At 38.3% G+C, this 576,716-nt stretch overlaps 18 protein-coding genes across 39 annotated transcripts; 11 read left to right on the forward strand and 7 right to left on the reverse strand.

Moving 5' to 3' along the window:
• Positions 1 to 6,346: 6,346 nt before the first annotated feature.
• On the reverse strand, positions 6,347 to 181,248 carry LOC131692908 (heme transporter FLVCR2). Its single transcript, XM_058980295.1, has 10 exons — positions 180,217 to 181,248; positions 120,548 to 121,538; positions 119,927 to 120,041; positions 103,296 to 103,398; positions 77,725 to 77,949; positions 33,931 to 34,072; positions 33,635 to 33,825; positions 22,066 to 22,190; positions 21,699 to 21,809; positions 6,347 to 21,567 (listed from the first exon to the last, which is right to left on the reverse strand). The coding sequence occupies exons 2-10, from the start codon at positions 120,684 to 120,686 to the stop codon at positions 21,297 to 21,299; spliced, it is 1,422 nt and encodes a 473-aa protein (XP_058836278.1). The 5' UTR covers positions 120,687 to 121,538; positions 180,217 to 181,248; the 3' UTR covers positions 6,347 to 21,296.
• Positions 181,249 to 198,194: 16,946 nt separating this feature from the next.
• On the forward strand, positions 198,195 to 327,944 carry LOC131691876 (uncharacterized). Of its 10 annotated transcripts, XM_058978554.1 has the most exons (19): positions 198,195 to 198,307; positions 199,888 to 200,138; positions 241,744 to 241,836; positions 242,042 to 242,268; positions 242,327 to 242,473; positions 242,608 to 242,691; positions 285,235 to 285,446; positions 286,605 to 286,788; positions 298,597 to 298,643; positions 299,443 to 300,233; positions 300,392 to 300,456; positions 300,722 to 311,716; positions 311,776 to 312,025; positions 312,087 to 312,189; positions 325,339 to 326,052; positions 326,115 to 326,294; positions 326,802 to 326,816; positions 327,130 to 327,380; positions 327,446 to 327,944. In XM_058978554.1, the coding sequence occupies exons 2-19, from the start codon at positions 200,029 to 200,031 to the stop codon at positions 327,573 to 327,575; spliced, it is 14,598 nt and encodes a 4,865-aa protein (XP_058834537.1). In that variant the 5' UTR covers positions 198,195 to 198,307; positions 199,888 to 200,028; the 3' UTR covers positions 327,576 to 327,944. The 10 variants fall into 10 exon arrangements, with proteins under 10 accessions (XP_058834537.1, XP_058834540.1, XP_058834541.1 ...); XM_058978558.1 differs by lacking the exon at positions 198,195 to 198,307 and having other exon boundaries at positions 199,032 to 200,138; positions 325,363 to 326,052; XM_058978553.1 differs by lacking the exon at positions 198,195 to 198,307 and having other exon boundaries at positions 199,036 to 200,138.
• A 13-nt stretch (positions 327,945 to 327,957) lies between these two features.
• Positions 327,958 to 328,586, reverse strand: LOC131691877 (uncharacterized). Its single transcript, XM_058978564.1, has 3 exons — positions 328,361 to 328,586; positions 328,153 to 328,290; positions 327,958 to 328,093 (listed from the first exon to the last, which is right to left on the reverse strand). Exons 1-3 carry the CDS (start codon positions 328,487 to 328,489, stop codon positions 328,013 to 328,015), a joined length of 348 nt encoding a protein of 115 aa, XP_058834547.1. The 5' UTR covers positions 328,490 to 328,586; the 3' UTR covers positions 327,958 to 328,012.
• A 13,805-nt stretch (positions 328,587 to 342,391) lies between these two features.
• Positions 342,392 to 343,726, forward strand: LOC131688496 (queuosine 5'-phosphate N-glycosylase/hydrolase). Its single transcript, XM_058972788.1, has 2 exons — positions 342,392 to 342,717; positions 342,772 to 343,726. Exons 1-2 carry the CDS (start codon positions 342,511 to 342,513, stop codon positions 343,684 to 343,686), a joined length of 1,122 nt encoding a protein of 373 aa, XP_058828771.1. The 5' UTR covers positions 342,392 to 342,510; the 3' UTR covers positions 343,687 to 343,726.
• Positions 343,727 to 343,910: 184 nt separating this feature from the next.
• LOC131688495 (V-type proton ATPase subunit C) lies at positions 343,911 to 361,060 on the reverse strand. Of its 3 annotated transcripts, XM_058972787.1 has the most exons (11): positions 360,865 to 361,060; positions 359,712 to 359,911; positions 359,392 to 359,545; positions 358,343 to 358,823; positions 346,362 to 346,594; positions 345,671 to 345,857; positions 345,507 to 345,605; positions 345,189 to 345,444; positions 345,028 to 345,125; positions 344,830 to 344,965; positions 343,911 to 344,722 (listed from the first exon to the last, which is right to left on the reverse strand). In XM_058972787.1, the coding sequence occupies exons 2-11, from the start codon at positions 359,841 to 359,843 to the stop codon at positions 344,627 to 344,629; spliced, it is 1,872 nt and encodes a 623-aa protein (XP_058828770.1). In that variant the 5' UTR covers positions 359,844 to 359,911; positions 360,865 to 361,060; the 3' UTR covers positions 343,911 to 344,626. The 3 variants fall into 3 exon arrangements, with proteins under 3 accessions (XP_058828770.1, XP_058828769.1, XP_058828768.1); XM_058972786.1 differs by lacking the exons at positions 346,362 to 346,594; positions 358,343 to 358,823 and having other exon boundaries at positions 359,712 to 359,907; positions 360,865 to 361,058; XM_058972785.1 differs by lacking the exons at positions 346,362 to 346,594; positions 358,343 to 358,823 and having other exon boundaries at positions 360,865 to 361,057.
• A 6,669-nt stretch (positions 361,061 to 367,729) lies between these two features.
• Positions 367,730 to 373,209, forward strand: LOC131693253 (alpha-N-acetylgalactosaminidase). Its single transcript, XM_058980932.1, has 7 exons — positions 367,730 to 368,068; positions 368,126 to 368,300; positions 368,369 to 368,463; positions 368,524 to 368,685; positions 368,750 to 368,962; positions 372,769 to 372,930; positions 373,040 to 373,209. Exons 1-7 carry the CDS (start codon positions 367,730 to 367,732, stop codon positions 373,184 to 373,186), a joined length of 1,293 nt encoding a protein of 430 aa, XP_058836915.1. The 3' UTR covers positions 373,187 to 373,209.
• Positions 373,210 to 387,345: 14,136 nt separating this feature from the next.
• Positions 387,346 to 391,827, reverse strand: LOC131693232 (uncharacterized). 4 transcript variants are annotated; one of them, XR_009306187.1, is made up of 2 exons: positions 387,920 to 391,650; positions 387,346 to 387,860 (listed from the first exon to the last, which is right to left on the reverse strand). XR_009306187.1 is itself a non-coding variant. In XM_058980891.1 (2 exons), exon 2 carries the CDS (start codon positions 390,821 to 390,823, stop codon positions 387,986 to 387,988), a length of 2,838 nt encoding a protein of 945 aa, XP_058836874.1. In that variant the 5' UTR covers positions 390,824 to 391,137; positions 391,658 to 391,827; the 3' UTR covers positions 387,346 to 387,985. The 4 variants fall into 4 exon arrangements, 3 of the variants coding, with proteins under 3 accessions (XP_058836874.1, XP_058836872.1, XP_058836875.1); XM_058980891.1 differs by adding an exon at positions 391,658 to 391,827 and having other exon boundaries at positions 387,346 to 391,137; XM_058980889.1 differs by adding an exon at positions 391,658 to 391,827 and having other exon boundaries at positions 387,346 to 391,493.
• Positions 391,828 to 404,374: 12,547 nt separating this feature from the next.
• LOC131693231 (uncharacterized) lies at positions 404,375 to 498,171 on the forward strand. Of its 3 annotated transcripts, none has more exons than XM_058980886.1 (18): positions 404,375 to 405,020; positions 407,909 to 407,957; positions 443,985 to 444,598; positions 452,183 to 452,313; positions 452,430 to 452,572; positions 453,136 to 453,475; positions 453,692 to 453,745; positions 454,356 to 454,637; positions 454,846 to 454,974; positions 469,396 to 469,469; positions 469,924 to 470,024; positions 482,147 to 482,398; positions 483,349 to 483,458; positions 488,307 to 488,527; positions 488,646 to 488,742; positions 492,503 to 492,648; positions 493,093 to 493,329; positions 497,766 to 498,171. In XM_058980886.1, the coding sequence occupies exons 3-18, from the start codon at positions 444,093 to 444,095 to the stop codon at positions 497,934 to 497,936; spliced, it is 2,994 nt and encodes a 997-aa protein (XP_058836869.1). In that variant the 5' UTR covers positions 404,375 to 405,020; positions 407,909 to 407,957; positions 443,985 to 444,092; the 3' UTR covers positions 497,937 to 498,171. The 3 variants fall into 3 exon arrangements, with proteins under 3 accessions (XP_058836869.1, XP_058836870.1, XP_058836871.1); XM_058980887.1 differs by lacking the exon at positions 407,909 to 407,957 and having other exon boundaries at positions 404,383 to 404,488; positions 404,650 to 405,020; XM_058980888.1 differs by lacking the exon at positions 407,909 to 407,957 and having other exon boundaries at positions 404,385 to 404,488; positions 404,712 to 405,020.
• LOC131693266 (uncharacterized) lies at positions 417,157 to 420,021 on the forward strand. The gene has a single exon (XM_058980966.1). The coding sequence runs from the start codon at positions 417,157 to 417,159 to the stop codon at positions 420,019 to 420,021; it is 2,865 nt and encodes a 954-aa protein (XP_058836949.1).
• LOC131693270 (uncharacterized) lies at positions 420,061 to 421,893 on the forward strand. The gene has a single exon (XM_058980980.1). The coding sequence runs from the start codon at positions 420,061 to 420,063 to the stop codon at positions 421,891 to 421,893; it is 1,833 nt and encodes a 610-aa protein (XP_058836963.1).
• LOC131693277 (uncharacterized) lies at positions 421,999 to 422,755 on the forward strand. Its single transcript, XM_058980986.1, has 2 exons — positions 421,999 to 422,497; positions 422,610 to 422,755. Exons 1-2 carry the CDS (start codon positions 421,999 to 422,001, stop codon positions 422,753 to 422,755), a joined length of 645 nt encoding a protein of 214 aa, XP_058836969.1.
• Positions 427,868 to 429,667, forward strand: LOC131693286 (uncharacterized). Its single transcript, XM_058980995.1, has one exon. The coding sequence runs from the start codon at positions 427,868 to 427,870 to the stop codon at positions 429,665 to 429,667; it is 1,800 nt and encodes a 599-aa protein (XP_058836978.1).
• An 18,709-nt stretch (positions 498,172 to 516,880) lies between the features above and the next one.
• LOC131693293 (uncharacterized) lies at positions 516,881 to 517,315 on the forward strand. The gene has a single exon (XM_058981001.1). It carries the CDS (start codon positions 516,881 to 516,883, stop codon positions 517,313 to 517,315), a length of 435 nt encoding a protein of 144 aa, XP_058836984.1.
• Positions 517,316 to 518,692: 1,377 nt separating this feature from the next.
• On the reverse strand, positions 518,693 to 520,817 carry LOC131690056 (uncharacterized). Its single transcript, XM_058975523.1, has 4 exons — positions 520,024 to 520,817; positions 519,336 to 519,966; positions 518,938 to 519,279; positions 518,693 to 518,844 (listed from the first exon to the last, which is right to left on the reverse strand). Exons 1-4 carry the CDS (start codon positions 520,153 to 520,155, stop codon positions 518,771 to 518,773), a joined length of 1,179 nt encoding a protein of 392 aa, XP_058831506.1. The 5' UTR covers positions 520,156 to 520,817; the 3' UTR covers positions 518,693 to 518,770.
• A 2,762-nt stretch (positions 520,818 to 523,579) lies between these two features.
• LOC131690859 (conserved oligomeric Golgi complex subunit 5) lies at positions 523,580 to 526,385 on the reverse strand. The gene is made up of 4 exons (XM_058976929.1): positions 526,146 to 526,385; positions 525,436 to 526,089; positions 524,684 to 525,373; positions 523,580 to 524,613 (listed from the first exon to the last, which is right to left on the reverse strand). Exons 1-4 carry the CDS (start codon positions 526,171 to 526,173, stop codon positions 523,718 to 523,720), a joined length of 2,268 nt encoding a protein of 755 aa, XP_058832912.1. The 5' UTR covers positions 526,174 to 526,385; the 3' UTR covers positions 523,580 to 523,717.
• Positions 526,386 to 528,538: 2,153 nt separating this feature from the next.
• On the forward strand, positions 528,539 to 530,467 carry LOC131691308 (cyclin-dependent kinase 10). Of its 2 annotated transcripts, none has more exons than XM_058977599.1 (4): positions 528,539 to 528,678; positions 528,718 to 528,881; positions 528,945 to 529,017; positions 529,430 to 530,467. In XM_058977599.1, exons 1-4 carry the CDS (start codon positions 528,669 to 528,671, stop codon positions 530,425 to 530,427), a joined length of 1,245 nt encoding a protein of 414 aa, XP_058833582.1. In that variant the 5' UTR covers positions 528,539 to 528,668; the 3' UTR covers positions 530,428 to 530,467. The 2 variants fall into 2 exon arrangements, with proteins under 2 accessions (XP_058833582.1, XP_058833583.1); XM_058977600.1 differs by having other exon boundaries at positions 528,733 to 528,881.
• Positions 530,468 to 532,200: 1,733 nt separating this feature from the next.
• On the forward strand, positions 532,201 to 553,993 carry LOC131688125 (unconventional prefoldin RPB5 interactor-like protein). 3 transcript variants are annotated; one of them, XM_058972277.1, is made up of 4 exons: positions 532,201 to 532,399; positions 532,461 to 533,831; positions 533,886 to 533,991; positions 553,347 to 553,993. In XM_058972277.1, exons 1-3 carry the CDS (start codon positions 532,370 to 532,372, stop codon positions 533,982 to 533,984), a joined length of 1,500 nt encoding a protein of 499 aa, XP_058828260.1. In that variant the 5' UTR covers positions 532,201 to 532,369; the 3' UTR covers positions 533,985 to 533,991; positions 553,347 to 553,993. The 3 variants fall into 3 exon arrangements, with proteins under 3 accessions (XP_058828260.1, XP_058828261.1, XP_058828259.1); XM_058972278.1 differs by lacking the exon at positions 553,347 to 553,993 and adding an exon at positions 534,063 to 534,085; XM_058972276.1 differs by lacking the exon at positions 553,347 to 553,993 and having other exon boundaries at positions 533,886 to 534,388.
• Positions 535,073 to 560,729, reverse strand: LOC131688124 (phosphatidate phosphatase LPIN3). Of its 3 annotated transcripts, none has more exons than XR_009305224.1 (7): positions 560,575 to 560,729; positions 537,763 to 540,221; positions 537,564 to 537,702; positions 537,285 to 537,497; positions 537,118 to 537,221; positions 536,285 to 536,785; positions 535,885 to 536,024 (listed from the first exon to the last, which is right to left on the reverse strand). XR_009305224.1 is itself a non-coding variant. In XM_058972275.1 (6 exons), the coding sequence occupies exons 2-6, from the start codon at positions 540,135 to 540,137 to the stop codon at positions 535,766 to 535,768; spliced, it is 3,090 nt and encodes a 1,029-aa protein (XP_058828258.1). In that variant the 5' UTR covers positions 540,138 to 540,221; positions 560,575 to 560,729; the 3' UTR covers positions 535,073 to 535,765. The 3 variants fall into 3 exon arrangements, 1 of the variants encoding a protein (XP_058828258.1); XR_009305225.1 differs by lacking the exon at positions 560,575 to 560,729 and adding an exon at positions 545,757 to 546,083; XM_058972275.1 differs by lacking the exon at positions 536,285 to 536,785 and having other exon boundaries at positions 535,073 to 536,024.
• Positions 560,730 to 576,716: the final 15,987 nt, after the last annotated feature.

The raw sequence follows: 576,716 nt of genomic DNA on the forward strand, positions 1-576,716 counted from the left end.
TTCGACTCGCCTTTATTTTTAACTTTGCGAATGCCTAACCATAATTTATGTATTCTAGAAAGTGGGTTACTGCACAAGAAGCTCAAAACAGTAGACTTTCCAAATTTGAGAACCGTCGATTTGTTTTTGGTCGAAGCTTAAAAACTCGTGTCGCAAAAAACAACGCGGTACTAGATTCATCGCAACGGCATGTTCTCAACTAGCCCTGACACTGAGTGCCGTAACTCTCCAGTAGTGGTGTGCAAAGTCGCACACAGAGCATTTTAAATTCCTTTTGGAAATGGACCTATGTGCAAAAGAGAACCTCTCTTTACATTCGTTTACGAGCGGTCTATTGAGAAGAAAGTGTTTTTTTTCCAGTCCGTCAGTGTGAGAGAAAGAATCGTATAATCCCCGTTCAAGGTTATCTTGCACATTCCGTACCTCTCGAAGTTTTGGACTTTCATCTTCTTTTGTGCGTGTGTTAACCGTTAGGCCGCATTCCTCAGCCTTTTGTTCGCGTAGTGAGGATTGAACAATAGCCAGCTATAAGCTGGACTGGTTCGTCGCGGGAAACAAATTTACAGATAAGTAAAATCTACCTCTTTTGACACATTTACGGCTTATTCCCGTCTGCGCGGGTGCTAACCCCGTGCGTCGACGGTGTCGATGGCTCCCTCCCCGGACGGCCAAATGGAGGTCCCAAGGCTCTCCCCCGACCCAAACAATATCCAGAGCTCTCGACCGGTCCCTTTGTGGTCTTCTTTCGGCCCAAAACAAAATCGCTGAATCTATAACAGATTTCGAAAGACCTGAATGAACGATTCTCGGCTGTGACTGAAATAAAAAAGGTCCGCTCAGACAGGCTCTGGGTCGTGGTGACTAACTCAAAGCAGGCAAACGATATTGCTTGCTGCGAGCACTTTACGAAGGACTATCACGTGTATATTCCAGCTGTAAAAGTACAGTCTGAAGGCGTTGTCACCGATGATAGTTTAACATGCGAGGATCTGCTGCAGTACGGGGTAGGCCGTTTTAGAGACCGCTTACTCCACCCAGTGAAAATACTTGTTTGCACTCAGTAGTATTTGCGGGGGATGGTTCAAAAACGTACCCTCAATCAAACTCTTATCGGGTGACATTCGCTGGTACCGCTTTGCCAAATTACGTCCTCTTGCACAAGGTTCGTCTGCCTGTGCGTCTGTTTGTGCCTCCTAACGAGGGCGAGGCTGATGACCCACAAGAGGGAACATCTACTAGGGCGCCTAGAAGTTATAGGAAGAGAAGTAACATTTCCTCTCCTAAACTTCCTTGTAAAGGCCAGACGGGGCTCCGAAAGGCACATCTATTGGAAGTGTTGCAACCAAACCGAAGCAATGAGCTCCTTGTCTCGGAGGATTAAGCTCAGAGAAGGAGTTCCCAGCACTCCCAGGAACATCCAAAATCCCAAGTGTTCCTTTGTTTCAGCTCGAGAATAATCACAGCACTGGAATTATAAAACTCTCGGACATAGTGGACTGGATAATAAAAACTTTCAATATTACTGATCCTGTTAAAAGTCTTATGTTAGCTTTTCTCCCTACAGTAAGAACATTTTTGAAGCACTTGACTGCTAAATGGCCCCTCCTTTCAGCGATTGTATCCTTCGATGGCTAACTCATCGAACGAGGTCACCGATTTGATCACTGTTTTACAGTGGAATTGCAGAAGTATCATCCCGAAAATCGATTCCTTCAAAATATTAATAAATAGTTTGAGTTGCGATGCATTTGCATTATGTGAAACTTGGTTAACTTCAGATATAGATCTCAACTTCCACGATTTTAATATTATTCGCCTGGATCGAGACACTTCCTATGGACGAGTGCTTTTGGGGATCAAAAAGCGCTATTCCTTCTACAGAATTAACCTTCCCTCGATAATAGGTATTGAAGCTGTCGCTTGTCAAGTGACAACCAAAGGCAAAGATCTTTGCATAGTTTTCATATATATTCCCCCTAACACCGCGATTAGGCACCGCCGGCTACATGATATCATGGAATCCCTGCCTGCAGCGCGACTTGTTTTAGGAGACTTTAACTCTTGCGGTACGGAATGGGGTTGCCTTTATGATGATAACCGTTCCTCTTTAATTCATAATATTTGCGACAACTTCAATATGACAATTGTAAACACGGGTGAAATGACACAGATCCCTCCCCCGCCAGTGCGCCCAAGTGCATTAGATTTATCCCTTTGCTCGACCTCGCTACAGTTGGATTGCGCGTGGAAGGTAATCCCTGATCCCCACGGTAGCGACCATCTGCCGATCGTAGTCTCGATCACCAACAGCTCAAGACCATTGGAATCAATCAATATTTCGTAGGACCTCACACGAAATATCGATTGGAAGAGCTATGCGGCCGCGATATCCGACAACATCGAATCTACCCAAGAACTTCCTCCGGAGGAAGAGTACAGCTTTTTGGCTGGCTTGATTCTCGACAGTGCGAATCAAGCTCAGACTAAGCCAGTACCCGGCGCGAGCATACAAAAACGTTCTCCCAATCCCTGGTGGGATAAAGAGTGCTCAAACGTGTACGCGGAGAAGGCCGCCGCGTTTAAGACCTTCCGGAACGACGGGTTACCCGCTAGTTTTCGACAGTACGCGACGTTAGACAGTCCCCTCACGATAACGCGAGCGAAACACCTTTTTCGATGGTGGAGTTCTCACTTGCTCTCTTGTCGTGTAACAATAAAGTCCCACACGATTGGAGGCAAGTGAAGGTCATCGCCATCCAAAAACCAGGAAAACCAGCCTCCGACCACAATTCGTATCGACCGATCGCAATGCTATGCTGTATCCAGAAGTTGTTCGAGAAAACAATCCTATCCCGCCTCGACAATTGGGTCGAAGCAAATGGCTTACTGTCAGATACACAGTTTGGCTTTCGCAAAGACAAAGGGACGAACGATTGTCTTGCGTTGCTCTCAACCGAAATTCAAATGGCCTATGCTAGCAAAGAGCAGATGGCATCAGTGTTCCTAGATATTAAGGGGGCTTTTGATTCAGTTTCGATCAACATTCTTTCAGAGAAGCTGCACCAGCATGATCTTTCAGCGACTTTAAACAACTTTTTACTAAACTTGTTGTCGGAAAAGCATATGCATTTTCGCATGGTGACTTATCGACATCACGATTTAACTACATGGGCCTTTCCCAGGGATCATGTCTAAGCCCTCTGTTATACTATTTCTACGTCAACAACATTGATGAATGTCTTGACAATTCCTGCACGTTAAGGCAACTTGCAGCCGATGGCGTGGTATCTGTAACGGGACCCAAAGCTGTCGACCTACAAGGACCATTACAAAATATCTTGAACAATTTGTCTGCTTGGGCTATTAAGCTGGGTATCGAATTCTCCACGGAGAAAACTGAGCTAGTTGTATTTTCTAGGAAGCGTGAACCAGCACAACTACAGCTTCTATTAATGGGTCAAACTATCGCTCAGGTCTTCATAGTAAAATATCTAGGGGTCTGGTTCGACTCGAAAGGTACTTGGGGAGGCCATATTCGGTATCTGAAACAGAAATGCCAGCAAAGGATCAACTTTCTTCGTACAATAACCGGAACATGGTCGGGTGCCCACCCAGGAGACCTAATTAGGTTGTATCAAACAACGATACTGTCGGTAATGGAATACGGATGCTTCTGCTTTCGCTCCGCCGCGAACATACATTTCATCAAACTCGAAAGAATTCAGTATCCTTGTTTGCGTATCGCCTTAGGATGCATGCAGTCGACCCATACGATGAGTCTCGAAGTGCTGTCGGGCGTTCTCCCGTTGAAAAATCGAATTTTGGGAACTCTCATATCGATTGCTCATTCGATGCGATATCTTGAACCTGGTGGTGATTGAAAATTTCGAAAGGCTTGTTGAGCTCAATTCTCAGACCCGTTTCATGTCCCTGTACTTTGACTACATGGCGCATAATATTAACCCTTCTTCTTACCATCCCAACCGTGTACATACTTCTGAATCTACTGTTTTCTTCGACACATCCATGAAAGACGAGATCTGTGGAATTCCGAACCACATACGCCCTCAAGTGGTTCCAAACATTTTTTATAATAAATTCCGAGAAGTCGACTGTTCTAAGATGTTTCATACTGACGGATCAAACCTCTAAGGGTCCACTGGCTTCGGTATTTTTAATCAAAAGTTCACCGCCTCCTACAAACTCAGTGACCCCGCTTCAGTTTACGCCGCAGAACTAGCTGCCATTCAGTATACCCTTGGAGTCATTGAAACATTACCCGTAGGCCATTACTTCATCGTTTCGGATAGCCTCAGTTCCATTAACGCTATTCGCTCGATGAAACATGGAAAGCACTCCTCGCATTTTTTGGGGAAAATACGGGAGCTACTGAGTGCTTTATCTGATAACTCTTTCCAGATTACCTAGGTGTGGGTCCCTTCTCATTGCTCCATTCCAGCCAATGAGAAGGCGGACTCCTTAGCTAAGGATGGTGCCCTAGAATGTGACGTTTATGAAAGACCAATTTGCTTCAGCGAACTTTTCAGTATTACTCATCAGAGAACCCTCCAGAGTTGACAAAACTCGTGTAGCAATGGGGAGCTAGGAACGTGGCTACATTCGATAGTCCCTAAGGTATCGACGAAACCTTGGTTCAAGGGGATGGATGTGGGTTGTGACTTTATTCGTGTGATGTCCCGACTCATGGCAAACCATTACACGCTGGATGCACATCTCCGGCATATTGTGGATCATGCATAGTGGTATCTGCGCTTGTGGCGACGGCTATCACGATATCGAGCACATTGTCTGGGCGTGCACCGAGTACAGTTCCGCCAGGTCTCGGCTTATGGACACCCTCCGGGCCCGAGGAAGACCACCCAACGTCCCGGTTTGAGATGTGCGGGCAAGCCGCGATGTCCTCTATATGTCCCTTATATACACCTTCGTAAAAACAATCAATATAAAAATTTATCTGCCACTTCTTATTTTCCTTATCATTCTCAGAAGCGCTCTCTTCCAGCTGTACCGTACACCCACGATGGTTTTATGCGACTCCAAGGCGACACAAAACATCTCTGTCGAATGAGCCAACAAACACGGGACCAATACGGGACCTGACCTCCCGATGCCTGAAACTGAAATCATTTTCTCCCCCTGTCGTCTTTGTTTACCCTCCCTCCCCTGACTCTTATACACAGAAGTAACACCTCTACCCCCTCCCCAAATATCTTCCCGAAGCATTTAGCTCTTCCTGTCTATTCTAGTTTTAACTATTATATTATATAATCTCGTTGAAAATGCCCAACTCTATTACCCACAAAAAATAACTCTAATTACGAATCTTTACAAAATTCAATCACGCCCTCTAGTTATTTCTACTCTTAAGATAATCGTAGTTATTTCCCCCTTGTTAAACATTATTTGCTCCAATAATCTCACTGGTAAAAATGTCAAACCATATTGCCATAAAAACTAAATGACCCTCTTAATCTTACGAAAATCATATTACACCCTTGTGTAGATATATAAGGTAGCTATAAAAACTCATTAGTTTCATTTAAAAAAATCAATATGTAATCCCCTAGTTTTAAGTAATTTAAAATGTAAAACGAAACAAAATTGGCACCTTTAAGCTAACGTAAACGTGCCTTATCAAATAAACGAATTAAAAAAAACTATATCAGACTAGGCTAGAACAGCTTGGACACAAAATTGAAGATTGAATTATTGAATCCTTGAGGATAACTGATTTTTACGTGGAATGTGAGAGTGAATAAGATATTTTTCGTCCTACCTTGCCAGCAGGTTGCAGCTGCCAATGAACTTCACCTACCTACCTTTTCAACGTTTAAACCAAAAAATTAAATACAAATGATCAACTTCCACTACTCTATTCATTCATGTTACGATTGCTGAAGAAAATGAATTAACCCATCACTTGCGTAATAGCCTCACACAACTGTAGAACTATTAAAAATGCATCGAAAGAAGCTTGAATAAGCTAAAATCATATCCAAGTTTAGACAATTTTGAATTTTGAGATTTAAGCTCACTTTTATTCATTTTATTTAAATGGAAAGAAACATCAGCCGATATCTCTTGGAAACAAAAAATAATCCATTCCTAAATATCGTAACCGGGTACTTCAGTATATTAACCATGACGATAAAACAGAACAGACCAGATGATGGATTTCCTACCGGAGTAAACTACTGATAGCAAAAAATCTCATTCCAATTAATATCACAAAATCAAAGAACCAATCATCACCCACCAGACGTTGAACGGAAAAGACAAACCGCGTGACTGAAAAATTCTTTTCGGATAATAAAAACAGCTTAAGTTAATTGAGTTTGTTTTGCAATATATTTCCGATAAAATATGTTTTCTTCATACATACTCATGAATCATTCGATTTTCTGCGTTCAGTTTTAGATGAAGAAATTGAGTTACTTGTTAGAATAGACGTTACCAATAATCTGACACATAGCACTAAGCTAATATAGGTACTATAGATTAACTGTACGAGTTTTCGTTATCTCGCTTTCATTGGCTAGAGGAGTGAGCAATTGACATGCTGTGGAAATTGGTATATGGTTTTAGATTTCTGATAGTGATGTTGATTGAGAACATTTAATGATCTGTTCACCGTTCTTTGGCTTGGTATAGATAAATTTAATATTTATAGGATAGATTACGATATAAATAGCTCTTTCAGTTTATTGTCATTCAATTTCAACACTTTTTATATTATAATAAGCATCTCTTGTTGTTCTGGTTCACACAATCTAAAATATCATCTACCCCTTTTATATGGAATCAAATCTTACCGCGAGATTTGAGTTGTTACTCAGTGTTTAACTTCCTAAAATATGCAATTTCTAAAATATGCTACTGATAACGAGTGCGATCTGGGTTCCCAATAAATAACTCGGTATATTTGTCAACTGTGTACATCTAAGGACTTGTTTAGTACATATATCTATACTCTCTAAAGGTATTTTGTGTATTGTCATTGGGTTAAGTTTGTTCGTGTGGATTCGTTTATTCTTTTATTATTTTTGGATCATTTTCCTACCAAAGCCACACCGTGCGATGCTTGTGTAACAGCTTGTGTTTAATTTGCATACATGTAGGGGTTTTACATCGTTACCTATCTTTTCGCGGGTTGGCACGCTATCTACGTAGGAGTTCCTCACTCTACTGAAAATGAGTTTTTATGATCGGATTTTTACAGTGATGTGTCATTTATACCTCCGGCATTCGGCTTACAATTTTCATTTAGGCGCCCTGATGCCCTAATACGATTTCGCCTGAAATTCAGGACGTTGCGACTTCCGAAGGTTTAATTTAATAAAGTGGAAACTGTTGCTGTTCGAAATTAAAACTAAATCAATTTCAGGTTAAAATTACAAATTGTGTAGTATAAAATTTGCCCCATTGGAAGAAATACCAACTGTAACGACTAATCTGAACATTTTAATTGTCAATAAATACATTATAAAATGTTCGATTTCGTGCTCTCTCTATTTTATTACCATTTCATTCTCATACTGTTTTCTTTATAATTTTAGCGAAATGGGTGGGTAGGTATTTGCATCATTTTGAAACATTCACATATTTTCGATTGGTGTATCATTGTTTTATTGTCTGATTTACTACTGCTCAAAAAGGGGACACTCGATGCTTGATCCAAGGGCAATGGCTGAAAGCCATTATTTGATTGCCAAAATCATCCTTGAAAACCTTGCGATATTGTTTTTATCGTGTTTCCTTATCTTTTACAGATTACAAATCTATTACATTGACTTGCTATTTGGTGAATTTGTGATTTGGTTTTTAATGCAAGCTTTGTGTATTATGCTCTATTCTAAGGTAACAATTTATCACAGCTAATACTAACTACTAACTATTTAGTACTATGTCGGTTGAATCGGATGATTCCTTTATAATATAATTATGTTATTGCCTTATTTTTTGGTAACACTTATTTTGTCTTAAAATTGTTGTATTGAAAAACAAGTATCACATTGTCAATACTGCGACTATCTGTTTGATAGTCGACAACAGAAGGTTCTGTTTTTGTTCACGGCTTGCTGAGTAGCTGTTGACTTGAGCGCATCGAGAATGCAATGCAAAATAATGGTTGAACTGAACTTAGTTGTTATAGGAGAAGTAGTTTTAAATGTTTTTTTTTAAATTTATCAAATATATAGATATAATGAGAGATAACATCAAGTGAGACTAAAAACGTTGTTTTAAAATGAGATGAGCTTCTAACAAAATTACGAAACTAAACAAGTCAATTTCATAGTTGTATGTTAACGAGCTGCTCATAAAGCCAACATAAAATTAAAACTGGACGTCCCTCGCACGCCACCAGATGCGCGGTGGAAAATGCTAAAAATTATAACAACAAATTATTTATTCTACTAGGGGGTTGTACACTAATTACGTAAGGATTTTTTTTAACTTTTCAACCCTTCTTCCCGCAGATAAGAGTTCTTATGATTTTAGTGTTAGTTGTTTCGATCCTTCCTCATTGATCGAGAGATAGAGATTTCCAGGTACCCACACTTACTCCAAAGTGAACAAATACCCCAAGGATGATACCTGGTACCGTTGATGTTTTTGCTGTACTTTAATGATGTACATGTAGTGCTAAAGACTTCACGAATGTTTTTCGCGAATGATCTCATGATATTTCGTCTGATTCGCTCAATTGAAGATTGAAGGCTCCTCCAACATTAACACCAACTTTTTTGTTGACTGGCATAGAATGAACCATATGTGTGTAAATCTCAAGAAGTGTTCAGTGATCTCATTCTAACGCAAGAATGACCCGATTTGTTAACTATCTGCACAAATTGAACGAGATATTTTTTACTAACGAAAACCTGGGAGAAGTCTGACAGGCACGATTGAACAGGAATTACCGTTAACCTTCGAAAAGCCAAGGTGTTTCAGAAGCCCGGCTAGTTACAGTTCTCTAGTTTCAATGGACTTGTAATTTGAAATACAGATAATCGAACGTTTTTGTTTTCGATTCTCTCACTGATAAATCGACAAAAAAGAGGCTTTCGATTTAATTGGGTCTTATGAGCGATTCTTCTTGAAGTCACAATTTTAGCTTGCCATCTTGAGGGTTAAATTGACTTTACATCAGCGGAAATACGGAATTCTCTTACTACTGTGCTGGGTTTTTACTCGACTGATATGGTTATCCTATGCAATACTAGGTTACGGGTCAGTTCGAAACCTGGAGCTATAAAAAATCGAAGCTTCTTTTGACTGGTGAGAATGAATCTGAGAGTTGAATAAATATGCTTTAAGTAGTCTGTGTGACTCATTCATTCGATTATACTCATTTAACTCCATATCTCGTCGCTGTTTAGCTATCTTACGACAAACACCATTCTGAGTTAGAAGCATATCTAACGTCTACAAAACGGCGCTTTCAGAATTTTGAAATTCTGCTTGGTTTGACCCGGAGACTCCGGCTTTTGGAGGCAATCTCCGGGCCTCCGGGTTACACGTCGATGCTCCGGGCCTGGTGAGACGACACATTTTTAAACTTTTACAGTGCTGAATTTATTTGTTTCAAACGAATCCTTCTGGTGTTATGCTGCCTGCTCCTGCAACGGTCCTTAACTGTTGATCAGTGAGGAAAGATTTACTAAGAAGGAACATCCTTGCGGCGAATAACACGCAAACAATTTCGGAAGACCTTTCGCCCTTCTCTTCCGCTGTGGTAAATAGCAATGCTCGTTCGGCTTATCCACTACAGCGAGAATGGCTGGTGCTCTTGGGTTCTTTGCGGTTAGCCGGGGAAGAGGAATTCTACTCCCATCTAAACCAACAGAACTGTTAAATATCGCGAAAAATGTGTGTACATAATGATTAATGTAAACGCAACAGAACATTGTTACGCATTATGCTTTGCCAATACAAAACACTCAGTGAGTCAATTTGATAGCTTTCCTACCAGCGTAAATTGATACCCTGACGAGTTACTGATTAAATGAAAAAGTTCTTACTTGTTTCGTTTCATCTCAGTGGGTAATAATAAACGATTATAGTTCTCTAAAATGTCAAAAAAAATCGTTTCGATTCATATTTTTGTCTGATTTAAGCCTATACTCATGTTTTTCGCAGCCTAACCTAGGCCTAGACCAGTAAAAATCTCTGGGTGAAAGCATCACTAGAGGTGGCAAACCTATTACTGAAGTATAGTGAGAAAAGTCATGAGAAATTTTGAGCTTTTCCAAATCACTTTATGTGGGGATTGGCTCAAGTTATATTGAAGTTTTACATATTTTGATCTTTAAAAGAAAAATACATGTATTGCGAGTAAAATGCCGTTTTTAAACTGGGAAAATTGCATGTTTGGCAATACTGTAAACAATGATTACTATTTTTCTTGGGTTCTTTGACTTATTTCCTCTAAAATGCATCTCACCGATTGTTTCAAGACTAAATTAGGCCGAAAATAGGAATAAAAATTAAAAAATATTGCTTTATTTGTATAGGAAATTTCCTATGCACGATTATGACACGTCATACAAATTTTGACACGTGTGAGTGCGACCTTTGTTTTCATTTTTATTGAAAACTCTCACTATAGTCAACAGATCTGCGTAATATTCGATAAATTAATACCTAATAGAAAGAAGGATCGATTGTATTCTTTGAATTGTTTCAACCAGTTATAAGTTATAAGATATTTAATCTCAAACTTTAAAAATCGTTTATCTCGAAATGTTCTAAATGGCGCTTATCATAAGATAGCACATCAACGACGATCTAATATCGGACGTTGCAGATACATCCAAAATAATAAATCTGGAGAAAATTTAGATTAGGTCGTAAGTAACAATGGAAGATTCTTTTTGTTTATTTTCTCTTCTGTTGGTCTGAAACACATTCACTACTAAAATCTTTGCAAAAAAAAATATTAAAAACCGTCGGCTTAGTGAAAAGTGTTATAGTGACGGTTATAATCGAAAGAAAAAGTAAACAAAGAGCTCTCAATGTTACTTAGGTCGCGTTGAAAACTTTCTCTAAAATATTTTATCACACGCATTGTCCCATGGCCTACCTTGATTTGTTGTTACACGCTCGTTTCATGCAATACAGTATAACAACGATTGCTGCGTTTGACATTTTCGGTATCTTCATTAGAAATCGAAGATCAATTGCCTTTGAAAATTTATAATTTTGATGTGGATAGATAGCACGATAGTTGATGGCACTCATGAGATTGGAGAGTGTTGAGTCGTATGTATTTGAAGAATGATGTTTGCAAAGCGTGTAAATGATATATATTAGCCCGGAAAACACAGAAAAATATGGGACAAATTTCGCGCCACCGCGAACAAATGTTGGCAGCACCCTCTCAGATTTTAACGAAACTTTCTGTACATGAGAACTTTGTCACAAAAAACCACTTTGCATACTTTGTTTTTCCAAAAATGATCTAGACTGTCTTTTGAAAAGGGTCAAGCTTTTTTGCCAATATTTTTCAAATGGCTATAGTCTAAAAATGACAAATCCTGCAAAAAATGTTGTAGGAGTGATTTTCACAAAATTAGTCAAATTTTTGAATAAAAACAATGAAAAAATTCTTCATCGACTTCTACACTGAAAAAATCGATTTTAAAAATTTAAAGTCCATTTACAAAAAAAACCATTTTTGATTTGGATGAAATTTTGTCCAAAGATAGGTAATTATGTTCCCTACCTACCGTTACAATTTCAAGTTGGGCACTTTTAAGGAAAAAAAGTTATTTGAAAAAAACTTTTCCTTGTCTAAACTGATTTTCAGTGTATTTTCATCGAAAAATAAACCAATGAAAATCATAATCATCTCAGAATCCAATTTCACAGCTGCTAGTTGCCTGATACATGCAAAAAGTATCAGTAACGAATTTGGTATTGCATCTCGGACTGGATTGGAACGAGGCCGAAGGGATTCGTTTAATGGAGATCTGGTACTAGAACACTTAGTGCACGACCAGACAACATGTTTAATATCGCTATAACCGCCACCACAATTGCAGAGACCGCTCTCCACGACCCCAATACGCCGGAGATGGGCATTCTACGTATAATCATTGTACCCGAGATATCACCCGAATGAAGTCATAACCCTCATCCATTCTCTTGGACTAGTGTTTGTTGATACTTTTGAGATTCCTGAACTTCTATCGTCCCACGAAATTTGCCAATTCTCGAGCGTCCTCTGAGAAGAAATATTTAAAAACTCGTTCAAGCTACACGATTTTTCATAAATATCTCCTTCTAATGCCTAAATGTCCTTTTCATTATCATTCTAATCCAAGTGTCCGCCTTCTCATTACCCGGAATGAAGCACTGCGAAATAATTCAAACTAAGGTAATCTGCTATAATTTTTCAGATGAAGTACTCAAAAACTCCCAAGTTTTTCCCAGGAAATACAAAGAGTGCTTTCCATTCTCCATCAAACGGAGAGACTTCTGTAACTGTAACGATGTAGGCACGGTTTTTGATAGGTAAATATAAAACCATCAATTTTGTGAGGAAAATGTAGGCAGCACAGCCTCTTTGATGATTGCACTTACCACTACTGTAATAATAATTAACATAAAAGCGTGTATTCCAATCACAGGATGAATCGAATACACCACGTAGGCCCTAGCCACCAGACATTGTTTCTGTGATGATCTGTCCGTTAATCCATTGACGGACCGGTGCCAATAATCGCGTTTTTCAGCTTTCATCATGTTTTTCATTTGCATTTTTAGCGTCGCGCATATTGAAAAAAAAATCGGGCGATCCGACGTTCAAAAGTTTCGCTTTCCCTTTCGCGTATAATTCTAAGCCATCTCTGCCCACCACGAAGTAGGAGACTGTTCCCGGTTCCAGAGACTGAAGTATAGGGACACTTGGGGTTGTTGATGACCTATGTGGAAATTCCTGCTAGTTTCTAAGATTACCGAGACCAAAAACCACTTCCTTTGGTTTTGTAACAGCACCCTTCAAGGGACACTCTCAGGCCTTTACGAGGAAGCTTAGGAGAGAAAACTGATTTTCCTCTTTCGGAAATTTATAGGCACATTAGAAGATGTTCCCACAATGGAACGCTCGCGCTTTAGTGTACAAGGAAACGTAGAAATTAGTCGTTGTCGGTGGCGTAGCGCTCTTTTGCATTATCGGATTAGTTTAATTAGTTAGATTAGTCGCTGTAGGCTCAATTGTTTGCAACAATGGCGGTTAATGCCTCGCAGCACTAAAAGGCGAACAGGTAAACTAGCCCCGTCCAAAAGATCGAAATTTGGAAGAGCAGATTCGGCGAAAGGTTCGAAATGAGGCTGATGGAAAATAAGTTGTTTTCTTAAACTCCTTGATTTTTCCTGAACGCAAGTGCTTGCGAACCAGAATTTTCAATGGCCGAAGCAAGGATTCTCTAAGGAGCAAACACCATACTTCGCAATTAAGGCTCCTGTTGGAGACTACACCATCAGTTAAATTTCGCATATGTCGATGAAATTAAATGGCTTATGTCTTTGCTCTCATTCAAGTTTGTTATGAATATATACCAAATTCGTTACTGATACTTTTGCCTGAATAAGGCAACTAGCAGCTGGAAAATTGGATTCTGAGACGATTATAGCTTTCATTGGTTTAATTTTCGATGAAAATGCACAGAAAAAATAATTCAGTTTGAACAAGGAAATTTTTTTTTCAAATAACTTTTTTCCTTAAAACTTAAATTTTTGACGGTAGGTAGGGAACATAACTACCTATATTGGAACAAAATTTCATCCAAATCAAAGATGGAATTTTTTTGTGAATCAACTTTGAATTTTTAACTTCGATTTTTTTTTCAGTGTAGAAGTCGATGAAGATTTTTTAAATATTTCTGTTCAAAATTTTTTACTAATTTTGTGAAAGTCACTCCTACAACATTTTTTGTAGGATTTATCATTTTCAGACTATAGCCATTTGAAAAAAATAGTAAAAAAAAGTTTGACCCTTTTCAAAAGACAGTATAGATCATTATTGGAAAAACAGAGTATGGCTTTTTGTGACAAAGTTCTCGTGTACAGAAAGTTTCATTAAAATCTGAGAGGATGCTGATAACTCTGAATACGATTTAGCGCGAAATTCGTATGGTTTAAATTTCGAGAAGCGACAGTGCAATCCAATTTTTTTGTACTAATGATATCTGGCTAACATATGGGTGGTACAAAAGAATCTGCCACATTCTTAGAAAGGTGCTGGTCAGTTTCAATCATTCAAATTGTTCAATTCTTCTGTCTGTTTTTGATAACATTGAAGCATAAACGTTATATTACTTTGAGGCAGGGCCGTCGAGAGCCGCGCCGGGCCCCGGGGTTCGAAGTACTGACGGGCCGTACCATATATGACTTCTTATTTCAACATCGATTAGAGGAACTATACAAATGCAACCGTTTCAATTAAATTATTTTTTATGAAAATTGTTTATTTGATACGATTCAATGCGTTAGCTTACCAGAGTCGTCAGTATTTTAAATAAGTAATAGATGAAAAAATAAAAATAATAAAGGAATATTTGTTTGTGGCTGGCCATTAGAATGACATGCGTCCGATTTGCCATTGCAATTGCAAACCTTTTTTGCGACATTGCCATACAGTCCATATCGCCATCGTTCATGCTCCCTTGACGCACGTTAATGCTACCATCGTTAATGCTGCTCAGAATCCGAGCTTAGAAAAATTGACATCCCTTCGTGAGCTTGAAAGAGAAATAAAATTCTATTTATGCCCGCCGCGATGAATCGAAGTTTTGTTTGTTTTCCTCGTCCGTCCGCTCTGAGATCATCAAGCAAAAGTGCACCAGATATAGATTATGCAGTTCAGTTATGCTCGAAAATGTAAAAGAACTTCTGCCTTCAAACTGTCCACATAATAACAAATGAATGCTTTGGTTTGTGAATGAATTTATATTTCCTCTGCACTCAACCATTCGATTCTGCATAAAATTTCAGTCAGTTTGGAAGTGAATGAATGAGGGAAGCATTGAAACTGAATATTGAATTCAGCAAATTCATCAGAAATAGGCAACTGAATGTAAAATTTCGCACCACCGATGCTGCCTTGTTTCTTATTGTTGGTACATGTTGATGATTTTGAGGCACTGGATGCAGCTATTGCAGTTGTCACTATGACCTGAACGAATTTTCTTTATTGGTTTCTGAACATGGTAAAATCGGTTTTGGAATCAGTTGTTACATTTGCGCCAACATTCAGAGAGAAAACATTCCGAATGCGATGAATGGGATCCAACAGCGAAGTCTGCTGTTAGAAAGACTGAGACAGAGAGTTGTGAGAGAAAGAGTTTCAACTTTTGGTGAATACTAATAGGTAGAATAAGTATCTAGTTCAATTCCCACATTTTTCTGCATCAAATGTGTACACTGGAACCTCTATTTACGGACCAAGCCAAGGGTTTGTAAATTGAATTAGTTCGTTTTTTGGGATTTAGATCGTAAAAAATTCGCTTCACATTCTTATCAAAATTCGTTGGTTGAGCAACATTATCGATAACCCTAACAATATGGGTATTTCCGGAACGGGCTTAACAAGTACATGATGAAAATGGATATTTGGCACCTTTTTGAAATCCAGAATGGAGACTTCAGATTGAACAATAATCTCGATAACCCTAACAATTTGGGAATTTTTGAAACGGGCTTAATGAGTAGATGATAGAAATGGTACCTTGGAGCTATTTCAAACAATATCTGTATAAACTATGAGGGTATTTTTAAGCGGGTTTGCCGAGTAGATGAGCGATGCCCTTTTGAAGGCCAATATAGCGTCTTCTGGTTCAGAGAAGGTTTCTATAATCATATCATCCGCATCACAAATCAATATACCTATATCTATTCTATGATTATCTTTTTTCGAAAATGTCAATATTTTAGGTTATAGAGATGTCTTAACTGGAATTCGCCATCTTGGTTTTCAAAGTGGCTTCATTCATTGATTTTCGTCATCTACTCGTCAACCCCATTCCGAAAATATCCAACTTTTATTAGTAACATTAGCTAAGTATATGATAAATTGTAAACAACTTCATACTGTACACTTTGACAAACACTTGCGATAAATGAAACCAGAATGGTTCTATTGCACTGTTGAATGAATCTAATTGGGTTAGGTTCACGTACTTCAGAAAACCGGAACGATTGGAACGTAGTTATTATTATTGAGAGGGAAAAACCCGCGGGAGTGGATTTTCAAAAGCTCCTTCTCCCGTAGGCACAAAACCTCTATCTTTTAGGTATAAACATTTAACAAACAAACCAAATGATACAATGACTAACACTAAACACTGCTTAAAATAAACACTTCTTAAACTCTATCTTACATAGGTAAAGTATTAACATTAACATAAATAATTGGCTAACACTATCAGGTTTGGGAAAGGGTGCGCGAAAACAATTTTTTTAAAGAAGTGCGAGACAAATTGAAGTCAAAGACATTGTAACATTGATTGAACACTCTACACATGCTACTGACGGGTTCATTTTTGCCATAATTAGTACGAGACACTGGAAGACGGACAAAAGAGTAGGAACGAAGGTTTCGGAGGCGAATATCAATGTTGAGAAGACGGAGTAAATCAGGGCAGTCAATGCGAGACAATAACAGATCAGAGACAAAAGACGCTTTGGTCACATTGCGGCGCAAAGACAGTGTTTCAAGACCAATGAGGTTGCAACGATCTTCGTATCTGGGCAGATTGTAGGGATCGCTCCAAGGCAGGTGGCGCAGCGCAAAACGTACAAATTTACGCTCAATACTCTCGATGCGTTGAATGCTGTTCTTCTAGAAAGGAGCCCAAACAACGGCGGCGTATTCCAGTGTGGAACGAACGTGCGAGCAGTACAACGTTTTCAAGCACTGTACGTTAGTGAAATGCTTAGTAACCCTAAAAATAACTTCTAGATTACGCGAAGCCTTAGACGAGATAAAAGCAATGTGATCCTTAAATGTAAGCTTTGAATCCACAAGAACCACTAAATCTTTCACTGTAGTTTCTCTTTTTAATTTGTTTTGCAAGATAGTGTAGTCGAATGTTACGATGGAGCGTTTTCGTGCAAACGTAATCACAGAACACTTCGAGGCATTCAAAACCATCCTGTTAGTCATGCACCAATTAGCGAAAATGTCTAACTGAGATTGCAAAAACAAAGCATCAGAGTAACTTTTAACTATATGGAATAACTTATAATCATCGGCATAAGACACCTTGAAGCACTTAATCAATGAATCCAGATCGTTTATGTATAGAAGGAAAATATAAGGACCGATATGGCTGCCTTGAGGTACGCCGGACGTTACGTCGAAGGATGAGGATAAATGATTCCCGATTTTAACAGACATTTTACGGCCTGACAAGTAAGATCGAAGCCATTGGTTGATTTTATTGAAGGCGGCCGACAGATCGGTGTATATTGCATCAGCCTGCAATCGATCCTGTAGCGAGCGAGCGATAAATGAGGTGTAGGCTACTAAATTAGTGCAAGTAGATCGCCTGGGAATGAAACCGTGTTGAGTTTCTGATATGTATCTAGAACAACAATGTGTCAAAAACTCGAGAACGATAAGCTCCAATAATTTCGATAGTGCACATAAAGATGCGATTCCTCGGTGATTGGTAACTTCGCTTTTGGATCCTTTTTTATAAACCGGAAAAACGTAAGATGATTTCCAGATGGTAGGAAACACTCCGGAACTTAACGATATATTGAAAACGACGGACAGAGGTAGGCAAAGCGACGACGAGCATTTTTTAATGATAGATGATGGGATTCCGTCAGGTCCAGGAGTGTTAGAACACTTGAGTTTTATGCAAGCTTTTTGTACAATATCGGAAGATATCGTGAAATTAGGTCCAATACTAGTCCTACGGGGAATGTTGTCGGCTGCTGCGGAGACTTGTTGATTATTAAGAGTATCATTGGTAAAAACACAGCTGAATTGTTGGCGAAATAACTCACAGATGTCCGGCAATGAAGTCGCTTCTAAATCACCCAGCGACATAGAAGTGGGTAAACCTGACTCACGCCTCTGTTCATTAACGTAATTCCAAAACTTTTTTGGATTGTTACGAAGGTGGCTCTGAATACGATGAAGGTAGGAATTGAAGAGAGACTTATTAAGTCTCTTGTAACAATGATTTAAGAAGATTCTGGCTCTTTAGCATATCGGTATTTCGAAAACTTTTTTAGAGCTGACCTTTTGGCCAATTTAAACTTTTTTAGTGTACGATTCGACCATGGAGGATATTCACAGCCATGATTGAGTTTTTTAGGAGTAAACTGGTCGATAGCATAAATCAGTACGTTCGAAACAATTTTAGCCGCTGCGTTTGAATCAGATTGTGGCAAGATTTCATTCCAATTGATACGAGACAAGAAAAGGTGCATTCCTCGAAAATCTGTCTTGCGATAGGCATATGTCAGCTTCTCAGTGGTATCTTCGAATGTACAAGGTACACATTTTCGGAGAAAACAATGAAGAGCAGGGTGGTGTTGGCATAGTTTAACGAGAGGAGCTGGAGCACGACAAACGGCAAAGTGATCGGAGAGCTCCTGGCTTCCAAAGCAAAGATCCAAAATACAGTTGTTGTCATTAGTGACGTCACATAGTTGAACTAGCCCCGCGGTGCTGTAACCGTCGAGTAGCTGAGTGATACACGTGTTAGTTGATGAGTGTGATGAGTCTGGGTACATAAATGATGTATTATTGCGAACCCAATTAATGCCGCTAAAGTTGAAGTAGTTGATTGTAATATATTTGCACTGTCGACAGAAACAATAAACTTCATCAATTAAATTAAAATAAATTTAATTCAGTTAAAAATGCGGGCCCCCAAAATAGACCCGGGCCCCAGGGTAGTTGCCCCCCCTGACCCCCCCTCTCGTCGGGCCTGCTTTGAGGTGGATAATAAAGGCGAATAAATCCGCTGATACTCACTGATGAGTTCAACATCTAGGTGATCATTTTCCCTAGTTGAACGTTCAGTTTACCTTTAAAAAATATTTTCCTGTTCTGAATTTTGATATTTTTCATAAAAATATCTACTTCAATTGAATGTTTGGATATCAAACGAAAAAATGAGTTTTTTTTTCTTATTATCTGTATACGAAGTACAAATAAGCTTACTTTAAAATAAATTTAACAAAATGCAAGAACAATTTGACAAGGACACTTAAAGTGCAATCTAAATTTTATGAGTAGTTATAAAACTTCAATTATTACTGGGGCAATAACGAAGCCAAGTTGGCAAGTGGACCGAACTAAGCTTTACGTTTAAATGCAATTTTGAGTAGACCGAATTTTGGTATTTGTGGACACCATAGCCCTTACTTTCTCGTAGATATAACCAGACTTTTTCCAACCACCATCCACCTCACAATAACCTAACATAAATTTTCCGATTTTGTTTTGTTTACGGAAAATGTCGTGATAAGTTTGAGAAGGGAAGGGACTTCAGAAAATACTTTTATTCGCCATTTTTGGGTTTAATACCACCCGAATAGATTTTTATTTTTAAAATATTTGTGGAAACTTGATCAACCATGCCTCTATTGTAGGTAGGTTGAAGAAATAAATGTTTTGTTTCTTAAACCAAAAGTTTTAAGTGGATTTTTTGTTCAATGACTTTTAATCCCCCCCCCCCCACGGTTCAGCATTTGTATTAGACTAAATCTGCGAGACGTGGGAAATCGACTAAAGGTGAAAATTAGGCTTTGGTTTACGGAAGTCGTCATCATCCAGTTCCATCACATCAACAAGACAGTACTGATAAGTATATCGATTTTGTTAAATATTTTCGGCAAATTCTGGCCGGCGTTGGTGGTAAAACATGATGATGAGTTATGCTCTATCACCGACCATGCAGTAGACAATGGTGCATCGCCCAACTCCTACCAGCAGAAGGCAAAAGATTCTTCACATTTCCTTTCGCACGCGTTCATATGAGCCTGACTAGTCTTAGTTTTCCGTTCTAAGTTTATAACGGAGTTGCTCTGGAATACCTATCCGTCTTTCAATTACATAGTTTCCGTTTCTCTTAGTCTTCAATGTTGCCGAAAATAGTCAACAAAATTGATACAGAAGAACTTTGCGGCAATTAAAACATAATGACATAGTACTGATAAGTTTCAACGAATTGGCCCAGATAAAGGGATCCATTCTGCAAAACAACCTGAAAGGCGTGATTGAGTGTTTTACGTTTGAATGAAGATCTCCGTGTATAAGGACGTTGATAAAATCAGGGAACGGGTAATTAAATAATAAAAATACATAGAGCGATACAGAGAAATGAAATTCGTCACAGAAATTATTTCCAGGCATTTCCAGAGGTGTTGTTTTCGGTGAAAATGCGATTAGACCGACTCTTTTCTTTCTATTGACCCTACAATACAAAGCAAAAAGAGCTATACCCACCTAAATTAACAATTTGTCATTGTTATAAATCGGAAACATGCCTTCCTACTGGTACTTGAGAGAACTTCGTTTTTCGTTGGTCCTTTCGATTCGATAAACAACTGGGAGAAATAAGCTTTACTGAATTTATTTCCTCAACCCTTCAGTCTTGTGTGATGGTCTATTTCCCGCTTTCCGGTATTTTTCTTTAGAGGCATGTCATGAATTGAGCCGGCGGGAATCGATATTTTTGACGTTGTTGTTGTGAAATCAATAGAGACGACGGTGCTTAATGAACGAAATCGTGGTCAAAAAAATGTTTTTAAACAATAGTTATTATCGTTAGTTTTCTTGCAAAAATCCAAAACAAACGATACCTCGCATTGAATGACGTTTTAGTTAGTCTGATAGAATACCCAATACATGGACAGTTAAATTTGGTTAAATACAGCATTGGATGTGAACATTTATAGCCCTGTTCCTTCAATCCTTTTGTGAAGAATAGGTCGTAAAAGTTTATCACCTCGTGATAGACGAACAGTCGTGAACTCCAACCGATGCTAGCATAAAAATTGATCCACTAAAACATTTCCACTCGATGACACTCAAGTTAACAGCCCAAAATTACCATAACATCTTCCTCTCTGTTTTATGTCTTTTCTAAACTATAAATTAATTTAATTTTTTTCTTCTAAATGATTAACAACATTTACAGTGAGCATAGATAGCACAACAATCGACTTATTATCACTCGTTAAAACGTTTCATTTTAAAAATAACAGCATGGCACTGTTAGCCGCGCACAGCGCTATTACTATTGCTCGCTTTAAGCGTTCGGATTGTGTGCCGCTTGCCGGCGAAGATCCGACCGGATGATGGCCGTTACCGCCGAACCAATGAACAACATTACCGCCATCGTAACGTTGGCCACAATGTCCCCACTGCTGTTCAGGATCTCCGAGTAGATCATGGTGAATGCAATGCCAAATACCTGAGCCGCTGCATTCAACAATCCTGTTGAAGTGCCCTCCGGTTCCGGGTAGGTCAGCTCGGCAGCAAATTCGAAACCGACCGGTAAGTAGCCCGTCATGAAAAAGCTGTGTTTATTTAATTGGGTTAATAACGATAATTACGTCATTGTACAGAATTAACTATTTAAAACATTTCGTTTTATTGTTTGAAAACACAATGACCAAAAATATTCCATTCGACCAGTTCCAATACTTACCCCAGCAAGGATGAAGTTATATAAACAACGGCAATGTGCCCAGTGGATAGGGTAAACGTGTATATCCACATCCCAATCATAGTAAATATGTAAACGGCCAGCGTTGTTTCCCTGAGGATAAGAAAATATTTTTTAATATAATCCTGGTAGGTACATAGCACCAGAGAAAAACAGATAAATAGGTTTCACACTTAAAACATAAGCACAAACGAGATCAAGAGCAAAAATCACAACGATAAACGCAATAACGACGTACAACTTGACCCGAGTTGAATTTCGTGAATATAAACCTAATCTTCACACGGTGCACCAAGAAGTGCGAGAGAGAGGAAGCAAGACGTACATGGTGATAGTCATCGATACTCACTTAAATCGATGGGTCTTATCGAGAACCACACCGCATGCAACAGAGCCCAGCATTCCGGCAAAAACGATACAGACGCCAATACGACCGGCGTCCACTTCATGGCCCGGATAGTGGGTCAGGACGATCTGTGAAAGTGGAAAAGAAAAGAGTCAGATATATACAAGTACATAGTAGCCCCTCGGGTCGGCCCTTCGTAGTAGGCGTCGACGGGAAGCTTCTTTCTGGATGATTATATTTTCAATTTCCGTGAATTACATAGCAGTGCTTTCTTATCATTCCATCTAATTATAAAAGAATAATTTTCCCCAGTTTTACGATTTGCTCGTTTCTAGCGGAACCTGTTACGCCACCCAGCTTTAGATGTTGATAAAGGTCGAAGTTACTCGATCAGAAAATCATAACATAACGCTATTAAAATTATATACCCGTTTTTACTGTTTATTTTATCAGTTAGCTTGGTTTCCATTACACCGACTTGCTTAACATGAAAAATGATGTACTTTACGGTTGAATGTCAAACTTTGTTCCATATGAACGATGCAAGTGTGTTTCGTTGGTAGTAGGCGTCGACGGGAAGCTTCTGGACGAAAATATTTTATTTTTCCGTAGATTACATAGCAGTGTTCGTTCTTATCATTCCATCTAATCATAAATTAATCATTTTTTCCAGTTTCACGATGTACCCATTCCTGCTGGAATCTCGCTTAAGATTTTGATGAAGGCTGAAGCTATTAGTATTCAGTAGAAAAATCGGTTTTTTCTCCGTCGTAAATTTTCTCAGCTCTATTATACACACTTTACTAAATTTGCTTCAATTTAGTTATAGTTCATACTTCAATAAACATGATAAATTTACTAAAAGTCAAGCGAATTGAAAGTTGAAAGGTAGAGTCCACTTTGCTTTGAAATGTAAATTGAGGAACCGAGGGAGAGGAAAAAACGAAAGTCAATGTCATCGTGAAATCGAAACATCTTCAGCTAGACAGGAAATTTTAATATCAAAGGGAACAGAAGTAAACTGTGTTTAACTAAAATCGATGCAATTGCCCTTGATTGTGAGCATCGTGTTGTACATAACGTATAATTTAGTTGGCGCAAAGTTCTACTTCATCGATTTTGTTGGTTATTTTCGACAAATTGATGACTAAGAGAAATGATATGAAAACTGACAGACGGATAGGTATTCTAGTGTAAATCAGTTATAAACTTAGAATGGTAATTTGGAACTAAAATGCGTTATATGATCATAATCGAATGGACATATAACAATATTTTGCCTTCTGCTAACTAGCAATCGGGTGTGCCACCCGAGTCTAACAGCATAGTTGATAAGCAAACATAATTAGCCGTCATGCGCTGCCACTGACGCCAATTAATGTCATTTTCTTTAAAATATTTGTTGAATGTGTAACTTTTCAGAAAAAGATTAATTTTTTCGATTCATTGTATTAAAAATTAGCGCAATCTTTCAAAGTTGTGGTAGTAAGTTTGAAGATTACATGCTGATAAATTTTTACTCCGCCACCAAAAATAACTTTCTACTTACCTCATATAACAACATTTTCTTTTGGATGATTTTTCTAAGTTGTGGTAAGTAAATTACGATTGAACCGATAGATTGCACGTTTGCGTTATTGTATTAAATTTTGATTTGTGACAAAACATTTTTGTTTTTTTTTTTATCAATTAAATGCAATGCGCCTAATTGTTACTACCCCAGTATAGTATTGTGTGTGAACTGATAGAAAATAACTAACGATTGATATATAATGTCAAGTTAGTCGGCTTCTCTGGATCAGTTCACGACAAGTTTCGATATTGGCAACAGTAGTGGGTAGACCAGTTACACAGCAAAGGTCAGTCAGAGGCCAAGCAACAAAAGCTAAGGAGGAAAAACACAAAGTAGGAGAAAAACGTAATATATTTGTTTGGAAAAATTACACCGCCGATTATCTCTCCGTCGGCGTGGCTCGCGAAAACTGGGCATGGGTATCGGGAGAAATAGCACCGTCGAGGAACTCTCAGTGCTAGCTAGCAGATAAATATGAACGAGTTGCACTAAATTTGATAAGAACTCGATCAGAAACACATAACAAAAATATTTCAGAACTATATCTCGCATTGTTACTTGTTATAAATTTCTGTAACTAACGAGACCTAATTTATTACACAATATGTTACAAGAATTGTGTTCTGTTATAATCTTGTTATTTCATTCTGATCGGGACACCCTGCGAAGAATTTTGTAATGAGTGTAAATCATTCTAGCAGGCCCCTCCGGATCAGTTCGTGTTCCAACAGGCATAATGGACGTTAGGCATAATATACGTTAGGCATATTGGTCGTTTGGCATAATGGACGATTGGCATAATGGATGTTAGGCATAAATTATCATGTTGAAGTATCATTTACCTATAATAACTTTTTGGTGGTGACAGCATCGGGTGGTAAGAGCGAAAATGTTTGAAATGTTTTGTGATGTTGTAGAATTACTCTGGAAGCTGATAGAACTCGATCAACATTTTATTCTATTGTAAAAACCTCAAAAAAGCTTAACTCAAATAAAAGATGCAGAACGAATGCACATCGAATGAACTAATAAACAAATTGCACATCTTTAAAATAGACTAATACTCTTGTTTAAAATCGGCCTATTTTGTACTAAGGTATGAATAACGCACATCAGCCCCTTCATGCCCATGATTTTTGTAAACAACAGTTTGAAACTGCTAAAACTTTTGATTTAGGCAAAATTTTCTCAAAAAAACAAGTAAGACCAGTAACTGGTACTATTAGAACTTAGAACTGAAGCTATTTCTATTAGTCTGATATAACTGTGCTGGAGCAGTACTACCAGAGATATTTACAGTTAGCGTTGATAAATAAAATTTTGATATATCTTCATTATTTTCCATTATTGTTGAAAACTAATAAAATGCATCAATTTGGACCCTCTTCGACTATGTTTTCCTAGCATATAGAATATTGAAAATTTTCTAGAAGAATTGTGTTGAGAAGCGGAAGGTAAATATTAAGCAGCTTCCAGCACTGCGAAAGAAGCATCTTTCAAAGCGGGTTTTTCGTGTCAACTATATGAACACTACAAAAAGTTGGGCATGTAAGGGTTAACTTAGATTAATTTTTCATGCATGCACAATGAAATTGTCCAAGAAGAAAATATATAACCTTGACGAACAGCTCATGAAAGAAAGAATGATGCATTTTATTATTCATTCAACAAATATACGAATATTGCTGGTTCTATATTGATTGTCTCCCATATTGTTAAGCATAATGATTATATTCTTGAGGCCATCACGAATAGAACTGCGGAATCTCTTTGATATGAGAGAAAGTTTAATCCTGCACTGTGACGAGTTACCGAAACGAAAAAGGTATCATCGCAAACGTAGAATCCGTTGCCTAATGTTGATCCTGTACTTGACACTGCTTTTTTTAATATTTGGATGCAACTGTATTAGTAATAAATCTAAGAGGCTTGAAATGTGCTTATACCAAACTGTTCACTTAAATGAAGGGATATTTTCTTCATCTCGTCTACAGAAAAAATAGAAAAAAAACTACACATACAAGAGTTAAATATCTCGCATGGTATTTTTCATTTTGGAGTCTCACGCTAAAGTTATGCGAAGATATGGTATAGCAAAGCACTGAGAACTGACATACAAGTAAAGTTTTCAACTTGTGTAAGAAATAAAACTGTCGCTTTGAAATGACATCAGCGAGTAGCAACTTGCCACTGGTCGGCGCTTCGATCGGCCAACAATCGCTATACGGGACTTGTGTGCAAACTTGAATACAATGGTGACTCACGCATGCGAACCTGTATGCGATGGTGTTTTTCAACGTATTTTCATTTAAATGTTTACACAGGTTTTTCGGGAAAGTTTGTTCTAACTTATATGTCTGTTCTCTGTGTAGCAAAGCGTCCTTTTTTAATCTGAAAAAATAACCGAAATCTCTATAAAAACGAAAGCTTTATATTTTTGTGAATTATGCATATCGCCCATGATGCCTAACGTACATTATGCCTAACGTACTTATGCCTAACGTATTTATGCCAAACATCGCACCCGTTATTTCACAACAGCTTACATAAAATGCAACATGCAATTGATAATATAATATAATAATTAATTCGAGCACTTCATTGATTAAAGCATCCTGTTTTTGATAAGTAATAGTTCTGAGAAAAGTTTTGAAATCCTCGTAACAAAAATTTAATTGGATAGATAAAATAAATTATTGCTAATAGCATAAGCCATCCGCAAGAGAACGATATGAATATTCTTTCCCGAACTTTTGCAAGTTTGTATGAATTGAATAAAAGTAATTTCATTCGTCCTAAGCTCCATTCGAGCGACTGAAAATAATCGTCCGAAGTGTCGACTGTGTCGGCCAATCGACCACGCTTCGTTAAACCCCTTTAATTCTAATAGAAGGTAAATGGGAGAGAAATAGTAGGCCTTGGCTGGAAAAGTCGCTGATAGTTCACTCCATTTTCGCCGCAAGAATATTCATTAGGTGTAATTACTTTTTTAATTGAGTGGTTAATAGAATTGTGACGGAAGAAGGAGCATAGGAAGCAGTTGCAATAATCTGCAGTTATTTGATTGCACCGCGTCTTGTGCTTGGCAATCTCGGTCGTCTGTAGCAATCGTGAGAACGCAAATGATCGATTCAAGATTACTGGAGATATGTGTTTTTGTTTTTCATTTGTCAAATTTTATTGAAAATTCGGTCCTATGATTTTTGTTGGAATTCGGAGCAAGTTTTTTTAAATTGAGAATTCACAGTTTTTTGATCGGTTCGCGAGTGGTGATTAAATTATCGATATGGGGGTGCGGTATTGGAAGCCCTGTGAACGGTGGTAACATACCAAGCCATTTTTGCTACTGTGCCTCATGTGACTCATTAAAGAACGCAAAATTACCTAAAAAGGTAAGTGCATTTGTTTTATTTATTCGCCAATTGCATATATTTTAAACGATTTCCTAACTATTCAGTTTCGGAACTCATATTTGTCATCCTCGATCAGCTGTTTCCCCATACGCGAAAACGAAACTGCTAGTTTTTCGATCCCAAATTTCAACACACAGTAGGCGAGCTCTCGTCTGTGACAGGCCACTTTTTTTTCGCTCTCGGTTTTCCCCGTACGTTTTACTAACAGAAAAAAAGTATTTTCACATGCGGTAATATTGTTTTGTCAGCTAATCGTGGGCTGATCGTCGGTGATCCACTATACCTGGACAGTTTCGTTGTGTACCCCAGGGAATTACCGGAACAGTTCTTATAATTACTCACGGAAGAGGAAAGACCTGTAGGCAAGAAGTTTTGTAACGAAAAGCTGGGTTGCTTCGATTGACATTTTTGTGGCTTTGGTGTTTCCGTATCTGCTGCTGCTACACGCAGAAGAATCAGGCCTTTTTGAATCAACAAAACGTTTTGTTGAATCTAAAACGTGGCGAATGACTGTTTCAAACTGAAATGGGCGTTTTTCAAAAGCATGTATTTGGTTTAGTTCAACAAATACTTCTGTTTACATTTTAAATAGAAACATTGTTGAATTAAAATAAAATTTGTTAGATCTAACTGATCCCTTTGTTAAAAACCAACAGAATCTTTGTTTAATTTCAACTAAATTTGAGTTGTTGTCTCCTTTGGTTGATACAAAAGATTTGTTTTTGTTCCTTCAAACTTGTTTGTTCGGTTAAACTTAACATGATTTTGTTGTTTCAAACGAAATATTTGTTGAAACTACTGAAAATGAATTAATGAATTAGTTGGTAATTTCAACCAACATAGTCAGTTAAATACCCCTATTATTTCCATTTCCATTCTTGTCTTTACACTTATCCTTCACTGGCCCCTAGGCCCAAGAAAAATGCCTTCCACTGACAATGATTCATCTCAAGGTGAGATGGAAGTTGAAATAAAATCGACTCCTCGGCTCAAGATATATCCAGGATCCTCGATCGGGCCTTAAGTGATTGTCTTCTGGACCAAAAACAAAAAGTTTTTAAATCTATTGTAGATTTCTCGAGCACTGGCAGCGATATTCGGCCGTGAAGGAAATATCGAAAATTCGCTCTGATAAGCTTCCAATGGTGGTTAACAGTTTGAAACACGCAAATGATATTACTGGTTACGAGCTCTTTACAATGGAGTAGACAGTACAGGGTGCTGGATGTATCCTTTTTCAACATTGAACAACTCCCTCATTTTCAGCCGATTTTCACTAGTAAACAAGTTTTTTAGGATATTTTATGCCATTTATTATAAACCAGGTTTAGAATACAACGTCGATTGAATGACCACCCCCAATTGATACACAAAAAGCAGCTCTTTTGCGGGCATTTTGCATGACATTGGATAGCATTTCAGGCAGAATCGCTGCAATTTCAACTCGTATGTTAGCTTTGAGTTCATCAAGGTTTGCTAGAATAAATTTTACTTTTCAAGTAACCCCGCAGAAAAAAAAAGACTGGTACCGTTAAATCCGGAGAACGAGGAGGCCATTTCAAGTCACCCTTTTTTGAGACCACGGGTCCTGGGAATTCGCTCTAGATTGTAGCGGCTGCGGTGTGGTAAGGTGCCCTGTCCTGTTGAAAATAGAAGTTTTTAAGAGTTGCTGCAGACCCGTACTCCAAGAAATTCTTCACCAAATTACGGATTGTCTTGTTTGCAGGCGCCGAATGCCTGCCATGTTTTTTTACGATAAGCACGCGCAGTTTTCCCTTTTGAACGATCGTTTTTAATGTAAAGCGCTACGATTTCAGCGCGGTCGGTGTAAATCGACTCATAGCTAAAATGACACTAAACGGCTGGAAAATGGCAGATTTGTTCAGTGTTCAAATAGGATACATCCAGATGGCGTACTTTGTATATGTACCAGTAAATCGGGTGGAAATCTGCGGAGTAGTTTCCGATTCGAGTTTGAATTGCGCGGATCTGCTGACACATGGGGTCGGTTGTTTTAATATTCCCATGCTTCAGCCAGTGAAGATACTGGAGTGCAAACGTTTGCATTCAGCATCAGTCGCAGCAGATGCCAACTCAGACTCCTATCGAGTGACCTTTGCAGGGTGTGCTCTACTCAACTACTTCCTCTTTGGCAAGGTTCGTTTACTTGTACGCCTTTTTGTGCCGCGGTCATGAACTGTACTAATTGCAAAAAACTGGGAAACCGCCTCCAATTGTAGTAATAAGGTTCGTTGTGGGAAATGCGGTGGGAATCATATGGATGATTCCTTTGGAAGGGATGTTGTAAAGTGTCCACACGATCTCCTGACATGTCTGCGTACAAACAGCGCGAGGAGAAACTGAAGTGTTCCCTTCGGGGAAGCTCTAAGCGATCTTTTGCAGAAATGCTAAAGATAGCTGCGCCACTGGCTTCTACGAACATACTAAATTGTCTAGTGACGAATGCGGCTCTGATGACCCCAACATCTTTTTCTGTATTTAGAAGCAATAGAAAAAGGAGGAACATTTTTCTCCTAAGCTTCGTTTTACAGGCTAGAAGATGTCTCTTCAAGATCCTCCACAAATAACTGCTCGAGGAAGTCTGGTGCAAAACCAAAGCAAGTAGCTTCTGGTCTCAGAAACCTAAGCTCAGAAAATGAGTTCCCAGCACTTCCTGGGACATCAAAAACCCCAAATGTTCCCATATTTCAGCTGGAGAAATAAACCAGCGCTGGTCTAATAAAATTATCTGACATTTTGGGCCGTATTTTTGCAGCTTTCAATGTTTCTGACCCTCTCAAAAGCATCCTAATAAGCTTTCTCCCGCAGTAAAAATCTAGAGCAAAATTTAGAATAGGACGTAAGTAACAATCAGAGATTCTTTTTAGGGTCTTTCTCTTCTGTTCATTACTCGTCCATTTCAACATTTATTACTCTACTTTTAATAATATTCTAGTAAAAACCGTCGGCTTTCGATATGTACTGGAAAATTAGTGCAAAGTGTTGTAATGACGTCGTAATAAACGAAAGAGAAAGTAAACAAAGAGAGGCTCTCAATGTTACTTACGTTCTATTGAAAATTTTCTCTAGAAAGCCACGAATTTGATCACTGTACTACAATGGAATTGCAGAAGCATTATCCCGAAAATCAATTCTTTTAAAATATTACTAAATAACTTCAGGAATCAGTAGCGACTGACTCAAATGGCACGTTTGACCAGAATACTCACATCCGGAAAAAACGTCTTTGTTTGAACGCAAGTTGGCAAGCTACTGGTTGGCATGTTCGGATGCAGCTCAAGAGTGAATTTTGTGATTTTTCCAACTTATCGGCAGTGGTAAAACTGGTTCTGGACCAACGAAGTCAGTCGCAGGGCTCGCTCTAACCAATTCGTCTGCCCATTCTTTTCTAGTAATACCTGAATGTCCGGCTACCCAGTGAAGATAGATAGCATTTGAAATGCGAAGTTCTTCTAAGTGCTTTAAAGGCAACCTAACTGTCAGAGCAAAAATAGATTCTTTCACCACTAATTCCCACCTTAAGTACCGATTGTACGCCACACAGAGTCGTGAAAATTTCTACTTGAAATACGGTACAGTATCTGCCAAGAGAATGAGACTGGTTTAATCTCATTTCACGACACTAGACACCAGCACTGGCTCGGCCCTCCAATAAAGAACGTAAAGGCTTGTTGCATCATATCAAAAAGTGTGCTAATCCAAATACCGGTTATCAGTATATGATAATCATCGGCGAAAGTATATGTCGATAAGCCATGCTTATTAGGTTTCCTTAAAAAGCCATTGGCAACAAGGTTCCATAGAAGTGATGACAGCACATCACCTTGAGAGCATCCGCAAACACTCAGTTTCCTTATCTCTACTTGTCTTAACGGTGAGCACAGATGTCGGTTGCTAAGCATTGCGTGAATGCAGTTCGTGATATATGAGGGTACACCATGACCTCGTGCTGCTTCCAAAATGGGTTCGAAAGACACGTTTTCAATAGTACCTTCAATATGAAGAAAAACTCCTAAATTTGATTGCTTATGTGAAAAAAATTTGTTGTTGTAGACAACTTTGTGTAACAAGGTGGTAGTAGACTTCTCTTGCTGATATGCATGTTGCATTGCATGCAGCAGGTGCTTGCCAAAGCCAACATCCAGAGTGTAGCAGCCATCTTTGCGAATGAATTTTACAGTTATTTCCCGCCATGCTAATGGAATGTATCCTGTTGCAAGATTACAAGTAAGAATCTTTTTCAAAATATGCTTGAAGTGTTCATGTCCTCTTTGTAGTAGAACTGGAATGATTCCATAATATCCCGGAGATTTATACGGAGCAAAACTTTTAATCGCCCATTTGGTCGATTCGGTCGTGCTACGAGCAAATTCCCAAGGATTAGAACTACCTGAAACGAACTCAGGGGCAGTTATCAGTGATGGCTTCGTACAGCCTGGGAAGTGTGTGCCAAAAAGACAGTTGAGTTCTATATCTTCGCCAGACGAGTAGTCACCATTAGTAGTTCTAATCGAACTGACTAACTTTTTTAATCTGCTAGTCTCATTGAGACTTGAGACATTTGTGCAGAGGCTTTTCCAACCACTTTACTCAGAGGATCGAAGAGAATTTCTGTATGCTTTGCGAGCCAACTTAAAGGCCTCCGACCCGTCCCTGCGTCTGCGATTCCAAGCTCTTCTACATAAATTTTTGAGTCGAACAACTTCGGTATTGCTCCAAGAAGATCCTCTAGAAGCACGCATAACTTGAAACGTACAAGCCTCTTGGTATGCTGCTACTATGAGTGAGTTAAAGGCCTCCGACCCGTCCCTGCGTCTGCGATTCCAAGCTCTTCTACATAAATTTTTGAGTCGAACAACTTCGGTATTGCTCCAAGAAGATCCTCTAGAAGCACGCATTACTTGAAACGTACAAGCCTCTTGGTATGCTGCTACTATGAGTGAGTTTCCACGACACCATCCAAGTCACGCGGAGATTCAATCGTCGGAAGATACCCCTGAAACCTAATCGTCAAACCCTCATCGTAGAGGTCCCAGTTAGATATTGAATTACGATATGTGACGATATCTAGCGAGACGTTTAAATGATTAAAAACGATGTACTTATGATCAGATGACGACGGCTCGAGCTCGTTTGGTCCTAGCCAGTTTGCCAACTCATGCGTAATACTGTCAGAGAAGAGAGTTACATCTAACACCTCTTCTCTGCCAGCTCGTGCAAATGTTAGGCGATTTCCTACATTAAGTATGTGCAGATTTGTACTGCTTAAGGCTACCATCATTTCAATGCCTTTGAAATCGATATCTGGCGCTGCCCCAAATTATGTGGTGGGTATTTGCATCACGGCCGATTATGAGGGTCATTTCTGCAACAGTATGACACAACCCTTTTGAAATCATCCGAAGGTGATGGTTCATTATTCGGCAAATATGCCGCACAATAGACGTATTTCTTGATTATGTTATCAAGTCAATTCAAGTATGCCTGTGACGATAGGTAATAGGTAATGTTTGATAAAAAAATCTTTTGCTTATATTTTTAGTAATGGCTACGTGAAGAACCCCTGCAAGGGTGGCTGGGAAGGACTGTGAGTTAAGTTAGTCGGAATATACGAACCAGTTAACGAGTCGGCAAGTCAGTTATACCGCGAAGGTTGGAGAACGATTAAGAAACAGTAACTATTGAGAAAAGTTCAAACGATTGAACAAAAAGAAGAAGTGCATTCACTGGAATATGAGGATATAGAGAAACAATAGGCTTACTACAAAGTACTGCAGAATCCGGCACTACCACACGCCATTAGACAATGGTGTCTTGAAGATTACCTCCCGGTAAAAATATATACACTGCCCTAATTTGTCGGTTTGTATGGAGAAATCGACCTCATGGTCTCGAAAGAATTATTCAATACTTGAGCGACGTCTACACCTTTCTTTTATAAGAAACGTTAAGTACATATCTGAAATTAAAGCTTTTTTCCGAAAATCTTGTGTCGGGCATATTTCAATTGGTTCATCTGAGTTAATTATAATATAAGATTTAAGTCTCCGTACGTAGAGAAAGCTCTCAAAAGTTGATGTTCTTTCAACATCTTTTTAAGAAGCCTTCAAAAGATTTATAAAAATTTCGCCTTTTGTGAACTTAATTCTTAATTAAAAGACTCCTCAATCTCAAAACAGTTTCAAAATAGTATCCTTAGCTATTCTCTTTACATTCATGTTAATACAGAATATTTCACAGATCTGAAACAACTGAAAACAACTCTCTAATCATAATAGTTACCTGTAACTAGTAGAAAGTTAAATTCGATTCCCTACTTTCCGAAACAATATATGTAATGCTATAGAGTTCCATTCGTTGAGTTTGAAGTCCTATATCCCTTCGAACTGGCTGTGCTCTTTTCGCAACCACATGTCGGATTCGAGCTGCCTTCTATTTATTCGGTCTTCTAATGAGAGCAAAACCTTTTCCATCAAACCAATTTATAAAGCATGAAATTAGGAACGATGGAAATTCTCTGAAATCCTGACTCGATGATGCGTTTATAATTTATTGAGTTACTCACCTGGTTGAGAAGGGTTGAGATGGCATAGAACACACCCACGTTCATCCCGTACGATATGAGCAGGAGCACGTAATTTCGGTTCAGTATCAACCGCTTGATGGAGTGCAAAAACGGTGACGATTCCAGTGGATTGGTTGTTTTGGTTGCTTCCTGAGCCGCTGACGGGGGTGTCGGTGGAGCCGCTTTGAAAACTGTGTCAGAAGAAAAATTGAATTTAAAATCGATAAGTTACTCTAAGCTGTTGATCATATAGCCTTGCGATAAGCTACTTAGTGCAGATTGGAAAATATACTTACACACTAGTACTAGGATAACGAGAAGACTGGTGAATCCAGCCACCAGATAGAACATCAGCTTTAAGTCGTCACCTACCAGATTTAGGTCATCGTGGTTCTCGACTAGTATCGGAGGCAGCAGAAAACCGGCAGCAATACCAAGCTGTGAAGTGAAATGAAAATATTATTTAAACTTGCACATAATTTAAATACCGTATAAAGAATCATTGAAAAGTTTTACGTAATTAATCTGAAATTCAAGCTATTATGTAGAAACCTTTTTGAAGTCGATTATATGGATAGCCCACAGTATGTATGTCAGAGAAACCAAATTTTCATTTGAGTAAAAGTCAATAAATTATGCACCAATTGCCGTTCACATGATACGCGCTATTAAATAGCTATCTTTGAATACGCTGGCGGCGAGGATCGTTGTTTAAATAACCAGAACCAGCCGGTGGAATGAAAAGTTACAGAAAATACCATGCCATGTGTGAAGTGCCACTAAAACGAGCCTTTTTTTCAATTAAAATTTTCTACGTACTCCCTCTGCATATGTAGTTGACATCATCCACTGGCAAAGGGATCTGTCGGACATTAATTATTCCAGGGTCACATTTTTTCTGCAGTCTACTCCCATTCAGCTTTTTGAGTGAAACTAAATTTATGGGATAATACAGTAGGCGAAGGCTTACACAGCGGGAAATAGCAGCTGACACATCGCATGCTTTCAGTCAGTGGTTGCAATTAAGTTCTACAATATATTTTCCATGGCCATCCGAGACCGCACAGTATAAATTGTTTCGAAGAAGGGAATTGTTGGCAGTCAAAATGGTGGACTGTATGAACAGATCACAGACTGTGGTTGGTCGAGACTGCGAGTTGGAAGAGTGTCAAATATTTGCCAAAATATTTAAATTGATTAGTTGGACAATCATTCTATAAACGTATAGTAATAAATCGATTCAAGTGACTCATACTATTTAAGTAGGATTGTACTTGAATAAATGCAACCTCATTACTGTCCATATTGAAATCAGTGAAAAGGAGCTTCAGTTTTATTTATTTGTGACTGCGTTTCCAAACAAATCACTGAACGAGTAGTCAAGTATTTTCATAATCAATCTGCTTGCAAACAATCTTTATCGTTATCAATACCTACTTTGTCCAATTATTTTTTTTTTTAATTTTAGGGTAATGGGGCCATTTTCATCCTATTTTGCAACTGTCCCCACTATTTTTCGAACAATTTCTAATTGAAGCGATATTCTCAATATTCTTTCACACAATAAAGGATCAATGTACTATTTCATACGCCTCTATAAAACACATAATTAAAACATCACGCAACATTCAGCAAAAATGAAAAAATCTATTCCGTTCACATGAATTCAATTCAATCATTTTTTCACCCTATCGAGTAAATATAATGAATTATGCCAAATGCTGCAACTTTACCAAAACTACATGATAATTATGGCAGAATCAATTAAGTACATTAACTGTTACTCTAGTCCTTGGCTAACTTTTCAAGTTACAACAATGTTAATCGCTGCAATTTGTTTGACTGCGCTTGGTTCAATCCTACTCTTGACCGCTGCAATGGTAGCAAAAAATCGCTCCAGAACTTACTGATCCGCTTATAAAAGTCACGCTTAGTTCCTGCTAGATTTTTTTTCCAAACCATATCATCACCATTTTCACATGGACCTTTTACTTCTATTCGGACAGCGATTACAGTTTGAATTATAATTGTGGTTGTGGGAAAGGGAGGATTAACATGGGTTGGATTTGGGAATTCAGTATGAGAAATATTTGAAGATATTTTATTTTTTTCTTTAAATTCAAATTTTTAATAAACATTTAGATTCTTGCATTTGTCAATGTGAACCCATGGAAAGAGAAATTTTAATTTTGACCGCCTCGTTTTCCACCGTATACATACGTGGAAGTACAATGATATCAATGTAGATCAGTGAGATCAGTAGACTTGGTAAGAATGTACAAACTATCATGCGTTCACACTGTTGTACAATAACAAGGGAACGCACAACTGATTGTCTATTATCCTGTTTCGACAGAGCCCACAACAGATTCTTCTTTCAAGTGCAAGACTAGTACAAAGATACTATTGACTCAATAAATCTTTCCTGTTCGAAACTCTTATATAAAACGACTAGCTTGAAACACCAACCCTTTCCTCTTTCTACCAGTGCTGTAGTTGCGGTTAGTCACGGTTAGTCGGCGACTAACCAGCTCCTGGAACCGAAAAAAATATTTTTTGAGCCAAAAAAAAAAATTCCGTTGGCCTTATCATTCTGGAAGGCAAATTTAATGATCCCAGCTAATTGGAATTTTGTGAATCTATGCAAACTCGTAGGGTATTGTCAAACTCCCTGCCGCGCTAGTATGATATTTTCATAACTCACATGGCGATCCCAGACTGTATGGGGCACTGGTATGATATGCTCATAGGATACTCTCAGATACTTGAAAGCACTAGTATGATATTCCCACACCGCGCAGAGCGTTTCAACATTAGTTTGATACTTACAAATCACGCAAGGCGCTCTCAGATTCTCTCGGACGATAGTCTGATGTTCCCATCGCTTGCAGGGCGCTTCCACACTCTCTGGGGCGCCAATATGATATTTGCAAAACTCATAGGACGCTAGTATGATATTCCGATAGCTCGCAGGGTGCTCTCAGACTCGCAGGGGCACTAGTTTGTCATTTTCAAAGCTCTCAGGGCGCTCTCAAGCTCTTCAGGGTGCTAGTATGATATTCACAAAACTCTCTAATATGTTATCTTAATTTGCCGGACGCTTACAAATTCTCTGGGGCGCTAGTCTAATATTCTCATAGATTGCAGGGCGCTCTTAGATTCTCTCGAGCGCTTTTACGATATTCACATAATTCGCAGGGCGCTCTCAAACTTGCTAGGGCGCTAGTCTAATATTCTCATAGTTCGTAGGGCGCTCTAAGATTCTCTGGAGCGCTAGTATAATATTACCATAGCTCGGAGAGCGCTTCCGCACTCGCTGGGGTGCTTTTCACAGCTCACAGGGCGTTAATATGACTCTATGATATTCGCAGGGTGCTCTCAGACTCGCAAGGGCACTAGTTTGTCATTTTCAAAGCTCGCAGGGCGCTCCGAGACCCTATGGGGTGCTATTGTGATAACCACATAGCTCGGAGAGCGCTTCCACACTCGCTGGGGTGCTATTACGATATTCTCATAGCTCGCTGGACACTCTCAGTCTCTCCAGGGCGCTAGTATGACTCTATGGGGCGCAAGTATGGTATTCACATAGCTCGCAGGTTCTCTAGAGCGCCAGCATAACATTCCCATAGCACGCTGGGCGCTCTCAAACTCTCTAGGATATTATGAAACTCTCATCGTCCGCAGGGCGCTCTCAGATTCTTATTTTTCGGACTCTCTGGGGCGCTACATGATACTCGGAGAGCGCATCCTTGGTCGCTGGGGCGCTAGTATAATATTCTCATAGCTCGCAGATCGATTTCAAGCTTTCTAGGGCGCTAATATGATTATAGGGCGCTAATAAAATATTAACATAGCTCGCGAGGCGCTCTCAGATTCACTCGAGCGCCAACATGATATTCCCATAGCTTGCAGGACGCTCTCGAGCTCTCTTGGGCGCTAGTTCGATGTTCTCTTAGTTTGCAGGGCGCTCACGAATTTTCTGGAGCGCTAGCATAAACACTCTCAAACTCACTAGGGTGCTAGTTCGATATTCTCATAGCTCTCTAGGGCGCTAGTATAACTGTATGGGGAGCTAGTATGGTATTCCCATAGCTCGCAGGGCGCTCTCAGATTCTCTCGAGCGTCAGTATGATATTCCAATAGCTCGCAGGGCGCGCCCAAACTCTTCAGGCGGTAGTTCGATATTTTCATAGTTCGCAGGGCGCTCACAGCGTCTTTGGGGCGTTAGTCTAATATTCCTATAGTTCGCAGTGCGCTCTCGGATTCTCTGGGGCGCCAGTACGATATTCCCATAGCTCGCATGGCACTCCAAAACTTACTAGGGCGCTAGTTTAATATTCTCATAGCTCCAGGCCGATTTCAAACTCTCTAGGGCGTTAGTATGGCTCTATTGGGCGCTAGTATGATATTCCCATTGCTCGCAGGGCGCTCTCAGATTCTCTCTGGCGCAAACATTTTGTTCCCATAGCTCGTAGGGTAATCTCAAACTCTTGAGAGCGCTAGTCTGATATTATCATTGTTCGCTGGGCGCTTTCGGACTCTCTAAAATGCCAGTATGATATTCCCATAGCTCGGAGAGCGCTTTGACACTCGCTGACGCGCTAGTATTCTTATAGCTCGCAGGGCGCTAGTATGGCTATATGGGGTGCTAGAATGATATTCACATATCTCGCAGCCAGCATATCATGGCGCTCTCAGATTCTCTCGAGCGCCAGCATGATATTCCCATAGCTCGTAGGGCACTCTCGAACTCACTAAGGGCTAGTTTGATATTTTCGTTGTTCGTAGGGTGCTTTTCAGACTCTCTGGGCTGCTCGTATGATATTCCCATAGCTCGGAGAGCGCTTCCATGCTCGTAAGGGCGCTAGTATACTATTCTCATAGCTCGCAAATCGATTTTAAGCTCTCTAGGACGCTAGTATGACTATGGGGCGCTAGTATGATATTCGCATAGCGCGCGAGGCGCTCTCAGATTCTCTCGAGCGCCAGCATGATATTCCAATAGCTCGCAGGGTGCTCTCAAACTCTGTAGGGTAGTCTGATATTCTCATAGTTTGCAGGGCGCTCTCAGATTCTCTGGGGCGCCAGTGTGATATTCCCATAGCTCGCCGGGTACTTTAAAACTCACATTGGCGCTAGTCTGATATTTTCATTGCCCGCAGTACGCTCCGAGACCCTATGGGGTGCTATTGTGATATCCACATAGCTTGGAGAGCGCTTCCACGCTGAGGTGTTATAATGATATTCTCATAGCTCGCTGGACGCTATCAGGCTATCTAGGGCGCTAGTATGACTCTATAGGGCGCAAGTATGATATTCACATAGCTCGTAGGGCGCTCTTTGATTCTCTCGAGCGCCAGCATAACATTCGCATAGCACGCTGGGCGCTCTCGAACTCTCTAGATTAGCTTTATATTCTCAGCGCTCGCATGGCGCTCTCAGATTCTCTCTGGCGCCAGTATAATATTTCCATAGCTCGCAGGGCGCTCCCAAACTCGCTAGGACGCTAATCTGACATTCCCATAGTTCGTAGGGTGCTCTCAGATTCTCTGGGGTACCAGTATCATATTCCCATAGTTCGAAGAGTGGTTCCATGCTCGCTAGGGCCTCAGTGTGATACGTAGTATCATAGCTCACAGGGCGCTCTCAAGCTCTTCAGGGTGCTAGGATGATATTCACAAAACTCTCTATGTTACTAGTCTGATGTTATCTTAATTTGCCGGGCGCTTACAAATTCTCTGGGGCGCTAGTCTAATATTCTCATAGATTGCAGGGCGCTCTTAGATTCTCTCGAGCGCTTTTACGATATTCACATAATTCGCAGGACGCTCTCAAACTCGCTATTCTAATATTCTCATAGTTCGTAGGGCGCTCTAAGATTCTCTGGAGCGCTAGTATAATATTACCATAGCTCGGAGAGCGCTTCCGCACTCGATGGGGTGCTTTTCATAGCTCACAGGGCGCTAATATGACTCTATGGGGCGCCAGTATGATATTCACATTGCTCGCAGGGCGCTCTCAGAGTATCTCGGGCATCGCATAGGTTGCAGGGCTGTCTTAAACGCCCTAGGGCGCAAGTCCGATATTCTCATAGTTCGCACGGCGCTCCGAGACTCTAAGATTTTCTAGAGTGCTAGTATGATATTCCCATAGCTCGGAGAGCGCTTCCGCACTCGCTGTGGTGCTTCTCATAGCTCACAGGGTGCTCAAAGCTCCCTATGGTGCTAATATGACCCTATGAGGCGCCAGCATGATATTCACATTGCTCGCAGGGCGCTCTCAGTCTCTCGGGCACCAGTTTAATATTCGCATAGGTCGCAGGGCTCTCTTTAACTGCCTAGAGCGCAAGTCCGATATTCTCATAGTTCGCACGGCGCTCCGAGACTCTATGGGGCGCTAGTATGATATTCACATATCTCGCTGGGCGCTCTTCGATTCTCTGGGACACTAGTATGATATTCCCATAGCTCGCAGGGCGCATTCAAACTCTCTAGGTTACTAGTCTGATGTTCTCTTAGTTTACTGGGCACTTACAAATTCTCTGGGGCGCTAGTTTAATATTCTCATGGATTGCAGGGTGGTCTTAGATTCTCTCGAGTGCTTTTACCATTTTCACATAGTTCGCAGGGCGCTCTTAAACTCGCTAGGGCGCTAGTCTAATATTCTCATAGTTCGTAGGGCGCTGTAAGATTCTCTGGAGTACTAGTCTGATATTCCCATAGCTCGGAGAGCGCTTCCGCACTCGCTGGGGTGCTTCTCATAGCTCACAGCGACTATATGGGACGCCAGCATGATATTCATATTGCTCGCAGGGCGCTCTCAGAGCCTCTCGGGCACTAGTTTGATATTCGCATAGGTCGCAGGGCTCTCTTAAACTACCTAGGGCGCAAGTCCGATATTCTCATAGTTCGCACGGCACTCCGAGACTGTATTGGGCGCTAGTATGAATTTCCCATATATTGCAGAGCACTTCCACACTTGCTGGAGAGGTAGTATGATATTCCCATGGCTCGTCTGGCAATTAGATAGGTGGGCAATAAACTTTCCAAAATTACAAGGCGCTTTCAACCGGTTTCAGTATCGTTGGGGCGCATATAAATGAGTATTTAAGCTTATGAGGCGGTAATAATCTATCCTAAGTTGCAGGGCGTTTTCAGGCTCTATGGGTCAGTAGTATGAGTATGTTGAGCTAACGGGTAGGTAGTATGCTCATGGGGCGTTATGCGAATAGTCTATCCTAACTTGCCGGGCGCTTTCAGATTTTCTGGGGCGCATATACTGTATCTCTTTGGGGCGTTGGTATGAGTATTTGAGCTCATGAGATGGTAGTGGATAGTCTATCCTAACTCGTAGGGCGCTTCTAAGCTCTCTGAGGTGCATATGGCGTATTTCTGTGGTATATTTTCTAGCTCAGGAGCAATAAAAAATCAAACTGATTAAAAAGAATTCTTTTTAGGTGCTTTTATGGTGTTCATAGTGAATAGTTTGAATGTTTGTGGGGGCAGTAGATGATACGCCAGCCAAACACGCAGGGTACAAATAAACTGATTCGACCATCATGTAGGTTTGTCGTGCACTTTTATAAACATACTATAAATGCTTTTAAAATTTAATCATTGGCTTGCGTGTAACACCCGTTTTTTGTGCGAATTTTAATACTGTACTGACGAATGAAGCCATCATATTGATAACAATTTTAATGCAATCCATTTTTTGCATGCCGAGGTATTAATAAAATTTACTTGAACCTTTATTATGTGATTAATAAAGACCATGTCTTAGCCCCTCCACTAAATCGCTCAAAAAGCTTTGATTTTTTTTGTTAATTGTAGAAGATCATGTCTCTTAAGGCACGCATCTGCTCTCATTGCATAATCACTGATACACTGATTTCAAAATATCCCTTTTTCAAAACAACTTTAATGATGAATACAATAATTACTCATCTGTCAAACGTTCTATCATATCATTTATGTGTTGTATACCATGTTTAAAATATATGTATTAATAATATTCTTTAACCCTCAGAAAGGCAAGTGGTCTCAGAGGCACGGCTGGTTACAATAATTATCCTCTAATTTGAATAAACTTGTAATTATGAACAGAAATGATGGAGCTTTTTCGGGCTTTCAATTCTCTCACTGATAGAAAGCCAAAAAAGACTTAATATCAGCGGGTCTTAGGAGCAATGCTTGTTGAAGCCACGATTTTAGCTTGCCTTTTTGAGGATTAAGACTGTCCAAAGAAAAAATAGACTGCACAATGATGCGTGGGCGGCACTTGAAAACTTAATTTGCTGTAATGAACACATAAAAAAGGAGAGATGCACAGTAAACTGGCTTGAGCTATTTTAGCTTTAAAAAAAATCGCGATATGAAAAAACGAGAGAAAACATAGATTTGAACTCACGTCCTTTAAGTTGATTTGCTATAACGTTACTAAATAAACTATATATACATTTCGAAATCGACACAATATAGCCCATCAAGTAAGGTATGAAAGTATTTTATCATTCATTCATTTCAGGTGTTCGGCAAGGGAGAGCTGAATAGTAACAGCAACTAAATAATACGAAAGTTTAGCAACTTTGATAACCATTGAAGTATCTAGTTATTCAAACGCGAAGACGCGACAATTGCCGATGATCAGCAGTTCTATCAACTTCAAGTTCTTCCTGTGATGATGTAATATTGTAACTTACAACTTGTAAGGCAATGCAGCAATGTTGTTCTTACAGAATAGTTTTGTCTCTTACTGGCTCGATCGACAGTCACTCGGTTTTCATGTTTTCTCGAGCATCTGATGCTTAGAGCACTTGTCAATTTTTCCCATTGTTACAACGTCTTTCGTTGCGATTTTAAGTTCCAATTCTGGGTGTTCAACATATTGAATGTAAAATGAATTCTAGGAAAAATATATCCAGTATATCCATCTACAAGAAGGCCCACTACCATTACTTTTACAAACGGTAAATTGCCTATTTTCACCCTATTAAGGAAGGTACCTCACTAATTCATTAATTACTCGGCCTACAATCGATGGAATGCGTATGAATTGGCATCAAGAGCTTTGCTTCGTTGATTAGAATCAATCTAATAACACAAATGCCCTGAAAACAATGAAATGCTCGTGTTTGAGCGCAACGAAAATTCGGATTTAGTGCCTCAATTGTCGCCCAATGCGTTGAACAAAGATGGCAAATAGAAACATGGTGAAAATAAGCTCATTACCCTATAAGTTAATGGTATGGTAACGGGGCGTTGGAGCGGGACAGAACGGTTCGAACGGTACATATTAGAGACAGCAACGCTATGTTCGCGCTAAAATTATAAAGGTGAGGGCGATTGAATCCCAATAACGACCAACAAAAAAAAATTAATTTAATTTTTTTTCAGGGTGAATAGGCAATTTTGTTACCCTAAAGGGTGAATTTTTAGTCGGTTTGATCGTATCTCAAACCGTTTCTGCAGAATTCCACAAATGGCGCGCAGTATCTCAAAAGGTAGACAATCAGTGTTTGCCTCTAGTAACGTTAGGAGAAAGGTGACTTTTTTAGCCTCACAAAATCATGTTTCCATAAAATCATTTTTACTGACTGATTCTATTTAATAAACCAATTGTTATTTGGAATATTAAATACGACCTAGGCCTACTATTTCGATACTGTAGACTAATTATTGTGATATGACAATCTGATAAAATTAGAAGTTAACAAAAAGAATACTGGGCAAATTCGAAAAATTTGATTCCTCAAAGTACAATGTCAGTCAATTAGATCAGTTTGAAGGTATTTGTAATTAATAAACAATTTCGCAAATGCAAAAATATATTACATAACATCACATTAATATATTGACTTGCGGTTTGAATATTGAAAAAATCATAATTTTGTCATAAAGCCCTAAAGCTTTGGCGGTCTGAGGGAGTGGGAGCTAGAAAACTGGAACTTGTGCTTCTAATCAAACAAAACATTACGCTGCTCACTACACTACAGTGATTAAATCATGACAATATTTTAACCGATTTGGTTAACCCAACATTTATTCATACATAGAATCTCGACATCAACATACCACGATCAGCCTCTTCATGACTTTACAAGTGTTCTCAACAAATTCCTTTGTTGGTATTAGAATTAGCTACAACTTTACTGAATAGAGTAAGTCTCTATTTGAATTTGTTTGGAATCGAAAAAACGTGTTTGGAAATAACGAAAATTTTCCGAACTAACCGCAAAACCAATGGTTTAGTCGCTATTAATACAGAGCACAAAAATAACATTTTAAAACTCAACACTGTTTATGTTCACTAACCAACCAAAAGTTTACAATTTCGTTTACCATAAGCAATTTCGAAAAAATATTATTCTGCTTAAAATTTCAGATATAGTAAGTATCTCAGAGCTAATGAGTATTCAATAGAAAATTCAGCCAAACTGCAGCAAGTTCTACTGCCCATGATCACAAATCATTTAGATAAAAATTAATAATCCCAAATATATGACAAATATGTGATCATGAGCAGTATATTGCAGGTGAGTAAGTTTGGCGATATCTGTCATTAAACACCAGAAAGACAGAGTCTGCGAACCTGGAGCGCATTTTGATTGAACCCAAAAATGTTTGAACGGAGCATCCAGCGATAATGATAGTAATACCAAATACAAATTCACAAAACATATTTGTATTTGGTAATACCATCATAAACCTAAAAGCTTAGAATATAACTTTGTCAAAAATGCAATAAAGCGTGCAACACACCAGAAATAACAGATAGGGTGCTGAGCCCATTTTCGCCATGTTTCTATTATCACCTTATCCATTTGAAGCCGTTGGTTAGAGCGGCGTCTGCCATCTTTGTTCAACGCATTGAGCTAAATGGTAGCGCAACAATAGGGGCTCTCGATTCGAGTTTTCATTGCGCTCAAACACGAGAATTTCACTGTTTTCATTGCATTTGTTTTATTATCTTGGTTCTTAACAACGAAGCAAAGCTGTTGATGCCAATTTGTACGCATTTCAATGATTGTAGGCCAAGCAATTAATGAATTAGTGAGGTACCCTGCTTAGTATGGTTAAAATAGGCTCATCACCCTATACCATAACCGGGAACTTTCCCTTATTAATTAATACTATCGATTCCGCTTACAGGCAGCAAAAAAATCAAGAGCCAAAACTAATACCCTTCAAATCTGGCTGTTTATGACGATAACATCTGAACATTAAGGCCACTTATGTTGCTATGCTAGTTGCATCAGTCATTTTACATCAATTTGAAAGAAACCTGTAAATTTTCATTGAATCTGATGTAGTAAAACGTGTCGTTCAAATATATCTAACAAAAAGCATCTTTCAAATATAACATCGCGATATGAACATCATATCGTAATTAGAAAAAAAAAAAAAAGAACCAGAAAAAAACATTGAGGTAGTGGAATGGGCTTGAACCGGCCAATTACCACCAACCATTTGTTTACTCCGTAGCGCGTTTTCGAACCATACCGTACCAACAGACAGTCACTTGGTTGAAATATAACATACATGAACTTCTTCTGAGTGCCATAAGTTCACCGAGTTACGACTAGTAATTTTAGGGGAATTACGAATAAAACCGATCCCCTGCGACTTTTTCCATAAATACATTTTTTCTTCACTTTATTATGACAGGTTATTATTTGTACGATTATGTACAGCATTTGAAGACAAATTAAACTTTCATTAGTACGTCAAATGTCACAAAAAAACAAAACAAACGACAGCAATGTTAATCGTCCGGATGTTAGATTTTACTGGTGGATGTTATGGTTTTAATCAAATTAACCCTCTAGTTCCTAACACCGCCTCTAGGCTGTCTCTTTAAAAATCTAAATAAAACTACCAAAACATGATTGTCTGTTGTCATCCGCACTAGTATTTCTTCCCAACGCTCACACCTTTCATACACATACATTGTTTGAATAATCGTAGCTTTCTGTTAAAGAAAATTGAAGCTGAAAGTGTTTGTGTTTAGTGGTAATCTTCATTAAACAAATTTTAACTATTTTTGGAAATTTTAACAACAAATTTTTTTTTTGGGTAGCCTGTAGCATTTTACTTTTTTTTTGTTTTGCTGAGCTGTAACAAAAACATGCCATCGTCGAAAGCAATCATCCCTGCAAAGTTCCATCTGGTGATTAGGAACCATTCATAAATTACGTAACGCGTTTAGGGGGGTACGAAAAGTTGTGACATATGGGGGAGAGGGAGTAAGCCAGATCGTTACGAAACAATTTTTTTTCGAGGAATTTGTTTCGTAATAGGGGAGGGGGGATAGAGAAATTTATGACAACTTGTTACATGGGGGGAGGAAGGAGACAATTTTGGGCAATTTTTGCGTTACGTAATTTATGAATGGTCCCTTACCTATCATTGAGAATGGCATTGGCTTTAAATTTCCAAGCACAAACGTGATTGGAACACTTCAGTGAACCACCTGTTTCTTCTCTTTTTTCTTTTAGACAATACGGTGCACATGCGCCGGGCATGTCATGCTTGTGGATAATAAATAAATAATACGTAATACGTAATAAATTACGTAACGTAAAAATTGCCCAAAATTGACTCCCCCCATGTAACAAATTGTCACAAATGTCTCCATCCCCCCCTCTTCTATTATGTTGTTCATTGAAATTTTTTTTCTTCGGTGAAAACATATTACGTAACTATCTAGCTTACTCCCCCTCCCCCTATGTCACAACATGTCACAACTTGTCGTACCCCCTCCCTCCTAAAAGCGTTATGTAATTTATGAATCGTCCCTAAACAACTGTTTTCTTCGTTCCTTAGAGCGTTGCAGTAGTTCTGTGTAAGGGTTGGGGTTTAGAAATAAAAAGAGGCATGAGTTCTCGCTCCTCCGAGTTTTGTTAATATTTTTTTCATCAGCTTATATGTCAAACATAAAATTTCAGAAACAAATAATATAGGAGAGCCCGGGGCTAGTTGGCGGTTGGGGTATGTTGGCGGAACTCCTTTTTCTCCGTTTCTATTAGACATAAAGCGTTGTCTCTCGTTGTGTACCTTAAGTAATGTGAAACGCATTATCCAATGTGTTTTTGTTGCGAAACATTATGTTTTGTAGAAGCTGTGGACGAAATTGTGTTTTTGAGCATAATTTGTAAATTTTCTTAATTTTAAACATTTTGTGTAATTTAAGGTCCCGAACGATTATATTTTTCGGTAGTGCGTGAAAAGAGGCTTCAGCATCCGTATAGATATTATGCCTATTCATACCCAAAAGTAATTTTTTAAATCCTTTTTTATAAAATATACGGTTGGGGTAAGTTGGCGGTAACGCACACGGGGTAAGTAGGCGGTACTATTAATAGTGCAAAAATAGTCATAATATATTTTTATTTCTGGAATTCACTCCAAAGTAAGAGAAACTTTTTCTTATGTCTCTCGTCAATGAAATGGACAATTATTTCAGCCAAACGCCTGAAGAATTTCGTAAATTTACTTTTGAATATGGAGTACGCGTCGAAGTCAAAATGACAGGGTATTGAAACTGAAATATAATGAGATATGTCGAATACTATACAGTTTTATTGAAAAGACAATCGGCACATTCCATATGGACCACTTATGTGATTGTATTCCTAATGAATTGCTTATTTTCTGGCAGTCCGCCAACTTACCCCATGCATACCGCCAACTTACCCCGAGGCTAGGGTAAGTTGGCGGCTTTTCCGCGTTACTTTTTTGTCTCTAGAAATGAAGACAACGTATCAAACATTTTAATAAAATTCAGAGATGTTGCCAACAGTCTACTATTTCATGCAACGTGTTCTATTTTGCAAGATCTACCAAAGTCAAAGCAGTAAAAAATGAAAACTGAAAACACCGCCAACTAGCCCCGGTCTCCCCTACCGTTAGTAGCACAGCTGGCTGGTTGGCTGGCTTGATTGCAGAGGGGAAAGGAGCTCTCTGGCCCGGAACTTCATTCTCAATCAAAAGTTCGGTATGGCTTCACGTCGCAGGTAAATAGCTCTTACGTATGCGTTGGTGAGCAACTGACATAAAAATAAATTCGCGTTAAACAATTACCAAGACTTGAACCGACAATCAATATCTCACCAAAGAAACCCCTTTACTAACTGTGCTATAGCGATACATGACAGTGTCTTCGCAAAGTGACATACATAAGTTTCGCTTGAGCGTGAACGATTCAAGCGTATTGAGCTGCGGCCCGTGCATGGCATGGGTATGGGACATTGCAAGTTGACGTCATATGAGTAAAAATGCTCGAAGATATGACACGCTCACTTGCACTGAATCGGAATAAAAAAAATTTCGAAGTCCATGTAAACAAGCTCGCTGAGCTGTCATTTTTTCGAGCATTTTTACTCATACGACGTCATCTTGCAATGTCCCATACCCATGCATGCACGAGCAGAAGCTCTGCGCTTAGATCGTTCACGCTCAAGCGAAACTTATGTATGCCACTTTGCCATCACGCTGTTATGTATCGCGTTAGCTCAGTTAGTAAAGGGGTGTCTTCGGTGAGACAATGATTGTCGGTTCAAGTCTCTTGGGTAAATTATTTTAACGCGAATTTCTTTTTATGTCAGTATGGTCACCAACACATACGTAGGAGTAATTTGCCTGCGGCTTTAAGCCATATCGAACTGTTATGAGAAATAAGTTCTTGGTCAGATAGCTCCTTCCCCTCTGCAATCAAGCCAGCCAGCCAGCCGGTGCTGGTGCTGCTACTACGCGGTATGTTAGTTGTTTCTGAAATTTCATGTTTGACTATACTTATACAGCTCATGAAAAAAAACAAAACTCGGAAGCCCGAAACTCATGCCTCTTTGCATCTCTAAGCTCAAACTTTTACACAGAACTACTGCAACGCTCTTTGGAGCGAAGAAAAAAGTCGTTTAAGAACAAACATGACATGCCCTTACCCCCCCCCCCCCCCCCCATTGGAAAAAAGAAAATAACAGGTGGTTCGCTGAAGTGTTCCAATCACGTTTTTGCTTTGAAATTTAAAACCAATACCATTTATAGTCTAGAGAATTCGTTGTGGTGGTTCTGACATTGTGCCCACCAAGTCCGCTCCCGTCTTTTTCGCGTTTGCACGCACGATTAAATTAACTACGTTTGATATTTGGTATACTCCAATAATTATTAACAAGTTCGTCCTATACGTTGGAATTTTTATTGAGAGATTCACTGAAACGTTTACGCCGCACCAACTGTTTCTTAAATGCCGCTGTAAGGTTGCCAGTAAGCTTTTGGTGTAACTAGCAATTGTATTTGCTATTTGCGCTTGAAATTTAGTATGTAGCGGTAATAATAAGCCTCCCATTTTGTTTTTAACGCAAGCACAATTTTTAAAACAGAATTTGATTGATTTGTTTATCTCATTTAACCAATTCTCGACAAACATATGATTACGGCCTAAAAGCCAACTGTCAAAATCCACTTTGAATGGAAATTCCGGACAAACCGTTACACGCCAATCACAGATGTTGATAATAAACGAAAGAGAAAAGTTTTCTCTTTCATAAACTGTTGTGAACTGTGTTCGACTAGTAACGGTTTGTCTGGAATTTCTATTCAAAGTGGATTTTGACAGTTGGCTTTTAGGCCGTAATCATATGTTTGTCGAGAATTTTATCAATTCTGTAATCTAAAAGGACTTTTCAATTCAGAATGAACGTTGTGAATTTGGCACCACTTGCACCTGGTATAATCAACCTGCACAAAACGTTGCATAACGCAGTGCTGTTTTCTGGAACAATATGTGTTATCCTTTAGCCCTTCTCCTTTTGTGGCACAGACCTGTTGGTTCATATTTATTTAGCCCTTCGTTATGCAAAATCGCGATATTATGACAGATGGGCTAAGCGCGGCGTATCATGGAGCGCGGCCGTTCCTTTCAATCGGGAAAGGCCGCGTGGAATTTTGGGGAAATTCGCTAATAATTAGGATGAAAATAATGTTTTATGCTTATAAAAGTTATTCATCTTTGTATGCAAAACCCTTCGTTCATAATTTAGGAAATATTTCTAAACAAATCAATCGTGCGAATGCTCTGTGCACGATTACATTTTCACTGGATACATTTCAAGATAAATGCCGCAGCTTCGTCAGTTTTAACTATTTTCACATACATGTTTAACAAACATATGACTACTAGGGTGGCACAAATTTTCATATTTAAATTTGTGTAGACAGTTTCCTATGTGTTCTAAAAAATGTACAATGCTAACTCCGGCAGAAACTAGTACAGTGTACAACTTTTCCAAGAAAAGTAATAGGCTACGACTTCTGGTTCAAAAGTTATTCTGTATACCCACCGTGCCTATATCGTTCAAGAAAATTGAATTTATCTGAATACCCTGGTTGATATTGCAAACAAGTTAACCAACCTCTCATTATAAAATTATTATTATGACAGAGGAACAACATCTCATAGTAATTTTCTGGCTAATAAAATTTTAAATGGTTTAACCTGTAGGAGAAGTATGATTAAAACCGATACCAAAAGCTTTAGATACCTTTTCTGAGTTGTCACTAAACCAATTAAATTTTATTATTTTTTTTAGAATACTTGTTTGGAAGGTTCTTGGCAAGACCTATTTTTGTGAGGTCCTCAAAAAAAATTTAATAAAAAATAATTTTCGCTGCACTTTATCATTGAAAATGTAATATGTACGTGTGTTCAAAGTGAAAGTAAGTGTGATGTATAGATACGTATATGTGATACAAATATGTGCATATTGTAGCTTCATCACGTAGTAAAAGGAAGAGAGTGCAAAAGTTTAGTGTTATAAGCAAGAGTATTTCATCCTATATGATTTTTTCATGGTATGGATGTTTTCAAATAATCCTTCCGAACATCATTGCAACCTTCATAAGATATTTTGGCTGAAAGTTGAATGAATATCGCGCAAGTCTCGGGCAGAATGACAGATAATATTTCGTGCCGTGTCGTTGGACCTTTGTCCAACTGAAAAACATCTGAACGCCAAAATCTCATGTCAAATTTGCTTTGACAATCTATTTATTAATCTTTTACACTACTAACGTCTTCTTTGGAGAGTTTTTGACATTTGTCAGTTGGTCCAACTAGCGAATCAAATTCGTTAGTTGGACATAGGCTGTGGGCCAACCAGTGAATCACGACTGTATATTCCTCATTCATGACTATAATACAACCCGTGCAAAAACGGCTTTCGTTGATAATGGTTTGCCTCAAGGCGAGATGGATGTCGCAATAAAATCACCTCCCCGACTAAAAACGAACCCACCCTCCACAACCGGGCCATTTGTAAACTTTTCCGGACCGAAGACAAGAAATGTTTGGATCTATTGCAGATTTTTCGAGTTCTGATGAAGCAATATTCGGCGGTGACAGAAACATCAATAATTAGCCCTGATAAGCTTCGGGTGGAGGAAAATAATTTGAAGCACGCAAATTATATTGCTGGCTACGGGCCTTTTGCAAAGGAGTATAGTGTATATGTACCATCTAATCGGGTTGAATGTGACGCGGTCGTCCTCATGTTAGCTGTTTTACCCCTTTATAAGACAGTGGCAACTATATTGTCACCTTTTCTTTTCCTGCATGGACAATACAATTAACTCGATTTTGAATAAAATACTCTACACCCTATAAGTTGGTGATCAAAATTTGTAAAAACAAGTACATATTTTTTATCCGAAAACGCGGTTCTTGAGTTGCAAAAAATACAAAGATCAAAATAAAATGAATCTAAATAGGTGGCAATATAGTTGTCTCAAACCCATTCCAATGAAGGCTTTGAATTACTTTTGAAATGTTTCCCTTCTTTCTGAGCTTGCAACATCAGCTATGGATGAAAAACAACAAACAAACAACACGAAGTCAGAGAAATCGGGATAAGATCATCCAAAAAAATACCACCGCCTGTGGTCTGTCCTAGTGCCTGAGAGCTAAATGGTTTACGAAAACGGGAATCGGTAAGCAAAAATTCCTATTCCTGTGAGAGTACCCCGCTCAGCAACAGCTAAATAGGATAATTCGAAACGACTAGCGCCAAGAAAGGTAGTTGTAAAGACATGTCGGTCATTAAGGTCAGCACCTCTGGATCGTTTCGCGTCTCGGCAGGTGACGATATTTACAGTAGACATCAGCAAGTTAGATATAGCGCGAAAGTTGGACAGCAAGCAAACAACAACAGCAATGGGAAATCTACGAACAATTAACACAATATAAAAAGAGTAAACACACAATCCCTACTGAGGTAATACCTAACGGTGACTGCGTAAGTTGAAGGCTGGAAGGAACAAGAGGTTTAGGTTTAGTCGGTAAGCTTACTATAAATCACTGCAGTAATCCGCACTGCCACGAGCCACAGGCAGCACTGTCTGTTCAAGATTCCTTCTCGATAACAGACATTGTCCCAATTTGTTGAGCTGAGTCGATTGATACAAAAGAATAGGGCATCCAGACCTGAGAAAAGATCTTCAAAGTTTGAGGGTTGCTATACCCTTCTTTTGTAAGAAACGAATAAAACCAACCCCCTTAAAAATGTCCTGAGCACTGGCCTGAACAGAGATGGAGGTAAAAACAGTGAATCTAGCAATAACAAAAATGGTTACATAAAAACGGGCATAACGGTAGCTAGCTTAAGCTTTCGTTTGGATTTCTTCCTATACTATCCTTAAGAAATAGAGTTTCATAAAATGTGTTTACCGGGCGGTGGCAACTATATCGCCACCTTTTTCAAAACAGTTTTTATTACGAAATAAATGTAGATTCTAAACTAAGTGAAAGAACCGTGTTTCCATTAATATAACATTCATTATTAGCCCCAAACTCTCGGCCCTATCAAGGGTTAAAGACCCCATGCTTCAGTCAGGGAAGATACAGGATGTTTGCATTCAACATCAGTGGCAGCTGACAGGAATACGTCATACGTCAACTTAGACTCTTATCGGGTGACCTTCGTCGGGTTTGCTCTACCTACCTCCTCTTTGACAATGATCGTCTACCTGTTCGCCTTTTTGTGCCACGGGTAATGAAATGCAAAAATTGTAAACAATCAGGACACACAGCCTCCCATTGTAGCAATAAGGTTCGTTGTGGGAAATGCGATGAGAATCATGTGGATGACTCCTGGGGGAGGGGTGTCGAAAAGTATCTTTACAGTGGGGGAAATCAACATAATCTCCCGACATGATGATACAGTGCGGAGAGAAACTGAAGAGTTCCCTTCAGGGACCCTCTAAGGGATCTTTCGCAGAAATGCTGCTTTAAATAGCTAAGCCACAAGTCTCTACAAAAATCTATACTGGCTTGTCTACTGACGATGGTGACTCTGATGAACACCAGGAGGGAACATCTTCTGCTGCGCCTAGAAGCAATAGAAAAAGGAGGAACTTTTCCTCTCCTAAGATTCGTTGTAATGTTCAGAAGGTGTCTCTTCAATGTCCTCCAAAATAACAGTACTTACTGGTGCAAAACCGAAGCAAACAGCTCCTGGTCTCCGAAACCTGAGCTCAGAAAAGAAGTTCCCAGCACTGTGGACCGTATTGTTACAGAACACCCTCTTAAAAGCATCCTGGTAAGCTTTCTCACTGCAATAAAAACATTCTTAATGCAGTTGACTGCAAAATAGCCCCTCCTTTCAGCGATTGTATCCTTCGATAGCTAATTCGAACGAGGTCACGGATTTGATCACTGTTTAACAGTAGCATTAAAAAACATTATCCCGAAACTCGATCCTTTTAAAAATTATTATGCGAAACATGACGTACTTCAGAAATAGATTTTAATTTTATTTGCTTGGATCGAGAACACTCTTACGGAAGAGTACTTTTGGGGATCAAAACGTGCTATTTTTTCAATAGAATTAACCTTCCCTCGACACCAGGCATTGAAGATCTTGCGACAATGCAGAACTCTTTCCCGCACTGAACTTAGTTTTAGTTGATTTTAACTCCCACGGCATAGCATGGAATTGCTTTCATGATAATGATAATCGAAATCTACCTCACTCCAAAAACTTTGTGATAACTCCATTGACAATTTTGAACACCGGTGAAATGACACGGATCCCTGCTCCCCCAGCACGCCCAAGCTCCTTAGACTTGTCCCTCTGCTCGACTCGGTTAGATTGCATGTGGAAGCTAATTCCTGATCGACACGGCAGCGATCCTGTGTCAATTTTAATCACTATTGCTAACGGCTTAAGACCAACGAGTACAATCAATATTTCGTCTGACCTCAAACGAAATAGTGATTGGAAGAGCTAAGCATCCTGCATCCGGTAAACTCGAGTCCATGCAAGACCTTCCTCCAGAGGAAGAGTACGGCTTCTTAGGTGGCTTTATTCTCGACACCGCTATTCAAGCTCAGAAAACGTGTACCAAACGCGAACTCTCGTGGAAGGTCTCCCAACCCGTGGTGGGACAAAAAGTGTTGAAACGTGTAGGGGAATTGTGGGTAAAACCGACACCCCACAACATTTCCTAGAAATCAAATTTTTATTCATTTCATATTGATACATTATTATTAGTACGTTTGTTTAGAGCATTTGAAGAAAAATTGGATTTACGTTAGTACGCCGAATGTCATAAAAATAAACAAAACATACAACAGTAGCGTTCATACTCGTCTGGATGTTAAATTTCGTTGGTAGATTTTAAGGTTTTAATCGAACAAAAGCTTTTCAAATCACCACATTTTTCAGTACCTATTATTATCGGTCTGTCCTATGATCAACTAGGTGTATTGAAGACGAGTTTGAGAAATTCAATATTTTTAATTGCATTTATAAAAAAATGTGCGCTTTTGGGGTAAAACCGACACCCTGTGGTTAGGGTAAAACCGACACGCTGTTAAGATGGTTGTGTATACTTGCGATTCATTTAAAAATACTGGTGATCTTTGTGACACTTCAATTAGCCTATTAGAACACTATAGTATTAGCAGAAATACACAGAAATACTTTTATTGTGTTTATTTCTTGTAAGTCCCTTTAAAAATCAAAAATTGGAATTTTTGCTTATCTGATTCTATCGAAGCTTTTGCTATTTCTGCAAAAAGCTCATCAAATCGAATTTCTAGTGTTCTCTTGGTTTGTCATAGACGAACTTTATCACAATGAGACAATGATCTTATGTATACCCCAATAGACCGTTGATGATCAAAGTCCGAAAAATCAAATCTAAAAAAGATAGTTTTACTAAGAAGTGTGTGTGTCACTTATAAGTGAATGAATCCAATTAGCAGAACGTAGAACGCTTGCAAATCTTCTCTTATGAAATAAAATGACACTGGAGGTTGCAATGACGTGCGCAGGGATTATTTGGAAATACACATATCAATAAATAACCCTATAGCATAAAATACTCTTATTTATAGTACTACGCTTTCGAACTTTCTTCCCCTCACTACACGATGAAGCAATAAAAAGCACATATTTGCATCATACATACTCACACTTTATTAATCACGAATATATCTCATTTTTAATAAAGATAAAGATTTTAATAAAGTGGAGAGAAAATAAATTAAAGGGGGTGTCGATCTTACCTCTACGGGGTGTCGGTTTTACCCGCAGTGCCTACAAAAAGTCACTTTGTTTTCCAAGTTTTACAACCAATAATTTTTAATGAAATTAATTTTTTGAAGCGCTGAAAAAATTAAGTCTTGTTAAGAATTTTCTGAAGAAGAATTCTGCATAAAAACTATAATTTTATTGGTTTTGTGGCAACTTAGAAAAATTGTTAAGCTTAAGGTGTCGGTTTTAACCATAATTCCCCTACGCGAAAAAGGCCACCGGCGTACAAGATCAACCGGAATGGCGGGTTACCTGAGCCAATGAAAATTTTTATGAAAGCCAACAAACCCTTACTGTCGCTGGTTCGTTGACGGATTAATGAGAGAAACCGAACCTGAAACAGTACTAACGAGAGAGTTGGACATTCGATTTCGCCAAGAAGGTTTGTACGGATTCCACCCCGGCACAGAAGATCTACCGCGCCGCTTCCCCCCGCGGACGATAATGTAACAATAAAGCCCCAGGACCAGACATAATGAAATTTTACTTGTTAAAGAATCTGCCAAGAGACGTTTGTTGAATTAATTTAGTATGTTTCTTAAGAGTAACCTTGTCCCTCATGGCTGGAGGCAAGTGAAGGTCCACGCCATCAAAAAAAAAACAAGAAGAACAGCCTCCGATCACAACTTGTATGGACGGATTGAAATGCTCTCTTCTATTCGGAAGTTAATCGAGAAAATGGTCCTGTTCTGTCTCGACAATTGGGCCGAAGCAAATAACTTACTGTCAGATACACAATTTGGCTTTCGTAAAGGCAAAGAGACGAACGATTGCCTTGCGTTGCTCTTAACAGGAATTCAAATGGCATATGCTAGCAAAAAGCAGATGGCATCAGTTTTCTTACTGACTCAGGGGACTTGTTGTCTGAAAAACATATGTATTTTTCGCAAAGTTATTTGTCGACATCACGAATTAGCTACGTGGACCTTCCCCAGGGCTCATGTCTAAGCGCCCTTCTCTACAATTTTTAAGTGAATGACATTGACAAATGTCTTGTCAATTCCATTACGCTAGGGCAGCTTGCAGATGCCGTTGTGGTATCTATCTAGGATAGGATCCGCCAGCTGGCTTCTTCTTATATTTTACTAATCCCTGTTGAAAACGACATACCCCCACTCGACCAATGTTTCCAAAATATTGGTTTTGTTTCGGTCGTATATTTGTTCTGATTAAAATATTCTATATTATGTACCAATTTCATGCTCCTGGAAAAATCAAAGATTTAGTCTTTATATCCGCATTTAAACGATCATAACGTTTTTTCCATCGGAATACAGCAAAACAAAATAATATATATTCGTTGTTGGACATTACGAAAAATATCTTCATGCCTCTTCATTTTTGTAAGTTGCTTTCTGAGTCAAGCAACCTCTGTCACAAGAATAATCTTCTCTGTTCGGATTTATTTTAAATATTCTAAAACTACTTTTCTGCAAGGTTTAATTTTTGTTTTGGAGCAATGTATAGGTTTGTTCCAGTACTACATGTGATCGTTTCGGAGAAAACAGCAGTAGAAAATACACGCTCCTATTTACACCGATGATCGATTCAGTTGAAAACTGTAAAATTCAACTGTATCGATAGTACCAAAGGAAGAACAAGAAGCGACTTCCGGGATAACTTTCTCCCTGTTTGCTCAGTACTTCCAATTGACTCGGTACTGGAACAAAGACAATTTTTACATGAAGTTCCAAATATTTTCATACTTTCGCTACACAGCCTGTTGATTTCGAAAGGAGGTATTTCCGCATTATTCTGCACAAAGAACAGAATGCACGTTAACCGCGCTACCGGATCTCTTGGGAACTTTGATTTTTTTAAAGTGCTTAATTTGCATTAAGCACTTTAAAAAAATCACGAACTTAGCTCACTTTTTCGCCACAACTTTGTATATAACCACTTCATAGAGGTATATTTCAGTCCCTAGGGTGGCTCAGCTTGTTGAACAAAGCCTATGATAAGAGTTAGCATATTATGTACTAGACTACCGCACCAATACCTCAACAGTAACAGTTCCAGGGGGTTCGTTTAGGGCGTATGTTTAAAAACAGGGCATTGCCATCACCAAACAAAATTCACATCAGATTTACAAACCATTTTGTAAGTTTCTATCACAGGGTGTCTACTATAAAGTAGCCTTGCTTTATGGGTATTATTGAAATATCTCATGAAGTATTCAGACTCCCATATGAATCTTTTACACCATCTTTCCAACATGATTCTAAATATTTAGAAAGTAAAAAATGGATCGAGATATAAAAATATTCAATTTGTTTATACTAATTTCCGAACTCTTCAATAAAAAATCCAACTTTAATTTTTATTTCTTTCCATATATTGTAAAGTTTACAAGTTATCATTATGGTTATTATGGTATATGTACAATTTATTGAATAATAAGCTTAACAAATAACAATTGACACACTTTTTTGTTAAAGGGTGTGAGAAATTTTTTTCGAAGAAATCGGATATTTATTTTTATGTGGAATGCACCCTTCATAGCAAAAAGCACCAATTTAGTACTTTTCGTTATGTTTGCATTCACGCCGCTCATTTTCCGGTCCAATTTACGTATAGTGGCGTTATAGTTTTCGTACCCCATCAATGTCGTTGCGCCCCATCCAGGTTGTTGCACCCTATCCAAGTCGTTGCGCCCCAGCTTTAAATTGGCGACTAACCAGCAAATATTCTACAACAACAGCGCTGCTTTCTACCTCATGTACCAAATCAAACCATGTCTCTGATTGCGACCCTTACTGTTGCTAATACACCAGGGAAGGGGATTTTTTTTTTGTTCGTAACAATATCGCAGACGGGAAAGTTTTCCGTTTTCCTTTAGCTAATTATGATGAGGCTTCATTTTGCAGTTTTTCATTTTATGCTTCCGAGAATTCATGTTTGCTCTCTGTTAGAAAATAGAGGGAAAAAAACCCTACTGAACTGATGAGCTTTAATCTTCAGCAAGAATGTATGCGGAATTAATATTCGGAAATTGTCTGTTGAATGGAGATTGCGGGCAGATTTTTTTGGCTCAATCTCAATCGTTTTCGTAGCAACAAGTGTCGTGTTGGAGCATTCAACTTGAATAGTTGCTTCAAATCTTAAAGAAAGTTTAAAACCGAAATCCAGCAATTAACTCTTAAGTTAATTTTGACATTGAAAATGTATTACTGCACTCTCTGGGGACGGGTCTCTATTTTAAATGCTATTAGCTATAGATAAAATATGTAATAATATCTCTGTTATTTACGGATAAATTGCGTCTTTTGATTATCAAACAGTTCAGAATTAACTGGAATTATTTTCTATTGCTATATACTTTATGTATTTTAATTTTGAAAACCCGCAAAAATAAATGGATGTCGGATATTGTGAAAACTCCCATACATGAGTTAGTCTATTCCGAGCAGAGCCGTCAATAGGGAGCACCTAGTGACTCAATCAAATATCACGAGATTATAAAGAGAGGCGCCGTGTCGTGTCAGTGTTTGAGTCAGTCGATGCTTGCATTCCAAAAGAGCAACATTATGACTATTTCGTCCAGACAGTACAAGAAGCTGTAGAAGCAATGACATTTCAGCAATCCACACACAGTTAAACTGTGTAGAACTTGCACACGTTTCCTTGCTATGTATAAAGTTTATCGTGCGCTGCGTGAGTTGAAACTTTGCATGCACGAAAATGGAAATGCGATAGGTTCGAGTCGTGTACACACAATAATTAGCAATGTGGATGGGAAGAGAAGGTTAGTAGGGTGGGTTTAGATTGAGTTCAGCACGGCAGAATGCGACGTGTGTGTAGTGCTTGTGAGTTTTTCAATTAGGATAAATTAATTTTTAAGCTTGTGTGTGCATTGGGTTGACGGTGTGCTTTCGGTGATTTGTAGGTACATATGGCAGTGAGCCTATCGACACACAGGTTTCATATTTCGAATATACGGGAAGCAGACTCCCTAGTTCTCGCGTACAGAGAAGCATGGGTTTTTTGGTGACTTAGGTGAGCGAAGAGATGTTATGCTAGAGCAGGAGAATTTGTTCTCAAAATGTTGCGAAGCAAATTTATGACGATTCTTTGTAGTTAACTAAAAAATAATGCCATCTGACTAAAAAAAGCAGTAATTAATTTTCATTTTTATCACAGGTTTTCAAGGATTAGTATATCGGTTCGGTTTCTCATCTTGCTCAGTTCAGAAGCTAGAAATTCATACTCAGTTGCGTTTCGGCTTCGCCTCATCAGAAACCGACACTAACTTATTGTCGGATAGATTAGCGCCGGCTTGACGCAAATCCATTAAAACTAAAACGAAGCGAGGCGAAGCCGAAACGCAATTGAGTATGAAATAAGGATTTGTGCCCTCAAGTGCAAAGACTGGTTTTACCAACAAATTTTCACCCTAGTAAGAAATTTTGATTTTTACCAAATTTTCCTCCTTAGGGTGAAATATAGCATAGTGCTTTCGCATAGGCCTGCTAAGCCAAGACAAGTTTCGGCTTCACTGTGTCTCATCGGCATAAACAGAACTTCTGCTCGAACGGGACATCACGTTTGATCAGTCGTTCGATTGAAACACAAAGTGTGTTTTAGTTTTAAGGGATTTGCGACAATAAGCCGGCGCTAATCTATCCGACAATAAGTTAGTGTCGGTTTCTGATGAGGCGAAGCCGAAACGCAACTGAGTATGAAATAAGGATTTGTGCCCTCAAGTGCAAAGACTGGTTTTACCAAAAAATTTCACCCTAGTGAGAAATTTTGGTTTTTACCAAATTTTCCTCCTTAGGGTGAAATATAGCATAGAGCTAGAAATTGCTCCGCTGCTATACTTGAACTACTACGTCGTCGAATGTAGTGACATTTTATAAGGCATCCTAACATATATAGACAGTTTTGAAATAAAGCTAAATGACCTAGTACCACGTTCTGTCGATATCAAACAACTCATTTCAAAATAGGGAGAGGTGGATAGTGTCAGGAAAGATACTTGGAGGATCTTCTTCCCAGGATTTCGCAATGGTGTTCGTGTGAGAGTGTGTCCGTCAAAACCCAATCCCTCCTACTTGACCGTCTCATGCAGATTGGCTCAAGGTGTTGCATATTCTCAACGAACACTGGTCACGTATCCAGGGCAGATTCCTTCGTACCAATAGTGTGATCAGACGCTACACCACGGAAAACCTTGCGCAGAGACTGCTAAGGAAATTCCACCTGTTACAACCAAAGCCGGCGTACACTACCCATGATCGCATAGTTGTCCCATAGTTGGAATTTCCTATCTTTATGGGACTGATATTTGTGTAAACCATGTCAACTAAAAGAGCCCATATCTAAACGAAGTTCATGATGTCAGGAGCTTTGTCGTGATTTTCGTAATTTCTCATCATATTTCCGTGATATTTTATTAATGAGTTTACAATCGGATTTTTTTTGCCAGATTATCGAGAGTTATGTCCATGATTTCAGAAATTTAGTCATGAATTTAGTAATTTATATTCATCTTATCGTGATATTTTATTCCCGAGCTTCATATTTGATTTTTCTGGTAGAGTAGTGTGATTTATGCTCATGATTTCAGGATCTTAGTCACGATTTCCGTAATTTTTATTCGCGATATCGTGAAATTTTAGTTACAGGTAGAGCGACTTGTATTCATGATTTCAGGACGGTTTTTTGATGTTTTAGTTACGAGTAGTGTGATTTATGTTCATAATTTAAGGATCTTCGTCTTATCGTGATATGTTATTTTCTAATTACCATACGTGGCAATAGGAACTGCATCATAAAGGTGTGGCTGATCCGCAATATTTTTTTGTGAACTATATCACGAATACGTTTTGTGGCTCTACAATGTATATTGGTGGCATGGTCACGCGTGACCATGAATAAGGCTTCATGATTTTGTGAACTATTTCACGAGCGCGAATGGTGAGTTGTGACAATAAGTAATGAATCATGAACCAGCTTACGAATACATGACTAATATTTTATAGTTTTGCGAACTTTTTCATGACCACGACCATTCGTGATTAATTCACTGGGTACACGTATACAAGAATACAATTTTTCCGATTTTGTGAACTATTTCACGAGCACGAATGGGTCAGTCATGACTATTAAATCACTGGAAATCATGAACTAGTTCACGAATGCATGAGATTTATTGACTCTTGAACGGTCAGTGGTGACTAGTATATGATGAACCAGTTCACGAAAACATAAATAATATTTTTTTGCTTTTGTGAACTATTTAACGAGCACGGATCGTGGATCGTGACAAACATATTAGCAATAACGAACTAGTTCACGATAAGTGCAAGTGTTCATGAATAATATTCCATGTTTCGTAAAATGTTTCACGTGAAAATATTGTTTGGTTTTGTGAACTATTTCACAACCACATAATCCAGATCACGGGAAAAATGTTCTTTAAATCGTCAATAAAGGGCCATGAATTCTGAAACTATTATGCAGCACGTTACGAAAACAAGACCAAGAATTTCTCTTCAACAACGCTTACATAACGCTTTTATTGGTGGAGATATTTGTTTTTTTTGTATACTTCAGTCATGGTTTCCGCCATGTCTTTGTCAAACCGATTTTCTGTACATGAACTAGTTTACAACTTTATGGACATTATTCATAGACCAAAGGTTAACTTATTATTCATTATTCAGAGTCGGACTATGCAACGGGAACTGATATGATTTATTGCATTTTGATCATGATCAAATTTTCGTGGTTGTGAATTAGTTCACAAAATTCAAACAGTCTGAATAATTTCTCGTAAACTTTCACGGAACTCTCCATAATATTCATGATTCCTTACAATCCTCGTGTCAATTCGTCAAAATTCAATATCCGTGAAATAGTTCACAAAATCATAAAATGTTATTCATGGATTAGTGAACTAGTTCATGATTCATAGCCTTGACTGACCAATCGTGCTCGTGAAATAGTTCAGTAAATTATAAAATATTCTTAAAGCTTTTTCCTGGATGAGTCCTAGATTTTCAACGTGAGTGACACGATTGATTTCTTTGGACGTTAAAACTTATCAAGCTGCAACTATGATCTATCGCTCCAATAAAATTGAGTAATTCACTGTTAATAGTCGGCAGCTGATCATTTGACAATCACGTCAGTATCGCACCCATGGACAACAGTTCAATCCGGAAATAGAGAGCAGAAGTCAGCATCCAACGAGAATCTAATCCAGCGTATCATTCGCCAAAGCGAACATAAACGGCCCTTTTCAGGACCACCATTATTTTAATGAAGAACTCTATCACTTTTCCGAAAAATCCCGTTGATAACCTACATATTCATATAAATAATCCTAAGTGCATTCTACTTCACTCCGGTTATGTGTCTGACATTACCCACCCATCTTTTTTTTCGTGTACACAACCCAGATGGATGAGTAAATATCTGCTTCAATAACTAAGTAATCGCCGCGGATCAAGCCACGGTAATCTACGCAAAGCAAATTGAATAAACCGCTGTTGAATAGATCGGATTTTTTTCCGCACCTTTTAAGCAAATAGGGCTCCACCCGACAGAGCTGAACTCAATAGTTGAGCGCACCACACGGAAAAAAAATGTTCTTTAAATCGCCAATAAAGTGCCATGAATTCTGAGACTATAATGTAGCACGTTACGAAAACAAGACCAAGAATTTCTCTTCAGCAACGCTTGCATAACGATTTTATTGTTGGAGATATTTTCTTTTGTCTTGTGTACTTCAGTCATGGTTTCCGCCATGTCATTGCCAAACCGATTTTCCGTACATGAACTAGTTCACAACTTTATGGACATTATAGACTATAGAATTCATAGACCAAAGATTCACTCATCATTCATTAGAGTCTGACTGTATGATGGGAACTGATATGATTTAGTACATCTTGATCATGAACTAGTTTTCGTGGTTGTGAGTTAATTCACACAATTAAAACAGTCTGAATAATTCCTCGTAACCTATTTCACGGAACTCATAATATTATTCGTATCCTTACAATACTCGTGAATTAATTCAGTAATTCTAACATATTAGTCAAGATTCAATATCCGTAAAATAGTTCACGAAATCATAGAATACTATTTATGGGTTCGTGAACTGGTGTCAACAGTTTTTTCGGCATTTTTTACATTTACGGAACTGGTTCATGATTTCTAGTATAATAACTACGACTGACAATTCGTGCTCGTGAAATAGTTCACGAAATCATAAAATATTATTAATCCTATTTCCAGGATTACTCTTAGATTTTCAACGCGGGTGAGACGATTGATTTCAACTTCCCTTAAAGTGTATTGGAATGAAATCGGTTGTTTTTCCTTGTGAAAGAAATCACTAAGTTTTTAACGACATTCAATTAGCAAAGGGCTGAAAAGTAAAGCTAAGCTTGCTCACACTTTTCTAAACTTTCTTCCGTCAACTCCTTGCTCTCCCTTCAGTAGTATAGCTGTTAATATTGAAAAAATATTCTTCACTTTCCTGTCCCTTGCTGATTGAATGTCATTAAAAACATAAAAAAGGCAAATTGACTCACTATTAGTAGTTAATAATAAAAATGGAAAAATAAATCACTGAGCATTTACTGGGGTTGAAGATAATTCGATTAAATCGCACGAAGCTGCGAAAGTATTTAGTTGACTTTAGAGGAAATGAGCATCTGTGATCTGCAAATATATTTTCAAATCATCCGCGAATGACAGGTGAGGTCCTTTCGAAATGTGATTCACATCATTGAAATACAATAAAAACATTCCTAGACCGAGGTGACTTCCCTGTGGAATACCAGAAGTAGCATTCAATGTATTTGAATGGAGATCACCTATAGCGACACACATCCACACCAGTCTGTAAGATAGCAGTAGAACTACTTAATGAGAGTACCATGTAGTCCTAGTCTCTGCAACTTTGCAAGTATTGTAGCATGGTTAATATTGTCGAATACTGCCATTAGATTAGTGTATATAATATTCGTTTGATTCCGTTCCGCTATACTCGCCGTGATGTATTACCTAAAACATAGTCAATGTGTACTGATCGAGCACCAGGGCCAAAAATTGTGTTGGTTTTCGTTCAGGTTTATCTGTATGGTCATAAAATCAGTTGATGTTAAGTGTTTGATGGCAACGATGGGAGCATCTATTTAGGAGACTGTATATTAGGATGCCAATGGCATGTATGAGAACAAAGTAGCCATCGAATTTGTTAGTCGGACATATCTCAAAAGCATAACTCTCTATGCGAAAATTTAGTTCATTCAGACATGATTGGTCTAAACTAAAGTCTGAAAGGTCGCGTAAAACGGTTAAAGTGCAAAAATAGTTCATTCGTGAAAAACATCAAAGGATCCTTTGAATATTCAAAATTCGAAGTGCTAAATGTCTTAGAATACTATGGGTCGTCAAAATCTATAGCCTTTATAGGACTTGGAAAACTTTTGGGTTTGAGTTGAGACTTAGGTTTGGAAAGGCTGTTTTTAATTTCTTTTTGGTGCAAAATATCTTATGTCGTTTTTCATTGAAAAACACCGAGGCGGTGGATTGCACTGGTTTTGCACTTTCTAGCAGAAGTGGGAATGAAACACATCTAGTTGCCTGCTCTTCTGCTAGAAAGTGCAACACCAGTGCAATCCACCGCCCCAGGGTTTTTCAATGAAAAACCCCATTAGAAATGCTCGTTTGATCTTGCACCCTGTTTTATGATTTATGTTTTCAAAAATCGTGCCTCTCCGGTATTTTTAATTTTGAAACATTTGATGTGTGTCCGGTTTGAAAATTTAGGATGACCAAAAGCTGGAAATCTGCTGTTTATCAAGACTAGTAAACCAGGGAGACAATTTGTAGGAGTTGTGATCTGGTTGGGGGATTGTAGATTACAGTGCATATCATTAGATTTGAATCATCAATACAAGTTGCATTCATGATCTATTGCTGATAAAGGTTTTTAAGTATACTTCGAGGAAAACCCGATTAAAATCACATATATTGAACTCAGTAGGTCGCTAAGTAATGTATTGATTTCGAAAGTACTGACGCTGAATTGCTCAGCCGTGAACGGAGGATGATGATATCTCAAAAGTTCACCCAGATAGGCTCAGACTGATGATATTCTGTCAAAATCAAGCAAATTACGTTACTGGCGGTAAGCAATTTATGGAGGACTACCACATTACATGCCCGCTCACAAAGTTGAGATCGACGGTGTAGTCACCCATTCAAGTTTGCCAAGCGTGGATCTACCGAAGCACGGGGTTGGTTATTTCAAGGACCCCTTGTTCCAGTGAGCGAAGATTTTTAATGGCAATCGCACTGGACGGGACAAAATGGTGTATCGTTTCAAAGTCGTGTTGAGTAACCTTTGGCGGGATTATGTTGCGTTTAATTATGTTCTCTTTGACAATGATCGTCTGCCTGTTCGACTGTTTCTAACGCGCAAATGGCCCATTGTATCGGTAAAGCTTGGAGTGACCATTGTGCAGAGTGTCATGAGGATGACTCTTGCATTGGGAATGCTGAAAGGAGTGTCTATTGTGGGGAGAATCCACATTTTCATACCCTGCATGCGACAGCTTTTACACAAAACCGAAACAAACATTTCCTGGTCGAAAGTTCGAAAATTTGAGATCAAATGAGGCGTTTTCAGTGATCCCAGGAACATCAAAAATCTTATGTGACATTTCAACTAGAGATTCAACTTAGTGCAGGACTTGTTATGCACCAGCAACTTTGTGATATTGCTGAACTCCTCCCGCTATCGAGAAAACTTTAATTCTGATGGTATGGCACAAGATTGCCTTTTCGATTATAATCGATGCAGCTCCACGATCTTTGCTACAACTTTGAGGAGGAGGACTACTTTACTATTCTTGTCTACATATCTATCTCACTTATTTTTTTATGGAACTTGGCAAACAAGCGATAAAATTTGTAAAATTTTTAGCAATTTTTCGTTTGAAGTCTTTTATGTTGAAATTTCCATGTCATATACCTCAAACATTTTTAGTTGTTTATTACTTTGTCCACTTTACATTTGCGAATAACACAATTTATTGTGAATACATCTGAGTGGGACTGACAGAACCATAGTGTAGTCTTTAGGCGTTTTGATGGAGTTTCAGTTGTGTACTTCTTTGGTGCTTGGCTTTCTTTTTCATGTCGAATTTTTGCTAGTAAATTAGTGTGCACCTGAAAACGGATCCCCTATCATGATATATTTTATGATTTATACTCACTTATTTAATAAAGCAGATCAATATCTCAACGCCCGCCCTAAAGTTGACGACCATAACAAAATTGAAAGTAATAGCTTGGTCAATCAACATTAATACCAGAAGAACATATTTGGACCTAATACCAAAGAAGTGTCTTCAAATATCAGGCTTATCCGATTCCACATTTCCGTATTGAATTTTACAAATTACCTGCGAGAAGTACGCGGTAGCAGACCGGGTTGTTGTACCACTCTTTTGTCATTATCCTTATCTTTCCAAGTACGCGGGAATCTATATTCCAATGTTGTCATACTCAACAACGTATTTTAGGATACTCGGTTAAATTAATCTGTCCGTTGAACGTTATTACTACTCTGAAATTTGAAGTATACCAATTTTACGTCAATATGACTGGTTACAGCAAGTGTAAAAGCATTGGTCCTTCAGACAATGCCTACTAGATCGAGCTAATATTAGTAGTCAATCACTGTGTTCGTTTGTACTTCTAATTCAGGCAAAAACAGAAAGTGTGTAGTTTGAATTGGTTGAAATTTGTCAAATTTTTATATTCCTTCCAACTATGTAGGGTGATGAGCCCATTATCGCTATGTTTCTATTATTACGCTACCCATTTGAAGCCGTTGGTTAGAGCAGTATCTGCCATCTTTGTTTAACGCATTGAGTCAAATGGTAGCGCAACAATGGGGGCACTCGATTCGTGTTTTCGTTGCGCTCAAACGCGAGAATTTCACTGTTTTCAGCGCATGTATGTTATTATATTGGTACTTAACAACGAAGCAAAGCTGTTGATGCCAATATGTACGCATTCCATTGTTTGTAGGCCGAGTAATTAATGAATCAGTGAGGCGCCCTCCTTAGTATGGTGAAAATAGGCACTTCACCCTACCTATACTACCCATGATCGCATATTTGTCGCGTTTTCTATGGGATTTCCTATCTTTATGGGACTGATTTGCGATCATGGGTAGTATAGTCGCTGGAAATATAAAATTAGAACCAACGGTTTTCAATTTTGAATGTTGAATCTTTCAATATTTCGGTTCTATTCAATCATGGTGGTTAAAAAATTTCAAAATTTTAAGAAGAAGCTTACACTGTAGAGTTAATTCAAATTATTGGAATGATATCTAGACTTCACCTTAGTTAAAAAACTATGCGAGGCAAACACGAAGAATAATATCGTTCATAAACAAAACTCCATTGCACTGGTATGTCCTGCTATCTGCTAGTAAAATCCCAGGAAATAGTATTAGCACGGCAAAACAAGAAAAGATAGTCCCGTCTCTCATCCACTTACCCAAAGAGTGCGGTGATAGGCGAGTGTTCTTGTAGGAAAATGGATTCAGCAGATATATATGCAAATTTATGCAACCGAACACCACCACAGATCTAGGAGCCACTATGTGCTGGTAACGTTTTCTATATCTATGTACAGCGAGTACTGAAGAACCGTTATCTACGTTTTAAATTGAATTTTCTCATCTGCCCTCTTCATGATATCCTTAAAGAGTCAACTGAAACTAGAGCAACACGGATGAAGTTGCAGAATACACCTGAGGTTAAGCAGCGCATACGTTAAAAGGGGAAAAATCTCTTTTCATTGATTTATTCGTCATCCCTTCTGATGCCTCAACGAAAGCGTACTGCCTTCAAATCCAACCTAATCCAGTTTCACCGATGCTATAACTGATAACAAATCATATCAAGGAACGAACTGAATCAAAATGTTTCCATTTGTGATCAATCATCATGGAGTTAATCGAAGCAATAAAATGATAACGGTGATAGCAGCTTGTTTCGAAACAAAAGTGTGTAGGTCATCATAATAAGTACATGCAATCAAGATCTAAGCAGTTTGTGGCTGAGCCCATGTTGAGAGACGAAGTTCGGTGGAGGATTATTCTCGATGGTAAAAGTTTTTTCACGCTTAGCTTATTTTTTCTTCATCCCATCACGCTTCGATGGTTTATTTTCGCTTGTTACAGAAAGAAACAAGCTTCAATCTTATTTTCCTTGTGACTTGCTAATCGTACCGAATGTTTTCTTGTGCGGCGTTTTCGGGTTTTCTCATCACACTCCGCCGGTTTAACACCCACCGACCGCACTAACACAAACTTGGGAGGTTGCAGGTTTATATACCAGTCAGTCGTAAACGAAAACAACATTGGATACTATGCCAGCATCATATTATGGATGAAGTAACGAGGGAGAACTTTTTGTACTATCGACTGTAGTGTATAAACAACACGAAGAAAGGAAAGACGAATTTCGCGCCAACCGGACTAGCGGTTGGCAGCACTACTTCCGAATCCAATAATTCTTTGTGGGTATAAAGATGCTGTCTATACTGATAAAAATCGCACTTTTTATTCAAGTATTTTACGCATGATAAAGCAGCAATTCTGCTTCTTCCGTTTTGCACCATAGTGGACAGAAATAGACCTCCAGAAGCACTTAATTACGCGGCTACTATTTCATACATAATTTATGTCTCAAAAGAGGTAGGAGTTTACGCGGATACCGCATTACATAACGAAGGAACAGCATAGAAACATTGGACTTGGAACACGCAACTTGGCTGTGAAGGGAATATGATAACATGGAAGATTTTCGGAAACTTCATTATAATGCATACAAAAATAGGAATATATTGTAATTGTTTGGAAAATTATCGAAAAAATATAATTTTGTATATTTTCAAAACTAAGAGCAGACATACTAAAAAAATCATTGGAAGCAAGACTAATGCGCTTCTTTTAGCGAGAAAGTTTACATTCTCGTTTCCCCGAATTGAAGAATGATCAAGTCAAGTGATATGCTTTCATTACCAAAGCACCATGAAATGCCCGCATTTTCCCCACGAAATACGAGGATATCCCGAAAGCCATTGGGCAGAATACTATTTGGTCGACTGCTGCTTAACCGAAACGGTCAATTGGCCGAATGCCATTTGCGCGAATGCCGTTTGACTCAAAGTCGTTTGGCGGAAGGCCATTTTACCGAATGTCATCGGGCTAACTGGTTTTAGTCCAATAGTTATATACAATCACTTACAATACTTACAACAATGCCCATTCTATTTAACTGAATAACCGTAACAGAAAACTACATAGATACGACTTTTTTAGCAATGAATGTGATTTGTTTGTCTTAAATTGAATACTGTTAATTTATTTTTGTATTTACAATATTAGTTGTAATTGGTCTAAACCTTCTGTAGATATTTTCCTTCTTGTTAACATGAGCTGTTATTTTTATGCACTTCTTTTCTACCCATCTACAGGAAAATCGAGCAATATTTTCCATATCCTGCATGGAACTCGATAAGGTCTTCAGTACTCAGAAAGCGAAAGAAAAGTATTGATAGACATGTAGTCATTTCGGGATTAACAACATAATGTTCTAAAGAAATATTTATCCATTTTACTAAATTTATTAAGATATTCTTCATCTATCATCGGAAAACATTTATTTTTTGCTAACGAAATGGGGGCTTCCATTCTATCTTTTTAGACACGGAAGTTCGCAAAGATTTAAAATTTATTTGGCTTTTGTTGAATGTCTCTACTCAGAACAAGGAATCCGAATAAGTTTAAAGATGCTTGAAATATTCCATATTTTGTTTGATGCCACAACGTTACCCTAAGCTATTCATTTTTAATTTTGACGTACCTAATTGTCTGTGCCTTTATTTGAAATAATTTTTGGTAATATTCAACGGAATAACAGGTTTAAATCATTCATATTTCGATCTGTTATTCCATCGAACCTTTCCAAAAAATCTTAGTATTTGTATGTCGCAAATAACCCTTTATAGATCTGGTTAGGCTGAAGAATGATGTAGCTCTCATAAGCCTAAGACGAACTCTTATCTCAGATGAATCGACTTCAATAAAATCTACGTAAAATCTTGGGAACGATTTGAACAAACCACGCTAATGTCAAATGAAATTAGATTTGTTGTGCATATTGAAATCAAAATATTCCTGGATTTTGATAGATTTCTTGTTTTTTTTGTAACGCAGCCACGGTAGTGCTTTCTTCTTAACACATCGAATAGAGATCACGAACAACCTTTGGTTGGTCAATCTGCTAACAATCTATAACATCGCATATATAGAATTCATTCGCTTTTCATTAGCTAGTCATAATAGCACGCTGAAGCTCGCCTAAGAAGCATCAGAAGAATCATTGTATTGCCAATGCATTTCTCACGTATGCTAAAATTGGATGTGAAACTTATTTGATAGAAGATCAAGTTTAAAACCCAAATGTGGTACAGCCACCTTAATACAGGTATACCTCGATTTAACATACATTTTCGGATTCAATCATGTACGTTAAATCGAATTTTATGTAAAATCGAAACACAAAAGAAAAAATTGTTTTCGAATAGAATTATTTTTTTTATTCATCACACGAAATATTTACGAGGATATTACTGATTGTATCCACCTAACAGTGACATAGAAACCACATATTCGCAATTAAACAATTAGATTGCTCTTCTGAACATAAACAACAACATATTCATCTCAACCTTGCCAAGTATTCGCCAATTCTAACAGATATTCATTTCATAAAGTTCGTCGCAAAATTTTCTCAGAATTCAGGATAACTTATAAGAATAGTCAGCAAAGTTGTATTAACCATTGTGTACATGAAGAGCACAATGCCTAATTTTAGTAAGTAAGAAAATTTATGTTTCTATTTTGTCTCATCTTTATCATGGTAGACCAACCTGTCCGTCAGAAAATTGCAGAATTCAAAAAGAGAACACTACTTGAGTTCACGAGCAAACGACTAGTCACGAAGTTTTGTAAGCACAGGGGTTCTACTTGCAAATCGAGCCATTGTAGCGCTATAGTTCTCCTTAAGGAAAACGTTGGATTAAATCATTTTGTACACGACAGATACAATGTACCTCAGTTTAAAAGTCGAACTCATCAGAATGAATAAGACATTTTAATTACAATACAAAAATATTTAAAAAAAAAATTGTTTAATCCTTATGTACGACGAGGAGGTGGAATTCACTGGAATGTTGATGTCACTATTATCGATCTCCAAAATAGCCGCGTAGCATGTGATGTCTAAAGCCAAGAATTGATCCGCTGGTTTCCTGCTCCCACGTTGTAACAGGCGACAAAGAAATCTTCTTTTCATTTTTTTGGATCTATCTCCTTTTTTACACATTTTATTAGCTTATTATTTATTGGATCTATCTCCTAGATTTCTATTTAAACGTGAACATTTATTATGGTAATCCTGGCGGCCAAGTATCCAGAGTCTTCGATCATCTTAAATCGTACGCAAATGCCAGTACAATTTATTCGAATCCCAATCTCTGCTAACGACCATTCTCTACCCGTTGCAGTTGTTGAGAGTAATATATACAGATATATAGAATACGCTGTAATATATGAAGAATTTAATCACAATCAGTGTCGGACTAACATTGCTTTTGTGTGCTTCCTCTGTTTAGATTAAGTAATGACTGGCACCGGTATTGATAAATAAACACCGTGAGCTTATCAGGAGTCGTACATTGAAGAAAGACTTGTATCTTCCATCATTATCGTCAATTGCATTTTTTTGCAAGAAGAATCGAACCATAATGAAGTTTTTTTTTTGAAAAATGTCCACATGCACTGAGAAATTCACCTGTTCAATACAGCCTGAGAGAAGATATTATCTTTAGCAGGAATCGAGCTTACGTTCTTTCAAGCTCTAGTTGGGTGCGTTAGCATCGAGGAACTGTCATGACTGCATTACAAATTTCCAACAGTTTCGTAATAACTGCCCCAATACTTATTAGTGGGACTCACCGTCCGCTAATATCTCGTCACCGCCCTATACCTTCCATCAACCATATCTTTCCAGTTATCTATTTTTAGCTTACACATAAAAACCCATAAAACTATTATCAGGAAATAACTTGAACCACAAATTCGTGTATTCATTTTACTGTGCGGTATCAAAATAAGAATGTTTTTGTATCTCAGAATCTTAAACATAATCTAGCGAAAAAACGAAAATAAATTATGTTTCTTTAAGCATTGGAAGTGGATCATAGAATAAAATTGATATTGATTCTTAACATTTCGTTAAACATTAGTAACATTGACATTAAATTTTTTTTTGCATGTATGTTAAATCGAGGTAAAAATTACGTTAAATCGAAATATGTTAAATCGAGGGTATGTTAAATCATGAGTATGTTAAATCGAGGTATACCTGTACTGCTCCGATGAACATCACTATACACAGACCGACAATCATTATACTACCATTCGAATAACTGGTATTCGGGCAAATAGCATTCAACCAAATGACCCTTTCGATCAAATGACTTTCGATCAAATGACATTCATTCAAATGACATTCGACCAAACAGCTTTAAGGTCACCAAAAACACATTTGACCAAACATCGCTTTCGGTCAAACGGCATTCAACGGCATCTCCGCCAAAATAACATTCGTGTAACTGACATTCAGCCAAACGATAATTTCGGCCAAATGATCATTTCGGCCAAATGACCATTTTGGCCAAATGACCATTTCAGTCAAATGACCATTTCGGCCAAATTTCCATTTCGGCCAAATGACCTTTTCGGCCGAATGAGCTTTTCGGCCGAATGCGCTTTTCGGCCGAATGAGCTTTTCCGCCGAATGAGTTTTTGGGCTGAATGAGCTTTTGACTGAATGAGCTTTTCGGCCAAATAACCATTTCGGCCAAATGACCTTTTCGGCAAAATGACCCTTTCGGCAAAATGACCCTTTCGGCCAAATGACCCTTTCGGCCAAATGATCCTTTCGGCCAAATTACCCTTTCGGCCAAATGACCCTTTCGGCCAAATGACCCTTTCGGCCAAATGACCCTTTCGGCCGAATGACCCTTTCGGCCAAATGACCCTTTCGGCCAAATGACCCTTTCGGCCAAATGACCTTTTCGGTCAAGTGACCTATTCGGCCAAATGACAATTTCGGCCAAATGACCATTTCGGCCAAATGACTATTTCGACCAACTGACCTTTTCGGCCAAATGATCATTTCGGCCAAATGACCATTTTGGCCAAATGACCATTTCAGTCAAATGACCATTTCGGCCAAATTTCCATTTCGGCCAAATGACCTTTTCGGCCAAATGACCTTTTCGGCAAAATGACCCTTTCGGCAAAATGACCCTTTCGGCCAAATGACCCTTTCGGCCAAATGATCCTTTCGGCCAAATGACCCTTTCGGCCAAATGACCCTTTCGGCCAAATGACCCTTTCGGCCAAATGACCCTTTCGGCCAAATGACCCTTTCGGCCGAATGACCCTTTCGGCCAAATGACCCTTTCGGCCAAATGACCCTTTCGGCCAAATGACCTTTTCGGTCAAGTGACCTATTCGGCCAAATGACAATTTCGGCCAAATGACCATTTCGGCCAAATGACTATTTCGACCAACTGACCTTTTCGGCCAAATGACCATTTCGGCTAAATGATCATTTCGGCTAAATGGTCATTTCGGCTAAATGGCATTTCGGCTAAATGGCCATTTCGGCCAAATGACCCTTTAGGCCAAATGACCCTTTCGGCCAAATGACCCTTTCGGCCAAATGACCCTTTCGGCCAAATTACCTTTTCGGCCCAATGATATTGAAATTTGTGATGAGAATTGGTGAGAACATAAGTAAATAACTTTTTGCAATACCAAAATAGGAGTTTTAAATTTTAGTATTTGAGCCAAAACGCGGGCCAAAAGGCTTTTGGCTCAAATACTCTCCTGTGCATCGCAAACAAGTCATTCTTTGGATCGACAGGATGATCCAATATATCAAGAAACGGAAATACCTGAGGACCTATAAAAAGCAAAAAATCGACAAACAAATTACAAAACAAAAGAAACGTGGTGCAACAGGTTCTGGTAATTGCATTGGCGTGCTTTGAACCAAATGGATTCATGCATTTTTTATGGACGATGAAACCTACGTGAAAGAGGACTCAAACATTTTTCCACGTCCACAATATTATACTAAGAATGTAAGTAATGCGGAAAGGTTGATTCAATTAATCAAATTGGATCTTGCAAGCAATTTTTTCCTTCGGTTTGATGTCTACCATTTCCTTCACTACTGGAACTATACACGTGAAAATAAATCAATCTGAGTGTCTGCAGAAGGGGTTGCTGCTTTCATATGACAAGTATAGTATCCTTTCATAGTTTTGGCCGAATTTAGTGTCGGCATACTACGCAAAAACAACTCTAAATTAGCTTATGGAAAAGAGTATGGATTTCTTGGAGATATACTGCACGTTACTGGTGATTTTGAAGATCTTCAGAAAATCTGGTAAAGCAGCTGATTTTATGCAGGACATCAAAAAATATAAGCTAAAGCGTCCGCAAAATGTGATGAAACACTTGCCCGGAAGTTTATGAAAAGTGTTCAACCGAAAATTTAAAAAAAATCGTGTAGCAATAATATTAATTTCATCTGGTCATCGCACTGTTCAAGTTCAATTTCGTTCAATAAAGGATCAAACGTTTGTTTAAATAAATTTTTTTATTAATATGATTTTAAAGAAAAATATATGATCAGCTTCCTATGTCCTACACACCTAGAAAAAATCGTATAAATTTACGTCTCCTGACTATGACATATACGAGCATCAAAAATGACATACTATTGCGTTTGATTTTAATTTTACATGTCGTTGAATTTTGTGAGTCATGTAATTTCACTCCACACGTGGCGTTTGTTTACAATGTTGAAGGATGTAATTTTATGGCGCTGCGCGTGGAAAGTACATCTTTCATGTAAAATTAAACAAAACATGACTATATTTCGTCGTTTCTTCAATTACGGTATGTTAGATTGTGACATGTTTGGAATCACGTCAACCAAACAATTCAGATTTTTTTGGTGTGTAAGTTCTTGGTTCTGTAACAGAAACCACAAGTTATCTTAGGGTGCATGAGTGGGCACGACATTGTTCAATGTGAATCACATAGAAATTGTACGGTCTTGTAGTCATCTCGCTTATTCGAAAAGCTGTCGAATCACCATCAGAATAGTTCATTTGTATTCCTGACGACAATTTTTACAAATAGTTGTTTAGAAATGGTGAACGTTGATTGAGTTTATCCGAGAGGCCTGATAACAAGTCATTCGTCTCAACCCAATTATCGAGGCGTCGTATGATTGTTTTCTCCATTAGTTTCCATACACTGGACAGTGTTTCAATCGGCCAATACGAATTATGGTCGGAGGCTGTTTTTTTTCGGTTTATGAATAGCAATCACTTTCACTTCTCTTCCATTACTCGAGAAACTCATTAAACAGATTCCACAATCAGAATGCAGGATCAGGTAGATTATTCAATAAGCTGAATTTTTTCTGTCTGGCCCAGGAGCATCCTTGTGCTAATTGTCATCCTGCGGCGTGTGGAACAATTTTCTGCATAGGAACAGAGTCCGGGCATAAGTTTCTTGTAAAAACAAAAACGCATCGAGTTGAATATTCATTACTTTCGTTCGCTATATTTCGATTGGGCATTTTTCAGCATTGTTCCGTAGAGAGCTCATCGATATATGATAAACCACGGACAAGTTGGCATCAATAACCGCATTTTTTCGCGCGAGGTGAGCATTAAAACTGGCTTCCTAAAACCAAAAGTTTTTGGTCTTGCATTTTGCAGTATCAGAAAATACTTCATCTCACCAAGCCATCGAACTAGACATCACCGTAACAAATAAACGTCTGTGTCCAACGACCCAATTCCACGAGATATAACCACATTACAGACCCTCTAATTAATAGGTCTTATCAGTAACGTCGCCTTGACCGCGATTTGCTCCGATAAATTCGGCACGATTGCACGACGTGTCGGCGAAGTCTGTGAGCTTATCGGAAGAACGCATGATTTTCTTTTAATCACACCACAGGCGCCGCACCACCCAACACATTCAGGTTGTTTTCAATACCGGCTCTAGCATCTGATAAATTATTTTAATAACGTCGGACAACATGGTACACCGACATATTGGAGACGGTTCCGATTTATGTTCCTTGGCCAAATAAGTAAAAGTGACAGAAAACAAATATTCGTTAAATTCCAATTGCACAGATTTTTTTTTCTTCGTGCGAAGCTACACGTATGTGAAATTTATATAAAACCATGAAGGATAATTTTAAAAATTGTCCAAGTAACCAAAAACGGTTACGATCCGCTTATCTATGCCTAAGCTGCATGCTATAATGCTGCCTGTCTTACCGTAAAGAAAACTATTCCCGCAAATATAATCTACCGGCTTTGAATAATGCTTCCTAAGAAAATGCTGTCTTTATTATAATTTATCACTTCAAACCGTTACTTCCTGGGTGAAGTTTGGAATACACACACCATACAGCACAAGTACAAGCTCAAGGGTAGAAAACTACACCACATACATCAGTACGCGGTGTATAAAATATAACCGCAAAATTGCTATGGAAAGCAAAATTATAATCCACTTTAGACATGCTCGAATGAAAGCTTTCCCAAGACTTTGCAAAGGCCAGAGTTTTACGCTATGCTTCCGAGTGGTTCTAAATTCAACCATCATTTCTTCCATTACACGAGCAGCGTAGAGATTTTAAAGCCTCTACGAGCTTCACTGCCTTTTCCCAATTTGAAAGGACACACCGGCAAAAATAGTCATAAGAACACCATAAATCTCAGTGTCGAATTCATCTAATGCGTTGCACTTAGCGTGCAAGCAGCTCTCAGCGGAGTTAGGTATCGCAAAGAATCACTTCGGAAGCCGCTTACTGTTTACTGAGAAACGGAAATAAATCATTCCAGCATTGCTTGTCACTTGTGCTATACGGCGATTAAAATCCGTTTCTTTTCTCAATGGAACACTTTACGTTCAACCTTTACCCAAAGTGCTTGGAACGCTGAAAGAGACAACCCGTTCAGAAGGGCCATCAAAATATGCGAAAGGCTGATATTTATAACAACGTGTGTTACATTTGGGTATCGGAATAGAAAGTTTGTAAAATTACAGTGTATCATTTATTACAATGAAATGTATTTTCAGGAACGAATGAGCAGAATCATTTAAACGACAGTTGAAACTTATTTGCCACCACCAGATATTCCTCTTTCGATTTTTGTTATTCAAACAACTAACAACAAGATTGATAACAGAATCTGGTGAAAAAATTGTTGGGAATTTTGTCAAGCCCCTCCGATCGGAAACTGGAAAGTGTTCAACAGAATAACTTACCTGATTACCAAACACACCGATACTGCATGCCGATGAGACCTGGTCGGGACCGAACCACACGGCGGCCACCTTAGCTGGTAGCGAGAGGATAAACACTTGCGAGGCGGCCACAACCGATTGGCCAATGAAACCGACCCAGAACAGGTCGGGCTGCACGGAGAAGCATTTTATCCATGCACCCAGACAGGTGCCGAACACTCCGCTGATGGCTGCGATTCGTAGGCCCTGCGAACAATAAGGGAAGAAACATTAAATGACGTTACGCCCGGATATGCAATCCGCTTTGCTATAGTTGTTGTAATGAAATTGATCGATAAATCCCGTAGACTGCAAACGTATGCAGTGCATATAATACTTGAAGATTGTGCTCAGTACAAATTAGTTTCATGCAATAGTATGTGATTTAACAATAAATCTAATAAAAATGTCCTAAACACAATACGTCATAATGGCAAACGTTACGGTGGATTTTTACAGTTTTCCAAAATTCCCAAACCTAGAAAAAATCGTGTAATGTTACGTCTTACGATATGTACATTAGACTGGTTCAATTTTTGACTATTAGCTCCACCAGGTTCTATTGATTCCTTTTATGGTCCTTAGTAATTGTGCAAATTTTGGTATCGATCGGTTATGTCTACGGACCCTCCAAAAATTTCAAAGTTTATATGGAAGTTTGTATGGAAAATCGGTTAACATTGAAAATAAATTCCTAAAAAATCACCTCATCAATCAATTAATCAGAACACTATAAATTTCTAAAGGTAATCTTCTACTGAACACATTCGTGGAACATTGTAAGTTCATGAAAATTCGCTGAGAAAAGTTATTAATTAAAGAAGCATCATGACTTCAAAACAAGTGGATTTTATTATTAATCATAGCAACCCTATTTGAATAGCTGTATCTGCCATATACGCGAGCGGTGGGTGGCAAGTCTAGTTTACACTTGTATATAGCTATTCAAACAGGGTTGCTATGGTTAATAATAAAATCCACTTGTTTTGAAGTCATGCTGCTTCTTTAATGAATAACTTTTCCCAACGAATTTTCATAAACTTCCAATGTTCCCCGAATGTGTTCAGTAGAAGAATATCTTTAGAAAAAAATAGTGTTCTGATTAATTGATTGATGAGGTGATTTTTTAAGAATTTATTTTCAATGTTAACCGATTTTCCATACAAACTTCCATATACACTTTGAAATTCTTGGAGGGTCCATAGACACAACCGATCGGTACCAAAATTTGCAGAATTACTAGGAATCAGTAGAGCCTGGTGGAGCTTAAAGTCAAAAATTGAACCAGTCTTTTGTACAAGCATCAAAAATGACTTAGTTTTACGTTTGATTTTATTTTTACATGACATTGAATTTCGCAAATCATATTATTTTACTCCGCCTATGGCGTTTGTTCTGAATGGCAGTAAATTAATTTTATGTCATTGCGTATGTAATGTATATGTTTCATATAAAATTAAACGGAACACGGTAATGTTTCGACATTTCGTGAATTACAGTTTGTTAAATTGTGTCCTGTTTGCAATTTCGTCAATAAAATTCATATGTGATATAATATTTATGATATATGTCAAAAAATTCCCCCAGAGGACGTCATCATACCCCGGGGTAGCATAAGGGTTAGTGCATCGGGCCGGAGTCTCGAAGGTTGCGGGTTTGAAACTCGCCTTTGGGGAAATTTTTTTTCACATAATTGCTTTCGCTTCACTCAGTCCGCTCCAGTTTTCCCCTTTAGATACTACCAACAATACCTTAGATAGGGTATTGGCATCTACGTTAATAGACCAAATAAATCAATTATTAGTTTAATCGATTTGTCACAAAATTGGACCAGACACTCCCGGTGAGAATAGGAATCAATTCAGAGGAGGAACAGTGAAGATCATTTGTACTGGTCACTCTATTACATACTGAACAATAATCAACAATTCTTTTCTAAATAACGTTTTCTACAGATCCAATCTAAAACTATATGGGTTATTCCAGGTCAGATACTTTAATTTAATTTTATCCAAATTTGTTTCTTGTTTGGCGAAAAATAATTGACACGTGTTTTTTATTCTGTCTGAATATTATATTTTATCATATTATGAATTTTTGAACATATGAATTTCAGCACATTATTCAATTACTGATAACTCGGAAATTATTGATGTAATGAAAAAATAATAAATAATAAAGGTTGCGTTTTCGCATGAACTCACTGGAATGTCGTGATTTTTTATTGTTTTTTCTCTCGCGTACTCTGTAATTGTTAGAAGCAAATTGAATTCACATCGAGAAGATTAATTTTGAAAACCTTTATATTATTATATTGAGAAGATTTAAAAATTCCGGAATGGTTCTCGGAGTACTCGATGAGTGTATTCAGTGTAAAATTACTTTTTTTTATTCATTTCGTTTATTTGATAGGCACAAATGGCTTGGCGGTGTCAAATTCTTTTGTTTTTACATTTTGGATATCTTAAAACTAGGAGGTTACAATGCACAGTAGTCCGAATCCAGAATTTAGGATGACAAAAACATTTGTGACTAAACTACTGGTTCTAGAGATTTCATGTCTTCGGAACAAATAATCTATGTCAATTGAGGCATCTTTTAAGATGGATGCTAATAGGGTGGTCCTTATTATTTGTACGATCTGAAAATTATTTTCGAAATAAGAAGAGATAGGACAATGAAGTGTTCCGCAAAATTGTAGTACAACCTTTTTCAAGCAACTTTGCTGAGGACGTCATATTTGTAACTTTAATGGTTTTAATTTACAGCTATTAAAATGTTGTGTGATAGGCTATCCCTAACAAAATCAGTTTTTTCATTATAACTTTTTAAATAATTTTTTTCCGTCAATAGCGTCTTCACAAAACTTTTAGAGCTCATTAAGACGAATATTATTTATATAGACATATTTGAGATAGCTCATTCAGTTCAAAAGTTATGAGCATTTTTAGCAAAAAAAACACAACCTTTTCAAATGTTGATATCTTAAAATGGAGCAAGTGAAATTGATTTCTTCTTTTTGCATTCGAAAGATCACAATTGATAGTACATTTTATGAAAAAATCTCAGAGGTCATTTTTGTTTGACTCATTTTATTTTAGTTTGAATATTGAGAATATTACTACTATTTGTAGCATTAAAAGTGAAACAGTCAGTGTAACCTAGCAACTATTTTTAAAATAAGATCAGATAGATAAACAACATCTCAAATAAAACCTCTCGAGTATGGCGAAGGGCCCGCTGAGTTGTTTCCGATGTATATCGTTCCGCCTGAGCCGCGGAAAATCTTTCCAGCACTACGTCATAATGTGGCGAAGAGTCCGCTGAATTATTATTTTAGTCACAGCCTTGGTAAAATCCATTTGGGAATCGGAAAACCTTCCCAGCACCCTGCTTAAGTGCGGCGAAAGGCCCATGAATGCTGTTAATTTGTCACGAGTAATCAAGATCCGGGTAGCATCCGGAAGATCTAGAAATCTGGAACATTATTTGACCTATTTTTCAACAAGATCATAGGGTCCGAAGTAAGCAGCAATTATTTTAATACATCTTTAATATTGGCAACGCTGCTAAATTTTCTTGAATGTTTTTCTCGAAACTTACCGATAGACTTATTCCTCGTTTCTAATGCCTCAGTGAAAAGGCTTTCGAAACGAGGAATAAGTCTATCCGCAAGTTTCGAGAAAACCATAGAAATACATAGAGTAGAATGGGGTCAAACAGGTACGGGTGTACAATAAGTATAGGGCAGTATCTTTGCAATGTTATTGCAGAAGTAGCTCGTGTTGCGTGAATTAGATACACGGTAGAGAGCATCGTTGACGACTATCATTTCGGCTGTTGCCGTGAAGCAGCTGTATTAGTTACGACGTCGTTTATGTTTTCGCGTGTTGTTCTGCGGAAACGAATTGTCTTTCGTCCTCAGTACATTACATTTAATCAACGTAAAAAACATCAAGTGAGTTGTTTCTTACGTAAAAATTAATCTTGAACAAGAGTATTGTGTTGGTTTTTTGATATTTTCATTTTTGAAAAAGATTCGGACATCAACATGGAACATATTTACGCTACCAACAGGAAGAAAAGCTTGCTTGACGATAGACGAACCAAGTACCAAAAGTTTATGAGGGGTTGGAGATAGAGGAACCAAGCGTACTCGTGATCGTAAATCATTCTCGTTGCTTCCAAATAGCCTGCAAAAACTTGGGAGTTTATATTTGCTTTGCTATTGATAACGGCGAGAATGATACCTAATCGTTCCAATAAATCTGCATTCAAACCCGTAATCTCACAAACTCCATTCATTGAAAACTTTTCTTCTCGCGTTGCCATCATTGGAATTGCCTCCACTGGGTAATGGCTCATTAATTCGAAGGCTCGATCTTTTCTTTAACGATTTGTCGTCTTTCCAACACGTCACTTTGGTGTTTCCTTCTCAAAACGTCGTCATCGACCACCGATTCTTAATATTTCCTTTCGATCATGCCCATATGATCCTGCCTAGCTCTAGCTTTCCGTTCTAAGTTTACGAATGATTAACTTTAGAACACCTATCTGTTTTTCGATTTTAACATCTTTCGTTGCTCTTATTCATAAATTTTCCGAAAATAGCTAACAAAGTTGATACCGTAAATTAAAATATGTGTGACTAGGATGGCTAGCCAAACATCACACTACGTTCTCCGCTGTTCACATGGATTGATACACGACTACATTAGAAATAACAACTCAGTGGGCCCTTTGCCACACTTGGGCAGTTTTATTTGAGATTTTGTTTATCTATCTGACCTTATTTTCAAAATAGTTGCTAGATTACACTGACCGTTTCACTTTTAATGCTACAAATAGTAGTAATATTCTCAATATTCAAACTAAAATAAAATGAGTTAAACAAAAATGACCTCTGAGATTTTTTCATAAAACATACTATCAATTGTGATCTTTCGAATGCAAAAAGAAGAAATCAATTTCACTTGCTCTATTTTAAGATATCAACATTTGAAAAGGTTGTGTTTTTTTGCTAAAAATGCTCATAACTTTTGAACTAAATGAGCTATCTCAAATATGTCTATATAAATAATATTCGTCTCAATAAGCTCTAAAAGTTTTGTGAAGACGCTATTGACGGAAAAAATTATTTAAAAAGTTATAATGAAAAAACTGATTTTGTTAGGGATACCCTATCACACACCATTTTAATAGCTGTAAAATTAAAACCATTAAAGTTACAAATATGACGTCCTCAGCAAAGTTACCTGAAAAAGGTTGTACTACAATTTTGCGGAACACTTCATTGTTCTATCTCTTCTTATTTCGAAAATAATTTTAAGATCATACAAACAATAAGCACCACCCTAATGTCACCCACCTCAAAAGATACCTCAATTGACATAGATTATTTGTTCCGAAGACATGAAATCTCTAGAGCCGGTAGTTTAGTCACAAATGTTTTTGTCATCCTAAATTCTGGATTCGGAACACTGTGCAATGTTGAAATATTTTTTTATAAAAGAGATTAATTTTACAGCTATTTTAAGACTAGAAGTAAGATTCTATATACAAGAGAGGGGTCAAAAGATTTTTTTATGAAAAATTTAAAAACAAGGAATTCAGTTTGATATGCAAGAGGGGGAGTAGTTTTTTTACGAAATATTTTACAGTTAGGGTAAGGTGGGGCAAATCCGACCGTTGGGTAAACCCGACCCCCCTCTGTTACCGAAAATCAGAAGCACTACGCGAACTAATATCAATGTTGTCGTGTAGAGCATCGAAAATAATCATAATGGTGATATGACAGCATTTTATTAGTCTACATTGAGATGCTCATACGACAAAAAGTGTGTTTTTACAACTTTTGATTTGTCTTTTGTGCATTATTGACTACAGAATATTTCTGATTGTTAAAGTGATTGCATAATAAATGTAAGTGGATTTAAATTCATTGATTTAAGTCCTACAAAGTGCATAGATGAATTCAGTTCAACCTTTTTCCTATATTTTTTAATTGCATCGTAATGAAAAATGACGCGGTGGGGCAAATCCGACCTCTAAATAGTGGGGAAAATCCGACCGCTTTTCTGCTAGGAAAATGTTTATTTATCAAATTGAAATATATTTTTATTGTTATTTTATATTATTTTTATGAAAAATGGTTCATAATTACAAACGAAAGACAAAAAAACGTGATGATTATAGTATTCGTCGAGCAATTGCTCCGATGCAAATGGGAATATCATTACGTGCTACTGCTCGTGATTTTAGCATTCCAAGATTGATATTGAACTCCATTTTCTTCATGTTACAAGTCAATAACACAACATTCATTGATTTATCATTGAAAAACCATAAAATTCGAGTAATATCTGCACTAAATCAACCAAAAACAAAGGGGGTCGGGTTTACCCCACCATTTTTGAAAACAGCAAAAATGAACATTTTTGTAAAACGCTTGTATCTCAAGATATTCCGGAGATCCAAATAAAATGCTATATACAGAAAGTTACCCAGGAGTGTAACCTTTAATTTGGTATACAAAACGACTTGATCCGTTGTAAACTGGGCATTTTACAGCCAAAACCATTTACTAGGTCGGATTTGCCCCACCTTACCCTATCTTAAAACTAACAATATAGTTTGGTACAAAAAAGAGGGAACAAATATTTATGATAAATTTCACAGATGTCTTAAAACTAGGGATACAATTCTATTTACAAGATGGAGGACAATAGTTTTAACAAAGAGTAAAAATTACAGCTATCTTGAAACTAGGAATACAGGATACAAATTTGATTTTTTTAACGAAGACTTATGCTTGATCAAGATGTTCAGAGGGTGTAAAATTACTTTGTTTTAATGTTATAAGTGAAATATCTGGCAAAGTTTTTTTTGAGATCCACTCTCAAATTTTTACATGATCTTTTTAACACGATTCTTTGCATTAAAAAAGTGAACAGCTTTAAAAAATCTTTTAGTTCAAAATAATTGCAGAATGCATTAGTTAACAACAAAAAAAATACAAAAATATGTTCAGGATTTAATTTAGTTTCACTATCGACAACTTATGACCAGAGCCGTAGCGTGCGGTTGGCCAGGTTGGCCTTCGCCACGGACGCCAACCTTAGGGGGCGCTAAAATCTTGGTCTGCTTTAAAAATTAAGTAAGGTAAAGTCATAAAATAAGTCAGGATAGAAGTATCATTCACAGGGCCACACAAAATTTGTTTTCGAAAGTCGAACTGAAAAAGAAAGCCAAAGCAGACAGCAAAAAGGCGCATAACTGAGACTCTAGTAAAGGCGCGAGAAGACTACGCTACGGTCCTGTTAATCCAGAATAAATAACGAACAAGACAAAGACTTCAAATTGCAAAACTGAATGAAATTCATTAGCAGTCAATGGGAGTATTATATCTTTCATTTGAAATAAAGTTTTGTAAAATTCGGGTATGAGTTAGCTGGGAAATAGGTGTGACGTTAACTCAGGAACTCCAGAAGCATCAAGAACCATCATAGGTGGCCACTGTGGTCAAAGCTACTTCGATTGGTCATTAGTGACCTAGACCCGCAAATCCAAGTAATGTTGAACTCATTTGAATATGCATTACATCATTCGGACATCATTTGGTGTGCGGCCACTCTTTTCAACCCGTGACTTCGGAACCGCAAGACAGATCAACTAAAAATTCAACAGCGTCTTTTGGAAACATTATACCATTCATTTGAAACTAAGTTTGTGCAAATCGCCATCTCTGAGAAAATTGAGTAACATTATTTGATATACACACACATAGACACATACAAATATACACACACAGAGCAGATGCAGCACTGAACTGTATATCATACCTTCCATTTGAGACTTGATTTGAGAAAATCGGTTCAGTCATTACCGAACAACCGATCTGACTTTAATTGTGGAATATGCCCGGTATCCGGAACATCCGCATTTGTCGATAGTGGACAAAATATTTAAAAAATGTTTGATTGGCAATCAGTGATCTAGACCTGCGAATCGAAGTAATTTGGTGACCATTTCAATAGGTTTTTAGTCTATGAAGAATTACGATTGTAACGGTTTATATGAGAAATTCCAATGTGACTTTACTAACAACCCTGTAACTCCGGAACAAAAAATCAGAACCGCATGAATTTCAATAGCAGTCATTAGGATTACTGTTTCTTTCATTTGAAATCAAGTTTGTAAAAATCGGTAAAAAATTCGCTGGGGAATAGTTGTGATATTAGTTTAGGAGCTTGGCGAGTTCCCCGGGGCATCATGATCCGTCATAGGTGGCCAATGTGGTCAAAGCTACTTCGATTGATCATTAGTGATCTAGACCCGAAAATCCATGTAATGTTGCACCCATTTTAATACGTATTACATAATTTGGACATTACGGTTGAACCAGTATGCGAATTTACTGTGTGACCGCATTCTTCAACCCGTAACTCCGGAACAGGAAGTCGGATCAACTAAAAACTCAATAGCAGCTTATGAGACCGTTATACCTTTCATATGAAACTAACTTTCTGAAAATTGGTTCAGCCATCTCTAAACCATGCGCTGCTAGGCCCCATGAAAAACTGACTCAGGCATCACTTCGTTAAAAGTTAAAAAACTTCTTTTAACAAAGCCGGATTGACTAGCAGTCTACGACAAAGTTATAAACAATTAAATTATCTTTCTTATTTTCACTTACAGTGATAATACGATGCATACAGTGTCACCCAACGGTGAAATTGCGAGCTAGTGGGTTTTCTCCATGTAAATTGTCGAAAAATCCCATACAAACTTTAGGTGCGTTGGTCCGGTAGCTAGACTTGTCCGATTTGCTTCAAATTTGGAGCAAGTACTCCTGGTTGGAACTAGAAATCGACTCAGGGGTGGGCTGATTGAGTTTTCCAAAAATTATTATTTTTTTGGGCAGTATAACCTACACGCACCACCCAACTTTTTCTTTCTTCGTGATTCGTAGATATGTCACTTCTTATACTTAGACTATAAATACTGTGTAACTACGAAGATTAACCCACATCCACACCAAAAAAGCAAAACCTTGATCTCCAAGACACCAGTAGAGATGGTTGTATGAATGAATACAACAATCAAGTAAGATGATTGGACATTCTTAACCTGGTATCACTTTCAAAAAAATTTCAAAACACAGTAAAAAAGAATCCCAAAAGGTACTGTTGATTGATTCGATGTCCATTTGAGGTCACAAACAACTGTGCAAAGTTTGGGATCGATTATTTATACCCGGCGTAGCGCATCGCTTTTCAAATTTGTATGGGAAATCGTTCGGGAAAACTTACTTTTTGACGTAGAATTTCGTCTTAGTTTTCGATATAGGGGTGCACTTTGCAAATTCAACAAAAAATATTTGCATTGAAAAAAGTTTTAGGTTTTGAACACTTATAAGTCAATCATTTTATGATAAATTTTCGAACTTTTCCCCTTATGATTACTAATACTAATACTAATACAAAATTCCCAAATGGGAACAATTGTGGACAGGACCAAATTTTTGTACATAAAGTCACAAGACCAAACATAAAAAATGATTTTTTAGTGTTTTGGATTGTCCTCGTCTGTAACTAACTGCAACTTAATGCTAGTTCGATAAGTTCAAACCAGCTCTAAATTGTAGCGTCAAAAAGTCACACGTCTTGCGTAAACTCACTGGCTTATACTGAGTGACTAGCGCCAATTAGGTGCTGGTGTGGACTTATCTAACTAGCATTAAGTTAGTGTTAGTTACTGACGAGGAGAATCCGAAACACTAAAAACCATACTTTATAAATCTATAGATTTTTGAATGACGACATAAAAAATGTGAATAACGTATAACATATTTAAATTACCATGCATTTCCATACAGAAGCTCATGCTTCCCACGTCTGTGATGACATATTTGGGCACCCATCACACTCTGTGCTGCCGACGTTCTAGATTTATCTGGAATCATCCAGATTTTTCTCAATGAACACACATCCTGTCATTTGTCAGGTTTTGTCAGATTTTTTAGTTTTTCCAGATTTTCGCAGATATTCTGAATTCTACGATTCACTCCACAGCAACGAAATGGAATATTTCAATTCAACGCATTGAGAATCTTTTTTCGAATTTTCAAAGCTCGTCGATATGGTATTTGAAACGAGACTTTCATGGGAACATATATCTTGTAGATTTTTTTTCAGCCTCAGATTTTTACCAATATCTAATATTGTTTGATTTTTGCTCGACTCATCAGATTCCAACTCTTTTCTGTTTACAGTGAATGAATGAATGAAAGTTAAGTAAAAGCTGTTATATTGTAGGAAGACTTTCAGCAAGAGAACTGCGGACACTGAAAAACCTAAATTCGGCAACATGTTTCCTGGTTTAGTATGACTACACGTATTATATTTTCAGAATAGGTTATGCAGTTGTTCGATTAGTTTTTCGAATCAAAACAATTCAAATTTGAGTAACTACTCTGAGTTTTTTCAGCTTGTTCGATTTTGTGTATGCTACGTTATAAGAGCACGTTCAAATTTCATTTCTCTGAGATGAAGCAATTTCGGCATCGCTCAATCACGCCGCTTTCTTTAATATATATATGGCATTCGTCTATGCTTTTATCGCTGCTGTTGCCTTGTTTGTTTTAGTTGTTGTATTTAGATTTTTGGTATTAGAAGAGCAACGATTGTGTTTGTCTTCCTTGTTGTACGCATCTTCGTTGGTATGTGCAAATGGATCTTACCAAAATTTTCGTCATCCAATTCCATCATATCAGGAACGTTGTATCAATGTCATTTAAAAGTAAGGCCGATAGAGAAGGCTAGTTTTGGGTAATAGGACACACTCCGCCGAAATCGATAGCGTTAGGATTGGAATCTCTGTGTACGTGGACGATTAGAAAATCAATCGATCACTTATATAATTTGACGCCAGGTACTCTAAGTAACGAAATCAACTTTAGGGTACCAATGAAGAAATCTTCAAACCCGAATATAAAAATTAAACTTAATTCAATAGTAAATAGGCACTGAAAAACTAAAAAATATCTCTCGTTTTCCGACAACCTTAATGAGTGCCAGTGAATTGAAATACTCGAAACTTCTTCAATTTAAGGTAAATGAACCTTATTTGGGTTGTTTCATTTTTCTGTATAATTTCAGTGTCATATAAACAAATCGTAGGTTTTTCCGTAAATAGAATAAAGGGATTTAAACATTTGTAAGTGATAACTATTATAATGTTAGAGACGAGATTACCGTCTCTCGACCACCTCGATAAACTAATGAACTCACCAACAATAAAATGAAAATTGTAAGCATGGGATTGCAAGCCATCGCATCTCAGATTTCTCCAGAGTTATTTTCGAAAGTGCCAGATGTTTCAGGTTTTTTTCTTAGAAAGGGACAGATTTAGGCTCAAAATACTACTATGAATGACGTCATCATCGACTATTTAAGGAATAGCATTACTCGGGCAAGCTCATTCGCCTGTTGAACGACGGAACGGAAGCGATAGCAAAAGCAGCCAGGCTTGTGCAAAAACAGCACTGCAGTGCATGCTGCTTTTGTACAATAATGCAACCAAGAGCAGCGAAAACGCTTCTGCCATGTCAGATCTTGCTGAGAAGCACGCAGTACTACACTTGTACCTATCACCGATGTCTGCACGTTATATTCGACACCAGTGCAAGCAGCGAAACCAGGTGATTCTCTTCCCAACAGAACATCGAATGCCATGCATGCGCTCCCTTGTTCTGTATTCCGTTTCAAATGCACATTTTCTGTACAAACTTAACATATTAATACGTACAAAAACACGTGAACATGTTCGCTTGCACAGTCGAACTTCATGTGCGTACAAGGTACTTACACAGGTTGTGGCACTCAGGCATTGTAATTCTCACCCGCTCACGCAAAAAGGATTTTTCCTGGATAAGCTGAGTCGCAAAATTCTCCGTCTCTCCAGAATGGGTGAGAATCCCAGAAAAGAGGATAATAATAATAATTTTTTTTTAAATTTTTTAAAAAAATTTGCATTCGATCGATGTATAAATATGTGTATGTCGTCGCTTTTATTTCGAAGTTATAGGCTGACTAAATGTTTACCACGCTTGCTTGCCATACTTCCATTCATTGTCATTTGGTAATACGACAAAAGCTGTAAGAGCCATGTTGGTCCATGCGGAGTCGCGGCAACGCAAGTTGTTTTCGACTTCGATCCGTTGTTCGTTATCCGTGTTTCGCCAAAGAATAACTCAGTTACAAATGGCAGGCCATTTTTTATCGGCGGCATGTTGTTAACTAGTAAAAGTAGTATATACGTTTTTTTCGACTAGAAAAGAGACTCAGAATACTTTTTGCCTTTCTCATGTAAAAAGGTTATGAAATCGCTCTAAAAATCGTGAACCTAATCCCAGCTCTGAGGGTCGAATGTCATATGCCATTCGACTCAGTTCGTCGAGATCGGAAAATGTCTGTGTGAGTGTGTGTATGTATGTGTGTATGTGGAAAAAATGTCACCTCTGTTTCTCTGAGATGGCAGGACCGATTTGCATAAACTTAGTCTCAAATGAACCATTCCATCGGCTGCTATTGATTTTTTTTTGTTGATTGGACCTCTGGTTCCGGAATTACGGGTTGAATAGTGTGACCACACAGCAAACTCCCATATAAACTGACATGAAAAACTCTCAAAAGGGGGAGTAAGGGAAAATTTCAAAATCAAACTTTTTTTGGCTTGTATAGGCTTAGGTAGGAGTATGCAGTAAGGGGTTGCTACTTTAAAATTATAACTAGTTTAAAATTTTTTAACAGATCTTCCTCCTTGATCCGCCGCTGGTTTCAAGCGATGTTTCAGTGTCGACACATAGTATCTCAAAATCGTGGCAATCGATCCATTGTATGTACTATGTGCACATCGTACTGGATATGTAATATGCCTTTCCACCATTGTACTGAACATAACCAGCTATGGAAACGTAGTTTGGACAAATGAGAAAGGCACAATGGCACCACTAGGTGGATTAAAGCAGCGTTTTGCCTTTCTCAATAGAAAGGTATTGCAATTGCTCTGAAAACCGACTTTTTAACGGAGGCCCGGAGGGCCGAGTGACATATACCATTCGATTCGATTCGTCGAGTTCGGCAAATGTCTGTGTGTGTATGTGCGTCTGTGTGTGTATGTGACCAAAAATGTCACTCATTTTCCTCAGAGATGGCTGAACCGATTTTGACAAACTTAGTCTTAAATGAAAGGTGCAACGTTCCTATAGGCTGCTATTGAATTTCTAATGGATCCGACTTCCGGTTCCGGAATTACAGGGTGATGAGTACGAACACGTACGAAAGTTATTGCGTCCCCGTAAATGGTTATTTAATTTCATCCCGATTCGACTTCCGGTTCCGGAGTTACAGGTTGTGGCGTGCGATCACATAGCAAATTGTGATTCAAACCGATACTCCGATGAAAGCAAAAAAGGTAAAAAATTTGCTAAAATGTCTCTCAAACAACTTAAATTTGCTGTTCTAGGTCACCGACGGCCAACCAAACTTTCGTTGACTACATTGACCACCATAGACGGTTGCGGAAGTGCCCGGGAAAAGCGGCCATCTTTCAAAATTTTCGAACTCACATCAGTTTCCCGGAAATGGTTGGGCCGATTTTCACAAACGTAGTCCCAAATGATAGCTATAATATCCCCACAGATGTCTATAAAATTTCGTACGGATATATGGGTCCGGAAATATAGACTAAATCGTCCGGTCACATATGAAATTCCCATATAAGCCGGAACTCAAAAATTTTTTTTCAAAGGGGGGACCCCATGAAATTTCAGAAATCGAATCCGTATTTTTGATGCCAAACATCTTTTAAATGCATGAAACGTCGAGATTTTATGTCATCTCGAAATTTTTTTTTTATAAAAATCGACTTTTTGGGACTTAACCGATTTCGCTCCTTTTTTCAATTCAATATTACCGTGGCTGATTTTTCTTTTGCAAAATTTTAGAACTCAAATAATGATTTCTTTTCTTGTATGTAGTTGTCAAGTCATGTATAATAAAATTGTAATGTATACATTTGAAAGCTTTTAATAAATATAAGCAAGTAAAAAATTCTCGTGTTCATGATTGAGAAAGGCACAATTGCACCGCTAGGTGGATTAAAACAGGTTTTTTATTTCATTTCATTATAAAGATTTTTTTTAAAAATATTCAAAATAGTAACTTTTTGGATCGAAAAAAAAAAACATTAACAATCTGTGTCTTACGAAAATTGGTCGGTGTTAAATCAGACCGGACTAAGTCGCAAAACAGCAAAAAATGAGATAATGATATCAGGATAAAGAATATCGTCAGCTACATTCGATTTTTGCCAGATTTGAAATATGTAACAATAAACAAGAATTATGGTAAAAATTATTTTCCAATTATAATGTAAAGGATGCTGCGATTCAAACTTTAAACGCGTTTTTCTCGAAATCAATACACTGTCACTTAGTTCGGTCTGACCTAACACCGACCATATGTACCAGAAAAAGTATTGCTCACGAACTTATTAGGAAGGGTCTATCATTCCCTTGAAACCTTCAAGTACTAACTTTGTATGTATATTGACTAAGCTAGATATGTACAAAGTGTTATAATTTAGTCGAACTGCCCAAGGCTCGAAAGATTATTACGAATCAGCGTTTTCGAAACAACCATTCCCTCAACGCTGAATACCCAATCAGTAGACATACTTAAACGAAGTTACACCGGCGGCTGGGAATAGAGCACATCTGCCAGCAAATCATCGTCAGAGGAAATATGTTACCTCGTTTATTTTAACGAGATAAAGAGGCCGGTAGCGAACGTGACGGCCGAATAGATCCACTATCAGGCCAAAGTTGGCTCAATGCAATGATGGTCTCCTTCATATCTCCGCTGGGAGCAGTTTACCTCTTACTCAACCTGCTATATACCTACATTCATCCTATAGGATATGATGCTACCACTATTTGGGGCTGACAGACTGTGCTGGTAATAGAGCAAAATCTCATTTTCAGGAAATGCTTCTCGATAACGAACCACGCAGAATTCTCACCCATTCACCAATAGCGCGGCCTTGGTACAGATTTCGGTTGAAGTGAGCCGCTGATTTAAATTTATTTCCACATGTCCAAATTTGAATAGATTTTTTTTGCCTTTTTCTATTTCGAATGGCTTTGATGTAGGAATTTCGCTGGACGAAGTTTGCACGCAGAAAAAAATCGCTCTCCATCGAAAATGAATTCCGAGTGGCACTTTCAATTTGATTACTGGATCGTAAATCTCTCGAAGCATGGATTCCTGAAATTGCGGATAAGCTTCTACCATTCGGCGAATAAATTCAATAGTTGTTGGAGTGCATCAATACGACGGAAAGCGCGAGTTAATACTATTTACTCTGTCAATGCTGATGCACTAGCCATCACGTTCGGCGGAAGTCGTTTGTGCGAACAAAGCACGTCAATTAAAATAGATTGCGATCAAATATGACACGTTGATATCTCCGCGCGTTTCCTGAATATATTAGAGAAATTGTGCTCACGACAATGGATTGACGCACGATTTAGAATTCTAGTTTTAATATAATTTAAAAAAAGCAGTATATTATTCAATGAAATCAATTTCATTTCGAGAAACTTTCACATATAAGCAAGCAATATATTTATAGCTCAGCTGCAATATGAATAAAGGTGTTTGGGACTTCCAATCTATTTTCTTGACATCCCAGCTCCTTTGTGTTCCATAATTGATTTTGCGGATTTCCCGATTCGAGTTCTGCAAAATAAATCGTCTGTCGGTCTAAGGGAAACGGAAAGTCCGAACGCACCGTACCGAGGTCCGGATTAATTGAAAATTGACCATGCGTTTTGGCCACCCAGTGAGCTGTGGCGGTGTCGGCCATGCCTGTTGTGTTCGGTGCAGACATCGTGGTTCAAGTGATAGCGTGCTACAGCTAAATCCTTTGCCTATCGGTTCACTACACATCAGCATCGAATTAAAATGAATTAAATAAACCTTGGGCCAGGGCAGTATGCCACCGGCCAAAGTACTTAGCTCTTATCGGAATGGAAATCGAATATACCAAGTGATTTTGGTAGTGTGTACGGTCGAACTATTGAATCTATTGAATACCTGTCATCATCTTGTAGAGTGTAAGTGGCGCCATCTGTTACTGAGCATTTCAACTAGTAACCCTTACACTACCGCATATCGTAAAATGCCTGGATTTTGTGAAAGTTGTACTGATAAATTTTCCGATGGTCGTAATGCTGTAAAATGTGGCGGTTTTTGCTCTTCGTCATTTTGCGCAAAATGTTGCGGACTAAACGACGAATTATTTGCCGCTGTTATTAACAAGTCTAACTTATTTTGGATGTATAACACCTGCAAAAATATCATGGACAAAACACGTTTTCGTAACGCATTAGTGTCCGTTGAGTCCGCAAACCAAATGGTGATCGAGGAGCTTAAAAATTCCATTCGCAACGACATACTGGAGGAATTAAAGGTAGAAATTCGGACCAACTTCAAAACGTTGATAGACGCTGTACCAAAAACGCCGATTCCTGGACCGCGACAATTTTCCTTTAATTCTGCTAAAAGAAAGAGAGACAACGATGATACAGGCTCCAATCCTTCTAAGCTGCTACGTGGTACTGATGCCGCCGACTCATTGACACCATCTATCGCTGTGAATCGTGAAGATAAAAAGATTTGGTTGTACCTGACAGGAATTTCGCCCGATGTCCCTGATGAAAGCGTCACCAAGCTAGCTGCGGATAAACTCGGAAATTCGAACATCACTGTCGTCAAGTTGGTCCCTCGTGGCAGAGATCCTAGAACGCTGAATTTTGTCTCCTACAAAGTTGGCATGCCCACGGATCTCAAAGAAAAGGCTATGACGGCATCTACATGGCCAGTTGGCATTGCTTATCGTGAGTTTGAAGAGAAGTCGGATTCCAGAAAGGTTTTTTGGAAACCGAATGCGCCCGACTCAGCAACAATGACTACTTCCACTGCTCTTCGCCCTCCTCCCAACTAGTTACATCGCCTGTTTCACATCCTGTATTGCCTGTTCCCGCACATTCCGAACAGTTTATTTCCGTTTACTACCAGAACGTGCGAGGAATGAGAACGAAAACACAAGAATTCCATCTAGCGCTCTCTTCTAGTGACTACGACGTCATTGTCCTTACGGAAACCTGGCTGCGCGAAGACATATTAAACGCTGAGCTCTCGTCAAACTACGTAATATATCGCTGCGACCGCAACTCAACAACCAGTCATCTGCGTCGAGGCGGTGGCGTCCTAATAGCGGTAAAGAACAACCTCGTAGGCTCGCAGCTAAGCTTATCTGGAATTGAACGCCTTGAGCAAATCGCCGTGCGTATCGCGCTCCCGAATCCATCTGTATATATTAGCTGTGTTTATCTCAGGCCAAATAGTGATCCGGATTTGTATCACGCGCACGCTAATGCCGTTCAAACAATTCTTGACAATGCTATGGTTGCAGGCGGTCTGTACCAGATCTGCTCATTGACGAATGTGAACGGGAGGATCCTCGATCTTGCATTCGTAAACAACACGGATATCGTAGAGCTGCTTGAACCTCCGACTGCTATTCTCAAAGTCGATCCTCACCACAAACCGTTTGTCCTGTGGCTAGATGTACGTACCAACACTGGAGATGATTCATTTCATTCGATTGACGAGCTTGATTTTGACTTTAACCGTTGCAACTTTGACGAAATTTCCGCACTGATTGCCACTGTCGACTGGACCGACTTAATGTGTTGTAATGAGCTTGACGAAGCAGTCGCGCTGTTTTATGTTAAAGTATATGACATACTCCGCCTAAAGGTTCCACTGAAACGAGTCAACTGGAGGGTGGATTTCAAATTTCCATGGTGGAACGCTGAGATTCGCCGTTTGCGTAATGCACTGCGAAAACAACGCAAGCGGTATTTCCGCCATAAGTCAGACGAAAACAAAGTTACTCTTCGACGGATAGAGCTGCAATACGAAACGGCCCGGAATTCCGCTTTTCGTGAGTATTTGAATCATGTGCAAAATAGCCTTCGCGATAACCCCGCAACATTTTGGAAATTCGTTAGCAGCAGAAAACGATCTGGTAGTACTCCCACTGACGTTTTCCTTGGAAACGCAAGCGCGCAATCTCCAGCTGATACCGTAAATTTGTTTGCTGATTTCTTTCGCGGAGTGTTTAGAAGCGACTATACCGTCCCTTCGGAAGAGTATTTGGAAACATTACCATCGTACAACATAAATCTCCCCCATCCCACTGTAAGCCGAGCTGACGTCTTGAAGGCTCTGATTGCTGTTGATTGGTCGAAAGGGCCTGGCCCCGATCATCTCTCGCCCCAATTTATAAAAAGCTGCGCCCACGTGCTGTCTCTTCCGTTGTGTATCATTTTCAATCGCTCTCTTGCTGAAGGCATTTTTCCTATCGCCTGGAAAGAAGCTGCTATCGTTCCCATTCACAAGGCTGGAAATAATCACAACGTCGAAAATTACAGAGGTATCTCATTATTAAACTGTCTCTCCAAAGTTCTCGAAAAGCTGGTCTACAACGTCACGTATGCAGCTGCATCCTACATTATCTCGGAGTATCAACACGGGTTTGTCACAAAACGATCAACAACTTCTAACCTGATAGCCTACACTTCTAAGTCGTTTCCCGCCGTCGAGAAGCGTCATCAGGTGGACGCAATTTACGTCGATTTCTCAAAAGCTTTCGACAAAGTACCGCACAACATCGCAATCTTGAAATTAAAGCGTTTGGGATTTCCCACCTGGTTGACTAACTGGTTGCAGTCGTATCTTTCCGATCGCTCGGCATTCGTGAGTATAAAAAACACGCGTTCAAGCACATTCAGAACACCCACAGGTGTCCCGCAAGGCAGTCATCTGGGCCCGCTTATTTTTGTCCTGTTTATTAACGATATCTGTAGTCGGATCAAGTCTGGGAAATTGCTGTACGCGGACGATCTCAAAATCTTCCGAACTATCGCTTCTGCACTTGACGCCGTAGTGCTTCAAGAAGATATCTGTACTATTCAAGAATGGTGCACGCTTAACGGAATGGAAGTCAACGTTAATAAATGCAAAGTAATCAGTTTCGGACGCTTGCTTACTCCAGGACGTTATGAATACAGCCTAAAAGGTAGAACAATTGAAAGCGTCGACTCGATCCGTGACTTGGGAGTGCTCTTCGATAGGAAGTTGAGCTTTTCCGACCATATCACCGCGACAACTGCTAAGGCTTTCGGAATGCTGGGCTTCTTAAAGCGGAATACGGCGGACTTCGATGATTTCTACGCACTAAAAGCACTCTACTGTGCCCTGATCAGAAGTGTTCTGGAGTATGTATCAAATTGACCGACTAGAGTGTATACAAAGATGTTTTGTGCGATTCGCCCTAAGGAAACTTCCACGGAATGATCCAGTTGTGTTGCCTCCTTATGCCGATAGATGTATGCTACTCGGTCTGCAGACTCTGGCGACTCGCCGTATCTTCCTGCAAAGAGTTTTTGTTTTCGACTTGCTGTCAGGTAATATCGACAGTCCCGATCTTCTCTCGGGCGTTAATTTGTATGCGCCTCCTCGTGTTCTCCGTAACCCCACTCTGTTGTGGATCCCTAGACACCGTACTTCATATGGACAAAATAATCCACTGGAAAGATGTTGCCGCAGATTTAACGAAGCTTCTTCAGTGTATGATTTTAACATCTCCAAGCATAGATATAAGATATTAATAAGAAATATATAGTTTTAAAATGCGTCTGTACGGTGTATACCGAAAATAAGGAAATAAATAAAATTTTGACAAGCTCCGGTTCAGGATGCTAACTAAATATTACACAGGAGACTTCTAAGGACTTTAAAGGAATGCTGGGAATAATTAAACCCTGATACCTTGCTCAGGATTCCGATGAAATCCAACAAAGAATTAAAATTGAATGTAGCAAAGGAATTTGATGGAATCCGGTAATGCATTGTGATGAAATTCTACTTAGGACTCTGACGGAGTGTTACTCTTTACTTTAAGATCCTTTCCAGAATTCAAACGAAATTTTGCTCGAAATTCTGCTGGAATCCTTCTCATGAGTTTGAGATTAACCTGATTAGGGTTCCTGTAGGATTCTGTACAGGGTTCTAATGAAGTCTGATAATATCAGGATTCCTACGAAGTTATCCTCAGTACTCGGATGTTGTCATTTTTTGATGTGATCTTGTTTTGGGTTTTGACTGAAAACTGCTCAGAATTCTGATGAAATCCTTTGAACAATTATGAAATGATTTTGATGGATTCTTCAGGCGTTTGAAGGAGTAATTACGAGATAATCCTTTGTACAGAATTTAATATAATCCAGCAAAAGATTCTGACGACACACTGCTAAAGTATGATGATATGTTGCAAAATTCAGACGGAATATTGCTCAGGATTCTGATGAAATCCTCCCTAAAATATCCATCGTCATTCTGATCGGGATTTTGACTGAATTCTATCCACGATATTCCGATGAAATCCATATCAGGGTTCCGACAAACCCATTATTAGGACTGACGGTATTCATACAGTATTCAGATGTTAGCATACTGAGGATACTGATGAAATCTTTCTCAGCTTTTAGCACATTATACTGATCTTGAATCGTTCAGATAGAATCTTTTTCAATTTTTGACATTATCCATATTCAGACGGAACCTTTTCAAAAGTTTGCCGAAATCCTTTTCAGGATTCTGCTATAATCCCTCTAAGAATTCTGAGGTCACAGGTCAAAATCCAGAGGAAAATTTTCAGCTGATTCCTCAGTGTAGTCGCCCAGTTCACGGAGTTCGACGAACGTCCAAGTTATTGTTCGCCTAGGTATAATCTGACATTACCGTTGAAAAATTCCATATAATTATAAAATCTAAATAAGGAATTCAAATTCAACGATTAAGCAATTAATCACATTTGACCTCTAAATATTTCCTGTCCGTCTACTACCAGAACGTCCGTTGAATGAGAACAAAAACTCAGACCTTCCATTGGTGTATTGTAAATTGGTGTGATATGCTGGATGGAAACGTTTTGGATCAAGCAGTTTCGGCGTTCTACGATGCCATATATGGAATTCTTCACTGCAATGTTCCAAAAAAACATACCACTAAAAAGCAGATTTTAAGAATCCTTGGTGGAACGCTGAGCTTGGCAGGCTGCGCAACGCACTCCGGAAGCAACGTAAGCGATTCTTTCGTCACACGACTGACGACAACAAAGCTATTCTTCGACAAATTGAGCTGCAATATGAAACAGTGCATTCGGTGAGTATCTCAACCAAGTCCAATGCAACCTGCGGAATAATCTCTCGACATTTTGGAAGCTTATAAATAGTAGAAGACGCTCCGGGGGTATTCCAGAAAATGTTTATCTTCGAGACAAATCTACACAGTCCGCAGCCAAGTCGGTGGATCTTTTTGCAGATCACTTCCGAGATGTATTTACCAGCTGTCCTGTCTACCCATCGCAAGACTACCTTGAAACATTGCCAACCTATAATATCAGCTTCCCCCGCTCCAATGTAAACGATACCGACGTTTTGAGAGTTTTGTCCAGCGTTGACCCGGCGAAAGGGCCAAGTCTGGATTACTTGCCCCCTTTGTTCATAATTCATAGAACATTGTGCTCGGGCGCTTTCTGTACCAGTAAGCATTATTTGCAAGCGCTCGATCACGGAAAATGTTTTTCCATATGTGGAAAGAAGCTGCTATAGTTCCTATTCATAAGGCAGGAAATACTCATAATATTGAAAACTATAGAGGGATCAGGCTTCTGAATTGTTTGGCCAAAGTTCTAGAAATGATTGTTTACAATGCGATGTACGCTGCATCTTCGCACAAAATTGATGAACGTCAGCACGGCTTTGTAAAGAAACGTTCGACCACTTTGAACTTGATGAAGTACATAAGTTTTTGAGTTCCATCCGTCGAGAAGCGCCAGCAAGTTGATGCAATATATTTTGATTTCGCTAAAGCATTCGACAAGGTGCCGCACAACATTGCGGTTATGAAATTGCAGCGACTAGGATTTCCTCCGTGGGTAACCAGTTGGCTACAATCATAGCCTTCTGAACAATCCGCTTTTGTTAGAATTGGCACCACATGCTCAAGTGTATTTGAAACGCCAACCGGTGTTCCTCAAGGAAGTCACCTAGAGCCACTTATTTTTATATTATTCATCAACGATTTGTGCACCAACATCAAGTCTGGAAAACTGCTCTACGCTGATGATCTGAAAATTTTTCGCTCAATTGCTTCGGGACTCTACTCAGCTGTGCTCCAAGCGGATATAGTCAATATTGAAGAATGGTGCTTGCTGAATGGAATGCAGATCAACATCGATAAATGTACGGTGAGGTAAGTTTTGGGCGCTCGACAACTCTAAGGTGCTGCGAATATACCCTTCAAGCGTGTGTGATCGAAAGCGTGGAATCTATCCGTGACCTGGAAGTGTTATTTGACAGAAAACTTCACTTTGCCGACCACATCACAGCGACAACTTTTGCAATATTGAGGTTTTTTGAAACGATACACTGCTAATTTCGAGGATTTCTACGCTCTAAAATCCATATAGTGCGTACTGGTCCAGAGCATTTTGGAGTACGCTGTACAAGTATGGGCGCCGTGCAAGGCAATCGATTGGAGCGTGTTCCAAGAAGCTTTGTACGGTTTGGTTTAAGAAAACTGCCATGGAACGACCCTATCCGCCTGCCACCGTATAAAAATAGATGTATAGTTATTCTGCCAAATTTACCAACGCTTGAGTCACATCATACCTTCTTGCAAAGAATGTTCATTTTTGATATGTTGTCGTGCAATATCGACTGTCCCGATATACTTTCAAGGATTAATTTGTTTGTTCATTCAGATGTCATTCAAATATCGCTTTCTCCAGACGTTTTCCCGATTGAAAATCATACTCGAATATGATGGTTCGTGATGTATATGACAACGCGAAGCAGTATTCGTCCGTTGTAAAGTTCAAGAGAGCAATCAAATCATTCTAAAACAAGCTTAGAGCACGAAATATAGAAAATAGTAATGATTAAATGCCGAAGCGAATGAAACTTGTACTCAAAAATGATAGGAGTTCGATTGACTAATAAGTGTCGTGTTGATCATTACCGGTTATTTACTTTAATAATGCATTTTTTGAGAAAAACTGTATTATTTCTTAGTGAACTTATAAATACAGGAACAATATTTTTCATTTAAACTGCCATAACAAACGAACAAAACAAACCTGGACTTCTAAATTTCGAGAAACATCGTTGATTAAGTTTTAAAACAAACGCTGAAAATTTGGGCCAGTTGGCTCGAACGAAAAAAAGTTATACTCAAAAAAACAGGGCGACCGTATTAATGTGGGACACACCATGTTATTTGCTCATTTGCTATATGCTATTTTGAAATAAATCACTTTCTTTTACATATATTTTGAACAGTATTAGTTTAAGTACAACCTACTTAAGGAGGTCAGAAATAACCTCAAGAAAAAATCGAGTGAAATTTGAGTTGGTCTCCTCCTACCAGGCGCAATCTTCAAATGTGCCTAAAAGCACTATATTTTCGTAAGGTCAAATGTAAGGTCCGAATCATTGCAGACAGTTGTTCGCGGAATCCAGGATAGCAATTAGGACGCATCATAGTTTCCGTTTTCACCAAAGTATGTAGTAGCATGTTGGGTTCAATAACGACATGGTGGTAAATTTTGCGAATCACGCCAAGGCAAGTTCCTAAGAGCCAACCATGTGAACTTTTTCTGTACTTTTTTCGATTTTAAACACCAAGTTAGATGATGCGGAATCTAAACCGGCAAGACGAGATCGAGGATTGGTCTGACCAATACGAGGTATAGAGATTTTAAACAGCACGGATCCATAAAACCCCGTGATATCATTTAAATGAATCCCAGCTGCCGATTTGCCTCCGCAATTATCACAAACTGCCCTTCAATTCACATGTAACCAATCATATGAGAATTAAAAGACAGTTTGTAGTCAAGAGTTACACCCAGATTACTGATTTCTCATTGACACTCTGTAGCGCAACCCCAACGATACTGTAATTGAAGTTGAACGCATCGTTCTTCTTATGGAAGTTCATAGCGGAGCAATTGACAATGTTTACAGTAAGCTGATTCTTTCGACACCACTTCACAAAGCGACCCAATGGTGCTTGACTGCCTGGATGACTAAGAACAGCTGGACCCAGATTGCTGCCCTGCGGTACACCTGATCTATTGGTAAAGGAATTCAGTTTCGCCCAAAGCGTTCAGTGTGTAAGATAAGAGCGTAGCTACGACGTAAGCTTATCTGACGCTCCGAACTTGGAAAACCTCTTGCGAAGAACCTCATGGCCGATTCGGTCCAAAGCTACTTTCAAATTCGTGTATATATCGTACACTTGTGGTTTCTTACTCATACAACTGATGCAAGTTGACGTAAATTCAAGCAAGTTCGGTAAAACGGATCGGATCGGCATATAGCCATGTTGGTCTGGTGAGATATAACTTGCTGTGTGGCTGAGAAGTTATTGATTAACACCAATTTCAAACAACAAAGCTCCAACAGTAAGATTAAATACCGGGAATAAGTAGTATTACTTCTAAACATCGGGAAACTTAGCCTGGCCAAACGATTGGTTGAAGATACAAAACAAAAGTTCAGCCAAAGCGATGGCATAGCGACAGTAAACAGTAGCTGTAATCCCATACTGTCCAGGGAAGAAGGAGGTTTTTAACTTTCTTGCTGATGCAATAACCATTAAGTATGTACAGTTATTTACTCTATGTTATGGACTGTTATTTGTGAATGATATAGATGATTTGAAAAAACTATTGTTTTTAAAAAAAAAGTCCAATATCTTCGGAAGTACTCGAGATAGAAACAATTATGCGTGATTGAAAATTGTGTGTTTTGACGATTGAAAGAACTCCATATAATATATAAAAGTCGTTGGAATTATAATTGAATAGTGTTCAGTAAAGATAAACGCGAAAACAATCTCTACTTTTCCAAAGACGTTAGATCATTTCTACGACCATGAAAACACAAGCTTTTTCATTGAGTTATTAGGCGCCGTAGCATCGAATTTCTATATTTCAAATGTGGAACACAAGCTATTTTATTTATTTTATGTTCAAAGTGCACTTTTTCGTAATTTTAAATCTTTTGGAACCATTTCTTCTAAATATAATTCAGTGCCCCAAAATCCCCAAGCAGTTTCAACAACTTTCGAAGTTTTGCCCAACTTTTATATGTATTGGATCCACTGTGCATTGCGGTAATTGAAAATCACTTATGTTTCCCCCTTTACTGGAAATGGAAATCGCGTTGAAAGTGGCTTTCAATTATTCCCATATAAACAATCACAACAAAACTCAAACTAAATTAATTCAATGATTTTATAGCTAATACTCGGATTAAATACCATATCACCGCGTCAATAACAGCTTACCATTTTATCCAGTATCCAGCTGGCCGGAAAGATGAGTGGAATGTAGAGGATCATGAAAATCATCGACGTCCAGTCGACCCATGTGCTGGTAATGTCGTAGTATCTGTATTTTTATGTTCAACCAGGGCGCAGTTGGAAAGCGAGATGCAGCGAGCGGTGTGTCCCAGCGATGTTTGAAGTATGCGTGTTGGCGGTAAAAACAATTGCACCATTTTATTGCCGCCGCAATGTCCAGTGGTTGGAGAGTGGGTGCGATGAAGTATGCAGGGACCAGAGAAAGCAATAAATGAACGAGATTGCATTAGGTAAAACTGACAAGATTATATTTATTGAATAAAGAATCTTCTGGAAAAAGAGCTAAATGTTTGCTGTTATTTTTTCAATTGAATTCGATTGATTAGAGGTTATCTGATAACATATTGGCAGTTGAGATTTGATTGACGACATTGAAAACAAATATTCTTAAACTCATTTTGAGTCCCTAAGAACTATGCAAAATTCGGAATCAATTCATTATGATTCGTCTCAGTTTTCTTCTTGGTTGGTTATGGTTGTATGCCATAACAGAATCCGCACCATCGCTTTCGAGAATTGTCAAGACTTTCATCAATGTCATTGACATAAAAATTGTATAAAATGAGGCTTACTGTGTCTCAATGTGATTCGAAAGACTTGGGACGACCGCGTACAGATTATCCGCAGCCTCACATAACTTTTTAGTGTCCCCGGTGGAAGTGGTGAAATAGGATTGGTGCACCCAATATTGAAACAGTAACCACAATCGTCGCATAGCCAGTTAGAATTGGGCAACGGGTCTAGTGCGGATCGCTGCAATACCAGCAATGCAAGTGCGGTGAAAACACATCTGCAATTGTTACAACCTGTAAGCACTCCGCCGTTCGCCTGTGGATAGCAAACTGCGAACAATGTGCATAAAATTTTACGGGGAATTACACAAGGTTTGCAATGATGTAAACAATATCACAAATTGGAAACAAAAATCACTACAGAATATCATTGATTTCTCGCGACAATTTAACGAATTAACACATCACTATGCGAAAGACTATACCGGTGAACAATTATATTCAACTTCAACGAGAATCGGATGAGTGAATCACACAAATAAAACATTATAAAAACGAAAATGCAGTACTACCGTGGTGACTCATAATCGAACCGATCTCGATATTTGACTACCCATACAACATTTAATATGAATATCAATTGAAATTTAATATCGGGGTGGGGTGCTCATTAGACTGGTTCAATTTTTGACTTTTAGCTCCACCAAGCTCTACTGATTCCTTATATGGTCCTTAGCAATTGTGCAAATTTTGGTACCGATCGGTTGTGTCTTCGGACCCTCCAAAAATATCAAAGTTTATATGGAAGTTTGTATGGAAAATCGGTTAACATTGAAAATAAATTTTTAAAAAATCACCGCATCAATCAATAAATCAGAACACTATATATTTCTAAAGGTATTCTTCCACTGAACACATTCGTGGAACATTGTAAGTTTATGAAAATACTTGTATAAGGATGGAGCTATTCAAACAGGGTTGCAATGATTAATAATAAAATTTACTTGTTTTAAAGTCATGCTGCTTCTTTAGTTAATAACTTTTCTCAGCGAATTTTCAAAAATTTACAATGTTCCACGTATGTGTTCAGTAGCAGAATACTTTTAAAAATATATAGTGTTCTGATTAATTGATTGATGATGTGATTTTTTAAGAATTTATTTTCAATGTTAAACAAACTTCCATATAAACTTTGAAATTTTTGGAGGGTCCGTAGACACAACCGATCGGTACCAAAATTTGCACAGTAACTAAGGACCATAAAAGGAATCAGTAGAGCCTGGTGGAGCTAAAAGTCAAAAATTGAACCAGCCTAGTGCCCATGCTAATTTTTGAACAAAATCGTAGTGTGCCATGCCAAAACAATTGATCAAAAGCAAAACATACCATTGCATCGCGCATACGGTTACCTTCGTGTTTTCCAAGTAAATTTTAAATCGGCGAATCAATGAACCTTATAATTTCAGTTAATAGGTAAATTTCGTTCCAAGGAGTACGCTAGGAGGTAATTTAAACAATCGCTATTAAAATTATTATTAGTCGTTTTAAAGTAATTTGTGGGCAAAGGAGTTTTTGAAAATGGCGTTCCAAATGGAGAGTGGGTATTATCCACTGGATAGCCAAATTTTGAAAGCGATAGCTGTAATGTTACGTGTGTATGCAGTCAGTTTATCAAAAAGGGCGTGCCGTTACCGAAAAAAATGTCTTCAATTAAGCTTTGATTTTTTAATTAGACATTACATGATCCTTCCAAGGTCTTTGACTTTTCAACCTCGAGTAGAAGGAGTAATGTTTCTCAAGGTCCTAGATCAAAAATACACAATTTTCACATTTTCGAGACAAACTGTACAGGAACGGTATTGCACTTTAAGTCCCAGTGGGTAATAAGTTAAGCATAGAGTGGGGGTATATTACTAGAGATTTGTCGCCTTTTTATATGGTTAAAAACACTCACTTAAAATCACTGCGTTTGCGCAAATGAAGTCCTCGTACATAGAGTATTTCAAGCGTGCGCTTTAAAGGGCATACGGAATCAAATGGCATCAGATGAAAAAGCTCGTCAAAACTCACAATCGCTTTCAGACTTTCAGGGAATAAAATAAAGCATATAATTGAATTTTTCCTCTTAACACTGCTCATGAGGTCGTTTGGGTCAACCTGTTTTTGCATGGACAACTATTTTTTTCCTTTTTTAGATGGCATATCCCTAGGATGCATCCGTAGGGGGGCTGCTTTATGATGGCCCAGAGAATATTTTTCAATTGGCATCAATTCCGGTGTGTTCGAGAGATTAAGATCCTTTGGCAAGAAATTGACTTCCTGAGCCTTGAAACACTCCAAAACATCTTTGGAGTAATGGCACGAAGTTAAATTTGGCCAGAAAAGCGTTGAACCATCGTGAGATCTCAGAAGTGGAAGTAGACGCATTTTAGGACATTTTTCCGAGAACGAGCCCATTGACCGTGTCGGTTATCACGAACAGGGCGCTCCGCTTTCCACACGAACAAATCGCCTGCCGAATCATGATTTTTTTTAACTAACTTTGACCTTTTCTGCGTTTCACCTTCCTTAGCAATGTCGAACTTATGACGAACTGTAAAGAAAAGGAAACTGCTCGAAATCTGCTTTTACATAAGTCTCGTTATCCATGACAAGATGATACTGTTACATTAACAGTTGAGTGTGGAGCTTTCGCGCTCGTTTTTTACCTACAGTATTCTGTCGTTTATCGCGATTTGACGACTTTTGAACATTGTACGTAGCCCTACACGTTTTTCTGCATCTTGCACAAAAGATTTGGATAAATGCAGTTTTTGCACCACCTTGTTGCGGAACTTAACCTTCTTCTTCAATTGACATCTCAGCCGATTCTTAGTGTACTGGGTTAGGTGCTGGGATACCTCCGACCACTGAAAATCTTTCCGTATGAGTTACTTATGAGACCAGCACACCTGATCCTCTGATCCATCAAACCAAACGATAATTCACGTAAAATAAAATTAAACACAAGAGCATTGAAGTGGGACATTTCAAACAAAACTCATTATTCTTCTGAAGCCACATGAAACAGTGGAACGTCTAATCGGCATTTCATCCAATCCAGCTCTATCGCTTTGAACGCCGCTTTCGATATTCGACTGTTCCCAAAATATGAAAGATTCGCCCTCATTATACCTTCTTGGTAATCAGTCTAAAACGAACATTACTAGCGCCAACCCTTTCTCGAAGACGCACCGCGTATAAGTACCTACAAAAGAAGTTGTGATTCACGGTGTGGTCACCGATACGAGATTGATTTGCTCGAATCTGCTAAAGCAAGGGGTTGGCTTTTGTAAGGAGTTCAGCCAGTGAAAACTGTAAACGACACAGCTAACGAAATAAAGACCTATGTCAGTTCAAACTCACATCGGTCGACCTTCCCTGGGTTTACCTTACCTATCACCAACCTACTAAGATAGGCATGACTATCTATCTGCAATCACAGTTACACTGACTGTCGGTAACATAGACAAAATGTACCGCATAATGAGTCATCTCTTTCTGATGATTTTAAAAGCGTTGTATCATATTGTAGCAGAAATGGGTTTCTGCTCATTACGGCCAGTGATGCAAATGCCCATCACATCATTTGGGACAGCGCAGACATCAATCTGAGAGGCTCTGAACTGATGGAGTACATAAGTAGTAAAAATCTGTAAAAGTAGTAATAGTAAAATATTCTGAATGAGGGAAACCGACCAACTTTTGCGAGATCTGGGAGAGAGAAGGTGTTAGACATAACGCTATACTCTGAAAGACTTTCGCATGAGCTGTGAAATTGGCGGGTTACAAATGAAACTAAAATGTCTCTAACCGATCATAAATATAAATATTTTTCTATCATCTTGATGTCATCCTTGATGTAGAGCGAGTAAAGGCGCTTTAACCTGGACTTAATGAGTCAGGGCAAGGTGTAAATACCTTTATCCCATCGCAAAGGACCAAAGGAGTGACATTAACCTTCTTAGCAAAGTCACTCTTAACGTTTTATTCTAACCCCCTATAAACTGAAATGGTCGGTACGGTTGTCCTCGTTTCTTCCTCATTCAAGTTTCAAAACGATTCGTTGGTTGAATTGTTCATTAAATGAATAATTCAATTGCCGTATAATATTGAAACATCTTCAAACCCAACTCTGCACAGGCCTGGCCGTTTTAATATTTGCGATATATTATAATATACTTCAAACTTCAAGACACAACAGAATAACTGAAGTGTTTTCAAGGATGCTTTTCAATACTGGCTGTGTAAGGGATAGAATAGAATAGAATAGAATCATCTTGATGTTATATTTGATGTTGTAACATATCGTAATCCTAAATCTACAAACTCCTAAATCTACGACCTCTTTTTGGAAAACTTGGCGACTAAATTTAATGGACATTATCCAACAATTAGTCAACTAGACAACTTGGATGACATCGTGGATACGACAAACTCATTCATAGTAGCATCCTACGAAGAAGCTTGTCCACTTCGTACCATGGATTCTGAGGATAAGTTGAAAAATGAGACCACAGATTACAGACGTTCATTTATACATTTTATTTTTTTCTTTGCAATTTTTACAACTCATAAACCAAATCTTCGGATTAAAAATAGTTGTTTTTACAAATTTGCATCACCAACTTATAGGGTCTAGATTTTTTTTCAATATCGAGCTAATTTTAATGTCCAACAGGCGATCGCTGTATTTTTTTCAACAAAAAAAAATTCACGCAACGAAATGGTGGCAATATAGTTGCCACTGCCTTATATGCGGTTCAGGAACCTGATTTCTAGCGGCTTGTCGAAGAAACTCAATGAGCTAGGATTTTCAACCTACGGATTTGCTGACGATTACCAAATACTAATTACTGGACTTTGCATCAGAACAATCTTTGACTTAATGCAACAAGCATTAAGAGCGGTCAAACGGTGGTGTCGACAAGTTAAATTATCAGTTAACCCAAACAAAACTTCAATGGTTCTTTTCACGAAGAAGCGAACAACAACCGGGGTTCGTTCCTTGCAGTTCTTTGATTCTGAGCTACTGTGTGCAGATCAAGTCAAATAGGTTGGTGTTGTATTGGATTGCAAACTAAATTGGTCTGCTCTGCCTTCGGGCAGTGGAAAGACCAGGGGTCTTAAACCCAAATACATGTATTGGATTTCCACGACGATTGTGCGTCCAATGCTTTCATAGACATGCTTTGTAGGGTAGCAGAGGGAAGAGATGATGAAGATCCAGTCAAAGCTCTGCAAAGAATGATGTTCATGGCGTTGACCATTACAAATACACCTCAAACAAGAAGCACTATCATGTGTGTACAGGTTACTGGGATTTAGAACAGTAACCATGTTGATCTTGATACCAGTCATACACGACTATTGTCACAAATGGTTACATGAGGTGAAGATATTATTGCTCCCAGCGATATTACACTTACATGTAGTTTTCCTTAAAGGGCATTCCATGGGAAGAAGGGAGTGGCAGTCTTGCTATATGAAGAGACAGCAACAAACACAAATGGTTTGTTACACTGATGGTTATTTGATGAAGGGACGTACTGGTGCTGGCATCTACTGTCGTGAAATGAGATTGGAACAATCTCATTCGCTAGCTAGATACTGTACTGTATTCCAAGCAGAAGTCTTTGCAGTTGTGTGCGGGGTACAATCGGACCTTCAACAGAGCTTGTCCGGCCAAGTTATAAACATCTGGTCCGATAGTCAGGCTGCAATCAAGGTTCTTAGCTCAGACAAATCATGGTCTAAGTTAGTGATCGCGAACCCAAATCGAAGAACTAAGCATTGTCAACACTATCTACCTTGTCTGGGTGCCCGAACATTCCGGTATTACTGGAAATGAATGGGCTGACGAATTGGCCAGAGCATGTACAGTGACTGACTTTATTGGTCCTGAGCCCGCCTTGCCAATTTCGACAAGTTGCATAAAAGAAAAAATACCGTCTTCAGCTTCGCCTAAGCACTGCAATTGTTGGAGAAATGTGCAAATGTGTAGCCAAAGAGAAGCTTTTCTAGAATAACCGCGACCAGTGATTTTGAAAAATCTCCTACATTTTTCGAAACTCTACTGCGGCATGCTGACCAGGGCTTTAATCGGCCACTGCAAACTCAATTATCATATGGCAACTAATCAGCGCGCTGAGTCATTTACATGTGATCTTTGTGATCTTTGTGAATTTCGACAGTCCTTACATATACGACACCGCGTTTGGACGACTGAAACTTAAAGACTAAAGACATACTAAAGTTTCTTATCCAATGTGGTATAAAGGAAAAACCAGGATAAACCAAGAATTTTCCTCGAAGTCCTAGGACACCAGGACAATCAGTTTAAAACCAGGAGATATCCTGGGAAACCAGGACGTCCGGTCACCCTAACGATACATAACACAAGCACTATATCCAAACATGAATGAAAATAATGAGCTACGATGGTAAAATCAAACGTTATTTTTTTCAACAGAGAAACTGCGTTAGTGTTCGTGAAGCCGGAGAACAATAGTACACTTCTGCTACTCGTTTTCGTACAATCATACGAAGAACGGGCTTTGTCTATAATATTTTGTTTTGTATGTATTTGGTAATGGAGGAGAGAGTAAAAAATGCTAAAGGGGCATAGGAGTTTAATTTTACAAAAAAAAATCAATTTCTTTCATTTTACATATATCGAAATATTAACGTTTTAGGAATTCACTTTGAAAACCGCCTTAACTAGTTCTCGGTCCTGAAGTTAGAAAAATAAGTAAATTTTGGTTTTCCAAATGACGCTAATCATGAATTTCCGATGTCTACTGACCACCTGCTTTAAAATAACACTCGTATTGATGACGGTATTCACTGTTTCGTGGTTACCACATCTTGAATTACAAATTGGCGTTCATTGTCAATCACTGATGTCTACTGACCAACTAACCTTTCAAATGACACCCATATTGATAATGGTTCTCTATATTTCCCGGTACTTGGATGTCGCCACCTTGGATTTCCAAACGGCGTAAACCATTAATTTCCGATGTCTACTGACCACCCTACAGTGCACAGTGGCACGACGAGTGACAAAACCCCAAAAATCAATGTCTTGTAATTCTTTTGTAAGTATTTATTTTATTTTTCTTTCAGTTTGATTAAAATTATCTCAAAATTTTAAATTTTTCAGGATTGAGAAATTCAGTGTCAATTATCTTTATACGTCTTCCAATTTTTGAGATGGTCTTCCATGGGTCACTGATATGATGATAATTATCATTAATCTGACTCAAAATTTAGTGTAGTTTCAAGATATACAGGCCTCATCTTGTTCATTTTTGCGCCGAAGTTATTATATCTATTTTTTTGAAAATACCCATAAGGAGACGACCTATAGCTTATAAATCTACTTACAAATTGTTTGCTAAACAACATCATATTATTGAAAAATTAGTGATTTTTACTAGTTTTGTCAACCATTTCTGCTGTCCGATGTTATTGGCAACGATGATTAACGTGTATTTTAATCCTTTAACGACCAACGCCTTTAAATAGGTTTACATAAAAGTAGTCGAAATTTAATTTGTTTTGAAGGTGATAGCAGAAATGGATTCAGCGACCCAAAATTAGCTAAAACCCCAACGGCCAATTTTTAGCCATATAGACCAATTTTCATAATATTATCACAACTTTGTATGAACAGGTGCCACTGTGCAGTACCACGACGAATGACAAAACCCCAAAAATCAACGTCGTGCAATTCTTTTGTAAATATTTATTTTATTTTTCTCTTGGTTCGAAAAAAATTATTTACGATCATCGGTCGAAAAATGACTTTTTAACATGCCGCTGAAACAAGTGATGTCGAGGATATCTGTTCAATTCAATTTATTAGAATTGTTCGTATCTTCGAAATTCAAATGGCGATATCACAAGAACTACACGGCCGATTGGAATAACTTTAATTTTTTTTTGGAAAAATGAACAATAGATGTGAGCTTTTTGTGCAGAAATCATTTACGTTTGTTCTGAATCAAGAAAAAGCAATTAAGAAATTGAATTTCATATCAGTTCATCATATTATCGATGGATATTAGACCGGATATTAGATTTTGGCTTTTTTTCGGATATTAGATTTTGGCTTTTTTTTCGGAACACTGCTAATTTTCCAATAGCTCTAGTTTACCCACAAGAGGCTGCAAGTTTCTATAGTAATGTATATGGAAACTCGAAAATCCAATAAAAAAATTCCACAATAACTCTGCATACCTCAAAACTTATGGTCGCGTAGCTTATTTCATAACGAACAGATTTGTTGAAGACTGCATATTGATTGGAGGTTCCCCGATAAAGTTATTTAACCTTGAAGACCAACCGATTTTTTTGAAAATTCCTATTCTAAGCATGTGCGAGAAAGAGAGGCAACACATAACTTAATATGACAATATCTTTTTACTGCAAAATCTCATCAATTTGCAGTCTTCGGCAATGTTGATCCTTATAGCTTAAGCTATATATCTGTAGATTTTGGGATGCACAAGATGATACTGGCATTTTGTACTGAATTTATTGTTTCTATTGCCTATTTTTCATAAATTTTCACATACAAACTTTAAAACTCTTGTGAGTGAACTTGAGTTTTCGAAAAAAAAGCTCATATTTGATATATGCTCTGTGAAGTCAATAACCGTTTGATTTAGCAATGTTCCGACAAAAAAGTCAAAATTGTTGCCAGTCTAATGAATATGCTATATGCAATTTACCATGAAAAGATGAAGCTGCTTATCGCAGTGCTCTCGAATATTACATTTTATACCACTGCGATGGCATATTGTTTTGAACATAACACTCGAGGAGAATAGCTAGTACTTTCAGTATATTATGATGTTGTTTGCTCCATTTTGCTCCTTAACGAGTTATTTAAGGTGGAAGTTACCCCAAAAATAACGCAAAATTAAGAATATCTTTTAAAATTCAACAGATAGGAAGTAACTATTCTGCGAAAATATGTGTTTCAATACCGCATACAACTTTGTGGAAAATTCCAAGAAGGTAGGAGAATGTCTAAAAAAGTCATCACAAAAAACGAACTTTAATGGGTCTTCCATATAATATGTTTCACAACTTGCAAACTGTTAAAACTAGATATATGGTGTCTTCGGCAATTTCTTTTGTAGTAAAATTTGCTACAGCTTCGCCGAAGACACAAAGGCTCTATTTTAATTAGTTCAGAAAATAAGTTTCGTATACCACTTGCAGGAGAATTAATCACTGAACGATGTACTCCTGTGGATGTGCAATCATAAGGGCAACAACTTCTCCGAACAAACTATACTTCTAAAGTTAACAGCTTAGACGCTATTTAAAACACTGTGAATACGGTGGGATTTGCTACTACAGTCGGGTCTCCTACTACGCGATGAAAAAGGAATCCGCGTTGTAGGATACCCGTAGCTTATGGGATTTCGACTAATTGGGGCTGTGGCCGATTATTTCCTCCGTGTCAACATGTAGCGCCATACTTTCTTTGACAAAGTGGTTGTACTTACTTGGGCCTACAACTTAGAGTAATTGGCTATCCAATTAGTTGAGAACTATGCCACCAGGAGTGCTATGAAGAAAGAGTAAATAAATCGAAATTGTCGTAAATTCGACTATCATCAAATGGATTCAATGTTAAATATATCAAGACTCTGAATTTTTTGAAAGGTCGTGTCTTCGAGGAATTTATAAAAGAAGTCCAGAGCTTCTGGATGGTAGAAAGTACAACTCGTAATTGCCCCACCAGGCGGCGCTAGTGCTAATGCAAATATTCAACACATGTTAAAATTATTCTATATCTCAACATCGTGATTAGATAGAGTAGTACTGTCTTCCGCAAAGTTGCTAGAGAGGTCGAATACGGTAACGGTAACAGATTAGTTTGGAATACTCTCACTATGCGGCGCTAGTGAGCGTAGAAGCTTCCAACATATGGTAGATTATGATATATGTCGAAAGTCTAATAACTTGGAAAAATGGTGTTTTCGGCAAAGTTCTCGGGGAGGTCAAAGGCTACTAGATTACGTATAGATTAAATTGGAATGGACCCGCCAGGCGGCGCTAGTGAGCATTTTCTTTCAAAGCATGTATCTCGAGATCATGATGATTTGGAAGGTTGTTGTCTTTGGCAATATTCATAGGCAGGTCGAGCTCTGTCCTACGGCGAACAAATTCGTTCAGAACTTGCCCACTGGATGGCGCTTATAAGAATGAAACTTTCTTAACATTATAGATATATTTCTAAAGTCTGATAATTTAGGAAAACGCTGTTTTTGATAAAGTTCTCCAGGGGGACAAGTGCTGTTTGACAATGTATAGGAAAATTTCGATTTTACCCGCTAGGTGGCACTAGTGAGTACGCATTTTTCCTTTCAATTTCTGCATCTCAACATAAAGACAGTTTAGAATGGTGGTATCTTCAACAAAGTTGCTCGAGTGGTCGAGGATTACCCAACGGTAACAGATTAGTTTAGAATACTATCACTATGCGGCGCTAGTGAGCGTTCATGCTTTCAGCATGTGGTAGATTGTGATATATCTCAAATGTCTAATGATTGCGCTTTCGGCAAAGTTCTTGAAGAGCTCAAGGACTACTCGATCTTGGATAGATTAAATTGGAATGGACCCGTAAGATTACGATAGTGAACAAGTATATGCTATATATTGTGTATCTCGAGATCATGATAATTTGCAACGGTGATGTCTTTGGTAATATTCATCGGCAGCTCGAATTCTGCCTTACGGTGAATAGATTAGTTCTGAACTCACCCATTAGGCGGCGCTAAGGAAGATAAAACTATCAGAATATTGTAGATCTTTTTTTTAAAGCCTGGTAATTACTAGGTTACGCGAGTAAGCACGTGTTCTGGGTGACGATAGTAAGCACGCCTTTTTTCAATTTCATCATTTCAATATTAAGGCAGTTTAGAAAGGTGGTGTCTTCAACAAAATTGTTTGATAGGTCAAGGACTACCCAATGGTGACCGATTGGTTTGGAATACTCTCGCTATGCGGTGTTAGTGGGTGTGGAAGCTTTCAGCATATGGTAGATTATGAATTATCTCAGAAGTCTAATAAATTAGAAAGATGGTGTTTTCGGAAAAGTTTTTGAGGAAGAATAAGGGCTACTCGATTATGAATAAATTATGTACTGCTCTGAGTCTTGTTAATTTTATTTAAATTTCTGAAGTAGCCTCAAAACGGATAAGAGGATAAATTCATCAAGCCAATCTCTGGCGCATTATCGGAGTATTCAAAACCAATCTACCATCATCAGACAGCTCTAGAACTACCGATGAATTTCACTGAAGAGGGCCTTCTTTTAAACTGTCATGATTTTGAGGTGCTAAAATTCGTAAACAATTTTTTTTCTCTCTAATGCCACCTAGTAACTGAAATCCACGTTAATCTGATAACACCATTTTCATGAATTATCCATCTTTTGACTTGAGCTGCTACGTAGTAGAAGTTGTATTCCCCCTTAGCAATGAGTGAGTTCTGAACTAATCTAATCACAGTAAGATAAAACTCAACCTGTCGATGAATTTTGCCAAAGATACCACTCATCCAAATTATCCTGATCCCGACAAAATAAAATTTGAAAAAAAGCTTGCTCACTAGCACTGACTTGCGGGTCCATTCCAATTCAGTCGGTCTGTAATCGAGCAGCCCTTGATTTCCTCAAGTCCTTTGCCGAAAACACCATCTTTCTAAGTTACACTCTTGAGATTTAACAGATTCTAAAAGTTTCTACGCTCACTAGCGCCGCGTAGTGAGAGTATTCTAAACTAATCGTTGGGTAGTTCTCGACCTCTCAAGCAACTTTGTTGAAGATACCACCCTTCTAAACTGGCTTTATGTTGAGATGCAGAAATTGAAAGAAAATACGTGCTCACTGGTGTCACCTAGCGGGTTAATCCAAAATATTGTTTACATTGTCAAACAACACTTGTCCCCCTGGAGAACTTTATCAAAAACAGCGTTTTCCTAAATTATCGAACTTTAGAAATATATCTATAATGTTGAGAAAGTTGCATTCTCATTAACGACGCCTAGTGGGCAAGTATTCCTACGCTTACAATTAACCCGAAATTATAAGTTTGTATATTGTAGTATTTCATGGGTAGTTCGAGGCACTGTACAGTCGAGGAGCGAAACCTCATCAAACGGTTGAATGCTAGTGGCAAAACATACCGTGAAGCTCAGGAACTTTTACAGTGTTCTGCCACAAAGATGCACAATGCATTGCACTGGACAAACAAATCTGAAACCAGCTTTAGATAGCGAACAACATCCCCTCAAACTTAACCCTAGAACGTTGCACTGGGGTAATAATATACCCCACGCGTTTAATCGCAATTTTTGCAGGCAAAATTGCAATTAAAGGAAATATATAATACATCATTTTGTTCGTTTTTTAATTGCGAAAACATCAGTGTAAGTGAAAATACGGAATTTATTGAATCAATGATACATAAATTGGTTTGAACAAAATAAGAGCTGAACAAATCGCGGTTTTCACTTTTTTCATAAACATTACTACAACTTTGCGAATTTTCAACCGATTTGAAAAAAATCAAATGAATCCAAAAGTTAAAGGAATGGTCTAGAAACGTAATAAAACAGAATTTCGATATTTTTGTAAAAGTGCAATTATTTGGAAGAGTGAAAGTTAAAAAATCGGGTTTTGGAAAATACCACGAAATGGGGTGAAATTGAAATGAAAAAAATATTTCTGGCCAGTAATACATTGGTAATATGCAACGTTACTGTTACAGCAGTAATTTGTGCAAATTATACTTGCGAGCCATTGCTTGGAAAAACAATAAAAAATAAACAATACAATAATAAAAATCAGCAAAAATGAGAACAATTTTTTGTTCCGCTTCAAAATTAAATTAAAATAATTGAATAAATGATTAAAAACAAGTATATAATGCTAATTGTCACTTACGTAGTAAAGCAACCAGTATTTAAACTGGTATTGTCACGAATCACATTTCCACTGACAGCACGAAACCTGACGAAACACTAACGGCAACTATTCACTGGGGTACAAATATATCCCACACCAACTGGCTATACCACCTTTTCCTACTCTTACTGGGAACTCTAAATTGAATTTTGGTTAGGGCCCAGGTCGGAAAATGCCGAATTCTCGTCTTTACATGGCTCCAAAGAAGGCGTGGGGTACATTTGTACCCCAGTGCAACATTCTAGGGTTAACAAACTGATGGGTCGGATGGCAAAATAATATTGGTTTATGTCTTCGAGAGAATTCTAGAAAGACCTGAAACATTCTATTGCAACGTCAACGAGTAGAAAACGATTGATTGAAACAAATTTGCACGCAGGAAGTCCGAGAAAAGTACCACTACTCACAATACGGCACCTTCACAATCGTCTGAACTTTGTCACGCCAAGTGGACCGTCGAAAAGTGGCGTACCATTTAGTGAGCTGATGATAGTAAAGTGGTATTATAAAAATCGAAAGGTAGGCGTCAGTAAGTTAGACGACCACCAGGAACTGAATTTTATCACATGATGCGAACATGAAAAACATATTCAAAGCCAAATCACCATACTCGAAAAAAACGCTTGCGCTACTATTATTTCGAACAGCACTGTATCATTATCTACCACATGCTGAAAGCATCTACGCTCACTAGCGCCGCATAGTGATAGTATTCTAAACTGATCTGTTACCGTTGGGTAGTCCTCGACTACTCGAGAAACTTTGTTGAAGACACCACCCTTCTAAACTGCCTTTATATTGAGATGCAGGAATTGAAAGAAAAAATTCGTACTCACTAGCGTCACCTAGTGGGTAAAATCGAAATTTTTCTACACATTGTCCACTTGTCCCCCTGGAGAACTTTACCAAAAACAGCGTTTTCCTAAATTATTAGACTTTAGAAATATATCTATAATGTTAAGAAAGTTTCATTCTTATTAGCGCCATCCAGTGGGCGACTTCTGAACTAGTTTGTTCGCCGTAGGACAGAGCTCGACCTGCCTATGAATATTGCCAAAGACACCAACCTTCCAAATCATCATGATCTCGAGATACATGCTTTGAAAGAAAATGCTCACTAGCGCCGCCTGGCGGGTCCATTCCAATTAAATCCATACATAATCTAGTAGCCTTTGACCTCCCCGAGAACTTTGCCGAAAACACCATTTTTCCAAGTTATTAGACTTTCGACATATATCATAATCTACCATATGTTGGAAGCTTCTACGCTCACTAGCGCCGCATAGTGAGACTATTCCAAACTAATCTGTTACAGTTGGGTAGTCCTCAACCTCTCGAGCAACTTTGCGGAAGACAGTACTACTCTATCTAATAGATATAGAATTATTTTAACATGTGTTGAATATTTGCATTAGCACTAGCGCCGCCTGGTGGGGCAATTACGAGTTATACTTTCTACCATACAGAAGCTCTGGACTTCTTTTATAAATTCCCCGAAGATACCACCTTTCAAAAAATTCAGGGTCTTGATATATTTGACATTGAATCCATTTGATGATAGTCGAATTTACGACGAGAATTTCGATTTATTTACTCTTTCTTCATAGCACCCCTGGCGTCATAGTTCTCAACCAATTGGATACCCAATTACTCTAAGTTGTAGGCTCAAGTAAGTACAACAACTTTGCCAAAGAAAGTATGACGCTACATGTTGACACGGACGAAATAATCGGCCACAGCCCCAATTAGTCGAAATTCCATAAGCTATGGGTATCCTACAACGCGGGTACCGGGTACCGCGCAGTAGGAATCCGCGCAGTAGGAAGCCGCGTTGTAGGAATCCGCGTAGTAGGAGACCCGACTGTATTATTATTAACGTGTATATTAACCGTTTAACGACCAACGCCTTCAAATGGGTGTACATAAAAATTGTCAATAAAAAAGAATTATGGAATTTAAAAACTGAGAGCAAAAATTGATTCAGCGACCCAAAATTAGTTTGAAACCCAATTATTAGCTACATGAACCAATTTTTATAATTTTGCCGCAACTTTGTATGGTGCCGTAATGATGATGGCGTCAGTCATCGATTTCTGATGTCTACTGACCACTCCCTTTCAAATTACCCAAATTCATTATTGTTTTCACCTTTTTGCGGTAACCGGAAGTCCCAATCCTGGACCAAATGGCACCCGTATTGATTATTGTTTTCACTGTTTTGTTCTAATCGGAAATCACCATCTTTGCTTTCACTGTGGCGTCAATAAACAATTTCCGTTAGCTGGTGTAAACTTCATCGCCCACTTATCCGAATAAATGATATTTCTAACGCCTGTTATGAACCTATGTATTATTTTCTTGGCGCAAAATTGGATTAATAATTTATACATGTCAAATTTCGTCGAGCCATTTTTGCACTAATTAATATTTGACCCACTTGTGACTGTGGTTGTATTGTGGCCCCACGCCACCGCCGAATTTTACGAACTGCATTACGCTGATACGCTGCCGTCGCCGGTCGTTATCCCTCCAACGCCGCCGATAACAATACATCTAGATCCCAATTCGTCTTTCTTAATTCAAAAGCTCGATTGCTTTGCGCTGCTTTCAACAGAAACTCAAATGTTCTATGCTAGCAAAGTGCAAAAGGTTTCATACGTCTTAGACTTCAAATAGGCTTTCAATTCAGCTTCTATTATTATTTTTACAGAAAAGCATGGCCTTATTGATTTATTAAAAAAGCGGGAAAGATTTTTCCACCCACAAACCCCAGCATAATAAGAAACAATTTGTTCCAATTCCCAACATCATTTCGTAGCCAATTTCCCGTCACAACTTAAAATCAATAGCAAACAGCTAATTCTAATATTAGTATACATGTCTCTCCGAACCATGAAAATATGGCGACCGTTCATACCCGCTCCTACCCATAACCTATAAACGGCACTTTCATTTAAATAAACATCATTCATATGTCTACCGATGCAATGCAACAGTACCTATGTACAACTCACCTTTGAACTATGTTCGCAATAATACTGTACTGAATCCACTGGAGTGCATTGGAGGCAGAATACATCACAAAGATAGCCAGCACTAGCCATCGCCGTTTGTATACCTTGAATTCACCTGGATTCACAGGATGAAGAGGACGAGCACCAGCAGCGTTGTCGGCGTTGTTGTTGGCAATTGCATTTCGTTATTTCGAAACGTAATTGTTTGTATGTGCACATACATCGAAGGCAGGCCGGAAAAGTCGGAAATGAAACGAATGAAAATAAGGGTCAGCACTTAACTTTTTAATGAACTGGGTTGGCTTCATGAATTTGACAAAACTACTACAGTTCGCATATGTTCCTCAAAGGATTATTTAATGTCAGGGTAAATATTGGCCAAATCGATAGGTTTTCAGCTACTGCATAACATAAACTCTCTCACAAAAAATCTAGCGCGAACCGCCGTGTCAAAAACATATATTGAAAAAAAAAGAACGCACATGCCATTCCATATCTCACACTCTTCATAAAGGTACATACACTTTACATTTTTTAATTGAACTTCATGCATTGTGCGGACTTCTGGTCTACTTTCAGGAACAAAACAAAAAAAGCGAACAAATCTAGCTCAAAGCTCACCTGGTGCAAGGGTGGGTTTGTCTAGCGTTGCACTGGAACCGTTGGTGGAAGGCTTTATCAGATCGGAGGATTTGCTGCCGGGCATGTACGCGTCTGCTACCACCGTCACTTCCGGTACGTTCGAGTGTTTTAGGTCCATGCTGAATAGGTGTCGTGAAAGATGAGTGAGTTTTTATTTTTCCTACCCGAGAGCTGCTAGAAAGCTATTGTATGGCTTTGCTCTTTATCCTAGCGTATTTGAACGCTCTTTGTTTCACTGTTTTCAGCAAAACTTTTCCTCGCTTCAGCTGGTTTGGAAAGGCTTTTCCCGGGAATTCCGCTTTCAGTCGAAATTTATTAGATTATCGGGACTCTAAGGTAAATTCTATTCACTATAAGGTACTATCATTATTGTCATTTTACTCTACTTCCTCGGAAAGCGGAATGCAACTTTTGCAAAATAGTTTCCTCGCTGATTATTTTCCCTTCTGTACAGACAAATATTGAATTATTTCCACACTTTGAGTGCTTTCATTTTCCGGTCTCGATTATTGCTCTTAAAATAGACCAACAATCGATTGCCGCTGCATCATCATCATGATGATCTTCGTGCCGTGTCTCATTTGCTGATTTTCGTTCTTCCAATTTGGGGTTCGTTAAATATCAATAAACTGCTATAAAATATTGAATTATCTTCGTTTGGTTTCGAACTCCGGGATACTGTTTATTTGGCCGTTCCTATTTGACTGGTAGATGGTGATGATGGTGTCGGGATGTATCCGTTTGCTGGGAAATGTAACCGTAGCAGAGTGGTGTTTCTTTCCTGTTCCCGTTCGAACGGAAGAACAAAGATCTATTTACAGCTGGCCGGCGGTGGGTGATGGTGATAGGTACTACCGACAATCCGGAGGCTGTGTGGCATTCCTGGTATGATTGTACTCGATGTGTTGATTTTCTTTGGTATGGCTTCGTTGTACTTGTGGGTGAAATTTTAATGAGTTGCACTGCTGCGCTGGAAGAGTATGGAAAAGAGAGGATAAAATTTATTACCAGTTTCCGTGTAAGTAGAGAAAGCTGTATTAGGTTTATGACTCTGAAAGGGAGAGAACTATCACTGCAAGAAGATAGGATTACTCATCTTCCGAAGTTTGACGTATATAAGCTAATAAATTATTCCCAAACTTATCTTACCCTTTTGTCGCCAATAATGTTCAATTATTCGAAGAGTTTGCTGAAGAATCGGCTTTCCATAATAACTAATAACTACTTCTACTTCCAAAACATTCAGACACTAGACATCAAAAGCATGTGCCAAATACTCAATCACAGAAAAAAATCAAAGATACGCTGATCCCTAAAGAACCACAAATTTAAGATCATATTTCATCTTAATAAATTTCAGAGCACCTAGATGATTAATTATTTCTCGGTTGCGTTGCGAAAATCACTTTTTCTGCATTCTGATGTGTTTCGTTTTTCTTCTACTGAAAGGAAACATGAAAAAATGTTGTTCATTGTTATTCATATTAATCAAGCCAGCTGGCGGGACGATAAGAGACCAGCGCTAATGAGATCAGCATTGCAAACGCAATGAGTAGTACATCAGGCCCGTTAGTTCGCGAGTTTGCTCAAATAGCATGCCATGCGTTCCCAGTTAAATAAAGGAGTGCTCGTGAACAGCCTATATATCCATCTAGTACGCCACAATTACTTGAAGCTGGTTTACTCAAGCAAGTAATAAATAGAATACAAGAATTGACGTGTGCGAATGCATGAAGTGCATGGCTTGCTATGAGTTTTTCCACTATTAGTCACAAATCGGAAAGACTTTTGCACGTGAACGTAAAATATTACAAATTCACTAAAATATGTTTGTACTATGATTTTTGTTTCGATTTTTTGTTAATTCAGGCTCTGAAGTTTAATATTCGTACAGCTCCTGATTTGAATTCCACAGTCATCCATTCCTGGAACTTCTGAAGGACTCTTGGGATGGCACTGAAAGCTTGAACTACTTTATAAAATAAGCGAAATAAGTTAACCATTTTCATTAAATTATTGTTCGAAAGTCGTACTGAACAAGAATGCAAACAGTAAAAGGGCGTGCATGGCCGAATGAATTTATAGATTAAAGCCAAATGAATAACAACAACAAACATCAGACGCTTTAGATTCAGATTTCTCCACATTAAATAGTGTTCTCAAACGGAAACAGATTAATGAGTAAATAACAAACGTGTTTCAGTTGCACGACGGGAAAATTTCAACTGCAAAGACTTCAAATAAAAAAATGGCGAGAATTATTGCAAACCGTGTCGCTCGTTTTCTCTTCTTAATAGAAACATAAATTAGACAGATGAGATCTTCTCGTTGCCGGTAGGAGTTACGCAACAGTACAAAGATGCCGATTTCAGGACAAACCAGTCTTGTACTAAGATGCAAAAAATGCTGAGATTCGGCAGAGAAACATTCAGTGTGTTGCTTTGCTATGAACAAAAAATTTCAACATCTTAATGAATTTTCAATTCACTTTTACTGATTGCACAAATAGATTTTTTAATTTAAAAATTCAAAGCGACCAAAACGATTACACCTGCGTAATCATTATCTGTAACGTCACAACCTCAAGTGAAGGAGAGTTTTAAAATCCGTATGATTCAGTAATCGTATTATGATAGTGGCAGATGTCTTCCAGGCAGATACAATGAACAACGTGGTATATATTCTGATTATTAGCACAAACTACTTTGCGTCCGACACCACATATAAATTCGGTATCCTTGAAGAAGAGCATGTACAGAAATGTATCCATACTGCTTCCTTGTGAGACTTCTGATTTGTTAGTACACTACGGCCTGGTTACCATTTTGCGTGACAAATAAATTACCAGCCAGTTAGTAGTCTTTTCATATAAATTTTTTGATGGTCTATTCGCTTGAAGTCCACCTTAAAATTAGCATCGTTTACATTTCACTGAGTTGGGCAATTCGAGAAGCATATTCCCACAAAATTAAGGCTATTTGAGTTCATGCCTCTAGGTAAATAAGAGAGCAAATATCACAAGTCCAAGTACAAACGTTGATTCAATCACATTTGTGCTGTCACCGAAAATATTACTGTTGACAACATGAATAAGAAATAAAGGCTTGTATCATACTGTGGCAGAAATAGATTTCCCCTCATAATCGGCAGTGATGCAAATGCCCATCACATAATTTGGGGCAGCTCACATATCTATTTGAGAGGCACCGAATTAGTGGAATACTTAAATAGTACAAATCTGCACATTCTTAATGCTGAAAACCGCCCAACATTTGCACGAGCTGGCAGAGAAGAGGTATTAGATGTAACTCTCTGCTCTGACAGTATTCCACAATGAGTTGGCAAACTGGATCGTGCCAAACGAGCTCGAAACGTCGTTATCTGATCATAAGACTGTGATCATTTAAATGTCTCGTTGGATATCGTCACCTATCGTAATCCCAAATCTACGAACTGGGACCTCTACGAAGAGGGCTTGGCGACTAGGTTTCAAGTGTATCTTCTGACATTTGAATCTCCTAGCGACTTGGATGAGGTCGTCGATAAAACAAATTCACTTGTCCACTTCGAGATTGACCCTCCGGAAGTCGCGCAAATGGCCCACCGAACGAGCAGCCGCTGGTGCGCTAAGACGATTTCGCTAGATTTTCAAAGCAGCGTGCACACAGACTTTCATGTCAGTTCAATTAGAACTGCTACTGGTGGATACGCGTCTGACGAAGATGTAATACTCAATTGTCTTTTTAATACATGTAATCATTTCAGTTCTACTTCAAAGAGGATATGAACACTTCCAGCATATTTTGAAAAATGTTCTAACCTGTAATCTTGCAACAAGATACATTCTATTATCGTGGCGAAAAATAAGCATTGTCAACACTATCTACCTTGTCTGGGTGCCCGGACATTCTGGTATTACTGGAAATGAATGGGCTGACGAATTGGCCAGGGCAGGTTCAGCGATTGACTTCGTTGGTCCTGAGCCCGGGCTGCCAATTTAGATAAGTTGGATAAGGGAAAAAATACGGTTCTGCGCTTTTTCCGAGCACCGCAATTATTCACGAAATCTACAAACGTGTCGCCAAACAAAGGCGTTTCTAGAACAACCATGCCCAGTGATTTCGAAAAATCTCTTACATTTTTCGAAGCTCCACTGCGGCATGCTGACCAGGGCTTTAACCGGCCACTGCAAACTCAATTATCACATGGCAACTATTCAGCGCGCTGAGTCTTTTTCATGTGATCTTTGTGAATCCGACTACGGAACCTCATATCATCTGATATGCAACTGTCCAGCGGTAGGGCAATTGCGATTTCGAGTCTTCGGCCGTCCTTATATAGACGAAACCATGTTTGGACGACTGAAACTCAGGGACATACTAAAGTTTCTTATCCAATGTGGTAAAGAGCTTTAGGCTTGTTCGCAGGTAAGTTGAACTACTTGTGAGTTTAACTTACCTGTTGTTTATTTTTGTTTTTGTGCTATTATTTTTCCCACCCTTCCAATTCTACTTTCCCACATCTCCTTATCCTTTCCTTCCGCCCAGGAAATGATGAAAACACACGGCAAGGCACAAACCCCCGATACATACGGGGAACGTGCCATTTAAGCCAATATATTCTGATTCCTGATTCGAGATTAACCCTCCGGAAGTCGCGCAAATGGGCCACCGAACGAGCAGCCGCTGGTGCGCTAAGACGATTTCGCTAGATTTTCACAGCAGCGTGCACACAGTGCACTAACGCGACTTCCAGAAGGTTAAATAAGTTACTTTCGAAATTGATAGACTTTCATGTCAGTTCAATTAGAACTGCTACTGGTGGATACGCGTCTGATGAAGATGTAATACTCAACTGTCTTTTTAACACATGGAATCATTCCAGTTCTACTTCAAAGAGGATATGAACACTTCCAGCATATTTTGAAAAATGTTCTAACCTGTAATCTTGCAACAAGATACACTCCATTATCGTGGCGGGAAATAACTTTAAAGAGCTTTAGACCGATCAGTCTGACCTCCTTCCATCTCAAATCAGCGGAACGTTTAATCAACCACTACATTCGGGATGTTAGCTTGGGCGAGCACCCGCTGCATGTAATACAACATGCATTTCAGCGAGGGAAGTCTGCTACCACCCTGTTACACAATGTTGTTTACAACATTGAAAAAAACTTTTACACAATAGCAATCAAGTTTAGGAGTTTTTCTAGCTGTTGAAGGGGCAGCACGAGGTCATGGAGTATCTTCATATATCACGAACTGGATACACGCAATGCTTAGCAACCGACATCCGTGTAAAACCATATTTAGTCCTATCGATAGATTTAAAAAAATCAGTATCTGAGGGTAAAGTCTACCATAGTGATTGGAAACTTCTAAAACTAAAGCTAAGAGGGAAAATGCTTCATATATACTAAAAGTTTAGTCCTGTAAATTTCTCAGTTGTTTTTTTTATTTCGAATAGCTCAGGATCTTTATCGAACAAACCAACTCTCTATATGGTCGGAGGAATAAGTTATTTTTTAATCATAGTAAGCCATGCCAAATTTCAATGTTCGTCATATTGGGGTACATATTCATGTTTTGACGTTTCCGAACACTGTTTCAAGATCTACCCTGGAGGGGAGGGGGGGGGGGGGTGCTGTTTTTGATTCTTTCAATCATCTATATCAGTGTTTATCAACCCGGACCCCTAAGGGGCCTGAAAAGGTTTATGGGGGTCTGTGAAGATGGATATCTTTTCCGGTTGGATTTTTAAGCTTTTCGCAACAAACAGAAATTCATATGTTGACATCAAACAAAATCGATCTTCAAATTTGAAACTATTATTATAGGGGGACCCGGGGCTATTAAGACAGTGGGGGTAATTCGGACCCCCTATATTTCTCAGAAAGTCGTACTTTCGACTTTCTGACTATCGTACATATTCGTGGAACCGCTATTCTAAAACATCAATTTTGAAAAGTTTTGCCATCCTCCAAACAAAAAATCACAATAATAATAAAACCGTGATTAAAACAATAAATAAAAGTGGAACATATAACAGGTAAGTATTTTGGAAAGCTTGAGGCTCCTATTCTATGGAATAATTTTTGTTTTGGGTGAAAAGACAGATATTTTCAATAAGCTCACCATTTATGTGCGAAATGAGCAATCGGGGCTATTCGGACACCCATTAAAATTAAAACTTTAAAATTTTAAAACTTCATTTTTTTGCTTCTTAAGGAGTTTCTCAAATAAATATTTCGTAGGTTAACATAATTCCATTGCAAAAAAAAAAACCAAAAAAAGGTCGAACCCCGTAGGGAGGTCCGAATTACCCTTACATAATAAAAGGATGGAAAAACGTAGATTTGCAATTCGTCACCTAGCGCTGCCTTGGAATGCACAGCGGTTTTTTTTCGCCAAAAACGAGCGAAAAATTATTCATGCGGAAATGGTAAAGCGTACAGCAATGATGTCTTCTTGGATGTTTTATGAAGATCCAAGACCTTCATTTTGATGATATAGTTGTAGTGATTAATTTCATGGTATGAAAAATAGGATGAAGAAATGTCCAAAAACTTGTTTTTGTGAACATCTTTACTGAAGACCAAAAATCTCCATTTGGGCACTCAAATCTATTGATCGTTGTTTGTGAATGACCCCTTAAAAACTTTTTTTCAGCATAACTTCTTAAATAACGTAGATGTAGCTTCAGCATCTTCCAGAAAGTTGTTCGTCTAGTCGAGATACATATCTTTCTAGAAGAGATCATCGGCCTATCTCTCGCGACTTAGAAATTATTGGGTAATTTTTGGTAAAATATACAGAAGTTTTAAAAACAAAAACTTTTAAACGGGAAAAAAACGGTCAGTCAACTCTAGTTGAAATTAGAAATGTTGCATCAACATTATAAAACTCAAAAGAGTTCACTTGTCTTTCGTTGTCTCCAGTAGAGTTATAATTGATTTGAAACTATTGTTTTTTAAAAAATATCCAATATTTTCGAAAATACTCAAGATATGAAAAACAAATTGTGTATTTTCACGATTGAAATAACTTCGTGGAATATATGAAAACCGTAGCAATGATAATTGAAAAGATATCTAAAAAAATATTTTTTGAGGTCGTTAGTTCATTTTTTTTACCAAAAAAATGAGATGAAAAATCTCAATTATAGGAGAATTAATTACGAAAATTATAGCAGAAAATGGTAGACCTAGCAGTTTTTGATAAGTAGACCGAAAACAATATTGACGTAATTTCAGTCGTTTCCACGCTAGCAACCAATCACCATTTGAAACACCATATCAAATCAATGAAAACATTACAAAATATTTAGAAAATAGATGAGATTAGCCGTTGTTGTAATACAGAAAGTTGTCCATTTTGAAAATTCAAACAGAACATACCGAACTTGTCAGAATGATATTTAAAAGTTATTGGAATGAAATTGCTTTGAAGGGTTCATTCACAAACAACCAGCAATAGTGTTGAAGATATTAAAGATGAAGACCGTGTGTCTTCAGCAAAGTTGTTGACAAAAGCGCAGAGCTTTTCCAATGACATAATTTTAATATATGCAAGTAAGTTGGGAGATTAATCATCAAAATAACAACACTATATGAAAGGGCTTGTTATGATCACAAATTCCTCCGAAGAAACCCTTGACCCATATCAAACGATTTAGGCGTAATTAATAGATCGCACGATTTTGGCGAAAGAAAAACCACTGTAGAGTGGTGCAAATGGACTTTTATGGCACTAAAATGTAGCTGAGGTTACAAGCTAACAATTAGGACCTTTAATTGATATTTTTTTTACATCTATCTACCTAAATAGCCCCAGATACTCCTATTATATCGTATAAATGAACCAGTCTCAAAAAAGTTCATGTGAAGCGGGAAAATATAATTTCAGTTGACTTAAAAAAATATCTTTGACCTACAGTCATGTACTGTTGAATTGTTACTAAAGGTGAAAATGAATCAAAATCTCAAGAAAGCCACATGTATACAGTTACACCACGTGAGAAACGTGTATAGATATCTGAACTGACGTCGTCTCTGACTTTCAATAGGAACACAGCTTCCACATCACGAGATATATGTGCACTTTTTTCGGAAAAAAATGCGAATGGCATTAACTATTGAGCAAATCAAACTCGCTGCTAGCAGAGCTTCACTTGCGGGTCAAACTCTGGGTGCTATCGATGTCAATGCAACGATGATTACCAGAGCTTCCTCTCGACTTAAGACATCTTTCAATCCGGGACCCGACGGGTTCCCCTCCGCTTTCCTGAAAAGGCACATCGAAGGATTGGTTAATCCGCTTCTTCACATCTTTCGAACATCGATTGATAGAGGAATTTTTCCATCTTACTGGAAATCAGCGAACGTGTTCCCAGTCCACAAAAACGGCAATAAGCGAGACGTCAATAACTACCGTGGAATAACTTCATTGAGTGCTGTCTCGAAGTTGTTCGAGCTTGTAATTATGAAACCTCTTCAGGCTAACTGTAAGCAGTATCCTAAGTGACGATCAACACGGCTTCACGTCTGGACGGTCAACTGCATCTAACCTATTATATTTAACATCCTACATAACAGAGAGTATGGAGCATCGCGCTCAAACCGACGTTGTTTACAATGACTTATCTGCCGCTTTTGGCAAGCTAAACCACGATATCGCAATAGCAAAAATGGTCAGTTTGTCTTCACATCTCGCCCTGGGCATAAGCTAAAAATAGTCCCGCACAAATGAAACAGTCAATTCTACCTAAAAGCCGATCGGTGCCTATTGCACAAGCAGTCCATATCATATCAGTGCACAAACAATATTGTATTGTTGCCCTCGGCTTCGGAGTGAAATGAGTTTGCCAAATGAAACAAAAGTGCCCGTGCTACGGGATAACACGATTTCGATCAACTTTAATAAAACTCGTGTTAGACCTACAGTTCAGGAAGTGGAGCAATTAGTTAAAGTTAAAATGAAGTTTAATCTCGTTGAAGTTACGTACATTCAGCTACATCACGTTAAAAACTGTGTTTTGATCACGTTTAGAAGTTTAGCACAGGCAGAAAACTTCATTGAAAAGAACAACATGCAACACGAGGTCGAGCTTAATAACACCAGAATCAAGATCTCGGTGCATCTGAAAACCGACATGGTGGACGTGCGTATCCATGATTTGGCCCCGCGCACTAAGAAAGATTACATCAAACAAAGTAGAATCTATTACGAATGACACTTGGAGAAATTTTTTCACCGGCATTCCCAACGGCGCGCCGTTCGTATTGTGAAGATGCGAGTGACTAAACCAATACCTTCTTACATGACTATCGAATGCATACCCCGGGCAGACCCCAACATGCCAATTCTGTAATCATACAGCCCACAACGAAAAAAAAATGCGCTGAAGCAACTAGTCAAACTCAACAGGAATTTATCGGAAAATATCGGTTCAACTTTCTATAATGGAATATAAATTTCGACAGGTACTTTAAAACCGATACTTAGGCCGCGGCGACTTTTTCTCTACGTAAACGGTTTTGTGGGGTACATTCGTACCCCAGAACTAAAATCGCTCTAATATGTCTAATTTTTAAATTGGACAGTTTTATTCTAAAATCATTCGTAAAGTAACCTGTTTAAAAATATTCGTGTTTTGACTATTTAATTATGTAATATTTCATTTTGTATTGAACAAGTCTTTAAAATACGTCCAAATTCCCTTTTTTCTTCATATTGCTATAACTCAGGAAGTTTCAAATCGATTTTGACCATTTATACGACGTTGTAAAGATTATTAAATTTCCTTTTGAACATTTTTTTTTTCAAAAACCGGTCAAAAAGTGTATATATTCCAACGCTTTTTTGAAAACCAAACGCCAATACAAACGTTAAAAATATAGCAATATGCAGTAACAGAGATGAAACAGTGCATTGTACGTGTATATAAAGTAAGTACGTACCAGAGCCTGGGCTCCAGAAGATAACGAATCGAATGATGCGTCTTGTATGCTATATACAAATCATATTCACGAATGTCATCCGCAAAATCAAAAATTACGATACCGATCCAAACGCATTTTCTAGTTACTTTTCTATAGTGATTGGTTATATAAAAAACCTTCTTTAATCCACCTAGCGGTGCAATTGTGCCTTTCTCAATCATGAACACGAGAGTTTTTAGTTGCTTATATTTATTAAAAGCTTTCAAATGTATACATTACAATTTTATTATACATGATTTGACAACTATATACATGAAAAGAAATCATTATTCGAGTTCTAAAATTTTGCAAAAGAGAAAACAGCCACGGTAATATTGAATTGAAAAAAGTAGCAAAGTCCCAAAAAGTCGATTTTTATAAAAAAAAATTTTTCAAGATGTTTGGCATCAAAAATACGAATTCGATTTCTGAAATTTCATGGGGTCCCCCCTTTGAAAAAAAAAATTGAGTTCCGGCTTATATGGGAATTTCATATGTGACCGGACGATTTAGTCTATATTTCAGGCCCCATATAAGCGATCCGTACGAAATTTTATAAACATCTGTGGGGATATTATAGCTATCATTTGGGACTAAGTTTGTGAAAATCGGCCCAACCATTTCGGGAAACTGATGTGAGTTCGTAAATTTTGAAAGATGGCCGCTTTTCCCGGGCACTTCCGGAACCTTCTATGGTGGTCAATGTAGTCAACAAAGTTTGTTTTGCCGTCGGTGACCTAGAACTGCAAAGTTAAGTTATTTGAGAGACATTTTAGCGAAATTTTTACCTTTTTTGCTTCCATCGGAGTATCGGTTTGAATCACAATTTGCTATGTGATCGCACGCCACAACCCGTAACTCCTGAACCGGAAGTCGGTTGGGGATAAAATTTAATAGCCATTTACGGGGACGCAACATCTTTCATTTGAGACTAAGTTTGGTTGATTCGGTCTAGCCATCTCCGAGAAACCGATGTGACTGTTAGTCTGAATTTGGATACTTCCGCCGGGGCTTCCGGAACCGATGATGGTGGCCAATGTGACCAAAGAGACTTTGAATGGCTGTTAATGACCTAGTACTACAAATCGAAGCAGTTGTGGTCACATTTTGGAAAAATTTTCACCATTATACATTCATTGCAGAATTTCTTAAAATCGACATTTTCTGCGTGATCGTACTCATCACCCTGTAATTCCGGAACCGGAAGTCGGATCCATTAGAAATTCAATAGCAGCCTATGGGAACGTTGCACCTTTCATTTGGGACTAAGTTTGTAAAAATCGGTTCATCCATCTCTGAGAAAAGTGAGTGAGATTGTGTTCGCGTACACACACACAGACGCACATACACACACACATACATACACACACATACATACACACACAGACATTTGCCGAACTCGACGAACTGAATCGAAGGGTATATGTCACTCGGCCCTCCGGGCCTCCGTTAAAAAGTCGGTTTTCAGAGCAATTGCAATACCTTTCTATTGAGAAAGGCAAAAAGGTGCAAAATCGGCAGTCCCAAAAAGTCGATTTCTAAAAAAAAAAAATTTCGTGATAACATAAAATCTCGACGTTTCATGCATTTTAAAGATGTTTGGCATCAAAAATACGAATTCGATTTCTGAAATTTCATGGGGTCCCCCCTTTGAAAAAAATTTTGAGTTCCGGCTTATATGGGAATTTCATGTGTGACCGGACCGTTCAGTCTATATTTCCGGAACCATACAAGCGGTCCGTGCGAAATTTTACAGACATCTGTGGGGATAATATAGCTATCATTTGGGACTAAGTTTGTGAAAATCGGCCCAACCATTTCCGAGAAACTGATATGAGTTTGCTAGTTATGAAAGATGGCCGCTTTTCCCGGGCACTTCCGGAACCGTCTATGGTGGTCAATGTAGTCAACGAAAGTTTGTTTGGCCGTCGGTGACCTAGAACTGCAAAGTTAAGTTATTTGAGAGACATTTTAGCGAAATTTTTACCTTTTTTGCTTCCATCGGGGTATCGGTTTGAATCACAATTTGCTATGTGATCGCACGCCACAACCCGTAACTCCGGAACCGGAAGTCGGTTTGGGGATAAAATTTTATAGCCATTTACGGGGACGCAACATCTTTCATTTGAGACTAAGTTTGGTTGACTCGGTCTAGCCACCTCCGAGAAACCGATGTGACTGTTAGTCTGAATTTGGATACTTCCGCCGGGGCTTCCGGAACCGATGATGGTGGCCAATGTGACCAAAGAGACTTTGAATGGCTGTTAATGACCTAGTACTACAAATCGAAGCAGTTGTGGTCACATTTTGGAAAAATTTTCACCATTATACATTCATTGCAGAATTTCTTAAAATCGACATTTTCTGCGTGATCGTACTCATCACCCTGTAATTCCGGAACCGGAAGTCGGATCCATTAGAAATTCAATAGCAGCCTATGGGAACGTTGCACCTTTCATTTGGGACTAAGTTTGTAAAAATCGGTTCATCCATCTCTGAGAAAAGTGAGTGAGATTGTGTTCGCGTACACACACACAGACGCACATACACACACACATACATACACACACACATACATACACACACACAGACATTTGCCGAACTCAACGAACTGAATCGAATGGTATATGTCACTCGGCCCTCCGGGCCTCCGTTAAAAAGTTGGTTTTCAGAGCAATTGCAATACCTTTCTATTGAGAAAGGCAAAAACAGATACTATTATTCGGCTGAGTTGGAACTTACACAATTTTACACAAGTTTTTCGCTTACTATGTATCGATATTTTGCTTTTAAAACTAGTTATAATAAATTATGTAAACATGACAAAACACTAACGCAAACGGTTTTGTGGGGTACATTTGTACCCCTAACAAACTTTAAGCGAGCACTGTTAAGTTGGTCAAATGAAACAAATAGGTTGTACCTGCTTTGACGGAAGTTTAATAATCAAATTGTTTTATGATAAAGATTGCTTGCAATTAAAATAAACTATATTATTTTTTTAAAAGCAGATAGTTTAGGCCAAATTTATTTTCTAGAGACTGTCTTTATTCCATCAGACCTAAAGCTAGCTTCACTTCCGCCAGGTTTCGTTGTTCATGACACTCATATGGTGATGGTATAATAGCACCACTATCAAATCAGTGGTACATTTATGAAACAAGCACTTTCTGTCAGACTGTTCCCGGGATGAGCTGTTGCATGATCCGGATTTCTTCATGAAAATACATGAATTTCCACGAACTTAAGGAATTGCTCGCAAAAAATTTTTGTGTTCTGTTGAATCCATTAACGGATTTTTAAAAGTTTGGAGTCGTTCCGAGAGCTCCATTAGAGATGTCGAATTATCTCTACTGGCGCGCTTACCGTATAATCTGAAGCTTAAAATAGCTTGGATACCTCATCATAGATCGTCCTAACGCTAATTATGGGGCATCAAGAACAAGTCAGATTAATCTTGATTGATAGCCTTCGATACAGGTTTGACCGTACCAACTAGTAACGTGGGTGACGTCATGTAAACTGTCGAATACGAATTGTCAATTGCCATAGCTTAATTTAATACATGTAATAAATTACACGAAACTGCCTTGCAGGAATGGTTTCCGATAAAAAATTAGAAATTTTGGTTAAGTACGACGGGCAAGGTTGTTGAAAACTGTGACCATTAAACTTTCTGTTTCCCCAATTAGTTAGCCACCGATTTAAATTAATTTTCGGTTAAGATATCAACGATTTATAAGTTTCTCAGAACATTACAAATTCGACGTTCAATAATAGTAAATATAAATACGGATTTTACTCGGCAGTGATTTGTTTTGCCATATGCAGATATAACTCAATGCGTATGGTGCTACTTCAGATTCGAGTGATTCTACTATTCTTAGATGAGCCTAGGGTCCGGCTCGGGTGCCTAGAATTACAAATCTTCGAGTGCTTTGGTTGATTCTCCGTATTAGCAAGATGAATTCGGATCGGGCTTCTCAAATTTTAAATTTTCGGGTTCGGGTTTTCAAATTTTAAAATTCTCGGGTCGGGTCGGGTTCGGGTTTTTAAGTTTTAAAAGGTTCGGGCTCGGGTCGGGTTCGGGTTTTTCAAATTTTATAATTTCGGGCTTGGGTCGGGTTCGGGTTTTTAAATTTTCATGCTATCGGGTTCGGGTCGGGTTCGGGTTTTTCAAATTTTATAATTTCGGGCTTGGGTCGGGTTCGGGTTTTTAAATTTTCATGTTATCGGATTCGGGTCGGGTTCGGGTTCGAAAAAAATGAAACCCGACCATCTCTAATGTAAACCCGTAGAAGTGCTCTGTAATATCATTTTCGCGGAAGAAGGACTCGACGGCGAATGCGAGCAGTTAGTCGAAGAGAAGAATGCAGCATGGGCGAGAATGCTGCAACACCGCACGAGGGCGAACGAGGCGCGATATAAACAGGCACGGAACAGGCAGAACTCGGTTTTCCGGACCAAAAAGCGCCAGCAGGAAGACCGAGATCGCGAAGCGATGGAGAAGCTGTACCGCGCTAAAGACACACGGAAATTCTACGAGAAGTTGAACCGCTCGCGCAGGGGCCACGTACCACAGGCCGACAAGTGCAGAGATACAAACGGGAATCTTCTCACGGACCAGTGTGAGGTTATCCAGAGGTGGCGGCAGCACTACGAAGAACACCTGAACGGCGATGCAGCAGATGACGAGGATGGCACGGTAACGCACCTAGGAGCACGCGCGGAAGACATTACACTACCGGCTCCGGATCTCCAAGAAATCCAGGAGGAGATTAGCTGGCTCAAAAATAATAAAGCCGCTGGGGTTGACCAAATACCAAGCGAGCTACTAAAACACGGTGGCGAGGCACTGGCTAAAGCGCTGCACTGGGTGATTACCAAGATTTGGGAGGAGGAGATTTTACCGGAGGAGTGGATGGAAGGTGTCGTGTGTCCTATCTACAAAAAGGGCGACAAGCTGGATTGCTGTAATTACCGAGCAATCACCCTGCTGAACGCCGCCTAAAAGGTACTCTCCCAAATACTATGCCGTCGACTATCACCAATTGCAAGAGAGTTCGTGGGGCAGTACCAGGCGGGTTTCATGAGCGAACGATCTACCACGGACCAGGTGTTCGCCCTTCGTCAAGTACTGCAGAAATGCCGCGAGTACAATGTGCCCACACATCATTTGTTCATCGACTTCAAAGCCGCATACGACACTATCGATCGAGATCAGCTATGGCAGATTATGCACGAGTACGGATTCCCGGACAAACTGACGCGATTAGTGAAGGCGACGATGAATCGGGTGATGTGAGTAGTACGTGTCTCAGGGACGCTCTCGAGTCCCTTCGAATCACGCAGAGGGTTATGGCAAGGTGATGGTCTCTCGTGTCTGTTATTCAACATCGCGCTGGAAGATGTAATAAGAAGAGCAGGGATCGACACGAGTGGTATGATTTTCACAAAGTCCGTTCAGCTACTTGGCTTCGCCGATGACGTTGATATTATTGCACGAAACTTTGAGAAGATGGAGGAAGCCTACATCAGACTGAAAAGAGAAGCCAAGCGCGTCGGACTTGCCATCAACACGTCGAAGACAAAGTACATGATAGGAAGAGGTTCACGAGAAGAAAATGAGAACCGCCCGCTTCGAGTTTGCATCGGTGGCGACGAAATTGAGGTGGTTGAAGAGTTCGTGTACTTGGGCTCACTGGTGACCGCCGACAATGATACCAGCAGAGAGATTCGTAGACGCATCGTGGCAGGAAATCGTGCTTACTTTGGCCTCCGCAAGACACTTCGGTCGAACAGAGTTCGCCGTCGTACGAAGTTGACCATCTACAAGACGCTGATTAGACCGGTAGTTCTCTACGGGCACGAGACCTGGACCATGCTTGTGGAGGACCAACGCGCACTTGGTGTCTTCGAACGGAAAGTGCTGCGTACCATCTACGGTGGGGTGCAGATGGAAGACGGCACATGGAGACGGCGGATGAACCATGAGTTGCATCAGCTGTTGGGGGAGCCGCCCATCTGTCATACCGCTAAAATCGGACGACTACGGTGGGCCGGCCTCGTAGCCAGAATGTCGGACAATAGCCCGGTGAAAACGGTTCTCAATTGCAATCCGACCGGTACAAGAAGACGTGGCGCACAGCGAGCACGATGGATCGACCAGGTGGAAGACGATTTGCGGACCCTTCGCAGACTGCGTGGCTGGCGACGCGCGGCCATGGACCGAGTGGAATGGAGGAATCTTTTGTATACGGCACAGGCCACTTCGGCCTTAATCTGTTAATAAATAAATAAAAGGAAGAAGGATTCGATTTATTTTAACTACCGTCTACTAGAAACAGAAATCGAATGTGTCAGTCACGTGTAGGATCTGGGAGTGATTCTGGATTTTCAACTTGCGTTTAAACAACACGTCTTCTAGGCAGTTGGTACAGCGATAGATTCAACGTTATCGTTTCAACGCAATATCGTTGAATCGATAATTTTTCCGTTGAATTCAACGGCGTTGATTTTGGCGTTAATTTCATCGTTCATCGTCAACGCACTTCGATGAATGTAACGTTAACGTTAACGAAAATTTTGCGTTGATTTCTGTTTTGAGCACGTATAGAATGGTGCTTATGCTATCTAGTAGATGTATTTTTTATATATTTATAATACATATTGTCTTTGAATACATAATGTTTCGTACTGACTAAAATGCTACACCAACTTAAACCTAGTTTAGTTTGAACATTTCTCTACTTATATTAAAGTCGAAAAGGTTAACCGGGCCACACTTATGTTAGCTATAAAATAATTTATATTTGATTTTCATTGGACTACCAGACTACCAAAAGGATCCAAACATTGGTACAACTAAAATATTTCTAAAGAAATCTAATTAACGACGCCATATCAGTAACGAAATGAATATGGGTGAGGCTTGCACGACGAAATAATTTTATCAAGTAGACATAAACTCCTCTATGAAATAAAGAATTTCATTTTCAATTTTTATTAATGACTAAGAGTGAGTCAATTTTCTTTTTTTATGTTTTTTACGACATTCAATTAGCAAGGGACTGGAAGTTGGAGTATATTTTTCAAAATTAAGAGCCATAGTACTCAAGGGAGAGCAAGGACGCTTTTCTAAACTTTCTTCCTTCACCTCCTTGCTCTCTCTTTAGTACTATGGCTCTTAATATTGAAAAATATACTTCACTTTCCAGTCCCTTGATAATTGAATGTCGTTAAAAGAATTAAACATAGTATTCAATTAACCCATATTCAATTCATAACCTAAATTTACAGATACTCGACAATCGCTAAGGAAAATTATGGGCCACAGAATTTTATATTCGATTATCTTTCATACACGACTGGTCTTGAAATAAGCTGTGCCGTTTATATTTATAGAAATGTTCATGTTTCACTTTGAAAGAAATTTCTTGACAAACTTTTAAAAGCAAAAATATTGAAATTTCTTTTTGCGATTTATGAAAATGTAGAATAGTTATGCATGGATTATTATTTTTTAAGTGTGCATAGCTAAGTTTGTACATCTTGCTTGACTACATTGAAAGTAATTCGAAATATGTAACAATCACAATTCGTACAATGCTTGAGGAAATTACCAGGTGTGCAATGAACAAAAAAATCATTGTTTCAGCCACCCATGATTAGTTCGGTCGTTTTTGCTATGCTATCACAATTCGTACAAAAGGATACAATACAGCAAAGAATCATTATTTGTATCCTGCACAAGAAATGCGAAGATTGGAAAAAATCTCTTAACCTTCCGGAAGTCGCGCTTATGGCCCACTGAACGAGCAGGAATGTAATGTAGGTGCCCTAAGACGATTTCGCTAGATTTTCAGAGCAGCGTGCACTCAGTGCACTAGCGCGACTGCCGGCAGGTTAAAAAAATAGAGGCGAATTATATTATGCGGATGCAGCTAACAGAAATTCGCTCCGATATTTCAAACCTTCAAATGTTTTGTTACCATCTCAATTGACATTAAAATAAGTTTCATTTTAAAAACATTTGGTTAACCCTCAAAAAGGCAAGCGGTCTCAGAGGCCCGGCTAGTTACAGTTCTCTTCTTTCAATGAAATTGTAATTTGAAATACAAGTGATCGAGCGTTTTCGGGCTTTGGATTCTCTCACTGATAACGCGACAAAAAAGAAGCTTTCGATTTCATTGGGTCTTAGGAGCGATGCTTCTTGAAGTCACTATTTTAGCTTGCCTTTTTGAGGGTTGAAAATGGTTTGCTGAAATTAATCGTTTCCGCGAAATGATACGTAATCATTTTCATTGAATGTATTGAGCAGTTTCTCACCTGTTCAGTTTTGGGGGCCCCTCAGTTTGATAGTGCCCAGGGGCGCTGAGTAGTTTTAGCATGGCTCTGGCCGATGTATATTCTCAATAGTATGACGCCACCTGCTATTCAGCTAATGATACATGGGACATGAAGGTTCCATGATCGATTGCCATTGCATGTGGACTTGCACAAAGGAGACGTCTACTGGCCACCAAGACCGTGCGATTTCGATTTGTTTCATTGGGTCTATGCCTACGTTAAGGATGCTCCTACAACTAACCTCAGAATCTGTACTTTAAATAAAATTAAAAATATACCTTCTTACAGAAATATTTTAAATATAAATTTAAACATCATGTGAATAAATTATAAAATTTCTCCGACAAAAAATACTTTCAACAGAATTCAACGCAAAAATTTCCGATAACGCTAATGTTGAATTCAACGAAGTGCGTTGACGATGACGATGAAATTAACGAAAAAATCATCGCCGATAATGGCCCTAAATTCATCGTTAACGGCGGTAAAGTTGAATTCAACGTTAACAACCCTGGTCTCGAGCACTGGGATGCATCTTCAGGATAGCCAAAAACTTTTCGGATGTTTATTGTCTCAAATTGCTGTACTGCTCTTTATCCCGATCAATTCTAGAATATTGTCCTGAAGTGTGGAGTCTAAACTATAATAATGGCGTTAAGAGAATTGAAAGTGTGCAGCGTCGCTTGTTACGTTACGCGCTCCGTAGATTGCCGTGCAGAGATCCTGTCCGACTACCTAGCTATGTAAACCGATGTTAGCTGATTCAACTAGAGCCTCTACATGTTCAAAGGAAGGTCGTGTAGATGCCCCAGCTGTTTTGGAAAAAATCAACATAAACGTCGCACCTCGAGCACTACGCAACAACATTATGCTCCGATTACCATTCCGACGCACAAATTATAGTATGTATGGAGCCATCACTTGTCTGCAACGAATTTTTAACCAGCTTCAGCATTCGATTTCAACGTTTCTTGACCATTTTATTCTTTGTTTGTAATTATTGCATGATTATTGTTTTTATGTGCGACTTGATTATTAGAAATAAGAAGAAATAAGATAAGTATTTAGGTCAACATCATTGAGGCTTTGATAAGCATGTTGATGTATTAAACAAATAAACAAAGAAGGAGTGTAGATGACGTTTAAAAGTTTAGCTCAGGCAGAAAATTTCATTACGATGAACAACGTGTAACACGGCATCGAATATGACAACGTTGAAACCAATATCCTGAATATATGGATGACGTCAAAATTGAGGTGCGTCTTCACGACCTAGCGCTGCGCATTAGACCAGAACACATTAAAAGATTTATATCAGAATACGGAGATCTGAAATTGACGGTGCCGGCGGTTGAGTGGTAAGTTGGCGGTCAAACTCAACCCAGTTGGTTCAATCCCAGCAGAGGTCGTTGAGATTTTTCTGAAGTGACAAAAATCTGGGGTCAGGCCTTCCTCCGGAAGGGAAGTAAAGTTGATGTTGATAAAACACAATCATTTGGTCAATAAATAACTGGTGTACTTGGTGCATTAAAACTAGCTTCTTGTACTAATAACGGTTGGTCTAGTTCTTCCAAACCAAAAACCAGCACAATAAATTGATAAACACGGATTTACGACAGCGATAGAAGGCAAATTGATTGATTTCCAAATTGTGGACAACACAGCTAATGCATTGCGAAGAAAAAGATTCTCAACACGCAGTAGCAAGCTTGATCCACAAGACCCTGCTGTCTGCAGTGGGGGCCCACAACAACCCAGTGTGATTATGAAGGGGTCCGTGATACGAAAAATGTTGAGAACCGCTGTTCTATGTGCTTTAATATGGTTTTTATGAGGGTATAAATAATTCTGAACATTCAAATTATGTGAACAGCAAAACACAGCTTCATAAATAGAGAAATTTCAAAAAATGCATATTTCGAAAATTTTTCAAAAGTAAATCCTTTCAACAAACAAAAAAAATTGAGCTGCGCCAAACACTAATGTATGGAGCCAACTCACATGTCCAATACAAAAACATGAATAAACCCGATTTTTTTAACGGCGGAAGCCGGAAATATCGGACAATAAAGGACATCATAAACGGAAGCAAATTAATTCGTTTCCTTCGTTTTTTATACGATGGTGGAAAGGCGGAAAGAAGTAATTAGCGTAGATCATATTGTTACAATGTCGTTGACAGCGAGGGCATTTTAATGTATGTTATTTTTATACAATTTAAATGCCTTGACTAAATTAAAGTGTCATAAATTATTCAAGGCGTATAAACTAATCTCAGCTTACAACTGAAAATTTATTAAAGTTCATTTGTAAGACTATTAAAAGTTGACCCCATTCTAAGGATATGAATAGGATAGAAAACCATTCCCACTTGGCAACGACTGAAAAAACATCGTTTCTAGTTCTGGGCTACTAAGATAGTACTTGATGAAAAATGACTGCGACTCGCGCGTGCAAGGCGGGAAAGCATGGAAAATAACAAACCATCGCAAAGCCGATTTGGTTTCCTTATCACTGTATTACAATCATGGGAAGCAATTTAGTTATAATGTACTTTTCTGCCATTTGTTGGTTCACGTTCATGACCGGGGCTGGGTTTTACGAGTTTAATTTTGCGGAAAAGTGATTTATGACCTAGCACTTTGTAACTTCAATAACGTTGAACTTTAGCAAATTAGCAAGTGCTCAGTTTATTCTGTGAGCATTTTTTATTGAACGTTTTTATCGTCTTCTGGCACACATTTCGGAATAAGTGATATGGTTTGATTCACAGGTGTCATGAAAATTTAGATTTCAATTAAAGTAATTGAACACTAAAAAAACTACCCGATCTACTTACTATGGGTTCTCGAACGAGCTTATTATTTTAAACCATAAAAATTGAATGTTTTTCAGTGGCAGCCAGTGCGCTAACGCACCACACAATTCTATTGACAATTGTGGTTTCATATTAATTACCTGACGACCACTGCAATCAATTTATTCAATTCTATTACATAACTCAGTATTACATCTGGTTTCACATTATTTCGCTTGTAGTGTTTATATGAATTATTGGCGGAGATTCTGGATCATTGATTCAATAATCTGTAACGAGCTGCAATTTAATGTTTCCAATAAAGTTTAATGTTGACCAATCGAAAACAAACGGTAAACATTGCGTGCCAAACAAGTTTCGCAAAGACATTCAATCAAGCTAACAATCTACAATCTTGCAATCGGCGTAGATTAGACGTTTCCATTCCGATCATAAATGACAAAACGGTTCCCATTTATTATCACGAGACAACAATTTTCCTTCCCATCTACGCCAGCAGAGCCGGGTCTGGCTGGGCAAAACGCATACGTTATACGACAATAAAGGCGTTTCCACCATATCGCAACGGAGTAACTATTAGCATACCGCAGTGACATACGAGCCGCAACGCCTTTGCATGCATCGATAATTCCAGAAAATTGTAATAATTTTCATCCACGTGGGAACGATTATTACCGTTTGAGCAGATTTTCCGCCCGGATTAAACGGCACGGCCGACTGACAAAACTAAGAAGCGAACGTAATTGTACCGGCATGAAAAAAATGCGACTATAAAACACATTTTATTTATTCTGTCACTATCATAACATATGTTAAACTGATGGCCGTGATGTTTATTTTTTTCAAGATGAATGTATAGGTGATTATGATATAAAACGAGCTTTTCACTTCAGCTAGCGAGGGTGGAAATTCCCACGCAGCGTGGCTTCGCATCTGTTGATCAGCCCTCATAAATAACGACCAGGCGTGTCGTTTCTATTAATCACGAATAATACATTATTTTTCGCCACTCGTGTGGAAAATCGTGGATATTTGGAGCTTTAAGTTTGGGTTTGGGATTTTCCTTTTAAGTTGTACACCATGACAGGCGAAATTGGGAGGATAGATCGGTTCCGATTTGCTGATTTGAATTTATGCACAACGTGGCAACTTTTTATCTTAATAATCTTAGCTATCGGTGGCATGTATATTTATGAGCATTAAAGTGACAAGAAAAAATGAGCCAATCGGCGCACCCCTCAGTCGATTCCTGGTCCTAGTCTATAATCCTCACAAAATTGGCATCAATATACGTAGCAGCCACGTTTTTCAAACTTCAACATAGATTTCTACATTTTATTTGGTTTATAGAGGTTCTAACCGTAAATATATTCGCCTCTTTTATTCTGGTTAAAAAAAATCTCTTTTGGAAAAATCTCTTACCAGATATTTGGGAATCGGATCTAGGTCAGCTGCGTACAAGGCAATCGATTTACCAACTACGCTATGCCCGCCCTCTGATTATTTCAAGTGTAATAACAAGGTAACAACTATTTCGAAGCAGTACTGTCTTTTCGCATGGGCACACTGGGCTTGGGCTAGAGGCCACGAGAATTCGGGGACCCCACACCGAGGATGGTAAAAATGGCAGAAATTTAAATTGAAGGTCGTGTATAAGTCAAAGTTAATATTGGCATTTCTTTATCAATATCCCAACAAGTCTCATCAACGAATCGGCACGCACTGTCACGCAGAAAAAAGATTTGTAGGATCAATAAAAATATAAATTAAATTCAAAAACCAAAATTATTGGTCGGGAGACAATTTTATTTATTGAATTCAATAAAATTTCGTTATTGTTGCAATAAAAAAATATTGTTCCCTTTTCCAATAAATATTTAATTGAAAATAAAACAAAATTATTAAAATTGAAACTGTTTTATTAAAAGTAAAATTTTTCTGTGTGTGGACCCTTTTAGACTGGTACGGAATCAATATTGTTGTTCTAAAAGGAGTCAACCGTTAAACATTCCACAAAATGAAGTTGAATACCATAAAACTCCAATGACTTCTGGCATTAAACTTAGGCACGCTGGGGTAAACGGCAGTCATGCCTATTAGTTAACCACCGCTGCTGTCCAGAAAATTTGATTAGATAAATAGTTATTATTTTTTGGAATCTATAATATCGTTCATTTTCTGCCTCTTCTAAAGCCGGTTATAATAAACGAGTGTACAAAACGACTGCTTTAACAAAATAACCTATTTTTTCGAGAGTTGTCCTACTGAAGCTATAGAGCAAAGTTCTCGGAAGGGCTCCCCATCAGAATCACACACTACAATTGCAGACGAGACAGGCAATGTTAGTCACTAAAACACTGCTTTAAGCCAATTGCAGCAGGCCGTGATTCGCGATCATCGCGAAGTGCTCGAGCATTTGTACGCTAACGTATTTGATCGCGTGTGTGTTTGTTATGTCGCGTGTGCTAATGGGTATGTAACTTCGCATGTATAAATTCGATTTTATAACCGTGAGCCTTTCGCGTGTTTTTGGACCGTGAATCTGATACTTAATTTTCGGTGCACGGTACAGGTGCTAGAAGAAAGTGAGTTCTTGCATATCACTAGAGTTCCCGGTCATGTCGCCATGCAACGTGTTGCCTAGTGGATATTAACGTTATTTTTAATTTATCCAACTAAATGCATGGACCTAAGTGTGCTAGGACGGAGGGTAAAAATTTCCGAACGTGACCGATGCATGATCGCGTGAACATGGTTTAAGACAGCTTTCAACTTCGTAAGTACTAAAACGTTTACCTTATTACCGGGGTGTTATCAAGTTTACGCGATCGCGACCGTAGGTGTACGTGTATTATCGCGAATGGCTTAAGCGTTCGTACGTTAACGTGTTTGTCGCGTATATGTAAATTCGCGTGTATAAATTAGATTTTGTAACCGTGTGGCTATTCACATATTCGCAGACCGTCATTCTAATATTTAGTTTTCGGTGTACGGATCACATTCTGACAGTGAGTGAGTCACCCCTTATCGTGTTGTCCAGTGGATATGAGAGCTTCCTTTTTAATGGTCCAATTGAAGGCATGGGCCTAGACTACCGAGGATAAACTTCCGAAAGTGACCGATTCATAATCGTTCGAGCGTGTGAGTTTGTAGGTTCACGCTTGAAACCGCGTTTGAAAAGGAAAAGTGCTGCGACGTCTACCTTAACACCGGGATGTTATCATGTTTGGCGAGATCGTGGGTGTAGGTTGCGTGGATGATCGCGAAGGGCTGAAACATTTGTATGTTAATGTTTTTATCGCATGTATGTGATTTCGCGTGTGGAAATTCGATTCTATAACCGTGTGTCCATTCACATATCCGCGTGTGTTGTTGATTGGTCGCCCGCGGACCTCGAATCTTATACTTAATTTTCAGTGTACGGTTCAGTTGGTAGAAGAGAGTGAGTTATCCCATATTACCAGAGTACCAAGTCATGACGCCATGGACCCTGTTATCTAATGTATGAGCGTCCTTTTTTATTGGCCAAACTGAAGGCATGGGGCGGATGGGACCGATTCATAATCGTGTGAACGTTGGGTTAGTGCTTGAGACAGCGTTTGTAATTTTTAAAGATTCCTTTAATTACCGAGTTGGCAAGATCGCGAGTTTAAGTATGTGTGGATGATTGCAATTGCATGTTAGTATTTGTGACCAGGTTTGTATTATCACAAGTGCTACTTTGGACCTCGACAATAAGGTGGGTTTCATCCTTAAGTATATCAATCCACCCGCAATTTCTCTCAATTGAAAGGAATTGGGCAATCATCAAGTGAAAGTTGAAGAAAACTAACAAGTCATCTCAGAACACTGTACCAATGGTTTGATGTTGTACAAAATTACCGCTAAGGTTGATGAGTCCAGTGTTGGATTTTTAACGTTGGTGTTTTTTTTATGCAAAATGCTGCAGATTTGGTAAAATCCAACCACTAGATGAGCTACTACAATACAAATAATGTTTACGGATTGTAATCTTTTTGAGCATATTTTTCTATTAAAATTGAAAAATTGGCAAAAATTTAGAAAATCGTTCTTTTTTTAATCCGGAAAAATTGATCCTTTGTTGGCATTTCTGTTTCAGATATCTTATGTGACATCCCCAGGTACCTTTAGAGTCGAACCAGACGCCGAGATATTTAAATGTGAAAACCTGATTGATCGTTACAGCCATTAATAGAAGCTGGAGTTGCGCCGGCTCACGCTTCCTAGAAAAGACAACCAATTCAGTTTTCTCTGTGGAGAACTCAATACCAGCTGGAAAGCCCAAGCAGACAAATTGTCCAAAGTATCTTGCAATGGTCCTTGCAAATCGGCAGCTTTGGGCCATGTAACAGAGACCACTCCGTCGTCTGCAAGTTGACTTAGAGTGCATTAATTGACAAGACAATCATCAATGTCATTCGCGTAAAGGTTTGTAGAGTAGGGGATTTAGACATGAGCCCTGCGGAAGACCCACGTTTTTTTAAAATCGGTGAAAGACCATGCTGATGCAGCTTTTCTGACAAAATATTGATAAAAACTGAATCAAAAGCCCCCTTCATATCCAAGAAGACTGATCCCATCTGCTCTTTGTTAGCCTAGGCCATTTGGATTTCTGTAGAAACCAACACAAGGCAATCGTTCATCACTTTGCCTTTGCGGAAGCCAAATTATGTATCTGACAGTAAGCCATTTGCTTCAACTCAATTGTCGAGGCGAGACAAGATCATTTTCTCGAACAAATTCCGAATACAGGACAGCATTGCAATCGGTCTATACGAGTTGTGGTCGGAGGCTGGTATTCCTGGTTTTTGGATGGCTATGGCCTTCACTTTCCTCCAGTCATGAGGGATAATGTTACCTTCAAGAAACTTGTTAAATAAGTTCAACTAGCGGCTTTTTGCAGTGTCAGGCAGATTCTTCAGAAAGTTGAATTTGATTCTGATACCCCAAAGAGTGCTCATCGCTGTTTCTCTCGTTAACCCATCGACGAACCGGCGCCAATAACTGCGTTTCTTGGCTTTCATCAAACACTTCATTCGCTTTTCTAGCGACGCGTACTGTCGATAGCTATCGGGTAACCCGTCGTTCCAGAAGGCTTTATACGCAGTGGACTTTTCCGCGTACAGTTCTGAGCACTCTTTGTCCCACCAAGGGGTGGGAGATCGTCCGTGGTAGATTGAAACGGGTTTTTCGTGTTTCTTAACTCTAACACTTTTAAGGAAAAACATGCGCTAAAAAAGTTGGACTTAAAAGAGGTAATTTCATCCATATTATTCTTTTTGTTTGTTTTATTCATTTTATGCTTTGAATTTATTTCATTGTTTTTTCGTATTATTAATTTTATTAATTTTATTCATTAATTTATTCTATTCATTTTACTATTTTAATATTTTTCCCAGTACTTATATTCAGTTATTTCCTTCTATTAATTTTATCAATTTTATGAATTCTCTTCAATCATTCTTTTTATTTGATTTCAGCTAATTTGTTAGTTTGAAACATGTTCATTTATTCAATTAATTTTATTAATAATGAACTAATCTGATTTGTATCAGTAATACCCATTTCATGAGTAATGATAACTTTCTTCATATTTTTACTTTATAATTTTATTTGTTTTATTGATTTTCTATCATTTGTTCAATTTATTCGAAGATTCATTCGTGCATGACTCAAAGCTGTGTTCATATCGCCTCTAACTGGGTGCTAACTTCACGTGAGTGATATGTGTAAGAAATGTCTCATCTCAATATTAGGTGGATTAAGTCGGTTGCTAATTACTGGTTTCGCCTATAACTTCCGAAAGCATCATCAAAAATATTACATTTGGCTGGACCGGTTAGAAACAAAACGATTCTGCTCTACGTTAGAAATGAGTTTGCAAATTTGAAATTCAATTTCCTATATCATGAATAAGATATATTTTGAAAGAGAAGGGTTGGTTTCCGTTTACCAACAGCCTACCGAAGACCACGACAATATAAATCAAAATTGTTATAAGGGGCTGTTCATATATCACGTGGACGGAAATAATTTAGTTTTTGACGCCCTCCTCCCCCTCCGTGGACAAGCCACGAAATCCACGTGAACTTTTTCCTTTTTTGTCCGCTAATTCCATAAAAGAGTTCTAAATTTCAAGAAATTGTCGAATTGGCTTTTTTAAAATATTTCATTTTTGAACAAAATCAGTTAAAAAAAGTTTTAAATTTTTTTTAACATTATTCATTATTTTTATTCATCAATATAATGCAAAATAGAAGTAATATATGAATTCTTGAATAGGGTCGTGTAACAAATTATGAAATCCAAAAAAATAAAGGAAATTGATGAAATTACAGAAGATTAGATCAAATAAGCAAAATTGTGTGAGGTTAGTTACAGAACTGTATGTGCGATTTATGTGTTTCTTACTATTTGGAAAAAAAATTGGAAGATAAAAAGCAAGCGCTTATGTCAATAATGGTTCAAATTTGCTCTACATTCTAAACAAGGAATAAATTAACCAGAGTCCACGTGGACAATTATCATAACCCCCATCGTCATGGACAAGCGTGGACTTTTACGTACCCCCTATCCACCCGTATACTGTCCACGTGGTATGTGGACAGCCCTATACAGGAATTGCAACCTCATGTTGCAATCGAAACAATATTTTGTTACTCCATTCAGGGCAGTAAATAGTCGATTTTGTATGTACAATAACTCGTTTGGGTGCAAAAGTTTTGACAACGGAAATGAAATAAAGACAAACGTTTCATATGGAAAAATGTGTTTGTCATACTGTATATTAGACCACCATAGATGTTTGGAAATTGTCGGAATTTCACCTTTAATAAATAAGTTTTTGTGATTCAATTTCAGTTTTTAAACAGTATACGTCTCACTTACTATTTTCCTAATTGTCTAATGTACTTTTACGCTTTCTAGTGCCAAACGCCGGCCACTCTCTGTCGGAAGGTATTTCAGTGAAATTGAAAAACTTTTTCCTTCTCATAGTAGCAAGATATTGCGAACGGACTTGTGTGTTTTCTTATGCACGGCTCAATGTTAACGTTACGTGCGAAACTCTTCAGATGCTGTTTTCTTTAAATTCCCGTGTTGCACCCAAGAATGCAGCTTCCGAAGGGAAAATCTGCCAATCTCTCCATTTTGTGACCTTGTACCAACAGCGGTATTTCAAGTAAGGAACAAGACGTGCTCAGCCTTAAATAGAGGAGCGAGCGTTGTGTAGATTGTGCGGAGAAAAAAAAGCATAATTTTGCATGTGAAAATGACAGCGTGTGAATGCAACGAAGTAGCCATAAATTTCAACTACAATAATTGCTGTTAGTTCGTGATATCTTATGATGTCTGTTGGTGAACTAGACGAAATATATGAGAAAAGTTGAGTTGCGATCCGGTTCGTGGTTGGTGAAGTGAATTGTCACGTATAGCAAATAAATTGATTTAAAATTCTAATGTTTCGCGATATAAAACTCGCAGGCAAGCATACTTTGGCCATTGAGCAATTTTCGCGCCATTTCGATGTGACGCTATACGATTACTCCTGACGCGAATATCCTGCCAATGTGTCGTATAAACTAAAGTTAACCGTTTGGTCCTGAAAAAAATTAACAACGATAAGGGAACTTCGCTTTTGTTCTGTTTTACAATTTTTTGGACTCGGTTGCTCGCATATGCTATAGGAGAGACTGTTGTATTCAGACGAGATTTTCAATACTTTGTTTGAACAGGAACGACCACTTGATTGTACCTTTGCTTTATGTCTTATGTTTCTTGTGTTCTTAGCTACAACAATCTCCCCTATCCAACGATATTTTAGTTTGCGGGTGTTGCTGGCGTTTGCGAAAGCAGCAGCCGTTAGTATAAGCATCAGGTGGGACAAATGATAGTGCAAATGATGCTATAACTCAAGTGCTTCCAAACAGCTTCCGATAGTTGTACAGATTTATTATGTGAGATGCCATGAAAGAGGAATCCACCATAACAGGTTAATTTTTTACTCTTGCAATAAAAGTATATAGGTAATAAAGTTGCAATGTTAAGAAGTTAACATTGTAGAAGCATTTATAAAGAGGAGGAAGTGGGTGTTAAAAAACATTTTAGTATTTTATCGAACGAGGGATAAACATTTGCATTTCTAATAGAACTACCATGAGGTTACTTGACTTCGAAAGTAACTACACACCTAGAAAAAATCATGTTAATTTTCGTCTCCTGACCCTGACATATACGAGCGTCAAAAATGACTTAGTTTTACGTTTGATTCCAATTTCACATGACGTTGAATTTCGTAAAGCACGTAATTTTACTTCACATATGGTGTTTGTTTAGAATGGTTGTAAGTGTAATTTTATGTCATTGAGCATGTAAAGTGCAATTAAACGGAACACGGTTATTTTTCGTCATTTAGTGAATTACGGCTTGTCAAATTGTGTCATGTTTGCAATTACGTCAACGATAAAATTCAGATTTTTTTGGCGTGTAATTTAATGTAAGTGTTGATTTTTTGTGTTTAGAATTCATCTCGTCAGTAACTAGCACCATCCAGTTTGACGATGTATCTAAACTAGTACCCAAATTAGCACCAGTTAGACACAAAAAATTTTCTTCGTAGCTTTCAACAAAAAATTACACGACAAATCCACGTGAAATGCCTCGTGCATGTATACTTTCGAATAGTGCTATTGATGCATGTCTTATATCCGACCTCACAACTCGCAATATTTGTACTGTCACAGTCAATATGACTATTGATAACATAAACAAGAAATACGTCTATTGTTCGACATATTTACCGCACAATGAACCATCACCTTCTGATGATTTCAAAAGTGTTGTATTATACTGTGGCAGAAAATGGTTTCCCCTCATAATTGGCAGTGATGCAAATGCCCACCCCATTATTTGGGGCAGCTCAGATATCAATTTGAAAGGCACCGATTTGATGCAATACTTAAGCAGCACAAATCTGCACATACCTAATGCAGAAAATCGCCCAACATTTGCACGAGCTGGCAGAGACTCTGCTAACTCTTACTCTCTGCTCTGACAGTATTACGCATAAGTTGGCAAACTGGCTCGTACCGAACGAGCTCGAACCGTCGTTATCTATCATAAGTACATTGTCTTTGATCATTTAAACGTGTTGCTAGATATCGTCACATATCGTAATCCCATATCTACGAACTTGGACCTCTACGATGATGGCTTGGCGATTAGGTTTCACGGGTATCTTCCAACGATTGAGTTTCTACGTGTCTTGGATGAGGTCGTTGATAAAACAAACTCACTCATAGTAGCAGCATATCAAGAAGCTTGGTCGCTTCAAGTTAGGCGTGCTTCTAGAGGAATACCTTGACGGAATACCGAATTTCTCAGACTAAAAAAATTATGTAGAATGGCTTGGAAGCGCAGACGCAGGGACGGGTCGGAGACCTTTAAGTTAGCTCGCAAAGCATACAGAAATGCCCTTCGATCCTCTAAGCGAAGTGGTTGGGAATGTCTCAAGTCTCAACGAGACTAGTAGATTAAGTAAGTTACTTTCGAAATCGAAAGACTCTCATGTCTGACTGACGGAGATGTTGTACTCAACTGTCTTTTTGACACAAACTTTCCAGGCTGTACGGAACCATCACTGACGACGGCCCCTGAGTCCTTTTCAGGTAGTTCTGTATCTTGGGCATTTGCTTGTACAATTGTGGCAGCCGAATCGATCAAATGGATACACGCAATGCTTAGCAACCGACATCTGTGCTCATCGTTAAGACAAGTAGAGATAAGAAAACTGAGTGTCTGCGGATATCCTCCAGGTTGTGTGCTGTCACCACCTTTATGGAACCTTGTCGTCGATGGCTTGTTGAGGGAACTTATTGAGCTTAGGTTTTCCACATATGGTTCGCTGATGATTGTCATATAATGATCACCGATATTTGCATTAACAAACTTTTCGATTTGATGCAGATACGCTCTTGTGTTAATTTAATTTCAAAGTAGTTTAAATTGCGAAAAATTTAATATTTTCAAAGTTGTTTAAAATGCGAAATCTGCGACAGTCAGTAAGTTTGTTTTCACTTAATTATAACAAGGAACAGCTGGTCTTCCATATGGCCTATTTCATTCAACCGGAAGCTACCAGGAAATTACCTTTTTCAATTTCAAGTGAACTTGAAAATTTTCATTCTCACTTAATACGTTTGTTCCTATGATGCTCGGTAAATATTAACCCTTTCATGTCCAACTTTTTTCTAGTGTATGTACGGTTTCAAACCTATTTTTTCCTTAGAAACAGCGGGCTCGAGGAACACGAAAAGCCTTTTTTCATAAAGATAGGCGATTCTCTCGCAGTGTGAGAGGCTGCTCAATTTTTTCTTTCCAATGCTCAATACAATTCCGTTAGAATCCAATTGCGTGCAAAACGTAGCCAAAGACAGTCCAAATTGATAAGTTTTATCAATTTTCAAAATTATTGCAACATAATGATGATACATGAGAATATTTTCCGTCGTCAACATAAACTGTCCGTGGCAGCACTGCTCCACCGGAATCCAATCAGACTAATTGCAATAACTTCAGTTCTGGAGCTGATCCTTTATTATATATTATTTTCTATTTCATTATATTGTTTTGTTTGCATTACATTTCTAATTTAGTATATTGGGTGTTCAGCCACAAGTGGTGACTTTTCATCCCTATTGTTTACATGATTCAGTTAATTATTATTAAGTTATAATATGCTTTCGCAGTTACGTATTTATTTTTTTTCAGTAGGATGTTTTAAACCTACTTGTCTTCTGAATAAGGAGTTAAACAAATCTTATAAACTAACTTATAAACTATAAAGAGAGCTAATCGTTGCAATTGAAGATTGCAACGATTTTTGTCGGAAGTTGCTTATAATACTGTTCGTCATAATTTCTAATGTTTGCGAGTCTGTGCAGCTCATTTGTGCTAAACCAGGGAGGACGCTTCAAAATCATTTTCAGAATTTTATTCTGAATCCTTTGAAGCGTTTTCTTCCTAGTAGCACAACAACTTGCCCACATTGGAACTGCATATAGCATTGCCGGTCTAAATATTTGTTTATAAATTAATAGTTTGTTCTTTAGGCAGAGTCTAGAAATCCTATTTATAAGAGGGTATAAACATTTTATATATTCGTTGCATTTTATTTGGATTCCTTCAATGTGATCCTTAAAAGTGAGTTTTTTATCGTAAATCAAACCCAAGTATTTAATTTGATCTGTCCACGTTAAATTCAAACCATTAAATTTAATAATATGGTTATTATTTGGTTTAAGAGAAGAAGCTCTTGGCTTATGCGGAAATCAATCAATTGTGCCTGTAGGTAGATTTGGAAGATCAGAGGTAAAAATATTGTATAGGATTGGTGCGACGCTTGATCCTTGAGGGACGCCTGCTTTAACAGGTAGCTTATTAGATTTACAATTCTGATAAGAAACCTGTAGGGTACGGTTAGTAAGATAATTTTTAATTATCTTTATTATGTAAATTGGAAAATTGAAATCCCATATTTTGGCAATTAATCCTTTGTGCCAAACACTGTCGAAAGTTTTTTCGATGTCTAGAAGAGCAACTCCAGTGGAATAGCCCTCTGAGATATTTTCCTTTATCATGTTAGTTACTCTCACAAGTTGATGAGTAGTTGAATGTCCAATACGAAATCCAAACTGCTCAGGAAGAAAAATAGAATTCTCATTGATATGTGACATCATTCTAGTTAGGATGATTTTTTCAAATAATTTACTAGTAAGCTAATTGGTCGATAGCTAGATGCTTCTGCTGGGTTTTTATATGGCTTCAAAATAGGAATAATCTTGGCATTTTTTTATGTTTCAGGGAAGTATGCTAATAGGGATCTTTAGGGGTGTGCGGGTTAAGGCATATTCTGATGCACATTAGTACCGTGAGTTAATATCTCAGTCCTTTTTCAATTTTTTGGCCCGAAACTATTGAAAAAAACATTTTTTAGTTTGTTTCCTTTTAGGACAATAACACATCCAAACCCATGAGACTTGCACGACTCTATAGGTTGCCTTATCAGATCTACCATAGTTTGCAGATTAAACTTGGGATGGCAGGCTGCTAGCGGATTGACAAAGTACCAGATCATGCTGTGTGGGGTGCTGTCCCCTGTTAACTATGAGGCGAACGAGATATTAGCAGATACGTCATTTAGTATGACAACTGTCAGTTTGCTGGTTGAATTTAATTTGGTTTTTTTAAATTTAAAAATCATAAAATAATAATTAAGGCTTAAGAATGATATGAGTGTACTCGTAAGGACACCCGCTACCAATACATATGAAAAACTGGCACAATTTTTCCAAATTAAAGATCCCTATTCAAAACATTTGTGGAATATTTTGACCAAGTATTTCGTGGTGATTTCGGGAAGGTTTTTAAAAAGAATGTTGAAAATTTCATCATAACCTGGAGCTTTCATATTTTTTAACTTTTTCATGATGGATTTGATCTCGTCATAGTTTGTTTCAACAATATCGTCTAGAGACAATACTTGATTTGAAACGTTTTCATATTCTTGTAAGACTTCGGTTTCAATAGGACTCACAACGTTGAGATTAAAATTATGGACGCTTTCAAACTGCTGAGCAAGTTTTTGAGCTTTTTCTTCGTTTGTAAGAAGCATATGGTCACCTTCCTTCAAGGCTGGAATTGGTTTCTAAGGTTTCTTAAGAACCTTAGAATGTTTCCAGAAAGGTTTAGAATTTGGCTTGATTTGTTCAACCTTTTTCGCGAAATTTTCATTTCTTAAGAGTGTGAATCTATGCTTAATTTCTTTTTGTAGATCCTGCTAATTTCATAGCAGGATCACGAGAACATTGATATTGACGTCTTCGAGCATTCTTCAAGCAAATCAGAAGTTGAAGATCATCGTCAATAATAGGAGTATTAAATTTTTTCTGTGTTGTTGGTACTGATAAATTTCTAGCATCAACTATAGATATACTTAAATTTTGTAATGCCGTATCAATGTCAGTTTTATTTTGTAAATCAAGTTCATGATTAAAATTATTCTCAATATAAGTTTTGTACCTTTCCCAATTCGCTTTGTGATAATTGAACAGTGAGCTAATGGGATTGGAAACAGCTTCTTGAGAAAGTGAAAAAGTTACTGGAAGATGATCAGAATCAAAGTCAGCATGTGTAATCAATTCGCTACAAAGGTGATTTTGATCTATCAAAACCAAATCAATTGTTGATGGATTACTTACAGACGAATAGTACGTAGGACCATTCGGGAACAAAATTGAATAATAACCAGCAGAGCAATCATTAAAAAGTAGTTTACCGTTGGAATTGCTTTGAGCATTATTCCAGGCTCGGTGTTTGGCGTTAAAATTACCGATTATAAAGAATTTCGACCGATTTCTTGTAAGTTTTTGTAAGTCTCCTTTCAAGAAATTAATTTGCGCGCCAGTGCACTGAAAAGGCAAATAGGCTGCAGCAATAAAAATGATACCAAGATCAGTTTCAACTTCGATACCCAAACTCTCGATCACCTTGGTGTCAAGAGACGGCGTAACGGAATGTTTGATCCTGCCATTAACAGCTATCGCGATTCCTCCTCCGAATCCAACAATTCGATCAAATCGATGAATAACAAAATTAGAGTTACTCTTCAATTTAATATTTGGTTTTTAAAAAAGTTTCGGTCACAACGGCTATATGCACATTATGTATCCTTAAGAAGTTGAAAAATTCGTCTTCGCACGTTTTTAATTCCAATTTAATAAATTTAAATGATTATTTAAAGTCATTTGTTAGCAAATTTCCACCCCGCTTGAAAAGCTTCAAACATGGAGGTAGAATTTAACATAGCGATCATCATAGGTAACATAGAGTCCTGCGAGTATTTTAATTTTTCTTCCGTTACAGATTTTGAATTCTGCCCCCATGTCGTCTATAATGTTCCCACTTTACTCGCACGTGGAACATAAAACGTGCTTTTTCAAATACTTTCAAATTTTTAACTTCATTACGGTTAAAATGAATTAAATAAAGCTTCTGGATAATTCCAGAGCGAACTGGCGTGTATCGCCGCTAGTCTTTCTCTTCATAAGAATACCTTGTGAAGGAGAAAAGCCAAGTAAATTTTTCAATTCGTTGGATATTTCATCCAAACTTTGACATTGTGGTAACCCTTTCAAGACAGCCTTGAATGGTCTATCTGTCTTGAAATCATATGAATAAAATTTATATAACTTCTCCGTAAGATACTGGAGTAGTCGTTTGTGGCCAATCAATTCCTCCGCTGTACCTCGACATTCTCCTCTTCGGCGTCGGCGGTAAAACATGATGATGAGTTATGTTCTACCATAGACCATGCGGTAGACTTGGGTGGAACGCCCAACTCCTACTATGCAGAAGGCAAAAAATTCTTCACATTTCCTTTCGATCATGCCCATATGAGCCTGCCTAGTTCTAGTTTTCCGTTCTAAGTTTATAACTGATTCGCTCTAGAATACCTATCCGTCTTTCAATTTCATTGCTTTCGTTTCTCTTAGTCTCAAATTTGCCGAAAATAGCCAACAAAATCGATACAGTAGAACCTTGCGGCAATTAAAACATAGTAACATTTTTGTAACTGTGCAATTGAAGATTTCGTGATGATGGCGGGCGGTGGTCAGCTATTTTCGTCCGCGTCCCTTATCACCTATTTTGTAAGGTGATTCATCAACAGTGCTATCTTTGAAAATGAACTAACTTGGTTATTCAACTAATTTTTCCGATGTTATTTTATTGCAAATAATTATATTATTATTATTCATTATATTCAGAATTGCACATAGTGTGTCGTATGTAATTTTAAATGTTCTTTGATTTGATGGCATTGCAAGGGAATACGTATCCGCCGATTGATGCCAATCTAGCTGACATCTCTTTGAACAAAGCAAACTAATTTATTTGACCAAATAGGGAACTAATCCACTGGGAATTTAATGTGCGTGAGTAATACGCATGGTATTGTCTGAGTGAAAAAATGGGAATTGATAGTTTCTCGATAAGAATCAGAAGCCAGCTACCAATTCGCCGCAGTCATACCAGCACGAAGAACATCCGTTTTATTGTCATATTCATTGGCTCACTTTTAGGCCAATAAATCAATTAAATTAAATCAATAATTTATGGTCCATTTTATATTGTCGAAAACACTCCCAACAGCCGGCTGCCCGGAGTTCAAGTTATTTTCGATGAAACAAACTCTCGATAAACGGTTATCCAGAGGTTAAACACCTTCGCATCGCGAACATTTACGTATCCTAGTCAATAAACTATTCAAACTTCTTATGCACGAAAATAAATTCTCAGTCGCATCGCTTGCTTGAGGCGAATCCTGACTAACAACCCACCCACTACCCAATCCGTGGTACTTATGGGAGCGTCACTGAGTCGGGGCCTTCCGTTAAGTAAGTACCACATCAACACTTCCTTTCTCATATCCCAAGCTACGGTAAAGATGGTCGTGGCCAGCAATGGTGGTTCTCAGGCGAAATTCTCACTTGGGCTGGATGAATTGTTATTCCCAAACAATGCTCCTCAAGTAGTCTGGCTGGAAATGAGAGTCATCAGTCTGCAATCTACGAAGTATACCGTGCTTACGCAACGCAATTGAAGATTTCGTGATGATGGCGGGTCTACTGCAACATTTGTCGGTGCGCGTTCTCGAAATCTCCTGTATAGCATCTAACGTGTGGATATAAATTGTATACGATGCGAATACCTTTTAGCGCATTATAAACAAAGATTTACGTGATCTGATACAAAAGTCACCTTCGAGCATTTTTATCGTGCTATTAAAATGGCCATTAGCAGATTTAACCCTCAACTAAGCTACACTAATATATTCACAAAACCACAGTCGAATGTGAGTCCCAATTATGTGCAAAAAACAGAAGAAAGCACAAGTAGCATTTTCGTTTTCACAAAAAAAAGAGATAAACTCATTACACCCAAGTTTGAATGAATGTAGCGCCCATTACACCGGAGTAAATGCCATAAGAGTGAAACCTAGGAGTCAAAACTTGCTGCGATGGAGTGACTCAATCACGTAGTATCCAAAGTAGATTTTTTGACAATTGGTTTTCACCAGGGTTCCACCACTCTTTGAAAAGCAGGCTCCTATGACTAAATTGTGCAGTTTATGTGGAACAGTGCCGACAGTCTATCAAAAAGTTTTGCAACGGAAAATAAAACCAATACGTGGTAGCTGTTCGCTTCATACGAAATTCTATTTGTTCTTAAATTAGATATAGGAAATTTACAAGACTTTATAAAAGTGAGCATGAGATACTTATAAAATATTAGCATACACCCTTCAAACTGAATAGTATGGAAATCATGAAAACACTTCCACTAAAGCACCTTCAAACTGAATGAGAGGAAAGTACCCACGTGCCCACCACACTATGCATAATTTCATTCACTCGACTATATTCTTGTATCAGGGTCAATCCAGGTCGGCTAGCTTCATCGGTTGGAACTTTTTCACACATAAATTGATTTCGAGCTTTTCGGTGTCGGGTTTAGTGAGGGAACTGTCGTCAACCGTTCTAAATGGGTATTAAAACCGTTTCCACCCTGCATCGAAAAAAGCGGCAATTTTTTCACGAGGTTGCAGTTTCCGCTATCTAGCATTACCAGGCAAGAAAATAGCGAAATGCCTACAAGGTAAAACTGGAGTTGGAAAGATTTACTGCTTTTATCTGTCAGGCACTGTTCTCTGCAACGTTTTCTTTTCAGGAGAGCTTTTTCTGTGGCGTATATGTAGATATTATACGCAGGAAATTCGTAGCTGAATTCCTGACTCATAGAGACTCACATTGTGGCATGAAAAAGTAACAGTGGAATTCGTTGAGATTCAAATAGCGGACATTTTTTTACATTACACAAATACAAAAATTATTATCAAATCTTTACCACGCCATTTAATGGATTATAAACTACAAACATGAACACCATATCTCATAACACGCGATCTTAAAATTCTTCGCATGTCACGACCGAAGCACGCTCGTAAAACACTACCCGCCAATTTGTTTGACGGTCCGCTTATTGCTGTAATAGATAGATGAATTCCTGGATTTACCAGTTGTCAGTGGGGTTCACCGTGATCCATGAAGGTGTCGTTAAAACTGGTAGTGGTCGTTAGTACAAGTGCTACAAAGCATGTACACGATGATACTGAATTATCTCGTTTATAACAATCAATTGTTTCGCATTGCTAGGGGAAAGCTAATGGCAAAAATGAGCATTGATAATTTGTTTCAAACCTACATTAGATATACGAGTTAGAAATCATGCAACTCACCCTAGCTTCAATTTACGCCACTATATCAACACCTGCTACCGCACTACTAGTATTTGGACTAGCTCTGTTGTGACGATTTTGTCCACGACTTTGACTTGCGGCTTAGTTTTGCACCATTGATTGCATCAAATATATGTTGCTGTCTCCCGTGGTATCCGAAATAGAACAGTGGTAGCCGCCACTTAAAATAACCTCACTTCGATTTTGTGATGATTCACCAGACAAAACATTATAGCGTTGTGAGAGTTGCGACCTAAAGAGTTTCAAGCAGCTCGCGTGATTATTGCAAAAGCCGTTTAGGTTGACTAACCTGAAACACGTTTCTGCTTCTATAGCGGAGAAATCCCCGTCACATTCTTCGCATGACTATCAGCCGGTAGTATAGAACCTGACGCCCGTTTGTTTATGGGGTGAGTAGCAGGTACAGACAAATTCAAGGAAAACACCTAGTAGGTATCATCTACGCAACTTGTCGCGTATAGCTTCTGCTGAAACACCGGTTCATTAAGTGCGAAATGCTTATGGAAGCTAAGGCACATAGCCGTTTTGTTGGAATAAAAATATTCAACCAACGAACAACAACAGACCCTGAGCCGCGTAGGCGGATGATAACTGTTGTGTTGATTCATTGACGAAGCGCAAAGTTACCTGATCGAAGTATTAGTTGTATCTGTAATATACATTGTTGATATACATACTAGACTAAAAACCACATCAAGTAATAATTTAGGAAGTGCTGTAACAGTAGAAATATAGTGGAATTATTATTCAGAATAATAACATCTATGAGTCGATGTTAGTTGAAATGAAAAATAAAATTCAAGCTAGGAATATGATTAACGAGCAACCGCTGATGCTCAACGCCGATATCGCCAGAGTTTCTGAACGTGGTGCAGTCAGTGCACTAGCAGCGAGTGCCGGAAGGTTAACTTTAAAGATAATTCAAAGTCACTGCTCATTTGAACGTTGACACCTGGAAAATTTATGAAAGAAGTGTTGACATTATGACAATTTATGAGCCTTTATCAAGCCCACTAATCATCTTCAAGGATTGAATAAAAAAAACTTTCCACGCTCTTGAAAAAACTTGGTGCAAATAATTTGGGATCTGGTGGAATCATTTAAAAGTAACATAAGCAGGGCTGTTGAGAGAAATTACTGGCCCAGGGGGTCACTTCCACTAATGCGGCAAAAACACAATTGATTGTGTTTCCGCATAAGCCAAGAGCTTCATCTCTTAAACCAAATAATAACCATATTATTAAATTTAATGGTTTGAATTTAACGTGGACAGATCAAGTTAAATACTTGGGTTTGATTTACGATAAAAAACTCACTTTTAAGGATCACATTGAAGGAATCCAAACAAAATGCAACAAATATATAAAATGTTTATACCCTCTTATAAATAGGAATTCTAGGCTCTGCCTAAAGAACAAACTATTAATTTATAAACAAATATTTAGACCGGCAATGCTATATGCAGTGCCAATTTGGGCAAGTTGTTGTGCTACTAGGAAGAAAACGCTTCAAAGGATTCAGAATAAAATTCTGAAAATGATTTTGAAGCGTCCTCCTGGTTTAGCACAAATGAGTTGCACAGACTCGCAAACATAGAAACATTAGAAATTATGACGAACAATATTATAAGCAACTTCCGACAAAAATCGTTGCAATCTTCAATTGCAACGATTAGCTCTCTTTATAGTTTATAAGTTAGTTTATAAGATAATGAATAGATAAAATTACACAAAACGAGAAAGCTGAAAAATGACATTTAAAGTAATGGAAAAGATTAATAATATGCAAATAGTCGAAAATCTGCAGAAAATGGACAAAATTAGGACAATTAAAATTTGAAGGAATGTAAAAAATTTGAATAAATAGCAATATGAAACAGATTGAATAATTAATACAATCAAATTAAATAAAGAAAAAATAGGAAAATAGACAACAATTGAAGAATAATAATGAAAAATGTTTAAAACAGATAAACGGCAAGATGAAAAATAAAATATCACAAACATGGCAACAGGAGAAATGGTAAAAGGAAGAAAAATGAATGCAATAAAAAATATAAAAACAAGGCTGCAAAAAAGTTGACAATATAGAAATAAACAAGATAGATCCACTGAGGTAGACTACAAAAATGATAAAAATACACAATGTTTTTCATATCGATATTAGTAAAAAACAAAAATTGAAAGAATGAAAACTGAAAAATGAGAAGAATGAATCAAAATGGAAGAAATGATAAGGAACAATAATGGAATAAATAGATATAAATCAAATAACTATGAAAAATACTGAAGATATTTTTTAAAAATAAACACATTTAGAATTGAATAATTGTAATGGTATAATAGAAGTAAATGAAAACAATTGGACGGAATACATTAAAGAAATAAGAATTATCTTTACTGACACTGTATGAGCTCCAGAACTGAAGTTATTACAATTAGTCTGATTGCATTCCGATAGAGCAGTGCTGCCAGGGACAATTTACGTTGATGACGAAAAATGGAATTTTGATATATTTTCGATATTTTTCAATATTATTGAAAACTGATAAAACCTAATAATTTACACTGCCTTCGAATAGATTTTCCACGTAACTGGACTATTGTATAAATTCTAAGAAAAGTTTTATTCAGCATTAGAAGGTAAAACTTGAGCAGCTTCTAACACTGCGACGCACAGTGGGACCAAGCCAAAAAAGGTGGGACAAAACCTATTTGAGGCCTTAGATGTCATTTTAGAGCCAGCATTTCTTTGTAGGATATGTTCACAGTATTATCCTGCAACTTTGTAAATAGAATATTTTTTGGTTGGACTAAAGTAGAGTACCCGAGCAAAAAAAAATCAAAATTTTTTTTAGAGGGTCGATGTCTTCGACAAAGTTGTAGAATATTATGTTTTGAATAACTTCTTCTAAGATACCACAGACATCAGACCTCATTTTTGAGGCAAAATTGTTGTTTTTTGTAAATATGACCAAAAAATCAATTTTTCGCTTTTTTCATGCTACCAGCAAGTTTGCAGAACATATTAAATCAATCGATTTAATATGTTCTGCAAACTTGCTGGTATCACTAAAATACAACTTTTTGTTGAAGAAACTAATAATGTAAAATCAATATTTTGGCTTCTAAAAGTAATTTTCATATAAATTTGCACTATTTTCATTAAAGATTTCTGTTTTTTGTGCACTTTTGTGCAGCGAAACTTTGACTATTCCGATACTCTATCATTCCTGGAATAGATTTAATATTACATAGAAACAGGATATAGTTGGACGCATTGCTTGGGTGACCATTCATGAACGACGGTTTATAATATAAAATGTGTTTATATTATTTTTAATTTATATACATTATTAGCTATTCCCAAAATCATATATTTTTCACGCACCTACAAGCATGTAGAAAATATTGAGTTGATCAATTACGGTTACAACATGGATTAGTTAAGAGAAATACAAATTTTGTAATTAAATTTCCAAAGAACAACGATTGCGGGCTTAAAAAATAAATCTACAGTATGTGTAAGGTATTTTCAACAAAAATGTTCGAAATTTAATATTATACAACTTTGCTCAAGTCCTCAACCATCTAAAAAAAATAGAAATGATTGAATTGTATTGTGAATGTTTTTCCGAAGACGCCTAGGTTCTATAATATCTAAGGCCTCAAATAGGTATTGTTCAACTTTTATGAATTTGTAGAACTAACCTTATTGGTAAAACTAAAGTACAAATCCCGGACTAAAAAAAATCAAATTTTGTTTAAATGGTTCAGATTTTCAGCAAAGTTGTCAAATATTGTGTTTGGAACAATTTCATTGAAAATACCATATACATACTGTAGATTTATTTTTTGAGACGAAATCGTTGTTCTTTGGCAGTTTAACTTCAAAATTTATATTTTTTCACTTTTCCATATTGTAATCGTAATTGATTAACTCAATATGTTCTACATGCTGGTAGGTGCGTGTGAAATAAAAGAATTTTTTATAGCTAATAATGTATATAAATTAAAAATAATATAAACACATTTTATGTTATAAACCATCGTACATGAATGGTCACCCAAACAATGCGTCCAACTATATCCTGTTTTTATAAAATATTAAATCTATTCTAGGAATAATAGAGTATCGGATTAGCCAAAGTTTGGCTGCACAAAAGTGCACAAAAAACAGACATTTTTGATGAAAATAGAGCAAATTTATATAAAAAATACATTTAGAAGCCAAAATATTGATTTTTCGTTATTAGTTTTTTCAATAAAAAGTTGTATTTTAGTAATACCAGTAAGTTTGTAGAACATATTAAATCAATCAATTGAGTTTTTTAGCATGAAAAAGTCGAAAAACTGATTTTTTGGTCATATTTACAAAAAACAACAATTTTGCCTCAAAAATGAGGTCTGATGTCTGTGGTATCTTAGAAGAAGTTATTCAAAATAAAATATTGTGCAACTTTGTCGAAGACATCGACCCTTTAAAAAAAAATTTTTTTTTGCCCGGGTACTCTACTTTAGTCCAACCAAAAAATATTCTATATACAAAGTTGCAGGATAATACTGTGAACATATCCTACAAAGAAATGCTGGCTTTAAAATGACATCTAAGGCCTCAAATAGGTTTTGTCGCACCTTTTTTGGATTGGTCCCACTGTGCGATGGTAGCACCTATCTTTATGAAAAAAGGTATTTCATGTTTCTTGACCCCATCAAGTAAAAATTGTTTTGGACCCCTACATGCCCAGAAAAAAGTTGGGCATGAAAGGGTAAAATGGGTAAAAATGAGAATGCTTGAAGAAATGGTGGAAATACTAATATAATAATAAAGAAAATAGGAGAAATTAAAAAAAAACATTAATGAGAGACATATTTAAATACAGAAAAAGTGGAAAAAAATTAATTTTTTTGAAAAGGAAAACAGAAAACATGCACAAAACGCGAAAAGATCAAATTAAAATTATGGGAAATTTTTTAAACAAAAAAAAAGAATTTTAGAAAACATGAAACTGCAAATTATTTAAAATGGTGAAAAAAATAAAATGCTAAAGGTAGTGAAACATGATAATAAAGAAAAGTGTATTAAAGTATTGTAAAAAAATCATACAAAAGAACAGCATTAATTTCAAAACTGAAATAGAGAACATAAAAAGTTACAACACGAAAAAATTTTAAAAGGGAAAAATAGAAGAAATTGTTTAAAAAAGGTGGGATAATTAATATTGAAAAACAAGAAAATAGAGCGGATAGAGAAAATACTACTGTAAGTTTATTTTAAAATATGAAAAAAAAATATATATTAACAGAATAAAAAATAAAGTTTAGTTCAATAAATTAAACAAATTTAACGAAACAAATTGAGCAAACGGGTGAAAAAAAAACAAATACAACGGTAGATAAAATGAAAAAAAGAAAAGATGAAACGAATGGAAAAAACAGTGAAACCATAAAAAAGGAAGAATTAAGAAAAGCAAAAGGTGATAAAATAGGAAAAAAGAAAATATGGAGCAAAATGAATAAAAAACTGTAAATGTAAAACAAAAGGAGAAAATAGGGAGAATAAAACACCAGAATGAAATGAAAAAAAAAGAAACATCATATATGAAGCAACACAAAATGAGAAAAAAAATTTTAAAAATAAATTTAAATTGAGCAATTTAGTTATCGTGTTTAACTACTTCTTTGTGGATTTTCATGCTCTTTCTTTATTTGTGAAGTTATTCAGAATTCGTTTCTCGAATCCTATTTGACCAATTGAGTACTCAAAAAGAAGGTTGCTGAGCTTCCTTCTTTGTTCTGATAGATACTTTTGCGTTTCATTTACTGCCCATGATCGCATATCAGTCCCATAAAAGATAGAAAATCCCGTAGAAAACGGGACAACTATGCGATCATGGGTAGTTTAGCAATTACGAGCGGTTTAAAATAAAGGGTCACCCATATACCTCGTGGACAATTTGGGGTGGGTATACGGGTCACGAGAAAGTCCACGCTTGTCCGTGGGGAGGGGTGGGGATATGGGAAATGTCCACGTGGATTTTTCGTTATACAGTGAAGCCCCGTTTTTATCAACCCATTGATGAATTTTAGGCTAATAAAACGGGGCCATTAACAAAATCGGGACAAATATTTTTCTTTCTTTTTAAGAAACCGAAGCTCTTCAAATATTTTTCTTTGTGCCCTAGATATAGCATCATAACCTTTCTTAATTATTTAGCTTAAATTTCCCTTAAGGGGGTCTGACAGCGCAAAAAATTTTTTTTTGAATATTTCGGATCTCGAAGATATTTAAAATATGCTCAAGAAAGTATTTACTCGAATTCTACTTGGTTCGTCTGCTAGAGCCCATCAAATTACCAACTACCAATTTGCATATGAGGCTGATAAAATCGGGCCAAAAAGCTGATAAAATCGGATTTATGTCATTTACAAGATATTGAAACAAATTTGTATCGTTATTGGTGTGAGTACTTATCTTCAAATTTTCTCAAGATTTTGAAATAGTCTAAGTATTTTAACAGCATAATGTATAAGTGTGTCTGCATGCGTTAAAATTGAAAACATCGATGGCAACTAAATATAAACTCGTGCAGAAATGAGATATTTCCCTATAAATTTCACAAAAGTCTAAAAAAGGGTGCATCATAGTAGTCTAACACATTGGAAAATTGTCGGAAAACCCTTTTTATGAAATGACCCGAAAAATAATTTGGAAAATCCACGTGGACTTCGTATAGAGGGGATAGGGGTACAGGAATTGTCCACGCTTGTCCACGGAAGGGGAGGGGGAGCAAAATGAAGGTTTTTTTTGTCTACGTGGTATATGAACTGCCCCTAAGTAGAAATAGAAGTCACATAGAGCACACATTTCGAATTAATTAGGACAATACGAATCAAAATCAATTTTTCGAGAGCGCGGTTCTTTAAAACACTTAATAATTTTTCAATCAGTCGGTCAAAACCCATAAGACAATTACAGTAAAGTATGAAATTGAAAATCAATTTCAGGCTACACAAATTTTCAAAAAAATTATCTTTTGTATTCTTACCCACTGCATGTTAGAATCGTCCTTGATTTCTAGGTTGCAAAGTTTTCTTTTAACTAGTCTTTCATGAATTATAAACTTTACGATATAATTTACGATTAACTTAATGATAGAAATTTGGTAATTTCTGTTTTTGCCAGGACGAGTCTTTGATCACAGTTCAACCATTTATTGTGTCGTCAAAATTGATACAATCGAAAAGACGTGCTTTTTGAGAAAAATATTTTTATTCCATTGACAAAATTCTTACGAAATCAAAACAAAAATCTCATGATATTTTACCAAATCATCAACGCGTTTAACCATGAAATGTTTGGTCTAATTCTAATTGCCATAATTCCTCTTTATTGTTACACATACCAAATCTGGAAAAAGTCGAATGTAGCTGAAGAAATTCTTTATCCAGTGCTATCATTATCTCATTTTTTTATGTTTTGCGACTTAGTCCGGTCTGAGTTAACACTGACCATTTCGTTATTGCATTCTGATCGGGATAAGAGCTGTCGGAAATGATGTTGAAACAAATTGCGGACATCATAATTGCTCAAATTTATTAAATACAGCCTGAGCCCGTGATTGATTTGGCAAAATTGCATCAAATAAATTGATAGTACGCAAATGCATTTTGAACGAACGGCATCAATAGCCAACGCCAGCGGCAGACCTATAAAAATCCATCAGATTCGCCTACACTTGTCTTCGCTATTCAGTGAGGCTCCCGAAATCGTCAAACGAAGCATTTCTTTCAATGCAAGATTTAATTCGTTTCCGATTAAGTAGACCCTGACACAATGTAAGTGATACATTTTGTGATATGAATATAATTGTATAATCTTCAATTGAATGAATCACACGGATTTTTGAATGAATATTTATTCCATTCAGCTAGACTCGCAATAGATTTAAACCCCGCTGCCAAAACAGAACTTTGATTTTTTGCAACTCTGTTTGGCGGTAAGCCAAAAAGTTAAAACTGCCGTAAAGTACCGTGCTTAGTGTTTGCCAATCGTTTGACCAGAGTCTAACGGTAGACTGGAAGGTTAGAAGAGGAACAAATTAAAAAGTACACTCTCGACAAATTGACCAGAAGGTGGTAGCCATAATTGAGAATCTTATCCTTCCGTTCTATATGTATAGCTCGCTAGGTTGGATCATCAAAATCGTACTTACAAAAAGTGCAGCGGAGGCATGGACCAAACGTGTACAAAGTGAAAAATGTGGCCGATCGTGATGAAAAACAAAATGCCAACGCAAATATCTGCACTTAAGGGACCACTTCAATGGAAAAAAATATGTTGACAGCGAAAATATTCTAGGAACACTGTTGGTTACTATGATTATTTTGACAAAACATGCTAGGCAAAAATCTAGCGTTTCATTTGAAAAAGTCGTTTTTGACAAATATTTATACAATGTTCAGCAACAAACACGCACGAAAAATAATTTGAGTACTGCGTAGCTGACACCGACCGAAGCATCGTGTGGCTCATACTTTGTTACTTATTTTGTTGGATTTATACAAGGCAAAGTAATAGATAACGGTATACTGAAGAGAGACAGAGAGTTCCATCAGTACACGCAAAGAGACAGTAGAACTTTTCCTAGAAGGGCAAAGTAATACTAAATACCAAAAATACAACCTTTATTTTATTACTATACGAAATCTGTAGTAAGTTTGTATTTTTCTACGTAGATGAATTTAAAAATCAATCACTCAAAAGTGACTAATCTATTAAATTCATTTCATCCATTCAATTCATTTGATCCTGGTGGCCTTTTCATGTTTTCTGCTGTCAATTGATTCCATTTGCGGCATTCATCTACCATATTCTACTATTCTCGCAAAGTCATCGTATTTTCACATTTGTCTGTAGTGGATGAATAAGACCTTGCTTGTACAAAACTATTCGTTTTGTATTTTACAAGAAAAGGAAGTGAAAATTGTAACTCGTTTACCTATGACACGGTGAATTGCTGAAGAAGTTTTTTTATATTCAAGGCTCGAGAAATTCAATAAACACCTGAACAATAAAAGATTCGCGATTCGAAAGCATATTTTTGTAACTGTTTTGCCACAAGTTTCAAAGAATTCATTTTACAAACCCTAAAAAATTTGAAAGTCAAAAGTGGCTGATCAAATAATGTTGTTTTGTTTTGATTCGATTGCTGCCACAGCGTTTTCAGTGCTAGTGCCTGTTCTAGTTATATCGCTATAGAACTGAGCACCGGGCGAGGCTCTAGTATATTATCACTACCACCCTTTTTGTAAGGACCTAATTTTGTTTCATGGAACACTTATTTTAAGAAACTGTCATGGTTTTGTTTGGCGTTTTTGCTTGACCCCGAAACTGAGTCAGGTTCTAACCCCAACTGTTGTCAGTGCATACATTTTGTCAGCAGTTGTGTTTAGACACTGACTCAGTTTGGTGGAAAATTTTGACAAATTTTACGTTTACCACCCGTTAGTTAAAAAACTCAACTCGTTCAAATAAGTATAACATACATGTAGTTTATCAAAGATATCGTAATAATAATCAAAGATATGATAAAATCAGTAATATACTTGGAATACATAGAATCACAAACATGACAGAGAAGAAGTGTAAAGAACGTAAACGTAATTCATGAATCCTAATATGTTAGGCACGATTCAATATCAGTGCTAGTTCACAAAATCAACAAATATTATTCATGTATTCATGAACTGGTTCATGATTCCTAGTATAATATATCGTGAACATAAATCACGCTACTCTGCCAGAAAAATCCGATAGTGAACTCATGAGTAAAATATCTCGGCAATGTCATGAGAAATTGCGAAAATTGCGACTAAGCTCCTAAAATCATGAACATTGTTCACGTGTCGGCTCTTTTAGTTGATGTAGTTTATCTCCAAATTTTGAAGAAGAATCATCACAAAAACTAAACATGCCCAGGAAACAACCATAGTTACCCAACTAAACGTTCGAATGTAACGTCGTTTATATATTCGGAGCGAACTAGTTTTTTGGACAGACAACTAGTTTCATGAGTATGAGGTTTATTACTCATAATTTAATCAACTTGGTCACAGTATTCGTAGTTGTTCGGTTCTGCACAAATCCTTGCCTAGGAACGATCGTAAGATCATAATCCTTGTTCGTCGTTTCCAACCAGTTATTAGATTCGGTGTAGACACCCTCTATTTATTTATTATTGGATAATAACAATTTTGAGCAGACTGAATAGTCAACTATTTTCATTGAAGTAGTACCTTTAGGACCAATTTATTGTCGTTACAGATGGAAACTAGAAAATCCAATTAGCGCCGATCCATTTTTCTTTTGTGCAGGTGCGTAGTAGTGATTTGATTGCATAGAGTATAAAAAATACGTTTGTCACTAGTTGGATTTCACAGTTTTCAACAGCAACTTATAGCTGAATGAAATATGTTGATTATTTGCCCCCATTAGATACGGGCGCTACTAAAATCTGAAATATCGTCTAATGCATTTCTTCATTTATATTTGTATCGGTTCCCTGAAATTGAAATTGCCCTTTTTCAATTAGCTAGCTAGATAAAATGCATGACAGCAATGCAAGTGATGCTATTAGTGCCAACAAATACGAGAAAAACTAGCTAGATGGCCATGGAATAAAATTTTAGGCAAAACGTTTTCACAATGTAATAAATGAGCTACTATAAATGGCCAGAAACGCAAGTATGTTTCACTCAATTATTGAGCGATAATTAAAATGAATGTGTGTCAAAAGCAGTTTTGTTCAATATAAAGCATGCTGTCTACGTTGTAGTATACAAAAAATACCTAATTATGCTCTAATAATCATGTCTTGACGTATTCAATATGGAGTTCTGACCAAATTACTACAAAATGCACACAGTGCATGCACATTTCATGGTGTTGCCGATATAAAGGTAAACATTGAAATATTTTCATAATTTTCTCGGATAGGAAAAGTCGACTCTAATGCCGTTTTTGCAGTTTCTATAAATTTAGAAAGCTTTCTTCGGTTATCACGAAGGGATCAAGGTGAGTTGAGTGCTTTCTCTAGGGTACTAGTGAAGATAATCTGTCCAGAAAATAGCAGCGCACGATAACGTCATACTATATGAACCTGTCATAGGTCTCCAATTTTCTCGACAGGATATCTTCCGTACGAATGAATATACCTATTTTATATTCATTCTAAAATATTTGTTATGCTTTGCTTTAGGGTATGAAGCGAATTGAAGGTTGCATCTATCATATGCACGGTGAAAAAAATCGTTCTCTACACTAAGGTAATATCCACAGTTGACTCTGAAGTGGTCCGTTAAGAGCTTTTCGCTCGGGTTAAGCAAAAAACATCTGTATATACCATTAATGGACAACAAAATCCGCGTATGGATTTATATACTGCCATGCTGTGGCTGAGTATGACCGAATAAAAAAGTTGGCTAAATTCCCCCAAAAGTACTTGGTTTTGCAGGTCATCTGCAATTGTAGCTGCAAATCGAAAAGTTTCGTCTCTGCCGGCACTATTAAGGGGGCGTCTGGTGCAGCGTGCAAAAAATCGACTTCTTTTTTATTCGCTTAATTGTTAGTATTGAAGCTGTAGAATAGTCTCCCGCGATTTCAGTGGCCAAACTGAACTTCTTTTGTTTTAAACAGCCATGTATTCCTCGCGCGTATGTGCTATAACACACGCAGATTTCAATCTATCAGCAACAATTTTCGAAAAACTGATAGCGATAAAAAATACAATATAAGCTTTACATTCTAAGCTATTTCTACCCAAATTTTTAAGAGAAACGACCCAATGGGTCATTTTCTACAGCGTTTTTTCCGTGATGAAATTTGATGTGGGACACCCTTTAATAGCATTTTACTCAAAACTGCGTTTTTCAAATTGGCGAACACGATAATTCAAAAATTAATCAACGAATTGACTTTAATTTCACAGAAAACTGAATAAAAAATTTTCTCCCTATTATTTTGAAGAAAAAAGAGCGAATTATACAGTAAAATATGAGATTTTTCGGTTTTCATGATGCCATTTTCCGAAACTCGAACTTTTTTCCATTTTTTTTGTTCATCGAGTATCTACAAGTCTAAGCTTTACAAATCGTATTGAATTTCCCATGTCAGACAATTTTATCGAGAGTTATCGTGTTCGCCGCGGCGCTTCTCGACGTGGAAATGGTTGGACGTCTGCTCTTGGAACGCTCGTATGTGTGGCTCCGCTTGACTGAAAATATTTTTTTTCGTGCATAATGAATGTATAAATAAATCTTAACATTACAAAAAAGATCCATTGTTACTTTGCCTTCAAAATCGTAAACCAAAATAATCTTCGATTTGAGCACTTTGCACTAGACGCTCCCCTTAAGGTACCGCTGAAGATACTAAGCACGAAAACGTCATCTAAATCCAAGAAACGTTTTGTTGCGTTTCTCATATAGAAAGATTATGCCGAGTTTCATGTACCATTCGACTCAGTTCATCGAGATCGGAAAATGTCTGTATGTGTATGTGTGTATGTGGAAAGAATGTCACCTCTGTTGCTCAGAAAAGGCTGGACCGATTTGCACAACATTAGTCTCAAATGAAAGGTACAACCTTCTCATCGGATATTGAACTTTTTATTAATTAGACTTCCGGCTTCGGAGTTACGGGTTGAAGATTGCGGCCACACAGCAAATTTCCATATAAACTGGTACCACCATGATATCAAAATGATCCAAAAATGGGTGCAAAATTACTTGGATTTGCAGTCTAGATCAATTTTGACTAACCAAAGTCACTTTGACCACATTGGCCGCTATTGATTCCATATAAGCAGGAATTACAATTTTTTGTATTTTTGAGGTTAAATGTCTTTAAAATGTATGAAACGTCGAGATTTGATGCAATCTCGAAAAAAACCTAATTTTGACTAAGATGCAGGTTTACTGTATTTAACTGAGGCGTTCCTAGGGGTATGCGGTGAGAGGTTGCCCCACTCCCCTCACCCCACGTTACATGTCACCCTTCCTGAACCCCCTTCGCCGTCACGTCCGCCCACATCCAGCCCCCTCCCCCTCACCACGCAGCCCCCTAACAGATTCTCCTCAAACGACCACCTCATTTACCCTCTTCAGACCCACTCCTCTCAACCCAATCACCTTTACCTAGTTGGCATACCAAGGGCATCTGGGGGGGGGGGGTTGTTTCGGTTGTAGGTTATTCATCCCATTTCATCCCACACACCCGCATAATAAAATAAGTTAACCGAGGGATAACATTGAGTTAATGCTGATCAAGCTAATTGAATATTTTATATTTTTGTTTCAAGCTGGGGCGAATCCAGAATAAAATTGCCTAGTGGATCTGAAATTTTGACTTTGAAATGAAAATATTTCTTAACACGCAATAGCCACATTTAACCTTAGAACGTTGCGCTTGCCGTTTCCACCCTAAAACGTTGCACTGGGGTACAAATGTACCCCACGCGTTTGATCGCAATTTTCGCAGGTAAAAATGTAAACAAAAGAAATGTATAATACATCATTTTAATTGTTTTTTTAATTGCAAACACAGCTGTGTAGGTGAAAGTACGGAATTAATTGAATCAATGATGCAAAAATTGGTTTGAACAAAAAAAGTGAAAAAATCGCCATTTTGAATTTTTCGCAAAAATTACTATAACTTTGCGAATGTACAACCGATTTGAAAAAAATCAAATGATTCTAAAAGAATGGTCTAGAAACAGTGCAAAATGGAATTTCGATATTTTTGAAAAATTGCAATTATTTGGAAGAGTGAAAGTTTAAAAATTGAGTTTTGGAAAATACCATGAAATGGGGTGGAAATTGAAGTGAAAAAATTTTTTCTGACCAGTAATACTTTGGTAACACGCAACGTTACTGTTACAGCAGTTATTGTGTCTTCAAATTATACTTGCGAGTCATTATTTTGAAAAACTATAAAAAATAAACAATAAAACAATAAAAATCAGCAAAAATGAGAACGACTTTTATTCTGCTTCAAAATTAAATTAATTTAATTGAATAAATGATTAAAAACGATTATATAATACTAATTGTTACTTACGTAGTAAAACAACCAGTATTTAAACCGGTATTGTCACGAGTCACATTTCCACCGACAGCACGAAACCTGACGAAACGCTAACGGCAACCGTACACTGGGGTACAAATGTACCCCACGCCAACTTTAACACCTGCTTCCAAGAAGGCTATAAGCATACTGGCTATACCACTTTTTCCTACTTTTGCTAAGAACTCTAAATAGAATTATGGTTAGGGTTCCAGGTCGATAAATGCCGAATACTCGTACTCACACAGCTCCAAAGAAAGCGTGGGGTATATTTGTACCCCAGAGCAACGTTCTAGGGTTAATAAAAGTCAGTGAAAAATTTAGTTTGAAACGATTTTGAGTTTGAAGCTACTTTAAAATTGAAACTAGTTGAAAATTTCTTAACAAGTTGAAAATTTTCGGTGAGGTCCAGACCCTCATCCTGGATCCGCCGCTGGTTTCAAGTGTTTAAGCATCGACACATAGTATCTCAAGTTCGTGGCAGTCGATCCATTGTATGTATGTGCAAATCGTACTGAATATGTAATAGACATTTTAACTATTATATTGAACAAAACCAGCCTTTGAATCGTAGTTTAAGAAAGGAACAATTGCACCACTAGGTGGATTAAAACAGGTTTTTTTAGTTTGGGACCACTGCACAATGTTTCCAAATAGGTAAAAACGTGATCGAAATTGTTTTGAGCTCAAAATGTCGATTTTTGAGCAATAGTGTCTTCTGAAAAGTTTGCATATAAAATATTTCCAATTTTACGGAGGTACTAGTTTAGTGATTAATCCACCTTAACCCTCCGGAAGTCGCGTTAATGGCCCAATTTGCTAAAGTCGATGTTCCCATACTAAATTCTATGTAAACTTCAAACCTTGGGTGCAATAATGCTAATCATTATACTGATTTTTTTTATTGTATTCATTCTATTCATTTTAAAAATTCGGCATTTAAGTTTTTACATTTTCACAGTCACAGAAGATTTAATTTTCAAATGATTTAGACAAAAAAAAAATTCGGATTTCTTTTCGCGAGATTTCTTCTGATTTTTTTTTGATGATAGTTGCCGTCACACACTATGCTGTTATAGGCACTTTGACTATTTCAACATCTTGAAAAAAATTGAAATAAACTATGCAAATTAATTTTATTTTCTTATAAAAGACAAAAATTTTAATGAAAAGTCCACGTAGACGTTTCCATCACCGCCCCCCCCCTTTCCCAATAGACAAACGTGGACTTTCTCGTGACTCCTACCCTCCCCTAAATTGTCCACGTGGTATATCAGGAATCAGGAATCAGAATATATTGGCTCAAATGGCACGTTCCCCGTACATAGTCGGGGATTTGTGCCTTGCCGTGTGTTTTCATCTAGAATTATAGACAAACGTGGACTTTCTCGTGACTCCTACCCTCCCCTAAATTGTCCACGTGGTATATGGATGGCCTCGAAAGAGAAACATTGTGTTTCATTTTTCGCCATCTTCAAAAAAAAATCATAATCATAATGAAACGTGAAAAAAAAATTTTGTTTGGGTGAAAACATAGATATTTTCAAGACTCGCACCACTTTTGTGTGGCTATTCGGACCCCCTATTCCATCAACCACCGTCCATCGGCTTGCAGTTTGGGGCTACGCACACGATTGCACACGCCACAGCAAAGAAAATACATGATGCGCCAAGCGACAGCTACGATTAAGTTTTTGTAACGCAATTTATTTATTTTTTTTGCTTCTTAAAGACTTTCTCTAAAAATTTCTTAGGGAGGTCCGAATTACCCCTACATTGTAAAAGGATGGAAAAACGTAGATCTTTGCAAATCGTCGCCTAGCGCTACCATGGAGTGGTGCAAATGAACTTTTATGACACCAAAATGTAACTGAACCTCAAATTAACAATTGAGAAATATTTAATAAACAAACTTTGCTGAAGGCACTATAGCGCAAAAATCGACTTTTCGAGGTCAAAACAACTTTGATCAGTTTTTACCTATTTGAAAACACTGCCTTGTGCGACGGCAGTATAATAATGTCGCAGTGGCGTAGCCAGAAATTTGGCTTGGGGGGGGGGGGGTTGCTTGATAAAAATCGTTGATTTTTTTCAAAATGCTTCAATTTCGTGTAAGTTTGATAAATTATTGAAAGTTCAGGAAACAAAATTAGTCTAAAAGATGCCTTTTATAATATGTCAATTAAGTCAAAGTATGAGAACACAAAGTGCACTTTTAAAATGGAATAAATGTTCGAAAACTTCTCTAACAGTCAAGATCACATAATATCGAAAGCATCAACTTTGGAGTTTTAACAACCTCGAGGAAGCATTCTAACATAAAAAAGCGCATCTTTCGATGTAATAATTTTGACGATTACCTAGAAGTAATTATTGGAATTTAACTGTACAAAAATTGTAAGAGACTTGGTATCTTCAGCAATGTTGTTATGTCATTTTTAACAATTTGTTGAAAATTGGAAGGCTACAGGAATGCACTGTATAGAGATACAAAATGACATTTAAACTTGAAAAGAACTGTTTAAAGCCAGTTCTTTTCAATATTTTTTATTGTAAGATTCAGAGACTACCTTGAATAGCATGTGAATTATATTTTTTTATTTATTTATTAATTTATTCAATTATTTATTTATTTATTTTTTATTTATTAATTAATTAATTAATTAATTAATTTATTTATTTATTTATTTATTTATCTATTTATTTATTTATTTAATTAATTTTCATCTGACCTGCATGGTCTACTTGAAATATAAAATGAGGAAAAGCCCATTTGGAGTAAGTCCATCGAACACCCTCCAAATGCGCGTAAAAACCTTATTATCTTTTCACATATACATATTAAACAATATTGTACATTACATTACATTATACTACACTGTGTTGAATTTAATAACACACCTAAAAATCAAAACTAAGTTAGCCGTTTGAGCCTATTTTTAAAAACATCACCTGATGCAGAGGAGTCAAAACATTCCTACACATTATGAAAGACACTACACATCGCCCTTATGGGTTCGTTCTGTCCATAATCAGTACCTAGATAGTCAAGTCTTAAAAAATCCCACGATCTTAAAATTCTAGGGGGCTCATTTACGTTAATCTGTGAAAGTATATTTAGGGCATCTATTTCACCAGTTATCTGGTGATCCTATAAACACGGCTCTGGATATATTTCGCCTTTTTGAAAAGAGGGTCCATGTCAAGCAGACGACAGCGTTCAGTTTATTGACACGACGAATTATAGAAGACAACTAAACATACAAGATTATTGTATATTGTTTTTTTCATAACAGATGAGATTTATCAGTTACAGTAAGGTTTATTTAAATTTATTTTAAAGGTTTTCGTTCACATATGAGCGACCGAACATAAAAAGTCTCAAGGAAGGAATATGCTTCGTAAAACACGTTTCAAATATATTAGAATATAGAAAACCGGAAATAAACTTCAAGCGTAAAATTCGGACGGAGATTCTTCATCATAAGAATCGCTTAAAAATGTTCACCCACAAAACCTCCAGTATGAAAACCGGTTAAAAATAAATAAATCGTTCGCAGGAGCATTCGTATATCGTGATGTTCAAGATTAAAAGTCGGCTAACAAAAACTACTTTGTAAGAATCGGACATATTTTCTTCCGGTTTTTACACTGAAGAATTTTATATCCAACTCTTGCAGAGGAAAGTCCCAGTCCGATTTGTATGCTTGAAGTTTATATCCGGTTTTTATATTCCAATATATTTGAAGCGGGTTTTACGAAGCATGTTTTGTTCTTGCGACTTTTATTTTCGGTTGCTCATATGGTCTAATATATTTCGATATTCTGAATACATAAAGTATTCATGTCTTCGACAAAATTATTCATGGAATGTCTTCAACAAAGTTTTTTTTTCATTTTGATTGTAGACCTTAAGGTCTTTCGGCTCTTTGTTCAGGTTAGAAAAAATTTTAACCTGACGTACGGGGGTTGGGAATCGAACGCAGGGGAGATCCGTACAAGTCAGTCGACTGACAAATTACGTTATGCCCGCTTCATTCAATAAAGCTGTTTGAAATATCATTTTTGAAAACTTTGCTGAAGACATTTAATCTCGAGATAAATTTGTTTGAAGAGTATTTTTTATAACTACTTCTTGGAGGATTGGCCGCCAAAATTATTTTATTAGATGAGATGCTGCTTTACGTTGTAATATTCTTTAAAGATTCGAAACATCCATAGTTGACAGTTTCGAAATAATGTGATCATGACCGTAAAAAATGCTTTCGAGCATTAATTTTACTTTTCTTTACGACTAAAGCTCGCAACTCCAGAACGAGTTCTCGTATATAAAAAATTATTATACCATCCAATTCAACACTCAAATATACACTATTAATAGACACCAACTAGAAATATTTTGTGGTTTAAATTTTATACAATCCTGCTTATAGGAAAACGTCACTTTTCATTATTTTCCTTCTGCTTTCCAAAATATTATTGTTGTTTGTTAATCGCACTTTGAGTTTCTGACTCAGCCCTACGCATTCTCAAAAAAAAAATGCTTTTTTAGCAAATATTGAATTGTATGCGATTTTTCGGTGAGCAAATTTATGTTTATAAACATGAAACTGCGCTTCCCATTAAAAACATTGACCCTAATCCACATTTCGGAACATCTCTTCAAAAAAGAGCTTATGATAACTTCACAACTATAGAACCTCGGCTAATAGATAAGGTACAAGATCCAATGCCCATAATTTGCCAAAAGTCCCCATGATGCTAAAAACTATAAGTTCTCAATGTAGTGATCAGATACTATACTTCCAAAATATTATTGTGCAATATGTATTTAAATTATTCAACATCAATTAATTTGTTTTTCAATCCAACTAATTTTGGCTTGGGGGGTTAACCCCTACCCCCCCCCCCTCCTCCCTGGCTACGCCACAGTGCTGTGGACCTGGATGTGTTTTTGATTCATTCTTCCTATAAACAGGTATCGTCGTTCATAAAAATGCATATATCCGGTTGTTGCAAAGCTCGCGAATACAGTTTACGAGTTCTTATTGTAGCATAAGTTGTTTTTATGCTGCACTTTATTTGGCGATTTTTACTTTTTATAGATTTTCAGGTTGTTCCATTGATTGATACGCTGGAACATTGCGACTTTCGTTCCCACTGTATTGACGAAAACGCGTATCGACATTGATTTATACTTTCTAATTAGAGATACCATTTTTCGGTCTAGTTTTAAATTTGAAGATCCCAGTTTTTTGTTTCTTTATGGTAGTTCATCCAAATTGTAGTGTTTCCTAAACATGTTCATGATAGATTTTATATTCGCATTATGAATTCCAAAGCGCTTCGTCAATTCTGGCATAGTTACATCTTTTTCACTTAGCCATCTGTCCAAAACATTATTTTCAATGCATCAATTCAAGCCGCATAAAAAGTAATCCAACAAAAGATGACAATGAAACGCACGGCATGCTGCGATGAGCATATAAAAACCAACGTTCTAAAAACCATTGCAGATACGTGCGTACAACGCAAATATTTTAGAAGCATATATCACAAAATGTCGCTTGGTATTCTCCTTAGAGCCGATTTCTTCACCCTCGCTTAGCGCTTAAGCCAGGTTCAAACGTACTGGTGAACCTGGTTTAAAAGTTAAGCGAGGGTGAAGAAATCGGCCCTTAGATTTCTCGCTAGGGTAGGCTAGCGTAGTGTTAGGCATTGGCTTACTAGTCGAAACTACGATCGATCGCTATGTTTCTCATCAATAAACAGAACTTTCAGATCATAGAATTTTACATGTTTTAACCCGCACATATTGGAAAACGGCATAGAGGGCATTTCTAGTGTAATATGGCAAATAAATAAAAACGTAGCTCAGTTCCAACGTTCTTGCAGTTAATATTTGATTTCCTGCAGTGAGCGGAATCGAATCATTGTTTCTTCACGCCTATTCTGGAGATTGATTAGTTTTGCTCCTACTATGAATGGTTGAATTGGGTCTTAACCATAGTTTGAATACCACGATTTGCGGAGGAAAAATGTTTACTATGCCTGAGATTCACTTGACACACTATTAAGAGATAACCACGATGCTCTGTTCGCAGCTGATATCTTTCATTCCCTCAGGCCATTCAATCATGCACTTTGGCATTTGAATTCCTATTTCAGTTGTCTTGTACAACATCGGAGCAAGAACTCATCGGATCAAATTCTTGATTAAGATATATAATCAGTCGGATGCCAGTTGACCGATTTTTTCAGAAGGAAGTAAATAGATTGTTATCGAATTTCTTGGTAGTCACAGTAAATATTTTCTTGATATCACCAGGTTTCAGAACTCGTGTTTAAAACTATTTCACTAAAGTAAAGACAACACTTTACCGACCGTTCCCTGATTCAACTAATGCAAAGTGAAACAATTTTTTTTAGGATTGTTAATGTTCTTCTACTTATTTATGAAACTCCTACAGTTCCATTTCTTAATTATTTAATAAATAGACTGAAATAAAAATAAAGCTAGCATATCAAAATACCGTAGTGACTTGCTTGTATCAGCTCCATTGTGATTTTTAGGCTTATGGGTTGTAAAATATTTTTCCTTTTATTTACAATTTATTTTTTATCAATTTTGTCCTGGAGGATGTGGTTAGCATAATTGTTTTGGTAGGAATTCACAAGGTTGCAGGCATGAGTCAAATTTTGTAGTGACCTTTGATTGATACCAAATTGTGTAGAAATTCAGCCCTTCGTGAGATAGAAGAAAAAGATAAATGTTCGAAATACATTGTGCACTTTCTATGCATTATGAAAACATCACTTTCGCTGATTAAATCGACATATACATATTGATAAACAATCACAGCAATTTGATCAACGTAGAAATCTACTATTTCGATTAGCAAATCGAACGATTAGATACGCTGACTTACTTTGACCTTGCGACATAACTAAAAAAGCTAATCTTTTAAAATAGTTGTACCAACCTTTATTTCGGCGGTTCCAAGCCGTCGGGCACTCGAGATTCGTATGCAGTTATTCTGTAATCGAAATGATCACTCAATCAAATCACTCCCTTCACCATTATTGGTACAGAAATTATCACACGGTTTCAACACTTTTCGCTTATCAAAAGACTACGCTGTTCTCTGTAGGCAATCAAACATCTGCCGATAATCCCGCACCATTCATACCAGCTTCAATAAATAGACACTTGCAAATACTTCAAGCGAACAATACAAAGTAACAACACAAGTAAACCTTTCACTTAGAACCGACATACAACCATGCTTGACAGGCTTATCAGCGAAAATAATTTAATGACCCCTATTTGGAATCACTCCGCCAATCAACGACTTTAGAAACGTACCTCTCGTAGGAGGTAATTGCACACTTTGGTCACGTTAGTGAACATCAAACCAATTGCACACACATAACCCTTCCTGGTCATCAACAAGCCCCGTTTGACACAATATTTTATTGTTTTACTGAAAGTTTATCAAACTCCACAAAACGGCAAAACAGCGACAGCGAGTGATGTACGATGGCAGGGAAAAACACGTGCACCTTGAACGACGATTGAAGCGCGAGTGCCGATTCGGAGCCGCCGCAAAGAACTCGAAGCCTTCGTTCTAGTCGAATAGATATCCCTGTCGGTGTCGGATGCTGCCAAACAGAACCAACCGCGAATTACTATGTATTGCACGTGCAGTGAGCACGTCCAAACTCCAACAAGGTACACGAGCGAATGTTTTGATCGGCCTTATCACAGCAGAGTTGCCATCAGTCACCACCAGTCTTACGCTCAGAAGTCACCACTGCTTCCGTGGAATGATTGTTTACTCTCCTTGCTGAGAAAAACATTTGGTTGTTTTATTCTCACAGGCCTCCTACGTTCATCGTGGAAAACACGTGCTTTTCCGTTTACATGTGATTTCCATCAAATCAGAACCATCGGCAGAAACTGTAAACCTCCTAGATGATGCAAAACGCAATGCAGCACTAAAGCTTCAAAAGCATGACTTCTCACTACGACGTGGGTAAACCGAATGACGCTGCTCTTACTGTAACCGAAGCAACCCGCTTCGAGACAAAGCTTTGAACCCTTAATTGCCCAAATGATCAAAATAATTGCTTTTTGTTTGTACTGATTTGTTTTTTTGCCTCTACTATTTCAAATGAATCTCATTTCCAAACCAATAAATATGCGTTACATTAGAAGTAATGAATTTTCCCGGGGTAAATGTGATCACATGGGCCTAATAATCTCAAAACAGGAAATAATCATGCGCACTGCCTGCTTCTCTCATCCATTCGTGCCGTAGAGCCATTGGACCCAATTCGTTTCTCAGCATCCTGATGGAGACACTCAGTGCGTCAGGACGCAACCATGACCCGTTCAAGTTGGGTTATCCTTTCCACTCTCAACATTGTTTATGTTTGTCCTGGCTCTTTGTTGTATACCAACCCTGCGTTGTGTTGGTGCCCTAACTAGCATCTTACTGTGTATCACTATGTTTGCTAAAAATAGATTCGATATCCACCCACCAAGCTGCCTCCCGGAGGGGATGTCAAGATCCTTACATTCGTCGCCGAAAGGTCTATCAGTGGAGGAGAGACAGAGAGAACGGGCAAAAAAATCTCATAGATTTGAATTGCCTTCTTCTGAATGTAGTCATCGGGGGGATTTTGTAGCTATTTTTACGCATTGCATATTTCTGTGCTTTTTATGACTCGAACAGAAAAGGGGAGAACATCAAACGGGGATTATGCTTCTCGGTGAGGACGTCACTTATGTGGTTAGTTTTCTGATAAATGAGTGACATTAAAGGTTACCTTAAGTAGTTGAGTTTGCTATCAAACTTGGTTGAATAGCTCTAACCGTATTGCTTCGTCGAGTGTTGAAAATAAAACATATGGTAGATTAAATTACATGCTTTCGTCTTCTTTTCATTCAAATATACTACGGATACGGAAAAAGTGTCTTTCAAGTTCATTTTTAAGTTCTCATAAGTAATGTGTGCGAATTTGTAGCAGCTTCAAAGCCGATAAAATCTGTGTGTGAGACGTTTTGCAACTTCACATTCAGAAAAAGATAACCATAAAGAACCAGTAGTCTATTGTTTATTATTTTTGAAGGATAAATAATACTTTACGTTTTCCAGAATAAATGAAAATCTGAAAAAATCAATTCCTCACACAACAAGTCATATAAAATATAGTACCTCGTATAACATGACGTTCCAACCATTTCGGAAGCAGAAAAAAGAACTGTGTTTCGTAGTTCGCATGTGATCATCTAAGTTCGTTTACCTAGTTGAAATTGGAATTACTTAGAATTTCTTAACTTTATTGAAGAAAACCAAGCAAAAATTATTTGTAAACCTTTAGGATATGCAGTTGGCTAGGAACCGATTGCTTTCAGCGGCTACACGTCAGAATAGAAAGCGGTGCAGAGAGTAGCCAGGGGCTGACGAAATACTTCACCGGAATATAAAGTGTGGAGTTTATATAATTCACTTACGAAGATAGAGAGACAGACAACGCGCAGAAATGGATTATCATACACACAGAAAAAAATGTTGGTAAAATAAGAGTCTTTCGCTATCAGCAAAAAACAACAAACACACACTATGAAGCTTTTATTTTGATTATTAATCTTCAATAGCTTAAAAGAAAAACTTTTATTTTGGTTATTATTCTTGATTAGTTTAAAAGCTCATCTGCGAGTAACTGTCAAGTCGACGGGATACTTTGAGCTAGGATTTAGGATGATGGGCCTTGGCTAAATGAAGAGGAATCGAATGTTCGAGTTTTGAAATACATTGTGGTCGCGGTGAGAGGCGGTATTCTGGTCAAACTTCCTTAAATCGGGAGTGAGGACTCTATATGGGTCCTATGACTAGGTTTACTAGTTAGCAACATTGGCTAACCAATGTAGCAAGCATACAAAATCTTTTCGTTTTTTGCGAGCTTGTAATTCAGCGAATCACCAAATTTACCACTTGAAAAACTGCATGAAAAGTGTAAATTTAAATTTATTTCTCTTGGGAATGGAGAAACATTAAATTTTTTCTCTAATCGATGGGATTTGACGCCCGTCAAAAAAGTTTGAACTTAATGCTACGTCGCACAGCTTTTGACCCTACCCTTCCCCTCGTCACATTTCGTCACAAATTTGGTATACCCCCTACCCCCAAAATGCTACGTCATTTATGTATTGCCCCTATGCTGGGCTACGCGGTTACAGCTTCAAACCTTATACTATAATCTGAACGCCGTTCTCATTCGTTCGGGAACTGGAAAGTATCCAATTTGAAGTAATCCACTTTCGGCTATCACCACTAGGCCCCTTTGGTGTTTACTTTGGCTTTCTTTTTCAGTTCGATCTTCAAATAATAATTTGTGTACATGGAAATGGCTCACCTACTTCCTACTTAATTCATGTTCATGTCATGTAAATTTCTGCCACAAATCTTTTACTGTATAGTTAGTAAATCAGTTGACGCTTGGTGTTTGAAGGCGACGGAGGGAGCATCTATTCAGACGACTGCATATTAGAGTGCCAATGGCACGTATGGAAAATAGCTGATCATCGACTTTATTAACTCAAGTCCCATCTCAATTCAAAAATATTCCTTGTACCACAAAGACAACTTTTCACCAGATGTCGATACTTCTGAGGTATGTCCGATTTGAAATTTCAGGAAGACTATAACTATTGGAACTTTACCGTATATTAAGTGTACTCCTCAATTGACCCAAATGACCCTAAAATGGTTGTCGAACAAGATTCGTCGCCAAAGATCCGAGCTTCCATTTAAAATCAAATATATTGAACTGGGTTCGATCGTATCCGATCTTCTTTCCAATCAAAGATAGTCCACGAAGTATTCTAATATTCTGCAAGATGCAGAAATATTCAGCTGTGCTAGATATCTCGAAAGTTCGCCTACATAAGCTCAGGATTGTGATATTTTGTCTAAAGCAAACAAATGACGTTACTGGTGACAAAACTTTCATAAAGAACTAACGCGTTTACATACCCGCTCACACAGTTGAGATCGATGGTGTAGTTATCGATTCGAACTTTGCATTGGTGGATCTACTGAAGGACGGGATTGTCTGTTTCCATGACCGCTTGCTCCTGTGAGCGAACACAATCGACAATCGCACCGGATTTTCAAACTAGTGTCCGGTGACCTTTTGGCGAGGCTGCTTTGCATGATCGGTTGTTTGTACCGCGCGTCATGCATGCAGTATTGCACTAGCTACAAGCAAATGAGTCTTCGTAACAATATTTTTTTCGCTTTTGAAAGGCAGCTAAATATACCAGCAAGACAAAGCTCTACCACAAATTTGAAGCAAACAGAACCTGGTCAATTCAGAAAAAAAAAACAAAGAGATTCGAACGCTTCCAGGAACGCCAAAAACCAAGTGACATTTCAACCAGAGATTCAACTTAGTGCAGGATTACTTGAACCTAGGTTGGGAACCGGCAACTTTGTGATATAACGGAACTCCTCCCGGCACCGAGAAGACTTCAATGTTCATGGTACGGTATGGGGTTATCTTCTTGATAATAATTGATCTAGCTTACTCTACGATCCTTGCTAAACTTTTAAAAAGGCCTGCTTTACTGATCATGACCACATTTCCGTTCCCATTGTTCCTGTGAAACTGAGAAAACGAACGAAAAAAGTTTGCAATATTTTTCGCTTTTTTTGTTGAAATTTGAAGTATCTGTCTTGTTTGTTATTTATTCTGGACTAACAGGACCGTAACGTAGTCTTCTGACGCTTTTGGTAGAGTCTCAGTTATGTGCCTTTTTGCCGTCTGCTTTGGCTTGCTTTTTCAGTTCGACTTTAAAACAATAATTTTGTGTGTTCCTGGGAATGATGCTCCTAATTTGACTGTTGTCGTTGGTTGAAGTTAGCCCAAAATCCGACAGTACTGACGGCTCTAGTACTACAATCCGTCAATATTTGAATATCATAACGTAGGTTAAATAGTAGTTAGTATATGAATAAAAATTCTCTTTACTGATCGAACCGTCGATCGCGAATGAAATGTTTTTACTTGAATAAAGTTTAGAGTAGTGTGTAATTTTCCGATTGTTCAATCCGTTTCCTCGCTGATATTTAGCGTTTCCGTTCGGTGGTACTTCCGTCCGTTGTCGGTGTGTGAATCCGAAGTTCCAAGTTCGTCGGAAACCCCGATCCTGCTTCAACATAATTTCATGACTTAACCTCACTTATTTTAAAAAGCAGATCCAGAGTTTAGCGCCCGCTAAAGTTGGCGCCCTTGGCGGGGAGCAACCTGGCCAACCGCACGCTACGGCTCTGAGTGTAGGTTTAGGAATTTTAGTTAGATTCGTCTCTCTCACTGTTTTCCGATGTGGGGAGGCACAAAAAAGTGGTTATTCAGTTGACTCTTTATACGAAATTGTGCATCTTTTGGATCACGGATCCTTCACTTTCTCGTTTTCAAGTTTCTCTTTGTGCGGGTGATCTGCATATCGCAGTTTTTTTTGTACAACTTTTTTTTCATCGGTGTATTTCGCTCTTTGTGCGCATTGTGTGGGCAAATAACAAGCCTGTTACGGTATCGTTTGAAAGACTATAACCTGTCGTTATGAAAATCTTAAATTAGTTGTCAAACAATATTACGAGTTAAATCGCCATTTTGGAATTTACGACAAGCTCATAAAACTTTATAATCACTGGAACTCGTTTTTAGTACAACGTCTAAATTTTCAATTCGAATGGAAAACTGCTAAACAGAATATGGGAGAGTATCTTTAAGACGGTATGGCGGAGTATCTTGAAGACGGTATTGCCTGGATAGTTATTGCACTCGAGTTTATGAAGGTAGAGCATATGAGGTTATCCAATCAGTTCAACGATATTTTTCTTTATACCCAGTGCATCCCGACTGCGTAAGTGAATTAGTTTGAGTAGTCGATTACACCTGACTTTCAACAGATTCCATTTCGAATAGTCTCATTTTATGTAGTGAATGTGCAGGGAACCAAAGCCTAATTATCATCCCCCATCATCTTGTATTACCTTGTTTAATCGTTAATCCATTCAGAGTCAGCTCACAGTGCTTCTTTCACTTAGCAACGACTCCTGCACGAGCTGTCCTGATCGTTGAAGAAGACCGATGCTGAGAAACTATCCTCAGCATGTTACTGATCGATTTGTAAAACTTTCTCCCATGGCTAAGCTTCCGTCTGACACTCAATGTCGAATTATGCATTCCGCTGATTTTCACGTGTAATGTCAAGCATTTAAGTGGTTTACCTACCAAATGCTTTATGGAGCTGCTACCATGCTGAGTTCAGGTCAGAGTTAAAAATATTCAAATTCATTGAATGAAAATTGATCATATTCAGCCGCATTCATTTTCAATATTCAGTGACGCAGCTGAAAATGTCAAACGAACAATCCGCCTATTCATCCATGCAGATTTTCATTCGGCTCCGATTATTACACGAAGCGACCGTGCAGCAACGAATCAAACGCATCAAAGTAGGCCCTAGCACAATGTAAGCGATGATGATTGTTGTTTCATATGCTTTATCGACATTTGAAAACATTTTCCTAGATAATTAGTGTAATGAATATATTGTACGATATTCAACTGAATGAATAAGATGGACAGTTGAATGAATATTTTTTCTATTCACCGCGAGTCGCAACAGGTTCATTTTCAGCAGTCAACAAAGAGCTTCGATTATTTTTAACTCTGGTTCAGGTTATCTCTAATTGGTAATTCTTTGATTCGTTCGCCGAATTTCTGGCAACATTCTCAATCAACAGTTGCTATATAATCACTGTTCAGTTGGCCTCAAACCGGCTCTTTTTCGAAACAATGTAATTTGCATTATCAATTACAGGGAAATCAAACAGGAGTCAGATTCTATCGATCCACATTAGTTTGAAAAATAAATCCATCGCAATGCAGAATAAATCTGATATTTCGTTCATTTGACACGTCTCAGAGCAGTAGCTTAACTGATGGGTCTTTTATATATTTACAGTATGTATGTAAAGATGAAAATAGACAAAAAAAATATCATTGAGAGTCCCTAGATCTCGTTCGAATCTTTTTCCATTGCGTGTGCAGACTTTCTTTCGCGGCTCGCCTACTGCGTCTTGAGAGTCAGTTACTTCTCTCTTGTCATTCACGTCAATGTCATCATTGTTGAACCAGTTTTGGTGCGATCAGAATGTTTTTCTTCGTTTCTTGCACGTACGGGTTTCCAGCAAAATCTTGCCGTCGTTGGTATTAACTTTCTCGTCGACGGTGCTGGCACCTGATCTTGAGGTACTGTGTGCTGCTTTTGCAGCTGGTATTGTGGCTTGGAAAGTTGCCACAAATTTGGCAACCGTCTGTGGTTTAGGTGATATTAAAAACTGTGCTTTGAATTGGTTTATCGCAGATGAGTGGGCAAATGGTTGTGATCAGGCATGGTAATTCTCTCTCACTCACGCGAGAAGAAGCTTAACCGATGTCCAACTTTTCCGAGGTAAGATGAGTCGCAAAATTCTCCGTCTCCACAAATAGCGTGAGAATAATTTTCCGGATAAAATTGATTTGACTTTTTCCTTCTCACCGAAGAAAGGTGATAAAATTTTAATTTCCTGGAAATCAATAAAAAAACTTCAAAAAAATACACTTAATTACAAAGAAAATCGGCAAAGAAATATGATAGTCTTGTTTTTCGTGTTTTGGAATAACGACAGGAAAGCAGCAATCGAAAAAAGGATACCGTGATAAACTCATTCACTCATTCTCCAGCTGTTTTATTTATCCGGAGAATTAACACATTGTAATTATCCGGAGGAGTTGGGTGAGTGCCAATAACTTTTCGTGTGAAAATGTGATTTTTTATTGTCGCAGTAGCAAACTATCCGGGCGCATTTACTCATATGAGCGATAAATGCAATGCCTGATTGTGAAACATTCTCTTCAGCATCTTCCTCGCAAGATTTTCCATGGTTTGATTACAGTACAGTAAGATTCCGTTTTTGGCATGCTCCATTTTTGGCAACAAAAAAGTTCCGTTTATGGCAACATTATTTTTGTTCATAGTAAATCTTTTCAAAAATGCTCAATAATCATTTTGTTGTGATAATGGATATCGCTTTTGACTTTATTTCCAAACATAGGAGTCATATTTACTATATTTTATGGGGGCGGGCATGGCGAATAAAGTTAAATTTGTTGATTTTTTTCTATTATTTCATTCCATTTCACATATTCTTATATAATTAATGTTCTTGTAACATTTATGATGTCACAAATTGAAAAAAAGCTTTTAAGGTAAGGTTCCATTTTTGGCACGGTTCCAGTCTTGGCAACGGAAAAAAAATATTGTTGCCAAAAACGGAATCCTACTGTACTTGCACGTATTATCTTTCGTGGATACAATCCACGTTTAGTTTATTTTTAGTTCCCCGAGTTTTTAATTACATAGTCAAGTAGGAGAAAAAGTTCTTTCGACCCGTATATTTACTACAAGAGCACCATAAGAAATTCTGGAAAGACGTTTAAAGACTATCAGGCGTAACGTTTTGTACTCCTCTGTATTACAACATTTGTCCTGCAATTTGTTCAGCGTGGTGGTACACGGTGATAGGTCATGCAGTCTAACCTCGATAATGTCAATTTTTTATTTACACGGGAATCTTAATTTCAACGCTGTCACTTTCAACCACGTATTTTAAATTGTTCTGGTTAATAAAAATTTCTGCTTGACCTAACTTGTTGAATGGAGATTGCATTGAACTACACAGGGGATGATACTGAAAACTGGCGTTCCGGCCAAGGACGTAGCCAGCCAGACTCCCCGTTTCGACATCAATTTTTTTTGGAGCCTGAATGTAAACGGAAGTTTGTAACGGGCATGTTTCTTTACAACGTAGTAGCTCTAAACTCCTCGTAATGTTTGGGTTTGTTCTGTTTCACCTTTGTTCGTTTGAAAAAAATGTTTTAAGGTCGAAGGGGCATTTTTTCAAAACTTGTTCGCATTAAAATTTTATTTTTCAATATGCTTATTTATTATGGTTACCCCCTTTTGGACGCCAGCCATTCATATCATCACTTCCCAACAGTATCGTGATCACCGGCACATCCCCAATACCTACTAAAGGACCCATCCAACTATATTAACACAATCGATGTCCGCATCGTAAAAAAGTATTGGAAAATTCAGCCCGGCTGAAAGAACCTTGACATGAATCATGCTGAGAAAAAACAATCTTACGCACAGAAAAAATATTGGTAAGAGTAAGAGTGTTCCACTCTTAGCAAAAAACAACCGCCAACTATTAGGTTGAAAATAAAACTTTTAAATTAATCAAGAATAATAATCTAAGTAAAAGTTTTCCTTTTAAGCAAATGAAGAATAGTACTCAAAACAAGTTTTATTTTTAAACTATGCGTATGTGTTGATTGTTTTTTGCTGAGAGTAAAAAACTCTTATTTTCACCAACATTTTTTTTCTGTGTGTATTTGTGGTTTTACGCTTGCCGCTAGATACATGACCAATTGATTTTCGTTCACTCTGCATATCAACAGGGAAACCATAAGCCAATTCGCTAGCATGTGCATGTATAACATTAGTCAAGTAATCAATTAATGACGGTAAGCTGCAGTACAATGAAACGCAAAAGGGAGTCATTTCATTATTCAACAAATGAGAACAAATATTTAAAATAATAGTGATAAAGTTAGCGAAGTTATCATTCAGCTACTGAATACCATGATAAAACAAAGCATGCGACAACTATTCAAAATCTTTCATGTATTTCCATGCCCTACAATCATCGCCTGCTTAATGTGGGGGGCACTCGGTCAACCTTCAAAGGCCGTCTAGCTTCAAAAGCACGTGACTGAGCGTGGGAAATTTGGTCGCTATCGCTTTCCATTGACGGTTGCAAGAAAATGTATGTTGTTTACCTGCATACCTACTACAAACCACATGACTAAGCACCGAAACTAAACTCTCGCGAGCATATGATGCAAAGTGGCTCCTCTCGCTTGCTGTGTGCAGCCCAAGTAGGTATGAAACACTCGTCGTCAGAGCGATCTCCCATTCTCAAACGTTTTCCTCGGTCGTATAATGTCTCATGTTACCGAATTTGTTTTCGTTTGTAGTTTTGGTTTTTTTTCGGTAACTAGGTAGTAGCTTTCGTTGGATACGAAACTGTAAAGATGGAAGAGTGAGGCAATTCTGTTCTTTTTATGTGCAAACATTTTCACAACTGCAGAGGTTTTTGCCTTGTTGAAAATTCTCACAAAAGCAAATTTTATTAATATGGAACCATAACTCTGGTAGTAAGATGCACGCCGGATATATGTTCAATTTCAGCTATATAATTTAAACGATTGCTCAATAAAAATCGTGAGATATAATATTGCAAGAATAGCATGGTTTATTACTTTAAAAAGAAAGTCATAGCTGGATAAATTTGTAAGTGGAATATTATAAAAGCCCTGGTGTGGTGTTACAGCGATAAAGTCTCATAAGTTAACTGTCGTATGATACAGCCTCTTGCAGGAAGGATTTTCAATGTTAGTATAATCATAGTACTAACCCTGCTCTTATGTGCTGAGAATCGGTTGTGAAATCTCTTGAAACAAAATGCGAAAATTTCGCAACGTGATTGTAGACCCAAGGCGTTGCTTAGACAATAAAAACGCATTCAAAAATTTATACTACTTTTGGTGTCTACCGCTGATAATAATGGAACCTCGGTGAATTTTTCCATTTTGAAGTAGCACGCGGTAAATTAAAATTCATACCAATTTTTGAAAAGAAAATAACCTTAGTATTTGAATGAAGATATCTTTGTTTATCGAAAAATGTGGGAAAATGAGGTGCTGAGTGAAGATGCTGTCCCCAAAAGCTCATATTTTTAATATTTTTTCTGCTCTGTGCTGCAAATCATACATATTTTCCAGTTTTTCTAATGTAAAAAAATCTCAGGAATCGAATGGAACCTTTGCGACCTTTGTCCGAATACGAGAAGTTGGGTTTCTAGAGCCGTTGGACATTCTTGTCAAATTTTGCCTCTCCGTTCGATTCCTGAAATCTTTTTCACATTAGAAAATCCGCAAAATATGTAGGACCTGCAGCACAGATCAATTAAGGTGTTGAACGTTGGGGTTCTGGGAACAAAATGCCTCAAAACCCCCATATTCCGTATTTTTCTAGAAACTGAAATATCTGCATTCAAATATTAAAAATGTTTCCTTTAAAATAAAGCACAAACTATAATTTTTCGAATGCTACTTCAAAAGTTATGACATTTTGATATTTTTCCATTGTGTCAATGTCAAAACTTTAAGCAAAGCGGGCGGGGGTCTAAAATAGTCCAAATCATGTGAAATTTGGCATCTGTGCTTACTTTGACATTTGTCACAATATAAAAGGGGACTTTGGGAATTCCAATTTTTTTTGTTATGCTCTAATGAGTACACAGTTTTGGATGTTTCGTTCGTGACGGCACCTTGTTTGTTTTGGCAACTCGCAGTTCATGAAAAAATCTTTCTCCCGCATCAGATAGTTTGCGTAGTTTTTCCTTTGACGGTAAACAGAATATAATCATTAGACTAAATAATATGAGAAGAAATCATTTTAAATGCGTATTCGAGGAATAAATATCATTCTTCATTTCATGAGCTGTTCTTCAAATAAAATATTTTCCTTTTGGACAATTGCAACATACCTGTATGTAATTAATAATAAAAGTATATGTGTATATTTTACAACTAAATATAACTGAGTTTCTTCACGCTTATTTCACAAAATTGTATAGTTTGTGGGAATCGAGTACTGATACACAACCATGCGCTGATAGGCCCCATGCAAAACTAACTCATACACCATTTCGTTAAAAATTTAATAACTTCTTTTAATAAAGCCGGATTGACTATCAGTCTTCAACAAAGTTGTATACAATTAAATTATCTATCTTATTTTCATTTACAGTGATGAGACGATGCATACAGTGCCACCTAGCGGTGAAAAAGCAGGCTAGTGGGTTTTCTCCATGTAAATTGCCGAAAAATCTCATACAAACTTCAGACACGTTGGCCCACTAACTAGACTTGTCCGATTTGCTTCAAACTCGGAACCAGTACTCCTGGTGGGACTAGCAATCGACTCAAGGGTTTTCAAAAGTTCATTATTTTTTTTGGGCGGTGTAGTCACACCCATATTGTCAAGTTCTACAATTCTTTTGACACTGAAAATGTCTTACTGCACTGTCTGGGGCTACGTGTCAATCTAAAAACTTAAATCTATCGGTGTCACGTTTTTGCGCCACTATTTTGAACACTATGGATGGATTACTGATTTATTCATTTCATTTTTATTTGTGTATTGTTTATGTATTTCAATGGTACTCTATTGAAAAAAGCAAAAATGAATAGATCTCGGAGGGGTCGAGCTAAGAGTAGTTGGTAAATCAATTGTACGCACCTGGGTTCGATTCCCAACCCCTCATATAGTATTATAGATTTTTCAAAGAGATTTTTCTAACCCGAAAAAAAGGCCCCAAGGTTGAAACCTCTCTAAACAAAATTAAAAAATGGATCTCGTGAAACGTGAAAAATATTGCACACAGCAAGAAAACGGGTGCAAGTTGTACTACAAGCATCCAGAAATTTTCACTCGACTCAACAGTGCGAGTGGGTTTGGATTGAGTTCAATACTGCATGGTGCGACGTCTGTGTGCTGCTTGTGAGTTTGCATTGGGCTGAGACAAATTAATTTATGTTTATGCTTGTGTGCACGTTGGGTTAACGTGTACGTAGGGTATGTACGTAGGGTATCGGGCACACACGTTTATATACTTACTTTGGATACACGTAATGAATTTTCTATAACTAAGGCTTCTTATATGTTTCTGTAGATATGTCTACAGCATTGGCAGATTTAATTGGGTTTGCGTCTACTGAAATGCGGCAGTGAGTGTGGTGGGTGAGTGGTTGTTTAAGTTATGTTAGAGCAGTTTCAGTATAGATTTTTGTTTTAAAAAGGTTAATCTAAAATGACATAAAAGTAATGGCATCAGCGGTGCAAATTTTCATTTTCAAATGCCAACTTTCAGCTCAATCAAACCCAATCATAATTCAAATTCAAAGCTTCCCTTAATCATTCACTTTCAAGTTGGCGGTATTTTCATAACGTCTTCATTTCAAATTGATGCTTTTTCATTCACCAACCAAAGTTGTCAACTGCTCTGTAGAGGCCAGTTTAGGTTAAATGTTGACATATTTTACGTTTTCAAGCTTACACGAACAGTAAGAAGTATGATCAGATTAGTTTTGCTTGTACAACCTAGTCAATATCCCAGTACAGAGGGTCAATGAAATAGAAAGTAAATGGAAAATGATTGAGCAGCTCGGCTGTTTGAATGAATGATACAATCGAAAAACTGCAGATTGAACATAGTAGCATATGATTTGAGATTTGTTCTTCCTTCAAGTTCAAAACAAAGACAAAGAGAAAACTAAAAAAAAATTTTTTTGCTGATTTTTGTATGGAAAAGGTCAAAAAACAAGATAAAGTAAACTTACTCTATTCATAGGGTTCTAGAGTGCCACGCACCAAACCTTCTTACCATTATTGGGCATAGTTTAGACAGTGAAAAAAGTGCCTGTTCGTGCATTTTGGTTTGCACCTTTCTTTCTTATACATGGTTGAGGTTGGCGTAAAAAAATGTAAAAATCTTCAATAACTTTTAAACGAATGAGTATTTTTACATGCAGTCTTCGGCAATATTATGTAGTTTTGATACTTACACATTTGTCTAGAACATAGTTTGCACGAAAAGTCACAATGAAAAAAGTTATGTTAAAAAAAACTAGATTGAAGGGGGTTGCCATAGAAAACGCCTTATAAATCGATAACCTTTAGTCCCACAAGCTCAAGTTTTTCTAAAAAATTTTTCACTATGAGCATTTCTAAAACTTTGTCGAAGACACCAACTTTCTACCTCGTCAGGATAAAAAGTTATTTTTTTTAGTTCGATCATAGTAAGCCATGCCTAATTTCAATTGTTATCAGATTGTGGGGAATATTCATACGAACAATTCCTCCAAAGACACCCTGTGAATATATTCGATGGTTTGGCCTCTAGTGAATTAAGTTCACGTTTTGCCTTTCTCATATAAAGAAAGGCTATGCAATCACTGTAAAAATCGACTTATTAACCGAGGCCCGGAGGGCCGAGTGTCATACACCATTCGATTCAGTTCGTCGAGATCGGCAAATATCTGTGTGTGTATGTGTGTGTGTATGTGTGTGTCATTTAAACTCACACAATTTTCTCAGAGATGACTGAACCGATTTTCTCAAACCAAGTCTGGATGGAAGGCAAAATATGCAGTTGAGTATTGCGTCGTCGCCCCTCCCCCCTCGCCTTGCCCTTACACCTCCCTCCTTCATCACTACCCTCCCCTTGGACCACCCTCACGCCCGCATTTCCTTCATCCACCCCGTATACCGAAATAAGATGAAGGATTTCTGACGCATCCCCCACTCCCACTCTACTAACCCCCCCCCTTCCCTCCACTTTCAAACCCATTCCACCAACATTTCAAAATATAATCACATGAAGATAACATTGAGCTCATGCTGATTAAGCTAATTAAATATTATTCTTTTGCCTTTCTCATATAGAAAGGTTATGCAATTGCTCTACAAACCGACTTTCTAACCGAGGCCCGGAGGGCCGAGTCTCATATAACATTCAACTCAGTTCGCCGAGATCGCAAAATATTTGTGTGTATGTATGTGTGTATGTATGTATGTATGTATGTATGTATATATGTATGTATGTATGTATGTATGTATGTGTGTATGTATGTATGTATGTATGTATGTATGTATGTATGTATGTATGTATGTATGTATGTATGTATGTATGTATGTATGTATGTATGTATGTATGTATGTATGTGTGTGTATGTGCGGATTTGTTAACAAAATGTACACATCGGTTTCTCGGAGATGGCTGAACCGATTTTTACAAACTAAGATTCAAATGAAAGGTATAATATTCCCATAGGTTGCTATTGAATTTCATTTTCAACCGACATCTTGTTCCGGATTACGAGTTGAAGAGTATGGTTACAAAACAAAATTTGTTGATTTGTTGACATCGGTTTCTCGGAATTTTCTGAACCGATTTTGACAAACTTGATTTTAAATGAAAGGTCCATCAGCTGCTGTTGAATTTTGTGTGGATCCGAGCTCTGGTTCCTGAATTACAGGGTGATACGTACGATCACGCAGCAAATCCCGATTCAAACGAATTCTGCGATGAATTTAAAAAAGTGATTTTTTTTCCAAAATGTAAACACAACTGTTGAAATTGTAGATCTAGGTCACCAACAGTCATTCAAAGTCTCTTTGGCCACACTGGCCACCATCGACGGATCCGGAAGCATCCAAATTCAGAATAACGGTTATATTGGTTTCTCGGAAATGGCTAGATCGATTTGATCAACTTAGTAGTAGCACTTAGAAGAATCTGATATCAGAATTTTTTTTACTAGAAGTTGCAGGTCATGAGCTATTTATAGCAGCGAAGAAAAGAATGAAACAAAACAAAATGCAATACAGCAGCAATAATGATGAGATTGCTTTTTGGTGGTTGGGTTTCAATCCAAGATTTAAAAAAAGCCAATTATTCTAATTTGAAGGGTAAAAAGGGTAGCATTTTCATAATACAGATTTTACATGTGGTAATTTGATCTTCATAGTTGCATGAAGCTATTTGAGCATGAAGAGTGCCTCGACCAAGATGGAACGATGCAGTAGATTTACCGTCCCCCATTCAAATTTTGTCTAAACTAGAATGAAATTCTTTGTATCAGTTCCAGTTCAACGTTCAACAAGGTACTTTTAATAAAAAATGATTGAAGAATAATAGAGATATATGCACGAGAAAATGATTAAATTTGATATGAATGACAAAAGGCTCTAGAACCCCACCTTCTCATATTCTAACAAAGATCGATTTCTGATTAGAAAAAGTGCACAAAATGCAAGATTTGAAACATAGAGTAGAATGGTTAAGAATAAGGATTTTTTTGGTCAAAATGCCCCAAAACTTCAGCTTCCTCTATTTTTTGGGAAACGCTGGCACTTTTAATACAATGCTAAGACTTTTTCTTTAAAAGAGGTATAAATTATAATTTTCCGAGTGCTACTTCAAAAGTTAAAGCTTTTAATATATTGGTTCCTCATATTTTCCCATAGCACCAATGACAAAAATTCAAGCAGTGGGTGGGGATCTAAAATTATCCAAATGGTGTTAAATTTGGCAGCTGAGTTTACTTTGACATTTGTTACAATTTGAAAAGGGGGGCCTTCGAGATTTTAAAAATGAGTGCTTTTTTGCAGTGCAATTTGTAAAAGATAGGCAATAAATTAGCACAAAAATCGACTTTTGTTGTAGGGGAGACCGGGGCTAGTTGACGGTGTTTTCAGTTTTCATTTTTTGCCGCTTTGATTTTGGTAGATCTTGCAAAATTGAACACGTTGTATGAAAGGGTAGACTGTTGGCAACATCTCTGAATTTGACGCGGAAAAGCCGCCAACTTACCCCAGCCTCGGGGTAAGTTGGCGGTATATTTAGGGTAAGTTGGCGGACTGCCAGAAAATAAGCAATCCAATGGAGATACAATTACATAAGTGGTCCATATAAAATGTGCCGATTGGCTTTTCAATAAAACTGTATAGTATTCGAAACTTTTCATTATATTTCAGTCTAAATATCCCGTCATTTTGACTTCGACGCGTACTCCATATTCAAAAGCAAATTTTCAAAATTCTTCAGGCGATTGGCTGAAATAATTGACCCCTGCATTGACGAGAGATACAAGAAAAAGTTTCTCTTACTTTGGAGTGAATCCCAGAAATAAAAATATATGATGACTATTTTGCATTATAAACAGTATCGCCAACTTGCCCCGTGTGCGTTACCGCCAACTTACCCCAACCACATATTTTATAAAAAAGAATTTAAAAAATTACTTTTGAGTATGAATAGGTATAATATCTATACGGATGCTGAAAGCTCTTTTCACGCACTATCGAAAAATATAATCGTTCGGGGAATAGATTGAAAACCACCTTAATTAACACAAAATTTTTAAAGTTAAGAAAATTTACAAAGTATGCTCAAAAACACAATATCGCCCACAGCTTCTACAAAACATAATGTTTCGCAACTAAAACGCATTGGATAATGCGTTTCACATTACTTGAGGTACACAATGAGAGACATCGCTTTATTTCTAATAGAAACGGAGAAAATGGGGTTCCGCCAACTTACCCCAACCGCCAACTAGCCCCGGGCTCCCCTAATCATAGTTTGAAATGTACCCTTAGACGAATATAACATTTTCATTGTTCAATTCGTGTGTGTGATGCGGCTCCACAAAGAGCTTCTACTTCCAAGGCATTTTTATACAACACAATCTGACTAACACTAAACAAATAATAAAACTTAACCCCTTAGTATCTGGCAAGTGAAATTCAAAGAAGTGCAAAAGTGAATTGAGTCTAATGAGCAGTAATTAGCCGTTAAAAAGGTCGCATGAAGGCCGTATCGGACACTATTTATCAATTGTTTTGTTTCTCTGATAGATGTTATTGTTTCTGTGCATATAGAATTGAAATTCTCTCACGCTGTTTGTGTTCCACATATATCCCGAGCAAACGGGTGTACTGATGGACACTTATATGTACTCATTATATATAATCTGTGGCACTTTTTGTTCACAATTTGATTCTAAGTACAACTCGGACATCTACATCATTGCCGAGATGAGAAAATGTGAGCCTACAGATGCTATGAGCAGCGAGTGTTTAGTCTTTTCCTCGGCCACCTTCTTAATTACACGTTCAGCCAGTGTAAGAAAAGAAAATTGTTCTGTGTACCTCATTCGCTCGCTTCATTGCGATGGGAGGCGGCTATTCCGATCAGCCAGTACAGGAAAATTCATTTTACTGCCAAAACTTCGTGAAGTTAGACCTCCGGTCGGTCGGTCAGTACTCTAAAGATCCCGATCAATAAGTTAATATATATAAAGTGTAAAAGTGATTCAGTGAATACTAATTTACAACATTCTATGGTTGTAGCTACCGAAATTTAGCACAGTGTTAATTGGTCAAATTTCACGGCGACAATAGCTTCGTGTGACACTTATAACAACCGGTGGCAGTTCCACAGACTGGTCGAAGTAGGCCGAGCGTCAGGAGGAGGTGTATTTCTCTTCTATTTGTCTTATGATTTCGCCGTCGTTTTTCGTGTGTATACAATTATACATTTACTGATGGCGCACTTGTTTGCAGACGCATAAGTTGTTATTCAGTTGTTGTGCTGATACCCAAACGGTCGTGACAACTTTTAAGATAGTGGATGGCCAGCAGAAGAGTTATTGTTGCGGGTTATTAATTGTTCACCAGCGGCAGTGTGTGGTGTAGTAGTAGATAACAAAAAGATATTTTAGTGTGGAGAGTGTGATATATTAATTAAAATTCCATAGAAGCTGTGTACATATGACTACGTAAACAGATAAGATCATGAACTTGAATTTAATGTCATTTTCATTTTCAAAACGGTACTGCTAGTACAAGGAATGAAAATGAAATTAAATGTAAAGGACATCAGTGAGAAGTGTAATAATTTGTGAATTATATTGGCGAAATACCCATTATAAAAATTAGTAACAAAGCCATGCGACAACTAAATTAGCCAACATCATGCCGATCCGTTTGGAAAAATAGGGGATCGACTGTCCTTCTCAGTGTTTAATCCAATCGGTCAACAAATCTACTGTTATGTTTAAAAAAAAGTTTTCATTCAATTAACTGCAACTCATTGTGGCGATTATCTAACTAACACAACAACAGAAGGCTACCAGCTTCGAAACGAAGATGAATAATTGCAAAATCATTGCCAATCAACATCATGCAAAACAGAAGAACAGAAAACAAACGAAAAAGGTTTAAATTAAAACTGAAAGATGTGAAAAATAGGCAACAAATAGTTCGTTGGCCGTTTGGATGATCGGAATCGGCCAGTGGTAACAGGTAACAGACCAGACCACCAGCAATGTTATGATGGAAGCAAAAGAAACATGACAAATGACAACACATTAAACTATTACAAAGTGAAATTGCTACAATTAACCCCGATTTTCGGATCGTCTGCCGGTTTGGACGAAGTTCTCGGTGTCTGCGAATTTAACTAGCTTAGTGAATGTTACCTGTACCCGTCAACTATTAAGCGCAAGCAGCTCAGCGAAACAATACAATGTCATAAGTGTTTTACAAATCAGCAGCGAGTGTCGTTGCTTAGTAAATGCCTACAACCAATTCCAATAGTGAATAGCGACGACAGTCATAAATCAGTCGAAGTATGTTGGTCAGGCGGAATTGTTTGGGTCAGATCGCGGCTTGCTGGAATGTTAAAAGCTTGTAGCTGGAAACGTTTGCCGGGTTTCAATTAATTAGAAACGCATTTGCTGAACCACATTAGACAGAAATATCGACAGGTTTCTTTTAAACCTTTTGCTAAACAAGTAAAGCTTCTAAATATTTTACCTGTTTACAATTCAATTAGCAAATCTGATGACAGGACAATAAATTCTTTGAAACAGGTGCTTAAAGTATAAACTGTGATAATAAAGCAAACGCATCCACATGCTCTGAATACAACGGAAAAGTGCTTTATACGGTGGTAAAGTTTTTATCCGCTAACGAAATGATAATAGAGTTATGTGAATTTAGCCAGAGGCTTCAGGAGTACCGGAAACTTCTGAAACGTTTGCAAGATGAGCAAGCATCATACCAAACAAAACGAGAGCGACTGAGGTGAGTAGTGTTTATTTTCATTTAATTTTTAACAATATCCATGTATATGTACAATCATAGGTAAGAGTTTATCTGATTCCTGGAAATCCGAATTGCCATGTTGCTGTACCACCTTACCAACATGCTCTATTATCCATTACCTATGTAGGAGCAGAGGTATCGTCGGTGCCTTCAGATAGCAATCCTAATTGTTGCACGCGAATTGCATTTTTCTCAGCGCATAATAAATTCCAATAGCGTTATGGTTTGAATAGAGGTGTGCGCCGATGCATTTTTAATCGGCGGCGGCGTAAGCGACATATTTGGCCGGCGGCGGCAGCGTTGGCGGCGTCACGCCGTTGGACCCTATCGGCGGCGGCGCGCCGGCGTGTGTCGGCGTAACAAATATTGACACCTTTGTAACTAAAAAAAATCTTGGCAGTACAATTCCTTTCCCAAATTTTCGGGTTCTATTGTATGAGGCACATACAAACAGACGTTACAGTTTGAAGAAAATTCTAAAAAAATCATCGCCCACAATGTACTAGCGACATCTGTTGAAAACATTGCACAAAATGTAATTCTCGCAACCACATCAAACTTTTTTAACTGATGCTCTAATAGTGCCCACCCTGCTTGCGAAATGCAAGATAATAAATGAAAGGTGGAACAATTTTTACAGTAGTAAAATTTGAAGAACGAAATAGAAAAATTGTCGATGTCGCATACTACGACTTCGCCTGAAATAATGATTGCAATTGACAAATTTGAAGAATGCAGAGTAACGACTGTATTTCAATGACCCATAATAATTATTTATTGTTCTATATTTGGGAAATTAAGCAACGGTAAAGCAGTTTTTGTTTTGTTTGAGGAAATTAATTCTTGTTGTCGTTTCATTGTTTTTTGTTTCAATTTAGTCTTCTTTACCGTCGCTCCCGCAGATACCAGGTACCCTAACAGGAGGCGTTATTAATGGCATTACTGCGCAGAAATATCGCTTTAAATTATCGTGTAAGGACACCTTTCAAGGTAGACACATCCCAGTTAAGCTCAGCCGGAAATGAACCGGAATCCTGGCTGGTTCCAGTTCGTATTCCTGCTACAGTGACACATCCGATTCTAATTAGAATCGGTTGTGCCACTGGATCCCGTGTACGAACTGGAACAAGCCAGATTTCCAGTTCAATTTCGGCTGAACTTTGCTGGGATTACTTCATTTTACAGGCTGGCGTTTACTTTTACTTCTTGTAAGTACCAAATGTCCGCGATGATAAGGCATATTCGATTCCATCGCACTACATTTTCTTTCAACGTAAGATTTGCTTATATCATGAATGCAAAGTATGCTCGATGTGCTGGAATCATACAGATCTGCACCCTGACGAAACCTAAATATACAGTTATTATCATTCATAATAATTCCACGACTTGATGTTTTAGCTCCTGTTGGGTTGAAGCTGATCATTAAACAAGTCTGATTGAAAATGGTCTGAGCGTATCTCTAGTTTTCGTTGCACCTGCACACCGCCAATTTCTCCAGCAGTTCCGGGGATCTTCAAATTCTAATCCATTGCATACATCTATTCAGATTCGATACACCGAATCAATTAATTTACTAACATCCTATTATGTGCTTACTCAGAGATCGGCATCGTGTTGTAACTTAAGAAATGGTTGTGAACCACTCCCGCCTTGCTCACTTCGACAAGAATGAGTTTCACATTTTCAGCCCATTTTTTTTCTTTGCATGAGATTAAAAAGACGGTAACGTTTTCGGATGGGTGCAGAAACTAAGTAACCAGGCATTGCATTTATCGCTCATATGAGTAAATGCGCCCGGATAGTTTGCTACTGCGACAATAAAAACTCACATTTTCACACGAAAAGTTATTGGCACTCACACAACTTCTCCGGATAAATACAACGTGTTATTTCTCCGGATAAATAAAACAGCCGGAGAATGAGTGAATGAGTTTATCACGGTATCCTTTTGGCGTTCCCTGCTTTGCTGTCGTTATTCCAAAACACGATAAAACAAGTCCATCATACTTCTTTGCCGCTTTTCTTTGTAATTAAGTGTATTTTTTGAAGTTTTTATTGATTTCCACGAAATTAAAATTTTATCACCTTCTCCGGTGAGAAGGAAAAAGTCAAATAAATTTTATCCGGAAAATCATTCTCACGCTATTTGTGGAGACGGAGAATTTTGCGACTCATCTTATCTCGGAAAAGTTGGACATCGGATAAGCTACTTCTCGCGTGAGTGAGAGAGAATTACAACCCCTGTAAGTAACGCATTTAGCTCTGTGTCAAAATCTTTTCACTAACGCCACGCTCGCTGATATTGCGCATTTTTGTAATTTAAATCGACCGTTTTACCTACGAGTGATGAAAATTAATCTCGTGTTACGTCCTCTTTGTCTGTGATACCGGGCTGATGCAACTGCCACTGAAAATCTTTCTTGAGTGGGGCTAGATGACACGATTAATAATTTATGCGACCAGAAATCTTACCCTCTGCATCGCCACATCAGTGCACCAACGTCGCTAAAAGTCAAGATCACTCTGCCCAACTATTCTTCAAGAAAAAAATTTCAAAATAGGTCACGATTCAATCAATGATAAATAAACCTGGTATTGAAAATAATTTTTGTGTTTTTACAAAACTAGTTCACGCAAAAAAAAGATTCCATTATACTCAAATGTTTAGTAGGTGGTTGTACCTGAATATGTTTAATATTTTTATGATTCTAGTTCATAACTTGATGATACATTGATTTATATTAGCTTTATTGACTGAAAAAGTAAAGAATTGTGCAACGATTTTCGTAAATTCTCGTCGTGTTATCGTGATATTTTAGTCTTGAGCTTACCGTCGGATTTTTTACACACAGTCACGTGTCTTATAGTTTTCTTAATTATTTCACGGACATGAATTGTGGCTAGGTAATGTATTTTTGGTGCTTAGCGCAGTTTCATTTAATTTCGAAAATTACACTGAATCTTAACAAAAGAATAACAGGGTTACAGGCAGGGATGCCATTATGCCAGATTTATCTGGCACAGCCAGAGGTTTTGGCAGCTTCCAGACAAAAAGACAAATCTCTCATTCTGTCAGATTTTTAAGTTTTGGAAGCGGATACATACACATTTTGGAAATTTGGGTAAACATGTCCCAAATTTTACAAAAATCGATTGATGCACATTCTACGAAAACTAAAATATATGCCAAATTTCGATGACTATGAGGTCGCTGTCAAGTGCCAGATTTTGCCAGACATTTTTAATTGAACTGCCAGATTTTCTTTGAAAAATAGTGGCAACCCTGGTTACAGGTGCTAGTAGTTTCCTTGTAATACTCGCGCCTATGAGACTGGTTGCTAGCAGTTGTACACAATAGCTCACATAGAAATTTCAAAACCAAAGAGTAGAGCGTATAATCCATGAATAATAGTCTGAATTCTTTGTAATTGTTTACGTAAGTATATTAAGATTATGTGAAAGATTTATTACTTTATGAACTATGTCATGAACAGTTTCACGAGCTCGACTGGTGAATCGTGTCTAACATATAAGGAATCAACTATATCTTTAAAGTGGATTTTTTTTTAATTTGTGGACCATTTCACGAATGGTGAATTGTAACTTATATGCTCGCAATCATAACCAGTTGACAAAGCAAGAATGGATCCATGAATTATATTCCGAGTGTCATGTAATGATTTTCGAGAAAATATCAAGACTTTGTTAACTTAGTGATCTAATTCACAACCACATATACCAAATAAAGATAAATATGTGATAAATCATGAATCAGTTAACGTCGTATATTCGGACCATAGACAATGTTCATAGATTTGTGGATAAAATTATGAGCTAATGATTTTCGAGTTCGCGAATTGTCGGCGTGAGAAAAAAGCATCGGCGGCGCGCCGCCGGTCTACCTTTCGGCGTCGGCGTTTGTTGAAATTTACCGGCGGCGGCGGCGTGGCGCGGCGGCGCACAGGTCTAGGTTTGAAATGATATTGTTTACTGTTTGTGGTCTGCTGTGATGATGAATCCGTCTTTTATGGAATTTTTAACGCCACAGTTGCTATATTAGCCTTGGATTTCCTGAAATGACAAGTAATAGTTTTTTTTGTTAGCAAGATCGTCTCATTATGATATCATTTACAAGTGATCGTATGATTTCTCTTTTGTTTTGTTTTTATTATTGTACTGTTTTTGAATACATAATTGCCATACGATGTAAGATCAGTGGCGGATCCAAGGGGAGGGTCCTGGGGGTTCGGATCGCCTCCGAAATATTTTTACTTCTTGAAATTTTTTAAATTAGTTTTCAAGTTTCAAACTCAAATTCATTCCAAACCAAATTTGACCAACGATACTTATTTAAAATAAAAATTTCCGACCCCTCCCGAATTTTTTTTCTGAATCCGCCTCTGCGTAAGCTACACGGTTTCGTTGATTAGAATTATCATCCCACAGATAAACTAAGCCCAGAATCTCTAATTTCTCGAATAATTTTTAGTTCTAAAGATCCCTTCATCGCAAGTCATCAGAGAAAAATACACCTAACTTGGAAATGGTTAATTTTCCAACTAGTCGATCCAATCACAATTAAATGTTTTTAGGATTCTGACCAATTCGATGTTACTGGCAACGCTGCATATACTATAGTGAAAATCACAAGCAAATCAAACTCAATTTTTCCACGGCATTGATGTGACATTATTTTAATCCATCCATTCTCTCCTACCCATATTTACCATTATATTCAAAGTAAGAAATAACTGTTCCATACATCGTATGTGACAATTCGTTTCGATTCAATGAAATTGAAACAACGTCCACTGATTTGCCACGATGAGAGCTGAAATTGCCTCGATGAATGGCCTATAAAACCTAATGAACATGAATATATTTGTAATCACCGCCGATAATAATTATTTAAGGTCTTGAACAATGATCGTTCTCAGTTAGATCAAACCAAAGCGTTGGTACTACATTCCGTTGCGGAACTTAACTCTCTCTATCGGAAAACTTCGCAGCCGATACTTAGTGTACGATCCTACTGATCACGAAAACTCTCGAAGAGATCACCAAATGATATAAAAGTTGCAATATACAATCGTTCGGATATTACATTAGCAACGCAATAAGTCGTTTGTGTAAACACATTTCCGGTGATTTAGAAACAATATTTCGTGTTTTCTATGTACCAAAGCGTAGATCATAAAATCTTAGTAAATAGTAGCGAAAACTGTTGTACTTTAGCCGTACAAAAAGTACAGTTCCAGCGGTCATTGAATGGTGCGTTGCGTTGTAACGATGATTTTGGCGGATTGCTCGCTAACTTTGTCATGTTTGATTGGTGATTACCTAATAAGAGTTGCTTGGGAAATGGTAAGTAGGAATTCACACCAATCCGACCCATATTAAAATCTCAAGAGCATGATAGCCATCCTTGCCGATCGCCCCCATCTCAATCGTTCACGAGGGAGGATAAACGATAAGGTAGACGGGAAGTGTTGATGCCCTAATTAACGGAAGGACGATGATTCATCAGACTCTTCCATAGGTGTCGCAAAGTCGGTGGTTTGGAAGGGTATAAGGTATAGGATTCGCTCTACGCAAGCGATGCGGCCCGTACAGCATAATTTATTATGTAGTTGTGCAGTTTTTGAGTTTTTAAAACTCTGGGTAGCCGACTACCGAGAGTATCTCTAAACAAAGGCAATTTGAGCTCCAAACAGCCGTCCCTAGGAGTATTACCTAGATAAGCTAATCTGCATAATTGACAGATTTCATTTCTTCTCTACGATTCATTGGGTTGAAAATCATCATGATATATAGACAAATAGCTATGATAGTTCGAAATGTTATAAATCAAGGAACACCTTTTTATATTTTTCATATCGGATTGTTTGTAACATCTTACCATCGATAATAACGCACATTTGAAGGGAACTACAAGCTGTTGATAATCTGATGCAGGGGCTTGATAGCAATAACGGAGCTTGAAATTAGATTCATGCCAGGTGAATTTTCAGATCTCAGATCAACTATTCATTTTTACGGTAGTGTTTTCACACTCATAGTAGTACTCAGTCTAAGAACCAATTGCCATCAGTGGACTTAGACTCATGTGGAGGCATGAGATAGGAAACTTGTGAGAATTATGTTATTGCACCGTTCGACGACCAAATCCAGCGATAATTGAATGATATCCCATAAACTCAAATATGTTTCATTTCCTGTGAATCTGTATATCGTGAAACGAGAATTATATGGGATTGTGCATCCGGCACGTTTACTATATACGATATATCTAACTGACTGACTTCTCAGTTTTAGCAATTAATTTTCTAGTAATCCCACAAAAAAGCAACATGAGACTGTTACTAATTACGGTAATCGAGGGATGTTACATTGCTGCGTGGTACATACAGTGAAGACCCGATTTTATCAGCCCCCGATTTTGCCTACCCCCGAATTTATCAGCATTTTGACCCAATTTTGCCAGCCTCATATGCAAAGTGATAGTTGGTAGTTTTATAGGATCTAGCAGACGAACCAAGTTGATTTCGAGTAATTTCTCAATTCGCAACATATAAGCCCTTAAGTATACCAATTAATTTAGGAAGCCCTTTTAACATAAACTATCGCACGAATAGGAATGGGTTCATCAAAATGTTGGAAGAAGTCGATAAAATAACCCCTTAAAAACTACCAAAAAATTGGTGTGGTTCGATGCAATTGAAAGAAAATATCCTCAGATAATGGGATGGACCTATTAATGTAAGACACAGTGAATAATAAATACAGTAAAGAGTTTTTACTACACACAGTTTTTATCAGCCTCATGGTGTGTTTTAAGCTGACATTGACTAAACAGGACATATTTCTTTCCTTCTTTATAATAAACTGAAGTTGTTAAAATATTCTTCCCTTTCCTTGATCTAGTCTGATAGCTATTTCTGATTACATAATATAAATTTCTCTTAAAAGGGCCTTCTAGAGCAAATTTAAAAAAATGAATTTCTTTTTGCCATATTTGCACCTTGGAGGTAAGAAAAATATGCTCAAGAAAGGGTTTACTCAAAATCAGCCTTGTTCGTCTGCTAGAGACCATCAAACATTATTTCACATGAGACTGACAAAATCGGGAGCTAATCAGCTGGGATCTTCACTGTATTGTAATAAATAGCCAGTATTCGAAGAAGTTTCTTGTGGACGAGTGTAGAACGATTTTGTTTCTACTTACTTAGGGTCAGCGGAGTAGCTAGAAATTCGATTGGGTGGTATAATCTTCAAATGACATATTTCCGAATTAATTTAATATTTGAAGTTTTAAAATTATGGAGAATTAATTTTTCAAAAAATAGTAACATGGTTCGTTTCTTTAGCGAATTTGTTGAGACTATCATTTAAAACAACTTTATTTGTAGGAATGAATTCTACATGTAGGGAGTATATCGAGTTTTAAAATGATATTTACGAAATGTTCCTTAATCTATTTTTTAACTTAAACAACTTTTTATTGCGAGCTTCACAAACTCAAGCTTTGGATAAAATGTAAAATTTATTGTTTATAAATAGTAGAAGATCATACACAGTACAATCATAATAATTTATTTTAAAGGTACAAATAGACTAAAATATGTTGATACCCCTGAACACACGGAGCCTTCATGTCTTCAACAAAGTGGTTTGTAATAGCAATCCCCAAAATTTGCTCAAGACATTAAGTCTCGAACTAGATTTGTTTGAAGAGTAAATTCTCCATAAATACTTCTTAGATGATATAATGCCAAATTTATTTTATCAGATGACGTTTAACGTTTGTAAAATTCATCAAAGATACGAAACCTCCGGAATTGGCGGTTGTAAAATGATGTAATCTTGACCTTAACCCATTCACGCCCATGTTGTTTGTGGACAACAACGTTTTTAAACAGCTATAACTATAAGATTTGCTCACAAAAACAAGTAAGGCTAATAAATGTGACTATTGTCTTTCATTTGAGTACTACCAGTTACAAGGATCAGCTCTAGAACTGAAGTTATTACAGTTAGTCTGATTGCATTCCATAGGAGCAGTGCTGCCAGGGACAGTTTACGTTGACGACGAAAAATGATCTTCGTTATGTTGCAATATTATTGAAAACTGACAAAACTTATCAATTTAGAGTGCCTTTGGCTACGTTTTCCACACAAGTGGACTATTGTAAATATTCTAGGAGAATTGTATTGAGCATTGGAAGGTAAAAATTGAGCAGCTTCTAGCACTGCGAGGGAAGCACCTATCTTTATGAAAAATGGCTTTTCGTGTTTCTTGACCCCACCGTTTCCAAGTAAAAATAGTTTTAAAATCCTACATGCACTAGAAAAAAGTTAGGTATGAAAGGGTTAAATTACTGTTTGCGAACATTTATTTTACCTATTCATATAATTGGTAACACATCAAAAATTAAAAGCTCATCAAAATTGAGAGTCTGCGAGAGTCGAACGGAAAACGCCATTTTTTATAAGTTTTACTCTACTTTCGGAAAGTGTTATTCTCGTTGTTAATCATATTACGTTTTCGTCTCAACTCTACAACTGTACTCTACTCTTTCGAAAATAAAGACATGTTCAGCAAATGTTGAATGCTGTGTTTCCAACTTCGCTTCCTATTAAAACGACCCTAATCCATAATACAGTACATCCATTCAAAAGTGAGCTCACTATGATAGGAAATCTTAGGATTATGATTGATTTCAGAACTCTGGAATGAGTGTCTATTGGAATGTTTTCAGGCAGGTATTTGAGATTATAATATTGAATGAAGTCAGTCAGCATCAATGAATTATTCTTATCAATTCAATTATTTTTTTGGGTGGGTGGCAAGGGGTGGGGTTGAATCCTGAAGCCTTCTCTTGGCTACGCCGTTGCTTGGAGTTATTTATATAGCTTTTCATTTTCTAAGATGTGTTTCAGATCGATCCGATGTTTGTATCTTAGCCATCAGATTCGCACAAATGAAAATTTTTGCATCGATAAGTGATCAAGTTCCATGTAGACAACTTGGAATTGTTCGGCGGTTATTTCTAGCGATTGTAGATAGAAAAAGGAAATTCGTTTTAGCGAAATAAAATTTGGCTAATTTAAATGGATTATTACTATATTGAACAATAAATACGCGACAAAGGGTAATCCACAAACAACAAGCTATAACTTTTAAAGTATTCAAAATAGATATTTGATGTCTTCAGTAAAGTTATTCGCAAAAGTAAGAGCTACAAATTTGCTGAAGACATCGTTTCAATATAAGAAAAATTATGAAAATATCTCACTCGTAGGTGGATTAATCAGCATAAAGATAATACCAAAGGAAAGGCCATATTACATCCATTAAATTCTCCGAAGATACTATTGACCTAAAATTAGCCGTTTTGGCGTTAAAAATACATTGCCTGCTTTTGGTCTTATTTGTGGCTATGGGACATGATAAAAATCTTTCGTCCATTTCGTTCGAAAGGTATTCGTATAAGCTGTACAATCAGGAATCAGAATATATTGGCTTAAATGGCACAAATTAATAGCGTTCTGTTTGGGTGATAGGCCTTTCATTTAAAATTGGTTTGGATAAGATCGGTTCAGCCATTGCTGAGAAACACGAATGAGAGCCTGTCCGTTACATACACACACAGATATTGTCCCAAATCGTCGAGCTGAGTCGATTGGTATATAAGACTCGGCTTCGGAAAAAATCTTGAAAGTTTGAGCGAATTCTATATATTTCTTTTATAAGAAATGTAAAAAAGGTTTTTTCTATTCTAGTATGGATATTCAAAAGTAATTATAAAAAATTCCAATGAAAAATTTCCACAATCATTTTCAAATGATTTCGTGGTTTTTTTTGCAAAAACACGCGATTAATTATTTACACAAAATCGGTCAAGTTTAGATCAATAATGTCTCCTGAAGATTTTATCAGTATTTCAAGACCTTTCCTCTGGTTTAGTACATTCAGTGAATAATCTCCCTAAAGTGAGTTATTTTTCTTATTTTTTTTAAATGTATAGATAATGAAATCATATGTACTGCAATGTTGTAGAGCTACTTTTTGCGAATAATTTTGCTTAAGAGTTCAAATCTGCATCTTCAATACTTGTGATGTTATAGTGCCTTGTTTGTGGATGACCCCTTAAAATCATTTTTTTTTAAATATAACTTTTTTGGTATCGTACCTATGAATTTAGAATGTTCTACAAAGTTATTTCTGTTAATGCTACCCGCAGCTCTTTAGTTGCGCAACGTTTTGTTCTAACTCTTCTATTTTAAAAGTTATTGAGCAATTTTTGGAAAAGATAGTGCTATTTTCAATAGCAATAACTTTTATACGGACAAAAACGGGCAACCAGCTATAGTTATAAACATTAGTACGATAAATAAACTACAAAATCCAATTTATTGCATTTGTCTACTGTTGTCTTCGGTGCTGTTATGGACGGTTTAGGAAGTGCTTTCCGCTGCCTAGTATGCATTTTCATTAAGTGGAATTGTTCATCTGTTCCTCGCTGGCCTAGATCACTTATGGCGAATCATAAATTATTGAAATGTATTGTCCACTATCGATAATTCCGGAAGTCCCAGGGTTCCGGACAAATTCCAGATCTTAGTCTCAAATGGAAGGTATAATATGAAGTTCGGCGTTGAAACCTCCATCTGCCCCTCCACCTCCTACCTCTCAACCCCCCCCCCCCTCTCAGACCAACCTCCCACATGCATGCCCTTCATCCACCCCGTGTACTAAAATAAATTATATGATTGCCGGCGCATCCTCCCCCTTCCACTAATTATATCCCTTCCCTTGTCCACCATGAAGTTAAAATAAAGACAACATTGAACTCACGCTGATTAAGCTATATAAATATTATATTTTTGTTTGTTTCAAGTGTGTCCGTATCTACATGTTGCTTATCAGGTTCGTGACAGTCGTGCACTTATATATGCTTATCAAGTGTAATAAGAATGTAATAGACATTTCTACAATGTTATATTGTCATTAAATCATAGCTTGGATAAATGAGAAAGGCACAATTGCACCACTAGGTGGATTAAAACAGATTTTTTCCAGAGAAAAAGCTTTGTCACCGAGTCGTTTGTCGATATATTCCATAGAAAAATTACAAATGTTATTGAAATGATAAATTCTAATGTACGAAAGTTTTGATAAATTCGCTTCACGCATAGTCTTAAAAAAATAATCCAAAAATTTTTTTTTTTTTTACATAAACCGTTACCCCATCAACCCTTCCCCCCCCCTTAAGTCCGACATAGCGGCAGCGCTGTCGGACGCCACATAACTTGGAGCGATATGACGTAGGCACATTTCGAGACAACTTTATTTATTTATTTCATATATACTCCAGTAACACCAATTTGAAGAATAATAAACTGATTAGTTTTGGTTTTCTTGCCGCCTAAATATAAATATAGGTAATTAGTAGTGAACAGACTTTTTGCTTTATTTAAATATGCAGCGAAAAAGATAACGCAAAAATCACCCTTCATTGAAAACTGATCATTGTTTCAAATCTTGTGTTCAGCTTCAACTACTCTATTTGATTTTTTCTGTAATTTATTGTCCTTCGGCCTAATGTCCATTCTGCCTAATGTTGACACCTGCAAATAACACAAAAACGACAAAATCAATTTTTTATTCCCCAAAAATGATAACCTACCCTTAACATTCACTGACAACATGTAACATGCACATTAACTACTTTTACTTTTACTCTGTCGCCGGCAATGTTCAACCTGTAGGCCGCAAACTTTTCAGTTGAATTGGTATCGTGAATCTTGGAATTGGAAAGCCTCATAAACGCATGCGATTCGTTTACCGGCAGGTACCGGTCCCGAATTGGGAAACCCTCTAGATGAGTTTTATCCATGGATACATTCACTAACCCACTATCTGCTATAGTGCTCATTTGGAGAGGTTTGCAAAATCTGACAGACCTGACCGAAATTTTGCAGTTATGCTACTCTCTCTCTAACCCTCTTAAAATTAAAAGTGTTAAGTTAATAGCAAAACTTGCATAATCGCTCTCAAGTCTATACCTAACTGAAACCGCAAGATTCAAATCAATATAATTCGATTGTGTAATGGACAAGGTGGCACACACCGGTTTCCTTAATCATTTGGCGTGACCTCCCTACGGGTCCCATATAACTGGTTACAGCCACCAATAGTCGTCACCAGAGAGGGAAAAGGCGCTGTGCGAAATGAGATAGGCCATTGCCGTGCCGCATCTGTTGCGTGTCGGAAATTATGCTGTTTTAATACGTTTTATTCGAAGCTATTGGCGGACATGCAAAATTGGTTGTCGCAGCCATAGTTTCAGTCGTACCTTGGTGGCGGCAGTGGCTTTGGCGGTGAATTTCTTCGATTAAAGTACAAAATGTTTACATTTTAGTGAGGTCCAAAAAGTTTAGAAATATCAGAGCAATTTATATTTTTGTGATTGGAAGGTGGTACTTTAAACACATTTCATTGAATGACAACCGGCGTCATAATCGTGCTGGTGTCCTCCAGCTTGAAGCGCTCGTAAACTTTATCACGCCTAACGTATATTGCTCAAATTTTTTTGTATTTATCTGCGGGAGTGTGTTGGTCAGTGTAAACATTCTACTATGAGTTAATTAGCTGGTACGTGAGAATCACAGGACTGAACACATCCGTTTCGCGAAGTAGAGCGGTCTGAGTTCAAACTAGATGGCTACGAGTACATTATACGAGAAAACCAAGTTCTACTCTGAAATATCTGTAAAAGTAACTGAACGAGAGCAAGTAAAGTGTTTGTGTAGCTGCACATGTGACAAATGCCGATGGAAGCGCAAAGTGGTGAATTCCAGTCAGATAGATAAGAGCCAACAATTCGTACGGCATTCCATATCTCTTAACGATTTTTGAACGAAAACCTGCAAAATTGGTGTACTTATCAAACCGATCAGTTGCAGTTCGGGTGGATTTGATTTCGGGACGATACTATTCCGTTTGTGTCGATTGTCTATTATGGGAAAAAATCGCCCTAGCAGGATATGCCAATTAGTAGCTTCATTGACAACCTCAGACGGTGAAAATTATTGGTGTAGTGATTAGTAACTGCTGTGAGTGTCAAATCTGGGAGTGAAGACCAGTGTTCTTGTGAATTTTAAATAATAGTACGAGGAATAATTTTCATTTTTTTGTAGTTACATCGTAATTCAATTTAATGAATTAGTATGAAGTATAAAGATACAGACATTGATCGTTCCAGTTCAAACCCTATTTCAAAGCTGTTGAAATTAATCACGAAAAATTTAGCTACCTCTGGGCCCGTGTGAATCGTTATATTGTATATTTTTAAATTCTAAATTCTAAAAACAAAATTTTAACATCTATGAATGAAAATCGGCCTACACTACCAATCGAGGATTAAAAATACGGTGGATATCATCGCAATTGATTCTTATCAAAATCGAACTAGTCTTATCACTAAATTTACCAAAACAATTAGACTCTGATTCGTGTTTCCGTCGATAAAAATATCCAAATAACATTCAATTTAATTTCTGACCTGCTAAGCTAATCTGATCAACCGGTAACATCATACTTATTTCAATTCAAATTCCATGGAATGTGCGTATCCACGGAATAATGAATACAGTGGAAGAGATACCAATGCAAACAACGCTAATCAATTGTCACGTCCCCATCCAACACATATTTTGTTTATCAACCTTTCTGCACAAGTGAAAGTTATTGGTTGACAAAAACAATATTTGAGTTCCCCTCAACCAAAGAATAACATATCCTTTAATTACTTAGTGATTGGTAGAACTCTGAAATTGTGTTTGAGCTGCGAAACAGTCAATCCAATATAGTGAAAGTTCTTCATCTGACATCCACGTCCTCCAGTAAGCCAACGTCATGTTCAACGAATTCAAGTTCACTCCGGGAGTCGGCCTCTCAATATTGATCGGAGCGGTTGGCAGTATATATTTACTCGTACAAAGTCATCGGTACATCAGGTAACTCTAAATAAGCGGATTTTGATATTAAATAATGCCATCACAGAGATGGGAAAATCATATCACCTGTTGTCTTACTAGTGTAAATAGTCGTATTGTAAATTATGCTAATCACTGGCTCATGTGACCCAGATAAGCCAACTCGAGGCCAGAAATGAGCGACACGGTGGGCATCGTATATAAGGGTTGAAAAATAATAACTGCAATGGGATTACAGATATGATCGCACATGTTGAAAAATGTATTGATTTTATTTTTGAATTTAGTGCTTTGTTGGTCTAAAAGAGAATGGTTCTAATAAATCTTTTAATTGTCTTTTTTAAGGACCACCAACTTGACATTGCAAGTGACCATCTATTAGTATATAGTTATATACACGGAAAATGTTCCCAAAATCGTGAATAAAGTGCCATGAATCATGGCTTTTATAATTATGTTATTTCCCTTCAGTAACGCATAACGCTTTCATTAGTGGAAATATTTTCTTTTGTTTTGTGAACTTCAGTCACGGTTTCCGCCAAGAACTAGTTCACAACTTTATGAACATTAAATGAATTAAACCAAAGGTTGACTCATGAATTTTTCATAGTTATAGGAACAGTAGTCCACAAAATCAAAACATTCTGACTTTTTTCATGAACTATTTCACGAAATTTTATTCATGTATCCATTCAATCCTCGTGAACTAATTCATGAATCACGAAATCATAAAATAATATGTTTTCGAGAACTGGTTCATGATTCCTAGTACATGATTTACGATCTATCTATTATCTATTTGCGTGCTTGTGATATTTAGACGATATCCCAAATCATTTACAATTTCATGCAACATGGTAATGAAATTTTTACGTGAACTCTTTCACAAAATTTGGAGTATTATTCATGGAATCATTTTTTTTCTATGCACTTTTTCATGAAATACCCAGCTGCTAGCGATCGGTAAGAGGTACGAGTAGTAGATATAAAAAAAAACTATTAGAACCTCGAATATCGTTATTCATTTGATAAGGTTCATTGTGATATCCAAACAGAAAACGAAAACTGCACTGAGAACCCCAAATAGTGTGCGTGATATAGTTCACAGAACCAGTTATCGCAAACGAGTCTTATTTTAATGATCCAGTTCATATTGTCACTTTATTCCGAGTAAAAAAACCGTTAGTAACGAAAAAATAATAGATCACGATAGTACGAAGAGAGTTTACAAATACCATGATAAAATACTGATATCGTGAACATTAGTTACATTGCTCTTCGAATGTAAGCTCTAAAATAGAATATAAAAACAGAACAGAATAAACAGAAATTACAAAAATCGTGACTAAGATTCTGAAATCACGAACACAAATCACACAACTAGTGACAAAAATATTTAAAATCGTGACGAAGATCCTGAAATCATGAACATGAATTGCTCTATTCATGACTAAAATATCACGATAACATGAACAGAAGTTACAAAAATCGCGATTAAGACCCTGAAATCATGAACACAAATCACACAACTCGTGACAAAAATCATGAACATGAATTGCTCTATTCATGACTAAAATATCACGATAACATGAACAGAAGTTACAAAAATCGCGATTAAGACCCTGAAATCATGAACACAAATCACACAACTGGTGATAAACATATTTAAAATCTTGACAAAGATCCTGATATCACGAACATGAATCACTCTACTCAAGGCCAAAATATCACGATAACCTGAATGGAAATTACGAACATCGCGACTAAGATCTGGAAATCAAAAACTTTAATTCCGCTAACGTCATGGGAATTCATAAGAATCGCGAATAAGCTCTTGAAATCATGAACAACGATTGACTGTCGACTGTGTATTCCCAAATCATGAACAACAAAAACTAAGCATATTCAAGGAACAACAACAGTAACCCAACCAAACATTCTAATGTAACGCATTGTATATATTCGAGGCGAACTGGTTATTAGAACACACAAATAGTTTCATAAATATGAGGTTTATTATTCACAATTTCAGGAACTTGGTCACAATTTTCGTAAATCGTTCAGTTCACGAAATCGTGACCTTTTGTTCATGAATTTATGAACGGATTTTTTTCCGTGTACCAGTTCAACTGATGTTATACTTTTCGAGCACATTGTCCGATGTTTATTGCGTTGCAAAGCACGGTAGATTGCATTCTAACGATTATAATTTTGGCTATTGATAATCTAACTCATCTTGTTTGTTGTGTTTGTCAATGTTCGGAAAAAAGCATTGGATCTTTCGAGTCCAATAAACCAATGCGAAACGTCATTGCCGGCCGCGAACAACGAACAACCGGAACTTGGGATAGGATAGGAAATGTTGATGTAATACTTACTTAAAGGAATGCCACCGACTCAGCGACGTTTCCATAAGCATCACGGTATTGAAATTGGTCTAGGATTCGTTACATGTATGCAAATAGCCGGCCAAGGAAGGCCTACAAACATTTTAATCGAATTCAAACAGCAAATTCATGAATTTTAAAGCAAATAAGAATGATACTTTGCGGCGATTTGGAAAACGTAAAATGTCTAGTAGATGCAGAAACCGAAAAAAGTCAAAGAGATTCAGGCAGTACGAGTAAATTTATCGGCATTGCATGGGATATGATGATCCGGTAAACATTCGAATGACTTCGAATCAAAAAGCACAGAATCTGGCCTATCAGATTATGCAAATGAAAATTCATTCGAACAGGATTTAAAAAATTGGCCGGAAATTGGATACTGCCTGGATGATGGGGGAGAGGTATTGGGGTTCAGTAGTAGAGGAAACTACTATTCCATTGAAATATTGGCTTGATCATTTAGTGCCCCAGTTTTACCTAAGCGTAGATTCTGAAAAAATTTTGTTGAGTATCGTTCTACTTTATTGAAATCTACAAAAGATGAACTTTTCCCGACAAAAATTGCTGTCCATTCTTAACGCCCATACATAATTCAACAGTCGTCATTCTACTCAGACAAGACCATGCGCATTCCACACGCATATTGATGCCCTGTGGATTAGTTCCCTAGATGGTCAAATAAACATCACACAATCAAAAAAAAATAGTTTGCTCAGTCCAAAAAAAAGTCAACTTGCTTGGCATCACCCGGCGGATACTTGTTCTCTTACAATGCCATCAAATCAACGAACATTCAAAATTAAATATGCAAAAATATGCGCAATTTTAAATATAGTAAAATGAAAACTATTACTATTAAACTACTATTTTCACTTTCGATGAACCACCTTTTAAAAATAGCTAATAAAAGACGCGGACGAGAATAACTGACCACCGCCTTTGAGAATATTGTGCGACTTTGGTTTACGAACACTATAAAAAGTTTACTTAACCTTGCTATTCTAAAGGTTCCTAAAGTGTCTGTATTCAAAAAACAAATCTTAGATTTTAGTAAAAATATTAAATTCCAAGCAAGATGTACCAAATTTAGTTTAAAAAGTCTTATTTTCACCCTCGAAGGCGCAACCTTGTGAAAATTGATTCTAAGCTTTAATGCGTTTCTACAATAATTTTGGGATATGTTTCACAATGTTTTTTTAAAAACAACATTGTGGATTTAAGGTTTAAAAACAGTTTTTGTGCTGTTAGTTTGCAATTATTTCAAACGATTTCACGATTAAATTGGCAATTTCTTTTATATTCAATACTCCAAAGTATTAAAATAGACGAAACTCCCTTTTGCCTTTCTCCTATAGAATGGTTATGCAATCACTCTGAACATCGTCAACCTAATCCCTAATCCTATTTTTTTGACTAATATAGGTTTTCTGTATTTTGACAGGAGCGTAGTTAGGGGTATGCGGTGCGGGTTAGCACCCCCCCCCCCCCACCCCACGCACACATCACACACCACCCTTCCCTAAACCCATCAAGCCCTCTCCCGAATAAAATTTCCTAGTGTCTTTAAAATAAATTTTCCTCCGGAATCGCCGAAGCCTCCTCCTGGATCCGTCACCGGTTTCAAGTGTTTCAGCGTCGATACATAGCATCTCAAGTTCGTTGCTGTCGATCCATTATATGTATGTGCAAGTCGTACTGAATATGTAATAGACATTTTCTCCATTATATAACCAGCCATGGAATCGTAGTTTGGACAAATGAGAAAGGCACAATTGCACCACTAGTTGGATTAAAACAGGTTTTTCTATGTAGTTTAATTATGGTTGAATCATATTTTGGTTGTTTTCATGTAGCTTTCGAATGGTTTACTATGTCGCGTTGATATCAATGGAAAAGTTACAGGAAATGTTATGGGCCTTTTGAAAAACATATTGTTGTTGTTGCAGAAACGCGAATAACTTATAAAAAGGTCATAAGAAAACAAAATAATTGTGTTGTTAAACAAAATTTAAAATATCTCGAGAACTATTACATTTCAGAAAATTTTAGGCGTTTAGAATCATATTCAAAAATAAAATTGAATTCCTGAATGCAAATAATATGATTTATACAAATATGTCAAAAGTTGTTGTTAAGAAAACTTTATTGTTGAAAGCTTCTTAATGATCCTAAAGTTTCTTTTACGTCTATAAATCGACAAACATTAGATTGTTGACATTTTGTGATAGAGTGACGCGATTATCTTTTAAAAAGTGCATAATTACACGAATTAATTGTTTTTATTGGAGCAAAATTCCAAATATATCGAAAACTATCGCATTTTGGAAGATTTTTGTAAGATGCACTTTAATTTAGAATGATACTTAGAATTATATTATGTAATAAATATAGCTTTGTATGTCAATTAGAATGAAATTTAAAACATGTATAAAGTTATTGTTAGAAAAACTTTTTTATCAATAAGATCTCCATCATGTAATAACATTCCAAATGTTTCATTTCTCTTTAGGTTTTAATTGACAAAATATCAAAAATTTTAAATTTATAACATAAATTTTTGTTTCTAAGAAAAATGACACAACATTTTTTTCAGTGTGTATTTTTTTCGTGAAGAAGTATTCATTCCGTGCAACTCGTTCTCAGATAGTTTTTCTGTATAAAATATAGTAACCGAACAAAAACAAATTGAAATTTTTGCTCGTATAAAACGTCTACGCTCTTTTAAAAAATTGCGCTTGGATCAAAATAATCTTATTAACTGTGGAAAATGTTTAGTCTTCCATGCCGGTAAAACCTGTAAAGTTTCATCGGAATATAAGAGAGTCGGTCACGATTTTGGAGATTTCCGAACGGATCTTCGAGGAATTCATTGAATGAATGAAGAACATTGATATCAAGTATTTAACACCCGGAATACCAAGGGGGTCAAAAAAATGGGAACGAACCGGTCATATCTGATCCGCTACGTACTCGATTTTAAATCTGTCTTCACCACAGGAAATGTACGTCTTTTGTGAACACGTCGCGTTCACAAAATTGGAGGATTGTCTACCGTGAGTTACAGTAAAACGAGTGAAACAAACCCTAGTAACAAATGAGGTTTTAAGACAGTTTTATAGCCACTCATAAAACATAGATTGGACTTGTAGCGTGCTATAAAACTTCAATTGTTACTTGGGAAAGTCAGCGGGGAAAAAAATGGGAACACTATTTTGACTTGCCATATCATAGCTGTTTGTAAACCGATTTCAAATTTTTATTCCCCATTGGATAGGTATTTCTTTTATAAAACCGGTAATCAATTATGAGAAGTAAATTTGTAGTAACTGATAGTCAGTACAGAAAAAATAAGCTTTTCAGTGCAAACAATTGTATTTCGGCCGTTTGTAAACCAATTTGATTTTTTCTTATACCAATGAAATCCTCACGGCTTGTAGACTTGTAATGTGCGCACTATATTACTATCTAGTGGATTTTTTAAAATTTCTATTTTTTGAAGTTGTTTTTAGTACAGAAGTACAGAAATTTCTTTTAGTTGGCCAATAATTTCGAATTCAAAGCGGTGACCTACACTTTTCCATAAACCAATCGATAATATTTGATGTCGGCTACAATTTCTGAGATTTTTTTTTATTTTCTCAAAAAGTTTACAAAAACACGTAGAAGTACAGACATTTCATTTATATGGAAAATAACTTCGAATTCAAAGCAACACCCAAAATTGGGAAGAGGTATTAGATGCAACTCTCTGCTCTGACGTAATTACGCATAAGTTGGCAAACTAGCGCGAACCAAACGAGCTCAAAGTAGTTATCTGATAATAAGTGCATCGTCTTCGATCTTTAAAACGTCTCGCCAGATATCGTCATTAAGGCATTGCAATTTTTTTTTTTTGAGTTCTCAAAGGCCTCCCCCCTTCTTATACTGTGACAAATGTCAAAGTAAGCTCTAATGCCAAATTTCACATCATTTGGACAATTCTAGACTCCCGCCCACTTCGCTTGAAAGTTTTAAAATTGGTACTATGGGAAAATAAGGAGAAAAAATATATTAAATTCTATAACTTTTGATGTAGCAATCAATTTATACCTATTTTTAAAGGAAATAACCTTAGTATATGAATGAATACTTTGCCGAGTCTAGAAAAATACGGAAAAGTGGAGTACTGGGTCATTTTGAACCCAAAATCCCCCACTTAAAAAAAAAATTCTGCTGTGTGATGCAAATCATACATATTTCGCAGTTTTTATAATGTGTAAAAAGCTCAGAAATCGAACAGAACGTTTTGACCTTTGTCCGAATACGAGTAGTTGGGGTAGTAGGGCTTTTCGTCATTCATATTAAATTTTGTCATTTTCTCGTGTGTATATCTTTATTATTTTTCACTCAATTTTTATAAATTGTAGCTTGTTGAACGTGGAAAATCCTTAGGAACAAAATAAAAACAGAATTTTTAGCGGTAAAATTCAGAAACATCAAATTATCTGACATACAGTCTCGATTTCATATTTTTTATCATAAAATCGCACATATTTAGAACAACTTAACAACAAAATTCTTATTTAATTCACTACGTTTAGTGTAAAATGCGCTTGGAGATGACATGAGAAAAGTTTCCATCCTGGAAAAATAGAGGAAGTTGAGGTATTAGGACATTTAATGAAAAAAATGTGATTTGTAGAGTTAAAGTCAAAAAAAAAATTGTTTCTATTTTTGTTGTATTTCTAAGAATTTTTCACGTTCAACAAGGTACATTTTATGAAAATTGATTGAAGAATAATAGAGAAAATGATACAATTGACAAAAGATTCCGTTCGATTTCTGAGATATTTTCGCATTAGAAAAACTGTAAAATATGTATGATTTGCACCACAGAGCAGAAATTATTTTAAAAATAAATACCCAATATGTCAATATGACCCAGTACCCCACTTTCCCGTATTTTTATAGAAACAGGAATATATCCGTCCAAATACTAAGGTTATTTCCTTTAAAAAGAGGTACAAATTGTAATTTTCTAATTGCTACTTCAAAAGATATAGCATTTAATAAATTTTTCTTCCATAATTTCCCATAGCACCATTTTCAAAAATTTCAAGCGAAGTGAGCGGGAGTCTAGAATTGTCCAAAAGATGTGAAATTTGGCACCTGAGTTTACTTTGACATTTGTCACAATATGGGAGGTCTTTGAAAATTCAAAAAAAAAATTGCGGTGCCCTAATCGTCATTTTTTTTTTATTCATTTCGTTTATTTGATAGGCACAAATGCGTTAGCTTGGCGGTGCCAAATTCTTTTGTTTTTACATTTTGGATATTTTAAAACTAGGAGGTTACAATGGTGAAATATTTTTTTTTACATTTTGGATATTTTAAAACTAGGAGGTTACAATGGTGAAATATTTTTTTTTTTTTTAAAGAAAAATTTTACAGCTATCTTAAGACTAGAAATAAGATTCTATATACAAGAGAGGGAGCAAAAGATTTTTTTTTATGAAAAATTTTAAAACAACGAATTCAATAGTAATAGTTTTTTAGGAAATATTTACAGTTATCTTAAAACTAACAAAATAGTTTGGTACACAAAAGGGGGAACAAATGTTTATGAGAAAATTCACCGGTGTTTTAAAACTAGGGATACAATTCTATTTACAAGAACCCTAAACGTCATATATCATATTCCACAATCTACGAACTGGGACTTCTACGAAGAGGGCTTGGCGACAAGATTCCATGGGTATTTTCCAACGATTGAATCTCCAAGTGACTCGGATGAGGTCGTAGATAAAACAAACCCACTCATAGTAGCAGCATACCAAGGTGGTCCACTTTGAGTTATACGTGCTTCTACGTGGTGGAATACCGATCTTCTTCGATTCAAAAAGTTCTGAAAAAATGCTTAGAACCGTAGAAACAGGAAAGGGTCGGATGCACATAAGTTGGCTCACAAAGCATACCGAAACAAGCCCTTTCATTCTCCCAGCGAAGTGGTTGGAAAATCTATTTTTCCACTTTGGTGCACTCTAGATTCTGAAAAATTATTTTACTGCCTACAACTTTGTAGAAGAGTTCTAATCAATTCGGGCGAAAATATTAATTTTCTATTGAAGTAAGTTTGTTTCGCATAGGGCATAACAGCACATGGTTTTAGTTTAGAAGTTAACTTCTGCAAAGTAATTAGTTTTCCGAAAAATGGTATAGATGCTTGAATGATATGTTCGGAAGAATTGCATTTAATAGTATACGCCATATTTCCGTTGAAGAATTTTAGTGTAACATGTCACCGAGTAGAGGACGAAAGCAGGAGAAATAAGATGCAATGTTAACATATTCAAAATCAATTACTACAAGAAGTTTATTACACAACTTTGTAGAAGTTCTATCTCTCTTCGTTCAAAAAAATAATTTAATTCTTACGTGTACACGCAACGCTTTTTGATAAAATGAATAAGTTCGTCACATTTGACTTCTGAACTAGCACCATGATTTATTGAGATTTGTTCAAAACTGACATAGCCACTAATTTCAATGATTTTTTAGGATTTTCGATCGACTTAGAGGTGGAATGGTATGTCAGTTTTTCTGGTCGCTAAATCTATTCAATATAAATGAGGTAATGTCTTTTACATTTATTACTACTCTTCGTTTCTATGCATAAGAATGAAAATAAATAGTGGAGTTTGGGAAATGTATTAAAAAATAGACTAATTTCAAATCATTTTGATCCCCTTGAATTGGTGATGTCAAATATATAAGTTGTCGTATATATGGTATACAAGGGAATGGTTATTAGTGGTAAAAAGATCACATAGTTGTTCTAAGAAAAATTGTGAGGTTCGTAATACGAACTGGAAGTATTGTTGGAACAAAACATAATTTCTATGGTTTTTTTAACCCTCCAAAGGCCCGGCTAGTTACAGTTATCTAGTTTTAGTGAACTTGTAATTTGAAATACAAATGATCGTGCGTTTTCGGGCTTTCGATTCTTTCACTGATAAAACGACAAAAAAGAGGCTTTCGATTTCATTGGGTCTTAGGAGCGATGCTTCTTGAAGTCACAATGTAAGCTTGCTTTTTTAGGGTTAAACTCCTTAAATTATGCAAACATCCCAAACGGGAAAATTCCCTCCCCTACGTTGATGCTCATCAGTTTTAAAGAACCTGCTTTAAGGGATTACATTCACTTTATTTTTCAAAAATTCAAAAAAATTGCTACTTTATCTGAAAGTACCCGTCAACATATTTCCCAAATTTTTTTAGAGATCCGAGAAATAGATCGAAAATTACAGTGCTTCGTAAGTAAGTTAAAATTTTAAACTTAATTATCTCGAAATGTTGCTTTTGCAAAAATGGCTTTTCCGTGACCACTCAATTGTTCTTCTTTATTTATTTTTTTCAACTGACTATCAGGAAAATTTGTCCCTATCTAATGCTAACATTATTGTACACAGTACATACGACAATATCCCCTGAAAGGTTGTCATTTTCAACATCTCAGCCCACAGTCCAACCATTGCAAGCCTTTGGAATGCCCCTTGATCGATGCACATTGTCTCACCTAGACCATCATATTCAACCATCAAGTCTGTATAGAATGTAATGTGAAGTAGGTGAACGATTACTTTACCATTTCACCGCGTAGTAACTGCAGGTGACCACCGATCGTGGCAGTCATGCAACCTGGCGAGTTCGACTTAAAACGGAAATATATGTAAGCACCATAGTGATCACGTTTGTACTGGTGAGTAGTGCCGTCCGTACATGCAGCATGCAGACGCAGTTGGTGACCAGGTGATCTAACCACTGCCGCCCAGGTGAAGCGCCGAGAGAATGGGAGAGACACGATAGCTGTGTGTAATTTTGCTGACGATCATGCTGTTTCGTTCATCATCTGAAGAAGTTTTTATTGTGGATCCCACTTTAAAAATGTTACACAAAATACGGACATTTATTCGAATCCTTGTAATAACTCAGTATACTTGTCAATATTAAGGTTTTTCTCTCAACCGTTAGTAGATTATTTAACAGTTATGTATATGTAACAGTTTCGCGTTTGTAGACACCGGTAAACTTCTCTCATATTGTCTCGATTCACTGACCACCCTCTGCTTTTGTAATGTTTTCATCATTGTTTTATATTTTACTTGCTATTTTTATTCCACTCTTTCATTGACCTGTGTATGGGGGATCATTTTCTGACCATATTACTCCCGCACACATTTCACCCGAGCTGAAGGTGTGTTTGACTTGGGCACTTGGCTTGGCTTTTCCCGTACTGGAAATGTGCGAAGAATTATAGAATTTGTCAGTTGATGATAGAACTTTGTCCAGTTTAGCCAGACTATACTGTCCATTGGACTGGACGCGTGAATGAGTTGTGAGGTTCAATTGAGGAAGCCGAGAACAAAGCGTGGTGAAACCTTGATTTTTTATATTGTTTGATATTGTTACAGACCATATCAATTCATGTGTGTCATTTAGGAGATGAATTTAACCAATCAAACTAACTGATCGGACAGGGAAAAAAACTATGTGCTCTAGAAAAGTGTTTAATTTCGGAATATTTATGTAAGCTTTTGGACGACGTTTATTAGTAGAAGTAGAGTAGCTTCATCTTTAACATATCTAAAGGTAGTATTATATTTTAGCAAGAATACTAACGGCATAACCCTGCCTTTTTTAAAGACTAACACAGTTTACATGTTTAACGTGTAATTTACATGGTAGTGGATTCGAAAAACTAACAATCTAAAATAACGGCGAAGATCCACGAAGTTAACGGATCGTTTGTCCATACTCAGTTAGGTACAAGTTGAACATTTTGCGGAAGTGGTATTAATTTTTTTTTTCTATCACTTGTTGGCGTTCGTTCTACTGTCTACTGGCAATTCTTTATTGGGAAGTGCTTGATGGGTGAGTGCGATTTTGATTCCAAAGTGGATTAGAAAGGAAGTGAAAATAGTTAATATACGAGACGAGACTTGCCTGCTTCCTGTGTTCTATGCAAAATTGTAAGGAACAATTGTGACGCGTGATTTCAATCATAAATTTACGAACTTTTTTTTCGATCGAACTATACAACGTGAATTTATAACATGTTGGTCACCATCTGGTTTTCGGTTGTAATTACTTCAGTAAATCAAAAGTCTTGTTATTTTCTCGTGAACTGTTTTACGAATCCCGGATTGTTATTTATGTGTGCATTCATGCTTCGTGAACTGTTTTATTATTTCTAGTGTATTAATCCCGATTTATCATTCGTGCTCGTGAAATAGTTTACAGAAACATAAAATATTATTCGTCAATTCTTGAACAGGTTTTTGATTCATAGTATATTATTCATGATCTACCTTGTGTTCTTGTGAAATTTAGAAGATATTTTCACTTTCATGCATAGTCTAGAAAATTGCATGTAAACTATTTCACAAAATACTAAATTAAAAATGTGCAATGCCGATTCTATTTTTTCAGAATCAATCATTATAACACGAAAAATGGATTTTTTGCACCCGATCTTTCCAGTTCAATATTTGACAACATATTTTTTCATTATAAAAAAAAACGATTTGGCAAAATCATTTTTTACAAAATTCCCTTTGAAAAAGGAAACGGATTTTTTTTTCAAAATCATTGTTTTACCCAAAAAATCGAAAATTTTCATCCGATTTTTGCGATTCTATGACTGTCAACAGCGATTATGTATATCTAGCCTAGTCTAGTCTAGTCTGCACATGCACATCCAATACATGTAGTGACCATGGAAAATTTCAGACATTTGTCTGGTCTTTTTCTTATAAATATTAATGATTGTGGCGCACATGGTATGTGACACAATTAATAAAGTGACCAGCCATACGGTGCAGCATACACAATTACTGTAAAAAACTACACTTAGATATTACTAATTTATATAAGTTTCGTTCTCTACTGAAAAACAAAGAATGGAACCTAACCTACCAACCAGTGGTTATTCTCATAATTAAAAAATGGTTTAATCTTCCGGCAACCGCGCTAGTGCACTGAGTGCACGCTGCTCTGAAAGTCGAGCGAAATCGTCTTAGGACACCAGCGGCTCCTAGTTCAGTGGGCCATAAGCACGACTTGCGGAGGGTTAATAATCGGTTGGAGTTTAGATCTAAAAGTGATTCTAACTCTATTGTTGCCTCCTTAACGTTGAATCGTCGTAATACGATGAGATGGGTGGGATATAGGTTCTTAATTCTTTATCCGAACATGTGTGTCTTGGTTTAAGCACCGATACTTACTATTCGTATATTTAGGACGACTCAGTAAACCATTTTCTGCAATATATTTAATTAAGTGAGGGGTGAATCCCAGGAGTCCAGCAATTGCTTCAAAAACCCAAAGTCTCGGGATCAAACTCGGACGGATGGTAACGCTGTAGCACAGTGAGCACACATTGCTGTAAAACTCTAGCGAAATTGCCCTAGAGCTCCATGCGAACCAAACGTGACGATACCGTCAAAGAGCCAAAAGACACCAGTCAATAAAAAATTATTATTTGAACAATCTCACCGGTATGTCTGCCCAGTTCTGCTAATGCGCCATGCTGCTGAAAACATCAATGTGCAGACTTCTGGCTCAGTTCCTAACAATTTATGACTCAATGCTATATTTCTTCTTAGTGAAGAAAAATTTAAGTAAAAATTATTTTTTATCCATTAAGGAGAAAATTGTTTAAAAACATCTTTCCGCATGAAGGGCACAAAAACTATATCTAAATCAGTTTTGGAATTTGCGTGTCCAATTCGTCTCCTCAGAATGCGACACTAATTCAGTAGGCGGTGGTCGGTTATTTTCGTCCGCGTCCCTTATCACCTATTTTTGTTACGTGATTCATCAACAGTGCCATCTTTGAAAATGAACAACCTTGGTTATGCAGTTATTTTTCCGTTCCGTTTTTATTGCAAATATAGTCTTGATTCTTTTATTTTCAAAATTGCACATATTTTTTCGTATGTAATTTTTGATGCTCGATGATTTGATAGCATTGTAATTTCTAATTTCTGTGTTTGTTTAGGGTTTATTTGACCAAATAGGAAACTAATCCACAGGGCATTCAATGTACATAGCGAAAACGCATGGTCTTGTCTGAGTGGAATGATAACTTAAATTATGTAGTATGAGGTTTTTGTATTGCCAATTCGTAAGCAGGTTCGCAAACAAGTCACCAATTTCCTTCAGTCTTATCAGCACGATGAATAAATGTTTCATTGTCATGTTCCTTGGTTTGCTTTCAGTTCATTAAATCATGTTCATTACATATTATTTTCTCATTATATTGAGTAATTTCATATAGTCTTGAATATACATATTTCATGAGAATTTTATAATATTATAGCTTGATTTTTGTGTTAAAAGGCGACAAAACCGGGAATTGCCTTTTTATTTCATGCATCTTCTGCATTTTCTGGTTTTGATACATTGTTTTCTCAATTTAGTAATTTTGTTCTTCCTGCTTCCAAGTCGTAAATAGCGACGAAAACAGAACTCTCCTGCATCTTTTATACTTTCTTGTTTTTGCAGCAGCGGGTTAACCATAACTCGGGTTCTTATTTGCCCGAGAGATCCTTTTGTCAGGGCGGTCTTGGTGCCTCTACAAGAATTTCGGATTTCTGTAAACAAAAAGGTAAACAAACAAATCTATACTTCAATTTACCGACTTTTATTCTGCTCCTACTCTTCACGGCTGACGAGGCTAAATGCTCTGTTATCGGTGGCGGAAGGGCGGATGATCTCTGCTGCTGCGAGAAATCGAAACGTTCATCCCAACTTATTGACTTATTGATTCAACCAGTCACAACATTTTAGTCAACTTTCACCATAGTTTATTAATGTCTGTTCGCTGTATTATCACGTCATTTTCAAACTTAAATGGACATTGATTGGAAAGCGTAGAAAGCGACCAAAACCGCTGCTACTGTTTGCAACATTAAGCCTAATAATGAAAATTGAAGTCAAACATTATCTATAAATTATTTTGTTGATTGGCTAGTACGTGATTTAGCAGCAATTGGCATCCGATTAAAACAAAAAAAATAATGACCGTTAGCGTTATTGCTACTGTGTACGTTTCTTCATATTAGCAAAATAAATAATACACGAGTTTATTCGTGGGTAAATTTCACTAAACCGATGCTTTACCACTTTTTTCCGCCTAGTTTTACACGATTTTTTTCTTTTACGCGTTTTGTGGTTTATTGCACGATTGTTAGAGATATCACGGCTTTGTGAATTAACAGTGTATTAGTACGGAACGAATTTCTCGAATGAAAATGAAATTAAGTGTCAATCAAAATTTCGTTAAAATGATGCGAAAAGAAAAACTGTCTTCTCGGCTATATCGTTCTCAGCAAATTGAAATATTTTTTACGTAGTGCGCTTGAATTTAATGCCTGGTGTTTACAAAAAAGTACAGAGTGAACAGTGTGACATCACAAAACTCATCATTACTACAACGAATTCGGTGCAATTCCAAATTTTAGATGATAGTTGATATAAACGAGTTCCAGAGGCGCCTTATAAATATATGTACTTTTGGTTAAGGGTATTAATATTCAATGAAAAATAACCATTTTTACAACTGCATGCTTGTTGGAGCGATTCCGTGGGAATTAAAATTTTGCAAACCTAGCCTCGGTGCTGCAGTGGTGTTTTGCCAAATTCGTGCGCCTAAACTATTAAATTTGGGTCAATGGCGCCCTCGGTGGAATTTGTGGAGATTGCAAGCCCCTTTCGTATGGTGTTGTGGTTTTAATGATTATTCTTCCTAAAAACTATTTATCAACTTTCTTGTAAGTACATATATTAAGATTCTGTCTTCGGCAAAGTTATAGCGTCTGCCAACAACTTTGCTGAAGACATAAAGCCTTTATCTTTAAGGAGTTATATATGTTGAGATGCGGGAAAAAAGGGAAAAGTTTGAATTTTTGTAAAGGTATGTAGTCATATTTTTATGACATACTTGTTAAACGTCTAGCGTAGTGCAATGTCCAATTTGCAAAGTTCACTTGAGAACATAAAAAAATATTAATAATTATTGAAGTTACAGCAAATTCCGCAAAACGAGTTTCTTTCAAATAGGTTTACCGTGACTACTATTCCCGTCCAACAGCTCAACTGAAAGCATAAAACTAAAAAATATTCATTAGTTTATGTACCTCCTTGAACGATTGATTTAAAAAAAATCTTCTTTTTGGAATCGGGGACGATTTTTCCAAAAAAAAACATTTTTTTTCACCTGGAAAAAATTATTAAAGAATTCATAACATTAATATGAAAATTTTGACAAAATATGGAATCGTTCAAAGACACGGCAGTTAAATTACGAACAAGCTAAAAAAAGTTTTTTTGCGTCCACTGCTCCGATATCTATAAAAATTTGAGACATTCCTAAGAACCTGAACTTTACGATTTCGATATTTTTGCCGACTTCAACATTTCTATATTACACAATTTTTATGATCGCATTATTTTTCCTATCTCGAGTATTTTCGATGATATCAAATCATCTATAACTCTACTGGAGCCAAATAGAAACTAGGGAAATTCATTGAGTTTTATAGAGTTGATGTAGTACATCTCATTACAACTTGAGCTGGCTGCCGCTTATTTACTTTGAAGCTTTCGCTAATTTTATAAAAAATGCTCAATGATTTCTAAGTCACAAGAGGCAAATGAGCTCTTTTCCTATTTTCTACTTCTGCCCAAGTCAGACGTACAATCGAACCAAGTGAACAACAACTAGCAACCTCTCGATCTAGTGTGCATTGTCTCGAGAACAAAGGAAACATTTAATTTACTCTTGCCATCATAAGTAAAGTTGACGAGAAAACTCTGCTCCGACCCAACACAGCGGCCGTTGACTTTAAATTCTGTTCAATAAGATTGAGTTTCCGTGAAGTGGAATACCCGCTGAAGGTGAAGATGCAGCTTAGGCTCAAGGAGGTTATGTATCTACAGTATCATCATCTTTGCAATGTAGTACTCATATCATTCAACGCGTTAGCCCAAGCCGAACGTTTCGTTTTGCAGAACAACTTGAAGCACGTGGCTGAAAGTGATAAAGTTGGAATTATGTAGATGTAAGGCTACATGACCTATCACCACGTACCCCTCCTGATCTAATCGTAAAATACATGTCAAAATACGGAGAAGTAGAATCCGTTACACGTGATACGTGGAGAAATTTCTTCCCGGGTACTCCTAACGGTGTTCTTGTGGTGAGGATGCGGATCGAAAGACCTATCACCTCCCACTTGGCTATAAAACTCAAAACCCACGAAGCTACTATTAACTAAACGACGTTATGCACCCATGAGGGGCAAAATCCTACGTGCAAGTATTGTAATCAGACAGCGCACCACGGACAACCTTGCGCGGAAGATACAGAGGAGAATGCATCTCTACCGATTGCCAACGCATCCACGGAAAACCAACCTAAAAAAGAGTTTTCAATACCAATACCTGAACCACAAACGGTTGCCAAATTTGTGGCAGCTCTTCAGTCCATATTGACAACTGCCAAAGCAGCACCCCAAAAACCACTGTAAGCAACATCGGTGAAGAAAATAATAACAATGACGACGGATTTAGATTGGTCACCCGTAAGTGCAAGAAGCAGGAAAGAACATATGGTCGCGAGCATCAAGGCACTTTTGACGATGATGACCTTGATGCGGAGGACAGGAGAATTAAATGGTCCCCATGACGCAGTAGGCGAGCCGCAAAAGAAGGTCTCCGCTCGCAATAAAAAGTTGTGCGTACGAGATCCAACCGACAATCAATAATATGATTTTATTTTTATTTTTTACATATTGTAAACAGAAAGATCCACGGCTCCGTTAAGCGTCCGCTATGAGCCGTGTCAAATAAACGAAATATAAAAAATGATCTCTTCTCGATAGATACGTTTCCTGATAAGACATATCTTTTTGGAACATGTTGACGCATTATCTTTATTAAAAGGATATCTCGAAAAAAGGTTTTAGGCGGCCATTCCAAATCTGCCTGTAATTTTGAATGTACTATAAATAGATATTTTTGGTTTTCAGTAAAGATGTTCGCAAAAACAAGTTTTTTAACATTTTTGAAGACTTCATGTTAATTAGTCCGTGTCATTTCATCTGTATTCAAAATGGTCATATTGAAGTAATCACAAAGCTTCAGGAGTGAGGTAGACTACTATGCTATATTTCACCCTAAGAAGGAAAATTGGGTAAACACCAAAATTTCTCCCTAGGGCGAAAATTCCAATTTTGGCCCTGGCGTCAGCCCGGTGCATTGGTCAAGTACCGTGGTTCTGAAGAAACGAAGTCGAAACGCAAACACCTGGACTAATTATAGTTAAGTTTCATGCCCTTCATGCATAATGACGGTTTTAAACCAATTTTCTCCTTAGGGAGTTATATAGACATCTCACTTCAAAGCGATCAGTCACTATAACTATATCACCAAAATAAAGGTCTTGGATCATTATAAAATATCCTAGAGGACATCATTGCTGTGCGGTTTACCGGTGCGGTGAATAATTTTCGCACGTTTTACATTTCTTACAAAAGAATTGCACAGGAATCGCTCGAACATGCATGCAGTTGTAAAAATGTATCTTTTTCATTGAATATTAATACCCTTAACTAAGATTTTCTTCATGGTGATTCTACCTCACTTCTGAAGCTTTGTGATAACTTCAATATAACTATTTTGAACACAGATGAAAAGACACAGATTCTTGCTCCCCCTGCGCACTCGAGCGCTTTAGATTTATCCCCCTGTTCATCATCCCTGTGGTTTGATTGCTTGTGGAAAGCATCCCCACGGTAGCTAGCATCTACCAAACGGTTACTGGTCAGGGCCACCGAATGCAATCTATGTTTTATATGACATCACACGAAATATTGGTTGAAGATACGTGTCCGCGATATCCGACCAAATCGAATCCACACAAGCACTTCCACTGGAGGAAAAGTACTGGTTTCTGATTGATTTTATTCTCGATACCGCGATACGAGTGCTGTAGAAACCGCTCAAACTTTAAAGAATAAGTGAACCGATCTCAGAGGTAACAGGCAGACAGAACGCTTGAAGTTTTCTTTGGATTATGATGATTAGTTTAAAATACGTTGATAATTTATTGTCCAAAAAAAAACAGAAATACTTTGGTTAATGACTGCAAAAATTGCATATCACCTACAAGTATACCTTTCTAACGATCACCAGATTATTGAACTCACTGAGTGAAGCGTGGATACATGTATCCGGGCATGAAGCCAAAGGCGTATATCGTAACGTTTTCGTTAATTCTTCTTATACAGTACAGCCTACTAATACTTAGGGGAATTGTGGGTAATACAGACACATGGCTATTTTAGACATTAAACTTCTAAAATTCTGATGAATTGTAAGTGTACCCTATTATTATGGATAAACTTGAATTATGAAACACTCAGTAGACCTTCAATACTATTAAACGGGTGCAATTTAAGCAAACATTGATAATGAGTAGTAATTTTCAAGTCTCTGGTTTTAAGGTTTATTGTAGAAAAAATCAATTTCTTCGCGGATTTTTTTCTTTATATCGATAATTTAACTCTTAGATGATAACTTTGTTGAAAAAAAGTAAGTTGATTTATGAGTGAATAAGTTATCGTTTTAAAAATTTATATCCTGAAGGGGCAAGATGGACAGTCTTGATTAATTCGATCGATTTATCCTTATAGAAAAATGTCTCGTGTATAAAACGAAAATCTAATCGTCAAACGTGGAGAACCGTCCAGTTTGTTGAAGTCTGACGTGCAGTAGACTGCAGGATGTACGTGAATACGACATAGGCTAAATACGGAATGTCTAAAAAAGGTAGACAACTTCGTGCAGGTCCCATGCTCGCATTGTGTGCAATCGAGGAACTGATGTTGCTAACGGCACTTTTATTATATAACTTATCAGTTTTGTATAATAAGTGATCATTGAAAGTGATTGTATGGCACTCTTTATAATAACGGCAAAACGATATTCAAAAATACATCATTTGCTGCAAATCTGAACGTAATTTTCGCCTCGAATTAACCGCCGTATTTCCATATATCCATTTCAGCAGCAGTCTGAAAAAGTACAGATATTTGTTTGTTTTTTTTCTGTTTATTGATTTTTGTAACTTAATCCCTCTGGACACTAGAAAACCAACATGTGGAACTACAAACTAGAGGATTACATGTTGACAAAAACATACATCTTCTATGTAATATTGGAGTATATCCTTAATATGTCCGTCTTACCCCAAGTTCCCCTACCAACTTTGCATACGAGCAGAGCCGAAGTCTGCGTTAACTGAAAAAATGTTTACTTGTTTTATGCACTTGTAATGGGGTAGGGGTGATAGAAGTTTATTGAAATGTGCAATTGCTTGGACTTTATCCAAAAAATAATAAAAAGTTCAGCCAAAAAATCAATTACAGTTAGCCTCTTTCATTCATCGTAGTTTAAATAAATAAAACACAACATTAGCTAAAGCTATATTTACCTTTGAATTGCTATATTGACATTCAACAACTTATTTTAAAACATTCATCAATTAGGCTAATCTCAAAATTATATTTCACAAATGACAGCAATTCTCTCACACACTTTGTATATACATAACCGATACAATATAAAACACAAAATACAGTCGTCGAGCTACACCGAGTCGCAGTTCTTGTCCATCAACACAAATCACTCGTCCTGATTGACTACCATTATCTCATTCAGCCCGGTAAAAGCAATAAGCCCGGTAAAAGCAATAATATATATACACGGCATAAATTTCACGTTCAGCCGTCTTCAGCTGTGTCGTCGCGTTTGTTTACATCCGAATCAGAATAATGATCACCAATCCGACTCATCCTGGTACACTTATCTGCCACGGTGTCGACTTCCAATAGGACCAGCTGCAGTTCCGCTGACAATATTATTGTTAGACTCATCTCCTGCATCTTCAGTTTGAGTCTGCGTTCCTCTCGTACTGCCGGTTGCACTGATTTGGGTGACATACGAAATAAGTTTGATGAAGACCACCTCGATTGCGCAGAACATAAACAAGAACATGAACACGCCGATGTTTGCCTGCGGTTGTACCTTTCCCAGGGCCGACTGGTGCCTGTTGGCCATTCCACTAACAGTAGGTGGGGGTTCCACCAGAACGGTCAATGTTTCCACCATCAATGCGGAAAGAAGCATGCTGCCTTCAGTACATTCTTCTTCCGTTACGAACAGGACACGTAACACGACGCTCACACCGCAGATAAGTGATCTATACTAAGGACCGGTGGGTCGAATTCGCGACGATGCAATCGTACACTCAAATTGATTTCTTTAGTGCTGTTGTAACAAACCAGTTCTATGCACACTGTGTCTTTAATACTAACAAACGCTCACACTGCACGCCACGATCGCCAATAAGGTAGTGTTGATCACGCGCTGGAATGAAATGAAACGATCGCGCGTGGAGAGTGCGTCCCCCGAGTGTCCGAAGCGGTCTGAGACAGTTGACGTGGGGTACTAAAAAGTACGACACGCTGGCGCTGGTTAGAGCTATATCTACACCGCGCATTAGCGTGTAAAATACGCTTCCCCACCATTATGTTGCAATTGATTGTCACTTGGGCTTTCTTTCTCTCGGGCTATCAGTGTAAATTAAATTCAGCTAAAAGGTCCAAATTTGATGTATGTGTTATCAGTCGGTGCAAAGGTTCATTCTCACAATGACAACAAGGTGTTAACCGAATTTTAATACTTTTACAACCATTTACCAAACTTTAAATTGCTAGAAAAATTAATTACAAATGCGTTACAAATAAAAATCTGGATAGTGGAACCACGATATTTTACATGTTGCTCGTAAATGGCTTTGACATCAGATGATAATAAGAAAATTGAACGTATTATACAAGATGTTCATTTTATTAGGAAGGGTCACTTCATTCTGAATTAAATTTGATGATAAAAAAAAACTCTTTTAGGCATATGATCAAATATTAACGGTAACAGAGCTTCTAAAGTCTTGCTGTGGTTTACTAGTTTTATTCTAATACTTGAACCATCTTGAACAGTCTTGGAAATCTATATAATCCCATAGATTTGGAGATTTTATACGGATCTTACGGATCCGTAGACGAATTCTACGGGAACTCGATACGGAAATACACGGTATTAAACGCAGACTCTACTGGATACAACCCTTTTGATTCGATTAGAGTGTATATAATCGAATTATCTTAAATTAGTTATGGAATTTCAATTTCGGCTTCGTCTCATCAAAATGCGATACTAACTTAGTGACAGCACTAAGCTTAACATTTTTACAAAATACATTTCTCTGAAACTAATGGTGCATTACGATACAATTTATCCACTATCAAATCTTCGCAAATAAGCCCCATCAAGAGATAAATTATTTAAATTCAATATTTTTTCTCGTTAAAAAGGACCCCAAATTGTATTTCTACTCTTTAAAAATATTTCTAATCGTTCCTCTTAGTCAGCGGTTCTCAACCTTTTCCGTACCATGAACCCCTTAGAAATCATCCTGGGTTGCTGCGGACCCCACGGAAAAACTTCGATTTTGTATGCTATCAATATGTCATTTTCAGTTTATTAGGAAACAAGACTTGAAATTTCAATCTGCGCTCGCAAAATATATTTTTCTTCGCGGACCCCCAGCAACGACCCCACGGCCCCTTAGGGGTCCGCGGACCCCAGGTTGAGAATCACTGCTTTTAGTCATAATAAAACTTAATTTATCGCATCTTGTTTTTCGGGATCTATTCTTAGTTTTAAAATAATCACATCATAGAATGAGTCGCAAGATTTTTCGCCTTTTATAGAGGATGGTATTGGTTGTGTATCGGTCCACGCGTTAATCGATATCTAGACTCGTGAGGGTGGAGCCATCTTGCTGGTGTCAGTAAAAGATTATTGTATTGCCTACAACAATATCAAAGAGCGATGAAGTCACAAAAAACCACCTGAGGGTATTATTAAACTTCTTACGCAGTAGTGTCTATGCAAAGCTAACTCAAACACAGTTCAATCACTTTTCAAATGGTTTTCCGTCTTTAACTTGTAGACTGTAAAGTTATCTAATAAATTAATTACTCTTGGTTTTTTTAAATTATTTTTATGTGGTATTGGCCGTTGGTTTTCGGCTACCAGCCGCTGCCGTGATCATTGCTTCACTGGGTGTTCTGGTTGTTGGTTTCGAGATACTAGGCGCAGTAGATCTTGTCAAAAACAACGCAAAATAACGTTTGATCAATTTAATATACCCTCAAAATCTTGATGTATAGCGCAAAAATATTATTTTTGGGGCTTTCGGTACTAAAAAATTAGGTACGCTGACGTTTTCGACAAATTTTCAATTTGGAAAGAATACTGGATAGACCTCTAAAACAGTATGCTACGGCTTTGGGACAACAATGAAAATTTTCGATTGCATTTTGCAATTTCTTCATGCAAAGTTTAAAAAATCCAACATTTCTAAAGAAAAGCGAATTTGTTTAACAAAAATTTAAAGAGAAGATTTAATTCGATAACTGACGACCTACTTAATATCAAAATGGATTAAAAAATGTATGAGTTATTCAATTTTTCCGGATTTAGAAACTTGCTCGCATAAACTTTCAAGGGAACGGTCCCATATAAAATTTTCAAAAAATCGAATGATTTCTTATTCATTTAAAAGTTTGTGTGTAAACTTTTAAATTAAAATTGGAAAAAAATAAGATATTATTATAGAATTCCACATTCGCGATTAAGTCACACTAACCCCTTAAGAGTTCATGCGAGCAAATTTCTAATTTGGCAAAAAAAAATAAAATCTCAAATGATTTTTATGATAAACAGGTCTTTAGATGCGGAACTAAATATCTTCTTTAAGTTTTTTTCAAAACGAAGACTACTTTGTATATAAATGTTGAGCAATTTCCATATTTTTGATGAATGAAATGATGAATAAACTGAATGAGCTGAATGAGCTGAATGAGCTGAATGAGCTGAATGAGCTGAATGAGCTGAATGAGCTGAATGAGCTGAATGAGCTGAATGAGCTGAATGAGCTGAATGAGCTGAATGAGCTGAATGAGCTGAATGAGCCGAATGAGCTGAATGAGCTGAATGAGCTGAATGAGCTGAATGAGCTGAATGAGCTGAATGAGCTGAATGAGCTGAATGAGCTGAATGAGCTGAATGAGCTGAATGAGCTGAATGAGCTGAATGAGCTGAATGAGCTGAATGAGCTGAATGAGCTGAATGAGCTGAATGAGCTGAATGAGCTGAACGAGCTGAATGAGCTGAATGAGCTGAATGAGCTGAATGAGCTGAATGAGCTGAATGAGCTGAATGAGCTGAATGAGCTGAATGAGCTGAATGAGCTGAATGAGCTGAATGAGCTGAATGAGCTGAATGAGCTGAATGAGCTGAATGAGCTGAATGAGCTGAATGAGCTGAATGAGCTGAATGAGCTGAATGAGCCGAATGAGCCGAATGAGCTGAATGGGCTGAATGAGCTGAATGAGCTGAATGAGCTGAATGAGCTGAATGAGCTGAATGAGCTGAATGAGCTAAATGAGCTGAATGAGCTGAATGAGCTGAATGAGCTGAATGAGCTGAATGAGCTGAATGAGCTGAATGAACTGAGTGGACTGAGTGAACTGAGTGAACTGAGTGAACTGAGTGAACTGAGTGAACTGAGTGAACTGAGTGAACTGAGTGAACTGAGTGAACTGAGTGAACTGAGTGAACTGAGTGAACTGAGTGAACTGAGTGAACTGAGTGAACTGAGTGAACTGAGTGAACTGAGTGAACTGAGTGAACTGAGTGAACTGAGTGAACTGAGTGAACTGAGTGAACTGAGTGAACTGAGTGAACTGAGTGAACTGAGTGAACTGAGTGAACTGAGTGAACTGAGTGAACTGAGTGAACTGAGTGAACTGAGTGAACTGAGTGAACTGAGTGAACTGAGTGAACTGAGTGAACTGAGTGAACTGAGTGAACTGAGTGAACTGAGTGAACTGAGTGAACTGAGTGAACTGAGTGAACTGAGTGAACTGAGTGAACTGAGTGAACTGAGTGAACTGAGTGAACTGAGTGAACTGAGTGAACTGAGTGAACTGAGTGAACTGAGTGAACTGAGTGAACTGAGTGAACTGAGTGAACTGAGCGAACTGAGCGAACTGAGCGAACTGAGCGAACTGAGCGAACTGAGCGAACTGAGCGAACTGAGCGAACTGAGCGAACTGAGCGAACTGAGCGAACTGAGCGAACTGAGCGAACTGAGCGAACTGAGCGAACTGAGCGAACTGAGCGAACTGAGCGAACTGAGCGAACTGAGCGAACTGAGCGAACTGAGCGAACTGAGCGAACTGAGCGAACTGAGCGAACTGAGCGAACTGAGCGAACTGAGCGAACTGAGCGAACTGAGCGAACTGAGCGAACTGAGCGAACTGAGCGAACTGAGCGAACTGAGCGAACTGAGCGAACTGAGCGAACTGAGCGAACTGAGCGAACTGAGCGAACTGAGCGAACTGAGCGAACTGAGCGAACTGAGCGAACTGAGCGAACTGAGCGAACTGAGCGAACTGAGCGAACTGAGCGAACTGAGCGAACTGAGCGAACTGAGCGAACTGAGCGAACTGAGCGAACTGAGCGAACTGAGCGAACTGAGCGAACTGAGCGAACTGAGCGAACTGAGCGAACTGAGCGAACTGAGCGAACTGAGCGAACTGAGCGAACTGAGCGAACTGAGCGAACTGAGCGAACTGAGCGAACTGAGCGAACTGAGCGAACTGAGCGAACTGAGTGAACTGAGTGAACTGAGTGAACTGAGTGAACTGAGTGAACTGAGTGAACTGAGTGAACTGAGTGAACTGAGTGAACTGAGTGAACTGAGTGAACTGAGTGAACTGAGTGAACTGAGTGAACTGAGCGAACTGAGCGAACTGAGCGAACTGAGCGAACTGAGCGAACTGAGCGAACTGAGCGAACTGAGCGAACTGAGCGAACTGAGCGAACTGAGCGAACTGAGCGAACTGAGCGAACTGAACGAACTGAGCGAACTGAGCGAACTGAGCGAACTGAGTGAACTGAGTGAACTGAGTGAACTGAGTGAACTGAGTGAACTGAGTGAACTGAGCGAACTGAGCGAACTGAGCGAACTGAGCGAACTGAGCGAACTGAGCGAACTGGGCGAACTGAGCGAACTGAGCGAACTGAGCGAACTGAGCGAACTGAGCGAACTGAGCGAACTGAGTGAACTGAGTGAACTGAGTGAACTGAGTGAACTGAGTGAACTGACTGAACTGACTGAACTAAATGAAATGAATGAGTAAACAAAACGAATAGAATTTATAAAATAAATAAAAAAAACGAAAATAAGCAGAACAAAATGAATTAAATGATTCAAATAAAAATCAAACGATGTCAAAAAGTTATAAATCAATAGAAGAAAAATTTGCCTCGAATAAATAATTTGGATGAAATTAATAAAACAGTTGACTGAAAAAACAGTCAAATTATTAAAATCAAGAAACTGAATAAAATGCATGAAATGAAAACAGTGAGTCAAATAAGTTGAATGAATCATGAATAAAATGCATGAAAAGAATAAACAGATCAGAGTGAATACAAAGAATGAAACGAATAAAATAGATACAATCAAATGAACAAAATGAATAAAAAGAATGCTGAATTAAATAAACAACTGAAATTTAATATTAATATATTTTTTTGTCAAATTTGCAAAATGAATAAAATAAGACGAATGTTCCATGGATTTTCCATGAAATGAAGAAACTGAAAAAATAGTATAAAATGAAATTAAAAAAAAATTTAAAAAAATTAAATTAATGAACCGGATTGCACGAATATGAGAACCATTGTTTAATAAAGTTATGAAATATATTGAAAAACCCATTTTTAGAAAAATGACTAATTAATATACAATGGACTTGTTAGGGTTTGCATTCTTTTTTGTTTTCACTATTCCTTTTTCGATCTTCTTTTCGTGATGGCGTCGTTTAAGATGATCTGGTGTTTTTACTTTATTTATGGACCTTAGGACCTTAGGAACTGTTCGTGCATGTCGAAAAATCCATCGTTCAACAATAGTTTCATCGAGGCCCAAAACCGTGGTAGCCATCATCTGCAACTGGCTCCAGGTGACAACATATAAAAAGGGGCGCCGTCCTTGGTCGCGCCTCTTAGTCCTTAGCTGTTCGGAAAACGTCAAAACGGTCAACATACATACGGACTGCGAGTGTTCGCGATTTCAACCCGAATTATTGTTAAAGAAAAGAAGTGAAATCATTTTAAAGTAGTGTATTATACAGCCATAACCTGAATAGTGGTCGCAGCGGCAAAGTTTCCCCTTACAAAAAAGTAGTGTATTATAATTAAATAAATCTAGTTTGTAGTGTAATTAAGTAAGAATGAAGCTTAAATAAAGTGCATGAGCTGTGAGACCCTCTTGCTGTTTTGAGTTTTAATAGCTTTAAAATCAAACTAAATTATGTACATAATACATTTGAAAAGATATTCAATTCTTGTTCTTCTATGCTAAACAAAACGGCGAATAATCATTTTATACACTTTACCTACTTCGTATCGTACTATTTTAAGTTTATGAAATTTATTTCTCTACCTGACGACAAAACAGATGATTCCAAACTTGACAGACTTTGTAGAACAACATATAAATGGGCTACTACAATAACGTTCTGTGAAATGTTCTGCACGATGAATATTTTAGAAGATGATTTGCAATTTTCCTCGTAGGATCCAACGTGTCTCGCGTTGGATTGGCTCGCGAGCCGTTTTTTTGCCGCGAGAGAAATAACCGCTTCTGTTACGCAAAAACTAAGGAAATGGGTCATACAAACCAGACACATCCAATTAGTCACGTTTTCGGGGTAAAGTATATTTACAAACGTGCTGCTACAAAACATGTATGATGGAGCGACTATTGACCTTTTGCCTTTTTATATGGGAAAGGTTTATTTGACTTGTGATTGAGAGCTGTGAACTGAAATCTACACTCCATATTTTTTTATATTTTAATCAAACGAAATAATAAGTAAATAAATAATAATAAATGAAAGTTTTCATTGATTTGTGATACAGTACAATTCCTTTCCTATTTCCAGTAAACTCAGCCAACGGCGCTGCTCAGCGGTTCGAAAATCAGATGTTGTTTGCTACATGTGTAACACAAGCATCAAACTCGAGGATAGCAACAGGTGAGTCTTGAGAATAGTTTCGTTCAATTAATTCAACTAATTAAATTAATTTAATTCACTTCATAACCAACCTAAAAAGGTTATAATATGTCTCTTCGATTTCGTTAGTTTTTGTTATGTTTCTCGGGCGATACAGCGAAATTATTTTAATAAACTTGAATAATATTCGTGGCTCTTACAATTAATAACCATTTAATTTTTACAGTTTCGCAACGTGTCGTGGCTGCGAGAAACTAGTGTGCCGAAATGAAGAAAGACGATGCTGCGAATGGATATCTGCGATTGGCATCTGGGAATGCCAAAACTGCAGATCCAGTCGAGTCATCCAGCAGAAGGCTGGAGAATGGCTGCTAAATCAGCTTACTGTACGCTTACAGAATCCGGGACCAGTGAATCTGAAAAATGATGCTCTGCTAGGATTATATGGTGCTGGTAATATTGCAGATAATCTGATATAAACCAGATAAAACAAAAACATTATCATTTCCAGATTCTGACGATGCTCAAAGCTCCACATCTTCGATTTCGTCCAATCAGAAAATCAAAGTTCGGGAGTTCATCGAAGAATTACTGTCAACGATGTTAAACGGCCCGCTTGACGATGTATCCGTTGGACAATTAATGAAGAATGAAAATTGTAAGTTTAAAACGCACAAATTATAACTACACGATTCACAGCACTCTGAATCAAAAATCAAACACATAGCATACTTAAAGGCGAAAAAAATCATTCAACCCTCGTTCCATTTTCCACCTGTTACTGATTCACAGACCTAGAGGTGTTCCACAGGTATCATTCACATTTGAGCAGGTGTCTGTACAATCTCGAGCTATCGATTCATCAGTCATTGTCGGGTAAGAAAAATGATTTAGAGCGTCACCGTATGGTTACTTCATGATTAGCACCACCAATAAACCGCACGTGCACGTTGAACTTCACCTCTGCCTCTCTCTCTGTCTGTAGCTATGATTACGTAGTTGAACACAAACGCACGATTTTTGCACTCTGATATTCATCTTTGCTGTATGTTACAAGTCACCTATTGCGTTATATTATTTCATTGATTGTTATACAATACAGTGGATACCCTATTTTATCAGCACCTTGGTGAATAAATGAATAAGTGAATGGGCTGATAAAATGGGGACATTGATAAAATCGGGACATATATTTTTCTTTCTTTTTAAGAAACCGAATCTCTTAAAATATTCTTCTTGAGTCCCTAGATATAGCCTCATAACCTTTCCTGATTATTTAGCTAAACTTGCCTTAAGGGGATCTGACAGTAAAAAATTTAAAAAAAAAAAAATTTTCTTTTGCATGTTTCGGATCTCTAAGATAAGAAAAATAAGCTCACAAAAGGATTTACTCGAATTCAACTAGGTTTGTCTGCTAGAGCCCATCAAACTATCAACTATCAATTTTCATATGAAGCTGATAAAATCGGGACTGATAAAATCGGGTGCTGATATAATCGGGTCTTCACTGTATTGTCACAAAAAAATTTTGTGTTTGCAATTGACTGAGATCTTGTGAAAAATTGCAGCAACCTTCGACGAAAAACTGAAATCAATCTTTTGAAGTGTAATGTGTTTTGGACTGGATTTTGCAGTTCATCATCTTATGAAGTTAATACGTAAGAGATGAACGCTCTTAGAAGATTTAACGGTCCTTAATAAATGCTTCGAATTTTTACCAGATTCGGCTATTTTGTGTCAACAAAATAAATAAAATTTGGCTTACGCCAAATTTTTTATTTCTGATACTTTTATCACAGACTAACAGACATAACACTATAAGGAAATTCCCTCAAAAAACATCGATCCGACAATTTTCCCCCAACACTAGCTCCACCTTTTATTCACGGTCCAAACACTCATTTACTGGTAGGTTACCCCTTAGGTTTGGGAGCAATTTTTCAATAGTGGTCTATCCCCTGTATGCTTGTTCATATGACAGTGGCGCCATAATTTCAAATGTGGCCACAGTCCCAACTACAAATATATTTAAAATGACCGTTAAAGCGGGCGAAGCTTTGTTTTTAAGTGTTATGTCTGTTAGTCTGTGCTTTTATTGCCTTTACCCACGAGACGGTTAGTTTCGGGCCACGCTAGACTACTCTAAATTTAAAAAAAGTAAAGTTTATTCAAATGGCAAGTTACATGTGAAAAAAGTTTTAAATCTACAATAGATCAATCATCAATCAATCAATTATAGAACACAAAAAAGTGCTTCTCACGAGCATGCTTGCACCTGTCAGAACATCAGAACATCACCAGTACTTTGTCGTAAATTTCTTTTAAAGCGTTGGGTGTCAATGTGCCAGAACCACTAAACCATCGGTTTATGTGAGTAGAATCTATTTTCTACTATCAATAGGGTATTACTAGTAGTAATTTTGTTACCAACACGGATTTGGTTTTCTGTTCCCACTGATAAATCATATAAATCAGTTGATAGACCGTTACTAAAAATTATACTCATGTCTAGAAAAGTCTTGCAAGTTTGAACGAGTTCTATACATCTCGAATATGAGAAATTTAAAAAACATACCCTATTCCATCCCACTTGAAACGAACAGCCGGAAATTAAACTGCAGCTTCCCAAAAGCGTTGGCCTTTCCATTCTTCATCGCATGCAGCTATAAGCACAACCACAGGCGCAAGCATAGGGAGCCTTGAGTGTAGGGAAAATTAGTGGTTGAAAAAATATGTGGAGAGATTCGTGCGCAGTTTTCCTGCCCATATAATTCTTCCGAAAGATTTATCACAGGGCCCGTCGTATCCTTCTTGAATCCCGCACTGGAAGCTACCGACCAAGAATACAGAGCCTAATAGACGTCAGCTTCATGCTTCGACAGTAAGAGTTACTTGAAATGTTAACTTTTCTATCGGTGGTAGACTGTGATTCCGTTTTTTCTAACTTTTTCCTCTGTATGTAGCCAAAGTTATGACGAAGTCTTGCCTCATTGCAATGTTATTTCACGTGAGCGAAATTTTACTTTGTTCATCACCGTCTAACCTTATACGGTTTCAATGTCGATTCCACAAAGCAATGTGATATTGATGCCAAACTTTACAGTCCATACCGTATAATCAATTGTTATAGATTCGTGCTTTTGCTAATCGCTATCTTTTCTCATATGAAAATTGCGCAAGAACTGCGAAAGGTATATAGATAACTTCAGCCGGTTATAAATTCCTGGTACCCTTTCCACTGTTTCGCTGGAGGCTCAATGTCACCACCCGGTGATAAGATAAAATTAGTAATTCTTCTGTACTATCATTGATAGCAGAGTAAAGCGAAAAATATCGGATTTATTCAACAGGCTTAGTTTGATATCTTTGGGATCGACAGGTGTGTTGAAATTGATAAAGTTATATGTAGGCTTGTCGAATGATAACCAAGTTTGATTGAATTGTCATCTGAAATATTTGAACTCATAGAGTATATTCTTCGCACTCTTAAATTTCTTCATTACTCACTCTTCATCCGAATTGAGTAGCTAATAGTATTTATTTTTGCGATGTTGAAATTTTATCGATCGGCGGAAGCATAAAAAAGCGAAACATGTATTTTCCATATAATTTTTCATCGCATTGTGGCACATGTTAACTTCAATTATACTCAAATTTTGCACAAATAAAGTAAAAACTATATTGATTTTATCACTGGCGATGGACAAAATTACAACATCGCAAAGATATCTGCTACCCTAAGGTGCATTACAGATGCCCAATTTATCAATATTTTCTCTTACTACTTAGGTCTTGTATTTAATATCCTTATCTGACTCTTACAAACCAATTTAATCCTTACCGGCTTGAACCTTCGTTCGAACCTTGATAGCTCCTGGTTTACCTAGAGTTCTTCAACAGCAACGTCTTTCTCAAGACTACCTATAATTTTTTCGACAATTTGTCTTTCTCAAGACTACCTACCTTTTCTACTCAATCAGTCTTCTTCAAGACTAAAACATTTTTCAAGAACAATACAGCCTAAAGAAATATTTAATTCTTCCAACATTCCTGGGTCCTCCCAGAAAGGCCGTGTGCCAAAAATTAAAGCTAAACGGAAAAGGGTATCTTCTCCACCCGAAAATTCAATTGACTACAGTACCTCATTCGATGTTTTATCCGAATGTGAAACTGATGAATCTTCTAAATTTCCTCGCATTGCACATAATGCCAATGAGAAGAAAACGCAATCACCTCCGCCTATAACAGTGATGATCTCCGAATTCAAAGCCTTTCGAACTGAGCTTTCGACGTTCCTTCCGGACGTGAAAGTATCTTTTCAGATTGGCCGAAGAGGAGAATGTCGAGTTACAGCGGAAGAATTGATTGGCCACAAATGACTACTCCAGTATATTACGGAGAAGTAACTGGGAAACTCTAAGCTTGTTCATTGACCCTACTCCACGCTTTTCTAAACTTTCTTACTTCAAATCCTTGCTCTCCCTTGAGTACTATGGCTCTTAATATTAGAAAAATACTTCACCTTCCAGTCCCTTGCTAATTATATGTCGTTACAATATAAAAAACCTGTTTTAATCCACCTAGAGGTGCAATTATGCCTTTCTCATTTCTCCAAACTATGATTTAATGGCTGGTTCGTACAATATAACATTATGGAAATGTCTTTCATTCTTATTACGCTTGGTAAGTATATATAAGAGCACCTTTTGGCATTCATCGCGGTATCGGTTTGAATCGGAGTTTTCTATGTGATCGCACTCCACAACCCGTAACTCCGGAGCCGGAAGTCGGATGGAGATGGAATTAAATATCAGTTTCCAGGGACGCAACACCTTTCATTAGAGACTAAGTTGACCAAATCGGTCTAGCCATTTTCGAGAAACCAATATAACCGTTATTCTGAATTTGGATGCTTCCGGATCCGTCGATGATGGCCAGTGTGGCCAAAGAGACTTTGAATGACTGTTGGTGATCTAGATTTACAAATTCAACAGTTGTGTTTACATTTTGGAAAAAAATTCACCTTCTTACATTCATCGCAGAATTCGTTAGAATCGGGATTTGCTGCGTGATCGTACGTATCACCCTGTAAATCAGGAACCAGAACTTGGATCCACACAAAATTCAACAGCAGCTGATGGACCTTTCATTTAAAATCATGTTTGTCAAAATCGGTTCAGAAAATTCCGAGAAACCGATGTGGACAAATCAACAAATTTTGTTTTGTAAACTCGTAATCCGGAACAAGATGTCGGTTGAAAATAAAATTCAATAGCAACCTATGGGAACATTATACCTTTCATTTGAATCTTAGTTTGTAAAAATCGGTTCAGCCATCTCCGAGTAACCGATGTGGACATTTTGTTAACAAATCCGCACATACACACACACACATACATACATACATACATACATACATACATACATACATACATACATACATACATACATACATACATACATACATACATACATACATACATACATACATACATCCATACATACATACATACATACATACATACATACATACATACATACATACATACATACATACATACATACATACATACATACATACATACATACATACATACATACATACATACATACATACATACATACATACATACATACATACATACATACATACACACATACATACACACATACATACTCACAGGTATTTTGCGATCTCGGCGAACTGAGTCGAACGTTATATGAGACTCGACCCTCCGGGCCTCGGTTAGAAAGTCGGTTTTTGGAGCAATTGCATAACCTTTCTATATGAGAAAGGCAAAAGAATAAAATTTAATTAGCTTAATCAGCATGAGTTCGATGTTATCTTCATGTGATTATATTTTGAAATGTTGGTGGAATGGGTTTGAAAGTGGAGGGAATAGACTTTTCTACGGCTCATGTACGTACACGCCACATGACACAAATACTACATCACAAGCTGGTGGAAAATAATAAACAAAGACGGCAAAAGTAAATGGGATTGCGTCAGAAACCCTTCATCTTATTTTGGTATACGGGGTGGATGAAGTAAATGCGGGCGTGAGGGAGGTCCAAGGAGAGGGGAGTGATGAAGGAGGGAGGTATAAGGGCAAGGCGGGGGGGGAGGGGCGGCGACGCAATACTGAACTGCATATTTTGCCTTCCATTTGAGACTTGGTTTGAGAAAATCGGTTCAGTCATCACCGAAGAACCGATGTGACTTTAAATGTGGAATATGCCCGGAGTTCCGGACTTCCGGAATCGTCGATAGTGGACAATATATTCAAAGAATGTTTGATTGGCAATCAGATCTAGATCTGCGATTAGAAGTAATTTGGTGACCATTTCAATAGTTTTTAGCCTCTGAGGTATTACGATTGTACCGATTTATATGGGAAATTCCAGTGTATCCTTACTAACACCCCTGTAATTCCGGAAGCAAGAGTCAGAACCGAATGAAATTCAGCAGCAGTCAATGGTATTACTGGATCTTTCATTTGAAATCAAGTTTGTAAAAATCGGTAGAGAATTCGTTGGGGAATGGGTGTGATATTAGCTTAGGAACTTGGCGGGTTCCCCGGGAGCGTCATGAACCGTCATAGGTGGCCAATGTGGTCAAGGCTGCTTTGATTGATCATTAGTGATCCAGACCCGCAAACTAGAGTAATGTTACATCAATTTTAATATGGTTTACATCATTTGAACATCATGGTGGTATCAGTTTATATGGGAATTTGCTGTGTGATCGCACTCTTCAACCCGTAGCTCCGGAACCGGAAGTCGGAGCAACTAAAAATTCAATGGCAGCTTATGGGAGCGTTATACCTTTCAGATGAAACTAAGTTTGCGAAAATCGGTTCAGCCATCTCTGAGAAAATTGTGTGAGTTTAAATGACACACACATACACACACACATACATACACACACAGACATTTGCCGATCTCGACGAACTGAATCGAATGGTGTATGACACTCGACCCTCCGGGCCTCGGTTAAAAAGTCGATTTTTACAGTGATTGCATAGCCTTTCTTTATATGAGAAAGGCAAAAAGGAAAAAGATTGACTCACTATAAGTCGTTAATTAAAAAGGAAAAAAATGTACCGCGATGGGGATCCATCCAGCAGCTTTGGGTGAAAGCTGCCGACGCCGTGTTCAATCAACACACAGTGACTATATGCACAACTTGTTGAGGCAGACACAAGAGTCGATGAAATAAAACACCCCTGCATGGCAATTAGTGAGGGCAAAAACTAACTCATTCAATGAGTTTCATCGTCGCACAATGCTTAGGGTGGAAGTTTTCCGTGACTTAACTTTTTGTCGGCTCCGACAGCATAAGTCATTAAATTGACTTTACGCTTGTCCGGACATGCCGCAGACTCAGGTGATTCGCATTTAATGCCAAAAGATCCTGACTCCTGCGCTGCAGACAGGGCAGGAAATATTCGAACCGAACCTATGTTCGAATACTTTCAAAGCGCGAAGCTTTGCGTTACTGGTTCGTATTCACAAGCTTCGCATCACAATCGCTTACCATCGTAATTGCGGACATTTGGGCGATACTTTTGCATGCTCTTCGGCGAGAACAAATAAGGCTTCTTGTTCATTTCATTGATGTTCGGAAAGATATGTAAAAGCTTTTGCGTAGTTTTCGACGAACACGAGCTAAGCTCTTGGTTCGTGTGATCGATATTTTTGAAACAGTTACACGGAGCTTCGAAGCGATGTTCGCGAACGCAGAAAAAAGATTACCTCGAAGTATTTCAGAATCGCGAACACCGAAGGATTATATCAATTTAGCATCGCGAGGGCCATCGCTAACATGTTCGCCGGACGATATTAGTTTTCTTTATTCAAATACCTACCTACTAGTTATGCAAAAAAAGTATATTCTAGACAGAGGCCTTGTATTAAGGGTGGAATAGGTGAAAAATAATTGTGACAATGTGTATCTTATGGATGCTGGGGTTAACTGAAAAGTGACGTAACAAGTTTATTTAAGATACCCTACTGATATATTACCAGTAGGGATAAAATCAAGCTTTCGTGACAGGGCGGGGATAAATTTTCAAATGAAATAAATTAGGGCTAGAAAATGAAGTTAAACACAATGTACACAACGTATTGAGTGGCTCGCTTATCTTAGTCATGTTCCTATGTCAGTTTCTTGAGGATCCAGTTGTCAGTTTCTTGAGGATAAAGATATCGATATCCATTCAAAGGAAAAAATCGATTATCAGTTAAATAAATAACGTCATGATGTGTATGATGAATCCTAGAAATAAATAGGGAATGTCAATAAACTCGACCATTCCCGATTCATATTTGGCAGTTCTGGTCGTTTTGTAAATCTTGTTTTCGACTAACAGTAAAACCATTTTGATTCAGAAGTATGTTTTTGAAAGGGCGCATGTTTTTTCGTGCACTTATTTAAAAAAACGCTTTGAATCCATCTACCAGTGTGATGAGACATTTTATAACTGTTTTCGAATATTATGCTTTTAGAACATGATATTTCGAGAAATTTTGAAAGTGAAATTAAATCAGTTGTAAAGTTATAGAAAATAGCCTTTTAAAATGAACGGACAATCGAATTATTACTAATACCACAGAGAACAAACGTCCATCTTTAGCATTCAACTTGTGTAAAATTTCTAACGGTTTCGAAGGTAGTTGGGATATCTAAACCAGGTGCGCTACTGTCGTCATGGTTTTTTGTGGCTGAGTTCGACAGAATTGACAGCGGTTATTCCTCTACCCACTCAAACTAGTCCGGAACCGGTTCGGACCTCCAGCATCAATTCCAGCTCAAATGCATCAACCGATAGAGTCGGAATCGGTTGTTTTCTTTGAGTAAGATTCCATACTGAATCCATTCAGGATTTCGAACCGGTTCTCGAATGGATTTGACGGATAGTTGGGATAGGTTGGTGTGGCGACGCTAGTGTTTATCGTATATTAATTCAAATGTTTACACACGTTTTTTAAATATTTCTGTTCGATCATGGATGTCTGTTCTCTGTGCTAATACTTTATGAATACATTATCTAAGTTCTTCATTCAATGCAATATGTATGCAAAAAGTTAAAAACTGGATTTCTCTTGAGAACTGGGCCAAAAAATCGAAAAAAATGTGTTGGCGATCTGAGAACTAGAACAGAAATTGTAACCCTTGGACCTCTGAAGTGCATGCGTACAAAATGCTATAGTCTAATGTTTGTTTTCATTCATTTCATTTAATAATTTTCAGTTGAGCAATTCTGTCACAAACTGCATTGTGGAGCGAGGGTCATAACTTCCTAAATTTAAGTGTTCCTATTAATTTAGTACTCTCTTTAACATAAACTACTCTAAAAAAATAAAAATTCTATTTTTAATTTTTCCTATAGTTTTTATGCGAAATTTCTGTGTGGCCGCACTCTGAAACCCGTAATTCCGGAACCAGAATTCCGATCGATCCAAAATTCAATAGCAGCCGATGGGAAGGTTGCACCTTTCATTTGAGACTAAGTTTGGGCAAATCGGTCCAGCCATCTCTGAGAAAAATTAGTGACATTATTTGACACATACACACATACATACATACACACATACATACACACACATACAGACTTTTTCCGATCTCGATGAACTGAGTCGAATGGGATATGACACTCGGCCCTCCGGGCCGGGATTAGGTTGACGTTTTTCAGAGTGATTGCATAACGTTTCTATATGAGAAAGGCAAAAAGGAAAAAGATTGACTCACTATAAGTCGTTAATAAAAAAGGAAAAAAAAAATACGGAGAAGTTATATACATTTTATTCATATGATTTCAAGGCAGCTAGACCATTCAAGGCTGTCTTGAAAGGACTACCACAAGGTCAAAGTTTGGATGAAATATCCAACGAATTAAAAAATTTACTTGGCTTTTCTCCTTCACAAGTTATTCTTATGAAGAGAAAGGCTAGCGGCGATAACACGCCAGTACGCTCTGGAATTATCCAGGAGCTTTATTTAATTCATTTTAACCGTAATGAGGTTAATTCTAGAGAAAATTTTCAATAGGACGTAAGTAACATTGAGAGCCTCTCTTTGCTTACTTTCTCTTTCGTTTATTACGACTTCATTATAACACTTTGCACTAATTTTCCAGTACATATCGAAAGCCGGTTTTTACTAGAATATTATGTCAAGAGTAGAGTAGTAAATGTTGAAATGATCGAGTAATGAACAGAGGAGAAAGACCCCAAAGAGAATATCTCATTGTTAATTACGTCCTATTCTAAATTTTCTCTAGAATTATTTGAAAGTATTTCAAAAAACACGTTTTATGTTCCACGTGCGAGTAAAGTGGGAACATTATAGACGACATGGGGGCAGAATTCAAAATCTGACCAGTGTCGTAGATGCCAAGGCTTTGGGCACGGCACACAAAATTTGGATTCCAAATGTGTGATCTGTGGTGATAAATCGCACACAAAAGATACTTGTCCGATGAAAAAAGCCACAAAAAGTTTCAAATGCGCTAATTGTAGCGAAAATCATAAATCGAATTTCTGGGGTTGTCCTGTTCGAGAAAAAATTATGAATTCTCGTTCTAGACAACAAAAACAGCAAATAAAAAATGTACCTACTTCTTTAGGTACACTCCAAGAAAACACGTCCAAACGTGTTAATCCTATTCAAAATAGATTAAGGTTGGACAGAGAAGGGTAAAAATTTAAAACGAAAAAAGCAGTTTTTTCCACACCGTATGTCAGATCTTCATAAAAATCAATCAGTACTGTAACAACATTCTACATACGCTGATTGATTTTTATGAAGATCTGACATACGGTGTGGAAAAAACTGTTTTTTTTTTCTTTTGCGATTATTGCGTATTCTCTGTCCAACCTTAACAACTTCTTCTACCTCCGTCACACCATCATACAATGGTGTGTCATCTTATACTTCAGTGGCAGGTAACAAGGCCAAAATAACGGCTTCCGTTACCACGCCTACAAATTCGTTTGCACCTAATGGAAGAAAAATTAAAATACTTGCAAGACCATATGTTACCTATGATGATTGACATGTTAAATTGTACCTCCATGTTTGAAGCTTTTCAAGCGGGGTGGGAATTTGCGAACAAAATTGTAATGAAATTAAAGTTTAACAATGACTTTAAATAATCATTTAAATTTATTAAATTGGAATGCTCGTTCATAAAAAACGTGCGAAGACGAATTTTTCAACTTCTTGAGGATACATAATGTGCATATAGCCGTTGTGACCGAAACTTTTTTTAAACCAAATATTAAAATGAAGAGTAACTCTAATTTTGTTATTCATCGATTTGATCGAATTGTTGGATTCGGCGGTGGAATCGCAATAGCGGTTAATCGCAGGATCAAACATTCCGTTACGCCGTCTCTTGACACCAACGTGATCGAGAATTTGGGTATAGAAGTTGAAACTGATCTTGGTATCATTTTTATTGCTGCTGCCTATTTGCCTTTTCAATGCACTGGCGAGCAAATTAATTTCTTGAAAGGAGACTTACAAAAACTTACAAGAAATCGGTCGACATTCTTCATAATCGGTGATTTTAACGCCAAACACCGAGCCTGGAATAATGCTCAAAGCAATTCCAACGGTAAACTATTTTTTAATGATTATTATTCATTTTTGTTCCCGAATAGTTCTACGTGCTATTCGTCTGTAAGGAATCCATCAACAATTGATTTGGTTTTCACAGATCAATATCACATTTGTAGCGAATTGATTACACACGCTGACTTTGATTCTGATCATCTTCCAGTAACTTTTTCACTTTCTCAAGAAGCTGTTTCCAATCCCATTAGCCCAGTGTTCAATTATCACAAAGCGAATTGGGAAAGGTACAACATTTATATTGAGAATAATTTTAATCATGACCTTGATTTACAAAACAAAGCTGACATTGATACGGCATTACAAAATTTAACTTTATCTATAGTTGATGCTAGAAATTTATCAGTACCAACAACACAGAAAATTTTGTATACTCCTATTATTGACGACGATCTTCAACTTCTGATTCGCTTGAAGAATGTTCGAAGACGTCAATATCAACGTTCTCGTGATACTGCTATGAAATGTATCTATCAGGATCAACAAAAAGAAATTAAGCATAGATTCACACTCTTAAGGAATAAAAATTTCGCGAAAGAGGTTGAACAAATCAAGCCAAATTCTGAACCTTTTTGGAAACTTTCTAAGGTTCTTAAGAAACCTCAGAAACCAATTCCAGCCTTGAAGGAAGGTGACCACATACTTCTTACAAACGAAGAAAAAGCTCAAAAACTTGCTCAGCAGTTTGAAAGCGTCCATAATTTTAATCTCAACGTTGTGAGTCCTATTGAAACCGAAGTCTTTCAAAAATATAACCAGATAAAAACCCAGCAGAAGCATCTAGCTATCGACCAATTAGTTTACTTTCTTCTATTAGTAAATTATTTGAAAAAATCATCCTAACTAGAATGATGTCACCTATCAATGAGAATTCTATTTTTCTTCCTGAGCAGTTTGGATTTCGTATTGGACATTCAACTACTCATCAACTTGTGAGAGTAACTAACATGACAAAGGCAAATATCTCAGAGGGCTATTCCACTGGAGTTGCTCTTCTAGACATCGAAAAAGCTTTCGACAATGTATGGCACAAAGGATTAATTGCCAAAATGTGGGATTTCGATTTTCCAATTTACATAATAAAGATAATTAAAAATTATTTTACTAACCGTACCCTACAGATTTCTTATCAGAATTGTAGCTACCAGTTGAAGCAGGCGTCCCTCAAGGATCAAGCGTCGCACCAATCCTATACAATATTTTTACCTCTGATCTTCGAAATCTACCTACAGGCTGTAAAAAGTCACTTTTCTGTGATGATACTAGCATCTCAGCCACTGGTAGGAGTCTTCGTATTATCTGCAGTCGACTGCAACGAAGCTTGAATATTTTCAATGATTACCTGAAAAAATGGTAAATTTCCACTAATGCGGCAAAAACACAATTGATTGTGTTTCCGCATAAGCCAAGGCTTCTTCTCTTAGACCAAATAATAACCATATTATTAAATTCAATGGTTTGAATTTAACGTGGTCAGATCAAGTTAATTACTAGGGTTTGATTTACGATAAAAAACTCACTTTTAAGGATCACATTGAATCCAAAGAAAATGCAACAAATATATAAAATGTTTATACCCTCTTATAAATAAGAATTCTAGGCTCTGCCTAAAGAACAAACTATTAATTTATAAACAAATATTCAGACCGGCAATGCTATATGCAGTGCCAATCTGGGCAAGTTTTTGTGGTACTAGGAATAAAACGCTTCAAAGGATTCAGAATAAAATTCTGAAAATGATTTTGATGCGTCCTCCCTGGTTTAACACAAATGAGTTGCACGGACTCGCAAACATAGAAACATTAGAAATTATGACGAACAGTATTATAAGCAACTTCCGACAAAAATCAATGCAATCTTCAATTGCAACGATTAGCTCTCTTTATAGTTTATAAGATTGGTTTAGCTCCTTATTCAGAAAACAAGTAGGTTTAAAACATACTGAAAAAAATACTTAACTGCGAAAGCATATTATAACTTAATAATAATTAACTGAATCATGTAAATAATATGGATGAAAATCACCACTTGTGGCTGAACACCCAATATACTAAATTAGAAATGTAATGCAAACAAAACAATATAATCAAATAGAAAATAATATATATATATATATATATATATATATATATATATATATATATATATATATATATATATATATATATATATATATATATATATATATATATATATATATATATATATATATATATATATATATATATATATATATATATATATATATATATATATATATATATATATATATATATATATATATATATATATATATATATATATATATATATATATATATATATATATATATAAAATCCCATGCACGACTATGACACGCCATACAAATTTTGTCATCTATACAATACAATACCTGGCACGTGTGAGTGCAACTTTTGTTTACATTTATAGTAAAAACTCGTAACATAGTCAACCGATCTTCATGATATTTGAGAGATTAATACAGAATAGATAGAAGCATCAATTGTCTTCTTTGAATTGTTTATGCTATTTATAAGTTTCAAAATACAGTAATGTTTCGATTATATCACGGTCGTTCTGTATTTTAGCGTAATATATTTGAAGCGTGATATATTCAAAACAAAACAAAAAATACATTTAAGCATTAATCCATGTATTTCTTTAAACAAAAAGACATAAAAGTTAAAGTTAGTCAACATAAATTAATCACAGTAGGGTAATGAGCCTATTTTTGCCATGTTTCTATTATCACACTACCTATTTGAAGCCGTTGGTTAGAGCAGCGTCTGCCATCTTTGTTCAACGCATTGGGTCAAATGGTATGGCATCAGCGGATAATTTTTCCCCACACAACTTCACTTTACGTATCCCATACCTTTTCTTAAAATTGTTGAACTATCCAAAACTAAACTTGAAGGAATCTGACACGCTAAAGTTTTTGGCAAATATCTTGACTATTAAAATCAATGTATTCGAAGAGAGGGGGGAGGGGGAGTTACCATCAAGCTACGTAATTACCAGGGGGGGGGGGCTATTCAAAGATTTGTGACGAAATGCTACGATGGGTGAGTGGGATGCTAAAATCACTCAAAAAATGCTACGTCATTTATGGATGGTCCCTCTCGAGATTATTCACGTTTGGAGTTTTACGCCACGCCCTCCGCCCACGCAAAGGAATAAGATGAACAGTGCTATAACTTTGCTTTTACTGGTTAGACCTCTATAAAAATTTAAGATATTTTCTTAAGAATTTATACTTTAAGATGAAAGAATAAAAAGTTCGACTTCTTGACCGACCTCATCATACATAAACTCTTAACGAAATAGTCCGAAACCCACTAATAGGCTCATTACCCTACATAAAAATAAGCAAATTAATTGTAAAAAATATTAAAAGTGCCAGGACAAAACATATGGCTTAACTGGATCAAAATGTAGTGTGCTTTTTCTTTTTTTCAAAAAGCGTGATATAATCGAGACAAAACCGTGATATAATCGAGGGTGATATAAACGAGTATTGATATAAACGCATAGTGATATAATCGAAACATTACTGTATTCAATCGCGAACTTTAAAAATCGTTTTTCTCGAAATGTGTTAAATGGATAGCACAACAGCGACGATGTATTAAACTACTCAAAAACATTTTTTTTAGTTTTTTTATTATGGCATCTCTGAAATCAGCTGCTCTAATTCGTTCATTTTGATGGTGAGTGTCATCATTTCTTGGAAACGAATCATCGGAAAGCAAAAAGCATATTCTGTATCGAATTGGCTCCGGTCGGTACTGCAATGAAACATTTCCAACGAGAAAAAAAATAAAATGATGGACTTTTTTAATTTTTTACCCTTTTTAACTTTTAAATAAAAAAATCCGAATAAGACTTGTAGTTACTCGATAAACCAAAAAAAAATAGAAAAAAGTTCGTGTTTCGAAAAATGGCTTCATGAAAACCGAAAAATCTCATATTTTACTCTAAAATTCACTTACTTTTCTACATAATAATAGCGAGGAAAAAAATGTATTTAGTTTTCTGTGATTCATCGAAAGGCTACACATATTGTGCATTCTCATAAGAAAAATCAAGTCAATTCATTGATTACTTTTTAAGTTATCATGCTCGCCAATTTGAAAAACGCGGTTTCGAGAAAAAACGCTATTAAAGTTGCGTTACACCAAATACGCGCAAGGAATGTACAGCTGTTTAAAACAAATGAAGTTCAGTGTGACCACCGAGATTGCGAGAGACTATTCGAGGGTCAATACTAACAATTAAACGAATAAAAAGAAATCGATTTTTCCCAATACACCTGACGCCTCCCTTAAATACACAATAAAACATGCCAAAGAAATGGAATCATAATAACCGAACAATGTTTTATTATACGTTAAATTCACTTCAAAGTCGTCCAGACTAAGTATCTCCAAAATAATAATAGCGTCAACAAATGGAGCACTACTAGGGTCAACGAAGGAACACTTGGTGCCATAACTGGAGCAAGAAATAAAGTTTTGACTTCACATTTAAAACCTTTTCGGAAAAAAACGGTTGAATCCAAGACAGATTCTTGTTAAGAACTCTTAGATCTAAAGATATTGATTGTAATTTAGCGTGGTATATTGACAAAAATAAAGGACCAACCTTTTTCGTTATGCTTAACTAGTGTCATAACTGACTCAACCCGCCTAATTATTATTTTGCGATTTTTTTTATGAAAAATATGAAAATTACCCAACATTTGTATTAAGAAGCGTATTTATTTTAATAGAAGTTTAGAGAGAACATTTAGTTGCGTATCAAACGACCTATTCATCATCAAAATCGGTTGAAAAATAGCAGTCATTATTTTTTTCTAAAATAGAAACTTGCTAGCAAGAATTTTTAAAGGGACGATCTCATATAAAATTTTCAAAAAAACAGTTTTTTTTCCTCCATTGCATATACAATCAAAAGTATGTGTGTGAACTCTGAAATTAAAATTGTTATGTTCTCTATCCCAGTATGATAAAGAGCTATAAACTTTATCAGTAGGGTTCATTATTCTTTCAGGAGTTACGGTTTACTGTTTTGTGTTTGTGATTTTATTGTGTTGTCATTTTTCATTTCTCTACCTTTAACTTTCACCTCCCTTTCCCTCGCATCAGGCAAATGATGAGACAAAATGCAAGGTATAGATCGAGCCAAGTTGTTGCGATTCCTGATTCCTGAAAAAACACCAAAAGCGGATTAAGTGTAATTGGCACACATATTTATACTTCGTAGATATTTCATTTATCCATAATCTTTTCTCCTACAATAACGAAACGAAAATTAACTGACAGTTAGCACAAATCATTTAACAAAGTCTACGTTTACAACATACGGGTATCTGATCACACGAACCTTCGATTTTGCTATCTGATAAATGTTATCAGTATCTGGTCTCTTGATAAAAAACGTTGTCCAAATTAAACAAGATTATCGTTCGCACAACCAAATCAGTATAATCGCAGAGGGTTTTAATCTCTAAGACTAGTAATTCCTGCTTAAGAACATATCCATTCAGATACAAAAATAGAATGACGTGCATCGACTTTATCCCGTTTAACAACAATGATACGATACATATATCGAACACCGTGAAACGCCTTACACTCTCCTAATGCCTAACACGAACCCTTCTCGAAGTGTAATCATGCAACAACGATCGCCAGAACGTGTTTCTCAAATATTGTATGACGTTTATCTTCTAATGTAAAAATTGGCCAATCAGAAGCAATCCGGACAAATTGGATGACGCATCAATAATATATTCATCGTCATTCAATGAGAAGCTTTGGGATTGGAAAACCATCCATTATGAAGTTCTGAACTCATGAATATGACTTGTTTGTTTGTTTTTCAACATGTCCTTGATGGCTATCAGTTGCAGTTCAAGCAACATATATGTATAGCCAACACGGAAAGGACAGTTGGTTTCTCTTACATTAGTAAAGATAAAACGCAACAGGTTGCTGAGGCACGTGTTGTCTGTCGGTCCATCGGACGTTCAACAAACATCGAAAGCACTCTGTGTTCCTGCCTGTTGTGTGCCTTTATTTACCTTTGAACGCGAAACCGTGAACTTCCTCCCATTTCAACCCTTCAAGTACAAGCTAGCATCATCAGCGAACGTCAGCCAGTAGTGTGTTGTTGTGTTTTTTTATTCCGCTATTTCTACGCTCATTCGCACCCACAGCAAAGCCTCATATCTCGGTGGAGCCACAATCAGACAAAAAAAAGCTTTGCAACTGGCTACGGGAGGCCGACCGTAACTCACGCTTAGTCAGTTCTGAATGGGGCGCGAACAGTATCAGGCTCGAAAAAGCTCTCGTCGCCGGGTGGTGTGCCAAACAAATTGTCTCTCTTCTTGATCACTCACTATTTACGACTGGTTAATACGGCAAGGATTTGGTTAGTGATTTGTACGATGGAAGAGCTTCTGAGTTTCAAGTGACGGTTTTATTGGTGAACTTATGCTACCAACGAATGAAAGAAGTGTTATTTGAAAACAATCATATCAATCATTTCTAAGACGCAAAATCAGTTAAGGCACGAGCAAGGACGTAGACAGTTTGATGCAATTTATGAACATAGTGCGCAATGAGAATCATTTAAAAATAACTGAAACATTACATTATTTGTTTAAATCATCTAAAATGCCTTACTGTATGCTCGTTTAGATAAGTTAAATCTAAATTTGAAAATACACCAATAAAGAATCCAATTGTGTCGGGCTATTGCTTATCAGCGTGTACAAAAACTGGAACCTAGATAAAATTCCACTTGTACTTCGTCGTGGTTAGGAAACATCGAGATATTGTCATATTTGTTACAAATGAGAGTGATTAAATACGTTCCGATTCCGAATACTTAGCCAATTTGCAGTGTAAGATGAACTTTTCTGTTAAGTTGGCTACCTTATACAACACACACACAAAAGTATTCCACTGAAGCATGTTAGAACTCCATCAATGATTTAAATTAGCGATTTTACTTGCACCAATCAAGCAGATATAATCATTTTCCGCAAACGGCTAAAACGGCCTTCGTGAACCAATCAAGATCTGCCACTTTTTCACTCAATGCATCTGCCTAATATCCACACAATGGCAATAGAAAAGCACGAACTAAGATACAATATAACTGCCCATTTACTCATCCGCTGCGCTGCTTTAATTATTTTTTAGTTTCGTTTAACGTTTAAATTTCTCAACCGCAGCGAAGTTCAGTGCGTCAAAATTAATTTCTCCAATAATTGACCTTTCCCTTTGTGTTTCCTTGCTTTCAAGTTAAATTCTAAAGTGCAGTAAGCGGAATTGTTTCCCTTACAGCATTGCGAAACGTATTTAAGCCAACCGGCAAAACCACGTAAGCAAGTTGTAGCTAACTGAAAAGTTTAAATGATTCTTCGCAAACTCGCGAGAGATCACCCACAATAGAAGACAACTATAAAATAAATGTATAATTCAGTTATCAAAGTTTATCTGCGCTCGAAGTTTTTTAATCTAAACCAAATCGAAATCAATAGTTCAAATTTGTGCTCTCGACCGCAGCAGGAAGAAAGTGCCATAAGCAGCAAGGAGTGCGCGTACTTTATTATTTATAAGGAAGGCGAAAGTAAAATCAATAGTGAGAGTGCGATCATCTGGTTTCGAAAGAAATAAGAAAAAAAATGATTGTGGAAATTAGTTTCTGTAGTGTCACCAGCTGGTATCTGGTGACAGCCGTTGTGACCTACCTGACGGCTCACCTTCTCCAGGTCGTTTTAGGTAAGCATTATCAAATTGGTTGCAATTGTCGTGTTATTATTGCAGAATTTTTTCTTTTTGTAATCGGCGTTAGTCACGGCCACGAAATCTAGCATTTATTTATTTTTTATTTATTTATTTATTATTTATTACTTGAAATTTTTTAAGAAGTAGGGAAAAGCCTCTTTGAGTGAAATTTGCTTTTGCAAACTCTTCTCAAAAAGGCATAAAAACCAACTTTTCTTTTCAAAATATATAAATACAATAAATTCTTAAACTAATTTAGCTCACTCGGTTAAATAAAACCATAACATTTATTTATTATTAGAACTCTTTGTTGAATTTATGATTTGAAAATCTTCATTCTTCATCTTTATCGTTATTGTGGCTGAACAACCCGGGTACTCCTAAATCATGACCAAATGTATTTAAGATTTTCACGCTACTCGATCTTGGACCGCTAGACAGTGGCCGGAGGCCGGGCAAAACCTAAAGAAGTCATGTTTCAAATATTTTTCTTGGAATTCATGTGTATTGAATAACATCTTCTCCAAATTTTATGACCACTGGATAGGAATTATTTATTTATTTATTTATTTATTTATTTATTTATGTTTATTAAATCGCAGCATCTATGCTTATTTCAAACATACGTCACTCTTTCAATTTTGATCCGATTCCGATTTTAGGGCACAACGGGTTTCGTTTCTAAAGGAATTTAAAGGGCTTTGTTTATCATTTTAACATGCTCGTCACAATTGATTCGAACTATGACTTATAATTTCAAATGTATTTTAAGTAGTATAATAACAAATTCCTTTTCCACAAATGTATTCTGTGCAATCAGGTCAAATAGCTCGAAACGGTCACATGTTATGTATTCTATGGGAAATCATCTCTACTTTTGAAATTTTAAGGTCTCGTTTTGCCCCTTTTTGGATGAGGTCTTCACCGAAGTTCTCTTCTGAGCATAACTTTAGATGGTCTCTCTTCTGGTATTCGCGCTACGTGTCCAGCCAACTGTAGTGTGTCGTGTTTTATCGGCCTTTCGAAGCGCTGGTGGCCAGAATGCTACTTCCGTTGATTAAAACTTCTAGTAGTCTGGTTTTTTATTTTATATTTTCGTGCATACATTTCCGTAGAATAATATTTTATCACCTAATTTTCATAAATCCACAATAGAAAAGCCGGTAGCAAAAGGCTACTCTTATCATAAGGATATTTTAGGGTATTCTCCATGCCGAGGACTGACGGGCATTGCCTTGCTGTGTTAAACGAATCTCTTACACAGTGGAAGTTTGTATCTTCGCAAATCGTGAGATTCAAATGTCACTAATGTCCACTTCGGGGTTCGCTATAGGTGATTATAAGCCAACGTGTTTGGTATTTCCTAGTAGCTGTACAATATGTGCCGGTGATGAAATGTGCAATACTCTGATCGACCATGGTTCGAGTAACCCAAATTAATCTTCAGCATAAACGTACAATCTATCCCGCCTTTTGCAGGAAGCAAAAGCTTTCATAGATTCAAGAATCATATTTCCATGAAGGAAACTTCTATGTTGGAAAGCTGCTTAACCCCGTCTTCGGAGCTTTCAACAAAAATGGCTAGACAAATCCACTTGAAATGCCTCTCGCATGTATACTTACGAATAGTACTCACGTCTTTTATCCGACCTCACAACTCGTGATATTTGTGTTGTCACAGTCAATGTGACTGTTGATAACATAAACAGGAAATACCTCTCTTGTTCGGCATATTCGCCGCATAATGAATCATTACCTACTGATGATTTCAAAAGGGTTGTATCACACTGTGGCAGTAATGGGTTTCCACTCATAATTGGTAGTGATGCAAATACCCACCACATAATTTCTCAGGTAGCTCAGATATCAATTTTAGAGGCACCGATTTGATGGACTATTTAAGCAGCATAAATTTGCATATACAGCAAATCACCCAACATTTGCACGTTCTGGCAGTCTCTACTCTGACTGTATTACACATGAGTTGGCAAACTGGCTCGTACCCAACGAGCTCGAAGCATCGTTATGTGATCATAAGTACATCGTCTTTGATCATTTAAACGCCTAGATGTAGCAACCTCTTGCAGTTCTACTGAATAAGTGGTAGAAAAAATTGGATTTAATAGTGTGGACTTTGCTAGATTGTAATTTCCCACTCGTTTTGATGACACCGTTGATGCATGTAGATCCTTTTTGGATTTTTGGGGAATCGAAAACTGAGTCACCCTCCCACAACATCAGTTGTGAATACTGGTAGTAGCGAGAAATGTGCTTCTTATAATACGGGGAAAAATTGATCAAAATCAAAGAAAACAAGCACAACCGCTGAGGTGTTATCTTCAACAATGCTTCGGCTGATTGTATAGACTCTTCGAGTCTCATTACATATCGAGTGCAAGCAAGGTTGGAGAAAGGTCACTTTTCGATTGCGCTAAAGGATTGTCTCCTTTGAAGCCCTCCTAACTCATTCATCCCCAGTTTAAATGAGTTTGATTTTAGGTAGGGTATTGTTTGATTTTCTTCGGATAACGAACAAAGCTGTACCTGGTTGAAATAGAAACTGGGGGAGATAAGTGGGAAAGCAAGAGACTTCCGTTTTATAGTTTTCACTAAAATAAGGTATTCCATAACATTTCGTAGAATCCCAAGGAATGTTTGAAGAGTACTGATGTTCTGATAAGTTTGAAGTTCCATAATCCTGGTTCATGGGCAGTTTGCTGGGAAGCTCTGAGAACCAAGTCGGTTACAGAGGAAATACAGCAGTAGTTTTGTAGCATCGACCACTGTTCTCTGGAATTTCTAGCGAAAAAGGGTTATAAACTGAACAATGATTTCCAAATGCCACAACGATATCGGTTTAAACCGAATTTGAATGACAATATCTCGGGGAACGGGCATAGCGTAGTTGGTAAATCGATTGCCTTGTACGCAGCTCACCTGGGTTCGATTCCCAACGCCGCACATAGGGTTAGAGATGACAAAAAGACAAACCATGGCAAGGCACAAATCTCCGATCAACATGGGGATCAGTCGCTACAGATTCCCGATTCCTGAAACACATTCCATTCGCGGACATTAAGCCACATAATATATCTACAAAATGGTGTACCACAAGCCAAAAAATATTGTCATGGAAACAAGATATCTAAACAAACCCGCCAACCTATAGGACATTACCCTACATATCATTTAAAAATATGTTCTACAGAGATATAAATAACTCATGAAGTAGCAGACGGCGGCAGCATAAATCTTGCTTGTGAGTAGTCAGAATAGTGGACATTACAACCGCGAATAGAGAATTGACGATAAAACCTCTTTTCTCTTTGATATATGCTGGAAAAAGTACTGAAATACAGTTTTTGCGAGTAGTTTTAACGAAATGTCAAACTATAGAAATCTTCGGAGCATATATTGAAATTCCCCAAAAACAAATAACTTTGTTGAAGAAAATATTTTACTAGAAAGCTTATGTCGAAGGACACAACTGATCTAGATAAGATTCAACAAATCCAGATCAAAATTGCAAGAATATAGTTGAATCAAAACTAAAATACTTTATAGAAGAAATCAAAATTCTGTAATCAGAGCCGTAGCGTCCATGGCCTCAGTTTTGCGCACCTTAGTTATTTACTTTGGCTTTCTTAATTTAGTGTGCACATGGAAAATGCACAGTTTTTTGTTTCGATGGTAGAGGGGGGTTAGGGTCATTCGCCTCTTTTTCAGGTTAAAAAAATTTTCTTCTAGAGCAATCTCTAGAATCGGAATCGAACCCAGGTGGGTTGTTGACTACAGTGCATATCGTTGGAATTGAACTGTCATTCCAAGTTCCGTCACGATGTTCCATTTATATCCCAGACATTACTCACCCATCTTTTTGCAAATACGAATGAAACGAAGAGGCTTTTATATCTTGCTGATTAAGGTTTTTACAAATTCTTAATACCAGTTGCTAAGAGAAGAAGATATGTGACAACATGTTTGCTGCACTACTAACTTGTCTTTCGATTTATTATATCTCTCGTAATTTTTGTTTTATTCTTATTCTTGATGTTTTCATTTGGTGCAGTACTCTGGCTCGAGTGTGAATAAATTCTCCCTTTTGAACCCCGCTGTTAGTAAAATGGATGTCGAACAAGATTGGTCATCAATAACTTCGACTTCCCGATTAAAATCATACACCCTGTCGGACCATATCTGATCTTCATTCAGATGAAAGATAATCCGCTAATCATTCTAAATATTTAGAAAAAATTGACGCAGAAATATACAGCTATGCTGTTCAAAATCGTGACATTCTGACTAAAGCAAGCAAATGACGTTGCTGACGACAAATCTTTTATGAACGTCTACTGCGTCTACATGCCCGCTCAGAAAGTTTAGAATGAAGGTGTGGTCATCGATTCAAGTTTGTCGTGCATATATCATTGCACTATATACAACCATTGTGGCAATAAGGCTAAGCAATACGTTTTATAGTATTGCTCAGAGAATCATGAGTATGATTCTTGCATTGGGAATACTCAATGTTAAGCCTATTGTAGGTAGATACCACATGATCTATTCTCGAACTCCGACTACAAATAGCGCCCTATGAACATGAAGCGTTCGCAAAAATGGAGTATTTTAATAATGTGCAGCACCATCTGCAGATATTTTGTAATATGGTCATCTTCAGAGCATATGTCGCTTATATTAAAAGAGACAACTTTGCAGAAGAAAATTTATTATTAGATGACTTCTATCAAAAGCTACAGCTGATCTAGATCAGTTTCAACTCATCTAGATCAAAACCAAATTTTTAAACATAGCCTAATTTTTCTCGAGACACCGTGCCGAAAGCACCAAGCCAATAGGATACCTATGTATTCGGAGTATAACGGTTCTGATCGTCGCTTCCTGCGCCATTGTGCGATGTCAACGTGCTTGTATACTTGGTACAGCTTGTAGTTCGTTGGTCTGCGCCATTCACCATTTTTTACTGTGCCTTCAACTATTGAACCCAGAATTCTTGTCTCAAACATAACGAGCACTCGATAGTCTGCTTCCTCCAACGCCCATGCCTATAGAAGTATCAGTGATTTGTTCAGAGAAAGTTTTGTGCGCGTCTGTAGGCTACGGACGTTAGTTGACTACGCAAACCGTAGAAAGCCCTATTTGCAGGCGCAAAACGACTTTTTACCTCGCGGCTAAGATCTTCATAACATACCACAAGTATGTCGACAACCTCGTACCATACCCAAGTACCATATACTTTGTTTTGTCAGAGTTTATAGTCAGTCCGATTCTCACAGCTTCCTTTTCAAAAGACACAACTACCAATGACAAACGCCAATGATGGTTCCTTTTCTTTTCACTTTAGATCTTCGTATCGCACGTTCGAGCGCTATGTTGAACAATAGATTAGCGAATGTCACAAACGAGTCGAATGTCTCTACGGCTAATTTGAGGTTTCCTTTTTTATCTAGCTAATGTCATATAAATCAATTTAATCAGTTATGTCGAAAAGCCATGCTCAAGAGTTGTAGATCACAGTTTATATCGTTTCATTAAATCGCACGCCGTCTTAAAACCCGCAAGATTGTGAGAGAGGTTTATTAATTCGGCATTTTATTCTTACACCCCGACTCCCGATTTCGGACGGCATTCCGTCGTTCCCAAAAACCTTGCCAGTTTTCAGCTCTTGAGTAGCTTTTCTCACTTCTAGCAAGGGTTTCACGTACCATAACTAACATTTCTGTGACTGTTTTACTTTATGAACCTGTTTCCACGTAGCGTTAAGGGTATCTCTTGTTGGTCGTTACACGATTCGTGCGACGAGCTTTCGGGCTAACGTGCGATAACACCCTTCTGCCGCCCGATTCACTCAAACCTGGAACTGGATAACACATGAACAAGTAGACGATTGCCAGTCGGAAGAGATCACCATTTTCTCCCATCGTATATCAGATATACACTAGCATCCCTTGGTACAATAACATCAAGTTATCTTTTTTTAACTATTTTAAGCGAATTTGTGGTTACAATTTCAGGAAATTGCAGACTTATTTTACTAAAGTAGTAATGAAGTTGAAAAATAAATCCACACAGAAAAAAATTGTTCCCAAAAACGTGAATAAGGTGCCATGAATTCTGGAATAATCAAGTTTTTACGTTACGAAAACAGGACCATGAACAAAAATCGTGTGTTTTATAATTATGTTCCATTTTCAATCAGTAACGCCCAAATAACGCTTTTATTTGTGAAGACATTTGGTTTTGTTTTGTGAACTTCAGTCACGGTTTCCGCCATACCAGTACTAAATCGATTTTCTGTGCGTGAACTAGTTCACAACTATATGAACATTATTCTTAAAAACAAAAGTTGAATCGCGATTTTATACAAAGCTTTTGGAAAACAGGAACTCGTGAACTATTTCACGAAACCGAGAATCTTATTCATGAATCCTTTCAATCACCGTAAACTAGTTCATGATTCCAAATTTAACAGTCCATGCTCGTGAAATAGTTCACAAAAGCACACAATATTATTCATGTATACTTGAAGTAATTCCTTCTAGCGAATTGGTCACAACTCACCATTCATGATCATGAACTAGTTCACAAAACCATGAAATAATTTTTATATTTTCGTGAACTAGTTCATTAATCCTAGTATAATAGTCCTGACATACCAGTCAAGCTCGTACAATAATTCAGAAAAAATATTATTCATGTGTACGTGAACTGATTTATGATTCCTAGCGACTGACCATTCGTGCTTGTTAAATAGTTCCCAAAATCATGAAATCATATTTCATAGAAACGTGAAGTGATTCATGATTGCTAAAGTAATAGTTACGCCTGACTATGTGTGGCCATGAAATAGTTCACAAAATCAAAAAATATCATTCATTTGTTCGTGAACTAGTTCATGATTCCTAGTATAATTTTCACGACTGACCATGCGTACTCGTGAAATAGTTCGCAAAATCATAAAATGTTATTCATGGCTTTATGAACTGGTTCATGACTCGTAGGACATGATTCACGATCTATCTTGAGGGCTTGTAATATTCAGAAGACATCCGTAATCATTTTCAATTTCATGCAACTCTGCACAGGGTCTTTAAATTTTCACGTGAACCATTTCGTAGAAGTAAGGTTTTTTCATGAAAAATCTTATAGTTGTGTCCAGACTATAGCGACTAGTAATAGGTACGACCAGCTGATATAAGAAAACTGTTAGGACCTCGTATATCATTCTTCATTAGATAAGGTTCAAAGTGATGTCTGGACAGATAACGAAAACTGCGCTGATCGCCAAAAATATATTATAGAGCCACAAATCGTGTTCGTGATGTAGTTCACAAAACAAGATACCGCGAATTAGTTACGCTTTTATGAACTAGATCATATTGTCACGATACTCCGAGTAAAAAATCCGATAGTAACATGAACAGTAGTCACATTACTGCACGTATCAAATTCTAACGTGAGCTCAAGAATAAAATATCACGATAACGTGCATATAAATTACGAAAAACGTCCCTAAGATCCTGAAATCATGAACATAAATTACACTACTCGTGATTAAAATATCAAAAATGACTATGATCCTGAAATCATGAACACAAATCACTATCCGTGTGACTACAAAATTACGATAATGTGAATAGAAATTAAAGAAACTGACTAAGATCCCAAAATTATGAACATAAGTCATGCTACTTTGCCAGAAAAATTCATCACGAAACTCGTGAATAAAATATAACGAAATCGTGAATATAAATTATGAATATTTTGACTAAACTTTACCAGGAAAATTTGATATTAAACTCATGAATAAAATATCACAGTAACGTGATGAGAAATTACGAAAATCGCGACTAAGCTTCTGAGATCATGACTATCGTTTTAGTTGATATACTACAAACCAGTATATCCCCAAAATATGGACAAGAATCATAACAAAAACAAGGCTCAAACTCGGAGAGGTGTCAATTCTTTTTACGACCATTGACCTTTAGGTTCGCCTACTAATTCCATCCCATTTCATAAATTATCGCCACCCCAAATTTGGCGGCAAAAGTGCTAATTCAATTTTTGAAATTTCCTTTACTCTCTTTGAGAATTTTTCAGTTCCTGCTTATATGAGATCAAGAACCCTCTTAGTAGCCTATGTGGTCAAAGTGACTTTGGTTAGTCATTAGTGATCCTGAACTGCAAATCCAAGTAATTTTGCACCCATTTTAATAAGTTTTGCATCATCTTGATATTATAGTGGTACCACTCTTCAACCCGTAACTCCGGAACCTGAACTACGATCGATAAAAATTATTTGCAGTCTAAGGAAACGGTGTACCGTTCGTTCGAAACGAAATTTGTGTACATCGGTTCAGCCATCTCTGAAAAAAATTGTGAGTTTAAATTACCATACACACAGACATTTTCCGATCTCGACGAACTGAGTAGAACGGTATGTGACACAATTGCATAACCTTTGTATATAAAAAACCAAAGAATAGTTGGGAAACAGCTGGTATATAACCAATGTATCGTGACGGCACTTAGAGCTGACCATTAAAATCTAATTTACGCGATCAATATTATTGTGAATACTAGAGATCATTGATGGTGTAGTGCATAATAATCAATTGATGAAACATCCGACCGAAGCTACACCATAAGTTTTAATTATTGGATTTGCTGGGGTTTCGAACAGCAAACGGTTCGGTAATCTACCCAGTAAAATGATTTTGAATAGACTGGAAAAGTTGCTAACGCTCAAAACCTTACACTTCTATGTTATCCGATATTTTGAAAGGGCCTCCAATATTGAAAGGTTAATCTCGTCAACACCTGAAAATGTTCAATGCAACCTTCATACAGAACTACGTAGAGGTGGAATTCATTACAATTGAAACTTGGAGAAAATTCTTCCCGGGCATTTCCAACTAAGCTTACGTGGTGAGAATTCGGCTGATAAAGCCTATTCCTTCCGACTTAACCTTCCCAGGCATGGTTTATTGCATTATACATAATCACGTACCCAGGACAGGTGAACACGTGCCAGTTCTACAATAAACTGGCACATTAAGAAAAACACTGAACTGAAACTTAAGCATAACATCAACAACTGCAATAAAATCAACATGGCATCTTCTGCTGAACCAGAAACAACTAATCATTCAATGAATACGAAAAATACTCATTCAATCATGACTTCGCCCAGTACCTCGAGACCAATAGCCAGTACCGCAAGCGAAAAAGCTACCGCCAAAGGCTGAAACATCCAACCGTAAGCACAAAGACAGCAGTACCGGCGACGATATGGACATATGCGACAGCGTGAGAAAAGGTAAACCGGTCAACCCTCAAGCTGCAGTAGATGGCGCAGTAAATGGTTCCCCGCGGCAAGAGTTGAAAAGTCGGAAGTTTAGTTTTAAGTTTTACTTTGTAAATTAAATTTTAAAAGATGCCCCAAGACTGCGTCACTAGGCTGAATTATTCTTAAAATAGCCTCAATTGAACAGACAATTCAAACGCACTATTACGCTTGTTTATTTAGATTGCAAGTTAAAAACTACAGGTAGTTCAGATGCTACCAAGTGTTACATCCAAATTGAAATCAAGTTCAAACCAAACACACAGTTAGGCGTGGCATCGCATTACCATGACTTATGTTAATAAATCTCAAGGTCAGTAGTATGTCAATTGGCCCATCGATACAATCAGTCCTCAATCTATAAACACAGTGTGCTCACGACTCACGTAACAAAAATTCCTAACTTAAGTTTCATCCCGAAGATTTCGCAACATAGTGCGCTATTATGATTTTATCACCTTGTTGTTGCTGCGCGATAATAGCTGTGAGATTTCAAGTTTAAATCAGTCTTCTGTTGGATCAAATTCGCAGGTAAACCGGTTTAGAGGGTATCTCACGTCGACTGCGCACTGATGAGTACGAGAAATGACAACATCAATTAAATAATCTTCTCATGTGAAGCACACCACGGGACAGACAAAAATGCGAAAAAAGTGAAATAGTACACCTGATGGCAGTTCACGAGCCAATTTTTCTTATATACCTACGTTATGATCGGGTAGGTTAGTGCAATGTCGGTGGGCTGTAATTTGTACATTTTGGTTCGATTTCGTTCAGGGGATGTCGAAAATGAAAGGGGAAATTTGTAGCCAGCTAACATAATGGGTTTGACTTTCCACCAATTAGAGATGTACTAGGACTGGTTAGTTATATGTCAATAGAGCTGCAACTATAGTTCCCATCGGTGTTCAGGTTATTTCGCGGTATATGGAAGAGTATGGATGATTTGGAAACTAGAACTTTTTAGCATAAAAACATGTCACAGAAGCTGACCTCGTTCACTATATCATTTTTATCTGTCGAATACCTGTTTCATCAACGTAATACTAGTCGCCGACCTTGTTCATCAGAGCCAATGGCCAACGAATGGGTCAGTGCAGTGGTGTTTAAATTTCCAAGCTGTTTTATGTCGCTCGCCGTGTTTATATTCGGTACACTACCAATTAGGTGTAATTTAAGATTGCTTTAGAAATATGGTTTGCCAGTAAAATTTGTTTAAAGGGGATGTCATAAATTTAATTGCTTGAAAGGATGTTGTTAAATTGAAAGTTAAAAGTTGCTTTTGGAAGTTTAACAAGATTTTAATTCATTGAGTATTTCCACCGCTGGTTAAAAATTTATAAAAAATTATCCCAGAGCAATTGTTGGCCGAGACCTCAATCTCTGTTTTTAGATCAGATTATTATTATTGGTTTTATCAAGTTCACTAACAAGCTTTGGGTTATTCTCAAGCGCTGCAAAATTGTATGTATTTAGGATGCTTTTTTTTGTTTTTATTGGAATTCTGTATTTTCAATTCGCTAAGCCTATTTTCGCATTGGCTCAAACGGTAGTGCGATAATTGGGGCTTTCGCATCGAGTTATCGGTGCGCTCAAACAAAAGTATTGTACCATTGTAAGGCAAGTAGGCCGCATAAATAAAGAAATAGTGATATCCTTCCTAATAGAACCAAAATAGGCACTTACCATATACGTTTCTTCACCATTGCAATGAGTAATAAGATACTGATTTAATTTATTTAGCACATATTTCATTTCCTAATGATCTTTACGCTTTTTAAGAATCAAATATGTATTTTAAATTAGATTTGTTCTAATTCGGTATCCTCCATTCCGTTATTTATGTAGCAGTTTGTGTTTTCCTTATTGGGTTTCCTCAAAAAATTACTTCAGTACGTCCTGACTGTCTCGCTGTTGAACCTTTTTAGCCATTTTCCCACGGGAAGAACAGTCTTCTCAATGATTTGGCAGGCAGTTTGTGCATCTAAATTGTCACATTAGCACATGTTTCAGAACATTACTCTTTGAATTTGCCACAATCGATCCGAATATCTGGCCTCCCACTTTTGTTTACTGAGCTTGATGGATACATTCATCCAGCTACAAATTCATCAAATAATTTTTTTCGGATAGATCTATATTTGATTAAAAATATCTTTTGTTTAATCGGATTTTAATGTAAATACAGAAAAAGCGAACCATAATATCATATGCACTTAAACAGTATTGGATAGTTTACTCCGCGATAAATAGATACCTCTATTGAAATTTTAAAAATAAGCTATCTCACCGAGCGTGGCGCTAGTTAAATAATTTTAACACATAGTCAAATGCATCTCTTCGTTTCCGCAAGCACCCGAGAACGTTAACACCTTTTTCATCCCATACAAACTAAAACTAACATAATGGGCCGGAAACATGAAAAGTTTTTTCAGTTGAATCGCCCAGCGCAGGAATTGTTCAAAATCATTTCATAGTTTCCCGTACGATGCCGATCGCTGAGTGGATACAATTTAGGATCTCACTAATTTAAATGAATCAGTGGATCAAATCTAACACAACGGAAAAAATGCCGTTTATAAATTCATGAACAAAAGATCACGATTTCGTGGACTGAACGATTTACGAAAACCGTGATCAAGTTCCTGAAATTATGAATAGTAAACCTCGTATTCGTGAAACTATTTGAGTTTTCAGAAAACTAGTTCGCCTCGAATATATACATGGCGTTACATTCGAATGTTTGGTTGGGTTACTGTTGTTGTTCCCTGGACATGTTTAGTTTTTGTTGTGATTCTTGGTCATGATTTGGGAATATACAGCCGACAGTCAAACGATGTTCATGATTTCGGGGCATGTTCGCGATTTTGTGATTTCTCATCACATTGCCGTGCTATTTTATTTCTCAGTTTACTATCGGATTTTCCGGTCAGACTAGCGTTTAGCTAGCGATTATGTACATGATTTCAGGATCTTAGTCGCGTTTTTCGTAATTTCTATTCACGTTATCGTGATATGTTAGTAATGAGTAATGTGATTCATGTTTATGATAGAACTTTGTAATGATTTTCATAATTTCCATTCAGGTTGTCGTGATATTTTAAGTACGTTTAGAGATTTATGTTTGTTTATGTTTATGATTTCAGGATCTTTGTTTTTTGATATTTTTGTCACGAGTTGTGTGATTTGTGTTCATGATTTCAGAATCTTAGTCAAGATTTTCGTAATTTCTATTCATGTTATCGTGATATTTTATTCTAGAGCTTACATTCGAATTTGACATTTGGAGTAATGTGACTCAGTAATTTTATCGTGGTATTGGTAAATTCCCTTCGGCTTATCGCGATCTGGTATTTTTTGGTAATCATCGGGTTTTTTTCTTGGAGTAACGTAACAATATGAACTAGATCAGTGATACTCAACCCGGAGTCTGCGGACCCTAGGGGGCCGTGAAGTCATTGCTGGAATTTCAAGTCTTGTTTCCTAACAAACTGAAAATAACATATTGATAGCATACAAAATCGAAGTTTATCCGTGGAGGTCCGCAGCAACCCAGCGCAATTTCTAAGGGGTCCGTGGTACGAAAAAGGTTGAGAGCCGCTGAACTAGATTATAAAAGTGTAACTGATTCGCGGTTTGTGGTGCTCAGCATTTTTTTCATTTTTTAGTGCAGACATTACACTGAACCTTAGCAAATGAATCAATCGATCTTCGAGGTCCTAATAGTTTTATTTTATCTACAGCTCGTACCTATTACTAGCAGTTGGTCATTCATGAAAAGTGCATGGAAAAAAAATGATCCACGAATAACCCTCAATTTTTTTGAAATAGTTCACATGAAAATTTCATTACCACATTGCATAAAATCGGAAATCATTAAGGATATCTTCTAAATATCACCAGCGCGCAGAATAGATCGTAAATCATATACTAGAAATCATGAACCTGTTCACAAATACATAAAATATTTTATGAGTTTGTGAACTATTTACAAGCACGGATATTGGATCGTGACTAATATATTAGCAATCATGAATTAGGATTCGTGAATAAAACTCAGAGTTTCGTAAAATAGTTCACGAGAAAATATCCAGTATATTTTGATTTTGTGCATTAATGTTCCTAAATCAATGAATAACATCATGAGTCAACCTTTGGTTTTATGAATAATGTTCATGAAGCTGTGAACTAGTGTATGTACATGAAACAGTACCGTCTTTACGCATGGGCACACTGGGCCAGGGCCAGGGGCCCCGCGATTTTGGGGCCCCGCACTTAGGATGAATATAAAACCATTCAATAGACTAATTTTTAAAAACATGTTTCTAACTTTTTAGCATAGAAGCAACTATATTGTCACTCTACGCATAATTGAATCGTGTATATTGGGAATTCCATAGCACATAGGACAGTTATTTATTTATTTATTTATTTATTTATTTATTTGTCATCGCACATTATAGTTCAAATGATTTGGGTGACAAACAGTCCGTTCGAGTTGGCCTCCTCCTACAAGGCGCCACCCTCTAATGGGCGTAAAAACCACTATCTTTTCGTAAGGTTAAATGTACAAAATTAAGTAAAATTACATGTCAGATTTCTTATTACAAATACATATAATAATCACAGTAAACACAATCTTCTTATATTGCTTGCAAATATTTTTGAGGAGTCACCAAACTGAAAGGCACAATTAGCACGAGAAAAGGTTTCAATCATTGAAGACAGTAGTTCATGGAATCCAAAAGATGTCTGATGGAACCTCGACAATAATCATGATGTATCTCGTGTTCTCCTCACTACTAGGAAATCTAAGCGGGACAGCAATTCAGGCGCATCACATTCTCCATTTAAAATTTTCACCAAGGTAGTAGCTTGCTGGATACTACGACGACATTCTAATGTCTCGAAATTGAGCAGCTGGCTACGGTCACGATACGGTGGTAAATTTTGCGGGTCAAGACAAGCCAAGACAAGTTTCTAAGAGCTAAGTCTACGAACATTTTCTGTACTCTTTCCAATTTTAAACACCAAGTTAGGTGATGCGGATTCCAAACCGGCAAGACAAACTCAAGGATTGGTCTGACCAATGTGCAGTATAGGGAATTTAGACAGTACGGATCCGTAAAATCCCGTGAAATCTTCGAAATGAATCCCAACTGGCGATTTGCTTTCGCGATTATGTTGGTCATATGAGAATTTAAGGACAGCTTGTGGTCAAGAATTACACCCAGATCATAGACTGCATTGACTCTGTAGCGCAACCTTATCGATAATGTAATCGAAAATCAACGGATCGTTCTTCCTGTGGAAAGTCATCACGGAGAATTTGGCAATATTTTCAGTAAGCTAATTCAATCCACACCACTTCACAAAGCGATCCAATAGTGCTTACATTTGGTAGCAGTCCTCGGCTGACTGGATGACTAAGTACAGCGTAAGGTCGTCGACAAATATGAGCTTGTACCCGGAATCTAACAATACTACTACATCATTAAAAAACAGTGAGACAAGCAGTGGGCCCAGATTGCTGCCCTGCGGTACACCTGATCAATTGGTGAACGGAGCCGATATACAAGAGCCCAATATCACACAAGGCGTTCTTTGCGTAAGATAGGAGCGTAGTCACAACGTAAGCTTGTCGGACGCTCCTAACTTGTACAACTTTTTGAGAAGAATTTAATGGGAAATTCAGTCACAAGCAGACAGTGTCCACTTGTGTTTTCTTCTCCATTGATGCCGTAGTTGACGTAAATTACAGCAGGTTTGTTAAAACGGATCGCCCGGGCATGAAACCCTGTTGGTCTGGTGAGATATAACTTACTGTACGGCTGAGGATGAATTGATTGACAACAATTTCATATAACTTAGATCCAAAGATTCGTTATTCCGCGCTACTGTTTGATATTTCTCTTATCTCCGGCTTTGAACACCGGGAACATGTAGGGTTGTTTCCAAACCTCTGGGAACTTAGCCTGGTCAAATGATTGGTTGAAAATGCGAGACAAAGGTTGAGCCAAAGCGACGGCACAGCGACAGTAGACAGCAGCTGGAATCCCATCCGGTCCAGGGGAGAAAGAGCTTTTTAGCTTTCTTGCAGCTGCTATTACCATGTCGGGTGAAATCGAAAAGGTGCTTAAATCGGCGATATCTTGCGGAACAGTTACTAATGCGATATCGATTTCCTGATCTGATGCTAAACAGGGAGCAACGACGGATGTGAAATGATTGGTAAACAATTCAAAAGCTGTTGCAGTGGACGACGCTGCCTTTTCATCGAGGTACACATTGGAAGGAACGCTGTAATTTTTCCGTTTTGAATTTACAAAGTTACAAAATCCTTTAGGATTACTTCGTAGGCCTACTTGAACTCGTTGTACTTACGATCTATACAGAACAGCGTTGAGATTCCGGTATGCTTCACTGGCAACGTGAAAGTCGCGATTCGTGGCCGGCGATTGTTTGCGATGAAGTTTGCGTTGGCATGCATTTCGTTTTCTGCGAAGGGCTCGCAGCGTCGATGTACTCCGCGCCGGGGAAACAGGCTGTTGTTTTACTGGGAGATTATTCTGTAAGCAGTCCTGAATTACTCGGCAGAAGTTTATAGTCATTGCATCTGCATCGTTGTTACCTAGATGCGTTGACCAGTCCAAATGGAGCAAATAGACACAGTTTGGAAAAATCAATCCTATGATAATTCAGCAGTTGGCTAGCTGGAACAACTACCGGCAAAACCGGTCACATTTCGATTCAAGTTTCAATTTATTTTTAACTACAGCAAAAAAACATTTGGCACACCACGTATACAAAATTTGGAAGGCACCGGACCATAGCCAACCAACTAGAACTTTTTGTTTGGCAAGCGATTTGCGGGTGTGGAAAAATATTTATTTCTATGTCATATTTGAGTCTGTAAATGAACAAATTCACATGGAAATGCCCAAAAGTGACTTCTTGAGGTCTTGCGAAGATTCGACACTATTTGGTCGGATTTGGCATGTTTCATTTTGCATGGTCAGTCTTAGACTGACACAATACCAATAATGTTACTCTGTAATGCATCCGCCTTATCTAGAATAAACAAATCATCGTGTAGACAAACGTAATGAAATCCCAATAATAAGTTTGAAAATGACCTTTTTAAAATGTTTACACACATAAACCCTGACTTTCCCCTAGATTTGAATAAATGAGTCACGGACATTTGGTAGCGTAACCCAACCCCAACATTCCTCCTTCTTGATGGAACCACTCTTAATCCTCAAACAACGTCTACCAACTATGAAAGTCAGATTACACCGTCTGGGAATACTATAGCGTAGTTAATAAGTCCATGACGATATTTGGACATCGGCAACGACACCAGGTTGTCTGAAGTCGTCTTTGTTCTCAGTATAATTTAAATCCCACTTTATTTATAAAGTAATGTCAATACGGTTGACAGATTTGGCTTAAATTTGGAAAAGAGCTTCAGGGTGGTATTGAGTGGAAACTGTACCGAAAATCTGGATTTTTTTGATCCTACTACTACAGCTGCTTATAGCTTTTCAATTGTAGGGCCCCCCTAGCTCAAGAGTGCCCAAGAGCCCCGTGTAGTCTCAAGGCGGCCCTGGCATGAAATCGATTTAATAGTGACTTAAGTTCACAAAATAAAAACAAATATTTCTACTAATAAAAGCGTTATGCGGGCGTTACTGAAGGGAAATTGAACATAATTATAAAACATATGATTTTTTCATGGTCCGTTTTTCGTAACGTAAAAAGGCGATTGTTCCAGAATTCATGGCACTATATTCGCGATTTTGCGAACATTTTGTTTACCGTGCAAATGTATGTAATGGATTTGAATTTGTCGGTCCTAAAAACTGATGGAAAAATTCAATGTTAGCCGGGTGCAGGAACCACAAAAACTGAAGATACGCTACGATATATCCATCAGATATGTTTAATGATCAGTTTCAACCAAACAGAGGATAAAAGGTCAAGTCGTGGAATTATTACGAATTATTCGTATTACACAAATGATCACAAATTCCATGGGATACTAATTATTACGAATTATTCGTAATTTTTTATATTGAGTTTACGCTGCACAAAAGTTATCGTCGATGACGCAACTATTTTTCGCAAATGAAACGAAATATTCCTTTCTTTTATAAAATGTTAGTATATAGCAGTATGAATAGTTTTGAAAAGTGATTGTGGGGATTTTTCGGCATAAACCGTGAATATCGCAAAACAAATTTTGGGGGTTGATGAAAAATCTATTTCGGTAATAGTAAGCATTGTATGATAAAATAGCTTAGCTTAGCTTAGGTAGACTGCCCATAGTTGCACTTCGTGATTGACGGAATAAATGAAAATACACAAGGAACCACAAGGGAGGAGCAAGTCATTCTCACTGTGCATGATTTACTGACTCAATATTTTTATAAAATGGTCAATAATGACGACGGCCACGTCCAATGCCGTTCTACAGGGGAAGGAAAGAAATGTTACTTCGACACTCGTAGTTTATATAAATAGACATATGTATATCCACGAGCATCACGGGGAAGAAATTGTGCTAGTAAGAAAGGGAAAAGATCATGGGACATGTCTAGGTACACTATATGTACGAAAGTCGCTCACGATCAATTTACATATGAGAATTTTAAACGAGCAACTTGAACTCCGGCTAATCGGCCATCGGGAGAGTTGCTTCTTATTTACACATCATTTCCAGATTTTTTTAATTTCCGTTAAGCATGCTCAAGAGCTTGAACTTTACGTTTAATAGCGAGAAAATGTCTTGAAACATACTCGATCGATATTTTTTTTTCAAATATGTTTAACGGAGGGAAAACTGACAAAAGAAGAGAATAAAATAAATCGAAGGATGTTAACAAACTGAAGCTACAATAGATAACTCGGTTTTATATGTGAAGAGAATATGAAATAATTTTGAGCGGCCCAGAAAGATCATCAACCGTACCAAAAGCTTTACATTGTATGAGGGATACCTTAAGAGTACCACGTGCACGTCGTTTGTTTTGTTACCCTTTCTCGTCCGCATACGACCCGCAGATTCTTCACTAATACAGCACCTGTGCAAAGCAAGTAGCAACATGCATCTATTATTATACGGCGAGAGACGGATAGAGTCGTTCCAAGGCAGTCTTCTTAGATCGAAACGTACAAAGCTTCTTTGAACGTACTCCAATCGGTTTTATTTGTTGGAGATGAACCACTGCGACCAGTAGTTAGATCTATTGTGATAATTCCAACCGGTTGCTTTGAACGCCGTTGTATGGTGCCCATACTTATACCGCTTACTCCTAGATGCTCCAGACCAGTGCGCAGTGTATAGATTTCAGAACTTATCGCCTTACATTTATCGACGTTGATCTGCATGCCATTCAGTGCGCACCACTCCTCAATATTAACCAGTGCGGTAAAATATCAATTTCAAACGAAAATATTCGTTTCAAGTGAAACTGCGAGTCTTTCACTGTAAGCATACCACCACTATATCAATTGAGTTCTGATGCCGTCTTCGTTTGAGTCACTCAGAGTTCACTGTCAATTGAATAACAGGTTCTGGTCATTTGACGTTTTTGCCTGTTTAGTTTCTACCACCAGAAAACCAGAGGAGGATCAAACGAAGGAGGTTGAATATCAATTGCAACTCATTTGAAAGCATCGATGAGTGAAGTGCCACGAACTGAGCTTCAGATCAACAGCAACTGATGCGTTAAATGAATATGAATGCTACCGTAGACGACTGATTGACTGCGTTCATTCAGTTTCGATTGAATGAAATGAAATTTTACTGCACTGATATTAACTATATCAACTTGGAGCACAGCTGAATCGAGTCCCGAAGTAATTGAACGTGAGATTTTCAGATCATCAGCGTAGAGTAGTTTTCCAGACTTGATGCGAGTACAGAGATCGTTGATAAATAATATAAAGATAAGTGGCCATAGGTGACATCCTTGAGGGACACCGGTTGGCGTTTCAAAGACGCTTGTGAATTGTACGAATTATTTTGATGAAACTACAATGTTATACTTTTTGTTATATTACGAATTGTTATATTTTTTGTGATATTACGAACGTTGAATTTATGAGCAACTAATTTTAATAAAAACTTCATCTGGTTACATACAAAAAAATCGCATATTTTACGAAAGTTTGTTGTACGAAACAAATTTGTAGCAGATTATCAAACAAAATTGATCAGTGATATGATTTTTTATACATAAATATTTTGGGGATTTCTTGAAAAAAAAACATTTTCTCGTATATTTCATCAAACAATTCATTTGCCTAATGGAACCGATTCGTCATAAGCCAACAAAAGTCGTTTTGTGGTTTATGCGAAAAGCTCGTAATGAAAATTAAAATATTGCTATATAACTACGAATGATTCACCATATGTATGACAAATTCGTATATTGTACGTTCGCTCGTACGTACAGCTCAAAACAATATCTGATGTTACTCCAAATATATATTATCCCAAACGAACTGAAATCCGCTATCCAGCCTAGCATAAAGGGCGAACACGAAATTATTGCGACACCGAAAATGTCATGCCAATTTTCTTATAATGTTTAAAATCAAACCAAAATTTTATGGTAGTTTTATACATATATTTACTTCAAAAATCAAAAGAAAAGTTAATCGATGGAGCCTTGAGTGTAAAATTGAACGCATATTCGCTTGATGCCCTCCATCAAAGTCTTTACAGTGTCATCCGGTACCAGTTTCTCAGTTTTTCCTATTTTCTTAACATGTCCTTCTCGTCTTTGACTGTCTTCTTGCTCTTCCGAAGTTCCCGCTTCATCATTGCCCAGTACTGCTCCACCGGGCGCAGCTCCGGACAGTTTGGCGGATTCATGTCCTTTGGAACAAAATGGACAGAATTGGCCTCATACCACTCCAGGACACTTTTAGAATAGTGACATGATGCCAAATCTGGCCAAAATAGCGGAGCTTCGTCGTGCTGCTGCAAGAACGGCAAAAGGCGCTTCTCGAGGCACTCAGATCTGTAGATCTCGCCATTTACTGTGCCCTTTGTCACGAAAGACTCACTCCTCAGTCCGCAAGAGCAGATGGCCTGCCAAATGAGATATTTGGAGGCGAACTTCGACATTTTCTTCTTCTTAAATTTGTCGTCCACATAGAACTTGCTCTTGCCGGTGAAAAACTCCAACCCCGGAATTTGCTTAAAATCGGCTTTTATATACGTTTCGTCGTCCATCACACAGCAGCCATATTTTGTCATCATCTTCTCGTAGAGCTTCCGTGCCCGAGTTTTAGCCGTCGATTGTTGCCGCTCATCGCGGTTTGGGAAGTTCTGTACCTTGTATGTATGTAGTCCAGCTCTCTTCTTTGCATTCTGGACGTAGCTCTGCGACATGCCGATCTTTTTAGCCAAATCACGACTTGAGACGTTGTGATTTGCTTTAATCATCCGCTTCACCTTTCCCTCCGTCTTTTTGTTCTCCGGTCCCGGTTTTCTTCCAGCTCCTTTGCTGTGGTCCAACGTCAGCCGCTCCTGGAACCGCTTCAACACTCTGGAGACGGTTGAATGGTGAATGTTCAACATTTTTTCCAACTGCCGGTGCGACAGGTCAGGAAATTCCAGATGTTTGGAAAGAATTTGTTCTCTCGACTCGCGTTGGTTCACCTCCATTTTCGTTGAATCGAAAAACACGACTTCGCGTTTGACAGCATGTAAACAATACACATCAATGTAATGTAAGAAGTGTGCAAAATTTGGTTGATTTTTACCCAATGGTAAAAAAATTATGCCCTGTTGAATGTGTCGCAATAATTTCATGTTCGCCCTTTAAGCTAGATTCATTTCTTTTCATTCATCCACTTGTAACAATAATTTGCTTATGTAGCTCAAATATTGATTTTAAAACAAAATATGAAAAATACTACAAATGCGGTTTGCAGAATCTTTGCAGTATTATTTGTTTGTTGAAAATGGAAAAGAAAACATGTCGACCATGCATTTTGTTTGTCATTTGAGCATATGCTTGGAACTCGGCAGAATATAAAACTTGTTATAGTGAAGAATATCTTTTTTTTCTGTTTTTATTTCGACTTATGTAGTTACACTTTCTTTTTTGCCATAGTCAATAAAAACAGGCTTGAAATATTGCGGACTAATCTTTTGTCTGCTGGCTGGCAGTGTTACTAGGAATCACTCAAGTCTACCAACATCTCTCACGGCAAAGACAGACTTGTCCCTCTTTACCATGAGAACCAGCAAAGAGGAACAAGTCTGTCTTTGCCGTGAGACATGTTGGTAGACTTCAATGATTCGTAGTTACACTGCCTAAGCTCGACTCCTGCCAGCAGAAGACAAAAGATTAGTCCGCAAGATTTTATCGCTGATTCTAATGACCCTGCCACTTCTAGATTAGTAATTGTAATTGTAATTGTTTATTGAGATCTTTAACGAAATGGTCATTCGCCCACTTCTAGTTTTCCGATCTGTATATTTCACTTCCTTGCTCTCACTTTAGTACTATGGCTCTAAAATTTTCGCAACTTTCCCCATTTAGTAATCTCTAGCTAATTGAATTTCGTTAAAAAGTAGTAAACAATATCCAGAATAGGAATAGCTTGCTCGTTTAGAATTGATTTATCATCTGCTGGAACAAAATTCAACAGACAATTCATTTTTGGTGGCTGCTTGGTATAATTGAGCCCTGTAGAAGAGTGGATACCCCCGCAATCAGCTAATTTGTCTTGAAACCCGTAAAACAATCCTTTTAGGGACTAACATGAAATATAACTTCCTGGACATCCTGACCCTTCTTCCAAATGGAACGAATAAGATTTCACTTCAGTTGCTCCTTAAGTTATGCAAAAACTTTTCTAGTAAACCTGGACCCAGCGTTGCCAACATTTTTTTCAAAAAGACTGGAACCTTTCTTGAAAAAAACTAGAAAAAACAGGGTGCTCGGAAAAGAAACCTAATTTAACCTTGTAATGTTTAAGTCAACGTTCATTGAGAACGTAATTTTAAGTAAACACGTAGGTTCCATACCTTTTACTGAACAACCGACTCAATGTTTGATATTGTTGTCCAAATTTAAAAAAAAATATTAAAACATTCGAATTGTAATTGTTATAGTTACATTCGAATTTTATTGTTTCGAAGGTCTCAATCTACACATGCGCAAAATCCTAAATTTGAAATCATTTTCGTAAACTCGAGGATGCGCTTAAACTGTTCTTACGAAAAAAATGAAATTTTAGCGTAAGAGAAATCAGCCAACAAAACGTCGGTCTACCTCTATAGCAACTAGCTGAGTATTCAACAAATGTTCATCAAAATATTTCTCGACAAACATATGATTGCGGCTTAAAAGCCAACTGTCAAAATTCCCTTTGAAAGGAAATTCCGGACAAACCGTTACTGGCCAAACACAGTTCACTGCAGTTAATGAAAGAGAAAACTTTTCTCTTTTGTTTACTACTAACATCTGTGATCGGTGAGTAACGGTTTGTCCTTTATGTTTGAGTAAAATTCATTTGAAATTGAATTTAAAGTGGGTATAAAAAGCGTTCAGGTGGGTGTTACGGTGGATTAAAAACTTTTTCTGGTATACTCGCCATCCTCCTATCGCTCGCTTGAAAATTGAACGAATCGAGTTACAATTTTGTGAAAAAAAACTAAATAAATGAATATTTTAAAATTGGATAAAACTGAATAAAATTTCAAAAAACTGGAAGATTTCCCGGATTGTCTGTTTAACTGGATGGTGTAAAAAAACTGGAAGAATCCAGTTTAAACTGGAAGGCTGGCATCGCTGCCTGGACCGTGGTCGTCTAACCCCGGCTTCAGAAATTCGGATTTAAACCACTAAAGTGTTGAAGAATCGGAAAGACTATGCCTTCGTTGCAAGTGGTTGACTTTTTTCGCAGCACATTTCGAGTCGGAAAAATTCTTATCATTTTCGGAACACATTATTCTTTTAAATCGTTTAAAAGTGTTTAACTGTGAAATCCAGTGATGCTAAAAGTGAAGAAACATAAAAAGGTATTTCTCGAAGCATTTCTCAAACCGCCTACAATCGCAAGTCAGTCTTATGGGGAAATCCTATTGAGCATGGGACTAATTTGCGATTATGAGCAGTTAAAGAATTGCGATATTCCAAAAATACTTCCGACAATTGCTATACCCCATACTCATAAAAATTAAACCCAAGCACATATCATCAAATTTTACGTGAACTTCAATTTTTTTTAATATCCAATGAATAATTGTTTCTTTCTTTCACAAATCGTCTGTTCCAAGGTTACATATAGTCAGTTATGCTTTTTCGACACTCCCAAAAGTACATACAGTCCGCTCTCTTCAAAGCAATTAGCTAAAGATACTTTTTCTAAATAAGTTGCTATAGCAAACAAGCCCGTCATAGCGGCACGTGAAGAACCAATCTCAACAGGTGTAAAGGTTAATTATTTCACAACTCTACATTCTACTACGTCATGGTCTTACTCTTAATGTCACTAATGAAACACTTTAAAACTGTTGTTAATTCTAGTGCAAATTGCTGTTGATAAAAACGTAATCATTTTTTTATTCGTCCCCCTTTTTTCAGATCTGCCAATATGCGAAGGTCAGAAGTTCCCAGACAGTCCCAGCGATAAGCACTTCGAACTCCGCAAGCTTCTCCAACGCATCTTGGATGAGGTGGTCAAGCTACCGGAGCTGCTAAATCAAAGCGGCCATCCATTGCGACCGGAAGAGCATCTGCCCTACTTCAGTCCGAAAAAATACGAGCAGCTGTTGGCTACGGCTGTGCTCAATAAGGTAATCAGATTGTGCATCTTACACCCATGTTTATAATTCCTTATCGTCAATCATTGGTTAGCCCTGTCTTGATTAATTTTTCATTTTTCATGGTTTATTTGACACGGTTCAATTTGGTAGCTTTACATTTGAATGAAAAACAAAATATGTGCAAATTCTCAAAGCCACCCCGAAATACGAAAATGACTTCACTTTGAAATCTTTTTTTTGTAAAATGGGAGCAAGCGGACTTGTTCTTCATACATCAATACATATTAAACTTAAAAAATGTGTTGCGTCTAAAACTCGTTCTTAAAGTGATCATAGTCACCCCTGTTTACGGTACATGGTACATGGTGGATTTTGGTATCTCAAGATGAAGATATTATAATTTGTTTACAAGTGTTTATCATTTACAATAAAGTATATGAAAACTGTATTCGGTATTAGTCACATTAGCATTTTTGACATTTTTTAGAACTATAACTTATCATAGTGTCGCTCTGGTCTAGTGGTTCAGAGGGTAATACACTAGCGTAATGGGTTACTAGGGAAGATTCTTAATGATCAATAGGATTTGGTTGTGTTAACCAGCATAGTTAAATTTTCATGTCCAAGAGCTATTGATCCCATATCTGGGTTTAAAGTTTCAGAATAAAATAAAAACCCATTCAAAATATTATAAAACTGTATTTCTGCCAAACGCAAACTTTCATCTACCCCTCGCATCGATTGCCGATAAGCGAAACATGGAAAACTCAACTTGTATGGTTTCGATATGACCACATTTTCAGTACCTTCCGTGTGTGCCAGCAGCCTGTTTCGCTTCAGTCTACACCAATCCGATGTGCTGAAAATTCAATACTAGTTCGCATCAGTTCTAATTCAACTTCGGAACGGTGAAAACCAATTTTTATGCGTTTGCCGATTGAGTCCAATCGAAATAGTGCTGGATAAAAATATCCTCCATTTTCTTATCATATATTGATTGTGTTCATTGATTGCCAGGAACAACGTATTTCAATTTTTAATTTGTGAAAAAAATTGTGACGTGATATTGTGGCAGAACAGTCGACGTTGACCAGTGACTTGATATTCCTCTAATCTACACTATGACCCTGCTAACCGTGGTGCTGTGCTCAATCTATCTATACTTTGTCTGCGAATATTTTCTCCTAGGTGGTGGAGGACTATCGCAATCCGAAAAACTTTGAGCACGTGGAAACTACGGCAGAGTTACAACAGCAAACGAAGCAACAACTGGAAGTGAAAGAAGCTGTCCCTCCGACTACCATCACGGAACCGGTGGGTTCAGCACCGGACGCCGAATCCACCTTCGACATTAACCACAATAAGGTATCCGGTAAGTGAGAACTTTTCTTTTTTCGATATTTGTGACGTTTTAGCATTAGGATGGTTGTTCATTGTCCAGTGATGTGATTTGCTAAAAAAAAGACAGATTTCCTAGGTTCATAGAAAAAAAGTTCATAGATAGGGTTGGTGTTCACGTATCGATTTTGTAACATAGTTGTCTATGATGTCAGCTATAGAAATCCCCTTTTCAAGGATGTTTCGCCAATTCCTGAAGAGTTCTATGTTTCATATTAGCTACAAAGTCAGTACTCTTGTCATTCCGAACATCTCACAGTATAGCAATTTGTATATTCAAAAAATAAGTAATCCAACAAGGAAAGCTTACTTACTTTCATGAACACGTTCAAAGTCGTAAATTATTTCAATTGCTACCTCTCTTTAACTTAACTGTTGAAACCACATACTAACACAATTATACTAGATACTCGTATTAGAGTTTACCGATTCCATCGAACGCACATAAAGTACTTACTTTTACGTTCTACTGGCACCATTTGGATCAAAGGTAATCTTGCTTCTATTAATATCGTTCTACTGTATGATAAAATCTATCAAAAATATCAAAAACTAATTTGATTGAAACGAAATGGGAAAAGGTAGAAAGTAATAACTGGTCAGCGGTTTGAGACTATCTAAGGTGTTCAAAGTCTAATAGTTTTGTTTTGATTGGTGAAAAGAATTATTTTGTTTGTTCTCCTATTCATGTTATTGAGCTCTATCGATTTATGTCCCATTTATTCTCTATTTAATTACCTAATTACATTTAGAAATCCATATTTCTAAATATCACCACTGAGAAATTATACGAACAAGGCAAACATTATAGTTTAATATATCAATCTGAGTTGATGTTTGGCTTGAAATCTGTCCGCTGAGTATTTTCCAAGCTTAGATATTCTAGTAATTTACACTAGATAAACTAGTTCAAGAGCCGATTTGATAGATCTTTGCCCAAAAATATAACATTTGATAAATTTCTAAAGAACACAATATTGTTAGCTCAAATACAACAGTATTTTACTGCACGGAACCGATTGTTGCATTTGAATATCGGATTTCCGACAGTATGTTGTAGAAGTTTTTCATAATTTTTTTCTACGTTATATGATCAATATAAATTGTTTTATGAGATTGAAATACCAAAGCAACAACTTCTGTTCAACCACCTAACCGATGCTAAGAAAATGTTATCATGTAAGGCCAATAGTGTCAAACTATAAACTATTTACATTTTCGTACAAAATCACTTAATATCGGTCCGAAATTCTAGGTATCATAATTGTATATAATGTTACACTCTAACCATTTAGGTAGTGAACCTCTGTCAATGAATTAAAATATTACTTTTATTCATCATCTCTTAACCGATTAACCCTTAGTTGATGATACATTTTGACTGCAACCCGTGACATTGACAAAATATATAATCATCCGCAGTACATTTCTGTGTCTTAAAATGCATTGCAGGGAATTGCGAGTGCCGGAGGGTTAAAATGATTGTTCCATTTTAAACTTCCTACTTATCTAGCGCTAACTTAAATCTATACCGTAATTAATTAAAAATGTTCGTTATCGTTTCAGTGTTACTTGTTTCACATTTTGCTCTAAAACACTTCATGCATGAGTAACACTTCGTTTCGAGAGTTTCAGTACTAGTCAGCCGGTGGACATCCGAAGTCCTATTCCAAGGGATGCTCAGAGGTGTTCTATCGACATGCTCCCTGAAACGGATTTACTATCTATGGTGAGACCAAGGTCTGGAGGTCTGAGGTAAAAATATTGAAAAGCATTGGCCAAAGTATGCTACATTGATGCACTCCTGCAATGATGTTGTCTTCTTAATGTGAGTTGGGAAGTTTTATTGTTGTAGCTTAAACAATAGGCAATCATACCAAACATTGTCAAATGCTTTCTCTAAGTCCTACAATGCCATGGCAGGTGGTCGAGTTAGCTTTATTCCCCCTGATTATTTTCGTGACTCGTAATAATTGATGTACAGTGGAACGACCTCGCCTAAAGCCAAATTTTTCCTCAAGCAAAATGTTGTTTACGTTAGTGAATTTTACAACATTGGCTATTGATGACTTTTTCAAAATGTTTAGATTTGGCTGAAAGAAGGCTGATAGATCTGTAACTTTTTGTAGATACACCAAATTCTTTTTTTGCACAGGGGATGCGTTCCGTGCAAAAAAAAACCGTGTAAAAAAAATCCGTGTTATTTTGAGAAACCGTACAAAAAAAATCCGTGTTATTTCGAGAATCCGTGCAAAAAAAATCCGTGCTATTTTGAGAAACCGTGTAAAAAAAATCTGAATTTTTTTATTAACAGCTATTTTGTTATCGTATTTAACAATGAATACTGTTGGACATTTTAAATGCACAAGGGGGCTGTCAATGTGCCCAGTAGAAGTTTTTTGGTTTTTCGAGGAGGTTTTTTTTTTAGAAAAATGTAAGTTTTTTTTATTCGTTAAAAGAAGTTATTGTCCGTTGAAAAGCAATAGTTAAAATGGTAAAATGTTTCAACTATTTAGAGTTGTTAACTTTTTGTAGATTAAACTGTGCTACAGCGATTTTAAATTTTTAAAATGAACTAGTATAGCAAATGCGATACAAAGTAATGAACACACGAAATTTTGAAGCAAAAAAAACATTTTTTTGGGACCTTTGCCACAACAAAATTAACTACGTTGTCATTTTCAGCTGATTTTCGGTTTTGTAACATTTTTTGAATGAAGAAAACTAGACCTTTCAAACAGTATGCGGTCATATACAGTTTGGTAAGAAACATTGTTCGATTCTGGGATAACAATATCAAAATTGTCATTTTTTGCGTTTTTTTCATGTAAATGGTTATCTTCTCATTAAAAGAATTTTCATGAAAAGTAAAAAAAATCATTTTGATACAAAGACTCTCTTGCGCAATTGAAATGTCAGAAATTGTCAATTTTCAACGGCCTATTGATTGGCTTTTACTTAATTGAATACTCTTTCCTGATAAGAAGCAGCATTTGCCATTTTGCAATGTTGACAGACCCCTTCTTTGCAATTAAAATTTCCAAAACTGCACTTTGATGAAAAATTCTTTCCTGAAAAGCTGAAAATTCGCTATTTTACAATTAGCGACTCTAATTTTTTTAACGACTGCAACCTGTGCCTGAGTGGATATCGGTCCGTCCCACGAGGCAAACTTTGCAAAATCGTACGAAATGGCGACTATCTGTCAATTAAACACCGATCTTTAGGAGGACGATAAAGTTTTGTGCATGTGTGTCTCAAAAAGTGTGATGTCCTCTAATTTGTCTAATTCTGAAAAATTTTCTCCTGTCAGTGCGTTTGAGTCATCTATATCTATACTAAACCAATTAAGAATTAGAACCGCCTTTTGTCTTGTTCCTATTCTTTTCTTTCGTCTCCTAGGTCTGAAGCGGATCAATCGACTATTAATAAATATGATAAAAGATGCCAGCAGTATTGGCCCTTATTCGCAAATACTTTATTCACTACAACTGTGCTATATTTCTTCTCGATCTTATAACAGAATTTGAAAATCTCTGTTCTAAATAGTCGATATTGGTAGTTGTTATGATGTACCAATAAACTAGAGTAGTGACAATATTTTTCAGTTCCACAGATACAATCTCCCTTTATTGGATACTTCAGAGTATTCGCATCTGCTCTCGGAGACCACCAATCCTCCAAACGACTCAATCTGCTCGAACCGAATGCACATTTATACCACTGAGCATTCAACTCGAACATACCACACCGAGGAAGCGATTTGTTATTTCCAAGAACCAAAGCTCGAGTGAAACAATCAACATTCTCGTAGGTGCCAGTCCTGCACATCTTCTTAGAACCAGCTAACATATCCAAGCTCGACAGCTAGCAGAAGTCACATATATCTCCACCCAAGCGAAGTGATCAATTCACTTGTAAGTAGGACCACTCATCCGTAAACCAGTCATGAACACATCCGTACCAACGAGAATGGATTATACCAGATGAAGGCCACAGGTCCAGCACCAACTTGTCCCATCTCAGTAAAAAATAGACTTGTGCCTGTCCCTAACTCTTTGAATCAGAGATCACTAATTGGATGGTAAAAAGAAACATCAGTCATTATCTACTCAGACCAAACAATACGTATTGCGTATCCCTGCATATTAAAATCTCCGCTATCAGTTTCTAGCTTATCAAACTGAACTAGCAAAATTAATATACTTTGAGTAGTGGCGCTACCCGGGGGAACTTGGCCATATACCAATTGCTCAATTGCCAATGCGATGTGATATATGAACCGGAATATTATTTGATGATATCTAAAAAGCATACAATCCTATAAAAACCATTGCCCAACATTATTGATTTTCAACTACCGTAACTTGAATTTTGAATAACAACTCATTTCCTAAAATTATACGCGATTTTTACACATTGGCAGATCATCCCCATTTGCATTGCAAATATCCAATGCCATTTATTTTCAGCTGCCGTTACTAAATGCCTATTAAATTTTGTTTTTGCCCGGTTTCTCGAAATAACACGGATTTTTTTGCACGGTTTCTCGAAATAACACGGTTTTTTTGCACGGTTTCTCAAAATAACACGGATTTTTTTTTGCACGGATTCTCGAAATAGCACGGATTTTTTTGCACGGTTCTTTTTTTCACGGGATGATCAAATCATTAAACTTGTATATCGAAATAGGTATTTTATACATAAAAATCGTATTATTTTGCAAAACCGTGCAAAAAAAGTCGTGCAAAAAAACCGTGCAAAAAAGTGCGTGCAAAAACAGAATCCGGTGTATTGGCTCTTTACTTGGTTTGCGGATGGGTATGATTTTGGCAAGCTTCCAAGCGGATGGACCAATAAAGCTCCTGACACACATTAAAGATTCGAGCAGATGCATAAAAAACCTGTCACTTGGATGTTTCAATTCTAGGTTAAAGATGTTCTCAAACCTTAGAGCGTTCATGTTTTTGGAGGACCCAACAGCGTTTTTCAAATACACGTGTTACACGTGTTTCGTCTTCAATGCCGATTGGAGTAGAATTAAGGCTACCGATATCTACAGCGACAGCGGACTCATACGGACTGTTGATATTTTGTCCCAAGCAATGTAAGGAAGGGAAATAACGGACAAGGGCTTTCTCAAGGGGGTTATCAGTGGACCATCGAAAGTATCAGTTAAGATCTCACCTTTTTTAAGAATTTGGATAATGTCCAAGAAGGTCCCCAAGCTGATTGATTTGTAGCGAAAATGTATCGTTCCTAATTTGCTCAATCGTGACATTAATTATTTCGGAGAGATTTCGGTATGATGTTTCATGTCGGAGCTTCTAGTACGCTGGTAGTGCCGCCGATAGATGTTAGATTCAAACATTGCCCTCCACTGCTCTTGTGATGGCGGAAATCATTTCCTCCTCGGCAGTGTAGATGTCCTCGCAATTCTCGTGATGTCGATCGAAGTTAATGTTAAGGTCAACCGAGCGTTGGAATTCTCGACACTATACCACCACCGGGAAGTGGCCAGAACTTAAATTTTTGGTTGCAAGATGTTGATGCTGATGTTGGCACTGTACAGGTCAAGCATCGAACGAGAGTCCGTCTTGGATATACGCGTTGGGGTGTCAGAGCCCAGAATGCTGTAGTGGCCACTTTGAAGGTCGTCGTAGAGCACAATCCCGTCGTGGTGTCATTTTGTGTTGCACCATGATTCCCATGTCTTCAAGTTAGTTTGATGATACCATTGCGCAGATGAACAGCAGAGCCGTCTTTGGTGTTAGTTTATTTATGGTAGTACACTGCAAAGATGATGATAGGATCAATCGTGGTTTTAATTTCGTTCCCGATGGCTTCTAAAAGGTCGAGCTTGAAGGCTGGAAGTAGATTGTGCCGAATATATTGTTCGATGGCGATGGCAACTGCCCCTATGCTGGAAGTTGTCCTGTCAAGCCGGTGTGTCCTTTAGATGGGCAGATGAATAGAGACCTTAGGTTTGAGGTGGGTCCCCATTAGGATGGCTAAGTTAATTTCCTTCTCTTACAAAAAATTTCCTAGTTCGGTAGTCTTGCTCTAGAGTGAGTAAGCGTTCCAGTTTAGAAGAGTGAGCGCATCGTAGTGCATGTTCGATGATGAATTTACCTAAAGTGTTAATTTATTCAAACCGCGTCCGGCAGTTTCGTAGTTTCGATGCCATTGGTTGCATATTGACCCAATCAGGAGAAGGTTGTGATGGGACCTTGTCGGGATCAACAGCAGCAACTACGATACGTTCGTTGAGAGGAAGTGGTTTGACCTTCAGGATAGTTTTTGGTCATTAATTTGAGGAACCCTCTTACGATTACGTTGATTGCTAGTAGATGCTAATTGTCGGATATTAGCAAACTCCACATCTTAGGGTACGATTCACTGGCTGTTAGATGCTTATCTACACAGTTGGAGCAGCTGACGGCCGCTTCATACATCACAATACCTCTATATTGAAACCGTTGCCCTTATTGAACCCCTGCAATGGTTAAAACCTTCGTCTTAAACTTGTTGCTCTGTAGCATTTGTACAACTCGATCACAACTGTGGTAAACGACTTGCCCCTTGATTGTACTAGACTTAGAAATATTCGATATTATGAAATGTAATACGCGGGGGGTATAAGCGACACCTTCAATCATTATTACCAAATACAAATATGCAATGAACTGATTTTCTGACAAATTTAATTATTTTGGATTCATCCCGAAAAAAATTTTATGACATTGTTACATTTTTTCTCTTTTTTGTCGACTCTTGATCAGTATTAAATGCTTGCGGTTTGAGTGCCAAACACATTAAAAACGATAAACATTCATATAATGAAATATTTAATAGCAAACCAGTCCACAATTGTATTGTCCTAAAATATGTACTGAGCGGAGATCCACATAGTGATTTTGTTACTCTATTTCAATAATCAGGTGCTCTGGTATTTTCTCAAAAAAAGAATAATGAGTCTCAATCATTCATAGTTTATCAGTAAGAAAGTACTTAATAGATAGTTCATGAATCCATGACTTCGTGAAATGCTGAGTTGCAACTAATGGAAAATCGGAAATGAAAACTTTAAATTCCACAAATAATCTATAGTAACACTTCATATTTCAAAACTTAATTTTAACATACTTAAGAAATTATATTCTACCAACGACCATGCGGTAGACTTGAGTGGAACACCCAACTCCTACCAGCAGAAGGCATAAAATTCGCCACACTTCCGATCGAACATGTGCACATGAGTAGGGTTACCACCTCCGGAGAGGCTTTCATCCGGAGACTTTTACTGACCTGGGATAAGCTTTTATAGAAGAACGATTATACGTTTAAACCAGACCTACCTGCTGATTTTAAATGAGACAAGTATACACTTCCATTCGTTTTGTAGCTCGTCGAGGTAAATTTTTCGTGTTGGTAAGCCGATTTGTCGATTTACAAGATGTTAAATTTCAACTCCCCGGCAAACGACAAAAAATCCAAAAGCACCTGCCGCTCTCGCAGTGGAGGATAAGCCGACCAAGGATTGCCCTCTGTCACAGCTAGGGGCCGTACACAAATGACGTAGAATTTTTTCGGCGATTTTTTACCCTTCCCTCCCCCTCGTTTTTCAATTTCATTGCTTTCGGTTAGCTTAGTATTCAATTTGCCGAAAATCGCCAACAAAATCGATACAATTTTATTACCCTGCCAGTTTTTGCCACCACAAGTTTTAATCTACTTCACATTGCGAGTGAACCATGATAGTAACACTTGTGTTTGTTCGTTCATTGGATCCTCCTTCCTCAGTCATTCAATATTTTACGGTTCTGAGCGATAATCTGATCCCCCCAAGAACATTATTCAGTGCATCAATTTATCACCCGCTCAAGTTACAAACCAATTCAGATTGCAAATCGCTGAAATGGAGATACATTTGACAATTAACCGATGATTCTAATGAAACCTTCCATCTATTCACTATTAAGGGCATTTGAAAATTGCCTCGCTCTGATTTCAAGCTTTTCAAACAATGTTACAAAAAGAAGTTCACCAGGAAGAGAATCGCAGATTTCACGAGCAAGGCACAATGGAAAGAGCCGAATGAACAGTGACTCGGACAGTACATCCTTATTATCCAATCAGATTTCAGGATTTGATCATTAAATTCAGCTGTTCTGCTTTGGGGAGACGATCCTCGTAAAAGATTCCAAATTTTCCATTTTCTAATATCTAATATCCTTATTATGACCTTCGGAGGGTAGAAGAGTCTCTAGTAAGCCATTATTATACCTGATGTTGCCAAACAATCGCAGCTGGACCGCGTCTGTAGCTTCCGACACTCTCTAATGAACACTACATTTTCGAAAGGATTTTTCTGGAAAACGGCCATATCCCGAAGCTAGGTTTTGTATATGTTAATTCTGAGATGGCCCACCTATTATCTTTCGATAATAGTTTTCCATCATGAAAGATTTCTATTATCTTACTTCACTTCCGTGTATTCCAAACCTTCTCTCTTATTAATTCAAAGGTCTCTGTTTCACAAATATCTTGCAGTCCTGTTTCAATTCTCTTAGGTTATTGGTTCGCCTGGCCTGATGACGCGTTTTACAAATGGTAGATTTCTAAACGCCGAACAATCTCAGATTGCCGGCTTGGCGGTTTCATACTAGCATTAAACTTCGTGGAGTTAGTCTGTCACATCGTAGTAACAGTAACTTCAGTTCTGGAAGCAATATGAATAACCTTGATTCATGAATCTCTCAGTAGGCCTTGAACTCTGTTAAATATGCGGAAATATTGTGCACTTTCCATTAACCTGGACTCCGCATTTTCTATGTGCGAGTATTCAAACTGCTACTGAAAACTGCAAGCTGTCAAAACACATACATTTCAAGAGATGGTATTCTCATAGACAGGCCAGTTGAACTAACCAGTCTATGGGACGAAATTGTTAGAAGAATGTTAACCCTAGAATGTTGCACTTGCGTTTTCCACTCTAGAACGTTGCACTGGGGTACAAACGTACCCTAGACGTTTGATCGCAATTTTCGCAGGTAAAAATGCAAACAAAAGAAATATAATACATCATTTTTTCACTAAAATCACTATAACTTTGTTAATTTTCAACCGATTTGAAAAAATCCAATGATTCTAAAAGTTGAAAGAATTCGCTATAAAATGGAATTTCGATATTTTCAAAAAAGTGCAATTATTTGGAAAAGTGAAAGTTTAAAAATCGGGTTTTGGAAAATACCACGAAATGGGGGGGGGGGATTTTAAATGAAAAAAATAAATAAATAAGAACGATTACATAATACTAATTGTTACTTACGTAGTAAAACAACCAGTATTTAAACTGGTATTGTCACGAGTCACATTTGCACTGACAGCACGAAACCTGACGAACGGCAACCGTACACTGGGTACAAATGTTAATGTACCCCACGCCAACTTTGATACCTCCTTCTTCGAAGGCTTTAAGCAAACTGGCTATACCACCTTTTCCTACTCTTACTAGGAACTCTAAATTGAATTATGGTTAGGGTCCCAAGTCGATAAATGCCGAATTATTGTCTTCACACGGCTCCAAAGAAGGCGTGGGGTACATTTATACCCCAGTACAACGTTCTAGGGTTAAGTGCGCAGTGCGGTTGGAATCCATTTTCATTGCCACAAGTAATATACGCGAATATTGAAACCAGTACAGCATCTTCGTGCGGAAGTAATTTTCAAGTATCTGAGTTTTAGTTTTATGGGGAAAATATTTTTTCTCGTGTTTTGATAATCCAACTCTGAAGAGTCATATTCAATTATAGTAGTTATTTCATGAGTAATTAAGTGCGAAATGTGTATGCTAGTAGAGTAAGACAGGCATTACAGTAACCAGTTGTCTTTGATTAGGTGGGATAATATCGGATCTCCATAACATGTCCCGCATGGCCATATTGTACATTAATGTTGTACAAAAAACTCATATAAACTGTCTTATTTTACGTTCGAATTACAAACTACAACATGCAAATTAAACCAATTTATTCTGATTCTCACAGTACCTATGTCAGCAACTAGTACGTGTCACGAATCTTTGCGAAATGCTTCTTAGCACCAGGCATTGTAATTCTCGCTCACTCACGCGAGAAGAAGCTTATCCGATGTCCAACTTTTCCGAAATAAGATGAGTCGCAAAATTTTCCGTCTCCACAAATAGCGTGAGAATGATTTTCTGGATAAAATTTATTTGACTTTTTCCTTCTCACCGGAGAAGGTGATAAGTTTTTAATTTCGTCGAAATCAATTAAAACTTCAAAAAATACACTTAATTACAAAGAAAAGCGGCAAAGAAGTATGATAGACTTGTTTTTTTCGTGTTTTGGAATAACGACAGCAAAGCAGCGAACGCAAAGAGAATACCGTGATAAACTCATTCACTCATTATCCGGCTGTTTTATTTATCCGGAGAAATAACACGTTGTATTTATCCGGAGAATTTGTGTGAGTGCCAATAACTTTTCGTGTGAAAATGTGAGTTTTTATTGTCGCAGTAGCAAACTATCCGGGCGCATTTAGTCATATGAGCGATAAATGCAATACCTGCTTAGCACGAATCATGTGCAAATATCTAGGAAACGTACCTCTGACTTATTCAAGTTTTGGCAGTGTCATGACTCACCCTACATGCTCTCTTGGTTGGTTCTTAAGCGAATTTTGTTCTTTTTCCAAAATTTCAGCTCTAAGAGAATATTGCGTAAATTTTTATTATAGAAAGTTTTTTCATCTATAAAAAGAATTCTCCAAATCAAATTTTGTTATTTGAATATTCTTTGAGCTACGATAATCAACAGTTGTAAACTCACTAATTTAACGTAAATTTTTGGACTGTTGTGAGATAATCAAGAATGATCCGCGAAGTGTCTCGGGTACACAACATCACAAACCATCTCGGAAACTAAGTATGTCGTGGGTATACCATAATTTTCTTCGCCCACTTCCCTGTTTTCCCCCATTCTATTACCTAATCCGTTTACTTCAGTTGGCGCCCAGCGAAGCAACTTTTCAATTGCTTGTCTAGGAATGTCACAGTCAGGTATTATGCTGCACTGTGCGTGGTGTGACTTAATTGCATTTGACCAATCAAGTAACACTTTAGAACTGGCAAAGCTTACGGCGCACTGTAACATGACAACAATCCCAGAGATTACAACGTTTCGGTGATGTGGAATGCTAGATCCTGAGGGGTAGAAGACCGCGGAGAACAATATTTAGGACGACAATAACACATATGCTAAATAGAAGTCCTCCTCGGAAATAGATTAGTTGACGGTGAACACAAAACGGAATAATTGCATTACACATGGTCACCGTTACCTTTAGGGATGTTTGCAATCGATTTCAAGATTCTAGCGTGCTTTTCTTCGTTTGCTGTTCGTTTCGGTTGAAGGTAAAAGGTGTGGGGGTTAGACGAATGGTAAAGAAAACTTTAAAAATAAGGTTGAATATTTTGCTTGGTCAGCAGCAGCTAGCGCGGAAATGCTACTTATTGATGCTTTGATTCCAAATACGCTTCGTATCCATTAATTGTGACGCGCATACGCCAAGGAAGAGTTTGTGAACAAATTGATTTACCATATTTATTCCTATAACTATATCAGAGTGCTTATTTCGTAATGTGATTAATGGATACTCTATTGTGATTGTGCACATATTAAAATTTATTTACTAGTTTTCCTACTGTTTCAGTAACTAAACAATGTCGTATGCTTTCTATTTCTTTGATAACGTCAAGGTGATAGTCAATTAATCGAAGACAATCTCAGGCAGATGTCGGTAAATGTAAGTATACCGGGTGTCAACTTCAAACTACTTCAACCTGAACTTGTGAAGCGGTAATGAGAATCTATGTTTGACGACAAATATTCCCGCGACGTTAGATCTTAAAATCTGTTTAATTATGATGAGTGTATTAGTAACAACTTTGTGAAAAAAAAAAACATCAGATGACGCTGTGAGCTTATTCAAAATTCATTTAATTTAAAAACTGAACTACACCTGATCAGAAGCACATAACAAAAAGATTTCAAAACTGTATCTCGCGTTATAATTTTCTGTTTTTTTTTATCAACTACTAATACTATGTTCACACTACAGAGTTAAAACATGTTTCAATAATTAGCAACAAGAAAAATGTCATCAAGACAGCGTTAAAACACGTTTTAGCTCGTAGTGTGAACGTAGTATAACGAGACCAGATTTATCACCCAGCCTACTAAGAAAATTGCATTCTACCTACAATAATCATGTTATTAGATTTGGATGAATTGGTATGGTCTTTCATATCGAAGATTGCAAAATTTGTAAATCAGTTTTTACTTGTTTTAAACAACGAGATGAAAACAAATTATTTAAATTAATTCCTTTTACAGAGAACCTGCCAAACTTCCTAAATGAATTTCAACAGGTTTATACATTTATACTGCTCACATAATTTTCCGAAGCAAACGTCATCTAACTTTTCGTTTACCGCCACACTTAGTTCAGATTTTTTTTTGCACTAATGAAATTTCTCACACATCGAGTCAGAATTGTCCCCGATAATATCATACGATCCAGCTGTCTGTTATTCTTTCCGTAGGATGATGAAGTCGAGCTAAAAGAAGCACTTTCCAGGCGATCGCTCTCAGAATCGGACGAATCCTATCTGAGTGACTACATACAGAAGCACACAGTTCCACTTCCAGATTTATCAGACACAACCGGATCAAGCCCGGAGGACGACTCAGTGTCACTCAAGTCAAACACCACTGACGGAACGTGGGAAGAAAATTGGCTGTTTAAAAAGCGTCAACTAAAGTCCACGGAGTCCTCCATAGCAATGCTCGTGCCATCACCGACCGAAGAGGTTAAAGCTCTGATCGGAGACCAAAATGCCGACGAAGTCAGCGATTTGTCCGAAACCGGATCCGACTTCGAGGGGTACGAATCCGATAGTGTCAGTAAAGACGCTCCACTGTCCAGTAACACTTCAGTACCTCACACTGAAAAGCCTGTTGAAGAAATCGTACAAGATAGCCTAATATCGATCAATTCAACTGCTTCCAATGAGCCGGTTCTCTCGGAAGCAAAAAACAGCCTACTGTTGACTGAAATGTCAAACCATGCGTCGAACCAAAGTTACCGGACGGATAATCTTATATTTACCGCGCCTACTACGGTAAAAGCAGAAGCGGCTAATTCCACTTTGCTTGAAATAAAGCAGAATCAATTTGAATGCAATACCGCCGAACCGGTATTGGCGTGTCACCAAAGTCACGAAACTGGTCAAGTCGAAACAGATGATGTCAAACTAATGCAGGAACGCATTCAAAATGCTCCGAAGCAACTTGACGCTGAGGGAAATATACTGTATCCAATCGGAATTGCTCGGTAAGTTGAAGTGATCTTTTCAGCTGTAGGGTGCCCGGCGAGCACAGCTTTTGCTTATGCTTGTCCTTTTTATTTGTGTAAAGTTTGTTGGATTGGTGCGAGAAAATATTTTGAATATACCAGTGACACTCAAAGTTATTCTTTCATATACTTTTCAGAACAATCCCCGGAAACGACAACCAAACCCCTGAGTGTGACAGAAAAGAAATCCCAATAGACCGAGGTAAGCACGTGTTTCAATTTTCCATAACCTATGTCGGTAGAAAACCTGCTAGTTAGAATAATCACATATGTATCTGAAGAGCGAAACTGCGATCATTATACAACACTAGTTCCTTATAACGTAACATATCTTTTTATGATTTAATTCATTTTTAATCTATTTTTTTACGGCTATGTCTCAATTTCGCCCTTTTCGAAGAGTTATAAGAGGCAGCACCAAACAATAATTTATAATTATTGTACTTTTCCACTTACCTATTACACAGCATACACAGACATCGAACACACACGCCCAAGTATTTTATTCCAATCCGTAGAAGTAGATCACATGAATAACGTAAATAATCCTAGTAGTAGCAACATTGACGAGTCTAACAATAGCACAAATTCTAACCAAACTAACACGAAGAACATAAGCACAAAACCTATCAACAATGCTAGCGAGCTAGTCGAACCGAAACAGCAACCCCTCTCGCCTCATCCAATCGCGCTGACAATCACGGAGCTATTCGATCGTTCCGTAAAACCATCGCTCACCTCCATTTCAGAGGAACTGCACGAGCCGGACGAATCGCTAGCTTCCCGTTCGGCTATTTCACCGGTGGACAGCTTCACCACTGCCGACGAAAGTGACTACAAAACCGTCTCGGTAGATAACTCGGAAACGTCGACAAGCGTCGGGATCGATCCGGATACCAGTTTGATTCTCGAGGATCCGCTGTCTCTCGATTCGCTGGATTCGTCTCTATCGTACGAGAACTGTCGGAATTTCGAGGAAGAGGAATTTTATTCTATGAATCAGGGAGACGATGTGGATGAAGATGTTCTACCCGGGACTTCCGGGATAGAACTGCTGCAGGCTATAATGAATCCTCAGGATATGTTTAAAATAAGTGAATCACCCGCCGTCGTAGTTTATGTATGCGATCCGAAGCTGATGGAGTTTGTTGAAGAGATGGATGTTGAAGTTGAGGATGACATGCTGGGTGCAAAAATTGAAGAAATTTTTGATCCAGTAACAGATAACAATGATCAGGGTTCCTACGAACGGGTGGTTGGGATTCCTGAAGAGTTAAGCGAACGAACGGAATCGGATGAGCCCAGTGATAAGGATGATTTGACGCTTTCGGATTCACGAAGTAGTTCTGAGGAAGTATGCAATATATTCACGACAGAAGAAAATCAAGATGACCAGGAAATGTTAAAAGTCGCCGAAAGTCCCGAAATGTCAACTGAATCTAACAATTGTGGAAATCTTTTGAACCTTCAGGAAGAAGTTGCAAGTGAAAAGTTGGAATTAGACACCAATGAGGACAAAAACAAACAATCTACTTCAATGGTGCTGGAAATTCCTACTGCTGATGAGCGAAATGATGTTGCTACACAAAGTAACAATTGTGAAGGAAAAGAAAATCCGACATCCGAAAGCACAAACTCCTCAACAGCTGATGGCCCGCTATCAGATATTCAACACCTCGCATCGGAACCAATCTTAAGGGTGTCTCATAAATTGTCTGGTGAATCATCTCCGGATTCACTGGAAGAGTTAGTCTTCTCTGAAAATACTGGTTTTTCAGTTGAACCTGAAATTGGTATCACGGTTGAGGAACTATCCGAGACTAAAATGGTGCAAGACGATTCATCCAATCCAACTGCAAACATTCCTGAAATAGCGCCTTCAATCGCTACTCACGACGACGTAATCGACAATCAGACTTTTAATAATGAAAATCAAGAAATTATAGAATGTAATAAACAACACTTAGGAGACAAAATCAGTTCGCAAACAGAAAACATAATTGTTGCAGAAACGAATCCCATAACTGAAGAGAAATTGTTAACATATTCCCAAAATATACACGAACTAGAAGATACCTTGAAAATGGAACACGATTTGTTGAGTGATTCCAGTCATGATTCACAGGAAATGATAGAATCTGGTAGTTCTCCGAGTAAGCGTTCTATAATTGCAGCTCAGAACTCTGACAGCACTGAAAAGCAACACTCAATTGACTCTTTACAAGACGATTTATCCGACTCGACTGCAAACATTTTTGATAACGATCACTTACCTGCCACTGGCGATGAACTCACAAATCCCACATCAGATAATAATTTTAATATCAATCCCGTTGAGAAATTGCTCATAGATTGTCCAAATATCAGAGAACCGGAACCAGTTTCGACCGTGGAGCACGATTCGTTAAGTGATTCAAGTCATGAATCAAACGAAGCGGTACATTCACCGGATTCTTTGGATACACATCTGGATCACGATAATTTTACTGCAATTGATAATTCTGAATCCAAACCGGGTGAGGTGGAAAATTTGCATCTCGATAAGAATGATATCGATACGGAAAATACCGATGGCGGGAAAGAAGATATAGAAAAGCAAAACAATCAAACTCTAGAGATCTTCGTTAGTCCAACAACTGATCCATCAAATGATGAAGCTATCTTGGAAACAGCGCACGATCTGTTGATCGACTCAAAGAATGACTCGAATGAAGCTATAGAGTTAGCAGGATTTGAGAGTAATGATGTTTCGACGGAAGCAATTTCGGCTACTCCTGAACAGCAAGAAGATCTATCAGGTCCTCATGAGAGCAGTTCTGAAATACAAAACCAAATAATTACGCTCGATGATTCCGAATCTTTGACACTCAATAACAATGATGTAGATACAAAAGCTATTGAATGTGATGAAAAGGTTGTAGAAATCGAATCAAACAAAACATTGGAACATGTTGTAGGCTCAGCAATCGTCGAAGAATCACCAGAAGATCCTAAGGATATCGATTCAGTAAGTGATGCCTCACAGAAAGAGATAAACTCAGTTGGTTCTGAACTGGTTATAGCTGAAAAGCAGCAACCTGTCGAGTCTTTGCTAGACAATTTATCCGATGCAACTGTATCAGTTTCTGATATAGATAACTTGAGAGATGTAGACGATGAAAGCGAAAATCTGACTCTTAAGCAGGAAGATAACACCACACAAAATGTTGACTGTGGCAATCAGAGTGCATCAGAGCTTATAGAACCTATCCTGCAAGCAAGCCAAGATCTCTTGATCGACTCCAATCAGGATTCACAGGGAGCTAGAGAACTGACTGATTCAAGTCAACAGGATATCAGAATTTCCGATAATACAATCAGCTCAACAAGCATCGAAGAATCGCCAACAGATTTCAAGAATATCGATTCATTAAGTGATGGTTCACAGAAAGAGATTAAATCAGCTAGTTCTGAACTGGATATAGCCGAAAAGGACCAACCTATGGAGTCTTTGCAAGACAATTCATCGACAGCAACTGAAATCCTTTCTGATAAAGATATTTTAAGATCTATAAGCGATGAGATCGAAAATCTGACTTTTAACCAGGAAGATAGCGTCACACAAAATGTTGACTGTGACAGTCTGAATGTTGCTACCGGAAACAATTCGACTTTGGAAAGTATGGTTACATCAACAATGAAACCTTCAAACGATGAGTCACAGCTTATAGAACCTAGCTTGCAAACAAATCGAGATCTATTCATCGACTCCTGTCAGGAACCAGAAAACCAGGCATCAGAAGATACGATCAATTCAATAACTATTGAGAAATCGCTCTGTGATAACCAGAAAGATATAACATTAATTGATTCTGAACTGGATGCAAACGTTACTGATACCTCAAGACCCACACAAGATGAATTAGAAAATCTGACTCTCAGTGAGGACACTGACAATACACAAAATATCGAATGTGATAAAACGAATGTAGAAAACAACACAACTACAGAAAACATTGGTAGTTCTATGGCGAACCTTTCAAACGCTGAGAAACAACTACTTGATCCTATCTTGACAACACCACACGATCCGTTGATCGACTCAAGTCAGGATTCACGTGAGGCAATAGAATCGTCTGGTTCCGACCATAAGGATCTTTCAGTTGAAGCAGTTTTAGATTGTAATGTACACCATCAACCAATTGACTGTTTGCAGCTAGATTTATTAGATCCGACTGAAAGTGTTTCTGAAATACATCATCCAAAAATCTCAAGCGACAATAGTGAAAATCTGATTCTGAATGAGAATGTTGTCAATATTAATAGCATAGAATGTGACAAGCAGGCTGTGGAAAATGAGAACAACAAAGCATCAGACAAGACGATTGACTCAACAGCCAACTCAGTAACCACAGATATCAAGCAGTCGTTAGGTGATGATTCACAGCAAGCGGTAAAATTATTTTTTTCTGGAATGGACTTCTCCGAAAAGCATCTATCTATGGAGTCTTCACCGGATGATGCTGATATCGATAGTTCAATAACCACACAAGATGAAGTTGAAAATTTAGCTCACAGTAGGCGTGGAAGTGATACACATGTTGTCGAATGTGGTAAATCGAATGTAGAAGTGGAAAGCAGCACAGATACGGAGGACATTGTTAGGCCGTTAGAGAACCCTTCAAGCGATCTGTTGATCGACTCAAGTCAGGATACACACGAAGCTAAAGAATTATCTGATTCCGAGAATAAGGATTTTTCGTTGGAAGCAACTTTGGATGCAATTCAACAACATCGATCCAGTGACTGTTTGCAAGAGGATTTACCACAGCCTGCTGAGTTAGAAAAACCAATTATCAATGATAATAATGTCGATATTAACAGCGTAGAAGGTGACACAAATCCCGTAGAAAATGAAAACAACAAAGTTTTAGAAAGGGAGATTAGCTCAACAGACAATTTAATGTCCAGCGAGAAACCACTGACAGATATCAAAGAGTTAGTAGGTGATAATTCACAAAAAGCTATAAAATTAATTGATTTTAAACTGGATAGCACTGAAAAGTACCTATCAATGGAATCTTTTCCGGAATATTTCTCGATTCCAACTGCAGACGTTGCGGATATCAATAGTTCAACAACCACACAGGATGAAGTCGAAAATTTGACTCACAGTACACAAAATGTCGAAAGTTGTGAAATGAATATAGAAGTAGGAAGCAACACAAATACAGAGGACATTGTTGGCAAGTTAGCGAACCCATCAACCGTTGAGATACAGCCACTCGATCTGTTGATCGACTCAAGTCAGGATGCACACGAAGCTAAAGAATTGTCTGATTCCGAGGATAAGTATTTTTCGTTTGAAGTAACTTTGGATACAATTCAAAAACAGCTTTTGCAAGAGGATTTATCACAGCCTACTGAAAGTCTTTCTGAAATGCACCATCGAATAGTATCAAGCGTTGAGTTGGAAAATCAGTCTGTAGAAAATGAAAACAACAAAGTATCAGAAATGGCAATTAGCTCAACGGACAACCCAATAACCAGCGAGAAACCGCTGACAGATAGCAAAGAGTTATTAGCTGATGATTCGCAGAAAGCAATAAAATCAATTGATTTTAGACTGGATTGCACTGAAAAGCACCTATCAATGGAATCTTTTCCGGACGATTTATCGATTCCAACTGCCGACGTTGCTGATATCGATAGTTCAATAGCCACACAGGATGAAGTCGAAAATTTGACTCACAGTAGGCGTGGCAGTGATACACAAAACGTCGAATGTGATGAAGTGAAGGTAGAAATGGAAAACAACACAGATACAGAGGATATTGTTGGCTCGCTAGCGAACCCATCAAGCGTTGAGATACAGTCACTCGATCCTATCTTGGAAACGCCACTCGATCCGTTGATTGACTCTAGTCACGATGCACATGAAGCTAAAGAATTATCTCATTCCGAGCATAAGGATTTGTCGGTTGAAGCATCTTTGAACACAATTCAACAACATCGATCAATTGACTGTTTGCAAGAGGATTTATCACAGCCTGCTGAGATAGAAAAACCAATTCTCAATGAGAATAATGTCGATATCAGCAGCTTAGAATGTAAGAAGCAGTCTGTAGAAAATGAAAACAAGAAAGTTTCAGAAAAGACAATTAGCTCAACAGACACTTCAATAACAAGCGAAAAACCGCTGACAGATATCAAAGATATGTCAGGTGATGATTCACAGGAAGTAATAAAATCAATTGATTTCAAACTGGATAGCACTGAAAAGCACCTATCAATGGAATCTTTCCCGGACGATTTATCGATTCCAACTGCGGACGTTGCTGATATCGATAGTTCAAGAATCACGCAGGATGAGGGCGAAATGTTTACTCTCAGTAGGCGTGAAAGTGATACACAAAATGTCGATTGTGGCGAAATTAATGTAGAAATGGAAAACAACGCAGATACAGTGGACATTGTTGGCTCGATAGCGAACCCATCAAGCGTTGAGATACCGTTGCTCGATCCTATCTTGGAAACATCACTTCCGTTGATTGACTCAGGGAAGGATGCACACGAAGCTAAAGAATTATCTGGTTCCGAGAATAAGGACTGTTTGCAAGAGGATTTACTACAGCCTACGGAGCTAGAAAATCTGATTCTCAATGAGAATAATGTCGATATTAACAGCGGAGAATGTGATAAACAACCTCTGGAAATTGACAACAACGAAGTTACAGAAAAGGCGATTAGCTCAACCGATAATTCAATAACCAGCGAGAAACCGCTGACAGATATCAAAGAAATATTAGGTGATGATTCACAGGAAGCGATCAAATCAATTGATTTCAAACTGGATAGCACTGAAAAGCACCTGTCAATGGAATCTTTTCCGGACGACTTATCTATTCCAACTACAGACGTTGTCGATATCGATGGTGCAGGAATCACACATGATGAGGGCGAAAATTTAACTCTCAACAAAGATGAAAGCGATACGCAAAATATCGAATATGGGGAAATGAAGGTAGAAATAGAAAACAACACAACTACAGAAAAAGATTCTATCTTGAAATCATCACTCGATCCATCTATCGACTCAAGTCAGGATACACACGAAGTTGTGGAGCTACCCGGTTCCGAGAATAAGGATTCGGTTGAAGCAGCTTTGGATACTTTCGAAAAGCATGCAACTAAAGACTCTTTGCCAGAAGATTCATCAAAACCAACTGAAAATATTTCTGAAATACGTAATCCAGAAAACACGATTAGCTTTGAAACCAGTTCATTAGCAGTCGAAGAACCGCTGGAAGTTTTAAAAGTTATCGATTTATTGGGTGCTAAAGTGATAGAAGCGACGGATTCTCATCTGGACAATACTGAAAAACAACAATCAGTGGAGTCTTTACTAGTAGATTTACCGAATCCTACTGCAAGCGTTTCTGATATAGACAATTCAAGCACCACACAAGATGAATTGGAAAGTTTGACTCTCAGAAAAGATGAGGCAGTGAATATCGAAGGTGATAAAATTAATGTGGAAAAGGAAAACAAAATAACTACAGAAAACATTGTTAGCTCAATCGCGAACGACGAGATACAGCTAATTGATCCTATCTTGGAAACAAACGATCCACTGATCGAGTCTAGTCAGGATTCACATGAAGCAATAGATATATCTAGTTCAAAGAATCAGGATATTTTGGCAGAAACTGCTTTGGATACTATCGAAAAGCATGGATCAACAGACTCTTTGCAAAAGGATTCATCAGAAACGAATGAAAACACTTCTGAAATGCTTCATCCAGTAATACCAAGTTGTGATGAACAGACGGTAGAAAATGAAAATAACAAGGCAGCAGAAAACACGACTTGCTTAGAAATGAAGGCATTAACAGTCGGGGAACCGCTAGAAGTTTCAAAAGTTATCGGTTTATTGGGTGATAAAGTGATAGAAGTGACGGATTCTGCACTGGATAATACTGAACAACAATCAATGGAGTCTACACTAGATGATTTAGTGAATTCTCCTGTAAGCGTTGCCGATATAGATATCTTAAAGACCACACAAGATGAATTGGAAAAGACTCTCGGTAAGGATAACACAGAAAGTATCGAGCGTGATAAAGTGGATGTGGACAAGGAAAACAACATAACCACGGAAAACGCTGTTGGCTCAATCACGAACTCATCAAACGTTGAGATACAGCTAAATGATCCTTTACCGAAAATATCACACGATCTGTTGATCGACTCTAGTAAGGATTCAAACGAAGCAATAGATCTACCTAATTCAGAAAATAAGGACATTTCAACTGTAGTACCTATGGATACTGTTGAAAAATGTGGATTCAATGGATTTCAAGAGGATTTACCAGATCCGAGTGGAAACATTTCCGAAATACTTCATCCAACCAGCGATGATCTTCAGAATTTGACTCTCAATACGAATATTAACGACATAAACAGCTTTGAATGTGACAAACAGACGGTACAAAATGAAGACAATAATGTATCAGAAAACACGAATAGTTTCAAATCTGATTCAATAGCAGTCGAGAAACCGCTAGCAGTTTTAAAAGTCATTGATTTATTGGGTGATTCTCCATCTGGAGCGATAGGAGCAACGGATTCTCAGCTGGATAATACTGAAAAGCACTATCCAGTGGAGTCTTTGAAAGATTTAGAGAATCCTACTGCTGATATAGATGACTCGAGAAGCACACCAGACGAATTGGAAAGAAAGAATGATACAGAAAATATCGAATGTGATAAAATGAATGTAGAAAACGAAACCAACATGACTACAGAGAACATTGGTTCAATCGCGAACTCATCAGCTAATTCGGAATTGAATACGTCTGAAAAACACCATTCAATGGATACCAAAGACTCAGAAGCCACACTCGAAGAATTCGAAAATCTAATTCTTAATAAGAATGATAGGGACACAAAAAATTCCGAATGCGACAAACAGAACGTAGAAACTGAAATCAATTCGACCATAGAAACTATAATTGACTCAACAAGCAAAACATCAAGCGCTGAGGTACAACTAGCAGATCCCATCTTGGAAACATGTCAGAATTTACAAGATGCCTCTTTGCAAGATGATTTGCCAGATGCGACTGAAAATACTACCATAATTCATCAAAATCTAACCCCCGATCAAAATGACATCGTATGTGACTCGCAGATTGCAGAAAATGAAAACGATTTGGCATCAGAAAATACGACTAGCTCAACAGCCAAACCTATAACCGTTAAAAAACGTCTAACGGATGACTCAAAACAACCGATAAATTCAACTAGTTTTGAGTTAGATGTAACTGAAAATAACCAATCATTGGAATCTTTACCAGATGAATCATCAACCGTTTTTGATATCGATGATTCAAATAACTCTTTCTCCTATGAGACGCAGCAAGCAGATCCTATCTTAAAAATAGAAGCTAATCTCTTGGGTGATTCAGGTCATGAAGATGCGATACTTTTATCTGTTGGTTCTGAAAATGTTGGTGTTTCGACCGAAACAACTTCGAACGTCACTAAACAGAAACAATCATTTGACTCTTTACATGACAATTCATCAGATCCGACTGTAGATAATTCTAAAATTGATCGTCCAATTACTGCGAGCGACGAGTCCAGAGGACAAGTAGCCGAATGTGACCGACAGGATTTAGAGAAGGAAACCATTCCATCACCAGATGCTATGATTATCACGGCAACAACTCCGTCAACCACTGAGCAACAGCTGACGGCAGATAGTGGATCTGAAAATAGGGAGCAACTATCAACTGAGTCTTTACAAAAAGATTTGTCAGACACAACTGTTGAAGTGGAAGAAATTGAAACACAAATTACGTCGGATGAACAGGAGACACCTTCTAATCAATTAGACAATGTTAACTCCGATCAAAGCACCTCTCACGAAGTACAAGAGAAGATCGAAGATATACCTATCTTATGTACTGAAATCAAAGAGGAAGTAGTAAATGAACAAATCACTAATTCAAATGGAATAACATCAACGACTGAAGATGATCTTTCCGCAGAATCAAATGTAGATCAAATTGTTCAATTGCCCCTCCCAGTGACCAGTGTGAGTCCGACAAATAGCCAAGATATTTCAGTTACCCATTCAGAATCACAAAACTCACAAGAAGTGACAGCAACCACGATCATCGCTGAAACTCCAATTGCCGATACTTCAAGGACTCCTACTCCTACACCAACCCTGCCAGACACCTACACTGGCTTCGATCTCACTGAACCATCCAGCCCGGAAGATACCTCAACCGAAGCGATCGCTGGATCCACCGACCGAACATCTACCCCAGAGGAAGTTGACCCTCTGTTGCTAGGGGAAGAAAAAGTAGAAACATCCCTTGCTGCGGTAACAAAGCAGATGCGGCTGTACTGTGAAGAACTCAAAGGCATCCTCTACGCTCATCAACCGCTGGAGCAACACGGAGAAGCGCTGGAGAAAGTCGAAAATGATCCGAGTGAGGTTACGTCTACGCGTACAGCAGAAGTGGGCGTAGATGCTCTAGAACAAGGTGTACTAATAAGTCCGCTCGAAGCGTTTGAAATTAAATCGGCAGAATACAATCAGAGCTTACGTCACATAGACTACGTAGAGGAAGATGTACTGCCAGCCGAAGATACTGACCACTTATTCGTGGAAAACATGAACCTGGTCACAGCTTGCAATGCTGTTAATGTGATACCACGTGTGGAAGAACATGCAGTTAGATCACCAATTCTAGTGAGATATACACCGTCTCCCGAACCGATCCCGTCTCAAGTATTCGAGCGTCAGATAGAAGATGTACAAGCAATCCTTTCCTATCAACCGGCGGATCAAGAGAAATCGCAAGATGCCGAACTTTTACTGCAAGATAGCGAGGATCTTGATATTAATTTCGTCGAGGAAGATCTTCTGCCAGTCGAAGTGTATCCTGAAGAGCATCCTCTCAAATCGACAATTCTTGCAGAGCCTATCCCATCTCAAGAGTACGAACGTCAAATAACTGCCACCGTTGAAGATGAACAATCAATCCCATCCGATCAACCGATAGTTTATGACCAGCCACAAGATTCCGAACTTATCCTGCAAGACAGCGCAGATACAGCTGAGGAACTCGATCGCCTCTCAGCTTCTCCAGACATGACTGAACAAACAATAGATGACATAACTCCACCGTTCAATCGAAGTGATTCGGAGCTGTCATCGCTATGCTTTTCTTTGCCTACGGTTTGTGTGTTAAATAACAACAATAGCACTAACCCCACCACCACAGCTGATACTAACCTGCATGAGCAACCACCAAGTTTCGTATCGGAAACATCTCTCCTAATAGTAGAATCAGACTCATCCGAACCTCCAATACCACTTTCAGCACAATCAGAAACCAACGGACATGCGTCCAAAGAAAACGACCCTGTGGAGGAAGAGATCGCAGAAGATATGCTAATACCTGGTAAGTTATAATGTACCTCAATCAATTATCCGAGATGTTGAAAGTCTGCTTTTGTTTAGGGTCGATTGCCGAACGAGAACATCTGAAATGGCAGAACGCTTCACCAATCGCCAACAATCCATACTCGCCTGACGTTCTGCAAAAAAGACTATCGGAGTCCAGTAACCGATCAACTTATGACGACTTCGATCGACTGACGAGCAAGGATATTTCCGAGTGTTACATTGAATCAAAAGAAGACGATGACATTGCGGAAAACGATCGATCGTTGCAGTCAGTGATTGGCGGAAATCCAACACAATACACCAGGTATGTGAAGATTCCTCGCTAAATCCAGTAAAATTTTAATCAAATAAACCACGTTCTGCAGGTATGGTCGTGATTACTACATAAACGATGCGAAACGTGCATCGGGGACACGCAAACAAGTCGCCGGTGTTCCAGCTACATCCCCCAGTACGGATGACGAGAAAGTGAGTGAACAAACTTATTTTGCTTCAACTAGTTCCTATATCATGGATAAGTTTTTAAACCATAGTGACAATTTATTTGAAATTAGTCAAAAGTCATCTAGCTCGAATGCGGCATTCCCTCTGCCACCACCTTCACTCCGATCGTCGGGAAGTTTGTCACGCCGTAGACAAACTCCTCCACGACCTGCCTCCGTAGATTTGGGTTATTTTACAAAAACTTCCTCCAATGCGGATAGCGACATTGAAATTCCTGCCCATTTGATTGCTCAATTTGAGCAGGAAATGTTACATAGCGATTTTAAGCGAGATAGCTTCCGAGCGAAGAATTCTTCCACCCGCCAATTTGTCCTAAATCCGATCTTTGACGAATCCATTGAGTCGACTTTTTCCGCACAAAAACCAACGAAAAAGAATAGTCCGGGAACCACCACGGCACATCTGAGTAAGTCCCCTGAAATAATAAGTCCATCCACCTCTGATTCTGCAGCAGCAGCAACAGTTGTAGAAACGGTTTTCACCGATCTGGGAACTTTACGTCGCAGTGCAAGCGTTCGTAGTAGAAATAATGAGTATTCACAAGTTAACTTTCTCAGAAGCAGTAGCAGTAAATCAAACATCAGTAAATAGTATTAAGGGGGTGGTGGCTGCAGGGCAGATAAATTGGATAGGGAAATAAACAATCGATTATGTGCCAAAACATTTCCTTGGATAAACGAATATCTTTCACTGTATTTATTACCATAATTAGTCTTGTAACTCGCATTACATAGGGCATTGAAATGCAATTCTTTAAGAACGTTCAATAAATGCTGTTTAAACTCTATTGTTTTGTATATATTATTAGAAGTACAGTTGGTGAAGAGGAAAAGCGATCTTTTCTTAGGAACAACCTTTTTGTACACAAAATACAAGCACACACAGTAAAAGAACCATTGAATATTCGCAAATTAATCACTGCTATGAACTGGTAAGTCCGTCCGTTCAAAACTAAAACATTCTTAATTTATGTTTAGTATAAGTCCTACATCTAAAAAAGTGCTTATAGTTGGCATAGTTCGTGTATTAGAGAGTGGTGATGGTACCCAATGCAAAAGGATGATTATTTCATATTTTTATTCGCCCAATCTCATCATTTTTCGTTAAATGTAATACCAACAAATAACACAAGTCACAAGATGCACAAATATCTGAATAACAAAAGAAACATGCCGATTTAGAAAATTTGTTCTATTTTCATGTATCATAGACCAACTTCACAAGCAAAGTTCGACTTTCACTTTTTCTCAAACCAATTGTCTTCTAATAATACTAACCAGATGAGTTTCACCAATAAATTTGAATCGTATGAAATACGTGGCAAATGTCTACGTATTTGCTTAATAGTATGTTGCTCGTTTCGAGGGCTTTCATACAACATACTTTAAAACTATGTGTTTGTTTTTTTTTTCAAAATATTGAATTTACGCTAGTATTTTTCGTAGGCAGCAGTGGCGTAGTAGGGGGGGGGGAGCCAAAATTAATCGAATTGAAAAAAAAATGTTAGTGGTGACCAGTATAATTTAAAAATTATTTAATATTTAAATAGTAATTTTGGAAGTTTATTATCTGATCATTATATTGAGAACTTAATATTTTAAACACCATGGAAACATTTAGTAAGTTGTGGGAATGGGATCTTGTAACAGATCTCTTAGTGAGGATCTAATAATTGACATATCATGCCAATATCAAATAAAATACCCGCATGAAAATATCCACCTAGAAACTGATGAAAAATGGCATTTTTCGTTGGCCTCTAGTAGGCCAGGATCAGTTTTTGTGAACATTTGATTTTCTTTTGTACTATCAATTATTTAAATAGCCACTAAGTAGGATTGACAAAAGATGAAAATTTTAAAAAAATCAGGTTAGTGCCTATTTATGATGTACATTCGAGTAATGACCAAAAAAAGCGTAATACAATTTCATATACAAGGACTCGTTCTTAAGCTTTAATAGCGAAAAAAATAAAATAAATGCTCAAAAACAATTTTTGCGGTCAATATCGCATAGCTTCGAAACCGTTAACTTTAGAGGTTTAGTATTTTCGAAGAATTTTGAACAAGATTGGATTTAAGAATAATTTCGTAAATATCGTTTTATATCGAGATATGCTGCATACATAGAGCTTTTATATCATCAGTAAAGATGTTTTAAATGAAATTCCCAAGAACTTTGCTGAAGACACCAAGTCTCTTACTACTTTTTGAAGAGTTGATTTTCATGATTATTCCTAGGAGTATTTATCACTAAAATGATTATATCAGAAGATTTTTTTATGTTGGGGACTTGTGGCTAAACTTTCACTTAAATGCTTTACGTACCAATCAATCTACGGCCATACTGTTCTTTGCTGTATGAAGAAGTCTTCTCCAGTTCACTCTGTCCATGGCTGCTTGTCGCCTCGCAGGGCACGAAGACTCCTCAGGTTTTTTCATCCTGGCCGATCTCTCCTTGTAGCTGTCGGATTGGTTTCAAGAACCATTTTTACCGAGTTGTTCACCATTCTGACTACATGCCCAGCTCACCGCAGCCGCCCAAATTTCGCTAAGCGAACAATGGGTGATTCTGCAAGCTATTATTGCAATTCGTAGTTCATACACCGTCTCCATATTACGTCTTCATATGCATCCCATCGTAGATCGTTCTCAATACGTTCCATTCGAAAACACTAAGAGCGTGTTGGTATCCCGTCAGCATACTCCAGGTTTCGTGTCCATAGAGGAAAACCGGTATAATGATCAATTTGTAGAAAGTTAACTTCATGCGGTACATTCTCCGATAGAAGTTTTTCGAAGCACCTGCGCTTGTTAACGGGGATTTGCGGCGACAAACAATTTGGTAGGCCACCTTCAGCAATATGATTGCTCGGTAACTTGTTGCAGCAATCCCGCTCAATACTTTTTTTATAGATGGGACATACTACTTCCTCCATCCAATCCTCCGGTAAAATCTGTTTCTTTCATATCTTCAAAACCACCTAGTGGAGTGCTCTAGCAAATGCCTCTGTTCTTTGTTTCAGCAGCTTACATGGCAGCTGATCATTGCCAGCGGCATTTTTTTTTTACAATGGAGAAGACCTTTATGTCCTAGCCCAGTACACGTGCTATTGGTAGGGTCCAATCTACCACACGGGGTGCACTGGGGGCGTGTCGGACTCGAATGGTGACCAGCCATTAATACCGACTAAACTCCATTGGGCTCCGCCATCATTCCTCCCAGGAACTACCTCTCGGTATTACTTCTGGGGGAGCTTGCCAGCGGCTTTATCAGTCCTTAACCGTCCGATCTCCTCATGAATCTTAGGTAGATCTGGCACTGGGAATCTGTCGTCGACAGCGCATGTCCCCAGGTAGATTCTTGCGATACTCTCGTCGTCTACTGATATTTCGATATTTGTCATAATACACTTATCGATCAGCTCACACTCGATCGTGAGAAGGTCTCCATTAGTATCCCTTCATATGTCGGCCTGTGGCACATAGCCTTCCATCGAGCGATTTACCTACTCCTAGAATTCGTAACTCTGTACAGATGCTCCATCGCCTCGGTATCCCGATCTTCCTGTAGACGATTCCGAATCTATATTCGCACTACGGAAGGCATGAACATTTGTGATGTTGGAGAAGAAATTTCCCCTCATTAGAACGTGGTCGATTTGGTTCTCAGTTTGTTAATCAGGGGTGGCGTTCGTGTCGTTCTCTGGTCTCGGTTCGTTAGGGCAGTGCACGTTGACGATACTGTATTAATGGCCTTCGATCCACACACATCCTTTCGTTGATCTTCTGCTACTTGATTACGCGTTGGCGCATCTTGCCTAGCACGCCCGATTTTCAGCTCGTTTGTTGTGCCGTTGCTCTAGTAGAATTTAACCCGCTTTTCCACACATTCTGTCCCGCCAAGCAAAATTCCCATAGTGCTACGGCTTTGAAGTTGCAAGTTTTCAGTTCATCGTGTAGTGTTTGTTCGAACCCAGGGAAGCAAAGTGACTTGCATTTCGATGTGCCAAGTTTCCATTCGTAGTCCTTTTCATCCTGATTCTTCGAAACGTGCTGTTTTCTGGGCGGCTTGTTGGGTTTGAGGGACTTCCTGTCTCGTCGAAGGACAGCCGTGTGGGATTCCTTTACCATCTCACGTATTCAATTCTGTCAAAGGTAGGGTTAAAGCGCCCATGCCCACTCGCACCTTCTCATTTCGCTTCTACTACAGAAGACGGTAATACCCAGTCGATGCCGGCCTACAGATTAAATGTCATTTATAGACGCACAGGGAAGCATGAGATATGAGTATGTGAACACTGGGAAATATTCACAATTTGACGACCAACCTTCGAATTTGATGGTTTCGAAATTATGTGATGTTGATCGTAAGAAAAGTTGTCGAACATATATTCCACTTTAAAAGTGTAGGTATATTCTTTGATTTTATAACATTTTATATAAGAAAGTTATCTATGAAGGTATGAAAGGTTTTCTTTATTATTTTTGCTCATTTATGGTATGGAATGGTCACTGCTGAACTGTTTTTGTTTCAGAGCTTTCAATATTTTATCAAATTTACATTATATTGAAGCATTTTTGAAAAAATCAATTTTCGTCAAGCACCCCCCCCCCCCCAAACCAAGTTACTGGCTACGCCACTGTAGGCAGCAATACGTTAGAGACAATGTTATACCCGTTTATTTTGTAATAATAACTCAAAAGACGAAAGAGCCACAATTCTGCATTTTTAGCAACGATAAATTTTTAATTTCCAAAGAAAAAATCAATCGATGAAAAAATCGTTGCGATGAAATGGATTTTTCTACACCACGAAAATTAGGAAATCATTTTACAGGTCATTGGGTAAAGTGTCTATTTTTGCCCTATAAAGGAGGGTGTTACACTCTTTCATTAATTACTCGGCCTACAATTGATGGATGGCGCATAAATTGGCATCAGCAGCTTTGCTTCATTCTTAAAAACCAATATAACACAACGAATTGCCCAAAAATGGTTAAAAGAGTTTGACCGCAATGAAAACTCGAATCGATTGCCCCGATTATCGCCCTACCGTTTGAGCAAAATACGTTGAACAAGGATGGCAGACGCTGCTCTAACCAACAGCTTCAAATGGGTAGAGTGATAATAGAAACAGGGCGAAAACAGGCTCATTACTCTATATGCTTTGGGTGCTGAAAAAAAATTGTAAACTAATGTTAATGTTAATCACATCACAAAAAAACTAGGAGTGGGTAATGTCCGGGACATAACCGCGGTGTTGACGTAGGACTAAACTTGGGCATATCATATGACATTCATGGATAATTTGAGCCAATGCACTTTTTGAATGAATGTTTACTGGAAATTTCATGTCGAATGAGATTGCCACATTCACTGATTTTCTAGGACTTGCAAAAACCTACGGGTTTGTAGATTAATTTGATAAACATTTGCTTATATGAATCACTGGTACATGTACAGCAGACTTGACAGGCGCAAACTCAATCCAAGTTATTAAATGGAACTTTCTAATTCAATTCTTTCTCCATTATGTTTTCATCCTAAAAAGAACGGTTTGCAAATAACTATTTTTGGTGATACCAGACGAGAATCCTTTCTAACGATTCGAACCTTGTCCGAATTCGCTTCTGCTGCGTACATACACGAACATTCCCCTTTCGCAGCTCACATCGAATGAGCATTGTATATCGCAATGCGATCTCTTTTATAAACTTCTTAGTGCAGATGGAAGTCCATCCTTTTGTGCGACAAATTGAAATATTTTCATCATTCTTTTTGGTGTGGCTTTCGCTTAGTAGCAGGGTTGCCACATTCACTAATGTTCTTGAAAGATTTGCAAAAACCACCAATCAAAGCAGGCTAATTAATGCTTTTACAAAATCTATCAAAATTTACGGTAAAATCTACGGAATCTACCACACAATTGTTTTGATTATTTCCCAACGAATCGCGCAAAAATCTGTTTGTTCCGTACAGCACAGCGCAAATAATTGACGTTGGAAAACAAATCGGCAACTTCAGCTGCCAAACACTTAGACACGATCGAAGCATTTTTCCGTCAATGTCACTTTTCTGACTCAAATTTTTGTAGGTATTTTCTTGCTTCCGTCCAATTGGTCAGTTTATTAGTTTTATCGTACATTTTCGGATATTATTATAGAAAATAACTAACCCGATAAGAGGGAAGTTATTTTTCAAAGCACGAAATGGAAATTTCAATTGTAATTCTTCTGAGAACGATTTTGTGGTCCTAATAAGAACCGTTTGTTGTGAATATTATTTCGCCGTTTCCCGCTCGGCATGATGATTATTCGCTTGGTATGGATAGCGCACAGATTGGTATCTTCCAACAAACTAACCAGGCAGGCCTCGCTGGCTTCTTAGAGGGCCATTACGGCTGAGCTCCGGAAGAGATCGGTTTTGAAATGCTGTGCAATCTCACGGACCAGGCACTGGAAGAGCAGCTTGCGAATTAGTAACTCTGTCTACTTCTGAGAGCGATGAATTTCACGCAGGGCGACGACAGTTCTTGGTTGGCAGCGATAAGGCAGTAGCTATGATTTGGTTGGTAGTCCAAATGCAGCTTCTCGTTGAGCAGCACACGTACGTGTGTTCTGCTCTGTGGCTTAGACACGTCTGGCTTTAAGAAAAACTGTGTCACCCATATTTATAGGTTCTAGCATTAATGTTGATTCGCATTAAAAGTAGTTTTTGAACTTTTTAAACAAGTTTTATATAGCAAACAAGGTATCAATAGCAAGCGTTGAACGTTTTCCTTTCGATTTATGAAACAATATTAGTAATTCCTTTAGTAGGAGAAAAGTTATTAAGGTTCAAAGTGTACGTAACGCATCCGTTTTGAAAATTTTGAAATGACACCCAGTATAGTAAAGAAAGACGTAAGTCCTACGTCAAAATCTCACTTCGAGCACCAGTCTATATCTTTATTGTATTATAAGTAGTACAGTAGTACAGACAATCACTAAAAGGAAATGCATTTAAAAAATCCAGATTTATGAAATGCATGACTTTTATAATTTTTACTGGTACCTAAGGATCTCGAAAATATGAAAAAAATGTTACAGCATGTTTTGTGTCATTATTTTTTGTTCTGATCTTTCAAAATTCTCCCGGTCAAGTCTCCCCAGGCCTTGGTCAAGTCTCCTCGCAGTTGGGAGACTTGACAAAAAAACGATCTCAGAAAAACTTTTATAACTTTTGAAAAAGTAAACCAAATATTCTGCAAAAAATCATGAATACACGTTAAACGGCTGTACATTACGTTTTAATGGGTTTTGAAGGATTGTAAACTTTTTTTTTGAGATTTGTCGTAGGTAGGTTTGACTGGTCAAGTCTCCCCATGTTCCATAAATAACATTTTGTGATTTTGAGAACCATTTCACAGGCACGGATATTGAATCGTGACTATTATATTAGGAATCATGAAGTAGTTCACGGTTATTGAAAGGTTTCATGAATAATATTCCGGGTTTCGTGAAACAGTTTACGAGCAGATATGTTTTGATTTTGTGAACTACTTCACAACCACGAAAACCATATCATGTTCAAGAGGTAACAAATCATGAAATCATGAAACAGAAAATTTGGCAATAGGATGGCGAAAACTGTGACTGACGTTCACAAAACAGAAACAAATATCTCCACTAATAAAAGCGTTATACAGGCGTTACTGAATGGAAATGGACCATAATTATAAAACTTTTTTTGTTCGTGGTTCTGTTTTCGTAACTTACAAACTTTATTCACGATTTTGGGAACAGTTTTTTTCCGTGTAAACTCATGTTCATCGTTATTGCTGCTTTCTCCATTTTGTTCCTACGAATAGCTAGGGAATCAAAGTCAAACATGTCCGATTCCCGCTTGACAGAGGAAGGGGAAACATACTGTGAGGTGTGCCCCACAGACTGGATCTTTATCTTCACACCGAATTCCAGTCCAAGCTTTGTGTAAGACTGAGATTCTCACTGATAAAGTCATGGGTGCGTTTCGACTTTGTCTCTTCAGAAACCGACACTAACTTATTGTCGGAATAGATTAGCACCGGCTTGACGCTAAATCCGTAAAAACGAAAACAAACTTTGTGTTTCAATCGAAAGACTGATCAAACGTGATGTCCCGTCCGAGCAGAAGTTCTGTTTATGCCGATAAGACACAGTGAAATCGAAACTTGTATTGGCTTAGCAGGCCTATACGAAAGCACTATGCTGTATTTCCCTCTAAAGAGGAAAAACGCACCCATGACTTTATAAAGTTAGGATTTGTGTCGTTCACGTACAAAGGTTTTACCAAAAAAAATCGTCCCAGTGAGAAATTTCGGTGTTTACCCATTTTTTTCTCTTTAGGGGGAAATATAGCATAGTTCTCAGTGATGTTATTCATCCCTTGACACGGGTCGCGTCACACCTTGTGTTTAGTCAGAAATTTAACAGTAGGTTACGCCCATAACCATTGGTACTTACCTTACCGTTCAGGCTGTCTCTTGCTGTATGCAGAAACCGTCTCCACTCCACTCGGTCCATTGGTGCTTATCGCCAGCCTTGCAGTCTTCGAAGGGTCCGCAGGTCGTCCTCTATCTGGTCGATCCACCGTGCTCGTTGTCACAAGACAATAAGTCTTCTTGTTCCTGTAGGGTCGCCACAAGAACCATCTTCACCAGGTCGTCGTCTCACATTCTTACGACGTGTCCAGTCCACCACACACGTCCTATTTTTGCGGTATGCGCGATGGATGATTCTTCCAGCAGCTGATGCAACTCATGGTTCATTCGCCTACGCCACGTTCCGTCTTCCATCTGCACGCCCCCATAGATGGTACGCAACACCTTTCGTTCGAAAACTCCAAGGGAGCGTTGGTCCTTCACGAGCACGATGTCCCGCCAAGATCCGTCTCTGAATATCTCTGCTGGTATCATTGTCGGCGGTTACCAGTGAGCCCAAATACACGAATTCGTCGACCATCTCGATTTCATCACCGTTAATCCGAACTCGGAATGGGAGGTTCACATTGTCGTCTCTAGAACCTCTTCCTCTCATGTATTTCGTCTTCGAAACGTTGATGGCAAGTGCAATCCTGCTACACGTGAACGTACAACAGCCTTCAGTCTGATCGCTTCCGACATCGCCTCAAAGTTCCGTGCCATTATGTCAATGTCGTCGGTGAAGCCAAGAAGCTGGACGGACTTCCTGAAGATCGTGTCTATCCCCGCTCTCCTTATTACACCTTCTAACGCAACGTTGAACAGCAGGCACGATAGATCATCACCTTGCCGTAACCCTCTTCGAGATTCAAAGGGACTCGAGAGTGTCCCTGATACTCGAACAACGCACATCACCCGATCCATCGTCGCTTTGACTAATCGTGTTAGCTTATCCGAAAAACCGTACTTGTGCATTATCTGCCATAGCCGATCGCGATCGATTGTGTCATCCGCCGATTTTAAATCGATGAACAAATAATGTGGGGGCACGTTGCATTCGCGGCACTTCTGCAGAGCCTACCGAATCGCGAATATTTGGTCCGTGGTGGTGCGGGAACCCATGAATCCCGCTTGGCAGTGCCCCACGAACTCCCTTGAAAATGGTGACAATCGGCGGCAAATAATTTGAGAGAGGACCTTGTAGGCGGTGCTAAGTAGTGTTATCGCGCGGGCGTTGCAGCAATCCAACTTGTCCCCCTTTTTGTAGATTGGGCAAACGACACCCTCCATCCACTCCTCCGGAAGATTACCCAGCGCAGCGCTCTAGCAAGTGTTTCACCACCGTATTTTAATAGCTCGCTGGGTAGGTGATCTACACCGGCAGCTTTGTTGTTTTCAGCCGACCGATCTCCTTGACTTCTTTGAGATCAGGAGCCGGCAGCCAATCGTCTTCTGCGCGTGCTCCAAGATCCGTTGCCATATCGCCTTCGTCCTCTGCTGCTACACCGTTGAGGTGCTCGTCATAGCACTGCGTCCACCTGTCAATCACCTCACACTCGTTCGTAAGAAGGTAGCCGTCTAAGTCCCTGCACATTAGGGTGGGGCAAAATGATCATTTTTTCAGCACAGCACTTTTTTGGTTCCTTTTGGGGTCCCAAACAACTGTGCAAAATTTGGGGTCGATTGGTGTTGACCCGGCGTAGCGCATTGCGTTTGAAATTTGTATGGAGATTAGTATGGGAAAACCTACATTTTTGCATTTTTAATTCTACAGACTACTATTCATCCTTCAGTATGCAAACAAATAGATAGAAGTGTAGTCCAGGATATACTGAAAAACTTTGCCGAAGGATGTATGGTGTTAGAATGTCTCTAAGCCATGTTATAGCTGTTCAAAGTTCGATACATCGAATTAAATGCCAAAAATCATTTTTATTGCCAACACTGCCGGTGTACCAATGGTGTTTCATATAGCATTCCGAAATAACATTATATATTTTAGTTTTATCACATTGATATGTTTGGATGAATTATTCAAAAGCCTTAGCTAAATTTCATGAGCGTAGGTAGTTGAGCAATGGGGCGTAGTGAGGGGGATGGGGGGGAGGCTTTAATATGTAGAAATTCGAACTGAAATGTTGTCGAGTTGGAAAGTTCAGATGAATTATTTCAAAACAATTACACAATGTCCTACGCATAATAGTAACGATGAAATAAAACATACTGTATCCCTTTGCCTTGACTTTTATCAATAGATGTTACGTTGCAGACTGAATAAACTGATGTCGATTTGATATGTCAGAGGATTATATTTCGGTTTAATACGCATTATGATTTGATAATTTCTATGCTGTTCGATCACGAGGCGTGAAGCTAATTTCTGGATTTCAACATGAAATCCACCAGATCCCTGCAATAATTTTTGCTTCAGGTGATCGAACAGCATCGAAATGAGCATCCCATCAATCATAGTGCCTATTAAACTGAAACATAATCAATGCAATCCTCTGACATATCAACTCGATATCAATTGATTCAGTCTGTAACGTAACTTCTATTGATAAAAGTCAAAGCAAAGGGATACAGTATGTTTTATTTCATTGTTACTATTATGCGTAGGACATTGTGTAATTGTTTTGAAATAATTCATCTGAACATTCCAACTCAACAACATATCAGTTCGAATTTCTACATATTAAAGTCCCCCCCCCCCTCTCACTACGCCCCATTGCTCAACTACCTACGCTCATGAAATTTAGCTAAGGCTTTTGAATAATTCATCCAAACATATCAATGTGGTAAAACTAACATATATAATGTTATTTCGGAATGCTATATGAAACACCATTGGTACACCGGCAGTGTTGGCAATAAAAAATGATTTTTGGCATTTAATTCGATGTATCGAACTTTGAACAGCTATAACTTGGCTTAGAGACATTCTAACACCATACATCCTTCGGTAAAGTTGTTCAGCATATCCTGGACTATACTTCTATCTATTTGTTGGCACACTACAGGAAGAATTGTAGTCTGTAGAATTAAAAATGCAAAAATGTAGGTTTTCCCATACTAATCTCCATACAAATTTCAATCGCAATGCGCTACGCCGGGTCAACACCAATCGATCCCAAATTTTGCACAGTTGTTTGGGACCCCAAAAGGAACCAAAAAAGTGCTGTGCTCGGTTGATGTGGCTATGATTACATTTTTCCATATAACAATGCCCCACCCTACTGCACATATCGGCTTGCGGATCGTAGCCTTTGCGCGAACTGTTCAGCTTCTCGTAGAACTTCCGTGTGTCGTTCACGCGATACAGTTGTTTCATCGCTTCGCGGTCTCGTTCCTCCTGTTGGCGCGTTTTTCTCCTGAGGACCGATGTTTGCCTGTTCCGTGCTTGTTTTATCGCTCCACATTCTGTCTCGTTCCGTGCTGCAGCATCCTCGCCCCTGCTGCATTCTTCTCCTCTGTTAACTGCTTACATTCGTCATCCAACCAGTCGTTTCTTCGATTCGGAATCGCTGTACCTAGTGCCGCTATGGCGTTGGTACCCGCTCAAAAAAAAGGTTGATAGCACTCAGTCCACGCCGGCCTAAGTTCAAATGACATAAACTCACGCATAAGATAGTAGTTAGCAGTACATTATTTCACCGTTTTGACGATCGAGTAACGATGCTATGCCAACATCGCAATCGATGCATAGTACTTTTGAGTTAACATAAGAGAATAATTTTATACCAATTAGGTCAAACTCTATAATGTCTCGTAACAATATGTTTCAGATGTCCCTCTAGAGCTTGGAGCCTCAACCTGTTGATAATATGTTGTTGTATGTGCCTCGTTTCGAATAGTTCAGAATGGAAAATATCATAGAAGGCTCTGAGGGAGAAAAATCACGTGGAATCTATGAATGGATCGAACGTAAACTGTCAAACTTCGTTACGCTTTTCATCGATGCACATTTTTTGAAAAAAAAAATAAAGGTTGCTATGGAAGGTTTCCGTCTGTGCACATGTTCGTGCATCGAACCCACCGTTTACTACCAAAATGGGTTTGATTATTAAATAAAAATTGGCTTCAATGGTTGAAAATTTATTTTTTCTTTCCAAGTATCTAATGGTTTACTTCAAATCGAATTCTGATTAAAACTTCATACAAATTTTTCTTCATTGTGCTATTCGTATAAGAACAAGGGCAATATATTATCGAAAAAACATATATGTTATATGTAAAATACTACGCATAATATTAAAAAAATATATTACCAACTTCTTCCCTACTTAATGGAACAGTGAACAGACGTCCATATCGCGCGTTAAAAATTAAAAATTATTCAAAGCTAATTGAGATACCACCTCCAAGTGCGCTACTGAATATAATAAAATTTATAGCTGATCACATGGAATTCAAATCGTCATAGTTATAGATATATAGTTGGGATATGTTGGCATGGCGGCGCCAGTGTTTCAACGTATATTTGCACAAGTATTATAAACTTACTTGTTCAAACATGGATGCCTGTTCGCTGCGCTAATAGTACCAAAATAACACCATATTCATCGGCATCTATTTGTACCCAAAAATATACAGTATAACTACTAATATCAACTTACTAACACCACGCATTCATCCCGTCACATTTTCGGGAACATTTCGGCATCCTGCCAGTCTCTTCTTTTATCCCAAAAACAGGATCAACCGTTGAGCGAACGGCTTACTCCGCCATCTAGTCCCGTCACCGGTGGAGAATTCCAATCCGAAGAAAGCCCAGTTGAATATTCCAGCACCTACAGAAATCTGACACCTGCCCCACAATCCGAAGACATATTTTGCAGCGGCAGGCCCGCTAAGATTACTACAGACGATTCCATTCCAAAGAAAGCTACCTCAGTGGCGCGTGAAATGTTTTTGGCTCCGACAGATGAACCGATCGTACCGCAATCCGTTGATTCGTCCTCCGAAATGAGCATTAATTCGCGACCTGATGAAAGTCTGACGTACAGCGAAGACTCTGATGTGACTCGAATCTATGAAATCGGAACAGGAGAAACGAAACTGATTCACGGGGACGTGATAACATCATCCAGTAACGCCCTTGACGAAGCGAACAAACAGTACGGCAGCGAAGTAGTTTCCGAAGAAATTCTTGAGATAATGCCTCAAACAAATAGTTTCGCTCCAACAGAAGACGACCGTTGCTCTAGTCCTACTATTGATCGGAGTAACCTAATAAGGCCTCGATACGTTCGAATGAAGCAGCTGTCGCCCGAAACCATAAGATTTTTCTCACCGAAGAAAGCTTTCCTATCTAACAGTAGTAGTCTCACAAACTCCGCATTATTGTCTCAGTCGTCCAGTGAAATTCGTGATCTGCCTCATCAGGTGAGTTTTTTTTTTACTGTACGACATTCTCGATCGTAACCGAATTCTTGATTTTTTTTCAGCACACCCACCAGTACCACTCTTCACTGCATCTCGATTTCCCTGCTAGTCGTAGTGTACCAATCCACGAGTTCATCATTGAGAAGGAAGTGATGGAAGTATTACCATCGGTGAAGGAACTAGCCAAGTGTTACGTTAATTCTGGAAGCGAAGCTGTTCCGAAACCGGTCCTGAAACCAAGGGTATGTTACGAAATCGGTTATTGATAGCTAAGTGAAGCTGTACATATTTATTCATAACGCTGCGCAAAAAAATCAGTTCAATATTTGGATAGATGACATTAACACAAAAATAAGTTTGCTGTTGAATATTCAGAATTATGAAGGATCAAACAATTACAACAACAGCGTGCGATCCGCCCAAAATCGTCTACGCAAGGCAACGCAATAGGTACATGCCGTTTTGAGGAAAGCGTTTTGGAGCCAAAGCGCGGGATTAACCGACAAAACGCTATATCTTTAGTAACTTTACATTAAACCCAATAAGTAAAGCGAATTATGGTCATCTATCCTATTCTTAATTTAATTAGGTTAAAAATCAGATTTTAAACCGCATAAGTACATATGAGCATGCTTCTTGCTTTTTTCGTATATAAATTCTAAGTTTGATAATTACATATTCATTTTTTTCACGCCATCAATACTATAACTGCGACTTTCTGTGAAAAAAATAAAACACTCGTACTGTAGATCAAGCTTCGGAAGGTAAATTATTTGCTTTAAATTCGTAGTAACGCTATATGTGTGCAAATCAGTAAATAATTGCCTCACTCATCTCAAACACTTATCAACTAACAGTATTATCAACTCTCACTTAATAAATTTTTCAAAAAACAAACGCCGCACTTACTGTTCCACTATAGATTAAACTTCTACATGTTTGTTACCGAGTTGTTACTAAACTCTTGATATGAGCAGGTACATATTACAAATCATTTCATCGCTGCTTGTTACATGTTTTACGATTCCTCTGTGAAAGATTCATCACGTAAGCTAACACAACTATTTTTCGATACAGGATTTCATCCGTCAGTCAACGGATATGATAAACGAAGAGCCCCAGTCAGCCGAACGAACCGGCATGCCGCTGATACAGGATAAAAATCTACGGATGTACAAAAGCACCAGCAGTATCAGTGCAGCGGATGAGATTCGCGAAATTCGTCGACTGAATCTGGAAGCGTACAACCAGCAAACGTTCATCCCGATGGCTCCAGGGCACAGTATTACGGCGCGTAGTCTTTCCAAGCAAATCAGAGACGATTTGAAGTAAGCATTTGATACGAATTTAAGTGAGAAAAATTTAAACTAACACACAACCGAACTTGTTTCAGGACTAACATCACCGATGACCTCAAGGTGCACGGTGGACACTCCAGTCCTGAAAGACCCAGTAGTCCCGTGTTTGAGCCCGGCCATCTTCGTAGCAGTATACAGTTTTTTGAAAATCTTAAGAACAAATAGTTAACAGTCCGCGATTTGTAAAGTCGAGATTTTCCAGCAGTGCCATTATAATTTCTATTCAAAATGATACCAAAATTTAAAACGTAAGGGATTTTGGCTGAAAGTTATTTATTGATTAAATTAATAATGAACTAATTTAGAGTGAAGGAAGTTGCCTTAAACCAGATCATTCGATAAATAGTCAATAGGCAACTACAAACTACAAGCATTACAGTAATTCACTTTTGAAAAAAAAGGAAATTGAACATATATTGGATTGTATTTAATCGTTTGAAAAAAAACGAAAAAGGAAATATATTTTGTGCTTATGTTCTAATTATTCTAAAGGAAAGTAAACTTTTGCAAAGTAAATCTATTTACGAAAACTGAGCTGATGACTATTCACTGAGATCCGAACACCTTCCATTATTATTTGGTCTAGAATTGAAAACAAAATCCTATCCACGATTTCTATTTAGACGTAGCATAAAACATGCCCGAAACGAATTGAGCCGCACGTCAATCTCTCCTTCCTCCAGCTGAAATAATTTATCGAACAATACATTTAAAAAGTTTAATATCACCATTCTCACCATACCTCATCAAATTTGTAAATTTCCTGATAGCACGAAGGTGACACGCACTCCCGTATGCAACGCGTCTTCTGAATACCGTCATGGATTGAGCAGCGAGCGCTCTGGTCACAAGCAGATTCGTACTCCCGGAAGGCCATTTCCTGCAAGGTTAAAAAACGGAACTGGCGATATCAGATTCTAAGTGGGGCCACTAACAAATTAATAACTTACATTTTTGCTTGTTTCCTTGTAGTCATATTCGGGAAATTGGAACACCACTTTACCAGTATCGGAGAAAGCACGCGGCAGCAGAACTAGCATTACCATTAGCCATCGTTCTAGGTTATAGTCTACTAACATTTTCAGTTACAGTAATAAAATACTATGCATGGGAATTCAAACTGCACATGCACTTTGTTTTAAAAGGTGACATGGAATAAATATGTATGTTTAGATAAATAGTTTTTATTGACAGCATTAACTGCGCCTGCGCGACCAATCGATATACGGTACAACTTGTCCAGTACGGTGTGTTTTCTAATTTTATTAAAATTCTCGATTTTTGTTCAAATAGTCGAATAAAATGATTTGAAAGCATTAGAGAATTGTTCTCGGTAATGTAAAAGCAGGGAATATTTTATGAATTGGAAAAATCTGTTAAAAAAATGTCTATTATTTTAAATATAATTCTCAAAGTTCCTTTTTCAAAATTTATCTTCTTTGAATATTTTATTAGTTCCTTATAATAAAAATTGTCGATAGATCTCGGCACCGACCGGTTGGCTCGTTGAGTACGCAAGGTCCACCGCCGGGGACTACATCGAGTCCGAACAAAAACGAGCATATATATATATCGGGAGAAATCCACCGCCGGGGAATTCACAGTCGGAGTAGAGAGGATTCACCACCGGTGACTATCTGAGTATATCGTGACGTGACACAGCTAAGAGCTAGTTGACTCACTAAACGGGCATCGGCATCGAGAGAAATTCCGCTGACAGGGAACTCTCAGTCGGAGTAAGCCTCACGGAAACCAGAATTAAATGGCTTGCGGTACCTTTCCGCTGGGAAATGTCCGAGTGAAGTTTTATTAATTTATTTATTTATTCATTCGACTTTGGCGTCAAGGGCCACACAGACAATTTCTTATTCTAAGTTTCTTAATGCAGGAGCTGAACGGCTGATTGTATCCATAGGTGGTTCGATGTGCAGGAACAAGAAGAAATTGGTGATTTCGAATCTGGCCCGGACCGGGTGCTGGGATGGACCACCACGGCCCACTCAAAACGAAAACCACCATTCAAAGGCGAGATCTCGAATCAGGATTCAATTGTTAAACAATGAAATTTAATTCTTCATAATAGTATCTAAAAATGAATTGTATATACTATCTTACCCGGGCGAATGACCAGGAGGTTAAAGCCCCATTAAACAAACAAACAAACGAGACGGATTATGTTTAAAGCTCGTTTGCACGCGATTGATGTACGACTGATACGTGGTTCTAAGGCATTCGTTATAGTACGCATCAATTGAGTGCAAATTCTCTGTTTTCCGGAGACCTGCGGCGAAATTTCTATGGCAACTATGGCGGGGGACTATCAAGTTTAAGATTTCAAGCAACTTATCGTAGAAAATGGTCATTGCTGCGTCTGTTGTAGATTCATTAAATAGGCCAACCCAACCAACGGAGAGTAGATCACTATTGCGTTGCGTTGCGAAGCACGGTGCTATTCGTAGATTGCATACTAACGATAATCATGTTGTCTATAGGTTGTTTAACTCATCTTGCTTGTGAGATAAATGATCGGAAATGAGCTTTATCTCTTTTGAGTTTAGTCAACTCAAAGCATGAGAATCGTCATTGCTGGGCACGACCATCTTCACCGATACTTAGGATAGGGTAGGAAATGTTGATGTAATACCTACTTAGGAAGGCCACCTACTCAGCGACGCTTCCATAGGTATTATGGAGTTGGATTGAGGGACAGGTATAGGTCTAGGATTCGCCACAAGCAGGTAATGCGACCACGAAATGGATATATTTTTATGCGGTGGGATGGTTCGTTTCCGAGTATACGAATACTCAGAGCAAAAAGATATTTAGTTATGTTTTTCTTGTGTTTAAACTCTGGGTAGCCGGCCATCGAGAGTGATTTACTTTTTCCTAAACTACAGCAATTTGGACTCCAAACAGCCGGCCGTGGGAGTATTGCTAAAACTGTGACTAATCTGATATAATCGCTAACCGGTACTATCGGGCATAATGTGAAGAAAAACTAAGTAAAGTGCGAAATGATCGAGAAATAATATCAAGAATAAACAATTTGCGATGTTTTAGAATGAATCGCGTGCTTGAAGGAGAATAAAACTTACGCATCAAACAATAACAAAAATAACTGGTTAGTATCGATATCGAAATTACAAAAGGGATAAAATAAGTACTTATCTTATCAACCCGATCTGTTAACGTGGTCAGTTTTCTGCTTCTGATTTCCAGTCACCAGGTGTTCAAATGCAACCGACCCGTCATTTATGAACTCCATATTGGTGTTGTCATCCTTTTACCATCAATCTGCATTTTTGTCTCACTCGTATTTCGAAGATATATTTTTCATCACATGCACCCACTTCAAAACAATGCACAATTACTTAGCTCTTCGGAAGGCGTAACGCCACCCTGCCTGCTCAACTAAATCGTTAAAAATACTATAATTTAGGCACCCGAAACTATTGTCAATGGTCACGGAGCAAAATTAGATTGGTTATCTGCTTCGAAATGTGTCTGTCACATTGAAACCTCTACTGAAACTGAAATTCCTGACCGACAATTCCATATTAAATTTGCAAAAGGGCGAATGAGATTTGTAAACAAACTTTTATTTTGATGGTTTCTCTTAATTTACTATAATTTTAAAGCGGAGAACAATTGAAATTACTTCTACGAAGGGTAAACATTTACATTAACGCATATTTTTCATGAAATTCTACTCTGCAGCAGACTAATGAGCGAAACATGTTTGTTCACAAAAAACACTTTCGCCCTTTTGACGAATTGCATACACAATTATTTTGGCACTAGAAAAATAAATCAAACAAAAAATTTCAACCGTTACCATCGCCTCCTGCGATCAAACTCCTCAACGGAGGTACACGCCACCGAAAAACTACCTAAAATTCAGTACTTTTGACCCAATCTCGTGGTATCGTGCAGGAAGGTAAAATTAGGTAAACCGTGTTAAAGGTAGTTTCCATTTAACTACGGCAAAAAATAACTCAGCCTTGAGTTTAACTTTCTTAAATTTAAGTTGAATTTACCTAATTTTGAGTATACCCCAAACAACTTAAAAGTACCTTACTGTACGGAAGACCTCGACTGAGTCGATTCTCTCGTTTTGTTTTTGACAACACTAATAAGTGCAAAAGCGACGCACAGCTCAAAAGTACCTAAATTTAAGTTAAAAAAAACTTATTCTGTAGGTACCAATAACACATTGTCAAGAGTAATTGCAACGCGTTCACCATTGGCATTCATGCCCATAACTACACCGCTTCCTGCTCCGATCGATTTAGTTTTCGTTCCGTCTGCAAGTGTAACGTCCACGATGACTCCACGTTTGAATTCAGTGAAAAATGCGTGGTCATTCGTCATATGGCACGTACAGCCACTGTCGATCGTCCACGCTCTCGTAATAACATCGCCGGCAAAAAAGCATACGGCACCACAGATTACATCATCCGATACTACCTGCTTCGATCGTTGGCCATCGTTCCCTTCTGCTTGGGCTTGTTTCACTTTTTGCTTAACAGCCTGGTTCGACCCCGATGGTTTTTGATTTTCATTTGCATTTTCACCACCCTTTTCCGCAAGAAACTTACGGCAGTTTCTCTTAAAATGACCCGGTTTCGAACAATAGAAACACTTTTTGTCATTTTTTCCTTTATCCGATACCCTCAGCGCTTTCTCACTATTATCAACAGGTCCAATGTGACTTGCTCGCTTTTGGTACTCGTCACGCAATCGAGCTACTACTAGATCCATCGTAAGATCTTCCTGCGGCCGATTCTCCAACGATGTAACAAAGCTGTTGTACGACGATGGGAGACTACGCAACATCATGATTATGCGCAAAAGTTCACTGAGTTCCACTCCCGCGTTATCGAGGCGTTCATACAAACACTCAACTTCTTCGAGATGCTTCTCCACATCACCACCTTCGCGCAAATTCTTCGAGCACAACTGCTGCAACAACATTGCCTGATTCCCGATGGTAGCCTTTTCATGATAGACTCTCAAATTTTCCCACATTTGATGAGCCGTTTCACACTTTTTCACGAAGCGGAGTTGACTGTCTTCGACAAATAGCGCGATCGTCGCTCGCGCCTTCACGTCACTTTTCTTCCACAGCTCATAAACATCATCAACCTCCTCCGGTTTCGGCTTCTCGATTGTGTCCCACAAATCCTCGCGTTCTAGCAAAGACCGCATGCGGAACTTCCAGGAGGCATAATTTCCATTGCTGAGCTTCGCAAACGATGCTTTCCAGCCGTCGGCCATTTTGTGTTTTTACAACCACGCCGCTATTATTTCTTCGGAAAGCCAAAAAGAACGAAACTTCCCGGTAAACCAGCCTTCTACCGAAAACACTTATTTTCCGCACTCCCGGGATACTGGGCCCATAACCTGAAGGACGCGACGACCAGCAGGTATACAAAACCGGAGTTAAAATTACGGACAACAAAGGCTTTCAACCGGCAGCAGAAAAAACAACGCGACCATTCTCCAGTGAATCGTGTTTATTAGTAGTCGTTTCTTACAGCGTATGAAAAAGAGTATAATGCAGGCACACAAGGTACGTAATACTACAGGTAGTTAAAAAAAAATCTTCTCTGATATTCCCCTTTTCGCAAGGTATTTTAACGAGGTACTCATCCTACTCCATCACTAATAAGTGCAAAAGCGACGCACAGCTCAAAAGTACCTGAATTTAAGTTAAAAAAAACTTATTCTGTAGGTTATTTTACGGTTGCGTGTAGATCACTATTTAGCATGGCAAAGTCGCAGCAATCAAAATCGAATTCAGTTCGGATATCGTCAAGTGGGTGAATAAAAGAGATTATAACTACTAGAAGTCGCATGCCGCTGCTAACACTGATAATTTATCATCTCGCTCTTACATATACTAGGTTCATTAGTTTGACACATATTCCCCGGGTACACACATGTCAAAGTAATGGGATACAATATGCTAGAGCGAGACCCCATGTTTCAGGTACCAGCAACCCGGCGCGACCGGGGCAGGGGGGCATAAACCCCTGGACGCTGGTCACCAAGAAGAAGCCGGCACCGACACCGGAGGTACCGCGGCCCGCGAAGAAGGCCAAGGACAGAGGTGAGACCTTGTCGTTAAAAACCGACAAGGACAAACACGCCGACGTCCTAAAGTCGATGAAGGCGGCCGAAAGCCTCTCGGCCCTTGGGCAAGATGTGCGTAGCGTGAGACGCACCAACACGGGAGAAATGCTTGTGGTGCTAAAGCGAGGCGCACAATCTAGTGCGGTGTAGAAGGCCTTGGCCCAAGAGGTCCTTGGTGAAGGCGCCCAAGTCAGGTCGCTAGGGGCAGAAATGACTCTCCAGTGCAAGCATGGACCCAGTTCACGACCGCAGAAGATGTCGTCGCAGCCGTTAAGGAGCAATGCGACGTGACAATCGAGCGGGCCTTCGTGCGTTTTAGAGAGGGACCCTCCGGCACCCAAGTAGCCTACCTCAGGCTACTGAAGGCGGATGCCAAAAAGGTAACCGAGAAAAGTAAGCTGAAATTCAGCTGGTCGGTATGCCCAATTAGCATACCCCAGCCGCCTTCAGTGGATAGGTGCTATCGGTGCCTTGAGTCCGGCCACAAAGCCTACGAGTGCAAGGGCATAGACAGGAGCAAACTATGTCGTCGCTGCGGCGAGGAGGGGCATAAGGAGCGGGGTTGCACTAAGGCGAGTGCAAGTGCCTTATCTGCACCGCTAAGAAGCAAGCCCATAAACATGCTATGGGCGGACCTTCGTGTCCCTTCGGTGAGGTAAATAAGAAGAAGCCGTGAACGTTACACAGCTAAATCTTAACCATTGTGCAGCAGCCCAACAGCTGCTGTGGCAGTCGGTCTCGGAGTCGAGGACAGATGTCGCCCTCTTATCAGACCCGTACAGCATCCCTGCTGGCAACGGCAATTGGGTATCGGACGGGTCTGGAATGGTGGCAATCTGTACAACGCACAGTGGCGGCTCTTCCAACAAAAGTCGGACAAAACCTCAAATGTTACCTAATTTGGCTGAAAATCACAAGTTAAGCTAATTTTGAGGTGCTGAGCTCATTTTTGATGTCAAAAGTCGTAAAATATTAAATGCATTTTTCCATACAGTGTCATTGAACCTTTCTTATAACTATGATCCCGTTTTCATGATAGATTTTCCGTTACTGTTCACCAATGTCAACAACATCATAAAAAATGAAGAACACTACTTAAAAACCATTGTTGAACGTGTTGGTTTACTGTAGATTGTCTAATTATTTTACACAAAACACCATGTGTCTCCATATCAGCAACAAAGCTTCAAAATCTCCTTAAACCTTTTTGTGCACCTAGGCGCAGAACGAGACCATGATATTCGAAAAGTAGAGGTAATTTCACATAGAATGTATACTATGTGACCGTTCCGAAATGATTCCGAAATTTGTACAGAATACATTAGTGAACAAAGTATTTTTGATCTGACCACCTTAAACATATTTAAACTAAAAAGTCATAGTTCCAAGCAAATGTACCAAATGTATTTTACTCACTAACCAAGTTCTTTAGTTCCTCTACACAACGAAACAATGATGGTTTCGGAAATGAAAATCATTAAAAAAAATCCGGACTTTGGTACGTTAAAAATCGTGTTCTTATCCAATGATCATAAAATTTCGAATATACATCATTCAACACATGAGAAATTTAGGAAAAATATAAAATATCAATATTTCAAAAATAAATATTTGAGGTTTTGGCCAGCCTCCGGCCACTGTGCAACGGGACGGTTCCCGGTTCCTCCGCCGAGGGTGTTGCGATTGCCAAGATCAATGGTGTGTTCTATTGCAGCTGCTACGCTCCACCAAGGTGGCCAATAGAACAGTTCAACCAGATGATCGACAGGCTCTCGTCGGACCTAGTGGGCCGGAAACCGGTAGTCATAGCGGGAGACTTTAACGCTTGGGCAGTGGAGTGGGGCAGCCGCTGTACAAATAGCAGGGGTCAAGCGCTAATGGAGGCGCTTGCGAAACTCGATACTGTGCTAGCTAATAATGGCTCCGCTAGTACATTCCATAGAAACGGGGTGGAGGCGTGGATTGACGTAACATTAGCCAGCCCGAGTTCGGCTCCAGGCATGGAATGGAGGGTAGACGAAGGCTACACCCATAGCGATCATTTAGCAATCCGCTTTAGGATCAACTATGGTGTGCAGCATCCGAGGGCGGGAGATCTCTGTCAGGTACGCGGGTGGAAGTCCAATCACTTCGACAGCGAAGCTTTCACCGCGGCCCTGGGACTGCACACTTAATTTAAATTACTGGGTACAGCAAAAATTTGCTGGGGTTTTGAACAGCAAACCGTTCGGTAATCAATTCAGTAAAATAATTTGGTACCGAACTCTCCGCAATCCGTTCTATCCAAACGTCAAAAAACACTGATCAGTCAGCAGTTTCCTCTGAAAATGGCGACTTGACAGATGATTTGCTGTACCTGTTTTGTAAGTTTTTGATGAGGTTCGGTAACGTTGGTACAATTTTGCCGAACAATCAGTCAGTATTTTACTGGATAATGTTTATAACAGAAGAGCTGATAAATTCAGTGAAAAATATTGCGAGTTTCAGTAAATTATTCGAAAAAGTACTGAAAATCGCCAAAAAATTAAAACTATTCCGCAAATTTTTAAACAATTTGCTGACAACTAGTTAAAAATATCACTTTACTGAGCAAGTCGTCAAAAGAAATTACTGAACAAGTTTGGGCTGGGTTAGTGTGTGGAGGCCAACACCGACAGTCTAAGCGGGGATGCGCTGGTAGTTGTTCTAGCACGCGCGTGCGACGCCACTATGCCGAGAAAAACACTGCCAAGAAACGGAAGATGCCCGGTATACTGGTGGAGTGCCGAGATTGCAGCTCTACGGTTAGCCTGCCTCAGAGCTAGACGTAGGATGCAAAGAGCTCGCACCGAGGATGCAAGAGAGATCCACCGTGAAGTGATTCGAGCTGCGAAATTGGCCCTTAACAAGGCTATTAAAAGCAGCAAAGGAGCGTGTTTCGACAACCTGTGGGAGAGTGCCAACGCGAATCCATGGGGTGACGCCTACAGGATAGTGATGGCCAAGACCAAAGGGGGCTCTTCACCCCCAGAACGGTCTCCGGATTATCGAAGTACTCTTCCCGTCTCGAGCCACAAGCCCCTGGCCACCTGCACTACGAGACAGTGCGGGCACGGCCGAAACGGTGGCTCCGATGACGAATGAAGAACTACTCGCAGTGGCTAAATCCCTAGCAATGAACAAAGCTCCAGGGCCGGATGGAGTTCCAAACAGCGCTCTTAAGGCAGCGATCATAGCGAACCCGAACATGTTCAGGCTAGCTATTCAGAGGTGCCTTGACGAGTGCCGTTTCCCCGATAGATGGAAAAGGCAGAAATTGGTGCTGTTGCCGAAGCCCGGGAAGCCGCCAGGTGACCCATCTGCGTACAGACCAATCTGTCTGATCGACACGACTGGCAAACTGCTTGAGAGGATTATCCTCAACAGGCTAACCCCGTACGCGGAAGGTACGGACGGCCTGTCAAGCAACCAGTTTGGCTTTCGGAAGGGTAAGTCCACAGTTGACGCTCTCAACTCAGTGATAAATGCTGCCGAGATAGCGATCCAACGAAAAAGGCGAGGCATTCGATACTGTGCGTTAGTGACACTTGACGTGAAGAACGCATTCAACAGCGCAAGCTGGGATGCCATCGCACTCTCGTTACACCGGCTTAGCCTACCGGTGGGTCTGTACCGGATCCTGGAAAGTTACTTCCAGAACCGCGTACTACTATACGAGACCGATGCCGGTCAGAAAAGGGTTCCGATTACCGCCGATCCTAGCCCCGGTGCTATGGAACCTCATGTATGACGGGGTTCTGAGACTGAAGTTCCCTCCTGGGGTCAAGATCGTCGGCTTTGTCGACGACGTTACCTTGGAGGTCTACGGGGAGTCAATCCCTGAGGTAGAACTAACCGCAGAACACGCGATCAGCATAGTGGAGGAATGGATGAGCGAGAGAGGCCTGGAGCTCGCTCATCATAAGACGGAGGTAGTTATCGTCAACAACCGCAAGTCGGCACAACATGCAGTTATCCATGTGGGAGAAGTCGCGATCACTTCACAGCGAAGTCTGAAGTCTCTCGGAGTCATTATAGACGACAAGCTGACCTTCGGCAGCCATGTCGACTATACATGCAAGAGAGCGTCGACTGCTGTTGCGGCTCTATCGAGGATGATGTCCAACAGCTCAAAGGTGTGCGCCAGTAGACGTAGGTTACTGGCAGGCGTTGCCGTATCTATCCTCAGGTACGGCGGCCCGTCATGGTCAAGGGTAAACAGTTACCTACAAAAACTGGAGAGCACCTACCGCGTGATGTGCCTCAGAGTGATATCTGCCTACCGCACGGTATCACACTATGCATTCTGCGTGATAGCGAGCATGATGCCAGTCGGGCTGGTCATTCGGGAAGATGAGGAGTGCTTCGAGCTACGTGGAAATAGAGGAGCCCGCGAGCGCACCAGGGTGACCTCGGTCGCCAGATGGCAGCGTGAGTGGGACAATTCCTCTAAAGGTAGGTGGTCCCACCGGCTGATACCTAGCATATTGAGCTGGGTAGGAAGACCCCATGGGGAAGTTCACTTCCACCTGACACAATTCCTGTCAGGCCATGGCTGTTTCCGACAGTACCTCCACAGGTTCGGGCACGCGGAGATCTCAGCCTTCCCGGACTGCCCAGGTATAGACGAAACTGCCGAACACATACTGTTCGTATGTCCTCGTTTCGACGTCGAAAGAAGAGCAATGCTTGACGTCTGTGGCTGGGACACAAGCCCTGATACCCTTATTCAGCGGATGTGTCAATCGGTGGAGAAGTGGAACGCAGTCTCGGCTGCTACCACCCAGATTGCCTGTAGGTTACAGGTAATCTGGCGAACCGAGCAACAGACGATGGGCACGACTAACTAGTGATTGGTTAGTTGGAGCGAAAAAGGCCAAGCGCAAAAAAGGGAGTGAATGGTCTGTTCATGCCGAGGCAGGTTTGGCGCGGCGAATGGCAACCGCGTAAGGGGTAAACCCAGCCACCCCGAAGCAAGACAGAAGAGTGAGTGTATAGGCGTATAAGTGGACTGCCTCATGCCAAGACGGGAGGGTCGTAGCGTAGTATGTTGGGACTTAGCTATCGATGCCTCATGGCGTGGCAGAGGAGTGAAAGGGTAAGCATCCAAGTCAGTCTCACATGGTATGGGTGGGGCGAGCACAAAAGTAAGCCTAACAAGGAATGAGTAAGGTGAGCTCACAAGTCAGCCTCGCAAGGAACGAAAAAGGTGAGCACAAAAGTCAGCCTCATGTGGAGTGTTTGAGAGTGAATCAAGGTGCGACAAAGAGAGCACCCAAGTAAGCCTCATACAGGACATATGAACGCGTGAGTGAGAGTGAATGAGTACATTAAGTACAGCCATCCCCCCAGAAGTAATACCGAGAGGTAGTTCCTGGGAGGAACGATGGCGGAGCCCAATGGAGTTTAGTCGGTATTAATGGTAGCGTCACCATTCGAGCCCGACACGCCCCCAGTGCACCCCGTGCGGTAGCTTGGACCCTACCAATAGCACGTGTACTGGGCTAGGACGTAAAGGTCTTCTCCATTGTAAAAAAAAGACCCCATGTTTCAGTCCGTGAAGACAATGAGACACTAGCGCTATGCTCCTCTAGTAGTTATAATCTCTTTTGGGTGAATCGTTTCAAAGCGTGTGTCGATTTTTAAATAAAAGGTTTGTGGTGATTGTCAATTTTTTAAATAGATGATAGTGGGTCAATTAGCTCGATGCTAGGATCATTCACAAACGCTAGGTCGAGGAGGCGCCTATTAACATTTAGCAAAACATTTATTTGGTGTAGACCGACGGCGATCATCGTTTCAGTAAAAGAAATTTCTTGCTCTGATGATGCATTAAGGGGAAGTAAAGGTTTCAGCAAGAAAAAAATCACTTGCGAATTTTTTTAGAACTTTGGTAAAGCGAATTGACCAAAACTTTTGTGTGTTGTGATGTATTATTTCAACATCATCCTGTAATTTTTCAAGCAAAAATATCCACAAGCGACTCGGTGATGAAGCTTTTTGTAGAACGTCTCTGAAAAAACCTGCCATTCAAAAACTACTTAACCGATTTATTTCAAATTTTACATACACATTCTAAGTTAAAAATACCTAACACCTACATTGAGTTTTTGAGATAAATTTTCAATTAAGGGGGTTGTTTTACTCATTTTAAATAAAAATAATTATTTTTCACGAAAAATTCCGCCTTTTTACGAGTTAAAACCGCCTTGAATGAAAAAAATTCGAAATGTGTCCCATACAAAATAACGATTGTTTTGAACGCTACTGTCAAAATGCGTTAGATCGCTTCGCCATGTTTTAATAAGGGCAAGTTTCTCGATAAGTATATTGATATTACAGAAGGTGCTCAACTGCGTATGTAGTAGTAATATGCATCAAAATAGTATTCAGAATTAATTGAAAATGCATGTTGTCTGTTACTTTTTGTTCTTTAAACGGACAATTTTGAGAAATAGTACATACAAAAGGTAATAAAAAGCTGGAAAACGATCTTTAAAATGAACAAAAGATAGCTTGTTCATTCTAGCATACCTGGTGCAACGTCGATGCACTTTGGATTTTGTGTTCTGTTGTTATATCGACGAAGACTATTACGCGAACCATTATACAAATGCCGCTAGTGTAACAACGTATTTTAATTTAAACAATTAACATCTGACGCATTTTTTGTTCCATGTGGCAGGTCGGTTAGTCGGTGCTATAATGTACAAAAGTTTTAATAAATTTTCTTCACGCAAAGTTCTAAAAAAATTCACAAAAAAGTGATTTTTTCACGCTGAAACAGTTACCCCAATCCAATGCATATAGTTTTTTTTTCATTTTGGGTGTTATCTTGATAGGCCAGATGTAAACAACCGCAGTTTTCCTATGTATGGTTGTCTATGTTTACATAAGATATATTTTAAAAAACAAAAAAATCGTTTTTACGTATTGCAACGAAATTTTATATTATGTTTAATATTATGTTATGAATATTGGACCCAAAATTTATCGAATGGAACGGAAAACTATATATAGCTTAATGACCCAATTGCTAATAAATTGGCGAATACTTAAAATAAACACAAAAAATCAATGGTTTTTCTCAGTGTACGGTATAATCACAGAGAACAGACATCCATGATCGAACAAAAATATTTAAAAAACGTGTGTAAACATTTGAATTAATATACGATAAACACTAGCGCCGCCAAAGCAACTTATCCCAACTATCCGTCAAATCCATTCCGGAACCGGTTCGAAATCCTGAATGGATTCAGTATGGAATCTTGCTCAAAGAAAACAAGCGATTCAGACTATCGGTTCATGCATTTGAGCTGGAATTCATACTGGAAGTCCGAACCAGTTCCGGGCTAGTTTTACTGGGTAGAGGAATAATCGCTGTCAATTCAGTCGAACGCAGCCACAAAAAACATGACGACAGTAGCCCTCCTGGTTTGGATATCCCAACTACCTTCGAAACCGTTAGAGATTTTACACAAGTTGAATGCTGAAGATGGACGTCTGTTCTCTGTGGTATAATTACAAAGTCAAACCCATTCGGAAATCGATTCGGAGTGCTAAGTGGGTTCTAGCTCAAATGCATCAACCGATTCCGAAACTAACTGAATCCATTCAGGATGCTGAACCGGTTTCCGAATGGGTTAGACCGGGTAACCATCGTCCTACTTATGGCGATTTCGCTTGAACCTGAAACTGAGTCAGGTTCTAACCCCAACTGCTGTCAGTTCATACATTTTGACAGCAGTTGGGGTTAGGAACTGACTCAGTTTCGCTTCAAACGAAAACCACATTAATATTACAAAAGCGTCCGACATGAGCCCTATATTTCACACGATTCAATGAACATAGGGTGTCATACCCCACAAAACGTCCAACAAAAGACGTTCGTCGAACGAGGCAGCGCTGTCAAACGTTCATCCAATAGAAAATATCAAAGAGAATAGGGAAAGAGACGAATAGTGTGAAGCCAAAAATACCTTATTGAGCAGACCAATCGTGCAATGTAAATAAACATTACTCATGCCTGAGTTGGAGGAGATAAGTATTGTACTTCTATCAAAAAAGAAATTTGAATTTTCATCAGAATTTAGTTCAATCGTGATTGTAAGGTGCATTCTAGAGTATATGTATGAGTAAAAATAAGCTTTAGAATTATTTCATCTCTTTGTTTCGAAATGCACATCGTTTGATAAACAAATCCATCGATCGACATACGGTTTGTTTTCAAAATATAATAGGAGTCATTTAAAGTGCTGCCTATAGAAGCGGTTGCCAAAATTCTAGTGTAGAAATCATCATAAAGGGCGTGTTGCCGTTTTGACTGATTTTCACTCTTCGTCTCTTTCCCTATTCTCTTTGGAAAATATCAGAAAACAAAGAGAATAGGGAAAGAGACGAAGAGTGAAAATCAGTCAAAACGGCAACACGCCCTTTATGATGATTTCTACACTAGAATTTTGGCAACCGCTTCTATAGGCAGCACTTTAAATGACTCCTATTATATTTTGAAAACAAACCGTATGTCGATCGATGGATTTGTTTATCAAACGATGTGCATTTCGAAACAAAGAGATGAAATAATTCTAAAGCTTATTTTTACTCATACATATACTCTAGAATGCACCTTACAATCACGATTGAACTAAATTCTGATGAAAATTCAAATTTCTTTTTTGATAGAAGTACAATACTTATCTCCTCCAACTCAGGCATGAGTAATGTTTATTTACATTGCACGATTGGTCTGCTCAATAAGGTATTTTTGGCTTCACACTATTCGTCTCTTTCCCTATTCTCTTTGTCAGAAAACACGTCCTTAGTTCGACCAATTTGTAGGATGTTTGGCCGAACCGTCAAAATGTGACCAATATGGGACGTGTATTTCCCGACATTGGTCTATTTTATGGGACTTTGAGCCGATCTCTAATTTTCTCCTACCGGGATGCTTTCAAAAACGCTCAAGGCGCGGTTTTTGTTTTGGGACTGTTTAGTTCAACAGTGCACCGCGTTTTCTCTTCGTTTCCTTCGTTCAAAATTTGAATTCATAAAAATGGTTACCCTTTCCCCGGCGGAATCTGGCGAATTTATCGTGAAGCATGCCACGTTTTTGAAGGTCAACGAAACTGCAATTCAGAATTTGGTGAAAGAGGTTAGTGAGGATCGGTGGAACATATCGGCGAAATTGATAACATTTTCATTACAGGTGATAAACGGCATTCAGACGAAGGTAATTGACGTGAATAACTTCTCCCAGCATGAATACCACCCGAAACCGACTGATTCACATGCAGCAAACTGGATCTTCCTGATTGATACCCTTAATTTTTGCTTCTGGACACCCGGCAATGCAACCAAGTGGAAGGTCGAAGGACAAACCGGTTACTTCTCCCTGTGTGCTGCAGTTAATCGTGCTCTCAAAGAAGGAATCGACATTACCAATCCGACGTACTATTCGAAAATAACGCTGGAAGAACTGGAACAAATTCTCCGATCGGATGATGGTAACACAAAGGCTCCGCTTTTACAAGAAAGGGTGGAATGCCTACACGAAGTTGGTAAAGTTTTGCTGGAGAAATACGATGGGAAATTTGAAAACTGTGTCAAAGCTTGTTCGAATTCCGCCGTTGCGCTTTTGAAGTTAGTCGTAGAAGAATTTCCTTGTTTCCGAGATGAGGCTACATACAATGGTCAGCGCGTATCGATCTATAAAAGAGCACAGATTTTGATCGGAGATTTATGGGCATGCTTTCGGGGTGAAGGTCTTGGATACTTTCACGATATCGAACGGGTGACGATGTTTGCAGACTATCGAGTGCCTCAGGTGTTAGTTCACTTTAAAACCATAGAGTACACGGACGAACTGCTGGAAGTGCTGAAGATGGACAAAATTCTACCGAATGGTTGTCCTGAAGAGGTGGAAATTAGAGGAGCTTCAATCTACGTTGTGGAACGCCTCAAAGAGCTGGTGCTGGCCGAGTTGAAAGCAAACCATCAGGATATTTCGGTGGAACATTTGAATGCGGTTTTGCTGGATCACTTTCTGTGGGATTATCGGCGTAAACATGCTGCAGAGTTGGAGTACATTCCCTTCCATAAAACTATTAGCGTATATTATTGATGTGAATGAGCTTATTTGAAGTGTTATGAATTAATAAGAATTCAATAAAGTAAGTTTGGAACAAAGTTTGGCATTTAGGTATTGCTTAGACCACAAAACCCTGGTTACTTTATTATTATTCTAATTATTCTTTTGTAACTGTTCTATGGGATCCGGGATATTGCGATTATAATCTTAAAAGAAACATGTAATGTCATCAACCAAAGATGTATAAACAAATTAAATTGGAATGGTTTCATTTTTATTTACACAAATTTAATGTTTGAATTTAGCCTGTCGCGAAGTGAAACTTCCTTGTAATATACTTGTTTTTAAATATACGCTTCTTTGCTTCTTTTTCAGCTTATTGTTCAACATGTTTAGTTAAGCTATTTTCCGTTTATAATTAAAGCAACTTCTTAGTTTTGGCTCAAACGGAAACGGAGATGAATTTCAACCCATAACAATACAATGAGTTTTACTCAAATTAGCGAAATGGCGAGTGATGATCTTGCTACCATTAGCCAATTCAGAAATACATGGTTAACATGTTTACCTTCCAACCAACAAGGAGTGCAACAAAATCCATCTCTATTCTATTATTTTATTTTTTGTTCCATAATGCCTTTTCAATATACTAAGATCATTCTTTTAAAAACTTTTCCTCCTTCATAACACAAAAATTGAATAATTAACGGTCTTACACAAACAATAATTATTAATTTGTTTAAATTACGAAATGAACATTAGACAAAATAATCAACAACTTAACAGAATGGAGTCAAAAGTTAAAATTTTGATTTTGTATTGTGAAATATCCTTTAGAACTCCTACACAATCTTATATCCTAGCATTCAACCGATTGCCAGAATGGGTATGAAACAACATTGTCGAAGTAGTAAGGATGGAACTGAGCGCCAGCGATGTAGATTTTGTTTCCAGGACAACGGTTGATTGGGACTTATGCTTTATTTTCCACCATATCAATGTGCAGTTTGTAGTACACGTATGGATAGTACTCCGATTGTCCGAAACCGAGACCAGGAATGTCGACGTTCTAGAAAAAAATTTATCAATCCTCATCCAATTTCTACAGATCCAGAAGAGAAACTTCACCCAGAATCAACTGAGAGTCTACGCAATCGAAACAAAAATTATACTTACATCAGCATTTCCGCCAGACGACGCCGCCGATCCGTCCAGATGACCATACAGCTGGTTTAACACGTCTCGTAGACGTTTGGTGTTCTTCTTGTTAGGATGAATTAGGATGGCCTGAAAATTGACTGGTAATCCATATCTGTAATACAACTGACATATAAGCAAATTTGTTCTCACGATCGACAAACATTCTCCGTTTACCTGAGAACCGATTCAACGAATACACGCAACGCCTTCACGTGTATCCAAGCACAGAAACACTCACTGAAGTTGACTTTCAGCCATCTGACAAGTGGACCCTATGTAGTAAGAATAATTGATTTGTTATCACTTGGGTTATCCTGTACCACCATTCAACTCACAAATTGTTTCTTCTTATCCGTTGTCAGCTTGGTTATTTCATTTTTGCCAGCAGCCAATTCCTCCTCGTTGTAGGTAAATTCACGAACGACGAACTTGCGCTCACGGGCGTGCAGCTTGAACTCATCTACGACCTTCTTGAACAATGTGACCGTACACAGTGCGTAATCGTTATCCTGCATAATGAGCTGCGATGAACGGGGAACGATCATGTCGGTGATCTTCTCGTAGTTGGTATTCCAATCGTTGATCATCGGTCTGATGGAGAATAAAACAATTAGTTTGCTGGAGAGTGAATGAATCGAAATCGACGAAATTACTTCGGTACAATGACAAGCAGCGTAGTCAAATATTCCGAGTCCAAAATGAAGTGCTCCCTCTTGACCAGATCAGCCAAATTACGAGTTAGTAAACTTCCTCTGTACATAAAAAAGAAAAAAGATGACTCATTTGATAATTCATAATGTACTGCGGCAAAACTCACGTCTGCTTCTTTTCCAAATTCTGCAGATTGCCCTTCAGATTGTTGTAGGCAGCGGACTTCGTCTTCAAATCGGCATCAATCTGACCCACCTGTTTCGAGATGATGTCCGCAATGTTTCGCAGCGATTGCTTCGTCGGATATTTGGCTAAATCCCACTGGAATCGGGTGATGTAGGATATCAGGTCGTCTGTGGTAGGATAATATAAAAAAATGGATTAAAACAATTGTATTTCAATAAAATTAAATAGTACTGAAATATTCGTTGGAAACAATTTCAACACACATTTTGAAAGCAAGGGAATGTATCGAAATGCCTCAGCTTTAAGTGGTTTTGCTAAAACACAAACAGATCACTTGCATTTTAACCAACTTTCAACTGCTCGAAACCTAATGGAATCTTAACAACTTAAAAAAGTAACAAAACACAATTTTATTCTGAGGTTGGATTTTGCGTGCACATCAAAGGACAAACCTAAAACAAAAAGATAGAAAAATGTCTGTGCAAAGGTATATATCAGCAGAAGATAACAACATTGAGATGCATTGTACGAAACTAAGTAGGTATATCGGCATTTCAAGAATTAAAAGTGTAATTGTTTGACTGATGAGTGCAACAGAAAAGTACTCGGAAATAATGATTCGAATAAATGTGTTACAAAGTAGAACAACTATTCTGGACCAGGTGTCTGACCTGGACTGATTGGCCTATATGGTGAGGGTACCCCACCATTTCTAACCGTCGCACTTGTAGTGGTAGTGAGCGTCGATACAGCAGCAGTGCTAACATTTCCACCGTATATTTCTTGCTCCAATGTATCCGGACTGGAGCGTTCCTGACTGCCACAACAACTGCTGACCGAAGAAGATCGAATAGTATTATTCGCGCTGCTTGTTCCACCATAAATGTGACTAGATGAACGGCTCCTAGGTACACAACAAAATAGTGGAGTTTCGAACGATTTTTTTTTTACAAAAGTGTACAAATTGGTAAAATTTGTTGGTAAGCTCGCAAAATAAAATAAAATAGACACAGATAAAAATGACAGGATCTTTATTTTCTTGAGATATTTCGCGATTTTCGTCGGCATAGTTCCTCCCGTATATCTATTTTGTACCGTCATCGAGTAACTTTACGCCCAAAACATACCTTCAGCTTAGCACTAAGTTCAATTATTGTCAAGTTCATCCCAGCGCTAGACGTCGTATATATCAAGGAAATATCTCACATTTAAAAAACTAGGGTAAAATCCAAAACTATAAAAACTTAAAATTTAAAACAAAATGTCCTCAAAAACCCTCAAATGAATTCTACTAGAATTTACGTCAACACTGGATTCCCTGGTGGACATCGCCACAGCGCTTGAATCCATACAAGGATCGATTCGTCGTTGCTTGAGATAGGGCGGTACCCTTGCTGCTGAATCAGGCGAGCAAGTCTCGCCAAATTGATAACAGACCTTAGGATTTTCAGAAAAAAAATCTTCAAATACCTCCACATTCAAAACCTTCCTTGAGGAAGGTTGCTAGGAAAAAAACAAAACCTGTACCTCCGCTGGTGTCGTCTGGGTAGGTAGATGGTGGGTATCTTCTCATAACACCTGTTGAAAAGGCAAATATATGTATCTTACACAAGGTTAAACCAAATACTTATTGAATACACCAAGGTCCCATACAATCATTTCTTTGTTCATAAAAGAGACTAAACAAATTACCCAATTCTTCTTGACAAATACTGCCGCAATACGCATCACTTTCCATTGTACTATGGAAATCCCTATATACATGGGTCATTTATGCGTAGAGCGGCAGAATAAGTCTTCGATGAAATGAAACTGGCATCGACACCGGATCACAGTATGCTTTTGTTTTTGTGTTTTATCAGTCAGTCTGTTTATGTGATTATATGGCATTCCACAATATATCAGTACGCTCTTCCGCGTGGTGCTGGTGTGTGACGGGACGATGAAGGAAACGAGAGCGATTCATTTGTCTTCGTAGTAGATTCTGGAGAAGATAGTCCGGAAGCTCTTGTAGATAAGCGCCACGGATAAAGCGGCAGATTCGACGATCATAGTTCGCCAGAAGGCCGTTTCTCAGGAGAGTGTTTCGTACGGTGGCAGTTGTATGTCTAGGACGTAGGTTGTATACAAACCTTATAGCTGCTTTAAAGCAACGATGCAGCCGTACCGTTAGAAACTGAACGAGAGATCCGAAGAGTACCGAAGGCTTTAGCGATTTCGTCGTTTACTTAGTGGGACCAGGTGAGATTTTTGTCCATGCGTTGTCGTAACTTTCTCCATCAATGAGACTTCTTCCCCACAGAACATGATGCAGGATTTTTTTTCATTTTCTTGAGATATAATACCGTGACTATACTTGGTACAACAAATACTAGCAATTACCTACCAATTAGAACTAAACAACAGACCGCTTTTCACTAGCAGATCTGCTTCTTCTTTCCTCTTTAGAGAGCTTTATCTGCTTGCTCCGATTTCTCACCACTCGCTGATAGTAGAACTAGTCGAATAGGACTTAGTGTCCGATGTGTCCGGCAACGAGCTTTCATCGCTTTCCCCTTTATATCCTTGCTGTCCGTCGTGTATGTGTAAAGTTCTTGCTTTGACTGGTGTGTGATCCGTCAGTCGTCTCCATCGAAATTTATTGTTGTGCGTAATGATGTATCTGTTTCCGGTCTCACTGCGTGTACCGTGTTGTCTGCCTCCATGTGCGTTTGTTCGATGTCTCTTGGTTTCCTATTTCCCATCTCGTTGTCCAACACGTGTTTAGGCAAGCATGAGGGGCTCGCGCTGCTAGAAGTTAAGAACTGATCAACGCTAGGCTTAACATTCTCTCTCGTAGATTGATCTTCTTTTTGCAATGAGTTCGATGCAAGCAACTTGCTCAGATTCGTCATTGTATCACCAACCTCATGGTCAGTATTATTATTGATTATTGGGGCTTTAACTTCCTGGTCATTCGCCCGGGTAGAATAGTATTTATAATTCATTTATTAAAATTATGTTTCATTGTTTTGCGTCTTGATTGGTATCTTGTTAGATGAGCTGCAGAGGATATGGTGGTCTCTTGGTGAGCCGCGGAAAACCCTCCCATCATCCGGATGTGGCGAGGGGCCCGTAGTTGATGATGTTGAATTTTTGATATCCAGGAAAATTGCTTGTTCGTTATATGTTGTCGAATAGATCAGCGTCTTTAGCAATTACCTACCAATTAGAACTAAACAACAGACCGCTTTTCACTAGCAGATCTGCTTCTTCTTTCCTCTTTAGAGAGCTTTATCTGCTTGCTCCGATTTCTCACCACTCGCTGATAGTAGAACTAGTCGAATAGGACTTAGTGTCCGATGTGTCCGGCAACGAGCTTTCATCGCTTTCCCCTTTATATCCTTGCTGTCCGTCGTGTATGTGTAAAGTTCTTGCTTTGACTGGTGTGTGATCCGTCAGTCGTCTCCATCGAAATTTATTGTTGTGCGTAATGATGTATCTGTTTCCGGTCTCACTGCGTGTACCGTGTTGTCTGCCTCCATGTGCGTTTGTTCGATGTCTCTTGGTTTCCTATTTCCCATCTCGTTGTCCAACACGTGTTTAGGCAAGCATGAGGGGCTCGCGCTGCTAGAAGTTAAGAACTGATCAACGCTAGGCTTAACATTCTCTCTCGTAGATTGATCTTCTTTTTGCAATGAGTTCGATGCAAGCAACTTGCTCAGATTCGTCATTGTATCACCAACCTCATGGTCAGTATTATTATTGATTATTGGGGCTTTAACTTCCTGGTCATTCGCCCGGGTAGAATAGTATTTATAATTCATTTATTAAAATTATGTTTCATTGTTTTGCGTCTTGATTGGTATCTTGTTAGATGAGCTGCAGAGGATATGGTGGTCTCTTGGTGAGCCGCGGAAAACCCTCCCATCATCCGGATGTGGCGAGGGGCCCGTAGTTGATGATGTTGAATTTTTGATATCCAGGAAAATTGCTTGTTCGTTATATGTTGTCGAATAGATCAGCGTCTTTAATGAAGTTGAGTATAATTTCTTCTTTTACAGGATCGTTTGAGAGATCATCGCGTATGGAAAGGGGAAGGTCGTGTCTTGAACGGAGTTCTTGAAGTTCCAATCAGTTCAGTAGAATGTGTTCAACGGTTTTACGGGAGTCACACGAAGTACAGATGGGACATTTGAGATCGTGTGTTCGTGTTAAGTTTTTGTGTGGCCAGTTCGTAAACGGTCGGGTATTTTTTGTTCTTTCCAATCTTGGCGATCATCCCATTTGACGAGGAGACCCTTTATCTTCTGGAGGTGGCCATGGGATGCTTGCCAGTGGGAAACGAAGTGATCGTTGAAATGATCGAATGATATCTACAGCTGGTATCTCCTTAGTAAGGGTCCTTCTGGATTTCCGACATCGAGCTGCCAGGGAGTCAGCTTCCGCGTTACCGAAAATGCCACAATGTCCAACAGAGGGTGGTAAGTGGGTCTGATTCGTTTTCAATGGCCTGGAAAAAACGATGACGGGATTGGTCATTTTCGAGAGCTCGGAGTACCGAGAGTGAATCTGTAAAGATAACGGTTGCAGTGTTTTCTGGTTTTTGAGCCAGGGCCAGGAAATCGCTGCTGTTTCAGCGGAGAATACGGAGCATTCTGCTGGAAGGCGAGAGCTGAGCTGGTTTCATTGCTGCTGACCCCGACTCCAACTTCGTTGTCTTTTTTGAGCCGTCCGTGAAGAAGCGGGTATGTCTGGAGAAGCGTCGTTGAATTAGTTGGCTATATGCTGATCGTGCGATCTCGGGGGCTGCTCCGGCCCGGATGGATTGTGCCAGGGAAGTATTGATGTTAGGGGGACGGGAATTCCAGGGGCGAGTCCAAATCCGATGGAGACGGGCAAGTGGAGGAAGTTCAGTTCCGGTAAAGTTTGAATAAATTTCATTGGCTGTTTTCAATGTTGCGGAATCGTCATCTCCGGATGTACGTTCGAGAATACTAAGGGCACGCCGGAGGGTTACGAGGGCAATTTTCCAACGAAACGGTAAAACGCCGGCTTCAATGCAGGCACTTTCGCCAGGTGTGCTGGGTATGAGTTTGGTAGCTGTTCGGATGGATCCATGGTAGAGTGGGGCGAATATCTGGATGATCCTTTGGGTATTTCCTCCGGTTATTTCGATCCCGTAGTAAATACGGCTGTAGATCAGTGCTTCGCTGATTAGGAGAGCAGCGTTTCTGTTGCATTTCGGGTGTCTAGAGCAGATGGTTTGCACCAGGCGTTTGCGGTTGTCACATTCTCTCTTAATTCTCCGGAAGTGGGGGATGAAGGTGGTTTTTCGGTTAAAGGTCGGTTCCTTTTTGTATGCAATCGGCGTATCTGCGATCCGAATCGGTCGGTCAGTGGTGCGATGAAAGGAGGAACAAATGTGTGTGTAGAAACTTTTGGATGTAGATAGTTTGAATCCTACGGAGGTGGCCCATTTTAGTATAGCGTTCACAGCAGCTTGAAGCTTGATGCGAGTTCTTCCTTTGGTTCGTCCCAGAACTGCTACAACGATGTCGTCAGCATATACTAATATGAACACACCTTTGGGAAGGGAAGCGAAGATGGAATTCATACCGATGAGAAATAACGTAACAGCCAAAACAGATCCCTGAGGAACAGCATTTTGCTCGGTGTATATGCCCGATTCGCTTCCGCCAATTCCGACTCGAAATTTACGATTCTCGAGAAAACGTTGAATAAAGAATCCAAGGTTGCCTCGTATTTCCCAGAGGTCGAGTTGTCTGAGGATTTCTTCGCGCCAAACGGTATTATATGCTTTGTCGATGTCGAGAGCGCATATATCAGTATGGAGGTTGTCCTTCTTAGCCATTTCGAGAATTTCTCCAATGGAAGCAGGGTAAGTTCCGGTGCCCTTCCCTTTCCGGAAGGCGTGTTGTCGGTTGTCAAGTAGTTGGCATTGTTCTAGAATGGTGATTAGTCCACTGTTGACCATGCGTTCGAGATTTTTTGGATATGCATGGTGCCATTTGCCATGAATCGGGGAGAGGGTCACCGTTCCAAATTTGATTGTAGCATTGCAGTATGGCTTTTTTCCGGATGGTGGTACTTTTCTAAGAAGAGGGTAGCCGATGTTGTCTAATCCAGTGGCTTTACCCTGTCCTTGACTGAGGGCGTAGGTAAGTTCAGGGCCAGAAAAGGGTTTGTTCCATTCGGATCGGGAGTCAGGGAAAAATGTTATTGGGTTAGCTTCCATCATGTTTTTTTTTTGGACAGGAACTCGGGAGGAAAAGAAGCAGTTGAAGAGAGGGAAGAAAAGAAACTTCCGAGTTCTTCAGCAATCTCACGGGGATCAAGGCTAGTGACTCCTCAGATGCCGAGCGAAAAGCCGGTTACACGTCTTTTTCGGCTGAGAGCGTTCACACGTCGCCATATTTCTTCAGAAGAATCGGGATGAATTCCATCGAGGAATTCGTTCCAGCTGGTGGATTTAGCCAAAGTAACAGCTTTTCGGGCTTCGTTGCGTAGTTGTCGAAATTGGTTGGATCTGGATGTCCAGAGTGGGCTGTTGGTTGGAGTTTTCCGGAGGATACGAAGAGCTCGTCGGCGGTTTTTAATGGCAGTGGGAACTTCTCTACACCACCAGTGAACTGATCTTCGGCGAGGAATTCCATTGGTTCTGGGTCTGCTGGTTTCGGCTGCAAGATGAATGATGTCAGCAAACTCATCGGGGTTGTATGGTTTTTGTGGGTCGAATAGGTTGGAGAAGGTTTCCTCGAAAAATATCCAGTCGGCTTCGTTGTAAATCCATCGACGTCGACGGATGGTAGTGGGGGGAGTTGCCCTGTGAGTGATAAGAATTGGGTAGTGGTCACTGCTGCAGGGATCCGTGAGTACGGACCAGAGGCAATCGGTTGCTAATGAATTTGAGCAAAAGGATAGATCGATCTGGGACGATGTAGATCCTCTGGTAAATGTTGTGCTTCCATCATTTAGAATAATTGCTCCGTTGTTTTCAATGATTTTCAAGAGTTCGTTTCCACGACGATTGGGTCGCCGTGATCCCCACGCAAGATGATGTGCATTAAAATCGCCCATTATGAGGAAGGGAGTTGGGAGGTGCCGAATTAGGTTGTCGAGTTTTTTACCGATTTCTTTAACCTCTTGTGGTATGTATATATGGTATACAACGGTGCAGGGAGTGGGAGCTTTGATTCTTTTTGCGATCGCAAGGAGAGGTGTGTCAAGGCGTAATTCATCTCCAGGTATGTCAGAGCGTGTGGCGAGACCGATAGTCTGAAATATGTTTCCACCGGTCAGAAGATCCCATGTGCAATGGCTTCCGAGCCAGCAAGAGATATCAAGATCAGCGGGAATGTGAGTTTTTAGGATGGCGAGAACGATGGGATTATGATGAGCGATGAGATTCTGGTGTGTCCGGATCGCTATTGGGAGAGTACTTTTTGTTCTTTCCAATCTTGACGGTCGTCCCATTTGACGAGGAGATCCTTTATCTTGTGGAGATGACCACGGGATGCCCGCCAGTGGGAAACGAAATAATTGTTGAGGGATTCTTTGAAGTGGCGTATGATGTCAACAGCTGGCATCTCCTTGGTAAAAATCCTTCTGGATTTTCGACACCGGGCTGCCAGGGAGTCAGCTTCCGCGCTACCTAGGATGCCACAATGTCCGGGGATTCAACATAGGGTGGTGAGTGGGTCTGATTCGTTTTCAATGGCCTGGAGAAAAGGATGACGGGATTGGCCGCTTTCGAGAGCTCGGAGTACCGAGAGTGAGTCTGTAAAGATAACGGTTGCAGTGTTTTCTGATTTTTGCTGCTTCAACGGAGAATACGGAGCATTCTGCTGGAAGGCATAGGGCTGAGCTGGTTTCGTTGCTGCTGACTCCAACTCCAACCTCGTTGTCTTTTTTGAGTCGTCCGTGAAGAAGCGGGTATGTCTGAAAAAGCGTCGTTGAATTAGTTGGCTATATGTTGACCGTGCGATCTCGGGGGCTGCTCCGGGCCGGATGGACTGGGCCAGGGAAGTGTCGATGTTAGGAGGACGGATACTTCAGGGGTAAGGCCAAATCCGATGGAGTTCGGTTCCGGAGAAGTTTGAGTAAATTTCTTTGGCTGTTTTTAATGTTGCGGAATCTCCGAATGTGCGAGAATACTAAGGGCAGCGTCTATTAGAAATAACAGAAGTACTTCCTCCCTAACCGGGTCGTTAGATAGTACATCTTGGATTGAGTTTGTCAAATCGATGTTGCCTATACGTAGTTTATCTCATCTTGCTTGTGAGGTAAATGATCGGTAATGAACTTTTGAGTTCAGTTAATCAATAACATGAGAATCGTCATTGCCGGCCACGACCATCTTCACCGATACTTAGGATAGGGTAAGAAATGTTGATGTAATGCCTACTTAAGAAACGAATAAATGGTGCTGACTCTTATCGAGAAACAGGCTCACGCCATAGATGTGACGTTCAAGTCCACCAACATTGAGATGTCCTATGCGTAGGTTCGGGAAATTAGTTCTGGTCATTTTTACGCATGTAAAATCATCAGCATTATAATGTGGAAGGTTAGCAACGTGATGAGGAAGATATGTATTTCTCATCATGTTGCTAACCTTCCGCACGACAGAGCATCGAAGAAAACTGATGAATCGTTTGTACTGTGGTTATTTCCAACTAGTTCGAGAAGTTATGCAACACTTTCAACAGCGGTGCATTTTTTTGTTTTGAAAGCAGAATACGGACTAAATGGGATTCAATAATCTTCTTTTGTTTAAGTTGGAGGACAAGGTTACGAATCCGTCTACTGACAGCATTTCATTTACAGTGGATACTCAAGGACGGCAACACTTTTCAGATGACATAATTTAGTGTTTTTGTACCTATCGAAATATCTCTTGATAACCCGATCTTGATAACCTCGATCAAAGACAGCAACAATGGTTGGTATTATATTGCGATAAGACCATGTGGACGGTTTCGCTTTCATCCGAAAACTGCTGATTACGTGAGGGATTTCTTCAATAACACGGACGCTTTATTTATCCTGAAGCGGGATTTTGTTGATAGCAAGACGGTGGGAATTCACTGCCTGCGAGCAGTTGCTGGCAAGTTTTGGACCCGCATCAATGATCTCGAGCTTCCCTCCAATATTTATTAGTGTGCTTTGAGCAGCACTATTTTAGTATTAAGAATCGTCTAATTACTATCCGATAGATTTTCAGGCATCGATAAAGCAAATATGCTAATCATAGAACCAAGTCTAGCTGTTTGATGTTTGTGATAACTACTTGTGTATGATACGAAACGGTCGCAGTTAGAATTCTCCAATAGCTCATATTACAGTTCAAATATATTGCTGATCCGCCGTAGTTATCTTCCCTGCAATGTGGGATGAAATGGAAATGTGCATTTTTATATTAAATAGTATTTTATGGCATTACCCAAGTCTCAGCTAGAAAAGCTGCTGTGTAGTTGTTTCCAGTTAGCACCCAACGAACCTGTGCTTTTTTTATACAAACTCCGGATATTGACTTCAAATATTTTGAAATTTATCTGAGTATTCTAATTTTGAAATGTGGTAGTGTTTGGGCATGATAGTGTCAGCCGATATGAAATGTTGTTCCGTACATTGTTTAACATATTTTTGATATGCTCTTGGCAATTCTCCTCGTGATTAAGTTTAGCTTCATTAAGAATGCCTTCCTTGAGTTCTTTTTCCGTAATAATATGTGGATTATAAAACGCTATTCCCTTCGAAGATGGCCTCTGTGTGCCAGTGGTCAATACATTTCGTTGTGCTGATATTGCTGTTAATTTTCGGTTTTCCTTCTCTTTTACTCGAGGTCGAGCTCTACCAATAAATGTTTATTCTTCAAGTCCTTTATGGGGGTTTTCTATGTATCTATCTTTCGCCATACTGCCGAAACTGTCAGCCAGTTGTGATTTTTTTTCGGAATCATTATTTAAAGGTTTATACATATTTCTGATAATGACTGGTACTTGGTACCTGATGTGCCTCCACGCAGGTATGGTTTTCTCTCGACAAAAGTACCATCTGCCTTTTCCTTTTGCCGGGATAAGACTCATCCCTAGAATCGTGATCACTGTTTCTGCAATGAGCGCACTTCAGAGCTTTTTTGTATTTCTTAACATACACCTCGTCCTCGCGACGTTGGGTAAACTGTTCATCTCTTAACATACTTATAGCTATCCTGGCAGTATCCCAAACGCAGAAATCTCAGGCCACAACTAGCGTAATAAATGGAATACCCCGACATACCCTACAAAATAAGCGCACTTAGTCAAGAAGCTGTATTATTTTTCTTTCCTACTGAAGCAGACTTGAAATTTGCGTTTCAAACTTGTTCATCTCCTTAGTCTTGTACGTTCTCCGTATAAATTTTACTTCTTGGTAGTGGAAAATTAAGTAAGACGTTATAGTTTGATTCAGCTGCATTCGCACCAACCGAGCATCGTTGAGAATTCCAGGGAAAAAATCTCTCCAAGTGTCGTTTGTAATGGATTCCACTTCTCCATACTCCGACAAGAATCTTTTAATATAATCCGTACTAGTACGAAGTGCCAAATCGTGTACGCGAATTTTCGTATGATCATTGGTTATACACACGGGGATCTTGGTTTTGAAGTGTTCATATTCGAATTGAACGTTATTAGTACTACATTTCTCGTATGATGTAGTTGTATGTGTGACACTTCTGCAGGCAAATGTTCCATTTGCACCTTGATCAACTGTTCCATCTCGCGCATTGCAGGTCTAAGACGAGTCTGCAAAAAGTGTATCGCGATTGTGTTCTCCCGTAATGGGTGAAATGAATTTTGTGGTTCGCATATTTCACTCGCAGTTGGGAACGTTGGAACTTGACTTGTTTTAAAATACATTCAATTCAAGAACGGCACAATGCGAAGTTCTAAAACAAATGTACAACACTTTTTGATGAAATGGGGAAAACAGATCGATTATGTGAAAAAAAAATTCCTCTCAGAGGCTAGATTCGAACTTGCAACCCTTGGGACTCCGACCCAATGCACAAACCCTTGTGCTATCCCTGGTACATGATGACGTCCCAGGAAGAACACACGCATTGGCGACAGTGATCGTACCCTGCCTCTAAAGTGAGATCACATACACCCGCAGCTGCCGACCAACACATTTTTTGCCGGCTAATTTCACCGCTAGATAAGGTATTGGCACGACAAAAATAAAATAATAATTATTTGTTCAAATGTGCAAATCAAACTCCTTTGGCGAAACATTGCGTCCGTGGTTGTAAAACAGCTCTCAAAAATCTTAATTCTAGTCCTGATTTGTGCATCTGCTCTTCTAGTCCTGATTTGTGCATCTGCTCTTTTTACCAAGAGACTTGCAGTTGCAGTCTTTTTACCAAGAGACTTGCAGGTATATTGCATGTTATGGTAATATGTATCAGCTCTGTAAATCCAATTTAATGTTAAAATATTGGTATTGAACTAAGCAGCAAAACTACGTATTGTTTGCGTCTAAAAATAGCGTAAAATTTAAACTAGAAGCAAAATTAGTATTCTCAAATTTTGGCGTAATGTTACCCTCGATGACGATACAGTTGAAAAGAGAATGATCACTCTGAAAAAAAATGAAATAATAAGCAAGTGTGGAATTGAATTTTAGTTCATTCAGCGTAGAAATGAATGGTGACTTACATGGTTCGACATCCAAAGATTCCGAAACTGTAAAGCATTAATATTTCTTTGGGATGGCATTACTGTAGTAGTACTTTCATACTAAAGAAACGATGTGAAGGGTGGAATTACCAATGACCGAATTGAGAACCTAACTTCCGATCCCACAGCATTGACTCTATGATGGAAAAAGAACCTTGACTTATGTGATGAGCAATCCAATAGCGAAAATAAAGGCAGGACAAACGGATCCACCTACACTGAATAATGTACAAAAGACTATTCAAGAAATGACAAGAAAGAGAAGGAAATACAAACTCCCGACCAGACAACTAAAATCGAAAGTGACTGAAATGATCCACCACGTGACTGACATGAGAAGAAATGTCATTAAATTAACTGAATGGTTTTGTCTGCCCTCTACAAAAAAGATCCGAATAGACATATTTATTAGACTGCATCTCTTATAAAAATCCTTTGTCGGCGAATACTAAAACGAGTTGTGAGAAGACCAACGAGGTATAACATCAATAGCAATATTTACCCTATCTTTACCACCATTATCATCATGAACTAAAATTCAGCGAACCACGTTTATTTACAAGCACTTAACTGACGATAATCGCAAGTCAGTCTCATGTAGATAGGTGATCCCAAAGAACACTTGCGATTATGGGAAGTTAAGATAAAATATAAAACGAAAACGTGGTCAAGTAGAAATAAATAATAAACCCCACAAATCATTTTAACTACGGTAGTGAAAATCGTGACCCTAATAAATATTTCCCGCAATAGATTTTTCTTGAAAGTTAAGAAGGAACAAATGACACATTTATGAAAGTTTGCTCCCATCTTTACGAGTAATTACGCAAAAATTTGGAGAGAAAGAAGTACAACAAAAATACAAAACGAAGGTAACTTATACAAAAAATTGCGTGGTGCAAACAACAGCTTCCTTTTTTTTGTGGTACCTTGCTTTGTGTGAGCTTTTACGTCTGTGAAACCACCATTCGAAACTGCTCTCATGATCATCGTGAGCACGCTCTGGCTCTGGATCGACTGCCAGTGCGTTTGAATTGTTGCTGTGAGTGCGCTTTCTACTGCCCGACAGCGAAGGACCATTCGCAGAAAAGAATACTTCCTCTTGCTGTTGATTCTGACAATCACAAGCAGATATTTCAATCGTGGTAGGAGAATCTAGCATTGAGCTTGACTCAGGGCAACCACAAGCCAACAGTTCCGTAGATCGGTCCAATGCGGGTTGTGAGATGTTTGCAAGCTGACAACAGCAGCAACATGGTGAATTGGTGCCATAACTGCAATCGTCGAAGTAGGAACGCGACCGATGGATGTCCTGACGTTGCTGCTGGTGACAATGGCAGGACGAGCACGACACGCGCGATTGCACCTCGTCCGTATCTTCCGGTGTAGATTCGATCGGTTCATCAAGACCTTCATTTCAAAGGTTATTCGTATTAACTGAACGTACAATTGTGTGTCTCTTGAATGTGTGTGAATGTAAATGTGATGTGGGTACTTATGTGATGAATTTTGGCTAATAACTGAAAACCGTTTAAGGAAAAAATAATTTGCAATAAACTGGGATCATGCAATGCCAAATAACTTGTCTGAGTTCTGGGAGTAGCGTCATGCTTTCGATTATTTGTGAGAATAAAAGAAAATTCAAATCAGATCAAATAATGTGTAGAAATAAACATTTCAGGGACAATTTTCGTTTTTAGAATGTTGTTGACCGGGAAGACAATATCTAATACTTAATAATACATTGTTCAATCTGGACCAAATTCAAAATACTCTCAGACTAACACAAAACAAATCGAAATAAGTATAGCAGTAATGAAAGTTTGGTGCGAGCAATATCCCGTATTAAAATTTAGTAAGCTGTAACCTAAAACTGGCTGGCTGAAGATTTTCGAAACTGATTCTTTTCCATTCAAGCAGATCAAAATCTGCACCATTGGAAAATAGATGAAGAGAAATAGAAATGATAAAAACTCACTGTTGTTCGCTTGCAGATTTTCATACAGCTTATCACGCTGATCCTCCAAAACATCCCCCAGGTAGGAAGCAATCTTGCGTGTCGATTGCTCAACATATGCATCCAATTTACCTAAATCGTCGGACAGACCCACTAGCTGATCGAGAGTACCAACCTATGATAGGAAAGATTACAATATTTTATGATTGCAGATAAACGCTATTCTACATAACGACAGATTACTTCTTCGGACGAAAGTGATTGGCATTATTAAGTCTCACTCGCCCAGAAAAAGCAATGCGTCGTAATGCAGAATCTGAATACTTTGAACTGAACAATACCTTCAAATCTGGTATATGAAACTTGTAATTCTCGCAGAGATTGTTCTGTGTTTTTGTCAGATGGTTCATCGTTTCCCAGGTTTGCTGACAGGTCTTATCACCCGGTGCCGATATCAACCAGTACTCGGACATTGTTGAATCGGTTTGTGCTTCGTTGACTTTTGATTGGTGAAAGGGTGAATGGTGGTTTCCTTAACTACCTGCAATGAAGAATTGTAGATGAAGATCAAACTTGTGTAAATTGTTACCCATCGCATTCTAGTTATGCTGATGTTGTCTTTGGATTCGAGTTGCTCTAAGTTCTCTGTAAAGTTTACAAAATTAAGTTTCGTACCAACCTAGAGGCAACTCGAATTCAAAAAAGAAACCAGAATTAGTTAACCTAAGAATTTATTATCCCAAATGTTGAGTAGAAACCAAAACATAAAGACGTTTTAAGAGTGGAAAATCAAATTGGTTCGCAAATCGCCCAAGTACCACTATAGCGATTTCAGTCAATTTCTTTACTCATCTAAGTTTGTCACATTATTGGAAATCGATAATGTAAGCATAATTATCTCTACGTTTTTAATAATATAATATTGATATTTCTAAACACTCCCTTGGAAGTGTTTTGCTTCAATTAAAATCCTGTAGTTATGCAATCTACTCACTCTCCATAAGAAGTCTGCAGAGCGAAAGAGATAAGCTGCCAACTAGTGAACAAAAATGGTCAGCTGTTTTGACTGATAAGTCACATGACATATTTTTCTAGTTTCGGATTGTGATGGCTCCAAAAATTCTACAAACATTTTGAAGTGATTCACTCTTCCTTAACAAGTGTGTTAGAAAGGTCAAATACTAGCCAGTTAGAAGTCACTAGCGAGAAAAAAACTGCTACGGTTGATCCCGTGATTATTGATTGTTCATCTAGCGCTGCTTTTGTTGATGGAGTATGGATTGACCCTGGCGAAAAATTCACAAAGCTTTTGCAGCTGCTATATAAAAACTTGACTGCTCAAATATGTTACTTTCATTTCCTCACGAAAACCACCAAATACTAGAACCCAAATATCCAACTGGATCTATATCGACTTTCTCCACCACGTTACTAAAAGTTCACTATTTCTGGCTACTACTGCTTCCCGAGTTTGTATCCGAACTACACACACACCTTATTTTATTTTCCAGCGGGTTTTCTGCTATGCAAACAACGGAGTTTTAAACTTTGACTTCAACGATAACTACAGAAAACTCGCGACAGGACCGTCCGAAGTTCTAGTAAAGCAGAAAACAGACAAAAATCTCCGACTTGTCTTCACCAGATCTTCTCCACCATTGCAATTCACGTGACAGTCAGTGCGTCAGTGAGCATATATTCTATCTCACTCTCACCAACACTGACACTGACAATCACTGACAGCATTTGCAGCTGTGGGCTGTCATTTTCTATGATTTTTTGGCACAGAATTCAATTTTCATGAAGGTAGTGCGATGATAATTCGTTTATTTTTTATTTAGGCTGTTCGCAACGATGATGTGTTCCAAATGGACTGTTCTATTTTACATCTCTGACTAAAACAGACCGATGGCAATGCCGAGATGCAGTTCTATTTTTTCGAGCACTTTTTGATCAGATTTAGAACAGCTCGATTATTCTGTTTTAAATTTTCCACAATTTGAAACACGAATAGAACACTGTTTTAAATATCTTTTATTAGTATGTGTAACGACTGATAGCAGAAAAAACAATATGTGTCAAATAAGTGTTAAACAATAGCAAAATCGAATGAAAAATATTTTGAACAGGCGGTTAAATCATCGCATTGGGAACACCGTGTTCTAGATGTATTTTGACAGATCTAAATTCTATAAATTTACATCACAGAATTGCGAACAGCCTTTGGGTCGATTTCTTCACCCTCACTTAACTTTTGAACCAGGTTTACCGGCGCGTTGAACATGGCTTAAATGTTGAGCGAGGTTGAAGAAATCGGGCCCTGATAAATAAATCACCATTTGAACGAGTATGTTGAAAAATAAATTAGAATTTAAACAAATCAAGATGGGTGGGCAATGTCTTTTTTTCGAGAGCTGTCCTACAGGAGCTGTAGAGCTAGGTTCCTGGAAGGGCTCTCCGTCAGAATCACACACTACAATTGCAGACGAGACAGGCAATGGCGCCCACAAAAACACTTCTTTACAGGGCCGGCGGAAAGGGTGGGTAATATGGGTAGTACTACCCACTCGAAATTTTGAACCATTTCAAAAAATTTAGATGTGCAACGCATGTATCTCACACTACACACATTTGAAAACATCGATGTACCACAATTCCATTTGCATAAACGAACGTGATTTAATGTGAATGTAATGTAAGCGTGTGCATTGCGAAAAGGGAAAAAAAAATCCTTACTAATGGACCCTATGCTTTCTACCCACTCGGGCATAAAGTGTTTCGCCGCCCCTGCTGCTTTAGGCCAATTGTAGCGGGCCGGGATTCTGAATGTGACATTTATTGTACGGTTCAGGTATGTGCGGGCGTAGGGACGATCGCGATCATTGTGGGGCTCGAGCATTTGTACGTTTACTTCTTCGATCGCGTGTGCTAACGTGTATGTAACTTCGCGTGTATAAATTCTATATTGAAACCGTTTTCCTTTCGCATATTCGCGTGGTCTAGAATGATCGCGCGTGGCCCGTGAATCTGATACTTATTTTTTCGTGTACGGTTCAGATTCTAGAAGAAAGTGGATTCTTCCATATCACTCCATTTCCCAGTCATGTTGGAACGTGTTGTCTAGTGGATATGAGCATTAATTTTTTGATTGGTATAACTGAATGTATGGGACTAAGTGGCTAGAATGGAGGGTAAAGATTCCGGACGTGACCGACTCCTGATCGCGCGCGTTTGCGGGTTCGCGTTTGATACCGCGTTTGTAACTTCGTTAGTACTAAAACGTTCACATTGGTATCGGAATGTTATAAGGTTTGCGCGATCGCGAACGTAGGTGTGCATAGATGATCGTTAGGAGCTTAAGCCTTCGTATGTTGGCGTGTTTGTCGCATGTGCTCGCGTGTATGGGACTTCGCGTGAATACATTCGATTTTGTAACCCTCCCAGTTAAGCTCAGCCGGAAATGAACTGGAATTCTGGCTGGTTCCAGTTCGTACTCCGGCTCCAGTGACACAACCGATTCTAGTTAGAATCGGTTGTGTCACTGGAGCCAGTATACGAACTGGAACCAGCCAGAATTCCGGTTCATTTCCGGCTAAACTTTACTGGGCTGTGGCTATTCACATATTCGCGTGTATTATTGGATGGCCACGCAGACAGTCATTCTGATATTTAATTTTCGATGTACGGATCACATTCTGACAGGAAGTGAGTTACTCTATATCACTAGATTTCCCGGTCATGTCGTCATGGAACGTGTTGTCCAGTGGGTATGAGAGCTTTCTTTTTAATTGATTCAATTGAAGGCATGGACCTAGACTTCTGGAATCGAGGATAGAGAATTCCGGACGCTACCGATTCATGATCGCGCGAGTGCGGGGGACTGTAGGTTCACGCTTGAGAAGGAAAACTTCAACTACAATTTCCGTCACCCTCCACCAGGCGCCGGATTCAGCAAACAGGCGGCCATTGAGGCTCGCGATAATAGAGGAGTTGGGCGGAATTCATTGGCGAACCAAAAGGTCAACGATCGAGGGTATAAGATCAATAACCGCCAAAACCGGAGTTCCATTGCCCGGTAACTATCGACGCGGAAAGTTGAAATCAAATCAAGCCAGAAGTAAAGAAGTGTTGGACCTGTCTCCCGCGAGCTGCCAATGAGTCCGCTTCCTCATTCCCGCAGTGACCGGGCACCCAGCACGTATCCTCTACAGCCTGTGTGTAAGAGTGTCGTGACGTTTACGTTTCCAGACGGATATGATCGACAGAAAGTCAGTCAAGATAATGGTCGATATTCCCTTTGGTCTCCTTGCAATCGAGAAACTAATCGTGGCAGCTTCTGCCGAGTGAACGGAGCAGCTTGTGGGCAGGCTGCAGGCCAGACCAGCTCCTGTCCCAGAGAACCCTACTCCGACTCTTTCTCGCAGCTTGGAAATGTCACTGTAGATTCGTTAGGAGCGACCTCGGGGGAAGGGCCTGCTCATTGCGACCTGGATAGATTGGTGTTGGTGTTCGGGCTTTTCGTGTACTAGAGTCAGTCCCGAGTCCTGTGATGGCTAGCTGTTTATGGGAGATCTGTGCCGGCGTATTCTAAGAATATATTTTGAGGCGTTTTCAGGATGGCACAAGTGTTACCAGTTGTCCTTACGAGGAATCCCAGAACGCTTCTGAGTATGATTTTAGCGGTCAATTACTGAATGGGAAGGGTGTCATCTTCGAAACAGGCTGCTTCGATGGAAGTGCTCGGCAGTAAATTGGAAGCTAACCGAGTCGTCACGTTGTACAGGGGAGCAAGTCCGTTCAAGTTGAGGCTGATCATTTCAATACCGTAGAAGATTTTGTTGTTGATGAGCGCACTACCTACGCTCAGGGGAGTTTTCCTATTCCAGGTCGGGTGCCGGGCATTGCAGGTTCGAATAAAGCGCTTTCTGCTTTCACTGTCTCGTTTGACTGTCCTGAAATGCGATAAAGTGAAAGTGAGATTGTGGTCCAGCGTGATACCGAGGGTTTTTGGTTCTCGGCGGAAAAAGTACTCTGAGTTTAACCGGTCTGTTAGTGGCTAGGTGATGGTAATTGCAACACTGGAATACTGAATATGGCGGCTGCTCCGGCCTATCTTTCGACGTCGTTTACTCCGGCTCAGAGCTTTATCCTCACTCGAGCGGTTAATCATCCCACCACGACGATTATGATGTCGTCGGTACAGACGAAATTATAAACTCCCCCGTCAGGAATGCAAAGAGGGAGTTCATGCTGACGGGGAATAAGGCGACGACGAGGAAGGATCCCCCAACCGACTCCAAACCGGAAGACACGATTGTAGAGGTAGTCTTTTATGTAGCTCCGAAGGCTTCCCAGTGACTCCCCAGTTGGCTAGTTGTCGGAGATCACCCTCGCGATAGACTGTGAGTAGGTCTTGACGATTTCCAGTATAGCTATGTCGGCATGCAGATTGTCCGTCCAACCGGACGATTTTCCCAAAGACTCCGAAATGGGCTCCAGTCCCTCCACCCTTGCGAAAGGAGGATTGGATTGGAGTTCTATTCGAGGTGGGGATCATATTGACTATCCGCTCCATACTTTTTCCTACACAGCAGGAGAAGCGGGTCCGAAATTTTGATTTTTAAATATACATTGTACAATACGTAATATGTAATACCCTCCAGGGGCGGCGAAACACTTTACGCCCGAGTGGGTAGAAAGAATACGGTGAGGGGTCCATTAGTAAGGATTTTTTCCCTTTTCACAATGCACACGCTTACATTACGTTCACATTAAATCACATTCGTTTATGCAAAGGGAATTGTGGTACATTGATGTTGTGTGTGTAGTGCGAGATTCATGCGTTGCACATCTAAATTTTTTTAAATGGTTCAAAATTTCGAGTGGGTAATTACCCACTCGGTTATTTTCGAGTGGGTAGTACTACCCATACTACCCACGCTTTCCACCGGCTCTGATACCCTCATTTAATTAAAATCAGTTTTGGTGGTTGAATCTGGTTTGAAAAATTTTAAAAATTTTTGGGGGGTTCGGACCCCAGGACCCTCCCCCTGGATCCGCCACTGCTACACAGGGGAGCAGGCATATCGGCCGGAACCCTTTCGCCATACAGGAAGTGTCACCCTTCTTCGGTATGAGGATTCCAAAAGCCGTTTTCCAAGAACATGGGGTGGATTGGCCATTCCAGATACGGTTCAAACAGTCCAACAGCCCTCTTCTAGCCTCTGATAGAGCATACTGTAACATAGGTTAGCCAATGTCATCCAGTCCAATCTGATTTGCCGTAGGCGGTAGCGAGTATCGCAGTAATTTCTATCTCGGAGAATACTCTGTTGAATTCTTGTTCGGAGTTCGGTGGGAAGGATATCGGCGCTCTTCCAAGTCTTCTACAGCGAAAGCTAGAGGGTTGGAGGAAGGACTGCTTCTGAAGTGTTTTCTGAGTTCTTTAACAATTTTTTGGGGCTCGACTATTGTGGATCAGTTAACTACAAGGGAGAAGTCGACCTGCCTCACTTGTCCGCTGAGAACGTTCACTTTCCATAGATTGGCTGGTTCCAGGTGGAAGTTTGCCACTTGTGCGAGGAGTGTTGCGCTCGGCAGCCTGGGCGAGTTGAGTATTAGTTGGCCGGGTTGCCTCATCGTAGGCGGCCCAGTCCGCCAGGTCGTATAGCCACGACAAATCGTGACTGGTGGTAAGGAGTCGTATGCTATTTGAATTAGAAATTCTGGGTCTACGAGAACGAACCAAACATCGGTCCGCTGTCGGTTTTCATGGGAGGAACAAATCTGCTTTGTCGTGAGATATGTTGGTAAACTTGAGCGATTCGTAGTAGCTTTGCCTAAGCTCAATTCCTACCACCAGAAGACAAAAGATTAGTCCGTAAGATTTTAAGACTGTTTCTAATCACCCTGCCACTTCTAGTTTTCCGATCTGTATATTTCGCATCACTGATCTCACTTGAGCACTGTTGCTCTAAATTTTCATAACTTTCACTATTTAGTAATCTCTAAGTTATTGAATGCCGTAAAAAAGGAAAATGCGACTACATATCAGCCGAAATAAAAAAAATGAAGAAGATAGTAGTTAGATAAGTCGTGCCATGAAACAAATTATTCGCCCTAAAATAATTTTAAAGTTGTCTGAGCCATACTTTGGTTTTAAATCAAAATTTCAAAAGTTATATGAATTAAACCGTTGCTCTAAAAACACGCCAGACCTTAAGTTTAAATTTCTTGTGAAAGGAAAAGTATGACAGATGGAACTTTTCTAGAATTAGTCATTCTATAACTTCACTGAAGGTGCACGGAAAAAAATCCGTTCGTAAATTCATGAAAGGAAGAACACGATTTCGTGAGCTGAACGATTTACGAGTACAGTGACCAAATTCCTGTGTTTGAACCCGGGACATATTCATATTTTAAGAATTTAGTAGCGACTTTCATAATTTATAATCATGTTGCCGTGATATGAGCTTATTATCGGGTTTTTTGGCAGAGTAGCGTTATTTATGTTCATGATTCCAAGACTTTTAATATTTTCGTCACAAGTAATGTGATTTAAGTTCATGATTTCATGATCTTAATTACAGCTAACTTAATTCGGATTCAGCCAAACGTTTTCGAAACAGTAAATCTAACAATAGTGGTGGAAATCCACGCTCAAAACTGCTGGGTCATCCTCTAGGACCGAAACTGCCTTTGAAGAGAAGATCAGTGCAACAGCGGTTAATTCAAAATCCGACCAGAATCCTCTGGAAAACCCAAAGATACAAAGGGTAGAGGTAAACCATCGTATAGAGATGTAGTTAACAGTGTTCACATCGTTTGGAAGCATTATCTGTAGCCTGGACCATTATAGTGATAGATAGCGTGGCCGCATTTGACCCGAATCCAGAAGTGGCTATGAAGATACTCTGATGTGCTTTGCACTATGTTATCAAAACCATAAATTCCAAGATTACCAGGTTAACGACATAATCGTACAAGTACTATGAAGCGATTAACAAATCAATAAGATTCGTGGTAAGTTTTTTACCTTGATGGCTCACGCTTACGACACAATAATGAGGAGCATAAACTGCCAATAACCGCATATTTGCCTCATGTTATATGGGATTCGCAGCACAAATTGGACTGACTTGCGATGAAAGGTAGTCAACTATCGCGTTCTCAGTAGGTGTGCTACTGGTTATGTGAAAAGTTCTACAGCTTCGGCATAATTGAACTAACTCAAGTAGTAAGATAACAGAAATAAATACAATGTACCTCACCATGAGGTTAATGCTTGAAGTCACATTCGCTATATAAGAACTATTAAGCCAGTCGGGGGCGCACAGTCGATGTCCATTGGTAACTAAGTATGAAGTGTGATTTTATTATAACGACCGTGGGTTTGTTGGTCCTAGCGACAGTAGCCTTAGGACTGGAGAATGGTTTAGCGCGAAAGCCACCAATGGGCTGGATGAGCTGGGAACGATTCCGGTGTATTACGGATTGTAAAAAATATCCAGATGAGTGTATCAGTGAACAGCTCTTTATGCGGATGGCCGATTTAATGGTGTCGGAGGGTTATCTAGAGGCTGGATATGATTATGTGAACATCGACGACTGCTGGCTCTCAATGGACAGAGATGCTAGCGGGAGACAGATTGCTGATCCAACACGTTTTCCCAGTGGAATCAAGCATCTGGCGGATTATGTACTTTGCAAGATAAGACAATTTATGCGGATTATTAAACCAAGGTTTGATTTTCAGATTCATTCAAAGGGTCTGAAGTTTGGTATGTATCAGGACATCGGAACTAAGACATGTGCTGGGTATCCAGGCATGAAAGGCTTTTTTGAAATTGATGCTCAAACATTTGCTGAGTGGGATGTAGACTTCATAAAGATCGATGGATGCTACGCAGATGAGCTCGAAATGGTCAACGGTTGGTGAAGCTAACAAGGAATATTAAATTATGTACTAATTTGCGCCATTTTCAATTTCACGAACAAGACTACATACTGTTTGGAGAGCTCATGAATAAAACCGGCAGACCAATATTATACTCGTGTAGTTGGCCAGTTTATCAAGAATACAACGGAATTATTGTAAGTACTATTTTATGAAACATGTATCCAATATAATCCAAATGGGGATGCTTCACACAGCCGAATTACGAGATCTTGAAAAACACTTGTAATATGTGGCGTAACTGGGGTGATATTGAAGACTCTCACAGTTCAGTGGAAACCATCACACGCTACTTCTCGGACAATCAAGAGCGTATTCAGCCCCACTCAGGACCAGGTCATTGGAATGATCCAGACACAGTAATATAACTCCAACAAAACTTATATATTCACTGGTTCTTTTAAAAATGTCTATTTTACACAGCTCGTTTTAGGAAATTATGGCCTTAGCTACGAACAGAGTAAATCACAGTTGGCTGTGTGGACAGTGCTGGCAGCGCCTCTGCTCTTATCCAATGATCTTGCCACAGTGACACCGGAAGTAAGAAGTCTTCTCTTAAACAGACAGATAATAGCAGTGAATCAAGATATTCTTGGCATACAAGGATTGCTAGTCAAAACAATAAATAGAATTGAGGTGAGTAATACAATCTCCATTTAATGGTATCACTTTGAAGTTTGATTAGATCGCGCTGTTGAACGTGGATAAAACAAAAGTAAAATTCCCGCAGGATCAAACAGAGACTATCGGATTGATACTAATTAGGCTTATTTAAAAGAGATGTTTTTATGGTTTATTGTCTGAGAGGTTTCATTGCCCACATTACCTTATTCATAGTAGCTGTTCTTAAATTACAGTTGTTTTGTAACATGTTGGTAAAGGTGCGTTATCGCTGGTGTTGATAAAAGCCGGTTCGAATATCCTATTAGTAGAGCCCGAATTATTATTCTACCTTTCCCTGTTGCACTGCTGAAAGTAGTTAGCTTCGCCTGTAGTACAGGTATCACTTAATAGAGATAATTAGTGGGCGTAATCTATGCATACGACACAAGAGGTGTCAATTTGCCCTGAAATTACGGCACACTGTAATATCTATACTCTTCGGTAGAATGTGGCATACAATGTACAAATACGAATCGAACACATACTCATTTTCTGAATGAAAAGGTTTGGCACATTTTTATTAAATACAATAATAATTGAGAGGAGACAATGATGTACAGTGGGTTTGTTCCAGTACCACACGCTCAATTCGCCTCGGCTATTTTCCAACAGCCGTGTAGTCAGCAAATTTAGAAACTGATATTATTGATAATATCTCAGTAACGTGAGATTTGTTTACTGATTTTCGGTGAAATATTTTCCGGGTATCAGCTATCAAATGTCACTTTTACTGAGATCTCAGCAAAAAAATTATTTACTGAGATTTGTTATTTGTTGAGAATTCGGCGAAACATGCGATTGAGATTCGTCAGAAAAAATTAAAATTTAATTGCAGAAGAAACTGGAAGTACTCAGGAGAAAATAGTTCCTGTACTCTCTTCTTCTCTTTTTTCTTCTTTTGGTAGCAAACCGGAGTAAAAAGGAGCAAGTATTTTTTGCTTTTGTTTACTCCGGATTAATTTTCGTGTACTGGAACAAACCTAGTATAAATGAAGGCGCCTTCTCAAGATATGTAACATGTTACTGTGAAAAAATACGTGCAATATGTTAATGGGACTTCACATAACATAAATCTAGAGCTTTTGTTCAAAACGACATATCTGCAATGAGTGACCCTTTGTTTACTTTCTCTTTCGATTTTCACGGCGTCACTATAGCACTTTTAACCTATTTTACAGTACGGATCGAAAGACGGCGGCTTTGACTAGCATAGTATGCAAAGAGTTGAGGGATAAATGTTAAAGCGACCGAATTATTAACAGAAGAGAAAGTACACTATGTCTTTGAAAAAGCTTCAAGTAATCTGGAGAAGATTTAGAATAGGACGTAAATAACAATGAGCGTTAACCTGTTAATTCGACATAGATCTTTCACTAGGGCTTAAATCGCAAATGTAAACAAACAGCGTTTTCGCTATTATGACATTATACGACAAAAATACTACAAGATTGAGGTGAAAATTAGTTAAAATGGTTTTTAATTCGATTTATAATTAAAGAAAACAAAACGGCGAAACATGCATTTTCTTCGAGATTTCGACTTAGGCCCTTCTTCTCATATGGAATATAAAGGCTAAACTTACATTTTTAGGCAGAACCGGGGCGTATGGCTATTATTCACAAAATAATTCTTTAAATGGCAGTTATATTATATAAATGATAAGCAATATCTACTATGATTATATCTACTCTATAGTTATTGTGCATAAACATTCGAATATTTCGATATTTTCATGAAATTCGGAGAAAAGATGAACGCGCCCTTTCATTTGCATTGGGTTTATATGCGCCCTTTTGCTGAGCCCTATTAAAAAGTATACTGTCAAGCTCGCCCATTTACCCAGCCCTACCCAGCAAGACAAAGTCAGTTTAGCCCATTTACCGCGCCCTTCTGAAAATTGTGCTCACGGTTTAGCCCTTTCGCAAATGGTGGTTGCTGAAGGGCGAAATCACGACTGGAATGCAAATTGGGCGTAAGCATTTTTTTAGTTTCTACCCACTAAAAGCACATAGGAATTAAATTCTTTGTTATATTGTCATAAGGTTTAACCAAAGATGCTTCAGGGAAAACATGATCAAAAAGTAATTTATACCTGCAATAAAAACTACATTTAGAAAAGCATCGCCGAATATTGAAACTGATTTTTCTCCATTTGAGTACATTGCGACTTAGGCCCTAATGAAAAATCTGTGTCGAATTACTCGGTCTTTTCGACATTTAGTTTATTCGATATGTTCTGGAAAATAAGTACAAAGTGTTATAGTGGCGTCGTAATAATCGAAAGAAAAAGTAAATAAAGAGAGGCGCTCAGTGTTATTTGCTTAGTTTTACTATTTATATTCAAAGTACTCTTTATTGCTCATGTTGAAAATCACTTCCGTGGTTTTCTTTCCTTATTTCATATTGCGCACCCTCTTATTTTCGCAACAACGATTGTTGGGCTTATAGTTCAAATTTTACGGTGTTTTTAGACAAAATTGACTTAAGGACATTATACATGCGAGCCACAACATAGCTCCTACGCCGCACATACCGCTCTCCCCTGCCTTACCATGTATCTGACATGAGCCAATATAAAAATACGTTTTTCAATACACTAACCTTGCCGGTGTACCACGAAACTGCTACTTGAGGAAGCTAGAACATTTTCCTATACAATCAACCCGAGTTTTTGACTAAATTCCATCTGTAGCTCTCATTTTGTGCGAAAATATCACCCCTCTTCACTGAGGGTTTCTTTTCAAAACACTCTTATTTTTCTTCTCATTTTCAGAACACTTTTTCAAATGTACTTTAATCACACCACTGAATGAACACCCGCGAAACTTTAATCGTTTACTAACTAAACTTCAAATTTTGTGCCAATGTGCAGATGACCGAAGTAAAATTACGAAAACTCTCGTTTGAATTTTCACTTCGAATTTCATTTTTTCTCAATGTAAACAAGCGCGTCGGTGCCTAGCAACAAGCGTGCGTTCCTGGCTTTCACCTTAAATATTTGAAAATAATCGTAGCAGGCTATGAAACTGAAAAAATAAATAGCACACATTATACAAATCGAATGATTGAATAAGAATTAAGATGTTATATAATACATAAAATTATCCTGGCAATGATATGCAACCATTTGTGTTACCACGTGTTACAAATTTTTGCTCGTATTTTTGATTATTTGGTAATAGTTAATTTTTTAAATTAATATTTCTAAAGCAAAAGATGCGTAATCTGTATAATAAATCGGTTACGGGAATTTGCGTTTCGACTTCGTCTTATCAGAATCCGACGCGAACATAGAGACAGGACTAAGCTAAACGGATTGACGGAGACACAATTTGTGTTCCTGAGCAAACCTGTACCAAGCGTGATGTCCCGGAATTCTGTTAAGGTTTATCTGAGAAAGTCACGGAAAGCCGCTATCTTTGAAAATGTATTCGGGGCATTGATAGCATACTACTGATTGATTTCCATGGAGATTTTGCCAACGGAGCGTTAAAAAACTGATTTTTACGTTTTCAAAGATGGCTGCTTTCTAGGCTTTCTCAGTTGAACTGATGATAACTAATGAAATCAAGCTTAAGCTGATGAGAACTAGTGAAACTGCAAGATGTACTAGACTATACTTCTCATCAGGGAGAAAAGTTTAAGTGAACATGTAAATCCACTTTTGTACATAAAGGGCACAAACATATAACTAAATAGTTATCGACTTCGTTTCATCAGAATCCGACATCACCTAACGGTGCTAGCTTAGTCGCTATATTAATGATTTCTACTTCCAGATTTGGAAACGACCGATACTGCCCAGAGTGAAAGATGAATTGACGCAAGCTATTGCTTTTGTTAGCCGTCGAGCGGATGGAGCTCCCTATGCCGTTAGTGTGAAATTGGTAGATGATCTCGGACTCAGTAACAGTACTTACATAAAAGGATATGACGTCATTGTAAGTGAAAATTTTTATTAACTTTAACTGTAATGTGATGGGTGGACTAGACTGAAAATATAACTGATCATAGGTAATGAGATAATTTCTAAAATTATCTTTATTGTAGGACCTCTTCAATGCGGACCGCAAACCATTTTTTGTTCGCGCGGATAGCCACTTTGAAACACGCATCAATCCGACAGGAGCCAACTTCTACAAATTTGTTCCAAAATTGAACATTATTCTGCGTGGTATTACTGATATAGATAATTAAACCGAAGGTCAAATAATGTCCAATTGTAAAACCATAGATTTAAGAAAATGTCAAACAAAAATGACACCTTCAATCTAACGCATTGTGCCGTATCAAATAAACAGACTGAATCATTAAGCCTTTACAAGATAAAAAAACTGAGTTGTTTATTGCTGCTAGATCTAAGAGTATATTTGATCAATTTCAGAACCCAATGCAAAATAAGGCTTGTTCGCGACAAAATTTTGATACCTAAAAAGACATAGATCTCTTGAAATATTCAACCAAAAAAATAATGGTTTCTCACAGATATTGACGTATGTCTATTCTGTCTAAAAATACATGATTTGTTAATATATACACAGAACTTTAAAAATTAGCGTCAAAAGAAGTGCGTGTTCTAATAAAAAAAATTATTTTGCCCTGTCAAACGAAAAGCAGTACCAAAAAAGTACCTAGACTACTTCTAAACAAGCTTGGCTAATCTACCAGTTCTGGTCACAGTGTTTCAAAATCTATTACTCTTTTTTCATTATAGATATTTTAACCTTAGGGTTATTCGCCTCTTTTCGGGTTAGAGAAATCTCTTTTTGGGAAAATTTCTAACCCTATGTATGGGGTTGAGAATTGAACCCAGGTGAGCTGCGTACAAGCCAATTGATTTACCAAATACGCTATGCCCGTCCCCTAATACCCGACAGCTACAAATAAAAGAAATGCAAAAAAACAGTATTAAGGAACGACCGATTAGAGTTACTATATTAAGAGTTAGGCGAACACAAAAGCCGGAAAACTGGCAGCCCTTATTTCAGAAAAAAAACGCTGGCATCCCATATAAATGTTCAAGCTCTAGCTTAATAATTTCATTGTCGTCGTAAGTAAGAACTTTACTTGCACGAATAGAAAAAGAACAATTCGAAGATCTGATGATTTGATACTTGTGTGAATATCTCTTCTTGTTATAGAAAAAATTTAGTTCTTTTCGATTCTCTACACTCGATAACACAAGAAAAGAGTAAAATAATTATGACCATAATCACAATACCTTTTCCATATACATCCAAAGAGAACATGTTATGTGACGTCATGCTCGATTAGCTCCGGTATTTGACATGTTCAATTGGCTCCGCTGTGTGTCTCCGCCTAACTATGGATACAGTAACTATACGACCGATTGCATTCAATAGTGAGATAAACATTCAGAAGTAGGTCAGATCATTCTTTTCGCTGTCACTGAAAATAAAAATGTCAAAAGTGGTTGTGCATAATTCGAAGCATTATTAAGGAATGAAGTCATTCAAGGGAATGACGGTTTCGTGCCATAGTGATATGCAGAATGTGAGGGGTTTAGCCCTTGATGGATTTATTTTTTTGATATTTGACCGAATTTTACTGCGTGACAATGGATGACAAAACTTAGGATGTAGAAGACTTCAACCAGCTACTTTTTCTATACTGTTATGTATAGCAATTGTGAACGATAGAGAAGACTAAGTTTCCTAAGAAATATCTGGTTTGGCAGGTCATCTGCAACAGTGGATGAGCAAGTAGAAACTTCATACCCGAGAATATCCACTAGGAAGATTGTTTACAGAAACAATTTTAGTGCAGTCATAATGTAGATACTTATTCTGTTCTGGCCTACTTTGGAATCTTCTCACCACGTCAGTAATTTTTGGCACGGTTACAAGCAAAAACACCGAAAGAGCCAAATTCGCTGAACTGTCCAGAGCTACGCACTCTCATGCGTCATTGAGCTCTAGTGATGAAAGATAATTCTAAATGCAAAAAGCAGGTACCTTCCAAAGAAAAAATACCAAAAATTGTGGAACAAAGCAACTAAATTAACAATCCCTTATTTTCGTTTAGATTGCGCAAAATAACTTTTCTATCACGCACTTCTTTCGACGCGATTTTCGACGACTTATTTATTTTTAAATAGAACAGACATACGTCACTATCTGTGACAAATATTTTAGTTGCTGGTTGAATTTTTTTTTTTGAGATCTATGTATTTTTAAGTGCACAAATTTTGTCGCAAACAAGCCTTATTTTTGTAGATATAGAGCAGAACGCAAAACCCTATGAACTTTCATAGTACACTAGCTAATACCCATCGCGCGTTGCTGCGACTATCAACGAAATATGAGGAAAACAATTTGTTCTATAGCTCCATCTGGCGGGCAGATAATCTCCAACCAATAGCACACAAACACGCTCCAGAACAAATGCCTACTATGTATAAATTTTGACGGCAATCGGTTAAGCCGTTTGGGAGTCCATAAATCATATACATACAAACATTGACTTTCATATATATAGATTAGTTAGGATGCAAGAGAAATAAATCTAGTCATAAAAATAAATATGAAGTTTTTTCTCGTCAATTTAGAAATTTAGAAGAAAAACCTCGAATGAACGTCACAATTTCTCGAAAGGGGAAATATACTAATCTTTTTGGTTTCATAGTTTTGAACAAGAACTATGAGCTGCACTTTTCCCCACAATTATGTGCTATTTACGAAATATCTCAAAGCAATCAAGTGATATTTATTTTTGCTGCGTATGTATATAATTTAGCAGCTTACGCAGAAACATATAATTATGTTTTTTGTGTTAGCGTATTCCCGCTTCGCGCTGTTGCGCGGCAGGAATTACGTCATATGCATCTGATGTTTATTTTGTTTACTTTTAAAGGTATTTCTTGTCGTTGTTATGCATACCGTAACTGCAAAACGATTAGACAGTTTAGACACCTGAAAGAATGTTCCCGGCTACGCCATGGCTTGTCTATCCATGGATGACAGTGCAATCAATTATTTGAAATTCAAGTAAAAACTAAGAAGGGTGGGTGTTCCAATAGTTCTAGTAGTACCAGTAATAGAGAAAGTTTGCAAGAACTCTTCTTTGTGGGTGATTTTTTATAATAAATATTAAAATAGTACAATGTACACGCAGGAAAATTTAGCATATTTAACCAACAAAATTATTGGTTCGAAAATATTTTTTATTAGAACAACAATAAGTTTTTACTTTCAAACGTTTTTATTTTCAATAAAAAAATATTTATAAAGGAAACAATATTTTTTTTATTGAAACAATAAATAAATTTTATTGAATTCAATAAATAAATTTATTGTTTGCCGACCAATAATTTTATTTATTTAATTTAATCCATATTTTTATTGAACCCTGCAAATCTTTGTTTCTGTGTGTACTTATGCGTAAAACTCGTAAAACCGAAAATTACGGGGTCTTGTAGGTTTTTTTTCTGATGCGCTATTAAAGAATCACTTTGCACCAGTATACCATAGTTTATAGTTTACATAGAAAAATGATGTTCCAAAATATTGATTTGTTTCTATGGCACTGCTTAGTTCCACTATTTCTGGTACATTTACTCTGTTCGTATTCTCAGAAATATGAATAATTGAGTGCGTCATTGCGATGGTGATAACAAATTAACTTTCTTACATCTCATTGTATGAAGGAGATTTTGTTCTTCCAGTTACCATCCAGTTACTTATGATGATGACAATTATAAAAATATTAGTATTGTGATCTTAGAAAATAACCTATAAGAAAATGAAAATACGTAAAGCAAAATGAAACTAAACGTTTGCCAAACACATTGTCCTTCAATCCCCTAAATGTTTTTAGAAACATCAACAGAAAGAAGAGAGATTACCGTGAAGTTATTGTCGCTTCAGCCCATTTTCTTCACGGCAAGGAAACAAGTTACCAACTAAGCTCATCATCATCATTATCGTGGCCAAACGCGTGTGCCGAATCATAGTAATATCAGACGTCCAGGTTGTTCGATATTGGGACTTCTTCCAGGTTCTTAGATGAACATAACTTCAGCTATAAACTCTCTTCCGGCATTCGCGCTACGCGTTCAGCCCACTTTACTCCGCCATACTCTATCAGCCCTTTGGTGTCAGCATATTTTGTGCGTGTCCGCAGGCTACGGGATTAGATATTTTGTGAATAGAATTTATACAAAGTTGTAATACGTTAACATCTAACCCATGATGAATAGTAAAAAAAACCATGCGCACAATTGAAAAAAATGGAAGCCTAAGTAAACATGTTTTCCCACAAAGCATAAAATAATTAAAGGCTTCGTTTAGCAATATTTAGATTTTTATTTACATGTAATTTACAAGGCTTTTTGAATTCGTCGTCATGAATCAGTGATGCAAATTTTCATTTTCAAATGCAAACTTTCAGTTCAATTCACCCCAACCATGATTCAAATTCAAAGCCTCCCTTAATCATTCACTTTCAAGTTGGCGGGATTTTCATCACTAAACCGTACGCCTTCATTTCAAATTGATACTTTTTCATTCACCAACCAAAAATGTCATCTGCTCTGTAGATACTAGTTTAGCTTAAATGTTGACATGTCTTGCGTTTTTAAGCTTACATGAACAGTAAGAAGTATGTACAGAGTAGTTTTGCTTGAAAAACCTAATCAATACCTTAGTAGCAGGATATTCACAGGGTCAATGAAATTGAAAATGAATGAAAAATGATTGAGCAGCTCGGCTGTTTGAATGAATGATACAAAAGAAAAACTACGAATTGAACATAGTAGGACATGATTTGAGATTTGTTCCACCTTCAAGTTCAAAACAATCTGTTGAAAATTTGCAGCTCTGGTCTGAATACTTTTGTGTCACCCGATATTCTGTTACCCTAAGAGTTCAGTGATCTATTGTGGGGAACCATAAATTTGTTATTGTTTTATCTGGGAAGAATCACGCACATACATACATTGTTAGTATGCCACCCTGGAAGAATTATGAAAACAAACGTGCTAATCGACAGTTACTGTAGCGTCACTGAGAGTGGTTGATGAACTATGAAATCGTTGCTGAACTCAGTAGCTGCTCGTGATTGGATTATGTCTTCAGTAATGTTGAAGCTTAGTATCTAGACACTCACGATGGAGCACATGATGCATGAATACGACGTGTTGTTTTTTTGTCAAACTGTCGATCTTTAACATGACGTGGTTCGCTGCTGTATTCTTGCATCTAATCAGCCGTGTATTCTTCCATGTACTCAAGATCTATTTATTTGCGCATAACAGAAACGTACCGGCGCTTGGGCTCAACTTCTAGCTGGAATCGTCTCTCGATGGACTTCAGTGCACTGGTTTGAAAACATAAAACGACAATCTTAGTAACGATTTCCGTAATTTATTTTCACGTTATCGTGATAATTGAGTCATAAGTTGTTCGAATTGGATGTTAATGAATTCCAGTCGACAGATGACAATCTTCGAACTTCCTAAAATTATCACCAGAAGGATCTTGGAACTATCTATGGAGCGAAATATTGAAAGTGAGTTTACGAAGTGAGGAATTTGGTTACTTGTTGCTGATGTATCTCAAAATACCTACCTGCCACCTTCAGTCTCAGGCATACCGGAACCACATCAATTGCCGGAAGTTGAATCTTGGCATTTAGATGACAATTTTGACCAATGATTTCGTTACTGTTACAAAATAGGCGGCGGCGCCTAAGCCAACGTGGCGCGATCGACCTCAGAAGAAGAGAGTAAATTACTTCGACCCAATAAATTCTTTTGTTCAAGAGCGCATAAAGCTATCTGAGAAAAAAATGTGCGCCTTAAAAACAAAAAAAAATTTGAAATCAATTGACAAGGTTACTTTCTATAGCTCAATAACTCTTACTTGTTCCGTCTTGGCCCAGTTCCTCCTATTTTTTGTGCAGTTTTCGGTTTTCTGTCCGGACATCACATTGAACCTTACCAAATGAATAACGATCTTCGGGGTCCTACTAGTTTTTTATTACTAGTCGCTAGAAGTATCTCTCATCACACTGGTAAACTTGTACAGTTCCAAAATCTTTGCAGCAGCATCCTCACGGCTCTTTTTCCACCTCTACTCTCTCGTGATTTCGTTCATCGATTCTGCTGATGGGCCAGCTGGTGGATCATCTATACTGCTTATCGCCACTGTCTTTCTCTTCGTTATCATGCGGGTCATAATTACCTCCGGTTCGAGCGAATCATCCAGAGCAGCGATCATTCCGATTTCTTGCTCGTACTCAAACGGACGACGCGTATTGCTCGTAGTAGAGTTAGGCTTCTGTGTTGCGTTTTATTATGTTTTTGTACAGGTTTTCGATCTGCGATCCGGAAAAATTAACCCCCAGTTCCTCGATCGTTTTCCTTGCGATAGCTTCCACACATTTTTTCATAGGCACTGCTACCTCCATAAACCTCTTATACGCCGAAAGTATATATTTGGTCTGCAATTCAGTCCATTCAATGACTGTCTTGCTAGCCTGGTCTCCGAAGCTCTGTTCACCAGCGAATGTATCGTTTATTACTGCGACACCACGTGCCAATGTATCGAATGAGCCGACAAAAATGAGTCTTCACAGTTTCTACCGGCACTTGACAGACTGGCAACCCTAAGGGTATGAATAACAATATTATACTATTGAGTTAACATTTTGCTCATCGCAATACTTACCAGATCTGTGTAGAATATACACAGTACAATTCGGTTGGATCTTCTTCATACGACGATAATTTTATCCGATTCCACATCGAGCTTATGATGCTCAGTCTGGTATGGATGACAGATTTGCTGTCCTATTCAAAACTATTTCCACCCCCTAACAGTTGGTTTCAAAATAATCCAATGAAGGACGTTCGTTGGATCAACGTTGGATAAACGACGTCCAAATAACCGTTCAACAGACCTCCATTGTTGGACCCTCGTTGAACGATATTGAAACATTTTTTGGGGCTTGGGAATCTACACTGTACCGCTTGGAATATTGCTATCTGTTATACAACCACGTATGGAATGTCAGAAAACATTAAGAATACACGGAGAATTCAACAAAACTCGAAACTTCAAGATTCCTAGTAGCTCAGCGGTATCAGAAAACAATCATAAACGGTTTAAGCAAATCAGAAAAGATAATGCTTTATACCTTCGATGTGAATGAGAAAGGGTAGTAAACTAGTGTGCATTATTAGAGCAGTTGCTTCGGATAAGAACGTTGTCGTAGCAACGGACGCCACCAGTTGACAATCGCTTTTTCACTGCAAACACAAAACCCTATTTTTTCTATGCAAACACTACATCACAGACTACCAATTCGGATCGTAGTAGCCGTGCGCTTAAAACGCTACTTTTTTCCACTCCCGTCAATTTTCATAGAAATGGAAAATTTAGAATTCTATAATCCAATTAAGTGAGGGATATTTGTTGAAGAAAATATGCTGTGTTCTGGAAATTGTGCCTCTTCATGCTACCACTGGAATGTACAAAAGATAAATAGCAGAACTGGGATGATTTGGCAGTTTGTGTTCCGGATCTAGTTGGTCACATCGTTGCTAACAGTGCGCATTTTGGAGAGTGGATTGAATGATCGCGGACAGTGCTCGACGAAAACAGCTTGGGTTCTTGTTTTGTTAGGGATGAAGTAGCTGAAGTTTGTCGGAGAACGTAGTGCGGCTGAGGAACACATAGTAATGCAATACGGAGTATCAGTAGAGCGTTGTTTTTTGCCAGGTGATGACATGGATGAACATACCGGTGAGCTCGTTCTAATTATAATATGAAATCTCACTATTGATATTTTTACCTTTCGACTTTTTCATCGTATGTATTTTATATCGTTTTCAAGTTTTCCCGTACACACGAAACTATGCCATCGTAATATTTTCAAACTTAAATTTTATTTCTTCAAGAGCTGAAGGAATTATATATCTTCTACAAATTCTTTAGTTATGTCAACGGTTTGATGCTCCTTCATTTTATAAATCTGCCATATTTTTTTCTAACGATCTCCTCGATCAAATCTTGCTACAGATTTACGCGATTCATTCTAAAACGTCACTGTTTATTCTTGATATTACTTCTCAATCATTTCGCTTTTTACTTAGTTGTTCTCCACGTAAGGCGCAATCTTACCGATTATCGGTTATCGATTATAGATATCAGATTAGCTCACAGTTTTAGCAATATTTCCACGGTCGGCTGTTTGGAGTTCAAATTGCTGTAGTTTACGGAAAAAGTAAATCACTCGATGGCCGGCTATCCAAAGTTTAAACACAAGAAAAGCATAACTAAATATCTTTTTGTTCTGAGTACTCGTAAACTCAGGGATCAACCATCCCACCGCATAAAAACATTAATTTCGTGGTCGCAATGCCTGCTTGTGGCGAATCCTAGACCTATACCTTTTCCTCAATCCAACACCGTAATACCTATGGAAGCGTCGCTGAGTCGGTGGCCTTCCTTGAGTAGGTTTTACATCAACATTTCCTACCCTATCCAAAGTGTCGGTGAAGATGGATGCCGGCAATGATGTTTCGCATGATTACTGAACTCAAAGGAGATAAAACCCATTCCCGAACATTTATCTTACAAACAATATGAGTTAAACTACCTATAGGCAACATGACAATCGGATGGATGGACACGGATCTATCCGCGACAAAATCAACCGATATCGAAATAGCCAAGCTAGATAACCTCGGTATTACCGCACAGCTTCGTCGCTGGTTTCGTTCCTATCTCGATGAAATGATACATTAAGAAGTATCTATCTGCACCATTTCTCGCTACATCCGGCATCCCTCAAGGAAGCATCCTGGGTTCAGTAATTTTTCTCCCCTATTTTAATGAAGTCAGCATCAAAGTAAAAGAACCCCGTCTTTCCTTCGTTGATGACATGAAGATTTTTTGACGGATACGGAATTCAATCAATGCCAAATTTGTTTAAAGTGAACGGAACAACTTTAGTACGTTTTGTGATCTAAAGGTACAATATTATTCTGCTTTTTGGAATCCGTATTACCAAAACGAGGTTGATAGAATCGAGGTTGTCCAACACCGGTTCAAATACGCTTTGATCTTCGACAACTCTCATGTCGTATGTAACAGATTCAAACTGCCGAGCTACAAGAATCGTCTCAAACTGTGCAGTGAGTCGGCGATTGCAGCCCCACTAGCACTATTAAAGGCAGTTTTACTTCCAGCATAACCAACCCCCAGCAACGGTTTCCTCTTTTCTTTTGCTTCTGCGAGGTCTCCATAGTTTCCACAACCGTTCGTATGGCGTCCACAGTTGACATTTAGGATTTCTCTTTCAAGCACCGTGCCGACTGTATCCAACAGGCATATCGGCTTGCATGGTGAAGGTCTCTCCAGAAGGCTTGTATGGGTTCGCCAACCACACCAGCTTATGCCGCTCTCGGATGTCGGGGAAGTTATCATCGTCGATACACTTTTGCAACGCGGTCCTAAGCATATTAAGTTCATTAGGATTCTTGTTCAGAGCCACGTTAGGAATACCGATTGGTACCGGGACCTGATTGCTTCTCAAGGCCTCTCCTACCGCTATCAGCTCCTCATTGGTTACTCGAGCATCTGCTTCGGGATCATTCTGAGCCGCATACGGTTTGATGGCCAGGCTGTCGGTTCATACCGTGGAAATAGAGCTTCCACGGTGATTTTTAGACGTCGCCTCACGGATTTGAATTGGTGTTGCGATAAAGCTCCTTAAGGTAGGCTTTCAGCATCTTTGTGAACTCACTTCCACCGCTTCGTCCATAGCTTTCTCAGTAAGCTCATTGTAAGCGGAGCTGTCTGACTTCGGATTCTGTTTCAATTCCAGGATCATCTCCCCGGTACGGATGCGTCTGAGTTTCTCAACGCCTGCGCTCAGCTGCTTGAGTGCCGGGTATATCCACATTGAGCGCAATACCTTCTCGTACGAGTCGTCGTTAATTTTGGCTATGGCTGCCTTTGTTGCGTCCCTTAAAGCCTTCCATTTTGTCCGGCCAATGACTTTCTATTGGGTGTTTTTACCCATTTTATTGGCTGCTTCGTTAGCTATGCGAGCTGCGGTGCTAGTAGCCTCCTTGTTTATGTGGAACCTCCTGGTCTTTATCTTATATGGAGCTCTGGATTACCTCGACGTAGAGAAGGACACGGTTTCCATTCGTGAGGGTTTGTCTTTCATATAATAAATTATCCTCTCTTTTGCTGTTTGAATTAGTTCCAAGAACTTTTTGGCCATCGACGACTCCTTTCCGGTTAACACCGCTTTCTGCTCCAGGGTTTTCCATTCTTTAACGGCCACTTCGAGTTTTCCATGTATCTTCAGAACCAGTGTCTTGATGTCCTCGTACACATTACTTTGTTGGTTGACGAAGTTGTGCAGTTTTTTGGCTGCTCTTACACTTTGGCAAGCTTGATACTTTCAGCTAGACGCTGCTCTCCTGTTTTTGGTGTTTCTGCTGCTTCTGTTGAAACTGCGGTAACGGCTGATCCTGCTGTTGAATTTGCCGTTCTTGCTCTTTCTCCATTTTAATTGGGTCCTATTTCCGGGCCACTATTTACACTCGTCGTACGGAGTCGATTCTTGCGATCCCATGGTTATCTATGCAATCAAGGAGGTCATGTTAGGATTTGGACTATCATTCATGGGGAGTAGTGTTCAGAGCCGGACAGACGTAAAATCGGGAATGCCCATCCGAGCCTAATACCACCAGTTATTGGTGACGAGTTTTGGACGTACATGGGGATCTGCCAGGCTTTTAACGGGACGGAGGCAGCCGTGTAGTCTACTCGGTATTTCTAGTCGGTTTTATCCTTCCATACTCAGCACGCCTGTCAGTCCAAAGTCGCCGTCCATTTCGTGACCCGTATCCTGTTCGTTGACGTTCGCCATGAGCATTATGCCGTAATCAGGATGCTGCTGGTATCGATCCTGATCCGCCGGTTAAGTTAGGGTGCTTTTATGCTAAGATCTTTGATAGAATCTTAGCAGAAGCAACACAGACTCGCTTCGACGGAGTTAATTTCAGAAATATGGCTTTTTAGGGGTTTAACAGAGCCCAATACTGTTCACACCCCACCATATCCTAGCAAGACTCATCAACTTGCAGTAGATAGAAGGTTCATTAAGCCCTGGAACCCCTGTCCTTGCTGTCCCGTAAACTGTGTCTGTATGTGGAAAACTCTCATTCGTGTTTCTCAGCAAAGGCTGAACCGATGTAATCCAAACCAATTTCAAATGAAAGGCCCAACACTCAGACAGAACGGTCTTAATTTGTTTCTGATTCTGATGGTTAGTGTCAAAGATATGGATATTCGCGCGCGAAAATTGCATTTTTAGGTATCGCTATTATATTGCGTTTCCCTTGCTTGATTCTCCTTCTAACGAGAACTGGGCGATAGGCCCGGGCAAAAAGGAATTCCCCTGACAAAGGCTCGCCTAAAGATGAGCTGGGTGTCGAAACAGAATCGACTCCTCGGCTCAAGGTATATCCATGCTTGAAATTATTGCAAATTTCTCGAGTTCTTACGGAGAAATATTCGACCGTGACAGAAATATCCAAAATTCGCACTGATAAGCTTCGGGTACTGGTAAATAGTTTAAATCAGGCAAATTATATTACTGGCTACGTGCCCATTACGACGGAATACAGAGTATATGTACCAGCAAATCGGATTGAAGTCTGCGGGGTCGTCAGCGATTCGAGTTTTAGTTACGATGATCTGCTGGCACAAGGGTTTGGCTGCTTTAAAGACCCCATGCTTCTGCCAGTAAAGATACTGGAGTGCAAACGTTTGCATTCAGCAGCAGTCGCAACTGACGGGAAGAGGACATATCGTCGCTGTTGTGCTATATTATGACAAGCGCCATTTTGCACATTTCGAGAAAAACGATTTTTAAAGTTTAAGATTGAATATCATGAAACTTATAAATAATAGAAACAATTCAGAGAAGACAATTGATGCTTGTACCTATTCTGTACTAATCTCTCAAATATTACGAAAATCGGTTGATTATGTTGCGAGTTTTCACTAAAACTCACACGTGTCATAGGTGTGTATTGATGAAAAAATTTGTATGACGTGTCATAATCGTGCATGAAAAATTTTCCATAGAAAAAAATCACCAATTATAAACTTTTATTCATATCTTTGGCTTCATTTGTCCTATAAACAATCGGTTAGATGCATTTTGAAGGAAATAAGTCAGGGAATCTAGAAAAAATAGTTATTTTTAGTTACAGTGTTGCCAAATAGGCAATATTTCCAGTTTAAAGATAAAACTGCGTTTTTCTCCCAATACATGCATTTTTCTTTTGAAAATTATTATGCCATTGTGTTCTGATGACATTTTTACACATAAAAGCAACTAAAACTTTATTATAACTTGAGCCAATCCTAAGATATTATGATTTGAAGCAAAAAACTCACAATTTCTTATCACTTTTCTCGCTATATTTCAGTAACCAAGCAAAATTTCAAAATTCTGGAAACGCCATCTTGTAGAGATTCGTTAGACGAGTAATATGGCATATCTAACTCAGTTTACCCCAAAATGGCGTTTGTCATAAGATAGCACAACAGCGACGATATGTCAACTCAGAATTCTATCGGGTGACTCTCGCCCGGTCTACCCTACCTAACTACCTCCTCTTTGACGAGATTCGTCTACCTTTTTGCATTTTCGTACCACTGGTCGTGAACTGTACTAATTGTAAACAATTGAGACATACAGCCTCCCATTGTAGCAATAAGGTTCGTTGTGGGATATGCAGTGGGAATCATGCGGATGCTTCATGTGCACCAGTAATGCACCAGTTCAAATACTGCTATTTTTTGAGGACGGTTTAAACGTCTTGTTTAGGAAGAGTAAATTTCAACTGCGGTAAAAACTTCTAGCAATGAGTCCCTGCGGCAGTATCCCAATTACGTTTGAATAGATTTAATTTTTACGCTACTGAAACACTCGAGATAAATGACCGATGCAAATCTGTTCTCTGTGATTTTAAAGCTCATTTATCGAACTTTAGTTTTCCATTGCATATGAATATAGTTCTTGAGTTGTATGACGCACATTTCGTTTTTGTATCTCTTATAATTTATTTTTTATTACAATTTAAAACTAGATTCACTGCTAATTGAGTATGGATGGTCCCTATATACCTACATGCGGCGCATAAGGTCGATGCAATCGTTAATGGGCGAAGATAAATATTCCATGAGGAATTTTTACTCACAACGTATCTGTATTTCTTCTCTCGGTCAATGGCAGATTCTACGCGATATTTATTTATCTTTCTCTGCTCAGCTCTATGTTACCGAGTGATAAATACAAACAAATTTCTAGTATATGCGGACGCGAAACGTCCCATATGCACGTACACGTTTCTGAGGCTTACGCAGAGGAAGAAGACAAGGCATTCGAGTGTCGTAAGGTTTTCCTATACTGTTCGCCCGGAATTGCGACAGCAAAATTTGAATTTCAAATCAGGGCCAGCCCAAGGTCTGTTAGGCGAAGATTGTCGCGATAAATGGTTAGGTTATAGGTTGGGGAACCACTTGAGGTAGACGTCAAACAAACATAATCACACGTGAAACTTGATTTCAAGTTATTTCTATTTTGGGGTGTAAAGAAATCTCCATTTTAGTGATTATATACGACAAGGTTCAGATTTAGATACAACACGCTTCGCTCATAGGAAAGATAAATAGGCAGGCGCAGGAGACCTTTGATACTGTGCGCAGAAATGGGGTTCCGGAAGATACTCACCGAGAAGCTCACAAAATTGTCTCAAAATCGACGAACACGTGTCTTATACTGGAAGCCGTGCCAGATGTCTTAAGTGGTAGCAAAAAACCTTATGTATACAATTCATTCAAAATTATAAAAACCTAATTTTCGGAAATATTGTAACTGCAAATGACAGCCTCTTCTCGTTTGCTACCAATTTCGATTATTATAACGCTATTATAAAACTTTTCAGTAAAGAATACGAGTCAATTGACACAAAGCCTACTTTGATTGTACAGATTCGAACACACCGCATCATTCCTTTGCGCTGAGTGTAGTAATACAGAGGAAATGTCAAAACATGTGGTCTTAGCCAACCCGTAATTTGATGTTGGACGAGAACGGTACCGCTATGGACACTAGTAACGAATTCCACGTGTTTTTGTCTTCGCCAATTGTCGTAGAAATTTAGAATATTTACTATAACACCTATTGGAAGCAGACACAAAAACGTGAATGAACACACCATCAAATGATTGAAAATCACGAGAGGACAATTCGGATTGTTTTGAATACAGATAGAGCTCGTATTATTTAAAGATCGATAGGCCAACTAGATTTATACAGGATTCCTGTTTCGTTCATCATTGAGCAATGCGCTCCTACTTACAGGACAGAAAAATTGTTCTGCATTTTGTTCTGACAGCGAGTAATGCACGCTTTTGCATTGTGTTCTATTTAATAGATGGGTCGAAATATAAATATTTAAATATGTTCTAATGTTCCTTCCTATCTACAACAGTGTGTTGTGTTTTGTTGTAATCCTTTCTCTATGCATTTGTTTGCTAGCGAAATCTGAGTTCTATCAAAAAGTCAGTGGCTTTCCAAATTACATAGTTACTAGTGATAAAAATGACCAGTCTTCTAATTATTGAAGTTTCAGAAATGTTACACAATCCGTGATATATTACCTAACAAACTTAATAAGTAAATTGCAAGTAGACTTTTCATAAAAAAGAATGTTCCTTTATAAATATACTACGAACGATATCTAATCGATCTAAAGCCTAACAATAAAACAGCAATAATTGGAAAAACATATTTCCATTTATAAGAACTGTAACTAAAAAGTTTAGATATTGTCACATTTGTCCTTGGTACTATTAAGTTAAAAATTATTACCTCCGCCATGAGTAAATTTCCACCAACCATCATCTTACGTGCCATCTCTGACCTAAGAGCCTCTAACTAGGATATACAATTGGTGTTACTTGAACTGCGCGTAACACGCTCATAGACACGTCGATGCATATTGTCTACCTGTTTCAGGTAATATGTTCCCGGGAAAAGTACGTCCACCTGTCCGGTCGGTTCGTACGGAGCAGCATGATTATTCTTTTCACGTATCTCCATCAGCCGAGTAAATTCCTCAGGGGACACTTTAATTCGAGCGTCTAGCAAGGGTTGTACATAGCTTAGCTTATTCTTAAATGTAGCTACCGCTTCTACATCGGAGGTAATTGAAATCGAGTACATGGACGAGGCCAAACCGGAACCGTAGGAAAAAACTCCGACTTTTCTGCCTGCTAGTTCCGCTACGTCATTGCTTATTAGGAGGGAAACTAGACCACCGTAAACGGATGGTGTGTACATGTTCCCAACTTGGTTGGCAAGATGAAGAGAGGGTTTTGTTTTCGAGTTGAATAACGGTGTGTAGTGTGTCATGAAAGCTTTTTCCACGTCACGGTCGAAATAAGTATCTTCGAGACTCACATTCTGGAACTTTTCGAAGCCAGAAAATTTGGTTAAGCGCTGATCTGCAGGAGTTTGAATGAAATCATTCAAGCCAAGTCGTGCAAACGATTTCTGAACCAGTTTACAATACGGAGTATGAAATATGATGGCATCGAAAATATTGAGATCGATTGCATCGACTGTGGTGGGGTTTTGCTCGACAAACTGCTGCTTGTACAGTTGATAACAGTTATCTAGCGCACTCAAATAGCACTGTATGGATAATTTCCCATCAACAACTGGATATTCCGAGGTAAGATCTGGTTTGTAGAAATCATAGGCGTGTTTCATGAAAGTTGCCCGCAATCCTCGATCAATAGTCAGTGGTGCATTCGGTCCGATCAGCATTGCGACAGCTCCTGCTCCGCCTGTTGGTCGCGCAGTACCTTGAGCATAAACTGCAATATCAGCACAGACAACCAGGGCGAGTCGTCCTTTCGAGCTAGAGGATTCCACCCAATTCAAAGCATTGAACAGGGCAGCTGTGCCTCCATAGCACGCATTGGTAGTATCGATTCCTTCAACATCTGTAACATGTTTAGACTCAAACAGCTGCATTAGTACAGATTTGACACTTTTGGATTTATCAACCAAAGTTTCTGTCCCGACTTCTAACCGACCGATTCTGGAGTATGGAATTTGATGACGCTCGAGCAGATTGTGCACCACCGTTAAGCATAACGAATTAACATCTTCGCGATCAGAACTAAAACCCATTCGGCTTTGGCCAAGGCCAATGGTGTACTTTCCTGCAGATACACCATCGAATACTTCCAGTTCTGTTTGGTCCACGTATTGTGATGGAAAAATAATTTCAAGCGCCAGAATACCAACGTCGGGCAGCCATTCTTCCGTCGTTTTAGTCTCCATCACGTGATTGCTCTCTGCAACATTGTTTAATTCCGCTTGTTGACCGCTTGTAGCGATTGGCACTCGTTCATATGAACGTCGATGCATTTTGTCCACCGATGCAAGATAGTATGTTCCAGGGAAAAGTGTCTCAACACTACCGGATGGTTCATACGGTGCAGCATGGTTGTTTGCTTCACGAATTTCCATCATCTTTGTGAAATCTTCGGGTGTCACTTTGTTTCGAGAATCCAGTAAGGGTTGAACGTAATTTAAGTAAGATTTAAGAGAGGTAAGTGCTTGAACATCGCTGGTTATCGATATCGAATACATGGTAGATGCCAGTCCAGACCCGTAGGAAAAGACGCCAACCTTTTTTCCTTTCAGTTCTGAGATATCGCTATTGATAAGAAGTGAAACGAGACCGCTGTACACGGAAGGGGTGTACATATTCCCCACTTGATTGGCGAGATGAAGAGATGGTTTCGTTTTTGTATTGAATACTGGAGTAAAATGAGCCATAAAAGCCTTCTCCACGTCGCGGTCGAAATAGGTCTCCTCGAGTTTCACATCCATGAATTGATCAAATGCTGGATAAACAGTTGCTCGCTGATCGGCTGGTGTTAGCACAAAGTCATTCAATCCTAAACGTGCTAATGATTTCTGAACCAGTTTACAGTAGGGGGTGTGAAATATTAGAGCATCGAAGAAATCCAAATTCACTGGACTGGCACTTGGATTTGCGTCAGCAAACTTTTTTCTGTACAGTTGATAGCAGTTATCCAGTGCACTTAAGTAACATTGAATGGACAATTTTCCGTCGACAACAGGATATTCCGAGCTGAGATCCGGCTTGTAAAAATCATAGGCATGTTTCATGTATGTAGCTCGAAGCCCTCGATCAATTACCAGTGGAGCATTTGGACCTACAAGCATTGCAACAGCACCAGCTCCTCCTGTGGGACGTGCTGATCCTTGGGCGTACACCGCAATGTCAGCACAAACAACGATTGCTAGCCGGCCTTTGCAACTGGAAGATTCTATCCAATCCAAAGCATTAAATAACGCAGCAGTTCCACCATAGCAAGCATTTTTGGTATCGATTCCCTCGAGATTAGTTGGTCCATCTTTCTCGAACAGCTGCATCAAAACCGTCTTCACGCTTTTAGATTTATCAACAACAGTTTCTGTTCCCACCTCTAGTCGGCCTATTCTCGAACGAGCAATTTTATGCCGATCTAGCAAATTATTTACTACGGTCAAACACAGCGAATTAACATCCTCCCGATCGGAGCAGAATCCCATGCGACTTTGGCCTAATCCGATAGTGTACTTTCCAGCAGAAACACCATCATAAATTTCCAACTCCGTCTGTTCCACATACTGCGAAGGAAAAATGATCTCCACCGCCAGAATGCCCACGTTACTCAAGCAGCCTACCATATTGATCTTGTTCGCCTTAAAAAACTTTTTCTTTCACAATATAGTAACAAAACACGGCTGACCGTGACCAAGCGGAATAACCGACTGATGAAAACTTTCTTTTTCTCTCTCTTCTGCGCGCTTCCACGTACCTATTTCATTCAAGGCACTTTCTTTGTACAGTAGCTCGCGAGAAACACCGTTATTCCGTCAGTAGGCTAACTGTCCGTATCCTCCCAAACTACTGTCCTCGGGGCTATTATATAATTCCACACTCGTCGTACGTCGTAGGTATTTGTCCCTTCAAGCCACGTTTCACTGAACCGATACTAGTTCTGCAAAAGATTATTACAATAAAGAGATTCAATTATCCAATTTCACTGGCGAATGCTGACACGTAACGTATTGAGGTGATCACGTCAGCGCGATTGATTCTTGAGAGGTAAACCTATAAACGCATCCGTCTGAACAAAACCCCGAGCGATGACTGAGCTGTGCCAAGTTTGGTTTTTGCTAGACCCGAAGAGAGGTAAAAATCTCTGGGGAATCGTGGATGAGAAACGAGTTTTGATTTGCCTTTTCTTCGACAGACACTTCTTCACCAAAGGATGTTTCAACAGGTTTTTTTTTACAATCGTGACCTGGAGTTTCGTCACATCGACTTACTACCGAATCTTTAGTGGATGATAGACTGCGGTAAGAAAGGAAAAGGTAAGAGTCGAGCCGTCACTACAAGACAGACGACGCTGTATGCTGGAATCATGTGGCATGTTTTGTGAATGCGTAACGAAGTGTCAAGTTAAAACATAATGCAAAGCAACACAGCATTGAACGAGTTGTTATTGCTTGTTGTACCTTTGCGTGAGCAGCTTTTTTGATTTCAAACTATTTGTTAACACCGCATGTCACATCTGCGTTTGCGTTTTAAATTTTGGTCATTAACTTGATTATTTTCACTTAGAATATGCAAAAATTAAAATTCAATGATTAAAAGTACGTGCATCTCGTGACGACGACATTCTCGAACCAGCGAATCAAAACAAAATAATAAAAAATGCATGTTGAAAGAATGTCAGAAAGCACCGAAGACCGCTAAGGCGGATAAAAAATATTCGCTATAAAAATGCTATAAAGATTTAACTCTTAGCTAGAACTTGGCAAATTTCCCAACATTTCCTACAGATGGCTTTCAAACTTTGCACGCTCTTCAAACAATAACTTAATTTTGAGTAAATACCATTTCGATACACCCAGTCAAAAATAAAGCTAATTTAATGCGATTGACATCAGAGCTGCCATTTGTTATTGTAATTGTAATTTTATTGAATACGGTATTACAATTCTATTTATCTATCTCGAAATAATCTAGCATTATTTTCGTCGAATTGTGGGTATATGAGTGCGAACGAAACAAAAATAAACATCAATCCGTTTTCACACTCGCGCTTATGCATATTAAATGGACGCGTTATAGAACGCACGGTCCGGTGGCCCTTTGCTGAGAAAGCACGCAATGGGGTATTAAGAAGATTCGCAATAAATTGATTACTCTCCATTCTACAATTACAGATCTAATAATTTATTACAGAAAAAACGCCATACAGATTTAGTAAAAAAAAATCCTGAATCAGAACCACCCCAAGCTTTTCTTTAACTTCCGCTTGATAATTGCCCAATATTTTTTAAATTGGCGAATTTGCGGGCAGTTGGGTGGATTGATAACCTTTTGGATGAGATCCACTTTATTGTCACGGTACTACTGTCCAGCCCCGTGCGCAGAAAATTCTTAAGGGGATGGTTTTGATTTTTTACGATTCTTTCAAATAGGGTTACCAACCGTCCTTATTTTAAAGCATAAACTGTACGCTTTTAAGGCTAATTTTCAATCAATCACTGTTGCCATCGGCGTTTCCCGTGTGTTGGAAAAAATCAGTTATGTTTCCCGTTTTTAAAAAAGGTGATAAGCAAAATGTTGCGAACTATCGTGGCATAACCTCACTCTGCGCTGGATCAAAGGTATTTGAGATATTAGTAGGAAACGTGCTGTTTCGTGAAACCAAAGCATACATATCGAAGGATCAACATGGCTTTTTTTCAGGCAGATCGACAACTACTAATCTAGCCCAATTCACTTCGTTTTGTATTAAAAATATTGAAGTTGGATCTCAAGTCGCATTCGATCGTGTAGATCACTCTCTTCTTCTGGCAAAGATAATGCGGCTGGGCGCATCGTCAAATTTCACAGGGTGGCTTAAATCATATCTCGTAAATCGTTCTCTATCTGTAAAATTAGGAAATAGCGAGTCATACAGCTTCATTAACTTGTCGGGAGTGCCTCAAGGGAGCAATCTAGGACCGTTGTTTTTTTCGTTGTTCTTCAATGACGTTTGCTATGTTATACCTCCAGGGTGTAAACTTATATACGCTGATGATCTCAAACTATTTCTCATTGTGCGGTCAATAGAAGATTGCGTGGCACTACAGCGACACTTAGATGCTTGAAATTGGTTTAGTCGCAACTTGCTGGCTCTCAGCGTGGCCAAATGTTCCATAATATCTTTTACTCGCAGAATAAATCCAATACTCTGGAGCTACACCATCTCAGGGGAATTGCTAGAGAGAATGACAGTAATCAGAGACCTCGGAGTACTCCTGGACTCACAACTGACATTCAGAAATCATTACTCTCATGTTATAGCACAGGCAAATAGAAATCTCGGCTTCATTGTAAGAATCGCCAAAGAATTCACTGATCCATATTGTTTACGGGCACTCTATTTCTCACTAGTTCGATCTGTCCTGGAAGCTTCAGCACCCATTTGGTGTCCTTATACGAACATTTGGATCAACCGAATAGAAGCAGTGCAGGCAAGATTCCTCCGTTTTGCTACCACCGTACATCGAACGCTGTCGTCCAGCCCCCTGGCAACCCTATACCATCATATGGAGTTTGACAGCGACCGACATATATGGGGCGTTATAGCTATAAAGCCCCAAACAAAGAATTATGTTCGGCACTATGCTCGATATTCAAGCATTCCACACGACGTTTTGCATCTTGTGGGATGATTTAATATCATATCATTCAGAAAATCGACATTTTGTAACTAAATACAGCTTCTAATCATTCGGTTCAAAATCAATGTTTTGCCTTTCATGGCATTGATGCTGGCTGTACAGAGACGTCGTCCTTGACAGGGGGCTGCTGTCGTCTGCTCGATATGGAAACCCTAGCGAAAAGGCGGAACACATTTAGAGCAGTATTTGTTGGGAAGATATTAACTGGTCAAATAGATGCTCCAGATATTCTCTCACAAATAAATATGAATGTGCCCCCTAGAAATCTCAGATCGCATAACTTCTTAAGACTGGAATTTCAGCGCACAGAGTACGGTCAGAACGAACCCATTAGGGCGATGTGTAATGTTTTTAATAGTGTTTATGACCATTTTGACTTTTCTGTATCTTGTGATGTTTTCAAAAATAGACTAAGAAGGTTGACTTAGATTTTAAGATTCCATTTTTGTAATATTGCGCACTTCCCACCAACCTGGACTCCGCACTTTCAAAGTGCGAGTGATCTCAAAACTGCGAGCTGCCAAAACACATGTATTTCAAGTGATAGAGTTGGTACTTTCATAGACAGACCAGTCGAACTAACCAGTCTGTGACAAGAATTTATAAGAAGAATGGTAAGTGCGCTGTGAGGTTAGAATCCAGTTTTTAGTGCCACATTTGTAATTTTGGTTCTTGCAATACTGTGTACTATGTGATTATGTTTAATTGTAGTGTAAAATCATTGTAATCAACTGTGAAAAAATTGAAAAGATGATGGGTTTTTACGCCCATTTGAGGATTGCTTCTGAAGTATATCCTGAAATGGGCTTTTCCCATTCTAGAAACACTTCATGTAGACCAACACAGGTCAGATGAAAAATAAGAATAAATAAAATATACAGGGTGGTTCAACATGATGGTTTTTAACAGGGCATGTCATGGTATTGTAGTTTAGTATTGTTTGTCACCACAGTATGCTCACCATTTTCAAATTATTCAACTATATTTCGAAAATCAGCGATGCGTGAGAGAAATGTGTTTCGTGCACTCCGACCATAATATGGTCGATATAATCGGCCAACTGACTCCACTATTCGCCATACAATCAAAGAGTAAAAGTTGTAGTTCTCGACCACATTCAGCACGCATTGAAGAAACCATAGCGGCGGTGACATTCGCATTGGAAACAAACATTACTCGACTAATTAGCCAGATACCACTTGAAATACTCGAATCCGTCATCAAAAATTGGACCAGTTGAATGGATTACCTCAAGCGCCAACATGGTCAACATTTAAAAGAAATTGTTTTCAAACAATAAATGGCAAAAATGTTCTTTCGATTGACAAATAAACATTTCGCGATTTACTCCATTTTCAAATTTTTGCAAGATCGAAAAAACGTTATGATGAATCACCCTGTATTAAATTATTCAGATCAACTTTATTCCAAGAGAATCAATTTCAATTGTCAATTTCAAATACTTCCAGCGATTGTTTTTGTTAAATCATACTCTCGGTTTGGCCAAAGTGGTTATCTTTTTTCAATATTGGCACTACACCATTCCAATTTGTCTCGATCAAGATTCAACATCCCAGTTCATCTGCTGGAAAATAAGTCAGAATTTTTTCAGAATTCTGGCTCAAGTGATAACTGACTCAGGCTCCAATTCCGAATAGATTTGGCAGGGATGTCCTTAATTTGCTCTTTGCATTTGGTAACCCTATTTCAAAGGAAAGCTATAGGAACCCTCAAACTTTGAAGATATCTCCGAGGTCTGGAGGGCCGAGTCTTGTGTACCAATCGACTCAGCTCAGATTGAGTAAATGTTTGTTATCGAGAAGGAATCATCTACAGCCACCACTGCCTGCTGACTCGTGGTAGAATCGAATTGGTTTGTAGTACTGTAGAGCATACCGACTAAACCTAAACATCTTTTATCTCGCAATACTCATCCATCGGGGGCAACCAATAGGTACTACTTCAGTGGAGATTGTGCACTTGTTTTGCGTTAATCGTTCTTGTGTTTATCCATAGCTGCTTTCCCTTCCTTGCTGTCCAACTTTCGCGGTATATTTGACCTGCTCAATATCGTCATTTGTTGAGAAAGACACAAACCAATTCGGAGGTGTCGACCAAAAAGATTTACATCTCTTTATAACCGCTTTCTTGGCGCTACCCGTTCCTATTAATCGGTTAGTTGGTGCTGAGGGTTCCTCGGCGGCGGTATTTCATATGATACCGATACCCATTTTCGCGATCCATTTAACTACCAGCCACTCCGACGGAGTGATCATCGGCGGTGATATTTCTCCAGACAACGATATCTCGATTTTCTCCAACTTCGAATTTTTCCTGTTTACCTCCGTTGCTAGCCCGCAGACCGACATCTGCTGTGTAACTGGTCTACTCACAGCTGTTGCCAATATCGAAACTTGTCGAAACGTGAACCAATACATCAGAAAAACCGACCATACATCCCTTTCCAGCTACCCTGGCACTTCATCGACTTGTTTCTAGATTGACTGAACTCAAATGACATTTTTTGTGTCAAAACGGTTTGCAGTTTATTTGTTCCAGAACAGGAAGTCAACAAATTTATAAAAATAATTCAAACCCCTGATGGGAGGGGTTTGAACTCCCAAAACCCACCCCGTGCGCACGGGCCTGCCACTGTTCATCGTTTTTGTGAGAGAAAGCTTCTAGCATGGGAAAAATCGCATCACTGATCATTCGTTCGCAATTCACAAATAAGCATATTTCAGTTGTTAAGCGCCCAGCTTACATAGAAAACGAAGCATAACAATCTGCTGTTGTGAACGTACGCGTGGCAACGCTGAAGCAGTGTTTGCATAAGCAAAACGGTTGCTATTTGGTCTGTCCATCCTCAATACGGAAAACATCGCTCGCGAAGCTTTTCGCGAGTGGTTCGCGACAAACTTTTAGGATTCAGATCAAAACTGTAGTACTCATGTGCGCAGTTGAAAATTCCTTGCTAGATAATTTAAAATCATTCCTTCATAAACCAAACAATCAATCAAACAATATTGCCAGATGATCAGTTTCTGAGAAAATTTAACGCCGAAAGCAAGCTTGAATTTATTGGGCACCTTGCACTGGTGCCAGATAAAACTTTCGTCCGGGAGCATGTAGACACGGGTTTTCTACAGGATATGTGCAGGATCAATTTTTGAAGCTGAATCCTTCTAAAGTTTCAATACAGGAGCCCCGCATCAAAATTCTTACTAATTCCATAGAATATTCGATTCAAGGAGCTTTTATTCTCAGGTGATACGATCCTCAAAAACACCTATCAGCCATGTTGGTTTTAGAAACGACAGCTAACAACATTGTTTACTGATTATAATAATATACATATAAACATCTCCGTTTATGTTTGCTTGGATTTCAGTATATCAACAAAGTTGTTCGCTGTCATTTTTCTTCCCCGCAGCCCGCTACACTCTTACCTCGCTCCTTACCTAGTTACTGCAAAAGACGAATCACCTTAGAACTCTAAGCACCTTCAGGAATCCTTGATTCAATTAGTGCAAAGAACAAAAATAATGCACCTTGATTGGTCCTAGCGTTGTTAGCACGACCCCTTTCTCGTCAAATGAATTGTGACACAGGTTTAAGACATCCAGAAGAAAAATTCAACAGTTAGCTTTTTGACGCTGTAGCAGCTGCAGCATGATTGTAGTTGCCCGTCAAACACAGATCGCTCGTTGGTTAGCCAGAGCTGTCAATATGGGGTTGCGATGTTTAATCAAATGCGTGAAGTTATTAATAGAAGTAATCCGTGTCTGTTTGAATCATTCGTCGTTCGCCTGATAAACGAGCAACATCATGACTATTACCTCCGGACGGTACAATAAGCGGTTAAACACCGTTAACCGTGTTCTAATCTGTACTGGTTTCTTTGTTTTCTGCAAAGTTTATCGTGCGCGCGGTTTAATACGAATGACTATAGAAATACTATGGTACACTCAGTGATTTGCTTAATGCAACTCATTAGGATGGGTTTGGATTGAGTTCAGCACACTGCAGGGTGCGACGTGTGAGTGCGCTGCTTGCTAGATAGCATTGGGAAAAAATAATTTATTTTCATGCTAGTGTGCGTGTAACCGTCGGTTACCATTCCAAATTGTTGGCTCTGCCACAATGAAATGAGCCTTAGACTCGCTTGTGAGCTCCCACTCCCTAAGTCCGACCCTCACTTTGACTAGCAAATCCTCTCTCCATACCACCGAAGGTACTCACAGTCGCATTCTAGCAAGAGTGGTATTTGTTTACAGCGGGTTAGGGTATCGGTCGCCGAGGGCAATCCACGGGTGAAGCGACCAAATAACGGCTGCTGAGCGGAAACACAATCATTGTCAAAGTTCGGGTGATTTCGTTATTTCTCCGAATCAGACTCACTGATCGCGCTTTAATACGCTCAGCCAAAATACTGAACCTTCTTTCTGTCCGTGAATACCAACGAAGTTAGAAGTGCGCGACGGTTCTAAATTTTTCTGGTTAGGTTATTTGTTAAAAAAACGTGGTGTACAGTGTTAATAATTGTCTTACTATTTACAGCTTAAAATATTTTTGAGTCTAAGAATAAAATTGTTACGAATAAAAGGAGGTGACATATACATACGGTGTTAAAAGTAAAAATTTAAGAGTGTAAAATTGGCTAAAGCTAAAGGCACGAAATTTGTTAAAAGCTAATTAAAAAGTGTACTAACGATAAAAAGGTTCCCAGTGAACCTTTTTATCTCGGGCTTCGGATCTACGTCCGTAAGTCGCTCTATTCACAGAAATTATCATCAGAGACTGTATCTGAATGAGCCATCTATCACGGCGAAGAAGACTCAACGCATATAAGGACCAGCGGACAGATTGTACACGGCTCTCAGACGCTATTACGAGAGCAATATCGCACCTGCTGATGGAATTCGGCCCTACACCACGTGGTCAATTCCGTCACGACAAGGCAGCTTTCACATCACATCCACGTGATTGCCCCCGAGAAACGACAACTACATCGGTTCCCGTAACGACACGCTAATATTCGGATCGACTTCAACTACTACAAGCAGTCGACAGCAGTCCCGGAAACCTAGCCCGAGATCACCCTAGCACACCAGCATAACTTAAAACCCAAACCGCAAGTAGAACGTAGTGACGTCACGTAGGATATAGAGTTCATGTTAGCAATTAAGAATAAATCCATAATGTTACCGAAGTGCACCGTGAGTTAGTTCAAATAGTATTGGCCCTTATTAGCAAGTTACACCACTAGCTTTAATATTCGCTTGCGAACTCAAAAAGGAGTTATCAGCCCTCGTCATTGTTATTCCACCAGAGTTTTGTTTCAGTGTAGTGCTTGTGAGCAACCTGCAGTGAGCATTTCCACTTTGCCCGCCTTATGTTGGTTTGCAACATCGGTGCTTGCATGTGTGTTGGTTGATCCCCCCCGCTCAATGAATGAGTTCCCTCTAGCGCATATGCGACTGCTACCAATTCATCCACCCCAGCATTATTTCACCACCCTGAGCAAGTCTAGGGGCTACATGCGTTGGGTTGGTAATTCTTATGTCAAAATGTTTTTGGTGATTTGTGGGTTCCTAGAGTAATGAGCCATACGTTACATATGTCGAATACACGTGATGCGTTTTTATCACTACGTCATCTGATAATATGCTTCTGTAGGTATTTCTAAAGCACGGCAAGATTCAACTGGGTTTGTGCAGACTTAAAAGCGGGGTTAGTTGTAGAGTAGTCAATTGTTAGAGGCTATGAGATACATGACACAACTAATTTCTGTTCTGGAGAATTAATTGTATTAACAAATTCTGGAATGGGATCGATTTCTATCTGGTTAAGCGATCGCATTCGCAGCAGTGGGTGTTGTTAAATAGCTCGACCGCTACTTAGTTTGCAGCTGAAACATTATTGAGATTTGTGGCTCACTCGAATGGAAAGTTCAAATTCGACTCTCTCTGACGCAACATAATTTTCGTCTCTTAATTGAAATCAGATGCTCGTTCACTTTAATTTGGCAAATAAATTACAATCATCTGGTACAGTTTTAGTTGTGATAGTTTTTTTTACTGAATCGAACTCGGAAGTATTTCCTCCTTGACATTGTGTGAGTTTTTATATCGGTTACCATGCATATATGCATGCTTGTGTGCTAATTTGCCTTGTCAAAGTTTCTTGTCAGTGTTTGGTTTTCTTTTGAAGTCACAAATACCTCTTCCATTACTCTGCGATCAACAATAGATTACAGAGTGCATCGTTATGTGTCAATCCATCTAACGTTACAAACGAGTTTTGACTCTTCAGCTAACTTGACGCTTTTTTAATTCGTTTATTTGGCACGGCTCAAAGCGTTAGCTTCACGGAGCCGTGGGTCTTTTATATATTTACATGATGTAAAGAATAAAAATAATAAACAATTAATACTAGGATCGATCCCGTACGCGCGACTTGCCATTGCGCGCGGAGATCCGTTTTCATGTCGGGGAATTTGGCAAATTCAGTCCAGTTTCACTGAATCACACGGCATCTTGAAATCCACAAACAGATGGTGAGTTCGCAAGTTGTGTGCTGACCCGTAGTCGAATTGACTGATGATTATCATATAAAGATCACCGATATTTGCATTGATAAACTCTTTGATTTGATGTAGCAAGCCTTATGTGTTGTTGCGCAATAGTGTCTTCATGTTGGGCAATCAGTTAAAACACCAAAGGAGCTTTTCACGCAACGAAGAATTACAATCAGGGACTCGTCCGTAGCAACCCTATCAATATGAAAGTGTTGTATCAGATCAAGTTAATTATTGACTTAAAATATGGTATCCATACATCGATTTCAGAATCGGCCAATATAGTCAAGCTGTAGGGAAATTAAGAAAACTCAAACCCTAGTACTTATTAAAACAAATGCTATACCGACATCAAACCAATCCAGTCAAAGCTAAACGTTCATCAGAAGATTGTCCTGATCATGCAACTTCTACTGCTGCTCACATTATACGACTTTATGTGTTTCTCATAATTAGAAGCACTTCTTAAGGCTCTGGAACAGTAACCGAATATTTCATTCGTTCTTAAAGAATACGTAGTTTGTTACACCGACGGCTATTTATTAGATTATCGAGCTGGTGCTGGTGACTACTGTCGTGAAATTGGATTAGACTGCAAGTATTTCAAATGGAAATCTTTATGATCCTGCGTGACGTAAAATCGGCACTTCAACATGGAACTCGCTTAAACATTTTGGCGCAGATAGCCAGACTGCCCTAAACGCACTTAATTCGTTTGGTTCAGGATTTAAATTAACGATTGCATATCAATCTCGCTTAGTATGATGTTGGAAGGATCAAAATCAAGCGTCAGAATAGAATATAGACCATCTATGGAACCTTTTAACAACATAACAAAAAATTGACCCCTATTTGTTTTTAGTTCGTAGAAACCAAAATAATGCATACGCCCAATTTAATTTCCAGCAGTGGACTCGCCCATCAGAATTCGCCGTTTGCAGAGGGGCTGAACTGTGAATACGATTTTCAGAAGGGCGCGGTAAATGGGCTAAATTGACTCTGTCTTTTTAAGTAGGGTTGGGTAAATGGGCAAGCTCGACATGATATTTCTAAAAGGGCTCAGCAAATGCGAAAATCTCTTCTTCAAATTTCATGAAAATATCGAAATATTCGAATGTTTGTGCACAATTTTAATAATAATGATCATTCGTCCTAGTTCTATACAAAAATGTAAGTTTCGCCATTCCACTTGAAAAGAAGGTCCTAAATTGAATTCTCGTAGAAAAAGCAGTTATAAAGCGAACTAAAACGCGTTTTAACTCATTTTCACCTCTATCTTATAGTACTTTAATAGCATAATGTCATAATAGCGAAAACTCAGTTTGTTTACATTTGCGATTTAGGCCAAAATGAAGGATCTATGTCGATGTGATAACTAGCTGTATCAAGTGTACAAACATGCTGACATCGGAAGGCTAATAAAGTACGGCAGACTACAACGGACTGGACATGTTGAGCGAATGCCAGAAAAGAGACTACCTAAAGTTATGTTCAACTGAGAACCTGGAGATAGAGCTGAGCTTCAGGGTAGATCCCGAACTTGTTGGCTTTGTGCAATCTAGGAAGAGGCACATGGTGGGGGCAAGGGTACAAGAGGAGCGTTGACTAGTTGAGAAGCCTGAACACAGATTCCGTCTTAGGAGCTTCCGGAACATCACTCTCAACCAGTTGATTGCTTCGCGAACACAAGTCATGTTACGCTTTTGAATCTAACGTCTATATCTGGTGCTAGATACCGATGAGACGAAACTAAATCCACGACTTACAAAATGATATTTAGAAATATGCTTAACCACGAATCATTGAAATTTTCGACATGCTAATAAAGCTTTTGATTGAAATTTTCAAGTTCAAGTATTCGGATGTAGCCCCCTTTTCAATAACATACTGTATCAGCACATATATCAAAAGTTATGTATTAGAATATAAGACACTAGCTAATACCCGTCGCGCGTTGCTGCGACTTTCAGCAAAATGGGAGGAAAACACAATTTGTTCCGAAGCACCATCTGGCGGGCAGATAATCCCTAACCAGTAGCACACAAACACGTTCCATAATAAATGCCTACCATGTATAATTTTTTTTCGGCAATCGGTTAAGCCGTTTGAAAGTCCAAAATCACATGCATACAAACATTGACTTTTATATATATACTAGCTAATACCCATCGCGCGTTGCTGCTACTTCCAACGAAATAGGAGTAAAACACAATTTGTTCCGAAGCGCCATCTAGCGGGCAGAAAATCCTCTACCAATAGCACACAAACACGCTCCATAACGAATGCCTACTATGTATAAATTTTTACGGCAATCGGTTAAGCCGTTTGGGAGTCTATAAATCATATACATACAAACATTGACTTTTATATATATAGAAGATATATATATATATATATATATATATATATATATATATATATATATATATATATATATATATATATATATATATATATATATATATATATATATATATATATATATATATATATATATATATATATATATATATATATATATATATATATATATATATATATATATATATATATATATATATATATATATATATATATATATATATATATATATATATATATATATATATATTTATATATATATATATATATATATATATATATATATATATATATATATATATCTGGATATGGATATGTCAGTAGCACTTGCAAGATTTCGAGAATTTGACTCCTCTTTTAAGATATGAAACCCGAAGCCCCAAAGAAGGAATCGATCTAAAAAAAAACCACTTTGATTACTTACAGAGAAACTTAAATTTCTATTCTATTTCGTTTCATTTTTCACTACTATTTATAATTTCTTATGTGCTATATACAAGATTGTTTCGTGCGACCAACATCTTTCTCAAAAACTTATTATCAAATAGTCTCAATGCGAAAACTAGCCGTCTTGCAGATGAAACTTATTTTAAATTCAAGCGAACGATGCTCACTTTCGCACCTTTCGATTTTTAAATGGGAACTTTTTCGCCAATGACAACTATTCCGATCTTTTTAGGTTAACCTTCTTCATGCCTAAATCTTAAGACAGCGTACTCCACGCCTTCTTCGATATGAGAGTAAGAATCCAGTGAGCCAGGGGTGGGTGAAATATTTCAATTCGCCAGATAACATATGATCACGAGGTTATTTTGTCCGGAGCAATATAAAAAATGGATGACTAAACCGGGTATAAATAATAAAAGTATATTCCTAATTTATTTTATTTTATTTTCGGTTTTATTATGTTTAAGCTGACCAACACAGACGAAAAAATCCGTACACCATACCGCAACGAAGCGTGATCGTTCACCATGCTCAGGCAATCAGTTAGCACAGCGTACGGATTTTTTTCGTCGGAGTTGATCAGCTTAATAATGTTAAAAATTTAATATTAATTTAAAAAAATTAGTTTATTTATTTTACCAACCAGCTCTAACACATAGTTTCGTAGAAATCAAAGAAGGTCATGGCCAATCGATTTGTGAGTTACCATGGAATTCTTGAACTTCCAAAACCACATTACTACCGATCCGCTAAGATTATAGAAACGAACAGTAAGTCCAGTAACCGGATAATCCATTTCCGTGAGTTTCCCGAGCAAACACATGGCATCTCAGTAAATGCCGGCCGGCTGAATGCGAACTCACTAATAAACATAAACATAGACCTGCGTGTTTCCATGCACGCTCACAGAGAGAATCGGTACCACGTGCCACATCAGAACTGAACCGAACAGCGTTGACGAAATATTGAGTAATACAATCCTTGGACTATACAACAGTCGATATCTCATTTTGGAAACTAATATGCTAGAGAATTCTCTCATTCTATGGTGGATTGTTTCCAGAAGACGAGCTTCCGGGCCACGACTAAAATTAAACGACAGAGCCGTGCCGACGTCAGTTGAGTTCGAGATTTTAGATTGCGCGGGTCGGCATCAAATCGGGTGTTTTCTTAGACGTTTCCGGTACGGTACATACCATTGGATCTCATCAGCGTGACAGGTGTGTAGCAGTAAGGTGGTCCATCAATAAATATTGAAGGATAATCGAAAGGCATGCATCAACTAATTATTGTGGAACCTGGTACGGTTGGATAGAAGGATGGAGTTGAGTTTTAAGACGGTTCATCAAACACGCTTTGGTTATTTTTGGAGGAAATTCAGTCAGTGAGTGTTACAGTAATAATTGTACGCAAGAGAAATTCAACAATCTGTTCTTCGGGCAGCTTTCTGGTGGTGCGTGATGAGAAAATTGTGAAAACAAACGCCGAGTTAGTAAATAAATATTTGAAAGATTTTTGAATGTGATATTTTTGGATTCGATCCACATTTGGTGGTACTAAAAGAGTTGTTGCAAATACAAAAACGAAAGGAAAAATCAGTGATTTTTTGACGAGAAACGGTTTAACGCATTGTATAGTGAAAATTGTTTTAAAAGGGATAGTGAATAGAATGGAAAATAATAAATGTGGTCCGACATACCTGGCATACCGGTCATCAATATCGTATACAATTTGATCATAACACGAAAAGCTGTAAGTAAAATTAACCATCATTTCTGTTACGATGAACAACCATGCGCCTCCATCATTTTCCACTTTTATTTACTCTTATATTTTTGGATTCCTAGATTTATCGAAGAATAAATGTGCTTAATAGTATTCAACTCTTCTCGAAGTATTTATGCAGATGTTTATGTGTGAGCTTTCCATAGACTGAGTGATTTGCTGATTTAAACCTTTAACGCCTCAGTCTTACAGTATTAAACCACAAATTCTGATTTTTCTGTTGAAAGTATTCAAACTATTACCATCGTTCGTACAACCTAAGCATAGTGCAAGAAGCCAACAGTTTTTTTAAAAGACACGAAGGTGAAAAGCACAAACATCATCATTCCTTTACAGTTATCCAAATGTGTTTCCTCGTAAACCATTCCTTCCTCTACACTCAAAAGCTGACCATCTTCTACCGGATGGAAAAGATGAAATATTGTTCGCCCACACCCGTTCAAAAGTTATTCTTTCCCCTTCGAAATGAGTTCGGTTGGTTGCGTGTCTGACGGTAGGTGTCTTTACCTTTTGTTTGTTATGATTCTCCCTGTCAGGGATTATTCAATAAAGACGTAGACCTTTTTATTGGTCGTTTTATTCATTTCCTTTTTATTTTGAAGAACATCACGTTCGACCATAAGCTCACATTTAATTGTGGACGTCTATTTTGAATGATCCCTTGCCGTAGAGTGTGGTTTCTTCTGTATAGGAATTTCCACTTCAATTCGGTTTTCTGATGATAGTAGCGTTGGCAGGGAATCTAATTAAAGCAATAAAATCTTAATCTAATTTTGCTTGCATTTTAAGCATTCATGACATTTCAGGATGTTGCTGATTAAATATTAATATTGGATTGCCACAACCACCATCGGAAACATATTTTCTGAATGCATGAAACATGCGAATCATTTTGTTTCTCTATTTCTATTATGCTTTTTACATCCGGGTGAGAAATAAAATAATTGATTATCATTGTAGGGGAAATTCTGAACAATCCATTATATCCATTTAAAAATCGGTGCGTCAGTACGAGAACAATGACATAGTGTTGTATTTCTCACTTTCCTTATTTCCGCAAGATACAAATAATTATCATTGGTGTAAAGGAAGTGTGTATGCAATCATAATGTTTCAACAAAAATCCGCCTTTCAGCTGATTCTATCAAAAGATGCATACCACTGAAAATAACTATTCAGTTTACTTCATTTATTTGTCCACCTTTTATATTTACTATATAACTAGTGATTTGAAATTACTTATGGGATGTTAAAAGATCGCATGCTGAAATAACATCGAATATAGTGTGATATATCCTTTTAATGTAATCAATTAAAATTTCTTGTAGTTTTTCAACTGATTTTTACCAGAGGGTGTAAATTAATATACAAAAATTGTACCCGAAGTTAAACGAAAACATTTCTTTGTTTTATTTCACTGTTTCCATTTTGATTTTTAGCATTTTAAATGCTTTACTCTACTGTATGGGGCTAGTGGTTGGGGAAAGACATAATATTCGTTTTGGTTATGCTAGTATTAGTACCAAACGGAATGGAAAGACATATGGGACGAGCAAAAGAGCGATAGTAGGGCGTATTCACACGACTATACAAAAATATCGGTCGATCGGATTTCCCTATCATTCGGTTGACCGTCGTTGTACTACCAGTATCAGCAGTAGCGGAGCAGCATTTTCGCGCCACGGTTCGTAGCAAACAGTCCGTCCAACAGACGAGTATACTGGGGTCGAATTCTGGCCAAAATTATTTATTGCTGATATTATGCCTTAATATAAACTAAAAATAGACAATAACTAGTTTTTTGGAACAGTTTGGTATCTATCCACCTACTAGCGCTGAGGTAAATTTTTTATATCCTTTCAAATACTAGTAATTTCGAGGTGATATTTGTGAATACATTTGTTTTTCTAGTTTCATAAACAGTTAATCAGTAAAAAAGGGAGAATAAAAGGGACGCCTGTGCACATATTCATAGATGTACCTTTTGTCGAAAATTGTATTTCGCCCCATAGCATTTCAGTGTACCTCAAATCAGCAAAAAATTCAATATTTTCAAATCGCTTGGAAACATTTCGATCATTCAAATTTAGAATAAAATGGTTTAAAAAATTATGTTTTTTAAGCGGGTGCTGTGGCGTAGCCAGAAATTTAGTATGAAGGGAGGGGGGTATGACGAAAATTATTTTTCGAAAATGCTTAAATTTAATGTAAATTTGATAAATTGTTGAAAGTTCAGAAACAAGATTAGTCTAACAGATGCCTGAACTGCCTGAAAACGTTTCTAATGGTCAAAATCGCATAATTTGGAAATCACCCACAATTGAAGCTCGAAGAAGCTCTCCAACATTAAAAACGCATCTTTTGATATAAAAGTTTTGGTGAAAAAATCTCTTGAAAGAAATTATGAAGAAATATCCTTTCAAAAATAGTAAGAGATTAACAGTCTTCAGCAAAGTTGTTAATGATGTCATTTTAAACAACTTTGTTGGAAATATTTAAGCTACATTTATATCGAGATATAAAACTATATTTCAGAAATTTTCTTTAAGTTTGTTTTTCACTGATAAAACTTTTTATTGTGTTGAATAGAATATGAATCATATTGTTTATATACAGCAGAAGAGATTTATCATTTGCGGTAATATCAGAATAACTTGTTTTAAAGGTTTTCTTTCACATATTATCTAATATATTACGATATTCTTAATACACGAAGTATTCAAGTCTTCAACAAAATTAGTTATATTCCAGTTATTTAGTCTTCAACATTTTTTTTTAAATTTTGATTATTGCGTTACTTTTTTTCATTTCGATTATAGAGGATTTAACCTTAGGCTCTTTCGGCTCTTTTTCAGGTTAGAAAAATTTCTAGCCTGATATGCGAGGTTGGGCAATCGAACCCAGGTAAGCCATCGACTGACCAACTATGGTATACCCGCGTCATTCAACAAAGTTGTTCGAATAGCATTTTCGGAAACTTTGCTGAAGACATTAAATCTCTAAATTTTGTTTAAAGAGTAAATTCTTTATAATTACTTATAGGAGGATTTATCTCCAAAATTACTTTATTAGAAGAGGTGCTGCTTTAGGTTGTAATATTCTTCAATTTTTTTACTTAGAGTTCGACTGTGACGGTTTACGTTTACTATAACTTTCGATTTGCCTTTAACGGCTTTGTCAGCCTTTAAATAATAAGTAGAACGTATTTTAATTTTTGCCCGACGTTTCGATGCTGTTTGGCACGTTCTTCAGGAAAAACTTAATTTAAGTCGTTATTAGTCTAATGTTTCTAATATTACCTGTTTTTGTGTTTGAGCTTGAGCTTGTGCGACCACCCCTGACTGCTATTCTGTTATAATCAGTAGATGCTTGGAAAGTAGCGAAACATCTTTCAATGTGCCATCAGGAGCATTGGGATATTGATAAACAAACTTTTTGGCAACACACTGAGGATCATAGCATAGCATAGCACGAACACCTGCACAAATCGTAGATGGAGTTGCAAAATTGAGCATATCCATTGCCATATCAGACCTTGCCACGATCTACAATGAAGTCGACCCGCTCAACTCCATACACCTGGCCGCGTCGTTCTTCGATGAAACCGGATTTGGAATTGCAGGTTCTGTTATTTAATCGGAACAATCACAAATGGTCCGAAATATCGAAAATTCACAATTGAAAGACGATGCCAACTAAATTTTTCACGGAGAGCGGAAATTACTTGCTTCTGCAGCAGGCACGTAGCCAGAGGGGGGGCTAGGGGGCTAAAGCCCCTCCCGAATTTTTTCAAAAATAAATTTAAAAAACCGGCGACTTTTAACAAAATTTGTTGCTCATTTGGTTTGAACAAATTATTGAGAAAAAGTTGAAGGAGGCTATTCCTAACCACCACGAAATGGTCACGAAATTCAGTGTGCTTTATGCTTTTGCTCGAGCCAGTGCGAAGCGAACGACAAAAATAGTAACTTTTATATTGTGTGCCTTGTCCGAAGAATAAAAGAAACTGTTACTATAATTGTTGCTGTAGTAATCTGTCGAAATCAGTGAGTAGCAGAAGCAACAAGTGATGCTCCAGCCAAATACGCTGATTATGAAATTATTGATGATTCGCATAGGACCGAGCATTCATAATGTGGAACATTTCCTGAAGGTGTAAATGGAGGTTAGACTTTCTGAAGCCGCCTTTATCGAGTTCTACCATGTCAGGCATTTAGCGCTCAACAAATTAGCTATTCATTTCGCACAACTTAAAACACATGGTTGTGTGTGACAATGCTATAATTAAGATCCTTCAGCATATGGACGATGAGAAAATCAATGTTCCACTACAAGATCGGATACCGCTTACTCGCACATTTGGAGAAATGGAATCCATTCGGAAGGACAATTATTGCGGGCGAGAAACAAGGAAGAAATCAGATATTTGCGAACATAAAGGCAGCAATTACGATAATGACACGGAAATGTACAATAGCGAAATAGAAATAAACAACTTCCCCAAGACATAGTTGGTGAGGAAAAAAATATTTCCTCGCCTCGTAAACAGGTTTCTGCGTGCAATGGCTAAGCGCTTGCACGAGATCTGCCGGAAACCATTTAAAGTCGTTATATTATTTTTATTGTTTACATACGGAAATATATAAAAGACCCACGACACCGTTTGTTTTTTTTAAATGATAAGTTTTTGAATTGCACACAATTTTGAATTTCTGTATTAGGTCAATGCACACTGTGCACTCTGTACTGCGCTATACAAAAAGTATTTCAATTTGTTTGAGAACGATTCAGCCGAGAAAACAGTTTTTGTTTCGCGTCATTTTAACGCTATACCATTTTTATTGACGCTTCATTTTTACGAGGAATTCGTTCCGTACTAATACACTGTTAATCCGTAAATCCGTGATATCTGTAACAAACGTGTTAAAGAAAACTCTTTTGAAAGTGGACGGGTCAAAAAGTTGTTTTATCACTTTTTGACCCGTCCACTTTCAAAATAGTTTAGGCAATCACGAAGAGCGACTAAAATGTTGGGACTGATTGAATCTATTAGCCAATAAGTTAGGATAAGTGTTTCGATTTCATGTCTTCAGTATGTGACAGTCTTCCGTTCTGTTTTTGCTCGTCGTGGAATAAAGTGAGAGAGATAATCTTAAATAAGAGAGAAATGAGAAAAAAATCAACTAATCGAAATCAACTCAAGATCACTCTTCTTTATTTTCTATACACTCAACACGAGTGCTTTCGGAATTGCGCTCTGATGTTATAATTTTGTTATCCGTACAACTTTGATGCGTTGGGTGCAACAATTTTAATTGAAACTTTTTCCCAAATAGTTGTAAAATAAACCTGTAATCAGACAAACATTACAACTTTCTTCAAGAAGTCATGCATCTCTTCCAATCTTGATGATGATTGTAAAAAAATCAAGAGCTAATTATTTTTAATAAAAAATAAACCAATTACTGAGCAGATTAGTGTCCACATATTTGTTTAACGAGTTGACATAAAGTTTTGCAAAAATTTCACAGGAAACGGGTAATTTGCTGTGATTTAAAAACAGACAACTCTAAAAGAAAGCCTCTTCGGCAAATTAGATGTAAGTGCGTTGTGTTCTCTTTCATGTGTCGGAAGCAAGTGATGCTGAAATTATTAAACTCACCTATATTTAGAGTTTCTAGTTATTTTGGTGGTGTCATCAATGTTATATTTACCAAATTTTACGTAAATTAGTAGCATTCACTAATCAGTGCTAAGTAATTTTCTTTCGATTAGTGAACAAGTTCTGAGCAGTTTCGCTCAGTAGCTTAAATTCTGGGTAGTTTCCATTAGTAGATTAAATCATTGGAGTATATATTTTACATTGTCCAAAAACCCATAAATTCCGAAATAAAACCTTCAAATGTTCAAATATAATATTTTCTTAACCCTAGAACGTTGCACTTGCGTTTTCCACCCTAGAACGTTGCACTGGGGTATAAATGTACCCCTACGCATTTGATCGCAATTTTCGCAGGTAAAAATGCAAACAAAAGAAATGTACAATACATCATTTTCTTCGCTTTTTAATTGCGAAAACAGCTGTGTAAGTGAAAGTAAGTAATTTAATGAATCAATGATACATAAATTGGTTTGAACCAAAAACAAAGTGAAAACTCGCGTTTTGGACTTTTTTTTGCAAAAATTATTATAACTTTGCAAATTTTCAACCGATTTGAAAAGATTCAAATGATTCTAAAAGTTGAAAGAATGGTCTTGAAACAATATAAAATGGAATTTCGATATTTTTGAAAAAGTGCAATTATTTTGTGACGTGAAAGTTTAAAAATCGTCTTTTGGAAATACGAAATGGGGTTTAAATTGAAATGAAAAAATATTTCTGACCAGTAATACATTGGTAACACGCAACATTACTGTTACAGCAGTTGTTGTGCGAAAATTATACTTGCGAGCCATTGCTATGAAAAACTATAAAAAAATAAACAGTAAAAGAATAAAAATCAGCAAAAATGAGAACGATTTTTTGTTCCGCTTCAATATTAAATTAAATAAATTAAATATATGATCAAAAACGATTATATAATACTAATTGTTACATACGTAGTAAAACAACCATTATTTAAACTGGTATTGTCACGAATCACATTTCCTCTGACCGCACGAAACCCGACGAAACACTAACGGCAACCGTACACTGGGGTACAAATGTACCCCACGCCAACTAAGACACCTGCTTCCACAAAGGCTATAAGCAAAGTGGCTATACCACCTTTTCCTACTCTTACTAGGAACTCTAAATTGAATTATGGTTAGGGTCCCGGGTCGGTAAATGCCGAATTCTCGTTTTCACACGGCTCCAAAGAAGGCGAGGGGTACATTTCTACCCCAGTGCAACGTTCTAGGGTTAAGCTAGGTAGTCTTCTCAAATTCCAACGGTTTTGCAAGATTGCTGAAAGTCAATGGAGCTAAGGTTCTTATTCTTGCTTTGTAGTGAAATCAGTAGTTATTTGCACTCACTTTACATTTTGACTTTTGTTTAGTTTCAGGGATCTAGGAAAATCAGTCTACGATATTTTTAATTCGAAAGTTCAATGATATAAAAATATCTAAAAAGAATCTACTTAAATAGATAAATAGATAGTTATTCTCAGTTGCCTGATAATATTGTCGAAGATAGGCTTTAACCCATTCCCCGCGAGAGTCAAATAAAAAACATGTGTTTTTCTCAGGATCGTTATGATTACGACATGATCAGTATCATTTAAATTGAAAATTTCATAAAGTTGAGTTACACAAACTTCGGATGAAGTCACGGAACTAGTAATCGTAGCAAGACACCTGATCATGAAAATAGGAGTTTATTTTCCGCATCTACAAATCACCTGCCTTATCAGAAGATTTGAAGCAAATTTCGACATTCACTTTGTTCGGATATTCTTTGCAACGGTAAACTTGGATTTCACACTGATATATTCCTATCCATGGGGGCAACCTTGACGATGGTTTCGTTCTCCTGATTAGCAAATGCGTGTAAAGTTTTGTGAGACGGGGTTTTGCATATTGTTCTACTCATTCCAATTTAGCGTCTTCTACAAATTGTAAACGTGTAGTCTAGAATGCGTAGCATTTTCAAGCAGCCGTAAATACTTTGAACTCTTGAATATTCATTTTTGTAACTAGAGAAATTTCTAACTTGTAAATTAATAATAATCAAATTTAATTCGTCGATGCACTATAGCCTTTCTTGTAACAGACAACATATTTTTAGGCTTTTTAGTGCCTTTTGTCTTAGTTTTGGAATTGTTTTCACTAAGAGCTTTTCATAATTACGTTCAGTTTCCAGTGACTATCTCAAGTCATCAGAATTAATACATTTATGCAATAATTTTTAAGCCCCTCCCGAAACAAAATCCTGGCTACGGGCCTGTTCTGCAGTCGACGATTGCAGCGATCCATTTATGTTTTTTTCTATCCATCCTGAGTGCGGTCCCTCAAAATCCCAAAGCCGCTGGCCCAGGTCCAGTGCTCCCTTGCATAAAGATGCTACTGATTTGTAGTTCGTAAACCGATTATAATTTAATGTGTTGTGTATTGCAGAACCAATCAATCAATAAAAAGTCAATCAAATGACGTATTGCGTATCTTCTACTTTCTATATTCACGTTTTTCTTTGCCGAGCAAAATAATTCATATCAGCGCTAAAAGTTGTTCAAATGTCCGAAGTGTTGTCACGACACTCCGGTTATGTCACATACCCATCTTGTTAGCTGATGTTCTGCGTAAGATGAGAAGGTAGCCTGTTATAAAGCGTTTTGGTGGGATTCGGAAAATAAATAAAAAAGAAAGAGATTTCGTTTGCAATACTTGAGACTGTTCGTTTCCATCTGTATTTTCTTGGATACTAAATTCTATGTTCCACTTTTAGATAAAACTATAGTATTGCTTGTTAATATTCATGACATTGTGTATGCAAAACCATCTGCATTTGTTTGGAAATGTAGGTGTGCCACCAGATGCCAAAACACTTAAAACGATTCAGAACAACATTCTAAATTGATTGTGAAACGCCTTCTCTAGTGAAGCACAATAAGTTAATATTTAGTTGCACCAACTCGCCAACAAAGTATCATTGAAAACTAAGAATAGTGTTATAAACCATTTCTGATAAAATCGATGCATAATGATCATTTTTAGTTCGCCAACTAGTTTTCAAATTCGAATGTATCAGGCCGTCTTATTTTAACTATATAGATGTTTTGTCTGTATTGTGGAATCTGAGGTTTTACACGCTCCCTGATTAACTAGTAGGATCGCACGCACTCACTTCTATAGCATAATCTGTTTTCCAGAAAGACAAATTTGTCATGTATCGAAAATTGAAAAGCATTGCATGGACAGTTGCATGACCATCTAATGCAGTTTTCATTATAACTGCCAACGTTTGTTGTTGAGGTATGGTATGACTAGACCAGTGTTCTTCAACCTCACTCGTATGCTTGGTAAAACTTTAGCAAAATATGATATAACCGGTTAGAGATCACTGAACTAGACGATACAATCGCGATGAAATTCAGCAACTCATCAACTCAAAGTGCATGTCATCCCATCTTCATCCGCCATTAATGCTGCATTATCCATCGCTACCTCCACTCTGCCGGCTGATGATGATGCTGCTCTTCAGCATTAAACATCAGCATTTTAGAGAGCTTTAGTCTGAACTTGAGCGTTGATATTGTTACCACCGAGTGCGTTAGATTTTGCTTCTGTTGCATCGACTGTACCGACCCCTAGCTTAATGGTAATGATGATGGCGATGAATACACTCGACATAATTAATAGCTTTCGTAATTACCGCAGCGTTAACACAAAGCATTTGTGCGATGAGCATGAAATGCAGGGCAGTGAGGAACTCCCTTTCGAACAATTGGAGATAAGCTTATCAAGCCGTCAAAGCGCATTTTATCTATTTGGGTGATAATATTGAAATAATAAAATATTACTAATACATAAAATTAAAATGGCGAATCTTGATTTTGAAACAGGAGTCATTCATAGCTTGTGTAGCTTTATTCTGATTTGCTTTCCTTTCTGGTACGGTCAAGTTGTATATACCAATCACATCAACTTGTAGAACTGAACAAATATCGGAGTGTTTGCATATATTCAGGAAGACAGATCGAAACTTGTGAACACACAAGGTACATACTTCTAATTAAGTTGTGATTGAGATCATCTAATCAATTTAGGAAAATTGAAATTGGTTGAGAGTGAGTGATGGCAGTCAAGATAATGTTAAATACAGTCACATTGTTTAGATTTATGACTAAGAAATTCTCGATATTCTATAGAATTAGGTATTGGTTTAAAACGGATGAGAAACTGACGCAACGCAATTATTTACTTATGTTAAGGGCTACTATGAGCTTCATAAATAGAGTAATTTTGAAAAAAAAAAAAAAGATTTTGGTAGTATTGTAAAGGCTGTCAAATTATCTTTTCAAACTCTTGAATAAGTGTATTTCAATAAACAAAGAAAAAACCCATTTTTCCTTGTGTGTTTGTCATACACTACTGGATCACGTAGGGAATTAAGAAAATATCAATTTTTTGAAAATGATGATCGTAAAGTTCAATTTTTTACGTACAAAAAATATATTACCTTGCTCATAAGAAAGTTCACAACATTTGTTTATGTTTCTGCTTATTTGACACGTGTTTCAATGCGTTAGCATAACTGAGCTGTGGGTCTTTTATGATAGCTAAAAAAATATCATTAGCTTTCAAAATGCCTGTCCATCGGGTCTTGTTGACGCAGCTTGCTACTGCCTGTTGAGATCCTCCTTCTTGGCGGAAAAACATTAACTGCGTTATCTCCAGAAGCTTGGGGGTCATTTGGTACTTCTATTCTCGTCATTTTGTTCACGTCCATGTCATCATCGGTACTGCATTCATCTGGCTCACGGTCGGATGATTTTATTTACTTCTTTTCCTTACGGACCGCGTTCATCGGCATTTGATTCTTCATAGGTGGTGTTGGTTGTTGATTGGAAGGCATTTGGTGTAATCATTGTTACTTCACTGTTTGTAATGGCAGTTGATTTAGTGATTGTTACCGCCCGGTCCGTAGTCGGACGCATTCTCACCATACAAACGCCGTTGTGAAGTCCTGGATTTATCAGTCCAGATCAATAATCACTAACCAAAGTCGCTGATCAGTACGCTGATAATGAGTGTGAAAATGTGTATATATATTTTGTTCTTTATTGTAAATAGTTAACACTAATCATAAGTCTAACCTAGCATAATCAAATATCTAAACATATATCTAAATTTAAACCTGCTATAACTAAATTTTAAAACAATACCTAGTATAACACTTAAATTTCGGACACGTAATTTCAACCACTAAACTCACCCTATATGTATGATAAGGGAGATAGTGAAGGATAGCGAAAGAGAGAAGAAAATGTACCAAACTACCTAACTAATCCAATCTGTACCGATCAGAGTAGTAGCAAATAGACACCCAAAGCGATCACATCCAAACACTGTGTCATTCTATCATACGTTCAAGATTTCAATACACAAGCTTTCCCAGAACATGTGCTGTGTTTCAATTAGTCTGGAAGATTTTTAATTAGTTTGCATTAACCGCGAGTTTGTTGCCAAATCGGGCAAGCAAAAGATTTAAGTGAACGAACTAGTGCATTCAATTAGCCGCAGCTATACTGATCGACGATTATCCATGCGTTCGACTACCAAGGTGCAAGGTGCATGCAACAAGATACCGGCGTGAGTGATTCCTTCAGTGATTTCTGGTGCCGTTAGGAAGGACGGAAGAAACGCCTGTGATACCGGCGTCTGCAGCATCCACGGCTCGATCATTGGTCCTTCGAGCCGGATCACAGGACAACCCCAAGCCAGAATCCAGCACGCGAAAGGAAAATCCGCCATTGCGGTAAGTGGTCAAAAGGCTTTGATCACACAAAGGTAGGCATTCAATCTTTCTCATACAAAGGACTGGTGTATGCCCAGCCGATGCCAGAATTTTGCGCCAACATTTACTGAGGCAACGAATGACGGCACATTAACAAAATCGCATGATAAGAAGCGCTTTGATCGCAATAATCACAGTGTGCAACCAGAATGGTGAAATTTGTGGTCATTTCGCAAATATTATAAGCGTTTGATCGTTGACCTTATACGTAGAACTTTACCAATTGCACTTGGCGCGTGCATCTACAGTGGCGCACGAAATATTGGTACACTGATAGGTGGTGAAATAAATAAACTTTTTCGCAATTTGCAACACACTTTGGCGATTGCGGGGTGGCGATTTTAGCGGATTCGCGAATCGTAAAAGAGACACGACGTGACGGGAGGGAGCAAAACGAATCGATATTATACGTGTTTTCTTTCGGTCGTTTCGGTTCGCGTTGGAATAACACAGCGCGACGGGAAGGATTAATCGAACGATTTCTGTGTTGTTCTCGTCGTTCGGTACGCGTAGAGCGGCACGTGTCGCGTCGGGAAGGATAAAGCGTTATCGAATATCACGTGTCGTCTCCGTTATAATCGCGAGTGATTCGAGTGGTGAGTAAAAATGTCTAGCAAGGCGGAGAAGAAAATGATCGAGAATCTCCTGATTCGGAAACGAGTGTGTGCCGTTCGAGATGTGGTAGAAAAGTTTAAAGCGGAATACGACCATGAGCGGGACTCCAGTCAAATCCATGTGAGACTCGACACGTTGGATAGAATTAACAAGGAGTTTCTGGAGGCGCAAGCGGAGATCGAGATGTTGGACAAGCCAGACATGTTTGAGCAGCACATCCAGGTTCGCGCTGATTTCGAAAATCGCTTTTGTGTTTTGAAAGGGTTCCTGCTATCCAAGATAGACAACAATCAAACGATTCTAAGTTCGACGATGACGACCAACTTCACTCACAATCCAACATCTGTCAGTTTTCACCATCGGTTGCCGAAAATAGATTTGCCAAAGTTCAATGGAGACGAATCACGATGGATTTCATTTCGGGATAACTTTCTGTCCATGATACACTGCAACGACGATATCCCAACGGTCAACAAGTTGCAGTATTTGTTGCAAGCACTGGAAGGAGAGGCAAAGAAGCCATTTGAGACCGTCGATGTACAATCGGATAACTATGCGTCGACGTGGGATGCGCTGATGAAGAGATACGACAACAAACGGTTTTTGAAGAAGGAACTATTCCGAGGTTTGTTCGAGTTACCACCAATGAAGCGTGAGTCAGCACAGGAGCTTAATGCGTTGGTTGACGACTATCAACGCCACGTTAAGGCTTTGGGAAAGTTAGGAGAACCTGTCACAAATTGGGATACACCGCTTATCTACATTTTGACCAGCAAGTTGGATTCTACTACTGTTCGAGCCTGGGAGCACGAGACTCGCCAGAAGGATGACGTTAGCTACGAAGAACTCATCGAATTCCTGATCCAACACGTTCGTATGCTCAAGTCAGTATCCAGTGATCTGCAACACCGTTCCCAAACGACTAACGCCAAGATGGCCGGCCCTATCCAAAAGAAACCCTTCACAGTGAAGTCCGTCGTTAACGCAGCAACTTCAGAAAACAAAATGAATGCTCCGCAATGTCCTGCATGCCCCGATAAGCACCTGCTACATCAATGCCCGAAGTTCACCAAGCTATCTGTTCCTCAGCGCCGAGAGTTAGTTAGCCAGCAAAGCTTGTGTTGGAACTGTTTTCGATCAAACCATCAAGCACGAATCTGCAAGTCAAAGTTTTCTTGTAGAACCTGTCATTCTAGACACCACACGTTATTGCACGATCAAGCTGCACCCTCTAAGATGTCTTCGACTCCAGCCGTCACAACAGCCATTTCTGAACTGCAACCTAATCCATCCACGTCAGCGAACGTGGGGACCTTTGGATCAGCGCATCCACCTGAAGTAAGTCTCTCCATCCAATCGAACCATAGCACGGTCTTACTGGAAACGGTTGCACTTCAAGTCGTTGACAAGCATGGTCGAGAAACTCCAGTCAGAGCACTTCTTGATTCCGCCTCGATGTCCAATTTCATCACCAAGAAACTCGCAAACGCTCTTGCCATTCGTCCAAGCCCAGTGGACATCGCAGTAGCCGGAATAGGAGATGCTCTCAAACAAATCAAGCGCCAAATAACGGCCACTATCAAATCGAGAACAAGCGCATTTTCTACCACACTCGAATTCCTCGTCATGAAGAAACCCACTGCCAATCTGCCAACAATACCCATCGACGCTTCTTCGTGGAAAATGCCAAACGTCTCTTTTGCAGATCCGCACTTCAATGTGCCAGGAACGATCGACATCATCATCGGTGGCGAGTGCTACCACGAAATTCATACTGGAAATCGCATATCCATCGGTGACGGTCTACCACTGCTAGTTGATACTCTTTTCGGGTGGACAGTTTCAGGAAAGGTGTGCACCTCTTCTGCCCACGCTTCGCCGGCTTGTTATATCTCTACCGTTGATCGTTCTCTTGAAACATCCCTGCAACGATTTTGGGAACTGGAAGCCGTCGATCATAGTTCAATGTATTCCGCTGAAGAAAGAAGATGTGAAGAAATGTTTGCTAGCACCACCACTCGAAATCATTCTGGGAGGTTCGTCGTACGCCTTCCTCGGTCCGAAGATCCGCAAGTCACCCTCGGCGATTCGCGCGCGATCGCAACTCGTCGATTCTACAGCCTCGAAAGACGCCTAGAGAAAGATGCCACCGTTAAAGCCGCATACCACAAGTTCCTTGAAGAATATGCAAGTCTACACCATATGCAAAGAATCGATCCTGTCGATGATGGAAAGCCACATTGTTATCTGCCGCATCACCCGGTTTTTAAGGAGGCAAGCACTACCACCAAGATTCGCGTGGTGTTTGATGCCTCTTGCAAAACTACCTCCGGGTTTTCGCTCAACGATTCGCTTCTCGTTGGTCCAGTGGTGCAACAGGACCTCCTCTCGATCGTGATACGTTTCCGCACTCGTTCTGTGGCCATTGTTGCAGACATCGAAAAGATGTACCGCCAGATTGAAGTGCATCCCGCTGATCAGAGTCTTCAACGCATCCTATGGCGTGTCAATCCAACGGATCCACTCGAAACCTACGAACTGCGCACCATCACATACGGAACAGCTTCAGCTCCATACCTCGCAACACGGACGCTGCAGAAGCTGGCACAGGAGGAAGGAGATTTGTATCCAGTAGCAGCCGAGGCAATCATCGAAGATTTCTACGTCGATGATCTACTGTCTGGTGCAGATGATGTACAAGCTGCCATACAAAAACGCCGTCAGATATCAGCGATGTTAGATTCGGCCGGCCTTCCAATCAAAAAATGGGCGTCAAACATCCCGGAGGCTCTAGATGGTGTTCCCCAGGAGGACTTAGCTATTAAAACACTACATGATCTACAAGACGACCAGTAGGTGTCAACGCTCGGACTTGTCTGGGACACAAAGACCGATATGCTTAGATTCAATGTCCAATTACCACTTCCGGCGACGATTCTCACCAAACGTAAGGTGATATCATACATCGCCAAAATTTTCGACCCACTAGGCCTCGTTAGTCCAGTTATCGCGGCCGCTAAAATGTTCATGCAGAGACTGTGGAAGTTGAAGTCCAACGACCAGAAACCCTATGAATGGGACAAGCCGCTCCCACAGAAACTTCAAGACGATTGGAAGCAATTTCATGCTACACTTTACGCCCTCGATCAACTCCGAATTCCACGGTTTGTTGCACTACCAGCCGCTTCCAGTGTCGAGCTTCACTTTTTCTGCGACGCATCGGAATCCGCATATGGTGCTTGTTGCTTTGTTCGTTCCGAGAAAGCGGACGATGTCAAAGTCCAGTTACTGACATCAAAGTCGAAAGTGGCTCCAATTGCTACAAAGCATTCCATCGCTAGACTTGAGTTATGTGCAGCTGTATTGGCCACCAAGTTGTATCACAAGGTGAACCATGCCATCAAAATCCCCTCCAAGGTTTTCTTCTGGTCCGACTCGACTACCGTTCTTCAATGGCTTAAATCATCACCGAATCGTTGGAAGACGTTCGTAGCCAACCGCGTCTCCACCATACAAACCTCTACAGAAGGATGTATCTGGCAACATGTGCCGGGTGCAGAGAACCCCGCAGATGAATTATCCCGCGGTCTACCGCCAGCAGAACTTCTAGCAAGATCAAGATGGTGGAACGGCCCAGTTTGGCTAGCTCTTGCTCCATGTCATCGACCACACTCAGTTGTTCCAGAAGATGAAGCATCCGCCGTCATAGAAGAAGCTCGGAAGGTCGCTCTAGTTTCATTAGCTACATCCACGGCCACCTTTGCTGATCACCTGTTTACCCGATTCTCCTCGTACACAAAGCTGCGTCGGGTGGTAGCATATTGTCTGAAGTACATCCGTTCACTGAGAGCCACGACCCAACAATCCACCGGTGAACCATCCAGCGTTCTCACCACAGCTGAGTTAACAGCAGCAGACCATGCACTAGCACGCTTAGCCCAAGCCCAGCTTTACTCGGAGGAGTTAGCCGGTCTAAACGTACCATCTAGCCACAATGAAATCCTGAAGTCATCCCCACTAAGATGGTTGAAACCCTACATATGCAAAGACGGTATAATTCGCGTCGGAGGACGCCTATCGAATGCCGAGGTTCCAGAGAGCATTAAGCATCCGATCGTCATTTCCGCCAAGCACCCACTGGCCGAACTGATAGCCAACCATCACCACAAGATTCTTCTCCATGCTGGTCCGCAATTGATGCTTTCAACAATTCGACAAAAATACTGGGTCGTTGGCGCTAGAAACCTGGTTCGTCGCACATATCATCGGTGTATCAAATGTTTCAGACAGAAGCCAATTCTCGTCCAACAAGCAACAGCTGATTTGCCCACATCAAGAGTAACGCCAGCACGCCCATTCTCAATTAGTGGCGTTGACTATTGTGGTCCAGTGTTCCTGAAGTCACCAGTACGTAATCGATCTCCAACCAAAGCGTACATTGCTATCTTTGTCTGTTTTGTCACTAAAGCCGTCCATATCGAGTTGGTCTCCGATCTGTCGACCCCGGCTTTCATAGCAGCCCTTCGTCGATTCGTTGCTCGTCGCGGTCGTATCTGTGAGCTTCACTCCGATAATGGCACCGCATTCAAGGGAGCAGCCAACAAACTCCACCGCATCTACGAAATGTTGAAGTCAATTGATGGTGACAGAATCCAAATCCTGAATTGGTGTGGTGAAAACGAGATCCAGTGGAAATTTATACCGCCTCGTGCCCCACACTTCGGATGACTTTGGGAGGCTGCGGTAAAGTCCGCCAAGCATCATCTGTTACGCGAGATCGGCCATGTTAGCATTAGCCAGGAAGATATGCTAACCCTTCTGGCACAAATCGAAATGTGTCTCAACTCAAGACCGTTGACCCCGATCCCAACTGCTCCCATTGACCTCGAAGCTTTAACACCAGGGCATTTCCTAGTTGGCTCCAACTTACAAGCTATACCAGAAATGAGCCTGGCTACAACTTCAGATAACCGTCTGGATCATTGGCAACGTACCCAGAAGCTATTCCACCGTATATGGGCTCGCTGGTATCCAGAATATCTTGCACAGCTTCAGTCTCGAGCCACAAAGGGTTGCAAGCCTGCAGTTCAAATAGAAGTAGGGCGAATCGTAGTCATCAAGGACGATAACCTTCCACCAGCGAAATGGCCTCTTGGTAGGATCATTCAGCTTCATCCAGCCAAGGACGGGGTCGTCCGCATCGTCACCATAAGAACTGCAGTAGCTGACAACGTCGTGAGACCAGTCGCGAAGATTGCTCTGCTACCATTACCTACGCCTTCGGATCCAATCATCGTAGAAACACCGAGCGATGCAGAGACTACAAAGACCGGTAGAGTAGTCCGAAACTAACTCGATGCGCATCTGGAAGGCGATCAGGTGATTATCATTCCAATCCATTCACCGTTCCCTGTTCGTTCTACCGGGTCTTCTCTTGTTTACAGATAGCAAACGCCGGATCTTCGATCGTCGTTCGAAAGCTGTGAATCAAATGCAAACACCTGAGTTTGATTCTGCGATAGATACAAGGTCCTGCTACGGAAACATCGTGTTCATCAAGGCGATGCTCACGGATCACGAGATGAAATAAGGGCATTGAGGAGTTGAAACAGTGCCGCTGCTTCAAGGAGGCCGGAATGATCAGTACGCTGATAATGAGTGTGAAAATGTGTATATATATTTTGTTCTTTATTGTAAATAGTTAACACTAATCATAAGTCTAACCTAGCATAATCAAATATCTAAACATATATCTAAATTTAAACCTGCTATAACTAAATTTTAAAACAATACCTAGTATAACACTTAAATTTCGGACACGTAATTTCAACCACTAAACTCACCCTATATGTATGATAAGGGAGATAGTGAAGGATAGCGAAAGAGAGAAGAAAATGTACCAAACTACCTAACTAATCCAATCTGTACCGATCAGAGTAGTAGCAAATAGACACCCAAAGCGATCACATCCAAACACTGTGTCATTCTATCATACGTTCAAGATTTCAATACACAAGCTTTCCCAGAACATGTGCTGTGTTTCAATTAGTCTGGAAGATTTTTAATTAGTTTGCATTAACCGCGAGTTTGTTGCCAAATCGGGCAAGCAAAAGATTTAAGTGAACGAACTAGTGCATTCAATTAGCCGCAGCTATACTGATCGACGAATATCCATGCGTTCGGCTACCAAGGTGCAAGGTGCATGCAACAAGATACCGGCGTGAGTGATTCCTTCAGTGATTTCTGGTGCCGTTAGGAAGGACGGAAGAAACGCCTGTGATACCGGCGTCTGCAGCATCCACGGCTCGATCAGTCGCTTTGACCAAATTGGTCACCTACGACGGTTCTTGATTCCCTATAAGCAGGAACTGAAAAGGCTCAAAGGGGAAGTAAAGGAAAATTTCAAAATCAAAATTGTATTTTTGATGCCAAATATCTTTAATATGCATGAAACGTCGAGAATTGATATAAAATAAAATAAAAATTGACAAAAATTGATGATTGTGAACTTTTGACTTTGATTATGCACATTTTTGCCTTTTTCATATAGAAAAGTTATGCAATCACTCTAAACATGACCAACTTAATCCCAGCTTAATTTTTTTACTAATATAGGGGCGTAGCTAGGGGTATGCGGTGAGAGGATGCCCACATATCCCCACATTATACGACAACTTTCCCTACACACCCTCAAGTTCTTCCCCACATCAAAGCTTCCCAACAGATCCCCCTCAAACGACCACCTCATTCACACTCTTCAGACCCACCCCTCTCTCATCTCAATCATCTTCACCCAGTAGGCATACCAAGATATGCTGAGGGGTTTGGTTTTTAGTTATTCATCTCCTTCACCCCCCCCCCCCCCCCCCGCTTGATAAAATAAGTTAGTCGAAAGACGACATTGAGTTAATGCTGATTAAGCTAATAAAATATTACATATTTTTGTTTCATGCTGGGGCGGATCCAGAATGAAATTTCCTATTGGTTTTTAAATTTCAGTTTTCAAATGAACACATTACGTAATATGCAATAACTGTGTTTATTTAAAATCAGCGAAAAAATGGTTTGAAATGATTTTGAGTTTGAAACTACTTGAAAATTGAAACTAGTTAAAAATTGAAAGAAACTAAAAATTTTCGGCGGAGTTCGGATCTCCCGGATCCTCCTCCTGGGTCCGCCTCTGGTTTCCAGTGTTTCATTGTCGACACATAGCAACTCAAGTTCGTGGCTGTCGGTCCATTGTATGCATGTGAATATTCAATATACATTTCCACCATTATATTGAACATAACCAGCCATGGAATCGTAGTTTGGACAAGTGAGAACGGCAGAATTGCACCACTAGGTGGATTAAAACAGGTTTTTATGAATGAAAATATTTCACTCTCACCATCAAGAAATTTACCTTTTAGTTGGCGCACCGAGAGAAGACAACCTCAAGCAGGAATCAAACCTGCGATCTCCCAGTCTCTAGTTGGGTGCGTTAACCACTTCGCCATCGAGGGACTGTGATGATGTCATCACAGATTTCCAACGGTATCGTGATCACCGCCACAGCCCCAATACCTATCAATGGGCCCATCTACCCCCAATGCCTCTTATAACCAAACGGGGCGGTGGCAAATCAACTAAAAATGAGTAACGGTTCAGCACAAAAGTACACGAAAAGTCCAAATTACCCAAACCCTCGGACCACGCATTTCTAATAATTTTTTTGCAATAGAAATGAATTCCTATTTTGGCTCAAGTTATTCCTATTTAATTTTCACTAAATTTTGAATTCTTAAATGAAAAGTTCTCTTTGATACATAAAACTTTGTAGTAAATATACAACAGAAAGTAAAGAGCTGGACCAAATTACTTCAAAATTGGATATGAATTATAACGTAGAAATCTGTCAACCGATTTGCGAAAACTTATGTTTTCCTGAAAGGTCGACCGACTGCATACACTTTCCTCTCAAACGGTTTTTCGCAATCGCGTATCAGATCGTATATGGTCAAGGCTTCTGTCTGTCACTTTACAAGTTTACGCATATTTCATACGATAAGTTTGCAAAAACGATAAAATAAGACTCTATCACAATTGCGCATTATTAAGGTCACTAAACGGGTTTAATGTTATTGTCATTTTAATACGTCCTTCACGTTACACAATTTTCGCAGTGAGTTTGGAGGTTGCTCGACTAAATTGCAAAGGTCTGTTCCGTTGGCCCCCAAATTTGCGTGAACACAATTTTAAGTTGAAGCTTGGAAAGCAAAAAATATTTTGAAATATAGTTATCCTGAAGAAATTTTTTTTTTCTATTTTATGGAGTATTCACAATGATCTGTCACGTTACATCCAGAATCTGTCACGTTACAGTTCTGTATTTTTGTTGAAGTAAGGATATCGAGACAGTCGTACACAAATCATTCTTGATCTGGGAACTGAGTATTAACGGGAAATTTCATGATTATTTTGAAAAACATATTGGTTTTGATGGACAAACGTGAATAACTTATAAAAGGTCGTACTTTCACGAAGTAACATTTCATATCGAAAGAAAATCTAAAATAACTTGAAAACATTTGCATTTTAAAGGAAATTTTTCATGAGCATTTTGAATTGAAAATAACATTTTGAAATACATTCTATAACTAAAATATATCTGAAAAAAAGAATTAAATTAAAAATTAAAAGAAATTTTGAAATATGTTTCAAGTTTCTGTTATAAAATCTTTTATTGTTATTTTCTCCACAATGTAAATATATTTAAAACTTTTTTATTTGCAATTCAATTTAAAACGTGTTATGTTTTTTGCATTTTGTATTTGTGAGTAACTTATTAAAAGGACGTATTTTTACTACTAGATATTTTTGTTGAAGGAAAACATAATATTTCGGAAAATTTTTCTTATAAGCATTTTGCTTCGAAATAACATTAAGTATTGATATTGTATAAGAAAATTATTTTCATGATCGGCAAATACTAAGAAATTTAGAAGCATATATAATTTCGTTGCAAAAAGCTTTTTTACTAATAACTTCTTAATAATGCAATTACAGTTACTTCTATTCTTAGTCTTGCGTTAACAAAATAAAAACATTTTGTTTTGTAATTGCACTTTTTCAACATTATAACAAAAGGGCATTATAGCTGGTATTTGCGAGGCTGAAAAATCCATGCTCCCCCGAATGATGTCTGCACTAAAGGAAGTGATAAGAAATGAAGTTGCTGCAGCTCATAATTCGTTCGAAGTCGACTCAATTGCTCGTCCCAATACAACCAGTACATACGCAAGCGCAGTACGTGGCACAGAAGCTCTGTCACGCTCGAAGGCAAAACGGACAGGTACGATAGAGCGACCAGCACTGAAAAATAGCTCATGCGATTTTCCCACAATTGAGGAAGGTGGTCTTTTAAGGTCTGGAAAGTGTCGCAGAATCATCCGTGATAACGAGCACGACGTTGTGCAGAATGAAAATCTTTCGCCAGCTTTTACTGAGTATGAAAATAAAACGCCAGTACCGAAGTCAAAAACTGTGCGAAAGATTGAACAAACGGTGATTTTCAAGCCTAAAACTTCTCAAGTAGCTGAAATAACTAAAAAAGACATCCGAATTAACCTTGATCCGACTACATTCTCTGTCAAAGATGTGAGATTTAAAGATAATGGCGCGGTGGCCGTTAGATGTGATTCTAGCGAACTCGCTCTAAAACTAGTGTCTACTTCCAAAGAGTTGCTCTCCGAGAAATATGACATCGAGAATCAAAGTGACTGGAATCTCGGAAGAGTTTTCCCAGGATGAAATTATTGGAAAACTAAAAGCACAGAACAGTCTGCCGGAATCCTGTGAGCTTAAGATCGTGAAATCACAGAAACGAGAGCATGTGAAGAACAATCCCTTTGTAATAACATTGGAAACTGATGCCAACACCTACAACTGCTTGCTAAAACTTCAACGTGTCAACATTGGCTGGGACCGCTGCCGAATCTTCGAAGACGTCGATGTTTTCCGATGCTACAATTGCTCTGAATATGGCCACAAAGCACAGGCCTGCTCCAAGCCAGTATGTTGCCCAAAATGTGCGGAAGGCCACAAAGCCAAAGACTGCGAAGCCGCTAACGCGAAGTGTGTGAACTGTGTTGGAATGAATGCAGCAGCACAGTCTGCCACCGAGAAAATGAGCGAGAATCACGCTGCGTGGAGTTTGGATTGCCCGCTTTATTCAAGGCGCCTAAAGCTGGCTAGATCGAGGAATGATTACTCGTAGCAATTACCTGTAATAATGGAGCTGTCCGGAAAGGAAACCAGTGCCTACCCTGGTTGGCCAGGTAAAAAATTCGAGAGTATATGTCTTCACGAAGCTAGGATTGATACTGCAATCACATTGAGAGAAACCTCGCAATTGCAGCCGTTGCAGTTCACGCACGCCAACCTACCTGGGCCTCAAACTACAAGCTCGGGAAATCATTTGGAAACTAGTGCCAACCCTGGTTCGTCAGGTAAAAATATAGAGCGTATATGTCTTCCCGAAGCTAGGTCTGATGCTACACACACGTTGAAAGAGTTTACCCATTTGCAGACACAATCTCCCACTGTTTCACATGATCACCTCAACGGTATCTGGCTTTATTACCAGAACGTACGTGGGTTATGAACCAAAATTGATGCTGCCTTTCTTGCTGTACGCGATTGCAATTTCGATGTCATTATTATGACAGAAACTGGTCTTGATGATCGGATCGAGTCTCTTCAACTTTTCGGCAGTTCCTATAATGTATTCCGCTGCGATAGGAACAAAACCAACAGTACGAAATCCACCTTCGGAGGTGTTCTGATCGCTGTTGCTCAGCAACATTCTAGTTCACGTGTGAACATTACCCACGGGACTAATTTGGAACAAGTCTGCGTATCGGCATTCATCAATGGACGTAAGCTTTTTCTTTGCGCAATATATATTCCTCCAGACAACAGTAGAGATGTCTGTATGATTGAGTCACACATTGCATCAGTGCGTGAGCTTTGTGACAAGGGATCAATTGAGGACACTGTCTTGGTTTGCGGAGATTACAATCAACCACGCTTGAGTTGGTTATCGCAAGACAACGTAATCCAAGTTAAAAATGCTGCCCAGTTACCGCCAACAAGTTCCGCCTTAATTGAGGGAATGGATTTTTTAAATCTTAACCAGTTTAATGTACACGCCAATCAAATCGGACGGGTCCTTGACTTAGTTTTCTGCTCGATGCACCACAACATTTCGGTCGAGAAGTCAGTATCCCCCCTTCTACCCGTCGACACGCACCACCCTCCGCTAGTTGTCACGATGCAATCGCCTAGTTGTCCGGCTATGCCAGTAGTTGTTCCAACTAGCCAACAGCTGAATTATCGCAGGATTGATTTTTCCGAGCTGTGTGATTATTTGCTCCATCTGGATTGGTCAATGCATCTAGGAAACAGCGATGCAGATGCAATGACTATGAACTTCTGCCGAGTAATTCAGGACTGGTTGCAGAATAATCTCCCGGTAAAACGACAGCCTGTTTCCCCGGCGTGGAGTACATCGACGCTGCGATCCCTTCGCCGAAAACGAAATGCATGCCAACGCAAACTTCGTCGCAAACGATCGCCGGCTACAAGTCACGATTTTCACGTTGCCAGTGAAGCATACCGGAATCTCAACGCTGTTCTGTATAGATCGTATGTACAACGAGTTCAAGTAGGCTTACGAAGTAATCCCAAAGGATTTTGGAACTTTGTGAATTCTAAACGGAAAAATCACAGCGTTCCTTCCAATGTGTACCTCGATGGAAAGGCAGCGTCGTCCACTGCAACAGCCTGTGAATTGTTTGCCAATCATTTCGCCTCCGTCTTTGCTCCCTGTTCAGCGTCTGATCAGGAAACCGAAATCGCATTAGGAACTGTTCCGCAAGATATCGCTGATTTAAGTACCTTTTTGGTTTCACCCGACATGGTAATAGCAGCTGCAAGAAAGCTAAAAAGCTTTTTCTCCCCTGGACCAGATGGGATTCCAGCTGCAGTTTACTGTCGCTGTGCCGTCGCTTTGGCTGAACCTTTGTCTCGCATCTTCAACCAATCATTTGACCAGGCTAAGTTCCCCGAAGTTTGGAAGCAATCCTACATGTTCCCAGTGTTCAAAGCCGGAGATAAGCGAAATATCAAGCAGTTCCGCGGAATAACGAATCTTTCAGCTGGATCTAAGTTGTTTGAAATTGTTGTCAATCAATTCATCCTCAGCCGTACAGGAAGTTTCATCTCCCCAGACCAACATGGCTTCATGCCCGGGCGATCCGTTTTAACAAACCTGCTCGAATTTACGTCAACTTGCATCAATTGCATGGAGAAGAAAACACAAGTGGACACTATATACACAGATTTGAAAGCAGCTTTTGACCGAATCGACCATGAAATTCTTCTCAAGAAGTTGTACAAGCGTCCGACAAGCTTACATCGTGGTTACGCTCCTACCTTACGCACAGAACGCTTTGTGTGAAATTGGACTCTTCTATATCGGCTCCGTTTACCAATAGATCAGGTGTACCGCAAGGCAGCAATCTGGGCCCACTACTTTTCTCACTGTTTTTTAAGGATGTAGCAGTAGTGTTAGGTTCCGGGTGCAAGCTCATATTTGCTGACGACCTTAAGCTGTACTTAGTCATCCAGTCAGTTGAGGACTGCCGCCAGCTGCAAGCACTTTTGGATCGCTTTGTGAAGTGGTGTCGAATGAATCAGCTTACCGTAAATATTGCCAAATGCTCCGTGATGACGTTCCATAGGAAGAACGATCCGTTAATCTTCGATTACAGTATCGACGGGGTTGCGCTACAAAGAGTCAAAGAAGTCTGTGACCTGGGTGTAATTCTTGACCACAAACTGTCCTTCAATTCTCACATGACCAACATAATTGCGAAAGCAAATCGGCAGTTGGGATTTATTTCGAAGATTTCACGGGATTTTACGGATCCTTACTGTCTAAAATCCCTATACTGCGCATTGGTTAGACCAATCCTCGAGTTCGTCTCACCGGTTTGGAATCCGCATAATCTAACTTGGTGTTTAAAATTGGAAAGAGTCCAGAAAAGGTTTATACGCTTAGCTCTTAGGAACTTGCCTTGGCGGGACCCGCAAAATTTACCACCGTACCGTGACCGTTGCCAGCTGCTCAATTTGGAGACTTTAGAATGTCGTCGTAGTATCCAGCAAGCTACTACCTTGGTGAAAATCTTAAATGGAGAATGCGATGCGCCTGAATTGCTGTCCCGCTTAGATTTCCGAGTAGCAAGGAGAACACGAGATACATCATTATTATTGCCGAGGTTCCATCGGACGTCTTTTGGATTCCATGAGCCACTGTCTTCAATGATTCGAACCTTTTCTCGTGCTGACGCTGCTTTTGAGTTTGGTGACTCCTCGAAAATATTTGCAAGCAATTTAAGAAGATTGCGTTTACTGTGATTATTATGTGTATTAGTAATAAGAAACCTGACATGTAATTTTACTTGACTTTGTACTTTAACCTTACGAAAAGATAGTGGTTTTTACGTCCATTTGAGGGTGGCGCCTGGTAGGAGGAAGCCAACTCAAACGGACTTTTTCCCACTCGAATCATTTAGACTATAATGCCCGATGATACATAAATAAATAAATTAGTCTACATTGAGATGCTCAAACGACAATAAGTGTGTTTTTACAACTTTGGAATTGATTTTTGTGCATACATAATTGACTACAGGATATTTCTGATTGTTAAAGTGACTGCATAAAAAAGTGGATTTAGATTCTTTGATTAAAGTCCTACTAAGTTCATCAATGAATTTTATTCATTTTTTATTCATTTTTTTCAATTGCATCGTAATGAAAAATGACGCGGTGGGGTAAATCCGACCGCTTTTTTGCTAAGAAAATGTTTATTAATCAAGTTGAAATATATTTTTATTATTTTTTTAACACAATGGTAGGCTTGTTATTTGCTCACACAATGTGCCACAAAGAGCGAAATACACCGTTTAGAAATAGAGCAGCACAAAAACACTGCGATATGCAGAACGACCGCACAAAGAGAAACTTGAAAACGAAAAAGAGTAAGATCTGTGCAAAAAGAGCTGCACAATTTCGTTCAAAGAGTCACCTTGAAGAGCCACTTTTTTGTGCCTCCCCTCACTGGAAAACTGGTGGGAAGGCGAATCAAACTACAATTCAGATAAAGTTAGATCGGAAGAACGTTTTAAAAATGTTTTATGGTTGCCTTCTGTACTAACGTGCGCGTGGGACCAAGATACCGTAAACCGGGGTGACATTGATCACTTTTTGAAGTAATCATTACATATTTTTAGACGCAAAATTTTTTTTCAAGTTTAATATTTTTAAATCATGTTTTACTTAAAATTCTCCGCTTCCAGCTTTTTTTGCCAAAAATTATTTAAAATTGAAGTCCGTTTTCGTATTCCGGGGTGACTTTGATAACCTGCATGTTCACCCACATTAAGTTATTGATGTCAATGTTTTTCATTCAAATGTTTGTTTAAACTAATTCTGGAAAGATACTCATCGTTAAATAGATGTTAATTGGTATTATACAAAATATTTCAATATACTGTAAAGTTCGAGTAAGCAAAATTCGTATAATTTGTGTCCAACTAGAATAAAAGATTCTGAAAACCTTCAAAACTGCTAAATTGTTTAATTCAGTGCTTTATCAATGTACAAAAAGTTTCATCCATTTTAACACGTTGGACTATCGAACGATAACAAATATTGAGAATTTTAGCTTGAAATAATTTGAAATAATTGTCAACTAGTTTCACACAAAAATGTATTTACAATAAGCTCTTAAAAATAAATTTGGCACTTTCCACTCTAAAGGAAAATAAAAACTCGCTTGTAATTTATTACTCTTGCTCAAATCTGAGATTTGTTTTATAAAAAAAATAGACACTTTACGAAGCTTCATAAAAATAACGTAAAGTCAAATTTCGATTTTTTGCAGCTTTTGTACCCAAAAACCGAACAATATACTCAAAAAGTATAACAAATCAGTATTTTATAAGTTTAGAGTAAAAATCATTTCAAATTCAAATGATTCTGTAGACCATTCTGGTTTAATAAGCGATCTACGAAAAAAGTTTCAAGTGATAAAAGTCACCCCGATGGTCAAAGTCACCCCGGTTTACGGTACACACTAAAGAGCCTCTTTATTTCTACTCTTTGTGGCATGCAGCCATGGAGTAGAATACACGTGTGGGAGTAATACGCATCGGCGTGAAGAGGTTTATTGTGAAAGAGAAGAGCGGTGATTCGCATGAAAAGTGCAAAGAGCGTTTGTTATTCTTCTCTTTATTTGCTCTGAGGTGCATGACATCCCTGCACAATGATAATGCGCTTTTAATATTTTTTATTGCACAATGATTCGTAATTACAAACGAAAGACATAAAAACGTGAGGAATATAGTATTCGTCGATCTATTGCTCCGATGCCATTGGGAATATCTTTACGTGCTACTGCTCGTGATTTTGACATTCCAAGATTGACATTGAATTCCATTTTCTTCATTTTACAATTCCTTAACATAACATTCATTGATTTATCATTGAAAAGTCATTAAATTTGGGTAATATCTGTACTAAATCAACCAAAAACATACACGGTCGGGTTTATCCCACCATTTTTGAAAACAGCAAAAATGAACTTTTTTCGTAAAACGCTTGTATTTCATAATTTTCCCAAAAAATGAATAAAATGCTATTTTCCCAAAAAATGAATAGAATGCTAAATATTCCCAAAAAAAATGAATAGAATGCTATGCGCAGAAATCTACCCTTTAATTTGGTATATAAAATGACTTGATCCGATGTAAAATGAGCATTTTATAACCAAAACCATTTACTAGGTCGGATTTACCCCACCTTACCCTATTTTGAAAGTTGTGCATTAGAGATCTCATACGCCCTTTTTAAATATTACTCTCGAATAAAAATTGCTTGTTTAACTGTGAAAAATACTTAGTCTCCCATATAAATGAAACGTAAAAAGTTTCGTCAGAATCGAAGATGGTCAGCATCTTTGACGTAATTGAATCAATCTTGATGGAATTGCTTTACACCAGAAACCATCTGTCACGTTAGATAGGATGAACTGTGTTTTCTCAAAAATGAATAAAACAGTTTCAAAAAGTGGACTCAAAGTAGTAAGAAAAACTGTAGGTTAGACATTGCATAAAAACTGTTGGTGTGGTCCACAAAACTTTTTCGAATTTTTAATCTAGAAGTTATTTGTTTTTCATAACTTTACAATTAAAAATAAGCATTTATGCATTTTTATCTCAAATCTTCAAACAATATCATCAAATTTAAATTGGACTACGATGAGAAAATGTGGTTCTAGGCAAAAAGTTGAAAACATGGATTACGGTCTTTTAGTCATTTTCAGGTCATGCAAGAAGCACCAACAAAGTTTAATAAAAGACAAACATGGCAAAAAGTTCGAATTGGGCCAGCCATAGAATTACTTTTTTAGCTTTGGTCGCTGTTAACCCTAAATTGTTGATATAAAATCCGAACATGTTATACATTTTTGGAATAGACACAACAATACCTTTCGAATAGTTAATCGATTATGATGATCCGAAGATTTATTCCTGAGATACAATAGCTGCAAAAAGGGTACGCAAACACGTTTTTCAAAGAATCTCAAAAACGATTCTTTGAAAAAGAAAATGGATATGATTTTCGTGTTCAGCGACCCAGAATTGACTTAGAAAACACCTTTTTTCAACCAACTGCAATCACCCCTAAAGTTGCAAACTAATGTAATTCAATGGAGACGCATGGTGGTTTGTGTTAGACGTGGTAACTGGAATAGCTCTCAGGAATTCAAGATCATAAATACCTATAGAGAAAATTGTTACCATCGTTTTGGTTCAGTAATTCTCATCCGCAGGTGAAATTGCTCAAGAGGTGAATTAGACTTTTAAAAAGGGCGAAATTAAATTTTAATTTGTTATCCAAACATTTCCATCGAACTTTTGTCTCTATATATTGTTTCCACGTATCTATAATCAAGATGCTGGCTAAGAGTGTACAAGAACAGATTTCTCATCGAAAAAAGTATGTTATATGTTCATCGTGTTTTGTTAATACATGTTAAATATCATTTCATCTTTTCTGATAAGTAATTTTCAGCAGGGAGTACATGGTGATGATCAATTTTCGGAAGGGGGGGGGGGGGGTATGGAATGAAAAAGATTAAAAACCACTTTCGTAAACTTTATAATAGATCAATAGTGGTCAACTCCGGAAAGAGCATCTTACTTCAAGTTATCTTAATTCTTTAGTCGATTAGACAGTAAATGTGTTTTGCAACAGGCAAGATAAAATATTAGATTGAAATACAACTTTCGCTTTCAATGCAAAGTGGATTCGTTGAGTTACATAAATCATCAATCATCGAGTCGAGTGAAAATTTTCGCTGCAAAATATATAACTAAACGAGTAGTGAACCTCTTTTTTGTTATAATTGCTATAAGAGCTCGTTCATCTCGTCGATATAGAATAATCTAAACCTATGTGCGGATGCTGGATGTTGAACCTAGACCGACTGCAGACTGGTCAATTGTCCTGCAAAATACGCTACGACGCCCCCGTTTCAATTCTTCGCCATACCAATATTTCACGGGTCGGCCTCGTATGATGATTTGCGCTTCGAACTTTCACACATTTTACACCAGCTCACAAAAAAAAATTCTGCTAGTGTCTAACTATTATTTTCCGATAAATTTAACCCCACTGAATACCAAAATTTTTCAATGGAAGCATTTTTGATAAGATATAAGATAGTTAAAGAAATTTTTAACCTTCAATTTGAATGATGCATTGACCAAATTGGTCAACCGGAACTCCTTTTCATAGAAAATTGTTTAAATATGACATTCGTGATCAAAAACCCATAGAAAAATATTCGTTAGAAATGAGACGAAACCAAAAGATTTGTTTGTGAACTAGTGTTATTTCTACCATGGAGAACGGATCTTTGTGCGTCTGGCATTTCAGCATAGATTTTTCTCCCGTTGAAGTTTTCATCAGCAAGGCAAATTTCTATTTTCGAAATCATCGCTATAAATCATGCACAAACAGAGGCAAACCCGTTCGGTGTTGCGTGTCTTTCGAGCTAATGGAAACGTTTACGTGTTTCCCTCTAGCATGGGGAAAAATAGACATGGTCTGGACTAGCACATGTACCGGTATGTTATTGTACCAGCGAAAACAGCAGCCTGTATCTGATCTGGTTGTCCTAAATAAGCTCAGTGAAATGTTAAAAGAATATGGTTTGGAAATGATAACCAATGGTTTAATTCCATCCCAGCGAAGTAAATCTCGCCTGAGTGAATCCATAATCGACATTGGCACCGTGATGGCTTTATTAGCTGCATTCAGCGGGTCCGATTTTTCACCCCGCGCCCTAAAAGCAATTTGATGATGTGTGCTATATTTGGACGCACGTTTTATGACTGGCAGATAAAATTAATGGATCTGATTATATAATATTGTTTTTAGCAATACGTTTTTGAAGTGAATAGTTTGAAGTGTTTTGTTATAGAATATGTGCATTTAATGATCGTCCAGAGCTAGCAGTCAGTGGAAAGAGTCAAGTCAAATAATGCACCAAAGGCGACAATGAGAACACACGAAGACAAACGGAACACGGATACTCTAAGCAGGGAACCCTGTTGGGAGTACAGCAAACTTCTTGTGTGGCCCGTCACTATATCTATTTGTTATTAATACTATGAAAACTGCCAAAAAATGCAACTTTTTCTATATTAGGAATTATTTCTTATAATATTTCCATTTTATGTTTGAGAAGTGGCTTATTCTATTATTTTCCTTCTACCATTAATCCCTCCAATCATTTTTCATACCCTTTTGTCCAACACATATTTCCAAAAGAAAGCAGAGCAATGATTTATCATAGAAATAATCATTTTGAAGCTGGTTTTTATTATTTCAATCATGAAACGCGCATGTAAACAGCTGGATTTGGTAACTCACCAAATCATAATGCAGCGTGATGAATAACGAAACTTATGTCAAAGTCGGTACTTACTTGGATCGAAATTATTTCAGAACGAAATTGCAGAGTTCCGTGTCAAAAAATATCCGAAAGTTGAAATTGACCAAGAAATTTCTAATCTGGCCGGCGATTAATAGATGCGGATTTTACAGAGAGAGATTAATAGAATTTTCCGGCCTTCGCTCAAGTTAAAAGTTTTAACCATTAATGAAGATAGCACTTCGTAAGCATGCCAATATTCTTCGATAATCAAAGTCCGCTATAATCAGCTACGCTCATTTCACCCGGCTCTTCTCACCGTTGCTCTCGGGAGGTAAGATCAGCCGACTTTCGTTGCTGACTAACCTAGACCAGAAAAATGATCTGGGGAGTTTGGTTTTATTTATATTTATTTCATATTGTAAACATATCAAAGATCCACGGCTCCGTTAAGCTACCGCTGCGCTGTGAGTAGTGTCAAAAATCGAATTACTAAGAAAAGCTTCAGCTTTTGCAAGGCTACCATTAATAACCGGATTGTCTTCTGCTACAGTTACCTGTAGTGAAGCTACGTTACTCACATTTCACTGGGCAGCTTTCCGTGACGCTTTTTGATGGGCTCCCGGGTATTTCTAGAAAGCATCCGGGAGGACTACACTCTTCTCTAGTCGGTAATAGGGATTAATAGCATTTATACCGGCTTCAAGCTCACGCCTCTGGTCCGTCTGCAAAGGATTCGAAAAAGATAGTGGTTCAACAATAGATAAAATACTGGCCAAGTCAACAGGACCAAATCCACTCCCTAAGGTAGCCCGAGCCAACTATCAACATTTAGTCAACGATCAAAACATAGACGGATATTTTCACGGATGCCTTGCGTGACGAACGAAATTTTTTTTAGGTCACGTTAATCAAAATCCATCAATGAATCACGGACGCCTTCCTGTTGGATGACGGAGTGGGAGCCGGCTGAGTGGAATCAGAGCGGTCCACTGACGTAATCTCTTTCCAATGTTCTTGTTATTATCAGCAGAAACGGTTTTAACCGCAATTCAACCGATGCTCCATGCATCGCCTTCTACGAAACAGTACCCGTCATCACAGTCCTAAAAGTTATGCTCGGTCTCCGGTCATTATGGCAGCGGGGTGAACGAAAAAAACCGACTGGCTGCACTCGGTCCGCCTGCTAATAATTAGTTGAGTGTGACGACGGAACATAAGAAAGTATACTCTCCAGACATCGCACTGGACACACAAAGGATACTCAGTCCCAAACGATATCTCGTCATACTTACAATAGATTCCTTACAGTATTGGTCATTTACCTGAAATTCCAAATCCAAATCCATATTTCCAGAATCTCCCCTCTGTCGAGAAGATTCTCGCAATTGATTCGGCTATCAAGTAAATCTTTTTATTACTCCCCAACCGCGGACACATTTTTCCTATGTTTAATGACATAAACCATTAATCTTAAGCTAATCGTTAATCGTTGATCAATTAGGCTAAAGCCACTTTCAATAAATCCAATTAATCATTTCACCATTAAAAAAACGTGTTTACGTCCATACATGTTAGCTAGCTATTGCTTTTTTAACTTGTACGGTACAAGTTGTACCAATAATTATTTTTTTTATCTCAGAGTACACCAGGTAGATTGAAGTGACACCACTGCCGAATAGCTCGGACATGTCTTTGTGTTCGTCCAATATTTTTCGAAGAATTCGCATGGCATATAGTGTGTTTGACATGAAATCGATGTCAATCTTTCACTCGATGAGTTCAGGAATCAGTAGCGTCTGGCTCAAATGGCACGTTCCCCATGTTGATCGGAGATTTGTGCCTTGCCAAGAATCGTCTTTTCATCATTTTCCTGATGGGAAGGATTGGGGAAGTGGTAAGGTTAGGGGTAAGGAAAACAACGACACAGAACAATTAAAACAGAGCATTCTGTACCCCCGGAGTGATGCTGAACGATCTGCAGGTGCTACAACAGCAGGAATAAAACTTCCAACCCCCGGAGGGATTTAGAACCCCTACTCAAACAGTGAGCGGTTATATCAACATCCCCGAGGGGATATTGATATAACAGAACGACAACACCCCCGAAGAGATATTGTCATTCAAATACGGCTAAAAAACTATAGCTCTTTACCACACTGGGTTAGGAACAAAAGCATATCCTTAAATTTCAGCTCTCTGTACATAGGTTCATCTATGTATGGAGAACCAAAAATCCGGATGCGCAATTGCATTAATACAGGGCAATTGCATATCAAATGATATGATGTTCCGTAATCGGATTCACAAAGATCACATGAATAATACTCAGCGCGCTGAATAGTAGCCATGTGATAATTGAGTTCGCAATGTCCAGTCAGTGCCCTGACCAGAATACTGCAGTTGTGCTTGGAAAAATGCAACAAATTTCTTGACATTTTCGGACTCACATCCGGCAGAAAAGCCTTTGTTTGAACGCAAGTTTGCAAGCTACGCCAATGGTTGGCATGTTCGAATGCAGCCCAAGAGCAAATCTTGTGCTTTATCCAACTTATTGACAGTGGTAGAACTGGTTCTGGACCAACGAAATCAGTCGCAGCGCCAGCTCTAGCCAATTCGTCCGCCCATTCATTTCCAGTAATACCGGAATTACCGGGTACCCTTAGAAGGTAGATAGCATTTGGAATGCTAAGTTCTTCGATTTGAGTTCGACATGCGATTACTAATTTCGATCTCGAATCTGCCGAACTAAGTGCTTTCAGGGCAGCCTGACTGTCAGAGCAAAAATAGTTTCTTTTACCGCAAATTCCCTGTTGAAGTGCGGATTGTACGCCACACAGAATCGCAAAGATTTCTGCTTGGAATACGGTACAGTATCTACCAAGCGAATGAGATTGGTTTAATCTCATCTCATGACAATAGACACCAGCACCGGCTCGGCCCTCCAACAAAGAACCGTCCGTATAACAAACTACGTATTCTTCAAGTTGTCGCTCCATCCAGCCAGACAGCCATTCCTCATGAAGAGGAATTCTCACATTGAAAGTTTTAGAAGGAAAACTACATGTGAGTGTAAGGTCACTGGGAGCAAGTGTATATTCATCCCAAGTAACCATTTGGGGCCACAGTCTTGTGTGGCTAGTTACACGATCTATTGGGTTACTGTTCCAGAGCCCAGTAACCCTAAGACGGCATGCACAAGAAAGTGCTTCTTGTTTCAGAAACACATGTAGTGGTTTTATGCTCAAGAGTGACTCGAGAGCAGCAGTAGGTGTTGTCGAGAACGCATCAGTCATCGCCATCAAGACCATTCTCTGAAGATGGTTTAACTTTGATTGGATTGTCATAACTTCTCCCTTCTGCCACCAAACAAGGCACCCGTATGCCAGTATTGGTCTAACAATTGTTGTGTAGATCCACTGAATGTACTTGGGTTTGAGTCCCCAAGATTTGCCGAAAGCCCGTCTACATTGGCCAAAGGCCATGCAAGCTTTCTTGATCCTGAAATCGATGTGAGCTGTCCAATTAAGTTTTGAGTTGAGAATTACCCTAACATACTTAACTTGATCTTCGACAATAATTTCAGAGTAAAAAAAACTGCAATGAACGAGCTCCGGTTGTAATCCTTCGTTGCGTGAAAAGCACCATTGAGGTTTTATTTGGATTAACTGATGGTCCAACATGAAGACACCTCAACACATCAGGCTTGTTGCATCAAATCAAAAAGTGTGCCAATGCAAATACCGGTGATCACCATATGACAATCATCGGCGAAACCATACGTCGGAAACCCAAGCTCATTTAGTTTTCTCAACAAGCTATCGGCGACAAGGTTCCATAGAAGTGGTGACAGCACACCACCTTGAGGACATCCGCAGACACTCAGTTTCCTCATCTCTACTTGTCTTACCGATGAGCACAGATGTCGGTTGCTAAGCATTGCGTGTATCCAGTTCGTGATATATGAAGGTACTCCATGATCTCGTGCTGCTTCCAAAATGGATTCGAAAGACACGTTGTCAAAAGCACCTTCAATATCGAGAAAAACTCCTAAACTTGATTGATTGCTTTTGGGAAAAAGCTTTTTCAATGTTGTAGACAACATTGTGTAACAGGGTGGTAGTAGACTACCCCCGCTCATATGCATGTTGCATTGCATGCAGTGGGTGCTCGCCCAAGCTACCATCCCGAATGTAGTGGTCGATTAAACGTTCCACTGATTTGAGAAGGAAGGAGGTCAGACTGATCGGTCTCAAACTCTTTGCCTCCTCATAAGTGACGCGGCCACCTTTGGGAATGAATTTGACAGTTATTTCCATAACTGACATACTTCAACCCGCCGGATGCCACGCGGCCTCTAGGCTAGTTTTGTCCGGAGAAAGATAATAGAGTTATCAACCTCCTAGTGGACCACAGCCAGTTACTGGGGAGTTCGCCCGGCTCTTCCCAGGCTCCGTTCGCCATTGAGAATATTTTAAACCCCCTCAACAATTTTACCCATAGCACGGGTCGCATGACACTATGGAATTGGGGTTCCCTGTTTGGTGTTACCACCGGAACAGGTAGTCCGTAGTGTAATTCTTAGCCGGTTGAAACAACCACTACCGACACTACACAGCTTATCTAGGCTGTTCGGAGAAAGAAGCTGACATTGATGGACAGCTCCCATAGATGGCCGAACAGCCACAAGTTGTACCAATAATTATTTTTTTTATCTCAGAGTACACCAGGTAGATTGAAGTGACACCACTGCCGAATAGCTCGGACATGTCTTTGTGTTCGTCCAACATCGTCCAATCGAAGAATTCGCATGGCATATAGTGTGTTTGACATGAAATCGATGTCAATCGTTCACTCGGTCATTTCTCATGATGAGTTGCGTGGTAATTCGTTAAAATATCGCGAGAGTAGTGAAATTTTACGTAGTGATTTTATCGTCATATAACTTTGCCATGGATGTGCGTCAATCTATCCGCCAAAAATACGCCCGTTCGTCCCGCGTAGTGCCCTCTGCAAATGACTAGATGCTCTAACGACTTAGCTGATAAATGATAGAGCAGAATCCTTGCAACCTAATTAATTCAGAGCAAGACGCTGATAAGATTACTGTAAATTCAGAGCAAGACGCTGATAAGACTTTGCCATGGATGTACGTGAAGTTCTTCGCTTCATACAAGCGGTCTATCGTCGGAAATATTTGCTTCCAATGTTTTGGCGCTGAGGGTATATTGCGCATTTGCTTCATTAATTTGACTCAATCAGATGTACGTGAATCTAGTTGCCAAAAATACACCCGTTCGTCCCGCGTAGCGCCCTCTGAAAATGAATAGACGCTCCAACGACTTTACTGACAGATAATAGAACAAAATTTTTACAACCTAATTATTTCAGAGCAAGACGCTGATAAGATGGTTTTATGTTATTTTTTCAATGTTTATATGTTTTATCCAAATATGTTTCTTATTGTAAATAAGTGCCAGAATCGAAAACACTGTTCTTCACTATGGAAGTGCGAATACACACGATTCATTGCGAATACATCGCGCAGGGCTTATTGCATATAAAGCAAACCTCAGAATGTATGTGTATGAACAGGCATTCTTGAAATGTGTCGTTGGATATTCTGTAGAGCTATCGCCTTTCATTTCCAGGGCTAAACAAGTGTACATCTTTGGATGATACCAAATATATCATTAAATGGATGCAGACAGGTTTCTTCCATAAAAGCACTGCCGGTCAGTGGGAGATGGATTGTATACACACACCTCTCAGAGTAGAAGATGCAATGTTGATGACACTCTTTTGAAAATGATGTCACTGTGTTAAGTTAGTTTATTAACCTACAATCGTTGAAAATCGTTAAAATTGGTGTCAAATTCTTTTCTTCGTTCCTAATAAATTACAACAAGATCACAGTTTTCATACTACCACTTGCAATGGTGCCAAATCTCGAACTCAATTACCTATTTCTACTTAACTTTACCGAAACCGACATTCAGTCTCAACGTCCCACTAATTTATTCCACACTAACTGTAGCATCATTCACAATCGAATGCATCAGTGCATAGGAAATATAAGTTCATTGACCAACCAAAGCATTCATTTGTTATAGGTATGTGGACAAATTGAAGGCAGGCTGTCTCCTGAATGACTGCACTGCAGCGAACGAATGAATGGCGAGGTAAACAAACAAAAAATTCGATTGAGCGCGGTGGGCATGAATTGAATTTCGTTCCAATTTCAAGTTCACACGGGAAAGTCAATTTTTCTGAGCTCTGACCACTTTTACCAATGCGTTCAAAAATGATCACAAGCGCTGTTCTATCCAACGCCAATAGATACAAATGAAATGAAATGTGCTTAAACCAAGTGACTAAAAACAAAACAAAAATTAAAGCGATGCGCTAATATCGTCATTTGTTCTAAAATGACTTAGCATATATTAAACTGTATGTGTGTACCTCTTATATTACTAACTTACATTCAATCTACGAAAACTTATATTATTCTTACAAATACATTCAAAAATGTTCTAACGGTCTAAACGAAGTGTGATAATAAAAAAAACTCACACTTTCAAATGAAAGCCTTACAGAGGCAGGAAATATTTAATTTGCACGCATATCAGACTGTGCTTCCGCAGAAGGAGCCCAATCATGTAGAGTGCTTTGCTTTCATCATGTGAGGTAGGGGAATATAATTAAGTATCCTCAACCCAACTGACATAAGGCGTCTTCCAAAATAGATGCACGATAAAAATTTCATACATTTTCATTGTATTTACCCACTAGTAAATTACATTGAGTCGATAAACCGACATCCGTCCATCTGTTTATGATGTTGAAATACACCTTGAATTTAGGTAAAGGCTGGCGTTTTATTTATCAACGCGAGGAACGTGGTGCCTGTTTGGTTCGCTGCATTACACAACGCAGAATGCTGCCCTAAAAACAGCAGGGCATCGAGCACAAAAACGTTTAATACATCGCCGATTTCTAAATGTTCATGGTTCAATTGCGAGAAGTGCTTTCCTGAGAAAAGGATCTCGTGGTATCGCCAACAAATTTGGGCAGATTCGTTTAACATTTTTTTCCAGCATCAATAATCTATTTGTGAAGTGTTCTTGGGACATTTTCCAGTTTCTTTAATTTTCGCTTGATAATAATTGCCCAAAATACTTCGATTAAGCGGTATTGAGAGCAGATGTGTGAGTTGTATCCTTGTCCACCTTATTGTCGCGATACCATTGTAGCACCTCCCGGTTCTTGTGGCAGTTTACCAAATCTGGCCATAGCTTCACCGGGCCTGAACTTTAATGGAAAGTGTTATACAAACTTGCTTACACAGCTTCGAGTCAATCGGTTTGCTGGCGATGAAATGATTTCTTTTGAACCCGTAGCTGCAAATTCCATGCCAAATCATCAGTTTTCAGGTGAATTTGTCGGCGAAACAAATACTACAAATTTCTGGGAACATCATCCTGTGCTGTGGTCAGATAAATCTTCTGCCCGGGAACTTCCCTGAAATTCAGTTTGACCTAGGTTTCGCCGTCCGTGAGAAGGCATCGTCAGAGTCCAGACGTGCCATTTCTGGGCGCGTATTTTGATAACTAGATTCTGCTTCATCGTCCTGTTCGCTTACTTGGATGCATGAAATGAAGGGTAACATGCCTGAAGATTACGTATGTCATCGTGTTTTTTGCGATATCCCGATTCATAACTTTTGGGTTTCCATTGATCAATTCTCCTCTTTTTCTTTTTGTAGATACTTGTTCGCGACTAGCCAGTACATCGTACCAACGTTGGGCTTTTTTTGAATCCGCCACTCATTCTAAAAAGCCTACCTCTACAGTGCAACAATCCAATATTGATAATGCACCCAACGAACAATTCCGATGCCAAAAAGTCCACATATGTTGGAACGCGTAGATCGTCCACATCGTCATCGTCCAGCGGGGGGAAATCAAAATCTAAGCCAAGTAAACAGCACAAATCGAAACACAGCGTAACAATAGAAACACAAACGAAATGCGTGAATCCAGCGAAGCGGTCTACAATCCATAATTGCGATAATAACTGCCAACCCACCGACATCAAATCGAAAATTGATGAAGCATCGGAACTCCGCAGAGCGCTCCGTAATGTATATTACATGTTGATAGCGTTGGTGTGCTGTGTTTTCGGACTTTCTTGCTTGGGACTAAATTACATTAACGGTCGATTGAGCGAAAAGGTTCTGATGAAAGCTGACTCTTCTCTTCCGCAAGCTACGATAACCGAGCAAAAAGTGGAAGAAATTGTGAACAACAGTTTGAGAAATTACTTCGATCGATTTAGCCAGGATTTATTAGCACACTCGCGAACGTCAGCTGATTTTAGGTAAGTACGTCTTTCGATTTATTTCCGAATCAATCGTAGCACATTGTTGAAAGGTTTGTCATAAAAATGAAAAATTATTCTTGGTGAAATTATGGAAAGCAGTTTTGCTTTTAACACTTAATATTAATGTTTGATAATTAACTAGAAACAATTCCTTCCATCCCATTTCCGCGATTCCATACCTTATAGGTTGATTGCTAAGCACTTACTGTCTATGTACATAGGTATCCTAGAAAGCGCCATTATTATGAGAAAATATCTGATTGGAAGCCTTCAAACAACTTGGGAATCGAATCCACCTCGGATCGTTAGAAACAACGTTTGCTCTTTTACTTCTTGCCGTTCTCATGATAGCATACTCGAAGCAGAAAAGCAGCATTTTCGAAATGTATGCCACTTAGGGATCGGAAGCAGAAACCAACCGCGTAAACAAAATATAATGAAGGTATTAAAATTTTACACAGGTACAATAAGTTCGCTGTTTGTATACAGTTCCCGTAAAATTTCGAAATGGGCATGTACATCTAGAAGCAGACAGGCCATAATATCCAGAGACTGGAAAATCTGTAGCATTTGGAATTGAAAGAACAATAAATGGCATGCGTATGTTGCAATATCCTTTCTTGTTCTGTAGGTTAATTTTTTTAAGCAGGCGTCAACGAATCAAATTGTGATTTTTTTACCATGAATCTTAATTTAATTACCTACAATCCGTACACATCGGTGAACAGGTTACAGCATTTTGTCCAAATGTTCATCTTTTATTACCCCTATTAATCAACAAACAGTGTTATATCGCCTGAAAAGGTGACACATATCTCACGTATGCAGTGCCAGAAAACAAATAAAACTGGCGTTCTCTTTCATGAACACACCTCGGTACTTTTATTTTCCATACGTTGCTGTGCAAGCATTGGGCTGAAATAATGTGGAATATGTAGACCATGTGATAAATCAGCAATTTTACTATTTTCAATTGGGTTATGAAGTAATGGATTGTCACTTTTTCCGGAGCAGCTGACTGTAAAGATACATATTCAAACTGTGTACGTAGAATGTTTATATTATTTTCTGGAATGACACTAACAGGGCAACACTTTTTCGTCAACAACCTCAACTCGTTTTTCGTTAGGTTAACTTATAAAGAAGCTAATTCTTGTGGAAAAAACTGCAGGCTAGTAACGTTGATGATATCAAACAACTAGTATTTTCGTAGAAAATTATTTAAAAGGCGTTGAAAAGTTCACAAGGAGTGTGGAAAAAGTATTCAAATGGCTTAGTTCAATTTATATTTGAACAAGCGGGAGACATAGCTTATTGGGTAAACCACTGAGTCATCAGAGGCTCGATTTCACATCCACGCATAGATGAACAGGTTACATACTGGATTATTAGATTGGATTAGGATAAAAAAGAGCCAAAAGACATTAAACCCCTATAATCACAACAAATGAAAAGATGCATGTAATAAAAATATAAGAAATGCAAAAAGGGTTTATTTATTAATTTAAGGTACAAGACACTCTAATGAAGCATTCGTAAGAATAAAAAACCTTGTTGGTGGTACTAAGGTACTAATTTTTGCATTTTATATTTTAAATTTCTTAAAACTAGAAGATATATTATAATTTTCTAAAACTACATTCAGACCGTGTCAAATGTAAGGATCTTAACTAGGAATAAAGTTCAATGTACATGGAGAATAGACCGGTAACAATTTTAACTTTTTTTTCGGAACGCTTCTGAATTCAAATGATGTGCTGGTGCCTCCAGCACAAATCATATGCAAAATATGAGCTGTTTCCGATAGCTCTAGTTCACCCTCAAGATGTTTCAAGTTTCCATAGATATTACTATATGGAAACTCAGAAATAAAAACCTAAAATCAAATAAAAAATTCCACAGTAACTCTGTATACTTCAAAACTAATACCCATGTAGCTTATTTTAAAACGAACAGCTTTGTTGAAGGTTGCATATTGGTTGAAGGTTTCCCGACAGAGTTATTTTACTGTGAAGACTAACATATTTTTTGAAATTTTCTATTCTGAGCATGTGCGACAAAGAGAGGCAACACATAATTTTATATAAAAATATCTTTTTACTGCGAAATCGGTTCAATTTGCAGTCTTCAACAATGCTGATCCTTACAACTTAAGCTCTGCAGATTGCGGGATGCACAAGATGATACTGGTATTTTTTACTGAATTTATTGTTGCTTTTGTCTATTTTTCATATATTTTCATAAACAAGCTTGAAAATTCTTGTGAGTGAACTAGAGTTTTCGGGAAAAGCTCCTATTTGACAAATGGTATGCAAAGCCAACTACCGTTTGATTTAACAGCGATCCGAAAAAAGTCAAAATTGTTGCCGGTCTAATGAGGAATTAATCACTAAGACCAAAGAGGGACTTAGGGACATTATACAAACGAGCCACAACATAGCTCCTACGCCACACACACCCCTCTCCACTGCCTATTACCATGTATCTGACATGAGCAACTATAAAAATACGTTTTTCAATATACCAACCTTGCCGGTGTGCCTCGAAACCGTTACTCGAGAAGCTAGAACATTTTCCTATACGTTTTTGATGGAATGCTATCTGTAGTTCTTATTTTGTGCGAAAATATCACCTTTTTTCACTAGGGGTTTATTTTCGAAACACTCTTATTTTTCTTCTTATCATTTTCGTTGAACTTTTCCAAATGCACTTTAATCACTGCATAAAACTTCCGCGAAACTTTAATCATTTACTAACAAAACTTAAAATTTTCTGCCACTGTGCAGATGACCGACGGAAAATGTCCGAAAGCTCTCATTTGTGCGTTTGAATTTTCACTTCAAATTTCATTCTTTTCTCTGTGTAAACAAGCGAGTCGGTGCCTAGCAACAAGCGTGCGTTCCTGGCTTCCACATATCTTCACCTTAGGGGTAAATGAGAATATAATTGAGAATTAATGGAACGCAATAAGGTGAAATTCGCTTTTTGTAATATCGGCCTATTTCGTTGAGAAAGACATTTCCTGTGGGTTTCGTAGTATCGTAGCAATTTACAGGGGTGATAGGGTGGACAAAGATAACGGAGAAGAGACGCATAGCTTGCAGTTTGTGGAAAACCGTCGAAAGTACGACAGTACTGCCAAGACAGCATGCACCGGAACGTCGTGTAGTCCTCGACGAACCCGTGGGGGATACCCCAAATAGAGTAAGATCTTCAGGTCGTTTCGACTCCAATTTTGATTTATGCCAGCACAAACGTGAGAATAAAGGCAAGCACGTAGTAGCGCTCTGAAGCAAGCCGGCGCCACAAAGCGGTACAGGAGACTTCTGGGAATCAGAATAAGACACAGAGAGGGGCTAAATTCTTATATTGATTAATTTAAGGGCATATAGACGAGATCACGGCTTGACATAACATCTCGAACCGGGACGCTAGGTGATCTTCGTCGGGCCCGGAGGGTATCCATTAGCCGAGACCTGCGGAGCTGTACTCGGTGCACGCCCAAACAATGTGGTCGCTATCGTGATAGCAGTCACCACAAGCGTAAATACCACTATCCATGATCCCAATACACCGGAGATGTGCATCCAGTGTGTAACGATTTGACATGAGTAGAGAAGTCACACGAATGAAGTCACGACTCACATCCATCCCCTTGAACCACGCTTTGGACGATACCTTTGGGCTATCGAATGTTTCCACTCTGGTCTCTGATGAGTAATACTGAAAAAATCGTTGAAGCTAATTAGTCTTTTATAAATGTCACCTTCTAAAACATCCTAGCTAAACAGTCCGCCTTTTCATTTCCCGGAATGAAGCAATGAGAAGGAACCCATACCAAGGTAAACTAGAAAGATTTGTCAGATAAAGCACTCAGTAATTCCCGTATTTTCTCAATTAAATACGAGGAAGGCCGCCCATATTTCATCGGGCGAATAGCATCAATAGAACTGTAGCTATCCAAAACGATGAAGTAATGGTCTACGGTTAATGTGTCCATGACTCCAAGGGTACACTGAATAACAGCTAGTTCTACGGTGTAAAGTGAAGCAGGATCACCGAGTTTGTAAAAAGCGAAAGCGTTGTTTAAAGTCGCTGAAAAACCATGCTGCTTCTCTGAAACAATGTTGATAGAAACTGAAACAAAAGCCTCCTTTATATCTAGGAACACTGATGCCATATGCTCTTTGCTAACATGGGACATTTGAATTTCAGTTGAGAGCAACGCAAGGCAATCATTCATCCCTTTGCCTTTGGGGAAGGCGAATTGTGTATCTGACAGAGAGCCATTTGTTTCTATCCAATTGTCGAAACGGAAATGGATAATTTTCTCGAACAGCTTCCGGATACCGGAGAGCATTGCTATCGATCGATACGAGTTGTGATCGGAGGCTAGTTTTCCTGGTTTCTGAATTGCGATGACTCGTATCCAGTCGTGTGGGACAATGTTACCCTCAAGACACGTATTGAATAAATTCAACAAGCGTCTTTTGGCAGAGCCTGGCAGATTCTTCAACAAGTTGAATTTGATTCTGTCTGCCCCTGGATCTTTATTGCAACATGTCAAGAGAGCAAGTGAGAACTCCGCCATCGAAAAAGGTGTTTCGTTCGCGTTAAGTTGAGGGGACGCGGAGCGGTGGATCTTGTGTGCCGGGGCGATATCTGGACAAACCTTCTTGGCGAAATTGAATATCCAACGGTTTGAATATTCCGCACTCTCGTTAGTACTGTTTCGATTTCGCAAAATAAATTCCCCCTTTGGGCCAGGCCCCAAAGAGTGCTCATACATGTTTCTCTCGTTAATCCGTTAACGAATCGGCACCAGTAACTACGTTTCTTGGCTTTCATCAAACTCTTCATTCGCGTTTCTAACGTCGTGTATTGTCGATAGCTTGCACTCAGGTATTTTCACTGGCTGAAGCAAGCGGTCTCTAAAACGGCCCACCCCGCACTACAGCAGATCCTCGCATGTCAAACTCTCATTGATGACGACGCCTTCAGACTGTACCTTTACAGCTGGAATATACACGTTATAATCCCGCGTAAAGTTCTCATAGCAAGCAATATCGTTTGCCTGCTTTGAGTTGGCTAGCAACATCCTTATCTTGTCCGAGTGGACCTTTGAAATTTCGGTCACAGCCGAGAACCGTTCTGTCAGGTCTTTAGAAATCTGAAGAAGATTCAGCGATTTAGTCTTGGACCGAAAAAAGACCACAAATGGACCAGTTGAGAGTTCTAGGTAGCATGGGAGCCTTAGGAACCAGATTCAACCTCCATTTGTACCACAATAGATCTAAATATTGGTCGCAGTGGTCCGTCTCCAACAAAAAAAAACCTCCATTTGACAATCCGAAGAGGAAACCATCGAAAACGTTAACGCGCGGGGTCAGCGCCCGCGCAGACGGAAGAATGCAATAAATGTGTTACGAAAGATAAAAACTACTTTAAACTGGTGTCCAACGACGAACCGATCCAGCTTATACAGCTGGCTATTGTTTAATCCTTACGAGCGAACAAAAGACTGAGGACCGAACCGAACTGGTAAAATAACCTTGAACGCGGATTGGCGCTATGCACTCCACGGACTGGAAACATAGCACTTGTGTCTCGACCGAGAGCTCGAAAACGAATGATGGAAAAAAGTGTTCGTTATTTGGGATTTAGTTCGTAATGAAACTTTGTTATTAAAAGTCGTTAGTTGAGCAATATTCTCGATAACCCCAACAATATTGGTATTTTTGGAACGGTATTGACAAGTAGATGATGAAACTGGATGTGTGCGCCATTTTGAAATCCAATATGACGACTCCCGATTCAGCAATATGCTCGACACCCCTATTTTAAGAACGGGTTTGAAATCCAAGATGGGCGACTACCGGTTGAGCAGTATATAGTGGATCCGATTATATCAGAAGAATATTTTAACCACTTCGGCTTTAAAAGGAAAAATATATGTCCCGATTTTGTCAACGTCCCCTTTTTGTGAGCCTAAAATACATACACAATACAGGTCTTCACTGTACTTGATAATCCTAACAATATGGGTATTTTTAAAGCACGCTTGACAAGTAGATTATGAAATGTTCGATGTTTAGAACCTTTTGAAACCCAAGGTGACGAATTTCGGTTAAGTAATATTTTCGATAATCGTAAAAATATGGGTGATTTTGGAACAGATTTGACAAATAGATTATTGAAACCATTTAGAAATCCATAATAGCGTTGTTGAGCAATATCCTTGATAACCCCAACAATGGATTGGCGCTATGCACTCCACGGACTGGAAACATAGCACTTGTGTCTCGACCGAGAGCTCGAAAACGAATGATGGAAAAAAGTGTTCGTTATTTGGGATTTAGTTCGTAATGAAACTTTGTTATTAAAAGTCGTTAGTTGAGCAATATTCTCGATAACCCCAACAATATTGGTATTTTTGGAACGGTATTGACAAGTAGATGATGAAACTGGATGTGTGCGCCATTTTGAAATCCAATATGACGACTCCCGATTCAGCAATATGCTCGACACCCCTATTTTAAGAACGGGTTTGAAATCCAAGATGGGCGACTACCGGTTGAGCAGTATATAGTGGATCCGATTATATCAGAAGAATATTTTAACCACTTCGGCTTTAAAAGGAAAAATATATGTCCCGATTTTGTCAACGTCCCCTTTTTGTGAGCCTAAAATACATACACAATACAGGTCTTCACTGTACTTGATAATCCTAACAATATGGGTATTTTTAAAGCACGCTTGACAAGTAGATTATGAAATGTTCGATGTTTAGAACCTTTTGAAACCCAAGGTGACGAATTTCGGTTAAGTAATATTTTCGATAATCGTAAAAATATGGGTGATTTTGGAACAGATTTGACAAATAGATTATTGAAACCATTTAGAAATCCATAATAGCGTTGTTGAGCAATATCCTTGATAACCCCAACAATGGATACTTTTGGAACTGGCTTAATGAGCAGATGATGAAAATGGTAGTTTGGTTCCGTTTTGGAATCCGAAATAGCGATATCCAATTGAGCAAAATTTTGTATAACCGTAGCCATAAGCGTATTTTTGAAATGGGTTGACAAGTAGATGACGAAAATCGATGAGTGACGTCATTTTGAGGGTGAAGATAGTAACTTTCGGTTGGGCAAAATTGTCCCATTCCGAAAATGCTCATATTGTTGAGGTTATATTGAATTTAACTCTAAACCGGAATTAACAATCTTGGACTTCGAAATAGCTTCAGGCTTCGATTTCCGTCATGTAGTTATAAATCCCATTCCGAAAATACCCATATTGTTGAGGAAATAAAGAATTTATCTAAACCGGAAGTGGCTCTTTTGGATTTTAAAATGGTTTCACAAATCAATTTAATTTCCTCTACAATCGAATTGACCTTTAATCTTCAAAAATAAGAGAGAAAATAAAATAGAGAAAAAGATGAATTTGCCAACAGAGCCAGCTCGAACATATATTTTCTGGACCTCGTTTCAATACTTGAGTTTTAATGTGATGTGCTTATATGAGAAAAGTAAACAAAGATGTACTTACCATTAATTCATTTCCTTCATCCAGCTCTGCCTTACCTTACTTGGGAGCCATTCAAAAAGTACAAAACGAGCGAAAATTCAACAGCGACCACGACAAAATTCGATTAAAGCGAGATCTCAACCTTTTCGACGACAATCTTGTGCCAGATCAAGAAGGTAATTGACCACACGAAAAAGATTTGGGACACTTTTCCATTACATTCATCGTCCAAACGCAATCTCATTTATTACTGTCAACCATTTACAACTTTCGTCTTTTCGCACTTTCCTAGGTCCTAAAGTTGAATTTTTCAATCCGAAGCTGCGCAGCGAGCTGGAAAAGAAAGACGCTGAAATTATCAAGAAAACCGGACTGAAAGGAGCAGCCCCCGGTGGTGATACATGGGTTTGGCTAACGAGCTACTCTCGAATTCCAGTAAGTTTAGGAGCATATAAAATTACTTTTCCAGCAAACATTGCAATTTATTTCTGAACGATAAAAGACGAGTTGATCTGTTTATGAGTGTATATTGCCAATATCATTATAGTTTGCAAACTACATAAAACGAAATTTAGTGATAGTGCCGATCTGATCAAATATAGGATTTCAATTTACTTTTCGTAGCAATTCAACCATGTGTGAATTTTTTTATTCGCCGAAATAATGTTGGATTCTACTTTCATAATTGTATAAAATTAATAAGATAGCTTCTCTGAAAACTAACGAAAATGATATTTGCAACTGTTAACTGGATTAGGTGAAAAGTAAATTAGTTAACATCGGAATCACACCTCTCGTAAAATTGGATTCCTGAACAAACAAAACAATACGAGTCAAAGCAGACTGGATGCTGTTAAACATCGCTTACGTTTATGGGAAGCTGTTATCGAACAAACTGTTTAATTGTCATTAATAGTATTTCCCCCCTGAGCCAATGTTTGCGTTACGTGATAGATTCAGATTTCATATCGTTTTGCATTTTATTTCCGCTTTTACAGTTTGATGCAATTACCGGTTTCTGTCGAGCAACGAAAGAATACTGCCCGCCGGGTCCTCCCGGTCTGCCCGGTATCCCCGGACCAAAGGGTAATCGAGGGGACGTTGGTCTGCCCGGTCCGGCCGGTATTGATGGGCGCGAAGGAAAACCTGGTCCACGTGGCCCCAAGGGAGAAATCGGTTATCCGGGGAATCCGGGGCTAGATGGAAGGGATGGCGTACCAGGAGAACCGGGACTTGATGGTGTTCCTGGACGAGCCGGAGCTGATGGTATACCTGGTCGTGATGGAAAAGACGGTACTCCTGGTATTAATGGTCAAAATGGGATAGATGGAAAAAATGGTAAGCAGTCGTGGTCGAGAGAAGCCGGTAGTAAAACTTTAACCTCGCTCGAGCAAAAACAATTACGTTTGGGCTACGGTGACTAAATGTGGCAGCTTACGGCTAGCGGTCGCTGGTTGTTGTTGGAATATTGATGGGAAAAGTTTTACGCTGAAGATTTTTGTGATGACGGTTACAGTGATTGCTTGTCATTTTTTTGTGTTTATTTTGTATCAGGTATTCCCGGACCCATGGGCCCTCTAGGACCGCCAGGTGATCCAGGACCAAGAGGTAAGTTTCTCGTTCATTAAAATAGTTTTAATTGAGGGGTTTAGATTGTGTGACTCAGAAGTAGTTCAACTAATTGAAAGTATACAAAAATATACTGCTGTAGCCATTTAAGACATAGTCGAGGGAGAAAAAAATTCGGGAAAATGTTATTGCATGACTTCGTCCTTGGGGAATGGTAAATAAATGCATATCTGATCAATAATATGCATTCCAGTACGTTGTGCAATATCTAGGATGAGCTTCGAATGTACGACGTAGAAATGAATATGCCAAAAAATTGTTTTGGGGTTTACGGGAATTTATTTTGTATAAATATCATTTTGATTATGTAGTATAGTATAAAGAGTCAATTAAGTATGAATTACCGCCCTATAATTTCTCCAATGCGTTGTGCTCTGATTCTGGGATTTTTCGAACCACAATTTTTCACTACAATACACTCTTTTATCAGATTGGTAAAACTAAATCCCATAACCAGTACTACGCACGTAGCAGTAAAGCAGCCTGTTTAAAGCATTTAGCTGAACAGTTCTCATTTGATCCATGTTTGCTGTACCAGCGTTGATCAATTTCTAGTTATTTCACAATCACATGCATTATGTCGTTGCAGGTCTGCATGGACCACGTGGTAAATCGGGACGTCCGGGCATTAACGGGACACCAGGAACGCCAGGAATAAATGCCTGGAAGATTAAGGTCAATGATACGTTCTCAAATGAATTACTCGTGCCACCTACAATAGCAGGCGCTGGAACACCGGAAGCGCTCCGTCCGATTGTGGTAAAAGAAGGCACTCACCTGAGGCTACGTTGCGCAGCCACTGGAACACCCAAACCTCACGTCGAATGGCGACGTGAGGATGGAAAAACGATATCCAATGGTGCATGGCAAGGTAAATAGATAGAGCCAAAGTGCATGTCTCTAGAGTTCACCGGCACTGTGCAGGAAAGCAACAGGATCGAAAATTGAATTTAAAATATTAATTCCCATCTTTCTCCTTCCTCCTTTCTGGCTTCGCTGTGATTTCTATTGTTTTCTCGTTGGCTCCCTGGTGTTTCATGCTCACCTTTATTTAACCGTTGGACGTCATCACCTTCCAGCATCATCAATGGCAGGGCACACTCTCAACATTACCAAAATCAATCGTGTGCACATGGGAGCTTATCAATGTTTGGCAGACAACGGGATTCCACCACCAGCCAACCAGACGTTCAACATCGAAGTTCATTGTAAGTTAAGAGAAGTAGTAATCGAATAACAGCAGTTTCATTATATATTTCCCGTCCATTCACACCTGGTTACTTTCAACTGTTCTATGGTCTATGTTGAAGCACTAAGCTTAGTAATACAACATCGCATAAATTCAATTTAGCCTGAATGCTGGAGCTTTCGGTCGGGGTGGTACTAGTGGGTTATACGATTAATCTGTATGCAAACCGTCGCGAAACATACTTAATCAGCATAATAATAGGTACAACTTAGCATAGGTTGGGCGTGTACGGTTTGCTTCAGTAGTCGCAATAAATGCGTAATTTCAATGGCGAAAATAGGATCAAACCACATTATGCATAAAGGGTACAGTAAAGAGCAAATTCATTGACAACTGATTTGCTAAAATATACTCGAAGACATAAATATAAACCGTCTTGTGATCCTACCATAAAACTAATACATGACGATTTACAAAAATAAACTAAACGTGGACTCATTATTTTATGATATGGGAATTTCTCGCAAGAGATTAAATTATTTCCATTTTTGTTGTAGTTAGTAGGACAAATTGGTTAATTTGTTCAGCAGTTTAAGGGTGTCCAAAATTTCGATCCAAACGTTGTGAGTCCTATTGAAAACGAAATCGCATCCAAATGTGAGTATAAGAAGGTGGCATTTTAAGCATTCTGCTTCCCGAAATTATACTGAAGCACTTAGTTAAAATATTCAAGAAATTGTTGGAATTGTCATTCTTTCCTGAAATATGAAAAATGCTACAATAATTCCTACTCCAACAGTGACGTAGGCAAAAATTTGATCTGATAATAAAGAATGCCATGAGCCAGTATCCCAAATACGGAATAGCGCAAGTTAACTAAATTTCCAGCACAGCAACACTATTGTCAATGTCTGGCAATCACTCCACCTCTCCATATTACGACTTGTATTCTAAAATTGAATCTATTTACGAGAATCAGTGGTGTGAATTCGCAAAAAAATAGGAGGGCTAGTGCTATGGTCCGATTGACACTGAGAATCCTTACAGGGTGGGGTCAAATATATCGCTTTGATCGCCTTTTTCAGTGTAGTAATTTCAAATTATTACTGTGGTTACGAACGTTCTTAAACGGTTATATATGTTGAGGTGCGAAAAAATGGGGAAAAGTTTGAATTTTTGTATAGGTATGTAGGCTATTTTTATTGAATACTCTTTAGACGACTTGCGTATTACAATGTCCAATTTATAAAATCAGCTTGAGAACATGGAAAAATACGAATAACTATTAAAGTGACGTTGCTTAAACCAGCAAAAAAATTAAAAAATGATTAAATCGCGATATTTTTATTATCACTCGAAAGCACATTCTTTGACGCATGCCGAAGAATCGTTTGACTCGTATTTTTCCCGCTACTCGGACCTGTTTGATAATGACGCCAGCAAACTCGACGATGTCGCAAAGTCCGACTACTTATACGAAAACTTAACTCTGCAACCTACGAAAGGTACACTAGTTTTATTTCACCTAAGCAGCCGAATCAATACACTTTCGAAAAGACGATCGAACAGATGAAATCCCTTTTTAGATTTTCGGTTTCGGTGTTCCATCGGCGGTATCTATGCTTGCAAACAGCCATGGTGGATTCAGAGAACATTCAAGCGTACAGGTGTCGTGTAAATAGAGTCTGTATAGATTTCAAACTGTCTGAACTGTCCGAAGAGCAAATTAAATGACTCATTTGTGACTGTGAACTAAGATCCTCGAGTGTCCCGGATATACAAATGAGGCTCATCACGAAACTGAACGAGATAGCGGACATAACCTTGCCGAAGGTCGTCGAGGACTGCAGCAGTCTGGCCAACCTCAAGAAAGACAACGTACTGGTTGAAAATCCATCCCAGTCAGCGTTGCATGCTGTCAGACATAATTACAACTCTACCAAGCCAAAACGTAGACGGCGCCGATGGTTGGGTGGTAAGCGTGACCGCCACCCACCCCAGTTGGTCTGGGTTCAATCCCAGTCGAGGTCGTTGAGATTTTTCAGAGGTGAGAAAAATTTGAGGTCACGCCTTCCTTCGGAAGGGAAGTAAAGCCGTTGGTCCCCGGTCCATGAGTTGATGGGTCGATATCCAATCCAGATAGTGGGAGTGTCACCTCTCTGGCGTCGGTGTTTGGCCTCGTAGCGGAAATAGACCGACGGAAAATAAACAGAATTGGAAGAAGAAGAAGCCAAAACGTCAACCACTGAATGTAGAAAGTAAGCAAAGTGCCGAACAGCCGCGTATTCCATGTTGGTCATGTAGAAGAATACATATTTCCAGTACCAAGACCACTGTTGCCGGGAATGTGGAAATAAAGTCACAAAGAAGGCTACTATGCCTGCCTCTCAAGAAAATTTGCAAAACTCTGAAATCAAAGTATGCCGATGTGTTGACCAACAGAATGGGTATCTGCACCAAAACGCAAATCAAACTATCGCTCCGGCCGGGGCTACCCGAAGCCTGTGTTTCGATCGAAGCGACCCATCGCCTACAGCATGGAAGGTACTGTAGAGGAGTAAATTCAGCATCCTGGCAACTTTGGTGTCCTTAAACCAGTCGAATACAAAAGTATCCACTGAAACTGCCGGAAGACATTTGCAAAGATGGCCGGATGCAAGATCTTCAGCCTAGTAACAATAAATGTTTTAAGGCAGTCTTGAAGCCCTCTTGAAAACTTAGATTGGACTTGTAGTGTGATATAAAACTAGAAATGCTACTTGGAAAGCCTATCTCCAGGTGGAAGTTGACCCAGCTTGCCAGAATCTCCTCAGCATTAATACCCAAAATTTACTCGTCGGTCACCTGGAATCAAATCAGCCCCAGGAGCCTTTCAACAGCAGATGGACTTGATGGTTTGTGGGCTAAATACAACCAGCGACATTCTGGACAGGGGAAGAACAGAAGAGAAGCACGAACAAAATCTTCATCGAGTGTTAAGTCGACTTCAGGAGTACGGTTAGAGAAGTGCAGCTTTTTAATGTGATTAAATATCTGGACCAGAGTATGAATGGTATGTATACCATATGGTATCAGACCTGACCCTAGTAAAACGTAAGTCAAATCTTCGATTGTATCTCGGAGTTTTCCCATGGACCAATTACTGAAGGTAGATGGAACTGGACGGACTTTTGTCAGACTTCATTCGACCGTTTCAGAACACTACTGCGATCACTCACCCTACAGCACTACAGCACTCACCCAGTACAACCCCACGCTGGAGATTGTCGTATCGGCGGACGCATCGACAGCAGTTATCAGTGCCAGAATTGCTCATCGTTGTCCAGATGGAACTCTGAAGGCAGTTATTCAAGCATCTTGGAGTATTGGGTATGTGAGGGGAATGAAAAACCCTCAACCCGGAGCCACCACCCCCAGCTTATTTTGGTATGCCTGTTGGGTGAAGGTGACGGGAATGGGAAAGTTATGAGTCTATAGGAGGTGGGATACGGTTGGAAGTCTGCGGGTGGTGTGATGGAAAGGGGACTGAGGGGGGTTTGATAGGTGGGAGGAGCGTGTGGTTGAGGAGATGGATGTGCGATATGTGGGGGAGTGACCCCCGCCACGCACCCTTGTTTAAATACAGAATACCTATTTAAGTAAAAAAAATGGCTTGGAGTAGGTTGAAGATTTTCATAGTGATAGCAAAAACTTTAAATATGAGAAGCTAAATAATATACGATAGTAAATCCAATTTAATAAGTTTGGCGTCATCTAGATATCATGGTGGTACCAGTTTATATGGGGGCTTACTGTATGACCGCACTGCTCAACCAGTAACTCCGGAACCTGATGTCGAATCAGAATTAAATTCAAGAGCTACCTGTGCCTTTCATTTGAGACGAAATTGAGAAAATCAGTTCGGTCATCTCCGAGTAACCAATATGCGATTGTTGGTCACATACATCTACACACACACATTTACTGAATTAGACGAATCAATGTGAATATAATACCCTTTATTTAAGACTAAGATTGTGAGAATCGAGTCAACAATATACAATATACAATACACGGTGTTCCTAAAACCATTATTAACAAAAAATTACCATAAATTTGGCATACGGTCTAAATGGAGCTTGATCACTTATCGGTGCAAAAATTTTCATTTGCGCGAACCTTCTGACTTATAACCATCGGATCGATCTGAAACGTATCTCGGAAAATGGAAAGCGAAATGAATGACTCCAAGCAGTGGTGTAACCAAGAGGATGCTTTGGGATTTAACCACACCCAGCCCCCTCACAATAAAATTGTATTGAAGTTAAAAATTTATCTTGATGCTGACTGATTTAATTCAATAATACAATGATAATTATCTGATCAGTACATTGATAACCTATTGTTTGAAACATCATGAGAATCTTTGAAAAATTGTGAGAATACGATCCTGATCTGTAACTGATCTATTGGTATTGATCTCACAGTTGTCTAATAACATAAATATCAAATACTTGCCTAAAAATATTCCAATAGAAGCTCATTCTAGAGTTCTGAAATCAATCATAATCATAATTTCCTATCATATTGAGTTCAGTTTTGAAGGGGTGTACTGTAATATGGATTAGGGTCTTTTTTAATAGGACGCGAAACTGGAATTGCTTTTATGTTTATGAAACTTAAAACTGCTCACCGAAAAATTGCATAACTCCAACATTTGCTGAAAATGTTTTTATTTTGGGAATGGGTCGAGTTGAGTCGAAAACGTTATAGAATTAATAACGAGAAAACCACCTTCCAAAAGTAGGGTAATTTATGAAAAATGGCGTTTTCCGTTCCGCCAATTTCGCAGGTATATCTTCGATGAATTTTACAAACGTTTAACAGCACATTATTTGATAAAATAATTTTGGCGTTATATCCTCCAAGAAGTATTTATGGCGAATTTACTCTTCAAACAAATTTAGTTCCAGGCTTAATGTCTTCAGCAAAATTTTGGGAAGTGATATTACAAACCACTTTGTTGAAGACATGAAGGCTCCATGTTTTCAAGGTATTAACATATTTTAGGCTATTTTATTTCTATTTAATTTTAAATTAAATTATTATGATTTTACTGTTTATGATAAATCTCTCTATTTTTTATAAACGATAAAATTTACATTTTATCCTAAGGTTAAGTTTATGAAGCTCACAATAGAAAAATATTTTAGAAAAAACGTTTTTAATCCACCTAACAGTGTGATGAGACATTTCTTATAACTCTTATCACTCTTCGGATATTATATCGTTTGAGAACATTTTGAACTTGATGCTTCGCGATGTTTTTGATAACACATACTACATGGGATAGTGGCAGGACTCAGAGAATCGCTCAAATCAGCATAGGACAACATCAGTGCTAGAAATCTCAAACCAAATCAATGGGAAAGCGAAAAAATGGCCCATAAAATAGACATACCAACGAATTACGAATTATTGTTAATAAAATATCTATATTGTGGTGGGAAAACTGAATTCTCCTAAAGGGGTTATATATTGTACTGAGCCAAAAAAAAATCGAATTTTTTTGAATCGATTTGAAGTTTATACTTTACTCAAATTTCCAACGCGACTGAGAACTAAATCAACGCTTTTTCTTGAAAAGGGCGATACTAGCAGTGATACCATTCAAAGAAAATCTACAGTGAATATTTCCAGACTTGGTTTTATTTCCTATTTAGGAGCTATTGTGTTTTTTACATCCTAGATTGCATGATTCAGTGATCGAAACCCAAAACTTCATAAAGTATTTCAAATTATTAAATTAAAATTTGTTTTTGCTATTCAAATTGACAAAATGGTAGTATCGCCCCTTTGGCGATTGTTTACTTTTTCGGTCCCACCTATCAGCATTGAAGCATTGCCCTTACGGTTTTTTACAATAACTACCGTTCTACACCACCGATTTCGTCCGTGTTTTTTCAATAGCGATCATTGTTACTATTTACAGCTGGTATCAGCTTGATAATCCTAAAAAAAAATACGAAAATAACAGTTTCGTCTCTAAACTGTTAGCAAAAAAAGTATCGCCCTGTTTGTTTGCATGGAGCGTGGAGGGCGAAACTTTAAATAAACAAACAAAAATACAGTTTCGCCCGTTGTATTTTTTGCTGTAGTTTAAGAAAGCAATATCGTATAATCAAAATTTTTAGGTTAATTTGTTGCGTTTCAAAGCCCTCATTCGCATGTATGAAAAAGCCTTATGCTTACATTTGTAAGTATCGCCCTTTTCACAAAAAAAGCGTTGAAATGAAATCGCAGCTCCTGATATCACGCTATCTCTGAAGTGCATGCGTGCATAGTTTCAAATTTTACTTCGACATCGACTTTTTCTAAAGGTGACTTCCCAGTAGTATCCTTGATTTGAATTATTATCGCTAATCCTAATGCCAAAGAACAAATGAAAACCTCTCGAAAACGAACCGTTTGGGAAAGTCATCATCATTACTGGAATTTTCATTTTCACGAAACTTTTCGATAACCTTCCGTCACTTGCGTTAATGCACTGGGTGCACAGTGCTCTGAAAATCTAGCGAAATGGTCTTATGGCACCAGTGGGTCTGTAAAGAATACTAAAAATTAATTTCTATTCCATAATTTTCAGTTCAGCAATTCGAGAGATCGCGCTCACCGCAAGCCATGAAAAATAGATTACGTTGTGAAGCGATGGTCACTAGTTATTAAAAAATCACGGTTAAATAAAAAATAAAAACTATTAAAAAATTTCAAATAGTTTATAATTTTCACAAATTTATTAGGAAAAATTGTTTAATAAGCTTTCGTAATATTGTGTAGGAAAAAAGCTGAAAATTTCAGTATTTTCTCTATCTGCAACATATAAACCCTTAAGTATACCAATTAATTGGTATACGAATTGGAATAGGTTCGCCAAATTTTGGAAGAAGTCTATAAAATAACCCCTTAAAGGTACCTAACAATTGTTGTAGTTCGATGCAATAAAAAATACCCAAAAATGAAATGTACTTATTAATGTGAAACACAGTGAATAAAACATACAATAAAGACCCATTTTCATCAATCTCATGGTGTATTTTAGGTTGACAAAATGGGGACATTGACTAAATCGGGCATTTTTTTTTCTTTATGATAAACTGAAGCTGTTAAAATATTCTTCCCGTTCCTTGATGTAGTCTGATAACTATTTCTGATTATGATGAACTTTTTTTTGCATATTTCCATCTTCATGATAAGGAAAACATGCTCAAGAAAGGATTTACTCGAATTCAGTCTTGTTCGTCTGCTGGAGCCCATCAAACATATGTTCATATTTGGCTGATAAAATCGGGGTTTGAATGTATTATAATAGATATTCAGCATTCGAAAAAGTTTCTTGTGAACGAGTGTAGAACGACTTTGTTTCTACTTACTTGAAATCAGCGGCGTAGCCAGAAATTCGGTTTGGTGAAAATCGATCATACTGTCCAAACGGCATAATACCGAAACCATAATGTTTGAAGTTTTAAAATTATGCAGAATTAATTTTTCGGAAAATAGTAACAGAGTTCGTGTCTTTAGCGAATTTGTTGAGACTTTATTGTAGTCATGAATATTAACCTGAGAAAATTCACCATAAATACTTCTTGGGCGATATACCGTCAAAATTATTTTATCAAATGATGCGTTTAACGTTTGTAAAACTCATCGATGATACTAAACCTCCGAAATTGGCGGTTTAAAAATGATGCTATCTTGACCTTAAATTACTGTTTTTTAACCTACAACAAAAATCAAATGCTCATCAAAATCGATCAGAATCTGCTAGAGTCGAATGGAAATCGTCATTTTTTATAAATTTCTATCTACATTCGGAAAGTGTTATCCTCATTATTAATCATATTACGCTTTCGTTTCAATGCGACGCATTCCAAAATAAAAACCTGTTTTAATCCACCTAGTGGTGCAATTGTGCTTTTCTCATTTATCCAGACTACGATTCCATGGCTGGTTATGTTCAATGCAATGGTGGAAATGAATATTACATGTTCAGTACGATTTGCACACACATACAATGGATCGACAGCCACGATCTTGAGATACTATGTGATACTGAAACATCGCTTGAAGCCAGCGGCGGATCATGGAGAAAGATCCGGGAGGTCCGGGTCCTGCCGAAAATTTTCAACTTGTTAAGAAATTTTAAACTAGTTTTAATTTTAAAGTAGCAACCCCTCACTGCATACTCCCTCCGGGCCGGTATGATTGACGATTTTTAGAGTGATTGCATAACCTTTCTTTATGAGAAAGGCAAAAATGTACCAAAGTCCAAAAAAGTCAATGTTTCATGCATTTTAAAGTCATTTGGCATCAAAAATACAAATTTGATTTTGAAAATTTTTAATTTCAGTTTATATGGGAATTCGCTCTTCAACTCGTAACTCCGGAACCGAAAGTCCAATCAATAAAAAAATCAATAGCAGCCGATGGGAAGGTTGTACCTTTCATTTGAGACTAACTTGTGCAAATCAGTCCAGCCATCTCTGAGAAACAGAGGTCACATTTTTTTCCACATGCACACATACACACATATACATACACACAGACATTGTCCGATCTCGACGAACTCAGTCGATTGGCATATGACACTCGGCCCTCCGGGTCGGGATTAGATTGACGACTTTTAGAGTGAATGAGAAAGGCATAAACATTTTTAGCAAATGTTGAAAGTTATGCATCTTTTTGGTGAGCAGTTCTATGTTTCATAGACGTTAAATCAATTTTAACTTCGCTTCCTATTAAATAAAGACCCTTATTACAGTACATCTCTACAAAAACGAGCTCAATTTGAAAATAAATCTGAGGATTATGATTGATTACAAAACTCTGGAATTTTCTATTGGGATGTTTTCTGGCAGGAATTTGATATTGATGCAATTAGACAACTGTGAAATCAAGACCAATAGATCAGTTACATATCAGGATCACATTCCGACAATTTATCAAAAGTCCTCATGATGTTTACAACAACAGGTTATCAATCTACGGATCAGATAATTGTTATTGTAAAATTGAATTAAATCAGTCTGCATCAATAAATTTTCAACTTCAATCCAATACTTTTTTTGGGTGTGGTGGAGGGGGGGAGGGTTGTATGGTGTTAAACCCCAAAACCTTCTCTTTGCTACGTCGTTGCTTGTAGTTATTTATTTCGCTTTTCATTTTCCGATATGTTTCAAATCGATCCGATGGTCATAAGTTAGAAAAATTGCAGTCAGAAGGTTCGCACAAATGAACATTTTTGCACTGATACGTTATCAAGTTCCTGCTAGGCAACTTGGAAGTGTTCGGTGATTATTTCTAGCGGTTGTAGATAGAAAAATGAAATACAAAATTCGTTTTATCGTAATAATGTTTGGCGTATTTCAATGGATTATTACTATATTGAACAATAAATAGGCGACAAAAGGTAATCCACAAACAACAATCCATAACTTTTAAAGTATTCAAAATAGATATTTAAAGTCTTCAGTAAAGTTATTCGCAAAAGTAAGAGCTACAAATTTGCTGAAGACGTCATTTCGATATAATCAGTTCCAAGAAAATTTGTGAAAATATCTCACTCATAGAGGGATTAATCAGCAAAAGCACAATACCAAAAGAAAGGGCATATTACCTCCATTAAATTCTCCGAAGATACTATTTACCTAAAATAAGCCGTTTTGGCGTTAATAATAGATTACATGTTTTTGGTCATATTTCTGGCAATGGGAAATGATAAAAATCTTTCGTCCGCATTTAATTATAAATATCTCTTTTGATAATAGTCCGATTTTAACAATCTATAGCTTGTTCGAAAGGTATTCGTTAAAGCTATCTAAAAATTCTAAAATATAAATTGTTAATCTGTATTGTCAATTTCGGCAGATAATTCAAAAAAACTGCAAAAAACGCCATTTTTACGCATTCAAACATTCATATCTTGGAAACTAAACATCAGAATCAAAAACAAATTAATAGCGTTCATACTGTTTTTTAGTTAAAATTGGTTTGGATAAGATCGGTTCAGCCATTGCTGAGAAACACGAATGAGAATTTGTCCGTTACATACACACACACACACACACACACAGACACACTCACACACAGAGACATTGTCCCAAATCGTCGAGCTGAGTCGATTGGTATATAAGACTCGGCCTTCCGGGCCTCGGAAAAAATCTTGAAAGTTTGAGCGAATTCTATACATTTCTTTTATAAGAAATGTAAAAAACTAGATTAAGGAACACTTCGTAAATATCATTTTTTAACTCGATATACTCCATATACGTTGTATTCATGCCTACAATAAAGTTGTTTTAAATGAAAGTCTCAACAAATTCGCTTAAGGCAGGAAATTTGTTACAATTTTTTGAAAAATTTATTCTCCATAATCTTAAAATTTGAAAGATGGCGGTCTCGTAATTATGCCATTTTGACAGCAAGTTAGATTTTCACCAAATCGAATTTCTGACTACGCCGCTGACTCCAAGTAAGTAGAAACAAAGTCATTCTACACTCATCCACAAGGAACTTCTTCGAATACTGCCTATCTATTATAATATATTGAAGACCATTTTCTGAGGATATTTTCTTTCAAGTGCATCGAACTACACCAATGTTTAAGTAGTTTTCAAGAGGTTATTTTATCGACTTCTTCAAAAATTCGGTGAACCTATTCCCATTTGTGCGATAGTTTATGCTAAAAGGGTATCTTAAATTAATTGGTATACTTAAGGATTTATATGTTGCAGATAGAGAAAATTCATAAATTTTAGCTTCTCCTACACAATATTACAAAAGCTTCATAAACAACTGTTCCTAATAAGATTATGTAAATTATAAATTAATTAAACATTTTTGATTGAAGTGACGGAAGGTTATCGAAAAGTTTCGTGAAAAAGAAAATTCCACTAATGATAATGATGTTCCCTAACGGGTTTCAAGAGTGTTTTATTTATTCTTTGGAATTAGGACTAGGAATAATAATTCAGATCAAAGATACTACTGGGAAGCCATTTCTAGAAAAAGTCGATATCGAAGTAAAGTTGGATCTATGCACACATGCACTTCAGAGATAGCGAGATATCAAGAGCTGAAATTTCAGTGCTTAGTTCTCAGTCGCGTTGGGAATTTGAGTAGACGCTATTCAGAGTATAAACTTCAAATCCATTCGAAAATTTGTTTTTCTAAATTTCCTTAATCGATATAATACCCGAAGAAAGCGATAAGAGTTATAAGAAATGTATCATCACACTTTTAGGAGGATAAAAAGCGTTTTTTGAAGAAAAAGTACTCATATTTTTTCAGATTTCGATAAAACTGTTGTTTGAACAAGAAGATGGAAATCATAAACTATAAGCCAGATAAACGCCCAATGGAACCAACAGTCTTGACCAATTTTTGAACTCTTTTCTGAAAAAAGTAATGTTCTTGAAAAAAGATGGGTGGGTAATGTCTGCGACATAACCGGAGAGATGTAGAATACATAAAGAACACGTTCTTCAAATATGTTGATACTCATTGGAATTTTCGGACAAAAGGTGATTTGGGCGAGGAATATTTCAAATTATTCTTTACAAAAATGATGGTGGTCCTGAAAAGGACCGGTTTTGTTGGCGTTGTTGGCCTTGGTGAGGGAGATGGCTAACGATGAAATTAATTGTTAGCATGAGGAAGTCGCGTAGTACTGGCCAATGGAAGAACAGATAATAATTGATTCCTGAAAATCATTTTTTCTTTATTCATGTAAATTATACATACTTACAAATCTAATAGAAGATTCCTGGTCATATTTCTGAATCATTAGTGCGAACATTGTGTAATTTGGTTAAGTACAATGAAAGTTACAAACTTTCCAAACTCGACCTTCTGTTCCTTCAGAAATATTGAAATGGGGTGTCTATATTAAACCGTTAGTCGTGGTCACAATAAAAAAGATGGGTGGGTAATGTCTGCGACATAACCGGAGTGTCGTAACTACACTTGTGACGTTAATCCAAATCTAATGATATGCAACGAAATTACGTTTGCATGTGAAATTTTCAAATGATTCGTTATAATTATGGTTAAAAATTCTAATTGGAAATTCTTTTCCATCACCAACTATTTTTCTTTTTTCGAATCTACAGCATTCTTTGAAAATATTGTTGAAATGTTATTGATGAAAAACTGAAAATGCTTTTGGCAACACTGCTCACTAAATGGATGGTGGGAAGACGCACATTCGTTTTGATTATGCTAGTATTAGTAGCAGAAAAGAAAGAAAAGGCGCATGGCCCGAAAACGAGTAAGCGAGAGAGCGATAGTAGTTCGTATTCGCTCTACTAAACTAAAAAAAAAGATGGGTGGGTAATGTCTGTAACATAACCGGAGCATCGTGACTTCACTTCGAGACGTTAATTTAAATCTAATGATTTATGCAGTTAATCAAAGGAGGCTGCCAAAAAGTTCGAATAAAAGCAAGCGACTAGTGTACTTTGCACGTTCTATATTTTATCAATACTAGAGAGGATCAATAAAATAATTCAAATTGTAATAGCGACATGCAATTGTGGCAACACTGGCCATGAGATGGTGGGGGAACACGCACATTCGTTTTAGTTATGATGGTATTAGCAGCAGAAAGGAATGGAAAAGCAGTGCACGAAAACGAGCGAGAGAGGATAATTTAAATTCTCTTTCTTTCTTTCCACACATCGTATTTCTTATATAGCTTTCTGAAAATTATTTGTTATACACCATAAAATGTAAATTTCAGTTTAACTCTTATTAGAACAGAATTAATTGGTCCTGAAAAGAACCGTTTACTGTTTTATTGCGGGAGCATAATTCAGACGCACTCCTCGCGGACACGGTGAGCCAGAAAGCACTATTTTGCATCCTCCAACAAACCGACCAAGTAGGCATCGTTGGCTTCTCGGGGCATCATTACGATTGAGCTTTGTAAGCGTAGCTCGACTTTGCAGTCCTGTACAATCTCACGAACCAGACGCTGGAACGATAGCCTACTCTGTTGCCCTTTAGTTGGGGCGAAATTCTTGCAGGGCGACAGTTCCTGATCGGGTTGCGATGAGTCACCAGTAGCTGGGGCACTTTTTCCGCCGTCGTCATCGCCCACTGCTTTTCTTCGATGGACTGGCTGCTTGCTAGTGCTTGAACGAATACGAATGATGAGAAAAACCGACCGACAGATATTTATATAATCGCGCTAATATGCACTACTATCGCTTTCTCGCTCGTTCTCGTGCCGTGCATGAGCCTTTCCTTTCCGTCCGGCTTCTAATGGCCTAACCAAAGGAATATGCAGTCTTTCCCCCACCAAGTGCTCTCGTCAAGCAACCCAATGCGAATAACCATACGAACAAACATGTAGTGGACCTATATATAAACTTTTCATTATTTTATTGTTCGGTTGGTTTACCATAACGACGGCTCTGTGCGGGATGGGCTGAAAATTTTCACTTTTCCGAGTCGTTTTCGAAAGATTTTTCAAAACACATTTTTTTTGTTATTAGTACATGTTATACATACTTCAAATTTTAATACAGCATAGAGGAACATATTTGCAACAAATTGGCCTAAAAATCAAATCATTCTGTTAAGTATGATAAAAGTTATTAACGTTCAAAATCTGACGCGGCACCGCAGCCGATATTTTGAAACGGGACCCCTATATTGAAACCTTAAATGTATTCTACATTAAAAAAAAATATTGTAATTGGAATGATGCAACAAGTCAATGAGTATTCTATTTCTCGCGAGCGCAGGAAGGTTAATAGTTTTTTCGCATAATAATAATAATCATGTTGCACTGGGTGTGATATTGTATATCCTGAGAAAATTTCCCTGAAACTTAGACGTAGCATTTCGATTTTAGTCCAATTAGCTGAACATTTCCCTCCCTAGTTTAGAATATTCCAGCGTGTATTAATTTCAAGATCAATTACCATCGTTTGAGCAATTGCAATAGTTCAATGATATACAGACTCTACATTGATTAGTGATTCACATGAAACACTTATCATCCATGACGATCGGAATGTGGCATTCGTATGGGAAAGAGACAAGCTTCCCAACTCAGCATGAAACCCATTTCTCCAACCACGTATTTCGAACGAGTCGCAAATAGCACCATGTCTCTTTGTTTCGTTTCGAGATCGAGTTGCAGTTTTTAGTAGCTGCATTATGCTGTTTAGCACACAGCATGTTCGGAATAGTCCTGTCTCTCACAGGAAGTTTCGCAGGATACGACTAACAACACCGCAAAGCACGTATCTACAATCATGGTTCGCTTAACCGAACTCGGATAGTTTGTTGGAAGGGTGTTATTTTCGGAAAATTTCTAAATTTCAATCAACTCTGATCCAAATTGAATTTTTTTTTCGAAAGAGCAATAGTTTCAACCTGTTTTTATTTATTCTAGTTCCTCCACTGGTACGGGTGCGGAATCAAATGGTGTACGCAAACAATGGATCAACTGCTACATTCGAGTGTGAGGTATGTAACTAGAAAGTGATTGTATAATGAAAAGTTATAATGAAACAAAAGGTCTCTTCAAATATTATTTGAACACTGTATGCGTCAATGTCAATGTTATGTTGTAGACAATTAACGTCAGTGCTAATTTTATTCTCTGTGGCTCTTTCGAGAGATATAATTGCATTGCAAATATAAACCAAAATATGAACAAAATAATTCTTCCGGATCCAATTGGCCTTTAGCATAGATTTAATAGCATTGCGCAAATAGTTAGCAAATCGAAATATAGAATATACCCTTTTTAGGCGATGCAAATCTCTTCGAGGTGTTGCACTATTCAGTGCGGACATTGCACTACTTATTGAAGAGCTTCCATACCTTCGATGGGTAGTGTACGTTGTCGTCATTTCTTTCGTAGCTATAAACAATTTACAACCACGTTTTGTCTTTGTCTCTATCATTGTCATTCCAGGTGGAAGCATTTCCGGAGGCTCTGAAGTACTGGGAGCGTGTACCTGGGGGTCGCCTTCTAGAGCCAGGAGACAAATATCAAATGGAAACACACAATGACGGGTAAGAAAAACAAGGGAAATAAATTACAAAAAAAAATCTAAACACCCTCCAAATGAACAATAGGTTCGGTCTAGTAGAAACAAGGATGAAATTCCCACTGCCGTCAGATTCATTTTTCATTCCCCGGCGAATAAAACATTTAATTTCTGTGGTTTAAAGCTTTCGTTCTAGTATTCTGTACATGTTCTCTCCACGATTGCAGAGCACTTTGCTTCCTGGTTTCAATCGACATTTAATCCTTCTATGATATACGACCATGCTGGAACGTTTCGCACATAGATTCATGCTCTTTTCCCCCTGTTGCTTTTAAAGCTGAACCAACAGCAGAAGAGGCACGTAAGTTAAGAGTCACCTCTGGTATGAAAGCGGCGAAAATCTTTCCCTCCTCACAACGCGGTAAAAACAAAGATTACACACGGTTTCCCGTTACCCTAAATTGATTTTCCCGTATTCGATATATCCATTTATCAGGGCTCAACGCAAGAGCGGCTCAAGTGCAAACAAGCTTGAGATATGATGGTCATACAGAATTGCCATTTTCTTTTGAGATTTTTCTTTGCAGTGAGTATAGACGTGAGCTAAAACTTTTATCGTAAAACTAGATTCTTCGTTTAAAAATGATTGCAGTTCCACCATTAATTTAAAAACCGGCTAAAGAAATAGTTGCTTTTAAATTTGATGATTTTTAGTCGACTGTTATTTTCTTTCTAAGTAATAACCATTTGTCTTTATGACTAATGACTTTAATTGTTATAACCATTCCAAATTTTGCACTTTTATAATTATAATCCCGATAGAATAGCTATTTAACAGATAATGAATAATGGCATACAAAAGAGAAAGCAGAAATGATTCATTTTACAGTTATTATACGAATTCATATGCGTAAGTTCAAGCAACACCTAATACACGTACTTAACACGAATGAGTATTGAACTAATTTAGTTCATTATCCAATACGATCTAATATATAAAGATTAACTTGTGATATCACCTTATCTCGGTACCACCAGACTACAGCCAAGAACTTAGTAAACCCCATACGGAGATAAAAACTGCACGTACATGTGTGAAAATATTGTCACTCTGTACTATGTGTACCGCAGTACGCGTACGACACAAAAAAAACATCATAGACATAAAACCCAACTTCAGTATATGTCATTTATTCATCCCGAGCAAATCTGAAGAAGTATATATGTCACATAGCCCTCGGACGTGGCTTTTTAACTTTTTTTCTCACAACCTTTGCTTTTTCTTTTCATTAGGGAAGAAGTTTGTTTGTGAATCAGGCCAGACGTGGTCGAGCGAACCACGAATGAAACAGCATGACATTGAGTGCTGTTTGTTTTTCTCGTGTTTTCTATATCCATAGTTAATCCTTCTCTACTGCATGAAGATAGTGATCATAGGGCAGAAGAGATCCAATTCAATTAGCATGGAATACACGTATCGTACCTTACCTTGAGCCTTTCTGACATTGGGTCCTTGCTGACCTTGGGTTTAAGTATCGATTTCTTTTCAGTATCTTTGAATTAAATATATTAAACTCTATATGGTCGCAGACAACACTCACCCATCTTCGATTCAGATGAAATTTCGCACATGTGTTCAATATAAAAATATCAACATTTTCAAAAAGTAAACGGATGATTTTAAGTAAAGAGTAATCTTGAATCTATTTATATTTTACAAAAGTGTTGGAGGACAAGGTTTGGCGCTACGAATGACGAAGAGCTATATGTGATGGATGCCATTTGTTACAACAACACCGATGAAAATTTACAGGTTTCTTTACAATTGTGGTTGCTTAACTTTTTATCAAAATTGTAAAGTTCGGCTTATCCTATGTTAGATACTGTTATGGTCAAATCAATGATATAGGCAATGGCTCTTTATATTGGTTCAAAGAGTCTTTGAATACAATCGACCACGTTGAATCAAAATGATCCGATGGGGAAATAATTGATATTTTGCGACGGAAGGGGTGGTAAACGGTAAAAGGTCGCTACCTTCACTAGGCAAGTGCGAACACCTGCCGTAAAGGGGCATATTATCGGCTGGGACTCACAGCGAGGTACCATCAAACACGTCGGCCACGGCCAAAACCGTTCAAAATAGCCTTCCAACAGTCTTCCTTGAAAGCTTTCTCCCATAAAGCCCTATTCTACACGACCCGGAAACCGACACGTTAAGCGAACTCTCTTTTCTACGAACGCACCAAGGATACTACTCTGTATAGTACCTTTAAAACTATTATGTATAAATTTATTTTTTTTTTTTTATTCAAATCGTTTATTTGATAAGGCACGTTGCGTTAGCTTAAAGGTGCCAATTTTGTTTTGTTTTACATTTTAAATTGCTTAAAACTAGGGGATTACATATTGATTTTTTTTAAAATGAAACTAATGCGATTTTATAGCTATCTTATATATCTACACAAGGGGATAATATTATTTTCGTAAGATTAGGGGGGTCATTTAGTTTTTGTGGCAATATGGTTTGACATTTTTATCAGTGAGATAATTGGAGCAAATAATGTTTAACTAAGGGGGACAATTTTTTACGACTAACTTTAAACTAGGAATAACTAGAGGACATGATTGAATTTTGTAAAGATTCGTAATTATAGTTATTTTTTGTGGGTAGTAGAGTTGGGCATTTTCAACGAGATTATATAATATAATAGTTAAAACTAGAAGAGACAAGAAGAGCTAAATGCTTCGTGATGATATTGGGGGGGGGGGGGGGTAGGGGTGTTACTTCTGGGTATAAGAGTCAGGGGAGGGAGAGTAGACAAAGATGGCAGGGAGAGAAAATTATTTCAGTTTCAGGCATCGTGAGATCAACGGATGGATCACAAACTCGGGTGGCCTTCATCAGGGGAATCATGTACTGGGACGCCGGGTGGTCCTCCTCAAGATGGCAGGGGTTTTTCCAGACGATTTCGTAGTACGGCTCAGATGTGGATCGGCTACATTTCGAGTTAAGCGTGTTATGTTCGTGCCGTAGGTCCCGTGTTTGTTGGCTCATTCGATACAGATGCTTTGATACAGGTGGAAGAGGGTTCTGAGAATGATAAGGAAAATAACAAGGGGCAGTTAGACTTGTATATTGATGGTTTTCACAAAGGTGTATAAAAGGGACATATAGAGGACATCGCGGCTTGCCAGCACATCTCGAACCGGGACGTTGGTTGGTCTTCCTCGGGCCCGCAGGGTATCCATTAGCCGAGACCTAGCGGAACTATACTCGGTGCACGCCCAGACAATGTGCTCGATGTCGTGATAGCCGTCGCCACAAGCGCAGATACCACTATCCACGAGCCCAATACGCCGGAGATGTGCATCCAGCGTGTAATGGTTTGCCATGAGTCGGGACATCGCACGAATGAAGTCACGACCCACATCCATCCCCTTGAACCAAGGTTTCGTCGATACCTTAGGGATTATCGAATGTAGCCACCTTCCCAGCTCTCCACAGCTCCACGAAGTTTGCCAACTTTCGAGGGTTCTCTGATGAGTAATACTGAAAAATTCGCTGAAGCAAATTGGTCTTTCGTAAACGTCTCCTTCTAAGGCACCCACCTTAGCTAAGGAGTCTGCCTTCTCATTGCCCGGAATGGAGCAATGAGAAGGGACCCATACCAAGGTAATCTGGAAAGAGTTGTCAGATAAAGCACTCAGTAGCTCCCGTATTTTCCCCAAAAAATACGAGGAGTGCTTTCCATGTTTCATCGAGCGAATAGCGTCAATGGAACTGAGGCTATCCGAAACGATGAAGTAATGGCCTGCGGGTAATGTTTCAATGACTCCAAGGGTATACTGAATGGCAGCTAGTTCTGCGGCGTAAACTGAAGCAGGGTCACTGAGTTTGTAGGAGGCGGTGAACTTTTGATTGAAAATACCGAAGCCAGTGGATCCTTCGAGTTTTGATCCGTCAGTATAAAACATCTTAGAACAGTCGACTTCTCGTAAATTATTAAAAAAAATGTTTGGAACCACTTGTGGGCGTATGTGGTCCGGAATTCCACTAATCTCGTCTTTCATGGATGTGTCGAAGAAAACAGTAGATTCAGAAGTATTTATGAAATGCACACGGTTGGGATTGTAAGAAGAAGGGTTAATATTCTGCGCCATGTAGTCAAAGTACAGGGACATGAAACGGGTCTGAGAATTGAGCTCAACAAGCCTTTCGAAATTTTCAATCACGACCGGGTTCAAGATATCGCATCGAATGAGCAATCGATATGAGAGTTCCCAAAATCGATTTTTCAACGGGAGAACGCCCGACAGCACTTCGAGACTCATCGTATGGGTCGACTGCATGCACCCTAAGGCGATACGCAAACAACGATACTGAATTCTTTCGAGTTTGATGAAATGTATGTTCGCGGCGGAGCGAAAGCAGAAGCATCCGTATTCCATTACCGACAGTATCGTTGTTTGATACAACCTAATTAGGTCTCCTGGGTGGGCACCCCACCATGTTCCGGTTATTGTACGAAGAAAGTTGATCCTTTGCTGGCATTTCTGTTTCAGATACCGAATATGGCATCCCCAAGTACCTTTCGAGTCGAACCAGACCCCTAGATATTTTACTGTGAAGACCTGAGCGATAGTTTGACCCATTAATAGGAGCTGTAGTTGTGCTGGTTCACGCTTCCTTGAAAATACAACTAGCTCAGTTTTCTCCGTGGAGAATTCGATACCCAGCTTAATAGCCCAAGCAGACAAATTGTCCAAGGTATTCTGTAATGGTCCTTGTAGATCGACAGCTTTGGGTCCCGTAACAGACACCACGCCATCGTCTGCAAGTTGCCTTAACGTGCAGGAATTGTCAAGACATTCATCAATGTCGTTGACGTAGAAATTGTATAAAAGGGGGCTTAGACATGAGCCCTGGGGAAGGCCCATGTAGCTAAATCGTGATGTCGATAAGTCACCATGCGAAAAATGCATGTGCTTTTACGACAACAAGTTTAGTAAAAAGTTGTTTAAAGTCGCTGAAAGACCATGCTGGTGCAGCTTCTCTGAAAGAATGTTGATCGAAACTGAATCAAAAGCCCCCTTAATATCTAGGAACACTGATGCCATCTGCTCTTTGCTAGCATAGGCCATTTGAATTTCAGTTGAGAGCAACGCAAGACAATCGTTCGTCCCTTTGCCCTTGCGAAAACCAAATTGTGTATCTGACAGTAAGCCATTTGCTTCGACCCAATTGTCGAGGCGGGATAGGATCATTTTCTCGAACAACTTCCGGATACAGGATAGCATTGCGATCGGACGGTACGAATTGTGGTCGGAGGCTGGTTTTCCTGGTTTTTGGATGGCGATGACCTTCACTTGTCTCCAATCGAGTGGGACAATGTTAGCCTCGAGAAACTTATTAAATAAGTTCAACAAGCGTCTCTTGGCAGAGTCAGGCAGATTCTTCAACAAGTTGAATTTGATTCTGTCTGGCCCCGGAGCTTTATTGTTACACGACAAGAGAGCAAGTGAGAACTCCACCATCGAAAAAGGTGTTTCGTTCGCGCTATCGTGAGGAGACGCGGCGCGGTAAATCTTCTGTGCCGGGGCGGAATCCGGACAAACCTTCTTGGCGAAATCGAATATCCAACGGTTTGAATATTCCACGCTCTCATTAGTACTGTTTCGATTTCGCATACGTCGGGCTGTTCCCCAAAGAGTGCTCATCGATGTTTCTCTCGTTAATCCGTCGACGAACCGGCGCCAATAACCGCGTTTTTTGGCTTTCATCAAACTCTTCATTCGCTTGTCTAACGTCGCGTACTGTCGAAAACTAGCGGGTAACCCGTCGTTCCGGAAGGTCTTAAACGCGGCGGCCTTCTCTGCGTACACGTCTGAGCACTCTTTATCCCACCAGGGATTGGGAGAACGTTTTTGTATGTTCGCGCCGGGTACTGGCCTAGTCTGAGCTTGATTCGCGCTGTCGAGAATCAAGCCAGCCAAAAAGCTGTACTCTTCCTCCGGAGGAAGTTCTTGGGTAGATTCGATGTTGTCGGATATCGCGGCAGCATAGCTCTTCCAATCGATATTTCGTGTGAGGTCATACGAAATATTGATTGATTTCAATGGCCTTGAACCGTTATTGATTGAGACTACAATCGGCAGATGGTCGCTGCCGTGGGGATCAGGAATTACCTTCCACGTGCAATTTAACCGCAGCGATGTTGAGCAAAGGGACAAGTCTAAGGCGCTCGGGCGCGCTGGAGGAGCAGGAATCCGTGTCATTTCACCCGTGTTTAAAATTGTCAAATTGAAGTTATCGCAAAGATCCTGAATTAAGGAAGACCGGTTATCATCATAGAGGCAACCCCATGCTGTACCGTGAGAGTTAAAGTCTCCTAAAACTAGTCGCGGTGCTGGCAGGGATTCTAAGATGTCTTGTAGCCGTCGATGCCCAACCGCGGTGTTGGGGGGAATATATATGGAAGCTATGCAAAGGCTTTTGCCTTTGGTTGTTACTTGACAAGCGACAACTTCAATACCTGTTATCGAGGGAAGGTTAATTCTGTAGAAGGAATAGCACTTTTTGATCCCCAAAAGCACTCCTCCATAGGGGGTGTCTCGATCCAGGCGAATAATATTAAAGTCGTGGAAGTTGAGATCTACGTCGGAAGTTAACCAAGTTTCACATAATGCAAATGCATCGCAACTCAAACTATTTATTAAAATTTTGAAGGAATCGACTTTCGGGATGATACTTCTGCAATTCCACTGTAGAACAGTGATCAAATCCGTGACCTCGTTCGATGAGTTAGCCATCGAAGGATACAATCGCTGAGAGGAGGGGCCATTTAGCAGTCAACTGCTTCAAAAATGTTCTCACTGTAGGGAGAAAAGCTAACATAAGACTTTTAATAGGATCAGTAATATTGAAAGTTTCTATTATCCAGTCCACTATGTCCGAGAGTTTTATAATTCCAGTGCTGTGATTACTCTCGAACTGAAACAAAGGAACACTTGGGATTTTTGATGTTCCTGGAAGTGCTGGGAACTCCTTCTCTGAGCTTAATCCTCCGAGACCAGGAGCTAATTGCTTCGGTTTGGTTGCAACACTTCCAATAGATGTGACTTTCGGAGCCCCCTCAAGGGACACCTTCTGGCCTTTACAAGGAACTTTACGAGAGGAAATGTTCCTCCTCTTCCTATAAATTCTAGGCACCCTAGTAGATGTTCCCTCTTGTGGGTTACCAGCCTCGCACTCGTCAGGAGGCAAGTGAGTATAGATGTTTGCTGAGGATGGTGGCGTAGCATTCTTAACCATTTCTGCGAAAGAATGTTTGGATCGTCCCGCAAGGGAACGTTTCAGTTTATCCCCGCGTAGTTTGTACGCGGGACATGCCGAGATATCATGCAGACTCTCCGCACAGTAAGGACACTTTTCGGCTTGCTTACTGCACGAATCATCTAGATGATTCTCCCCGCATTTTCCACAGCGGGCCTTATTGCTACAATGGGTGGCTGTGTGACCCAGTTGTTTACACTTTGTGCAATTCATGACCCGCGGCACAAACAGACGCACAGGCAGACGAACCCTGTGCAAGAGGACGAAATTTGGCAAAGCGGTACCAGCGAAGGTCACCCGATAAGAGTTTGATTGGGGGTACGTTTTTGAACCATCCCCCGCAACTACTACTGAGTGCAAACGTTTGCACTCAAGTATTTTAACTGGCAGAAGTAAGCGGTCTCTGAATCGGCCAACCCCGTACTTCAGCAGATCCTCGCACGTCAAACTCTCATCGGTTACGACGCCTTCGGATTGTACTCTTACCGCCGGAATATACACGTTATAATCCCGCGTAAAGTGCTCACAGCAAGCAATATCGTTTGCCTGCTTTGAGTTGGCTAGCAACACCCTTATCTTGTCCGAGCGGACCTTTGAAATTTCGGTCACAGCCGAGAACCGTTCCGTCAGGTCTCTAGAAATCTGAAGAAGATTCAGTGATTTAGTCTTGGGCCGAAAGAAGACCACAAATGGACCAGTTGAGAGTTCTGGATAGCATTTGGGCCGGGGGGGAGCCTTACAAGTTGAACCCGATTCAACTTCCATTTGACCATCCGGAGAGGGAACCATAGAAAACGTCAACGCACGGGGTCAGCGCCCGCGCAGACGGAAGAAAGCAATAAATGTGTTACAAAAGACAAAAACCACTTAGCTTTAAACTGGTGTCCAACGACGAACCGATCCAGCTTATACAGCTGGCTATTGTTTAATCCTCACACGCGAACAAAAGACTGAGGACCGAACCGAACTGGCAAAATAACCTTGAATGCGGATTAAAACTATTCTTTATCGCCTCACACAGCACTACGGACTAGAAAAACAACCTCTGTCTCGATGGAGAGCTCGAAAACGAATGTATATATAAATTTATATTTAGTTGCGTTGCGTTGCGAAGCACGGTGCTATTCGTAGATTGCATACTAACGACTATCATGTTACCTATAGGTAGTTCAACTCATCTTGCTTGTGAGATAAATGATCGGGTATGGACATTATTTCTTTTGAGTTCAGTAATCCACTAGCATGAGAATCGTCATTACCGGGCATGACCATCTTCACCGATACTTAGGATAGGGTAGGAAAAGCTGATGTAATACCTACTTGCACGCTCATTCATAAAAACTCAAATTTGAGTGGCCAGCCACTCAATTTCATAGAAAGTGTGCGTAGTCGAAAAATGAATTTGCTTCGTTTACTCAGTTTTGAGTTTGGGGTGAAAATGTCATCTTTGAGTAGATTTTACTCAAAAAGCAAATGCAAAAAATAATCAATTCGTATTTTTAATATTGCAACAAAAAATCTCACCGGCACTTCAAATATCATTTACCTGAACCTCCAGGCGCTAACGATGCCTGGAAATATAATCCGAGAATGTTTCTCCTCCTATTTCATGTAAATCAACGCCTCGTTGTAATGGCAGAAACTACAAAAAACAGGAAAGGGTAATTGATTTGAATAGAAGCAAAACTCAGATAAACTTACGTTTAATTTTGTGAATGATCCGAATCAACTCTACAACTGCTATGTCCGCGACTTGGTCGTTTATCCAAGTTTTAATTAACGTCGAAGTTCATTAACTTTTTCTGGTCTATAAGTGCTTTTTTCACTCGAAATTTCGAAAATTGAATGGTTACTCACCAGTTGAGTTAATATTACTCAAATAAAAACTCATTTTTAACATATTGCTCCCATTTTTTAAATTGAGTGTTGTGTACTCAAATTTTGAGTAGTTTTGAATGAGCGTGTAGAGAAGGCCCCGGCTCAGCGACGTTTCCATAGGTATTACGGAGTTGGATTGAAGGACAGGTATAGGTCTGGGATTCGCCACAAGCAGGCAATGCGACCACGAAATGAATGTGTTTAAACGGTGGGATGGTTAGTCTCCGAGTACACGTATACTCAGAGCAAAGAGATATTTAGTTATGTTGTGAGAGTGGTTTACTTTTTCCCTAAACTACAGCAATTTTAACTTCACACTTGTGAGCTAACCTAGATAGTATCGTTTGAGAATTAAATAGTAGGAGCACAAGATAAGAGTATGTATGATTATATAATCAGTGTTCAAAAACACAACATTACATCTAAACTTCCATTTCTTATCTTATTTTCTACTACACTGGTTTGATCTTACTTGAGCACGCTGTCCGATGATTCGAAAAAAAATCTTTTTCTACAGTTCGTCCAACAAAGTCGTTCGTGGGCGACAAAGGATTAACTTCGACTACCACTACCTAGCTTCCCAGTCAAAAAGGGCAAGTTGCTGGCTAACGGGAGGCTATTTTCCAACTCGAATGCGCTAATTGCTCTTCAATTTGCCAGCAATTTGCTGGAAATTTGGGGGCTATTTCAAATGCCACATTTGGGCGATCTACCGCCGTCATTTTTTCGCCGCTCTACTCGCCCTTAAATCACCCCCAAATCGCCCAAGAACGCACCATTTAATCGCCCTTAACTGTCTAATATGTAAAATTACAAATAATACTTATTTTCGGATTCACTATCTACTCACATAACCTTAACAGTACACTAGGTAATCACCACCAAACTATAGAAAGAATCAATAGTGAAATTGGCATTGCACACCAAAACTTACCACAATCTGACTTTCATTGAGACTTTAGGTCAGAGATCTTGTTCCACTATACTCACACACGATTCCACAGTTTCCAACATTCATTGGCTAAATGAAGTGCACTAGACAAACAAAATACAAGCGAGAACACGTCAATTGTTTAAAAAACAATTTTAAGCTTAAAAAACAATTTTAATCTTAAGCCAAATATGTTAGAAAAACGCAAAAAAAAACAAACAAGTCCATTTCAGCCGCCAGAAAATTTGACTAAGTATTGAAATTGCCTTTAAATCGCATTCGCAAATTGCATTTGTTCCTAGAGGCAATTAGCACAGGCGAGTTGAGTCAAGCGTCAAACTGTTTAAATCGCCTGACCGTGTTCATCCGCATTTTTTTAGCTCTCTGGTTGCTAACAGTGCAATTCGTTCGCTGAACAGACTGGGCAAGATCCAGTCAAAAAAGGCGGACTAACATGGTCAGGCTCAAAGACGCTGAATCCCTCTGAATAAAGACTCGCCAACTCTATCTTATTATTTATCAGTAGGTGTCATTCCAATCGAGCACGAGACCTGTCAAAAGCCCTCAATCCGAAGAAAATCGCATCGAATCCTTCTGGAACGAGGGCCATTGACAGGTCTCGTGCTCGATTGGAATGACACTGACAGATAAATGGTAAACAAACAATTGACGTGTCGAGTCTTTATCCAGAGGGATTCAGTGTCGTTAGTCAGGCTATTTTGAACACTTCGACGTTTGACTCAACTCGCCTTTGCTAATTGTCCCTAGCAACAAATGCACTTGGTAGATGCGATTTAAAGACAACTTCAATACTTAGACAAATTTCTGGGGGCTGAAATGGATTTGGTTATTTTTCACGTGCTTCTAACATGGCGGTTCATGTTTGGCATAAGCTTAAAATTATTTTTTTAAACAATTCGCGTGTTCTTTTTTTATTTTGATTATAGAGGTTTTAACCTTAGGGTCGCCTCTTTTCGGGTTAGAGAAATCTCTTTTGGAAAAATCTCTAACCCTATGTCCGGGGTTGGGAATCGAACCTAGATGAGCTGCGTACAAGGCAATCGATTTACCAACTACGCTATGCCCGTCCCCATTCGCGTGTTCTCGCTTGTATTTTGTTTGTCTAGTGCACTTCAATTAGCCAACGAATGTGGGAGATTGTGGAATCTTGTGTAAGTATAGTAGAACAAGATCCCTGACCTAAAGTTTTAACGGACGTCAGATTGTGGTAAATTTTGGTGTGCAATACCAATTTCAACATTAATTCATCCTATAGTTTGGCGGTGATTTTTTTATAAATTTAATAAGAGCCAATTAAGGGTGATTAAATGGCGCGTTCCGTGGGCGATTTGTTGGCGATTTAAGGGTGGGCATCACGACAAACTAACCCGTTTCATCTAACTCACTCGCATTTTTTATTTTAGTTTTTTTTTATTTTTACGGGGACAAGGGAGGGGGAGAGTTCCGTCAAACTACGTAATTACCAGCGGGAGTATTTAGAGGTTTGCGACGAAATGCTACGATGCGGGAGGGGGGTGTTAAAAATCGCACAAAAACTGCGACGTCATTTATGGATGTAGTCTAATTTTATGGGTTGCTTCATGGGATTCAAACTTATATGCCCAAGTTGGTGGGGGTAGTTCCTAGGGTAATTTGGGGACCATACGGGGACCATCTTGAACAGATGCAATTGCGTTCTTTATGTCTTCTTCCCTTCGTTTTGGTGTTTTTCGTGCAAAATTACATACAATTTTTCTGTCAAAATAATTCAAATTTACATTATAGTAGTGACCAATCGTGCCCCCAAGCGTATGTTTCATGTTGATGTCCGTATTTGGCTCCATTATACTCTAAACAATATGAAATCATAAACATAAAGTTTGAAGGGAAAAGTGTATAGCCCTTTAATGTTTCTATCAACATATAAACACACGTATATTCCACCATCATCAATGTTCCCGCTTTTCACATATTTACGATTCTTGGCACATTCGCTCAACAGGTACAAATCGATAATGCGGTTAAATATCACCAGCATTCGGCTGGTGGACTTTGGCGAGTACCATTGTATTGCCAAGAACGAGCTTGGTATAATACAGGCGGAGTTTCATCTAATGGAACATTCGCCGTACATCATCCATCGACCGGGTGGGCTCGGCGAAACGCAAGAGTATGGCAAACCACCACCGAAGGTTGAGTCATACGAGGATATCTGCGGACCGCCGACCACGTGTCCAGAGTGTCCTGATCCGAGGTAGGTAACAAGATGTTGTTCATAGAGTGATTGAACATGTCAATCAGATCATTTTGACTGCAGTATTTTCAAAGGGCGTATGAGCATGCAATACTTTAAAAAATGTTTGTTCGGGAATCGATATGTATAAAGCGGAACTACCCGAGAATTAGGTTCACGGAATTAATCTTTCATTGTGATCAAAGCAGACAATAAAAATTAAATGAAAAGAAAATATTTTTTTTCTTGTCAGCAAAATTTAAAGAGAAAGGAAATGATGTAAATGTAATTGTATCATGGAGAAACTATTGATAAAACGTTTTTTTTCCAGCAGCTGGTGACATATTTTGAAAATTTATACTGCTTGGAAAAAATTTAATTTGCTTAACCAATTTAATTCAAAATATGTTTACGGGATATTTAATTATTTTTTCAAAAACTGCAAAACTGGTGATTTCTATCGGAATCTTGCTTATTCCGGCTTAACAAAGCTCTTATAGGATTTCGATATTATCAGTCAACCGAATAACCGGCCTGCCGACCGGTTTCATGAATTTAAAGTAATCTTTTCACGCTAGGCAAAGGGGGTTTTGAACTTTAGGGCGAGTTAGATATTCCCTCAGAATTAGTTTGCACTCAAAATGTTATTTGTAATTAAAGCGGTATACTTTTTTGAAATTATGTAGCAACTGTTTCATAGTATATATTTTCATCGTAGAGAAAGATTTATTGCCTGCAACTCATATTTTTGTTTACTAAAACATACGCCATTTTTAAAAAATACAATTAAGTCAAAATGTTTTGATTGATGTGGAAAATATGAAAAGTCTTAAATCGAACACAACCGTAAAGTTTGTTAGTTAATATAACTTAAATAATTATTTTTTCAGAAAATTTTATAATAATTTTTTCTTCTTTTTTCTTTATTTCTTTAACTAATATTTGCTATTTCATTGATTCTATGGCAAAAGGGACTTCAAGTGTAAAGACACAATCGTTTCGTTGTACGATCTGGTAGGAAACCTGGAAATCAAGCAAACTGGTAATCTTAGTTATCCTGGATTACCCAACAGAACGATAGGTTAGTTGCTGAAATCTAAAACAATATATGATACTATTAAGTGGGGGTGGGCGTAGCGTAGCTGGTAAATCGATTGCTTTGTACGCAGCGCACCTGGGTGCGAGTCCCGACCCCGCACATAGGGTTAGAAATTTTTCATAAGAGATTTTTCTAACCCGAAGATGCAAATGACCTTAAGGTTAAAACCTCTATAATCGAAATAAAAAAGAAAATGATACTATTAAGGATTGGCACGAAAATCGAAAACGAAAAAAGCAGTTCTTTTCCACACTGTGTGTTAAGTCTTTGTGAAAATCAATCAGCTAATGTAGAGTATTGTTGTAGTACTGCTGATTGATTTTCATGAAGATCTAACACACGGATGGAAAAACTGCTTTTTTTCGTTTTCGATGTTCGTACTATTCGTTCGTCCTCAACATATTAGAGTAGGAAGAAACTAAATTGTATTATATACACATTTATTTTCTATGTAAATAGTTTCTTTTTATAGATTTACCACTTTATTTAACATTTTAATTGGGAATTGGGAGGGACCATCAGGGCACCCGAAGGAAGTGGCATAGACAAGGAGAGTGGAAATGCTAACTCCTGGTTGATGACATGTCGCGGACAGAGGGAAGGCTCTTATCCCCATCTATTGGGGCTGTTCACCACTAAGACGGCTTTTATTCCCAAGTAACAATTTTGGTTATATTGAAGTTTTATAGCGTTTATTAAAACTAATATTTAAAACCTACCATGCTAACTTTATGGCCTTATGTACTTCCTGGAGGCTGCTATAAACCCATGTTATGACAAATTGGCCCAGTTTTATTGTAATCAGTAGAACTTGTTATGCAAACTATCATAGGAGTAATAGTTTTATTACAGTTCTATTCTACTCTTTAGATGTGATATTAAACCAACAGCATAAAACCTTCTCCTGACCTAGCAGTGTGGAAAACCACTATATGAGCGCTATTTAACCATCATAAAACTGTAAAGTCTTCCTGAAGAAGTCCATAAAACTTCGTATGCTATCCATGTTAGAACATTCAGTTTTAAACTGAATTTTTACACTGATTAGATGTATTCAATAAAATTTTATCGTGGTTTTATCCCTTAACATCGCATGATGCCAATTGAAACAACACTTAACCAAGTTTTAGTAAAAAATGTTAAATGTTTTGATAAAAAGTGCAGATTCTTTCAAAAAAAATGTCTCAAAACGTTTGATTCCACCCTTAATACGAACAAGAAGGCGTATATTTGAGAAATTTTACTTCGCAATTTGCTATTTTTGCTTCAAGGCGACATTTTTTTTAATAAAACTTGGTATACTTGAATAATTCTTTCATAAGACAATTCCTCCTAAAACGGTCATAACTGAGCAATTCATATAGTAAGCGTGTTTATCATGGCACTTCTGCATCTATGTTGAGAGTTACAAGTTTTATGCTGGACTAAATCACAGCTTGCTGGTTTTGAATATTTTGACAGTGACTTTGTCCAAGATGGTAAATGGAAGGTGGGGGTTTTTACTATGTAACGGTGCGGTTGTTAAGTTTGAGTAGCGCAATAGATTAAAATACACACACTGAATACTCGCCATCTCTATAGTGTGTTCACCATTTACTGTCAGTGTCATTCCAATCGAGCGCGAGATTTGTCAATAGTCCTCGTTCGGTAAAAATTCGCAGATATTTTCTTTAAATTATGTTCCGAAATCTAGGGAAAGATCTTGAGATGCATTTTTAAAAATCAACGAAATTAAACATTTAGTTTCCATCGAAATAGGAATACAAAGCCCTGCCACAAACTAATTCTACTCCAACAAAGTTTCGAACGAAGTACATCAGCGTAAGACGCTTGTTGAACAAATGTTTCGGCAAAAGAGTGAAAGTTGATGCAATAATGGAAATGAAATGCGTTTTTCAAATTGGATTCAAATTTGTTATGCATTTCTAGAGTGATCTGACCCTAGACCGAAATGCATTTGTATGAGCTTATTGTTTATAGTACTAAAACGCAGTTGGGCTTCCTTTTTTGTAATATAATGTGAGAAGTGGTTCTTAAAATTGTTGCAACGGCTGTTTTTGTCGGCAAAGTCAATTTTTGTAAACAGTCAAAAAACAAATCATTGCAACCCTCTTGTGATTGACAACTGCAACAGCACGCACAAAAAAGCTCTCACCTGTATTTACCATCTTGATAATCATCCTGGAAAAACGAGAAAAACAAACCAATCCTCCTGTCAGCGGTTGTTCAGAAATTCTTATTAACCTGCAAAGACGAAATAATCCTGACTTGGTTCGTCTTCTGCTTTGGGTCAAAAGAAATTGAGGAAGAATTCCATTTCCAAATGGAATTTTCGAAGTAACTTAGTTGCACTACAGTTACTATATTACATGCAAGTAAACAATAAGATTCGAGCTTCTGATGACAATTTTATAACTCCTTAGTATAGCTCATGCCTTTCATAAGAGTAATTATTTTAAAGAGGTTTTAATATAGACATTAGGGTGGGACAAAAATTAGATTCCAGCTCCGAGCAACTTTTTAGGTACCCTTTTTCGTCCTAGAACAACTGTGGAAATTCTTAGCTCGATCGGTGAAACTATATTTTTGCGCCCACTGTTTAAAGTTTACATGGGATTTTGTATGGGAAAATGAACTTTTACAAAATAATTTCTCCAGGAGTCGCCCATTACTTCTTAAAAATAAATCGTTACGTGACTTTTATAGGAAATTTAACAAAGAAACAAAGTCTCGAAAACCACGAAACGATCTGACGCTTGAGAAAAAAGTTATTAAGCAGAAACCGATTGATGCTTTGAAGATTGATAAAATATTCATTTTTTCTAGCACCACTGCTGTTGGTTGTCCAATTATACGCAATTTTGTTTTAATCCTCTCTTAATGTGTCTAAATCGTTTATCTATAGTATTTGGCCACTTCGAAAGGTTTTGAGGGATAAATTGAGGCTTCTTTTGTACATAATAAGAAAAAGTTAAAAATTTTGTATATAATTAGATCGACAAAAGCAGTGATGCTATGAAAAGTGAAATTTTCATCAATCTTAAGGGCATCAATCGGTTTTTGCTTAATAACTTTTTCCACAAGTATCAGATCGTTTTGCAGTCTTCTAGACTTTGTTTCCTTGACAAATTTCCTATAAAAATCAGACATCTACTTATTTTTAGGAGATAACGGGCGACTCTTGGAAGAATTAATTTGCAAAAGACAATTTCTTCATTCGAAATCCCATGTAAACTTTAAACAGTGGGCGCAGAAATATAGTTTCACCGATAGAGCTAAAAATTTGCAGAGTAGTTCTGGGAGCTAAATGGAACCCAAAAAGTTACTCGGAGCCAAATTTTATTTTTTTCATATAACCATGTCCCACTCTAATAGACATTCCAAAACCTGAATACGTGCAATAATCTCCGATACAACTGTCTTATAACTTAATTTCTTGTTGTATGTTAGTTTTATTCCAGTTTTAACAAAGTATATAGAACCGTTTCACAACCACTATATAAACTTGTAACCTAAAGCTTTATCGTGGAAGTCATAACATAGTTTTATAGTGAAATTTAGGAACAAATGAAATGACAGCTGCATAAAACCATAATAAAATCACCGGTTTCAAGGATTCCTTCATAAAACCAGGATAAAACCATGATAAATCCCCGAGGCATTTTAATTGTTACTTGGGTTATGATTGGCTCTCATGATCTCGCCTCTGGAAGAAGACTCTTAACCTTCCTGTGGCACGTGTCGACGACCTTGTTGGTCGGCCAATTTACTCCCTTTTGGCCCTTCATACACTGCCCATAATCGCAAGTCGGTCCAATGTTCTATGGGATTCCCTATCTACATGGGACTGACCTGCGATTATGGGCAGTACAGTCGTTAGTTGAAAGAGACCAGTGAATAATGATTGATCAAGTCTTATTGGGAGGCCAGTCCATTGCATGAACGGTGGTTCTGCTGCAATAGATGGCAGTATCATATCATTATCATCAAGAAGAAACTAAATTGTATTAGTTATGCTTAGAGTTCCTTTCTTAATACCTCACATCCACTTTTTCTGCAGAAGTTTTCATCCATCTTAGGGCGAGGTATACTTTTGATTCACAGTAAAATGTAGCCTTTTCGTTATTTTTATTGTGAATAAGTAAAGTTTCAAAGTGCATCAAAGAAGTACCCGATAGAATATGCATTTTTATAAAGAAGTGAGAATAGTGAAAATAGACGGAGCTATAGCCGTTACCACAAAACGTGTTTATATTTATAGCATTGGAGGTCAGCACGATATCTCCACAACCAACGCTTCGATAGGTCTGATTTTTTATAAGTTCTTTCTTGCAATAAAAACTACTTCGCGAGCCAAAAGATTTACTCCGCTATTTTTTGTCTTTCAATTTCAATTTCTATTTTCAATCTGTTGTTTACGCCAACGTTACAGCAATGTTCTAGTGTAGGATGACTTCATCTTACTTGGCGGAAGGCGTAAACGACTGTTGTCAAAATAGAGGTTCTTAGCATATGATGAACAGAACGATGTTGATTGCTATTATGGCACGTTAAAAGCTGGATATACTTTTAAAAATCACGAAAAGACACTGAATGTTAAACAAAATGTTCAAATGTATATAACCTTTTAAATACTAATTGCTTACCATCCCAAGTAGAGATAGAGACAAACCTGTTCACCGTAGTTTTAGTTAAATCAGCATGGATAGTAAAATTATCATCCTTTTCCAAGTTATACACATCGATCTCATAAGATCCAAAAAAAATATAAAGCAAAATTGGATAATTTCTCCATTACTATTCACTAACGTCATGCTTTATGGTTTACAGATTGCGTATTGTATGCCGTAGGAAAGCCAGTGTATCATAAGTACACCGACCAAAACTACGGTGCATGGTTGAAAGACGCTGCATCAAGGAACGATGCAATTGAAAAAAAGATTTGGGCTACACGGGAGAACGACACGAGTCGTTTATTTGAATTCGCCAACAAGACCACTTATCGAAACAATGTAGCCACTAAGACGTACAGATTGGATAAACCATTTCGGGTGAGATTTGCCTTTTATTTTGCCATACTCTTTTGTGAACACTTTCTATTAATTATTGTACGAAAGCAACAATCTCAAACCATTCATCTATCGCCCCTTCTTGTCGTAATTAAAACAGGGAAATGCTCACGTAGTATACAACGGATCATTCTACTACAATGAGAGGAACTCACCACGAATCATAAAATATGACCTCAACTCTGAACGGCAAATAGGTAAGATAATATTGTGCAGGTGTAATGTTGCATTGCTTCTCAAATATATTGAATTCAGGAAATATATTTGTCACATTTTACATAGATTCTTAACCTGCTTTAGGTGTTAACTTTTTGTAACGAATAAGGTGTTAGCGGGTCATATTGACCCGGATTTCTAACTCAATTTTAAGACACATTTTCAGCCCAATCTATATGAACTTATACCCAAATGGTTTGTTAGAGTTTCAATTTTCAATTTCTGGTAAATATTACCGCTTTTGACCTTGTTGGCCAATGGAAATCGGTGCCGAATGGGGCATGTTTGGCATACAAAGATGCAAAACTGTCGTCATAAATCACAGATTTATTGACAGAATACTAATAATAAAACCAAACAAAACAAAAATAAGAGTGTATACATCAAATATGTACATGATACGACAGATCTTGGATGTTCCGGATTATGATTCCGGTGCCTATTCCGACGGTATGATAGTAGGGTGATGAGCCTATTTGCGCCATGTTTCTATTATCACCCTACCCATTTGAAGCTGTTGGTAAGAGCAGTGTCTGCCATCTTTGTTCAACGCATTGAGTCAAATGGTAGCGCAACAATAGGGGCACTCGATTCGAGTTTTCATTGTGCTCAAACACGAGAGTTTTTCTGTTTTCAACGCATTTATGTTATTATATTGGTTCTTAACAACGAAGCAAAGCGGTTGATGTAAATTTTTACGCATTCCATTGAGTGTAAGGCAAGAAATTACCGAATTAGTGAGGCACCTTGCTTAGTATGGTGAAAATAGGCTCATCACCCTATGTCGCATAATACTGAACAAGCGACAATGTGTTCATTCAATGAAACTGATCCCAAAAAATTGTAATATGTTTGAAAGCTTATATAAAGTATTATCTAAAATGATTTTGACACTGTGACTCTACTATTGACCCTGGATTATTCGTGAAAATCATACGGAAGATCCGGAACCTCCATATAACTGCTCAAACGAGGTGACAAAAGATGAAAAGTCAAGAAATTTCAAACTTCTAGGTGGAAATATTAATTAACCCCGCACCTAAAGAAGGTTAATGTCTGACGTTACAACGCTATGTCAATGAAGTTCACAGCCAAATCTCAGCAAGGGCATCTGAAGTTGTACTGACACTAGGAATCCATCCTGGTAGAGGTTCGACCTTATGGCACCTTTATTAGGTGGTGAAACTGTGGGTAGGACGGACAAGGATGAGGGATAAGATAGACGCATTATGGTTATTTTAGGCTTATAACTATTAAAATGCAAAAGAATTGGATGTGTACCCGATCAGGGGTTGCAAAAAATTAATACTGAGGATCGTTTTCAGTATTCGATCAGCTCCAAAAGCGGATGTAATCAAATGAATCCTTCAACCTTAAAATGAAACAATCATAGAGGGATAGAATCGCTTACGCATCGCTTGTCATGCCATCAGCAGATGCGTTGTAAATTTATGGCTGTGATAGAAAGATGAGCGATGCTATAATATACTATTTTTGTGCATCTGATATTGTAGTTCTGATTCTCATAATAATGCAATTTAAATGTAGCATGAGATGTACAATGGCTGACGAAAAGACGACAACAATAAATGTTTGCGGCCATTTTGAAATTCGAGATGGTACTTCCAGTTATCCAAAATCGTCCACAAGTCCATCAAAATGGGTATTTTCGGAACGGGGTTGACAAGTACACGACAGAAATCGTATTTCAATTGGTCTTCGCTCTTCAGCTTCGGTTCGGCGATGACTCCATCGATTGCCACTGCTTTAGGAGGTACTTATACCCTAAATTGCTTCGTAAAACGTTCGCAGCTAGAAATCTCGTTTGCCTGGTCCAGGTAATTCACTATAACACTATCGTATTAGCGTTATCTGAACTACAGCTGGCTAGTGAGCCGTCAGCACCCGTGAAATCGCTAAAATATCGCTAAAATAAAGCGATATCGAGTTGGGTGGGATGTAGACCAACGAGGGGCCATTCGACCTGGGTGGATATTTTTTAATGTCAGGAGTATTATTTAATATTATTTTCATCTGACCGACATGGTGTCCATAAAACAGAAACAGAATGAGGAAAATTCCATTGTTTGTGTTAAAAACACCCTCCAAATGCGCGTAAAAACTCATAATCTTTTCGCATATGCATATAAGACAATATTTCACATTACATGGAATTACATTACATTGGGTTGAGCTTAGTTATACATATAACAAATCACTATTACCTACTTCAAATCTTATGCACTAAGCTAATTGTTTAAGCCTATTTCTAAAACATCACAGGATACAGAGAAGTCAAAAATTTGTACACATTATTGAAAACAGTACACATTGCCCTAATAAGTTCGTTTTATCCATATTCAGTACTTTGATAGTCAAGTCTTAAAGAATCCCACGATCTTAAACTTATAGGGGTACATTTACATCAATCAGCGATAGTATGCAAGGGGCATCAATTTCACCAGTTAGAACTTTTCCTACAAAACGGCTCTGAATAATGTCAAGCACACGACATCGGTCAATGTAAGGTGGTAACTCTATCGGGTTGCGCTATGGCAGAGATCTAATAGCATATCGTTTTTTTAATCAAGATACTCGCATGCGAGTACCAGACAACAGCCGAAGCTTCCAGGACGAAGCGAGAAATTCAGTGATCTCAGGCCCTTTGGGTCAGTAAGCTCTTTGGCTATTCTAATTTTAAAACCTAGGTTCCTGTTGGCTTTTACAATGATGTAGGAATAATTATCTCTACTCAACAGTTTGGAATCCAGCTGTACACCAAGGTCCCTGACAACTGACACTCTTTCAAGTGATTTCTCCGAGTTAATATAGCACCATAAAATTGGGTTTTTTTCTGCGTGTAAAAGATACTACTGAGTATTTGGATATACCGAGAGTCAACCGATTTTGAGCACACCAGTTACAAAATTAATTAAGTGGACCCTGTAGTTTAATGCAGTCTAATTCAGATCGCACAATGAGAAACAGTTTAAGGTCATCTGAATAAATAAGTTTGCATCCAGGCGGAAGGGCATTACAAACGTCATTGAAAAACGAGGAGAACAGTAAGGGTCCGAGATTGCTACCTTGGGGCACACCTGATAAATTTATGAAGTTATGTGATTCGATATATCTAAGTTCAACAGATAGGAAACGGCCAACAAGATATGATTTGAGCCACCAAACCGCTCTATCTTTGCCTGTAGAAGGGTGTGATCGACGCGTTTGACTGATCGACTTGTAACCCCAGAACTGGATCTGATCCGGAAAAATCAAAGAGCAACTAATGCGGAGACTAAACCTTTTGGAAATTTATGAAAATCCTCATTGACATTGTAATAATTCCGATGTCACATTTAGTTACTAATATTTTTTTAAATACTATCATCAAATGATGTAGGTTCGAGAATGACCAACAAATCACGATACTCTTTGTTAAAGCACTACGTTACTTCCAACGTTCTTAACCTCTTCAACTTTAAATCACTCGTGAAATGCGATATAATTGAATGATGAATCAACACGTCTAATGATAAACAAATTTAATTGGACGTGGTAAGATTGTTACCTGAGCACACACGCAGTTAAATAAATCATATTAATTTACCAACTTACTGGAGCTATACATTTACTCGAAAATTGTTTGCCATAAATACAAATAAATTACGCTCTAAAAGCACGCTCGATGCTTTATTCCATGAATTTACGCTTTCCTATTTCCTACTTCACTCTATTATACAGCGGTCAAGGAGATCGAAGGTGTTACCACGAATGGCTCCAATTACCTATACACGACCGAGTTCAACTACATGGACTTCAACGTAGACGATAACGGCCTGTGGGTTATCTACAGTACGCTGGAATCTAACAACACCATCGTCGCCAAGGTAATACCATTCCAATTCGGTTACGACCTCGTATCCGTCTGGCGCGAATATTACATTTTTGACTGGTTCTGGAGATAATACACACCGAGAAAATTTTCCAGACTGGATAATACTTAAAATTTTGATAAAATTCCCTAAAAAAGAGTTTGAATATATGCTAAAGTTTTTTTTATGCGGGCCACCTGAAAGATTGCGTTACATAGACAACCCACATAAAATGCACACATGAACACGAACCGCATAAAAAATTTGTATTCTTGCTGAGGATGCAAAACGCAAACTTCGAAAATCCGCACGGAAAAACGCATTTATAACTGCATAAAAAAGACTTCAGTGTATCTCGGTGTGCTGACCACAATGCATTCACTTCCGGCTGGATGAACTGCATAATTGGATAACGTTCATTTAGTGATAGCAGGCGTTTCTGTGGCACTTTTCTTACAGCTCAACGAATACAACCTGGATATACAGTACAGTTGGAATATTAGTGTGAACCATCACAAAGTGGGCGAAATGTTTATCGTGTGTGGTGTCCTCTATGCCATCGACTCTGTAACAGAGCGCAACACAAAGATTAGACTGGCACTGGATTTATATCACAGCAAGCTACTCGATGTCAGCTTAACGTTCACCAATCCGTTCCGGAAAACCACCACGGTGGGGTATAATCCTAAAAATAGGGTAAGTATACATCAACACATCATACATAAACATATTATAGTAATCCGTGAATAACTAATGGATGCGCTGGAATTAATATAGCAACAGGTAGATTGCATTTCAATACCATTGGAAGCTAGATCAAGAGCAACTACACACACTGATTTTAATGTTGTTGCTTTCACTTGAGAACGAGCTGTTTAAATCATGTTCAACCATCGATATTTATCTTATAGCGTTCTCGTTTTGATATTAGTACCACACCGGCATAATGTGAGAATGATTTTTAGCATACTGCAAAACCATATTTTTGATTGCAGCTTGTTACTTCGGCTTGGCATGAAACGATGAGATTTCAATTTCAAACATATAACAATACAATAGTGAACATCTTTTTCAAATCCCCCGTTCATTACGTACCTTCGGTGCGACAAAACAAAGCCGTACAATTGTACTGCTTCGAATGTTGGCTGGTTCCAGTCGTAAATCAAGATGAAATTCAGTTGTTCCATCAAATAGTTCCCTTCATGAGAACCAGCAACCAGCATTTTACACAAATGAGTTAAACGAGTTTTTGATAAATGGCAAACAGTTCTACTGACTAACAAATGAATACGACAAAGTTTCTCCTTTCAAGCCCAACTATAAATCGGTCTATTCCACCTCAACCATGCATGCAACAATTCACCTTTCTACCAGACCTATTGCCATAGTTCCGCCTCATCTTCGCAGTGCACTACGATGGAACCATCACCCTCAACGTGTACAATACCCACTCGGAGTTATGTTCGGGTCCTGTTTACAAATCAATTATGCAAATGAATCAGATTATCACTGACCTAACTTGCACGTATTCTTTAGTCAAAATAACCGGAGGCGGCCTATCTGTAGCCCAAAGCGGCACTTTTGGGCGTGAGCATAAACCAAAAAAAATATTTATCGGTACAGTGAATAAATTTACGGTAAAACTTAGTTTAGATGGATTAAAATCGATTGCTTAGTAATATTTTTGTTATCCATTTTTGAAATTAGATTATTTCCTCGATCACTGCTATGTTTGTAAGCGGTAGCTCGTAAAGGGTTAAGAGAGCCATTGATAATAATGAGTAATGGTATCTGAAAGCAGGAATGGGTTTACGAAACTAATAATTTATCCAATTTCCCAATGATAGCTTCGCTTTGATATTATATGATGATAAAGATTTATAGATTACAGTGTGCCTCTATGAAGGTTGTTTTTCATCGAAAACATTTTTAGTCGTATTCTGCCAAGGAGTTTATCTTAAAAATTGTACGGAATGTAAATCTACAGGTATAATATATTTGATACACAGTGAATACCCCATTTTTCCAGTCCACAATTTTGTCTACCCTCGTTTTAGGTCAGCTTTTTGATCCGATTTTGTAAGCCTCACACGAAAATCTGTTTGATGGGCTCTAGCAGACGAACCAAGTAAAATCCGAGTAACTTCTTTCTTGAGTATATTTTGCTTATCTTAAATCTTAAATATTCAGAAAGGGTTCTATGTTGTTAGTAGATTTGTACTATCGTGAAGGCCACAAGCGTCTCATTGACAAAGTGTTTCATCGCATGAGCATTTTTATATCACGCATTTTGTCGCACTTTGCCACTGCGACCACTATTCAGGTTTGCTATATTTGCTTTACATGTTACAAACTGCCTAAATCCAATGTAGTTTGAAGGGAGCGGTTTGTTTGTCCACATGTGTCATCCCAATGTAGTCCGTTTGGGGTATGTATACCATACCTTGCGAGGCATCATAAGATTCTTTCCGAAGTATCGCTTCCTTCAAAGAAATAATTGGGATTTTCGATTGATTGATACCGGTGTAGTGGATTGCACTGGTTTTGCGCTTTTTAGCAGAAGTGTCAATGGAACATACCCAGTTTTCTGCACTTCTGCTAGAAAGTGCGAAAACGGTGCAGTTTCAGTGTACTCCAGTACACCGGTGTCAATCAATCGATAACCCCAAATGTTGCACAATAACAGATAATATGGTCCTCTTGGTTCATAGTTACCGAATCGGAAAATGTCATCTAGGATTTTGCCATTTTTTTCAGGTGATATTTGGCAGGACAATGTTCTGTAAATAAACCTGCGATTGTACGTAAGTCTTTTGCATTTTAGATCCATTATTTTTTGCTCTCGTTGTATCTGGGTGTATGAATTTCTTAGTTTGTCGAGCGCCTACTACGTTACGTCAGTCGTTTAATAGTTAGTCTCTTGTCCAAGGTGAAAGTTCCAGTTTGATGGTCCGGTAGATATACCTAGAAATGGTTTCGGTCCAACAAACATGTTTGATGAGCCACGTCGTTGCCGTTTCCGAGTGGCCAGTTGTTATAAAGAAGTGACGCACACCCGAACAAGTTTGGACTTACATTTTAATGACTCGCATGCTAGCGTGTGTAAACTTTCGCGAGTTTGAAGACGTTTATATAAGCGTGTAGCCATATTTGCATATTCGCAAGGGCTTTCACATGTTTGCGCAGGCCGTCATACTGATGTTTAATTTTGAGAGTACGGTTCAGACGAAATAAGAAAGTGAGTCCCATCGCATTGAAAACTCTAAATATGATGCCCTGAGACTTGTTGTCAAGTCTATGCAAGTTATGTATTGTAGAGTGGGAACTCTCGGACTACTACGATTCACGATCGTGTGAGAGCGATAACGTTTATAAATTCATACCTTTTTATAATCGTGGGCGTTCGCGGCCGGTTTGATATTATAGCGACAGGCGAAAGCAACTATTGGAGATCAATATGACGACCTACAACTATGTCGAATAGAATAAGAACGACTATTTTCCAATTTGACGCATTGGTATGCGCTAAATTTATTCATAGTGATGTGACCCTTGATTTTGGGACTTTTCGCATTAGAAGGACAATCGCCAGGTGGGTGCTAAAGTTTTCAGAGCTAAGGCTTTAGAAAGTCACCTCTATCCAATTCCATCCTATGATAATTATAATACTTAATAGGTTTACCTAGGCAAACAAAATCTATTTGCATAACAACACATCACTGATCGTGACATCATTAAAATCAAATTATAAAACGCCTTTATGAATAATGACAAAATCGAAATTCGACTACACGATCTGGTGCTTTGTACTTATGATATGACCTTTAAAAGAATCATGCAACCTCAGAGCATAAAAAAGAGAAGAACAAGAACGCTCTTTGCGCTTTTCATGCGAACCACCGCTCTTCTCTTTTATAATATACATCTTCACTCAGATGTTTGTTGCTCCCATGTGTGCATTCTACTCCATGGCTCCACACACAAAAGAGTAGAAATAAGGAGGTTCTTTCTCGTGCATATTGGTTCACCGCACACCGCACAAAACATGTTAAAACTGTTCTTCTGATCAAACTTTATCTGAACTTTAATTGGATTCGTATTTCTCTCTGTTCGCCAATGAGGAGATGCTGAATACAGTGGCTCTTCAAGCTGACTCTTTGTGAGAAATTAGGCATCTCTTAGAGAACAGATCTTTCAATTCTTCGTCTTCAAGTTTTTCCTTTGTGCGGTAGGTCTACACATTGTAGTGTTTTTGTATGGCTCTATTTTTATTCGTTGTTTTTTTTTCGTTCTTTGTGCACAATGCGTGACCAAATAACAAGCCTGGTCGTAATACAGAAAAGTGGAACCAGTTACATAGGATACATGAAAAAAACATATTCCCAGATTACCTGGTAAGAAAGCGGTGTCTCTACCGAATCCAACAATACACAATATAAGCCACTACCATTCCACAGACAACACTTTGCCCGTATCAATGACAAATTCCTATCTGTCCATTCAATGTCAAAATGTGTACCTAATATAAACCGTGGACAGTAGTCGCTATTTATGTCTGATGTCCAGATAATAATGGCAACTGCAATACCAACTGTGCTCAATATCTCCAAATCAAAAGCCAGCGTCATCAGTTAGAATGCAAATACCAAAGAAGACGGAATCACATTCGTGGTCTGTAGTGAACAGAAGTATCACGATCACTTGAGAAAAATTACTTACCCCAAAGAGGCAGCAGGACAGGAAGCAAATATTCTCTCGCTGCAAAAAAGAATTTTCACGCGTCGTAGTAAGTTGCGTGCGCTTTCCCTTCTTCTATGCTTGTTTCTCGACGATCAGTCGGGTCCACATAAAATGTGCGATATTTTTGTCTACACTGATGAGATAAATTCGAAAACCAAAATCAATCATTTTTGCATTTTGCTATTATTTCGTCGATTTGTATAGTGATTTTTTTTGTAAATTTTCAGAATGGGGAACATCTTCTATATTCCAGGATTCATATTTAAGAATTTTGCAACCGTTTCCAACCTTTGGTCCCTGCTATCGGATCTTAGTTAAAATTGATATAATTTAAAAATATTCTAAGCCAAAAAAATTTACACAAAATTAAACATCTACAATTTTCCTTCCAGGAACTGTACACGTGGGACCGAGGTAACCAGTTGACCTATCCTATCCGGTATCACGTTGCTGACTACAACACAACAGCCAGTGAAAAGTCAGATGATGCCCTAAATCCGCAGATGCAGACCGGATACGATATATTTCACGATCATGATAACGGTTACGATGGTGCTAATTAGAAACCATAGGATACTGTGAAGAAAAGAACCACAAATATGTGCAGAGGAAACTTTGAATGGATATTTTTCACAATCAAGTAGGTAGCTTTTTTGATTGCTGATTAATAGTGTTTGGAATTGTAATCAATCTGTCTTGTGAAATGTGTATCTCAACGGAAGAATTGAGTATAAAATGCATGAATATTTTATAATAATATATAGGAATAAATAAGATATTTTGCAGAATAAACATTGACGGTAGTATTTGTATTTAATTTATGCAGTGTTTCGCGAATGATTCAACGTTTAATTTTCAGACAACTCGGGGGATTGTCTTTCATTTGATATATTTAGTCAATAAATTTTCAGAAACTAGCGAAACATAAATATTTATTATTGGAAAATGCAATTAAATCTGTTTAAAAGCAATGCGGTTGGGATATATTCTTTGCTTTAGATATCATCTTAATGGTAATAAAGAGATGATTAAGTGAAAGTGATCTTTTATGATAATCTTATTGAAGAGTGTTGATTTAATGTAACCTCTATTTCTCACACCATATTCAAACGGTTCAAACACTGCATGAAGATTAATGACCCGATAAAGTATAGTACTAATATATTCCGAAAATAATCTTTTTTTTATTATAGAAATTTTAACCTTAAGGTCATTCGCCTCTTTACAGGTTAGAGAAATCTCTTTTAGAAAAATCTCTAAACTCTATGTGCGGTGTTGGGAATCGAACCCAGGTGAGCTGCGTACAAGGCAATCGATTTACCAACTACGCTATGCCCGTCCCCAAAAGAATCTTTATTAGATGCACGCAAGAGTATTTTAACCAAATACACACATAAGAAACTAGTTTGTCCAATAATTGGTCTTCACTTGCAACAAACTAAGGACCATGTTACGTTTTTTTTCTACGAAAAAATCCTTCTTGACCACCAACCTCTTGCAAACCTAAACGTATTAAGCCTGTAATCCTCAAAACATTTGAACCCCATCACCCAGATCTAATGGTTAGTCTTGTGTTATCTCTTTCAGCATCCGCACATATGAATCAAACCAGACGAAAAAAAATTAGTAGCGTGGACGGGAAATGAGCAGATTATACGTTTAACATTTTCCTGCCACACGAACAGATGCTCATATGTATATAAATCTTTCTTTACATTCTACTTGTGACTCTGACTCTGACATCGCGTGCATCATGCTGCATGCTATCTACCTTTAACCAAAGTGAAATTTGAAACCACTTTAAGTTTTATGTTGGGTAGAAGTAGATTGAAAACGTTATGAAAGTATAATGTAAATAATTATTAGAGACCTCCATGTAAGGTACAGCGAAGATCCGTTTTTATCAGCGGCTTGGTGTATTTTAGGTTGACAAAATGGAAACAATGACCAAACATATTTTATATTTCTTTAGTAACAAACCAAAGCTGTTTAAATATTCCTTTATAGTCCCAAGACATAGCTTCATTACCATGGCTGGCAGACAAAATCGGGTCTTCACTGTAAGTCTACGTAATCCCTTCGCAACATTCTCCATGGTTATAACTTAATTCATAGAACTCTACAAAACTCTTTACGTCATTCATCGGTTTCAAATGTTTTATTGGCGTTGTCGTACGTACTCGTTGGAGACATTTATGCAAAAGATACTTCTCTGTTTCTTTGCAACTTCAGCAATATTGGACATAATGTTTGTGTACTCTTCAATGGAGTAGAGTGGGTGTAGTAACAAGATAGCTGATCTGAAAATGACCTGATTAACCTGATTCTGCACAAGCATAATATACTTCGTATCTGTCTCGTAACAGGTATTACACTAATCTCCCGCTAAAGTCATGACTAGCTTATCCAGTACGATACCAAATTCCCCCTTACTTACTATTTGCGAATTAGCCATTGATAATTCCTCTGTAGGCAGTTCCGCCTTACTATTTTTCTTATTTTGACTAAACAGTTCTTCAATTGTGAATAGAAAAAACACTTTTCGTTAACACACTTTTTTCATATCATTAATTTTAAATCAACAAGAATGTGTATGTATAATATCTGAAACCAACAGCAATTAATGTTCAACTGAGAAAACTTGGAAAAGCGGAGATCTTGGAAAACAGAAAAAAGCAGTTTTTTCTCGCATCGTTGAAAAAATCTTCATGAACATCAATAAATAGTACTCTACCAATGCCCCGAATACATTAATTCATTTCCATGAAGATTTTTTTACGGTGTGAAAAAAATACTGCTTTTTAGTTTTCAAGGATGTTTATCTGCTGCAGGATAATCTACCATGCGTAGTGGAAACAAACCACCGAATAACACATAACTCCATAATATCGCCGTTAATGATTTCTCAGTACCAGGGGCGGATTCAGAAAAAAAAATCGGTGGGGGTCTGAAATTTTGATTTTAAAATGTACTAATTGTAAAATACGTTATAGGTAATAACCTCATTTAATTAAAATCAGTTTTGGTGGTTGAATTTGTTTTTGAATATTTTTGAGTTTAGAACGAATTTAAAATAGAAACTAATTTAAAATTTCCTAACAAGTCCAAAAATTTTGGAGGCGGTCCTGACCCCCAAGACCCTTCCATTGGATCCGCCACTGCTCAGAACATTAGTACGTTGAACCCAACCATAACAAACATGTTTTTTTAGCAGCTGGAAAATACATAAATAAAAATAATCTGCTGCATAAATATATAGCAGACCATGAAAAAACACAGTTTCGCGATTGCCATGGAAATATTTCGTTTTCACGTTTGAGAAATCCGAGTGGCGTAGCTTTCGAATTAAGCTCTATTTGACTGGTGTGTGGAATTTTGGAGACGACTATTGCAACCAAAAACTAATTTCCCTCATCTAATGTATGTACTCACATTTTTCTTCTCGTCGCCAATGTAGTAACAAGATTGCGGAACTGAAAGTGACTAGCACCCGATCAACCTGATTCCACACAAGCACAATATACTTCGTGTTTGTGTCGTAACCCGTAACAGGTAATGCACAAAATCTGCCACTAAAGTCATGGCTAGCTTTTTTAGTACGATACCATAGTGGGGCAAAGAAAAACTCCATTGAAGGTGACAATATAATTGAAAAGTCGACATTGTAAGAAACTATATCTTGCATATATTAGATGTATGATTGAATACTGAAACTTACGAATTTTCTTATTTTAGCAATTGAGGTTGAATTCACTGACTCAATTATTTCTCCCTTTAACACTGTGCTCTCTGTGGATGTTCCACACAAATGCCGTTATTTTCGCATGTTGCCATCTTAAATGCAGGGAAAAGCCAGAAGACCAACCTTCTTCGAAAATTAAAATTCCGAGATATAATCACACGATGTTGCAGCGACCTTTTTGTGGATGTTTTCATTTCCTTGTAGCCTAAACGAAAGCCCCAAACCCGACAATTAATAAACCACCAAGTGCACGTAAACAAGTAGCCTCTTGTGCAGTAAAGAGGCTACAAGGCGAAACTTGTGAAGATAATCAAAAGGCCGGAAAATATCCGAAAAACACTAAAGCTGTTAATTTCTGCTTTCAAAAGGTTGGCAAGTAAACCAGCTTTCTACATGTTAGGACTTCCTTCCATTACCTTAATGCATGCCAACTAGATCTCTCGGTGTTTTAGAAAAAAAAATTCAATTCAAATCCTTCATCTAGTAGTGAACTTTTAAGTTTATGCTTTAAACTTGCTCAAAACGATTAGCATTAGTCCTGATGAGATAAATATGAATTGTGTTTGTTGTAGATAGCCCACTTTTTGTAACTGAAATAATTGAAGAGTATGTTTGCCTTGTTTCCGTATTATGGACACCTAAAGACACTTTGGTGAGTTTTTAATGAAATGAGGTTTTTTTTCATGGTATCGCTTACAAATAACGCAATGTGAATTGCATTTCGATTTCAATTATAGAATACGAAGGGATCTGGTATTTCGAGTGACAAACATACTGGTTTATATGTTTGCTTCAAATTGAACTTCCTCGTCCAACTACAATTAATGTCTTTCTAATGACAAAATATCAAACACCTAGCTGTAGTCTTTTATTCAGCACTCCCTAACAGCCGAAATGTTGTCCTTACTACTAGTCTCGAAATTCTAACCAATTCAATTTGTTCGACTTTTCCAATTTCGATGCTTGCTTTTGGTTAATCTCGCTGCCGACAGCAAATTGAATGGAGATTGATTGGCGTTGCTGAGGGATCACCCCGAGTTGACTTGTCCCCATCTGCACCTTCACCTTTCTTCCGCTTTGGAATGTTATGGGAAAACTTTCACCCTCACGATTTGGTTTCGAGTTGATTTTTCCCTTTGTTGTTCTTATGTATAACTGTGCTATGGTATGCTGTGAAGTATGCTGTCGTATCAGTCGTGGGGGATTTACTTTGCCGCTTGTAATATTATATGTAATTTATGTATATCATGAATCGAATAATTAAGTGTCTTAGGGCCCGTAAGAAGATTATTTTCTATTGGTAAATTTTCGCTAATTAAAAGACGTATTATATCAAAATCACCTCATCTCAAATTATTATCATAGAAATTGTTTATTCTGAATTATTATGAAACGTTCACTAATGACTTGTTTGTGTTTTAAATAAATTCCATAAACTCTTGGGGACCATTCATAAATTACGTAACCCTCTAGGGGGTAGGGGTATAACAAAATGTGACATGTTATGACATAGGTATCCCAAAGCTATAAGCAAACCTTTGTTCAAGGGGATGGATGAGGGTCGTAACTTCATTCGGATGATATCTCGGGTCATGTATAACCATTACACGTTAGATGTGCATGTCCGGCGTATTGTGGTCATGGAAAGCGGTCTCTGTGCTTGTGGTGACAGTTATCCTCGATCTCCCCCGTATATCTTTCATATACATATTTTTAAAAACGATAAATATCCAAATTTAGTTATCTCTGATGCTAACATTAGGATGTGAAAATCTATATCAGAAATTTCGACTCGGAATCGGTTGCATTATTTGAGCTGGAATTTCGGCAAATTATTATCGGTTATTATCAGCTTCAGTTCAGTTTCACACCGCCCCTTTATTTTCAGCCCAACTCAATATTTACTTTCTGTTTGTTGTAATCTGTAATCCGTGCCGTGCAGAATCTGTACCAAAATACTTTAAAAATCTGTACCTTTCTAGATAAATCTGTACTTGCGGCATCATTGCGAGTAATGTCAACAGCTTACTTTAGACAAGCTGTCACAAATCCGAGACTATCTGGGCGAATTTTCGAGATATCAACTATTTGGCGAAGATGTATGTTTGATTTTCAACGAGAAGTTGGGGTCTTCGATGACGAATCTTGCTCGCCTTCTGAGTAGATGCGGGTTGAATTCCCCAATAAATCGTCGGCCCAGCAAACCGATCTCTACTTATTGTCTCCATCCGTGTCAACTGATTTCACAAAGTCTCCCGAAAAGTCCTCCATCGGTCGCCTTCAAACAGCGCATTGATGATATTTCTGTGAACTTATATTTAAAATTTCACAAAACTTTTGTGTACTCCATACTGAAGGCTTTACCCGAAACAGACTAGGATATTTTGGTTTACTGTATCGTTTTGGAAAGATTTTCCGAAAATTAGCCTCTGTGTGAGTTTTTTAATAATATTATTGTTATTTTCTGCTCCGAAAATGAACAAACATTCATTAAATTTTTCCGGCCTATGTGCTAATTCTGCGCAATTTTCTATCAGTATATTTCGCTATCTTTGCACGTTGTCTTAGAAAATCCTGGGAGTCTGCATGGGTTCTCCTAATTCACGAATGACTTTTGCCCTATCGGAGCGAAAGTACTTAAACTTCTTCTCAGGTGTTCCCAACGGCGTTCGTGTGATGAGAAAATGTGTGACGAAACCTATCCCTTCGTACCTGACTCTTCTGTAGTTAGGCACCACCACATGGAAAACCGCGCGCAGCAGGTACGGAAAATTCGTCTACTGCAACAGGCACCAGCACACCGTCAACTTATGCCAAGCGACAAACGGCTACTAAAACATTAATTGCGGATCAAAAAGTAACAAACAGTCACTCAACAATGACTGTACCAAATGCTTGCAAATCAGCAACCAGCACAATTAACAAAACAGCCCACGCCGAAGAAGACTAATACGTAGGATTCGTAAGAACAATAAAACAAAAATATCCGATCATAACCAACCAACAAAAATGTGATAAGCACTTATCGACATCGTAAAATTTTACAAAATTAGGCATGGTCACTAAATATTTGTAGCGGCATCGTAACGTTGAGGACATGGACGTGGACGCGAGAAAAGGCAGACTGATTGACCTGCAAGTTGCAGTGGATAATGCAGCTAATGATTCACCCCCAAGAAAAAGAATTTAAACACGCAGTAGTAAATTGCGTCTACAGGATCGGACCCATCGGACAAGAAATAATTGTAGTGTTACAAATTGTTAAAACATAAGTCTCAGTTAAACCAACAATTCCATTTCACTCTCACAGAACCGTAGTGTGTTGTTGACTCGGTTGACCCCCGCCTAGGACGCCAGCCTTAGGAGAGCGCTGAAATCACTCAGGATAAGTTTGGCATTTCTATATCCTACACAATAAGTTATTGTTCGAAAGTCTAACTGAAAAAGAAAACCACTAAAGAGGCGCAACACTGAGTCTCCGCCAAGGTCAGCAGAAGACCTAGTTACGTCCCTGTGAACATGTGAAAATCGAACTATTAACAATATATAAGACATAAGAAACATAGCACATATTTTAATATTTTAACCATAACCACCTTAAACACATCATGGAATCAGAAGATTTTTTCTGGTCTAGACAATGTTCAAATAGTAGATGGTAAACCCGCCCAACTTCACCAATTCTCCTTGATCAAAGCTTTCTTCATTCTCAAACAACGTCATGCAACTATGAAGGACAAATTTCCACCTGTTAATTTTGCAGGTTACGGCTACATTATGCAAATGGTGTTAAGAGAAAAACGTTACGCAATATCTTTTATTTCTAGCCTAATGTCCTGTTATCTTTTCAATTTCCATTACAGTTACAGTTCATCTCTTTTTTGAAATTTTGCAATGAAATACTAATCTTCCCTGTGATATGATGCTTTAACCTTTTCAGCGCTATCACGTCAACCTTAGGGTATTGGGGATTTGGATTTTTTTGAGAATCCTGCGTTCGACAGAATCTCGAAAGCCCCTCCCCCCTCCCCTGCCATCTAGGTGGTGATAGCTCTGAAATATCATTTTGAAACACTATTTAAACTTTATTAAACGTAAACCTGCTAAATTTCCATTCAGCTTTATAACTACATACAAAATATAAGTATGATACTACTCAAGAGAATAAAGACAAAAAGCTATTAGGTAGAACAAAGCCATTCAAATTACTAATGCAAGAACAGATACTACTTCCCATTACTCACCAGGTAATTAATGAGCCTTATCTCTATTTTTAAATTTGTCATAGAACATGGAAGCCAAAAAAATCGGCTGGAAATAATAATTTAAAAAAAAGTTTTTGTTATTGGCAAATTGCCACTCGGCCATTTTTCTATATTTTGCCATGAAGAATAAGGAGAATAATTTTCAAATGTTCTATCATGATGTGGAAATTGACTATATAAACTAACAATTTCTGTATCGTCAAAAATCAACGTTTTTTGCCCGAAAATAACCTTACCCACCCTCCCCCATTTACACAACCTGAAAGCTTCAAATTAAACTCATTGTGGGTCGCACATACATGAAGCACTATATAATTGCCTTTTTTTCGGTAGTAGGGGTAGTACTCAAATTGAAAATTTCATGGCCTATGATCAGAAACAAAATAATCCCATCAAAAAGTAGTATAAACTTATCCGTCGAATTTTTTGTGTCTATTCGATGAAGACGCTTGCCAATAACAAAATTAAAATATGGGGAGTCGTTATACTCCGCATACGCGCAATTCAATTCTCTAGTACTAGAAACAAATAGGATTCTAAATTACAGTGGCGAAGATGGTATTGCAAGCAAATTGGAACCATCTTCATATCGTAACAGCAGAACCTAATCGCGAGTATGTACACACAGCAGCGCTTCATCCTCTCCGGGCTGAGATTATTACCCATAAAAAAAAACTTCACTCCATTCGAGACGCCGCGGCGCAGGCTTCGTCACAGCATGCACGAAGGGGATAATAACATTGCACCTTGAGTGCGATGGTGAATGGATGATCGAATTTCAAACGGTTCAATTTAGGGATCAAGACCGAATTAATTTTGAAGGATCTTTTAACACCTTTTTCATAACATAGCAGGAGCGTAGTCCCAGATGTTTCTCTACGAAAAATTAATCTTCGATATCATCACGATTTAATCAAATTTGAGTATCCCTAGTCATTAGAAGACATAAACTTTGACTAACCTTTCGTGTTCTTTGGAGTGTGACAAGAAGCCTCACACGAAGGTAGACTCAGCCAAGGAACAAACTAGTTTCCCATGCTCAATTTCGTTGGATGTGAAATTGCGATATGAAATGATACGGGAAATTAAATTATTTTACAACAGACGGCAGCAGTGTCATGGCGTTTTCTTGTTTTTCCTGCGGACTCCTGTTAAAGCTAATTCGGTAAAGTAATCATATTACGCATCTATTACTGATGAAACAAAATGCGGAGATGCTTCGGGGGAGATAACAGCATTATAAAAGAAATGCTTCTGAAGTTGGAGCTTTATTTGCCGTTGTCCAGGGATAATCTAAAGAGTCGATACAATACTCAAGCTTTGCGATTTTTGTGATTTAATAAGTTGAAATTGAATAATTGGATTAAAAGTAAATTTTTGTTATGATCATGGTACTACACTACAAAAGAAACTTTACCCATTTTATGTATTCATTTTCGGAAGTTATTCGAGCTGTCAAAGAATGGGTACTTTTTTGTTTCCAACAATGGGTACTTTTTATCCATTTCACTACCTCTCGATGAGGTAATGCCAATGGGTGTATTGATCCTGATAATGCTTGAAAAATCCTTTCAAAATAATTTCAAGCGAATTAAAATGCAAATTGTGGATCGTAGCGGAACCTGCAAATTATCGGCTCGTAGCCGAAAGCGTACCGAAATCGGAACATTTCGGCAATACGCCGAAAACAACGGCAGTTTAAACCACTGAGGATGTTGCAAATATGCACCAGCTCCGAAATTTTGACCGCTTTGGAAGCCGATAAAAATATTGTGACCAGTGACAGATTTTATTTAGATTTATGGCTTTAGAACAGATTCGTATTCTTTCATGAGAGGGAAATATGTAATGTGAAATCGATGTTTTGTAATGTATTTTTTTAATTTAGAAATAATTCTATTTTCAATATTTATCAGTCTATGGCGATTTTCATGAATGTGTATTTTTACGCATTTTGTTCCACAGTTCTGGGAAAAATAATGGATAATACGTACCCAGGTTGGTACATGGCCTGTACTCATTATTGAGTACAAGGTCTTTACCCATTAAGTGGGTTATTCCACTTTAATTGAAAATGGGTAGTTTTTTACGCATTAATGCGTACTTTATTTTATCAGTGTAATTCGCTATATTTGTGCTAACATAAAGTGACCAGATGTGTTCGTGATGAACACGGGACGTGCTCGAAAAAACTATAAGTAATATTTTCTTCTAAAACTATCTGTACAACCTCGAAAGACTTAAGTTCGTTAGTGGAAAAGCATAAGCATAATAGATCGCCCGTAGTTGCTACTCTGTTATTGACCAGAACCAAATTAGGTTGCAAAATGTTTATTGGAACAACATGCTTGGGAATAGCATGATGAGCCAAATAGTACAATCTATACTGATCCCTGCATGCTGATCAATACCGACGCCGGCCACGTCCGAATGCAGAGTGTTAGTCCGATACATGTTGCTACAAGAAACCGAGGAATCCTTCGCATCTCCATATGTATCACGGGAAGCAGAGAGTTGTTAGCAAGTGTGCCAATAGCGTTATCAATTATCATGTAATAATTGCTCTGGGCAGCCGGCTGCCGAGAATTTGGAAAATTTATCATATGATGTATTAATACGATTAGCAAAATAAGCAACGCGAATCCGGATAGCCGGCTATAAGGAGCACACTGCTTATATTTTTAATAATATTCAATCACGAACGCTTATATCGAACATTGAAGAGAAATACAAAGGATCGTTAACCTGATGCACGGGCTTGTTACCAATAACGGAACTTGAAATTAGATTCATTAAAACAAACGCGGCGAATTTTCAGTACGTATTGACCCGCGATCATCGATACCAGTCAAATCCCATTAAAAGCCAACCTCCGAACAACTATTCATTTTTACGGTGTCGTCTTCTTGGCTAGATCCGTTCGCACCCTCTCATTCTGCTACTATCGGCAGACAGCACCCAGTCGTCGTCGGTCGAAGGACTAAATGTCATCAATAGACCTAGACTTGCGTGGAGGCATGACATAGAATTGAAAGCTAACCAATGAACATGACAGCAAAACACGCATTCTTCGTGCTGACATAACTGAAGGTAATTGCCAACCGGTCCACGATCCCTCTCACGAATTGTCAATTCTCAAACCTCATACATGATTGAAGTGATCATTCCACTCAAATAAGGATATGTGCTTTCACTATGCACATTGAATGCTCTGTGGATCAGTTCCCCCGTCGGTAAAACAAACCATAAACAAACATAGAAAAGAGTTTGCTCAGTCCAAAGGAAAGTTGGCCGAGCGGCGGATACGTGTTCCCTTACAGTGCCATCACACCAACGAACACCAAAAATTTACATGCGACAAAATATCTGCAATCCCTAATATAAAAGAATCAAAACCTCTACTAATTTGCAATGAAAAAAGAAAGCAAAAAAATAGTTAAATATCTAAGGCGGCTCATTTTCAAATATAGCACCGCCGATGAAACACCCAATAAAAAATAGGGGACGCGGACGAAAATAGCTGAACACCGACTGGCTGGTTTGCTACCTATTTTTCGAGCAAAGAATTTTTGGGCGACACCTGGTAGTCGCAAGTCGCCGGTGAAACGCCAATTATTTGAATATGCCAATTTTTCTTATTGCCGTATTTTTTTCACTTTTCGGATCGAATTTTTTCTCTGAAAACCCATTTTTCATTATTTTTAGAATGTACACTGTGTTTCTAGATGTTCTTTGTGCACTTTTATTGTCCTTGAATCGGGAATCAACGGCCCGTAATGCGGGGAAAAGATTTTTTTTTTTCATTTGCTGGAATTCGATTTTCATAAAATGTCACCACTCACGTCAGTCGAAAATATGCCGAAAAATACGTTTAATTTGTATAATCGTTGAATTACACCGTTATTCACACTTTCGATAACCGGAAGGCAGTAAACTGTGCCGAAATTTATGAAAATCAATTGACTCGAAGGGGCTCTATGCGAGTCAACCGCTCGCGACGAAGATACACACTCGAATCCCCTGACTTCAGTTCGTTAGTGGAAAACGAAAAGAATTTCCTTTATTTTGAGCCGATTCTATGGATTTCGGAAAATGTAAAATAAATCAATAAATTTAATTTTAATTTGAAAATAAAGTTCAGATACTTAATATTAGCTTTATAAACGAAAAAAAAGTATAAATGGGTACGAAAGGGTACAAAACCTAAGTTAGTATTTAGCGTTTCGGATTCTCCTCATCAGTAACTAGCACCTTCTTGGCACCAGTTAGATGCTAAATCTAAACTAGTACCAACATTGACACTAGTTATCATAATTTCAGGCGTTGGGTACTTAAGCCCAGCGATTTTTTTGAAATGTCTGTAGAAGAATAGCTAAAATGTCTGTAAACGTCTGTAGATGGTTGTGTAAATCCTAGTTACACTAAAATTTAACTTTAAAAATAGATTGAAAGTAGAATTCTATTGTGAAGGAATCACTTGTATTTGAAAACAGTTATTCTAGTGCACTTTTACTAAACACTATTACCCTTTTAAAAGTCTGTAGATCTCTGGCTACGTCTGTAGGAGACATCAAAAGTCTGTAAAATACAGACATGTCTGTAAATCTGGCATCGCTGCTTGAGCCAAAAGACTGTTTCGGATTACACATCCCCATCAGCAAAGCCCGAACTTCTGTGCTTGACTTCCGAGACATCACTCGGGACAAGCCAGTCATTTATGTTCATGCAAGACGTATGACTTTTTGGATTAAGCGTCTAACTAGTGCCAATTTTGGTACTAGTTTAGATTACCAAGAAGGTGCTAGTTGCTGATGAGGAGAATCCAAAACGCTAAATACTAACTGTTTTTTTTTTTGATTTTTCAAAAAATTTCTCAACTTTTCACAACATGTTTTTTACAAAGAAGGATGAATTTTCTGTAACTTATTTTCGGAGCGTTTTGCGATGATTTTCTAATATTCTTATTGCAAAATGCCTCAGAAACATTTCATATTGTACAAAACACTCATGAAAGGTTTTGAGTCGTGGTACCTAATCTGAGAATAACGTGGCTAAAAGTACAATTTTAGCCAATTTCTTCTGATTTACCTATAACTGTAGTTCATTATTAATATAGTGGAATCAAACGGAAGACATCTGTCTTAAGAGGGTTAATCGGTTAGTATGTTATTGTAAAAGTAATAAGAATACCAATTTTGTAAATAGCTCTCGTAGTAAACTGGGCAAATGTGTGAAGAAGAACTGTACAAAATTTCAGAACGATGTCCAAAGGATTCCCTGTCGCTGATCCTATTTTTATATATGGCAATAAAAATTTAGAAATATTATATAGCAATTAACTAAATAGTCTGGCACTCTATATCCATCCTCTCCGCCCCTCTTAATAGCATGATAGTACCAAATTAAATAAAAATCGAAGGTATAAAGAGAGATGCTTGCTTCAGCAGCTAGATGCACCACGACCTTCTATACTTGTTTTATCTGATAAAAGAAAAGTAATCAATCTCCTATGCTTTTGCTGCAACAATTTGCAATTATTGGCTGTGTATACTAATCACTCGTACGTGTCCATTGTTCAAAATTAAATATTAATTATGGGATCTCTACTGTAAGATTGAGTTTTCGGTAGTCGGCGATAGGTATCTAATAAACACGTTTGCCAACAGGCGCATGATGAACTTGGTGGATTAATATTCCATAATCGAAATTGGAAATGCTCCAGCGCACGTGATCTGAATTCAACATGCAGTTTCTATACGTGCTGAACGTTCGATATCCACAGGTAAGTGTTGTAAAAATATAGCCACTGCGATTTCATTGCGGAATTCTCGCCTTCTATTTGAACAGAATTTGCAACCGAATCATAGGATGACTTTTCAGTTTGTCTTCACATCTCGCCCTGAGCAGAAGCAAAAAATCGTCCCGCGCAAGTGAAGCAGTCAATTCTACCTAAAAATCAATCGGTGCCTATCACACAAGCAGTCCATATAACAATAGCCTATACCTACTGTGCGATTTAGTGATGAGTGACGGTGCCCAGCAAAAAGCAACCCAGATACGGCCGAACTGTGTTGCTGTTGATTTTTCGAAATGCCCCGTAAGACCAGCCATTCGGGAAGTGGAACAGTTATTAAAAGTGCAGATGAAACTCAATCTGGCTGAAGTGAAAACCCTACTAATGCATCATATCAAACATTGCGTGCTGATTTCGTTCAACAACATTAACCAAGCTGAGTCATTCGCCTCGCGAAACAACATGCAGCACACCGCCGAATGCGGCAATGTTAAATATAGCATTCCCGTATACATCGAGAACGGCGCTGTAGAAGTTCGTGTCCATGATTTGGCTACGCGTACCCCTGACGGCGCGATTAAAAAATGCTTGCAAAAATACGGAGAAGTAGACTCCGTTACACATGAGACTTGGAGGAATTTTTTCCCGGGCATCCCTAACGGTGTTCGTGTGGTGAGAATGTGTGTGACCAAGCCAATTCCCTCATATATAACCGTCACAGCGTTAGGAAGTGACGATGTTCTCATTCATCAAACATCACTAGTCACGTACCCAGGGCAAATTCCTACGTGCCAGTTCTGTAAGAGTAAGACACAAACTGGAACATCTGACCGCGAGCAGCAGGAAAGTAGTACGGATGAGGACATGGACATGAACGACAACGTAAAAGAAGACAAACGGAACGAACCTCAAATGGCAGTGGACAACACTGGCAGTATTTCGCCCCCTAGAAAAAGGATCTCAACACGCAGCAGAAAGCTGCGTCTAAACGAGACAAAAAACTTAACATAGTTGTTTTTTTTTTATTTATTGTAAAAAACGAACAATCGGCCTCGTTGAGCTACCGCATTTGGGCCTAAATAAATTTAATAATTATAAAAAAATAGGATGACTTTAACTTCATAAGTGTTGTCACAATAGGTTCTGCGACTTTCCTCGAAAGTACCAAGCAAAAAATACGGTTTTGCCTTTCTCATATAAAGAAAGGCTATGCAATCACTGTTAAAATCGACTTTTTAACGGAGGCCCGGAGGGCCGAGTGTCATACACCATTCGATTCAGTTCGTCGAGATCGGCAAATGTCTGTGTGTGTGTATGTATGTGTGTGTGTGCGTGTGTGTGTGTATGTGTGTGTGTGTCATTTAAACTCACACAATTTTCTCAGAGATGGCTGAACCGATTTTCGCAAACTTAGTTTCATATAAAAGGTATAACGCTCCCATAAGCTGCTATTGAATTTTTAGTTGATCCGACTTCCGGTTCCGGAGTTACGGGTTGAAGAGTGCGGTCACACAGCAAATTCCCATATAAACTGGTACCACCATGATGTTCAAATGATGTAAAACATATTAAAATTGATGTAACAATACTCTAGTTTGCGGGTCTGGATCACTAATGATCAATCAAAGCAGCTTTGACCACATTGGCCACCTATGACAGTTCATGACGCCCCCGGGGAACTCGCCAAGTTCCTAAGCTTATATCACACCCATTCCCCAACGAATTCTCTACCGATTTTTACAAACTTGATTTCAAATGAAAGATACAGTAATACCATTGACTGCTGCTGAATTTCATTCGGTTCTGACTTTTGCTTCCGGAGTTACAGGGGTGTTAGTAAGGATACACTGGAATTTCCCATATAAATCGGTACAATCGTAATACCTCAGAGGCTAAAAACTATTGAAATGGTCACCAAATTACTTCTAATCGCAGATCTAGATCACTGATTGCCAATCAAACATTCTTTGAATATATTGTCCACTATCGACGATTCCGGAAGTCCGGAATTCCGGGCATATTCCACAAATAAAGTCACATCGGTTCTTCGGTGATGACTGAACCGATTTTCTCAAACCAAGTCTCAAATGGAAGGCAAAATATGCAGCTGAGTATTGCATCAGAGCCCCTCCAGCCCCCCCCCCCCCGCCTTTCCCTTACATCTCACTCCTTCATCACTAGCGTCCCCTTGGACCACCCTCACGCCCGCATTTCCTTCATCCACCCCGTATACCAAAATAAGATGAAGGATTTCTGACGCATCCTCCACTCCCACTCTACTAACCCCCCATTCCCTCCACTTTTAAACCCATTCCACCAACATTTCAAAATATAATCACATGAAGATAACATTGAACTCATGCTGATTAAGCTAATTAAATACTATTCTTTTGCCTTTCTCATATAGAAAGGTTACGCAATTGCTCCAAAAACCGATTTTCTAACCGAGGCCCGGAGGGCCGAGTCTCATATAACATTCGACTCAGTTCGCAGAATCGAGATCGAGATCGCAAAATATCTGTGTGTATGTATGTGTGTATGTATGTATGTATGTATGTATGTATGTATGTATGTATGTATGTATGTGTGTATGTGCGGATTTGTTAACAAAATGTCCACATCGGTTTTTTGGAGATGGCTGAACCGATTTTTACAAACTAAGATTCAAATGAAAGGTATACTATTCCCATAGGTTGCTATTGAATTTGATTTTCAACCGACACCTTGTCCCGGATTACGAGTTGAAGAGTATGGTTACAAAACAAAATTTGTTGATTTGTCCACATCGGTTTCTCGGAATTTTCTGAACCGATTTTGACAAACTTGATTTTAAATGGAAGGTCCATCAGCTGCTGTTGAATTTTGTGTGGATCCGAGTTCTGGTTCCTGAATTACAGGGTGATACGTACGATCACGCAGCAAATCTCGATTCTAACGAATTCTGCGATGAATGTAAAAAGGTGAAATTTTTGCCTTTCTCAATAGAAAGGTATTGCAATTGTTCTGAAAACCGATTTTTTAACGGAGGCCCGGAGGGCCGAGTGACATATACCATTCGATTCAGTTCGTCGAGTTCGGCAAATGTCTGTGTGTGTATGAATGTATGTGTGTATGTATGTATGTGTGTGTATGTGCGTATGCGTGTGTGTATGTTACCAAAAATGTCACTCATTTTTCTCAGAGATGGCTGAACCGATTTTGACAAACTTAGTCCCAAATAAAAGGTGCAACGTTTCCATAGGCTGCTATTGAATTTCTAATGGATCCGACTTTCGGTTCCGGAATTACAGGGTGATAAGTACGAACACGCAGAAAATGTCGATTTTAATAAATTCTGCAATGAATGCATAGAGGTGAAATTTTTTCGAAAATATGACCACAACTGCTTCGATTTGTTAGTATTAGGTCACTAACATCCATTCAAAGTCTATTTGGCCACATTGGCCACCACCATCGGTTCCGGAAGCCCCGGCGGAAGTATCTAAATTCAGAATAACAGTCACATCGGTTTCTCGGAGATGGCTAGACCGATTCGACCAAACTTGGCCTCAAATGAAAAGTATTGCGTCCCCGTAAATGGCTATTTAATTTCATCCCGATCCGACTTCCGGTTCCGGAGTTATAGGTTGTGGCGTGCGATCACATAGCAAATTGTGATTCAAACCGATACTCCGATGAAAGCAAAAAAGGTAAAAATTTCGCTAAAATATCTCTCAAACAACTTAAATTTGCTGTTCTAGGTCACCGACGGCCAACCAAACTTTCGTTCACTACATTGACCACCATAGACGGTTCCGGAAGTGCTCGGGAAAAGCGGCCATCTTTCGAAATTTACGAACTCACATCAGTTTCCCGGAAATGGTTGGGCCGATTTTCACAAACTTAGTCCCAAATGATAGCTATAATATCCCCAAAGATGTTTATAAAATTTCGTACGGATCGCTTATATGGGGCCGGAAATATAGACTAAATCGTCCGGTCACATATGAAATTCCCATATAAGCCGGAGCTCAAATTTTTTTTTCAAAGGGGGGACCCCATGAAATTTCAGAAATCGAATTCGTATTTTTGATGCCAAACATCTTTAAAATGCATGAAACGTCGAAATTTTATGTTATCTCGAAAAAAATTTTCAGTTCAATATTACCGTGGCTGTTTTTTCTTCTTCAAAATTTTAGAACTCGAATAATGATTTATTTTCCTGTAAATAGTTGTCATGTGATGTACAATAATAAAATGTAATATATGCATTTAAAAGCTTTTAATGAATATAAACAACGCACACATTCTCGTGATTCATGATTGAGAAAGGCACAATTGCACCGCTAGGTGGATTAAAATAGGTTTTAATTAGTGACATTGCTTGTAGTACTTCCCTTTGGATTGAAGAGCAGTATAGGTTTGTAATAAGGGAAGCCCGTTTAGGAACAACCATACGAAGTGGCGACCCACCTTCCTGAGATCGAAAATAATGTAACAGTGTTATGTATTGCGCTTGTTAGTGGATTTTAAAATAAGCTTTACGCAGAAGCGGCGGCCCCTTGCAAGCAAACCTGTTATCCACTCGTATACCCGGTTTACTCCTACATACGGATTGTATTACGAGGAGAAAAAGGCGTCAGGCTAGCAAGTCCAGCGCTGCCTCGATGATGACGAGACGATGTCAACACGGTAGGGGACAACGCTACTTTTATCATTTTGAAACTGGGTTTATTTGAAAAATATTTATAAATAGTTATCTTAAAGCTACATGTTGCTCACACGTTTCATATATCGTCGCGGGAAAATTTGTCCCTTTTAGTCCGAACGTTTTCCCTATTCTCCTATTTGGTTCAGGGGGGGGGGGGCTAAGGACAAGACCTCATCTTCCCCTCCGCCACATTCCGTAGTCCTTCACGGACGGCGAACATGGACTGGAGAGTGTACGAAAAGCATCCCCTTAGCGACCATCTCAGGCGATTCCACATTGGCCAACGGAACCGTGCACGGAAAAAGATGACCGGCAATCTATAGTGGAAGACGAAAACCTTCAACAAAGTCCTCTTTCTTGATGCATTTCGGCCGGACAGCGGGATCAAGAACGTTGACGCGGCTGGTCTTTTCACTTTTTACTTTATTTTTATTTACGTGACTTTAAAAGTTTTTTTTTCATTCGTCACGCAAAGGCTGGTCTAACAAGAATGATTGTGACGACTTGAGATGCTACAATGCCGCGAAAACTGTAGTCACGAAGTAGACGGCGTCCAGCTTACTGGGTAAAGGAGTCGCTCGGCACGCTACACGCTGCATGTCTCAGGGCCAGAGAGCGGGCTCAGAGAGCAAGATCGGAGAGTGAGAGGGGAGCGTAAGGTGACGTTTCAGGAAGCTCAAAAACGGGAGATCAAGCTTGGCAAGCCAGTTTGCCATAGGGAGCTGTGCTGAAAAGTGGATGCCAATCCCTGGAGGACGCGTGCTGAGTCATGAAGGCGAAGACGAAGGCTCGTCGACGCCAGCCAAAATGTGCCCTGGTAAGCTAAAGATTTCTTCCCAAAGCTCGATCCAAATACCTGGTCGTCCGATACCGTACGGCTAAGAAGAAGGAGCAAACGTAAACGAGTGGCAAGTGACTAACGACGAGCTCAAAGAAGCGTCGATGCGACTAAAATCAAAGAAAACCCTCAGTCCGGATGGAATACCAAACGTGGCGCTGAAAGCTGCGCTCGTGGCATGTTCAGGGTGGTGCTAACGGAGACAATAGACGCGATCGAGAACAGCTTCATCAACCACGTCGACAACGCCTGCGAAAAGTCGGCGATAGTAACGAACACAATAGCGAGGATCATGCCAGACATCAGCGCCCCGAGAAGCAGTATGACACGTCTCCTATTTAGTGTTTCGTCATCAATACTGCGATGTGGGGTTCCCGTCTGCGGTGCAGTGCTGAAAACTGGGGCCAGCGGAACCGCGCTACAGAACAATATCGTCGTAGAAAGTATACGCTATTGCATGGATGATCGCCATTTGCATCACGCGGCGGAGGATATCGAGTGCTACAATCGAAGGAACACCTGGAACGTAAGGAAGACGGTGAGAATCGATTCGATGACGACGTGGCGCAGAAATGGGACAATACGGGGAAAGAAAAGGAAACCTACCGGCTAATTCCAAACCTGTTGACGTGGGTCAACTTCCACCTGACACCTCTCCTTGGTTGCTCCTGAAGTATCTTCATCGGTTTGAGCACGCAACGTCATTGGTTCGAGCACGCAACGTCATCGGGCCCGTAGTGTGAGAACGTCTAGGAGACGCCGGAGCATGTGATCTTCGAATGTCCGAGGTTCGAAACAACATGCAGGAAGCTGCTCGAAACGGGAGGAGCGGACATCAACCCGGATAATGTCGCCTACAGAATGACAAGCGACGTATACACATAGAACGCGGTCAACAGAGTGGTGATGCTGATCATGATCGCCTTACAACGCAAATGGCGTGATGAAAAGCGAGCAACGGTTTCGGGAGAGCAATTACCGCCGGGAAACTCCGCAGTGTTGGGATAGATTCACCGCCGAGGATTAGTTGAGTAGGCTGCGACAGACCAATGAGTATGGGTCGTCGGGACGCCACGCTCCATCCGGACTCGCCGTTCAGCCCCTAGCTGAATGGCTCGGTTTCGGGAGAACTTTCTTGCCGTGAAAGTCTCCGTCCGAGTAGGCCAGGACCAACTGCTTTGACGACCACTTTTCGAGGCAGTGGCAACGCCTGAACTAACCAGAAGGGCCCCGTATGGGTTTCTTTCGATTAAACTCCGTACGGCTTTCCCGTAAGACTAGTTACTTTATTACAATTGAAAATGATTTTTATAGTTATTTTTAATCAATTAGCCTACGCACTACTGTCCCTAAGCAGGTTGATAAGCCGATCGCACGCTACGTTGATCCCTATAGCTGACAAACGGACACCTGTTGCTGGTTGTGAGCTACGCTGATAAGCATGGTCGCATGTCACACGTGTCCCTATGCTGAGAATCGAATAGACGCTGCTGGGCATAAACTAAATTCATAAACTAACAGTATTATTTAGAATAAATTTCTCTTGCGGACCATCCAGTGCAAAATTAAAAATAAATTGAATTTGCAACCTTACGATAAGAAATAGAACTCATCCAACGAATTTTCATGTGTGGCTTACAAAATCGGATCGAAAAGTTAATATAATCGGTGGTGGACAAAATCGGGGGCTGACAAAAGCTGGTCTTCACTGTATTAACATTTGCTTAAACATTTACTTTTTTTCTCAAATCGTTCGTTTGACATGGCAAAGACTGATTACACCCAAGTTCGAATGAGTCGCACCGGTGCAAAAACGAAAGCGCTATCAGTTAACCCGAATTGGCATTCATAAGACAGCACAACAGTGACGATGTTTGTTTTCGAATAATGTGGACACTAATAACCCTTTTCCAAGTAAAATAACCGAATACTATCCTATTTTAGAGAGTGCAGGTGTTTCTCAATTTTCGTGAAAATACTAAAAGATCACTTTGAGATTAGTTCAAATTATATTCAACAAAGTATATTAAACAAGGAATTCCATAAATGTAGACGTCAAATTATTCTTCTATCCACCCTTCAAGCGAGGGAAACGACATGATGGATTAGTTTTGCGGTATGTCATGGGATCCGGATTGGTTGCTGTGAATAAACAATAGGTTATCTCAAAAAATACTTTTGTACCACACTGCAGAGTCTGCATTTTAGATAATTAATTTAAATTCGTAAACTCACGTAAGATGAAGCGGGGTTTTTTGAATGGTACATCACTAGTGCCACTGGTGCTCGGTTGTTGATAGTCCAGATTTGACGAACCAGCATCGCTCATTTCTACGTTATCATCAATGGCAAGCATAGGCTGAGAAATCAATACACTTTGAGAACTTACGTTCTCTCCAGGAACGGTAACAACACTACGCGAAGAAAATTCCGGTTGAGTAGAGGAGTTTTGTGCAGAAGCTGCATCCAAAAACTCGCTTTCGTGCTTTATGTACATTCCTAACGCTCCTTCCTCGTGTGAAGAATCTGATGACAACGCTGATATTTGCACAAGTCCATTGCTCTCTTGGGATGAGCCTGAAAAATAATTTAATTATCAACTTTGGTTGTAGTTATTTATTCTCCAGGCCTACTATCTTGAGCGCGATGAACATCGGCGTTAACCAAATGAAAAGCATTCGTTCCATCAGAGCAATCCGTCGAGATACTTATATCAGAAGACGAAGGTTTTTCCGCCGAGTGTGAAGATTCCTCTACTATTGACGAAAGGACTGGCGGAGTATGCTGAATAATTTGATCTTGCCGCTCGATGCGGGGAGCCTGCTCTCTTACCGCTGTGATAGTCATATCGCACGGATTATAATTCTGCGGCTCAGAGAGAGCCATGTAGCTTTGACATATCTCTGAATATCGTCGCTTTACGGCCTCACACATATCCAATCCACTGGCAAACTTGATATTACGCATTCGATTTACAGTTGGAAACAGCTTCATCAGTTTTTCTAGCTTTTTAATGCTGGGTGAGGGTTTGTTTACAACCTCGGAATAAGAGCGCAGCAATTTAGTTTGTTCGGTAATGATGATTCGGTCTTGCGGAGACAATTGCGCATGGAATGGACTATAATATTTGAAGCTACTGAGCGTTCTCAATAGCTCCTTGTCGTTCAGTATACTATTCTCCTCGAATAATTTTTCTTCACCCGGAAATATTTTTGCATAGTGATCTGGGTCCGGAGAACAGTCCGTACAATATAGATGAATGCCCTGAAAAATTATAAACATTTTTGACTATTTGTACCTACTTTGCATTAATTTACTTACCGAGTTTAAGGGACGATACTTTTCGATTCTATCGTTAGAGCCAACATATACGAGGAACGGCGAGCATCTTGTACAGTTAAAACAAATCATAAAGTATGCTAAATCGTCGATTGTATAATCATCGGTAGTCATTTTTAATAAATACAACGGAAAAAACGATTGTAAAGCGAAGAAACAAAATTTGTTCAATGTTTTCGAAAAAAAAACGTATTGACCGTTCGAACGCGAGAATAAATTTTCGTCCTCGAACAGAGACTCCGAGCGCTATTTTGGACTTTAACGCAGAGATGCCAGGTCATATTTTGTGAAATCTGTGCACAGCCTGTACAAATCTGTATTAAGAATAAAAACGTACAAGTTTGTCCCAAAACAAGAAGTGGCGACCTATTTATTAGTTTTTGTGCGAGGCAAAAATTGATAAATCTGCTCAAATCTGTGCATTATAACAGAAATCTGTGCAGCATATTGAAAATCTGTGAAATTAAAACAGAAAATAATCTGTGCAGCATAATGAAAATCTGTGAAACACAGATTAATCTGTGCACCTGGCATCCCTGCTTTGGCCATAAATTTTAACGTTTTACGTTGGCAACAAGTGCTTTTGGAAACATTCTCCCAGACCAAAATTTCGTTAATTTTTTTCAAATTTCCAACTTTAGTTTTGCAAAAAAAAACGACCGACGTTTGACCAATATCCGTTGATTGTGAGCAAAAGGCACTGGGCACTTCTGCATTACCGACGAGCTTTTGTTGCATTACCGACGAGCTTCATAAGGGTGACCAGATTGAATTCGTTAACACCTCCCTAAGAAACATCCTATGATCCAAGAGCCTAACGACCTGTTCAGGGTATCATCCAAACAATATGTGGAATCGTTGGACTATATGGGTTAAAGTTCGGGTATATTTTTTTATTAGGGCTTGCTAACAAAAATTTACGCTGAAGCTCTAGCCTTACAATTAGTTGGAAACAACGCTGAATTCAAACAATTTAGTTGGATAATGGCTTAAACAGTTCTTGTTCAGCTTATTCTCTCTGATAAAAGGCTTGTTCAGCTTTCGTTGTTTGTTGGGCACACAATGCCCCTTGCAATATCCTGTTTGTAACAAGTTGGAACGGGAACTGCGGATATACATATTTTCTTTTTTCTGTTTATTTTATCATTCGTCTCGCATAACCTCTCATTCTACCTCACATGGAGTGGCTGCATTGGCACTTCCCACTGGCTGCATTTCACGTTAGTTTTTTTATATCCGCATGTCCCGTTCCAGGTAAAAAGTAAACGAATATACGCTTTCCAGTTCCGAAAACCGCAAATAAAAGCTACGACAAATTTGTAGCTTTTTCTTATAAATTCATATTGAAAATATACTACTGTTCATTGGAATTTTTTTATTTTCATTCTTTATAACATGAATTGTGTGCTGCACCTGTCTTAACAATATTAAGTACTACAGTGACGATCTGTTTAACTGAAACACTCATAAGTTTGTGATATTTTGAACAATATTTATTTGAGCGGTATATGCTCCGTTGTGATTGTCGTTGTCGACTAATTCATACATCTTGGAACACTCGTGACATGTGATAACAATGTTAGCAGCGAGGTCAAAAGGCGTGTTGCAGCTGCGAATATTCATGGTTGGCCTAGTGCCGTAGCTTACAACAGGCGCGCACAAAACTTGGTCTATAAAATATGCTGATACTCCCTATTGCTCTGTACGGTCATTAGGCATAGGCATTCAAGCAAGCAGACTATCGAATGATCGGTGTGTTTGAAAGACGAATGATGTGTTCAATATTGCTTGTGGCACTAAAAACTGGATTCTAACCGCACTGCGCACTTACCATTCTTCCATTAAATTTTTCTCATAGACCGGTTAGTTCGACTGGTCTGTCTATAAAAGTACCATCTCTATCACTTAAAATACATGTTTTTGACAGCTCGCAGTTTTGATATCACTCGCACTTTAAAAGTGCGGAGTCCAGGTTGGTGGGAAGTGCGCAATATTGTCCGTGCTTTTCCAAAGGAGACGCGACGAATGTTTGTTTATTGGGGCTTTAACCTCCTGGTCATTTGCCCGAGAAAAGTTGTATATGCATTTCATTTCTTAGTACTATATAGATAATACATTTCATTGTTAATCTTGATTCGGAATCTGTCTGAAAGGTGGATTGGGGTTTAAGTGGACCGTGATGGTTTCTCACATCACCCGGTCCTGGTGTGGCAGAGGGCCCGCAGTTAAGCTTGGTTGGAGAGATGGGGTGGGGGTAGGATACGGAGTAGATATCTTTGGCTGTTTTTAATGTTGCGGAGTCGTCACCTCCGAATGTGCGCTCGAGGATACTAGAGGGTACGCCGAAGGGTTGCTATAGCAATTTCCAGCGAAAAGATAAAACGCCAGCTTCAACGCAAGCACTTTCGGCTGGAGTGCTGGGTAGGCGTTTGGAGGCTGTTCGAATGGATCCGGTGTAGAGTGAGGCTAGAATCTGGATGATCCCTTGAATGTCCACCGGTTATTTCAATCCCGTAGTAAATACGGCTGCAGTGTTTCTATTACATTTCGGATGTCTGGAGCAGATGGTTTGCACCAGACGTTTGCTTTTGGATGTGGACAGCTTGAATCCTACAGAGGTAAAACAGCATTCACTGCAGCTTGATGCGCTTTCTTCCTTTAGTCCGTCCCAAAACAACCACAACGATGTCGTCAGCGTATACAAATATGAACACACCCTTGGGGAGGATGGCAAAGATGGAATTCATACTAATGAGAAATAACGTAACTGCCAGGACGGATCTCTGAGGTACACCATTTTCCTCGGTATAAATGCCCGATTCGCTTCCGCAAATTCCAACTCGAAATTTACGGGTTTGAAAGAAACGTTGAATAAAAAATTCAAGATTACCTCGTATTTCCCATAGATCAAGTTGTCTGAGGATTCCTTCTCGCCAAACCGTGTTGTATGCTTTGTCGATGTCGAGAGCGCGATGTCTGCATGAAGGAGTTCCTTGTTGGTCTGACGAAACGAAACTTTAGAAGCACAATTCAGTTTAGTTGCCAAATACAGTTAACGTAACCAATTAGCACACATTAAACATGGGTAATATATATTTTTCGACGTTTCTCTTAACGCACTAATTCAATTCGTTAAGTCAAAATAATTAAAAGCATGTTTCCAATGAAACGAACCATACTCGTCGGCAGAGTAGAAAATGACGAATAAAATAAACCACGATATGTACCAAGTATACAAACATACCGACATTGGAAGGTTAATAAAACACTCAAGACTACAGTAAGCTGGACATGTAGCGCGAATGTGAGACCAGCCAAAGTTATGTTCAACACAGAACCTAGAAGAGGTAACCACTTCAGGGCAGACTCCGCACTCACTGGCTGTATGCAATCGAGGAAGGTGCGCGTCCGGCAAGCGTTCAAGAAGCTCGGAGAATGGCAACCCAAAATGACAAACCAGGGAATCTAAAATACATTATTAGTCGTCCTTCTGAACCCCTGGAAATATTTTGAAGATTCATGGAAAAAATTTCTCGCGATTTTTATTTTATTAACAATTTATTAGGCATACGTGTGTAGAGTCTAGATTAATTTGCTGTTGGAATTTTTTCCAAAAGTCCCTTAAGCATCTAACATATTTTATTGGTATATAATAGTACAAATAATTGTCCACGTTTTAGTCGCTTTCTCTGGACGCGATCCGCATTAATGCCTTCTCCAGAACGCTAGTCATCAACGGGTACACATCATCGTATTGGGATATATTTTTCTGACGGACGACGGTCCGATATTTCTGAAGCGCTCCTGTAACAAGTTCCAGTCTATCCGCCTCAGACGAATGCGTCTCCAACCACTGGATCAATTTCTCGGTTGACCAGCCCGCAGTGACGTGTGGACTGGCCAATTCTGGACCAGCGAACCCGAACAGCATGAATAGCACAATGTATGATGGCATTATACCTTCCTCTCCGGACGTTTGTTGTACCAATTCTTCGGCAGATACAACCAACAGTGAAGACATTGCCCTCAGTAATCGTAAGCTTTTCCCCAAAACTGTTAGATCCGGAACGATCGGTTTAAGTGCCAGTTCCAGATGGTGTGAGTCTGACTTGAGTCTTTGACGGCCGTTGTTCGAAATTGGACGTATTATTGCGGCATTCTGCACAAATAATTCTATACACCGTATCGCCAAATTTTTACCACATTCTTCAACGATTGATTTATCAGCGAATGGAACAATATGGGAGTTCCAAGAGCGAGACAAAAAGTCCTGCAATTCTTTCATATAAAACGAAGGCCCCGTAGTTGAAATGCTGGATGTGTTCAAACCAGGCTCTCTTTGCATGCTCAATAAAATAATGTTTACGGCCGAATGAATAGATGCAATTAATTGTTGGATGATTGCAAGCGCAATGGTACGACCTTCAAAAAGACTCTGCTTTAATTTGGTGGCAGATTCGGAGCTTGAAAAATTTGATCCTAAATGTTGAATCAACCTATTCACGGCCTCATGGTGGTAGTAGATCACATTGGCTAGCGTGATATTCTGAGATTGAGACGCGTTCGGGTTATCTAAAGAATTAATGAATAATTATAATTGTAGAGTGTTGTGGTCTTGGATCTGTTAATAATATTGGCTTACCCAAAACTTGATGCGTGTCTCCACCGAGTTTAACATTTCGTTCAATCTTATTCCAGATATCCCTACTTGACACGCAGATTACATCGGTCACTTTCCGCATTAGTCGATCGTCCACATTAGCAGCACTTAGCTCGGTTGAAGCAACGCGTATTATGGCATCTATTACTTCTTGATTAGGAAAATCTATGTCAGTTAGCACGGCCTTTAGATTGTTGGCACATTTCTCCAAATAGCCTGCCTCCAGAGAAATAAACACATCTTCCCGGAAAATGAATTTGTTGTCAACTTTTCTTTCTAACCCTCGTGCCACCGAAAGCAGCTTCGGAAGACCCTGCTGCAGTGCTTGTTGCACGTGGGGTTGGACTGTATCAAAGGATTCAATCAACTGTTTTTGTAATTGATCCCAGAACCGAACCCCGATAGTTTTCCCAATGTTAATACAATCCTCTGTAAGGGGCAACTCCAGCAAACAACGTTGCAGAAATTCTATTTGTTGGCAGTAACCATAAAGTTCGTCCAAAAATAACCATTCCAATGATTGCCAAAGTTTTGTGCGAAAGTTAGTTGAGCTGGCCAGCGTAGGCGCTTTCCCTGGTCCCTTGATTGGATTGCGCTCCGTTTTGTCCTTGGTGGGATCTGCTTGGCGCATTTTCCTCACGTCCGAAGCCATATAGCACTCTTTAATAGAATCTGCAAACCCATACAACATTTTTGACATTTATACGTTAAAATTATTAAAATCTTTCATATACCTTTAGTATAACGTTGATACGTTTCCAAAATATTTTGCAAACATTTGGTCAATGTTTTCATATTTAAGAAAATTTCTAAACATTCTTTAGTTTCATCAACTTTTCCATTTTCGATATTTTCGAACAAATCCCGATTTGCGACCTGCAGCAAACGTGCTTTGACCGTTGCCACAGTAGCAATTTCCTCCTTTAAAAAATCAAGTTCACTAAGTTCCACATCCTCCATTAGGCTTTCTAGCTCGTAAACTATGCTAGCCTGCTCTGGAAGTTTTGTAGTATGTTCTAAACCTTTGTAGATCTGAAGAAATCTACCGCTTTGACGTAACAAATGCGATGTCTCGTGAAGTCGGCCAAGTATTCTGGTCTGTGAGACCAGTTGTTCGTACGGTTCGATGATTTGTTTCTTAAGCCGTTCGGCACTTTGTTGTAATAACTCAACGTGGCCAGAAATGGACCCAATTGCAGTATTAAGATGATCGGCGTGATTTGCCTGGGACAGAAGTGACCCGTACTGACTGCGGACTAGGGTATTAATTTGTGTTGACACCTGCTCTAATCCCTCCGACAACTTAGCAACTTGTTCCGCGGCGGTCATTTTGGCAGATAGTTTAACTTGGGCTTCTAGATCATCATCCAGAAATGCACGAAAAAACTCTAAAGAAACAAAATTCATAATCTCATCGCAATTACTAGTTTGAAAGTAACATTACCATCTTTTTCTATATTGTTATCCTCCATTTCAGGACACGTATACACTACAAAATTTGTAATTTTATTGCGTACGAAAATCTGTTAGTTTACACAGTAATTTGTAATTTTATTAGTGTTAACGAGAACCTGGTAGTGAAAACTATTTTTCAGATCAAGGAAAACAGAATATTCGCGGACTGGAATTCTTCGTTAAATACTAAAAAACTAATACTAAAAACTTTGAAATCAAAAAAAATTGCATTGTCATTTGACGTGTACACAGTGTTTGGTCCATCTCGACGAATATATTTTTTTAATTTTTCGACAAGATGTGAGGGTGGCTGGATGTTGTTGGCTCGAATCAAAACTCATCGAATGTAAACAAAGTTAATTCTGTAGCGTCAAACTGGCACCCAGGTGGCGAAATCGTTACACGCCACCGAAAAACTACCTAAAATTGAGTACTTTTGACTCAATCTCGTGGTATCGTGCAGGAATGTAAAATTAAGAAAACCGTGTTGAAGGTAGTTTTCATTTAACTACGGCAAAAATCATCACTCAACCTTGAGTTTAATTTATAGTATACTTAATTTAAGTTGAATTTACCTAATTTTGAGTATACCCCAAAAAACTCAAAAGTACCTTACTGCACGGAAGACCTCGACTGAGTCGAATCTCTCGTTTTGTTTTTGACGACACTAATAAGTGCGAAAGCGACGCACAACTCAAAAGTATTGTATTGTATTGTTTATTTTGGGTTTTAACCGTTGGGTCATTCGCCCATAACTCAAAAGTACCTAAATTAAAGTTAAAAGAACTTATTCTGTGGGTTGTTTTATTTTTGCATGTAGAGTTCAACGTGGAACTGGAGCTTTGCCAGAAAATTTTTGTTTCTCGGATTATGTTTTGGGAAACATCCGGTAATCATCCGATATCCTTCAGGAACATCTGTTTAAGGTGTACTAGTACGAGCCGCTGAAACTTCACCGTATCCGCCTACCCGCCGTCGGAGGCAAGCAAATATCTATACCTTTTGTTCAAAACGTCATATCTAACAAATGTAAACAAACTGAGTTTATTATGCCAAATACAACATTGACTCTATCATCTACAAATAACAGAAAAAGTTAATCATTCTTTACATGCTAATTTAATCTTAAGGTTGAACAGAGAACGGGCAAAAGTCGAAAACGAAAAAAGCAGTTTTTTCCACATCGTGTGTTAGATCTCCATAAAAATCAATCAGCTTAGATAGAATGTTGTTACAGCACTGCTGATTGATTTTTATAGAGATCTATCACACGGTGGGGAAAAAATGCTTTTTTCTTTTTTGATTTTCGCTCATTCTTTGATCAACCTTAAGTCGAAATGCCACATATAGTGTACCGAAGTTTTACTAACATTTTGTAGATGTGATATTTTACGATTCTATCACATTCGCCCGAAAGCCATTTACCCGAATGACATTCGGGCGAGTGGTCCATTCGGGTTTATGGCATTCGGGTGAATGGTTTTCGGGCGAACGTCATTCGGGGACTTTCGGTCGAATTTCATTCGGGCAAATGTGATAGAACCTGTTTTGCATTGTGATGTTTTGTCAAGTCAACTGTAGTTAGCATCTTTTTTCAATGCCAAACCTCATATTTACACTCTCGATTGCAATACAGCACAGGTAATATATCACATATACAAGCCCGCTTGTCAAAACACCATAGTAAAATGTGCCATCTACAAACGGTGTTGCCAAGATCACATATGCAAAAGAGCATAATAGCAAAAGTGATCGACAAAATGAAATAAAATAATAATTACCAAATATTATCGTATTATCCTCGGGATAAACATGTAATGTGCTCACACGATCCTGCAATGAGTAAATGCAGAGGTAATGGTAGAATTAATTGCCTTCTTTGTGTTTAAATTGTTAAATAAATTTACAAGTTGAAAGAAAATTTTTACTCGCGATTTTCTCCGTTTGATGTTTCTGTTAGATATGATGTATTGAAAAACAATTCTAGACATGTGATCTGCTCGTTTGCCCGGCACCAAAAGCGATATGGTGCAGTTGGTGCAGTCGCATTGTGTTATGGAATCAAAATAAAATTGGCAGTTTGGCACCTTAAACATCGGTTCCTGAAGAGTATCGGGTGGATACCAAATATTTTTTAAAGCATAATCTGGAGAGTAAAAATTTTCTGGCAACGCTCCAGTTCCCTGTTGAGTTCTAACGATTTCGCCACCTGAGCCCGAGTTTGACGCTACAGAATGAACTTTGTTTACATTCGACGAGTTTTGATTCGAGTCAACAACATCCACCCCAATTACAACACTTCGACGAGTTTTGATTCGAGCCAATAACAGTGGCCTTCGTCAATTGACATTTCGACGAGTTGTAATTCGAGCTACTCATAGGAGCCCGCACAAACAACATTGATCTCTCACAATCCGCGAGTTTTGATTTGTGTTGAACGTTCGATTGTTTCTCATAAATTCTGCTGCTTCACCTTAATCGTACGCAAAATAACTTAATCTTATTTCTAGGAATGACGAAAGGTACATGAATTCAACTTAAAACATTACCCGCTTTTTTAGTATTATCTTTTTCAGAAAAACGCAAAGCAGAGGAAGATGGTAAACAAACTGTCGGGAAAACAGCTTCTGTTGGCGGAAGTGATCCGTGTGGACCGATCATTCGCAAAGGCTCGCTAATGTGTTTTCGCACCAAGAAAATGGTGGAGATACCCGGTAAAGACATTGTGAGTACTGGAACTGATTGATTGTACGTTGTGATTTAGTTAACGATCGTTTTATTTCCTCAGTTCGGCAGATGCCGATATGTTTCTGTATTCCAGAAGTGTAATCGGGTTGGCGAAGGAACATACGGAATCGTCTGTGAGTAGTTGATTGAAATTTTCCCGCGAGGGGGTAAGATAGCTTTGTTAGGAACACATATTAAGACATTCCTAAAATCAAATGTTTTACGGGTGTTAATGAATATTTGTTGAAAGTTGAACGGTCTCTCAATTCTCCAAACACAGTAATAAGCAAAAAACTTTAACTCATGAATCAAACAGAATACTCCGTCAGATGAAACATCAGTACCTAGTTTGACAATAAACTCATTGCGTTATGTCTTGTTTTTTCCTTGACCTGAATCAATGTTAATATAACAACAGGTTACCGTGTACAATAGTTGAGCATAAATTAAATTGTTTCAGTGACGGATCATTTTGTTCGAGACTTTAAGAGATGAAATGACCAAATAAGTCACCATTCTAATTTTCCTTAAATATTTTTTTTTCAGTTCGAGCAAGAGATACCAAGAACAATGAAATTGTTGCATTGAAGAAAGTTCGAATCGATCATCAAATTTTCAAGGACGGATTTCCAATCAGTGGTCTACGAGAGATTCAAATTTTGAAAAACTGCAACCATGATAATGTAGTCAAGTTGAAGGAGGTTGTTGTGGGTAATAGCCTAGAAAGTATTTTCCTGGTAATGGAATACTGTGAACAGGATCTAGCTTCGTTACTGGATAATATGGACACACCTTTTTCCGAGTCTCAAGTTAAATGTATCGTCCTGCAATTGCTAAAAGGTCTAAAGTATTTGCATTCAAACTACATCATCCATCGGGACTTGAAAGTGTCCAATTTGCTGCTTACTGACAAGGGATGCTTGAAGATTGCAGATTTTGGGTTAGCTCGCTATTTAAGTGACTCTGACAAAGCAATGACACCCGGCTTAGTAACACTATGGTACCGTTCTCCAGAACTGTTATTCGGAACTAAAGAACAAACAACTGCAGTAGATATGTGGGCTACTGGTTGTATTATGGGTGAATTGTTGGCTCATAAGCCGCTCATGCCCGGTGTTAGCGAAATTTCGCAAATAGAACTGATTATAGATCTATTAGGAACCCCTTCTGAAACAATCTGGCCAGACTTTCCAAAGCTGCCAGCTGTACAGAATTTCACATTAAAATCTCAACCGTATAACAATTTGAAACCAAAATTTCCATGGCTTTCCTCGGCTGGCCTGCGATTGCTAAACTTCCTCTTCATGTATGACCCAAACAAAAGAGCTACGGCCGAGGAATGTCTTCAAAGCAGTTATTTCAAAGAAGCACCTCTGCCTTGCGATCCGAAGCTTATGCCTACATTTCCTCATCATCGAGATTTGAAAAACACTCCGAAGGAAACAGCTGAAGTCCCCCCAACGACCAGTTCCAAACCGACGTTTGACCAAACCTCGATTTCCGATCTACTTGGTTCGCTGGTGAAGAAGAGGAAAATAGAATGATGTGTATTAAGCAGTTATGAATAAAGCATTATCAACAAAATTGTATTAATTGTTTTATTGTCTACTGAAACTTGGTTCATTAATATTAGGTAACAATATCATCTATAAGAACTGTCGATCCATAGCATTACGCTTGGCTTTCCTATCTCGTGCCCGTGGAAACCATCGATGTTTAGTCGTATAAGTAACCCGTGCCAATTCACTGCGAACAAATTCTGGATGTTTTCTGGTGATACTGGTGACGCCGGCCACTAAAAGTTCATTCTTTACTAGTGCTGAATTTGAATCGATAACCTCCCGTTCGATGTGTTTTGAATACTCGTAGGGAAAATGCGGTTTCGGATGCCATGCCAGGAAACATTTTCCTCCTACAATCGGTGTGACGCTTTGCACCAAGTTTTGCGGATTTCCTCGAGCGATCTGTACATTCTCATATTGCTTTAATGTTTTAAAATGATTGTACCGACGAAAAAATTTTCCTAAAAACGACATGACTGAAATGACTGATCAACAAAATACGACAAACATGAGGGAGGGACCCTTATTATTGGCTCGAATGAAAACTCGTCGAATTGTCAATTGACGACATGGGTCCCTATTATTGGCTCGAATCAAAACTCGTCGAAATGTCAATTGACGATGGGCCCATGGCTGGATCTAAGGCGGCTGGATGTTGTTGGCTCGAATCAAAACTTGTCGAAAGTAAACAAAGTTCATTTCATATCGTCAAACTGGCGCTCAGGTGGAGAAATCGTTAGAATTCAACGGGGTGCTGGAGCGTTGCCAGAAAATTTTAATTTCCAGATTAAATTTTGCTAAACTTTTCAGTTAAGCTCAGCCGGAATGCTGGCTGGTTCTAATTCGTATTCCGGCTCCCGTGACTCAACCGATTCTTGTTAGAATGTTTAAGAGGTACCGTTTCGATGCGGCTTAGCGGCATAACCGAGGCCTAGGAACCGAAGCGGCGCAAAGCCGCTGAGGATCCGCCGAGCGAGGTGGCCACCGACCCGCTGTCAGAAGCAAGCGAACCTGTGATCCACTCGTTTGCCCGGCTTACTCAAACATAGGGGCTATCCCTAGTTTAAGTCCGACTGAGCGGTAGCGAAGTCGGACAGCGCGCAGAAGCGATGTGGCGTAGCCACATTGGGTGGTGGACACAAAATAAAATTGGCAACGCTAGTAAAATGTAAACACAAATGAACACTCCAGATGAACCTATCGTCAATTGACATTTCGACGAGTTTTGATTCGAGCCAATAATATGGGCCCCTTAAACTAGGGATAGCTCCTATGTTTGAGTAAGCCGGGCGACCACTTCGCCCGGCGGATCCTCAGCGCCTTTGCGCCGCTTCGGTTCCTAGTCTTCGTTTCTGCGGCTAAGCCGCATCGAAATGGTATCCCCTAAACAGAGGTTCCTGAAGGTTATCGGATGGTTACCGGAACCTAGTAAAATTCAACCGGAAATGAACCGTAATTCTGGTTAGTTCTAATTAGTATTCCGGCTCCAGTGCTACAACCGATTTAAACTAGAATCGGTTTTGTCACTGGAGCTGGAATACACATTAGAACCAGCCAGCATTCCGGCTGAGCATAACTGGAAAGTTTCCCAAAATATAATCTGAGAAATAAAAATATTCTGGCAACGCTTCAGTACCCCGTTGAAGTCTAACGATTTCGTAACCTACCTGGGAGCAAGTTTGGCGCTATGGAATTTAACTTTTTTTTTTCTTTCGGCAAGTTTTAATTCGAGCCAACAACATCCAGCCGAGAATAGTTTTAACGATTTTACCACCTGGGCGCCATTTTGACACTACAGAATGAACTTTGTTTACATTCGACGAGCAAGCAACATGCAACCCGGCTTTGGAGTTATATTTTACGAATGGAATTAGAGATTTGAATGTGATTTTTTTGTATATCCTTATTTTGCATCTATTTAATCATGGATCTTTACAAAAAAACATACGTTGAGGTATAAATGGTGGTGAGTACACATCCCAAATCAAATAATACACCGTTCGCTGTTATTGTAGGCCCTTGCTAACAACGAGCAGGAGATCGAAAAATGGAAAACCTACCGAAACGAACATCAACAAGTCAGTGATAATCTTAAAATGTACCAAAGTCAACTGAAAGTAGATATACTTATTCCGATTGGCTCCAAAGCGTTTCTGCCGGGACAGCTCTATCACACCGGCGAAGTGATGACTAGTCACGGTAGTGGCTATTTCTCCGATTGTTCGGTTGATCAGGCCAAACGTATCATAGATCATCGCATAAACAATGCCGATAAAATGCTACTTAATTACGAACGCGAGAAAGAACTTTTTAATGATAAGCTACAGATGCCATTCTCAGAAGATGCATTTGGTGGACATGAAATTGTGGAGGAATATGATGAAGCTCGGGAGAATCTTTGGCGCCAAGAACACCGTAATCGAATGAAGGAAGCTAAAAGGCGTGAAGCTTTGTCCCGACAAGAAAACAGAACCGGCAAAGATCAGGATCTTTTTGATCGTTTGGAAGAGCTGGAGCTCATGGAAGAGCTTGAGCATGAGATGAATAATCTGGATGTGCCAATAGAGGATGATGAACATTTGCGGAAACTGATGTGCGGTGAAATAAAAGTGAATAATAAAAAGAGGATGGCACATAGTTCAGTAGATGGAAACACAAACAACACAAACAATTCCTCACCAAGTTCTTTAGCGATCAACTTAAATAAGGATGATGAGCCATATGAAATTCAAACAACAGATGATGAAAGCTCTAACTCTTCCGAAGAATCATACAGTGATGTATCATCGGAGTTTGTTAAACTGCTTCAGGTAACAAAATCAATGAACAAACGAGACAAAATCGCTGCATTTAAACAAAAATTAAGAGAAATTGATGAAAAACTCCGACAAAGTAGTGTCACTGTCGAGGAGAAGTTGGATATTTGTGATCTCCGGTACGAGGTGGAGGAAGCTCTTGATTTTTTGAACCCCTCTTGGGAATCGCAATCGGCTGCAGCCCAAGATGAGACCGATGTTAGCACTAAAAGAAAAATAAAGTTTTCTGACACTAATAGTGTAAAAATAATCGAAGGCAAGGAGTCAATTTCAGATATGGAAATGTGTAACTTACATGATGTCAACGCTGGTCCGACATTAGAATTGCAAGTAAATCATTCTCCAGCAGTGAGTAAGGAAACGCATATAAATGACGGAGATGAAATAAAGAGCCCCGTCGATATTTACCGACTGTTTGAGCATTGCTTACAGAAAGAAGATAATGTTGGCTCAGCTGTAGAGATAAAATCAATCTTGAAGAATCGAGATATGGTGCTGGCCGAAACGCACCATGCAGAGGCTCCACCATTGACGAAAAATCGAAAAAATCAAGAAATACTTCCTGTTGATGTAAGTAATTTTCAGAATGAGCTTTGGCCTTTTTTTGATTTATTTTGCTTGTAGATCATTGGAGATGTGATAGAACACAAAGCAGAGGATTCAATCCGGACAGTATCTGTTAAATCACGAAAAGTTAGCCGATTTAAGCAACAGAAACGTTAGCGTGTCGGTGAGTAGTATTTCACTCAATCAATAAATACTGTGATGTCTGTTGAGCACATGCATGTTTTGTATCCGAAGATCCACTCAAATCAAGTGTAAACGTATATGCAGTGGTGCGAAATCTGAAATTCAGTTGTCAATTTTTGCGTGAATTTAACGAACTCAGCATCCAGTGTCAACGTTTCCCTCATTTATTCACTTCCAAGCTGACTGAAGTTTCACACATAATCGATTGCCACGAATGTCTACTTTTAAACTGTACGCACACGAGGCGACAGGACACAAGCCACAGAAAATATTCACGATGGACTTTGTTCTACCTATGCCAACGTATAGGTAATAGAGAATAAATATGAAAAAACAAAAGTTGGGTTTAACAAAAGACGAAAAAATATAGAAGTGAAAATTACGCCCGTAATAAGCCGTCGAGGCCTAGACGGGGAGAATCAAAAACTCCCATATTTCTTTCTCGATCAAAACATCGTGTTGGAGTAGACCTAGAAGGAAAAAAACAATACCAAAGGAGTCATGAGTTAGTATCGGGTTCTGATGAGACGAAGTCGAAACGCAAATTCCATAACTAATTTAGCGAATATTCAAGCTACATGGTTCCATAGAAGTGTTAACAGCACACCACATTGAGGATATCCGCAGACACTCTGCTTCCTTAGCTCTACTTGTCTCAACGATGAGCACATATTCGGTTGCGAAGCTTTGCGTGTATCCAGTTCGTGATATGATATACATGCTGTATTGCATGCAGCGGGTGTTCGCTCAAGCTAACATCCCGAAAGTAGCGGTTGATTAATCTCTCTTTGCCTCCTTATAACTGACGCGGTCAACTTTGGGAATGAATTTTACGGTTATTTCCCGCCACGCTAATGGAATGTATCCTATTGCAAGACTATAATGAAGAACTATTTTTCAAAATATGCTTGAAATATTCATATCCTATTTGAAGTTCGGAATTCTACCAAGGTGTTCCTCTAGCAGCACACATAACTCGAAGCGGACAAACCTAGTAGAGTAGCATATGGCGGTTCACTGTGGTAAGTAATGATTTCGGTTACCAATTAGAAGACTACTGGTTCGAAGCATGTTATAGCGTTTATTTACCGTTTCGACGAATATATACGTTTTGATACTATTATACGATTTTATGTTTTACCCGATATTAATACCGATGTTTCAAAAACATTGACCAAAGCATTGGCTTGAAATAATCGCTGGGTTGCATCTAGTTTTAACCTGGGAGTTTTAACTATATTTTTTCACTACGCTGCTTCATAAATCAAGTATATGAAAAATTAAACATAAATAAAAAAATAATTATTATCACATATCTTTAGCTCTTTCAGCTCTGACAGTCTAGACTGTGCAATGCAGCTCCATTCCTAAATCAGTTGATTCCTACCTGTTGTATTTATTATCAAACAGTAAAATTGGAAATAATTTGGAAATCATAGTATGTTTTAGTTCTTGGTTTGTTCATGTATCCTTTCAGGAAATAAAACAATTCCGGTTTAATCGAATATAATATATAGTCATAAGCCTACAGTTTGTATCCCGGTGATGATGATTGGATCATTGAGTGTGGTTTTGTGTAGTTTGAAATCCATTTTACAATATATATGCCTACGGTACAGTTAATTGTTTTTACTCACATAGAAAGCTAACGACGAATTTGTAATATCTACGCATTAAGCTGACAGAAAGCTTTTATTGATGTACGCAGATATGAAATAGAATAGGGGGGATATTCTGGTTACGCTTGTTCTGGTTTAGTTCTCCGGAATAGTTGGTAAAGTCTGCTGTATCAGTGTACTCGTCGGAGACATTTTACCGGCCAGAAGCGAATTGCCAAGGGCGGGAATGAGACTTCCATTTCCGCTCTGGGAACTGTTGGACAACTCAAAGTTCAACTCGATATCCGCGACTGGATTCCGCCAGTAGTTGAAACTGGTAAATTCACTATCTTCCTCATCGATGTGTTTGATAGGTGGAAATAGTTGGTCCACGATGTATGCCATGTTTGCGTAGCTGAAAGTAAAATTAATAAAATAGAACTAATTAATGAATACTTTACTACAACAGAAAAACGTAGTTTGTAATAATGATCATTTTTCACTAAGGTTATCCGTTTGCATGTCTTGTAGGAGATAGCCAATCAGTGCTGAATCGTGAACATGATTTTGCTGGTATCACTTTTAATGTTATACACGCGCCAAAAGTGTTAAAAAGCTGATGAATTTAACGAGCAATAAAATTGATGATTAGCAAAATTAACTAGAATTGCTTACCCGCAGCTTGTTGATGAAGGAATGGAATAAAAAAAGCTATCACAGCGCACAATTACTCAAAATTTGCGAAGCAATGATCAGTGCAATCATTTCGATATTGCGGTTGGTTTACCCATATCACGGACTGGTTGAGTAGGTACTGTTACCGAGCAATCTCAAAATAATTATACTTGACACTCAAAAACATAACTTCAACGAAAATTGTCTTCCTTCCAAGTCTTAGTTGCTTAGTATTCGATATCACACGGAAACTGCAAATCTACATGCTCACAAGATTCACGGTGGCTTTTTGGATGCCCCCCGTGTTTTCGGTAGCTACGTTGCTTGAGACATGAGCAGTTCCGGTCACTTTCCTCAAAGCAGCTATCTGCATCACCATCATCTAATTGCCTGTCATTTTCGTCATCACCATCATCGCAGTCTAAGCCTTCAGACACTGATGATGATTCACGAACTACAGGTGGAAATATATCATTGACTACCAATGACTGGCCGGCGTAACTGTGCAGGTTCATTTTTTATTATAAGATTTGAGAGTTTGTTGAACCATTTGAAGAATAGATGACAAATCAAAAAGAAAACAAAGAACATTTTGAATCAAGAATTGAGATCATATTTGGAATGATTGTTATGTCCCTCTCTTGCAAAGATGCATAGTATTTTTGATTATATGTTCACAACTGATCCAGATAGTTATACCTAACATATGAATGCTTTTACTGTTTGATCTTGAACCTGAGTGTTTCGATATGTACACCAATATGATTGAAAAACTTTGCGGCGTCGATATTATATACCATTCGCGTGTATAAATTTCTGAAAAAGTAACTTACGTCGATTGAAACGTTTGAGTCAGTTCATGCTTCAACTCGCCCTTCGTATTAATGGTGAAGATCCTAGATATCGGTATCCCAACGGCACGGTACGCCCAAACATCCTAAAAAACGTAAACATTGAAAACATACTGTCATACAGAAATTCTTGTTTTGAAAATAATTACATTAATTCGATTGCCATAACCAGCGTAAAACGGATTTTTATCCGGAAACAGTGCCTGTATATCGCTAAGACAAGCAATCTTAAACTGTTCCGGTTTCTTTTCAATTACTTCTCGATGGAAAGCTGACATCAACGAAGTTGGATTGAGCAGTAGTGGTCCGTCTGGTAGCTTAACATCCCCTTGACGTATCGACTGTAAGTAGTCTCGGGTAGTCTAACGAAAATAGGGGTTAAATAATATGTAATTTTGTTTCATACACCTTTTATTTGTTCCACATACCTTTGCCTGCCCAATCGCTCTAGCCGAAAGATACAACATTTTATATCCATTTTCTTCAATTTTGGAAAACAATTGTGCTACTCCAATTTGCTCCCAGGTTTTTCCAACCATGGGCAAAATATGACCAAGAACATCGGATCTGAAATAATTTAAAAAGAGTTGAATATGCTTGTATTCAAGCGCAGCTTTCCATAAATACTTTGTAATAGTTCCATCGATGTCGGAAATAACAACTTTATCATTATACTTCCACTTGAATAAGAAGCACTTGCAACGTGATGTGCCCTGGTAAGCTGTGGTCACGCTGAAAACAATTTCATTGAGTCCATTGTTCAGATTCAAGCTATCGATCTGATCAGATGACAAGCGTAGCGTTTTTCTGTACTTTTCCAATAAAACACCGGGACGGCTGTTACTACTTTCAATGTGAATACTTTGATCAGCTTGCAGGTCTAAATCTTCTGAGCTTAAGGAACCATTATAACTATCTTCTTTGGCTTTGTCTGCGCTTTCTGCTGCAGGTACAATAGCGTCTTCCGGCGAATTGGATCTAGACGTTTGCGTTGCCACTGCCGAGGTTTTCGATTCCTCCAAGGAAAGTTGCGCCGACTCACCATCACTTTTCATCGTCGACTTATCATTGGACCGGCGCCAGTACCACCAGCGGCCACCACGACCACCTTCCGGTGCTGATTGTTGGGCTTGTTTCTTCAATTCAGATTCCGCTTGGCTTGAAGCTTCAGATGTGGCTTTTGCATGTTCAAATTTCGAAACCTCGCCGAAATCATTTGGAAGTGTTTTTTGGAATGCCAACATTGTCATTACTTGTGGACAAGCTGCTGCCCATGTGTAGTACTTGTCGTTGATCCGTACAATCAAGTCTGGCGAAGAGAAAATTATCGGATTGGCGCAAACATCAGCATATGATAATCTGTGCTTCTCGAACTCTTCGGGGGTTGGTGTGCCATTTTCCAATCCACCACATAAAGACATGGCAATAAAATCCAGCGATAATTTCTCGACCTTGTCATCAAAGTCAGAATCGAGACATTTGATACCTTCAAGCGATGTGGGGCTTTGCGGTAATGATGTACCATTTCCACTTTCTCTATCCTCCTCATTTTGTGTCTGCTGTGTTTTAGAGGATGAGGGGGGAAAATAGAGAGCAGCGATTTCTGGATCTAGTGATTCATCCAGATCGGAAAGATAAAGTCCGTCGGGTACATTTTTACGAAGCTTTTTATTATTGTACTTCATAAAGCTCATTAACCCACTAAGCATTGAATTTCGCTGTGCTTGTTTGCTTTGGTTTGTATCGAGATCCTCCAATTCATCAGGTTTTGTTGGAAGCTCTCCCCATTTCCAAGATGCTGACATATTGTCACTTCCAGTATTTTCACGTTGTGAAATTTCAAATTCCGTATCACTCTGAACTGGCGTAGACGGACGAGACTGACGAGGGCTTACACCGGTAGTAATTTCAGTGTCACTGAAAAAATGAATATCTAGTTCATGAATACGACTCACTGGTTCTACGACACTTGGTAGCTCGAGTTCCGCTCTTGATTGTTCGGACTCGTTCGTCTGCTCTTCTGTAAGAACTTCTTTTTCGTTAGCTTTCGGGGAACCACTGACCGAGGATGTAGTAGGCTGGGAAGCAGTTATACTATCTGTATCTACTTCATTCGGATCCGAATTATTTGATCCTGCTGAACTGCTGGATGAGTTTTTGCGTTGTGAATTTTTCTTCTTCATGATTGATTTCTTTCTCCGTTTCTTCTTAGATTTCGAGTCAGAGTTTAGTTTTTCGTCAACAAATGCGGCCTGCTGCTCTTCGGGAACACCAGATTCAGTACATTGTTCTTTAGGTTGCACAGAGGCAGGAGCAACATCAATTGGTATGAAATGCATTTCTTTCACTTCATTCGTCGGTAGCGGAGTGCTGTTTGACCAAGCGTCACTGATTGGTTCATTCACTTCCATTTGAAATATTTGCTCCTGCTCAACTTCGGCCCACTCTTGGCGAATTTTTTGAGTAGTATACTCTTTCTTGGTTAAAGTCAAATCCGGCCTGCCGGTTATATTGTCTGTGTGCCTTCTGTGGCTATAGTCAGACTTTTGATTTTCAAATTTATTTTTTTCTGTTTCGGCAACTTCTTGAGAAAAATCGATAGAGTTTCGCCTAGGTCTTGGGATGGTATCCTCGTCCTTGTCAACGATGGTGATGGAACTTTCAAAATTTATATTGAAAGAACTGCTAGGTATAGGAGACGTAGCCATATGTGCTGGAACATCTGCGTCATCCTCTAGACATTCCTCGACGAAGAACGCTTCGCCTGATTCGCCCAACTTCATGTGTATATCGACTGGTTCGCCATTGACCTCGATATCAACGATTTTTTCTCGACTTCGCAACACCCCGAGCTTACCGAAACGCACGTGAAATGGTGAACACATGTAGGATCCATCTGGCTGCTCTACTATAATTACATCTATTGCCCCTGTGAGCGTAGCACCATTGATTTCACTGTAGAACTCTTTGAAGTTGCTGAACACTTTTACGATGCTGTTCATGTTGACAGGTTTTATATCTTATCACACTATAACTGTTGGTTGCCTTCTTAGTTTTTATGTATGCGAGACACGAACGCCAGGAATCTGAAATATCCAAATGTAGAAATGATTAGATTAAAAAATCACGATAGGCTACCGGCAACGTACAGGTTGAATCAATACCTAAACAGGATAATTAAATATTGTGAGGTCGCAATTTATTGTTAGATCGTATCAATAGCTGCACTGATTGTTATTAAAATTGCTTCAAATTAATGGCCGAATATTCAGGCGTAAATTTGGAGAGCTTGGGTTGCTTATCTGTCCTTCCGGCCATCATATCGTATAGTAGATACACTTAATATGTGTATCTACAAATGCGATATGATACCTGGTGCAGAAAGTGCACTAATTACCTGGAAATCTTCTTTCATTTGGTTGTCTGCTTAGAAAATCATTTTCCGTGCCCAAATATCACATGTGACGCGAGTAATAAATGGAAAAAACCACGAGAATGGTGAAAGAGCAGTGGGTACAAGGCCAAGTGCTTCCTGGTTGATACCAAAACGATAAGCAAAGGGAAAGTAAGGGTTATGTTCGGGGTCTGAAAGGAGAGCATTTCGCATTTATTTTCATTTTTTTGTCTTTTCATTTGTTTCTCTTACAATATATGCAACTCGGTGCAAGAGAACGTGACGGCCAAGGAAACGGAAAGCCAATAGCCCAAACAGATCAGGAACAGGAAGAAGGACTACGAACAAGGAAACAAACAACAGATGAGAAATCGTTTACTTATTTCTTATAACTACGATACTAATCACAATTATTTTGCTTTTCTTGTTTCGTTTCAGCAAACCAAAATCTCTCTCGACTATCCTCTATGTAATGTATCTGAAACTTGTGGGACTGGTTAACAGCCGGCGCCTGCTTGTGGAAGAAACTGGTGTGCTATACGGACTAGCACATACGAGCAGTTAGGCTTTGTAGGCCCTCATCTTGACAGAGTCTAGATGGGCGGATGAACGTCTGCCAGGATGTGGGCTGAGAAATGACAATGAATATTCAGGCGTAAATTTGGTTCAATTCTTCTACTTATTCTCTAAGATATATTACTGGATGCTTTTGCATAGCTTTGAAAACCGCCAGTTTTTTACTACATTCTTATTTACTCTCCATATCATCAACAAGGTGTGTTGAATATAAGCTACAGCAATTCTTCATTATGAAATGGATTTGTTCCGATCAGGTATCTGCTACGCCGCCATGATTTCAAAGCCAAGATCTAAAACGTTGCGTTAAGGTCGATTCACAATGAACAGAATCGATTCCATTCGACACCTCTTTGTTAAAGTCGAGTTCGTTTAATTTGTCAATGCATTATGGTGTAAAGTTTTTGCTATTCACCAACATGCCCAAAATAGCATTTTTCATCAATAAGCGGTGCAATATTTTATGCAATATTTTTAGCAAACATCTAAAGATTGAGCCATATAGACACTGTACGTCTGAATAGAGAAGATCGAGCTCCGAGCAAAACGAGCAGAACAATCTAAGCTGTCAGTGGAGCCCATAATTAGTGTGCCAGCTGAGATGTTGACTTATGTCAGTTCAATACAAATGGGATGCAACCCTATCCCACGTGGTACCGATAGAGAAACGCAGGGGTTCCGACTTCCGATAGAGAAACGCGGTGGTTCGAATAACGAATAACTAAGTTAAAAATATACAGAAAAATAGTCGCGTGTGACACTCTCTACTGTCGGTGTAGAAGTGCCATTAGCACCGCTGTTTATCGCTGCTGGTCAGAGCCCAGGGGCAGATCCAGAAAAAAAAGTCGGAGGGGTTTCGATTTTGAAATGGTCGGTGTTAAGTCAGGCAGGACTAGGTGGCATCATATTCAATTCGAGAAAAACGAATTTAGTGATGTCATTATTTAAATTAAACAAATATTCTGTTGGTTTTTAACAACGGGATCAGTTAGATCTAACAAATTTTATTTTGTTTCAACAATGTTTCTATTTAAAGTGTAATACTTCTATTTGTTGAACTAAACCAAATACATGCTTTCGAAAAACGCCATTTCAGTTTGAAACAATCATTCGCCACGTTTTAGATTCAACTAAACGTTTTGTTGATTCAAAAAGGCTTGATTCTTCTGCGTGCAGACACAAAACGGAGAGAAGTGAAAATCGATTTCCTTGCATTACCGGCCGTCGTCTTCCGATGCCTTTCTTTCAACCTCTCAAACAAAAACCCAAAGAATCGTGCAACAAAAATACCCAGTTTGAAGAAGATTTGCCTCACCAGTAAGGGGATACCACCAATTGTCGCACCTTTAATCAATACAGACCAACCACCAAATTCAAGGTTTGGCGTGAGCTTTCCCGCACTTTCAAAAACTCTTATTTCGGTGAAAGCGAGCCGGTGGACCAAGTAAACATTTGGGATATCGTTCTTTGTTTCTCACTCGCAAATGTGAAAAGGCGCTATAACCACTGAGAACTGACATACAAGTAAAGTTTTCAACTTGTGTAAGAAATAAAACTGTCGCTTTGAAATGACAACAGCAAGTAGCAACTTGCCACTGGCCGGCGCTGAAATGTTTAGCTTGTCTCCGGAGGCTGTTGTAGCGGCACCGTTCGATAGAACTGTTCGAGGACACTCCGCTTACTCCCAATTTTGATAGGAGAGAATGGTGATATTGGACAACCCAGAGTCGAGTTTGGGATCTATCGGTACCCCGTTGATGCCGATTGTTGCAAAACGTTAATTTTGTTACACATTTCCAATAGTTACACTTTTGCTCGAGCGTTGATACTTCAGCGAGAACTTCGTCTGACTAGACCGGCTCTTCTCTAAAAAACTGTTCTTGTTCTTTGAGTTAGTCCGGACCGATATTCGAAGACAGTGAAGTGGATGCTACTGCATTATTGCCGATCAAAATCGTGTCTTTCTGGAGTTTGATTAAGCTTTTGCATTCAAAGACTAATTTTTCGAGCGTCATGTCATTCGTTTCGGTGATCTTCGAAAACAGGCGTATGCGGATGTCCGAATCCTTCGCAGATTTGAGCCCACACACGAAGATGAGGCACTTGAATTGCTCCTCACTGAGTTTCTGTAGCTTGAAATCCACACAAGCACTGTTTACTTTACAGGAATAGCTGATTATATCCTCGAATTTGCTTTTGTTATCTGGAGACTTTGATGTCGACAATGAAATATCGACACTGGTGTGCCGAAAATGGATTTCAACTTCGAAACTATGATCCTTGGAAAACTTTGGAAGGATAAATGACGTATATTTGCCATAAGCAGCCGGGTTCAGCTTCCGCAATAGCAGCCGGATTTTAGCTGCATCGTCGAGGAACGATGCGGCTTTCTCAAATATATCTGCATATCGTGCAAACCAAGAGTCGAACGAGGGTCCTTTGTCCGCTTCGTAGGGAAACTCCGTGATATTTGTTGCTAGGGAATCGAACACCAACTCCTTTCTCGATAAGCCGTGGACAGAAGCCTGAATAGAATTGCTTCGTAAGCTTTGACATCAACTCGTGTTGATTTTGCTAAGAATTTGGATGATGGTGTCTTTGAATGGTTGCGGATAAGTGGGATGCGCTATAAACGTTACTCGAGGAAAAAAAAATTCAGGGGCATTCCCAACGGCGTTCGTGTTGTTAAAATGCGATTGACAAATAACGCTGTGCGCATACCCTAGTCAGATTCCTACGTGCCAGTTTGGTAATAAGACGAGAGAAGGCAAATGGGCTGAGTTCCAAGTTGTGGTGGACAAAACAGCTAATGCATCACCACCAAGAAAAAGGTACTCAACACGTAGCAGTAAGCAACATTCACAAAACCTTCCTGTCCACAGTAACTTTGTGGTCTTTTACTTTTACAGAATTTAAAACCGGAAAAACTCCACTGCTCAGTTCTGCTAACGCATGGGGTCGTACCAGGTAAAACAAATATACATATCAAAATCGATGTGAAGTCGTGAGGGTTCGCAGCAATCAGTGCTAATTTCGAAGGAGTTTCTGATACGAGAAAAAGGTTGAGAACCGCTGCTCTAAGAGATTCTTACAATGATATAAAACAGCGGGTCTCTTTTTCGTACCACGGACCCTCACCCTGGGTTGCCGTGGACCCTCCACGGATAAACATATATTGTGTATACTATCAATATGTTATTTTCAGTTCAATATGCACTCGGAAAATATATTTTTTTTCGCGGACCCCCAGCAATAACTTCATGGCCCACTAGGGGTCCGCGGACTCTAGGTTGCGAATGACTGATATAAATCATGCAGAACCAAAAATATATTTTAAAAATCAATTCAAAATTATTCGCAAAATAACATTTCAGTAGGGTGGACAGTGTTAATACATTTAACGAAAGCTTTCAATCTCTACTTCATAGGAAAAATATAAAGATGCTTAAATAACCAATGTATGCATTCAAAACCGCTTGTACCACTATAGGAACACATGTACCAATAGTGGTGCAATCGCTAATTTCTGTTCCTATTGTTGCAAATCCTATTGATTTCTTATGGGATTTGTAACTATAGGTACATTAGATCAACTATAGGTGCAAGGGAGCTCAAAATTCGAAGAAAATTAATTTTTTCAATAGTTATTTGTGCAAATTGCAAACAGTTTTATTGTTGCATAATTTTAGTGCGATGAATCGAAAAAAAAATTGTAGATGGTCAGTACCTTTAGTTAGGCGTATAACCCACTACTGCAACTATTGGTACACCTCAACTATAGGAGCTCCCACCCTACTTCCACATTTTTTGTAATATCATAGTGTTCAAACAAATTAACGCAGGTATATTACGAACGCGTCAGGTCCATCCATCCATTGAAATTTTGTTTTTGAAAGTCGTATTCCATACGGCTGAAGTATTAATATGCGTACTTTTTAAACGACACAATCGCTCGTTTTATAAAAGCTTATCAAGTTGTTCATTAACATTTGTTCCATTTCACTACAAACAATGGAATTTTTCTGAAAATATTACAGCTGTTTATAAGATGTTATTCATTGCTTAGTATAATTGACTTCATTTAAAAAAATGGATAGAGAAAAACAACACGATGCAGTTGAACACGAACCAAATGAATTAAAAAACAAAACAAAATAATCTACACCAAGTTGTCTGCCAACTATAACGGTAGCACTTGTTTTGCTGTGCTATTTCTGCGTCACAAGCGTTGTTTTATTATTATTTACGTTTGGCTATATACCACGGTGCCTCCGTCACAGAACGCGAATGGTTCAGCGACAAACGAAATAATCAAATTAATGTTAATATTGGCATAACAAAGTCCACCTTTGGAGTGGTGTTAAATTTCCAATATACACAGATAGACAGGATGCAGTTAAACTCTTGTCTTTATTTTCCGGTTCGTAGCTGACAAAAAAAAACGACGTGATGGTTACTGGTCCATTATCGTATTAAATACACACAATTCATAGGCAGCTGAGGTCCGTTTGATTATCGATCAAGTCTTGAGCGAACTTTTTTGCTTCATAAAACACGTAATGGTAACATTTTATCACTATTATCCAACGACCAACAACTTCGTAGAACCTACTGGGGATATTGTAACGTATAGATGAATTATGTTACTCACCTCTGCTGAAGTACTTTGCTACTAAAATTACGGAAGTGAAGGAAATTTTCTTTGGCACAGTTCAAACGGTTTTGAGCTATAAATACTTTTTTTAGAAATTATATCATTCTTTGGGAAATCACGTGCACATCTTAATAACGAGTACTTGTATATACATTTCAATATTGGCAGATGGTTGCAAAAGAGCACAAGAAGTCCCCAGCTTGTCCTTTCGATTTTCGCTGGAAAAAATACGAGCTTATTCCAAAGCCTGATATGTGCTCTATACACTGCCTTATGATTAGCTCTGTTTATTATGAGAAGTTCGCCGGTCGACTAAAACCCGTTTTGCGAAGTGAACAGTTCGTTCTCGATGAGCGTAATTTGTTATGAAGCAATTGCTGATATATGTGTGTGTGTACAATAATGCAACACAAAGAACGGTTGTACAGATCGGTTTCCACTAGCAGGTTGCGAATTTTACTGCGGACTCTCAAGTTTTTCTGTAGCTTTTGACCTTACTGTATAGATACTGAGGGTATTAAACAGCTTATACTATTACAGTAGTGGACTTAATTTGAAACCATCTTCGCTATTTGGTCAAAATCGAATACTCTGTGTGCAATGCAATTGCATTTTATTTGTGATGATATTTCCATTCAGCCCAAACCAATTCAAACTTGACATGGGAAACAAAGTTTGTGACAAACTTCGCAAAATATTATTAGCTACCAGATTAATCGATATTACTGAAGCTATTGCCGTATTTACATCATTTAGTGACATACACATTCTTTGGCTGAGACGCAATATTTATATACTAGTATATCTACCAGAGTTCGCTTTCATAGTAAAAAATAAAATAAAATTATGCCTTCTCGCGCACACTTGTTATTCATATATTGACAGTAGATAGCGTTGCCACCTTCGGTGATACTTTGACCCGGAGTGATTTGCTAACCTAGGGGCAGACTCACGGAAAAAAATCCGTTCATAAAGTCATGAAGAAAAGGTCACAATATCGTGAACTGAACGATTTACGAAAACCGCGACCAAGTTCCTAAAATCATGAATAATAAACCTCGTATTCATGAAACTATTTGTGTTCTCAAAAAAACTAGTTCGCCCAGAATATATACATTGCGTTACATTAGAATGCTTGGTTGGGTTACTGCTGTTGTTCCCTGGACGTGTTTTTGTTGTTATTCTTGTTCATGATCTGGGAATACACAACCGACAGTCAAACGTTGTTCATGATTTCAAAAGCTTATTCGCGATTGTTGTGATTTCTCATCACGTTACCGTGTTACCGTTAGTCATGAGTTTACTATCGGATTTTTCCGCCAGACTAGCGGGATTAAAGTTCATGATTTCAGGATCTTATTCGCGATTTTCGTAATTTCTATTCACGTTATCGTGATATTTTAGTAGAGTGATTCATGTTCATGATTTCAGGATCTTAGTCACAGTTTCAGATATATTTGTCACGAGTTGCGTGGCTTGTGTTCATGATTTCAAGATCTTAGTCACGATTTTTATAACTTCTGTTCATATTATAGTGATGATTTAATTATGAATAGAGTAATTCATGTTCATGATTTCAGGATCTTAGTCGCGATTTTAGATATTTTTGTCACGAGTTGTTCGATTTGTGTTCAAGATCTTAGTCACTTAGTTTCAGAATTTCTGTTTATGTTATCGTGATAATTTATTTCAGAGCTTACTTCAACTTTGACACGAAGAGTAATGTGACTTCGCCTTCTCGTGATCTATTATTATTTTTTGGTTACTTTCGGTTTTTACTCGGAATAACGTGACAATATGAACTGGATCATAAAAATGTGCCTGATTCGCGATATCTTGTTCTGTGAACTATATCACGCACACTATTTGGGGAGCGCAGTTTTCGTTTTCTGTCTAGACATCACAATGAACCTTATCAAATGAATAACGATGTTCGAGGTCCTAATAGTTTTTTTTATATCTACTACTCAAACCTGTTACTGGTCGCTAGCAGCTGGGCATTTCATGAAAAAGTACATGGAACAAAAATGATATGCGATTAATACTCCAAATTTTGTGAAATAATTCACGTGAAAATTTAATTACCATGTAGCATGGAATTGTAAATGATTAAAGATATCTTCAAAATATCACCACACAAAATAGATTGTAAATTATGTGCTAGGAAACATAAACCAGGATACATGCATAATATTTAATAATATCGTGAACTATTTCACAAAAACGAATGGTAAGTTGTAACTATTATACTAGGTATCATGAACTAGTTCACGAATACATAGTTCACGAGAAAATATCCAGAATTTTTGGTCTTGTGAACTAAGGTTCCTATATTTATGAACAACATCATGAGTCAACCTTTGGTTTCATGAATAATGTTTTTGTAAAGTTGTGAACTAGTTTGCGTACTGAACATCGAATTAGAAATGACTTAGCGGAAACCATGACTGAAGTTCACAAAAGTAAATATTTCCACTAATATAACCGTTATGCGGGCGTTACTGAAGGGAAATTGGATATAATTATAAAACACATGATTTTTGGTCATGGTCCTGTTTTCATAGCGTAAAAATGTTCCAGAATTCATGGCACTTTATTCACAATTTTCGGAACAATTTTTTTCCGTGCTATAAAGAAATATGACTATGCACTGAAGCCAAACAGAATATCGAATCAAAGCGTTGGCTAGTTAAAATTTTGGAATACTTTAATTGTTCTTCACTGCCTAATGTGTTCGACAGAGACAAGTATACTCTGTTTCATTCCTTCAGAATAGAAGATTACCTAATTTGACTAGCAGCAACCTACAGTATTTTGGCAAGCCTGCCCGGATAGAATTTTACAATAGCATTTACCTTACAAACAATCATAAAATAATAAATATTATAGTTATTACTGTTTCAACATTGTTGGACGCGGTGTTCTCGCAGTAGTTTTACAATAAAATTTAATGTAACAATAAATTTTACTGTTCAGCAAAAATTGATACAATAAATTCACATTAAATTTTACTGTTTTCGAGAAAAAAATGTATGGAAAAAAATCGATTTTTTTACTGTTAAGATACATAACCACCCCCCGTTTTTACTATAAAAGTCGATTTTACATTGAAATTCACTGTAGAAACGATAAAGTTTATTGTTTTTGTATTATAGCCAAACACTAGAACTTACTGTAAATTATTGTAAAATTACTGTACTGTCACAGTGAAAATCATGGTTTTGTTACTGTACATTTCTATTCGGGTGGTGCTCACCATTATTGTTCCTTTCACATTTAACTGCACATTTTGTTTGTTTCTAAGCTTATTTTGTCGATTCGCTACAAAATTTTGGAGACGCGATTTTAGAAGCACTAGTCATTCTCGCTGTGAAGAGTAAGCCGAACAAGCATATATCTACTCCTCATCTAGCAGCCAAAAAGAGATGTGGCATCGCCCGGAAAGCACACAGCGGTATCTCCCGGGATTCATTTCGTCCACACAGTTGCCACAAAGGAACAAATCTCACCTTTCTATGACAAAATGTGACATTGTGACCAGTATTGTCACAATTAAATCTGCACCGGGAGTTGAAAAATCTTTTCTATCTGTACTCTTCTATAGAAAAATCTGTACCGGATTCTGTACCCAAATAATAACAAGGTTGTTTTAAAAAAATCATTTTTCTTATACATATTTTTCATTCGGGGAAATCAAACCAGATATTCTGACTCGGTTGTTTTATTTGAGCTGGAATTCCGAAAACCAGTTAGAATTCCGTGTGAGTTTGACTGGGTAATATCAATATCAGCTCCAGCTCAAATTCTCGCTGCCACTTTGTTTGTAACCAATCGTGGCCAACAGAATAGCGGCAAGAAGCTGAGATGGGGCTGGTAATATCAATAGGATACTAGAAACCTGCTTGGAATTCAAATGGAGCAGGTCAGAGTAAACGTATGCACTCCGAGAAGATTCGCTAGAGTTTCACTTAGACATCATCCCTTTGATTTGTTGGAAGCAGGTTTCTCGCCTATCGCATTCTAATGTCATCTTCAGTTCATGCTCAATCAGCACCAGCTCCACTTCAAATTCTTGCCATCACTGCTGCCTAACACAACGTTTACCTGCTGTTTACTGGGATGCATCGCAGGGTTAACATATTTTACCTTGCTGTCATGTAAAAAAATCTGTACCAATCTACTTTTTCACAAAAATCTGTAATCTGTACCGTACTGAATCTGTACCAAAAATGCTTCAAAAATCTGTACCTTTCTAGATAAATCTGTACTTGTGGCATCACTGATTGTGACATATGGGGGAGGAGAAGTTAACTAAAACGTTACGTAACATGAATTTACCGAAGAAAAAAAATCGAAAATAATTTGTTACGTCCTAGCCAATGCGCGGATAAAGCAATTTATGAAAATTTGTGACTTGGGGGAGGAGGTATTTTGGGTATTTTTGCGTTCCGTAATTTATGAATGGTCCCTGAGGACCGCAGTGCACGATAACGCAATTAGCTCGATTATGGTTGATCCGGCCGGTTGTAAAAGACCACCGACGACGAGATGAATTGACGAACTAAAAGAAAATTGCCTGTATAAACTATTTTGAGCAACTTGTGATTTGTGATAAATTAGATTGATTTTTTATTTCCATTGTTTTGCGCGAAATTAAGCCCAAAACACTCAAATAAAGAATCAATCGGGTAAAATAAATAAGAGCCAAAGTAATGAAAAAAATGACGTAAAACCCCTAGAACTGCGAAGGCACTAAATAAAAAGTAGAACATACTACCTCGGCTCAGCACTTTGTATAAGTATAAAAAATGTTGGGCTTGTAGTGTCAAGGAGTATCTGAAACACTAAAAACAAATCTTTCATGCAACGTAGCATTAGTAGCGAACTCTGAACAAGCTGTATCAAATTCAACTGATCTGAGGAGCTGCTCACAAGACTCAGTTTACCTAAAATAGACGAACGATTCGAAACCACTGACCCGTACATCTCTAGGTTCATTATCACCTAAATGCCCCTGAATCCCACCAAATAGAGCTTAAGAACATAGCTGGAAAATGTAGCCGTCATGACCGGTCATCTGATTGACTGGTTGCATGTTTGCTCGTGACATGTAGCGCCTGTACTATGACAAACTGCCCCGAGACATGTCTCAAAACAAAACTGGTTTGTGAAGCGGGTGTACATTTACTGAACAGTGACATGTGTGGTTCGCTTGAAAAGATTGCGAAGATAGAAAACGGGTTTGATTGTTGTCTGCATGTCACAGACAAAGTACCGGTATTGGATAGAGTAAGATGGTGTAAAAGTGCACGGGGAGCAAAAGTGCGCATAGGACTTTTAGAAGCACACAAGCGCTAGAACCTGGCAACTCTGTATGGATTTAGTATATCATTAAGTCAACTAATCGCACATCTAAGCATGAAAGGTTTGAATATAGTGGCTTAGAATTACCCCTTAAGGACCATTTTTCGCTGCTTGGTGTAATTTTTTGAATTTTGGGAATCATAAATTTGCTGTTTGAATAAATCAGGATCTATAAAATTACAGTACCCTAAAAATCTTCAACATATGGTTCGTTGCGAGAAAATTTGATTTGATGAAAAAAATTCAGTTAAAAAACTGATGCGAATGAAGCTTTTTATATAAAAATTGAACTAATTCTTCCATGATTTTAAGAAGGGTCCAGCATCTTCAATAACTGCAAGCTTACCGGTTAAATTACGACTAATACAAACGGTTTAGGAACAAAACCATCAGCGTGTAGAGTGCCGAAAGCTCAGCGTAATTAAAAAAGAAACAAAAAACTATGAATATGTAAATAAAGATGTACAGCAAGATTCCGTTTTTGGCACGTTCCGTTTTTGGCATGCTCCATTTTTGGCAACAAAAATGTTCCGTTTTTGGCAACAAATGGTTTCCGTTTTTGGCAACATTGTTGTTGTACATAGTAAATCTTTTACACAATGCTCATACACATTTAGTTTTAATAATTGATATCACTTTTGATTTTTTTTCCAGACATGGGAGTCATATTTACTACATTTCATGGGGGCAGGCATAGCAAATAAAATTATATTTGCTGATTTTCTTTTATCATTTCATTTCATATCACATATTATTATATAATTACTGTTGTTGTAACATTTATGATGTAACAAATTGAAAATAAAAGCTTTTAAAGTAAGGTTCCATTTTTGGCACGGTTCCTGTTTTGGCAACTGAAAAAAAATATTGTTGCCAAAAACGGAATCCTACTGTATTTCCAATATAAATAGCATATTCGCAAGAATTCTTGAATTCTTGATCCTCCCAACTATGACAAATAATGATGTTACGAGGGATGACAGTTTGATCATGAACGACATTGTCTAAAAGATGAAACATCCAAGTTTTTTTTACATAATGGAAAACTGAACAACATCAACCGAGGCAGAGGGAGGGGTACTTTTTAGTTATGAAGGAAGAGTAAGAGGGGATAGATATCCTAAAATTGATTAGTTTAATTAAGGTTGAATTGAACTTTTCACAGATAAATGTTGGATGTTACTGGTAGTAGTAGTTGAAAATCAACTAGCTTTGGACATTTTAAACATTGTTAAATGCATCAAAATGGAATTTTTTCAATGATTTGCACCAAAAATATGGTCATGCTAAATACGAGCCAAACTTAAAAATGTCATTTTTGATTTAGAAAGTATTGAATGCATCCAACTTATGCGTGGATGTATTCATGCGGGGCTTATTGTATTTGAAGTCGACCTCAGAATGTTCGTGTATGAACAGGCATTCTTGAAATCGGTTGGTGGATATGCAGTAGAGCTATCACGAACTGAGCAGAGATGACAGAAGGCCACCATACTTGATGATCTAGCTATTAAAATAATAAAGAAATTCTAAAATATTAGGTAAATCGGCTCATTGTTTGCGGAGATATCATGCGTACCGCAAACGGACTATAAATAGACAAATTGACTATAAAACTAAAGAACTGCATTTTACCGAGGTCAAAGATATATAATCTGTGAACCAGTTATGAAATAAATTGAAAAAAAATCCCGGGATCCCGAGAATGAGAAAACATAATTTCCCGAGATTCAGAAATCAAGGGGGGTATGCGAAAATCACGGGAAATACATTTCCGGGATAGTAGTTCTAATGCACAAGAACTATAATGCAGCGCATCTTCTGATAAAATAATTTTGGGAATATAACAAACTCCACACCTGAAAATTTCCGTGTGTGGAATACCACACATGATACTCGAACCATGATTAAGATATTCATTTTTGAAAGGTTCAAACTGAACTATCACTTTTTTCTTCTTCCACATAAGGCTTTTTAATTCCATTATTTTTGTGTATGTGACAAATGCGAGTATTTTGCACGTAGTGTGTGCATCAGTGTTATATTTCGGAAGATAGTTGTACATTCGTCTATTCTGTTCCAGATACTCGACTATCTTTGATAAAATGCTTTAAGCTGTGCTATGTATCAAAAACCTATTATAATCAGTTTTGGATCTAATAATTTGTAAGAGCTCTTATCTTCTGTACTGATTCACCACCTTTCAATCCCTTTTCATTTCAGAATGTGTTCATAAACGTATGACTATCACTGTAAACGAGGATCAGCTCGACAATCAACTGTTTTACCACATTTATATTGCAGGGAAAACATCAACAAACAAGCTTCCCAATAACGATGAGTTTAAAAATAACTTGTAGCCAAGCAACCTAAATGTTGTGATGAACTGTTGAGTATAATAAATTGTGACAATAAACGTGAAGGATGACAAGGATAGATCGGAACAAAATACCAGTCGATGAACAGACAGATTTGTCGATAACAAATAATAACATATGCTTAAGTCTAGACTATTTGATACAACTCGACGACTTTCATAAACTTAGGTTCAAATAAACGATGCAATATCAGAACAAGCAACAATTGCGGCCAAAATACTGACCAACATTTCGTAAAATCATAATTTCACCTTTAGTTTGATTGAGAAAGGATTTTACGTATTGATTATGTGCTTCAAGGTTATGGTTTTAATGGAGAAGTAGTAAGCAGGCAAATTTGGTCAGTTCGATACATTATGCAGTCCCACGAATGACCCAAATTGTAAAATTCTGGCAAGGCCTCGGACTAGAAATTATTGCTAACGAATCTTGAGTACAAATAACTTCTGGGTGGAAGTGTTAGACGACACTGACACTGATAAAATAATTGACATTGCAAGTTATTTTGTTTATCGTACCAGAATCAACTAAGTCAACTACGCAGATTTTGAATGAAAATGCAAATCGCCTGAGAAAACAGCAGAAGCAAAATTGCGAAAAGTTTATTCAAGAGGTGCCACTATCTAATCGCATACGCATCCAAAGTACGCATACAGCAGATCTCAAAACAAACATATAGAAATACCATTCGCGTGACAAACGAAACATTGTAGAACCAATCTATGTATGAGATAAGTAACATCGTGTTAGAAACCTATACCATTCTCTCAGCAATAACAAAACTACAATGAATACGAAAAACAGTGAAGAAAGTGAGCGGAACGTGCCTTCGGTATGCGAACCAATCAGGAACGATATCACACGTCGCGCCATCATCGCTATGACGCGTCAACGAGTTTGTATAGTTGATAAACAACTTTTTGCATCCAGGCATCTTATTTTGTATTATTAGTTCGCTTCCGTGCCCCCATATATGTCGAACTGGGTAAGGTAGATGGTGCTTTGTTCATTCCATTAGTCAGGTCATCACACTATTTTATTGATGACCTGGCTATATTTTAGTAGGGTAATCCATTAATAATCAAATCCAACCAGCTCTCGTTTTATATAGGAACCGCCAATATGTTGTTTCGAATTGAACAAATAAATTTCATGCAAATCATCACAAAACAACGAACAGGAACACGTGTGATAATTTTAAGGTGGTAAAAACTTGTATTGAAAAGTTCTCATAATTAACACGAAATAATAAAAATTATTTGAAAACTATTTTTTTTCAAAATAGCTCTTTTATCACTCAATAATCTGTCCAGCTTTCTTAAGAATTAAAAATTTTAAACACCTTTGCAAATTTCTTTGTTTTTGGTTTTAAACTTTTAACTTAAACTTGGATTTATTTTCATAGTTTCATCATTATAAAGGATAGAATTTAATTTAAAAAATTTGTTTCCAATGTAGCCTTTTAATTTAAAAGCCTTTTAGTACGCAATATTGAATATTTTGGCTTTTATTTTAATTTAAAATGTTAAAATAATGACATGTTTTTGGATATTTTAATGTAGAATACTTCTAACATTTAGGGGTCCCGTTTCGAAATTTTCTGCTGAAACAGTGCCCAATTTTGACGCGAATTTTGAGAAAACAGCATCTATCTGCATATTTGACCGACGTTCTTTGCAACGATTCTATATCAACATATAGTGTCTCGCATAAAAGAAATTACCAGTTTGCAAATGATTCAAATTGTATTTTGTCGTGCCGTATAGATGGCTGCAAAAACCGGTCGGATCAGACCGTTGCCACTATCGGGAGGCATGTGGCCAAAAATCGAAAATTACATCAACTCCAACTTAACTCAATTCTATGCTGAATGTTTATATATATATATATATATATATATATATATATATATATATATATATATATATATATATATATATATATATATATATATATATATATATATATATATATATATATATATATATATATATATATATATATATATATATATATATATATATATATATATATATATATATATATATATATATATATATATATATATATATATATATATATATATATATATATATATATATATATATATATATATATATATATATATATATATATATATATATATATATATATATATATATATATATATATATATATATATATATATATATATATATATATATATATATATATATATATATATATATATATATATATATATATATATATATATATATATATATATATATATATATATATATATATATATATATATATATATATATATATATATATATATATATATATATATATATATATATATACAATAGCTAAGAAATTCCCGGAGTATCTCGGAAATATATTTGACTTAACTATGTATTAGGGATGTCTACAGATAAGAATTATGAAAAATAGACATTTCACGAGAGTTTAATCAACTGTTCGTATCTTTGCTGAACTTTGAATGAAACATATGCTCAAATATGCCATTTTAAAGCTTTGTGATTAAATTATTAGAAATGCATATATATCACATTGGTATGGAGTTATATGAAAAATAACCATACAATGTCCTAAAATATTCATAAATAAGATCCGGAAAAAAATTTCCCTAATGTCCCCCTGAACTCTCGATGGGGGATGCAAGGATAATGTATCTTATAACTAATAGCGAAGATTTTAGTTGCCCGAATTTGTCCTAAGCTGAGAACGCCTCACTTAAAGTTTTAATGGCTGTCTCAACTAATAGTCCAGAGAAGGATAATTCAGTACAAGTCCCGGTTGAGTGCTCCATATTCCACAACGAAATGAACAAGGATTACAATTAGAGTTGATGTATTGAAAAGATAGCTAATCTGACTACATTTATGCCATACAATATTATTGTGTAGCAACAAATGGTACTGAGTTGTACTGAAACCCCCAAGTTACACGATAAATGTGACCAAATACTTGAACTTCTTATTATACCAAAAAGCATGAATTTTCATGCTTCTATTAATAAGATCCGGAATCGTCAAAAGCATTGTTTGTGGCCAAGAACAATTTATTCGCCATACCAAAAATGTATTTTAATGCATTTTGATAGTTCATTAGTTTCGTTAATCTGTATCTCCGGAACAAAAATTTCAAATAAATCCAAATTAATCGCAAGCTTTAAATATGAAGAAAATATATTGGCATAGCAATCAACTGAAATTATCTTTAAAACCCATTGGTCATATCGACATTGAAATAATCACCAAATAGCCTATGCACTTCCTTTCTATTTACGTCTATATAAATAAATTAGTTGAAATACTTATCGGTCTCTCTCTCGCGACTTGCATTCTCTCTTCGTCACTATCTGTTTGAGCACTGTGCAAAATTTCGGAGCGATTGGTCCAGTAGATTTTGAGTAATGATGCGCTTCGTATTTTTGTTGAAATGTTGTCACTCGCCCAATGAAAATTTAAGCGAATATTGTTGAAATGTTGCATCATTATATGGAAAGTGAATGAATTGACTAAAACTCTCTGTATCACCTTTTTTTGAGAAAAAAATCAACTTGAATACCTTACACCGTACATCAGGTATAGCAGGAAAATAAATGGGCCGAGATGGTTTCCCGAAGGAACTTCAGATGATACGGCGAAAGGAGTCGAGGAACTATGAAATGTTGATTTTCATACACATTTCACGCCCAACAAAATATGATCGAAACCAGGAAAAGAAATACCCATTATAACAAAGCCGTTCAAGTTTGGCGATAGCGATTTGGTGGTTTATCTTATCAAATGCTGCTGAGAAGTCTATGTAGATAGCATCAATTTGTTGCTTTAAAGTTCGAATTATAGACGATGTGAGGGATTCCATGAGAAACTGACAGACCACAAAAGATGACCATGATTCGAACGAAACATTGCAGTTGTGTTCTGTTTATGAATCTTTATGATTTTCTCTGTTAATTTAAAGTTTTCGATGCATGAGCAATTAGACGTAGACGTTTCTGCGTGCATCACTTTATTTATATTATAGAGGCTTTAACCTTAGGGTCATTCACTTCTTTTCGGGTTAGGGAAATCTCTTTTGGAAAAATCTCTAACCCTATGTGCGGGGTGGGGAATCGAACGCAGGCGAGGTGCGCAGTACGATGCAATCCATTCACCAACTACGCTATGCCCGTCCCGCAGGTGCATTACTTTCAAAAAATGTTTGTTTGATTGATGTATTTTAAACAGCAAAACTATCTGTGAACGAGTTGCAGGGAATGAATACTTCTACACGAAAAATATATACACTGAAAAAATGTGTCATTTTCACAATAACAAAAATTTATGTTAAAAATTTAAATTGTAAAAGACCATTTTTTAAATTTTTTCATATATTTGTCAATAAAAACCTGAAGAGAAAAGAAGCATTTTGAATGTGATTGCATGATGGAGAACTTATCAATAAAAAGTTTTTCAAACAATAACTTCATACATGTTTTCAAATTTTATACTAATTGACATACACAACTGTGGTAAAATTTTATTACTGAATATGATTGTAATTATTTTAAATCAAAATGCATTTATCAAAAATCTTCCAAAATACGATAGTTGTCGAGTTATTTAAAATTTTGTTCCAAAAAAAGGTGTAATTATGCCCTTTTTAAAAGTTATTCGCGTACCTTCATCATAAAATTCCAACAATCTAGAGTTTATCATTTTAAAGACACAAAAGAAACTTTTTGGTGTAGGTGTAGGTTGACGGATTTGATGGTATTGCAAACATCATCACGCATATTTCTGCATCAGTTTTAAAGAACAACTGCTTTAAGATGGTTATTGCATTACGCCTCGATAGTGGTACATCGAGGAGACCGAGAGGACTTATGGGCCTTTCTATGTTTTTTCATACTCTGCACCTGCCCAAACTAACGGTCAACCAACAACCTGTGCACACTGGTGGTTCGCCGTGGATCGACCAGCACGTTTCATGGCGACATGACCGAGTACTCTAATGATATGGGGAAACTGACTCTCTTCTAGCATCTGTACCATACACTAAAAATTAAGCATCTGATTCACGGTTCGCGCACGATCGTTCAAAAATACACGCGAATATGCAAATGTCAACTCAATTATACAATAAAATTTATGCACGCGAAGCAACATACACGCTAGCGCAAGCGACAAACAGGTTAAAATGCAAACGCTCGAGCCCTTCGCGATCACACTCTTACGCAATTTGTGAACACCCACGCTAACATAGACAGATATGCACTCTTGGACTTGAACGCTAGAACTCACACCTTCCACACACACCACCACAAGACTCCCAATTAGACTCATACGTACAAAAAACACGCAATAATTACAGGTACTCGGGGAAGTACACGTCAAACGCAAAATTTATCATTTCAATGATGGCCTTGGATCTGCGTTGCCTGTGTTCAGGGCACCATAGCTTCGTCTATCAGATCATGGATATATATAACCGGCTAGACACCACACTCGCCCCTAGCTGCCCATAAAGGGAAAAAATAAACAGTAGTAGGGGAACATGGGGAGACTTGACCAAGTGCAAATTTTTATTTTTGGCTATGGCGTCTTCTACTTGATTCTTAAATTTTTTTTCTAAAATATTTGTATATTCGTCGCTGTTGTGCTATCTTATGACAAGCGCCATTTAGCATATTTCAAAAAAAAAAACGATTTTTAAAGTTAGGAATTGAATATCTTGAAACTTATAAATGGTATAAACAATCCAAAGAAGACAATTGATGCTTCTATCTATTCTGTATTAATCTCTTAAATATTATGAAGATCGGTTGACTATATTGCGAGTTTTTACTATGAATGTAAACAAAAGTCGCACTCACACGTGTCATAGGCAAAATTTGTATGGCGTGTCGTAATCATGCATGGAAAATTTTCCATAGAAAAAAATCATCAATTTTTAACTTGTATTCATATCTTTTGGTTCATTTGGTCTATAAACAATCGGTGAGATGCATTTTGTAAGGAAATGAGTCAGGAAAACTAGAAAAAATAGTTATTTTTGGTTACAATGTTGCCAAATATGTTATATTTCCAGTTTAAAACCTAAACTGTGTTTTTTCACAACTCGTGTATTTTTCATTTGAACATTTTTATGCCATTGTGTTCCTCAGACATTTTTACACATAAAAACATCTAAAACTTCAATATAACGCCACTTTGTAGAGATTTTTTAGACAAGTAGTGTGCATATCTAACTCAGTTTGCCCCATAATGGCGTTTGTCATAAGATAGCACAAAAGCGACGACTTGTTTCGATCCCTTAAGGTAATTTTAAAAAATGGAATGAAAAATGATTAATAAATATCAAAGCGTTTTTGTATGAAAAAGTCGTTTCAACTAAGTTGCACAACGCGACCGAACCCTCCAACACCAAACGAACTGCTGAAATTTGCCTTCTAGGTTCCATGCATGTAGTGTGACCTTACACTCGTCGCCAAACAAAAATGTGTAGCCCTATTCATGTACGATTATAGTCATACAATCACACGTCATACATCATCCGATTCATTCATTTATTTCGTTAAAATCACTTATAATGAAACATAAATCCACCTATAATGAAACATAAAAAGCATATTGGTGGGTATATAAAAAATATTTTGCTGTTGCGTGAAAATATTGTAATAAAGGCAGATGTTTGTCACTACTCAAGGCGTTTTCATTTTGTTTGTTGTACTACAGCGGTGTAATACTCGCTCAATCTTGCGTGTAATAAGTTTTTCTCTTTCTCAGACTACACCGGTGTAGCTCCAATGTAAAACGAAAATGCTTTGAGTTCGCTGACCGTCTCATACAGATCAATAATTATCTATCAAGAACATGTATGCTAAAATGGGAAATTATGCCATATATTTCTATATTGTGTATATTTTCACATTCTTTTAAATTTATACATGCTCCTTAGTGTTGGCAAAATTGAATTATCTAAAGAAAAACATTTTGACACAAGAAAGTTAAATCGCTTCATGTCTGGAAAATGTATCGATTCTTCCACAGCACTAGGGAATATTAAGGAAATCTTACCTATCAAATGATGTGAACTTGGAGGCGATTCGATTAATCGTTACCTGTTACAGGTTGCTTATTTTCAATCTATACAATATCACTTTGCAATTCTCTAACTTTTTCCGACTGAACTTTGAACATGATAAAAGATGACAGCTGACTAATCATCGTCAATGTGTGTTCAATGTATCTCAATATTATAAACTGTAGTCATTCCCTCGGTTGCATATGTGGTGGTAAAGGCAGAAAACATCGTTATGAGAATAATAGGGTAACCAACCGAACGTAAATTCCTCTACATAGAGCCATTTTAGTATATTATTTGGCCCATTTAATATATTATTTGGCCCATATTTGGTTGATGAAATCAGTTAAATTATTTTTAAGTATTAACATAATCAGTATATCTCTAATTACTTTAAATTCCAGCCGTGATTCGCTGATTGAACCACAACACCTCCATCCAACTAACAGATTTTATGAAACAGTCATCCGTTGTCAAAAGCTTTCAAACGGGACCCGGAATTACTGAAACAGTTAACCTCACTTTTCTTGACAGTTCGCTTGTGCTGTTTATATGGACTTAGAAAAATTTGTAGACAACTAGATTTGCTCGAAGCAATTCATAAAGCATTTTTCTAAGTCCATGTAAACAGTACAAGTGAACTGTCAAAAATGAACGCCCAGTTCATTTGTGACGGCTCGTAAAGTGGGCCCATATTATTGGCTCGAATCAAAACTCGTCGAAATGTCAATTGACGATAGGTTCATCCGGAGTGTTCATTTGTGTTTACATTTTACTACACTGTACCAAAACTGAAGCGTTATTCCGAATGATATTCAATATGACCCGGCCCTTTAACATTTGTCAGTTGTGTTTTGGATGACAGCCTTTTGATTTTTGTTGCAAGTTACTTTCCACCCCTGTATGCAAGTATCAAATGATAGACATTCAGAAAATAGAAGCAAAAGTTTCGCATTGCAAAGCAACAACCGATCAAGATTGAAATGTTAACATTAACTTTACAAGAACTAAAACGTCGAAATTGATAAGACATCCCCATATTCAGCGTATATACCAAATCTGAAAATCGAAATACTTCCATTATTTCTTAGCATAAATGTCATCGAAAAGTTGAATGAAAGTTGCTCAAAGAACAAGACGATATATATTTGGTTTTAAGCAGAAGATCAGTTCCAATCAAGGAATTGGTTGTACGTATATAATTATTATTGAAACAGTTTATTGCATTTTGCAAACGTAATTTATTGTTATTGGTTTCTTAAAAACTATTGATCAAAATAATATATTCTAAAAACATCAAAACACAATCCAAATGCTTGTAACATGCTACCGTTGTATAAAAAAAACCTCACATTGAATTCAAACTTTTGACACTTTGCTTAATATAGTTTCGTTACCAACACACAGAAAAAAAATATTGGTAAAAGTAAGTGTTCCGCTCTTAGCAAAAAAACAACTAACGCCTACTATCAGGTTGAAAGTAAAACTTTTAAATTAATCAAGAATAATAATCAAAATAAAAGTTTTCCTTTTAAGCTAATGAAGAATAGTATTCAAATTAAAAGTTTTATTTTCAAACTAAGAGTATGCGTTGGTTCTTTTTTGCTAAGAGTGAAAAACTCTTATTTTTACCAACATTTTTTTTCTGTGTGAATGTCATCATGACAATCTTACCCAGTTAAGCTCAGCCGGAAATGAACTGGAATTCTGGCTGGTTCTAGTTCGTATTCCGGCTCCAGTGACACAACCGATTCTAGTTGGAATCGGTTGTGTCACTGGAGCCCGTGAACGAACAGGAACCAGCCAGAATTCCAGTTCATTTCCGGCTGAACTTTACTGGGTACAGCTTTAGCACCCAGTTAAGCTCAGCCGGAAATGAACCGGAATTCTGGCTGGTTCCAGTTCGTATTCCGACTTCAGTGACTAATTAGAATCGGTTGTGTTACTGGAGCCAGAATACGAACTGGAACCAGCCAGAAATCCAGTTCATTTCCGGCTGAACCACAACTTTTTTTATCGCTACTCCCCCGGTACGTGAGTCTTCAAAAAAAAATTCTTCAGTTAAAACATGTTACGTAACATCGGTGACTACGAAAGTAAACGAAGAGAGACAATTACGCAGTATTCAAATTTAACGGTAAAAATTTGTTGCCTTCCTTCAGCGGAGAAAGTTATGTCTTATGTGTAATATAACTTGTTTTAGTTTAGTGCTAGGGCGTTTAGTGACAACGGTTTGCCTTGCTCTCTTGGTTCGATCTCGACTATAGGTTCTATCTCTCGATGCTGAATCATGGCAGCTAGCAACGGAATTATTCTTCAATGTGAAATTTACCCAGCAGTACCAGAATATAATATTCGCGCAATCAACGAAGAAAAGTTTCCGGAATTTGCGTTGGAGTCAGTCGAAACTTTTCATAGTTTCGATTGATACCGTTTCCGAGCTAGTGCTTTTTTAAAGATATTTTTCTGATGAGTCAGAATTTGTAATTCCGGACATATTCTCTTGTCTAGTGCGTAATTCTACTGGATCGTTGATCGACTTTTAACAATCGCACCGGGAGGTTGCTGATCTAGCTCAGTGCCTTCAAGTTTTACGGTAAACTTAAAAATTGCTGGGTGACTTGGTTTCTTGCTTTCTGCTAACAATGATTAGGTTTGTTCCAGTACACGGAAGTCACTCCCTGTTGCTCCGGAACAAAACATTCTTGCTCCTTTTCACTCCGATTTGCTACCAAAAGAAGGAAAAGAAAAGAAGATAATACAGGAACGATTTTCTCCCTGCTTTCTCCGGAGTACTTCCAGTTTCTCCTGGTACTGGAACAAACCTATTGCTACCAGTGTTCTCTTGCGGCAACGTTGGTCCATCACAGAATCTCTTACGTTTGTGCGGTGCTGGTGTTTTCTGAAAAGAGGAAATAAATCACTATTACAGCAAGATGGTGAATAGTGGGACGCAATTCTTGAGCGTTTTTTCAAAAAGTCATATCTGCAATGAGTTACTCTCTTTGTTTACTTTCTCTTCTGTTAATAATTCGGTCACTTTAACATTTATCCCTCAAGTCTGGTCATAATATGCTACTTAAAACCACCGTCTTTCGATCTGTACTGTAAAATAAGTGAAAAGCGTTATAGTGACACCGTAAAAATCGAAAGAGAAAGTAAACAAAGAGAGTAACTCATTGCAGATGTCTTTTTGAAAAAATTCTCATGCGTCAAAATATTCGTAAACAGGCGTGTGTCATGAATGCCACCTGTATATTAACCACAATCATAATACACTCAAAAAAGTAAACGTTATGCCTATTGGTTTATAGATTTTTGCACTATTGCGGAAGCATACGTTTACGACACTATTTACTGGCACATAAACCTAATGTGTGTATTTACAATAAATATTAATCTTACATTCACATTTCATAATTATTAGGCACATAAAACCCCATTCTATAACAATATGCACATATAACTTATGTGTGTGCATACATAGTTTATACAATTGACACATAGAAGGTATGTGTGCGCTCGATAACAATAGCATTTCTTCTTCATATGAATTTTAAGCGGTTTGAAACAAATAGAATTAACGTTTCGATTTTTTTAGTGTACTTTTGTGCAGAGAATATTGTAACAACATAACGATAAAGTCAAAGCAAATACAAATTTGTATTTGGTCAAAGTAACACCTTTCCGATCCGCTTTGGCAACGGTTCAGTACCGTGCACGAATGCCAATATTATTTTACACGCTTCAAATGTGAGCACACTTATCCGGGACGGTGCCGTGCCGGACAAGTGTGAATGCTCGCTTTTGATTTGTATGAAAGAATATTGGTGTCCGTGCACGGAACTGAAATGAGTCGGATAAGTGTAAATAGTGCTTAATGCTATAAATTGAACCCTTCCATAATAAAACTGAAATACCTGCGTCAGATTGTTTAATTGATTGTACATTTCCAAAGGTAATCAGCATTGTGGGGCAATGTAGTTCAGCCGCCATGGTCATCGGGATAAAACCAAAGCAGATCGAACATTGGCTCCTCATGTTGCATATCATGCGATCCGTCTAGCTCTCGAATCTGATTCAGGGACTAAGACGGCTATGTGAAACCAGTAGATTTGGCCATCACCTAGTGCCGGTCGCGTGGAAATTTTCCAAACCTTGGGATAGGAATACCTGTAACTACAATCTCCTGGTTCCTAGGGCTGTGATTCCCGTACGATATTGAATCGTTAGTGCCACCATTTCACCAGAATAATAGTTCCGATCAACATAGTCATCAATTGACAGCTATTTGGCATTCATCCTAAAAAATATGATCGTGAAACTAGCTGTGCACAAACTTACGAAACATTTTACCTATTGTATATTTCACTCCCTTTCCAGTACTCCCTCTTTGCCTTGCATACTATGGCTTTGACAAGTTATTTGCACTAAATAAATTCCCTGTATGTTGAAAGACACCATGTCAGTGGCATTGCTCCAAAATATGCAAATAAATCCTTTGATCCGGACGCTAGTTTCTCTCCCAATACCAGGAAATCAGCTCCAAAGCAATTTTTCTAGGGTACGTTAGTCTTGAAGATGACAAGCAGCAGTTTTTTCACGTTTTGATGTCGCGAACTGACTTTTTGCGACTGCACAGAAATAATGAAAAAACTTATCTCGCAAACGCATGAAGCGCTTCAAATGACTGTCATTCGAGCCAGCCCAAACACTGGAAACAGATGAAACACGAATGATCAACTACTGTTAGTTGAGATGATAATAATAAGCACCATCGATTACTTTTTTGGGTGCAAATAATTCATATGGCGTTATGTTTATCCTTCGAATATCACAGACTGTTCATTCCAATACAGACATGAAGTCATTCGATCTTGAATCCACCATTTTTTGGATGATTGCCATTCGAAATCGTCAACATTGAGTTTTTATGTCGTTCAAATGACAAATCATATGCTATATCGCAACAATTTTTGTTCAGTGTAGCGTTGCCAATTTTATTTTGTGTCCAGCACCCAATGTGGCTACGCCACATCGCTTTTGCGCGTGCTGTCCGACTTCGCTACCGCTCAGTCGGACTTAAACTAGGGATAGCCCCTATGTTTGAGTAAGCCGGGCAAACGAGTGGGTCACAGGTTCGCTTGCTTCCGACGACGGGTCGGTGGCCAACTCGCCCGGCGGATCCTCAGCGGCTTTGCGCCGCTTCGGTTCCTAGGCCTCGGTTATGCGGCTAAGCCGCATCGAAATGGTATCCCTTGAACATTCTAACTTGAATCGGTTGTCACAGGAGCCGGAATACGAATTAGAACCAGCCAGCATTCCGGCTGAGCTTAACTGGGAAGTTTAGTAAAATTTAATCTGGAAATAAAATTTTTTTGGCAACGCTCCAGCACTCCGTTGATTTCACCACCTGGGCGCCAGGTTGACGATATGAAATGAACTTTGTTTACTTTCGACAAGTTTTGATTCGAGCCAACAACATCCAGCCCGTAAAGTATTCAATTGAATGCTTTACGGTGACGTCACAAATGAACTGAGTGTTAATTTTTGACAGTTTGCTTGTACTGTTTACATGGACTTAGAAAATTCTTTGCGATTTGCTTCGAACGAACCTAGTCATCCACAAATTTTTCTAAGTCCATGTAAACAGTACAAGCGAACTGTCAAGAAAAGTGAGGTTAATTGTGTCTGTAAAGAACCTAATAGTCAAACATGAACTTAATTCAATATTAATTCGTCAAAAGGGCGAAAGTGTTTTTGTAAACAAACTTGTTTCGCTCATTAGTCTGCTACAGAGTAGAATTTCATGAAAAATATGAGTTAATGTATATTTTTACCCTTCGTAGAAGTAATTTCAATTGTTTTCTGCTTTCAAATTATAGTAAATTAAGAGAAACCATCAAAATAAAAGATTGTTTACAAATCTTATTCGCCCTTTTGCAAATTTTGTATGGAATTCATCATGAGTTCATTCGGCACCTTGTACAACTCAATTAGGTATTACACCAACCGACATAACCCCACAAACTGGACGAACTTCCTTTGACAATTCTCGGTGGTTTGTATACATATGGGAGTTACGTGAGTTCGAATTAAACAGATGAGCACCCGTTGCACTCGAACTCACGCAACTGATGTGGTTTTCGTTTGAAGCGAAACTGATGGCGATTTCGCTTGAACCCGAAACTGAGTCAGGTTCTAACCCCAACCGCTGTCAGTTCATACATTTTGACAGCAGTTGGGGTTAGAAACTGACTCAGTTTCGCTTCAAACAAAAACCACATGAGTCGGTTTCTAACCCCAACTGCTGTCAAAATGTATGAACTGACAGCGGTTGGGGTTAGAACCTGACTCAGTTTCGGGTTAAAGCGAAATCGCCATGACAGAGTAAACAAACCTCTGAGAATTGTCATTCATCATGAGTTCATTTGTGTCGTCATCTTGTAGAACTTAATTGGTGCTACCGGGCGCCAGTTACACTGATATTTCTAGCCCTTCTGGCAACCGAGGTGTGATCAAGTGCAGTGAGTAAACGTTCATTCACTATATGCTTCTGCTCACATTAATCAATCGTGAGTCGAGAATTAAACTTATTTATCTAGTCGAATTCAGTCTTCCTCCGATCAAAGAAAATAAAAGTGTGTTGAATGTGTAAGCAAAACAAATTGTTAGCATTGTTAGTCGTATGAAGCTTAAATTAAGTGTTTGATATTTAGCGTGACGAATACACAGTACACGTACGAGTTTAAAAGTTCTGTTAATATGCTCGCTGCTATTAGTTGTTCCTTTGTGTAATTGCTAATTGGGTCATTAAGCTATATATAGTTTTCCGTTCCATTCGATAAATTTTAGGTCCAATATACATAATATAACATGATTTCAAAAAAAAATTCGTTGTAATACGTAAAAACGATTTTTTTGTTTTTTAAAATAAATCTAATGTAAACTTGGCAACCATACATAGGAAAACAGCGGTTGTTTACATCTGGCCTATCAGGACAACACCCAAAATGAAAAAAAACTATATGCAATGTATGGTGTTTATGTCAAATAAAAATAACCCTGTGGAAAAACCGAGAAAACTTGACTTATTTTTTTCTGACAGGGCATCATTTGTCGTGAAATTCGATATGTCAAACCCTTCCTATAGTGTCAAATCCAGACTGTCAACATATTTCTTTATTTTAAATTTTAATATTATTTTCACGTTTCCTGAGTTGGAAAAAAATATTGTTGCAATCACGAAAATCAGCTTTATCGATGTAAGTAATAAAAAACGACTTTTTTTTCTCATTTAATGACCCAATTGAGTTCTACAAGATGACGACACGAATGAACTCATGATGAATGAAGTTCATGTTTGACAATTCTCGGTGGTTTGTTTACTTTGTCAGTCGCGTGAGTTCGAGTGCAACGGGTGCTCATCTGTTACATTCGCACTCACGTAACTCCCATGTAAACAAACCACCGAGAATTGTCAAACGAAGTTCATCCGGCTCATTTTGTGGGGTTATGTCAGTTGGTGTAAAACCTAATTGCAAACATCGCTGGTGTTGGTGTTTCTTGTGCTCTTTTGGTTTGCTATTATTACTGCAACTGTTGGTCGGTGTTGGAGACCTGGATGGAGCCCATCACCGTTTTGCTGCTGCCTGATTTGGGTTACCGCGCCAGGTAATTTAAGCCGATGCTAGCAGTGTATACGGACCCATTGTCCTTATCGCGCCGAAAAATTTCTTGTAATTTGTATTATAATTATTAATGAAATTTTTATTTACACCCATTAAATCATAAGAGTCCCATATTGAAAAACAGCAAGCCGAGTAATACGCTGTTCAAAGATTTACATTTTCATTGAGCCTTATGAATGGGACAACCATGTTTTGGTATTTTTTCGATATTTACCAGTGTATGTCACTTATAAGTGAATGAATTCGATTAGCAGTTGCTCTTGCCGTGTTGGAATTGCTAGAACAAAATCCATAGCGAATATTTTTTGTGGCGTGTGTCCTTCGAAAGGTGAATTCGAAACTATAATTTTATTGATTTTGTTGTAATTCAGAAAAAGCGTTATGCTTAATGTACCGATTTAAACCATAATTTTCCTATGCTCAACACTTTAAAGCAAACGGAAAGTGTGAAAAAAGATAGATCCATTAATTCTACGACTCACCTGTACGGAATTCGGTTTCTTAACCATGACCATTGTTTATCAACTAATAGAATAAAAATGGTACTGCTGATTAGTAAGGGTCAAGCCTGGTCTCCCTATAAACAAATGCAGGTCTCTGGACAAACCAAACGATTGCTCGAAGCAATGAGAATTAAGAAACAATGCAAAAAAGCCGACACGGATGGCATTAATGTTTTGCACGTTTTCAATACGATACTGGGCCAATAACCTATTTACTTGTAAATCCATGAAATTTAAAAACCAAAGTTTGAAAATCTGCTCTGCTAAAATTAATATAATGTATTTTTCTTTATGTTTCGTTATTTGTTTATCCTATTTAATGGGACACGAAATTAGGAATTATGCTTGCGAAATGCACGGTATTAGCTAGGATCGATCGATCAAATTGTCATTCCGTACAGGTATTTTGGATATATGGCATATGACAATGATTGAATGGGATAGATCTCGATGTTATACTTTAGAAACTGGTCTAAGACTTTATTACTAAATAAAAAAGGGTGTACACACAGGTAAAATGATTTTATTGATATTTGACGTTGGGGACCATCCATAAATGACGTAGCAGTATATGAGGGAGGAGGAGTTCTGTATTTTGTGATGATGTGTGACGACAGGGGGGTTGAGGGTCATGTCATGCCACGTAACTTTTTTAAAGGGAATAGGGGTTGACCTGATGTCACGACAACTTTACTCGCTTCATCTAACTAACATCGTTTTTTTTTAATTTTTACCGTGACAAGGGGGGGGGGGGGGTAGGATTACCGTCAAGCTACGTAATTACCAGGGGGTATTTAGAGGTTTGTGACAAAATGCTACGATGGGGGAGGGAGGTTTCAAAAATCACTCAAAAAATGCTACGTCATTTAAATGATCCCTTGCATGGAAAAATCATATTCCCCGTCTGAGTTTTGGTTGTTTTGCTGGTGAAAGGAAAATTATAAAACTAAAGGTGAATGTTGTGAAAAATAATTTATAAATAATGAAATATTCAAACTAGTTTATTGCGCACTTCCCACCAACCTTTCAAAGCGCGAGTGATCAAACTGCTACTGAAAACTGCGAGCTGTCAAAGCACATGTATTTCAAGTGATAGAGATGAATCTTTCATAGACAGACCAGTCGAACTAACCAGTTTATTAGAAGGGTTTCATAGAAAAATAGTAAAGTGCGCAGAGCGGTTAGAATGTAGTTTTTAGTGCCACAAGCAATAGTGTCGAATCACTAAACTGCCGGAATACGCATTATTGTCTCATGTAGGGAAAAGTAAGCCAATATGAGCACCATAAAATTGAAGGATTATCTACAGCAAAACAAACAAATAATCACGAATTTCCCTCTATTGGTGGAATACAACATATTCTTCACATGCAGTTATTAAACGTGCTGAAGAAAATTCTAAATCTTTGAAAATAATCATTCTTTAAAGATCGACTTTTGGCTTGTTAAAAATCTCGTGGGAAATATGAGCAATCTTTAGGGGCAAAATGATCATGTCGCAAAAGCTTGTATTTTATTACAAAAAATTAAATTAAATTTTGCTTATTTTAATAAGAATCATATTTTTCGTTGATTTAATGGCATATTCTGCTTACGAAAAATCATCTTATAGTTTTTTAACAACATTTTCGGAAACATTAGATTCGAACTCCCATCTTGTTTGAATAATATCTAATGCGTGTACTTTTTTCGAGCAAATATTATTCATCGCTCGTAGTAGCTTTAGGTATAAAACGGTTGTACGTCATTTCGCGGAATACCATTTCCCGGTATACCATATTCCGGAAAACCATATCCCAGAATGTACTATTTCCCGGAAAACCATTTCCCGGAATGTACCATTTCCCAGAAAACCATTTCTCGGAATGTACCATTTCCCGGAAAAACCATTTCCCATAATGTTCCATTTCCCGGAAAACCATTTCGCGGGATACCATTTCCCGAAAAATAAATTAAACCACGTACCTTGCCACCACTCATTTTGATTACACTTGCTACGCAGCAAATGTCAAACAAACTACGAAATTCTCTCTACTTTAGAACATAAAAAGTAGCTTGGAAATATGTTTGGAATTTTATTAATTTTAAATGTAAGTTAGAATAACATATAAACAATGCTTCAGATATATTTATTTTGGGATTTTTATGGATTATGCATCTAAAAAATCTGCGGTTTTTCTTTCTTATACATGCATGCTTCCTTGTCGTTATTTTTGGCATGTTTTTGATTTATATGTACTTTCTATTTCTATGTAGTTTCACATTCTTTTAAGTACTATTTCAAAATATTCTTGGTGTTTTATTGGATTTAAGTACTAGTGGTCCTAACATACCTTCCCCATAGAAAATTTGACAGTTCATAAATTTCACAGTCGACCGACGGAAACGGGTGCATCGAGGTCGACAGATTAATTAAACGACCAAGTTGGGTTTCGTCGGTGGACAATTTTCGTCACCATATTAATCGCCAGATTTAATCTGTGTGAATCTGGTTCCAGTTTTAAACTATTCAACTAATTGGTTGAAATAGACCGATTTCAACAGATTTCGTCTGTCATATTTAATCGGTTGTTGAGTCGGCTGACGTCCATGTTAAACCCCCATAAGAGTCGGTGCAACAATCGACCGATTAACTGGTGGCATAGTCGGCCGATTGTGCTGACGCAAGCCGATTTAGTCGGTGGGAAAATCGGGAGGAATTTCTATGGGGTTATAACTTTTTGAATTATAATTGTTCTTCTATGAGCTTATTCGCCTTCTTTTGGAGATGAGCAAATCATGAAAAATATTTTTGAATTTGTCTTCTTTAAAATTTGAGTACTTTTTTGGAAATTATTAATTCATAACAATCTTCTTTGAGACTTTGCCTTTTTTAAGCATAATCTGTTTTCTGGTACTTTATTGGTTTATGAGAGCTTGTTTTTTATTAATATGATCAGAGAGCAAAAATAAGGTGTCAAGCGAACCAAACAAAAACTTGGAATGCAGAAGAATGTCATCATGTTTTATTCCAGCACAGTCAATCAATATCTATAAAGCTTATCATATCTTGATTGTAATTTTTTTTTGTCGCGGAATAATGTGAAATAAAGAATAGAGGAAAATAGGTTAGTTTAGTTTAAAAGTTGGTAGCTCTCTCGGTGTTCCATCTAAATATACGTAAATGGAATGACTCCCACAAAAGGAAAAATATTTCTTTTTCACGGATTCTTTGTTAAAATAATTGAACAAATCTAAGATTACTCTTCTGTAACGGCGAAAATGAAATCCTTTGATTTCGACGATAAATTTAACCCATTCCTCTGGATCTCGAAGACCATTCACGAAAAAAGTGGTTAAACGCTCGTGATAATTAAAGTTTTTAAAAACCAGAATTCTCTCTATGTAACCAGGCCACGTGTATGCAGGTCCACAAACATCTTGGAAGGTAAAAAACACATGATTCGTTGGGCTGTTTCTGCAAAACTCGGCTCAAAATCTCTAGTGGATTGTTCATGATATTGCCTTCTATAAAATGATAAGACTTTGAATGCTATAGAATACCATATATGCTGCCGTTATAAGCATAATTGTCCCATGTTATATGGGATTCCCTATATACATGGGACAATTATGCGTAGAACGGCAGTATGTAAGTCAACATAGCTCTGGATTTGTTCTTAAAGTTCAAATTACATGTTTACTTTAGATTTCAATAGTATAAATAATTACCGAGAAAAAGTACATTCCGGGTAATGGTATTCCGGGAAATGGTACATTCCGGGAAATAGTATTCCGGGAAATGGTACATTCCGGGAAATGATATTCTGGGAGATGGTACATTCCGGGAAATGGTTTTCCGGGAAATGGTACATTCCGGGAAATGGTTTTCTGGGAAATGACATTCCGGAAAATGGTTTTCCGGGAAATGGTAAACCGGGAATCGACGTACAATCGTATAAAACGTGTACATATGGATAACTTTTCGGAATTTATTGCATAAACTCGTGAGGTTTGCGTGGTGCCCCTTTTGTTCAGATTTTTTGTGGAAAACACAAAGCCTTGTTAAATCATTTTTATGTTTGAAGAGAGGTTAAATATTCCGGAGATGCGTGCATTTTTCAATTACCGCACACATACGTCATGCGAATGCTTATTTCATATAGCTTTATTCTTATAACATTTTCATTTTTCGGACATCTCGTCAAATATTTGTATTTTTTGTGATTTAAGATTTGTTTTATTTCACAATTGAAGAAGTACATGATCTAATGGTGATTGACGGAACATTCGTGCAAATAAAAAAATCAAAAATTGTTCATAGATTCTTGGAAGACAGCGGTGCTCAACTCGCCCCACATCGTGATATTTCCCCACTTTTCCCTGTATAGTAAATACCATAGGACATGGGAAAACTATGCGTATAACAACAGTGAAGGACCGAGATAAAAACTATCCATGTTGAACAAAAAATTCAAACTACAGATAATATACATGTATATTTCGAGCCTCCAGCAACATTGCCGAACAAATTAAATGGCATGACTCAGAATACCTTATCAAAGTCAGTTTACGAGGGATTCGGGGGAGAAACTATGACTGCGACAATTTTGAATATTTTTGTCATCGATAGTACTACCAACAAATTCTCTTTCGCTTTTTCAAGTAAACTTCGCATAAAACCCTTAAAAACACAAACTTTGCTACGCGGGTGCCCTTAAAAAATACAAACTTTGCTCGCTTTTCCCCTCAACTTTGTATATAACACGTAAAGCCTTGGTATCACATTCCCTTTACATTATTCTGACAATCCTTGTCAATTAAAGAACTGAAAATTGTGAAAATTATACTACGTTGACCTGATTTGCATTCAAAATGAATGCACAAATTCATATTTTGGCTCACTTTTAATCTAATATTCTGTTATATTCGTTCCGTATATATATTTTCCTTTCTGTTGTTGTCATTGTATAGTTAGCTAAAGACGCATATCTGCAGGTACTGAAGATCCTTCACTCGGATGTGGTTTTGGATCAACAGCTGAGACGTGTGTAGTATTTAATGATCCAAACACAAGACTATCTTGTCTACAAAAAAAAACCTTTTGCTAATTTGTCGATGAAGAAATTTGATCGAATACTTACCCATTCTGAGCGAAGGCGAACAAGACTACGAATAAGAATGAACAAATTTGCAATATTCTAACGAACTGATGCATCGTGCGAACGAATAAAACGAGAAACGAATAAAAATCAAATACTGTTGCAGAAGAGCTTTATATAAATTATGATAACGTTCCTATTGCGAGCAAAAATGGTCTTTTTACTAACTCTAACGCAATTTATAACGACAATTATGTATTTATTATATCAATACAGTATTGTGTCTTGCTGGATATTCGCGAAATGCGATTGGCCCGCGACGGTTGTAAATTAACAAAAAACTTTTTCTAAAAATCGAAGGACCCCAACTCACATTCACAATGTTCACAATAGAGACAGATCACCTCTACAGTTTGCTTATGTTGAGCTTGCGGAGCTACTGCGGCTCTAGTTGATGCACCTTTCATACACTCGTAATTTTAAATTTTATTATAAGCGCGACAATATTAGATGAGAGGCAACGAACGATACGAGTGGAACAATGAACCCATAGAATGTGGTAATAACCTTCATCATATAGTTCACTGGTGCGCAAAACCAATTAATTTCTCAGTCCATCTGCAGCAATTTGTTAGCTATTATTAGATTATTCGTCGTAATCGAATACGAGAATCAACTTTTGGTTGTGATTTTGAATTTTCAAATGAAAAAATGGAGCTTCGTAAAAGTGTAAAATAACAGTTGGAATTTGCTGATAAAACTAAAGATGTCTTACGAGATTAATGGGGTAGGAGATCCGTGCTTTACTATCTTTGCCAACTGAGGAAAATTTGAACAGATTATGGTATTAACTACTTAATTAGTCTCCTATTCTTTTTTGTCTATCAGTAAGAAAACAAAAGTGACTCGAAGAACGAAGAACGTTCTGTATTGCCCACACATGAGTATTGTTAAATTCAAATATTTAGCATTATTATTTGAGAAGTCCATATCAATTTTTGAATAGGGCTAATAAGATTTGTAAGCAAACTTTTATTTGGCTGATTTCTCTTAATTTGCCAAAATTTCAATGCAGTGAACATTTGAAATTGTTTCTATGAAGAGTAAAAATGTGGGTTAATGTGTATTTCTCTTAAACTTTCACTCAACTGCGGAATGATGAGCGAAACAAGTTTGTTTGCAAAAATCTCTTTAGCCCTTTTGAAAAATTCAAAATTCGTCAATTCCATTAACGTAATTAAATATTTTACAGGCTAAAGCCCCAAAATCGAATAAAATACCACCCTCTTGTTTAACAATTGAGTAAAAGTTTTTGAAGTGACCCCCACCCTATTTTTCACAAAGTGGTGAACTTTGAATAAGTGTTTTAATTATATTGTTCAGGTATCCGTAAAAATGTCCGTGAAAGATTTTATCATAGCTCAAAAAAAAAAATCGAAAGTAACGAATTTTTATAAAATAAATAGTTTTAATTTTTTCCACCTACATAAGTTGTAAAATGTTGCATATATTATCAGCTTTTAATTACAGTAAAACAAATTGAGTAGGTTTCTAAAATAGACTTGCCTTTCACTCGCACTTATTATCGGTTAAAAATCGTTGGCAAGGATTTGGAAAGGATAAACGAGAGACTCGAATCAGTTGAGCTGTTCTGTTTATAGTAATCCAAAGCTGAGTAGAAAATACCCAACAATGAGTTGTAATATTTGTCGTGATTATAGGCAAATAAGTTAGAACAACTTTTACCGAAAAACATTTGTATACATTTGAATGAAAATACGTTGAAAATCACCGTCGCACACACCCAGTTAAGTTCAGCCGGAAAGCTGGCTGGTTCTAATTCGTATTCCGGCTCCAGTGACACAACCGAAAGGAGGCTATGATTAGCAGTTGTAGTTGTGGCGTAGAATTAAACTTATACTTCTTAACAGGGATCAACATTCATTTACTAAATGAAATTGTTTAATGTTTCTCCATCGCTCATATTTAAAAAGTCAGAGAAATGTCAAATACACTCAAGCTTTTCAAGTATTTGTATGTGGGAAGCTTATTTCAAACTCCCAAAAATGTAAGAATTTTGTTGTTTAGAAGTTTTTCGATACGTGTTATCCGTCAAAAAGTAGAACTTTGCCGAAGATAGACAAGAAAAATACACATTCCTAGTTGGTGGACTTAGTTTAGGACATATTTTCTTTGAATTATAACAACTTACGCTATTATAACTATTTGTCGTGTTATCACTAACATTTAGTCGCCTTTTGATATCTCCGTCATCTATGAAAACTGTTTCGGTTCCGAGCGTTTTCCGTAAGTAGATGATAGGACTATTATGAAATAAAAACGCTTGTAAGGACGTGACCAGGTGTGTGGAACTGAGCGGGTTACGTCATTGTAGATCATGGCGAAGTTTGATATGACAATGGATATGCTCAATTCTGCAAGTTCATCTACGATTTGTGCAGGTGTTCGTGCTATGCTATATGCTATACTATTCCTAGTTAGCGGACTTAGTTGTTTAGCTGAATTGAATGTCCCTGTCTAGTTGAGAAGAGGCAATTATCTATGCGAACAAAGCGCTTTAACGGTCATTTTAAATATATTTGTAGTTGGGGATGTGGCCGCATTTGAAATTATTGCGTTACTGACTTATGAACAAGCATATGCGGGATAGACCACAAGTGAAAAATTGTCCCCAAGCCTGAGGATGAACCCACCAGCAAGCGAGTATTTGGGACCGTGAATAAAAGCTGGGGCTAGTGTTCTGGGAAAATTGCCGGATCGATATTTTTGAGGGAATTCCCTCATAGTGTTATGTCTGTTAGTCTGTGGTATAACTGGTAATTTCCTGGTAAATGGAAGA

This window comes from Topomyia yanbarensis, chromosome 3 (genome assembly GCF_030247195.1).
Source record: "Topomyia yanbarensis strain Yona2022 chromosome 3, ASM3024719v1, whole genome shotgun sequence".
NCBI lineage: Eukaryota > Metazoa > Arthropoda > Insecta > Diptera > Culicidae > Topomyia > Topomyia yanbarensis.

Bases quoted from the DNA above. Each gene is read 5' to 3' on its own strand.
- LOC131692908 (XM_058980295.1), bottom strand. From the start codon at position 120,686: ATGGACCTAAAACACTCGAACGTACCGGAAGTGACGGTGGTAGCAGAC. The intron at 77,950-103,295 runs GTAAGCTGTTAT...TATTGTTCGCAG, and splicing joins GCTGGATACTGGATAAAATG to GGCCTACGAATCGCAGCCAT. The intron at 21,568-21,698 runs GTAAGTATTGGA...AAATAAACACAG, and splicing joins ATAACTTCATCCTTGCTGGG to CTTTTTCATGACGGGCTACT.
- LOC131691876 (XM_058978554.1), top strand. From the start codon at position 200,029: ATGATAATAGAGTTATGTGAATTTAGCCAGAGGCTTCAGGAGTACCGG. The intron at 285,447-286,604 runs GTAATCAGATTG...ATTTTCTCCTAG, and splicing joins CTACGGCTGTGCTCAATAAG to GTGGTGGAGGACTATCGCAA. The intron at 327,381-327,445 runs GTAAGCATTTGA...AACTTGTTTCAG, and splicing joins CAAATCAGAGACGATTTGAA to GACTAACATCACCGATGACC.
- LOC131691877 (XM_058978564.1), bottom strand. From the start codon at position 328,489: ATGTTAGTAGACTATAACCTAGAACGATGGCTAATGGTAATGCTAGTT. The intron at 328,291-328,360 runs GTAAGTTATTAA...TTAACCTTGCAG, and splicing joins ACAAGGAAACAAGCAAAAAT to GAAATGGCCTTCCGGGAGTA. The intron at 328,094-328,152 runs GTATGGTGAGAA...AAATTATTTCAG, and splicing joins AAATTTACAAATTTGATGAG to CTGGAGGAAGGAGAGATTGA.
- LOC131688496 (XM_058972788.1), top strand. From the start codon at position 342,511: ATGCTTTCAAAAACGCTCAAGGCGCGGTTTTTGTTTTGGGACTGTTTA. The intron at 342,718-342,771 runs GTTAGTGAGGAT...TTTTCATTACAG, and splicing joins TTCAGAATTTGGTGAAAGAG to GTGATAAACGGCATTCAGAC.
- LOC131688495 (XM_058972787.1), bottom strand. From the start codon at position 359,843: ATGTCCGAGTACTGGTTGATATCGGCACCGGGTGATAAGACCTGTCAG. The intron at 358,824-359,391 runs GTGAGTTTTTAT...TTTGAAATGAAG, and splicing joins AAATCTGCAAGCGAACAACA to GTCTTGATGAACCGATCGAA. The intron at 344,966-345,027 runs GTAAACGGAGAA...GTTGTATTACAG, and splicing joins TTCGTTGAATCGGTTCTCAG to ATATGGATTACCAGTCAATT.
- LOC131693253 (XM_058980932.1), top strand. From the start codon at position 367,730: ATGAAGTGTGATTTTATTATAACGACCGTGGGTTTGTTGGTCCTAGCG. The intron at 368,464-368,523 runs GTAAGTACTATT...TGCTTCACACAG, and splicing joins AAGAATACAACGGAATTATT to CCGAATTACGAGATCTTGAA. The intron at 372,931-373,039 runs GTAAGTGAAAAT...TCTTTATTGTAG, and splicing joins TAAAAGGATATGACGTCATT to GACCTCTTCAATGCGGACCG.
- LOC131693232 (XM_058980891.1), bottom strand. From the start codon at position 390,823: ATGGTAGGCTGCTTGAGTAACGTGGGCATTCTGGCGGTGGAGATCATT.
- LOC131693266 (XM_058980966.1), top strand. From the start codon at position 417,157: ATGTCTAGCAAGGCGGAGAAGAAAATGATCGAGAATCTCCTGATTCGG.
- LOC131693270 (XM_058980980.1), top strand. From the start codon at position 420,061: ATGCTTAGATTCAATGTCCAATTACCACTTCCGGCGACGATTCTCACC.
- LOC131693277 (XM_058980986.1), top strand. From the start codon at position 421,999: ATGTGTCTCAACTCAAGACCGTTGACCCCGATCCCAACTGCTCCCATT. The intron at 422,498-422,609 runs GTAGAGTAGTCC...TCTTGTTTACAG, and splicing joins TGCAGAGACTACAAAGACCG to ATAGCAAACGCCGGATCTTC.
- LOC131693286 (XM_058980995.1), top strand. From the start codon at position 427,868: ATGACAGAAACTGGTCTTGATGATCGGATCGAGTCTCTTCAACTTTTC.
- LOC131693231 (XM_058980886.1), top strand. From the start codon at position 444,093: ATGCACCCAACGAACAATTCCGATGCCAAAAAGTCCACATATGTTGGA. The intron at 454,638-454,845 runs GTAAATAGATAG...ATCACCTTCCAG, and splicing joins ATCCAATGGTGCATGGCAAG to CATCATCAATGGCAGGGCAC. The intron at 488,528-488,645 runs GTGAGATTTGCC...TAATTAAAACAG, and splicing joins GATTGGATAAACCATTTCGG to GGAAATGCTCACGTAGTATA.
- LOC131693293 (XM_058981001.1), top strand. From the start codon at position 516,881: ATGTTCAGGGTGGTGCTAACGGAGACAATAGACGCGATCGAGAACAGC.
- LOC131690056 (XM_058975523.1), bottom strand. From the start codon at position 520,155: ATGACTACCGATGATTATACAATCGACGATTTAGCATACTTTATGATT. The intron at 519,967-520,023 runs GTAAGTAAATTA...ATAATTTTTCAG, and splicing joins AGTATCGTCCCTTAAACTCG to GGCATTCATCTATATTGTAC. The intron at 519,280-519,335 runs GTAGGCCTGGAG...ATTATTTTTCAG, and splicing joins TGTTCATCGCGCTCAAGATA to GCTCATCCCAAGAGAGCAAT.
- LOC131690859 (XM_058976929.1), bottom strand. From the start codon at position 526,173: ATGGAGGATAACAATATAGAAAAAGATG. The intron at 526,090-526,145 runs GTAATGTTACTT...TTGTTTCTTTAG, and splicing joins TAACAATATAGAAAAAGATG to AGTTTTTTCGTGCATTTCTG. The intron at 524,614-524,683 runs GTAAGCCAATAT...TTAATTCTTTAG, and splicing joins AGACACGCATCAAGTTTTGG to ATAACCCGAACGCGTCTCAA.
- LOC131691308 (XM_058977599.1), top strand. The intron at 528,882-528,944 runs GTGAGTACTGGA...TTATTTCCTCAG, and splicing joins AGATACCCGGTAAAGACATT to TTCGGCAGATGCCGATATGT. The intron at 529,018-529,429 runs GTGAGTAGTTGA...TTTTTTTTTCAG, and splicing joins AGGAACATACGGAATCGTCT to TTCGAGCAAGAGATACCAAG.
- LOC131688125 (XM_058972277.1), top strand. From the start codon at position 532,370: ATGGATCTTTACAAAAAAACATACGTTGAG. The intron at 532,400-532,460 runs GTATAAATGGTG...CTGTTATTGTAG, and splicing joins ACAAAAAAACATACGTTGAG to GCCCTTGCTAACAACGAGCA. The intron at 533,832-533,885 runs GTAAGTAATTTT...TTTTGCTTGTAG, and splicing joins AAGAAATACTTCCTGTTGAT to ATCATTGGAGATGTGATAGA.
- LOC131688124 (XM_058972275.1), bottom strand. From the start codon at position 540,137: ATGAACAGCATCGTAAAAGTGTTCAGCAACTTCAAAGAGTTCTACAGT. The intron at 537,703-537,762 runs GTATTTATGGAA...AAATTATTTCAG, and splicing joins ATCGATGGAACTATTACAAA to ATCCGATGTTCTTGGTCATA. The intron at 536,025-537,117 runs GTAAGTTACTTT...TTTTACTTTCAG, and splicing joins ACTCAAACGTTTCAATCGAC to CTACGCAAACATGGCATACA.